The sequence below is a fragment of the Eulemur rufifrons genome, chromosome 4 (genome assembly GCF_041146395.1).
Source record: "Eulemur rufifrons isolate Redbay chromosome 4, OSU_ERuf_1, whole genome shotgun sequence".
Classification (NCBI taxonomy): domain Eukaryota; kingdom Metazoa; phylum Chordata; class Mammalia; order Primates; family Lemuridae; genus Eulemur; species Eulemur rufifrons.
In genome coordinates, this window is record NC_090986.1 from 39,897,414 (window position 1) to 40,474,129 (window position 576,716).

The 576,716-nt window shown below is 36.6% G+C and overlaps 5 protein-coding genes across 7 annotated transcripts; 3 read left to right on the forward strand and 2 right to left on the reverse strand.

The window, feature by feature from the left end:
• The first annotated feature begins 92,508 nt into the window (after window positions 1-92,508).
• MYCBP2 (MYC binding protein 2) lies at window positions 92,509-343,782 on the forward strand. Its single transcript, XM_069467662.1, has 83 exons — window positions 92,509-93,132; window positions 124,354-124,429; window positions 126,654-126,869; window positions 134,594-134,747; window positions 140,385-140,581; window positions 142,513-142,755; window positions 142,964-143,035; window positions 144,483-144,579; window positions 148,313-148,386; window positions 148,526-148,664; window positions 150,142-150,218; window positions 153,541-153,745; window positions 155,178-155,342; window positions 157,501-157,659; window positions 160,291-160,495; window positions 164,854-164,999; window positions 165,373-165,474; window positions 175,192-175,299; window positions 182,215-182,334; window positions 183,270-183,351; window positions 191,233-191,350; window positions 197,188-197,392; window positions 198,045-198,198; window positions 204,561-204,733; window positions 205,815-205,940; window positions 206,031-206,158; window positions 210,730-210,821; window positions 212,778-212,912; window positions 214,227-214,310; window positions 215,501-215,597; window positions 218,244-218,436; window positions 218,907-219,181; window positions 221,330-221,551; window positions 226,151-226,342; window positions 227,807-228,013; window positions 228,832-228,963; window positions 230,319-230,497; window positions 232,650-232,792; window positions 234,583-234,683; window positions 235,363-235,581; window positions 238,430-238,655; window positions 239,716-239,834; window positions 240,437-240,524; window positions 242,777-242,826; window positions 248,431-248,603; window positions 249,666-249,810; window positions 253,566-253,781; window positions 256,916-256,971; window positions 258,369-258,484; window positions 261,719-261,816; window positions 262,540-262,656; window positions 263,378-263,518; window positions 275,950-276,174; window positions 277,036-277,168; window positions 280,832-280,954; window positions 300,456-302,099; window positions 303,032-303,201; window positions 303,963-304,207; window positions 306,219-306,386; window positions 310,705-310,862; window positions 312,224-312,423; window positions 313,174-313,323; window positions 315,027-315,187; window positions 316,203-316,359; window positions 316,551-316,775; window positions 319,135-319,200; window positions 320,785-321,024; window positions 321,301-321,399; window positions 324,942-325,022; window positions 326,034-326,300; window positions 326,812-327,095; window positions 328,877-328,973; window positions 330,263-330,382; window positions 331,903-332,004; window positions 332,771-332,899; window positions 333,636-333,768; window positions 335,433-335,536; window positions 336,340-336,528; window positions 337,306-337,413; window positions 338,628-338,837; window positions 341,743-341,850; window positions 342,479-342,644; window positions 342,951-343,782. Exons 1-83 carry the CDS (start codon window positions 92,831-92,833, stop codon window positions 343,064-343,066), a joined length of 14,037 nt encoding a protein of 4,678 aa, XP_069323763.1. The 5' UTR covers window positions 92,509-92,830; the 3' UTR covers window positions 343,067-343,782.
• A 13,770-nt stretch (window positions 343,783-357,552) lies between these two features.
• On the forward strand, window positions 357,553-376,790 carry FBXL3 (F-box and leucine rich repeat protein 3). Of its 2 annotated transcripts, none has more exons than XM_069467138.1 (5): window positions 357,553-357,888; window positions 362,338-362,686; window positions 364,589-364,711; window positions 367,385-367,556; window positions 374,242-376,790. In XM_069467138.1, exons 2-5 carry the CDS (start codon window positions 362,339-362,341, stop codon window positions 374,883-374,885), a joined length of 1,287 nt encoding a protein of 428 aa, XP_069323239.1. In that variant the 5' UTR covers window positions 357,553-357,888; window position 362,338; the 3' UTR covers window positions 374,886-376,790. The 2 variants fall into 2 exon arrangements, with proteins under 2 accessions (XP_069323239.1, XP_069323240.1); XM_069467139.1 differs by having other exon boundaries at window positions 357,829-357,888; window positions 362,338-362,542; window positions 374,242-376,597.
• A 2,593-nt stretch (window positions 376,791-379,383) lies between these two features.
• On the reverse strand, window positions 379,384-387,288 carry CLN5 (CLN5 intracellular trafficking protein). 2 transcript variants are annotated; one of them, XM_069467140.1, is made up of 4 exons: window positions 386,998-387,288; window positions 384,397-384,562; window positions 383,522-383,747; window positions 379,384-381,161 (listed from the first exon to the last, which is right to left on the reverse strand). In XM_069467140.1, the coding sequence occupies exons 1-4, from the start codon at window positions 387,162-387,164 to the stop codon at window positions 380,650-380,652; spliced, it is 1,071 nt and encodes a 356-aa protein (XP_069323241.1). In that variant the 5' UTR covers window positions 387,165-387,288; the 3' UTR covers window positions 379,384-380,649. The 2 variants fall into 2 exon arrangements, with proteins under 2 accessions (XP_069323241.1, XP_069323242.1); XM_069467141.1 differs by lacking the exon at window positions 379,384-381,161 and adding an exon at window positions 383,229-383,257 and having other exon boundaries at window positions 386,998-387,241.
• A 16,312-nt stretch (window positions 387,289-403,600) lies between these two features.
• Window positions 403,601-411,687, reverse strand: ACOD1 (aconitate decarboxylase 1). The gene is made up of 5 exons (XM_069467142.1): window positions 411,632-411,687; window positions 408,087-408,248; window positions 407,284-407,373; window positions 405,751-405,956; window positions 403,601-404,851 (listed from the first exon to the last, which is right to left on the reverse strand). The coding sequence occupies exons 1-5, from the start codon at window positions 411,641-411,643 to the stop codon at window positions 403,900-403,902; spliced, it is 1,422 nt and encodes a 473-aa protein (XP_069323243.1). The 5' UTR covers window positions 411,644-411,687; the 3' UTR covers window positions 403,601-403,899.
• A 53,102-nt stretch (window positions 411,688-464,789) lies between these two features.
• Window positions 464,790-466,776, forward strand: KCTD12 (potassium channel tetramerization domain containing 12). The gene has a single exon (XM_069467143.1). It carries the CDS (start codon window positions 464,978-464,980, stop codon window positions 465,959-465,961), a length of 984 nt encoding a protein of 327 aa, XP_069323244.1. The 5' UTR covers window positions 464,790-464,977; the 3' UTR covers window positions 465,962-466,776.
• The last annotated feature ends 109,940 nt before the right edge of the window (window positions 466,777-576,716 follow it).

Sequence of the window (576,716 nt, forward strand, 5' to 3'; positions counted from 1 at the left end):
GCTAGGCTGACGCCACGGCACTCACTCTAGCCTGGGCAACAGAGTGAGACTCTGTCTCAAAAAAAATAAATAAATAAATAAAAAATAAAATAAAATAAAAAATAGAATTAGTCCACCTAGGTCTAATGAAAAGCAACCTTCTATTAGTATTAATATATGACCTAGGTCAGGTTCCATACCTCAGTTCCTCATTTGTTAAATATGGATTATAATAATACATTTACCTTACAAAATTGTTATGAAGATTAAGTAAAATAAACATATAAGGTGACTAATATGTTAATAAATATTCTATATTTTTTGCATAATTTTTAAAGTTTGCAAATCTAATGTTACTGGCAAGTTTGAATTTAATACCTTTGGGTTGTTTGGGGTTAGTTTTTTGTTTTATTTTTACACTTTTATTCCTCCTTGGTTTATTTTCAGATTTTCACAAATCTCAAAAAAAAATTTTATTTACCTCATGAGCCTCTCACCAGTATCATGTAGGACAGGGCTGATTTTCTGAACCTGCAGAGTATAGAGCAATATTTTACAAATATTGGTTCTGAAGTCATATGGTTCTGAGTTCAAATTTGCCTCTTCCACTCCACAATTTTAATGCATCTGACATCAGGGTCAATCTTAGAATTAATGTGTATATATAAGGTCATGTTTCCTTCTCTCCTGGAAAAGCTATTGTTAAACCAATAATGTTTTGGTTGATGTTTTGAGTTTTGAGTAGGGTTTTTTGGGCCTTGCTTTATTTTGACATGTATGGTATCTTCATATTTAGGAAACATAGGAATTTGTGTAATGGTAAACAATTTATTTAAACTCCATAAGTCACTGTTTCTTCATTTATAAACTATTTTACTCAAAAACCTATTTTTTAAAGTTGATATAATATGAATAAATGAAATAATGCATATAAAGTTCCTAGCATAGTTCCTGGCATACAGTAAATGATTTACACATGTAAGTCATTAATAATTTGTATCTGCATTTTGCACTGAGATGTTAAAATATAAATAGATTCCCTTTCTCTGCAGTAAACCATAAGCCAGCCCTGGAAGGGTCTATGGTTGGAGGAGTCATTATCACTATCTTTTTCAAGAGACATACAGTAGAAGAATACAGATCTCAAATTTTAGCATTTGAATATAGGTGGGAGATTGCTATACTGTGATGGCTATTTTGACAACATGAGTGTGGAATCCAAGACTTGTAGACTGAGACCTTGAGGATGAGCAAAAGTTAGCCAGTTAAACATAGGGAAAAGAGATCTGCAAACAAGAGGAACAAGAGGTGCCAAGTCCTGAAGGTGAGAAAGAGCTCTGTGTGTTAGAGGCTAATCAGTGTTATTAATTAAGGTTTATTGTATTTATAGAATACATTATATTAATATATTTGACCATAAGTAACGAATGTACTTCTTTCAAGCTTAGGGGAATCCTTTCTAAATCACAGATCTTTAGATTCTTAAAGAACTTGGAAATCAAACTCTTTCCTTTTTGAGATGAGGAAACCAAAGTCTGGAGATAAATAAAAGAGAAGTGGAAGAAATATTAATAGAAGGTAGCTAACAAAATGGGCATCTATAACGCATCAGGCAAGTGACATTATACACATATAGTAGATGAGGAGGCTGTGACACAGAGATATTAAATAACTCACTCAAAGCCATAGCTTTAGTAAGAGCAGAGCCAAAATTCAAATCCCGATCTACAATCCTCCAGAGCCTCAGATCGTTTTTCACTGTACTCCTATGGAATTTGTATGTGTTCATCTACTTGTGAACTTATCTCCACACTGGCATTGAAACTGTTTGTGTGTTAATTTCTGCACTAGTCTGTAAACTTCTTGGGAATCTTTTTCTATTTGCAAGCACATTTCCTGGCAGATGGATGAATCCAACAAGATAGCAGATGGGTGAATGGATGGATGAGTATTTGAGAGATTATTTGAATGGATTTTTCTGAGGGTCTATCCAATTACCTTTCAAGAGTATTGTGATACTCTCAAATATATTTATAAATCTAATGAATCACCTACATTCCAAAAAGTCAGTAAGTAATCTACTGTAATTTTAAATCAAAAAATATAAAACTGTGAATGGTTCTGAATAAAGTAATAAATGGCAGAACCAGGAACAGAAGTTCTCTCTCTGCAGCAAGTTCCTTGCAGGCATAGTCCATGGCCAATTCTATCTTTTGTTCCTAATATCTGGCCTCTGAGCATATTTGGTTGGCATGCATATACTGAAAGTCTAATCAGTCAACAGTTCTGATTAGAGTCATTTATGGCTAGCCCTTTAGGTGATAGAAAATCCAATTCTGAAAATAATATTTTCTGGTGGATAAATAATTCTAGCCTCATCCTTAGAGGAAGAGGAGAACTAATGTTTTACCATACAAAGAATCTTCATTCACTGTATTCATACAGAGATTCTAATGATGCTATCAGACATTAAATTAAATGTTCATTATAGGCAGGAATGATCTGAGAAATATCTAACCCCTGGTACATATAGGCACCACTAGTCAGAAAATATGTTATGGCCCACGAGAAGGATGCCTCAATACATCAGAACAGATATCAGTGTACATAGACAGTCCAATGCACTTTGCAGGGCCCTGATCACAGGTCTTTGGAGATGAGAAGCAGAGGTATGATTGATGAGGAGCAGAGAAAAATTGATAAGAGGAAAGAGCACCATAGAACCAGACTATAACATGAGGGCTTGTTTTGAGGAACAGGATAAAGTACAACTTCTTGAATTTAACCACATAATCTGTATCAATCTTATAGCAAGGCACAAGGGCTACTAAGGATATGGAGAATGGATCAGCTTGCATATTTGGTGCTGAATAACCCGAGTACTGACTTAGAGATACTAACAAATGATGGGATTTGTCCAATAGTGTTTCAGGTGAAACCAAACCTCTAGGTAGAGATTATCTGGTGCAGCTGTGAGGAAAAGAAAAAACACTTCTGACCTTTGAAAGAATATCACATGTGTTAGCAGGGCTAGCTAGCTTCCTTTCTTTTTTCTCCTTTTCTTTCCTTTCTGTGTGAATTAGCTAGAGTCAGTTTCTGTTGCTTGTAGAGAATAACTGATACAATAGATAATTTTCCTTCTTCTTGACACAACATCCTTATTAACTCTGTCTAATCTCATTAGTTCTTTGAACAACCCATTGCTTATTCATTAGGTATTTGTGCAGATGTTCATGTAATTTTTAGGCTTAGTTCTAAAGTATTTCAGTGAAAGATAATGGAGAAGAGTTGATAAGCCTTGGCAATGTATTTTCCCCCATGACTTTATAGTGAAGAGTCCATCACTGATTATTGACCATTGTCAAGTTCCAATGCTTTGTCTCTCCACAGATCCATTCCTTAGTCCATGTTCTTTTTTCTCCCAGAAATGCCCTTTCTAATATCTTTACCTGTAGCACTGATTTAAATATCAGTTCAGCAAAGCCTTCCCTATTTCCCAAGATAGAACTAATCATCTCACATCTGTGCTTCCTGGCAACACCACTGCTGTTGGAACAGTGCCTTGAACTGCAGGTAACTGGGCTTCTCCAAGGATTCCTCCTGGGTTACCCAGGGCTAGAGCAAATATTAAAAGTTATATTTTATGACTCATTGGCATAAAGATGAATATATTAATATTATATACTAAAACATTTACTTTAACCTAAAAGTTCACTTTTTTCCTTCCAATTTCAAAAGAAATTAAAACATTTTCATGAACATTTAAAAGCATAGTGGGCCTTTGGCATGGTGCCCACTATGTCTAACGGGTAAGTTATCCCTGCTTGGATGTGCTCTCACTTTGACATTTTTCTCATTTATACAATCCACAGTTTAAAGGGGTTTCTCTGCAGGAGGACAAGACTGGTTCTGGAAGCTGGTGATGAGACAAACTTGAGGTAAGGTTCAAATGATTCAACTTCAAGGGGATGCTCTTAAAGGAGACTGCTATGGTTGGAGTTTGTCCCCACCAAAATTCATGTTGAAATTGGTCCCCAATGTGGCAGTGTTGGGCGGTAGTGCCTACTGGGAGGTATTTGAGTCATGGGGGCAGGTCCCTTGTAAATGGCTTGGTGCCACTCTCAATACGATGAGTGAGTTCTTGCTCTGGCAAGACTGGATCGTTTCGGGGGGAATAGATTAGTGCTCATGGGAGCAGTTGTCCCTCAGATTTTGTCTCTTCACATGTGTCCACTTCCTCTTTGACTTTCTCCACTATGTTATAATGCAGCACAAAAGCACTCACTAGAAGCCAGGGCCATGCCCTGGAACTTTCCAGCTTATAGAACTAGGAGCTGAATAAACCTTGTTTCTGTATAAACTACCCAGTCTCAGATATTTTATTCAAGCAATACAAAAGACAAAGGCTTATGTTTTTTCCTAATTGAATGATTTCAAATATATAATGATTCTTTTTAAAAAAAATTGTAAACCCATTGACAGTTTGCTAATTAAAAGTTTTCTCCAAAGAAAATTTATCTAGATAGTGCCAGGGCTACTCTGGGCATTAGGAGTCATTCATTTTGTTTGGGGACATACCAATTTAGAGCAGTATTTGAGTTAATCTGAAATAAAACAACTATTTTTTGCATGATGCTTTACAATTTACAAAGCATTTTCATATTTATTATTTATATGATCTACACACCAAACCTGAAAAGTTGATATCACTTATTTTTCATTTGACAGGAAAAAATAAACCAACCCTCAGACAGATTAAGTGACTTACCCAAGGTCAAACGATTGGTAGTACAGGGTCTAGGACTCATGCTCAGTTCTTCTAATTCCAGAATTTCATATTCTTTTCACTACATCACGCTGCCCATAGAAAAAAAAGCATCTATGAAAATACATGCATTAAAATGCTGAATTCACACTCTAAGTAGATTGAGGCTCTTTTAGAAAACCTAATGGCATTTCTGTAACTGTTATTTTGATGTGAGTTTAGTTCTAAAACATTTGAATAACAAGGTTGACAAAATTTATTTTCAGTGGAAGTCAAAACTAAACAATAATTTTAATACATGAAATTCTATGGATCACGAACTTTGGTCAGAAGTATGATAAATATGTCAGAAATATATTGATAGGAACATATGTTTTTAATTTCAAGTTTCAAGTCTTTGTTCTTTAGTTCGTTAAATTTCCCTCCTCTTTTATTCTCTCTCAGTCTCTTAAGTCTACACTTTTTTGGTAAACAAGCTAAAACAAACTTGCCTTTGAGAGTTTTCTTTCATCAACTCTTTAGCTCTTGAAAGGGGTAATTTCCTCACAAAAGAAACAAATGGAAGGAAGGAAATGACATTGAGCAAGTCTGATCTTGAAAAAGGCAAAATTCTGTAAAGCATGAAGATTAAATCATACATTACTTAGAGAAAAAGTGAAGGCTTATTAAAATTAGTTGGCACGGATCCTCACTCTTCACAAGAAAGTTGGACAAAACAAACAATGAGACTTCAGAAATTTTAAAAGGACATGTGACTCTATGCCACACAATACACAAATTGACTATTTCAAGTATAAATATGATTGTAGTTTTCACTGTTCTAGGAGATAGTCTAACTGATAAGAAATTATATGAAGCTAAGTTTGCAAAGTCAGGATGTAAATAATTGAATAATTTAATGTGCACATGACATCTCAGTTAAATTCCATCTTGGTTACCCATAGAAGAAAGGCTGGGGTAAGACTTTTCTGGTATGTATTAATATTTTTGAAGTCTTAAAACATTTATATATTATTTTACTCAGGAATAAAGATTAAATTCATTTAACTTTACAGATGTCTTGATTTTATATATCTTACATCTTATTCACTTCATTTGCAATATGCATACAAATAATTATACTATATGCTTTTAAATACACAACCTAATTTTGTTATGTATTCGTCAACTTTTTGGGTGAATAAAATACATATTTCAGGTGCTACCACATTTCAGGTGCGCAGATGGCTTTATCTACAGCAGACGTGCTGACCAGAAACTCCAGCCAAATGCTGCATTATATCTGGCTCAACATAGCAACAAAGCACTTGAAACAATGTTTGTACAGTGTTTCAAAGCAATTTGTTGCCATAGTAGTGAATTTCATCTGAAAATCTAAGAATGATATTTTCCCCCCATATTTTATTGACTGACAAATAGAATGGCCTCCCAAATTTGGATAAACATTATTGGAACTAAGAGGAAACAGTCAACACAGGTGGGATGCTCAAAGGGCAGATGGGCTTTTGGGGATACTTTTAATAACAATTATGGAAGGTCTACTATGGGTCAGGTATGTGTTGCACTAGGGATATTAGGATGAAGATCAGACAACCTCTAACCTCAAGAAGCTCAAAGAGACTATCATTATCTTATTTCCAAAATCTAGTACACTGATTGGCACATAATAGGTGCTCAATAGATCTTTGCTGAATCAGTGGCAGGTCTGCTTATTATTGCAAAAGCTGCTACAAACATAGACACAGACACACAGGAGCTCCAAGCCAGAGGGTCAGAGTAAACAAAAGGACCAGATATGAATGGTATGAAGGGGATAATAATAGGTGTGGCTGGAATTAGACAACATGGAAGAGAAATGTGGTGTGGAAAGTGTTCTTAAAGTGAAAGAAGAAAAGGAAAGAAAAAAGAAGCTAATGAAGACATAAGGAAATCACAAAATTTACAGTACTTACTTTAAAACTAAAAACTTTGACTTCACTGGTAAATACACAATTTATGTCAACTTACACAAAATATAAATTTTAAAACAAATTTTGGAGACTTTATGACTTGCCATTAACAAATTATCAATATTTTAAAACTTCCATTTTTTAACCACTTGAGCTTCTATGCTAAATAACGACAGACTGCTAAACGTTGCTCTCCCATAGTATTCCTTAAATAGCTTTTGAAAGTAGTTTTCTTAACTCAGGGAAGAATGTGAGAGAATTGTCAAAAATAAAATTAATAAAGCGCACACTTTAGGAAAAACTACCACTCACATAATTTATGACTATTCCACAAAATTCTTAGCTTAATTTTTTTTCAATTCTACTTTTAATAAAATTATACAGCAATAAGTACTAATGATTCACATAAGTCTACCGAAAATACTTCTTGCATCTTCACAATAAACTTTTCATCCGTTTGAATTAATAGAATTGGAATCAGAAATACAAGCAAGTCAAAACTTGACTTAACTGGTAAAGTCTGCCAAGGTTCAGAGAGCAATTGACAAATCAGACAAAGCAGAGAATGAAAAAATTTGTTATTTCAGATCTCAGTGACATTTTGGCTATTCGAGTTTTTTTTTTAATTGAAAAAGCATGATAAATCTTAAAAGGACAATTTCTACCTAGCTTTTATGAGATATAGGCATTGTTAACAACTATATTAATACATGACTGTAACAAAGATTTCTTCATTCTTATAGCTGAAATGTAGCCAATTATTTAAGAGTTACCTGCTGCTAAGACAGCTCTGAGCCTTTATCATTGCCACTAGAGACTTTTTATCATAAAAATCTGACAATGTTCAAAGCCCTTTCAAGAGGTCCTGACTTCCCAATAAGATATATTTATGGCTGGCACAATGGTGCACACCTACCTATAGTCCCAGCTACTGGGGAAGCTGAGGTGGGAAGATCCCTGGAGGACAGGAGTCTGGGGCTGTAGTGCACCATGCTCATGGCTATGAATAGCCACTGCACTCCTCCAGCCTGGGCAACATGTCAAAACCTTGTCTATTTTTTTTTTAAAAAAAAAAGATATTTATGCTTTTTTTACACATTAAAATAATACAGGCATAAGACATGCATTTATTTCATTTTAAACTTTTCTCATTAACCAAAAAATTCTGAATTACAAAAAGACAAATTTGACCTGCTCATTGATTCCCTGCTCCCCCCCACTCCAGGAACACTGCTCTGGCCACAAGCCAGAAACATATGCTTCCCTACTTATTGATATTGTTTAGAGGTAAATGTTTACATTTTATTTGATAATATATAATTTGGTCTTACAACTGTTTAGCCACTTAGACATTAGTTAGGTGAGGTATACAGTGTCTCAAGCAATTCACAGGGTAATATATTATTTTTTAAGATTATTTGAATAAAATAAAATTTGCTTTAAAAATTTGGAACTTACCTACTCTATTCTTGTGAAATATTGTGACAAATTAAAATACATATGTCAATAACATCATATCACTGCCAGATTGTTAAGAAAATCTGGCCTAATTTGATTCTATTCAAGGAAAAATTTTTATGTTCAATGGATATAATGGCAACTATCAAATTTATTAAAACTTTCTATACACATAGGCCCCTTGTAGCCTGTGGATCCTACTGTTCCCCAGGGCTGCATTAATAAGTTTTACTCCATTTAACAATATATATAAATAGATTTGGACCTATCAATTTATTTTGAACATAAAGGGATTAATTCCATAAGAACTGATAGAGCAGATCCTGGTTCAAGGATCCTCCCACTGGAAGGAAACTATTTTCCAGAATACTGGGAAGAGAGTACTGAGAAGACGACAATGTAGTAAAGATGTAAAGCGAAGTGGAACTAAGAACAAATGACACACAGAGAGTAAAGAAAGACAAGATGTTGCAGTCCCAGAAAGCAGTGAGGTTCAAAAATTTAAAAACATATAACAGAAATAGGGCATAGGTTGGTTTGGCTCAAAGATAGGGGAAAAAAAACCCAAGACATATAATTAAAACTGTAGCATATAATTAGAAAATGTCCAAGTAAAATTTTCTCTATCTTAGGTTGATATCAAACCCAGTGCTTATGTTTTCCCTGAGTCTACTGTGGAAATCAATTGAACTTGGCTATTGCTAGGAGAAGAAATCTGGGAAGAAGCCAAACAAGTCAGTAAATTGTACCCAAAAAAGGAATGTGCTCCTATATAGGTAGCCAAACTGTGGTAGTTTGTCTTTAAAGATGGCCACCAACAATTCCTCTTTTCTCTAGATGTGCGTGCCATTCTTCCCTTCAAGAAGGGAATCTGCTTCCTTTCTTCTCAGCTTCAGCTTGGACTTTTGACTTATTTTGATCAAGAGGATGCAGCAGAAATGATGGACACTCTGCCAGTTCTGAGTTGAGGCTTTAAGAACAATAACAGCATCTACTTTTGCTCTCATGAAAACCATTTGTCATGCTTGAAGGAAGCCAGTGTAGACTGTCAGAGGAAGGGATCCATCCACCTGGAGGAGAACAAGGGTGTTCCAGGCACACAACCCACCCCAGCTGAGGCACAGATATGTGGGTGAGGTCTTTTTCTGATGTTCCAGACCCAGCCCAGCCACCAACTAATTATACTTGTATGACCCCAGCTGATACCACATGCAGCAAAAGAGCTGCCAGTCGACCTATAAAAGAAATAACAAATCATTTCTTTAAGCCACTAATTTTCAAAGGATAACTAGAATTTGTAGCAAATCTAAAGTAAATACAGTAAAAGTGTGGACTAGTAGCTAGAGAATAATAGATGAATTTAAAATGAACTTTTAAAAAAACAACATGAAGTAATAAATGCTAGGGTAGACAACAAAGGAATGTCAATAAAAGTGGCAAAGAAAGCCAAGTAATGAGTCCGTGAGGCCAGTGATTGAATGTCTAGAGTCATTGAAAAAAAGGTAATCAAAAAAGTATCTTGAACATAGGAGAAAAATTAATTGTTGTGGTAAAAGAAAATTGGTCATTTTCAGTAATAGTAAAAGAGCTTACTGCATTCCAATTTGAATATGACTAGAGAAGCTGAACTAAAAGTTAAACAAAAAATCTCTTTGGAGAAATCAGGGTCAGGAGAAGTGACTCATGCCTGTAATCCCAATGCTTTGAGAGGCTGATGTGAGAAGATCACTTGAGATCAGGAGTTCAAGACCGGGCAACATAGTGAGAACTTCCTATCTCTACAAAAAAATTTTTTTAATTAAAAAAAAAAAGAAATCAGAAAGCTACCAAGACAGTCAATGCTTTCAAGAGCCATTATCCCAGAGAGAAAGGAAGCTCATTGACCTGAGCCCAACATTCTGCAGCAGTTTTTCTCCTTGGGGCATTTGATGATTCCTAAGCTACATAGGCCTGAGATACTAATAAACCAAGAAGAAAGTAAAGGCTGAAATCCTAAACTGAGATTTCAGGAATCTTACTACTAAAAAGTTAGAGTTCAGGGCCCTCCAAGGAGGAGGACTCCTAGTAAATTTCTTATACTTCCAGTCAAGACTCCAAAAGGACTATATTCTAAGAATAAATATGAACTAAAAATAGACTAAACCTTACCAAGCATTGAAACCATCTTTGAATCAACTCAACCTCAGGTAGGATTGAGGTGATCTTCTCTTAGTCTAATTGCCCATCAGAAAGGGGGGAAGGGACTTTCCTTAGAAGAAGATAACATCCATGAAAGCCTCAAATTATTTCTACAGTTTTTCAAATACAATATTTAGTACTCAATTAAAAAACTATAAGGCATGCTTGCAAAAGACCAAATATCTGGCATATAAAAGAAAAAAACAGGCAATTGAAGCAAACCTATAGGTGATTCACATATTATAGTTATTATTCATGGTCTTTCAAATTACTATAAATATGTCCAAGAAAATCAATGACTACATGGAAAATTTCACCAGAAAACTGGAATCTCTAAAAAATAATTAAATTTAAGTAAAAATTCTGTAAATAGACACTACAATAACAAAAATTTAAAACTCAATTGATGGGATTAGTACCAAATTAGACATAGTAGAAGAAAAGATTAGCAATTGAAAGGAAGGTCAATAGAACATATCTACAGAAGCATGGTGAGAAAAAAAAATGATAAAACCACAGTAAAAAGTGTAAACATATTGGATATGATGAAAAGATTTCACATACTCATAAATATCCCATAAAAAGTTTAAAAATAAGGAATGGATGACATCATAGATTATACCTTACCAAAGATAGTCACACATTCTTTGCTACTCCTCTTATTTAGCGGTGAAATCTAAATTTGAGCTGGTTTTAGTGACTTTCTTGATCCATAAAAAATGGTGGAAGGGACATTCTGGGACTTCTAGACTTGGTCATGAGAAGCCTTGAAGCTTCCACTCAAGCTTCATCAAATACTCTGTCTGCTAGCCTTGAGCTGCTATGTAAAAATTTGACTATCCTGAAACCACCATACAGGAGAGGCCATATGTAGGCATGATGGTAAACAGTCCCAGCTGAGCCAGGCTTCCAATCATCCCCACCAAGCAGATATATGTGAGAAAAGCCATCCGCCAGCTGAATACCTCAAAGTGACCTCTCTGGATAATACGTGAAAACAAAAAATTTCCCAAGGTTATTTTCATTATTAAGGTAGCAATCAATGAAAAATCAAGAACACCTTGTGCTCGAATGGGATGGATTGGCAAATGTTACCAATCATTTTCTGATTAGTTGAGGAGGATCTGAGATGTCAGAAACTGCTGAAATTACACAGAGCATCCCCTGTCTATTTACTTCACTAGAACAGGCATTGGCAAACGTTTTCTGCAAAGTCTCAGTAAATGTTTTAGGCTATGATTATAGGCTAAGAGGCAAAAAAAAGAAGAAGAAAGAAAGAAAAGGAAGAAAGAAAAATACTGTGCAGGTACTTATAACAAGAGAGAAAACAAATTGCCACAAAATTTTATTGAAAACATTCAAATGTAATAATTTTTTGTAATACAGTTCTACTGATGAAAAGAATGGAATTCTCTTGTGGGTGATAGCATTTCATTTAATTCGAGTTCAAAATTAGTGTGCCCTATCATCAAATAAATTGCAAATGTTCATCTGTAAAACCATTCTTGGCTCACAGGCCATACAAAAATAGGCAACAGACCAGATTTGGCCCACAGGCTATAGTTTGCTAACCCCTGTACTATAATATAAAAAATGTAAATTGAATAGCTTTCCCTGAAGTTCCTTTAACACACAAGGTTAGTGTTGTTTTTGTTTTATATGCTCTGCTGTTGGCTTTGGGCAGAGCAGAACAGATCCACAAACATTGCTGGGTGTCTTTATGTGAGTACTGAGACATATGGGTAAGGAAATGAGAAACTCAGCCCTTCAGCCTTCTCTACCCTTTTTTCTACATCTCTTGACATCATGTAAGATCCTCTTTAGAAAGCTTTCCCATCTCTCTGGCATCAAGTCTTAGAATTAGCTTTAACCCCTAAAATAAATATATCTGGGTCTTGAGACTCTGGGTAACTATTTCTCCCTCTATAAAATCTTTTCTATCCAAGTTTAGCTATCTTCCCTGTGAAAAACAATTTTTTCCCAACCTCAATCATTTAAGTTGTGATTAAAATTGCTTTGAATTTAATTAAGATAGAGGCCAGTTACTGGTCTGCAAGTATCCTCTCTGTATCTTAGGGATAGCCCTAGATGGCCTTTTTCATCTCTTCCTCTAAGTATGTGACAATGTCTCCTTGACTACAGGAAGTATGTTGCTAAGAAACACATTGTTGTGTTTGATATAAGACAAAAACCAACACCATCAGTGAAAATAGTTATGTGGTATAATTATTTGCTATCTGTGATTAGCTATAGGGTTTTGTTAAAACCCAACAGACTGCATCTGAAAAACAATGTGATTTGAGGTGGATCAACATTCTTAGAAAAATACCAGTAATTCTTACTAAAACTTGTACACAATCATTAAATAAATGTACACATTGCTAACAAATAAACACTGTTTAGACAATGGAATTCAAGTACTCTACAATTGAAACTACTGTTTTGGAAAAAACCCAGCATTTTAACTATTGTTACTAGATATCCTCCTATTCTCCCATTTTATTTGTTTTTTTGAAATGATTCATTTTGTGAAATCTAAATTATTTTTGAAATTTTCTAATAGCACAATTTATCTGAAATAATAAAGGATAGTGAGAGTACATTAGGTACATAATTAGTAGATGTTTATGCAAATGAATGAATAACCTAAAAGTGGGATTTCTTCATTATTTTTTCTGTACCTAGAAATTCAAAGGAGCTCGTATCCATCTTTTCCTCAGACTCTCTTACATGATGTTTCATTATGCATATATGTGAGTTATCTTATATAAACATATTTTTCCCAGTCCTCTGTCTACATATTTCCGTTTATGGCACTAGAACAATCACAGGCCAAAGTAGGTTGATTAAATTACCAAGTTTAATGAGTTCCCACCAACTTAAGCATTTTCACCTTTGTTGATAAAGAAATGAAAGGATTGCTGAGAATCTAGTCCGCTCTTTTAACAGATTCACACCTTGGCGTAACTAAACTTTTACTTTGGGGTGGGCCTTTCCTCTAGAATACATTAATTAGGACCCTAAGGAACTTAGCATATTTTGCTTATCTAGCAGACTCTTTTAAGGAAACAATAACCTTTTCAATTTTTTCTTTTTGTCTCAACTAAGATTCATTTACATCTGTAAGCCTAGCCATGACAGTTCCTAAGAGAACAGTAAAGTTCATTGTGAAATTTAGTTACTTCAAAGGGCAGATTCATCTGAAGACTCATTAGCTACTGGCTTTGTTTGTTACCTGGGAACAGAACTGAGGAACTGCACCAAAGGATCTCTTTACTCAATTCTAAATGCTTTTCCTGAAAGGACAAAAATATATTTCATCATCTTATTTATCATTTCTGTATCTCTTCATCAGGAATGTTCCACGTTGTTTCTGTGCACTCTGGAAGGGATAGCTCAGTTTTTGATGTAAGTAACCACACATGACAAGGAGTTCCTTGTTAATAATTGATTTTCAAGTGAATTGTACTATTAGCAACATCTGAAGTATCTCACTCCTCTCTGAATTTTCCCAAAGCATACCCTTAATGTGTGTATGGGCTGAATTGTGTTTCCCCAAAATTTATATGTTGAAATCTAAACCCCTCAGTACCTCAGAATGTGACTATATTTAGAAATAGTGTCTTTGAAGAGGTAATTAAGTTAAATGAGGTCATTAGGATAGGCTCTAACTCAACATTACTGGTATCCTTCTAAGAAGAGGATGAATAGGATGTAGGCACAGAGGGAAGACCATGGAAAAGACACATCTACAAGCAAAGGAGAGAGGCCTCAGAAGAAACCAACCCTGTGAACACCTTGATCTTAGACTTCTAGCCTCCGAAATTGTGAGAAAAATAAATAAATTTCTGTTGTCTAAGCCTCACAGTCTACGGTACTTTCTTATGGCAACTCTAGCTAACTAATACGGTATGCCGCCTTTTGGGCAATAGTTATTTATGCATATATTTTAGTTACTAGGGGCTAACCTTATGAGTTCCTTGGAATTAAAGCCTGTATTCTAAACATTTCTGTGTCCTCTGCAACACACTCCTTTGCACAGAATAGATGTTTAATAAACATTAACTGAATAAATTCATTAATTTTAAAATATAGAATGGTACAAAATTTATCTATGAGAATATTTTAAAATAAACTTGGAAATATGTTTTTTTAAATTACATTTAATTTTTAAGCACAATATTAAGAAAAGGACTTAAAAGTATGACATGCTACTGTGAATAATATCTAATACGATATTCTGATCTTGAAAGAGTTTTAATGTATATGATAATGGAATTAGTTCCCTATTGCTGCTATAAAAAATACCATAAATATAGTGACTAAAAACAAATTATTCTGTTAGAATTCTGAAAATCAGAAGTCTAAAATCAAGGTGTTGGCAGTACTGGTTCCTCCTGAAGGCTTCAGGAAAGAATCTGTTTCTTACCCTTTTCCAGTCTCTAGAGGGCGCCTACATTCTTTGGCTTCTGGCCCCTTCCTCCATATTCAATGGGCATCCGTCCAACCTCCAGTTTTGTCACCACATCTTTTTCTGACCTTGAGCTCCTGCCTCCCTCTTATAAAGACCCTTGTGATGACATTAGGCCCACCTGGAAAATCTCCCCATCTCAAAATCCTTAATCACATCTGCAAAGTCCTTTCTACCATAAAAGGTAATATATTCACAGGCCCGGGGATCAGGACATGGACATCTTTGGGGGACCATTCATCAGCTAGGCAGCTGAGGGCCAGTATGTAAAAGGCTTTTCAAGCCCAGGAGTGATCCAAGCATATGGAAGTAAATGTTGTTCTCGGTTTCTATCAAGCCCTCCACCACAGTAAATTAACTTTTAATTTATTTAGTAGAATGGAGAAATAGAAAGTATATGCCTGCTACATTTAAAAATTAATCCCATTCAGACCATTAATTCTGTCAATCATTCAAGGCCTATGTCCTAAACATTACTTAAACCTTACAGGGTTATCATATTAAAACAATTTTATGGCCAACAGGTATAAGAAAAAATGCTCAACATCACTAAATATTAGGGAAATGCAAATCAAAACCACAATGAGATATTAGTAAATTAGTACAGCCACTGTGAAAAACAACATGGAGATTTCTCAAAAAACAAAAAAATAGAACTCCCATATGATCCGGCAATTCCATTACTGGGTATTTATCCAAAGGAAATCAGTATATCAAATGGACACCTACACTCGTATGTTTATTACAGCACTATTCATAATAGCAAAGATATGGAATCAACCTAAGTGTCCATTAACTAATGAATGAATACAGAAAATGTGGCATATACACAATGGAATACCATCCAGCCATAAAAAACAATGAAATCCTGTCATTTGCAGCAACATGGTTGGAACTGGAGGTCGTTATGTTAAGTGAAATAAGCCAGGTACAGAAAAACAAATGTTTTCATTCATATGTGGGTGCTAAAAACATCGATTTCATGGAGGTAGATAGTAGAATGATAGCTACTGAAAGCTGGGAAGAGTGTAGGGGCATAAAGAGAGTTTGGTTAACAGGTACAAACATACAGTTAGACAAAAAGAACAAGTTCTAATGTTGGATAGAATAGGATGACTATAGTTAACAACAATGTATTTTACATTTCAAAATAGCTAGAAGAGAGAACTTGAGATATTCCAAACACATAAAATGATAAGTACTTGAGGTGATGGACACTGTAAATACCCTGACTTGATCATTACACTGTCTACGCATGTAACAAAATATCACATGTACCCAGTAAACATATACGGATATTATGTATCAATAAAACATTTTTAAAAACATAATTTGATGTAGCTTAATCACTTTTTAGAGCTGCTGAGAAAATGATACCATTAAATTTTCAGAGATCTGTATATAATGATTGTATCTCTGTGAGAAGTATGAAGTATAAAGTTTAATAATTTATCCAGAGATTATGATCAATTAGGCACTCAGGGTGGGAATTTTATATAAATACAAAATAAACACAAATAAAAGCCAAAGCAATTTTGGTTTTGGAAATAAATGGTGAATTTGTTTTGTTTTGTTTTTTTCTGCCAGGATTTTCCAGATCTATATATCTACATTGCCTAATGAGTCCAACTTTATAGCCATATGAAGTGAACATACTTTATGAATCTCTTTAATCTTTCTATCAGTCTCTATTTACTAACCATAGAGGTTTAAGTTACTTCTTAAATATAAAACTAAATCCTACTTTTATCACTCAGGAATGTTAAACCTACTGAAAATTATGCAAAGTTTCACACATACACACACACGTGTCATGCCATGAAAACATTCAAAACATATAAAGGTATGTGAATAATTTTGAAACCCTTAAAAATATAATATGCCGTAAGGGACAAGGGAAAACTTCCCCTTAGCCCTCTGAAGGTTTGCTGAAAATCAACTGACAAAATGCAGATTAATAGGGGAAAAAACATAAAAATTTATTTGATCATTGTTTTACATGACTTGGGAGCTTTCAGAATTAAGACCCAAAAATACATGGGAAACTGTCCATTTTTAAGCATGGTTCAGTGAAGTATGGACAACCTTACAGAAATATGAATGGACAAAAGATAAGACCTAATGCTAATAGACTCAGTGCTAGTAGACTCAGCTAATAGACCCAGCAAGGCCTGTCTATTTAGACTCTTCTTGGCCTCTTTGTGCAGCATTCCTTTCTTCTGGCTTTGGGACAGGGCCTTCTCTGGAATGCGGGTCTTACAACCTATAATCAAACAAGGTAGGTCAGATAATTTCTTTATCGCCAGTTTTTACTCAAAAAGGTGGAGGAAAAATTAGAGTTATATTTTTAGGTTTTATGGCTGGCTTTGGGGTAAAGGGGTTCTGATTTCTATGACCTTCCTTGGACAAGAGGGATTCTAGTTTCTATGGCTAGCCTCAAGGGAGAATGAGGGGCCCGAGACAGCAGGGCAGGAGAAGGTCAGAGAAAAAGTTTTGCTTCTGAGGCTGCCTCTGAGGCCTTCATTTTGGGATATCATTTTCTGAGCCCCAACAATGTACACTAAACATCACCAGAACTTTTTAAAACAGTCACGATAGTTTATATAGCTAAGTAAACAGACAAATTCAACATTCTATATCACTGGGTAGAGTAGCAAATAGTTCTCCCAGTTTTAACCATCTACTAGCTGAGTAACTATAGGCAAATCACATAACTTCTTTGAGTCTCAGTTTCCTCCTCTGAAAAATGAAGAAATTAGGGGATTGTACGAATTGCTTCCCACTCTCAGATTCTATGATTTTGAATGTTGATATGCTCTCATTACCTACACAGTGAAATACCATTATTGTGAATTTCACACAAGCTTTATAATTTTTAGTCAAAATAAAATGTTAGAAAGGAAGTCGGTACTAGAATTACATATTGTTCCTGTGGAACCTAGAGATAAAACAGCCAAAAGAAAGATATTAAGTGAAAGCCTTAGAACCTATAATTTAAAAGGAAGGAACATCAGTTTCCTTCTATCCCAACCCAGCTACCTATAAGCGCCTAGCTGCTGCCTGAGTGATCTTGTTGTAGTGGGTGCTGTGGGAGTTCTGATGTATTTTCCAGTAGGAGTTGTTGAAATGTAAGTGAAGCAAGAAAACAAAAACAGAAGGGTAGTAGCTATTTGATGTCCTTGGCAAAAGAATTAGAGAAATACATGCAGGTGTGATCTTAAATCTGTGATACAAACAGCACACAAACAAGCTATTTTGACAATGTCTAGCAAAGACCAGGAAAAACATTCATAGAATAGCATTCAGAGTAGAGAGCTAGCAGAGGACCGTGGATTATTATCAGGGGCAGAGAAATAAGTTTGTTACAGCAAACTCTTCTTTGCAATGATTTTCTCATAATTACACATTTAACTGTAAATGCTCCCTTACTTGACTGAGGCCCACCTGGCCTGTTCACCTGCAGTGGTTACCCCCAGCACCCACTGACTCTGTGTGGAAAAGGCTAAGGCATTTTTGTAAAGAAGAACAGATGGGTGCATATGGACGTAGGCAGTTCTGTCTTCCCAGAAGAACCAGCTTGTTCTGGCAGAAGGGTTTAGAAAATGAACTGAAGGAACCACTCTGTTCAAACAAAGCAAAAACATCACTATTTCTCCTTTTTCATGCATAATTGGAAGCTCCATGTGTTAGCCCTGTTGATTATAAAAAGCCAGGCAACAAGTAGAGTATCTACAGGTTTTGGGGGACCAGCTGAGAATATCTTTCATTAGATTTCATAGTTAATGAACTGGGTCATTGGGGGTTGGGGTGGGAGGGAGCATTTTGTTTCACTAAAGAAGTTTAAAAGTAAAACAAATTTGGTCAGAGATGTTATTAAAAGCCTTTCAAAAACAAAATATCCTCTGACCACTAACCAAGTTTGACCCATGAGAAAGACAATGGTTTTAGAGACAAAACAAAACCAAATTTAAGGAATTACCTAATTATTTTTATCAAAGACATAATCTAAGCTGCTTAGACCACCAATGTTTGCTTTTTTCCCCCCTCTCCAAATCGGATACATAATGTGGAAAATCTGGGTAATTTCCCCTAAGGCATAGTAGGAAGTATGTAGTTTTTCAGGAAAAACCATATTCTTTAGTAAGCTCCAAATAAGAAAATGTCTCTCCTGATTCCTATCTTTTCGTTCTGGCTTGTGACTCAGCACCTCATCACTGACCTCAGGGATCAGGTTGGCACATTTACTAATTGGCAGGTGTCCTTCATTGGACCTGGTGTACCTATTACAAAAGAGGCTAGAGAATATAAAACTAAAAGAACCTAGGGAATCAATCCTGAATACAGCTCCTCAGAATCTGCTTAAGGCAAGCTGGTGGGCAGGCAGAAGTCCAAGTTGTCCAACCACTTTACGTTTTGCAGTATTACAGAATGTTAGGTCTGGAAGGGTAGGCTGATGTCCCCACACCCTGGTGTGAAGCAATCAAAGCAAATGCACAAGGTGCAAGCTGTAGCTCTCTCACAGTCCAGCTTGTCCCGGTGGTAAGGCTATGGTGTCCATACCTATGAATAGTAGATATTTATGTATAGGTGCATATTACTCCTTTAGGCTGAGTTTTAAATATTAAATATTCACGTTTGTTCATTTTATTCTTCTAAATGAAGTTCTTGGAAATCATTAAGTACAAGTGTCCTCAAGGTTAAAATTTTGGGTAGGAAACCTCAGTATGGTTAGTCTGTGTTTCTAACTAATAGCAGTTCAAAAGGCTTTCAAATCAACTGAAACTAATGATTTTTTTTTTTTTGAGTGTTGAAGAGCTAAACTAGGACTCATGGTCACCGGACATCTGCATGGAAGAAGCAATAAAACATTGTCATTGTGAGGTCACACATCAAGCTAAGCATCATGATCTTGGCACAGCATATTACTTAAAAAAGAGGAAGTTCTAATAATACTTTATGATTACTTTTTATTTTTCTCTCAAGTAGATTAAAATGCCTCTGTTATTTCGTTTTGATGTGTGTGTGTGAGAGAGAGAGAGAGAGAGAAAGAGAGAGAGAGAACTGGAACAAACTGAGCCCAGCAAAAGCAAGTGTCTTGATCAGCAACGTAGCAGATTGAATTAAATACATTGTAGTTTCTTCATTTCCAAACTGCTCTACAAGATGCCTAAGCAGAAAGTCAACTCAGTTAAAATCAGTGATTGAAACCAAGAAGGACAAACAACAAACTGATTGAATTTTCACTTTCAACCAGACACATGCTTCTGCTTGAAAAAGCTACTGGTAAGTCATATCAGTTATCTCATGTGCAAAATGGTACTCAAGTTGCAATTCCAAAATTCCTTCTAAAGATAAGCCATTGAGCAACAAGATCTACAAATTATCTGCTGCTAAAAGACAGGCAAAATTACATTTTCTTTCATGTGACACTAGACAGAAATCACTCAAACTAAAAAAAAAAAAAAGACAGGTCAGTGATATAATCAGATTATCTTAATTGTATAAGCCAAATGTTTTTTTATTGCATTATAGAAGCAAAACAGCAGGACTGTTCCCTTTGCATGTTCCGAAGTCAATATGTAACTCCTAGAGATATTGATGTGAGCAGTAACAACTTTAAAATCAGAAAAGCTATCTAATCTTTTACTGAGAAGAAAAAGAGATGACATTTTGAACATACCTTCTCTATCAGCTCTACCAGTTCAGCTCTCAGATATATTTTAAATTTTATTCAAAATTGTTTTTCACAAAAGCTTTATATGTAGCATTTTATATAGTAGATTCATAAAATGAAAAAAGATTCAAGGTAATAGCATACTAATAAGCTTTAAACCTTCAAACAGCCAAAGGTATTTCCTATTAAATACAAGAAAGTTTTGGTTAAGACTGTATTTGCTTTCATGGAATGCTATAGAAGATATTCTACCAAATTCCCCTTTTCAACATACAAATTACCTCTACTTTGGTAAACATGAACTTTCCTAGTTATGCTCTTAGAAACAAAGATCCAATTTTCAAAACGATTTCACAGTATCTAAACAGATGTTTAGATATCTGTTTCTGTGTAAACAAATAAAAAGTAAACAGGCCCTGGAGAGAGGTGTCCCACGTGAAATTAGTATCCTTTGTGTGACATTGCTAACTCTGTGTTGAGCCATCAGTTATGCATATTACAGGGTGTACCCAGGGGCCTGGAAGGAGCTCAAGGGTGAGACGTGGCTTGGCCACAAACAAAGATGTTCCCAATGACTGTTTAGGACCATGACGAAGCTGGCTTCAGAGCAGACTCCACGTGGATTACGTCTCATGTTTATAAGCAGGGCTTAGTACACAGGAACCAAAAGATTTGAGTATGGGCTGGGCTGTGCAAACTATCTACAATGGTCTTCAAGCAGAGTGAAGGAAGGCACTCTGGCTTCCTTGGAGACAGCCAGAGAGCTGCTTGCTAGTCCCTGAGGAGGAGGCTGATGTAATGGCACTATAACCTTCAGGTGACCAAGCTGAGAACAGCCCAAGGGGCCCTTGGCAAAGATGATGTTGCTTTTACCTGGTCTCATGTGAAACATGTAGGTGGGAAATCAGAACTGAAATGTTTGCCTACACAGGAACCAGCCAAGATGGGCGTTGTTATCTGCTGCAAGAGTGCTCTGGGTGTGCCCACACTCATGTCCCAGGCCTTGCCTTAAGAGTCTCACAGTGGAGCTGTGTGATGGGCTAAGGGTACCTCTTTCAAGGGGCCTTTGGGAAGATACTGAGAAAGCACTAAACTGGGAGTTGGGGCTGCAACCACAGATCAGACCCCACCTGTGTGCCACAGCTGGCCTCTCCTCCCAAGTTCCACTTCCCAGAGTCTCACCTCAGTCTTTCTTTCTTAATCCCTTTGTCTCTGCCCTAGGCCCATGACTCCTGGCCCTCCTTCAGGTCATTTAAAGTCTCCTAAATTGTCTTCCTGCCTCTGGTCACTTATCTTTTTAATACATCCTTCAAAAATTACCTTTTCAAGTTTCCATTGTTTGTTTGTTTGTTTGTTTTTCAGACAGAATCTCACCCTGTCACCCAGGCTAGAGTGCAGTGGTGTCATCATAGCTTGCTGCAACCTCAAGCTTCTGGGCTCAAGTGATCCTCCTGCCTCAGCCTTCCAAGTAGCTGGGACTACGGGTGCATAGCATCATGCCCAGCTAATTTTTCTATTATTATTATTATTATTATTATTGTAGAAATGGAGTCTTCCTCCTGCCCAGGCTGGTCTCAAACTCCTGGCCTCAAGCCATCCTCCCGCCTCAGCCTCCCAAAGTGCTGGGATTGCAGGCGTGAGCCACCACACCTGGCCCCATTTGTTTTTTGAATGCAGAAGTAATGCATGTCTATTATAAAAAAGATATTAAATAGAAAAAAGCAAAAAATCGCTTGACCCTGTCTCAAAAAAAAAAAGCCCAAATCACTCATAATCCTGCTTTTTTTTTTTTTTTTGAGACAGAGTCTCGCTCTGTTGCCTGCGCTAAAGTGCCCTGGCATCAGCCCAGCTCCCACAACCTCAAACTCCTGGGCTCAAGCTATTCTCTTGCCTCAGCCTTCAGAGTAGCTGGAACTACAGGTGCAGGCCACCACGTCCCACTAAGTTTTTCTATTTTTAGTAGAGATGGGGTCTCACTCTTGCTCAGGCTGGTCTCGAACTCCTGAGCTAAAGTGACGCTCCCGCCTCTGCCTCCCAGAGTGCTAAGATTACAGGTGTGAGCCACCACGCCTGGCCATATAATCCCACTTTTAACTATTTATTTTTGTATATGGAAAGAGAAATTCCTCCTTTCCTTTTCTCCTGCCTCTTCAGCCCCACCTCTATAGCCACGTTCAGAAGATTATTTTATATTTTTCCAGATTTTGTTCTATGTTTATAGAAATAAATATTTTTGTTGTTGTTTTCCAAACTGAAAATAGAATCAGGCTATGAATATGGTTTTGCAGTGCACTTTTTGTTTTACTTATAATGAATATAGTTTTCCAAGTCAGTACATATGAATCTGCATCTTTCTTCTTAACTGCTACATGAATTTCCTTCAGTGAATATTCTGTAATTGATTCAATTGTTTTCCTATTGATTGGGAATTTTTCCCCAATTTTTTTTTTTTTAAAGGTAGGGGGTGGGAACCAGTCCCTTCCCAGAAGCCCAGTCAGGCTCTGGTGGGCCTTCCCACCCCTCCCTGTTTCCCCAATTTTTGACTAGTAAACAACACTGCAATGAGTATCCTTGGACATGTATTTTTTATATGAAGAAATTCAGTGCTCATCAATGCATTATAACACTCATAAGGATGACAAATATTTTAAATTAGATGGAGAGACACAAAAGTTTGCATTGCAGAAATTAAAATATGAAAAGCAAAAGACAATCCTTTCCAGCAGCAATAAGACCTGGAAATAATGCCACAAAACAACTTATAAAGTCGCTTATAAACTTGGGAAAAAAAGGAAGCCATTCAGTCATGTAGAAATTGTGAACGAATGCATTGTCTAAGTTGTGGGATGCTTAGACCCCGATAATGTTTCAAAGTACAAACAACTGCCTCTTTCAAGGAGAACCATAACTGATTGGCAGCATGAGTTAGACTTCAACTTAACAGAACTTCATGCAATACTTCAAAATGAAAATATATATTATTCAATTGCTTTGGATGAATCAACTGATACTAGTGACTCAGTGCAGGTTTTATACTTCATTGGGGTCATAACAGAAGATTTTCTTTGCTACAAAGAATTACTTGCTTTGAGCACTATTACAAACAGAATGCAGGAAATAGATATCTTCAACAACTTTCAAGATAAGTATCATGAAGTCTGACTGAATTTGGTAAATTTACTGAGTGTACGTACAGACGGTGCACCTTCCATGACAGGAAAACATGAAGGGTTTATTACACAGATTTAAAAAAGTATTAACAGATCCAGATGCTCTCTTTCTTTTCATTGTATCTTGTATCAGCAAAATCTCTGTGCTAAAGCTCCTATTTGCAACAAGTTATAAGTATTGTTAATTATATTCATGCAATTGCAGTCAGTTTCATAACATGGTAGAGTTGAATGATGAGGTGTAACATGATAAAGTTGAATGATGAGGTATTTGGTGTAGATTTGCTGTATCATTCTAAAGTGCCTTGGCTATCCCAGGGACAGGTGTTAGCCAAAATTTTATCTCTGTGAGAACAGATAGTTAAATTTTATGAAGAACGGAATCAGCAATGTGAAGTATTGAAAGAAGATTTCTACAGGAATGCAGCATTTCTGTGTGATATCATGTCAAATCAAAACAAAAACTTGAATATTTCTTTGAATATTTCTTTGCAAGGTAAAACTAAGTCTATATACATGTGGCAAAAAAATCCAAGCATTTTGAAAAAAGCTATCTTTTTCCAAACACTTCTTCAAAAGGAAATTTCAGATGAACATTTTCCCAGTTAGCAAAGGTCATTGATGAGGAGGATGATATATGCGAAACATTTGAAGAATATGCAGCTGTTATAGACCTATTAATTGGAGAAGACAAAGAAAGTTTCATTGACTTTGAGAATCATGACATCACACTCAAATTAGCATTTCAGCCTCGCCTAGTTGATATCACCAAGGCACCTAAAGAACTACAGATGGAATTGACTGAGCTCTCAGTAGATGACGTTTTAAAGTCATTGTTTGATTCTAAGAAAGATCCAATTGAAATTTGAAAAAGTGGAGTAGAATACCCATGCCTTCAGCAACATGCCCCCAAAATGCTTTCTTGCTTTTCAACCACTTATTGATGCAAATCTATATTCTCCTACCTAGCCCAAATCAGACACCCTTAAGATCACAGATGATTGATACCCATCTAGAGGATCAACTGAAACCTCGGACCTCCATGCTGCAAGCAAATATTCAAATGCTTTCCAACAAAAAGCAGACACAACAAAGTCATTGAAAGGTTCGTTAACTTTAAAACTAACAAATAGTTTTAATTTTTGAAATTATTAAGTACATAGTAGTTAGATTTTTACAAAATAATGTACATTTTTAAGTATATTAATTGAAGTTTCTTAAATACGTCCTTATTTGATTACAGCTAAATTAACACAGCCTTCCAACATGAAAAGGTTCCCCAGCTCTGAGGTAGTATTTCTATAGGATAGAACCCGAGAAGCAGAATTCCTAGTGAAATTCCTGGGTCAAAGGTCATGCATATTTTTTTATTTTGGTGGATGTCAATTTGCCTTACTAAAAGCTATACCTGTATTCATTCTTTTTTTTTTTTTTTTTGTTGAGACAGAGTCTCACTTTGTTGCCCAGGCTAGAGTGAGTGCCGTGGCGTCAGCTTAGCTCACAGCAACCTCAAACTCCTGGGCTTAAGCGATCCTACTGCCTCAGCCTCCCGAGTAGCTGGGACTACAGGCATGCGCCACTATGCCCGGCTAATTTTTTCTATATAGATTTTTAGGTGTCCATATAATGTCTTTCTATTTTTAGTAGAGACGGGGTCTCGCTCAGGCTGGTCTCGAACTCCTGACCTTGAGCAATCCACCCGCCTCAGCCTCCCAGAGTGCTAGGATTACAGGCGTGAGCCACCGCGCCCGGCCCCTGTATTCATTCTTATCAGTGCAACATGGGAGTGCCCATTTTCCCTCACCAGGTGTGATGTGATCTATTGAGATATTGCCAATGACGAGGGTGATATTGCATCTTGTTATTATTTAATTTTCATCTGTTTGTTAGTGAAATGAATCATTTTCACAAACATTGGACGTTTATATTCCCTCTTGCATGAATTTTTTGTTTATATTCTTTGTCAGATGATTGTCTTTTTCATTCTTATTACTAGATTGTTAGTAAAATATTCTAGATATTAATCTTTGTCTTTACATATGTTGCATATATTTTTCTCCCAATCTCTCACTTATCTTTTAACTTTATTTTTACCTTTTCAAATAAAAGGCTTTGTATTTTAATTAAGTTGATATTTTCTTCTATGATTTCTAGGTTTCCTATTATGCTAAGAAAATCCTTCCTCTTCTCAAATTATTAAAATATGTTTCATTCCTTTTCTTCTAGCATTTTTATAGTTTGGATCTAGCATTTGTTTAAATGTCTGGATCTTAAATCTATTTGGAGTTTATGTTCATGAAAGATGCAGCGTGGAAATCTAATTAGATTGCCAACTATCTTATCATTTAGAATAATCCTTTTGTCTACCATTTCTGAAATTCCACAATTGTCATATACTAAATTCTCTAATGTTATATGAATGTTTTTAATATATACAGAGTGTGTATGTGTGTATTTGCTACATATATACATATGTTTTAATATCTGGTAGGCAAGTTTCCTATACCATGGAATTCACCCTAAAGGCAGCAATTATGTCAATGATCTAAAAGGACAAAAAATGATAAATGAGATTATGTTCAAGAAACTCTGATTTACTTATTGAAAAATTATGCTATTTAAAAGCACACATATAAAATACTTTTTAATTAGTTCTTTTAAAATATTACAAAACATGTAGTGTAAATTAATGTGTAAAAATAGTATTGCAGGGCATATTTTCTTAGGCTCTCCTGAGGCCATGTACTCCAGGCCAGTCAAAAAATAAAAAATTTATAAAAAATTTGAAGTAAAAAAAAGTAAAAATTAATAAAAAAAGTATATAGAGAAAAAAATTTTAAAAAATAGTATTGCAGGAGAGTATTCCTCTTTTTAACATTATCTCACAGTCTGGTTGCAAAAGAAATGCTTTTTGTAAAAGCAGATTTTCTGTCATTGCTTTAAGCTGAGAGTAAGTTATTGCTACCACATTTTACAGTTCATGTCATGACATAACTCTAATTAGGAAACAATTTATTCTGTCCAGTGAGACAGAATAAATGGCTTGCAGTGGCATTCCATTTTGCTATTGCCAGAACTCTAGTCAAACAGAAATATAATTTTTTCACAGATGGATCACTCTCAAGAGACCTCATGTCTGGAATCTTCCCTCCCAAAATCTGCATTTTTTAAAATCTTTGTTTCAACCCAGAAGAAACAATTTTACACTAAAACTTATTCTTACTAACACCAAAGTGTAGAAAAGAAAATTAAAAAAAAAAAAAGATTACTGAATAACCCAGGCAGACCTAGCATGAAGGATATCATCAGTAAGGGGCATAGGTACTAATAAAGCCCACCATTTCTTCAGCCAGATGTTCACCTCATTGTTGCTGCAGCCACAGACATTCTGGAAGAAAAGAGGGCATGGAGACAGGGTGGCAAAGAGACATGACAAGAACATGACCCCAACCCAGGACTCAAGTCTTTCCAACCCCTCCGCCCCTCCCCCATCCTTATGCAGTGTCAATATCTTCACAAAGGGAATGAATGGAAATGTACACAAACCATTGAATTATTAATGTTCTTCACACTGTGAAGCTAAGTGATGAAATGTTCCCCAAATTATCTTGACATGAAGAGGTGGATTTTATCATTCACTAGGTTGCCTACTGAAGAACGCTCAGGCAGAGGTCATGCATAGTTGAATACGGTTTGAGAAAAGGTCCGCCACATGGTTCTTAAAGTAATGCCAATTGAAATCAATGGGCATTCTCCACTCCCATAAAAAGGTGCAGATTAGGTGCTCCCAGGAGAATATTAACATCTGTTTGCACAACTGAGCATTTGTTCCTTCAAATTGATGGAGACAATTAGGCCAGTCATAATTTGTATCTTGAGATACAGTTACTCTTCATGTTAGCCAGGAGCTAAGATCATGCCATTATTATTAAAACTGCTTTCTTGTCCTTTAAAGATTGTATTACCTACCATGCTCTGTGCTCCTATGTACATGTAATTGTCTTATTTCCTCCACACTAAAGTGCCAGAACCATGCTTTACTCATTTTTATGTCCCTTATGCATCCCCATACTCATTTTTATATCTTTTACAGCATAGAGAATAGTACCTTGTATTTAGTAGGCGTTCAATAAACATAGTAGGTGAATTATGGGAAGCATCAAATATTTTCTAGAAGAACATCGTCTAGGTGGATATCTGGTCCAATATTACTCATAAAAACTCAGTACTCTTTTGAAAATATAATTTTAGAGATCACTAGATATTTAAAAGTCACTGTACAGAAAAAAATAGTGTAGTTATAAATTGTGAATCAGTTGTCTCCTATTCTTTTGGATAAATAATAATTCTTGTGTTACACACCAGGAGAAGATAATGTACATCTAACTCCTTAAACATGTATTTTGCTTGTTCCTTTACACACTTAGAACTCAATAAGTAGTAACTAAAGTAAATATATTCTTATTTATATTTCTTCATATGCCCTTCAGGATTAAGCACGAAGTAACACTTCAAACATCTTAAACTCCAGGTCAATTAATCTGATACGGAAGTTCAGGTGGCCCTCCTTAGAACCAGAGTCACATCAGTTTTGTGGTTCTGGGTTGTTCTATCATTCTTAGAAGGGTTCTAGAGGGAATTCTCAGGAAAGGGGTTGACAGTGTGTAGGAAGAGTATAGGGTCCAGCCAAGAGGGCTGGATGGAGTTAGAAGCATAACAACTGCCCTGAAACTAGAGTACAGAAAAGGAAATTATGGAAACAATTTTGTCACAAGGCTTAGGAAAACTGGATATGGCAGGGTACGGGAGGTTCCCAGGGGTACTCAACTTGGACTCATTCCACATCCATCACCAGCTACATCTGAGCCTTGGACAGCATGAGTTTAGAGCTGAGCAGGAGAGCAGCCTGCTGAGAGAAAAAGATCTTCTGTATTTACACCTGAGTAGGGCTGAGTAAGGCAGAAACTGACCAAGACATTACATTTATTGATGGACCAATGTCCTTTCCTGCTGTCTCCACTCATACCCATTAGCATAATTTAGTGTTAATGTGAACATATTTCAAGTATGCTAGTTTAGAAAATATATTCATTTTCTTTATTTTTAAAAAATGGTGGGACTTGAGGAGGATAAACAAGGAGAGCAGGGAGCATAGAATAATATTTTAAAACATTTGTAAAACTGATTTAGGGGGATTAATTGACATCATAATACAAAGTATATCAGATTTATAAACCAGTGTATGAAATGGAAATCAGTATAACAATGTCCTTGGGGACTATGCTATGAACTTGCCGTTCTGTGAGCTAATTTATCTAAACACGTATATACCACTTTAGTACTTCATCCATAAATTTTGCAAGATAGGACAAGGAGGATCCCATTTTATGCCAAATTTCCCTCTACAAGGATCATAACTGAGTACCATAGACTGGGATCTGGAAGGAAGACCTTGGAATTGGGAATCAAAAGTTAGTATTTTGTTATCATGCCCTAAGCCAGGCCAATAGCCCGAATCAGGACATCCAGCAACATGAAGAGAATAGCAAACTGTGGAAAACAGCCAGGAATGGAAAAACTACATTCAGAGCCCAGAATGGAAAAAAAGTTCAAACAAAGGTTCAAAATGACATGATTTCTAGATCAGAATGCCAGGACAACATATGAAAGCCAATGTTAGATGAAGAAGGTCTTTGGGCTCCCATTCATTACAGAGAATTCTAAGAACATGAGTTCATGGATGGATGAGAGCTGAGAGGCAGGTATAGAACAGAATTACCATCTCCTTATCAGACACAGTCAAGTTTGTCAGTTCAAGGAAGCTTAAATAGTTAAACTTAAAACTTAAAAGAGAAAAAAACTAATTTCAAATGTTTTATGAGAGTGTATTAGAAAAGCTGTCATTGAGACCTCATCTCTGCTTATCATCCCAATTGTATCTGCCACCACTCTACAACATGAGCCACTCAAGAAGTCTACTCATGTTCCCTAACATGGCTTGGGCCTTCCCTCCAATACACCTTTTGCTAGCTATTCTCCCTATCAAATAACGCCCTCAGTCACACTCTCATTTACACAAGCATTTCCCATCCAAATCCCACATCTCTCATGAGATTTTTTTTAAATTTATTCTAATCTGAAGTGATTTCTCACTCCTCTGAACTCTCACGTCACTCATTTGACACTTCACATCTATTGCTTTGCATCATTAATTGTATTTTCTTATTCCTATAATTAAGTAGATTGCTAGCTCTTTGAGGAGGCAGTGATTGTATCTTACCACCTCTGGATCTCTAGTGTACATTAGAGTACTCAGTAAAGATTTGCTGAACTGAACTTAAAGTCAGAGACTGTCTTAGAGTATCTATCTCTGTATCTCCCCAGCTCCACCACATGCCTTGCTATAAAACCAAGCAACTCAAAATGGTACCCAGTACTGGCTCTGATTGGTTGAAATACAAACACTTGTTTAATTTTATTCTTTTCTTTTTTTTCCCCAGTATATTTCTTCTTTTCCAAAGCAGTGTTGTTCTGCTAGAATTTGAAAACTCTACCAAATGGAATTAGACCAAAACTACAAACTATGGAGGAAAAAGTATAAATCACATTGTACTGATATTATTTCTTCATTTTCCAAGACCTACATAATAAATATAGACAAGTTAGAAAATATAGAAACATGCACAAAAAAAATTTTCTTAATAAAATCATTTATAGCACATCCTCAAATAGTATCATCTGGTTACAATGTTGACAAGAAAAAAAATCAGTTCCCAGCTGGGGCCACTGTCTGTGTGGCATTTGAATGTTCTTCCCATGTCTGTGTGGGTTTTCTCCAGGTACTCTGGTTTCCTCCCACATCCCAAAGATGTGCACATTAGGTGAATTGGCACATCTACACGGTCCCCATGTGAGGGAGTGTGGGTGTGTATGTGAGTCTGCCCTGCTTGGGACAGCATCCTGTTCAGGGTGAATTACCCCCTTGTGCTCTGAGTGGCTGAGGTGGGCTCTGGTTAGCTGTGACCCTGAACTGGAATAAGCAGGTTGGAGAATGATTAATGAATGAATACAAATTATTGTAAAATAAAAATTTGTCAAGTCTATGATTATCATAGAAATGTACAATAAATGATGTGATTACAAGAGCACTCAGAAAGCCCACCACATTTATGATTATTTTTGAACTGCTTGGTTCGAGGAGGTGCTCCTTACAGTTTTCACTTTGCAAATATTTATTCCTTGATTTATCCCACCACCACTACAACTTTTGTCACTCACTGGTTCACCAAAAATTGGGTAAATAATTATCTTTCTTGTTTGTATTAATCTTTCTTCAATGTATGTATAGCTCAAATTTATTTTGGAGTTTTATATTAGAAGTGTTTGGGGTCTTTCTTTAGAAGTTTGGTGAGGTTTTTGTGACCAGAAATATGTGGTATGAACTTAACTCTTTATATCAATTAGTCTATGCTAAAAATGGTTTTGTTATATACGTAATTTTGCTTAAAGTCGCAGTTTCCAAGAACCCGTTGATGATGTTAAGTGAGGACTTACTGTATCATATTTCCACCCAGAGATAGCCACTATTAATTTTCTTGTGCATACTCTTTCCTAACAATGCATCTCAAAGACTTAGAAAAACAAAAGCAAACCAAAGCCAAAATTAGAAGAAAAAAATAAAGATCAGAACAGAAATAAATGAAATTGAAACAAAAAAATACAAAAAGACCAATGAAACAAAAATTTTTTTTTAAAAGATAAAATTGACACACCTTTAGCCAGACTAACTTAGAAAGAAAAGAGAAGACTCAAATAAATAAAATCAGAGATGAAAAAGGAGACATTACAACTGACAATGCAGAAATCCAAAGGATCATTAGAGACTAATATGAGCAACTATATGCCAATAAATTGGAAAACCTAGAAGAAATGCATAAATTCCTAGACACATACAACCTACCAAGATTGAACAAGGAAGCAATCCAAAACCTGAATAAACCAATAATAAGTAATGAAATAGAAGCAGTAACAAAATGTTTGCCATCAAAGAAAAGCTCAGGACCCAATGGCTTCACTGCAGAATTGTACCAAACATTCAAAGAACTAATACCATCCCTACTTAAACTATTCCAAAAAATAGAGAAGGAGATATTCCCGAACTCATTCTAGGAGGCCTGAATCACCCTGATACCAAAACCAGACAAAGATAAAACAAAAAAAGAAAACTTTAGGCCACTATCTCTGATGAACATAGATATAAAAATCTTCAACAAAATACTAGCAAACTAAATTCAATGTACATTAAAAAGATTATTCATCATGATCGAGTGGGATTAATCCCAGGGATGCAAGGGTGGTTCAACATATGCAAGTCAATCAATATGATGCATCATATCAACAGAATGAAGGACAAAAACCATATGATCATTTCAATTGATGCTGAAAAAACATTTGATAAAATTTAACATCCCTTCATAAGAACCCTCAAAAAACTAGGTATATAAAGAACTTGCTTCCACACGATAAAAGCCATATATGATAGACCCACAGCTAGTATCATACTGAATGGGGAAAAACTGAAAGCCTTTTCTCTAAGATCTGGAACAAGACAAGGATGCCCACTTTCACTACTGTTAATCTAAAACAGTACTGAAGTTCTAGCTAGAGCAATTAGACAACAGAAAGAAATAAATGGCATCCATGTTGGAAAGGAAGAAGTCAAATTATCCTTGTGTGTAGAAGATATGTTCTTATATCTAGAGAAACCACAAGACTACATACACACACAAAAAAACTATTAGAACTGATAAACAAATTCAGTAAAGTTGCAGGATACAAAATCAACATACAAAAATCAATAGCATTTCTATATGTCAACAGTAAACAATCTGAAAAAGAAACCAAGAAAGTAATCCCATTTACAATAGCTACAAATAAAATACCTAGGAATAAACTTAAACAAAGAAGTGAAAGATCACTATAATGAAAACTGTAAAACATTGATAAAAGAAATTGAAGAGGGCACAAAAATGTAGAAAGATGTTCCATGTTCATGGATTGGAAGAATTGATATTGTTAAAATATCCATACTACCAAAGCAATCTACACATTCAATGCAATCCCCATCAAAATATCAATGACATTCTTCACAGAAATAGAAAAAATAATCCTAAAATTTATATGGAACCACAAAAGACCCAGAAGAGACAAAGCCTTCCTAAGCAAAAAGAACAAAACTGGAGGAATCATATTTCCCAATTTTAAATTATACTACAGAGCTGTAGTAACTAAAAGAGCATGGTACTGGAGTAAAGGCAGACACATAGACCAATGGAACAGAATAGAGAACCCAGAAATAAATCCATACATCTATAGTGAAGCTACCTTCAACAAATGTGCCAAGAATATACAGTAGGAAAAGGACAGTCTGTTGAATTAATGGTGCTAGGAAACCTGGATATCCATACACAGAAGAATAAAACTAGACCCTTTCTCTCACCACAAACAAAAATCAAATCAAAATGGATTAAAGACATATCTAAGACCTAAAACTATGAAACTACTAAAAGAAAACATTGGGGACATACTTAAGGATGTTAGTCTGGGCAAGGACTTCTTGAGTAATACCCCCAAAGCACAGACAACCAAAGCAAAATACAACAAATGGGATCACATCAAGCTAAAAAGCTTCTGCACAGCAAAGGAAACAATCAACAAAGTGAACAGACAACCCACGGAATGGGAGAAAATATTTGCAAACTACTCATCTGACAAGGGATTAATAACTAGAATATATAATGAGCTTTAACAACTATGGAGGAAAAAATCAAATAATCTGATTAAAAATTGGGTAAGGGATCTGAATAAACATTTTTCAAAGGAGACATACAAATGTCCAACAGGTATACGAAAAAATGCTTGACAGCATTAGTCATCAGAGAAATGCAAATCAAACCTACAAGGAGATATCTCATCCCAGTCAAAATGGCTTTTATCAAAAACACAGGCAATAACGAATGCTGGTGAGGATGTGGAGAAAGGGGAAACCCTCATACATTGTTGGTAGGAATGTAGATTAGTGCAACCACTGTGGAGAGCAGTATGTAGGTTTCTCAAAAACTGAAAATAGAACTACCATATGACCCAGCAATCCTACTGCTCAGCAGATATACACCTAAAGGAGGGAAATTCAGTATATGAAAGAGATATCTGCACTTCCATGTTTATTGCAGCACCATTCAAGATACCCAAGATTTGAAATCAACCTAAGTGTCCATCAATGGATGAATGGATAAAGAAATTGTGGTACATATACACGGTGGAATATTAAATAGCCACAAAACGGAATGAAATCCTGCCATTTGCAACAAATTCATGGAACTGGAGAACACTATGTTAAGTGAAATAAGCCAAGCACAGAAAGACAAATCTTGCATATTCTCACTCATATGTGAGAGCTAAATATTAAAAAGAATTGATATCATGGAGACAGAGAGTGGAATGATGGTTACCAGAGACTGGGAAGGGTAGCAGGAAGGGGAGGATGAAGTGGGAATGGTTAATTGATGCAAAAATACAGTTAGATAGAATGAACAATATTTTATAGCACAACAAAGTTGACTATAATCAACCAATAGTTAGTATATACTCTAAAATAACTAAAAAAGTGGAATTGGAATGTTCCTGCCACATAGAAATGATAAATGCCTGAGGTGATGAATACTCCAACTACCCTGATTTGATGAATTCACATTGTATGCCTGTATCAAAACAGCACATGTACCTAACAAAGATATATGTATATTATGTACCCATAATAATTATAAATAAATAAATAAAAATACAGTGATTTTAGCAATAGTGTCTGAAACCAAATGGTTATGAAATGGAGAAACCACACTGTCTTATAGAATGCCATTACAATAACATTTTGGTTTCCAAAATTTTATTAAAGTTAAATTTACAAGGAGCAAGTATTGTATCATGCCCATGCCACTTGAAAGTGGAACAGAAAGGAGCTCGGAGTCACATTTACAGTGTGACCGAGTCACATGAAAAGGGAATATTGAAGAGAAGACCCTAAACTCTGATCCTCTAGAGTCTCCATAAATTCCGAACTCCCTCTAGCTCCAGACTTCATGATGTCAGCTATATAATGGCTTCAGTTCCTGCATTCCCAGATTTTCTTTAAAGTTTCATACATAGCCCATCAATGAGATTTCTTTACTCAAGCTAACTTGAATATTTTAAGAACCAAACTAAAGACTTTTCCAGACTTTTTCCATAGGTCTATATATTTTTCAAAACATAGTACATATGCTGCTTAGAAGCCTGCTTTTTTGACAGTGATATGCTGTAGATATTAAATATTAATGTATGTCTTCACTGCAAATAGCTTCATGACATTTTGTTGTATCATAATTTATTTAACATATACTCTATTGATGGACATTTGAATTGTGTTCTAGCTCTACCTTAATATAAATAATTCTTCAGTTGACATTCTTGGCATATATTATATTTTCTCAGTTATTTCCTGGGGATAACAATATACTCTTCATACAATATAATTTACTTAACAGGGTAATCAAAATTCTATCCTTAAATTCTAAGCTGCCAAATATTGATTAAAATAAGTAGGAGTTTGGAAACCAAAATGTTATTGTAATGGCATTCTATAAGCACTATTCTAAGATATCCAGAACAGGGATTTGTGAGGTCAGAATCCAGGAACAGGCTTCAGGGAATTCATGGATCCCCTAAAATTATATGCAAACATTTGTGTTCATGTACATATTTGCATCTTTCCTTAAGAAAGTCTATAGTTTTAAACAAATTCTCAAAGAGTCCATAATCTATATGAGGTTAAAATATCTCTGATGTGGAGACGGAATGAATTTCATACATACACTGAACAATGATTATATGACCCTAAATTACAATAACAAAGTGCATTTAATGTATTTAAATTATACTTGACAGGCCGGGCGCGGTGGCCCACGCCTGTAATCCTAGCACTCTGGGAGGCCGAGGCGGGTGGATTGCTCAAGGTCAAGAGTTCGAGACCAGCCTGAGCGAGACCCCGTCTCTACTAAAAATAGAAAGACATTATATGGACAACTAAAAATCTATATAGAAAAAATTAGCCGGGCATAGTGGCGTATGCCTGTAGTCCCAGCTACTCGGGAGGCTGAGGCAGTAGGATCGCTTAAGCCGAGGAGTCTGAGGTTGCTGTGAGCTAAGCTGACGCCACGGCACTCACTCTAGCCTGGGCAACAAAGTGAGACTCTGTCTCAAAAAAAAAAAATAAATAAATAAATAAATTATACTTGACACATATAAAATTTGAAATAAATTTTATTTAATATAATTAATAATTGTGTACATCAAATTTTCAATTGCCTTCTACAGTCTTTTAATTGCTACCCCCAGATGATACTTATAATTAAAAATATATCCATGGAAGTGGTAAATATTAAATGGATATAAAGTCTATCCACTGAAATGATTTCTATATGCCCACAAATTAAACATAAACTTGCTCATCTATGCCCAGACTCCTAATATGCAACTGCAGCATTTTTATTACTTGTGGAAAGGGAGCCATTTATTTTCTGCTTGATTACATAGGCAATAGTAGTACCACAAACCAAATTATGTGAATAACTCTGATTTTGTCATCTGTTTTAAGATGACCAAATAAAGTTGTCAATGTGTTGTTTTCTCTTGAACAATTCACTATAGCTATACTTAACCTTATCTTTATTGGCTTCCTTATGGCTTTTTGAGAAGGAAGCTATTCTATCAAGATAAAATAATCACCTACAAAAACTTTTTTTTTTTTTTTTTGAGACATAGTCTCACTCTGTTGCCCAGGCTAGAGTGCAGTGGCATCAGCCTAGCTCACAGCAACCTCAAACTCCTGGGCTCAAGCAATCCTCCTGCCTCAGCCTCCTGAGTAGCTGGAACTACAGGCATGCGCCACCATGCCTGGCCAATATTTTCTATATATTTTAGTTGTTTTGGCTAATTTCTTTCTATTTTTAGTAGAGACATGGTCTCGCTCTTGCTCAGGCTGGTCTTGAACTCCTGAGCTCAAACAATGCGCCCGCCTCGGCCTCCCAGAGTGCTAGGATTATAGGCGTGAGCCACCGCGCCCGGCCTAAACATATATTTCAACATGTTGACTTTCCTAAGTGTAATTTCAAGGACTTTAGTTACTAAATCCTAAATACTTCCCTAGGTCCTTTTCTACCTGCCAGAATCTTCATAGCCCCTCAATTCCAAACTAGGTCTCTTCTGGTACAAGCAAAAAATTCTATTGTTAAGAGAAGGAGGAACAATGAGATAAGGGAGGGAAAAGCTAATACTAATAGTTTAGAAGGAAAGATAGGTAACTTTCATTTTCAACAGAGAAAATTAAGTTTCAGACGCCAGTAAAAAGTTTAAAAATCCAAAGACTATTAGAAAAATAATGAAAATAAAAATTAGACCTGTTTTGAGAAAATGGCAGAGTAATAAATGAAGTCACATGGGAAAATAGGGCCTGCAGTTTCTCAGAAGGCATGATTTTAATACATTTATTATTTTGATGTGATGTTACACCCAGTTGAGAAATATTCATGTCCTCAAACAACACATAATCTTATGTAAAGGATCATGATATTTGGAGATTTTGACCTCCTCAGCCAAACTGAGGATCTATGAACTTACCCTCCCTGTTAGTTACTCTGACAGGCTCTAGACACTAAAGGCCACTGTGAGAGGAACCAGAATCAAGATTTGTGAAAGCTGACTTCTGTATTTATCACTAAAGCAATGCCTGATCCAGGTGGCACATGCTTAGAGAATTGTCACCAATGTTTATGACAGTTAAATTGTACCTATTCACAAAGAAATGAGTAATAGCATTTACAGGCTACCACCCCTTAATAGTACACTCTGACATAAAATCTCTTTAGGTTAACATTTTCAAGTCAGTGGCTCTATTTTATTTCTCAAGAACAAATGAGGAAAGCATAGCAATAGAAAGATAATCTATTATATTCAAACATGAACTTAAAGGTAGACAATATTTTTCTAAATCTTGTCCTCTGCATTCTTTACCATTTACAGACCTGCAGGAGCTTTGGAATTAATTAGCACTTAGAAGTCACAGCAAAGTTTTCATCATTTAAAAATAGTCAAGTAGCAGGGAAATCATTCTCGTGCAAAACAAGAGATCTTTTTAAAATAAAAATATGTTGATGAGTAGTTGATTTTATCATTTTTTTCTTTCTTGTACCTCATTAAACTGAATTCAAAATACAGTATTTTAAATTAAGCTAACCAGAATATGTTGCCCATATTTCACTATACATTATAATACCCACCTAGAGAATAGAATTAAGGCATATTAACAGTAACAACCCATATTTCTTCTGACTTTGTCCCCCCGTCACAATTTTGGGATCCCCAGATGTTCTCAAAATCTCTCCAGTTCTACCTGGGAGTCCCCAGGAGCAAATCTCTTCTGCTTCTCCTACCTGAATAGGAGCAGCCATGCTGCTAAATTCTCATGATGCTAAATGCAGAGAGCTTTCTGGAAGAAACTTCAACTTGCCAAAGCCATGTTGTGTTCCCTCCTAAAAGGGGACAATGCCTCTTCCTTTTTGGCTTCATGCCTAGAGACCAAGGCAGAGATGCTTAGTGTCCTCATGTCTTAGACACTCCTATTCTCAACTCCTCTTACCTGTAAGTCCAATGTGGCGCTGCACCAGGCTGACAAGGTACTACACATCAAAGCAAGGCTCCCTTGGATGCCAGAGACTTCTATTAAACCAAGCCTTCTGCTCCCCACTTTCACTTCCTACGCATGAGTTCTTTCACTTGAAGTTTCAAACTTAGCACCAGGATTAAGAAATACTAACATTAATATCAACTTCCTAACTTCTAAAGAATTTGCAGAGCCTGAAATAAACAGAGATTTGGAATTACAATATTTCAAGTCACTAATAGTCTTATTTTGCACCTTAGTAAAATAGCATAATGTTGAATGACCACTGTTTTGGAAGCAGTGAAATGTTAAATTGCTACTCTTTAACATGAAAGCCTTGAATCAATTTAAGAAGGACTATTTCTAGGGATCCTGGAGTAGGAGTACACTCTTCCTGAAGTTTAAGCTTAAAAGCACAAAACAGTGCATTTCACTGTGGGCTGCACTGTAACCCCAACCTTTGAAAGTGTTAACATGACATTAGGTACCTAGCATTCTAGCTATTCAGTGGGTCAAGAAATCCATTGAAACCAACTGGATGATAACAGTTTTATCGTATCTATATTATAGGTCATCAGTTTTACCTTGTGCCAGGCCTACTCTGTATTCCAGACATACAAAAGTGATTAGTAAGGTCTCTGCCTTAAGGAGCTCATAGTTTACTATAAGTTTAATATTAAGGAATTCATAATTTAGTATTATTTTGATATCAATAAGCAATGCTATTATGTAATGAATATAATTTAGCAGACATATTGCTAAAGAAAAAGGTGCAATTCTGTAATTGCAGGAATAATTGCTCTGACTCTATAAGGAACATGGCTTTATGCTCAGGGAAGAATAAAGTTTACTGGATGAGATGATGGTTTTGATTTGTGAACACCCTGTGAATCAGACATTCCGACGCAAAAAAGATCAAACACAGAGCATAGATGGGGCATGAGGAAAAACCTAACACTGTGTAGCAGTGTCCTAGATTATGGTCAGCAAGCATAAATAAACAAATTCATCTTCTTATGGGTGTAGTATAAGTATAATAAGTGCACTTATATAGGCACTTCCCTCTAATTAGTTTGCAACCTTTCAAAATAGCCCTCAGGCCTTTTAACAAATCTTGCTTTGGAAACTTGGCTTAACTCTAAATGCTTTGGCCATGTCTATACAACAGAGCAAAATGAAGATTTGAGGATGTTAAGTTTAATATAGTAAGTCTGAATGATTCAAATGTATATTGCTGATCTGTGAAAACTAAATATTGAGTCTTAAATTTGTCTCTTTTATTAAATGTAAAAAAATTTGATTCAGCTAATACAAACTAGAAATAATTATGCATTGTACCCCTGGTTAATATGCCCATGCTTAATTAAAAGGGCTTTGTTGAAGTTCTTGAGGTGTTTCAGCTTTCTCTCTAATTTCAAATTTTCTACCAAATAATGTAAAAAGTAAGTACAATAGAAAATTATATTCTTTGTTTAGTAATACAAGATAACCTGTTATTTTGCAGACCAGGATTGGTTGAACAAGCAACTAGAATACCATCCTAACAGAAAGCTCTTAAAGTATTTGTTTCACTTCTCTCATTCTTCTTAGTCAACATTAATCACAGAAAGCACACTCATGCTGTAAAAACTTATTTCTACTATCAAGAACCAAAGTTAAACCAATACAGACTGATTCAACTTTCTGGAGTACATTCTTAGTATAAAGAGACATTAACTTGACTACATTTTTCTAAATGGATAAATGCACCTTGCTACTATACGAATTTATATCATTATATGTATTATTATTATATATTATTATATCATCATAATATTGTAATGAAGCACTTTTCATAAAATTGAAGTGAGTGAATGAGAATAACTGAAATATGAGCATTCAGGAATTTCTAGAATGCACACTCTAACATCAGCAAGAGAAATGGAAACAAAACCTAGTTTTAATTATTCTGTTCTCTTTCTAGAGATTCCTTCCCTAAGAATATATCTACCAATGCTAGCTTTTTTTTTTTTTTTTAGTCTATTTCTAGAATAAAGATGAAATGTTCTCAACAGGAACCAATCTGTGCAGGGATGTGTGGAGAATTACAAACAGTACATTTATTCCTCCTCCCATGTTCTCTCCCCCCCTTAATTACATACTCCAATTGCATTAACATTACTTCTCCTGGGAATTTTCCATTAACTGATCAGTCTGTCCATTAGGATATTTTCCCTAATATCATATTGAGCTCCTGCTCTCATTTGCTATTTTTCCCCCTATTAGTGCTAATTAGGTTCCCTTGGATCAGGGTGAATAATGCTGTTCCCTTTTGGCATTCCTTCTCAAATGTTGTAGACAATGATGCACAGCTTTATTTATTATGCATTGAATACTTTTAAGTTGTCCTGAATAATTCTGTGAGATTGTAATTAAGTCAACCTGCATGTCTTGAAAGCTTTTAAACTATCTGATCTTTTCAAAGCTAAGGTATTTAAAATTGATTATAACATATTAGAGAAAGATTGCTGATTTCTACACCAATGACTTTGAATTGTAGCTAGAGTTTAAAAAAAAGAAAAAAAAGAAAAGGGGAAGGAAGGAAAGAAGCGGGGGAGGAAGGGGCAGGGGACAGAGAGAGAGAAAGAGAGAGTGAGAGAGAAGGAAAGGAAAAGGAAAGATATGGTTTACCAAAAAACATTATATACAGAATGTCACAAAAAATACATTTATAACCATTTTAACTATGAGATTGATAAACTCAATTTCTAATTTAAAGCAAAAATATTATAACTTTAAGATTAGTCCAGTTCTTACACTTATGAGCTTAAACACTTGGTGACTCTGTCTTTTTTCCTTTCGTATTTCTCCTCTCTGCTGCTATTCCCTCAAAATATCTTTCGTTCAAACCATCTTAGGCACTCAAAATGTGCTGATTAATTGACAACTACAGTATTGATGAATGATGGGGGGAAATAAATACTTACAAATAGGATTAAAATGTCTTATTTTCATAAGATTTAATGCGAGACATTGGTTGCCATATAATTTAAGTAGCTATGGGAATCCAGGTTTGAATTACTTATTTTAATAATTATTAAATTACAAGACAGTTGGTATGCAAAAAATAAGTGAAAGGAACCTTTCTAGATTAAAACAGGTGAAAGAGATCTAACAATTAAACATTATGTGAGAAACTTGTTTGCATCCTGTTGTAAACAAACTAACTGCAAAAAGACATTTTTGAGCCAACTGGGGCAATTTGATTATAGACTGTTACTACATGATACCAAGGAATTATTGTCAATTTGTAAGGTACGATAATGGCTCTATGGTTATATAATACAATTTCTATAACTCTTATTGATGCATACTGAGTTAATTAGGACTAGTTAGAAAATGATATGCTGTCTGGGATTTGCTTTAAAGCATTTTAGGAGCATTAAAGCATTTAAAGAGAGGCAGGTTATATGTGAAGTAAATAAGCTAAAACCCTGATCATTTTTGGCTGTACTAGATGATGTATATATGGAAATTCATTATGCTATTCTCTTATGTATGTTTAAAACTTTTATAATAAAAATGTTTTAAATAATACAAAAGTAATACATAATCAACATATAAGAGTACAAATACTACAAGGCATATATAAGCTAAAATACAAAAGTCCTCCCTCATCACCACCCACAAATCCTACTCTCAAGAGGAAACCACTATTAACAATCTGCTGTGTCTGACAATACAGACATTTCTATCTATATATATACCTACTATACATATTTTTTTACCAAAATAGTTTTAACCTTTTCTTTATTAAAGATATATTTTAGACATTCTTCCATGTCGTTAAATTTAGATCTACCTTATTATTAGTAACTGATACAGAGTATTCCATTGTTTGGGTATTTTACATGGATGATCTTATTTTTACATTTCAATGTGAATGAATTGAGTCTGTTCCCAGTTTTTAACTATTACGAGCAATATTATGGAGAATCTTTTTGTACAAGCCTCTGTACATCTGTGTGACCAGTTTGTAGGACAAAGCCTTAGAAGTAGAACTCAGAGACAGTCTAAGTTGGTGGAGGAGGGTGTTGGCACTACTCTGGGGCCTAACAGTGCAGTTACTCACCATCAGAGTGACCTTGGGCACATTGTTTAATTCTCTCAACATCAGTTTTTTCTTCTGAAAACAGGATTAATAATACTCATATTTACTTCATAACATTATTATGAGAATAAATAATACATGTTAAGTGTTCAAAACAGCTTATGACACAGAACGACTATTCAATAAATGTCAGCAGTCATTATTATTAATATAGATTGAGTTGATTTACATTCCCACCAATAATAAGAAAATCAATCTTTTTAATATAATGGAGAAAAATCATCTCTTTGTTTCAATTTCCATTTTCTTAACATTGATGGAGGTTGAACATTTGTATATTTCCTGTTCCCTTGTATATTATTTCTGTATAATGTGAATTAGTGTCTTTTGTCCATTTTCCCACTGAGATATAAACTTAGAGATGGCAGATCCCAGAAAGATGAGCAGCCACCTTCAGGTCCTGAGCAGACCTGAATTTCTAGGTAAGAGAATTTGAATACTTTAGCTTTAATCTGTCCTAAAGAAATTTCAGAGGACTTCCACCTACAGCTATGTGTCAAACCAACACTCTCACTAAGAAGCTACAAAAAAACCTATTTTAAAAACTCAGTTATTTGAAGATATTAGGGAGCAACCCAGGCGGCCAACATGTAAAGGGTCAAGACCACAGGGAGAAGAGAAGCATATAGATGTGAGCATAATGTTCTCCTCCACGTTGCCCCTTGATAAATTTGCCAATTTTTAAGCATCATAGGACCTAGTGGCCACACAGAGCTTTCAGCAAGTTCACAGGAATGAGAAAATAAAAATTGACGTTCAAGAACCACCAATGTAAACACCTTGGCTTTGAATTAGATCCTAGAAAGACTACATCCTAGGACTGAGAACAAACCAAAATATCCCAGACCTTACATGGACTGAAATTCCATCACAAATCATCTTGCTCATTGATTAAATCAAGGTGAACTACACTTATACTAACTGCCTACCAACAGAAAAATAAATCCTCTCTAGAAGGAATATAAAATCATACAAATGCCAATAATTTCTTATCCTAATATCCAGCATTTAATCAAAAATTACTAAGCACACCAAGAGACAAGACCAAATTACGAAAAACCAGAAGCCAATACAACAACAACAAAAGAGACAGTAGAAATAGATTCACAGATAATCAAATAATGAAGTCATCATTTATGGCAAAGAAACAAGAAACATTTCCTCCATATAACAAACATAATACTGACAGCTGACTTGTCATCACAAATTATGAAAGAAAGTAACTTTCATGCTATATTTCTATGTCCAGAAAAAATAATCAACAAAAATAAAGTTTTGCAAGATGAAAATGTTCTAGAGATTGGTTGCACAACAATGTGACTATACTTAACACTACTGAACTATACTGTTAAAAAGGGTTAAGATGGTAAATACTATATTATGTGTTTTACCACAATTTGTTTAAAAATGAAGGAGAGAGGAAAAAATTAAGTGAAGGAAAGGGTGACTTTTGTGGTCTGTAAATTGTAAAGCTTTTTTAAAAAAGTGAAAAAGAAATAAAGAAAAAAAAATTTTTTTTGAGGCAGAGTATTGCTCTGTTGCCCGGGCTAGAGTGCTGTGGCGTCAAATTAGGTTTGAGGTTGACACAGCAACCTCAAACTCCTGGGCTCAAGCGATCCTCCTGTCTCAGCCTCCAAGGTTGCTGGGATTACAGGAGCTCGCCACCACACCTGGCTAATTTTTTCTCTTTTTAGTAGAGACGGGGTCTCATTCTTTCTCAGGCTGATCTCGAACTCCTGACCTCAAGTTATCCTCCCGCCTCAGCCTCCCAGAGTACTAGGATTACAGGCGTGAGCCACCATGTCTGGCCATAAAGAAATTTTAAAACAAATGAAAACTGAGAGAATTCATCACTGGTAAACCAGCATTAAAATAAATATTAAAAGTACTTCTTTAGACAGAAGGAAAATAATCCCAGGTAGAAATACAGAAATGCAAGACAAAATGAAAAGCAACAGAAAGATACCTATAAATAGTTAAAACTGTAGAAAATATGATACTATTAAGGGAGAAGAACTAAAATATAAATATAGGTAAAAGAAAAAAGGCAGGAGTATAGTATATGTACTCAAAGTGTTCTGATGTCCTGACATTGCTCAGGAAGTGGTAAAACTGAAAGTACTAAGTTTTGCAGTCTATTAAGTCAATAATGCCTGTCATAATGTTGATGATAACCACCAGAAACTATTATAAAATAATGTATAATCAGGTATTAATAGAGAAGAAAATAAAAATAATCCATCAATTCAAAAGAGTCAATCAAAAAAGTGAAGAAAATAAAAAATAAGGACAAATAGGAAATAAATAATAAGATGATAGATTTAAACCCAAATATATCAGCAATTTGAATGAAATTCTCCAATTAAAGATAACTATCAGACTGAATTGAAAAATAAAACTCAATATTGCATACAAGAGACACACCTTCAACATAAGGACACAGAGTAATTAAAAACAAAATATTGGAAAAGCAGATGCAATGCAAAAACAAAAGAAGGTTGCTATAGCTATAATAATATCAAGAAAAAAAGAAGCATTACTGGAGGCAGCAATGAATACTTTATAATGATAAAATGATGAATGCACTAAATTGATTTAATGGTTATAAATTTGCATGCCTCTAATTACATATCCTCAAAGTACTTGAAGCAAAAATTGACAGAATCATAGGATAAATGGGTCATGATAATTAGATTTGAAGATCTGAATACATCTATCTCAGTGAAGGAAAGAAGCAGCAAAAAAAAAAATAAGATTTAGAAGATTTTAACATGATTAATGAGCCTCATTTAACTGCTGTATATAATACTATAGCATATAGGTTTTTTCAAGTGCACACAAACCATTTGCCAAAATTGATAAAGTTGGACCATAAATCAAGTCTCAACAAATTTCAAGGCATTGAAATCATTAATCTTATGAAATTAGGCTAGAAATAATAAAAATAACTAGAAAAGGTCAAATGTTTGAATAAAAGCAATACACTTCTAAATCACCCATTGGTCAAAGAATCATTCACAATAAAAATTTTGAGCTCAATTATAACAGAAAATATGGCATATCAAAAAGCATGAGATGCAACTAAAACTGTGCTCACAGTTAAATTTAGGGCCCAAAATGCTGATATTAGGGAAACAAAGGGCAACTATTCAATGATCTAAGTATCTATCTCAATAAATAAACATACACTTTTGATTTTCAGTATGTAGGTTCTACTTCAATTTTTTTTTTTTTTGGAAAAAGAAACTCCCCAAGGTCCAGTCTCGGGTTCTACAAGTATTGAAAGGATCTCTCAAGTCTGTAAATGTGCTTGATTCAGAGGCAGCTCGTGCTCCACCTTAACATATATTTAAAATCCTGTGCATACTCGGACTTCCCAGGGGTTTTTGTTTGCTTTTTCCATTTTATATATACCTTAAAGTCAGATTAGTCCTTTTAGAACCACCCTGCTGCAGGAAAGAATACCCAAACACTCAGTGGTTCAGACTCACCCTTCCAGAAACAGTCAGACACAAGCCTCTGGGCCAACAGAAAAAACCAGTTACTCTCCAGGCATTCATCTCACCACACCCAGAAAGCAAGAAATATCTGTTCAGCATATACATTATCACACTGGCCTCAAAACAAGATTTGCTAAGTATGAGATTACGTAGGTAGTATCTACAAAAAGTTTCTGACCTCTTTTCATAACATAAGAAAATACAAAGTTAAAAGTCATCAGCTTCAAGTTTTAGATTATCTAAGCAACAAGTGTTTCATTACGGCAATCCTACTGCAATTGACGCTACTATTGTACCTTATTCATGAAACTAAATGTTTTGAGAAAACAATGAATTCAGTATTTTGGTTCTAGAACTTAACAACTAAGGTATCTGAAAGAGAATTTTCAAAATATACATGTGAATTTTCATCTGAAAAAGTATTTTGGGCACGGGCATATGTATATTAGCAAAAGATATTCAAATTTATTCTCTGCCCCCCCAATAGGTTTAGATTATCTGTGAGCACTAATTACAAAGACTTAATTGAAAACATCAGATTAACATTGTATCAGTATAAGTCCTAGCCACACTAAGCATTCAACAGCTTTAAATTTTTCTTGCTTCTTTTGTAACACTAGTATGACACTGGTATATTTATATAGTTTTGTTAAATAAAAATGTAGGAAACTGCTTCTTCTTTGAAATTACTTCATTTCTAATGTTCTCCTACTTATGGAAATATTATTTGAAATAAAACTCTTGAGAAATCAAAAGTCCACTGCTCCCCAGTGAGTGTAAACAATGCATTTCCTTAAGCATGGAGAGACAAAGAAACGTCACCCTGCCCTGTACCTAGGTTTCTGTGGGAGCAGGTCACTTCTGCTGCCATTAAAATCAGTTCTTTTTCTCTAGTCAGGACTGGAAAATCAGAAGGAAAAAAAGTCTCTGCTCTAGCCATTTGTTCTTGGATGTTCCCAAGGCCTCACTCAATGTCCCACTGCCCTGTGAGTGATTTTGAGAGGAGGATACTCCCTCCCACAAAAACAAAGAGATTCTTTCTGGAAGTTTGCAACAGACTAGCAAGCAGGGAGGATGACTGAACAGGAGAAGCTTGGAGCAGATATTTAATCCCAGATATTAATAACTGTAGAAGGGAAGATCTGCGCCCTTTTTGTAATACTTGTGCATTGGGCACCACCCTTCTGTTGAAAGATAGTAAGTATCTTGCAAATCTTTCTCCACCTCCCTCCATTTCCTCACTTCTCATCTCCTTTGCACATTTAAACTATTAGAATAGGCACCTGCTCCTATGCTCACTCCTACTGCTTCTACTAATCTTGATTTTGATGGCTTTCGGTCTGAATTCTGCACTCATTTTTTTAAAGCATTCTTGGAAATTACCAATACCTTTTTCTCAGTCAAAGCTGAAAATCTCTTTTAGAGCAATTACCTCTCAAAAAAGTGCTACCTATTTCAGTGTTCAAAATATGTTGAATTATGAAATCAAATATCTAGCGATTTGCAACTATAGCCCTTAAATACAGATAGGGAAAAGAATTCTCAACGCTATTTAATGCATTAAGACATTATTAAAATCAGCCCTAAATGACAAAATTCTATTAGTTTTTTGATTTATTTGTCAATTTTCATTAAAGTGTCTCTAATACCAAGGTAACTCATTCTGAGTAAAAGGTATATCTCAGAAGGGAAAAAAACACTTTTTTTCAAAAGCTAGACAAAGAGTAACTCAAATAATAACATCTTATGTTTGGATACCATTCTAGTGACGTTTCATTTTCATATGCTTTCTGTAATTTAATCTTTCAAATAACCAACATGAGGTGGGCACAGCGAGGCATCATTACTTGCATTTTAGCACCAGAACCATCAGAATAATGTGACTAACACAGCATTCTAGTACTTTCACTATAACACACTTTGCTTTTTCAAGCATTCATAACAACTCAAATATTCATAGCAACAATCCAATCACCACAGATAATATCTAAGCAGCACTAAAAAAATGACATTTTCATTTTCTATAACATCCTTAAACCAGAAAAGGGGATGTTAAATGTGGATTCAGCCCCCTAAAATGTAGGACTTACAGGATATGTCCTACAGGGAGGGAAAACCCCAAAGATTGTTATAAGTGCATGTCCCAGAGTCTGCTATTTATTTAGACAGGCATGAGTACATACCCTTCTGCTAAGGGGAAGGCTTAAGGAAAGAATAATCATGACCTTACCAAGATATTCCAGTTTGTGACCCCATTCCAAAGACTCGAGTGGGAGGAGTGTTAAAATCTCAGCATGTAGGTTTATGTGCAACAAAGAAGAAATTTGTACTCTCCTTCTCCACCCCATCCCCTCCTACCCCCCGGCCATTTGAGAGAGAGTTTGGACTCTATTTTGTGGTGAGAAGACAGTAATTCGAGCAAGGGTAAGCTTGCCTAGGTAAGGGCCCAAAGACGATTAAGAAAGCCACTACTGTCCATGATTGGAGCTGGTCTGAGATACCTAAAGTGAGTGGTTGAGTTTCTTACCACAGTGAGATAGGGAAAACGGCAGGTCCTCCTTGATAAGTCATAGACCCGAACCGAGTCATAAGACCTGAACCAAAGTCTCTGATAAGACAGGAAGCGGTGGAGAAGCCAGGCAAAACCAGCCAAAACCAAGATGGCCACGAAAAATGATCTCAGGTTACAATCGCTGCTTATTATATCCTGTTTATAATGTATTAGCATACTAAAAGAAACTCCCAACAGCGTCATGACAGTTTACAAATGCCATATATGACTTAGAAAGGGGAGGGACCCTCAGTTCCAGAAACTCCTCACCCCTTTCCCAGAAATCTTATGAAAAATCCTCCCGCTGCTTAACATAAATTAAATAGAAAGTATAAAATAAGACCCTGGAAACTCACAAAGGACGATTCTCTGTTGTTCTGAGATATAGCTGCTGCTCTGCCTATGAAGCAAACTTTCCTTCTCTTTCTTTGATACTTCAATAAACTTGCTTTTGTTTACTCTGTTGGTTCGCTCTTGAATTCTTTCTTACAGGAAGCCAAGAACCCACTTGGCCTTCAGGCTGGAGTCCAGTTTTGGGGGCCACTTTCCTGTATCAATAGCAGAGAAATCATGACATACAAGATTCTCCTATAAGGCCGGGCGTGGCGTCTCACGCCTGTAATCCTAGCACTCTGGGAGGCCGAGGCGGGTGGATCACTCGAGGTCAGGAGTTCGAGACCAGCCTGAGCAAGAGCGAGACCCCGTCTCTACTAAAAATAGAAAGAAATTATCTGGCCAACTAAAAAATATACATAGAAAAAATTAGCCGGGCCTGGTGGCGCATGCCTGTAGTCCCAGCTACTCGGGAGGCTGAGGGAGGATCGCTTAAGCCCAGGAGTTTGAGGTTGCTGTGAGCTAGGCTGACGCCACGGCACTCTAGCCCAGGCAACAGAGTGAGACTCTGTCTCAAAAAAAAAAAAAAAAAAAAAAGGATTCTCCTATGGCTCTCCAGCCCCAGAAACCCTGAAATTCTGAAGTTTCCTCAACGCATCATACCCTTGACTCACAGGATTTGCACAAACCTCATTTTAGAACAATCCCCCCCCCCATTATCTACCTACCTCCTACTCACCCTTTTTGACGCAGCTCAGTCATCACTTCCTCCAGAAAGTCATTTTTTATGGTCTGTGCTCCCTACCATCACCTTGCATGCTTCTGTAGAGCCCTGTGCTTATCCTTATCCTATTTCTTACCACACTTGATTATAATCAGCTTGTTTGCTTTATCCAAAGGTCTCTAAATTGTTCAAGGGCAGGGGCTGTTGTCTTATTATCTTTGTATTCCCGAGAACCTAGCATAGAACCTCCACATAATATACACTGAATGAATGAAAGAAGGAAGGAAGGAAGGCAGGCTCTGATTTCATCCCAGAACTTCTGGTATCTCTGGCCCTTCTATTTGATATAATAGTATAGCCAAGCCTCCTCTCTTAGTTACTGGACTTTTAGCTCTACTCTTGCTTATACTTTCCCTGTACTTGGCTGGGAGGCTCTTCAGCAACATAAGCCTGGTGGTACCTACAAGTAAAAAGAACTTTGTCCTCCAGCCAAAGGAGAGGATATAAACAGCCCCATTCTTTCTCTAGATGCTCCTGACATCACAACCATCACCAGGCATAGCCCCACCCAATCCCAGAACAAACTGGATTATAGTTTAGTGGGTTATTAGTAGCTCCCTCTCCACCTGGTCAAACACTCATTGTCTGCTGCTTGGTTTCGCCACAGTTATCCCACCTACCCTGAGCTGCAAATATGCCTGAATCACCCTTCTGTTTATGTTTGCCTTTCTCAGTCTATCATCATGCCAAACTTTTCTCCTGCTTTCCTGTATTACCAATCAGGTGGCCTTCCCTGTTAACCAGCTGTTCTTGAAATCCAACGTGGCCTAGCATTCCAGACTCCACCTCATGCTACCTGCTTCTCTTGGATTCTCCTCCAGCTCTGCCCTTCAATTTCTACACCTCCTTTTGAACTTGGTTCAGGACAGCCTGTTCTGTCCTAGGACCAGAGCCTGTACTTTGCCTGGGTGGTTTTTCAGCCCACACTCACTCATGTTTGCCTTTTTTATTCTAAATTCAACTTTCAGAAGCATGTTTCCCATTGAAGATAAGAATAATCAAACTGAAGAGCAACATGACATTATACATTTCTAAGATAGTTAAATTGCTTCTAAATGTTCTCCTTAGGGTCATTAAAAATTATTTTTTATAGATCCTGCCAATAACATTGATAGAATAGTTGACTAACCACTTGGACAGGCACTGTGAATCAAGCCAAAATTAATAGCTGGAGAGTTTTCTCTATTAACTTTCATGTGATCACCCTGTGGCCATTGCATTTCATGGCGTATCCATTTTTACAAGTCTATTTATGAGTACAAAAAAGTAGCCACTACTGCTTTGGCTTGCCAGCTTGGACTGACTGCTGCTATTTTAACCACATTTCCCTTTAAAAAGAGCAAGGCCAACAGTTCCAAATTCCTGAGGGAGCCGTAACTGTACTGAGAAAACTGAATGACACATGGTTTAGAAATTTGTTACTATTTATGCCACTATCAGCTTGATCTTTTCAAAAATTGTCCAGAGTGATCTCTTAAGGCCTAAAGTACCCCTACCCTCAAGGGTGACTGATCTCAGGAGTGGAAAACTATCCTGGAGAAGAGTCTGGACAACCAGACACCAAGAACCCAATACATTCAAAAAGGAAAGTCTCAGAGCTCAGCCAGTGTTCCCCCAACAGACCAAGAACATCATTTTCCCTTAAGCACTGGTAGTGAAAATGACTACAGCCTGCCATAGGGCTAGAATAAGACTTGACAACTTAAGAACTCAAAGACTTACCTAAGAATCACTTTTGGAGGAATGGAAAAAGTCCAATCTGTATGAATAGCCGTGTGAACCTTGGAATCAGACTGAATTAAGTCTCTGTCATTTATAAACTATCCTCTGGACAAATTACCTAACCTCTCTGAGCTGCATGCATGTTCCTCATCTGTAAAATGCAAATAATAACAACTACTTTGTCCTACAGTTATAAGAATTAGGAATAAGGAATACAAAATATCTGGCAGACTTAAATACTTTCAAAAATTATTATTACAAATGATTCAATATAGGGTGTGTGTGAATAATGATTAAGGAATACAAACTTTGTCCCTTCTACAATTTACAGCCCCATGAATCCCAGAAGTTATGGTATCAATTTGTATCCTAAAGAAAATTGGGATGTTAAATAGAATTGATAATAGGACTTCCCACAGGAATGAGGGCAGAGTTGGGAGACCCAAAAAGAGATGCTGAGTCCCCCAAATGCCAAGAATAGAGGGAAGCCATTACCACCCTAAGTCTAAGCCCAGTGACAACTAGAGCCTAGAAAGATCATTCATTCTACACAAACATCCCTGGTGTAAAGATGACAGCTCAGACTATCAAAGTGTGATGTCATCAAATATAACTACCATATTATCCTTGCTCAATAATCAGATGGCTGATTACTATTTCGTTTTTCCATTTAGGTTGCCTGTAAGACCAGAAGTTGCTGGCCAGTGAATACAACAGTTTACACTGCTCGTTGAAAATTAATGAATTGGAAGTGAGTGTAAATAAATATTCACATGATCAAATAACCAACACAAGCATTACTGCTCCAAATGTGTGTTAAACCTGGCAGAATATGGTGGCACCATTGTCTGGATATTGTACCTCTATTAATCAGGTTACCTATTTTTGCCACCAAATAGCCTACAACTAAAATTCCTAGGTCTTTTTACTCATGATATGCTGCTAAGATATGCTTTCTTATAGTGGATTTTTTAACTTAAAATTTTATATTTTACCTTTATCCCTGTTAAAATAGTTTTATTCCAGCACTTCAACACATTGAGATATTTCTACATTCAATTTAAATTAGAAGTGATTTATGTTATCTATAAATTTGATAGGCATGTCTTTTTATGTTTTTTTCTAATAACCTTTTTTTTGCCAATAAAAAGGTTGAATGCAATAGGGTAAAAAACAGAGCCATTTGTTTGCATTCATTTAAAAAAATTATTGAATACCTAATAGGTGTTAGGGTCTATATTAATTGTTGGTGATGCAGACCATGCAGAAAGAAGTAAAAAAATTTGGGCTAGTGATAAATTTTACAAATAAGCAAAATACAATAAAAAACTAGTGGCTGGGTAGGGTACAGGTAACTTTAGATAAGGGGAGTAGTGGGTCCTTAGCCCTCAACGATGATAATAAGACTGCCCTATGCACACTTGATGGAAAAGTGTTCTGAGAAGAAGGAATTAGGAAGTGCAAAGGCCTTAAGACTGGAAAAATTTATAGTATCCATACTTAAAGTAAGTTAACTTTTATTATGGAAATTTTTAAACATATAAAAGTAGAGAAAAAGTTCAATAACCCCAATGTACCTATCACCCAGCTTTGATAATTATCAATATTCTATTATTTTTGTTTTATCTACTCTGTACCCCAAAATTTGTTTCCTGGGGTATTTTAAAATAAATGCCAAATATCATACCATTTTTCCTTATAAATGTTTCAGTATATATATTTATTAAATAAGGAATTTTTTAAACCAGAATTACAATATCATTGCCATATCTAATAAAGTAACAATAATTTCTTACTATTGGAAGCTATTGGTGTGTGTGTGTATAGTTCTATAAGAATTGCTCCCTGCTGTTAAAGAGCTTGCAATCTAGAAGGAGTGATGAGACCTTTACTTAAACAGCCAAGGGAAAAAAACACCACAAGATAAAGTACCATATAATGGTCAGAGGAGGGAGATGGGAATGGAGACTTCAGAACTAGAATATATATTAATATCATAATACAGTCAGGAGCCCAGATGCAGATATATGACCAAAAAAATCAAGGTGAGTATCCAGAGATTGGGGAAGCTGAAGACCCAAAATTCAGACCAGCACCTGGTGAAAGGGCTTGGCACAGCTCAGAATCACAGGAACAGAGGACACAGAGACAGGAAAAGGGACAGCAGTTATCCTTCCCGGTCTCAACTGAGGGACAAATGAAAATCCCCAGTGAATGACTCAGAGGCTACAAGTGATGAAACCCACAGTTAGATGTTGGGGACACTAAGCTGGGATGCACTGGTCCAGCTGAATCTGTAGTTTACTGCTGACTTCTCTTCTGATTGTATGGGATTGTGATGCATGAGTTGTTAAATATTTGAACATCACCCCTGATTAAAGATGATATTGGCATGACATTGGCTTTTACCCAAAAATATCTTTAGCACCTACTTCAGTGCCTGAAACAGAGAAGATACTCCAAAGTACTCTGATATAACAGATGTGCGCATGAATTTTATATTATTGTTCAGACACTTTATTACGCCATTTCTAAAGCTATATAGAAAAATCTCATTCATTCATCTTATGTTTTTAGAGCTCCTATTATGATAGCTTTGAGCTATGATAACAGATTTCCTCATTAACCCAAGTATAAATTGACTGTAAGAGAAAAACGAAGAAAGAACATTTTAGAGAAATATTTTTCTCAATATGTCTCAAAAACTATACTTTCTTAAGTAATAATTAGAGAACAACATTAAAAGAGAATCTTAAGTTTATTGCCAAATTAACATTGCCATCAATTAGATATTTTTCCTATTTGCAGAAGCATGAGTGTAAAAATCATACATCTTAACATAAAATATCTGATGAATAAATGCCCTTAACTGAAAGAGAACATTCCTTTTTTAAAAATCATAACAACAGTAATATTTTAAGATTATCTTAATCTTCCATAAAACAAGATTTACCTAGAGATCATATATTTCTGTCATTTCTAAGAGTATTGTGATCTTTCTTATTATTCTTCCACTATTGAAAAAAATGTGGAGTCAGGCTATCATTTGTTATTCACACAAATACTTAATTCACAGTCTCATTTACATAAAGACTGGAATAGTCATAGGGGTTCCTGAGCAAGTTTTATCTTGCATGGGAGGGCTGAGTCAATTAAGCTCCTAAAACAATGTGTTAGAATGAACAAGGCTGGTTAATAACAGGTCATTAAATCATTGGGAAGGAAATATCTTTGTTATACAAACAAGTTTACAAAAGTGTAGTGCTGAGTAAGAAATTTGGTTTGGTCCACAAATCACTGAAGGTCATAATTTAAAATCCTAGGTAGTCTCCTCAGGCATCCATTTTGAAGGTTGCATGTCTGGTTTTTTTCTGCATAGTAAACATTCACATTAAATTAGAGTATAGTTTTGCTCTACAATGACAAAAATTAATGCATATTGTTTTTTCTAGAGTAATCCAAAAAGTTTTGGGTACTACTTGTGTCAGCCAGAATCCCAACAGGATATAGATGAGTCGGGAAAGAGTTTAATGGAGGTACTGTTAGAAAGTTATGGGCTGGATTAAGGAAATCGACAAGTGATAGTGAAGCATTCAAAAGCTAAAATAATTGGGAGTCATTCCCATCTCTAGATCTGAAGGGACAAGGGGAGTGTCCAATTACTGGAATCTGAAGAGGGTTGTGGCTGTAGGTGTAAGAGAAGGATGCTCAGAAGAACCTATGGACACAGGGAGAGGAAAGCAACCAGGAGACCCTGCAGAGAGGGAGCTGGGTGGATAGCTACCCTAACTTCACTCTCCTGCCCCTCTGATTTCCTACCAATGCTAAACCCAAATGGAATGCTATTGGTTAAACCCAAATGGAAGCCAAAGGGCAAGAGAGTGAGTTGATACTGTCCATAAAAGTCAGTCAAAGCAGAATGTAGAAGACTGGAGAATGGGTGTGGAAGGCCAATGAGAAATATCATACACATACCCACTTCCACTATTATATTAATAACTTCAGTTTGACCAGACATATTTTTCAGCAGTTTCTCTCATCAGCATGGTGGCCAAATCAAAGAAGAAATCTAATAGTTATTTATGAAGCTCTACCCAGAGTCCAGCACTATGTTAAACTGTTATTAAAAAACATAAAGTATAAGATATATTCTGCCCCAAGATCTTTATATTGGTTGGAGGGTAAGATAAAAATATGTGGAATAAATGGGAGCAAGATAATAAGTTGTAGATCATAGAAAGGGCTGAAGATTTGTCTTCAGGCAAGACCAAGTGTCCCCTCTAAGGCAATTTTAAGAAAGTCTAGTGTGTAAGTTTCAGTTTTTAGAATTTTTTATAGATAATGCAGGAAAAGGAAGTTGCAGAGTAAAGATATTCTGTGGGAGTGGCAGTACCTAACATCCGAGAAACATTCTAGTAGCAACCTGGAACTTTGCCGAGCCTATTTTGCCGGGTAATTTGTTCCAGGACAGAAGAGAAGGTTAAGGAAGGGGAAATTGCCAATTCTTTTCACCCTCTTCACATGTGCCTTTCCATAAAGAGCAAAGACTGACAGTCACCATAATAGCTGTTTTTAACATTGTAAGGCTATCACATAAAAGCCAAACCCAACATCAACTGGTGGAGGCTATCTCCCCTACCTGAAACACTTTCACCACTTCCTCATCATGCAAATTCCTATTAATTCTTCAAGATTTCACTTAAACATGAACTATATGTAGCTTTTACTAAATATTCCAGGCAAAGCCAGACCCTTCTCTGGACTTTAATCTCCAAAATGATGTAAAAGAATTACTTTTCAGTGGTACCTGGTTCATATAATTACTTTTGGAGAAGTTACATGATATTTTCCTTCACTATTTCATTCCAGTATAAAAATTTCATAAAAGATACATATGACTAGTTTTGTTCAAGATCAAAAGCATTGCCCAGGGAAATCTTTTCATGGTTAACAAAAGTCTCTTAAAGAGAAAAATACAAATTTGCAATAACCATTGTAACTTCTGAGACAATAATTCTAAATGTGAACATATGAAAACTATTAATCTAGCAATAAAATAAAAACCCTCTTCTCCCATCAAATATCTCATCCTTTATTGAACAAAAGGTTATTGCCCAACCAGCATTCATTTATCTTTTATGGATTTTCCATAGCAATAATTAAAACTGTAATTTTTTTTGTTTTCTAAGCATACATATGGGATCTAATGACATCATAATTTAGCAAGTCATCAATGAGTCCAGTTAATTTTGAGACAGAGAACACGAGTACCTATAGAATGATGCTCAATAAAGACCTTTTTATTTGAAAACTAACCATAACAAAACTGAGGTGAATGTGTCCTGGAACTTCAAAGAGCAAAATAATCTAAAGGGAATGAATAGCTAAATAAAATGGGTACAAATATGGACAAACAATTTTTTTAACCTCAAATATCCATTTAGAATTCTAGAAAGTACAATCATTTGGAATCCAAAACAAGTTGGGCATGAGAATGAAAATGAAATAGCTGCAAACTCATTCAATTTTTCATTTGAATCAGATATATTTCTGGTTTGAATATAGAACTGTTCATTTAAAGCAGGTAAAAAGTCATGACTTACAAAGCAATTTGCAAAGAAATCAGAGTTATTCATTCATTCAACAAACATTTATTGAGTTCCCAGTCTGGACCAGACACTGTGCTATGTCTCTTTCCCTGCCTGTATATTCTAATGGGGGTTACAAACATGTTGTTAAAATTATACGTGTTATATGCTGAAAGAGAAAGCAAAGAGTTATTATTCATTAATGGGCCAGACACATTGTACACAGAATCCTATTTAATCTTAACAATGATCCTATCCACTAGGTATTATTTATCCAACACTCCAAATGGGAAACTAAGGTCAGAGAGACTCAATGAGTCACCAAGGTAACCCCTTTAATGAGTAATGGGGTTTAAATGCCAACTAAGATCTGACTACAGAGCTCATTCTCTTCTCTCTACACAAGTGGTTTTTAGACTTTTTTTTTTTTTAACAAACATGGATTCTTTCTTCAAACATAATCGTTTTCTATGGAAACTCTGTGTAGAAAAAAACCAATAAAGTAGAGTTACTCTATTGTAGGGAAGGAAAGATTTTTTTCCTTCCCTACAATAGAGGTTCATAGCTGAGACCCTTATAACAAAAGACAGATTAACAAGAAAAAAGCATACACATTTATTTAATATAAGTTTTACATGATATGTGAGCCATCAGAAATGAAGACCCAAAGGAACAGGGAAACCTGTGTACTTTTATGTTTAAGATTGATGAAGAGTAGACAGTTATAGAGAAATATGATTAGAAGACAAAAGTGTATGATCTAAAGCTAATAAACTGGGGGGAGCTTAGTAAGGCCTGTTTGTTTAGATTCTTCTCTGTTTGCACAGAGACACAGACATTCCTTTTCTCTGGGTATAGGGAAGGCATCTCTTGAATGAAGGTCAGAGGAAAGTCAAAGAATTCTTTTATGGCCTGCTTTGTGGGAGAAGAACAGTAGAGGGCCAGTGAGACCTTCCTGCTTCTGCTGTTTTCTCAAATGCATGTTTTGGGGTAGTGTGTTCTGAGCCCTATCATTATTTAACACTGAGTTGGAAGGCCAGGAAGTCTGCCTAGTCAAATGCCTCTTCTAGCCAGCCACTTACCACACACATCACCTAAGGAGACTTCAGAGGCACCTCTGCAAAGGCCATAGAGCTCCTTAGAGTGTGTGCAGAGTGAAAGACCACCCTGGGTCACTGTGCATCATGTGGTAGGAACACAGAGCCCGGAGTGACTGATTCTGTGTGGTGAGCCAAGTCTCTGTGTTTACAGAGAAATTAACAGAAATTGGGCAGGCCAAGAAGGGGAATACTTGAGGAAGGAAAAAAGCAGAACAGACACAAATATTTAAAAACATGGCTAATTTGAGGAATATTGAGATCAGTCTCTATGGCTAGCAGAATCCAGGAAGTGGAAGATGTTCCCATTGAAAAGTAAGATTGGGGGTGGGGCAAGGGCAATATAGGTAACCTAAACTTTTGTACCCCCATAATATGCTGAAATAAAAAAAAGAAAAAAGAAAAGTAAGATTGGGTCAAATTGTAAAAACTGAAGAGGCCTTTTTAGCCACGCCGACAAGGAGCCTGATGGTATGTCATGTACTGAAATTCAGATTTCAAAAAATAATGATATGATCATAAAATATTAAAATAAAAACATTGGTGTGTCCTACCGAGAACAAACTTTTTGTTTAAAGAAAACCAAATGGCAAGTTTTTCTAATGCCAAGAGAATTATTGTTGTTTAAAAAACTATACATATTTCTGTTAACTGGGGCTTGCTCTTACTGAAAAAGGAGAAGATTTATCTTTAAAAATGGAAATTAAACCAATTAAAAAATATACAATGAAACTCAACAAAATTGCAAAATGTGTTTTCCTATAATTAGTACTTCTCAGTGACCCCATTTTCTATGTTGTCAGTATACACTATTCTCACTATTTCTATTTTTTTTTTTTTTTGGCCATTCAGGAACATTCAGTAATTCAGTACTTTTGTTTTTCTATAGTAGTAAATATTCCATCATTGGTTCAAACATGTTCAAAAAGCAAAGAGAAGTCCATATGCAAGACGAATAAGCATTTAGCACTTACAGAAATTCCTCCCAAGCCAACATATAAAGCTGGAATTAAAAAAAATAATAATAATCCTAGCTGACTGGATCTAGGGTTAGTTCTATAACCTAAAACAAATGATGGGTGCCTGAGGCCCCTAAAACTGAAGCATTTTCCTTATGCTCAACAATATCATCTGGTCTCTGTGGCTGAGCTTCTTCTATCCCAGTTCCTGTCTCCTGCCACTGGAGCAGGAGCCCTTGAACCCCTTCCTGCTAGGACGGGGCTCTGATCTTGCTGGTCCCTCTAACAAGTGGTATGATGGACCTAGGAGCAGAGTTCTGCCCCACACAGAGCAAACCTTTTCAAACCATGAATGCCAGTTCCAGCCAGATTGTCTGAGTATCATCACTGCCAAGATATTCCTACTGCTGTGCTCACAAAAAAGACTGACTACCCACCCCAAACCTACCTCCAACTTCTAACCACTCTCCATCTGGTTTCCTTCTCTTCCTAATGGCAGTTACCCTGAGATTGCAGCAAGTGTCATGAAATCAGATGGCTTTGGTCACAGAGCACTCGTATGCTTGCTAAAAAGCGAAAGCTGTAGGGATTCTGTTTTATGTTAATGATCATTAGCACTTAAATGAGGCAAATGTACTAGGGCTAGTAAGGTCAGAAGCAAAAATAGAAAAGTTGCCTTGTTCTAAAATCACCAGCATTTGTATCTTTGCATGACCTACATCAAAATTCAACCCTTCGAACTCTACTATTCAAAACATTGCAATGGAAATAACTTTATTATTAATGGCTAAGCACTAATGCCACACTTTTTTCCCTGGCACATTTTTTTTATTTAGATATATTTTGCAACCACAAAATGCACCATTATAAAGTATACAATTCAGTGTTTTTTTTTTAGTATATTCACTAAGTTATACACCCATCACCATCATCTAATTGTAGAACATTTTCTTTACTTCAAAAAGAAATCCATACATACCTCCATTAGCAGTCATTCTCCACTCTCTTTTCCCCCAGCCTCTGGCAATCACCAATCTACTTTCTGTCCCTAAGGATTTGCCTATTTTGGACATTTCATATAAATTGAATCATACACTATAGCCTTTTGTGTCTAACTTCTTCACCTTGCATAATGTTTTCAAGGTTCATCAATGTTGTAACATGGATCAGTACTTCATTCATTTTTATGGCTAAATAATGTTCCATTTTGTGGATATACCACATCTGTTTATCCGTTCATCAATTGATAGACATCTAGGTTGTTCCCATTTTTTGACTATTATGAATAATGGTGCTACGAACTTTTTAATACAAGCTTTTTGTGAAAATATACGTTCAGTTCTCTTGGGTACATACCTAGGGATGGAAATTCTGAGTCATACAGTAGGTAACTCTCTGTTTAACTTTTTGAGGAATTATTGAACTATAAAGTGGTAGCACCATTTTACTTTCTCACCAGCAGTGTGGTAATATTTTTATTTTTTTTCAGTAGCTATCCTAGTCGGTATGAATTGGTATCTCATTGTGGTTTTGATTTGTATTTTCCTAATGGCTAATGATGTCATTTTAAAAAATAACAATAATGAAAGTCAGAAATTTTTGTGAAAAAATAATATAATAAACATTTATATATTAACTTAATATGTTTCCCAAAACTGAAAAACAATAAGAGTGGTATTATTTTACATTTTGGCAAATCTAATATTTGGCTAAATAGAAAAGACCTGGATTTTCATATTTGCTTCTATATTTAATCTGTTCTGATATATTGTTGTGCTTGAGGTATATGATGAAAATCCAGTCTCACATAGATACTTAGTTGAAAAAGAGAAGAGTATTTTAATAACCTTTCCAGATAATTGTAGCTATTCTTCTTTGATAACTACACCAAAACTGGGCAAGTGAGAGTTTCTTAGAGGTTAGTTGCAATATGGAATCTAAAACCAAATCAGTGAACTTTTTCTTCTCGGTGACATTAAAATCTATTGATCTATATTGCACTTTGAATGGATTTCTCACCCATGATTTTGCAACATCCTGCATAGGTCATTTGGCAATTATTGGCTCACTGAGTTATACAGATTTTCCAAATGTTGACACAGTTCATTACACAATATCAAAAAAACTCACATTCATTAATTTCACCAATAATTAGACAAATCATTAAGCGTTAGGATACTGTCAAGGTCTTGGTGGCAGATATAAGTTTTTCAAAAGCCTAAATTTTATCATTGGTAACAAGTACTATTATTTTCCTGAAGTGATGGGCTCATTTCATTCACTTTCAAGAAAATATCTGCTAAATAGCCAAGGCTGAACAATCATCATTTGTCTGTCATTCTTTCAAGAAAAAACGATGTTCCCCAGGTAGGGGGTAGGTGCGTTCAGCTCAAAGTTCAAACAATCACACAAGTGTTTTCCTCGAGAGAGTTATATATTTTGATATGCAGAAGTGTTCATATGTACTTCCCATTTTATCACACAGATTATTGAAAAGCTGGGCACTCAAGAGCCAAGACTTAATAAAATTAATACTTTTTACTGCATCATCAAAGATATTTTAAGTAAAACTGGCTTCCTTTTTGTTTTGTTTTGTTTGTTTTGCTACAAGTATGTGGGTGAAGAATACAATGACTAATGACTACTTAATGACTACTACAGTTTAGTACCCTTCCTTGATTCATGCTAAGGAGTAAGTTTAGCCACCATAGGTAATTAAAAGAGACATTAAAAGCTTTTGGGGGGCTGGGTGTGGTGGCTCATACCTGTAATCCCAGCACTTTGGGAGGCCAAGGTGGGAGGGAGGATCACTTGAGGCCAGGAGTTCAAGACCAGCCTGGGCAACACAGCAAGATCCCATCTCTACAAAAAAATAAAAATTAAAAAAAATATGGTGATGAGCACCCGCAGTCCCAGCTACTCTAGAAGCTGAGGGAGGAGGATCACTTGAGCCCAGGAGTTTGAGGCTATGATTGCACCACTGCACTCTAGCCTGGGCAACAGAGTGAGACTCTGCCTTAAAAAAAAAAAAGGGTTTGGGAGACTGCCACACAACAGTATGAAGGGCTTCAGGAAATCAATGACTGTGGGGTTGGATGGTTAATTTTAATAATGACGGATAGCTTAAACAAAGAATAACAAGCTTGAAATCATACTCTGTTGTCTGTGTCAGGTCTCCTGTGTGAAAGGTAGGGTATTTAGCAGGAAAAGGCAGAACTGCAAGAATCAGAAGGAAGACATATGGAGACCTATGGGAGAATCCAGAGGTCTCAGCTACAAACCCAGAAGCCTCCACTAAACCTCTTTGCTCTCAGTGGAAGCATCTCTCCCTCTCCTGTCAGATAACATGGTTCCTTGCCTTGCTTCAAGACCCCATAACAACCCTGTATAAAGGAGTTACCTTTAAGGAGGAATTTAATTCTTCTTCATGGCCTCACATTATCCCACAGTCTCCAGAGTTATATATACCGAGAGTCAGATCCCAGGATTCCTCAGAGGAACAATTTAAAAGTCATACTTGGGAGGACAAAGTGTACACACCAATACGGTTGGCAAAAATCTAGAGAATATGGATGTAAACAGATTCTGAGTATGTGAGGCCAAGGAAAAAAAGAACATAAATTTTTGTCAAGCTTAATTTGTGGATATGGGTATGCTTATCAGATATTCTGGATTCACTGTGAAAACTTAAGTAGCTTGCAGTGGTTCTGATTGTTGGCTTAATTGGTTGGCTAACACTTGAGTTGAATGGTGGCCCTCACTAAATGAGGCTGAGATGCCAAAGATGGCAGGAACGATAGGGGCCTGCGTCACTAATGACAACACAGAGCTGCTGCACCAGCCCCTTGCACAGTCATCACCAGACTTCTTTTGCATGAGAAAGAAAAATACTTTGGTCTTATTTGGACAAATATAATATTATGAATATATCTCTTCTATGAAGCCAAAGCCAATCCCAATTAATCCAACATCAAAAGTACACATCTCAAATTTTTCTATTAGCCTTTCTCATAAGGACAGATGGCGATTTATCAAGGCAACTGTGCACTGGCAATTCCTGATGTATTTTTCTCTATTAAAAAATTTACACATTTCCTAACTATATCCACTTAAAAAGAAAAACCAAGAACAATTGCCAAGTCAGTAGCCATGAGCACCCTAGCACTCACTAAAATGAACAAGGGAACCTTGGAGAAATGGCCAATACCAGATATGAATGAAGAAATGTACAAAATGAGCTTCTTTCCTTATGCCAGGAGACAAAGAATTTATCAAAGATTAATGGGGTGTCAAAAGGACACAGGAGCCAACTTGGATGGTCTCTCAATGGCCAAAGATGGGATAATTTATGCATCAAAAAATGACTTCAATTATCAAAACACGACAGATACATAAAAATGAAATCTTTCATGATAAGGCTAGAAGAAAATCATCTCACAACCAACCATTAGAAGTACCTAGGACACAACTTATTACCATGAAAAATAGATAAATAAAGGGACATATAAAATATTTATTCTTTCTTTCTCACACCTAGCCTGTTTTTGTGATAAACAAACAGCTGATAAAGAGTTCTTCTTAATAGAAGAATTTCAGTTAATAAATATAGAAGGAATGATAGAATTATAAAATCATTACATTTCAATCCCAAATGAAACAAGAGATCTAGGCATTGATCATCAATACATGCCAAAACTATTATGTGAAATATGGATGGGGAGTTTATAGTGAATGGATCAGGTGGATCACACATGAACTCACTGATCAGAATTGGCATTGGAAAAATGAGACCACTGGCCATTATGAGCCTCTTGATGTGATACAATATGATCAGCACCACCTCTGAAATACTTTTAACACAAAAAAATGAACCTAAACTTAGTTATCTCAATTTAGTCAAACCAACTCCCTAGAGGAGCATGTAAAATAAACCATAAAGGATCAGCCAGCCAAATCCAGAATGTGGTAAATTCTTTTCAAAAAATAACTCAGTTGTTTTTCAACAAATAATTGATAAAAAAAAATTAGAAGGGGTCTATATAATAAATATAGAAGGGGTCTTATATAACAATAATAAATTATAAGAGACATAACCAACATTACTTAGCTCCTGATTCAAACATTTGTGAAAATTAGAAAAATTTGAATATGTTCTGGGTATAAGGTGATACTAAGAAATAATTGTTAATTTTATATGATATAATGGTATTGTGGTTATTTTCAAATGTTAGAGATCCATTTAAAATGTTTATAGATAAAATGATACATTATCTGGGATTTGCTTTAAAATACACCTTTTAAAGTAAGAAGGGAATGGATGAAACTAGATTGGTAAAATGTTGATATTAATAGTTGTTGAAGCTGGGTAAAGAATACACGGGGATTCACAATATCACTATTTCTATTTTTGTGTTTGTGTGAAGAGGAGGAGGAAAAGGATGACTGCTGGTGCTGCCTCTTCTTCCTTCTTCCTCTTTTTTCTTCTTCATGAATGCTGTGTGACTATGGGACTTATGGTGTAGCCACCACCATACAGCAAACACAGGCGTGGGAATAAAAAATGACATAAAAATGGCAGACAGAAAGATGGAAAGGAAAATGCTGAACTGCTACGCCAACTCACCACCTACCTGTGGATGCCGTTATATGTGCGATACCTCAACCTCTGCACCTGTAAGCCACTGTGAGCTTTCTGTTCACTGTAGACTCATACTGTGATTACTAATATAATTTGACTTAATTTCCACCAAGTGGTTTGGGGTTCTTCACGTTCCCTGGGTAAACTTGGCTCAAGTGACTGGTACTAAGGAGAAACAGGGTTGCTGCTTCCCAAAAAAGTCAAGTGTCAAAATCAACAGGCTCAAAATAAATTTTTATTCACTTTTTCCATGTAAGAGAGAAAATATTGGAAGGTCAAATAGAAGATTTTATATTTGGTCAGTTATTTTTGTGTAGTTTCTTAGAGCTTGGAACTAATGAGTCCATGGACACCATTTCAATGGCCAAAAAAGTAAATCAACTGTTTTGTTGTTTGGTCACACACCACCGATAAGGGCACAAAGGTTGTGAATGGTCATACTGTAGTCTCAGGATAAAAGTATGTTTGGATCACTGTCAGTAGTAAAATCACATTCTAAATGCATAGCTCAGTGAATCATTTTCAGTATCTTCATATACATTAAACAGAACTTGTTGACTCTGTCCTTTAAAACCTAATCTGTCAGAAAATTCCACTTATTTAATGAAATTTGAATTGGCACTTTCTTGGTACTTGTAGCAGTACACCAGGGGACAGAGACATTTTCCTCTATTAGGTTCACAAGATGACTAACAAAAAAGATATCATGTGAAACAAATCTGCTACTGTCTGACATTTTTTTCCCCCCAGAGCACCAATGGGGGTGGTTGTTAGGACTTTACTGATTTCTTTCATGTCCTAAGTTTGCTCTTGTTTTCATGATTCCCTTGACCTCTGGATTCCACAAGTATGCAGATGACTTAACACTGCAAACAACTATGCGTTAGTCAGAACTTTCATGAAGTTTTACATGGTAACTTAGAGGAAGTTCATTTCAAAAGAACAGATAGAATTTAAAATCTGCTAGTAAGGAGTGTAAGTAAAAAAGTTGAATTTATATGAACTGAAGTAAAGAAGGTTTACGAGTGACTGAGTCTTGTTTTTGAGTATGAAAAGGGTTTCTATATAAATGATAGAAAATAATAACTCTCAGTCCCATGTGGCAGAGAGAAATTACAGCAGGGGGAATTTAAACTAGACATTAGAAGAACTCTAGGGACTGTAAAATATGGGTATATATTGCTATAGGATTATAGAGTTGTATTTAAAAAAAAGGAGAGAGATATTCATTATTTTCAAATAATTTTAACTCAAACCAAAACAAATATTCATATCAAAGCTCTTTGCAGGAATGGAATGATAAATAAGACACATCTCTGCTCTCTAGGAGTTATTAAAACAATGTTTGAAGGAGGGTGAGCGGAATAAGCCAAATACAAAAATAACTAAAAAATAAAGCAAAGCATAACTGAAAAATACCAAAGCAAAATCCAAGATTTCTCCAAGTTATGTCACTGTAATGACAATGTATCAGGTTATGTCATTGGTAACAAAAATTACCATTCAGATGTCTCAGCCCTTAGGGCCATGTTTGCTTTTCAAAGTGGAGGTGCACACTGGTAGAATGACTGTAAGGTGAACTCACTATAGAAAATAAAAGAAGCTTCCATTTTGCTATACTTTACAGCAATATCATTTAACACAACTGGCAACCAAGGTTGAGCATTACTAATTTTCTCATCTCATCTTTGAGAATGTATAATAGGAAGGAAGAGGTTTCAAGTTAGCAAAGTTTGGCAAAGGGAAGAAAATGTACCTAAAGAAGAATCTTTAAATTTCATAGATTTCACTTTCAAAATAGGCCTAAGAGAATTATAGTTTTAAAATTTCTATAGTATGGCCATGTATTTGTGACTTTGGTAATTGATAGCATGACCATATTGAAAATACCATAAGTGAACTTCTACCAATGAATTGAAGAGCAAAGGAAGAGTAGTTTTAAAACTTGCTCCCTGTGTATTGCTATGTTTTGGACACTTAGTAAATACATTCAGATTCATTGCTGAAATATTGACTAAAATCAAATATCCACTTAGAAATGGCATTGATTTAAAACATACTTAGTACACAATTCTCATATCTATGTGTTAAATAAGCTATCTGGAAACAAGATACAAAGGGACATTTTCCCCACATTTCCTAGTCCTTCTAATGCTGGTAGGACCATGGTATCTTTGATAAAACAGCCTTCTTCAAAAGTCAAACTATAAACAATAATTTGCAATAAAAGATAACCTGGTTGATAGTCATTCAATACTCATCATTAAGAAAATGCTGAAACTGACATAGAAAAATTGGCAATGGTATGACCAAAACAATTTATAGAAAAATATAAATGTCTAATTAAAAAATTTAAAAATGTAATCAAATTAAATATTTTCCTATTATATTCATAACATATTTTGATTGTAATGATTAGCATTGAGGAGTGTGGTATCTAAATGAACACTTGTCAACAGCTGGTGTAACAGAGGTAAAGGTCTGAAAAAGGGCAATGGAATGTTTTAAGAGTTGTCTCTTTAAAACCCCCACCCTTTTTGGGAATTAAAACCTGCATTCCTTCCCCAAGGCCAGTAATCAAAGGGGCAGAAAAATGTTCTTTGCTTTTTGTTTTCTAGTGTCTTAAACCACAAGAAATAGCTGGACAGAACTGTCCAGACAAGGGACAAGGGCCATAAGATCATCAGAGACAAGGTTGACTGAAACCACCAATTACAGTTAAACAACAATAGCCTGAAGCCATGACATATGACACTGGTCACACAGACCGGAGCCCAACCTCTGAAAACCCCCTTTTAAAAAGACCTGTATTTCTGCTTAAAGATAGGATGGTGGTCTTTGAGATGCTAGTCTACTGCCCTACTCATTTGCCAGCAAATTAATAAACTTCTCTTTCATTTTCTTTAAATCACTTGTTACTGTTTTTCATTCTCACTGATTCAGCCTCAGGGATAGTACTGAACTTTTGGTAACAGTGGTATAAGTGAAACTTAGTACAATCTTTCTGGAAAGTTACCCAGCAATTCAGATCATAAGTCTTAAAAAGGTTTATAACTATGACCAAGTTTTTCCATCTTTAAGAATTTCTCATAAGATTCACACCTAATGGGTATGGTATGCACTGTCTTGGGGATGGACAGGCTTGAAGCTCTGACTTAGGCGGGGCAAGGCAATATATGTAACCTAAACATTTGTACCCCTGTAATATGCTGAAATGAAAAAAAAAAAAAAGAATTTATCATAAGGAATAAAAAGCCTGGAGAAAGACCTAGATTCAGTGGTGTTCACCATTTATAATAGTGAAAATTTAGTCCCACTGGGTTCTCTGGGGAAGGTAACCAGGAGAACCCTTTGCTTAGGATCACCTTTGTTAGCACTGCAAGGACCACACAGAAACAGCAATAGATATGCTCCTCAATGTTTTTTGGCTTGTGTAATTCAGAGTAGAGGTTCATCTTTCCAAAGCAAATGTCTGGAAATATGCAAGAAATTTGTTAGGAATGAAGGTGGGACAATGGGTTCTATAATACTTAGAAAACTGTATGTGTTAGTTTGGGCTGCCATAACAAAATACCATAAACTAGATGGCTCTAAACAACAGAAATTTATTTTCTCACAGTTCTGGAGACTGGAAGTTGGAGGTAAGGATACCAGTATTGCAAGGTTCTAGTGATGGCCCTCTTCCTGGCTTTAAAGCAGAAGGGGCGGAGGGAGTCTGAGTATCTCTGGAATCTGTTCTTTCAAGAGCACTAATCTCATCATGAGGACTTCACCCTCATTACCTCATCTAAACCTAATTATCTCCCTATTTGCAAACTACCCATCTGACAAGGGATTAATAACTAGAATATATAAGGAGCTCCAACAACTCAGTAGGAAAAAAATCAAATAATCTGATTAAAAATGGGCAAATGATCTGAATAGACACTTTGCTAAAGAAAACGTATAAATGGTTAACAGGTATATGAAAAAATGCTTAACATCATCAATCATCAGATAAATGCAAATCAAAACTGCAATGAGATATCATCTCACCCCAGTTAAAATGGCTTTTATAAAAAACACAAGCAAAAACGAACACTGTCAAGGATCTAGAGAAAGGGGAACCCTTGTACGCTGTGGTAGGAATGTAAATTAGTGCAACCACTGTGGAGAGCACTATGGAGTTTCCTCAAAAAACTGAAAATAGAACTACCATATGACACAGCAATCCCACTACTGAGTATATATCCAAAGGAGGGGAATTCAGTATATAGAAAAAATATGTGCACTCCCATGTTTATTGCAGCACTATTTACAATAGCCAAGATTCGGAATCAACCTAAGTGTCTATCAAAGGATGGATGGATAAAGAAATTGTGGTGCATACACATGATGGAATATTATATAGCCACAAAAGAAAATGAAATCCTGCCATTTGCAAAACCATGAATGGAACTGGAGAACATTATATTAAGTGAAATAAGCCAAGTACAGAAAGACAAATCTCCCATGTTTTCACTCATATGTGGGAGCTAAATATTAAATACAACTGATCTTATGGAGACAGAGAGTGGAATGATGGTTACCAGAAGCTGGGAAGGCTAGTGGGAAGAAGGGGATAAAGTGGGGATAGTTAATGGGTGCAAAAATATAGTTAGATACATAGATAGAATGAACAATATTTTATAGGACAAGCGACTATAATCAATAAGTTAGGGTAGACTTTAAAATAACAGAGTGGAATTGGAATGTTTCTAACACAAAGAAATGATAAATGCCTGATTTGATTAATTCACATTGTATGCCTGTATCAAAACATGCACCCTCTAAAGATATACAACTATTATGTACCCATAATAATTAAAAATAAAAAATAAAGAAAATTTAAAAAGGGAAAAATAAAACTAATTATCTCTCAAAGGTCTCATCTCCAAATACTGTCCCATTGCTGATTAGGGCTTCAACATATGAATTTGCGGATGATACAATTCAGTCCATAGTGCTATATTAAAAAAAAAAAGTTTCTGGGTCAACTTAACTATTGAATAATAATAATAAATGATAATCATACTAAATTTAACTCATTCATATAAGCTAAAGCTCTAGTACTTTGATGCAATTCTTAAAAAACAAAAAAGTACCAATACTGAAAAAACTTCTGTTTAGTATGATAGGATCAGAAAATCATGATTTTGCAATACCTAGCAAATAGCTGCTAAAACCATTGAGTAGAAGGCTGTTTGGAGAACAGGATATTCCCACAGTGCCCAAGTATCACCTCTGTGATTACTTATTAATTCCAAAGGGTAAAATGCAGTTTACAACGTGGAGATCTGACAGTTACCATCCAAGCTTAGTATCACTAGTAACAGGACAACCTGATGTTATGTGTCTCCTGAAGTCACATATGAAGTCACAATATTACCTATGCTGTGAATGAAATATTCCTGACAAATAGGTTTAACCTGAATTTAATCAAGTCTAGACCTAAATTTCAGTCTACATGAAAAATACAGGGAATAGAAAAACAGATTAAACAATATCATGGGAAACAATTAGGATATAGGACATACTATGTAAGACAACTGGCCTGGACTCTTCAAATAGTCAATGTCATGGAAAGAATTTTTGGTTGAAAATTTTTCTGGATTAAAAGAGACAAAAGGATGATCAAATTCAATACATTTGAATATACATATATAAAAAGCATTTAAAGGCAATAGGGAGAATTTGACTATAGAATGGATATTAAATAATATTATGAAATTATTGTTAAGTGTTTTGGGTGTAATAATGGCATGGTGATTAAGTAAAATATTCTTATTCTCAGAAGTTTTATAATGATATATTTAGGAGTGAAGTTTTATATGTCTGCAAATAAATTTCAAATATTTCAGTAAGAATTATTTTATGCATGTATGTAGACAGAAATTTTTAAAAATTTGTCAATATGTTAATAATTGTTGAATTTAGTGGAGGGTACATGAATGTTTTTTGTATCATTCTTTCAACTTTTCTCTATATTTAAAAATTTTAAATAAAAAGTCAAAAAAGAATATTTAAATTTTTTAATTTAAAAATATATAATACTACCCAGTAGCTATAATCCCAGCTACTCAAGAGGCTGAGGCAGGAGGATTGCCTGATGCCAAGAGTTCAAGGTTGTAGTGAGCTATGATTGCACCACTACACTCCAGCCTGGGTGACAGAGTGTGATCCTGTCTCTAAAAAAAAGAAAATACTTGCAGAGACATTTGGTCCAACATGATGTCAGATTCGGAAATCCTTAATGTAATTCTTGATCTTTCTGTGGATGAAATAATACTACATAAATAATATATGTAATTCTTATTTTAGTTGGGGTCAGTTCTAAAAACAAACTGTTGTTTTAGATATAATATTTCTCTCTATACAAAAACAAATTTATTTTTATTATGAAATACAGAATATACCTTATAATTAGCATCACTTAGAGAACCTGTCTTGGTACTTCATTCAGTTAATTCATTGCTATTGTGATTTCTTTGCAAAACAAAAATGAAACTTAGTTCTCTGTCCTGAGGACCAGTTGAGGGAAAAGCAAGTATGCCAATCAGGAGACCAATATTCTTGGAGTTTAATAAGTAAAGTGGTACTTTGTTGAGGGTGAAGAAAAAATTTTAGTTAGCAAATAAAATGCACTGAACATTGAATGACTAAGAACAAGCATTAAAAATAAAAAAGAAAGAAGGAAAGAAAGACTTGAGTCAAAGATTAGAGTCCTATTAAAAAGGAAATAAGAAGAGGAAGTGGTTTATAGAGTGAGGGTTTTTATATATTAACTTGAGATTTTTTTACTTCTATTGACAGGAAACATAACAGCCACGATTTTTTTTTTTAAAAGCTAATACATTATAGGAAGAAATTGTTAAAGCATAAAGCAATGATATTTTTCATACTAATCAGTTTTCCATTGTGTATCTAGCTGCTCTCTCATGGCTTGATTTTAAAGAATGATAAACACCTATTATGTGCTGGATTCTCTTATGTATTATCTCATTTAATTCTCACAAGAACCCTAGAAGACAGAGATCATCCTCTCCATTTTATGACTGAAGAGAATTTGGGCTCAGAGAAATCAAATATGGATATAGATCACAAAACTAGTAAGTGGTAAAAGTAAGTTTTGAACTCCAGTTTCTCTGGCTCCAAATTAATGCTTTTTATTTGCTAGGTTAAACTCTATAGCCTAAATAAATTCATAAGTTAAGCCATCCTTCATGAGACATGGGATTTCTGAGCTGTTAATAAATGTCAGATTAGATAATTTTATTATTATTTAACCAATCTGAAAAATAGAACTTAATAGAATGAGCTTTTAAAAATTGTCAGTGGCGGTTAGAAAAGGAAAGAACAACAGTTCCTAGGAGATAAAGTAAAAAAGGTGTATACACATACACACACACACACATACACGCACACTAATTTTTTCATTTTTGTGCTGAGAACACTTAACATCCACTCTCTTTGCATTTTTCAAGAATACAATATATCATCATTAACTATAGTCACCGTGCTGAACAGATCTCTTGAACTCACTCCTCTTATCTAACTGTAATTATATATTCTTTGACTACTATCTCCCCACCTCCCCCTCTCCGCAACCACTGCAGCCTCTGGTAACCACCATTCTATTCTCTACTTCTATGGGATCAACTTTTTTAGATTCCATACATGAGTAAAATCATGTGTTATTTGTCTTTCTGTGCCTGGCTTATTTCATTTAACATAATGTCCTACAGGTTCATCCATGTTGTCACAAATGACAGGATTTTGTTCTTTTTTTATTAAATATGTATTTGATATATATTTAAGAACATCCCTCTAATAAACAAAAAACAATAAAAACAATGATGCATCCCTTTTGCATTTCAGCTTGGCAAACTTATATTTATGCTAGCAAGAATGGTATGACATAGAGGTTTCCATAGTTGTTCTAGAGAATTAAAATGGATATCACTATTCTTGAAAGCAATGTACAGTATGCAAAAGTCTTAAAAAGAAAACTTATTCATCTAGTATTTCCACTTCTAGAGCAACGCAAATAAAATTGGAGGTCAAGTCAAAATTTTGTGGAGAATGATATATATCTCAACATTATAAGGGTGAATGAATGGAAACAATTGAACAAAAGGGAAATTGCTGAATAAAATATGGTATTTTTATATACTTCTTATATAGTAGTAAAATTAATTTCTCCAAAAATTATTTTTTAAATGATGACAATCTGATTTTTGAGTTTAAAAAGCTAGATAATTACAGTATAATCTAAAATAGCCTTAGAAATATATACACACATAAAAAAGAAATATTAGATGAAAATACACAAAAACACTAACATGTTATTTCTGGGTTGTGGGATTATGGATGAGGCTTTTATTCTAAATTTTCAAAATTTTCTATAAATGAACACATCAATTTCATAATAAAAAGGCTATTAACCTGGTTTTTAAATGACAAAGTTTAGTCATCTTTTACTGATGTATAGTAATAATGTTTCCTATAAAAATACAGTATCAATCCTTGGATTAATTTGTTTTTTAAATATATTTGCCTATAGACAATACTTGGCATTTCTTTTAGGTCTAAATTTTTGGGAAAAAATAAGCATCATATTCCTTAAATGCTGACTGGTCAACTAAAATGAAACAATCAGCATATTTTATTTTGTACCTGGTTTATTAAGGCGTTGCAATTCAGGAGAGGTATAAATAGAAGATGGTTTTGTTTTCTTTAATCAACCATGCTTTGTTAACAACATCTTAAGCAGGTTCTAGACTCCATAAGACTTGGTCACTTTTTTCTCAGCCTTTTTTCCCTCCTTCCTCCAGTAACAGGTTTGACCAGTAGCTAAAGAGTTTAAAACATGAAGACAGATGCAGCAATCTTCTCATTCACTTCTCTTTTCCCTTCCTCTTCAAAGTATAGGTTCAATGTGGCTGTGGCTGGGAAACTGGGATTAAGGGAAATTGACCAGGTGAGAAGGTGCTTCTCTCGACATCAGTTCTTATTACTGGACTAGTCACGGATACCCTCTGTGCCAGGCATCCAAAACACTGGCTCTCTCACTTAGTGTATGTGTGAGTTCTTTGGCAACAATGAAGGACTTCCCCACTATACAGTTCCCGAAACTGTGGGAGGCCTGGCTTGAGTTCAAACTCTTTTAACTCCCTTTTACTCACAAGTTCCCACCATCTGTGGGATACCCACAGTCTCTAGCTACTGGAGTCCCCTTTTCTGGCAAGAAATGATCCTAAGTAGATGGCTCAAGTCCAGCTCTATTTCTTCCTTCTCATTGGACTCATGGAAACTCACATATCCTTGTCCTGTTGGAAGACTAATTGCATTAAGAGCCTCAATTCTTTACCCTCCCTGTATCCACACCCTTTGACATGACTTTGCAAACTCTTTAGCTAAAGACATGGAGCTTATTTCCCTATTACTCAAGTATGGACTTGCCTTGAGATTTCTTGGTCCCAAGATGGAGTTGTTTTCTTTAATGAATATTATTTCTGGGTTGAGGAATTTATTTGGCCAATGGGTTATTAGCAAATGTGACATAAGCAGGAACTTGGAAAGTATTGATGCAGCTGGGCTTTCCTGCTCTTGCTCACTGCCATATTTGTGTCGACCCATTGGTCCCAGATCAGAAATGCTAAAGCTATCCTAGTTGAAGCCATCCTAGGTCATTCAACAGCCATCAACCCCAGAAAAATGAGTGAGCCCAGCCTAGATCAGATGAAACTCTCAGATTTTTGAATGTAATAAATATTCATTTTGGCCACTGAAATTTCATTGTTGTTATGTGAGATTATTGTGGCAATACACAACTTGTATACCCCATCCAGTGGTGGTTATGCAAATTGGTCCATTCAATTTCTTTCTTTCCAGCTCTCTTTCTCTGATTCCCTTTCTCTATGCTCAGATAAGCACAGGGGAAGAGCATCACATCAATTGCCTATGCAGGTTGTTAAGAACTGTGAAGAGTCTAAGACTTTTTACCTTATTTGCAAGCTAACCAGTTAGCCTGCCATAGTTTCAAGGATGCTGATAGGAAACACAAGACTCCTGGGCCAAAGAAGAACAGTTTATTCATAACAAGAGCAGTAGCCAGAGTATCATCAGTTTTATCCTGGTTCCCCAAGCCCCAGTTCCCACGAGGAGTCATGAAGGGGCAGAGGACATCTGCACATGGAGTGCGTTGCATTTCAAGAAACTTCAAGCTTGGGGAACCCAAATCTTTTAAGAAGGGCACTCAGTGAGCCTAATCTTTGCTCTAGAGGCAGACATCTTTATTACACTAAACAGCAAGCATTCATGCCCTTTGCTCTGGAAGGACACACTATAACTTTCAAGGCTGCACGCTATACAAACATCCTTGAAAAGACCAGAACAAAGGGCAGTCCATGCTTGACTTATAAGACATGTGGGTATGTGAGAGAATGTGGGTATGAAGAATTTATTCCTAACACAGATGTCTACCAGGAAACACAATGTCAGTCTCTTCTTTTAGTCAGTTATTCCCAATTTTTAGAAGAGATTCTCTGAGTTTCTCCCTTCTCCCACCACTTCTATCAGGCTGACAACTCCCAACTGTCTTTCATTCTCTTGACTCTCAGACTTCTTCCATAGACTGAGAAAGGATAGTGGGCACCAGTCATTGCAGAGCCGATTCTGTGTCCTGCAAGCAATCTCAGGTCTAATTCTCAGATAACAGGAAAGTCCCTGTTCTGTTACAAATGAATGATAGATTCTCCTAGGAAATAATGTAAGCAGACATAAATTTGATAAAAACTTAGAGATACATAAATTTCTATGTGCAGTAATCTTAAATGGTGTTCTTTTTAGAATATACCATATTCTACCTAATATGCAATCTATGAGGCAAAGAAAACTTAGAACTGGATTCAGCCAATGATAAATATCCTTTTTGTGAATGACATCTTAAAATTGACAGGCAAGCCACAGATATTTGCAACATTACAACCAATTAGTTCTTTATTGCAACCAAAAAGGATTAATATTTTAAAATATATAAGGGATTCACTTAGTATCAGTGAGAAAAAATTAGGCAACTGTGGTGGCCATGGAGGTGTACTATCCTGATCTCCCTTCAAGAGAAACTGCTGCAAGAAAGGTAGTTGGCAGATACCTGCAACACCTTTGGATCCACTGCAGCGTTCATACCAAGGTCAAGTTCCCCAGATCAGCTCCCAACCAGGAACTGTGCATGGCAGGGGTAGAGGGCCTGACTATTCCCGTCCAGTACATGACTACTCTGACAGGCATTCTTTGCTCTGGGACTCCTCATTGACCCAGCTGAGACTTTCTCAGAACTGCATTGCGGTGAGAGTTCCCAGTCACTCTTTCTTCACTTCCTTCTTTCACAGGTGTCAAGTCTGCATTGAGGCCTGGAGGCTTCCCCTATCTACTCCTAATCACTTTTGTCCTTCATAGGCATTTCCCCCTAATAAATGTCTCTGTACCTGTCCATCTTGGCTTCTGCTTCCTAGAGGACCCAAACTGTCACAGGGACCCAATAAAACCTAGCAAAAGATTTACACAGGCAATTCATTAACAAAACCCTAATTAGGACACACATATAAATAAAAGTATGAAAGGTAGATTTAAAAAAAATCTGCCTCAAATATATGAAAATACAGACCTACTAGAGGAAAGAAATTTGGATTAGAAATCAGAAAAGTCACCCTCAAAAACAGAGGTATTATGTATAGGCTGAGGAAAGGACTATAAAGATCAGTAATCTTAGTAATAGTTATGGTCAGCATTTACTGAGCTCTTACTCTGTGCTGAGCAATGTTCTATGAATTTCCACGAGTTAACTCACAACAATCCTGTGAGGCAGATACTACTACTACCTCTGTATCAGGGATAAAGACATTAAGGAATGTGCCCAAGTCATTTAAAAAAAGAATTCACTCAAGTTCTATTTAGAAGGTTGTATACATACAAGGTTTAGACACTCTATTCTAAATGTCATCTTAAAATATGATGGGAAATGACAATATAATGAAATATAGCATTCAGCCACATTTTAATTTTGTGACCTTGGGCACATTTTTAAACCTTTCTGGATTTAGTTTCCTCATCAAGAACACAGAGATGGTACTTTACTACTTACAGTTATGTTTTAGAAATTATGTTTAAAACTATAGCATGCTATATGAGATATTAATAGCAGTTTATGTGCTAAAGAAACTGAATTTTAAAAAAGAGAATGGTTATTCAGTTTAGAAAATCCTAAATTTGAAAGCATGCAATAAAGTTATATATCAACTGAAAATTTATTTTAGCCAATCATTTTCATTTTTCCCCAGCTATATATTTATGAATGCATGCACATTTATATTTCTAAAGATCTGTAAGTATATATGTATTTTCCTAGAGCTGGTAATATATAACAAAGTTTAAATGTCGCTGCCTTTCAGGTTCCCTCTCTTGGGAATTAACAACGAATCAGCTTACTGAGGTTCTTTTTTGACAAATAATGTATCAAAATCATAAGGCCACAGTGATAATTTCTGTGTAGAATGAAACAGGAAGAACAAGAATGGAATGTTCCCATTGATTCTGCAAAATTCTGCTCAACCTCTAGTTACTTTAATGCCCGGTCCACTCACATTTCCTCTCTCCAAATCCAATTATTTCACTTTATGAACTAGGGCTGTTTTCTTTCTGAATGTTAGCTGTATTAAAGTGGTCAAATAAATTAAACAGTATGATGGTCCTGGAAATATTTGACTTTATTTATTAATGGGGCTACATTATAATCCCATATGGTGACAAATCCATGTCACACAGGACACAATGTTTTGTGTGCTAGTCCACAGAGGCATTGTTCTATCACATAAGGTATGGAATCATTGCAGTGGGATTTACAGTGTATAATAGTTTATTCAAAAGTTATCAGATCTGTGCAACTATGAAAAAGCAATAACTCTAATAAGTGAAAAATCCACAAAATAACTAATATTTTGAATACTGTAATTGTAATAATGCTACTGTTTTTTATTTTTAAACCTTGAATTGGAGGATGCACTTTTCTTGGACAGAATAGGAAGTTGATTCTTTGTACTATTTTCTGTCAGGGTAAAGAAAGAAATTTAGGGGTGGTCCTCAGTTCTATAATGGTGGCTAGAAAATGGCTTGGTGAGATTAAGATATTATACACATGCACACACACACACACTTTGAGGCAATGCTTCTGTTTGTCAAAAGAACTAATCTCTTGCATTCTGTAAATACCCGTAAGACAGGCCAATGTTCATTTTTAGAGGCCTCACATTGTTTTTAAATAAGGATAAATTAAAGAATGTCAAAGGTATTAATTCAAATACACTATGCATCTATATTATAAACACTATTGGTGAGTTGACTTCTAGAATTTGCTATCATCTAGTTTTCTTATTATCTTTTCCTTGGTACAAAGATTAAATAAACTTTTTGACCTATTGAAGAAAGACTTTATGATTTGTGTGGGAAGAAAAAGGGGTTGTCAAAGGATATGAGTGTGTAAAAAAATTTGTAATAGCCTTCAATACTGTAATTGCCAGTGTTTTAAATACTGTGGGTTAAATTAGTCACTATTTCCACTTATTAATACAAGGAGTAAGACTAACTTTTCTCTTTCTCCATTGGAGGTTGACCTAGTTCCCCAAATTAAAACTGAAGTAGACACAGTAGTTGGCTTAGGTGGGGATTTTTTTCTCTTTGTGGTCAAACATTCAGGGGGCTCCCATACCAGTGTTCAGTTTTATAAAGCATGTAGATAAAGCTTGATGTGAAGCTGGATTTCTCTTGCCCTCCTTGAAACAGGCTAAGAACGAAAATAGATAATGTTTATCTGAACCTATTGTGGCAACGGTAGTTAAGTAATTATGTCTCTTACATCCTTTCCACGATACACTTCTCAGGGGCCATTAATGTCTTACACAAGTGTTAACTAACAAAGAATCATTTACTGTTTCCTGAGTAGAAGCTACATGATGATTCATGGGACCATTTTAGTTAGAGACCTTGCCTCTCGATTGCTTTACCAGTAGGAAAGTAAAATCTATACACTAGACAAATAGAGAAGCAAGTGTCTACCAGATCAGGAGGGCAGTATGTGCTAACCAGACCAGAAAAGTAGCATCATCTGTCTACTAGACCAGGAACATGATATCCTTCTACTGGAACCAAAGGTCAACATCTGTCTACCAATCAGGAGGATAGCCTTTGTCTACCATTATAGAACATTTTTCAGAGCCAACATTAAATGAATTTATTTGGCTTTTGTATTTGTCCATTTGCGTGAAACAATATTATGGAAAATGATGATAATTTAATAATTAAAGATCCATTTATGCATTTTGGTAGGAAAGTATAAATATTAGAAAACAAACCTTTAGATATAGAGTAATGCATCACACTTTCATAAGTAGTAGAAAGTCATAGAAACAGATTACCAGTTGTTACATCTCTAAAGAATTCAGATTTAGATAATAAATATATTTTAAGTACAGCATTTATTCAACTTAATATTTTAAGGAAAGCTATGAGATAAATACATTTGTATATAGGTTGGCTTTATCAAAAGGTCTAATGGTATTTTTTTTTCTTGAGATGTCTTAATATGATTTTAAGCACTATGCAATGTCAAAAATTTAAAATGGTCACGTATAATTTCAGTTTCATTCTCAAAATGTTATTAAGTGGTAGGTAAGAAACCATTTATATTAAAGCAGAGGAATAAAATGCAACAGTGTTAATATAACATATATCTATATCTTGCTAATTTGGTTCAAACTAGGAAATAACAAAGAAAAATTTCAGTGGGAGAAAAATTTATTTTAAGGATAAATACTATATATTCTATAAGTATTACATATTTTAATAATTGGGAAAAACACAGAGTTGGCTATTTATGTATTCATTCATTTATTTATATTCTCCATGCTATTGTTCAGAGATTTGAGTTCATTTAGTTGCAGAGCACATATTTTGAGATAGCAAAATGTAAATTAAAGTAGAAAATCAAGATTAAGGAGAAGACAAATATACAAACAAAACAGGAATGCTAGATTATTGATCAGTGTTTTTTCCCAACCCTATCACTACACCTCTTCCTTGTAACAAATATTTTGCAACTTCTTTACTATTCAATATGAAATTAATAATATAATCTATATAAGTAATAAAAATACCATAACCTAATGAGAAGGAAAACTACAATTAAAAAATATATATAAAATACTGTGGCAAGATTTCACTGGAAGACACAATGAAGTAATCAGATACTTGGATCTAAATGTTGACTCACCATGTCTGATTTTGGATCAAAAGTTTAGTTTATTATATCTGAAACAAGCAGTACAATTAATCAAAGTATGCACCTAAACTATTGACATAGTTGCCATCTTAATGGTAGCTTGTTTATGCCAGCAGTGAAGAAGGCTGGAGAGTGAGTGGCGATGAAATCACAAAAGGCGTTGGCCACAGCTTGCTGAGAATTGAATATTTTTCCTTGCAAGAAGTGGTCCAAAGCCTGGAAGAAATGATAGTCAGTTGGTGCAAGGTCTGAATGACAGAGTTTCCAAGTCCAGCCTCTGTAGCTGGAGCAGCATTGTTTGTGTGATGTGTGGTTAAGCCGGTGTAGTAACATATTTCATTGCTGAGTTAGGAAGGAGAAATCAGGCATCTATAGTCTTGTCTCTTCCTCTTTTTATCCAGCTAGAAGTTGGGTGCCTTCAAGGAACACTCAATCTCTTCCCTATTGCATAGGGAGGACTGCCTTACCAATACTGAAGTGAGTGGATGGATAAAATATTTGAGGTTCCAAGCAGAGAGCTTCTTTGGCTTTACATTAAGCTCTGTCCTCCCACTTAACCATTATTGTAATAAGTGATATTTATGTTTCCATTTGCTACAAATGTTTTTACAGTTTTTCCAGAATTTAGGAAAGGATTGTGACAAATATTAAGCTTACTCTCAGTAGCAAGATGTAAAGGGAATCATGATTATGTAAATTTCTGTTGATAAAAAGGAAAATAACAGGTTTTTGTAGGGAAAGCAATGTTTTTCTAAGTACTTAATTCTAAAATAAAATTCTCAGGTAGAAAATTTAGAACATGAATTGATGTCATGAATAATGTCAATATTTTAAGCAAGTGGAATGACAAATTTTATGTCTTTTAATCATAGTAATTGTCTTAGTTTAAGTTCCCCCAGAAATCAGCTCTGAAACAAAAACTTGCATGCAGGAAGTTCATTAGGGAGTACACTTAGGAACAAAACCTGTGAAGAAGTGAGAGAAGCAGGATTAGGCAGAGGAAGAAATGAACTGAGGGTCAGTTAAAAAGAGGCATCAGCCAAACCCACAGGGAGTTCTGGAACTGAGACAACACTGAGGGTGGTCCCTACATTAAGGGAACAGGACTAGGCCTTTGTACGACTGCAATGTTAAGTGACTTGAAGCATATTGCACCTCAGAGAGGTGACATAACCATGGGCCAGGCAGCAACCATCAGCTGAGGACAATTCTCAGAGAAGGGCTCAGCTGCAAGCTGTCAGCAGCCAATACATCTGACAGCTGGGAAATAAGGGATTCACTCCCCAAGGGGCAATCTGGGCAACACACTGCAGAATCCATTACAGTCCACCACTAGCATTGCTCAGATCTACTTGCTTCTCTAGAGAGTTCATCCTACGTCCAGGATTCTGTTTCTTTTTTTTTTCCCCCCCCCTGTAGAAACCTAAAAGAGGAAGCTAAGTGGTATGAACCATAGCCCTTGTTGCTGTAGTTGGTTTCAATACTACAACTGAAACTCATAATGCCTTTCTTCCACATGTATGCTAGATTGCCTTCACTTTCAGCTAGAACCTCTGCTAGTCTAGGTGGCCTGTTTAGCAGGATCACTCACACCCTCATCCCTGAGACATCTAAGCCCATGGTCATCATGCCCTTCTCAGGCCACGGGGACTGTACTTGTTCATTTAACATCAAAATCAAGTAAGGGGTACCAAGAGATGCAGCCATGGATCACCTAAGTTGGTATACACATTCTTCTGTACTCGTGTATGTAACAGCAGCCCTATCTACTCCTGATGACAGGGGGTCACTCACTCTTGTCATCAGGGGGCTCCTTTTCTTGTCTGCTGGTTCATTGGATTGAGGAGCCTGATGACTGAAAGGAGCCATAATTTAAAGGCCAGTGGGGTTCTTACTGGGTCCTCCAATGGAAACATTACACCTTTCAGAACTGGAAGCCTGGGCAGGATAGAAACCACAAATTCTCCATAGGGTTACAGGGAGTAGGGCCACTACTTCCACTATGTGTTCCTGAAGTCATATATTCTATTAGGGACACGGCATCATATAATAGTTGTTAAAGTGTACTATGTATAGTTGTGCCCCAACTGAACCTTCAAAACACCATGGTATTATTATATCAACAGCAGGTCCTGGGGTGCATCTTACGTGCTAGGATAAGTGGATCCAGTGGACATGTCAGTTTCATATTGCTGTTGTAACAAATTTACTGGGTTAAGGCAAAACAAGTTTACTATCTTACATTTCTGGTGGTCAGAAATCCTAAAATCAAGGTGTTTTCAGGGTTACATTTCTTCCAGAAGTTCTCTAGGGGAACCTAGAACCTTGCCTTTTCCAGCTTCTAGAGGCCACCTGCATTTCTTGGCTCCTGGCTCTACCTTCATCTTTACAGCCAGCAGTGTAGAATCCTCCAATCTTTCTCTTGCTTCTACTCCTGTCATCACATCTTCTTCTCTGACTCTGATTCCGTAATCACATTGCCTACTCACGCTTTCACCCGCCTGTCTCTCTCTTATAAGATCTCTTGTGATTATATTGGGGCCACCTGGATAAGCCAGGCTACTCTTCCCATATGAAGATCTTCAATTCAATCACATCTGCAAACCTGCTTTTGCGATGTAAGGTAACATATTCACAAGTTCTGAAGATTATAACATGGGACATCTTTGGGGAGGTATTATGTAGCCACAGACATGTATCCACTGGCACACATTATATACCATAAAGTGGGCCCCTTGGTCTGAAACACTGCTTTTCAGGATCCCATATCTGCATGAGTCTTCAGATAATGGTGCTGGCCAATGAATGTCCTGTGGGCAGAGAAGGCAAACCCATACCAGAATAGGTATCAATCTCAGTCAAGTTGAATCATTGACCCTTCCAAGGTGGAATGTAATCAACTATCCAGTAAGCGGCTGGTTGGTTTCCTTGAGAGATCATGCTGTCTTACGAGCTTAGTGTTGGTCTCTTTTGCTGACAGGGTGTATATTTGGCAGTAGCAGTAGTTAGATCAGCATTGTTCAGTGAAAGCCCTTGCTGTAAGTTCCATGAGTAACCTTTGTCCTTGCTACCATTCATAGCCTCCATCTCTGCACCATTGCTACTCCAGCCATGTGCTTTTTGTGCCATCACTGGGTGGACAAAAACAGAGGCTAGCTGATATCAACTGGTGGAATCATCCTGTCTATGCGATTGTTCACTGTCTCTAATGGGCATCACCATGTGATTCAAAGATAGTCACACTTTGTGCTCACTCCCATAAGTCCATTCACACGCCTCTTTTACAGACCTCCTTCTCCCCAATCTTCTTTCTACTTTTAGGCCCCTGAGCAAACAGCCAAGCCATCTGCCACCACCCATGAGTATTACATATCCTTACTTCAGGCTACTTCTCTTTACGTGCAAAATAGATGATCACATACACTGCATGAAGTTTGGACCATTAAGATGGATTTGCTTTATCACTATCAGGATCGTAGTGCAGTAGTAGTCCATTTTCTGCCTTACTCACTTACCAAGTCAATCTATGCATGAATGAAGCTCAGCCTTTTTCCTCCTCCACCAGTCAGTCATAAGGGACTTTCTATACCTACTCCATGCAAGGGCTTATCTGAGCTTAGAGACAGGTCCTCATGCAATAGCAGTAGATGACACAGGGGCCTGGCCTCATACTCATGCAGCAGACATGTATTCTGGCCCAGCTCATGACTAATTCTGGGTGTATCACCTCCACCTTACCATAGATTGATGTTCAGCCCACTGGACCTTATGAGTTGAAGGGTCTGACAAAACCCAGCTCCTGATGGTAGTTCTAGCCCCTTGACAACTGATGGTGATCACTTGACATCTCACAGTGAGGTGCTCTTTCTCTGTCAGGAACCAAATAGTATGCCAAAAGCCATTTTTCCCATAATATATGATTTTATTTATTTTCTTGCTAAGGATCACATGGTCTTGCTCCAGAACCCTTGGTCTCTTCTTTGTGATTTTCCCACTCAAACTTCCCATTCATTCCACAGCATCTTTTCCTGCTACTGATACATCTAATTTCATTGGCTCTGTCATGTTGTATAGTCCAAGAAACAGAACTGCTTGTCCTGCAGCCTAGAGATGATATAGAGCCCTTTCCTGCTCTGGGCACCACTTAAAGCTGACAGTCATCTGTATCATTTAGGACATGTGTCAGAGCAATATTCTCAAGTAAATATTATATCCTTAGAACTCAACGAAGCCAGCAGGTGTTATCCTTCCTTCATTATGGTAGGAAAAAGGAGATGTAATAATTTACCCTTTGCTTTGTAGAACGCTTTCCTTGAATCTCTCAAAAGCTTGGGCTATTGCACCTGCAAGTGCATGCCCATCTGCAGGTATCCCATCCTAGTTACCTCCAGTGAAAGTTTCAGCAATTGCATGGCTACATCAACCACACATCAGGGCTACCAGTGCTCTCTCTATCATCAGTGATGTTCTGTTAGTTTTCTATTGATGCATAACATTATCACCACAAACTTAAAATGACACTCACTAATTATCTCCCAATTTCTGTGCATTAGGAGTCTGGGCATGGTTTAGCTCTATCCTCTGGAAGGCTCTAATCAAGATGTCAGCTGAGGCTGCAGTCTCAACTGAGACTCAACTGGAAAGAAACCATTTCCAAACTCAAAACCATTTCTGGTTTTTGGCAGAATTCAGTTCCTTTCAGGCTGCCAGACTGAGGACTCAGTTCTGTATTGGCTGTTGGCCAGAGGCTACCATCAGCTCCTTGTCACATAGATCTCTCTGTATGGTGGCCTACAACATGGTAGCTTGCTTCTTCAAAGCCAGCAAGGGAGAGAGGGTCCCAGCAAGATAGGAGTTATAATAGTATGTCACTTAATCATGTAAATATAATCAGGTACATCTTGTCACTTTTGCCATATTCTATTTACTACCCTTAAACAAAGGGAAGGGTCTATACAAGGGCAGGGATATTAGAAGATGGAGGTCATGGGTGTCACCTTAGAAACTGTTCACTACAGATGGGGTCCTCATTGCACTCCAACAGTGGATAATCCAGCTCCAAAATCCCATTTTAAGGTCTGTTTCTTCAGACTGTTTCTTATGCCAACTGACTTAAGTTGGGTTTCCTGGGAAACAGACTCAGTGATGGAGACGTGCATGCAGAAAGTTTATTGTGGAGTGCTTTCAACACTACTACTAGTGAATGAGAAAAGCAGGATCAGTTAAGAGAAACAAACTGAACTGCAACAAAAGCTTTAACTAATAACATGAAGAGTTCCAGGAGCTGGGATGGCTCTTCAAAATCATCCTGTCAAGGTCAGAGTGCCAGGTCTTTGTACCCATGTTGGCCAGCTATTTGATGCTGGCTTCCCTTGGGGAGAGGTTGTAACCTGGGGTAAGACAGCTCTCTAAAGCCAAGAGCAATTTATGGGAAGGGGCTTAACTTTGAGCATCCAATAGTCAATTCTCTATAGCTGGGTGAATAAATGCCTCAGACCTCAAGGGGTATCTGGGAGGGATCACAGTAGTAATATTTAATAAAATCCAAAGGCATAATATAACATATAATTCAGTAAACTTTCTGATGTCTTCACTTGATTAAAGGAAGAAAATTGAGGCCCCAGGGGAATGAATGGATTTTTATGCTTTTAATTATTTTCTATAAATATTTTTTTTCAGACAGGTTACCAATAGATGCTAGATAGGGAATGAACTTTACAAGATGCTGGAGTTGGGGTATCGGACTCCAACGTAGGAATGTTTTAGCTACAAGTAACAAAATACTTCATTAATCATAGCTGAGCCAATTAGGAGTTTTTTCTTATATAAAAATAAATTTGAAACTTTGTTCAATGGCTCTACGATGTCAGGGTCAATATCAGTGATGCTCTTGGCTCTTGTGCCTCCTGTCTTCTTCTTTCAGATGGAAAGAAAGAGAGAGAAGTAGTACCAGCAGAGTTTCCCTCATCTTGCTGTCCTGAATGTATCACAAAACCAACCCTAGATGCAGGAGAGCCTCTAAGAGGGAATATTTCACTTTTCCCAATCTCTAGAGTAGAGGCAGACAAGGAAGAAGGAGATTTATAATGGGTGTGGGTAAGCTCAACAATATTGTTTTCAATGTAGCTTTCTGTTTTGCTGCTTGAAGCCAGATCCACAAGCTTTAAAGACCAGACGAAAGATGACAAAATGCCATCATTTTGCTGAGAAGCCAAATCAGGTTTATTATTTGGATGGAAGACCATCTGTATCATTCAGGGTCCAAACAGCAAAACAGACAAGTGCATGCCAGGTCATTAAGAGACAGAATTGAATATGGGGAACTAATTGCAATGGTATTGAAGGAACTGAAAAGCCCAACAAGGGACAGAGAGAGACATCTCAGGGATTAGTGGCATGAAGCCACTACAATCCCTAGAGTTGGAGAGCACAAGAAAGAAATGTTGTTACCAGATTCCAGGAGCTGGGCTGCTCAGTGAGAACTGGTTCCACAAGAGGTTACCTGGTTGGAACTGAACCATGGAAGGAGAAGCCAAGAGCTGGAATCACAAAAGAGATGATGCCTAAAGGAGGGAGAGGGGGCAGGGAGAGAGATTCTTCCCTCTGTACTTTCTATTAATCCATTTTCCTTTACAGGCTAAAGATAACTTGAGCCTAGCTGGCAAGGGAGGCCTGGAAAATGTAATTTGCAGGGGTCATTCTCCTATTGTACAGAGCAGAGCAGAAGAATGCAGAGGAATGGACTCAAAAGGAATAAGCAGATTACTGGCTTACCATCCCACCAGCACAGAGGTGGACTTTAGAAGTACCTGTAGGGATGCCACAGTTTTCGTTTGCAAGCAGTGTTGTCTTTGCTCTACCACATAAATTAGTAATTAAATCAGTTTCCAACATTTTACATCATATAGATAAGATTATTTTCTCTAAACTAAAAAAGTACTGTCACTTATCCCAAACTAACTTAGGAAGATTATAAAATATCTTTCATAAATTTTATGTTTTAAAGACTTTTTTCAATAGCTTCTGGCCTAATTTGAAGGCAAACCTGACATGATATCAAAAAAGGGCAAAATATTTTGAAGAGAATTAGTTATGAAGAACTAGTAAACTGACTTCTTACTTTCAAAATATAAAAGTAAAAACATTTATCAAAACAGGAAGTCAAACAAGGCAGGACTAAGATTTTGATGTTAATTACAGATTAATTAACAGAAAATGTGAGCTATGGATAATTTATAATTTTTGGACCTAGAGGTATACCATAGCCACCAGCCTTTTGAGAAGGAACTAAGTTTTGACTATTACATGTCAAAATGTAGCCAACAGTGAAAATTCCAAAAACTCACTGAATTTACAAAAGCAAGCAAAATACTTTGTGCATTAACAAATTATTTAAGAGCAGGTATTTTAGGGAAACAACTATTGTCTTTGGATTCTATTTTTTTGTCATGCCAAGATACAGTAAATCTGTATTTGTGTATAGGACTCTGTGTTAAGAAAAAAACAACAACAAAAACCAACTTCCAAATCCTTGTCTCTATAACTAAAACTGTAACTGTTTTGTTACTTCCTCTAGCATGAGGTTGGGACATACCTCAAATAAGGAACCATTAATTTATTAACATAATGTTAATAGTACTGCCTGTTTGTAATGTGCTAAACAAGTACTTCATATATATTAATTATGTTATTTAACTTAATCCTCAAAGAATTTAAAGAAGTAGGTACTATGATCCCCCACTTTACTGATGAGAAAATATAGCCTGAGAGAGGTTAAATGTCTTTTAAAAAAAGACCATACTTAGTATATATGTTTAGAGCTATTTAGATATATCTGGATATCTGTATTTGCCAATAACCCTATTAAATATATTTCAAGGAAACTTCGATATGATAAAATTGTTATTTTATATAAGAATTTCAGTGGTCCTTTAGTGTTTGAGGATATACAATTTAAACTATTTAATCTTAGTAATAAAGATCAATCTAATAACATAAACTATACTGAAGTTTTCAAGGTTGAAATGCTGTGGTTTTTAAATTTCTCTTTTTAGGACAGTTACATTTTATATAACTTTCTATATCAGTTGTGAAAAGCTGTGATTTGCATTCAAATATGTATTACTGAATTAAGAAACTTAAAAAAGCATATACTCATATTTTAGAATAATTTTTCAGGGATGAAAATGTCAATATATAACTCAGGCACCCTAGAACCCAGATTATTTTATTTGTGGGAAAACTTAGACATACAATTTATATCTTTTAAAACTAATATGAATAAAAAGCAAAAAACATTAACTCTCTTTTTTGCAGACAGGGTCTCGTTCTATCACCCAGGGTAGAGTACAGTGGCGCTATCATAGCTGACAGTAATCTTGAACTCCTAGGGTCAAGCGGTCCTCCTTCCTCAGCCTCCAGAGTAGTTAGGACTACAGGCATGTGCCACACCTGGATAATTAAAAAAAAATTTTTTATAGAGATAGGGCGTGGCTATATTGCCCAGGTGTGGCTATATTGCCCAGGCTGGTCTTGAACTTCTGGCCTCAAGTGATCCTCCTGCCTCAGCCTCCCAGATTGCTGGGATTACAGGTGTGAGCTACCATGCCTGGCCAAAAAAACATTAATTCTTAATGCCTACAAATTGCTGAATATTCCAGGACCCTATAAATATAGTTGCTTAAAGCAAGAGGTCAAGATAGCTTGGAGATTCAATGTGTTATTTATGTTTAATAGAATTTCAATTGCCATGTTGAATTTTTCTTCTCAGTTTGGAGTATCAAATATATAAAATATATTTTATTTTAAAGTGCAGTGTCATATTTGTTAAGAATGTAGAATTCTGTTACCCTTAAAAAGCCAAGGTCATAGAAGAGTAAAGCATTTCTTCACTCTTCAAGCCTGAACTATTTATTTTTCAAATTGCTCTCAGCTACCAAGCTTGTTTTACATGCTCACAGTTACCAATTTTGTTTTTAAATGCTCCAGTACATTATTGTACAAATCCAGGAAATAAACTCAGGGTCTTGACAACAGCATTTTCGGCAGTTTTGATGTGCCTGATAATATACATGCTTCCTGTGTTTGTAATCTTGTAGTATTAGTACAATATTAACCTTTTAAATGAAATTAACTACCACCACCAATCTGTCTTCTTACATACACATTATAGTTCCTGCTCTGTTAGTTACTACATCAGCACTGGTGGCTTCCTTAAAAAAAAAAAAAAAATCTTTAAATATACAGAGTAAAAAAATGTAAAGGTAATAAGAGTTCAAAAAATTGTGGTCCAGGTTTGCAATGTTAAGTGGAAAAGAAGGACAAAAATCTGTGATCGGAAGGGTGAAAGATGAAGCCGTGGTCTTATTATATGGTCACAGACGAGATTCTTTTGAAAAATGAACATATCAACCACAAAGACTGAAAAATACTGCGCCAGTTATCAAATGGGCAAAGGCAGGATTTGCCTTAGCTCAACGCTATTCTTTGAGGGCCAAAGTGTCGTGAACTCCGGTCTAGCCTATTCTGACACCGAACCCGCCCAGTGCGGCCCCCCACGCCCCACTCCTGCAGTCCTCCCTTCCTAACACAAACGCACACACACGCCCAGCCCGGCCCCAGGATAAAGCTAAGATGGCAGCGAGAAAAGTAGGGGAGCTGCGCTCAGTGGGGCTGGAAAAATAAAAGCAAAGCCCTCCGTATTCTTTCATTCTGCACAGTTTCTTGAATAACAAGTATCCCTCCTCCTCCCCTCAACACGTGGGCTGCGTAAAGGCATTCAGTAGTAGCGCTCACTGGAGTGGTGGGAGGGGACGCTAGCTTGGTATATTACGAGAAACCCACATCTCCTACATGCCGCGACGGTTCAGGTGACCCTTGCGACTTGCCTTGGGGACCACACTCCCCTTCACATCCTTTACAGTGGAATCAAGGGTGACTCCAAACGCCCTCTCCTTCCTGGCATGCGCCCACTCCCGGCTATCCCAGGGGAGCCATCCAAGGTGCCCAGCTGCCACGGCGGTAGCGGTGGCTGTAGTAGGGACCTAGGAGAGCGCCATGAGGAGGCAGGAAGAGGAGGAGGAGGAGTGGGGGGAAAAAAACGCTGCACTGGCTATCAATTTAGAGTACAGCGACCGCTGCCGTGGAAGGCAACGCTGCCAACCGCAACCGAAACGCCACCCTCAGATACCTAAGTGAGCATGTGTGCGACTCTGCGCACGCCTAGTTGCACAGCTCAATGACATCGGGTTTCTTAGGAAATTATCCAGTTTCCGGGTTTTGTGTGTACCCGAGAGGCGCAGGAAGGGGCCTGTCAGGGACTGTAGAGTACAGTAAGGACTGAAGCAAAATTAAGGAAGGGGTGGGAAAAGCCCGGAGACCAGTGCAACCCCATGGGTCAGTGTCCATTAGAAACTCTACATGGGCAATGACTGCACATGCCACCACCTGAGCCTGCGCTGGATGGAAATGTTTCTCTGTGCAGGCAGCATTGATTCATTCAACCATTATCTATTTCCTTCCTGCTTATAGCTGCTAGACCGTGTGCTAGAAGCTGGGAATGTAATGTGTGGACAGACACAGACAGGATTCCCACCCTATGGAAAGTCTAATGTGTTTTGTTTAGTGTGTGTTACCTACCATTTGTGAAAAGCTATGTGCCAAGGATTGAGGGAGAAGCTCTAAGTTCTCCCTGAATCTCATGAGGTAGGTATCATTTTGAGCATTATTCAGAGGAGGACACTTGCCCAAAGACATACAATTATTAAGTGGCAGAGTCAGGATACAAATCCAAGGCGGTCTGATTTCAGAGCCTTTTAGCTACCCTGCTGGCTCTTGCAGCAGTAATGTACCCTGGCAGCGCTTACTTGTCAGGCCTTTAACTCCACTTTAGAATTTAGCTGCCTCCACACCATTGTCTGGGCTCTCACTACAGGGTGGGGGGTGGGGGTCAGGGGCTTCCCGTTCAGCACTGAGGTTTGTAACCTTGCTGAAGCATTGAGATAGAAATTTAGCTCAAAAAATACCTATTGGATTCCTCCTACTGCAAAGTTCTACACGAGGGGCAAATAAACAATAAACTCTGAAGGAACTTATAGAATAGTTGAGGAAACAAGACAAATGCAAAACTTGTTTAACAAGGCTAATCACGGTACTAAAATACTATGATTCCACATCTGTACTTCTTTCCTGTTTTCATTATCCCATTTCTAGCTATCTTTTTAAAAAATCTAGATGACATTCATCTATCATTTAAAGCTCCAGATAAAATACACTCCTTTCAGCATCCTTCCATCCTAAAGCTAGAATTAATTTACTTCCCTACTCCTTGCTTGTTTTTACTTCTCAAACACTAAGCACGATTTTTTTTTTTTTAATACAAAGCCATTCAAAGATGAGACAGATATAAGAACTGCTAAGTAGATGAAAGATAGACTACCGGGATGATAGGATTTAGAAATGATTTTGTCAGGACTATAAATTAGGCAAACCCTTCAAATTGAGAATGAAAAGGATAAAACTTAATAGGAATCAGGGTGCATGGGCACATATATTTCTGGAGCATTTTCTTAGATGGGGTCGGTGGAATCGCTTGGAACAGAGGACTCAGCAACTGTTACATTTTTATAGATAATAATGATAAGATAGGACATTTTCACAATTATATCATATTCAAGAATTATCTTTTTAACAAAGTAAATCTGGGGAGAAAAAGAAAAGCCATTAAGTGACCACTGTAGAGAGATAAAGGTGCACCTTTAGGGTGTGTGAGGAATCAACAAAAGAATAATTTTTAAAAATTCTTTTGCATTAAGATTTGGCTCTGATGTAACTGTTGAGAACAAAAATTTGGGAATGACTCTGGCTTGTGAATACTTGCCTATCTTCTGTTAATTCTACTTTCACAGAAAAAAGAATGAACTAGATTACTACTTGTCCGTGTAACTAAAAGATATTGTACACAGACAAATCCTAATGACAAAAAATCCAAAGTAAGATCGCTAAAGGGACTTCTAATTCGGATGGCACTCTTTCTCAAATTATGAATTAACCAGCACTATTCACAGTAAATCTTCATGTTGGCAGCAAAGACTTGGGGAAAAGGTAAAAGGAGTGCGAACCACTCTTCCTCTAGCGATGGAAACATTTCCTCTTTCTTTCAGATCCTACCTGGTTCTCTCACCTGGAGGGAACCTGAAGTCGAACGCCGCTGCTGACAAGACAGCCTCCCCGGCACTTTCCTTACTCTTCCTCAAGCTGCTAGTAAAACCCGGAGAAGTGGATTCCCTTCAGATTCTGCACAACCCGACAGCCCCACACCCAAAGCCCGGAGGCTGAGGGAGTGGTGGCGGAGGGGGGGTGGCGGTGTGGGTGAGGAAGGAAGGGCTGGTGTTACTGAGCATGTGCGAGGAGTGGCGCATGCTCGGTGCGGCCGTCAGCTTCCCATTGCGGGTAGCCCCGGCGGTGGCAGCGGTGGTGGTGGCGGCGGCAGCGGCAGCGGCGGCACCGCCTCCTCCTCACACTCCCGGGGTGGCGGGGTTAGATGAGCGGCCCCAGTAGCTGCGAGGGCGGTGCGGGGGGGAAGAGGAGGAGGAGAAGGAGGAGGAGAAGGAGATCGCTGTCTTTGTAGTCTTCCAGCTGCGGGAGCCGGAGGCCGCCACCGGAGCAGTCGTCGTTGGAAAAGGGCTGTGTGTGCGCGCGCGTGTCTGCCCGCCCGGCCCGCGGGGACGAGGCGGCGGCGGCGGCGGCGGCGGCGAGGATGATGATGTGCGCAGCGACTGCGTCCCCTGCCGCCGCTTCCTCGGGGCCCGGCGGGGAGGGATTCTTCCCAGCCGCCACCTTCTCTTCCTCCCCGGCGCCGGGGCCGCTGTTCATGCAGGTTCCCGAGGGCTCCGTGGCTGCTGCGGGGCTGGGGCTGGGACTGCCTGCCGCGGACTCCCGGGGTCACTACCAGCTGCTGCTGTCAGGCCGGGCCTTGGCCGACCGCTACCGGAGGATTTACACAGCTGCGCTCAGTGACAGGGACCAGGGGGGCAGCAGCGCTGGACACCCGGCCTCCAGGTGCGTCTCCAGGGTGCCCTTCCTTGCGCCACATGCCGCGTGTGCAGCGGGGTGTGTATGTGTGTATGTACGTACATAGGTATTTACTGAGTTTTCGATTAGCTCCTGATGCTGGATGGTGAGAGTACTTATCGAGATAGGAGGGTGCGGTGGCTGCAGTTTCTGCTCTAAGTGTGTGTGGTCTATGGCGGTGGCTAGTGAGGATGGTGGGGTAGCGTGTGATGCTAGAAAAGGTGATTGTGCTGGTCGGTTATGACACGTGTGTGTATTGTTGAGGGAGGAGGAGGCATGGGTAGAGGGTAAGAGTGTGATACACGAAGAGAATTTGCAAGAGTGGTGAGGGAAGTGGTGTTTCCAGTGTCTCTGCCGCAATGTTATTTGCACGTCCCCCCTTCTCCCATGACATTCCTTCCTCCCCTTTTGATCCCTCTTAAAAGAAATTTACCTTTCACTCAGGGGAGCAACGGTATAGGTTAAGGATAGTGTCGTATTTATAGGATGAGTTTTAGATAATCACGCTGGGGGATAGGCATGAGGTTTGGTTTTAAGAGATTTATGAATGAGGGATGCAGATAGAGATTTATATAGACGTGAAAGATATCTGACTGGTTTTTAGAGCTGTACTTCGATAACTGGGCCTTTTAGTCTTATAGAAATGAGGTTGCAGCTGCTCTTGTGTTCTGATGTCCCATCAGCCATTTCTGTGCATCTTCTTTTCTATTTCTTGTGTTACCTATAGACTTTAGAGAAGAGGGGGTTTTGTAGGGAAAAAGGGAAAGCTGAAGAACTTCAAAATATGACAGCTGTTATAGTGTTCCACTGCCACCAGCTATTAAATTTAAGTAGCTCCTAGATCTCTTCCAGTTAGGCTAGCTGCACCTTCAGCTTCCTTGATGTAGATGTTAGATTACTTTCATTTTCTTTTTCTTAAAATGTGGGTGCCTTTTTTGCTAAGGGCTCTCCTATTGTTTTCTTTTCCTTGCCTATACGTGCACCTACCCTGAAGGATGGTGTCTGACTTGCTTCACCAGCTTTGACAGTGGTAATTGGGAGTTGGCTTCATGTTTTTTCCCACAGCTTCTTGCAATACGTGGGGAAAGTATAGTAGGATTTTGTCAAATGTGTTAAAGAGTTTATTGTATTTATTGAAAGTGCAGTTTATTAGGCAATAGCCAGATGTCTTTTTCTTCCATCGTGAAAGGGGCTAGGACTAGGCTGTAAGTCAGGTATTTGTAGTTTATTAGTATGAATCCTGTCTCATCCATTGTAGAGAGTTGTAAAGATGGAGCTTTGTTCACACTTTTTCTGAGCAAACCAGTCTTTTTATGTCTGTGATTGTTTACAGGGTTGGGCACATGAGTACTTTAATCATATGGATGTAAATGTGTGTAACTGGCCTTTGCTGTCTGAACTAAAGGCCAGAATGGCACAAAGCTGTTTCTTGCTATTGTTTTTGAAAATAGCACAAAACCACATTAGACAGTTTGCTTTGATAATTAGGCATAATTTTGATCTGTGAGTTTCTAAATTATGGAACTGTAGGTATGCCTTTACAAACCCCTCTCAAAGAATTTATTTTGTATGTTGTTTCCAGACTTATGCAATAATTTAGGACTGGTATATTCCTGTTATGACTTTCTACTGCTATACTTGTGTAATAATATGATTTCTGTGTATCTAGAACTATATTAATTTTAGACAAAATTAATATAGGTTAATCTCATACATAAAAATTGTGAATGATTTTTAGTCTTTGGTCCATTTGTGTACAAACTATCAGTGAAAAGTATGAAGAATTAGTTCAGGTATTTCAAGAAATACTCATGGAAACCAACCTTATGTTGTATGATACTGCTTGCTAATGCTTGTTCACAGCATTGTTTATTACAGTTTACATGATCTTATTATGAAGAATAGTCTGCAACTGCTCTTTACTGATGATTTGATTAAGAATTCAATCACATTTTTTTATTAAAGATGATGGGAAGGTAGAGCCGGGATTTAGGCTCTGAATAAATGATATAATTATTTGTATAGGAGCACTAGTTGAGTTAGAGGAGAAGATGAGATCATTCAGAGACAGAACGGAGCAAGAATAGAGCATGAAGCTGTACTGAGCATCAAGTTTAAGGGTGTGAGAGGAGACAGTGAAGGAAAAAAGAAAATCAGAAAATTAAGAAGAGATCCATGAGACAGTAGCACCTCTGGCTGTAGGAAAGTGGATTGAAAATTCTCAGAAGTGTTAAGTACTGAAGAAAATGAGAACAGTTTTCAGGTCACTGGTAACTTTGGAGGAAGTGGTCAGAGTACAGGGATGTGGTGAGGAGTGAATGGAGTGTGTTGGGGTAACTTAGGGGGGATTCAGGGTTGAGGGAAGGATTTTCAAGTGTAGGAGGGTGAGATACTCAAATGTGGAGGATAAATGGACAAGGAGGGAGTGAAGAAGTGAGAGAGAGAAGGGATAATTAACAGGGAGAGGTCAAAGGGAGATCTCAGGGACAGATTTAAGATCAGTGGAGAGGTTAGCCATTTAAAAAAGATAGGGGCAAGTCTTCCTTTAATATAGAAGGGGAAGAGGTGGAAGAGGTAAGTATTTATAAATATAAAGACTGGGAGTTTATTGAGGGTAGGAACCATAGCCTTTTCATTTTTGTAATCCCAAGGTCTAGCACAGTTTTTGACATTCATTCTGTAAACATCAAGTACCTATTGGGTGCCAGGCACTATTGTACATGTTGAAGATGTAGCAGTGAACAAGATAGACAAGGTCTCTACTGTCTTGGAATGTCTATTCTAATGGGAGAAACAAACAACTGAAATTTCAGTTAGTGATAAGTAACTATGAAGGAAATAAAACTTATTGCATGTGATGGAGCAATTTGTACTGGGGTTATTTTAGGTGATGTGGTCAGGAAAGGTCTCTTTGGGAGTTGGCATTTAAGTCAAATTTTAATGATGAAGAATCAGATCCAGAGGAAGAGTGTTTTAGGAGATTATAAAGGCTCTGAATTGGGAACAAGCTTGTGTTCAGGAAACAAAAACATGGCAAATGTGTTCCGTCAGTGTTGAATGAATTATACTATGAATTATGCTTTAGGTGTAGGGTTGAGAAACTGAGGGATTCAAGCCTAATGGAGTCAGCAACTTTAATGGCATTCTAACAAAGTGGTCAAGAACTTGGATACAGAAACTAGACTGGTTTTCAATCCTGGTTTTGTCATTTGCTAGTTGTGTAACCTTGGGTACACATCTGTGCCTCAATTTTCTTACTGTAGAATGGGGATAATAATAATGTGGATTGTTTTGTAGATTAAATGAATTAATATATGTGCTTGACATATTAAGTGCTATAAACGTTAGTTATTTTTTGTGCTGAGAATGAGGGGTTGGGGACTTGAAGAGAAGGCAAGGATCATGTCTTGCTCTTCTATTTTTGGTCTCAATGATGGTATAGAATGTGGGAATAACTCTTTGATTTATTCAGTAACTGAATAAATATGTTTATGGATGAATGAGGCGAGTCAAAATTGGAACATTCTCTTGGGGAAAAGGGTTGGATGGGAAGTGAATAAAGGAATATTTGATCAGTTCTGAATATGAATGGTGGTATAGCCATACACTTGGGAAGCACCATAGCACAGTGGCTAAATGTTGGGGCTCTGGAAGCAAACTGCCTTAGTGCAAATCCTGTTCTATCTTTTTCTATCTGTGTTAAATTGGGCAAGTTAATTAGATTTTGTCTTTTTCTTGTAGCCTTATAGAGTTTTCAAAAGGACATTATGTTTGCACATGGTAAGTGCCCATTAAATGTAAGCTGTTGTTATTATTATTAAAGTCATACTTAAAATTCCAATCAGCATGATATTGTAAGCTTTTCTGTTCAAAAGAGAAATGGAGAAAACTAGTTGAGTTGATTCAGGGTTAAAGTGTGACTGGAGGTAAAAGAATAAAGAAATTAAAGGTGATGTTTGGTCATATGGTAAAAAGAAAAGTGATGCCAGGAGGGAACTGATAGACAGGGAGATAAAGGAGTCAGGGTATCTGGGTCTTGAAGTGGTGGAAGAACAACCTTAGTGGAAACAATAGATGAGATTTCTTCTCTAAACTGAACCCACTTTGTTCCTTCAGCTGCTTTATCTCATTCTTGTTAGAAATGGCATTAATATTTGTGTCTATCCTTCAGGTGCATGGGATTTTGGTTATAAGAGGTTAAGTAGTCAATTCAACAAATGTTCAGGGATTATTACTTGGCACTAACCATTGGTCCTATAAAGATTTACCTAGACTTGAGTTTATTGTCTATCTGGGGATTTAAGATCAAAAGGCAGAGACTTATAGAAGTGTTAAATGAAATGATGAAGAAAGCATGACCTGTTAGGACAAAGGCATGCCATTCTGGGCCAGCTCAAAGCAAGAGCAGAAGGGAGAAAGCACAGTTTGGTGTGTATGTAATGGTAAGAATTCTGTTAGAACTAGGATACAGGTTTTGAGGGAGAGAATTCATTCTGGAAGTGGAGGCTTTGACCAGAGGGTAGGGCATCTTAGAGAGCAAGGTACAAATTAGATTTTTTTCAGTAGACACTGATCATCCCTGATGATTTTGAGCTGTGAAGAGACATTACTATAGGAGTATGTAAGGGAGTAATAACAGGATTGAATCAGTATATCTATATTTGTAGATAGGTTGTAATTTTCTTCTATATATAGCTGTTAAAATATGTTAATATATAATATAGCTGTTACATTTGTGGGATCCTATAAACACACGTTAAGGCAAAAACTTCTCTGTTGGCTACTGGTAGGTAGAAATGTGAAATGAGTTAGTCTCCCAGCTCAGGAGAAGAGAAAAATGTTTCCTAGGGGCTTAAAAAGAAAATAAAGATGTTAATTTAAAAATACTTTTGCATCTTAAAATATTTGTTTAAAATATCAACAGAATAGTCTCTCTCTTTTTTTTCTTCCAAAAAAACAGGTTAACCATTCGGGTTTTTAGGGTAGGGGCTAGGCTAATTGAGGTTTAATTTACATATGATGAAATTTACCCTCTTTAAATGTTCATTTGAAGACGCTTGGAACTGTCAACAGAATCAGGTATAGAACATTTCCCTCACTTCAAAAAGTTTCTTCAGGTCCTCCTACCCCTAGCACTTGGCCACCACAAATCAGTTTTCTGTCACTAATATTTTACCTTTTAAAGAATGTCATGTAAATCTAGCTCCTTAAGGGCAGGGCCCCCCAGATATTTCATCTTTCTGTCTTCTATCCCTGTATATTCTGTAAATGAAAGTTAGGCTTCATTAGGTGGTAGACATTTTTTGGCAAGAATATTTTTTATATAGTGCTAAGCACTGTATATTGCATCCCATCTAGAGGTCATCAGGTTGTCTCACTATTTAATGATGCAAAGTCTGATTACTTGGGCAAGATGGTACCCACTAGACCTCTCCATGGTAAATGTACGCTTTTTCCATTTGTAATGAGCAAGTAATCACAGGGTAATAACTTCAGCACATTGTGAATATCTTTCACCTAATGGTTTTATTAGCATCCTTTGGTAATTCTTGTCTGAGGCAATAATTTCATTATGGGTTTCAAAATGATTTCTAAAAATAATTCTATTACTTCTTCTATATTTATTAGTTGGTGCTCTTCTGCAGAGAAGAGTTTTCCCTCATTGACTGGCGATGAACTGTAATTCCTCCTAAGAAAGCAGGGTAAATGCTTAATTCTCTCTGCTCATTAACCAAATTGGCATAGTACTCAATGGTGGTGTGGTGGGTGTCATGATTAGCCACCCACATTCTCCTTTTCAGGCACACGTTTCCCTCGCTATTGGGCATATTGGCAGGTAAAACTGATTGCAGCTAAATCCCTCTCCAGGTGTTGCGTTGTGCCAGCAGAACTGCCTCCCCCAAAGTCATGCCTCCTCTTCAGGTGCAGTCTACATCTAGTATCTATGCACTGTGGTATTGTAAATGCCTCCCTGGGGAACCTGCGGCCTCAAGGTTTTATTAAAAGAATTTGTTCTGTAAAATTTGGATTCAGTCAAAAGGCTGTACTCAAGGATGCAAAAGGCCACATGTGGCCCTGAGGCCACAGGTTCCCCACTCTGTCCCAACACCAGAGCACCCCATGGTACTGGTTGAGGTCTTCCTGTGACTGTGTTGCAGTTCAGCTCCTTCCTCTGCTCGGTCTTACATCTTTCACTCTCCCACAGTGGTTGATTTAGCGGGCACTCTGCAGTAAACTGCTGGTGTGCAAATCTGCATTTCAGAGTGTGTTTCCTTGGAACCCTACTACCCAAGACACTTGGTGCCAGGAGTGGTCTGAGGAAGTAGACTTTAAAATGAGATTTTGGAGCTGGTGTATTGGCTGGTTTGTTGGCAATGAGAAGCCCATCCTGGTGGTAGATGGAGTACTGATACCAATAACCCTTGGCATGTGCTGTAGCTGTGTGACTGTTGAAACTTTTGCTGGTGATGAATTGAATTGCTATTTTTGTGGAAGGGAATGCACTGGTGGGTACACTATCTTAGGCTTTTGAGAGATTCAGGGAAATTATTAATTATAAGGACAGTAATCAGATGGCTCTCAGTAGCATTGATAGATTGGAGAAAGATGATGTAAGGCCAAAGATAATTGGGGGCAAAATGTGAAAGGAGATTTCTATAGTATTATGTAAAGAAACACATCTGTGGTAAGAGGAAAGAAGCTGAGGATTAGGCCAAGACTTAATTTTAAGGGTAGAATAGCTCCAGGGTGGGTTCAATTCTCAACAAGTCCGCTATGCCGTGGTCATTGCTCTCTGGTCAGGAAGTAGTCCTTATCATTAGGATGGGTCATCTGAGTAGATGCACTTGAAAACCTTGAAACCCCAAATTCCTCCTACCCCTCTGGGTCTGCAGAAGTGGACTACTTCTATTGGCTAGAGGGGTGCTTGTGTGAAGACTATGCAAAAGACTGTACTGCCCCTCCTACCCCCTTCTAGTATCCTCTCCCCTACTGGGTATCACCAAATCAGTAATTAGGGTTAAGTCACAATAAAATACTGGGAGATGCTGGATTTGCTAAGAGATGAAGGGACTGTACACAGGCACACATACATACAGAGTGGTTCCCAAACTGTGCACTGAGGCACCACAACACCACAGCAGACACACAGGAATACCATGGGATGGTTCAGAATTTCAAAGAAAGCACAGCAATGTCTGTCACAAACTGCTGGCTGGAAGTAGTTCAAGTTTTGTCAGTAGATCAAGTTTTGTCAGTAGATCATGCTATATTCCTCTTGATGATGTCATATCTTTGCAAAGTTGGATTTTTAGTAGTTGTGATACAAATCAAGCACTGCATAAAAATTGGTGTGGAACAGGAAAGGAGGTTTGTGTGTTCAATTTGATTTCAAGTTTGGGAAGTTACTCAGTATCTAACAGGTGCACATATCCTATTATCAAGTAATTGTGGTTATTTAAGAATGAAACAAAAAATACTTTTTCTTCCAATTTATGTGCATTATTTTTTCAAGTGTCTAGTCAGTTGTTAGAATATAAATTCTTATTAATTATTTGGATCTAACTACTTAGTAAACACTACTGTTAGGTATTTCTTTTGGCCTACGAATACATGGAAAAATTACTGATGATAGATGTGTAAGTGTTCAATAAAGGGCTTCCGTTCATCAGTGCTGATCTAGCAACAGCTGCTGCTGAATGTCCAGCCTGACAGCAGCAGAGTCCAACCATCCTTTAAGGAGACTAACCAGTCCTTATACCCTGGAATGGGCCATAAATCATTTTGACTGAATTTGAAACATATTCTGGGTGTGAATTTGTCTTTCTGTTAGGGGCTTAGCCAGCGCCACTGTTTGAGGGCTTACAGAATGTTTGATCCCTCAACACAGGGATCATTTCAGACTGAGGAACCCACTTGATAACAAAGGATGATCCATGGGTTCCATTTGTCCTATCATTTACCACACCATCCCGAAGCTGCTAATCTGATAGAGCAGAAAAATAGTCTTGATGGCACAGCTAGAGATGACATTCTGGAGCTTGGCCATGATACCCTGCAAGAATGAGGTCCCTATCCTCCAGTGATCCCAGCAGGAAGAACATGAAAGTAGGAGTGTCTCCACTTAGCATCACTCTCAGTGATCCACCTGGGGAATTTATGCTTTCCATCATCTCTGTAGCTCTGAGTACTAAGGGTTGAAAAATCCTGATTCTCAGAAGGGAAACATTTCCAACAGAAGACACTGCAAAAATCCTGTTATTCTTTTAAGCTACAGTTGCTACTGGGACTGGAAGGCTCCTTTTCTAATTGAAGAAATCACTGTTTGGATGGAGCTAATGTCCCTGTTCATCTGGAGAAGGTAGGGCTGCTGTTACAGAATGGAGCATGGAGGAGGTTTGGCACAAGGTGTTTTTTGGTACTTCCTCATCTAATGTTGATGATAAATGGACATTAGAAAGGCCTAATGAACACCCCATGAAGTCAGCCACCTGGACCAGCAGATGTACTAGTCAAAGATAAAGAGTTGTCAGTATCAGTTTTGGCCTTGAAACTATCTGTAGTGGCTGGGGCTGTATTTTGATAAACTTTCCTTCCCCAAGAGATTTTCTCTAGAATTCTGGAGAAACGTCTTCCAGAACTTATTAGAAGCAAGTGAATCCTAATAGTGTAATAGGTGGACTCTAGTGAATGCTATGGTGTGGAACCCAGGTCCCCTGTCCAGAACTGAGGTGCTCCTTTTCCTGAAGCTGCTGGAAACGTTGGTTAGCTAAAAACTCTAGTCTAGTTCCTCTATGAATATTGCTTTTGGTGATGTATCATTCTTGGGGACAGCCTATGTGAAGTGGTTGATGGGGGCATTTTGCAGTATTTAATGCTACTGTAACTATTTTTTTCCTATTTTTCAGTTTGATAGTGTATATGATAACATACAGTTGATTTTGTATGTTAACCTTATATCTGTGACCTTACTAAGCTCATTTATTAATTTTAATAGTTTTGTAAATTCACTGAAATTTTCTTTTTTTTTTTTTTTTTTTTTTGTTGAGACAGAGTCTCACTTTGTTGCCCAGGCTAGAGTGAGTGCCGTGGCGTCAGCTTAGCTCACAGCAACCTCAGACTCCTCGGCTTAAGCGATCCTACTGCCTCAGCCTCCCGAGTAGCTGGGACTACAGGCATGCGCCACTATGCCCGGCTAATTTTTTCTATATAGATTTTTAGTTGTCCATATAATGTCGTTCTATTTTTAGTAGAGACGGGGTCTCGCTCAGGCTGGTCTCGAACTCCTGACCTTGAGCAATCCACCCGCCTCGGCCTCCCAGAGTGCTAGGATTACAGGCGTGAGCCACCGCGCCCGGCCGAAATTTTCTTTATAGATAATCATATTATCCGTCTTTCTGATCTCTAGCCCCTCTACCTCTTGGCACTTGCTTTATTCCAGTTAGAAAAGCCGCATCCTTCCTTGCTTCTAATCTGAGGGAGAAACAATTACAAATTAATCATTTCAGTCTTGCCTCATTAAGTATGATGTTAGCTGTAGGTGTTTTGATAGCCTTTATCAATTTGAGGAAGTTCCCTATTATTCCTACCTTGCTGATAGTTTTTATCATAAATGTGTATTGGATTTTGTCAAATGCTTTTTCTGCACCTATTGAAATGATCATGTACTAAGAGAATAAAAGGAAAATTGAATTACATTAATTAATTTTTGAATGTTAAATCAACTTTGCATTCTTGGGATAAAACCTTCTGGTATGGGATGTGTTGTTGAATTTGATTTGCTAATATTTTGTTAAGAATTTTTGGGTATACATTCATGAGGGATGTTGGTCCTATAATTTAGGCCCAACATATAAATATATATTTTTATATTATACATATATATTTTTATATATATATATTTTGGTAATATCTTTGTCAGGTTCTAGTATTACAATTATCCTCATCTCATACAATGAGATAGTAATCCTGACTTACCCAATCCTACCCAATTTTTAAAAAGTTTGCATAAGATTGATGTTATTTCTTCTTGAGTATTTGATAGAATTCACCAGTGGCATTATCTGGTCTTGGAATTTTCTTCTGGAGAAGTTTTTGACAAACTAACTTCTTTAATAGATACAGGGATATTCAGATTTTCTGTTATTTCTCATGTCAATTTTGATAACATATTTTTTTGGAGAAATTTGTTTATTTCGTCTAATTATTGAAATTTTTGGCGTGAAGTTGTCCATAGCATTCTTTTGTTATCCTTTAAGGTTTGTGGGATGTGGTAATATTATAATTCCCTCCCACCCTTGTTAAGATAGTTTTTAATATCAGTTTTAGGTTCATAGCAAAATTAAGAGGAAGATACAGAGATTTCCCATATACCCTTTGCCCCACACATGCATGGCCTCTCCCAGTATCTACATTTCCCACCAGAGTGGTACATTTGTTTCTGTTGATGACCTATATTGACACATCATAATTGCCCAAAGTCCATAGTTTACATTAGGGTTTACTCTTGGTGTTGGGTATTCTGTGGGTTTGTACAAATGTCTAATGAATGACATGCATCCATCATTATAGTATCATAAGAGTATTTCTATTGCCCTAAAAAGATCTGTGTTCCACTTATTCATTCCTGTTCCCCCACCCCTCAACTCTAGGTAATTATTGATCTTCTTACTGTCTCCATAGTTTTGCCTTTTCCAGAATGTCAGATGGTTGGAATTATATAGTATGTAGCCTTTTCAGATTGGTTTCTTTCATGTAATAGTATACATTTAAGGTTTGTTTTTTATCTTTTTGTGGCTTAATAGCTTGTTTCTATTTAGCACTGAAAAATATTACATTGTCTGAATATACCACAGTTTATTTATCTGTTCATCTACCGAAGGACATCTTGGTTGCTTCTAAGTTTTGGCAATTATGAATAAAGTTGCTGTATGCATCTGTGTACTGATTTTTGTGTGTACATAAGTTTTCTCTCTCTCTTTTTTTTTTTTTTGAAATTGATGGATAACACTATATGTTTTTATCATGTACAACATGATATTTTGAAATACATATACACTGTGAAATGGTTAAATTTAGGGGACATAAATTTTCAGCTCTTTGGCAAATATCAAGAAATGTGATTGCTGGAGTATCATATAGTAAGAGTATGTTTAGTTTGGCAGGAAACCATCAAACTGTCTTCCAAAGTGGCTGTAACATTTTGCATTTCCACCAACAATGAATGAGAGTTCCTGTTGCTCTGCATCCTCATCAGCATTTGGTGTTGTCAATATTATGGATTTTGGCCATTCTGATAGGTGTGTAGTGTTATCTCATTTTAATTTGCATTTTTCTGATGATATATGATGTGGAACATTTTTTCATATGCTTATTTGCCAACTGTGTATCTTCTTTGGTGAGATGTCTGTTGAGGTCTTTTGCTCATTGGGTTGTTTTCTTATTGTTGAGTTTTAATAGTTCTTGATACATTTTGGATAACAGTCCTTTGTCAGATATGTCCTTTGCAAATATTTTCTCCTAATCTGTGTCTTGTCTTCTCATTCTGTTGGCATTGTCTTAAAGAACAGAAGTTGGTAATTTTAGTGAAGTTCAGTGCATTAATTATTTCTTTCATGGATCTTGCCTTGGTGTTATATATAAAAAGTCATTGCCAGCCAGGTGTGGTGACTCTTGCATGTAATCCCAGCACTTTGGAAGACTGAGGTGGGAGGACGGCTTGAGGCCAGGAGTATGAGACCTGAGCAGCATAGCGAGACCCTATCTCTACAAAAAATAAAAAAAATTAGCTGGGCATGGTGGTGTGCACTATAGTTCTCACCACTGAGGAGGCTGAAGCAGGAGGGTTGCTTAAACCCAGGAGTTCAAGGTGATGGTGAGCCATGATGGCACCACTGCACTCCAGCCTAGGCAACAGAATGAGACCCTGTTTCTAAAAAAAAAAAAAAAAAATAGGTCATTGCCATACCCAATGTCATCTAGGTTTTCTCCTATGTCATCTTCTAGGAGTTTTATACTTTTGTCTTTTACATGTAAGGTCTGTTTCCCATATTGAGTTTATTTTTGTGAAAGATATAATATCTGTATCTAGATTTATTTTGTTGTGTGTGTATGTCCAGTTGTTTCAGTACCATTTATGAACAGACTATGTTTGCTCTGTTATAGTGCCTTTGCTCTTTAGTCTATTATCAGTTGGCTATATTGATGTGGGTCTGTTTCTGGGTTTATCTGCTTGTTTCTACTTTCACCAACACTATCAAGTCTGATTACTGTGGCTTTATAGTAAGGCTTGAAGCTAGGTAAGGTAGTGTCAATCTTCAAACTTTGTTCTTCTCCTTCAGTATTGTTTTGGCTATTCTGAATCTTTTGCTTCTCCATATACACTTTAGAATTAGTTTGTTGAAATCCATAACATAAGTTGCTGGGATTTTTATTAGGGTTACATTGAATCTGTAGATCAAGTTGGGAAAAACTGACATCTTTACAATATTGAGTCTTCCTATCCATGAACATGGAATATTTCTCCATTTGTTTAGCTCTTCTTTGATTTTGTTCAGCAGAGTTTTATAGCTTGCCACATATAGATCTTGTACATATTTTGTTAGATTTTTACCTGTTTTTCATTTTTAGAGGTGGTAATGTAAATAGTCTTGTGTTTTTTATTTTCAAATTCTACCTGTTCATTGCTGGTATATAGGAAAGCAGTTGACTTTTGTATATTAACCTTGTATCATGCAACCTTGCTAAAATAATCTCTCCTTAGTTCCAGGAATTTTTTTGCCCATTCTTTTGAATTTTCTACATAGATGATTATGTCATCTGCAAACAAAGACAGCTTATTTCTTCCTTCCCAATTCTGTATATTTTTTATTTCCTTTTCTTGTTTTATTGCATTAGTTCAGACTTCCAGGATGACATTCATAAGGAGCAGGGGACAACCTTTCCTTGATTCTGATCTTAGTGAGAAAGCTTTTAGTTTCTCATCATTAAGTATGATATTAGCTATAGGTTTTTTGTAGACATTCTTTATCAAGTGGAGGCAGTTCCCCTTGACTTCTAGTTTATTGTGAGTTTTTATCACAAATGGGTGTTGGAATTTTTCAAATGCTTTTTCTACATCTATTGATAATGGTCATGTGATTTTTCTTTTTTAGCCTATTGTGATGGATTACCTTAATTGATTTTCAAATGTTGAACCAGCCTTGCATACCTGGGATAAATTCCACTTGGTTGTGGTATATAGTTTTTTTCCTACATTGTTGGATTTGATTTGTTAATAATTTATTGAGGATTTTTGTGTGTGTGTGTCAGTGTTTATGAGAGATGCTAGTTTATAGTTTTCTTGTTTTGTAACGTCTTTGTCTGGTTTTGGTATTAGGGTAATGCCGGCCTCATAGAATTAGTTAGGAGGTATTCCCTCTCTTTTTATCTTGTGAAAGAGATTGTAGAGAATTGGTATAATTTCTTTCTTAAATGTTTGATTGAATTCACCAATGACCTCTCTGGGCTTTCTGTTTTGGAAAGTTATTAATTTTTGATTCAATTTCTTTAATATGTATAGGTCAATTGAGATTGTCTATTTCTTCTGTGAGTTTTGGCACATTGTACCTTTCAAGGACTTGGTCCATTTCATCTAGGTTATCCAATTTGTGGGCATAGAATTGTTCATAGTATTCCTTTACTATCCATTTAATATCCATGGGGTCTGTAGTGATATCCTCTCTTTCATTTCTAATGATCTCTTTTTCATTCCTCCTCATGTCGGAGTTTTTTAAATTTTCCTTGTTAATTGTAGCTTGCAATTTGTCAATTTTGTTTATAAGTTTAAAGAACCGACTTTGGCTTTATTAAGTTGTTGATCTATTTTCTATTTTATTGACTTTTCTCTCATCATTCTAATTTACTTCTTTCTACTCCACTCTTTGTTCTAGTTTTTTAAGGTGGAATCTAAAGGCATTGATTTTAGATTTTTCCTTTCTTCTAATATAAATATTTAAATCTATGAATTTTCATCTCAGTGCTGTTTTAGTTGCATCCCACAAATTTTGATTGCTATATATTTGTCATTTAGTTTAAAATATTGTCCAGTTTTCTTTGTGATTTTATCTTTGACCCATGCATTGTTTCGAATTATTTAACTTTCAGATATTTGATGTTTTCATTTATATGTGTATCTATATATATATATCTCCAAAATTACATTATAAAGCATGCTTTTCATGATTTTGATCTTTTAACATTTATTGAGATATATTTTATCACTTAGGATATATTCTGTCTTGGTGATTATACCATGTGCACTTGAAAAGAATGTGTTCTGCCATTTTTGCATGTAGAATTCTATAAATGTCAATTAGTTAAAAGTTGGATGGTAGTGTTGTTTGGATGTTTTATGTCTGTATTCATATTTTGTCTAGTTCTGTCAGTTACTGATGGAGAGTAGGGTATTAAAAATATTTCACTCTAATTATGGATATATCTGTGGCCCTTCAATTGTGTCTGTTTTTTGCTTCATATACTTTGACACTCTGCTATTAGGGACATATAACTTTATAATTGTTAAAAATTCCTTATGCATTATTTCATTATGACATCTCTATTTCCAATAATACTTTTTGTGATGAATGTATTTATACTAAAATAGCCTCTTCAGATTTCTTATCCTTAGTGTTTACATGTTAAATTTTTTTTCCCATCCATTTTTCTTTTTTTTGAGAAAGGGTCTTGCTCCATTGCCGAGGTTGGAGTGCTGTGACATCATCATAGCTAACTGCAACCACAAACTCTTGGGCTCAAGCGATCCTGCCGCCTTAGCCTCTTGAGTAGCTGGGACTACAGGTGCTTGCCATGACGCCTGGCTAGTTTTTCTGTTTTTTGGTAGAGATGGGGTCCTTGCTGTGTTGTTCAGGCTGGTCTTGAACTCTTAGACTCAAGCAGTTTTCTCCCCTTGGCCTCCCAAAGTGCTAGGATTATAGGTGTTGAGCCACCGACGCCTGGCCCATTTACTTTGGACCTATCTGTATTTTTACATAGAAATAGACCTATCTATTTCTTTCTATAGGCAGCCATTGTAGAATCTTGTCCCTTTCTAAAAATCCACTCTGTCAATCTTTGCCTTTTAACTGGAGGGTTTAGAATATTAATATTTAATGTAATTAATTATTGATATAATTGACTTTAGGTCTACCACTTTATTGTCTTCTATTTTCCTCTTTTTTTTTTTTTTTTGGTTCCTTTCTTCCTCCTTGTTTGCCTTCTAAAAAGGTTGGGAACCACTATCAATGTACTTAGGGTTATGATTGTACTGCTCCACTTAAAACAGAAACCTTGCAACCATACAGATGCTTTTATTCCTCCTCCCCATTGCATTTTATGTTATAGTTGTCATATATATATTATGGCTACATACTTTGAAAACCTCACCATAAAATATTATAATTTTTACTGTCAACAGTCATGTATATATATTTTAAAGAACTTAAAGGAAAAATGTAATATTTTGTGTTTACCTATATATTTATTATTTCTGTTGCTCTTTCTCCATTCTGAAGATGCAATTATTTCCTTTCATCCCAATGCTTACTTTAGCATTTCTTGTAAAGCAGTCTGCTGGGAATAAACTCTTTGTTTTTCTTTATCTGAGAATGTCTTTATTTTGCTTTCATTCTTAAAGGATATTTTAGGTGGATATAGAATTCTGAGCAGACACTTTTTTCCTTTCAGCAGTTTAATAATGCTGCCCCACTGTGTTTTTATCTCTGGTTTCCTATGAAAAATCTTTGGTAATTTGAACCTTATTCCCCTCTGTGGAGTGTGTCATTTTTCTTTAGCTGGTGTCAAGAGTTTTTTCTTTGTTTTTGGTTTTCAATAGTTTGATTTGATGTGAAGAGTCATTTTCTTTGAGTTTATCCTCTTTGGAAAATGCTGAGCTTCTTGAATCTGTAACTTTTTGACTTCCACCAAATTTGGGATGTTTTCTACAATTGTTTCTTTTCTCTTACCTTCCAAGAGTCCCGTGACTATTACAATAAATAAAACTTTTGGGATTGTCCCACAGGTCTCTGACAGTTCAGTTTTCCTTTTGTCAACTTTTTTTTCTCTTTGTTCTTCAGATTGGGTAAGTTTTATTGATCCATTTTTAAGTTCACAGACTAATTTCTCTCATCTCCATTTTCTTATTGGACCCATCCAGTGAATTTTTTCTTTTACGTATTGTTGAGTTTTGAGATTTACATTTGGATTTAAAAAAAAATAATTTCTCTTGCTCTGCTGAGAACTTTCCATTCAGTTGTCTTTGACTTTACTTGATGGAACACACATACAGTATTAATAGTTGCTTTAATATCATTGTTGGAATATTACAACATCTGGATTATTTTAGGGTTGACATCTTTTGATTGTCTTTTCCCTTGAAATCAATCACATTTTTCTTGCTTTTTGTATTGTGAGAATTTTGAATTTTAACTTGGACGTTCTGAATGTTATGTTTTATAAACTCTCCTGAATTTATTATGATTCTCTGGAGAATGTTGCTTTTGTTGTTCTTATTGTTGTTTTATTTAGGTTCAGATAGCAAATTTGGTTTTGCCTTCTGTTTTTGCTAGTTCAAGTCCCAGAGCCTGTGCTATGCTGGTGTGCGTCTGTCTCATATCTGTGTAGCTCTAGACTAAGCCCAAGACTTGTGTGGGTTTATAGACAGGATTAGGGGATCTCTTTCTGTATCTTCTCTTTCCAGGATTTCTTCCACATTCTCCACCATGCAAGAGCCTCTTTTCCCTGTTCCTCTGGCCAGAAAGATAAGAGTTTTAATTTAGAGTTTTAACTTCTGGGTGATTGCCCTGTAGGGCAGTGATTGCTTCCTGGCCTTCAGGCAAAAGTGTTAGGGAAAACAGAAAAAACAACCATGGTGGGAGATTCACTCTTTTGTGGGTCCCTTTTTCAAGTTTTGACTCCCTTCCACAATCTGCTTTAGTTTCTTTTTCAGAATGCTTAAGTAATTTTTTGTCTCTCTCTTTTTTTTTTTTTTTTTGTATTTTGTCCATAGTGTTTAATTCTAAACGGTGGGGAAGATAGATTGTATTTGGGTTTATGCCAACACACTGGAACCAGAACTCCCTTCTTTAGTTCCCTTTAAGATTTTTCTCTTTATCTTTGATTTTAGCAGTTTGACTATATTGTACCTAAATATGTTTTTTGTGTGTGTTTATCCTACTTCTTGTTCATTGAGCTTCTTAGGTCTGTGTGATAATAATTTTTATTTAACTTGGCAAATTTTGGCCTTTGTTTCCTTAAATATTATTTCAGACCCAGTCTCTCTCTTATTTCCTTCTGGGAATGCAATGGTACACATTTGACACTGTTTGATATCATATGTGTATATGATCATAGGTATATGTCATGTGTATATGATCATAGGTATATGTCATGTATATATGACCAGATAGTAAATAATTTAGGATTGGTGGAACACAGTTCTGTTCTTTTAGTTCAGAAGCAACCACAGACAATATATAAATAGATGAGCATGGCTGTGTTCCAGTGTAACTTTATTTACAAAAATAGGTGGCAGGCTAGATTTGGCATGCAGACTAAATAGTTTGCTGACCCCTGAGTAGATAGTGATAGTTGCTGGAGTTACATTGTGAATTCAGGGGTAAAATCAAAGAAGTACAAGACACAAATATTGGAAATAATTAAAGTGTGGGGTCTGTATGGGTGAGAATGAAGTGGTAGGGGGTGAGACTGGAAAGATATGTTAGGACCAGGTTATTGTGTTCCATGTATTGCTTTATTTGAGAACTATCTTAGGTTTTTAAGCAATGTAATGATAGAGTTAAACTTTCAATTTGTGAAGATATCTCTAGTACCATTGCAGAGGATGAATAAAAAGGAATAGATCCCCAAAGCAGGGTTGCATTTAAAGAAGCAGTTGCAGTAGGTCTGACAAGTAAAAATAAACACAGATAAAAGCCAATGGGAATAGATGAAATAGGATGGATTTGAGAGACATTTTGGATTAGAAGGATGAAGAAGGAATGATAGGTATAACAGGTGAGTAGATCTCAAATATAGATAGAATAATGCCTTTCATCTAGATAGGAAGGGAGGAGAAGTGGTTAGGTAGATAGTGAGGGACTTCCAGCTTTCCTAGGTGCAAAAGTATGTGCCCTGCCTTGGTGCTGCCCTACCTTGATCCTGTCCTTAGTGATTGCCACACCTGAGGGAAGGAGGACCACTCTGCCAATCTGCCAAAGAATGCAGGGAATTTGCCAGGACACTGGGCAGACAGCCCAGGCACAATAGGGTCTTGAAAATGACCTATAGTAACCTAAGGCTAATTATCATGTCATTAACTGTCCATCAAACTGATTCAATGGTGATGTTTGAACACAAGGAGGGCCCAATCCAGACAGCAAAAAACAGGACCCCAGACCATAACCAGGGCCCATTCATTTATCTGCTGTTACAAATGTACCTTGCTCTTGCTCTATAAACCCATCTTGCTCTTCCTCAATAAACTTTGTTTTGTGCTGTCCTTGCTACCTGTATGTCTGGTTATTCTTCAGCCAAGAACATACCAAGAACTGAGAACAGACTGCCAACCCAGCAGAGCTAGTTTGTCAAGTCCATTCTTGGTATTCTCTCTAAATTTTCTTCTTTGATTACTTCAAAGTCAGTTTTGTGATTTCATATATACATTTGACTTCCTGGTCTGTAATTTGTAGGTAAAAGCCCCCTCCCTTAAGTTCTAGCCTATATTTTGAAAAGTCTACTGCTTGTTTTCTGTCAGTTCTATCGCAAATATGTATGCTCAGTATATGGCTTCTAATTGCATTTATTCATTCATATCATTCGCTATATTCAAAGGCTCCTCACAAATTGCCTGTTTTCCTGTAGGCCAGTTAAACAGAAGTCTGAGATTCCTGTCTTGAAGTTGACATTAAGAGATTATAATGAACTAACTCCCACTCACCCCCACCTCCTTTTTCCAGAAAGCAGGGAGAAGGCATATTTCAGTGGGAGAGTGAGTTAGATGGAAAAGGGAGTAGAGTATTTAGAAATTAGTGTTTGAAGGGAAAGAAGAAAGTGGTAGCTTGAGGAAGGAGACAGAATTTATCTCTTGGGTAAGAGACACTGTAGCAAATGTTCTTAGTGTCCTAGCCATAGATCTTGGCATTCATCTCCATACAGTCTACTGCAAACATCTGTGACTTTCTGCCTGAAAAGAATCATGCCCGGTCTGTGTGCTGGCCAATCCAGAAATGCCAGAAAGTTAATGCCTTCAGAAAAGCTTTCAACCAATGATGGATGGAGAGTTGGTAGATAAATACCTTTTTATCGCCTGCATTTGGAATAACTCTGAGCCATGTTCTAAACCATCTAGTGGAATTCTCCACTAGCATCAAGTTCTAGTTGTCTGTCAGGGTAACTGTCTTCATAATGCACCCATTCTTAATTTCTTCCCTTCCCTATTTCACTTCTGATTTCCTCTACTAATGTTTTTTGTGGTATCACTTCTCAAAACAACTACTGCACTTGAATTCTTGAATCCAGGTCTTTTTCTGGGGAAACTCAAACCAAGATAGACATTTTATTTTAGCATGAGAATAATAATAAACAAAATTTGTTTAGCACTTACTAAGTATCAGTTAGAACTCTAAGTGTGTCATTATCCAGTGGGAGAGGTACTATTTTCACCCTGTTTTACAAATGACAGAACTGAGGCACAGAGAGGTTAAGTAACTTTCCTAAGATCAAAGAGTTAGTAATTAACAGAGTCTACATTTGAACCTAGTTCATTTGTCTCTAAATTCTGTACTCTAACCTTGTAGGCTGAAGGAGAAGAGCAAGAATAGTTATTAAACAAACAAACAAACAAACAAAAAGAGAGAGAGAGAGAGAATGGAGATAATCAATAGAGTAAGGCCCTGGTAGAGATCATTTTAAGATAGGTGCAAGGAAAGTAAAGGGAGTATATTCCTAATGGTGTCCCCATTTTGTCAGGTAAATAAGGATTAGATCATGGATTTTGAAGTGGCCAGAAAGGTTGTATGTAGATTTTCATGGTGAATGTACCTTTATTTTCAGAAAACATAGCTGGCTCTAGATCAGCATTCTGATGATGTTCATTAACTTCAATTATTGTTTAGTGTTTTTATAGCTTATTGAAAATAAGGTTTGTAACTTAACAATGTAGAAATTAATGTATAATGTGAACAGATAGCTCACATTGGAAGTGATATATGTAGTAAAGATTTAAAGGACAAAAAAAAAAAAGGAAGAAAAAGGAGCCAGTAAAGAAGATTGAGAAGGAATCATAATCAAAGGTAGAAGGAACACTGAAATAGGGGTTGTTCTGAAGCCAAAGGTGATGGGGGGAGTATGTAAAAAAGTAGGCAGTGTTTGGCAGTAATCATATACAGGAAATTGGGAAGGCTAAAGACTGAAGATGGGGAGTTCAATTGGCAACTAGAATGTTTGTAGTATTGGGAAGTCTCATATTGCAGGAGTTTGATAGTAAGGGGTTGAAAGAGTTCAAGACAGTGAAGACCTTTTTTTTTTTTTTCCTCAAGAAATTGAGTGATAAAGAGGGATAGAGGATTATTTAAACTATTTTTTTTTTTTATTTTCAATTGAAGGACACTGGGCCTCTAAGGTTAAAAACCATAGAAAAAAAGAGAGAGGTTAAAGAGTGAACAAAGAGAGGGTATAATTGGTTGAAGAAAATCTTAAGGATGGTGAATGAGATGGGATCTGGTACATGAGAGGAAGGATATAGTTGGGAAAGGTGAGTGCTGTCTTGGGATGGGGGAAGGAGTAGAAGGAGGAGGTGTCAGAGTTGGATAAGGTTTCAGGGACATATGTTCAGCCTTTTTATGTTTCTGTGTACAATTCTAGACTTTTTTTCTGTGAGAGCTTGAATTTTTTATTCAGCTGTGTCTAATATGCTATAAACTCACCTATTGAGTCTTTAGTTTCAGTTATTATATTTTTCATGTTTAAAAGTTTGGATTTTTTTCCCCAAATGCTCTGTGTTCCTCACTCCCTGCAGATGTTCTAAAGATAGTCTTTTATTTCTTAAAAATCTCAATTTTAAACATAGTCTTGTTATTGTCCTTCTGAAAATTCCACTATCTGAAGTCTGTTTGGGTGTCTTTCTGTTTTCTATTTCTGCTGTTCTTACTCGTGGTGCCTCGTATCTCTGTGTGCCTAGTTATTTGCTAGCTGTCATTACCCTAGTGGTTCTCTGAGGCCTGGAATGAATAGATTATCAGAAAGTTTTATAGTTGCTTCATGGCTTGAGTTTCCCAAGCCCACCCAGGCTATGTGTACTTAGAGTGTAAATCTGCATGAGGCATGGTGTATAGCCACAACTTTTCAGAGACTTTTTCTCTCCTTGTTTCTTCCCCAACCTCCATTCTTCTGCCCTTTTTTTGTTTTTCTTCTGCTGCTCTGCCCACTGCCAAGATAGCTTTATTTATAGTCCTCCTTGCATGTAAAGACTTCCAAAAATGATCAAGAAACTGAAGCTGTATATAAGAAATCTATTTGTATCTCTCTCCTAAATCAATTGGAATTGTTAAAATCTTTTCTTATTGCTAATTGATAGGCATAGGTTAAGTAAATAAAAGTTTTCTACTTAATAATCAGACTACTATTCCTCCCTAATTTATTCAGTGATGTTTGAACACAATGATACGACTATCATTACATTAATTACACAGGAGAATAAGTCTGACTTCCATAGAAAAGCTTCAGTTTATATGGGGTGTTTTATAAATTGGTTGATTTTTAAAATTTTGTCTTGTATCCAGCGACCTTGATAATTCACTTATTGGTTCCTTATTTGTGACTTATTTCATGCATTTTATATAAATGTAATTATCTACAAATAAAAATGCTTTACCTTTTACTTTTCAACCATTAAGACTTATTTTTTTTTACTTCACTTACCTCCAATATGAGTGTTAAATAGATGTGGTGATAGTATAAATTCTTGGGTTTTTCCTCATATTTAGGGAAGTATTTGATTTTTTTAACATTGAATATAATTGAACAAACTGTTACATGTAGAGTTTTTTTGTGATAATCTTTATCAGATTAGATAAATTCTCTTCTGTTTCTAATTTACTGAGGAGTTTTATCACAAATCATTGAGCATTATAAAATACTGTTTCTTTTTCTATTGAAGTAATTACATGTTTTGTTTCCTTTGTTCTGTTAAATTGAATTATAGTGACTTAATTTTACATTTTATGTATTTGTCCTTTTTATATGTTGCTGGACATTGAAATTATTTTTAGGTCAAAGGCTTTTTTTCTCTTACTTTGTTTATTGAGAAAGAATTCACATACCATAAAATTCACCCTCTTAAAGTATACAACTCAATGATTTTTAGTATATTCACAAAGTTATGCAGCTAGAACATTTTTGTCACCCCAAAAAGAAATCCCGTAGCTATTAGTAGTCACTTTCTGTTCTCCTTTCTATCAGTCTCTGGCAACTACAAATCTACTTCCTATTTTTATGGATTTGCCCATCTAGACATTTCATATAAATGGAATTACACAATTTGTGAACTTTTTTTCTTTCGTTTAGCGTAATGTTTTCAAGATTCATCCATATTGTAGCATGAGTCAATACTTCATTCTTTTTTATGACTGAATATTGTTCAGCTTAACAATATTATATGGAAGTGCTACATTTTGTTTTTACGTTCATCAGTTGAAAATTTGAGTTGTTTCCACCTTTTGCTATGTAGTATTTTTGCTTCTATGTAGGAGATTTTGGTCTGAAATTTTCATATTTTGACATGTCCTTTTCAGATTTTGGTATCAGAGTTATGATTGTCTCATAAAATGAGTGGGAAATGTATCTTCTTTTTATTAAATATGTTCTCTGGAAGAGTTAGTCTAAGATGGATAATGTTTGGAAGAACATACAGTGAAGTTTTTAAGTATTTGAAAGAATTCACCAGCAAAGCCATCTGAGTCTAGTTTTCTTTGTGGATAGATTTTGATTAGGGATTCAGATATTTTTGACAGAGGACTATTCATAAATTGTATTTTTTCTTTATTTAATGTTGAGAAATTATATTTTTCAAAGAAATTGTCCATTTTTTTTAAGTTGTCAAATTTATGGGCAGCATCTGTAGTGATGTCTCCTATCTTATTTCTTATATTAGTAATTGTAATTTCTGCTTTTATTCTTTTCCTGACCAATCTTGCTAGGTGTATATTTATTTATTTTGTTTATTTTTAATATTTATTATTTGTAATTGACACATAATTGTACATATTCATGGGGTACAATGTGATATTTTGATACATGTGTACAATGTGTAATGATCAAATCAAGATAATTAGCATATCTTTTACCTCAAACATTTATCATTTCTTTGTATTGAGAACATTCAGAATCCACTCTTCTAGCTATTTGAAAATATGCAATAAATTGTTGTTTATTATATTCACTCTATGGTGCTGTTAATGGAAAAAAACTCAAACTCTGTAACATAATTTTAAAGAGATTTATTCTGAGCCAAATTTGAGGATCATGACCCGGAGCCACCCCTAAGAAGTCTTGAGCAAGAGGACTCGCTGTGGATTGGTTGCAGTTTGGTTTTATAAATTTCAGGGAGACAGGGGTTATAAGTAAAGTCCTAAATCAATATGTGGGAGGCATACATTGGTTTGGTGTGAAAAGGTGGGCCATCTTGAAGGAGGGGGGGCTTACAGGTTATTGCCGGGTTTAAAGATTCTTTGACTTGTAATTGGTTAAAGACATGAAGCTTTGTCTAAAAGCTTGGAATGTTTTAACATAAGAAGCTGTTTATCAGAGATAAGCCACTGGACATATATTTGTTGTGTAAATTGAGAACCTTCAGGTTTGTCTTGCATACCCTTACACCTGTTAATAGGTTGCAAAGGATGTCCTCAAGAAGGGAGTGGGCCATGATGAGGCATGTCTGACCTCCCTCCTTATGGCAGGCAGTTTAGTTTTAGGATATTCCTTTGGCCATGAGGGGATTCATTCAGTCAGCTGGTGAGGGGGTTCGCCTTAAGATTTTATTTTAGTTCACAGTGCTATAGAACACTAGAATTTATTCCTCCTACCTAGCTGTGATTTTTGTATCCATTAACCAACCTCTGGCTATCCCTTCCTCCCCCCTCCTTTCCTAGACTCTATAAACCACTTTTCTACTCTCTACTTCTAATGAGGTCACCTTTTTTGGCTTCCAATATGAGTGAGAACATGCAATATTTATCTTTCTGTACCTGGCTTATTTCACTTAACATAATATCCTCCAAGCTCATCCATGTTGCTGCAGATGACAGGATTTTGTTCTTTTTTTAAAAAATCACTAAATAGTATTCCATTGTATATATGTACTACATTTTCTTTATCCATTCATCTGTTTATGAACACTTAGGTTGATTCCATATCTGACTATTGTGAATAGTGCTGCAGTAAACCTGGGAGTGCAGCTATTTCTTCCACATCAATTTCCTTTCCTTTGCATATATACCCAGTAGTGGAATTGCTGGGTCATATGGAACTTCTATTTTTAGTTTTTTGTGGAACCTCCATGCTGTTTTCCATAGTTGATGTACTGATTTACATTCACACTAACAGTGTATAAGAGTTAACCTTTCTCTTCATCCTCACCAGCATTTATTTTTTGTATTTATATTATATCTTTTTAGAGAACCACTTTTTGGATCCTTGATATTCTCCATTGAACATCTGTTTTCTCTTTCACTGGTGTCTGTTCTTATTTTTATTTCCCTCTTTCTACCTTCTTTGCATTTAAATTGCTGTTCTCTTCTAGCTTCTTGAGTTGTAAACCTAGACAATTTATTTTCAAACTTTCTTTTTTCAATATATGCATTTATGTACATGCAAAAAGCTAAACGTTTTGTTTAAATATGGCTTTAGCTGTATTCTACAATTTTTTTATGTCTTATTTCATTTTTATTTAATTGAAAATATTTTTGATTTTCCATTGTGACTAGTTCTTTGACCCATATTTAGAAGTCTGTTTTTTTTTTGATTGCCAAACATTTGGGAATTTCTTAGGTTTTTTTTTTTTTTCTGTTGTTGATCTCTGGTTTAATTTTTCTGTGACCAGAGAATTACCTTATGATTTAGTCGTTGGAAATTTGTTAAGATTAGTCTGTGGTCCAGCATATCATCTATTTTGGTAAATGGTCTATGTACATTCAAAAAGAAGTACATTCTGCAGTTGTTGAATATGGTTTTCTATGTATGCCAATTAGATCAAGTTGATAAATCATGTTTTTAGATTTTTCTATATCTTGCGTGGTTTTATTTATTCTCTACTTGTTCTATCAATTACAGAGAGAGGTATGATAAAATCTGCTCTTTTAATTGCAGATTTGTATTTTCTCCTTTTAATTCTGTTAATTTTGTTTCATATATTTTGAATCTGTGTTGTTATCTAATGTGTCTACATTTAGATTTAGGATTGTTTCGTTTTCCTATTGAATTGGCCTTTTTAGCATTATGAAACGCTCTGCTTATTCCTTATAATACTGTAGATTTAAAAATTACTTTATCAAATATTAACATAGACACACCAGCTTTTTTGGGAGACTAGAGAGTGTGTTCAAGATACATTTTTTCTATCCTTATAATTTATGTTCTTTTATTTAAAACTATGATTTAACAATTATTAAAGAAAGACCTTCCTTTAGTATTTCTTATAATATTGATCTATTGACAGTGAATTATGTTAGCCTTTGTGGGTCTAAAAACATCTTTATTATCTTTGTCTTCATTTTTAAAGGATATTTTTGGTGAGTATTCAATTCTAGGTTGCTAGACCCCACCCTACCTTTCCTCCCTACCCACTCCTGCTTCTCACTCCTTAGCACTTTCAACACAGAATGGAGACTATCAGTTTTATTGTTCCTTTCAGTGTTCTCTTTTCTCTGACTACTTTTAAGATTTTCTCTTTATCCACTGTTTTCAGGCAATTTGACAATGGTATGCCTAAGTGTGGTTTTCTCTGCATTTTCCTGCTTGAAGTCCCCTGAGTTTCTTGAATCTCTAAGTTGATTTCTTTCTGCACTTTTGGAAAATTATCAGTAATTATGTCTTCATAAATTGCTTTTGTTCCATTCTTTTTTTTGTCTTTTTGGGATTCCAGTTATATGAATATGAGGCCCATTTGACTGTGTTCTGTATTTCTCATATTTTCTGTTTTGTTCATCCCATTCTTGTTTCTCTGTGATTGAATCTGGATAGTTTTTTCTTGGCCTGTCTGTAAGATTATGGAACCTGTGTCTTATTGTACTCTTAAAGCCATATGAGAAGGCCTTAATTTCATATATTTAATATTTATTTTTCAATTCCAGAGTGTCCACTTGGTTCCTTTTTTATAGATTATGTTGAAAATTATATATTTTTATACATTTTATTAATCTCTATATCTATTTCAGATGCTTGCCTCCTTAATTTAATATCTGAATTATTTGTGAGTCTGCCTAATTTTCTGGTTTTCTTTCGATTATCTGTCAGCCACATTATTTTGCATCTTTTGATGTCTCTTCATATATTTATTTTGGGTCCCCAAACTAGACTAACATTGCATGTGAAAGAACAGTTATTTTCTTTCAGATGATGTTACTTTCTTCCAGAACAGTCTGCTCTTTGCTGAGGTAGACAGGGTGAAGTGTTGATTGTCTTAATCCAATCAGGGATTAAGCAGACCCCTCCTTCTACTGGGATTCTGTCTTCTGAACACTGGGAGACTATGGGAAATTTTCTCTTCCCATTTGGCCTAATCTCCCTATCCTTTTTTAGTGCCCCAACTCTGAGCAGACATAATATTGGGAAAACTGGCTATATTATAGTCTGTCATTCCAACCCATGGAGACATCTAAAGCACTACTAGTTTTTTGTTTCCTTTAGTAGAGTTCCTCTGCTTAAACCTAGCTCAATCCTTAGTCATGCCCAAACTCTGCAAATACCCTCATGGAAGAGGCGCCAGTGGTGTGAGTTCACCTTGGAAGTGCTCTTCTATCAGATTTTTAGTGCATCTAGTCGTCATTTCCTCCATAGTTCTCTTATGTTAATCTAGTCTTGGAAGGAAGAGAGAGCATTGCTGTGCTCCTGTCTAATGTTTTACTTTAGGGAAGTAGAAGTCAGAAGTTTATCTTTACGAAAGGAAAAGGCAGATAATTTTAAGAGTGCTTATTTGTATAAGCATAGTGATGTTTCGAGTAGTTTTATCTGTGTTGTGTACTAATAGTCATACAGTATTTTTTTCCTTTCTAATAATGAGCCTATTTATTAAACAATATCCTAGACCAGTGAGTGGTAAGCAATGTCCCACAGACCAAATCCGGCCCAATTCTTATTTTTGTATGACCTATGAGCTAAGAATGGTTTTACGTTTTTAAAAGGTTGAAAGAAAATAAAAAGGTTTTGTGACATACGAAAATTATGTGAAATTCATATTTTTGTGTTCAGAAATAAAGTTTTAACATAGCCATGCTCATGTATTTATATGCTGCGTATGACTGCTTTCATACTGTAACAGTCGAGTAGTTGCAACAGAGATCCTGTGGCCCACAATGTGTAAGGTATTCACTATCAGACCCTTTATAGAAAAACTTCGCCTATTCTTGCTTTAGACTATAGACTAAGGAATTTTTTATTTCTTATTACTAAGTGAAATTAAGTGAAAGATGGAAACCTTTTTATTCCAGAAGTTCTATAAATTTGGACTTATTAAAATCCTAGCATTTTAGAGTTAGAAGGAACCTCAGAGATAACTACCTTCATCTCTTTATTTTGCAAATGAAGGAGATATGAGAAAGAGATTTTTAAATTAAATTGACTAATTTTTGTTTTGTTAGAAGACAGACTCAGTAATATACTGATAGAGAAACTAATGATCTACCTCACTGAACAACTTGCAAAATTCATTTGCTCTTATATTGCAGAAGTATTTGATTTTCCTTAAGCAGTGTATCTATTAAGAAAATTTCAGTTTTGGAATTTTTTAAGTAAATATTTAAAAATATTTAAGGCATGTTAACAGCTTTTTACCTTTCATTATCAACCAGAATTCTTTGAAATCTCGTGAGTATGACGTTCTTTTTGTGAGAAGACTAAAAGTCTTACAGGACCAATGTTAGACATTCTTCGTTAAGCTTTTATTGATTTAGGATTTAAAACCCTAAATCATTAGAAATTCCAAGGCGAATTTTTAATGAAGACTAGCTTCTTGAATTTCTCTTTTGTCTGTCCATCCTCAGATATTCTGAAAAGTTTAAGCTTAGTTTTCAAATACAGTTATATAACTGGATGTTATATTACTAGCAAATAGCATTTTTATTTTCCAATGTTGAATACAGATTCTTGTCAAATAATTTTCAACTTATTATTGGCAGTTTTTGTTAACTCTATCTCTAAAACAAGCCATATCAACAAAAAAGTACAGTAAAATTAATGTGTAATTAATCTGGGAAAAGCTGGTTCTTCAGATGGTCTATATTCAAGAATTGGTGGGTTCAAATTCATTATAATTATTACAACTAATTAAATGCCACCATACATAGAAAGAAGTATTTTAGGAATGCATGTAAAGCCATTTGAAATTGAAGAAATCCATTAAAAATAAAACAAAGACATTGGTCTGTAACTGGGAAAATTTAAGTCAGTGATAACTTAGTTTTTAGGAAATCTATCTGAATTTGGATTTACATATTCTGCTTCTCTGAAAGTTGATTTTAAATCTAAATGCTTTTCTAAATTGTGTAGAAGGGGCTAACCTTTTAGCAGTTACATATTCCTTTTGCTCAAATAACTGAGTTTGTTCAACTAATCTTTAATAGAAAAGAAGGTTGGTTTCCTAACCCCCCATGAAAAATACTAACAGCTTGTTCGTTTGATATTTCTTGAACATCCATGATATATCAGACGCTGATGCAGGTGCTAAAAGTACAAAGTTGAAATGGACATTCTTCATGCTCTCACAATGCTTATAGTTGAATAGTTGTGTAAGCAGGTATATCTATTTGTGTTTAGCATTTGACACTGTTCTCTTTACTTTTGTAGCATACTATCTTGGGGAAATCTCATCCATATACATGGTTTCCATTACCTCCTTTTCACCAAAATCTGTGAAAAATAATCCCATGAATAACTCCTTAATAGACATTTTTGTTTAAATATCCTTTAAATGCACTCGTGTATCTATGGATCTAACCTTGGGCCTCTGCTTGTTTTGCTCTCTGAGTAAGGCATGTAGTGATAGCTCTGAACTTCCTTCTTTTGTCCCCTTCCTCTCTCCTCCCTCTTACTTTCTTTCTCTCAAAATACTATTGAGTTCTATGTCCCAGGCACTTTTCTGGAAAAAGAGGCTAGAGTAGTGAGCAAGAAAGACATGGCCTCTGCACTATTGGAGCTTACAGCTTGGTGAGGGAGCTATAGATACATTAAATAAGAACCCCACACCTATTAATGATTACAGTTATAGTTTATACAGTGAAACAAAAGTGTGTGATGAACTGAGAGTGTGTATCAGGGAAACTCATCTAGTCTGGGGAGTTCAACAGACTTTTTTGAATAAGTGATACTTATACTGGGACTTCAAAGATGAGTTAGCAGAAGACATGGGAGAGAATTTCAGGCAGAGGGAAAAAACTTTGTGAAAACCCTGATGGAGCTTAACAGTTTCATACAATTGAAAGAATATCCTCGTGGCCGGAGTGTGATGGACCAAGTGGAGACAAATGCAAAATGAGGCAGGAGAGGTTGCCAGAGGTCAGTTATTGGAAGAGGATCTTTTAAGCTGTATCAGTGCTTTTGGGTTTTATCTTCAGAGAATTGAGAAGATACTGAGTTTTAAGTAGGGGAATTACCCACTCAGGTTTGTGTTTTGAAAAGTTACTTGGGTTCCTATGTGAAGAATGAATTAAAGCAGGTAAATGTGGATGTGCATAAATGACTTAAGTATCTTTTGCACTGGTTCAAGTGAGAGATGGTGGTAACTCAGATTATTAGCATATCAGCAGTAAAGATAACGTGGACAGATCTAAGAACTATGGATGAGATAAAATTGACAAGGTTTTTTGATTATTTTGATTTGAGGAGTGAAGCTGAAGTGTCAACAATAAAATTTTCATATGCATGTTATTCCTATTTGTTGACATTTTGATATTTTGAACACAGACATCTTCAAAATCAAACCCATTTTTTTCCTTTAGCAAAGTAACCCTTCTAACTTCCCTCTTTTTATGATTGATATATCTACCTCTAACTGACTTAGGCTTAAAACTTTTTTCTTTTGTCACTGCTCTCACTCAATTAGTTACCAAGATTTAAGGACTTGACTTCTTCAGCATATAGGACAACTTCCTTCTCTTTCTCCTCCTCCTCCCCTTTTGTCTTTATTACAGCTACTGCTGTAATCCTCTTGTTAGATCATTAAACTGTACTTTCTATTCAAGTCTCTGAGCTCCTCAAGGGTAAGAGCTGTCTTTTTCATTTTGTGTATCTGCTACCTGGCAGTGTACATCTGAGCATGGTGAGCATGAAAAATATTAAATGAAACAAAAATAAAATGTTTTCCATGCCTCTTATTTCTTCTACTGTAATTCTTTTTCTTTACCAGGTATTTTTTCTCTTTCTCAAAGTCATTCAGGGGCTTTCTTTTGCTTAAAGATAATTTGGTCTTAGGGCTGTGAGGTAGTGAAAAACTGGCTGCTGGATACACACATAAAGTGAGTTGGGGATTTTCTTATAGTAATGTAGTCAAACGTGACTCTTAAGCCCCTTTGCACTGTAACCCTTACTACCACAAAGGGCACCTTTTTTCTGGGAAATGAACAGAGCTGATACTAAAATTTATTGATCAATATCCACTGTTAAAGTTTAAAAGACTTTGGTGCATTTTTGAACATTTTAATTTTATAAAAGTGTTTGCAGAATTCAAATTTTTATTATTCATCATTTAATATATATTTCTTAGCTGTCCTATATTGTGTTATCTTTTCATTGGCTACTTCATGTTATTAATAGTATCTTATATGTGTATTATAGAGTATATCATTTCATGGAAAGAATTTGTAAGAAAAATATCCAAGTGTCTGTTTTGAAAATACCTATTTGTGATAAGCTTTGTATGTCCTAACATGAATGTTCATAATTATCTTTCATTTTTTTAAAAATTTTTAGGAATAAGAAAATTTTAAGTAAGAAGAAGTTGAAAAGAAAACAGAAGAGCAAATCAAAAGTGAAGACAAGAAGCAAGGTAAAGTTGTTGGTAATTTATAGGGAATAAAGACTTTGAGCCTAGGAAATTGAGGCTGCAGTGAGCTATGAGCATGTCACAGCACTCCAGCGTGGGCGACAAAGTGAGACCCTCAGTCTAAAAAACAAACAAATAAAAATCTCGGCTGCTTCTAGTTTTTGGCTATTTTAAAATAAAGCTGCTATGAACATTAATGTACTGGTTTTTGTGTGAACATAAGTTTTTATTTCTCGGGTATAAAGGTCCAAGAGTGCACTTGTTGGATTATATTGTATGCACGTGTTTAGTTTTGTAAGAAATTGCCATACTTTTTTTCCAGAGTGGCCATACCATTTTATATGACCATCAGCAGTGTATAAATGATCCAGTCTCTTATCCTCACCAGCATCTGGTGATGTCACCATTTATTTTAGCCATTCTGATAGGTGTGTACTATATCTTATTTTATTTTAATTCTCATTTTCCCGTTAGCTAATGATGTTGAACTTCTTTTCATGTGCTTATTTGCCTTCTGTGTAACTTTTTCAGAGACGTGTCTGTCTTTTGCCTATTTGCTAATTGGATTCCTTGTTTGTTTTACTGTTGAGTTTTGGGAATGCTTTATATATTCCGGATACTCATCCTCTTTTGGATATGTGGTTTGCAAATATTTTCTCCCAGTCTGTGACATTAATGCTATTATTTTAAAAATTACGTATTTTAATTGTTCATTCCTAGTAAATGGATGTACATTCATTTTTATATACTAATCTTGTATACTTTGACTTTGCTACATCCACATATTTTTGGTAGCTTTTTTGCAGATTCCTTAAGATTCTGTACATGTCTTCTGTAAATAAAGACATTTCTTTTCTACAAGATACTTTTTCTTTTCTAACTCTACCTTTTTTTTTCTTTTTCTTGGCCTATTGCACTGTATAGGGTATCTAGTGCAATGTTGAACTGAGTTGCTGAGAGTAAATAAATTTGCCTTGCCTTTTCACAATCTTGGAAGACATTCAGTCTGTTTTCATGTTGGCTGTGGGTATTTCGTAGATACCCTTTATCAAGTTGAGAAAATTTTCTTCTATTCCTAATTTACTCAGACTTTTTTTAAATCATGAATTGGTATTGAACTTTTGCCAAATGCTTTTTCTGTGTTTATTTGCAGTATTTTATGTTTTTTCTTTATTATTTTTATTTGGATGGGGAATTACACTGATTGCTTTTCCAGTGTTGTGCAGAGATTGTCTTGGGTTAAACCCCAGTTGGTCCTGATGTATTTTTTTTTAATATATTGTTGGATTTGGGTTGCTAATATTTGCTTGTTTTTAGTATCTCTGGAGGACTTACAAGTTATATGCCAATTTAACTTTAATATAGTGTGTATTTAACAAGAGTATTTCTTTTTTTCGTAACCTTTATGGAAGAAGGGTAGAATTTTAGGACCAAGTGTTTTTGGTACTTGAGATATCATTTATTTATTGTAGATACTTCCTCAACATACTCTAATTGTTGGAACTTGCATTTGTAAAATATCTTAAAACAGTTCTTTATAATGTAGATGTTGATCTTGAAAGTGTGGTTGCAGTCTGATGAATAAAATGCTGGGCACAAAAGAGAAATGGTTTAGTTTTAACGAATTACCAAGCACATGATTTTTAGCCTTTACTGATACTGATAACTAAGAGTTTAGGAAAGCATATGTTAATAATTTGCAGTTTTCTTGGCATTACTCTTATTTGGTGAATGAGAGTGAAATGAGAAGAACTGATGAAAATTAAGGGTTTTATTTTTGAAGTCCTAATTTCTGTATAAATTCCTATATCTACTTTTAAAAGAATTCAAAATGTAACTCAACATTTGTAGTAGGTCATTGAGACTGTACGGTATATCTGGTATCCCTTAGAGAGGCAGTAAATTAATTTCCTTTCATACGATACTGCAGCATTAAGCTTTGTTGGCTCTGTTTCTATCATGGGGATAAAAGGATATTTCTAAGTTCTTTGCCTATCTCTTTCCAGCCCTTGTTAGGTTGGTTATTGCTGTGTTATTCAAAAAATAGTGAAGTGTAGTAGAAAGAGTACTAGAAATTCAGTCCATAGATTTAAACTGTCCTTGCTATGTCACTTATGTGACTTTTGCAAGTTGGTTAGTCTGTTTAATCTTTACTTTTTTATTTAAAATGGGAATTGATGATGATGGAAAAGAATGTGAAATTGAAATATTCTATCTTGTATTTCAGTCTGAAAACTTGGAGAATACAGTAATCATACCAGATATCAAATTACATAGCAATCCTTCTGCTTTCAATATTTACTGCAATGTACGCCATTGTGTTCTGGAATGGCAGAAAAAGGAAACATCATTGGCAGCTGCATCTAAGAACTCTGTGCAGAGTGGAGAATCAGATAGTGATGAAGAGGAGGAATCCAAAGAGCCCCCTATCAAGCTTCCAAAGGTAAACCACTGAGTTCTATTTAGATGCCTAAGCTACAGGTGTTCTGGCCATAAGACATATATATATGCATTGGTAAAATACCTTGCATTTTGTAAATTGGTGCACTAAAAATTACCTGGCTTATGGGTAAGAATAGGTTTGGAGCCGACCAGGAAAACTTTATGCACTTTATAAGTAGAGTGCTAACAAAGTCAATAATTGGTAACTCAGTGGGGAGTACTTGGAAAGCCCAGACAGGGAGATCAGTGGGTTGGAGTCTGTTACAGGGGTTATTAAAAATGTACAAAAGGAGTAGAGTAGAAATGCTAGCATAGAGGCATTGATCCCTGGCAGATGACAGAACTCTAAGCCAGTAGGCTGACAGTGAGGTGGGTATGAGAGAGAGCAAACTGCCACAAGCGAAGAGCCCTGGAAAACTGGGGCTGCTCCTCACTGGGGAGGGAGCCCTGGGTGCAGGTATGCATTTTTATTTTTCTTGAAATAGAACTGGAAAGGCTCCTGGCTGTGCAGTAGCGGAGCTGAGAGCCTTTTCCTTTTCTACCTGATCTTATAATTGTACTCTTGATATTCTGGCTCCTCTTGCTTAGGAAAAAAATCACATATAATTCAACCCAACTTCTACAAGATTCTGATATCACTCCCTTATTTAAAGAAGCGGATAAACTAATTGGCATTATAGAAACATGCACTGTAGAACAAACTAATCTTAATGTATTCTATTCTGTTTTAGTATTGATATATTTCAAAACCGTAGTGTAATTTTGTGTATAATTATTTTTTCTATATTGCAGATGTATTTCTATTAAAAGAGGTGAAAATATACACATATTTTTAAAGTGGTACCTTTATATGATTCATGCACATTGTTTTTTCTAAATATAGACATGTTTAAAAATGATCCTTTATTATAAATTATTCCTACATATTGCCTTTTTTCTAAACTGATATCTTAAAACTGTGCTTTGAAAACTTGTATATATGCATGAGACATCATGTCAACATTTTACTACTAGGAAATAGCAGCATAGATGGAACCTATGTTCCTGGTCTGATTTCTCTTGCACATCTTGCGATGGCTGGTTATTCCTAAGTGCACCACGACCCTTAATCATACTGTCAGGTTCTTCTTGCCTTATTCTCAGCACATGACTGACTACATATCTCATAGGGTATTAAAGGTTTTGTGGCCTTTCTCAGCTTCTTAATCTGCCATCTTCAAATTATCTTTATCTCCTCCTGTTTCAGAGCAGGACCCTTCTCCTTATTCCCTCTGTCTCCAATGTCTTAACTGTACCTGCTTTTTTAGCTTCTTTCTTTAACCTAAAATAAACATGCTTATTTTTTCCACGGAAGGCCCTCTGGGTAGAAGATCATGGTCTCTGATTGTCATTTCTTATGCTTATTTAGGAGAGATTGAGGGGAAAAAAAACCACAGTTAAGTTAGATGTAAGGCTGTGTAATTTACTTTTACTAAGAATGCCATTCTGTGTATGGGTGAGTCACACTGTACTATAGTAATCAAGCTGCCTAAGTCCTGTATTGGGAGGGGAAACAAAAGCCCAGAGAAATCTTTTACAAAAGTATGCAGATTTTAAACAGTAAACTGTAATTCAAATGAAAAGATATGCATAATCAAGAACAACAGGTTCTTAAGCTATTTTAAAACATCAGGATAAATGACTGTTAAAGAAATAAAATATCAGGCATTCTTAAGATAACATTTTTTTCAGCATAATTAACAGAATCAAAAGGGAATCCTTCAAAGAAAATTAAAAGAAGATCAGGTAGCCCAAGTGGTTAATACTGAGCTTTCTACCCAGTACTGACCTGTTTGGAAGCAGGGTATAGGGGTTAAGAACATGAGTTATGGAGCCAAACTGCTTGGATTCAAACACTCACCATTAAAATTATTAGTTCTGTGATGCTGGGAAAGGTATTTGACATATCTGTGCCTCAGTTTTGTCATCTATAAATTGGTGGTAGTATCTACGTCATAGAGTTGTAGTGACAATTTAAATGAATTAATGGATGTTGAGTGCTTGAGAGAACAGTACCTGATTTAAAGAAGTGCTCAATAAATGATAGCTGTAGTTATAAGTGTCAGGTTAGTGCAAACAAGAAAATGTGTAGGTGCAAATGAATTTGAGTTACTTCTCAAGAAAATCTTACATTTATTAAGAAATACTTTATATCTAAGGTAATGAACCTTTTAGAGCAGTGGTCCCCAACCTTTTTGGCACCACGGGCAGGCTTCATGGAAGACAGTTTTTCTGTGAACCAGGGTAGGGGGTCAGAGGGAGGGAGGTGGAATTCAGGGAGCGGCTGTAAATACAGATGAAGCTTCACTTGCTTGCCTCCTGCTATGCAGCCTGGTTCCTAACTGGACACAGACCCAGTACCTGTCTGTAGCCTGGGGGTTGAGGATTTTTTGGCTCTTTGCATGACATGAGGGATTGACAGTAAGAAGAAGATGAGATCTTTAGGATTTGAAGTGATGGGAATTGGAGGACATGTGAGAAATGTTGACATTTTTCTTTTATTTTTGACCATTTCTGTGCCTCAGCCCCAAATGCTGCTAACCTTTGTTTCAGTTCCTTCCTTTTCTTTGTTCCTCTGTTGTACCTCCTACACATGTGGCTGTCCCTTTCCTTCTCACTTGAGGTTTCTCTGTCCTACTCCCTTTTTTTTTTTCACATGATTAAAACACTTTTTAATCTGTTGTTGAAGTGTCATTGTAATACAATTTTATTTTTCCATCGACTTCTAAAAGTTAGTTAAATTGAATTTGGCTGTTATGTAGACCTTGATTGTCACCTTTTTTGCTTTTTGTTTTTGTGTTTTGTGGGTCAGTAATCATTGGTATTTTAAACAGCTTTCTTACCCCTTAATGAGTCTATATGAAGTTTTTTACCCAGCTCAAACTGTCACTGATAATCCAGATCCTCTAAAGCTTTCCAAATTTTATAGCTACATAATTTTTAAACAGTAATGCTTAGGATTCATATTTCCCATTTGAACTCATTTGAAGCCAGTCATGCCACATATTTTATTAAAAGATGTCAACTTACACAGATTCATTTATTTATTTCTTAATTCAGTATGTTCTTTTTTGAGTTTGTAGCCAGCATTGTGTTAGGCCCTGAGAACTCAAGAATGGACATAATTCCTGCTCCTAAGAAAGCATTGTCTAGTAGGGATAACAAGGAGGCTAATACATAACTGTTGTCTAGTGCCTTAAGGATTTATAGGATATGTAGGTATAGTGGAGCACATGAGAGGAAGGACTACATGCTGGCTGAGATGGGGAGCTGAGATAGAGAGCAGGAGCTAGGTCATAGAGGGCTTTATGTGCCAGGTAACTGATTCAGATACTGTCTTGTGAATAGGAAATACTGAAGATTTTAAACAAAAGAGGATGATCAGACTTGCATTTTATTTTAGTAAGATTACTTGGGTGCTGATAAGGCATATCCACTAAAGGGTGGTGAGATTAGAAGCAGAGGAACCAGTGGACAGTTTTTGTAGTTGTCTAGGAAGTGTCAGTGAGGGTTGGAATTACAGTAGTGACAATGTTTTGAATACAAGAAATGTTAAAGAAGCAGAATTGACAGAAATCAGTAATTAGTTGGCTATGAAGGCTGAAAGAGAAGGCAGAATCTAAAGCATATTCTTAAAGACTCTGTGAGGTGATGCCATTTACTTAAAGAGGGAGAACTGGAGGGGTAACAGTGCTTGGCCAAAATGATGATTAAGTTTAGTTCTGCGTGTACTAATTTTGAGGTAAATGTGAAATGTCCAGTGTGTACTATGTAGGGCTGAAGTTCAAAGGAAAGGTGCCAGCTAGGAATATAGATTTGTGAGTTATCACTGTGTGGGCACAAGTTGAAACAAAATTCTTTGAGAGGCAGGAAGGGGTGGGATCAAAAACACTGAAAAAACAAATTAGTTTTGACAAATTGAAAGAACACTTTTTTCCTCATGTGTAAGAGAAGGCAATAAATTGGTGGTAGTGGTAGATAAATTTGCACATTCGAGGATAAGAACTTAGGTGTTTCACACTCACACTTTCTGAGAAGCAGAATTCTTCCTCTTCTTCTTCTCCCTCCCTGCCTCTCTCTTCCGTTTCCTCCTCTCCTCTTCTCCCTTCCCCTAGATTTAAAATTTTCTATTATTTGTAAATACTATCTCTACTAAATATTTGCTTTATACAGACAATTTTATTTCTTTGATAATCTTTTTAATACAATTTTAAAAAGCAGTGTTACTATAGAGTTCATGCTACAATAATATATAAACCCAATTTTGATTTCTTTTTGAGCTTTTCAAATGTATTCTGTAAGTATTGGAACTGATTCTAGGATGTTTTAATAGAACAAGATACAATTTTTAATGGCAGAGGGTTACTGTTAAATGTTACTGTTAAATGTGCAACTAAACTTTTATATTTACACTTATTAGTGAAATAATAAAGTCACTTTTGGAAATATATGATTTGAGGAAAGCAAAATAAAACCTTGAAAGACCGTTATATCATTTTTCTTTTGGGTCAGGTATGTTTTTATCTCAATTTTCTTAGCATTAACATTAGATTGGCTGTATCGGGTAGTTATTTTGGCTTTGTGTGTTATTAATTTTGCTAATTATAATGGCAATACATATTCATCACAGATAATTTGAGAAATATAGAACAATTTTTATAAGAAGGAACTAGAAATTAGAAATATTTTTGAAATCCCATTAGCCAAAAATATCCAATGTAAACATTTTTATTTCTTTTCTCTTTTTTCTATGCACACATTAAAAATATATCTATTTCTACACAAATGAAACGATACTGTAATTGCAGTACGATTTTTTTTCTCCTTATACTTTTTTTAATATTGAGGGACGAGAAAGTATGTGTTTTCAAGACTATAAGATAGGCGCTAAACTGTAAAGTTCAATTTGAAAGTATTCATATTTTTCATAAACTACTCAGTTACACAGCAGAAAAAGACTTATTTAAGAACATGTTTGGTACCTGTTCAGTAGTTTAGAGCTAAATATTAGTAATTCTTTAATAGTTGGAAAACTTGAGGTTGATTTTTATTTTGTATATTGAATACATACATATTATGATTCTAGAAATGAATTAGTGTTCCCATTCATTAAACAAAAAGTCTACAGTGAATCAAGATAATGGATGTTTAGTGAGAATCCACAATGTTTAACTTACACAGATGAGGAATTCTCTGTTGTGGTCATTATGACTAAAGTTTTATGAGTTTGTCTCACTAAAACTAGCCAGCGCCCTGTTCCTAGGCAGCCTACCTGAGTTGCCTATTGTCATACATTTGTTATTACACCTTAAACTTACCAGAGATCAGGAACCTGTTCACTAAGCAGCCTTACTGTTTCTGGCAAGGTTCGATAATTTCTCTATTACTATAGGAAACTTACTTACACAAATGAACACAGTTAAAAATGTCATCTGAGGCTGGGCGCAGTGGCTCATGCCTGTAATCCTAGCACTCTGGGAGGCCGAGGCGGGAGGATCGTTTGAGCTCAGGAGTTCGAGACCAGCCTGAACAAGAGCGAGACCCCGTCTCTACTAAAAATAGAAAGAAATTATATGGACAACTAAAAAAAAAAAAATATATATATATATACATACATATATATATAAAGTTAGCTGGGCATGGTGGCGCATGCCTGTAGTCCCAGCTACTCGGGAGGCTGAGGGAGTAGGATCGCTTGAGCTCAGGAGTTTGAGGTTGTTGTGAGCTAGGCTGATGCCATGGCACTCTAGCCCTGGCAACAGAGTGAGACTGTCTCAAAAAAAAAAACAAAAAAAATGTCATCTGTAAAGAGTCTTCTTGGAATTATGAAAAGTCACGTTTTGTAGTAGAGTTAGCAATCTTAAAGAATGATAGAATATGGTAGTCTCTCATTGGCCTGAGAATATAGCCCTGTATTTTATACTTAAGAGATCATTGACTTCAGATTTCTGTTTTCTGTAAGTACATAAGTAGATGGAAATCTTGGACAGCATGATTTTATTTTCTAGTCCATTCCAGGGAAAGATATTATATCAAATGAAAATATTTCATAGTTTAGTATGTTTAATCAATTGAAACTCTGTGCAAGCTCTTCTGTAATATTAGCTATAATCAAGCCTGCTGGAATTTTAGATAACTTTTCTAAAGACAATCCTACTAGTTATTTGACTTCTCAGTTATATCTGTGTTTTTCAGAAACCTTACAAATGATCATCAGAACTGCAGATTGACTTGCCTGCAACTGATTTGATCCTTGCCTGGAAAATGTATTTCTGAGATGCAGTGGTAAAGCACACAACTGAATGAATAGTTAAATATTTATTGTGTGCTCATCATGTGCCAGGAGGTGGACTAGGCATGGGAGTTTAAGCCATTTAAGACATGTTCCTTGTTAATAAGGAGACCACAGTATATTTGGGAAAATAGAAATAAAAATAGTCAGTTATACCATTGTAAGGTAATAAATGCTATAAAGGAGGTCTGGACTGGGTAAGAATTATATACATGGCTCATTTACCCTATTACATTATAAACCGTACAGGACAAGGTCTAGCACGCCTTCATATCTCCTACAGTGAGTTGCACAAAATAAGTGCTTAGGAGATATTTGTGTAATATATAAATTAATGCAAAAATTTCAGCAGAGAGAATATTCTTCCACTATTGTGTCCAATAGAATTAATGCTTTGAGGTGTTTCTACTAATTAGTCTTATTTTAAGTTTTTCTGTTGCTTCTCCAAATAATTTACTTTTAATACTTCCTGATGAGATCTTATAAATCTGGTTCTCAAAATGTTGACATTGACTGAGAAATGGAATTTCATTGTCTCTTTTTTTATCAGTCTTCTGAAGGTATGTCCTTATACCAGTTCATTACAATTTGCTCTCTTAGTCTTTAGTTATAGATTTATCTCTTTTGCTCGATACTGAGTCAGATTTTACTTGGTCCTGATGAGGGAATGATAAGATATTACAGTAAAAGAACTGGTAATAATTACAAGTTTTTAGTTCTTTTTGTAATCATCCTACAAGAATAAGGGACACTACCTATAAATAATAATATGGTGATTGTACCATTATAGGAAAGGCTAAGATGAAAAGTTCCTTTTTTAATCTTTTCACTGTATGTGCTGTGTTGACTATTTCTGGTTATAAATAACAATTGACATGACTTTTAACAAAAATAGTACTGAGTTTTACTTGAGTACAACCAAGTGAACTTTGTGAATTAATGAAGCTTATTTCTTCTGAGTGAGAATGCAATCTAGTCTCTAGTTCACCATTTTAAACCATTTTACGATGTTTTATTACAGCTCCATAATAAAACTCCAAGTAGCTAAAACTACTTTTTAAACAGTGTAACTAGGTTCATGCAATTAGGTTCTCACATGTGGGTCTAATAAAATCCAAATAGCCAAGTAGGAAAAAGGCACAAACTCTAGTCCAGACCAGCAGCATAGTCCTCAGACCAGCAGTATCAGCCTTTTGTGTAGCCAGGTGATTTTCTAAATCTTCCTGTGAAACATATTAGGTTTTTAAAAAAAAAAATGTTACTTTTTATTTTTGCCTTTTAAATATTGCAATATTTTATCATTTTCTGTGGAAGTAACTTGTACCAATTAAACTTCCTGGAAAGTGTTCTTAGCTTACATGTTATAAAGTATAATTTTTTTTCATCTTAAATAGATTATTGAGGTTGGACTTTGTGAAGTTTTTGAATTGATCAAGGAGACGCGATTTTCTCATCCATCCCTGTGTCTCAGGAGTCTCCAAGCTCTGCTCAACGTGCTTCAGGGTCAGCAGCCTGAAGGCCTCCAGTCAGAGCCACCCGAGGTCCTAGGTAAGAGCTCAGACTCATCAAATGAAGCATTTAAAAGTGAATATAATTAATATGAGAGTATTGTACATTTCAAATTTGCTAAGAGTAAATTTTTAATGTTCTCTCCACAAAAGATGTTAAATATTTGAGGTAATAGATATGTTAACTAGCTTGATTTAATTATTCCACATTGTATTCATAAATCATAGCATCATTTTGTACACCATAAATTTATACAATTATAAATTGTCAATTTATAATTTTAAAAAAGTGAATAACTTCTCTTAGGAAGATGTTGTAATGCAGTCTTTATTTAAGTAGCAGGGATATAAGTTTTAAGGTATTTTGCTGTGTTCCACTGGAGTTATGGTTTAAAAGTTGTAGTTCATGCATAGACATTTCTTGATGATTGTGATGATGGGGGAAAGCAAAACATAAATCCTGGAATCCAGAAATAATCTCAAACCTTCAAGTCACTATTGACTTAAATTGTTCTTATTAAACCTTTGACTAAAATAGCCATCGTTCACTTTCTTTAACTTCGGTAGTTTTAAAAAATAGGGAAAAAGGAGTAAATGTTACAACCAAAAACAGTACAATTAGTTTCTAAATCGAGAGGGCATCTCTTTTGTATTCAAAATAAATAAAAATCTATTTGGGTTATGGATGAAGCTTCTGACTTAGTAGCAACTTTCATTAAATAAAAGTGTTTGTTTTTCTTAAAGCGTGTTTCAATTTTAAGGATGCTTGCCTTTCATTGCCAGTGATTTAGGCTTAATGCATAATACTATAAACAAGATTAGAGTTTTTACTTAAAGGGCATTAAGGAATAGAAATATAGATGGAAGCATAATTTTTAATTTGACTAATTGCTTTTCTCTACTGCTAACCATGGGCCTCCAGTTTAGAGTTTTCTAGATCCTTCTGGTATTACAGGAAAATTCTCAGAAGTGCTAGAGCTGTCATTCTCAAGCATTAGCACGTATCAGAGTTGTCTGGGCCCTACTTTTGAAGTTTATGATGTAGTAGATTTGAGGGGAAGCCCAAGAATTTGCGTTTGGAATAAGTTTCTGGCTGATGCTGATGTTGCTGGTCTGGGGACTGCATGTCTGGACTAGACTTTGGTTCCTTTTCTCTATTTGGCTGTTTGGGTTTTATTAGACCCACATGTGAGAACCTAACTGCATGAACCTAACTAAATGTCAGATTTTTGTGGTTTTGGTCACATATGGTGATTAAGGTTTGTGTTTGATTTTGTTGTTTTGTTTTAGTGGGGGAGAGGGTTGCTGGCCATTAAAACAACAACCCCCACCCTTGCCACTCAAATACACACACACACACACACACACACACACACACATGCTTGTTAAATGCTATTGCCAAATAAAAGTTGTTGTATATTGAGAAGCAGTCATCTTGTTGGTTATTGTAACACCAGTGATCATATTAATATTGTGCTGTGCTACTTGGCTTGACAGCATTTTACTGAAGATTTGATTTATTTAAGAATATTTTGTTAGTTTTTCTCAGTTCTGGTTTGTCAGTTAGCAAATAATTGGAATATTTAAAATATCCATTAAAACTTGTATATCATATTTCTTATTAATACTTTGTACAATGCACTAATCATTTCTTCCTAGGTCTTCCACCATTCTGTCTCACTTCAGTTGTTACACACTTTCCTTTATATCCATTCTGTACATAAGTACTCTCTTTCCTTTATTCTTTATAAACTATATCTTATTCTTAATACTAGTTGTTGAAATTATAATGTGTGCTTTAGTCCAATCATCTTCTATCAAAACTTTCACCTTACTAATTTGTTCATTTCTATTTTCTTGTTAACATTTTCAAATGCTGCTATTCTGTCTTTGGTTTCTCTCTTTCAATGCTTATTTCTGATCTCTTCACTGCTTTGACTTATTTTTGTGTATAAAAGATTTCTTATCACTTTATATTTTTTATTTTGTTTAATTAGCTCAAAGATATAAGTAGTAATTTGGTTCCTTAATATTAAATTTCTGTTGAAACTTGTCTCTACTTTTTTCCTTTGATCTAATATCACAATCTCATTAGTTATCCTTTTTTTCCCCATTTGGTTATTTATAAGTTATTCATAAAAATACATGTATATTTGTATAACTCTTACTGTTAGAATAACTTCATGATTAATATACATCAAGCTTCTTCTCTTTGCAAATGAATTTTGATTTTTAAATCATCTACTTAAAAAATCATTCCCTTATATCTATCTTTCTGTTCAATTTAAGGTTAGAGTATATGTTCTCTCTGAATATTCACTTAAATGTAATAATAGCACCTCCCATGTTCCGTGCTAAGAGTGTGTGATACCGCTGAATGTATGATACCGTTGCTGTTATTATGGTGCTTAGCCTAAGACAGTTGGACACATACATAATTATAAATGTGGATAAATAGTATGGAGGAGAGTAGGAGGAATTCTGAGAGTCTTTAACAGACTTCCCTGAAGATGGGACATTTGAGATTTGAAGGATGAACAGGAAGGAGTGAAGTAGGTTATAAGTGTTCTAGGCAGAAAGGACAGCATGTAGTAAGGCTCTGAGACAGAAAACAGAATGGATGAAAAAAGACTAACATGGCTAGAATGTGGAGAGTGTGGGGAGAGTCTTGCAACAGGTGACAAAGGAGGCAGGGACATGTGGAACTTATAGCTCATGTTAAAGAGTTTGGTTATTGTTTTAGGAGGAATGGAAGGTCATTCTCTTTTATTATACTTTTCAGAAATATTCTTTATAACATTTGTTTTCCTAAATTATTTGTTTTCAGTTATGGACTGTTCCACTTGAATCTAACATTTTTGCGGGCAGAACATTCTTTGTCTTGTTTGCCAGTGTACTACTCCAACCTAGAATAGTTTCCAGTGTACAGGAACAATTCAGTAAATATTTGCTGAATAATTAAAACATGAGATAGCTAAGGATAATGATGGGAGGAAGGATGGACAAATGGACAAACAGAGGAAGAATAGGTGAAAGGATGGATGGAAAGAAGGAAGGATAGTTGGAGGGAAAGGTAAAGGAAAGCATCGATGGAAAAAAGGAAAGTGAAAATGAAGGATGTACAGACAAATGAAGGTAGTGGGGAAGAAAGGAAAGAAGGATGAGGAGGAAAGTAGAGAGGAAGGAATTAACAAAGGAGTGAATGGATTTTTAAGTAACTAGATTTTTGGTTTGAAAATTTTCTGTTATAACGGGGCAAAAATGAATGGTAGAAGATAATTTATGAATACTTTTTAGTAGTCCAGTTAAGAGATGGTGATAACATCTTGGAATGGTAGTGATGAAATAGAGAAAAGAGGAGGAATTAATTAGGAAGTATTAGGTCATTAAATATGAAACGTACGATTTTGAATTAAAAGTTTAATTTATTATATCTCAAACAGGAAACAGTACAATTAATCAAAGTATGTGCCTAAACTATTGACACAGTTTTGCCATCTTAATGGTAGCTTGCTTTATGCCAGCAGTGAAGAAGCCTGGAGAGTGAGTGGCAATGAAATTGTGAAAGGCATTTTCCACAGCTTGTTGAGAATTGAATATTTTTTCTTGCAAGAAGTGGTCCAAACCCTGGAAGAAGCGGTAGTCAGTCAGTGCCAGTTCTGGTGAATAAGGTGGTTGACAGAGAATTTCCAAGTCCAGCCTCCGTAATTGGAGCAATGTTTTTTGGTTTTTTTTTTTGTTTTTTTTTTTTTTGGCGACATGTGGTCTTGCAAGAGGATTGACCTGTCTCTATTGACCAGTTTCAGAGCTGCTTGCTCACAAGCATCCTCATCATTTCATCCAACTGGGTGCAGAAGACATCTGCTGTAATCAATTAACCAGGTTTCATGAAGCTGTAATAGGTAATACCAGCGCTGGACCACCAAACAGACACCCTTAGATTTTTTTGATGAATATTCAGTTTTGGACTGTGTTTCGTCACTTTATCTTCATCCGGCCATTGTGCTGAATGCTTGTGATTGTCGAAAAGGATCCATTTTTCATCACACATAGCAATACGATATAGAAAATTGTTCACCTTTATATTGTGACAGCAAAGAAAGGCAATCTTTGAGACTATTTCTCTGTTGCTCGTTTAATTCATGTGGAACCCATGTATCCAGCTTCTTTACCTTGCCCATTTGTTTCAAATGGTCCAATATTGTTGAAATAGTAATGTCAAACCTTACTGCTAATTCACACATAGGTTGAGATGGATTTGCTTCCATTACAGCTTTCAGCTTATCATTATCCACTTTGGTCTCAGGTCACCCACATGGCTCATTTTCAAGGTTAAAAATCACCAAAATGGAACTTCTCAAACCATCAATGTACTGTGTGTTTATTAGCTACATCCTTCCCAATCACTTCCTTGATATTTTGAGCTGTCTGTGCTGCATTGGTTCCACGATGGAACTCATATTTGAAAATAACATGAATTTTTGACTTATGTATGGTTTCATAAAAATTGCTCTAAAAAAAATTGTGAAAGATAATCACAAGCCAAAACGTGCATTTGAAAGAATGAGAATGTACCTTCACACACACACACACACACACACACACACACACACAAGTCAAAGTGAAATGTCAGAGATGTCAACTGTCAAACTTAGTAGTTAAGGAAATTGGACATTCCATACTTAACCTAATAAAATAAATAGGACTTAATTTAGGGTTAGATAAGGAAGATGAGAGATTGGTAGGGGATACCTAGGTTTCTGCGAGTTACCAAATAAACCACAAGTGGCCATTTTGTTTTCGGAAAACTACAGTATGTTAATTATCTTTCTCTCTCCCTTCCCTTTCTCTGTCTTCATCTTTCTCAAGTTTTCTGCCGTCTTCTGACTTTCTTTTTCTCTCTTTGATTATTCACTCTTTAAAGATTTTCAAATCTCTCTTCCTTTCCTTCTACAGAGGAAATACCCAGGAGATGTCTATTTTGAGAGTAGTTGTTTAGGGAATTTTGTATGGAGGCCTCCGTTGGTTGTAGAACATTCATGCTATATTTTCATCTTTGCTACTAACTGGCTTTATGATTTAGGGAAAATCTTTCAACCTCCCTGTGTCTCATTTTGTTTATCCTTTAATGGAGAAGTATATCTGTCCTATTGACTTGGAGGTTTCTCTAGGGTATTAATGAATTATATCCTCCCTTTATAAGTGTGAACTGTTATGTTAATGATAAAGCTAATTTTATATTAAAACAAATTATGGCATATGTTTTATGTGTTCTATTGTTTTATAAATATATACACAATTTTCTGGACACTTAACATTTTAAGAAGCCCATACTTCTCCCAACCTAAAATGTAAAATAAGTGCAGTGAGTAGTCTGTTATTTGATAGGATAATTTTCTTGAATATGTGAATGCCTCTAGGCAAGCTTGTTTTAAATGACTTTAGGCAGATTTTATTTTTCATTTACAAAAATAAGGAGTTGAATTGAATGTTCTCAAAGGCTCTCATATAAATATTTTAACTTTTTGGGGAAAAGCGTAGCTAGAAAGAAACTAATGCAAAGTGCGTGTTCTTGGTGCCTTAAATTTTGTTTATGAGACAAGGTATAAATAAATCAATATGCACATATAATGTTCTGTATATAGAATGAATATAATTGAATCTATTTTATTTACAGAGTCTCTCTTCCAACTCCTTTTGGAAATCACCGTTCGAAGTACCGGAATGAATGACAGCACAGGGCAGTCCCTGACAGCACTTTCCTGTGCTTGCCTCTTTAGTCTGGTGGCTTCTTGGGGAGAAACAGGAAGGACCCTTCAGGCCATTTCTGCTATACTGACCAACAACGGTAGCCATGCTTGCCAAACTATTCAGGTATTTCATATGTATAGCTGCTTAGAAATTTGTAAGATGCTGAGTTGGAGTTTCATCTCAATTTCTATCAGTAGGAAACCCCTGCTTTTTCTTACTCACTACAGTAACTTGATCTGTCCAAGGTTGATATGTAAATAGTCTATAGTATTAATATTTGAGTTAAACTATGCATGTGTTTAACTCTGTAGCATTAAATATTAATATAATAAAATTAATTTTGGTAAAAACTCTTATGTCTTTAACCTGGTCTTTGCATGAACACCACAACCTTTTCTTTCTTTGCATTCCCTTGCTCTCTGCTTTCCCTCCACCTCTCATCTTGCCCTGAATCTTCAAGGATGGCATTCCTTCATAGTGTTAAATATTTTTTCTCTTTTCAAAGAAAAAGATATGATATTGATCTCTTATACTTTTGGTCCGTTGATTATGATTTTTCATGAATTGATTTGTTTCTGAGTTACTTCAGCTATGCGTGTAAGATTTTTACGCTTTTAATATCCGATTGTGGAATAAATAAGCTCTTCACTGTTAGTGGTGGGAAATACAATCCTCTTTATAGGTAAACTTGATTTAATTCTTTTGAAACGTTCTGGGAATTGAGAAAGAAGTTATAATTTCAAGTCCTGATTATCTATTTTTCTCTGGCCTCTTGGAAAACCTCCAGGACAGATGGAAGAGCTGCCTCAATCCTGTTATTAGCAGGCCAGAGATAGCAAAAGGAGTTTATTGATTATTTTCTGTGTCTCATTCAATGATCTTGAACTCCACTTGTCAAACATGAGCAATCCCCTTACTCCCAATTTTGTTCTTATTCTTTTCTTCCTTTCTGCGCTGCTTGGAATCCTTTTGTCTCATCTTAAGGTCTTTAATTATTTTGAAGTTCTTCTAATGAAGTGGTTTTCAAGCTGTGTTTTGTAGACATGCTTCAAGGGTTTGGCAAATGTTTAATTTAAATATATGTTTAAAATATACAAATACTTTTATAAATATATAACTCTTAACATCTCAAATTGTTTAGGCACCTGAATGCATATTACCTGTCTATTCCAAAAAGCTTAACTGAGAGTTTAAAGCAGGATAAGGATGGTAGTACTGTGAGGTGCCTTATTGATGGTGACTAAAATCCTTTCTTGAGGGATAACTCCAGATTTCAAAGGTATCCTGCAGAGACAACACTGCTGCATATGAGCGCACAAATTAATAAAAAATCACATGGATAAAAGGTGCCATCATTGATAGTAGAAATAAATACAGCAAAATCAATCCTTCCAAATCTTTATGTATTGAAATTACTTGATATAGAATATGTATGTGTGTTTGTGTATATATTCAGTATGGTTAAAGTAATAAAAGAAAATGTCAAAAGTATGATTAAGGGATAAGAATATAAAAAGTAGTCAGACATTAGAAAAAGAACCAAATTGAGCTCCTAGAAATAAAAAACCAAATAATTACAATTAGGAACTTAAAATATGGGTTAACTAGTGGATAATATTTAGTTGAACACAGGAATAGTGAACTGAAAGATGAAGAGGAAGAAGTTACCCAGAATATAGCACAGAGAAACAGAGAAACATGAAAGATAAAATAAGAAACATGGATAGAGAATGAGAAAATCTAATGTATTAATACAATCTGAGTTCCATCATGCAATAATAAATTTGTGGAGATAGAGTACTTGAAATAATATTTAAGATTTTATAGAATTGGTGAATGACATGAAATCCTAAGATTAAGGAAGTCTAGTTTGCTTGAGATTTGCTTCTTAGATGAACTTTTAGTTGGTACTTTGTGCAGGCATGCCAAACATTATTATTCTGAATAATTTATTTTCTTATAAATGTTACATTATAAAGTATCTTTATTTTGTCTGTTTTGTGTTTGGAACATTCTAAAATGTCTTTTCATTTTTTTTCCTCTCTTTTGAATAGGTGCCAACAATACTAAATTCGCTACAGAGAAGCGTACAGGCAGTTTTGGTGGGAAAAATTCAAATTCAGGACTGGTTTAGTAATGGCATTAAGAAAGCAGCTTTAATGCACAAGTGGCCATTAAAAGAAGTATCTGTTGATGAAGATGATCAGTGTCTACTGCAGAATGATGGATTTTTTCTTTATCTGTTATGCAAGGATGGATTATACAAAATAGGCTCTGGATACAGTGGAACAGTTAGGGTAATGTAATTTCTTATCATAGCAAAGTTTTAACCATAATAAATTGTTTTCTGGCTTCATTTTTAGAATACTATCTAATTTTGGTGTAATGATATTTCTTTGAAAATTGTAATTGAAGTATATGTATTAAATGTTACTCATCCATTTGTATTATTTTATACTGATTAGTTATGAAACAGTTGATAGACTGACTTTTGTTATTTTGCAGGGCCATATATACAATTCTACATCCCGCATCAGAAACAGGAAAGAAAAAAAGTCTTGGTTAGGGTATGCTCAGGTAAGAGAATAAACTAAACTTTTCTTACCTTTTAAAACGTGGTTTAATCAATAAATAATATCACTTCTATTTAAACAGAAATGGTATATTTTTAATAATACAGTTATAACAATGGTATAAGTAGTATAAAGAACATTGGCTGAGAATTCTTAAGATACTCAATTTTAGTTCTGGTCCTGCTTGTTAACTAGATGTGAGGCTCCGGGTAACTTGTTTAACTTATTTGGTTCTGTGTTATGTAGCTGTCAAATGGGAATAACGGTATCTTCTTTGGAGTTCTTGTTTAAGTGAGCCTCTAGATAAGAATCAAAGACCATCTTTATTATTAGCACATGTAAACTAGAAATGCACATGTGAGCTGAGGCCAACTTAGGGCTTCTTGCCACAAACAGCTTCGTTCTAAGTCTAGATCTAGTACCTTCTGGGCACAGCCACCTGCATGGAGGATCATGCAAAAAATCACAAAAGAAAGAAAAGAGCTGGGCCCACGTTGCTTTCTTAATTCTGTGATTTCATCTCCTGACCAACATAGCCAGATATGTGTCAGCCTCTTCCTAGGTCAGCAGTTGGATATATTACTTCTCCTCCCATGGAGAAAAATGAATGAAGAATGGACAAGAGAGGCCAGAGATATTTATTTTCATACTATACCCTTCTGAGAGGCAAATCCCAAATTCCCTTGTGGAAGGATAGAGAATAAAGATGTCCCTGTGTGCCTGCCTTGCTGAGCTCACCATGTTTGTTGTCAGCATCAAATGATGAAAGATATTTGAAAGTATTTTGAAAACTAAGGAAATTATTATTGTTGTTATGTGAAGAATAATCTTGCTATATCAACTATTGGGGAGATTTTGAAATTAAATTTTAAATATCAAATTAATTTCTCAGCAATTATCTCTTAAAACTTAACCTGGTATAAAATATCTCATCAAATTTTAATTTGCCACTCCCTTGTGTTTTATCTAAGGAATAATGCCATAGCAAATATATTATTGCACCAATATATTTAAAGGACATATCACTTCATCTAAAACCACTACTGTTTTTATTTTGAAATAGCAGCCTAAATACCTCAGTTATTTTCTTTAAAAAATGTATTAAATTAATTAATCATTTATATTATTTACTTGGCAAGTGAGATAGTGATTTTTATTATAATAAAATGTTTGTACTTGTACTGTCCTGTTTAGTGTACCTTATATATGTATCTGGAAATATAATATGTTAAATTGATTCCCCATAAGGTACAATTCCTCCTCTTATTAAAGTATATCCGTGTTCTTATATTTTTATTCTTCAATATCTTTTAAATTTCAATACTGATATATTATTATACATATATTATTGTACCTCAAAAAACCTCAATATGGAGCTGTATGGCTGCTTTTTCTGATGAGTTGGTAATGAAAAAATGGTTTAACACAGGAAAAATTTTTGTTGTTGTCAGGGTTATTTATTATATAGAGATGTGAATAACCACAGCATGACAGCCATAAGAATAAGCCCTGAAACACTGGAACAAGATGGTACTGTAATGTTACCAGGTATGTTTCAACTAGTCATTTTTTTTCTTCACAAGTGATGTTAAGAAATGTGCATGTTAGACTATTTAGACATACAAAGAATGATTAGCAAGGAATAGTGCTTGCTTACAAATGAATTAAAAAAATCTGGATATGCAAAACATGTACAGTCTATATAAAGTTAATACATGTCAAGACAATAGACATCAGACATATATAAAGCATTTTAATATTTGTTTTCAAATTCTTGGCCAGCTGTGGCCCAATCCCCTACCCTTACCTCACCAAGATTTTTTAGCTGCTGAATTTAGGGGGGTTACTTTGTTCTTAATCAGACCACAGCTCTGGTTCTCATATGACTTACTACAAAGAACGTGTTTATTTTTACTTCAGCAGCAGTGAGCTTGGGTTTTCCTCTTTATTTTAAAAGGTTTTCAGAGACCGAGTTTAGGGTGGGTCAGGAATTTTTTAAAAATTCCATTATTTATACTTTTTAATAATGTTCTTATAAGGTACTTTGGACACAATTCATTTTACTTTAATTTTAAGGTGTGTACATATATTCATCACTCAAATCACTGCTGTCTAAATTCTGAGGCATTAGGTCTCAAATTTTGTGGAACACTATGAAAGTGCATAGCTTCATTGTAAGGTCTTTGAGTTTGCTTATACCTTTGATACTTTCTAAAGTTGTTTATATTAAAATCTTGAATGTTTAATGTGTCTGCCAATAATTTCATAGTAAGCACCAATATTACTTCTATGGCCTTGACCATCTGAAAATGAGAGCTACTGTTTTCTAGAACACACTGAGAAGAATAATTGTTCCCAGGCTGCTTGTTAAATTTTAAAATATTCTTATAACTTCATCAAACATTTATTGGAACTTTGCTATCTATACATACATGCAAATTAGCATACATGACACCATGTTAAAGTAAATGCCATATTTCATATCCATTTCACAAATAGAACAGCTTTGGAAAACAGATGACTTCGTAAAACCATTTTGTAAATAACTATCTGTTTTAAGATATATCTGCAGGTTGTTTTTTTCGCCATCACAAGTCCTGGGCCATGTCTTTGGTCATAATAACAATAATTTTTGAAAATATTAATAGCATGCACACTTTCCATACATAAATATGTATATTAAAAGTCATATTTATTGTACAAAAATCATATGAGCAAAAAAGAATAAATTGAAATTTATTACAACCCCACTTCCCATGTGTAAACACTATTAACATATTGTTAAATACCCTTCGGTTATTTTTCCTATGTGTATGTACATCCTTGTAAAAAAACAATCACATGATACATATTGTGTTTTTAACCTGTCCCTTTCACTTCATATTCTAAATATATTTCCAGGCTATTAAATAGTGTTCTACAACCTCTCTTTAATATTATAAAATATATTCCATTGATTAATATTGGAGTGAGAGCCTTCCCATTTTTGCTGTACTGGAATGAGCATCACTGTCACTCTTTGTTCAAGTCATTTTAGGAAAATGTTGTAGAAGAATATTTCTAAATTGACAAATCCCGTCCTCCATAAGAGATGTATACTAATATAAAGAATTCACTTCTGAGAAGCCCTGCTCATTTGATAGAGATTGTGACTGAGAAGACAATTTGAAAATATCTAGCTAAAGCTGTTTTATTTATTCCACCGTGCTTGTTTAATGACCGTATTCAGTTAAATCCTTCTGCATCATTTAACATATGGAATGCAACTTTGAACAATAGAAGTGTGGCCTCCTATGTTTCATAAATATGTGCTGTATTAATGATGAAGAATGAACCACACTTGGGAGGATAGTCCCATGTTCTGTGTCTTCCGAACTGGCAGATGTTCCTTGATATATTCCTGAAGATACTGTCTTACAATATTACACAGCGGATAAAGAAAGAATAAAGAGAAAGTCTTGAAATCACATGTCAGGAAGACTCCTCCATCAAGCCCAAAGAAGCCTCTTGTCATTTTCTCCTTTCTTTGACCTGGACTGAATTCTCTTCAGTAGTACTTTTTATTTTTCCTAGGTGGGGACAACTCTGCTTTGTAGGTTTCCTATCAAGGAGAAGTGAATTGTCAGGTTTATAAATAGTAATGAATAGCAACCATATTTAAAATTGATATAAATCAGGTAATTCCTTGAGCTTCGTGTTGCAACTTGTTATACAGTCTAGTTTACAAAACAGTTATTTTAACCTAGTATTGGTGAGCTTAAAACATACTTTTCCCCCTGTTAATTGTCATTTTATTCTTTAAATCTCAGTATATCTTTTGGATTGTATCCTTATGTCATTTACTGTCTGTGTCTGGTGACAGGTTGCCTCAAATCATGAGGCTTTTTGCTACTCTTCTTGCGCCGCTTCACTCCTCACCCCTGCATTTGTCTGAAATTATAATGAGTTTTTCTTCTTTGCTTTTTAGTTTAAAATCTTACTGCTTAGAGCTTGAGAAGCATCTTTCTTGCGCCTCTTTGTATTCTGTACAGTGGACTAGGAACTCTTTCTTTCGATTTCTCCTCTCTTTGATTACCAAGTCTCTTGGGCTACCAGTGGGCCTTGTCTCCCAGTTTCTATTTCCAGTTTGTGATCACTGAATTCTCTATTTGGTAAGGGTCTGCCTGTGTTTTGCATATTTATAATAAGGAAGTATGCTAGTATGAAGCTCCTGGGCAAAGATACAGAGTAATTCAGCTTATTTGGGTGGGCTCCATTACTGCATTCCAAAACAGAATTTTCTGTTTTCTTGATTCAGGTGCAACTAGAAATGAAATTTTTTTTGGTATTATGATTACTGGAGAGATTCATCCTAGTTCTCTGCAGTTATTTTGGGAAGTGTGTGTGCTTTTATACATGCTTGCTGAACATTTGTTTTTCCAAAAGGATAAAGTTTATACTTAGATGTTGATTTTGCTTGTAGTTTCATGTTATTTAGTAGCAATCACTAACACATGTTCCAGTGGTCCTTCTGTAATACTGGTATCCCTTGTTGCAATTGAGCTTGTGCATTATTTTGATCAAAGTATATAGTGGAGTGTTCTACAGAGATACATATAGTATTGACAAAATACGGTATTCTAATCAAGACATATGACTACTTTGAGACAAAAAGATACATGTGAGCATAGATTTGTCTTCTCTGTGGAGGGGAGGGCGAATGTTTAAAAAGTTTACAGCATGCTAAATGTTAAAAGTGCTGGAAACAAACGTTGCATTTCTAAGTGGGAAATACAGAACTGGTTTTGAATATCATCCATTTTACAAAGCAAGGGATATCTGTAGTTGGACACGATAGACTTCAATACAGAAGCTTTAGGTCTGTCTGTATTTTTCTGTGACACTAATGACTGTGATATATGTCTGAGGGTAGAGTGTTGCCTACATCGCATGTGATTGTGTTGAAATGATTTTAACCAATATTATAGTTTGTTCATCGTGGTGCATGTTTATTATCAGACTATATCTGATACTAATTCATTTTGAAATTAGGTGGGATCTCAAGTCCTTGGTTGTAGAAGATTTATAAATGTAAGCACAAAATGGAATAAGTATTATTAGTTGAATTATTTAGTTTCTGCTAATTTGTAATTCTTTATTAAAAAGCACAGTCTCCTTTTGAGTTTAAGTTTATCCTTATTGCGTGGAGAGCTCTCATTTTGACTTCAGCAGAGGAGTAAATTCATTTTGTGAGGTGATCATTTATATTGTAATGTAATTACTTTTTCTTCCTTTTGTGCAGATTGCCACACTGAAGGTCAAAATATTTTATTCACTGATGGAGAATATATTAATCAGATAGCTGCTTCAAGAGATGTAAGTACTGTGAATTATGAGTAACCAGTGTAACTAGAATTCCTTTCTCTTAAGTTATTTAGATTTTATTGGATAGACCATAGAGCCTTGAAAGACCAATTTATGCAATGTAATGCTGTGGATGTTTTCTTTTTTTAAGGATGGCTTTGTTGTCAGAATATTTGCCACAAGCACTGAACCTGTGCTGCAACAAGAATTACAACTTAAACTGGCCAGAAAATGCTTACATGCCTGTGGTATCTCACTATTTGATCTGGAAAAGGATTTGCATATTATAAGTAAGATGGCAAAATAAGCATTTTTACCATGTTTTAATTTTCAGATTCTTTATTCTTTTAAAAACTAACATTATGTTTTCAGCAGTTCAGTTTGTATTTTAACAGCTATTTTGTGTCTGTTACTATAAAACATAATTTTGAATTAATATGTATAACATAAGTAGGAAATAGAAACTTTAAACAGATATTTGAAGATATTTTAAGAAAGTGACTAATAATTTTCCATTTTCATTTTGAATAGAGCAAAAGGAAATAAACTTACATTTAATAAGAATTATAGAGAGATACTGGTGAACATCATTATTGTATATGTCCTATCTTTAATTATTTAAAAATTTGAAAACACTATAAATATTACTATAACAATATACATAGTTTTCTCATTGAAATCTTTAATTTTTTTTTTAACAGATTTTCAAAATGATCATAGAATGAGCCCATAGATTTTGAAAATGGTAATTGGCCTCACAAACCTGTCAGTGGTCTTTCATTTGGGTACAGAAATATAACCACAGAGTATTTCTTGGACTTATAATCTACTTACTCTTGCAGTATTGTAGAAATAATTAGGATCACAAGTTCCACAGGGCTCTCAATTTTGGTTTGCCATGCCAATCCAAGTTTAATAGTGCCATTCTTTAACTTTTGGGTTCTTTGCCAGATCCACCATTTTTGATTGCTATCTCATTAAATCTAATAAACTTGATGTTAGCACTTTACTTTGCATATTTTAATTTAATTGTGTAGTGTTGTTTATAATTTTTCCATAGAAAAAATATTGAATTGAGATTATAGGTTTTAAACTTAAAAAGCCCATAAATTAATTAGTAGTTTGTATAACTGGACAAAAGCACAAAATGTGCCACATATAAAGTTACAATTACTCATAGCTTTACAGTTTGAAAATATACACAAGAATCTCTGTGTGTTAATGTACAAATATGTATTTAAATTTATGCAGTAGCTACATAAAATGTTCTGTAGAAAAAAGCAAGGGATAGAAAATCTGAAATAATTTAGTTCAACTATCTACAGGCTGTGTGTCTGGACTAACTTCCTCAAGCTTTATATTTGCTCATTTGTAGACTGAACAATGTAATTTTAAGAATCAAATGAGGTGAGGCTCATGAACTCTATAATGCCTGGTACCTAATAAATCCATAATAAAAATCTGTTCATTATACATTATTTCAAGGAATATTCCTGACCTTGAGTTTAAAATTTTTTTTTTGTTTATATTTCAAAAAATAGTTTGGCACTGATTTGGAACAAGATAAGATTATGGTAACTTTCCTTAGAGTAGTGTACCTATTGTTAATATTTTTAAAAATTCAGGCATATGACCTATTTTGTCATCTTTTTTTGAGTGATATTAATTGTTAACATTTCAATCACTCCCAATACATGCTGAGTACATGTTTTACTTGGAATTATTCATATTAGAACTGCAATAGTATTTATTAGTTTTGTGTTTTAGGTACAGGATTTGATGAGGAGTCAGCCGTTCTTGGTGCAGGACGAGAGTTTGCACTAATGAAAACAGCAAATGGGAAGGTAAATTACTCTTTGGGAGTAAAAGTTAACATTCTCTGCTTTAAGAGATATTTGGTATAATCTGTTGATTAGTTTATATAATTCACATGTTTAATCATCATCAATTTAAAATTTTGATTTAAAATTATTTTGTTTTTATGTGGCAACATTTTATTCATGTTGAAAATAGTACAGGCATACCTCATTTTATTGCGCTTTGCTTAATTGCCCTTCACAGATATTGTATTTTTTTTTTACAAATTGAAGGTTTGTGACAACCCTATGTTGAGCAAGTCTATTGGTGCCATTTGTCCAATAGCATATGCTTACTTTGTTGTCTCTGTTTTGTATTTTGGTAATTGTCACAATACTTCAAACTTCTTCATTATTATCATAATATATTTTATGGTGATCTGTGATCAGTGATCTTTGATGTTACTATTGTAACTGTTTTGGGGCACTACAAACTGTGCCCACATACGACGATGTACTTAATGAATAAAAAAAAAAAAAAACACATTATGTGTGTTCTACCTGCTCCACTGACCAACTGTTCCCTCATCCCTTTCCCTGTCCTTGGGCTTCCCTCTTCCCTGAGACACAACGATGTTGAAATTAGGTCAGTTAATAATCCTACAATGGCCTCTAAGTGTTCAAATGAAGGAAAGAGTTGCACATCTCTCACTTTAAATCAAAAGCTGGAAGTGATTCAGCTTAGTGAAGAATGAATGTTGAAAGCTGAGATAGGCTGAAATATTTAGCCAAATACTGCACCAAATATTTAGTCAAATTATGAATGCAAAGGAAAAGTTCTTGAAGGAAATTAAACCTGCTACTCCAGTAAACACAACAATGACAAGAAAGTGAAACAGCCTTATTGCTGATATGGAGACAGATTGAGTGGTCTGGATAGAAGATCAGGCCAATAACAACATTCCCTAAAGCCAAAGCCTAATCCAGAGCAAGGCCCCAACTCTCTTTGATTCTACGAGGGCTGAGAGAGGTGAGGAAGCTGCAGAAGGAAAGTTGGAATCTATCCAAGGTTGGTTCATGAGGCTTAAAGAAAGAAGTCATATGTCTTCATAACGTCAAAGTTCAAGGTGAAGCAGCAAGTGCTGATGTAGATTCTGTATCAAGTTACCCAGAAGATCTAGCTAAGATCACTGATGAAAGTGGCTACACTAAACAGTACATTTTTGGTGTAGACAAAACAGCCTTCTATTGGAAGAAGATGCTATCTAGGACTTTCTTAGCTAGGAAGGTGAAGTCATTGCCTGTCAGGAAAGTTTTAGAGTATAAGCCCACTATTTTGTTGGGGGCTAATGTAGCTGGTGACTTTAAATTGAAGACAGTGTTCATTTACCATTCCAAAAATTCTAGGGCCTTTAAGAATTATGCTACCTCTACTATGCTTGTGCTCTAGAAATGGAAAAACAAAGACTGGATGACAGCACATCTGTTTGCAGCATGATTTACTGAATATTTTAAGCCCACTGTTGAGACCTACTGCTCAGAAAAAAAGATTTCTTTCAAAGTATTACTGCTCATTGACAATGCACCTGGTCACCCAAGAGCTTTGATGGAGCTGTGCAAAGAGATTAATGTTGTTGTCATGGCTGCTAACACAGCATCCTTACTGCAGACCGTGGATCAAGGAGTAATTTTGACTTTCAAGTCTTAATCTTTAAGATATACATTTCATAAAGCTATAGTTGCCAAAGATAGTGATTCCTCTGATGTATCTCGGTAAAGTAAGTTGAAAACCTAGACAATATTCACCAATCTAGATGCCATTAAGAATATTTGTGATTGGCCTGGTGTAGTCTGTAATCCTAGCACTCTGGGAGGCCAAAATGGGAGGATTGTTTGAGCTCAGGAGTTCAAGACCACCCTGAGCAAGAATGAAACCCCATCTCTACTAAAAATAGAAAAATTAATTGGTGCGGTGATGTGCACCTATAATCCCAGCTACTCAGGAGACTGAAGCAAGAAGATCACTTGAGCTCAGGAGTCTGAGGTTGCAGTGAGCTACAGTGACCCCACTGCACTCTACCCAGGGTGACAGAGCGAGACTCTTAAAAAAAAAAAAAAAAGAATATTTGTGATTCGTGGGAAGAGGTCAAAATACCAACATTAATTGAAGTTTAGAGGAAGTTGATTCCAGCCCTCATGGATGACATTGTGGAGTGCAAGACTTCAGTGGAAGAAGTAGCTGCAGATGTGATCGAAATAGCAATAGAAATAGAATTAGAAGTGGAGCCTGAAATGGGACTGAATTGCTACAATTTCATGATCAAACTTGAATAGATGAGGAGTTGCTTCTTACGGATGGGTGAAGAAAGTCGTTTCTTTGCTGTACTCCTGTGAATATTGTTCAAATGACAACAGAGGATTTAGAATATTACATAAACTTAGGTAATTAAACAGCAGCAGAGTTTGAGAACATTGATTCCAATTTTCGAAGAAGTTTTGTGTATAAAATGCTGTCAGACAGCATTACATGCTACAGAGAAATCTTTCATGAAAGGAGGAGTCAATTGATGTGGCAAGCTTCCTTTTTGTTTAATTTTAAGAAATTGCCACAACCCCAACCTTCAGTAACCACCAACATCAAGGCAAGACTCTCCACCACCATAAAAAAATTATAACTTCCTGAAGGCTCTATGATCATTAGCATTTTTTAGCAATGAAGTATTTTTAAATTAAGATATATAGATTATTTTCTTAGGCATAATGCTATTGCATAGTTAATAGACTACAATATAGGGTCAACATTTTATATGCATTGGGAAACCAAAAAATTTGTAACTTGCTTTATTGCAGTGGTCTGGAATCAAGCCTGCAGTATCTCTGATGTATGCCTATATTTTGAAACAAAATTGTGACATTTAAGGCTATAAAACTATAAAATTTATAAAATATTGCTTTTTTATAGATATTTAATTTTAATTATGGAGTTCTTATAATTTTTTGAATTGTGATGAATTCATTTTTTGTGTTTTAATTTTAATGAATAGGACTGTAACTGTGAAGAAATACACAATGTGCAAGTTGGGGAAGATAGGAGCATGTATCATTAAATTATAGATTATAGAGATGGAAATATGGAAATATGAACAATTATAACTATAGATACAAAAACCTTTATGAACTATTTCTTTTGGCAAAACGTATGTTATTTCTCTCTTGCTCAGCTCACAGAATATAGTGTAAAAAGAAAAGTTTCGTTTCTTGTTATTTTTGTTTTGCAATAAAATGTCTACATTATTTTTTTCTCTCATGTGATACCTGATGCACTACTCTCAAAATTACTGTAATTTCTTTTTTTTTTTTCATGTAAAAGATATATTATACTGGCAAATACCAGAGTCTTGGAATCAAACAAGGTGGTCCTTCAGCAGGAAAATGGGTTGAGCTACCAATTACAAAATCTCCAAAGATAGTACACTTCTCAGTTGGACACGATGGCTCTCATGCCCTTTTAGTTGCAGAAGATGGAAGCATATTCTTTACAGGATCTGCTAGTAAAGGAGAAGATGGCGAGTCAAGTAAGTTGACTGATCAGCTGGGCATTTAGTAAAAATAATGTGAAATTTATTAATAAAGTTTATCATTTTCACTAACACTAACCTCACCAATTAACAGGTTTTTACATTGGGATATATTTAGTTCATAGTGGTGCATTACTGTTTGTTAAAGAAATGTAGCTGCTTATTTCCTAAAGTTCATCTTCATGAAGTTTTATGCTTTATGGATACATGACTATTCATCTGAGAATATATGCTTATTTTGTTAGTGCTATTTTAAAAAGGTATTTATTCCAGTAGATTATTTTAGGAACTCCAAGACATTGGAAGGAATACATATTCCAGAAAGAAGATAAACCTTATGTAATCTTTTGTAATAGTGTTATGGATTATTGTTCTTGGTGTTATTTCTTTATGATGAAATCATTGCTCAGCAACGAAAAATAAGTAATTTTATTTATCTCTTATATTTTCTATATTTCTGCTCAAAGTCTTCCTTAAAAGTGTCATTTTTCTTTTTGTAACTTGTCACATACTTTGTACATTGTGGCACATTGGAGTAGCGCCTTACAAGGGATTAGGTTAAGTCAACACATGATGTAAAAATCATGTGAAAATAAAAGTTATTCTGGAAAAATCTCTTAAAATAGCCATAAAGCCTATTACCATCTCTCAGAAACTTCAGTGTAGCCAGTTTTTCCTTGTAGCATTTAAAGGACATTGTTCTTTCTTCGCTTGAGCACCAGGTAAAGTAGTTGCTGTATATATGGAAATGGATCATGTTATATGAAAAATATAATTGTATTTTAAACTCCAGCGCAGCAATATGTTTTAATTCTGAAAGGCATGCAGGAACTGGGATTGGCTGAAGGAACAGCTGATTGAGGTTTCCCATCTTTTGCATATTTCAAGGATTTAGTTTTTGAGAGCAGAGGATTCTTGAATTACCGCATTTAGATTTATTCACTTTCCTTCCATTTGTATATCTCCTTTCCTTACAATCTCATTGATTTGGTTTGGCTACTTAATGTTTGTTTAATGACTGAGGAACTTATTTTACTTTCCAGGATCTAGTGTAAGAATACATGTGAGTTGCACTTTGAGAGAAAAGGAGATTATATATATGACAGTGTGATGGTGTTGATAATGTAACAGCTAATCCAGAAATTGGGCCCCCGAGAATTTTCGTAGAAAACCAGTGTTTCCCATTGGAAATTTCAGCGCATTACAAAGAAGGAAGATCTGGCAGTGATAGCCTAAATGTTAATGGACCAGTTGAGGCTGGCAGGTTGACTCATTTTAATTTGCATGTTGGAAGCCCAGGCCTTTGTGAAAATAAATAAATAAAATGTATCATAAATGCAAATTGTAAGCTTTTTCTTTGGACTTTATGTACGTGTCATTATTATTGTTTGTACGTAGATGTCTTAAACTAATTTAATTTTATTTTAAGCTAAGAGCAGACGACAATCAAAACCCTACAAACCTAAAAAGATAATTAAGATGGAAGGAAAGATTGTGGTGTATACAGCCTGTAATAATGGAAGTAGTTCTGTTATTTCTAAAGATGGAGAACTATACATGTTTGGAAAAGATGCCATTTACTCTGATAGTTCAAGTAAGTAAAAAACCTTAAACATCTTTTTGCTTGTATGCAAAGAAGTTTCAATACTAATTCATTATGTATTACAAAGATATGTCTATAAAATTAGTATTTGTAGCATGCTTTCCCTACTTTTTTTACATTTCCTTCCAAATTTGCTTTCATATCTTGTCACTAGGAGCACTGTTGCTAGTTTCATATACATGTAGTCATAGAGCTTGGCAAGTGAAGCTTCACCTTAGCTATTACTTTCTCTGGACGCTTTCTGTAAACTCAGTTAGTTGCTCATGTGACATGTCCCTTGGGGTAATGCTAGTACCTTGGGGAAATGATTTTCATAACAAAGCTGATTTATAATTGTGGAATTATGTATCTCCTCTGTAGGTTGTTAGAGTGAAATTCTCTCTTTCTCTCTATTGGCTCTTGTATCCTCAGTGCCTAGCACAGTGTCTGGCACATGGTAGGGTCTCAAGAATTACTTGTTAAGTGACTGGGTGACTGATAAGCCAAAAGTTTAAGAAGTAGGTATGAGGAATAGCACTAGCTAAATAGTTTTATATTTATAAACTATAATCTCAAGAACTTGTTTGTTGGATTTTCTTTATAGCAGTTAGAATGAGTATAATGAATGAGGCATCCCACTTGGAAGGATTTTATGTGAGATAAATATGTAAAGCCTTTGAATTTCTTTGTAAGAAGGAAACCGGAATTAATGAAGTTTATGATTATTAGTTTAAGTGATTGTCTTATGCTGGGAAAATGACATATATAGAGCATTTATAGCAAATCAATTATTAAGTTGAGCTGTACCCAGATGATATGTGAACTGGCTTAATGGGGTAATATTTAGAATCTCAGTTGGCTTCGCCTGTCAGAGTGAATCAAAATTTTGTCATGGACTACTGTATAGTTTAAAAATAATGTTCAATATAACTGCTGCTTACTAAAGTCTACTTGGCTAGAGCTGGTGAAAATTTATATATTTATTGAACACTGATGGTACGTCAGGGATTGGTAGACCAGATGGACATGGGGTCCCTGCCTTTTGAGGAGCCAAGAGACAATCTGGCACCAAAACTTTTTAATTGGGTAACAGTTTACTTAACCTTTCTTTTTGTTTTTTTCCACTGGCAAAAGGTAGCCAATGATAGTACCTGCTTCATATGGTTGTTATAAAAATTATAGGCGATAATGCTTAAGAAATGCTTAGCATAGAGCCTGGCACATGTCAGATCTCAAGGCATGTCAGCTAGTACTGTTAATAATAAATACTACTGTTATACACACACATACATCTTTTTCAAGTGTGCTAAATACTAAAAGTGGGAGTTTTTGAGATGTGCTTTATAAAAGACCTAAACTAGTATAAGGTAAAAGGGAAGGCCATCTTAAGGAAATGATATCTGAGCTAATAATATAGGACAGTTTTCCCAAAGTGTGATGTGAGATTGATATTATTTATAATTTAAATAAAACAAACACTTTAATTTTTTAAAAATGTTTTTATTTTAATGTATGTTAGAAAAATATTCAATAATCTTTGGGTATTACTACTTGATAAGGTTAAAAATGCTTCAATCAATTTAAAGTTGTTGCAAAAAATATTAAGTAGATAATATGGGTGGCACTTGGTTATGACAAGTATAATGAAAGTAATATGTGAATAAGTGAAGTTTAGGAAATAACTGTGTATTGGATTGTGGAAGAAAGCATCGTAGGCTGAAAAGCATTGGAAAGTCTGACAGGTTTCTACAAAAACAATGTCATTTCAGTAAACTGGTGAGTGTTTTACTTTGTTTTGCTGTGGCAGGTCAAAGCAGGTAAAGTAAATGATTTATGGGCTCCTTTGTACATAGAAAAGTTTGAGAACTACTGGCCCTTTTGAGTACTGTCCAGAGGTGTCGGTTTGGAGGAAGCATTTGGAAAAAGCTTGAGATAATGCTACAGTAAAGATTTGTTCTACGTCTGGATGATAACATTTTAAGATTCATTGAAGCTACATCATAAAATTAAAAAATTAATTTAGTGATATTCTGTCAGTATTTTGGCCACTTATTTTCCATTTTAGTTAATTATTTTGCCCCAGAAATAAAAAGTTCTTCATCGAAGGTAGTTCTTTCACTAGGCTCACAAGGGCTTTTTTGTTTTTACCAAATTTCTATCTTTCCTACAGGTTTGGTAACTGATTTGAAGGGCCATTTTGTAACTCAGGTAGCTATGGGCAAAGCTCACACTTGTGTTTTAATGAAGAATGGAGAAGTTTGGACGTTTGGTGTAAATAATAAAGGACAATGTGGACGAGACACTGGTGCTATGAACCAAGGAGGGAAAGGTAGGTGTTTAATTTTTGGATTTTAAAATTTGTGTTGTCTTTTTATTAGTTTTTTAGAACAACATAGTGAAGACTCTTACTCTTTTCAAAATTAGTGGCTCTCTGATTTCATACTTATTAATTAGAAAACCACTAAATTTCTTACTTATTTGATAATTGCTGATAAAAGCATATCACTGGAAAAATTGAATATACTTTAAATTTCTGAGCAAATGAACTGGCTTACTTATATGTTTTTCTAAATTCTACCTAATATAATAGTTCCTCTTTGACTTAGCATTTTTGGTGACTAAATTATTCCAGAAGAGTGAATTTTCCAAACTTTTTATTAGTTCCTTTTATACCACATATTTTCAGTTTTAACCATTTTTGGCAGTGGTTTATCTGGCAAATATTGTCTTCCTATTTAATAGCATATAGCACCTGTAAGTTAATCTGTTCTTAACAACTAAGAGTGATCCTCATGAGTATCTCGCTCTTTGGCATGAAAAGGCTAAATTATGGAGGCACCTTCTTCACAGTATCCTTTGCCCCAACCCTCAGGCTATATTTAAAGGAAGAGGGGTTTATTCTTTGATTGCGCGCTGCTACTTGTTGTGGTCTTGGGTTTTTTGTTGTTTTTTTGTTTGTTTGTTTTTTTAAGCAAGTGTCTATTTTCTTCTTGCTCTCAATTTTTGCTTCTAGCTACTATTAGTATGTCGATACCCTTTGCTCCAATTTCTGGTTTTCTGTTTTTAATTATGTATGGGCTGGAGAGTAAGACAATATATACATATTATTAGAACTAAGCATGAACTGTGCTTAAAGTATCAATGATTTTGAGGATTAAGCTCTGCATAAATTAACAAAAACAAGTTTATCTCTTTTTAGTCTTCTTGACAGCAGACTCATCCAGATCTCAGGAATTAACCTGGCCTTTGAGGATCTAAATCTAGTAGGAAAGTCAAACATAAAAAATAATTGCTAGATTCCCTCAGATTTGACCTCCCATATATGCTCTTGTAGTATTGTGTGGGTTCCTTCAAAACCTTATCACAGTTGTTATTCTTAAAATTTTTATATGGTTATTGGATTAACGCTTGTCTTTCTTACTAGATTATAAGCTTTATAATAGCTCACTATCATAATCCTTAGTACCTAGAGCAGAGGTCTGCAAATTATTACCTAATATCATTTTTGTGTTAGCCGTCCAAGCTGAAAATGGATTTTACATTTACAAGGGTTATAAAAAATGTGACAAAGACTTATGGCCCATAGAACCATTATTTTACAGTTTGGCCCTTTACAAAAGGTTTGTTGATTCTTTGCCATAAAGGAATCTCCTTGGAATATAGATGTTCAATAAAAAAATGAATGAATTATAACTTGATTTAAAAAGTTGCAATTGAAATATAAACAGGCTTTGAAGAGATAGTGACCGACTTCCTGGAAAAGGTAGTTAAGTACTCTCATAGGAAATGACTTCTGAGCTGAATTTTTGAAGGCTGAAAAGGAGTTTGTCTGGTAAATGAGATAGGGAGAGACATCTTGTATATGAAGAAGGGAGAGGCAGAGGAAGCAGGCATGAGCAAAGGCCCTGAACATGTGAAAAGACACAGGATGTTTGGAAAACAGAGGGAAAAGATAGGAGATTGGAGAAAATTAGGAGCCATATTGTGGCAAATGTCTCTTGCTGAGGAGTTTTGTTCTTCTAAAGACCTTGGAAAGGTGTTGGAGGTTTGTAAATTGTAGAGTCACAGGATCAAATATGTGTTTTAGGAAGCTGATTGCTGACTGTGGGAAGGTGTTCTAGAGTGGAGGGGATTCTTGGATTCTTGGCTTAGAGCATGGTTAGGAGACTTTACTTGGTCTATTGAATGAAAGTGTTGGTAGTAAGGATGGAAAAGAGGAACTAAAATTGGAAAATGTTTGAAAGTATTATTGACAGAAAGTAGTAGCTAAGAGATTATGTTTGACAATAGCCTACCCTACCGCCTTTTGCAGAAATGAAATGGGGAGAGCATTTGTTAGTGGTCCCTAAATTAAAATTTATTTTTGTTAATCTTATATTTGAGCATTTCTTTATATAATCACTTGGCTTAGCATGGTATCTTGTATTTTTTTAAATTTTAAAATATTAAGAGGATACAAATATATTTGGTTACATGGATCTCTTTTCTAATGCTTCAGTCGTGGCTGTAGGTGTGTCCATCACCCAAATAGTGTTCAGTGTACCCTTTAGGTTTTTGCACCTTCCCTCCTCCCACCTTTCTGCTGCTTGATTTCCACTGAGTTTTACTTCCCCAAGTACTTATCGGTTTGTTTCAATTTAGTAATGAATACATGTGTTGTTTGTTTTTCCAATCTTAAGAGATACTTCACTTAGTAGAATGGTCTCCAGTTCCATCCAAATGATTGCAAATGGCAGTAATTCATCCTTTTTTAGGGCTGAGTAGTACTCCATGGTATACGTATACCACATTTTATTAATCCACTCATGAATGGATGGGCACTTGGGTTGATTCCACATCTTTGCGATTGTGAATTGTGCTGCCATAGTGTCCTGTATTTTTTTAATTGGAAAATATTATCATCCATTTTTTAAACATGGGAATAATCTACATAAAAATTATAAATTGATCTGTCAAACAGGGTTTGGAGTTGAAAATATGGCAACAGCAATGGATGAAGACCTGGAAGAAGAGTTAGATGAAAAAGATGAGAAGTCCATGATGTGCCCTCCAGGCATGCATAAATGGAAGCTGGAGCAGTGCATGGTTTGCACTGTGTGTGGAGACTGCACAGGTTATGGAGCCAGCTGTGTCAGTAGTGGGCGTCCAGACAGAGTCCCTGGAGGGTAAGAAAATTATTCCTTGTGCAGAACACATTTTTTTTCAAAAATTTTCTAGAGTATATTCTATTATTTTGTTTCTTAAAGGCATTATTGGTATATACTTATAATTCCTCCCTTGATCTTAGCCAAAAGGCCGAGAAACCATTATACTTAATAATACTTATAATTGTTTTCTATTATAATAATTTCTAATTTAGTGTCATTCTTAAGGTCACCTTTCTTTAATTTGATTCATATAAACCATTTTTTAAAACAGATCATAAATTCTTTTAGGCTTGGGTTGTGCCTTTACTCTTTTTCTAAGCCTAGTTAATACCAAATTTTTGTTGAACAAACATGTTCTGCTTTTTTAAATAGAATTATCAAATATCATATAGAGTACTCGATTAGGGATATATCATTTTCTTTTAAATTTGCTGTTTGCGGCCGGGCGCGGTGGCTCACGCCTGTAATCCTAGCACTCTGGGAGGCCGAGGTGGGCGGATCCTTTGAGCTCAGGAGTTCGAGACCAGCCTGAGCAAGAGCGAGACCCCATCTCTACTAAAAATAGAAAGAAATTATATAGACAGCTAAAAATATATATAGAAAAAATTAGCCGGGCATGGTGGCACATGCCTGTAGTCCCAGCTACTCGGGAGGCTGAGACAGGAGGATCCCTTGAGCTCAGGAGTTTGAGGTTGCTGTGAGCTGATGCCACGGCACTCACTCTAGCCTGGGCAACAAAGTGAGACTCTGTCTCAAAAAAAAAAAAATAAATAAATTTGCTGTTTGCAATTTTAGGAATTTTCAGTACTCCGCTTCTAAAGTTGCATCATACATGTTATATTTATCCTTGTTATATGTATGTGTCCTCTTAATGGACCACATTTTTTCCCCAAGGTTCTATATTATTGTCAATTTAAAGTTAATATGTGAGTTCAACAGAATAAGAATGTAGTTTTCCCTTAGAATGTTGGGAGACTTTTTGATTCCATTTTTTATATTGCCAGTTATGGCCAATATAACATAATGGGATGTCCTTTTTAAGATCAGATTTCTGCTAATTGGCTGCTTTGGGGGAGTAGAGGAAATTTTGTGAATAAAAGCCCAGAGTGAGGATGGCTACTCCCCATTCTTTCCTCTCCCTTGCTTCTGGCAACCACCATTCTATTTTCTACTTTCTTTCTCTCTCTGATTCTGATTACTCTAAGTACTTCATATAAATAGAATCATCCAGTATTTGTCTTTTTGTGGCTAGATTATTTCACTTAGCATAATGTCTTCAGGGTTTGTCCACATTGTAGCATATGTCAGAGTTTTCTTCCGTTTTAAGACAGACTAATATTCCATTGTATGTATATACCATGTTGTGCTTATCCATTCATCTGTTGATATACATTTGGGTTGCTTCCACATTTTAGCTATTGTGAATAATACTGCTGGGAACATGGGTGTACAGATAGCTCTTTGAGACCCTGCTTACAGTTCTTTGGGGTATATACCCAGAAGTGGAATTGTTGGATCATATGGTAGTTCTATTTTTAATCTTTTGTGGTACTGCCATGCTATTTTCCACGATGGCTGTACCATTTTACATTCCCAGCAAGAGTGCACAAGTGTTCCAATTTCTCTACATCCTAATGAGTCTGAGGTAGTATCTCTTTATGGTTTTGCTTTGAATTTCACTAATGATTAGTGATGTTGAACATCTTTACATGTGCTGCTAGGCTATTTGTAGATATTCTTTTGAGAAATATTCTATTCTAGTCCTTTGCTCATTTTTGAATCAGCTTGTTTTTTTGTTGTTGAGTTTTAGGAGTTTTTTATACAATCTGGATATTAACTCCTATCAGATACACGATTTGCAAATAAAAATCATGTTTATGGGTTGCCTTTTTACTCTGTTGGCATTGCCTTTTGATGCATAAATTTTTAAAACTTTCATGAAGTCCAATTTGTCTGTTTTTTCTTTTGTTGCCTGTGCCTTTGGTGTTATATCCATGACATTGTTGCCCAATCTAATGTTATGAAGTGTTTGCTGTATGTTTTCTTCTAAGAGTTTTTTTTTTTTTTTTTTTTTAATAGTTTTTGGTCTTACATTTAGGTCTTTGGTCCATTTTGAGTTAATTTTTGGGTATGGTGTTAGGTAAGGGTCCAACTTCATTCTTTTGTGATATCCAGTTTTTTCAGCACCATTTGTTGAAAAGACTGCTTTTCCCTATTGAATCATCTTGGCTCCTTTGTCAAAAATCATATGACCACATATGTGAAGTTTTCCTTCTGGGCTGTCTATTCTATTCCATTGGTCTGTATGACTGTCTTTGTGCCAGTACCACACTCTTTTGATTACTGCAGCTTGCAGTAAGTTTTGAAGTCAGGAAGTATGAGTTACTTTGTCATTCTTTTTTAAGATTGCTTGGCTATTCAGGATCCCTAGAGATTTCATATTAATTTTAGGATAGATTTTTTGTATTTCTGCAAAAAACATCATTGTGATTTTTAATAGGGATTGTATTCTGTAGATTGCTTTGGGTAGTATTGACATCTTAGCAATATTGTCTTCCAGTCATAAACATGGAATGTGTTTTTGTTTACATCATCTTTAATTTCTTTCAGCAGTGTTTTGTAGTTTTCATTGTAAAAATCTTTAACCTCGTTGGTTAATAAGTTAATTACTAAGTATTTTGTTCTTTTTGATGCTATGGAATTGTTTTTATAATTTTCTTTTCAGATTGTTCATTGTGTTTAGAAGTGCAACTGATTTTTATGTGTTGACTTCGTAACCTGCTACTTTGCTGGATTAATTTATTCTACCAATTTTTTTGTATAGCATCATTAGGGTTTTCTCCATATCAGATAGTAAATTGTGAACAGAGATAACTTTACTTCTTCCTTTCAGGTTTGCATAACTTGTATTTCTTTATTCTTATCTAATTGCTCTGGCTAGAACTTCAAGTGCTATGTTGAAAAGGAGTGGTCAGAGGGGCATCCTTGTCTTATTCCTGATCTTGGAGGAATGCTTTCAGTCTCTAACTTACATTGAGTACAATGTTCATATATGTGAGTTTTTCATATATGGTTTTTATTATGTTGCGGTAGTTTCCTTCTATTCCTAGTTTGTTGAGTTTTCTTTTTTTTTTTTTTCATGAAAGGGTATTGAATTTTGTCAAATGCTTTTTCTTCATCAGTTGAGATGATCATGTGGTTTTTCCCTTCACTCTGTTAATGTAGTATATTACATGGATTGATTTTCATATGTTGCACTCCAGGAATAAATCCCACTTTGTCATGCTGTATAATTCTTTAAACATGCCGCCAAATTCAGTTTGTTAATATTTTGTTAAGTATTTTTGCATCCATGTCCATAAGGAATATTGATCTGTAGGTTTTGGGGTTTTCTTTGGTTTTGTTTTTTGTAGTGCCTTTGTCTGGCATTGGTATCAGGGTAATCCTAACCTCATAAAATGAATTAGGAAATGTTCTCACCTCTTCAGTGTTTTGGAAAAGTTTGAAAAGAATTGATGCCATAAACACTATTTTACAAATAGTATCCACAGACAATTCTGTTGTACATATTATTGTATTAGTTTTTACTCTGTAGTTAGTGATGCTCCAAATTATTTGTAATGCTTGCTTTTAAAAGCCAGACATTTCACAGATCTGGAGGTACAAGGGCCTCATTGAGGCTGTCACAAATTTTTAAGGACTGATCCAGTGAATAACATTAAAGCTATGACTTATACAAAATATGTAATTAAAAAATTAGTTGCTCACTGACCCACTAGCCAATTTCTGGGAGTGTTCTTGTCAACAAATACCATGTAGTGTATAATTGATACGAAAGGGACAAAGAAGGAAAAATAACAAATAATTGTGCACAGTGAAAGGAGAAAATGGGAGATTATGGCATACACAGAAGCGTGCGAGAGTAGGAGACTTAATGTATGAAGCTGGCAGGCTGGGCTCACTTCACTTGCTGCCAACACCTGCCTTCACTTATCTGCTAGATAGCAATGTTGTCTGCTTGTTTCTTTTTAGCTTTCCAACCCATTCAGGCCACTTAATACTAAAGGGGCTGGTGTGTCACTAACTGCAAAAACTTTTAAAAGACTTTTTAAAACAGTAGATTTGACGATAGCAGAATTTGTTTGTATTTTCTGTAGTAATATACCAGTTATGCCTATTGGGAACTTAATAAACTCTTGTTTTTAATTATTCGTCTATTCATACCTTTTCTTTACAATGGACTTCCTGATTTGAAGAAGTGATTTCATTGCTGATACATTTAATTTAATCTCAAAAATGTGGAAAAGAAGTTATACAAAAGCATTTTAAAGAAAGATTAGAAAGATTTCAGCTGTCTTTTTTTTTTTTTTTTAAAGGATCTGTGGCTGTGGTTCTGGAGAATCTGGCTGTGCTGTGTGTGGATGTTGCAAGGCTTGTGCAAGAGAGTTGGATGGTCAGGAGGCCAGACAAAGAGGCATTCTTGATGCAGTGAAAGAAATGATACCTTTAGATCTTCTTTTAGGTAAATTGATTGATTATACTGAATGTGTTGTCCTCAACTCAGCAATTTTGATAGTTTAAACAATTTCTTGTTAGATACATGTTAAAAAGTTAAGATAATAGTTAATATATGCAATAGTGCTCTTATGTAACTGACAATATGACATTATTAAAGGGATGAGATTTCTTTTTCCCTGTTTTACTAAGAATTCTTTTTTTTTATTATATTTAACAAGTTATCCTCTGAAGCACATTTTTGGTAAGATTCTTGCAGTAAAAATAATGTGTTTCAAACAACGTTTTTGCTAGTTTTTACTTTGTTGAATTTTGTATAGTTCTGTCATAGCTATTATGTAACATACATTTTTTTGGGTGGGGTGGGGTCCGTCATCTAGCTGTCCCAGTACCTGGGGTTAACATTGAAGAACACCTTCAGTTACGACAAGAAGAAAAACGGCAGCGTGTAATCAGAAGGCACAGATTAGAGGAAGGAAGAGGTAAGATGTAGCTACAGAGAAAAAGCATATGAAATTCAATTTTCTTATTGTATACTGCGATCACTGAAAAGTTTACACAATAAGCTGATTTGGTAAGAAATCACTAAAATTGAAATTAGTAACATTCTGGTAACTCATGAAAATAAGTGAAAATATTCAGTATATTTATAATTGTGCTAATAATAAACGTTTAATACAGTAAGGTATTTATAGCACAAGTCAACCATATTAAGAATTGTGCCAGCTGCCAAATATCAATGACTATTAACAATGGCAACTTTTGAAAAAATACAAATACTGAGAACTTGTCGTTCACCCAGACTTTGTACTCGTCTGTTTGAACATGGAAAAAATTCAGTTTAATCTAGTGTTTTCATCTTTTTCCTTAGTCATTCACAGTCATTATCATTTGGGCAAAGTCCCACTATGCTTCCCTCCAATCCGGTGCATATTTATGCTTTTATGTACCTTTTGTTGTAAAAAGTATATTCTAGTTATGTGCAAAAGGAGGAAGGTGGAAAGTTTGCAGGTTTTATTTGCAAAGATAGGTTTGTTTATCTTTTCTTCATTGTTTATGACCATTTCTTGGCTTAAACATGCATTGAACAATGGTTTTAATTTGTATTTTAATGTAGATCTAACAAGCAGAGATAAAGATGAGTATTACTAAAACTATTGTTGTCCAGTAGAATCTTTTCTTTATAGGATTAAGACAAATGTTACAGAGGTCTGTGATTTTATTCCTCTGCTAGGCAAAATCTTGATTGGAAATATTTATTGATATTGCATATTTTAAATACTTATTAGAAATGGCATATTTGATATGTGATAAACCTATTACCCATTTAACCATCATTATACATTTTTGTAGCTATTCTTTTTGTTAATATAAAATGGAATAAATAATAGAATATATAGTACCCATGATAAATTCTTATTAAACAAGTTGTAAAACATATGCCTGGAAAATGAAGATTGCTGTTTATAGCATCTGGTATTGATTGATGTAGTTAATATTTGCTATTAAGTTTGGTTTTGCTTATGTAAATCATTTCCTTTAAAGGGTATTTTAATGAGAATAATGTGTATATACTCTTATTTACTTTATATAAATATGTGGGAAAATTGGATGTTAAATTTTGCTTAGAAAACGAGGTAGAATTTAAGTATTGGGTCTTTCTTACATGGTAATTAAGTGATAATTCCTTTTATGTTGATAACGATTTGTTAAAGATTAGTTATCAGTGTATCTCTTTACTCCCTGTTTTTGTTTCTTTGGAAATACTAGGTTGAGTTATATGAATTGACCTACAAAATGCAGCAATTTCTTATGTTTCAACCAAAGTATAGCAAATCCTTTTCTTGACATTTAAGTACTTACCTAATGCTGTATATATTGTTACTTTTTTTTCTTCCTGTAAAAGAAGCTATTCTTTAGGTGTAGTGTATTTCTGCATATTGGAAATAAAGGAATATTGAATTATGCATGGTGATTTGACATAACTTGGTGATTACAGAATATTTTTTTCCTGTTTATTTTAAAATTTGTCATAGAACTTTAACATGTAAATTGTAAACTCTAACCATATAACAGTTAAAAAACTCTTCTACTAGTTAAATATTTAAAGAAATTATATTATTGTTTCGATTTTACAAACACTGACTTAGGTTCTGGGCAGTCAGTGTATATTTTGTGATAAATGGGTTTCATCTGCAGTCTTAAATATACCGAAACACTTCAATAGAAACACTTTATTCAGATTATTGATGCACAAAAATTTTGTCTTATCCTTATGTTTTGGTTGAACTCTCTTGCACGTATCACCCACTTTCATGTTTGTTAAACAGAAAATGTAGTAAATATCTTTTCTTGATGAATTGGGATTTTCACTGTGGACCTCAATTATGGCAGTCCTTACTTTGCATGATACTGAAATTAACTGAAATTCATGCTTATTGGAACCATGTCCTACCTTTGCTCAGTTACCATAGTTACTGAAAAATCATGCACAGGGAGAACACAGTTCCCATATACCTGTGTCTCAGTTAATGCAGCATTGTGCAAAGTGATTCCTGTTTGTACATTTTGTTTATTTTACAGAAATACTTTTGCTTTTAAAGAAGAATTCTAACTATGGATCCATTTTTAAAAATTCAAACTTCACAGTCATATTCAGTGACTTTGGAAATCCATGTGTTGTATTAAGTAATTAAAATGACAGTATCCTGATGTGACACTTTTATGATCTTATCTTTATATTCCTTCTCAGCATTCCATTAAAGCACTTTAAAAGAAAACAAATTTGTTTAAGAAATCAAAATTACTTTTTTTTGACACAGGCTCTTGCTCTTTTCCTGGGGCTATAGTGCAGTGGTGTCATCATAGCTCACTGCAATCTCAAACTCCTGGACGCTCAAGCGATCCTCCTGCCTCAGCCTCTGAGTAGCTGGGGCTATGGGTGTATGCCACCACGGCCAGCTAATTTTTGTATTTCTTGTAGAGATGGGGTTTCACTGTGTTGCTCAAGCTGGCCTTGAACCAAGTGATTCTCCCACTTCAGCCTCCCGAAGTGCTAGGAGTACAGGAGTGAGCCACCCCGCCCAGCCCAAGAAAACAAAATTGAGTGTACACAGATATACCCACACTTGCAAGGGAAAAATCTAGAAAGATAAATACCAAAATATTAAGTGTTTTTTCCTGAGAAATGAGTTTATAGGTGATTTTTATTTTCTTCTTTACAATTTTCTAAATGTTCTCTAATAAGCATGTTACTTTAAAAGAATGAGTTAGGATTTAAAACTTAAGCCATTGTTTTATGAAAGATATCAGTTAGTTTTAAGACATTTATACTTTACCTTTGAGTTTTTAAAACATGTTTTATTTGGATGGAAGAATCCCTTTCAAGTGCTATGCTTTTCATTATTTTAGGGCAGTTGTTCTCAAAGGAATCTCAAAGGGACCAGCATCACTTGGATACTTGTTTGAAGTACCAGTTCTTAGGCCTCACCCGAGACCTTACTGAATCAGAAACTTGGAGAGTAGAGCCCAGTAAATTGTGCTTTCACAAGCCTTCCAGGAGATTCTGATGATGTCAGAGTATGAGAACCACTATCGTAGGTCAGTGGTGTTCACAGTTTATTCCATTAACCTTCTGCATCAGAATCACCTGGGTCTAATTAATCAGAATTTTCCAGGTCAAGGGTCCTGGAAACACATTTGACTCACTGCACAGTGTTCTAGGGCTCTGTGCTAGAGAAGATTATTAGTCTTGCTTTTCCACGAGGAACAGAAAGATTAAATAAATTTTTAGTGTTCTAGCTGCCATATATACCTGTATTTTATTTTTTTGGCCTCTGCTTGGTATGTTTTAGAAACTAACAGTTTGGTAATGTTAGTAATTATGCTCAATTACAGTAATTGGCTTTTATCTGTGTTAATGTTTCACATTTTCAGAATTAGATTATGTTAAATTATTTTACTTGTCTGAGTTAATTTTTTTAAAGTTGCTCAAAATATTGGACCTAAATCTGGTACTAAAGCCTTGTTTAGTCAGCCTCAGGCCTATTGTATTTTAGCTGATGTTTATGATCTCCTGTAATGGAATGTGCTGTTGAAACTCCAAAAAGCAATGTTATTACTGCTTTTCGATAAATTTGGAACTTTGTCTATAATTCAAACTTTTGTGCTATTAATCTTTCAGATAACATTTTTCTTAAATTTATATTTTTAGATATTAATAGTATTCATTTATAGATTTTAGTTCAATGGTTTGTGATAATTTTCACTTTTTTAGATTACACTGAGTTGATTGATTTATTAAGTCTCTAAGAGTTGTATTAACTGTATAAGTGTAGTGTTTCTTCTGTGGAATTCTTTTTTTTTTTTTTTTGAGGAAGCAATTTCTTTAATTTTATCGGAATCCAGGATATTCTTTTTTTTTTTTTTTTTTAATTTCATCTTATTGTTATGGGGGATACAGAATTGCAGGTTACATACGTTGCCCATATACCACCTTTCTCCCCAAGTCAGAGCTCCAGGCGTGTCTGTTCCCCAGATAGTGCACGTTGCACCCATCATGTAGGCTTCTGTGGAATTCTTAACTAGAGCCCTCTAAGTCATCAGAAGAACTAATGTGTCATTATATCAATGATCTTATCTCTATAGCCCTTTTCGGCACTCTCTTGTAAGGAAAATTGAACTCCAGTAGTGTTGGCTACTTTTCCTTCTTTGTTTTCCCATAAGTGTTAAATTTTCATAATTGTGAGCTCTGGATGCACATGTCCTGGCTTGCCTGGGACAGTCCTATATTATACCTACTGTCCAGACGTATCTCTTGCTTACTGTCCAGGCATATTTCTTAGTAGTGCCTATTTTTACTCAGTAGAATCTATCTCATTTGGATAATAGGTTATAGGATTAGCCTAGGTATAGAGCATGGTAGTTAAGAGCTTGGGTTGTAAAGTTAGACTTTGGATTAAATCCTGGCTTCTTAACTGGGAGTGACAACTGTACCTACCTAAATAGGTATGTTAATGAGGGTTAAGTAACATGCCTGAAAGTGCCTAGCATGTACTACACCTTAGGTAAATAGCCCATGATGATTATGGTGGTAGTGGTGGACTATTTAATAGGCTTCTCTTCCAGCTTGATTCTTTTTCACTTCTGATCTTGACTTAATTGCTTTTCTTACAACATTGGGGCGCTAATCGTACAACTTTGAATATTATTAAGAAAAATCCCCAACAGCTTTTCTAGAATAAAACAGATTCCATTTTGATAGGAAAAAATCAGTCTCCCATAGTTACAAATTAGAATATATAAAAAAAAAAATTTATTGTCTCTAGTTCCAAAGTGCTTGAGTTGATGTTTGCTATTAGTTATTTTATTTTATTTTATTTTATTTTAATAAATAAATAAATAAGACAGAATCTCACTCTGTTGCCCTGGGTAGAGTGCAATTGTATTGTGGTACCTCACTGCAGCATTAAACTCCTGGGCTTAAGTGATCCTCCTGCCTCAGCCTCCTGAGTAGCTGGGACTACAGGCAAGCACCACAACGCGTGGCTAATTTTTCTATTTTTAGTAGAGACAGGGTCTCATTCTTGCTCAGGCTGTTCTCAAACTTCTGAGCTCAAGCAGTCCTTGCACCTCAGCCTCCCAGAGTGCTAGGATTATAGGCATAAGCCACCGTGCCTGGCTTGCTATTAATTTTTAAGCCTCTAAAACCATTATGTTTTCTTGTATTGCTAATACTCCAATGCCACATAACAATCTCTTTTTAAATTAAAATATTATGTGAAGCATTTAGAATATATAAGTAAGAAAAAATGTCAGTATAAGTCTTCATGGAAAGGTAACCACTAATAGAATTTTGGTGTAAATTCTTACAATTTTTTATGCATTTTTTTGCTTTGTTATTTTATATATTTTCATACTGTGATACATATTGTGATCCTGTTTTTTCCCCCTTAGTATTATATAATAAAAATATTTTTGTACTTTATTGCAAACACTATATTAAAGTAATATAGGAACTTAGGTCAAGATTTTGCACAAACCTATTCTTTAGTTCAGTTATTGTTTCTGTTTATTTCATTGTCATCTTCTAATCAAGTTTTCCTCATTTCTAGTTATGAATTTTGTTTTATATATTTGCTTATTGTTATATATACTTTTATTTTGATAGTGTTTTTTCTCTACCTTCCCATTTGCTCCCACTAAACATATGAGGTTAATAGTCTCATAGGTATACTTTCATATCTCACTCTATTCATGTGCAGATGTCTACACATATTTGAAAGAATAGGCATATGTTTATTTACACAAGTGGTATTATGTATACATTTGCAGCATCTTTTTCTCATTTTACAAAACAAAATGAACACATACTAAGTAAATATGGATCTACCACATTCTATTTAGTAGCTACCTATTATTTTATAATATGACTATACCACAATTTATGCAACCATTATTTTGTTGATGAGCATTCAGCTTATTTTCAGGTTTTTTTGGATTTTACTGTAATAAATATTCTTAAACTTAAATTCCTATGCATTAGTGGCACTTTCTTTTGTTTATATAGTAGAGCTCCCTAGAAATACAATGTATGGGTTAGAGAGTGTGTATGTTTTCAAATTTAATATATAATTCCCATAGTTTTTAAAATGTTACAGGAATTTATATTCTCAAGACTAATATATAAGAGTGGCGTTTTCTTCTAGCATCACCTGTATTATTTTTAATTCTTGAAAAACATTGGTGAACAATGTTATCTCACTGTTAATTTAGATAGCACAACTCATTGTTAATTTAAATAGCACAAAAACATTGTCAAGTTTTCTTTAGAATAGATTTCTAGAGGTGCAGTTATTAGGTCAATGGACAAAAAATTTTAAGGTCTTGAAATACATCACCCATAGCTTTCTGAAAGACTCATACTATTTAATACTGCCACTTGTTCCATGCATTCTGCCTACCTGCCCTGATGGGCTCTGAATAATTGCCTACACATGAATGGACAGAGCTTTTAAATATCTAAATCTGGTCATTTCACACCCCTGTTTTATTCACTCCCCTCCCAATGAGAGAAATAACCCAACAAGTTCTGTTTATTCAGAACTTTAAATAGCTTTTGATTATGTCTACTTTACAGAATCCCACTGCATTTTCCTTGAACCAGGCTACCTCTCTTCTTTCCCTGAATTATAGCAAAAAGCCTTTTAATTGGCCTTATCCCTAGTCTTATCCTCTTCTAAGCTATTATCCACCTTCCATCCAGAATGTTATCAGCAACAGCATTTACCTGTTTAAAACCAAAAGAGTATTCAAGTCCTTAGGATGAATTATTCATTTTTATCATCTCCATTCTCATTCCTATTCCCTGTCCCTTCATTTTTCCCTATCTTTGAATCTTTAGAGTACTGGATATCTCCTTTATCAGGCCTTGTGTTATATATTTCTCTTCTTGTACCTCTAAACTCCCTGCTTTCCCATCTTCACCTTTTGTTAGCTGCTCCTTCAGTGTCCTTTTCTTTTGTCATAGCACACTGTCACAGTTTGTTGTTTAGTTGTGTGTAAACTCTCCCCCCCCATTAGATTGTGAGCTTCTTGAAGCAAAGATATCTTTTTTTTTTTTTTATTTCATCTTATTGTTATGGGGGATACAGAATTGCAGGTTACATACGTTGCCCATGTACCGCCTTTCCCCCCAAGTCAGAGCTCCAGGCATGTCTGTTCCCCAGATAGTGCGCATTGCACCCATCATGTAGGTATATATCCCTCCCTCCCCCCCCCCCCCCAGTCAGTACCTTCAAGCGTTACCATTCCCCAAACGGTGCGCAATGCACTCATTGTGTAGGCATACACCCATGCCCTCCCCCACCCCCCACCTCAGTCTGATATCCGAACAGATTATATCTTGTTTACCAAGGGTTTCTGGGCCCTGGCCCGGTGCCTGAATTGTAACATGTCTTTGTTGAGTAATTGAAAACAGTTTAAGGACTTGTCATCATTTCTAGAGTGAAGTTTTATGACATAAAAAGGTTTTAATTATGTGTTTTTTTGTATACTTCTCCAAACTCATTTTCTACTCTTTTTGCTCTATAACCTTTACATCATTCATTTTAGCTATGTGTGTTTTTAGTGATTATACAGTATTATTTAATATCTTCATGCTTTTATAAATCCTATTCCTTTTGACTGGAATACTCTGTCTTCCCTTCCTTCTCTCTTGTTAAACTTTTTCTCATTCTTTGAAACCTCTCTGATTCTCCCGAGTTGAATTGCTAGCTTTTTATCTTTTAGTATTTAATATATATAGAATTCCTTTATAGCATTTATCATAATACATGTAGTTCTTTGTTTTTATTTCTGTTTTCCTTAGTGGATTGAGTTCCAGTGTCTTTGTCATTATATCCCTGACACCTAGTATCTGCTATGTAAAAGATGATAGAAAATGTTTAGCAAATAAATGAATGACTACACTATATTTGAGGAAACATTGTTTTAGCCCCTGGAATACAATAGTATTTTAGAGCCTGATAGCCTTAAGTTTTAGGCATGATTGCTTATGGGCCTTCTAGATTTATACTTCACAAGACTTGAAAAAAGTTGAATTTAGTGAGAAGCTGAATAATGAATATAACAGGTGTAATATATTTTAATGGAGAAAAATAATTCTCTGGTAGAAGTTAGAAAATGGTAATGCAACATAATATTTACAACTCTTCCCAGGAAAATGGGTGGCCCCAAAAATATTTACAATTCTTTTGTGTGGTTGAAAAGTATTTTTTAGAGTAATTTGTATTATCTGCTTTAGTAACAGTTAAAAAATAATGCATGTTAAGGAATTGACTTTTCTTCATATTTGAAATATGTCAATATTATTACATTTTAGAAGTGGAACTCAGTTTATATAATCTTAGCTTGAAAGTAATTGGTACTGCATTACTGGGAAATAATATTTAATTATTCTATTAATACTAAATTAGCATATTTCTATCTGTAGTAGTCATAGAATCTATTGCTCTTGGCTTTCCATAGAATTGGTGCTATTTAGCATGTTTTTATATATCAGAAACATAACTGAAATATACTTGTTCTACTTGTTTTTTATGTTTAATGAAGGGTACTTTGATATTTAATTTGACATTTGTCAAATTTTCAGTGCTTGTATACTGTCATAATTCTCTTCACTTACTGCTCACTGTCAAATTTAGAGTGTTCTCAAATTTGAAGGCATTTTTGATGTTACTAAAACTTAAGAAAACTGTAGTTCTGTTCTATAAGAAAAAAACTAAAATTTTAAGGTGTAACTTAATTTCTTTTTCTTTTCAAGCTAAATGTTAATGGGGAAAAGTGATTTTTAAAATTTTATTAAAATAAATTTGGCTGTAGATTCTTTTCTCTTAAATACTATGTAAAAGAAAATAACTATAATCTGCGTATGTATTTTTATATATATATATGTATATGTATATAGTGGTATTTCAAAAAGAGATTTAATAAAAGATGGTTAATGTTCCTAAAATGTTATTTGGGTTAGAGGCCTCTCTTCACCATCAGTATAAAGCTGAGGCTATCTTTGTTTCCGTGTGTGTGTGTGTGTGTGTGTGTGTGTGATAGACATTTTTTGTTTTTGTTTTGTTTTTGATCATCTGGTTGTCTTCTGTCATTACATGTAGTAAAGTCAATAATATTTTTATCTTGGTTTTATAGAAAGATTGATACAGATATTAAATCTAGAAACCTTGTTAAAATTTAATAATTAATTTAAAAATTAGTTGGTTTTGGTATTTCAATAGGAAAGATACTTGTTCCCAGTGAGTATATGGTTTACTGACTTTGAATATATATATGGTATTAAACATATTTGTAAGATAATTTGATTTATTTGAATTGAACTTCTTGATTTTCTGAGACTATTAGTAACTATCCAATAATTTTATATTATCTGAGACTATTTATTAGTAACTATCCAATAATTTTATAAGTATAAAAGATGGGATTTGTACTTTATAAATTATATTTGCTGTATACATGTACAATGGTGAATAGGTTATGGTTGGGGCTGGGGGCTTGGGGTGGGAGAAAAGTGTAATGTCCAAAACAGTTAAGAATACATTTTTATGCTTTTTAGTTGGAGTTATTTTTATTCATTATGGTGTTTTCATTTTGTGAGTTTTCCTATGCACATACAAAATGTTTCTCCTCAGGCCCCCTTGTATTTGCTGGTCCTATTTTTATGAACCATCGAGAACAGGCTCTAGCCAGACTCAGATCCCATCCAGCACAGCTAAAGCATAAACGGGACAAGCACAAAGGTATTTGGTCTTCCTTATCAACTAGGTGGGACACTTTCCCAACTTCTTCCACTCATTTGAATTTTGTCTCTGGGAAAATGTACAGACCTAATTCTTCTACTTTGCTTCTGTCATTATTATATAGCCTGAGGAGAAAGAACATGCTGAAAATGGTACTGTCGGTGACTGTCATGCTTCTTATTTCATTTTTTTGTTGTTAACTTTAATAAAGAAGATATTTTACAGTATATCTTTTTCTTTTCCATTTCTTTTCAAACTTCATAAAGGAGGATTAAATAATAATCATTGTGTTTTATTTTTTATCCTTTATTATCTGCTCTTAGATGACTGTGATCTGGCATTTTATAATCCTTTCTTCAAATTTTTGAGTGCTGTTTATATGCTTTAGAATTAACAAAATTACTAAATTCAGTATATAAAGTGATAAGATTGCCATTACACTTTTCCGCTGTTTTAATATCAAAGTTTATATGTGCAATTTACATGAATATTCAAATGTTTGATATTTGTGGGTTAAGTAAAGATAGGTGCAAGCGAAGTGTGAGTCATGTGGACTTGCTCTGGTCCTCAGCAATGCTCAGAGTTCTAACCTAGCCTATGAGGGAGTAGGAATCTATTTCTGTGTTATTATTTGAGATCTCAGAGTTCTAGGTTAATTAAAAATATTCTTAAAAGTGTGATTATTTTCTTTTAAACCACAAATTATGAATCAACTAAGATCAGGACAGAATTAATGCAAAGAATTTGTTAATTTATATATAAATGTTGCCTTGAAGCCTGGCATTTGAACCAGGGGCTGTTCATTGGTTAGCACAACTTATAGTTGCTATTTTCTGTGCCTAAGGTAAGCCCTGCAAAATAGAATAGGAAGTTTTAAATACACATATTCCATATAAACAAATGAATCTAGTTAATGTTTGTATCTTTTTTGCTGCAAACCTGTTACAGTTAATTTTTTTAACTTTCCCATGCAGTATAGTATAATCAATTTTATTTTTATTTGCCTTTCTCAATCTTCCAGTTTGCTACTCAGAGCAAAAATGTAAACAACACAGACAAAACTCCTGTTTTTAATAAGAGCAAAAAGAGAACACAACTTTAGATATATTCTGCAGAAATAAAAATGGAGAGTGTTTTAAATCTAATATAATTAGCCATAGTAAAATTTGTGATTGCCTTATTTACTGAGTGTTCTAACAATGCCATAAATATTTAAGTCTGAGGAACAATATTTGGGTTATATTATGAAATTATTCTAGTTGTTGCCAGAATTTCTGATCTCTTATGATTTCCACTAATGTCACTATTAGAACATATTTTTTTGATGTCTTTTCCCCCCACAATTATATGAAAGTGGAGTTTTCCCAAGACGAGGTTAAATATTCACATTTCATGAAACAATTTAAAACCTTTTCAGCTCCATGTTAGTATCTCATGGACAAGCATCTTTACTTTTTCCAGGTTTTTAAATGACATGCTAAGTGAAGACGGAGGTTACAAATTTAAAGCAGACTTTTTCCAGTATTACATAATGATTAGCTATAGAAATTATTCAACAATAGCTAGTCTTACTTCAGTTTTGTCTGCCACAGGGTTAATTTATAATAAGGCTCTTTGTATACTTGTGGTACCTTCTTTGGAAGGCCCTACCTTGTGGTATTAAAGTGTTGGTCCATTTTTTTTTCTTGGATTTTATATTTTGTAGAGTGAGACAGTTTCATCTCTTTACTTCAAAAGTAAATTTATAATGTAAATAATAATTTATCAAATGGTACTCTGTTTTTTATAGAGTATTAATTTGCTACTCACTAATTTCTGTCCACCTACTAATCCTTTACATTCACTGTCCTGTCATTTAATCATCCCTCCATTCACTGCTTTTACTCTGACTACACGTTGAACATCCCTAATTTGAAAATCCGAAATCCGAAATGCTCTAAAATATGAAACGTTTTGAGTGCCAACATGGCACCCCAAGTGGAAAATTTTACACCTACCTCATGTGTTGGGTTGCAGTCAAAATGCATGTGTGGGTGCACATACACCACACACACGTATGTGTGCACACACACAATTTATTAGCATCCCTAAGCGAAAAAAGGCCCACCCATCCCCTTTCAGCTGCAATATATCTTTTCCACATACAGTATGATGGTGATGCCAAACAACCACAGATTGTCCACATGGGTGATTGAGATAGTGACACCTTTGCTTTCTGATGGTTCAATGTATATAAACTTTGTTTCGTGCATAAAATTATTAAAAGTGTTATATTATGTAAAATCACTTCAGGCTATGTGCATGAGGTGTATCTGAAATATAAATGAACTTTATGTTTAGACTTGGGGTCCCATCCCCAAGATGTCTCATGGGTATGCAGATATTCCAAAATAAAAAAAATATGAAATGCAAAACACTTACTGTCTCAAGCATTTTGAATCAGGGATACTCAACCTGTACATATTTTAATAGTCTAAATAAATATTTTTCTCTTTTTCTTACCCTGTTTGTCTTCCAGTTTGTCCACTGAGAAGTCCATAATATTAATTGCTATGTTCTGTCTTATATTTAGTTTGTTGGTACAAATTATAGGATGAGAATAGTTAAAATTTTTTAGACTATAACTTTCTTGCGTGAGTGTGTGGAGGGTAAGAACTGTGGATTTATTGTTAACAGTAGTGAGTTCTAAGATGGAAAGTTGGAGAGCTTCTGGCTGACTAGGAAGAATTCAGAGAAGGTCATGGAATCCATCCTATACAGGCAGATTTTGAAGAGAGGCAAAATAGAATATGTAGGCTGAATCAATAAGTAGAATGCCATATAAAATATAGTAAGTTATTCCAAAATGTGGCCATAACTATATTTCAAACAGATATCTGGATTAACATTTGTTTTAGCTGTTAAGTACGTTACATAGAAAAAGATTTTAATGTCGTACACCTAGTTAGGAACATTTGAATTCTTCTGGAGATAATCTTGAAATCTATTTTAAAGAGACTGATGTGAAAATCCAAACGCATGCTGGTAAACATCTTGGTGTATTTTACACCTATTTTCTGTTTGGAAATGATGTGGTATAATGGAAGTATTATAGCCTTTGGAATTAGGCCTCAATCTTAATACTAAATTTGTCATTTGCTAGAACTGCATGACTGTGCATTAATTTATTTAATCTCTTTGGCTTTAGTTTTCTTATTTTAAAAACAAGAATGATGATTCCTATCTGATTGTGTTGCTATGAAGATTCAATTAAGATATATGTGTGTATATGTATGTATGTATATGTTTTTGCTCATAGAAATTCTTCATGAATTCTAACTTTAATACTTTGAATTGAATTCTTTGCTTTCTCTTTTAGAATTATCCTAAAGATACAAAATTTTGAGATTCGTTTAAGGTGTAGTTCATTTTTACAAAAGATTTATGATATTAACCATTTGGTGGTGGTAAAATGTATGAGCCTTATTTATGCTCAAGCTCCAAATTTCCACTACCATTTATGACTTTGGGCTGGTTACCTAACTCCTTAACCGCTTAAGTCTTAGTTTCTTCATCTGTAAAATGGAAAAACTATGTATATTATTGTATTGTTATATTGATTAAAGAAAGCAACAATAGTGAATGTTGAATGAACACATTTCATGTATTATTTCACTTAATCCTTATAAGAACATTGTAAGTTATGTACCATTGTTGCTATTTTATAGACGGGAAAACTAAGACCAAGAGATCCAGTGCCAGTTGTCATAAACTAGCAAAGGGTAGAACCAGGATTCCAGTCTAAGTCCTGAGGCTCCAGTACCCACAAGCACTTATCCACTGTGGCATTTAAATTTTTACAGTATTTTGTTAACACAGAGCAGTGCTTAGTAAACTGCAGCTGCTCCTGCTCTGCTGTTTTGTTTAAATGATTTAGCTAAGTACACACTGTGTTCTGTGATAGTTTTTGTGATATGTATAAGATTACCCAAAACAGTGTAGATTCAAGTCAACATTAAAATTAAGTTTAGTCTCTTAGATACTGAATCTTTTCTCCTTTATGTGTGTACACACGTATACATACATACACACACATACATAATATGTATATACACCAAATATTTTAGATACATAGCTGCCAAAACTTTATAGCTATTATAGTTTCAGTATCACATGATATATATATATATATATATATATATAAAAAATATGAAGCTATTTCATATATGTATAGGGAAAAAACAGATGTGCTCATACTTAAATGGCCAATTATAAGATTATTCAGACCTATTTTTTTCCTACAGATCTAAAATTAAGTCTTATTGCTGTTCATTAATCTTTTAATTCTTCTCAAGCTCATTATTCAGTAATCTTGTTGAATTTAACTTGCTGATTCTTAAATTTGCACTAAATTTTTGGCTACACATTAAGTACCTTTTTTCTTTCGTAAACTTTTATAAATTCCTAAATTATTGGTTTTGTACTTGAATTTTCTAACATCAAATACCAGAAACAGATATATATGTTTTTAATTCTGCCACTGCTGCTGATAATGATCAAGAACCTCATCTCTGTTTTTGCTTATAAGATTTTCACCATCTATAATTGAGAAGTTGTTTTGTATAGATACAGGTTGTTTAGATGAACTTGAACAAACTTTCTAGTATTATTTTGGCCTCTAAATAATAGCTACTACTCTTTTAGTCATTATGGTTTTATTGAATTACTAGACCTTTTTTTTTTTTTCTCTCCTTCCCTGATGCTATGTCTCTATTGTGGGATTTGTGTCTATATTTAATCTCTGGTTTAAGGGAGGGGCAAAATGCTAAATTCAAAGACAAAAGCTTCTAATTAGGCATCAATACATTTATATAAAGTGGAATGATACTTGAAATGTTTAGTTAAGTCTGGCAAAATCATATAAACATAATTTTTTTGTTAAATCAGATTTGGTTTTAATAATTAGATATTTTTACTAGTTTAGTAAAAGTTCTTTACATCTGGTGTCTTGTGTAAGTAGTCTTTGGAAGATGCATATTTTTTGTGTGTGTAGGCCCTTGTGTGTATTTTACCATTCCACTGTCTTTCCATCATGAGGAGGCTTTGAATTAAAAGTATATTTCATTTTGAATGGAGTGATTGTTTTGTTTCTTTTTAGACCATCCATCCTTTTATTGAAGTTGGCAAACCCACATTAGATAATTTAGCAGAAGAGGAATCATATTCTTTATCCTATTATAGTAAAACCTCTCACTAATTCAGAATTTATGATACTTCAGGTGCAGTATTTATGATCTTTTTTGAGTAAAAAATTCAAAATAATTTCTTCCTCTGAATTTTCAGGGTCATACTTATAAGGGGAAACCTGTCTAAAATCACTAGCTTTTCAAACCAAGGGCTCAAGAAATGAAGGATTCCTTCAACGTGCCTTCAACCTCTGGGTCCAGCAGTTAATTCTTGTATGTTAAAGGACTTTTATGTTTATGGTACTTTTTTTTGTAATACTGGTCTATTTTGAAATATAATGTAGGTAACCACGTTTTATTTATTCTAGCATTTAGTTTAATCTAGAATCTATACTGCTTGAAGGTAACAAAACTGAATTTTTACCTAAATGTTCTGTATGATTAAGACTTTTGCAGTAAGTCACGTGGGCCTACCTGTGTGCTATATTATTCCGAATTAGTGAGGTTTTACTGTCCTAGTGTTATAAAGAGTTTCAAGCTTTTCAAAGTGATAGAGAGTCATTTAGTTACAGAAAGGGAAGTCATAATTTAGGTCATCTTTGTCCTACCTGGATATTACTAAAGGTCAGATAAAAAAGAAAGGATCAAATGAACATAAAATGATTTGATGTTATTCTGTTTAACATTCTAAAAGGGAATGAAAATGTAAATTTAAAAGTGTGTGACTATAGATTCACATTTGTATTTTCATATTATACACACTTGTTTAGAGTTGCTATACCAAGAGAATGGTTTAGACTAGTTGGCCTTTTGAAATTCCTTCCAGATTTACATTTCTTCTGCGTGCAAGGAATTTGAATCTTGATGATATAAAGGTCATATTTTAGTGATATATAATTTTTGGTTAGGAAAAGTAAGTTGTTTTCCTTGTTTACACATTCTAAACAAAAGTTTTTATATTCTCAAGTGTGGTTTTTGATGCTGTGTTAACTTGCCAGAAAATTCACAGTCAAATGTAGAAATCAGGGGTGGAGAGAGGTCCTGAAACAAACTTAATTAATGGAGGAAATTATAAAAAGAAGGGAGGAAGAAAGGAATGAAAGCAGAAAGAAGGTTTGGTTGAGAGTAGTGGTAGGGGCAGGGAGAAGACCACAAAGCAAAATGGCTGAGGGGTAGGTGGGGCAGAAACAATGAAAGTGGGCTGTTGAACCACCGAATGTTGAATAAAACTCTTTGGTCTTTTTAGTTTTTTAAATTTCCGTTGAGTTTAGCAGTACTGATAGACAGTGTAGCCTTTCTAAGATCTGATTAGGAAATATAAGTCATTTGTGAGTCCACCAGGAATTTTTTTATAAAATGTTAGTACTAACAATATCACTAAGTTTAAAATAATTATTAAATGACTTTGCATGCAGTTATTTTTATGCAAACTAAATTTTCCCACATAAACTATTACATTTAAAATTTTGTTTCTATAACTTATTGACCTGTTTTCATTATATAAGGTTTTGTCCATAACAAGGTCTTATCTTTGTTTTTACTGATTTTGTGATATTTGCAAACAAATACACAATATATCTTTTCAAAATTGCTTCTTTGCAAGTAGATTCTTGATCTATCACTTCTAACAGCTGCAGATTCTTCTTCCTTTTTCTTTTTAACATTTTGCTCTGGTTCTTCCATAGTAAACTGATTTCAGATTTTATTTTGAAGATGAATAATGGCTTATTACAAATTATAACACTTACAGACGGAAGTGGAGAACGAGGAGAAAAGGATGCAAGTAAAATCACAACGTATCCTCCAGGCTCCGTGCGATTTGACTGTGAGCTCCGGGCGGTCCAAGTCAGCTGTGGATTTCACCATTCAGGTAGCAGCTGGAACTTTAGGGTATAATTACATTTTTACAATTGTGCTAAATAATTTATTTGTTTAGTTTTGACAAGCATAGTTTGTTAACTGTGCGTTAAAAGCTATAGTGTGCCAATAGCTCTCACATCTACAAGAGCTTTGTATTTATTATAGAATCTCTTTTTAAAACTTTGGCATGAGGGAACAGGTACTTGTCCAGAGATCTGACTTCTAATCTGTCTTCTTATAGACTTATTTTATAATTCATTTCAAGAAATTACTGAAGATGAAAAAAAATCTCTGAAATCTCTTTCAATTCTACAGTGCTGTGGCTTTTATAACATGTTCCTGTATTTTGTTACTGTTCAATGATAAGTGTACATCAGCATATTATTTTTTAAATGGATAACATAATTAAATTCTTATTAAATTATTGACAGTTGGGTTAGCTAGCTTAGGTTGTACTGTTAAACCTTTGTGAAAATAAAAAATGTTAAATTCCTTTTTTTGGGGAATATTTGATAAGGCATTAACAGACATTAAACTTCTGCCATTTCATTGATGTACATAATTGTGAAGAGCCCTAACTCATCTCCTATCTATAATTACCCTAGATATGGGAGAATAATATTTTATGTGTAGTTACTAATTATTAAGATTTTACTGTTGACCTGAACCAATTTATGTTATTAACTATTAATGTTACTAACTGGCATTTGTGAGAATTTTAAAGTGTGCATTATGAAAAGCATTATGCATTTTTATGACCTACAAAAATATTTTGCAAAACTAAAATTATATTTACTTTTCAGTAAATATAAATTTGTACTTCAATTGCCTATTATATGGCTCTATATATTTTAAATAATGAGAATTGCAGTTCTTTTAGTATAATTGTAATAGAAATATAAAATACATATAAAGGAAAAATAAAGCTATGTATTCTGGTTTCAGTGGTTTTAATGGAAAATGGAGATGTCTATACATTTGGTTACGGGCAGCATGGGCAGCTGGGACATGGAGATGTCAACTCCAGGTACTCACTAACTTGTTTTGAAGACACTGGTTTGCTTTCTTCTTTACTTTTCTTTTCCTTTTTTTTTTCTTCTTTCCTTCTCTCTTTCTCTTAAATATGTATTTCTAGAATTAAAATAATATACTACTGTTTTACAAAGTATGGCCCATGAAGTATTGGTATTTTCTGATTTTGGAGTTGAGTGCTTTTGTGGGGTCAACTGATTTTATAATTTCAGGAGAAAAGCAGATTTACATTTTAAATTTGAGAGTATATTCTTAACAATTATTATCTTTTTAAAGTCTGTACATGGCAATAGAAAAAAAGTGACTGTTTTCAAATTGTGTTTTTTAAAAAAGTCAGTAGTGGATTCAATCATATTTCTTGATGTCTGTTTTGAAAGTTTTTCTAATATTAACATGCAGTTGCTTAAGATTTTGAATAATTTTCAGACAGAACCTATTGGTCTCTCTGATAAAGTATTTTGACTTATTCTAAATATTAAAGGATTAATTATAGTATAGATTGGTATTGGTCATTTCCTAATATCTGTTCTTCCCTACTTTATTTGATAGTGGAGTTGTAGTTGACGACAAGGCCATGCAGCTAAAGTCTACCTTTCTCAGCCTCCATTGCAGCAAGATGTGGCCATGTGAACTAAAGTGATAGGTTCTCCTGTGGAATCTTTCTGTTAAAGGGAAGGGGTATACCGCTCCATTTCCCCCTTTTCCCTCCCAGTTTGCTGGCTGGAAAGCACACTTGGTGGCAGAAACTGGAGAAGTCATCATAGAGATCCTAAGTTGGAGACCACGTATTTAGAATGGTCCAGCTAAAAGAAAGGAATAGCCTGAGTCCCTGACACCATGAACTGCTGCATCAGTGCCTTACAATTTTGGACACTACTTGAGTGAGAAGTAAATTTTTATCTAAGTCTCTCTTACTTTGGCTTTTATTACAGCAGCCAAGTTCATACTCTGCATAATATAGTCAGAATGCTTTTGGTCAAAAATAATAGAAAATCCATCTTTATTAGTTCAGATCTTCCAAGAAGCAAATGCTAGGACAGGATTAGATATGCAGAGAACTTACAAGGGGTAAACTCCTGTGAAAGATAAAGGGGAACAGAGCAGGCATAGGCAGGGAGAGCCTTCAGACATGATACAGGTTTGACTCCTATGAAAGGAGAGGGGAAGGAAGGGTTGGATAGGAAGAGTCTAGATTACGCTGTAGCTTAGAGAGGGTTTCAGTAAGGCCAATGGGGTGCCCCCAAACTAAGAATGCCTTTGGAGGAGGCCTGCGTTGGACAGAAATGGGCCAGCATTCATACCTTCACTGTGCTTAGTCATAGGCTGGTAGCATCCCAAGGGACAAATAGCCTTGTGGATCTGAAGGGATAGCACCTGAGGCTGTCATTTAACTCTGTTCCCAAATTGTCTTGAAGGAGATCTGAGTGATCTGTATTTATGGCTGCCCCATCATGGAAATAGGCTTATTTATCAAGTCTAGAGAGATGTAGGGCAGCTTCAGGCCAGACTTGACTTGGCAATTCAATTTGTCAAAAGATCCCGCCTCTTTTTTCCTCTTTACTCTCTCCCTTATTCGCCTTTGTAGTCACAAGGTATCTTCCAGAATCAAGGGGACTTCTATGTCTTTCCATTCACATACAGTGAAAGTAGGAGCACTTGTCTTCCCCTAGTCATCAAATAAAATCTAAGATTTTCACTTTATTTTGATCTCACCCCACTACTATGGCAGGGATGAAATTTCTGCCATTTACATGGTAAAGACCAGTGGCTATTAACCCTGGCTGTACATGTGAATCACTTGGGGAACTTTAAAAAATATCATACCTGGATTCTGCATCTAGAATTTCTAAGAGTTGTATGTGTTGGGAGACTTGGGACTGGGACAGGGTGAGGGGCTGGGGAGTGGTGCTGGATAGTATGCCAGCATCAGAGTTTTTTCCAAAAGGTCCACAGATTCTAGTGTGCATCCAGGATAAGAACCACTGCCTACCCACAGAGCTGGGACAGGGTCAGATCCATGTATAGAAGACGACAGTGAAAGGGAATGTTCTTTTTGTTGCTAATGATAAGAGATGATTAAGATATCAATGAGTTGAACTTCTCATTAAAAATACAAGTACAGCATACAATTGACACTACTATAAGGAGGTTTGTAAAACTCTCAATCACAAATATTTAATGATAAATATTGTGCTTGCAAATAGACCAAAAGATGTTTTTGGCAGAATTACTTTATCAAATGTCACTGCTGGATGTGACAGAATATCAGTGGCTTGAAGGGTTGAGCAATTACTATATCACAGGTGTTAGAAGCTAACAAATATTTTGTTTTAAAATTAAATAACATGACTGATACGCAGAAGTGAATCAGGGCTTGTAATTACAGTTGGCCCTCTGTATTGGGTTCCACATCCGTGGATCTAACCAACCATGGATCAAAAATATGGTTAGGCCTACTGAACATGTACAGACATTTTTTTTTCTTACCATTATTTCCTAAACAATACTGTATAACAACTGTTTATATAGTATTTACATTATATTAGGTATTAAACGTAATCTAGAGATGATTTAGCATATACAGGAGTATGTGCATAGGTTATATGCAAATACTGTGCCAATTTATATAAGGATCTTAAGCATCTGTGGATTTCGTTATCCACGAGGGGTTCTGGAACCAATCCCCTGAGGATACAGAGGGACCACTGTAATTTGTGTGGAGAAGAACTTGGTAACTTTCTGTTCGGTTTCTCATTGAAGACTTATGACCCAGAAGAAGAGTGTTTATTGTTACTATCATTATTGCCATTATTGTTGTTGTTATTATTTAGCTGGTGATTATTTTGTGAGCCAAATAAACTGGGAAATGTGCATTGCAGTTAGACAAGATAGGATCTTAGTCAAGTATGCAGCGGAAAAAGTACTTCTCCAAAGAAAATAATTGGCAAATAGCTATATTTCATGATCAAGATTGAGTGGGAGGCAAAATAGTGAAAATCATGACTATAATCAAACCATAGCCCTCAGGTTATGTTATCTTACTTATCTTCATCTTATGAAGAATGAGCTGCATAAGCACAAGATCCTGCCATACCACATTGAGGTATAATGGCTGTCGAAAGGAAAAAGTGCTCATGAAGGCTTTTAAAATGAAGAGGTTATCTAGAAACATTGCTTTGTGGTCCTGGTTATACCATTAAATACCATTCTTTGATTTGGAAGTCTGGAGAGATGTAGGGCAGTTTCAGGCCAAACTTCATCAGGTGACAATATCATAGCAATATGCTCAATATTTTGTTTTTTTGTGGTTTTTTTCCATATTTTGAATAGCTTGAATTTATCATCTTCATGAAATATTAAATATGATAGTTTTTAATCTTGAAACAAAATATCAGAGTTTATTAAGAAGATTAAACCATGGTGGGATCGGCTTTAACTGCCCAAAGTTATTCTTTACCAGCACGGAACATTTTACTCTTGGTTCCATTAATTGAGTTGTAACTGGAAGGCTAATTGCATGTGGTGCACAGCCAGTGCTAAACTGGATAACACAGCATCATCCCACCTACACGTTGTGCCTAGTGGATTAGAAGTTTATCAAGACCACTGCTGTCTTCAGCACTGATTGGCTCTGTGGGACTTCGAAAGCAGGAACCAAGAACTCTTTTATTAATTCAGAAAGGAGTTGACCACTTATATAGAAGAACAATCGTAAGAGGAACAAAGCCCCTAAAGCATACATATTAACTACCACTAAGCAAAGCATTTACAGATATTTAGTGAAATAAAGTGTACAGTTGGAGAGTGTTTTTGAAAAGTTTCTAGTAATCAAGTGCTATTAATTGGAATTTATTATATAGCACACAATAATGTGTTGATTAATGTAAGATAAATATTGTGTGCATGATGATGAAAAAATATTATTGATTTTTTTTTAATTTAATATGTTGTATTGCCAGAATGACTGAGTTCATTCTCTAGATTGGGTCCTGATTCTATCACTTGGTAGTTGTCTGACCTTGGCCAAGTTACTTAATCTTGTGTCTCAGTTTCTTACTCTATTAAGTGGGAATAAGTTTATCTCCCTCAGAAAGTTCTGTGAGAATTCAGTGAGATGATATAGGTGACTGACTTAGCAGAGAACCTAGCTGCAACCCATAGTAAATGCTCAATAAATGTTAGCTGTTACTTTTGGTGCCTTTTACAGTGAACATCAAAAGGCTTATGAGAATTTTTATATATTCATTCATGACATAAGTCTACCAATGCTCTTTTTTTTCTATTTTTTTTTTGCTTTATTTATTTTGTTTACTGTGCTTTCTACTTTTTTGAATTCTAAATTCTTTTACTATTTTCAGTAAATCGGGAAAAATATGTAGTTTAGATGCTTTTATTCTCCTTTTTCCAGTAGGATTTTGATAATTCTTATAACATTTCTGAGTTTCATCTTTTTCTTGTTATCCTGTCCTCCTCCTATACTAATAAGCTACACAATCATAGTGTCTGGAACCATGTAGGCAAGGTTCAGATCTTTGCTTCAATTCTTACCAGCTATGTGACTGTAATTTCTCTAAGCTTTAGTTTTCATAACCCATAGGATTGTTGTAGAATTAATATAATGTATGCACAATGCCTGGTGTGCACACACCTGTGCCGACAGACATAATTTTTCTTTTCTTCCTCAGTTTTCCAAATAATTTAATAAGTGGGCTCACTAGTATCATGTAAAGAGTTCAAAAACCATGTACTTTAGAAGACCTGCTACCAATTCTTGGGAAAATCTTTTAAGCTCTTCAGATCTACCCATAGAATTATTTGATAAATCAGTGATACATTTTATGTGAAAGTGCTTTGTAAACTGCAGACTAGTAAACAGTTACAGGAACTCTCCCTTCAGTTCCTTGTTTGAATTGAACTGGACACTTCTGTGTGGGCAATAGTTCAACATGTAGCCCTTTGTAGTGTTAATTGTTACTTTGCCACAATTCCCTGTACCTCAGAATTGATAACCACTTACTTTTCACTGCTGTTCTTAGCTATATTACTCTATCTTCAAGTGAAAAACTGCTCTTTTGAGATGTGCCCATTCTGTTCAGCTCTCCTTTTATTACCTTCCTACGTTTTAGTCACTGCCCTTTTATTCACTGAAAATTTAGCATCTGACTCAGAGTGTTTTCTAACTCTGATTGTCTTGTTGCAGTCAGGAGTGACTTCAGTATCTACATGAATGGTCCCATACAGTGTTCTTACCTTGACACCCTATATCAAGTGTACTTTACTTCTGCATTAATGGATGTCTTTCCATGACCCCATGCTGGATCTAGCATAGCCCCAACTCTGAATTCTTAGGTTTAAATATCTATAATCTGATGACAATTTCTTCTTTTGTTATGCAGCCCTTCTTTACTTGTCTTTGACTTCATCAGTACTTTATTCTGTACAGCCCGCTACTTTTTTACTCTTTCACCCTTTCTACTTTATTTCCTACACAAGTTAGTGATTGTTATTTAGTTTCTTCACCTATACGCTTACCAGTATCCTCAGTTTTCTTCACCTTCTTGTTCCCGTTATGAGGACATGGCAAAACTTCAAACATGAATCAACCTGTTTGTATTTTCTATGCCTACAATTAGGCTTCTAGAAAGAAATAAATCACCATACCTGTTCAGATTGAGATATAATTTCCAGATTCAACTAATTCCTCTACAATGAGCAGTAATCTTCCCCTTATATAGTTTTGAACAATTTTAGTTTTAAGACCTTTTGAAAATTTAGTGAAAAATATGGACTCTCTCTCTCCAGAAGAGTAGAAGAATATACACATAAAAGTTTGTTTGCAAATTTAGGGGGTTCAGAGATCTCTTGAAGCTCACCCATGAACTTCCTAGAGGTCCTTTAGATCTAGGTTGAAAACTCTTGATATAGGTATTTCTGGTCCATCTAGTACCATACCTTTTCTCTAATCTTCAAACTCTCCGCTCACCCATTTCCTTCTTTCTCTTAGCTAGGACCTCCATTTATATCACAACAAAAATAAAACCCCACAATCCCGCAAACCTACCTGCATCCTCACCATCTCTCTGCTCCTTTCCTCATGTTACAATGAAAAAGAGACCTGCCTTAGTCATGCTATGAAACCTATCTACCTTTTCCTTAGGTATCTGTTTCTGTTTCTTATCTCCTTTGTTACCTATTTCTTTAGCCTCTTTATCTTTACTCATCTTTTAAAGTGCTCAAATCTCCACCATCTTAAAAAGAACAAAGCCTCTCCTTCAGCTTCATTTTCCTTTTAGCTGTTGGTTCTCCTTTCTTTTTCCCTTTAGTACTGGGATTCTTAAAGAGATTTTGCATATTCTCTGACACCACTGTTAACTCCTTATCTGCTACAGTGTGGAGCTAACTTGTACCAAAGAGACTTTCTTCTGCTAAATCAAGTGGTTACTTGTGTGTCTCCCTGGAGCATTTGGCATGTGCCTTATTTCCCATTCTTGAAATCTTCTCTTTCAATGACTTTCCTCACACCACAGTTTCCCAGCATTTTTTCTTCCTCTCTGTTGTGTACTAGATGTCTGTGAGCTCTTCTTCACCTCTCCATATCTAACGCATTAGAAGAGACTCTTAAGGAAAACTAGGATCTTCTCTTTTGTCTCTTGAATACTCTCCCTAGATCTCATTTATTCTTACAGCTTAAGTGAATATTACCACCATCTACCTTGGTGATTAAGCAAAAAATCTTCTTTGCCCCATATTGATTATCTGTCAAGTCTAATCAGTTCTGTTCCTTATATAGCTGTCAAATTCACCATCCCTTTCACTTTGCACTGCTCCTAGTTCAGGCCTTCATCATAACTTACCCAAACTATTATGAAATTTTCTTAACTAGGTTTTCAGCTGCTAATCTTGCCCCTTTCCAATTCATTTTTCATTGCAGTCTCAATAATCATTAAAAATATATTTTATGTAATTTTCTAAAAAATTTAAAGTATTATAATATTATCTCAAAAGAGCTCTCTTTTATGTAGACTAATTCTATAATGGTTATTATTCTAATTATAGATAATTGTTACGAAAAATGTTTAATAAAAGGAAAGGATAGTAGGATGTCATTTATCATAATAATTACCATTTATTGTTAATGGTGTGCTAGACACTGATCCGAGTACTTGACATACATGAACTTCTTTATTGTTCATAGGAACCTTAGGAGGTAGATACTGCTTGTTATTTTCCATGTTATAGAAGAGAAAACAGAGATATAAAAAGGATGAAAAACTTGTTCAAAGTCACAGTCACATTGCTATTAAGTGGGGGAGCCAGGATTTACACTCAGACAGTCTGGCTCTAGAGGCTGACATAGCCACTACTGTAATGCCTCTAATGATACTATATTCTGACTCATTGAGTATGATTTTAAGATCGAAAATTATAGCTTAGTGATAAAAGTTAAAAAAGAGGGCCATAAAATTAGTTATTTCATCTGGTTTCTGGATTGAATTCTTATTGGGGCATTGCATGATTTTTATTTCATCCAACAAATACTTACAGAGATTTTGAACATGCCATTCAGTATATAAGGTAACAGATTTTTTTTTTTTTAATAAAGGTAGCACCAGTCTTTCAGAAAAATTAAATCTTATGTGTTCATGATTAGCATATTAAATTTAGAAAATCTATTCAGTGATCTCCTTAAAGTCAGCAACTATGTCTTTTTCATCTTTGTTTACCAAGCACCTAAATAAGTACTTACTGAATATTCTTATTAGTGTCTTTTATCTTTTCTACTCCTTTTCCTTACTGCATTGTTTATATATTGTTTTCTATTTCAGTTGAGTCTTGTAAGAAATTGACTTAATTTTTTTTTTTTTTTTTAACCCAGGGGATGTCCCACTCTTGTTCAAGCATTGCCAGGCCCTAGCACACAAGTCACTGCAGGCAGCAACCATACGGCAATACTTTTAATGGATGGACAGGTCTTCACATTTGGAAGTTTTTCTGTAAGGAATTTTTTAAACATTCATAATATTGCATTATATCATTGCCTTATAATTTGTGTACATTAGCTGTTTTTTTCTGGTTCCTGTGAATTCTTGTATTATAATCATTGCATATTTCCTGCTTCCACCCCCAAGACACACAAAACCTAAATGATATTCTTTGAAATAATTTTCTTCTCTAGCTCAGTGTTAGAATTCATTGAATTTAACAGCTGTGTTAGAATTTGACATGTTTATTCCAGATCAAAGCCCTTTAAGCATTCAGTGGAGCTAATTCTGTTATTTGAAAGGTTAATTTTCATCTATCTTATAAAGATTCATTTTTTTAAAGATAGAGAACTCTATTTTAGAACTTTTTAAAAGCCTAATTTCTTTTATTATTAGATTGGTTTAAAATTGTACTTTCCTTTTTCCTTTTCCGCTCTCTATGTCTGTTTGCCTGTCTAGGTGTACTTGCTAACCTCCCACCCCCTGCCAAAGCTTGAAAAGAGTGAAAATGCTCTAAGAATTTGTATAGTTTGGGCATAGTAGATATCAAGGAAAATCTTTGTGAGACTGTGATAATAAATTTATACCATCTCTGACATGGGTAATGATTCTGAACTCTAGAACCTAAATCTCTTGGATATAATTTATAACTCTTGGTTTTTAAAAAATGTAAATGTGAACTTTAAAACAATCTTTCTTTTATTTGGAAATAATTTCAGACTTATAGCAAGGTTAAAAACATAAGAATAGTACATAGAATGCCCATGTACTCTTTAACCAGATTTGCCTGTTGTTAACATTTTGAGCTAGTATTTGCTTTTTATTTGCACACATATATGCTGTCTCTTACACATATTGTGTGTGTATGCCTCTGTATGTGTGTTTGTAAGACATTTTTTCCCTGAATCCTTTCACACATGTGTTTATGCACACATGCATGTGTGTATATAAAACATTTTCCCCCTGAATTCTTTAAGAATAATTTGCATACATTGTGGCCCTTTATTCTTAAATACTTTAGTTTGTATTTTATAAATGGACCCGATAATTACTTTTTGGCATTTTTTCCCTCCAGTCCAGGATTAGGCATTGCATTTACTTTTAATGTCTCTTTAGTCTCCTTTAATTTCTCACATTTCCACAGCTTTTTATTGTCTATAATTGACATTGACATTTTTGAAGAAAATGGTACTCTTCTTTTAGTTAAATGTTCCTCATTTCCATTCTCTGATATATTTTCATATTTAGATTCAGATTTAGGTATGCATCCAGGCCAAAATACTCTGTAAATGATGTTGTGTTTCGTCTCAGCACATCACATCTGGCGGCACAGAATGTCCATCTGTTACTCATTGGTGATGTAAATTTTCATCACCAGGTCAAATGTTGTCTGATTACTGTTTTCTTCTTTGCAACTAATAAGCAAGCTGTGGGTTGATACTTTCAAGATACCTGTTTCTGATCAAAATTTTCTCCTAGATTTAGCATCCATTAATCATTTTTGCCTGAATCAGTTTTTACTATAATGTTGGTAGAATGATTTTCCAACTCCAGCACCATCTCCACAATCACCAGTAGGCACTTTGCAATTTCCTGGGAGCAAGAGCCCTCCTTTCTTGTCTGTCTACTTATTATTAGTATAGACTCAGATATTTATATTTTCTTCATTATTGTCTTTAATTATTTGAATGGTTAGATTATCTCAGATTTGGGCATTAGGAGTCCAGCCTGGTTCCTATGTTCTTGTGACATGCCCTTCATTTTTTTGAGCACTTACTTTCTTCCTGGCATAATAAGTTGTTCAAGGTTTATCTTGTTCAGGCCCTGTATCAGTCCTAGAATCAGCCATTTCTTCAAGAACCCTGTTTCTTTTCAGTGGGGAATAGTATTAGATACCAGTGGGGTCCTAGATGTGTTCATTACTGTGGGATGTCTTTCTTTGCATGCTCAGTATACATATATGTGCATAAACACATACATATATGTATTTTAGAAATCATAATCCCCCACTGTTACCTCCAATTTCAGTCCATTCTCATAGGGTTCTTTCTTACCTTGTCCTGTTCCATACATAACCCTTCTTCCACACTAAGAATCCCTGGTCCCAACAATATCAATGCATTTATTTCTTACCCATTCCTAAAATATGTCTAAAATAGTTTTACATTTGCTTTGCCCATACCAGTTAAAAAAAACGAAACTCACTAAAAGGAATCCTAGATTTCTTTGTCAGTCTTGCTCCTGCTCCCCTCCTTACCCCAAGACTGAGGTATATAGTCAAACACTGTGTACATAAGTGACCTAGATTCTTTCTCTCACCTCTTTTCAGTGGGATTATGTGATTCCTTTGGAACAGTGTTGGGTTCACTTGTTTCAGTTTGCTTTTAGTTTAATAGTTTAAGAGTTCCCTCTACATAACTTTTGATTAAATTTTATTTTATTTTTTTAATATATGAAATATTAACATGTTTCCAAAAGTTATACAGAAATTGTATACTCAGACAGGTGTCACTTGCTCCCATATTCCTGGCATCCCTACTTCCGTACGCTTTCCCTTCCCTTCCCTTTCACTCCACACTAGTAGGTAATGAGTATCATTGTTTTCCAGTTTATACTTCTTGTGTTTCTTCTTGTGAAAATGAATAAATAAGCACACACACACTATTATATATATATATATGTGTTTGTGTATGTATACATGTACAGTCATGAGCCACATAAAGTTTTAGTCAGTGACAGACTGCATATACGACAGTGGTCTCATGAGATTATGTTAAGTATTTTTACTGTACCTTTTCTATGTTTATATGTGTTTAGATGCACAAATACTTACTATTGTGCTACACTTGCCTGCAGTATTCAGTACAGTAACATGCTGTACAAGTTTGTAGCCTAGGAGCAATAGGCCATACTATATAGCCTAGGGGTGTATGTAGTAGGCTATACCATCTAGGTTTCTGTAAGTACACTCTGAAATGACACAATGATGGAATTGCCTAACAATGCACTTCTCAGAATGTATCTCCATTGTTAAGTGACACATGACTATGTGTATATATATATGTGTGTGTATGTCTGTGTGTGTGTATACATATATATATATATATACACACTCACACACATATATATTTTCCATTCCTTGTTTTTCAAAAGGTAATATTCTATATATGATCTTTTACACTTTGCTCTTTTCAGTTTATTTTCTAGAAATCAGTCCATATTAGTCCATAGAGCCCTTCTTTCTTTTTTTTACCTCCTCCTAATATTTCATTATGTGTATATACTATAGTTTATTCATTCAATTTCTTATGCTTGGATGTTTAAATACTTGCTAATATTTAGCAATGATAATGAATATTGTTAAAAGTATATCTTTGATGTAAATTCCTAGAAGTCAGATTGCTGGGTTGAAGTATAATGTGTGTGTCGTTTTGTGAGATTTTAACAATTTCCCTATATTTTGCATTCACACTAGCAATGTATGACACTGCTTATTTCTCCACAGAATTTCTAAAAGAATGTGTTGTCATATCTTTTCATTTGTGCCAGTCGGATGGGTGAAAAATGGTCCTGCTTACTTTCAAGCCCCTTTCCTGTAGTTGGTGCTGTGAACCTTCAAGTCCTGAACCATATTTAAAATTTTAGCATTAGATATTGGACTTTATCTTTTGGGGGATGCTTTATCCTTTGGTTTTTCTAAGTCCTCCGCACTCCTCTGTTCTTCTTCTTTTTTTTTTTTTATTTCAGCATATTACGGGGGTACAAATGTTTAGGTTACATATGTTGCCTTTGCCCCACCCAAGTCAGAGTTTCAACCATGTGCATCCCCCAGACGGTGTGTACTGCACCCATTAGGTTTGAATATACCCATCTTCTCCTACCCCCGCCACCTGCCCAACACTGATGAATGTTACTATACTATGTGCACATATGTGTTGATCAGTTAATACCAATTTGATGGTGAGTACATGTGGTACTTGTTTTTTCCATTCTTACGATATTTCACTTAGTAGAATGGGTACCAGCTCTATCCAAGATAATACAAGAGGGGCTATATCACCATTGTTCTTCATGGCTGAGTAGAACTCCCTGGTATACATATACCACATTTTATTAATCCACTCATGTATTGATGGGCACTTGGGTTGTTTCCACATCCTGCAAAACTAATCCTCTGTTCTTAAGAGTCTCACCTTTCATACTCTCCACACCCTCAGGTTTACAGTGGCAGGTACGTGGAGAGAACTTTTGGAATTTGGTTTCTTTTTCTGGTTACAGGAAATTTAAAGATTGTGATATCTGCTGTCCGGTAGTACTGCTGAAGGTTTGAGTCATGTGTAGATTTATTTGCTCTGCCTGTTGGTTTTGTGTCTTTTGAGGGAATTTTGAGTGCAAGATTTGAAATCAGACAATAAGTTCTAGTTGTGAACTTTTATGAATTTGAGTGTGTGGCTTATTTATGACCACATTATGAGTCCTGTGGGGCTGTAGAGGTATCTATCACATTTTTGGATCATATTGTTAAAGGTGTGCTTTTCTTCCCATTAGTTGCTTGATAGTAAGGGAATACATATGTATTTCAATAGTCATGAAAAATATAACTAATTTCTGTTTTCTCCAAAAGCAGAATATAGTTCTGAATATAATGTACTTTGCTTACTGTTCACATTTGTATGCTCTCTTTTTTTTTCTTTGTCAAAAAATAAGGATAGACATTGAAAGAGGGTGAGAATAAACATTGAATGTTTTAGATAGTTCTCTATCAAGTGCTTGCCACTTTTTCTTTCGCAGGTTGTGCCCAAGTATTGAAGCTCAGTTGCTTCTGCAATCAGTCTGTGGCTGTTTTCTTGCTATAATGTTTAAAGAGTAGAGAATTCAGTAGAAATATGGTAGTTGGATGAGAACTTGATCAGAGTGTTTGCAGTGCCCCAGACTCTCTTATTCCAGAATGCTATGGGGAGAGAAAGCGCCTGAGCCGGGGGTGGATGAATATCTACCAATTCAACATTAACATTCTTTTTCAGCTACTGGCTTAGTAGAGAGAAACTTCCTATTATTTTTTAAATTAAACTCTTACGTAACCAGGTACCTATAGACAGCCATATTTTTTTTTCTGTTCTTTTTTTTTTTAATTTTTATTTTTTATGGAGACCTGGAGTCTTGCTGTGTTGCCTAGGCTGGTCTCAAACTCCTGGCCTCAAGTGCTCCTCCTGCCTCAGCCTCCCAGGGTGCTGGGATTACAGGCATAAGCCATCATGCCAGGCAGACAGCCTTACTTTTTAAGTGGTTAACCATTATTTACTTAAGACATTACCTTATCATTGATTGTGCTATTTATTTTAAAACATAAATGAAATAGCTTACTAATACATCATGTAAAAACTATGTTAGGTATTTTCTAATTGTATTTACAGTTTTGGTATTTATTATTTTGGTCTTGCACTAAAATATTTTCAGATCGTATGAGTTCAATAGTGACTTTCTTTTGTACTGTCAAAGTGATTTTTTAAATGAACAATATGTAATACTACTTTTTTTAACATATGTTTAAATGTAGGTGAAGACAAAGTATTTAATATTTCAGGGAGATTTCTTGCATAGGAAATATTTCGACTTTAAAAAAAATAATGCATTTTGTGCTTTATTGGGGGAGACTTCCCGGGAATAGTAGAAATTATTACTTTATAGATATTTGGTCCAAGTTTCACATGTATTTTATTTATTTAAAAAACAACTGATGAAGAGTAAGATCTCATAGAGCTGTTTTTATCACCTGTCTCCTTAACTTTGTAAACTTTATAGATTGTTTATACAGCAATATTGTTAATATGATTTATTTAATCTTTTAGAAAGGACAACTGGGCAGACCAATTTTGGATGTGCCATATTGGAATGCAAAGCCAGCTCCCATGCCTAACATTGGATCAAAATATGGAAGAAAAGCTACTTGGATAGGTGCAAGTGGGGACCAGACTTTCTTACGAATTGATGAAGCACTTATTAATTCTCATGTACTTGCTACGTCAGAAATTTTTGCCAGTAAACACATAATAGGTAATACCAAAAATAAACAAATCATTGATGATTGATTGGTAGTAAATGATTCACCTTTCCCTATAATGAGGTACAGTCTCATAGCTTTTTGTTTTCTTTCTGTTGGAAAAAATTTAAACGAAGCCTCTAGGTGTCTGTGTTTATATGTGTGTGTGTGTGTGTGTGTGTGTGTGTGTGTGTGTGCTGGAAGAATGGAATAATTGAGAGATGTAGAAACCAGAGTATTTATTAAGCTAGACAGTGGTGGAAATATGAGCGAAATTGTAGTAGGATAAAACCTATATCGGAGTGAGGATTTTCTCTATTTTCTTATTGTTAAATAAATGATAGAAATTAATCTTTATGAGAGGTTAAATAAAGCAAACTTTGAAGTTTCATTAAGACCAAGTTATCAATCCATACTTTGTGTCCATGTTACCGTGAATAATTGTCATATAGAATGGCACAGCATAGAGATTAGGAGCATGTGTTGTGGATATAGATACCCTGAGGTTTTTAGTCCTAATTCTGCCACTTGAAGATTTTTTAGTTATTTAACATCCTTATGTCTCAGCTTCTTATCTGGGAAATGGAGATAATAATAATTTATGGGTTGGGGGAATATAAAAGGGTAATGCATACTAAAATTATACAGAAGTATTTTTCCCCCAAGGCTTGGTACCTGCTTCTTTATCAGAACCTCCTCCATTTAAATGTCTTCTGATAAATAAAGTGGATGGGAGTTGTAAAACCTTTAATGACTCAGAACAAGAGGATCTGCAAGGATTTGGTGTGTGCCTTGATCCTGTATATGATGTAATTTGGAGGTAAGCATCTCCATTTGTAAAATATAGTAAATAAGTTTGATCAAATTATACTCTTGTGGTAATATAAAATTCATGTATAAGCAGACTTTTCGCACATGAGAACCTTCTTGTTTAACTAGTAACTACATTTCTACTGTAGTGATTTACAGGGACCTTTACAGTGTAGCATAGCGGTTAAGAGTATGCGTTTTAAGCCATACTGCCTCGGTTTATCCTCGCTCCACAGTTTGCTTTCTCAGTCATCTTGAAAAAGTTACTTTGACTCTGTGTGGCTCAGTTTTCTCATTTATAAAATGAGGATAATAATAATAGAGCCACATAATAGGTGCTATAGAACTGTTTGCTACTGTCGTTATAATTGTTAGTTTTTTTGTTTTTTTTTTCTTGAGACAGAGTCTCGCTCTGTTGCCCGGGCTAGAGTGCCATGGTGTCAGCCTAGCTCACAGCAACCTCAAACTCCTGGGCTTACGTGATCCTCCTGCCTCAGCCTCCCGGGTAGCTGGGACTACTGGCATGTGCCACCATGCCCAGCTAATTTTTTTTTCTATATATATATTTTTAGCTGTCCAGATAATTTCTTTCCATTTTTAGTAGAGACGGGGGTCTCACTCTTGCTCAGGCTGGTCTCGAACTCCTAACCTCGAGTGATCTTCCCGCTTTAGCCTCCCAGAGTGCTAGGATTACAGGCGTGAGCCACCACGCCCGGCCTAATTGTTAATTTTACTTTCAAGTGTTCTATTGTTAATTATTTTAGTATATCAACAATCCTTTTTATATTGTATAGAATTCATTCTATTTCTTGTTCCATAAATATCTAATTATTACCAACTATATAGAAGAAATAATGCCAAAGACAGTACAGAATAAAGAAGGTAATTAAGCCTGCCCTTTAGGAAAGTCCATAACAAAATACCCATAACGTTAAAAAAACGTGTAGGGCTAATATAAACTCTGGAAATCATAAAAATGTAGAGACAGAGAAACACAAGAAACTGAAAAAAGAAATTATATTGTATTTGTTTAAAATGTGGTGCTTTATTTACAAATGAATAAAGAAAAAAGTTATTCTTCTCAGTGTTTCTAGCTATGGATACCAATAGGAGGTGTTCCCTGCCATTACCAGAGTGGCTCATCCTAGGACCGGGAGCTTTTTTCTTTCCTCTTGTGTCCAACCTTAGTAGGCGGGAATTATGGTAAGTTGAAAGGTTGAAGGTTCATGAGTGAGGAGAGGGAGGAGACCTTTCCTCTGTCTTCTTTCTAATGCCCATGCCTGCTTGCATTTCCATCAGCCAGTCAAGCCTTGGGGACAGATGATTTCAAATGCCTTGCCAGCTCCTTGATCATTTTCTTCATTGTTCCAAAACAGAGGTTGATAATGAGGCCTGCACTCAGAGTGAAGAAATCGCAGTGCTTCCCAACTTGCTGACCAGCTTACTCTTATTTGGGCATTTTGTGAGGAGACCTAGAGGCCAAAATTGGGTTGAATAGTGCTTTTAGATCTCCTGGGCAGCATTGTACAGGGTCATTAAATAACGAGAGACTATATGTGAGTGTTTTTTTTGTAGTCATTCTTATGAAGACATGAGGTACTAAAAACCAAGGTTAGAGTCATCACAATAGGATAGAATAGAGAGGATAGAGAGGAGAGTAGGCGTAAAGATAGAACTGTCTTCAATTATTTACTATTTACAAGTCAATGGATAAGAGACTTAGTTACCAAAGAGCAAGCCCTGATTTGGACTTAGGTGTAAATTGATGTTTTTTGGTAGTTCTTACATGTTTTATTTTTAAATGAAGTAAATTTTCATTAATAAAACAAAAATAAAAATTGGCTGTTTGGAATTTGTTCCTGGAAGTGTTCATTAAGTTAGCAATAAAAGTATAACTAAGTTCTGACAGTACAGACTTAGTTGAACTAGAGCCCCTTCCCTGGGGTCTTAAACTCTGAAGTATGATGTCCACTAACAGAATCTTATCTTTTTCACTTATGGAGGTGGCAGTGGGACCACCCATTTGAGATGGTCTTAAATGCCCTTGGTTTTCAGCATCTTGATCATTTTCTCCATTGTTTCAAAACAGAGATTAAAAGATGTTTCAGTAAAATAGCTGGAGGTATTTTTCTTTAAATCAGGATAAGAATTTCTTTCTGTTACCCTGACTTCTGGCTGCTTTATGTCCTTTTGTTTTTTCAGTAGGTTACTTTAGCATTTTATAGCTATCATAGGCCTTGCAGATCCAGTATTAGCTAACTTTGACTTTCCTTTTGGCCTACATCATATTCCTTTTATATTCTTTCGAAGCTAACTTCTCTTGAATAATTAGAAATTTACTATCTGTAAAAAGCAGATAAATGTTAAGAACAGTGATTTTATTTCCCACTTAAAAATTTATACAATCAGTACATGAATTTCTGTTATTTTTTTAAAAAGCAAGGCAAAAGTACATGTAGGAGAAAGCATGGTCATTCTTCAGATCTTTTTCTTCTTCTCCCATGCCAAATCCCACTAACCTTCTCTATGGATCATAGTATTAAGTTTGCTTTATATTGTTTAACACCTTTTAAAAGGCATGTATTTTTGCTTTTTATATAAATAAAAATAGACTTATTCTAAAAGTTAGATTTTTTTCAATAATAATTTGGGGATCTTTCCTACTCAGTATTTAAAGAACTGCTTCATTATTAAAACTGCATAGAATTCTATAGTTTGGATATGTGAAATAAACTAAACTGCCCATGAATGATCATTTTAGACTGTTTTTTAATATTATGGTATTACCTGTAATGCTACAGTGAACACACACGGATATCCACACACAGAGTTTTGTACACATGTGAAAGTATTTCTACATGATAGCTTTTAAGAAGTGGAATTGCTGAGTTAAACAATAGGCTCACAAAATTTGGATGTATACTAAGTGCTCTTCAGTACTTTCTCAACTGTATTTGAGAAATCATATTTCTGCATACTATTAGCATATGTAAATAGTACTATTTTTTTCCATTTTTTCCTATTTTAATTTTATTCAATAAATATTCATAAGTGTATTATTCAATAAATATAGTTAAGTGTACACTATATGGCAAGTAAAGAATAGAAAAGTGAGTAAGACAATGCTTGTGCTGTTAGGGAAATAATTTTTTTAGTGGTTAGAGACTTTATGAAAGTGAATAAATAATATACTGTATAGATCTTGCTCAGCACCATTAAGGAAAATGAGGATGCTGTGATTGAGAATAACGGTAGAGACCTCTCTTCCACACAGTGGAGACAATATAAACTAAGATTTTGAAGTATAAGAAAGAACCAGGCATTTGAAGAATCAGAAAAAGTTTTCTGGGCAGTAAAACTTTAGTAGGCCCAAATGCTCTGATGTAAGCAAGAGCTTGGCAGTATTTTAGGAATTTGAAGAAAGCCATTGTGCCCAAAGCATAGTGAGGGGCATGAAATAAAATCAGAGGAGTAGGCAGGGCCAGGACATGTAAGACTTTGTAGGCTAGATTAAGGAATTTGAATTTTCTTTAAAATAGGAAGTCATTGTAGGAATTTGAGTTGAGAAGTGACATGAAGAGATGATACTTGGTGTGGAGAATGGATTGGAAGGAGGCAAGGTAGAAGGTAATGCAGTAGTGTAAGGGAAAGATGATCGCTTGAACTGGGTTTGTAGTGCGAAAGATGGAGTTGGCAATCTGTATTTTGGAGTAGAACCAACAGGACTTGCTTGTATTGGGAGGATAAAGAAAGGAAGCAGTCAGGTATGATTCCTAAGGTTCTGACTTTGAAATTGAGTAGGCATTGGTGACATTAACTGAGCCAGGAAAGGCAGAGAGAGAAATTTTTGTCAAGACTTCTGTTTCTGACATGGTAAATTTGGGATCTAAGTGAAAATATTCAGTAGGCAGTTAGACGGATGTCAGGCTCAAAGGATTCATCTAGATTGGGGATATAGATTTGAGAGTTTTTCATTTATAGATGGTACCTAAAACTGTGGTATTGAATGAAATCACCTAAGCAGAGAATGTAGGTTGAGAAGAGAGTCCTGGACCAAGCCCTGAGAATTTTCAAAATGTATAATAGAAGTCAAATAGTGAGGAAGAACTAGTTAGGAGACAGAGAAGGAGCAGCCTGTGAACTTCAAGGGAAAGCCAGGAGGGCATGCTGTTATAGAAAGGGGAGGGGGAGTGAGTCAAGAAGAGGAGTTGTTCAGTGGTATTGAATACTACTGAGGGGTCGGCTAAATGAATAACAAAAAATTCCACTGGATTTGGCTACTTAGAAGTTATTGCCAACTTTGAGAAGAGTAATTTCATTGAAGTGTTATGTGCAAACTAGGTGGGTATGATTTGAAGGGCGAATGGGGATTTCCACTTTTGGCAATTTGGTTAACTAGATACTTGGAAAGACCCTATACTTAAAAAAACAAACTTTATATTTTATTCAGTGCTTGGCACTTAGCCAAGAAATTGCCAATATTACCATCACTGTCCCATAAACCTCCCCTCCACCTTAAGAAAAGGAAACCAGCATAAAAATAGAAATCACATCTCCATGAATTGACCCTTGAGCAGCCAGCAGTCAGCTCATTGAAACACTGGATTGCGCTGAGGGAAGATGCTGTTATCAGCCCTGCAATTTGGAAAATAAGCATTGTGTCAGCTGCAAGGTTAGGAAAATAGAAACTGATCCTGGAACTCTCAGATTAAGCCTCCGGCTCTGGAATGATGATAAAGTGGGACCAGATAAGTAATCCCCTTTGTCTCCAGCAAAAGGCAAGAATTAATCATCATTAGAGAAAAGCTCCTCCATTTAGGCCCACAGATTTTTAAAGAAGTAAGATTTAATCAAACAAGAGTTTGAAGTATAAGATTGCTTAACATGTAAGGAACATCACTGTTAGTGTAATTCAATAGAATTTCAGCAGCAAGATCAATTTCATATGTTGGAATCATCAGAAACAGAATCTAAATTATGTATGAACTGTTTAAAAATTAAGCCCAAAAATGGGCAAACAAAAGACTCAAAATGAGACTTAAAATGATGAGATGTATTTGAAAAACAATGAAGCAGACTTTTATAAAGGAAGAATTGTTTTTTAAACAAATGGATAGATCAGGAGATTTGAACAGGTGAGAGAATTAATAAACCAGAGGACACATCAGGAATATTACCCAGAATGTTACAGAGTGACAAAAATATAAAAGACATGAAAGTTAAGAGATTTGAATAATATGAGAAAATCTAATAGACATTCAAAAAGGAACTATTATAGATTAAGCATTCCAAAAGGAAAGATTAGGGATAATAGAGGACAAGCAATATTTGAAAAGATAATGCCTAAGAATTTTCCAGAATTAAAAAAAATTTGAATCCACAGATAATAGAAACTATATATTAAAATATTTCGATTATCTATAGTCAAGAGACATTGTAGTGAAACTGTGGAACGCTACAGACCAAAAGAAAATCTTAAAGCAACCAGAGAAAAAAGAATGATCACCTACAAAGAAATAACAATTAAATTAATAGGACTTCTCAAAAATAATAATGCAATAATATTAATGCACTAATTTGTAGAAGCTACTAGCATAGAATTTATTTGTGCCAAGTACTATCTTAAGTGCTTTTTAAAAATAATTTTAAGAATTTTTAATTGTGATTAAAAAATACAACATAAAATTTACCTAAAATTTACCATCTTAATCACTTTAAAGCATACTATCAGTAGTGTGAAACAATATTTACGTTATTGTACAGTAGATCTCCAGAACTTTTTCATCTTGTAAAACCAGAACTCTATATTTATTAAACAACAGCTACCCATCTCCCCTGCCCTCTCTCCCCTAAAAGAGATTAGGTAGTGGAGACAGCTTTTTTGAGGATTTTGTCATGAAAGAGATAAGAGAAATGGAATATGACAGGAGGACATTATGGGTTCTCTGTAGCTTTTCTTGGTGCTTTCCTGTTCATTAATAAGGTTGAACATCTATATCCATTCTACTGGTGTTTCCTTTCTGAGAATAGCATTCCGTGTCTTTTGCCCATTTTTTGCTGTTAGGTTGATTGTCTCAAGCTCTGTACATCATGGATGTTGTAGTTTTGTTTTAATATGTATGCTTCACATATTTTCTTTCAACTTGTCCTTTGTTCATAAACTTTTTAATGGGGTTTTTGTTGTATAAAAGTTTTGTATCTCTATGTGCACATCAAATTTTTAAGTGTACAGTTAGTTGCTATATTATTAATGAAGTATTACAATCTATTTTATTATTTTCAAATTATTTTACTTGTGATATAAATTATTAATATGTTTAGCTTAAACAAAACTACATGTTGAGGTGCTGTGATTATTCTTTTTCTTGAAAGGTTTCGACCAAATACTAGAGAACTGTGGTGTTACAATGCAGTGGTTGCTGACGCCAGACTTCCCTCTGCAGCAGATATGCAGTCCAGATGCAGTATTCTAAGTCCTGAACTTGCCCTACCAACAGGATCGAGGGCTCTCACCACAAGATCTCATGCAGCTTTGCACATTCTAGGTAGGGTTGCTATTTGTTGTACAGTTAATTTACATTAATGTGTACTATGCTGAGGGTTGGAGTTTTTTTTAAGTATTTAAATTTGTATGTCATTCTGTCATGTTTGTTGGACAATGATGATAATAATATGCAAGGTGCAAAATAAGTTAAATCCTCTAAGAAGCTTATCCTACAGAAAACAATACATAAGACCTGTACCAACACCATGAAAGATTTATGTATGCCCAAATAGAAAGCAGTATTAAATATAATTTTCCCAATAGTAGACCCTTAAAAAAAATAGTTTTGCTTAACTTAAATAAATGTTTAGAGATATAGATCAAATATTCAGATGTATAATCATAATATTTAATTTATACACATTATTTTAAAATAAATTCTATAAAATATTATATGAATTTTATATACTACTTCTGTCTTTTCTTACATAACACAGTTTTCCACAGCACATTGACTTCATTCCTATTTAATTACTTTGAGATAGCACTTTTGCAATATATTTATTCTGTTGCTGGAAAGTTTATATCAATCCACATAACTATTTTACTGCTTTTAAAAATGATCATTAAAAAATTTATATAGGTTTATCTAACATTTGCAAATATTCCTAAGTGTAATTACTAGGTCATAAATAAAATTCCTTGTTTCTTTTTTCTCCCACTTTATTTGATAACCATTGTAAACATCAAAAATGAGCATTGATTAAGGTTATTTCAGACTAAGGTGTCTTCCTCAAATAATACTTAAAGAATCAAATTAAGTAATTTGGAGAGTTTCATGAAAGGAAGAACCTTATAAGTACTCAAAGTTTACGTGATTCCAGATTTTCAGAGATTCGGTTTTGTGCAAAACATTATCATAAAGCATATATTTAAATATAATAATTATCCAGGCACAGGAGACTTTTCCTGGTTGTTAAGTACTCTTCCATGAAAAGATATTTAAAGCTTAGAATAAATTTGTTGAGCACATTCAGAGTTTATTTTACTTATTTTATTTACCCCCTATAGTATTTAATATCTTTAGTGCTATAGGAAGCTTTAATTTCAAGTAATTGAATTTTGTTTGTTTGTTGTTTCAGGTTGTCTTGATACCTTGGCAACTATGCAGGACTTAAAAATGGGTGTTGCAAGTACCGAGGAGGAGACTCAAGCAGTAATGAAGGTTTATTCCAAAGAAGATTATAGTATAGTAAACAGGTTTGAAAGTATGTATACTCTGCTTAGCAAATATTATCTTATAACTGAAATATATATATGGATATTTTTAAACATAGGTAATTATTTATATCTTTTAGGTCATGGAGGGGGCTGGGGTTACTCTGCCCATTCAGTAGAAGCTATACGTTTTAGTGCCGACACTGATATTTTACTTGGTGGTCTTGGTCTGTTTGGAGGTAGAGGAGAATACACTGCTAAAATTAAGGTAAATTTCATTGACACTGTTGCCCTTTTTCATTTGAAGACGTTGGTTTTGACTTAGTTTATTGTTTTATTATTTGATGCTGCTTTTTTTTCCTATTTAACTTGGTTTATTTTTGTTATTGTTAATGCTTCCTTTTAAAAAGGGGTGGAGAAGATATTGCTAAAATCTAATATAATAATACTAAATCAGTAACTCAAAAAATCAAAAGTCAGAATGGAGGAAAGAAAAAGAAAATGATTTTTCAAAAATTAAGACTGAAAAATGTCTATATCTCAGTCCTTTGTGCTGCTGAGCTTCCCAGTGGTCTAGAAACACCAACACCTTAGTATGTGGCTACTTTCTTATAGTCATTTTAGTGACAGGAGGCACAACTTTTTAGGGACATTTTGATACAGCTAAAAAGTTTTTAGCATTTTTAGTGCCAAATACTATATAAACAGACATCATTACCCCAGGAGTGGGGACCAGGGATGAAGTGAGAAATAGTGTTAGGGGATGGAGTCCATCTCAAAGGTGAACTAAAAATAGTTGTCATAGGTTTACTACACCTATTCATCTCCAAAAGGGCCAGTAGTTATCCCAAGCAAAGTGTATCCTCATTCTTTGAAAATTCACTAGTAGCTTAAATGTTCTGCTTCTCAAATTATCTGATTTTGCTCTTAAAGTAAAAGAGAAAACTATAGTTTGTGCCTAAATTTCAATAGCAGGCTTCACAAAAAATTCTAAGTTAAATGTAGTCTGTTCAGGAGGTATTTTCTTAGTTCTTTCAATAGGATCTAAAAATGATATTAATATGTTAAAACTCCCTTAGAATGATGGTTTCTGAGGAAACCACCCATGGAAGCCCAACGAGAACTGACAAATTTTAAGAAGTACTTCCTTATTTCTGGTTATAATTAGAATATGTATGCTAAAAAATACAGATAATATAAAAATGAATAAACCAAAAATTGAAAGCTCCTATAATTGTACGGCATGTGGGGATAGAATAACGACTAAGAACACCTGTAGCACATTTATGTTGATAATAAGAAAGACAGTGGTTTTAGTTTTGGCTCGTTTCAGTGCAATGAAATGATTATCGTAGGATGTCTTGATTCATCCTCAAGATAGGGAAGCAAACTCAGTGTGTTAAGTAGGTCTAGTTGACAGTGTCTAATAAATAAGCTCATCAGGAGGATGTATTTTTTCCTGGCCCTAAGAGATTTTTTTTTTTTCAAATAATAGTGAACAACATAGTAGAACTTATCTTCAAGAGTTTTGGTGTAGAATTATAGAGGCCTTCCATATATGTTGATTTTATATTGGCCCTATTTTTCAAGCTTTTCTTCCATTCACCTTTCTAGGATATACATTCTTTTTAGCTTCTTTGTTTTTTTGTTTTGTTTTGTTTTCATACCTCTAGTTGTTTCTTGTGTCTCTGTTGGTTCAAACTCTTCCACCTGGCCACTGAATGTTGGAGTTCCTCTGGACCTAGCCTCAGCCCTCTTTCTTCATTCTGTATTTTTTCATAGGCATTCTCTTCTGAGCCCAAAGTTTTAGCAGCCATCAGTATTCCATGATGTCCAAATTTATATCTCTAGCTCAGACTTCTTGGACGCATTTCCACATAAATGTTTTAAAGGCTTGTCAGTTGTCAGTCATTATATTAATATCTCAACTGAATTCATCCTCTTCCCCCAAGACCTGGCTCTCTTCCAGTGATCCCTTTCTCATAAATAGTACAACCCACCATGTGCATGTTACATAAGCCAGAAACCTAGACATTTTTCTTGATAGGTCCTCCTTCACCTCCTTCCTCACCCTAAAAGTGACTTTTCTGTCACTACCCTTGGCAAAGCTATTTGTCTTGGACTGGCCACCTAGCTGGTCTCTGTATGTTTTCTTAGCTTTATATACTTCCTGTCTCCATGCTCTCTCTTCGCATTCCTTCTTGAACCTACTCCAATCAAGTTTTTGCCCCAATCACTGAAATTTCTCTTGTCAAGGACACTGGTGACGTTTTTATTCCTAGATCTAGTGGTCAAGTCTCAGTTCTCTTCTTTTTTAACCCAGTCAGCTGAATTTAATCCAATTGAGCTCCTTTGAAAGACTTTCTTCCCTTGGCTCCCACTGGCTATTCTTAGTCTGCTTGCTGCCCCTCCATCTTCCTGACCTCTGAATGTCAGAGAGTCCAGAACTCATTTTTGGACATCTGTTTTAAACTACACTCAAGCCCATAGTGATTCACCCTCATGGCTTTAAATGTGTTTTCTCTGATGACTTCTATACCTATAGACCTCTCCTCTGTCCTTTAAAGTCGTATATACTCTATGTCTCCACTTGAATGTGTAATAGGCATTTTGCAGATAACAGGTTCAAAACCATACTTCTGATGAATCTCTCTAAACCTGCTATTTCCACGTTCTTCCCCATCCCAGTTAACTGACCCATGATGATGTTAACTTCATTCTTCCAGTTACTCAGGCCATAAATCTTGGAGTCAACCTTGACTTCTCTCTTTCTTTCATGCTCCACATCCACTTCAGCAACACATGTCGTTGGATCCATTTTCAAAATAAATCTAACCACTTTTAAAAATTGCCACTGGTGCCAAGTTGGTCCATGCCACAGCCATTCTCACCTGGATTACTAAAGTAGCCTCCCAAGTAGTATCCTGCTTCGGTACTCACCCCATTCAGTCTATTCTTAATGCAGCAGAGTGATTCTCTTAAAATGTACAACAGAGTATGTCACACTTTTCAGCATCCTGTAGTGTCTTCCTATATTAGAATAAAAGCCAAAGGCCTTACAAGAACTACAAGAACCCATCAGGACTGACTGTCATCGCCTCTCTGACCTTTTATGATATTAGTGTCTTTACTCTAATCCAGCCACACTGGCCTGCTTTTTGTTTCTCAAGCATTTGGGCACAGTCAAGCCTCAGGATCTCTGCACTTGTTCCTTCTACCTACAGCTCTTTTCACATCATTACTTGCATAGCTCACTTCCTCATCACCTTCAGGTCTTCACTCCCTAATTAGCCTATTTAAAACTGTAAATTCTGTTCCCTGCTACTAACTTATTCCCAGTAGCCTCCATTTTTTGTTTGTATTATTTTTCCTTATATGCCTAATTCTGAGAATTGTGCCTGACATACAGTGTATATTCAAATATGTTTGTTGAATATAAGCAGGGGAGCCAGGTTAGGAGCAAATCATTAAGGACCTTTATATCATGCTAAGGAGAAGGAGGTGAGAAACCAGTGAATAATTCTAGATAAAGAAAGTATTCTGATCAGATGTTCATTTTTGTAAGAGTACTAAGGATCATGAAACAAAATCAAAAACCCTCAACTTTGTGGAATACGGGTTATTACAGATAAAACCAGTCATTATTAAAGTATTCTAGCCAGCAATAGGGAATATGGTTGAATTGACAAGCTTTGGTCCCAGCAATAGAATAGATACAGTGATGGCAGAGAAATATTGCAAAAGAATTAAGACTTTTTTTATCTGAGTTACTGGGTAAATGAAAGTGCCATTAATCAGAAGAGGGAAGGCAGGAGGAGGGAGAGATAAATCAGTTTAGAATTAGTGAGACCAAGTGGCCTGAGAGAATCAAGTGCTGTTGAAAATAAAGTAAGATCTGGACTGGAAACAGATTTCGAAGTCATCAGCATATAATTGAAAAATTTAGACATCTAGCACAGTACCTATCCAGTAAATTTTAATGCATTTTAATGTTTTATCTGTCTCTCTTGTAATTCACCTGCTATAATTCTCCAGAGGAAAAAAGGTGTTTTTTAAACACATATTAGTCCATTTTTAAAAAAGACCTTTCTTCCTCATAATTCTTCTTTATTTTCACTTAATTTAATAACCTTTTCCTACTTGACATCCTTTTTGTTTTGTCCTTATCCAGAGGGTAAAACCATGTTTTTTCATGCTCTTCATCTGTCCTTTTTCAGCCTTGTTACTTTCAGCTATTATTTGAGCTATTATTACTTTGAGCTGTTATTTTTAAGGATCCTTATCTTCTAGTATTCCTCTCTCTATATATAGCTAATATTTTTCTACCTTATTTTGCTGGGTATTTTTCTGTGTGTTCTGCAAGTATTTAATTTCACAAGGACCATGAAGTAGGAACTGTTAGTAACCAAACCCTTTTTATGAATGAGGTAACTGGTCCCAGGATCTCACAACTAGTAAGTGGTAAAGCAAGATTCTCCCTCACTTAGGAACTCTCTTAGGCAAAATGTGCTGGATGAGTTCTTTCACCCCCTTCAGATATTTATATCAGGTACAAACCTTCTTGTATAGAGCCATTTAGAGCATTTAATATAAATAGATAAATAGATAAATTACGAAAACAGACTAATATAGACCATAAAACATTGTATTATTATGTGTTTCTTAATTTAAATGTATATGTTTGTATACTTCACTTAATGTTTTAAAAAGCAGGTACTCTGCTTTTTACATTTGGTATAGTCCAGCATATATTGGACACGAACAAAAGTATAAACACATTATTCAGCAGATTTCCATAACTGAATGATGGGAAAAAATATGTTCTTCTCCTTTTCCTAGTTGTTTGAGTTAGGTCCTGATGGAGGAGATCATGAAACTGATGGAGACCTTCTTGCCGAGACTGATGTGTTGGCTTATGACTGTGCTGCTAGGTAAATGATGTGGTCATTATTCAGTGTAATCCTTACATACTTACAGTTTATTATAAATGAATAAACATAACTTAAGGAAGCTTTAAATAATGTGTGAATATCAGATTCTTGAGAAATTAAATTATATATTAAGTAAAGTATCACTTTTAACAATACTGCATTAAAATCAATAGTATCCTTCATAATTTTATTTCACCTGATAATTTGAATGTTTCAACACTTAAGGTAAAAATGGAAATGTAGACATATTTTGCACAGTTTTATTTTCATGCATCTCGTAGAGAACACCCAGCACGCTACTGTTTTATTGATTGATAGAATTATTTATTACCTGTAGCATTTCAGGTAATAAATAATTAGTGTCAGATAGTCATACTGGGCCATAAATCAGATCACCTGTGTACTCTGACATCACGCCAGTAGTATATGCTTGATAATAACACACTTTGGGAGGTGACCATCTTTACTTAATCTTCTTGGAAATTTACCAGAATCAGTATGTTTATTTATGAAGGTTCATAATGATTTGAATCAGGGAATATTATGATGAGAAAAAAATATAAACTGAGCCTCGTAATAATCATAGTAATAATACACTACACTTCCCAACAGTAACTGTGTTAAGAAAACCTTGTGGAATGTGTGTAGGCTTTTGTCAGTGAAAATGTCTATTTTCTGAAATAAGGGTGGTAGTAAGATATTGACTTTGCTTGTACCAGATATATACTTTTAAGAACAAAAGAGTAAATCTAAAGAAAATGTTTACTGTTTCTTCACTTTAAGCATTAGCCAATATCACAAGGTATTTTTCAGTAATCTTTACTCTTTTATACAAATAAACATAAAGGAAAATTTCAGGAAAGTTAATTAATTAGTTAATTAATTTTCACCAAAGCCTTAAGATGCTATTGCCATTTGCCATTTTGAGTATGTGATTATGAGTCAAAAATATGGAATATGGTTTCGTTTATAGTGAACCATCTAGATTTTCGTCAGTTGCCTACTAAGAAAGCCGAGACTCCTAAAGCATTGAGAGCATTAAAAGACTTCCATAATCTATCACAGCATCTTTTTTGACTTTCTCCCTACTTACTACTCTTCTATATCAGTCTTAAGCAGTAGTGAAACAGGACACCTTGTCATTTCCTGACCCTTTTTTGTACTTTGATACTTCTACCATTCCCTTCATGACATTTTCCCCGTTCCTGAATGTCATTTATTCTTCCTTCAATCCCAGCTACGACTGATACACATTTCTTCCACTCTATTACCTAGAACTTTGTAACATGCTCATATCCTTTAGCAGATGCCCTCTTTATACATGTCTTTTCTCACCTCCTAAATTTATAAGCTTTTTTTGTGTAGTTAATGTGTGACAGGCTCCAAACGCTTTACCTGAATTAACTCAGTCCTCAGAACAACTCTATGAGCTAGACATTAATTTTCATCCCAGTTTTCAGATGACAAAACTGAGATACAGAGCGGGTGTAGTAACTTGCCCAAGGTCACCAGCTAGCAAGTCCCAAAGCTGGGCCTTGAACCCAGGACTCCTGACTCCAGAGCTGTTTCCTTAACATGCTACCTCTCGAAACACTTTAATGAATAAATGAACTTTAAAACTGAACTTCCTTGTTTTTGTTTCCCACAAAATTTGCATATTTTTTACATCAATTTAAAACATTTTGTCTTATTTTAATATGAAGGTTTTATAACATTTGAACATGTTGCAGAATGCAAGAAGAGGGGGAAGAAGTATAATTCTGTCACCATAACACAATTAACTTATTTGTGTTCTTGTCCAGACTTTTTCAAAGAGGGGCTTTTAATATTGTTTGACAAGAATCTTACAATTAATATAATAATTTCATGTTTGTGTTTGTAAGGGATTTTTAAAAAATAAATGTATATAACAGGGAAGTACAAAGGCATTATCTATGATTCACTAATCTTTCTCAGAGAAAAATATGCAATGATGTTTGATGAGCCAGTTCTCCTGCAAGCTGGGTGGTGGTATGTAGCATGGGCCCGAGTGTCGGGACCCAGCAGCGACTGTGGGTCTCATGGACAAGCATCTATTACCACAGATGATGGGTAAGTGAAACGTTGAGATATTTCTTAAGCAACTCTCCTTTTTTTTTGGTGGAATATTGTTTTGAAAGCTCAAAGGACCTTCAGTACAATAAAAAGCTTAGTAAGATAGAGCATGATATAATTGCTAAAAATTAAATTCATGTAAACTTGTGCCAAATTAAGGTCTAGACAGAACAGGGAGATAATAAGACTACTGCACTGTGCTCTTTCTTGTCAGATGGCATTTGTATGTATTTCTGGGTATTAAATTTTATAAAAACTTTATTGCCAGGTTAGAAATTATATGGAGGAAGGTGAAAAGATAATGAGGAATTTGGAACCATAAAAAAGAAGTAGCTAACTTGCCTATTAAATTTGACAATGCACAGGAAAACTGTTTATAAATTGTAAAGCTTCAGTGATATGAGATGAAAATGTAGGGAAAATTTTATTGATTAAAAATAAATTTTGTATATAGAGTGCTTTTCAGTTTATAAAACAATAACTCTGTGAAGCATTTAAAGCTCCATTTTATACTCAAGCGACTAGAGAAATAAGAAGGTGAAATGATTTGCTTAGAGTTATGGTTACTACGTGGCAGAATGAAATCTGGACCTGGACTCTGTTGATTCTAAATCCAACATTCTTTATGCTCTGTTCTGATTTATGTATTTGAAAGGACTGTCATTTGTAAGTGAAATTTAGGTTACTCTTTATTACTCTTGAGCACAAACTATTTGAATTGGGTAGACATTATATAATAGTATATTTCAATTTAGTTCAGTTCGTAACAAGCTGACCAAAAAAGAACAGACTGATTTATGAGGTGACTTCCATGTTGCTGAATATTCAAGTAGATTGATGTAGAAAATTAAATCTGTTGTATGTATCCCTTTCAGTTTACTCTAAGGTTATATACTAAAACTGAGGAGTCTGCTTTGACCCTGAACTGTATGATTTTCATATGTAGTTCATTCAAACTTGGAATATCATGGCACTTTGAGACATCTAGTCAGGTAGATTTTTTTTACTGTTTGTAAGTGGAAATCTTTTGTTAAGAGTTTACTGCTCTGATTAAAGCTGGAGCTGGAGGGCTGTGAGGGTGGGACAGCCAGCTCCTCACCTGGGAGTCCTGATCAAGTTCAGTTTCTTCATTTTACTGATTAAGCCAGTCAGAGATAGAACTAAAATCAGGGCAGTGCCTTTTTGCTTTTCTTTTTTTCTTTAAAGAATGAATCATTTTCATTAACATAAGATTTGAAAATATTCCTATTTCCTTTGATGAATCTTAGATCATGTCGTCTTTGGTATCATTTTTATTTTTTCTCTTCTTAGGGTTGTTTTCCAGTTTAAGAGTTCAAAGAAATCAAATAATGGTACAGATGTTAATGCTGGTCAGATACCTCAATTATTATACAGGTATTTAGAATATTTATAGTTAATTAATATGGTTTATTCTTTTGCTATAATGAGGTAGAATCATTACAAAATATATGGCATAATAGGGAGAAATTATTTGAAGCATTCAGCAAATTATAATATACTGGTGGAAATATAACTACATTTAACAAAAACATTTAATTTAGTTGATGTTTTGTATATTTTTAAACATTTTCTACATGAGGCTTCATTTTAAACTTTGCCTAATGACTCAGATTATCTGTAATATGTCAATAATAATATTTTGATAACTGGTTATTTTAATCTATTTCCTTACCAGTTTCAGAATGGTATAAACTAATAGAATTTGTCTTAGACGAAAGAAATTGGGGGAGTGGCGTCTTTAGTTGTAAGCCTGATTGACATACTATAGTCTTATATTTCTTGATCATCTTGTGATAGAATGAATTGGAAAATTCCTTGCTGTTGATAAATTTCTACCTTTAATTGAATAACTTGCTCATATGATTATATTTATTATATTTTTAACATTATTTAAGAATTTTAAATATTTCACAGTAATTCAGACATGTAGGGAGGCATATACCTATGTCTGTTTCTATTTCTATACTACTGCAATAGGTTTAGAATAAAAATTCAAATGAAAATAAACTCTTACTAAATAAATGTTGTCATTCTTACTTTAAGTAGTAAAAAAGGAAATACCTACCCCTAGAACAATGATTTTCTATCTCCCATATCTTCCTTTCTAGTAATCACTTAATGAATCTAGATATTATAAACCTCATTTTTCCTAAGAAGGGATTTTTGTTTTTTATGCAATATGCAATCTATTATTGTGTATAATATGTAGATTTATGAACATAAGTTGCATTGGACTACTCCTGGTACTACTGATTGAATAACTTTTCAATAGTAGCATCAATTAATACTAACATTACTAGAGGGCATAAGTTGTATATGTTCTCTAGTAAGAAGAGAAAACCTCTACTACTTAGTCTTAACAGAAGTGGGATTTAAAGGAAGTACTCACATTCTAAAAATTTGTTCAGCATTGGAAAAATGTTTCAGAAGCTCCATATTGGCATTTTACCTGGTAAAAAAATTTAAATGTATAATTTATTTTGCTATTACAGAAATGCATATTTTAAAAAGAAAAATGTCATTGGACTTTCCAACATAACTTTGTGTGTGTCTCCTACCTTCAGACTTCCAACCAGTGATGGAAGTGCTTCAAAAGGCAAACAGCAAACCAGTGAACCTGTACACATTTTAAAAAGATCTTTTGCAAGAACTGTCTCAGTGGTAAGCCATTTTTATAAATTTCAGCTTTTCCATTCTGTGCTCAGTTCCATTTTGATGTTTAGAGTTTTAGTTGTTCTAAGTTTATCTCAGCATAGCTTTATAAACTCAGATTTGGTTTTATATTAGCATTTATATTCTAGGCCAAAGGTAATATATATTTTAAATAATGGAACAATGGAGATATTGCCTATGATTGTATTAATAGCATGCCCAGATGAATTGGCCTTGCTGTTTCTGAAATAAGTGGTGGCTTTTCTAATAAGTCATGTATGAGTGCATATGTTGAAGGGATTAGAAAGTGAAGGAAAAGTTAAGGATAGTGCTGGCCCCAAAAGTGTTACTTTAATACTTGAGGATACTAAGTAGAAGAATTGCATATCTAGCTAGGAACTTTATGGAATCACTTGTCATCCCTATTCTCCATTTAAAGTTGCATGATGCTTTGGGGGTTAGCAGTACAGAATGGAAAGTCAGCATGATGTAAGTGAAAGATCTTAGTATGTCTGCTCAGGAAGTCTGGGTTAAGTTCTTGCTCTTTCATTCATTAATTGAGGATTCTTATGCAAATTATCTAAATAAATTTTATCATAGCATTATGAATTTCTAACGAGATAAGAGGTATAAAATTCTTTTTGAACTGTAAGGCCCTATATGAATGTGATTTGTTAACATAGCCAGTAGTCTCTTATGTTGGTAAAATGCATAGGAAGAATTTTTTTTTAATAAGTTTTAAATTTATTTATTTATTTATTTTTTTTTGAGATAGAGTCTCACTCTGTTGCCCGGGCTAGAGTGAGTGCCATGGCGTCAGTCTAGCTCACAGCAACCTCAAACTCCTGGGCTTAAGCGATCCTACTGCCTCAGCCTCCCAAGTAGCTGGGACTACAGGCATGCACCACCATGCCCAGCTTATTTTTTGTATATATATATTTTAGTTGTCCATATAATTTCTTTCTATTTTTAGTAGAGACGGGGTCTCACTCTTGCTCAGGCTGGTCTTGAACTCCTGACCTCGAGCGATCCACCCGCCTCGGCCTCCCAGAGTGCTAGGATTACAGGCGTGAGCCACCGCGCCCGGCCCTAAATTTATTTTTTAAAACCACAAAGTTAATACATGTTTCTGGTAGGAATGGGGCATAGCAGGAATAAAACTGTACTAAAAGTATATTAAAGATTTTTCCCCATTCCCCTGTTATCATGATATATAGCCACTATTAATATTTACATTTTTGTATCTATCCTTTTAGACCATTTTTCTATGCAAATAAACTTAGTATGTATTACATATGCAGTGTTCTATATAACATTCCTGGTTTCTTTAATGATACTTATAGTCTTCATCTTATTTATTTTTTTTAATTTCATAGTGTACGCCATGGACATCTTTCCCCGTCAATACATTTGGCTCATTCTCAATCCTTTCTGTTTGCATACATATTTCTATGCTAATTTATTCAACCCTATTCCTATCAAAGAACCAGTTTGTTTCTCATTTTTCACTATTAATGTAACATTTTGTTTCATGATCATCCATACACAGGTGTCTTTGATATGTACTTATGTACATGTTTCAACTGGCAATGTGCCTATTTAAATTTTAGTATATCTTATCAAATTGACCTTCTAAAAGAGCCATGGCAGTTTATAGACAGTGTGCTTTTACTAAGAGACTACAATAACTTTGGCTCCTTAGTACCTTTGCATCCTTTTAGATGTAAGATGAATTTGGTATCTGTTGATCCAAATAAGGATCTTTGATCTAATTAAGGATCTAAGACTCTATTTTGTCTTTTTCAGTGATCTTTTTTTTCTGTGTGTGGTAACTCCTTTGTGTTTCTGTCTAAGTGGTTTTGTGGTCATTAGGTACTGTAATCTTATGTAAGAAACTTATGCAGTCATTTCTTTTAAAAAGTTATACGATAAACTCTCATTTCTGGTATTACTGTCACCAGAGGTCTGGGATTTGGTGGGAATGGGATGGAGGAATACATGCTTTGCTTTGTGATTAATGTAGTATCTGTCATCATGTTAAGTGTGATAAAACCTGCAGATCAGCTAGAACTGCAAAGAAAAGTCCACTATCTTAAACTCATATTCTAGAATTTTTAAAAATCTAAATGAGAATTTTTAAATATTTTCCTGTCAATTATCTTTATTAATTTATCAAGAATTGGCTATAGTTTGTATTATAAATTTTAATACGTAGACATAAAATAGGTTATTTGATGTTGTCACTGATATCTAATACTAAAACACTTGTTTATTTTTTTACTGTAGTAACTGTATAGAGTTTTTCTTTTCAAGTAAATGTGTATTTATAAGTGTTTTTCATTTTTTCCCCTTATATGATGAACTGGATAGTTTGGTAGTGGGGAAACTTAAAGTATATTTTTAAATAGGTAAATATTGAAGAATGTTATTTTTAGAAAGGCTTAACCATTTTATCTTTTTTGTAACAAACTTCAAAGATACTCTTAATGGTAATTTAATAAATGACATAAGAGTGCCTTTTATTTGGGCCACCACAGCTTAATAAAGAAGTTCAGGATAAAGTTTTAAAGTTGCATGTCATTATCTTTCCATGTGACTTGACTTAATGGTATCATTTAAACTCATTGCTGTCTCTTTTTTCATATTCTGGATTAGGAATGTTTTGAGTCATTGTTGAGTATTCTTCACTGGAGCTGGACCACCTTAGTCTTAGGAGTTGAAGAACTTAGAGGATTGAAAGGATTCCAGTTCACAGCTACCCTTCTAGACTTAGAGAGACTGCGCTTTGTGGGTACCTGTTGTCTGAGGTTACTGCGGGTCTATACCTGTGAAATTTACCCCGTGTCAGGTATGATGCATTTTTTAAATGACTAGGGAGAAAACATTTAAGACATTGAAAAGATTTATGTAGAGGTAGAAAAGAGCTACCTTTAAGCTGTTTCTAAAATGAGAGGAGAAAGTCATCTTACTATGAAGCTTGTGTATTTGCTTATAAAGAATAAAATAGATTATATGTCATTCTGATAAAAAGACATAATAGGCTAAAATTAAATACTCTAGTAAAGTATTAATTTAAACAAATTCTGTCAGATAGAAACATTTTGGGCAAGTGATTTGAACTTAACTGCTAAAACCAGGGCTTTTTCCATTTAGATTTAAAAAAGAAATAATTTTGGACTGTATTTAATCTCTAAGTTGTTTCATTTCTAGGTTGTAAGTACTTGTGATTTTTAGCTATATAGAAAATTATTGAATTATATGTTTTCATACACATTTAGTATTTTACTTTAATTAGCAATCTGCTTTTTTTCTCCAAAGCTACAGGAAAAGCAGTTGTAGAAGAAACTAGCAAATTAGCAGAGTGTATTGGAAAAACTAGAACTTTGTTAAGAAAAATTTTATCAGAAGGAGTTGACCACTGCATGGTGAAGTTGGATAATGACCCTCAAGGATATCTCAGTCAACCATTGAGTCTCCTAGAAGCTGTCCTTCAGGAGTGTCACAATACCTTCACTGCCTGTTTTCATTCTTTCTACCCAACTCCTGCCTTACAGTGGGCGTGCCTTTGCGATCTGCTGAATTGTTTGGATCAGGTAATTTTAGTCTGTAAAATGTTAGTTGAAAACCTGATATATTGCTTAATATTATTCAAGAAAATGAATTGTATTTGCCCTATCTTTTTAGCTTTTATAAATGATAAATTAGGAAATCATTTGGTATATGGGACTTAATACATCATCAAGGTTTAAAAATTTATTTTGTTTTCTGTTTGCTTTATCATTTTATAGTTATAAAACTGGCAGGCATGTTGTGCAGCTGCTGATTGGCTCTTTGAATCTCTAAGTGAGTGAATGTGTGAGAGAGGGGGCAAGAACAGTAGTGAGTATGTGAGAACAAGGACAGCACCCCTGACACCCCTCACCTTATATGCAACAATGAGAAGGAGAGAGAACTGAGCAAATGAGCATGCTAGCACCATGCATTCGTTCCTGAGAAAACGATAACCTTCATAAATGTGTATGCTCCAAATTACTGGGTTAAGACACCAGAGGGTGGCTGGGCATGGTGGTTTGGTCCTGTAATCCTAGCATTTTGGAAGACCAAGGTAGGAGGATCACTTGAAGTGAGTTTGAGACCAGACTGGGCAACATAGTGAGACCCATCTCTACAAAAAATATAAAACCTAGTTGGGTGTAGTGGCACGTGTCTATAGTCCCAGCTACTCCAGAGGCTGAGGCAGGAGGCTCACTTGAGCCTAGGAGTTTGAGGTTGCAGTGAGCTATGAGCCGCCACTGCACTCCAGCCTGGGTAACAGAGTGGCACCCGTCTCAAACTCTGTTTCCCACAAAATTCCAGGCCCAAATATTATCATTTATAAATTCTTTTAAACATTTAAAAAAGAAATAATATTAATCTTTTACAATTTTTTTTTTTTGGAAAATACATGAGACAGCACTTCCCAACTAATTTCATGAGGTTAGCCGTATCCTCATACCAATACCTAACGAAGACATTACAAGAAATTATATATGAATAGCACTCAGAAGTTCTAGAAAATCTTATCAAATCAAATCCAGCAATATAAATAATATATAATGACCAAGTGGGATTTATCTTAGAAATACTAGGTTAGTTCAACATTTGAAAATTAATGTAATTCATATTTACTGATAAAGAGGGCAAATCATATGATCCTCTCAATAGCTACAGAGAAAATGTTTGACAAAATTAACAGTTAATCAATGATGAAAATTTCCCAGCACACTTTAGGATATAAGGAAACTTCTTCAATCTGATGGTACCTACAAAAAATCCATACCTATTAATAACATCCTACTTAATAGTGACATACTGACTGCTCCCCTAAGTTTGTAAATAAAGTACAATATGTCTGCTCTCACCGTTTCTATTCAACATTGTACTGGTAGTCCAAACTACCCTCCAACCCCCAAATTCACTCATCACCAGGGCATCCCTAACAACTTTGGATCCATGTAGCAGGGTAGTGTAATTTACCACTCAATTTCCAGGGACAAGATGATTGTCTCAAGTAGTACAAAAATCAACTACTCTCTGTCAATCTTCCCAGTCTGAAATGGTTGTTTTCCTCCCTTACTACTGAACGGGCTAGGTTTAGCACAAGTTAGTTTAACATATGGAATGATGCTATGCTTTTATGCTTGACTTTGTAACACAATTATTTGATGAACTAAGAAATATGTACACAATTTTTGTGAATTAGGGTATCTCATGTTGATAAGTTTTTAATACTTTATTATAAAATTTTGTAAGTATGCTTCTAATTTCTCTAGATACACTATGGAATGTGATGACATAATTTTGTGACCTTAGTGAAATGTGATTTATAGTAGCACAGATTTATAATTTATATCATTATTTGAGAAAAATAGTTTTAGTACTTATTGAAAATACCTTAGATGTGTTCTAAATGGGGCCTTTCTGGCATCTTACTCTGGGAGGATATGTAAATACGTAAACTCATTCACTAGAGCACAGGGGGCTGATTTTTCTTGACTGTACCTAATTTTTTAATTTTCATTGAATAGTAATTTAAACAATTGTGGTTTAGAGTATTGATATAGTATTATTCTATAACAAGGCATTTTAAATGACTGAGTGACAGAAAATTTTGGTTCGATTTAATAACTTATTTATAATCCAGAAACTTGGATTATACTGATGCAGTACTTTTTGGGGGGGCATATTTTTGTCTTTCAAAGGACATCCAAGAAGCAAACTTCAAGACATCGAGTAGCCGACTCCTTGCAGCTGTTATGTCAGCTCTGTGCCATACTTCTGTTAAGCTGACTTCGATCTTCCCTATTGCGTATGATGGAGAAGTACTACTGCGATCCATTGTTAAACAAGTTAGCACAGAGAATGACTCAACACTAGTTCATCGTTTTCCTCTTTTGGTGGCACATATGGAAAAACTCAGCCAGGTGGGTCTTTTTCTGAAATTTCATTTATAATGAGGCAATAAAACTGTAATTGGAGGCTTATTTAGCTCGTCACTTATTTTTGGAAAAACTCCCAAAACCATATTTTTCGCTCTACTCTCACACCGCAACAATCATCAACACAGAAGATTTCTGTGACCAAATGTGTGGGGGTATTTTTCCCGTACACGAAGCAACAGACATCACCTGGGTGTTCTCTAATTCAGTTCTGACACTGTCTACCTGGAGATGGCATCGGATCCATAGGGTGAGGGTTCAGTCCCAAAACTGCCACCTCTTTCAGATGGCAGTCACAAGTCCAGGCCTCTAGTTGGATGGGAACATCTCTGGAATGAGGTCTTTTTTTTTTAAATAGAGCCTCACTCTGTCACCCCAGGTAGAGTGCAGTGTCATCATGTAGCTCACTACAACTTCAGACTCCTGGGCTCAAGCAGTCCTCCTGCCTCAGCCTCCCAAGTGGCTGGGACTACAGGGCGCGTGCCACCACACCTGGGTAATTTTTCCTATTTTTAGTAGAGATGTGGTCTAGCTCTTGCTCAGGCTGGTAGAATGAAGGTCTTATGACCCACAATCAGAAAGGTGGGGGAAGAGTAGAGTCCTGCCTTGGGGCAGGTGAAGGTCAGAGAGATTGTGTTTCTTGAGATCTAACATACCCAATATCATAACAAAAGACTATAACAAGGGCTGTGGGAGTCAGCCAGCAACTGTGGAGGAAAACCTATATATATGTGTATATACATATCATAACATCACAGTGCTTATTTTCCTATATTGATAAATATATTTACCAAATGATTATTTAACAAATAATAAATAAACATCTATTTCATAAGAACTAGAATTTTTTTTTAATTCTCATATTTATAAAATGAGCAGTATTTTTTCTGTAATGTTTTATTTTGAATAATTACCTTTAAAAAATCTGAATGTTATGCAGTGAATATATATTTGTTTTTTGCTGAACGATTTGAAAGTAAGTTGTAGATACCATAAGCAATCTTTTTTATATTCTAATACAATATTTCAGATTTCTGAAATAGAATGATAAGGAAATAAAGAATTTTTGAAATACCTTCTCAATAACATTTTGGTATGTTAAAATGGGCACTGTAAAATAATAAGCATAGGAAACATTCTTTAATAACTGCTTCTCGTTTATTAGCACTATAGAGAAAAATTAACTAAGGGACGCATATGAAGCTATCCATATTAATAATTACCAAGTTGCTGAGTAGAAAATAGAATAGTTACCCTAATTATTGTACAGTAACAATTTTCTGTTGGCTAAAGCAACAGAAAAATTTCAATGACATATAGAAACAAAAAAGAGTAATAGGAAAATGGGAAGAAAATTTTCAGAGAATTAATATCTTTGCAAGATCCTAATGGAAATAATAAAGGTAAATCTAGTAGAGTAAGCCAGCGTGGGAAAAATGTCAACCTTACTATTAAGTGTGAATGAAAGTAATATTGAGGTATCAATTTATTTCTAAAAAATTAGGAAAAAATTTTTTTCTTATAAATTCCTATGTTGGTGAGACTGTGAGAAAAAAAACTTGTAGATTATTCATAGTAGCATATAATTAGTCTAAATAATAATTTTCTTTAAATCTTTTGGCAAGTATTTATTGTATTACCTATTATTTACTGAGATTTTAATTAGGTACTGTTTGAGACAGGAGTGAGAAAACTGAATGCAGCCCTTGAATTAGGGATCTACAAACTAGCAGATAACTTTAGAAGATAAATTGTCAATTCACTATTATGTGCTATCAGTATTTTCACAGGAAACTTATTTGAGGGAATAATTGGGAGACTAAAGCTATATGTTTATTTTATTAAAAGAAAACATTAGAAACCTTAATTAGAACCTTAAATGTTCATCATTAAGTGAAACAGCTGAAGTTGGGTATATCAACTTGATAGACTATGATTCAGCCATTACAAATAAGTATATTTACATATAGTATCAGGGAAGTGTTTTTAAATTTTAAAATCAGAACGGAAAGTATTTAGAAACAATACCTATGTAAAATATGTATGCAAAAGGCTATTGATTGGAGGAGAATACTGAGAAATGAAAATAATGCAGGGGTAATAAAGTTATAAGTAATCTGGTGTTTTTCTTTTGGAATTTCTTTTAGTGTTATAGTGTTTTTTTAAAAAATGTAAAAAAATTTTTTAAATTTTGAAAACATTTTTAGGGAAGTACTAATTTAGTGAGTCTCAATAATTAATAATTGTGTATTTGTGTGTCTACATTAATAATAATCTATGAAGACATGTCCTGGTTAGTATGTATTCTCCTATCCTCTTTTTAATGGATATCATAGCATTCTACCATTTCAGTGTATCATAATATATTTAATCAATCTTTTATGTGCGTGTATATATATATTTAGATTAGTCACAATATTTCAGTATTTTAAACAATGCTACTGAAACTATCAGTGACTAAATTTTCATGCATATTCACAGTGGTTTCCCCAGTATAAATCTTCAGGGGTGGAAAAATTCTTAAGTCAAAGGAAAGTATGTTAAGAGTTTGTTACAAATTGCCAAAATACCATTTGGAAAGCTAATGTCAGCTTGCATTCCCCACCACTGATGAATAAGAGTATCTTTTTTTTTTTTTTTTTTTTTTGTTGAGACAGAGTCTCACTTTGTTGCCCAGGCTAGAGTGAGTGCCGTGGCGTCAGCCTAGCTCACAGCAACCTCAGACTCCTCGGCTTAAGCGATCCTACTGCCTCAGCCTCCCGAGTAGCTGGGACTACAGGCATGCGCCACCATGCCCGGCTAATTTTTTCTATATAGATTTTTAGTTGTCCATATAATGTCTTTCTATTTTTAGTAGAGACGGGGTCTCGCTCAGGCTGGTCTCGAACTCCTGACCTTGAGCGATCCACCCGCCTCGGCCTCCCAGAGTGCTAGGATTACAGGCGTGAGCCACCACGCCCGGCCAAGAGTATCTTTTTAAAAAGTGTTAGTGGCTGGTGATGTACTAAATTTTTTTTTATCCTTCAACAAAAGCATATTGATAATCTTCATTTCTATATTATATGGGAATCTTCCTATATTAATATCGATAGTTACTAAATAGAAATTAAGTAGGCATAAATAAATAAATACACTCTACCATTCCTGTCTTCCAAATGAAGTCCCACAAGATTCTTGATTACGAAGTACAATTGGGGATTGAGTTTTATTAAAAGCTAACTTTCTGAGATGTCTTAGAAAGTAAAGTTTCTAGAGATGAAAAGATATAAGGGATAAAAGAACTAGAATTTTAACAAAATCAATAATTGATTGTTTTAAATCCAGCAAAACTAAATATGTAAGAAATTAACCAAAATATTATAGTAGTCTTATTTAAATAATAGAAATAACTTACAAATGAAAGATTATCTCTGAGCAGTTTTTTGTTTCAGCCTAAGATTGTACATTAGGAAAAAAGTTGAGAGTAATTTTTATAATACTCATGATAATTTTAACTGAAAAGTTACCTAATTTCCAAATGGATTGAAATTATACTCATTTACTTATTTGATTTATCTTGAGAAGAGAATGATTTAACTTTAAGGCTCCTGTCCACCCTGAGATTTTATGATTTTATGAAATCTATTGAATGTGTTACATATATTGTAGCTTGTAAAGTAGTGTGGAATGTAAATATTGTGGAAGAACTTGCTTTCTCAGGGAGTAACAAGGTGGTTTCAATAATTGAATCATAGCCAATAGTTCCCCTGATTTCACAGATGAAGTTGAGACACTAGGAAAAAACTGGAACTAGATCCCAAATTGTTTGATTTTCTAGTACACGGTAAAACTGAAGGCTCATTGGTCACAACGGCCTCCTGATGAAATTGAATGTATAATATTTTGCTCTCTGTCTACAGTAAGCTAAAAGACATAGAGGATGGTAGAGGAGATAAATAATTTTCATGCTGGATATTGGCTAAATCAATCACTTTTTCCCATTTTTTTTCCTGGAAAACATGTATTTTTCCTTGGGTGTTTTATGGGACTCTATGATTTCTTTTCTTGTAATTTTTTCCATTGATAGGGGTTGGAATTTTCTGATCTCCAATTAGGAAATCAGAAACAGTAGAAATTGTAAACTGCATAGCAATCACATGCATGTAAAAAAAAGAATTTTGTTAGAAAATTGATTTGCACAGACTATTTAGAGTTGCTTGACCTCTAAATACACTAGTAATAACTATCTCAGATTAGAATCTTTTCCTATAGAAAAACCTTTTCAAATGGGAAGAATAATTTTCTGTCTGTCACATAGGCTTGTGACTTGAAGAGAATGTGTGAACATGAATCAAAGCTAATAAAAACAAATCTTATAGATGTGTGATACTTTAATACACAGAAACTAATAATTCAGAAAGTAACTTCTAGGTAAAAAGTAGATATGGTGACTCCACATACAACTGGAGAGATTTGCAGAAATAGATTCTGATTCAAGTCTGAAGTTCAAGGGTATCAGGTAGAGAGACAAGATTTTGCAACTGAGTACTCATGTGAAGGAAAATAAAACAATACCTTAGAACTTTTTCTTCTTGTGTATTATAGAGTGAAGAGAATATCTCAGGGATGACAAGCTTCCGTGAAGTTCTGGAGAAAATGCTGGTTATTGTAGTGCTGCCAGTCAGGAACAGCCTGAGGAGAGAAAATGAACTCTTCTCCTCCCACCTAGTCTCTAACACTTGTGGATTACTGGCCAGTATTGTCAGTGAACTGACAGCATCAGCCCTGGGATCTGAGGTAATAAATTATATTTTGAGACTGGGTAATATACACATGTTTAAAATTTCCACATAGTTTTTTAATACATATTTTGGCTTGGTAGAAATTAATTTCAAAATGGATCAGCAGTCCCACTGTATTCTTTAAAAATAAAATTTCTTCAAACTGAGCTTTTTTTTTTTTTTTCCTCTCCCTTTCCTTATACCTCTCATCTGCTCTGGTTTGCTTCCTCTCCCTCACCAGTGTACCAGAATTTCACAGTGATACAAAGTACATGTTTTCCTCTTAGACTAGCTTCTCATATGCCCCATTGTACAACCCCACCACCATGCCCCAGTGAAAGCAAACATAGTTCTCATTGCTGGATGATGAGTAATGTTGGTGAAGTCGAGCTTCTAATACTGATCCAAAAGTGTGGGAAAGGTAAAGAGGTTCACACCTTGGCTCTGCTTTGACTTTGGCCTAGTAGGCCATTGAAGCCTTTATCAGAAAATTTTCAACTTTTTAAAAATTTATTCATTCAGACTATATGCTTCCCTTTTGTGCTAAACCCTGGAGGATGCAGGAAAGTCTGTAATGCATAGATCATCTTCTGAGGTTTACTAAAGAGTTATCCCCTGTGAACTTACCTTTGTAATGAAAAGGAATGCCCAAAATTGCAGGGTGTTTAATATACAACCTTGGGAGTTCTCAAAGATCCTGGCTTTAGATATCTGTGTTTTTTTCTCAGAGGTTTGTAATTCTTGCTGGAATCATGAACTTCAGTTTTTTCTTCTGTTTATTCTCCCAAATTTCTACAGCCAACTTAGATTAGAAGCAGGCTGTGTAAATAAAAAGAGCAGTTTTAAACTAGAATAAGTACTCTTATCTTCTCTAATGAGAGTTTGAATTAGGGTGGTTGTGCATGTATATAAACTCAAATATTGAATGCCAAGTTATAAAAACATCACGTTATACCTCAGTGGTATTCAAACTTAGGTTATAGACCATTTTCTTCAAATCAAGTCTTATTTGGAAATTCACAGATAAGAACAGGTGGTCTGATTGAAGAGGGGAACCTTGAATTCACCTCTTCCTTACACACCTATCTCTACAGAAGTCCTAGTGCCTTTGTAGCATAGTTTGAAAACTATTGGTTTTTAGAATGTTGATAAAATGTTTGATATTTCTTTTCAAAGTGAGTGATCATTCATTATGTTATGACTGTGAAAACTTACAAGTTTGTAGTTCTGACATTATAATTAAGTGAAATATATAGTTTGATATGAGTAAATGAAGAAAATTTGTCAAGTGATTGATTTGTGAATTTAGAATGATAACATCTGGTTTGGTTATGGGTTAATCTTTTAACAGAATGTACCTTTAGGAAGGCTTAAACCTACTTATTAAATATAGGTTAGTTTATTGGATTTCTTAGAATCCTTTGGATAGTTTTGTTAAAGGTGTACCAACTACTGATGTAATTGCTTTTGTTGTTCACAGGTTGATGGACTTAATTCTCTTCACTCGGTAAAAGCTAGTGCTAACCGATTCACAAAAACGAGTCAGGGAAGAAGTTGGAACACTGGGAATGGGTCCCCTGATGCAATCTGTTTTTCAGTAGACAAACCTGGAATAGTTGTGGTTGGTTTCTCTGTCTATGGAGGAGGTGGAATTCATGAATATGAATTAGAGGTGTTGGTTGATGATGTAAGTATCACTCTTACAGGGTTCATCCTGCTGTGGGGGTTGTATATCAGGACTTATCATTGTCCGAGTATGATGGGTTCAAACCTTTAAACGTTTAGCAGATCAATTACAGATAAGTGCCATTAAAGAAACTGAAAGAGAATGATTTTACTTAATTGCTTGAGTGCCATCATGGATCTTTCCTGCTTCATATTTTGTGTAATTTCAGAAAGGGAAAGATTTTAGATGAAATTAAAAACTAGGAAGTATTTAGCTAAGCTTTTGATTACAAGTCTTGTGTAGTTTTCTTCCCCAAGAAGCATGAACAGTGTTCAGATGGACATTACTACCTCTATCAGTGGTTAAGCAGTTTCTGTAGTAAAGACACTATTTACTGATTGATTTAGCTGTATCTTTCTGTGTTCTATAAATTATTTAAGGTACCTGAGTTTTCACAAAGTTTTAGTAAAATGGGAAGAAAGGTAGCAGGTGAATCATTTCCTAATAAATAGCAATCTATCTCTAGCTTGATTCCTTTGAGTACTTAATTTGAAATAATTCTCTACTTCATAAGTTTCTCTAATTAGGTATAGCACTCTTATTATGAAGAAGTAGAAATAGTTTAAAACATCAGATGAGAAAAGCCCTTTATGTTGTAGTCTCCTCAGGAAATCAAATAAAAATGAATAGAATACCAAAATTTTTTTCTTTAGTAAGAATGGGGAAATATTAATGACTAATTTTGTATGCCAGAAAATAAACCCTTTAAAAATAGCAATTATAAATCAAAATTGTTCATATAATAAAATTAAGAACCTGGTGGGTTTTGTTTTTGTTAGAGTGAACATGCAGGAGATTCAACTCATTCCCACAGATGGACATCTCTAGAATTAGTCAAAGGAACTTATACAACAGATGATTCACCCAGTGACATAGCTGAAATAAGACTTGACAAAGTTGTTCCTTTAAAGGTAATTTCAACCATGTGTCTCTATTGTAAATAAGAGGTATTATTGTGTAGTTAAAAATAATGAAAAGTGTTCAGTGAGTTTTCTTTGTTACATACAGCTATTCCTAAATTATCCCTTATGTGGTGCTTCAAGTATTTATGAAGTACCTGCTATGTACCTGATATTGTATTATATTCTATTAATACTATAGATATTATATTCTGTGTTTGCATAACATCTTGTAAGGTCTGGAACAGTAGGAAGTATTATTAGGTTTTAGTGTCAAACAGATCTAGCTTCAGATACCTGCTTCTACATATTAGGTTTAAGACATTGGCAAGTTATCATTTAACCACTTTGAAACTTATCTGTAGATTGGAAGAATAAGACCTACATTGTACCTACTGCCTCAGTGTCTAGCATGTTAGAGCAACTCAATAAATGTCCCTGTCTTTCTTTCTGTGCCAAAATTCATTTTAAAAACAAGTGGTCTTAATAGTTAATATGAACTATTAAAGTCATCACTTTATGTAATTTAATTATAAATATTTAGCAAAATAGAGAAATTTTACAACATTAAAGTAATTATTAACATTAAAGTATTTCTGAATTCAACTGAAATAAATTTCATCATATAGCAGAATTTTGGATAAAGTAGGTTTATCAGAGACTGACTTCATCAAAAAGAGTTTAGATACTGAAAAACCAAAAAGCCTTCATCGTGAAATTTATATCCTGGGTCATAAAACACTAGTATCTATAGCTCACATATTCAATGTACAGTGGATCATATTTTGGACAACTTTTTTCTTACAGGTATTTTTTTCCGTGTCCATCTGCCTATGTATTTCTGTCTCTTAAAATAAAAATATAATGGACTCCTCATTATTCTTTTTCAGATTTAAAATTATTTTAAAAGTTGAATTTATCAAGGAAAAATATTATGTATTTAAAATCTTTTATTATGGCTACTATTCTGGCAGTGTAATTGAGAGCCAGCACCAGTCACACTGCTTATGTTCAAATCCTAGTTCCATCGCTTACTGTGTGACTTTGAGCAAGTTACTTAACCTCTCTGTACCTCAGAGTCCTCCTCTATAAAATAGAGATAATAATGATGCTTATCTCATGAGGTCATTTTAAGGATGAATTTAATTAAATCTCATAAAGTACTCAGGACAGTTTCTGTTACATAATAGACATTCAGTAAATGTTAGTTATCATATTTGATTCATTAACAACTTATTCAATAACATTGTCTATAAATATGACAAAGAAGTTCAATATATTTGCCCAGTTTACTGCTAGAGTTCTTTTTGTATATCCTCTGTACATTATTAATAAATATAAACATGTCTTATATCCTTATCATTAAGGAAAATGTTAAATATGCTGTGCGCTTGAGGAACTATGGAAGCCGTACAGCCAATGGAGATGGAGGAATGACCACAGTTCAGTGTCCTGATGGTGTGACATTTACATTCAGCACGTGTAGCTTGAGTAGTAACGGCACAAACCAAACTAGAGGACAGATTCCACAGATACTCTACTATAGGTAGGTGTATGTATAGAGATAAGGGAAATACTTTACAGTGGTAGAACATACATAATTTAGTACCAAAGTCAAATTGCTAACTGGATAGTTATAATTAAATTGTAAAGTGTATTTTCTTAGCACATACTTGTGCGAATTTATGTAAAAAGTGTCATTTTAATACATAAATATAATTTTTACTATAATGGTAAATGCTTTAAAACGTTTTTTGCCATTATTTCTTTAATATTGAAATTTTTGTATACTGGGCGTATGTGCTGTTGCTGTCACTTCATAATTTCTGATCTGCAATTTCAAATTTAAATGGAATTTATTCATTTCATTTTATAAAATACCAAAAATCAATGATCAGATTGACTCTACCTAGGTAGTGGTGGTGCCTAGATCCTGTTATCCAGCCTGCAGAATATTTTGAAGTCTGTGAATCTTGTACCTGCCCAATCTAACCGCTGGTGCCCTAGAATGTATAATGGTGTATTTCTTATAATATTTTTAACAAAAACCATTCCTTATGTATACAGTGGAAAATAAAGAATGATAACCTTTGGGTTAAAAAACTTTTAAATATGTGTTTCTCACTGAGGCTGAATTTTTCTTCTAGCAACATAGCTAGAATCTTAGGTAGTAATGAGTACTATTTACCACATTTGTCTTCAGCCTCACTTAGCATTAACTGAAGTTGGATATCACTTGAGGAGGCTTGCTGCTTTTTCCATTTCCTTCATAAACAGTCTGGGGACACTGCCTAGGTAGTTAGTATAAAATAATTTTCCTATATTTTCTGCTTCCTTTTTCCATGCAAAATATAACAGAAAAATTAGGCAGTAAATAGCTCTATATGTAGTGCAGTGTTGCTGCTGAGATACAAAAGCTGTTTAGTCTTTTTACCCCAGTGAAGAAAGTTTTTCTGTTACATAAGCACTATAATAAACAGTACATTATTCTCTTTTTCAAATCATAGATTAAAAGCTATATTATGTGCAAAAGATGAGTTATGTATTTCAGAAAGCTAGCAATCCATTAATAGCATCTGCTATCCAAACTTTATATCTTATACAAAATACACTATTTTAGATATTTTAATGTTTTCTACTTAGCTTTAAATGAAAACATTAAATTAGGCTGGGTGCGGTGACTCACACCTGTAATCCTAACACTCTGGGAGGCTGAGGTGGAAGGATCACTTGAGGTCAGGAGTTGGAGACTGGCGCTTGTAGGAGGAAATCAGACTCCAAATGATGCACTCTTAACCACTTCACTGTATCTTCTGTTTAAGTATGCTCTCCGTGGTTGGCTAATAGACATACTACGTTTAATGTGTCCAGGGTATTGCTCTTCCATCCACAGTTACAGCCAGACACCCTGAAGTCATTCTTGACTTCTCATTTTCTTTCACACTTGACATCTAGTCAACAACTCCTGGCTGCTGTACTTTTAAAATGTGCTAAATCTGACTTTCCTACCACTCTCTTAATCAATAGTCTAGCCCAAGCCACTACTGCCTCCACCTGCTAACTGTAGTAGCCTCTCAACTAGTTTCCCTCCTTTTGCTGCCCTCCTACAGTCAGTTCTCCACAGCACAGCCAGAGTGGTCCGATAAAAATATGAATCATACCAAGTTCTGCCCTTGCTTAAAACCCAATAGCATCCCATTCCTATACCAGTATAAAATGTGAAGGTATTATTGTGGGCTTCAAACCTCACCTGTCTTGACTCACTTCCCACCCATCACCCTTCACTGTTTCTCCTTTCATTCCAGCCATACTTGTCTCCATTCTGTTCCTTGAACCCACCGATCTGTTCCCTTTGCCCTGAGAGTTTTCCCTCAGATCTTAGCATGGTTGTTTTGTTGTTGTTGTTGTTGTTGTTGTTGTTTTAAATATAATTCAGGCCTTTGTTAAATACCAATTCCTCAGAGAATTGATCTTATTTAAAATAACACACTTTATTTTATGCCCTATGCTGCTTTATTTTTCTTTGAAGCCCTTATCACTCCATGAAATTATATAATTGCATGTTTACTTTTTTAGCTTTACATTAACTTTTTAAAACTGTAAATTAAAGTGAGGAGCTCTGATCTAGATATGATTCTTAGCATTCAATCATGTTTACCTACCATTGTAAAATAATTTCATATTTACTCATGCTACAGGAGTGAATTTGATGGAGATTTACAATCCCAACTTCTGAGTAAAGCTAATGAAGAAGATAAAAACTGTAGCAGAGCTCTCTCTGTGGTAAGCACTGTCGTCCGAGCTGCTAAGGACCTCTTGCACAGAGCTCTTGCTGTGGATGGTAAGATTTTTCTTTTTCTTTCTCAATAGTCATATTTTAAATTCTTTATTCCCTACCTTGTGCACAGTTATTTAGGAAACATCTTGTAGAATCCCAAAGTGTTTTATTCATTATGGATCTATGCATATGTTAATTTCGGGTAAGTCATGCTCTCCATGGTCTAACGCAGAATTTTTTAGAATGTTCAAAAGCAATTGTCTGATATTCTTATTTTCTTAATTGACCCAGTCAGAGAAAAATTCTATCTTGATTAAACTGTGTCTTTGCATTATTCTTCTTTTAGTAGTCAAAAGCTTTTTCTCCTATGTTCTGTTTTCAGTAATGTATTGCCATTCACCCAAAGGTCTGGGTATCCCTAAAAGTCTTCTCATATTCACTGTCTAAATTCGGTTCTTTGAGTTCTTCCAATGGAAACTCTCCATTTTGTCTTCTCATCTTTCTCCCCTCTCCCATTGCTGTAGTTCAGGCTGCCATGATACAAGTGGGTGTCCCCCTTTTTGTTTTTTGAGACAGAGTATCTCTCTGTCACCCCAGGTAGAGTGCAGTGGTATCATGGTAGCTTGCTGTAACCTCAAACTCCTGGGCTCAAATAATCCTCCTGCCTCAGCCTCTGGAGTAGCTGGGACTACAGGCACATGCTATGATGCTGGCTAATTTTTCTATTTTTTTTTTAGTATGGGCCGGGGAGTGGGAAGTGGTCTTTCACTCTTGCTTAATCTAGTCTCAAACTCCTGAGTTCAAGCAATCCTCCCGCCTCGGCCTTCCAGAGTACTAGGATTATAGGCATGAGCCAGTGCTCTCGGCCTATGTCCTCTTTTTGATGGATGGATAATATCCTAATAATCTCACTGCCATGTTTCCCCCATTTCTCTCTAGTTACCTTGTCATTCTCTGCACTGGCAGCAGAATTATTATAAAAACATTCACTGTTACCCCCATCCCCTTACTGTTATCTGTAACATTCATTTCTAAACCTAGTTGCACATCTGAATCACCTGGGAAACATACTAAAAGTAAAGAATATTTGCTCTATCCCCAGGGGTTTAAGCTAGGCTAAACTGCATTTTTTTAAATAAGTGCCCAGCCTATTCTGATGCAACAGCAGATCAGGAAACCAATATTGGGGGGTGGGGGAGACTAATTGGCCTATAATGTAGAAGTCTTCACAATCTGGACTCAGTTTATCTTTCCAGTACAATATACATGAATAAAAGACTAAAGTGTTCATCAGCAAAGTGCTTTCTTTAGAAAAATAGAAGGCAGTATAACTTAATGACAGCAAACGTTTTTGGAGTGCTTAATATGTAATAGGCATTGTTCTAAGTGTTTTTTATATATTAACTCAATCTGTACAACATCCAAATGAGGGAAATACTATTACTGTCCTATTTTACTGAAGTAATTTGCCTAATGTCGCTGATAAAACCATGTTTGGTGCCAGAGCGGTAGTTTAGAGTCCATGGCTCAGTTATCCTAGGTTCAAATCCTGGCTCTGTCATTTTACCTAATACTTACACCTAATACACATTAAGTATTTTGGGTAAGGTACTTAAGCACTGTGTGCCTTGGTTTTCCTTTTAAAAAAATGGGGATAATAAAAGTATCTTATTGTGAGGATTATTTGAAAGAAAACATGTAAATAAAGCCATTAGAAAAGTACCAGGTCTTTTTTTAAGTACTCAATTAATGTCAACATAATTTTGCTCAAGAAAACAGAATATATATTTAGTATAGCATGTATACAGTACAGTGAGATTACGTTCTAACTATAGTTTTAATGCCTTTTTTAGCTGATGACATTCCAGAACTGCTTAGTTCTTCCAGTCTGTTTTCCATGCTGCTTCCCCTTATTATAGCCTACATAGGACCGGTAGCTGCTGCTATTCCCAAGGTGTGTAATTTAATTCTATAAGTTGGAATCTTTTTTAAAAAAAAAAAATCATTTTTTTAGACTTTGTGTCTTTCCTTTAAAAATACTGTAATCTTTGAGGCACCTGGGTTATAGGTGAGAAGTAGAGATAAACATGTTAAATGGTAGAAGTTATTATTAATAGTTAAACCTCTCTGTTCTTAGTATTGTTTAGTGAATTAATATCCTTACTTACTGGCTTTACATTTGAAGAATTTGGGAATGGGAAATACATTTTAGAAACATAATATATAAGGAGAGATAAAGTTAACTGAGATTTTCTTCTCCATCTTAAATAACAATAGCAATGTCAAAGGGTAGGAGTGTTTTGAAATAGTGAAATATTCAAGACATGGAAGAAATCATAAACTATTGATTCTTTGGCATAATTACTATTGACTTAAACAATTCACTTCATATCACAAAAAAGCAAGTGTTTAAAAATATATACTAGATTATTTTCATATAACATATAAGACATCTGAGATAAATCTTTTTTTATCCATAGAACAGATTTCTCTTTGAACAAAAACTTAGTGGAAACTCTAAATGGAAATTGTTGATAGTAAGGGTAATAACCAATAGTTAATAGTAATTCATAATTGTAAAAGCACTTTCACATTTATTATCTCATTTAATCATTTTTTACTATGTATACTAGGTGGCTGTAGAAGTCTTTGGCCTTGTTCAACAATTACTTCCCTCAGTTGCCATTTTGAATCAGAAGTATGCACCTCCTGCATTCAATCCTAATCAGTCAACAGATAGCACCACGGGAAACCAGCCTGAACAAGGCCTCTCTGCTTGTACAACCTCTAATCACTATGCTGTCATAGAGAGCGAGCACCCGTATAAACCTGCCTGTGTGATGCACTACAAGGTAGGCATTGGTTCTTAGTATGAATTTAAATTTAAAATTTGGTTTGAGGTTCTCTAGTGATATCTTAAAGAATGCTTTGCCTGTGTTCAGAAGTATAACTTCTTTTATAGTATTTAAATACAGAAAATCAGTAGGTGGTTAGGTGCTATCGGTTATATACAAGGATTCAGGACAGAATTTTTAGAGTATAATGTTTTGTAGGTTTATGAGAGTTGTTCTCAAGTCTTTTTATAAGTATAATGCAATACATAATGCTAAACTTCATGCTGTATTTTATAATAGTAGTGGATATAAACATAAACATTTTTAAATCATATATTTTTTTTTTTTTTTTTGAGACCGAGTCTCATTCTGTTGCCCAGGCTAGAGTGCCATGGTGTCAGCCTAGTTCCAGCAACCTCAAACTCCTGGGCTCAAGCAATCCTCCTGCCTCAGCCTCCTGAGTAGCTGGGACTACAGGCATGCGCCACCATGCCCGACTAATTTTTCTATATATATTTTTAGTTGTCCATATAATTTCTTTCTATTCTTAGTAGAGACAGGGTCTTGCTCTTGCTCAGGTTGGCCTGGAACTCCTGAGCTCAAACGATCCACCCACCTTGGCCTCCCAGAGTGCTAGGATTACAGGCGTGAGCCACCGCGCCTGGCCTAAATCATATTTTTTGAACTGACGTAATTTGCACCACAGCCTGAGCTCTGAAAATTCACATACCGAACATGGGATTTAAAGTAGTCTACTATGCATAATGTAGAAAAAGATTACATGTAAAACATTTATATATTTAATGTTGTTATTATAGAGTATTCAAAATCCTTATTGTTTGTTTTTTTAAATTGTATCATGTAAATGAAGAAGGAGAAGGAGAAGTCATCCACTTCATCAATTTAATTATAAGTTTATGTTTTGTGTGCTTATGTTAATAAAATATTCAATTTTTTATTGTAAAAATATTAAACTTATAAAAGTAAATAAGCTTTGTACAGTGTATCCAATTTATCCATCATACCAGATTCAATAGTTTTCAGCTCTTAGTCAAACCTGTTTCATTTATTCTCTACCTACTTCCTCTCCTCCTTTATTATTTTAAAACACATTCATGATAATTCCTTATGTGTATCTCTAAATTATAAGGACCCTTAAAAATAACCATACTATCATCACACTGAAAAAAAAATTTCTTTTTTTCAAATATCAAATTTTTAATAGTTTGTTTGAATTAAAATCCAAATAACACTCATATGTTACAATTGGTTATGTTTCTTAAGTATCCTTTGATCTTAAATCCCTTTAAATCTATAGGTCCCCGTCTCTCTCTCTCTCTCTCTTTCTCTCTCTCCCTCCTTTTTTGTTCTCTTGAATTTTATTTGTTAAAGAAACTGGATCATATATCTTTGTTGTATGGGCCCCTCTTCAGCTTACCTGCTGAGTCCTTTAGACGTACTCCTTGTAAGCCCCTTGGAGTCTTGCTCTCTGGTTCCAAGCTCATCTTACACATTTCCTGCCTCATACCTGGATCCAGCTATTTTTTCAAAGTGCCCTGATTTCTTTTACACGTACACATACATATATTGATACATTCACATTATTTCTATGTGTGTATATACATATATTTCTATGTATGTATATATTTATGTATAAATACATTTAATGTGTATATGTCTTTTTTTAAAGATAAAATACCTCATGAATTTATACTCACGATACTAATTCAAAATAAGGACCACAGGGACACCTGAATCTTCTTTCTCATATATCTAGAATCCCTGTTATCAATGACATTGGGAATGCTAGAATTAGAAAATCATTTAATTATTCATTTGCTGTGTGCGTGTGTATTTGTCCTTTGAGGCTATCCCAACTAAAATGTGTATAGTCAAAGGGCTGTGTTTTAAAATAAGTTGAAATAATCCCCCTCTGTGTGATTATCCATTAATTAGATGTACATTTGGGATTAATTTTAATTTATTTTAGAGTTTTAGGAACTGCTGTTTGAATTTGGATTTTGTTTTATAATTTTAAAAATAATGACACTTATAGTCCTGAATCAAGCATTACAAAAACTATCCATGTAACAAAAATATTTATATCCCTTTAATTCTCCCTTAATATTTTGAAGTAAAATTTTAAAAAAAGAATATATACTTAGTGTCATTAGAACTCAGGAATAAGTAAATTGTAGTTTTACCAATTAAAAAAAACAAAATAATTACATTGTCCAAAGTCAAATCTATAAAACCAATCTAGCTTTTTTCTGTGTCTTCTTCATTCTGCCTAACAATTTCCTTCCCTTCCTTTCTCTTTTCCCTTCTCTTCTCTTCTCTTCTCTCTCCCTCCCTCCCTCCCTCCTTCCTTCCTTCCTTCTTCTCTCTCTCTCTTTCTCTTTCTTTCTCTTTCTCTCTCTTTCCTTTCTTTCTTTCTCTCCTTCCTTCTCTCTCTCTCTCTCTCTCTCTTTCTTTCTTTCTTCCTAGATAGGATCTCCCTCTGTCGCCCAGACTGTAGTACAATGGTATGATCATAGCTTACTGCAGGCTCAAACTTATGGGCTCAGCCTCCCAAGTAGCTGGGACAACACACATGCACCACCACGCCCAGCTAATTTTTTTATATTTTGTAGAGACTGTTGGCAGACTAGTCTCAAACTCCTGGCCTCAGCCAATCCTCCCGCCTCAGCCTCCCAAAAGTGCTGGGATTACAGGTGTGAGCCACTGCATCCAACCAACATTTTCTTTTACTTTAATTTTGTAGTTTATTCTTCTGTTGTGCCATTTATTAAAGCATACACACACACATATACAGATGGAGATGTGTGTGTATATAAATTCATGTCTTCTTGCCTGTTGACCTCAGGTGACATTCCCAGAATGTGTCAGGTGGATGACAATCGAATTTGACCCTCAGTGTGGTACTGCCCAGTCAGAAGATGTCCTCCGTTTGTTGATTCCTGTCAGAACCATTCAGAATTCAGGATATGGACCAAAATTGACATCTGTTCATGAAAATCTTAATTCATGGGTAGAATTAAAGAAATTTTCAGGATCCTCTGGGTGGCCTACTATGGTTTTAGTGTTGCCTGGTAAGTTTTTTCTTTTCTATTTTTTATGGTAAAGTGTGTACATTTATGTAAATTTAGTAAGGATACATCATTTTAAATATTTATTTAAGTTTTAGAGGAATTTATTGAAGACCTACTATGTATTTGAATTGTGTTACAATAGGATAAATAAGGAGGAGTAAATAAGATCCCCTGGGCAAGGGCCATAGCATGATCCAAGTTTTGGAGGACAGACTGTTTTGATGATTTTATGAAAGAATATTAGCTTGACCACAGCAGAGTGTTAATATTGAGAAGTGGCTGTCTATGTATTTGAGACCAACCATAGAAAAAGCGGATTAGATCTTTTATTTTCCCAATAAGTACTAAATTTTCAGAACTTAAGGACTCAAACTGTTCCTTTCAAGAGAACTTGTGAACCACCTTTTGAGTTATGTTAAAGCTATTATTTCAGTTGTCTTGAGGGAGTGTGTGTGTTTGTGTGAGAGAAAAAGAGAGTGTGCACATCAGCACACTTGTTTTTGCTGATACTCTTGTTTTCTTTAGTATAAAATTATTTAAGTAAGTTTTTAACACCGTGTGGTCTGTTGTATTTTTAACCAATTAACTATTAACTACTCTTTGTGGTTATTCAAACTAACAGCCAGTTTGAATTCAGAAACTTCTTTCTACACTGAAGTACCTTAGTTTGTTCGTTTGTTCATTTGTGGAGGGATCAGAAAAAGACAAATGTCAGGGTAAAGGATTGCCCACTTTGCAACAGAAAAGGCTAACCTAGGTCACCTCAGTAATTGACAGAATTAGAAAATGATTTCCCACATAACTTTAAAATAGAGAGATTGATTAAGGAGAGTTTAATCATAAAGAAAAATAACAATTCACTTGGAATGGTCTTACTATTTCTAGTGTTGTTTTTAGCACAATTTCTTCAAATAGATATAAGAACTGCCCCCCAAAAAAAGTATATTTAGATTATTTAGTATCTGATTTGTATTGCTACCTATCTTGAGATGGATAAAAGGGAGGGAAATTTTAATAAAGCTGTTTCAGATTTGGAATTCAATTTTGGCGTTTTTCTTAGGAAATGAGGCCCTTTTTTCATTGGAGACTGCATCAGATTATGTGAAAGATGACAAAGCTTCTTTCTATGGTTTCAAGTGTTTTGCAATTGGATATGAATTTAGCCCTGGACCTGATGAGGTAAAACTGAATTATCTTTTCATTATGTTAAGGAAGATTGTGTTTCTAAGGACTGCTATTAACTTAAATTGTATTGTTCCCTGTATGCAAAAAGTCTGAAATTATTTTAAGCTAGGGGTATATAATTTAAAATATTTTATAGTTTAATTATGTGTGATGGTCTGTTGTTGGTACTTTTAGTACATGAAGAGAATTGAGTTTGTGCAACAGGACCCAGCCTTTGAAGTATGATTATTCCTGTCTTGAACCTGCTCGGGTGGCTATACCTTTCTGAAGAAGTAATAGAACCTTATTTCACAAAAGGACTAACTTACTATCATCTTGTCTAAATGTTTTAAATCATACAATAAAACAAAACCAAGGCTTTGTTTTGTTCCTTCAAATTAATGAATGAAAAATTATTTGGATAATGAACCTGTAAACCTGAACCTTAGAACCACCATGAGATATAATATTGAATCTCTTCCACTCTCAATCTCATTAGCTAACATACACTTCCTTCTAATTTCAAAAGTAATGCTTGAATTCAAACCACATTTTGTTGACAATCCATATTATCTGTCCAACATTTTTAAATCAGCAAATTTTTTGCAATTCTACAGGGAGTCATTCAGTTGGAAAAAGAATTAGCCAATCTTGGTGGGGTTTGTGCAGCAGCTTTGATGAAAAAGGATCTAGCGCTCCCTATTGGTAAGTGTGGTCAAGTATTAGGTGTTGATAATTTTTTTTAATTTTAAGAATAGGATATGTTTATTATAAAAGATCTGAAAATAGATTTACAAAATAACCACATGTACTCATGAGTAATAACTGCTTAATATACCGTGGTAGCTTAGGTTTGTTTAAATGGAGACTGAAGTATATTCTGTAGTCTTTTTTTATTTATACTGCACACATTCAAACATATACCCTCTTAATGCACATACATGCCATATGCCAGGCACTGAGTTAAGCGCTGCATATATAGTATTAAACCAAAAGTTTGAGATATTTCTTAAATATCCTAGTGGAACTATCAGGTAGACAATTGGATAGTCATCGTCTGGAGCGTCAGGGGACAAATGAGTAGAAACGTCATTTGAACACAGTTGTTCATTAAAGACATGGACCATATGAAAGAAAACCTAGAGAATACAGATAAGAAAGAGAAGATAGGCCAGGATTAAAGCTGGGACTTGCCAAAACTTCAAAGATGGACAGAACAGGACGAGGAGACTGCAAATAAGTCTGAGGGAACATCGAGTGAAGCAGAGAAAAACTGGTAGAATATATGCTCATGGAATTCTTACATGCTACTGAGAAATCAATTAAAATCTATCATTGAATTTGGAACTAGTTGGTTATTTATATATGTAATAAGAAATATATTAGTAAAATGAGAGAAATGTTAAGGCCTTCAGAGTGGACTGAGAGAATAGAAAGTAGGAAGGGGAGTCAGTTTGAATATAGACAGCTCTTTGACTAGTTTTCATGTGCAACAGAACAGAGAGATGAGGCAATGGCAAAAAATGATACCTCTTTATATGAACAAATTTGTATGATATGTAGATTAATTTATAATCAAGAGGGTAAAGATGAAAATAAAAATGCTTACTAATTCTATACTGTTTATACATGGTTTAACATTTTTATTTTCACAGTATGTGGAACTAAAAGACATTATTATTGTATTTCCCTAATTCTCACCTCCCAAAATCCATCTATACACCTTCTAAGACTGTAATTCCCACTCTATCCTTTCTTTTTTTCCTTCTGTTTCACTACATCTTCCTTCTTTCTCTGTTCCCTTTTCTCCTCCTGGTCCCTTTCTTTCTTCTCAATTCCCTTTCTCTTACATAATGTTGGTATATATGTGAAAAAATGAGACCTTGTATTCTTTTTATCTAAGGAAAATTGGTAGCAACCTCTTTGGAGGAAATTTATCAATAGCTGTTAAGATTTTACATGTACATACTTTTTGACATAGCAGTTCTTTATGCATACTTGTGCACATGCTCAAAAAAAAAGGTTGAAGGATGGATTAACAATATAGCAGTGCTTGTGATTGTAAAACTTATAAGCAACCAGAATATCTGCCAATTGAGAAATGGTTAAAATAAGTAATGTTACATCCATTCAATGGCAGTCTTTAGACCTATATGACCTCACAATGAAAGATGTCCAAATTATAGTAAATGAGAAAAACAAGTTGCTGAAGGAGGTCCCATTGTTGCATACCTTATCTTATGTATGTACAGACATATGTGTATGTGTTCATGTGTGTGTACATGGACACACATTTATGATTTACACACAAAAGTTCTAGAAACCATTGACTCTGGATATCTTTGAGGGGGACGTGGCACTGGTTAGAGAGGTAAACTTTTTTCCTATACTTCCGTATCATTGGGATATTTCCCCTTGAACAAGTATTGCTTCATTAGTAACATTTTATAATTAAACTATCAAAGAAAAGTCAATATATTATTTTTTTATATAATAATATTTTATATAATATTGTTTTATATTAGTAAAGAAGAAAATGGCTAAAGGATATAGTCACTACCTTATGTTTTTCTGTGAGTCACTATTGTTTACTAAAGGCATAGCTCTTCTATAAGACAACCAAAATATAAAGGTTCAGATTCAGAATAATTAATTTGCTCCCTTTTTTTTGGCAAAAAAGTAAATACACTAAATTTAGAAAGTATACATTTATACACATAAATATATATGTTTGGCACATCACCCAATGGATGCTTCTTGAGTATTGCCTTGAGAATTATAGCTTATATTCCCACTAAAAATATATATTAACATGTATACTACTGGGATTTATCTAGAATGATAAATATGTTTGATTGGAATAGCAGAATTGTAAAAGAGGTATAATGAATGCAGAGTACTAGAAAGTTGAACTAAATATTGACATATTTTAGTAAAATGTTTTATTTGCACAACAGGTAATGAATTAGAGGAAGATCTCGAAATTCTTGAAGAGGCTGCATTGCAGGTATTGTCCCAAACATTGATAAACTTTGTATATTAATTTAGAAGCAGTATTTTCACTCAGGTTAGTCTTATTTTTATTGAACATAGGGTTCATTCATTAAGTACTTCATTCTCTTCATTGGCAGTTACAGAACAACTCATAATTGCTTCCCTTATTGGGAGGACCATGTGAGCCGTTGTTATATATACTGTGTGGTGGATATTATAACAACTCTGGAGTTAGACAAAAATCCTATGGGAGAAAAGCAAACCAAGTGCCAAGGGTGTAGGAGAAGGCTTTGCAGAGTTGTGGACATTTAAATTGCACCTTGAAAGAAGTTTTATTTTACCAGCTAGAAAAAGGAAAAGGACATTTCACAAAGGAAACTGGAGGTATATGGTTGTGTTATAAATTTTGGTAGGAAGTGGCAAAAGGTGAGGTGGGTACAGTTGGTGAGTTTAGACTGTGATAGACATAGAAGTCATATTATGTGGTTAGAACTAGTTGCCTACAGGCAAATGGAGACATCAGTTGTTTTTATTGTTTGCTTTTTTTTTGTTTAGGCATTAATTAACTAGCACATTTGGCATTATAATGGAAATATATGAGTATTATATTTCAGTGAAGTGTTCTTTTGGATCTATTATATCAATCTAGTATTTTATTACTCAAAATTGCTAAGAGACTGTTATGTTGTTTTTTTACTTCATTAGTCTGAATTTATCCAGCCAGAAATCCCTAATAGGATGGAAACGTCAGAATCTGTAGGCAGCATTTTTCAAATTATAATACCTACTTAGCCCAGAGGAGAGACTGTTAATTGAGCACCAGTGCATACTACATACTGAGACCATCAATGATGGGGAAATTTTGCATATCAAATGGTATGAAGATAGAAGAAAAGTTGAGAGTCACTCACGTGGATCAGTGGTATCCAGAGTATGGTTGATAAAAAACTTTTTGTTTCTTATTTGAAAATACTCTTTAAGAATGTTCTATTTGTTATCAACAATGTCTTATAAAATAAAGGACATTTTTATAGCCCAAAATAGAAAGGTTATAATCTTAGAATGAAAGATTCTATTATGTCCTTAGTTTATCTAATTTTACCATGGACCAAAGAACATTGAGACCACGTTTGGGAAGCACTGATTTAGATCATACTTATTTTCTGTGCTGCGTATATATAGTTATCAGTAGTAATTTAATAATTTAAATAATATCTATAGAACACTTCATAGTTTACAATATCTTTAATATTATCTCTCTATTTTTATAATTAAACTTTGAAGTCAATATTATGTCTTCATTAATGACAATTTATAATAGCTGAAGTTCAGCATACAATTATAGTAGCTGAAGTTCAGAGAAGCCATGTGACTTATCTGAAAACTCAGTTGGGAGATAAAGGCTGGTACCCAGGTCTTGTAATTGCTAAGTCTAGTGCTTTACATTTTATTTTTTTCTTGAGCTGAATTGATCAAACCAATAATTAAAACATTTATTTCATCTTAACTTTATCAAGCACTATTCTAAACATTTGGCATATTTTTAACTCCTCACAACAGCCCTGTGAATTAGGGATTCTAATCTTCATTTATAGATGAGAAAACTGAGGCATAGAGAATTTAGACAACTTGCTCAGGATCACGCAGCTACTAAGCAACTAGGCTGGAATTTGACCTCTGGCAGTTTGGTGACAAAAGTTGATGATTTTGACCACCAAGCTCTGGTCATAAGGAGCCATGGTGTTGTCAATAATGTTAAGAAACTTTTGGGTTTTAAAATGCCACTGTCATTTGAGTTTGTTGGGAAAAAAATAAGTTTAATCTTTGTAACTAAAGATTCAGAAATAAAAGTTACTTCAACAAATATTTAATAAGCACTTAATATGTGTCAGGCAACATTCTAGTTTTGAAGAGCCATCAAAGAGCTGCTATCTTGTTTATCTTTTCAGGGATTATTATGTGTATGTAATGTCTGGCCAGATATAGAAAGATATTTACTGTGCTTCTGTTCAAGAAAAAAAATTATGTCCCAAATTGCATAATACTTACTATTTGTTAGGCAATGTAGTATATATTTTATATGTGTTATTTAATTTAAATTTTATAATAACCAGGTAAAAGATACTATTTGATCGCCAGTTTATACATTTTACAGATTCAGGGATGGTAACTTGTTAGTTCAAGAGTACATAGCAATTAATTTGTCCAAAGCTAGGATTTGAACTTAAGTCTGTTTGATTCTAAAGATCATGCTTTTTAAATTGTATAACTTATAGAATACAAAAGTTACTGTTGTATAAATTTGATAGTACTAGAAATGGAATCCTATTCTATGAAAAAAAATTTATGAAATTTATTATATAGTCATTAAAAAGTTTCTAGAGTTTCAGCATTTAAAGCAAGTCTTTCTGAACACATAAGACTTGCTTGTCAGATAGGTTTAAACTAAAATTTCACTTTTGTCTGCCCCTTTTTCTTAACTTTAACAAGGCTCAGATAGGATAATAATGTGCTGTCACAATCAGGCTTCTGCTCACTTTTTCCCCAAATCAGGGCCTCAGTACCCATCCATTCAGAAAAACAGACATGACTTACTCACGATAGCTGCCCATAACAGGGACTTGAAAAGAGGGAGTCATCCAAAGCTGCCAACAGAAGGGAGCTCTACCCTGCCAAATGGGGGTGTAACGCATAGAGAGCTGGCATGGGAGGAGATGACCATTTTATCTAGCATGCAGATCTCTGATAAGTCACTTATTTTTTTTATTTCTAGTTATGATAGGTACATAATAGTTGTATATCTTTATAGGGTACATGTGATTTTTTTGATACAGGCATACAATATGAATTAATCAAATCAGGGTAATTGGGGTGTCCATCACCTCAGGCATTTATCATTTCTGTTAGGAGCATTCCAGTTCCACTCTTTTAGTTATTTTGAAGTATACCCTAACATATTATTGATTATACTCACTTTGTTGTGCTATCAAACATTGTTCTTTCTATCTAACTATATTTTTGTACGCATTAACCATTCTCACTTTATCCCCTTTCCCTGCTACTCTTCTTAGCCTCTGATAACCATCATTCCACTCTGTCTCAATGAGATCAATTATATTTAAAATTTAACTTCCACAGATTAGTGAGCCTATACAAGATTTTTCTTTCTGTGCATGTCACTTAACGTAATGTTCTCCAGTTCTATATATGTTATTGCAAGTGACAGGATTTCAGTCTTTTTGTAGCTATATAATATATCATTGTGTATATGTACCACAATTTCTTTATCCATTCATCCTTTGATGGCACTTAGGTTAATTCTAAATTTTGGCTATTTGAATACTACTGCAGTAAACATGGGAGTGTAGATATCTTTTCCATATACTGAATTCCCCTCGTTTGGATATATACCCAGCAGTGAGATTGCTGGGTCATATGGTAGTTCTATTTTCAGTTTTTTGAGGAAACTCCATAGTCCTCCGCAGTGGTTACACTAATTTAGATTCCCATCAACAGTGTATGAGGGTTCCCCTTTTTCCACATCCTCACCAGCATTTGTTATGGCCTGTGTTTTTGATAAAAGCCATTTTAACTGGGGTGAGATGATATCTCATTGTAGTTTTGATTTGCATTTCTCAGATGACTAATGATGTTGAGTATTTTTCCATATGCCTTTTGACCATTTGTATGTCTTCTTTTGAAAAATGTCTATTCAGATTCTTTGCCCATTTTTTAATCAGATTATTTTATTTTTTCCTATTGAGTTGTTAGAGCTCCTTATATATTCTAGTTACTAATCCCTTATCAGACAGGTAGTTTACAAATATTTTCTCCCATTCTATGGGTTGTCTCTTCCCTCTGTTGGTTGTTTCCTTTGCTGTGCAGAAGCTTTTTAGCTTGATGTGGTCCCATTTGTCCACTTTTGCTTTGGTTATCTGTGCTTTGGGGGTATTACTCAAGAAGTCCTTGCCCAGTCCTGAAGCATTTCCCTAATGTTTTCTTTTAGTAGTTTCATAGTTTCAGGTTTTAGATTTAAGTCTTCAGTCTCTTTTGATTTGGTTTTTGTATGTGGTGAGAGACAAGGGTCTAGTTTTATTCTTCTGCATATGGAGATCCAATTTTCCCAGCACTATTTATTGAAGAAACTATCCTTTCTCCACTGTATGTTTTTGGCTGCTTTGTTGAAGATATGTTCACTGTAGATGTGTGGATTTATTTCTGAGTTCTCTATTCTGTTCCATTGGTCTATGTGTCTGTTTTTATAACAGTATCATGCTGTTTTGGTTACTATAGCTCTGTAACATAATTTGAAGTCAAATAATGATTCCTCCATTTTGTTCTTTTTGCTCAGGATGGCTTTGTCTCTTCTGGGTCTTTTGTGGTTCCATGTAAATTTTAGGATTTTTTTCTATTTCTGTGAAGAATGTCATTGATATTTTGATGGGGATTGCATTGAATCTGTAGACTGTTTTCGGTAGTATGGACATTTTAACAATATTGATTCTTCCAATACATGAACATGAAATATTTTTTCATTTTTTTGTGTCCTCTTCAATTTCTTTCATCAATATTTGATCAATGTAGTTTTTATTGTAGAGATCATTCACTTCTTTGGTTACGTTTATTCCCAGATGTTTTATGTTATTTGTAGCTATTATAAATGGGATTACTTTCTTGGTTTCTTTTTCAGATTGTTTACTGTTGGCATATAGAAATGTGACTGATTTTTGTATGTTGATTTTGTACCCTGCAACTAATAGTTTTTTTGTGGAATCTTTACGTTTCTCTAGATATAAGATTATATCATCTAAAAACAAGGATAATTTTACTTCTTTCTTTCCAAAGTGGATGTATTTCTTTCTCTTGTCTGATTGCTCTAGCTAGAACTTCCAGTACTGTGTGAATAACAGTGGTGAGAGTGGGTATCCTTGTCTTGTTCCAGATCTTAGAGGAAAAGTTTTCAGTTCTGATAGTGAAGCTTTTCTTGGATGGGAAACTTTTTATTACTGCTTCTATCTCGTTACTTGTCATTGGTTTATTCTGGTTTTGGATTTTTTTCTGATTCAATCTTGGTAGGTTGTATGTGTCTAGGAATTTATATATTTCTTCTAGGTTTTCCAATTTATTGGTATATAGTTGCTTATCATAGTCTCTGATGATCCTTTGGATTTCTGCATTGTCAGTTGTAATATCTCCTTTTTCATCTCTGATTTTATTGGGCCATCTTTTATTTATTTTTTATTTTTCTAGTCTGGCTAAAGGTGTGTCAATTTTGTTTATGTTCTCAAAATAACTTTTTATTCTGTTAATCTTCTGTATTTTTATTTCTGCTTTGATCTTTATTCTTTTCTTCTGCTAATTTTGGGTTTAGTTTGCTCTTGTTTTTCTAGTTCTTAGAGTTACATCATTAGGTTCTTCATTTGAAGCTCTTCTACTTTTTTTATGTAGGTAGTTAAGTCACTTATTTGTGAAGGAGGAAAGAGTCTGGAAGTATTACCCCATAGTTTTCCCTCCTAGAAATTTTCTACCATATAGGCTAAAAGAAGGAACACTGCAAAAATGTATGTACTGAAGTTTTATATTTTAAAATGTATAAATATTCTTTTTTATTTAACAGGTGTGCAAAACTCATTCTGGTATTCTTGGAAAGGGTTTAGCTCTTTCTCATTCACCAACTATATTAGAGGCACTTGAAGGAAATTTACCACTCCAAATCCAAAGCAATGAACAATCCTTTCTGGATGATTTCATTGCTTGTGTTCCAGGATCAAGTGGTGGAAGGCTTGCAAGGTAATGTACTTAATGTATTATAGTTACTTTTTTTTAGGGCTTTCTTCTCTCTTCATTTATGAAAAGAAATGAAAGGGGAATCATTAGATCTTAAAATGTTCCCTAAAAAATCTTGTTTATGTGTTTTGAACTTGCCAAAGTATAAAATGGTAGTTAGTATTTTAAAATATTTCAAAGATACATGATAGTTATTAATTGATTATTTTGTTGCTATTTGCTTTTTTTTAGGATTAAAAGAAAAACATATGCTGGCATATTTTATATTACTAGTAAAGAGATAAAAATCTAACTTCTTTCTGATTTTAATTTTAAAATTGTGGAGATTACACTTTAGTTTTTACAAACCATAGTAGTGATTGGAGAGGAATAACAAATCTTTTCAGTGAGCTCACTGCTGTCTTTGCAGACATTTCTATGTAATGCATGACAGAATTATATATTACTCATCTCACAGGACAATTTGAATGTAGATCATGTAATATATTCAGGAATGGATATCACAAACTGTAGAAAATTGGCAGATTTACATGGAAAGAAAGGTAATGAGGAAGGTAGTTCAGAAATTGTGTGAAGAAAAGATGGATGGACAATACACATTGAGCTTAGCTGTTCTTGGGCAAGCAAAAGGTCATTTCTCTCCTTGCTTTTACAAGAGAAACTGCTCTTTCCTAGGCTTTCAAGCTGGCAAATTAAGGCAGACTTCCCTCAGTAAGAATGAGTATACTCAGAACTTCAAATTATACTCAACCTAAATTTGTTTTCTTGGTAATTTTAAGTTAGCTAGTTAGAATGTCAAGTTTCCTGATTTTAAAATTGTTTTTATAATGTACATAAACACCAGAAATCTTATGTGCTTTGGCATGTTTTTTAATGAGTTTGTCATTAACAGTTTCCAAGGTAGATGCTTATGATTATCACTGAATCAGAAATGAAGATACTATTTTAATATTTTGTTTCATAAAAGATTTGTTCGTTGGGCTTAATTTCAGGTTAATCATTGAAGTTGTTAAAGTTGTTAATGAATGTCTGGGTTTTTGTTTGTTTGTTTTTCATTATTGTTAGGTGGCTTCAGCCAGATTCCTATGCTGACCCTCAGAAAACATCTTTGATCCTGAATAAGGATGATATTCGTTGTGGTTGGCCTACTACCATAACTGTCCAAACAAAAGACCAGTATGGGGATGTGGTACATGTTCCCAATATGAAGGTAATTGTAACTGAATTAAATTAACAAACATCTGTACATTAACTGTGTTTTACATGATAAATGTTTTAGAAATGGCAAGTGCTTAGAGTCCATTTGCTCTGCCCTCATTAGCTATATGTAATGGAGGACACTGAAAAGTTGTTTAAATTACTTCTTCCTATTAATTATTTCCCAAGTTAAGTTACACATTTTTCTTTTTTTGTACATATTGCTGGATGCTATGATGATTCAAAGGAAGGGTAAGAAAGTGTCCATATAAAGAATGTCAGTCACCTAGAGGGAAGGTCCTAAATGGTAATTGAATGAATGCATAAAAGAATGTTTTAATTTTGTATATATATTTTAAAAGATTCAAATACATTCTTCATTTGGTGTTATTGAAACCACATTTTAAAAAATAAATTAAATTAGTTCTAAATAATTTAATTTATAAAATAGAAGTGTATGAATTTGGATTATAAAAGAATCAGAAATGGAAATAGTTGTGTGCTATTGATGAATGTAGAGTTCTTTGGATACCTCTTACCTGAGACACTAATTAATAATGATGTTTTAGAGCATATTCTAAGGCATATAATTAAGTCCTTTGTGATATAATCTGTTAATGTATATATGTCCCAATTAAAACTTTTTTCATATTTCTGAAAAAAAGTTGACATTGAATGAAATTTGTATAGGCAGTCCCCAGCCCTTTTCTTCTCCAGAGTGATTTGGTTGTTTGAAGCTTAGAGTTAATTAAGCCACAAAATTCTTTTAGCTCACAGAGTAGCTAATTTTATTTCGATATTACTTTCAGTACAACTTTTCAACGACTTTGTGCATATTTTGATTTATAGCATGAAGAAACACAATGCCAGTATAATCTCTTACCTGACTCATTAAAAAAATAAGAGCACATTGTTCCCATGACTTAAGACCAATAAATAAAACTGTGTGGAAAAGCATTTGACCCTGTTACTAAATAAAAATCAGTCTCAAGCAGTGTCTTTCAAATTTTGGGTCATGATCCACCATAAGAATTTGCATCATGACCCTAATATGCAAATACTGTATATGATGGAATAGTATATACTCTTAAGTTCATATAATGTGTTTTATATGCACACACACACGATATGCTATATCTGATATTTTCTCTTCTATCTTTCTTTTTTAAGGTAGATCATATCCCCACAAATTGATTTCATGCCCACTCAGAATTATTCTGTGAAATTCAAAAAGCGTTACAATTTATAAGAAAAAAAATTGACTAGAAAATAAAGTAACCCTGATGTGATACCAAAAAAAGACACTACTTGAGGACAGAATTCTGATCACAAAACAACACACATTAAGATAGTGAGGGGCTTGTGTATTGTTATTCACCAGTAAATTTCTCACTTGAGTGTGTGTAGTGAGTTATTATATCCAATCTGTAAATCCACAAGATTAAGTTCCTTATTCATGTGACATTGTAATACCATTTTCCAAGTTATCATAACATTTAATTTCTTCTTAATGTTCATACTGTTATGCTTATAGTATTTCTTTTGTTGTAGTTCTTTCTTATGTTTCTTCCTTTGCACCTTTTATTGTCTTTGTTTTGATATCTGTGTTGTTTTTATCTTGCATTTCAGTCTGACTTTCTGCTTTATCTGTTTTTCTCCTTCTCTTTGGGTTCTTTTTTTAACCACATGATGAATCTTTCATTCCCCTCCTCTCCTGTCCCCTCTTCTATCCCCACCTTCTTCCCCTCTCCATCCCCACCCTCCTTTCTTTCTCTTATATATTTACTTCTCCTACTTTGTGTCCTTCTTTGCCTTAAACTTCTTACTGAATGTGCTCAAAATCTGTATCAAATTTATCTCTAATTTAGAAACTGTATCTGGAAAATTTCTCAAATACTATTTAAGAGAAGTGTTTTGTGTTCCTATTGATGTTTAATTTATTAATATCCCATTGTCATATTAGCTGAAGACAAAATTAATTTTATCTATTTTACTTTCAGCCTGATAGCACATGAAATCTTAGGAGCATTTTAGACACCCCCCCAAAATTGTTAAAATCTTTATATAGGAAAGCTAATTATTTCAACCATAAAGGTTGATCTGATACTAATATTTCATTGAGTTCCAAAATGCCTTTTAAAGCAGTGTTATTATTATATTTTTTTACTTATAAAATGATTATTCCAAGGAAATCTTATTTAGTGACAAGAGAAAGTCACATGGGAAATTAAAAAAAACACATTTTTAAAAGAAGCATAGTTTATAAAAGAAAGCGGAATAGTTATTCTCTTAAATTATTAAGTGATGTATTTCAGGCCTCCTGGTACATAGGTTAATTTACTTAGGGTAAACATACTTATATAGAAAGAATAAGTTATTAGTAATATATATAAGTGATATCTGTAATTTAAAATGAAATGTCTTAAAATTTGAAAGCATTTGCTTTTTTTTATTCATTTAAAATTTAAAGCTTTTTAATGGTGGTAAATGTATATGAGCTGAAGAATTTTACCATATACCTTTATACTACTGTTTCTAAAATACTTATAAGAATGGGTTTTTAATATTTCCAGAGCTTTATGTCAGTCCAAATATTGATCTCTCCTACCCCACCTGAAGGTTTTGGTTATTTAATGGAACATATTTGTCAGTTGCACTTTATGTAGATAGTGAGAGTCTCAAACTACAGATTTCATCAAATGGCATTATTAATAAGAACGATAAGCATTTAAGACATTCTGCAGTCTGAGGTGTTCTCAATTACTGAAGTAATACTGTTACTTTCATTTATGCTGCCCTTTTTTTATTTCTGTGACGTTCCTGTTGTTGGATTACCTATGCTTGCCAACCACAAAAATAGTGTCTATAAGGAACAGCAAAAACTTTGAGTGAAGGTTGGAGTGATGATACCTGATGAGGAGCTAAAGTGGTCACATTCAACTTGTTTATAAATTTGTGGTTGCCTAGAGATGAACTGGTTTTTTGCCAATACATAAACAAACAAACAAACAAAACAAACAAAAATAGCATAAAATGCTTTGTTATAACTACCGGAAAACATTTCTGAAAAGTACTTTTTATGAGACAGTATTTTCAATGCTTTAACATGCCTTAACAAATCAATTCTTTCATCTATATAGTAGAATAAGTTAATGAAGGATATTCCTAATTTTTTGTTGAAGAAACTGAGTTGTAAAGTTTAATTAGATTGCTTAAATCAAATGGCTTATGTTGGTGACAGAGCTATCTAATAACTGTCTTTTTTCACCAGAGTAAAGAAACATATATTATGTGTCATTTTTAAGACTTCTATCAATGGAGTACACTTTCTTCTGCAGAACAGTACAGCTGAAACTGAAATTAGTGCTTTAAAATATACTGAGATTGTCAGAAAGTATTTATAGGTGAATTACCTGAGAAAATAATTTACTGTTATTCCCTACAAGAATTCAGTGTAGATTCATTCTACCATCCTTTCATGGATTTTATTAATGGTGGCATTTATTTTTATTTTGTGTTTGATAATTCTGATTATTTATTGAAAAAAATGAGGCCTCTGTTTCACACAGTGTTCAGGATCTATACTGTATACCCATCTTGAGGTCATTCTGGCTCTGTTAAAGAAGACTTTGAAGGGAATGCCCAAGATAAACCAATGCTAACATAAAATTTATGTAATTGTGAATGCATAATTATAAGTTGCTTCTTTTGATGTGTCAAGGATAATTATATAATAATAATATTTGTTTTTCATAATATCATGGTTAGGTGGAAGTGAAAGCCGTCCCTGTTTCTCAGAAAAAAACATCTTTACAGCAAGAGCAAGTAAAGAAACCTCAGAGGATTCCTGGCAGTCCTGCAGTAACAGCTGCATCCTCTAATACTGATATGACTTTTGGCGGGCTGGCGTCACCAAAGCTGGATGTTTCATATGAACCAATGATAGTTAAGGAGGCTCGATACATTGCCATAACTATGATGAAGGTAATTAATTTTACTTACCAGAAAAATGTTATTTTTCACCATTCATTTAACAAACATTTCAGTGGTTCAAACGCAGATACAAAATTACAGGTCTAGAGAGCTGTTTGATAGATGTTAACCTTGCATCTTTTAACATGATATTATTTTCCTTCGGTCTCCAGAAGGAATATAGCTCCATGACTCTTTAGCTCAGTGAGACTTCTGACCTCCAGAACTGTAAGATAATAAATTTGTGTTGTTTGAAGGGAAAAAAGAAAAAACCCAAAAAAGATGATGTTATATTCCTTCAGAGAAAAGATTTTCACTGATTTTTGGCAGATGTCTAGAGGGAATTACAATTATAGATCAGGTTACTCTGATCAGAGATTGAGATGGCTTAAAGCTGGGTTTTAGTTCCTTCAAAAGTACTTGTCTATTTTAAATTTATTGTTACTGCTAGAACATAGCTCTTCAGGGTTTTCCTGGGCCCCCTTCAATTTCTGGGCACATCTCTTTGGGTTTCCTACTACTTCAGGCTTCTAAAGCGCTCCAGTGCTTTTAGACAGATTTTAAAAAAATATTTTGTCTGGCTTTCTTAGTTATCTTCAGAGACAATGTTAGTCCAAATTATTCAGATAGTCATTATTTGAAGTTGAAGTTGGTAGTTTTGGCATTTTCACACAGCAGAGGTGAGTCATTGAAGGCTTTCAAGTAGAGGAATGGCGTGATTAGATTTGTGTTTTACAAAGGTCATGGTGGATTATGGACATGTACTTGGTAGATAGATGATCAAGATTCATGGTTTGGTTTCACTCTCTTTAGGAGACTATTGATTTAATCTGGTGAGATATGCTGATCACTTGGACCAGTGAGTTGTCAATCAGAATAGATTCAAGAGATATTAGGATGTAGAATCAATAGGACTTGGTGACTAATGGGAGTGGGATAAAGAGAAAAAAGGTAGGAAATAAAAGATGAAGTTCACATTTTGAGCTTGGGTAGTAAGATTGATAATGTAGGAGGAGGGGCAGGTCTTGATTGAGCAAGATAATAGATTCAGTTTTGGATGTGATGAGTCTTACAGATCTTTGAAATATCCATGTGAAGATGTATAAAAGGAAGTTGGATGTGCAGATATGAAGTGATCATAGTTTGACCTCAAGAAAAGGATTTGGGAATCGTTAGCCCTTAGATTACTTATGAAGTCATGGGAATAGATGATATCTTCCATGGTGAAGGAAGAGAAAATTTCTAGGACAGGATACTGAGAAACACCAATATTCACGACTCTCAAATTTTTGTCCACATCAGAATCATCTGGAGTACTTATTTTAAAAAGGAGCTTTTCCAAATAGCCAGAGATTTCCATTCAGTGGGTCTGGAGAAAGGTTCAAGAATTTGCATTGAAAACAAATATGCAGAGTGATTCAGACTCAAAACTATGCTTTGAAAAACATTCATTTATAGGATAGATAAGAGGAAAAGAAAATAAAAAGAAAGGAAAAGGAAAAAAAAATAAACCACATTGGTAAGAATACTAGCCAAAGAATACGTGCCTACCCAGTAGTAAGCCAAATATTGTAGAGGATGAAAAAGTGAGATATAGTCTCTTCTTTCCTTATTAAATGTGATAATATGTATTTGAGGGAAAGTGATGGAGTGGAAAACACATTTTACTGGGATTCTGAAAACCTGGGTTTTTCTGCTCTTAACACTCTTGTATGTTAGCCATACAAAGACTAACCTTAAATTGCATCTCATGTGTAACTTTTGAGTAGGTAAAGACAGCTAGATCATTTCTAAATCAATTTCACAAAAACAGAAAGGTTGGGAGGAACGAAGGAGGCTTGTGAATAAGTGTGTGTCTCTTTTCTGTAAGTATAGAGGTTAAAAGTGGATGAGCAGTTGGAGATCTTGACATGAACCCTGAAAGGTAATGATTACTTTGGTAACGTTGCAGGCATAGGAAGTATTGGGAATAATGTGCCAAGTTTCATGTACCTACAGTCCATTTTTGTCTTTACATTTTACCATAATTGTTTCAGATCTTTGTTATTTTTATTAAGAAACAGTTTGTTACAGGTACAGTTGAAGCCTTATGTAAACCCTTCCCCGGACCTATTCCCACCCCTTCCTTAGAGGTAACCACTATCCTGAATGTAATGGTTCTTATTCCCATATATATTTTTATACTTTTACTAAATACAAGTTTATCCATAAACAATATATTTACAAGTATTTAGTATGTTTTCAAAAAGTTTATAAAATGGAAACATAATGTACAATTTTGCCAGTTTTTTGCTCAGCATTATTTTTGAAGTTTAGCCCTGTAGCTGTAGTAGTTCATTCATTTTAACTGCTTTAAAGTATTCCATTGGGTTACTCTTCCATGATTTGTCCATTCTCCCACTGATGGACGTTGATTATAGACTGTACTGAAATAAACGTCTTTGTATTTGTCCCCTTTTGCACATGAGCAAGAGTTTCTTTAAGATTTATATCTAGAAGTGGAATTGTTAGATTGTAGGGCATGCATGTCTTCAACAACATTAAATATTACCCAAACTTATACTCCCTAAGCAACGTATGAAAGTAGCTGGTATGGCATATTCTCATCAGCACCTGTTCTTACCAACATGATTTGATGTGATTTATTTTGTTGTTTTAATTTATATTTCCTTGATTGCCAGTTTAGTTGAACAACTTTTCCACTGTTTATTGGCCTCTCAGATTTCTTCTTCTCTGAATTATCTTTACTCTCTTTTCTTTTGTGTTTCTCTCTTTTTGTATCGATCAATATAGATTATGGGTACATATCCCTTTTGGGTTATATGAGTTAAAAATCCTCTTATCCCAGGTGGAGGCTTTTGCCTGTCTTTATAGTATCATTGTTTGGGGGAAATTTAAAATTTTAATATACACAAAAGATGTGGGGTTTTCTCTACTTTTTAAAACAATTTTGTTTTTTTCCTTTTGGATCTCTAACACACTTAGAATTTATTTTTGTAAATGGTCTGATACAGATAATCGAGTTTTTCTTTTTCTCCCATATGGATAACGAGTTGTGTCAGAACCATTTATTGAATATTTTATCACTCCATTAATTGAGAATGTTTCTAATGATTTTATAATTGTTACTGGTCTCTTTCTTAAAGGTTTATGAAAATTATTCATTTGAAGAATTGCGTTTTGCATCACCAACTCCTAAGAGGTAAGGATCATTTTCTCAAAGCATAGCCAAAACATGTGTTATCAACTGCTTGCAACTAAAATCATCCTACAATTCCAACTTATTTTCCCTAAGTAACTATTTTATAGCATTTTTTAACTTTCCAATAGAGATTTTCCATATAATGTATAGCTTTTTGGGTAAAATGTATTATATTCAACTTTAATATTGCTAATAAGTTATATTACACTACCATACTAGAGAAATAATTAGTATCTAAAAATGTATAAATTGTCTTGTTCAGGATTGGTTAGTTTGGTTTTTGTTTGATTTTTTTTTTGCTATTTTCTAATTATTTTTTAATTGAGATGCCAAGATAGCTGTTAGTTATTTAACTGGGGATACCAACTAAGCAACCAGAAATACCGGTTTAAAATTCATGGGAAAAATTAATTTGGGAGCCATCCATTATAGAGGTGATATTTAAAACTGAGGAATGGATGAATCAACTAGAAAGTTGGCATAGAAAGTGAAGACTTGGACCCAAATACTGGGGCATTCCATGAGTTAAAGGGCGGTCAGAAAATGGAGAGCCAACAAAACTCTCAGAATGGCCAGTGAGGTAAGAGAAGAAGCAGGAGAATGTCACAGAAGCAAAAAGAAGAAAATATTTTAAGAAAGTAAGAGTTGTCAACTACCAAACACTACTGAGATTTCTGAGGACGAAGAAATAACCATTGAATTTGGGGACATGGTGGTCATTTGTGACTTTAACATCAGCAATTGTAATGAAGTGTTAGAAACAAAAGTCTAGTAAGGATAAATTGTGGCAGAGAAGTAAAAATGAGAAAAGGGAGAGGGTGGTTGCAGACAATTTTTAGATACCTTTTGATATAAATGGGAGAAGAGATATGAGACCCTATTAGAGAGGGCTGTAATATCAAGGGAAGTTGTGTGTTAAGATGAGAGATTCTAAAGTTCTTTTCCATGCTAATGGATATGATCCAGTAAAGTGGAAGAAAATGATATGCGTAAGAGAGAACAAAGGTGATTGCAGCAAAAAGTTTTGAGGGAATGAGATTCACAGTGCGAGGGAAGAGGCTTGCTTTGGATAAAATCCAGGATACTTCTTCCATTGTAGCAGGGGAAAGTAGGTTTATTAATTTGGTTGCAGCTTTGAGATTGCTTGTTTTTTCATTTAAGAAAGAGGGGAGGTCATAGTCAGCTGAAAGTAAGGAAGAGGGGAGTTGGAGTTTTGAGGTAAGAAAGAAGTAAAATTTAATCATTTTGAAGAGTAGGAAAACATACTATGGCAGGGCAGTAGGATTGCCAGGCAGTATGATAATACAAACAGAAATCAAATGTTTCCTGAACTATCATAATGATGTTGGCTATTTAACCAAAAGTAAAATTTCCAATATCCATCTTATTTCTTTCAGACCCAGTGAGAATATGCTGATCCGTGTCAATAATGATGGCACTTACTGTGCAAACTGGACTCCAGGGGCTATTGGACTCTACACTATTCATGTTACCATTGATGGCATTGAAATAGGTATTTTTTCTTTAAGTTATGAGTGAGTTACTGCAAAACTAGAATCAAAGTCATCTTTCTGTTCTAGTTTTGCCCTTTTAACTTGTGTCAAATGTGTGGATCCGTTTCGTAACTTCATAATGAGTACTTAATTAGTGCATTCCTAAACTCTTAACATTTTGTAATAATTCATAATGTCTGTTCAGGCTTTGTAGCCTGCATGACTCCTTCCCTCCTTTCCCTGATGTGACTGTCAGGTGTGTGTGATCTCCTTCATGCTGCTGTATTACCTGGTACATACCCTGTCTCCCCCTTGTGGTATGCCTGTCTGCCTCTGCTGGCTGTGAGCAGGGACCATCTCATTCATGTTTGGATGTTCCAGTGTAGCTCAGTCACTGGCACATATGACTGGCTGCTCAGTAAATAGTGGTGAATTGAATGAATTTTCTTTATCTACCATTGTTTTACTCAGGGTTCTCCAGAGAGACAGAACCAGTGGGATATATATATAGTCATGTGCCTTATAACAGCGTTTCAGTCAACTACAAACTGCATATGTGATGGTGATCCCATTAGATTGTAATAACCATATTTTTACTGTACCTTTTCTATGCTTAGATATGTACAGATATGTAAATACTTACCATTGTGTTACAGTTGCATACAGGATTCAGTACAGTATGCTGTACAGGTTTGTAGCCTAAGAGCAATAGGTTGTACCATATGGCCCAGAGGTGTAGTAGGTTATACCATGTAGGTTTGTGTAAGTACAGTCTATGATGTTCTTTGCTCAACGACGAATAGTCTAACGACACATTTCTTAGAATATACCCCCATTGTTAAGCAACACATGGCTTTATAGATATATGAAAGAGGATTTATTAGGGGAATTAGCTCATTAGCAATTATGGAGGCTGAGAAGTCTCAAACAGGCCACCTCCAAGCTGGAGACCCTGAGATACTGGTAGCATGGCTCAGTCTAAGTCCGAAGGTCTCAGAACCAGGGAAGCAGATGATGTAACTCTCAGTCCAAGGCCAAAGGCCTGAGAATTCGTGGTGTTGCTAGTGTAAGGCCTGTAGTCTAAAGCCTGGGGAGCATTGAGTTCTAAGTCTAAGGACAGGAGAGGAAGAGTGTATCCCAGCTCCAGGAGCTTGACATGTTTGCTTTTCCTCTGTTTATGTTCTCACTGGCCCCCAGCCAATTGGATGGTGCCCATCCACATTGAGGGCAGATCTTCTCCACCTAGTCCGCTTAGACTCACATGCAATCTCCTTTAGAAGAGTTCTCACAGACCCAGAAATAATGCTTTACCAGGTTTCTAGGTATTCCTTAATCTAGTTGACACCTAAAATTAATCATCACAACCATTAACTTTGAAAAACATATTACTTTTCCTTTGGACATTGACGTTTTTCTTTTTTTTTTTTTAAACTATCTGTATCATAGGATAACAGGAGAATGAGAAAACTCTAGTGTTGATCAATGTGAATTTCTTATAGCACTATTGTTCCTGATCCTTCTCAAGAAAAAAAGTTCCCATGATCAGATTTTGAAAACCTGGTACAGGTTGAGTATCCCTTATCTGAAATGCTTTGGACCAGAAGAAGTATTTTGGATTTCAGAATTGTTTGGAATTTAGGATGTTTGTATTATACTTACCAGTTAAACATCCTTAATCTGAAAATCCAAAATTTAAAATACTCCAATGAGCATTTCTTTTGAGCATCATGTCGGTGCTCAAAAAATTTTGAATTTTGGAGGATTTTGGATTTTCAGATTAGAAATGCTCAACCTTTATATCGTCTCACTTGAGACATTCATACAATCTACATCAACATATTAAGGATTCTGAGAAGTTCTAAAATTAATAATCTTTGTTTAATCTTTATCATAGAATCTCTTGTATGGGGGAGAAGAGAGAGAAAGGGAGGGTAGAGATAGAAGCAATACTGATTAATAGTTCACCAAAACACCCTTTGGGAAACTCTGCTTTAAGTAGTTTTTTTTTTTTTTTTTTTGCAGTGGAGATAAGAAGGTACTTTACATTGATGTAACTTACGTTCTTATACATTAATGTAACTGTATAAAATCAGATCATCTATACCATTCCAGAGAACATTTACCCACAGCATTTGCTGTACTCTTATTTCGGCATATCCATAAAGCCTTTAGTTCAGCAAACATTTTTTAGTTCTGAGCAAAACAGGAAGATAAAATACTTCCTGTATTAACAGTTTCTGAGAATTGTCACAAAAGAACAGGCAAACAAAAATCATATGAAGTACAATATAAGTAGTGACACACAAGAGATACAAATTATAGTAGGGATTCAAAAGTAGAGGTAAGAATGACATTGTAAATGAGATTTTTTTCCTCTCTAAAAATACTGGTAAAATGCCAGTAGGTAAAGAGTTTTTTAATCATCTTATCTAATAGTGGGATGAAGGAAACTGATACAAAGTAGATAAGAAAATCCTCTTATATATGTTTTTTGGAATGAAGCTGAAGGAAAAAGATTCATGTTTACTTAGAATCATCCATTTTCTCCCCTACTTAGTTTCCCTACTCTTCCTCCTAACTCAGCTTTCTCCCAAAGTGTCAGTTGGCTGGGACATTGCTTGACCATAGACAAGGACAGATAATGATTCATTAATATAATGACGATAATAATAGCTAACATTTATTGAACACTTCATATATGTTCAACATTGTTCTACAGTTACCTTATTTTTTTTTAATCATTTAATTCTCATAGCAGTTCAGTGAGTTAGGAGCTATTATTGTTCCCATTTTACAGATGAAAAAATTGAGGCACAGAAAGTTAAGACAGATATGGGAGCACCCAAGGCAGTCTAACATGAGAACCTCAGCTTTTAACGACTGTGCTGTACTGCCTGTCAGTCATAGAGATGACTGGTATAGAGGTTGAGTGGTATTCTAATCTAATATTTCATATAACATTTAAGCACATAGGATTTCTTTTTATTATTTTGAATTTTTTCAATATCATTTCATATGTGCTAAAGAATAGGAGTCTCTTCTTTTCCTTGAAACCCTGAGATACCCCTTTAGAATCTCGAAACCATTTTTCAATTAGTTCTCTTTTTTAGCCTGTTAGTTATCAATCACCTTAAAAGGACAGAATTCAGATATTTGTTTTGTTTAAAATAGTCTGTGAATGTTTATAAGGTTAGGTTTAAGGATCCTTCCTCTCTCCTCTTCTCAGTGTTACAGTTCCCTTCTTTTTCTGACAGATGCTGGCCTAGAAGTAAAAGTAAAAGACCCACCTAAAGGGATGATACCACCTGGAACTCAACTGGTCAAACCAAAGACTGAACCTCAACCAAATAAGGTTAGAGTAGAAAGGAATCAGAACTTGAATCAGTCAAAGATTTTTAAACTTTTTTCATTGATGCTTCAAAATGTCAATTAAACATCTAATATTTACTTGATTTCAGAATTTGAATTCAAAATATCTCTAAATAAATTTGGAGAGTAATTCATAATAATTTTAATATTTCTAAATTATAGAACCTATACTTTTTGGCTTCTTTGTGTAATGCTGTAGTAATTTGTAGACATTGTATTCTTTCTGTTATTGAAAGTTTTCAGTTAACAAAAGCCTACTGAAATTAAGTGCAAAGTTTACAAGGTGAAAATATTTGTGCTGTTAAAAGAAAAATTAATTTCTAAAATCTAAAGAGCAAGTAGAGGCATTTTGATAAACTTCTTATTAAAAAGGAAGCATTGGTAATGGAATTTATATTATATTTTTCTATGAGAAAAAAAGGCTTTTATCCTTTTTAACATATGTCAAAATTTAGAAAGGACTTTATAATTACACATAATAATTTTCTAAGTTTTTTTTAGTAATATACATTTCAATGCTTATGAAAGTTTTATTATTGTTGTAAATAAACCACTTTTATTTGCAGAGGGAAACCCACTACAAATAATTTTGGGGACTTTCTCAAATTATAGTATTTTCAAATCTGTTTAATTTTATCTCTTGGTACTTATAAGGTCTGTATTCTATGTTTTTCCTCTCTCACTGTCTTATCTTTGGCTTTCTCAGGTTCGAAAATTTGTGGCCAAGGACAGTGCAGGGCTCCGCATCCGGAGCCACCCTTCTCTCCAGAGTGAGCAGATCGGCATAGTGAAAGTCAATGGAACTATCACTTTTATTGATGAGGTAACTTATAAAGAAACTCTGCTTAACAAATTTTGGACAAAAAGTTTTTGCATTGCTTATGCAATAATATGGTTACTAAGTTTTCTGTTGGGATATGTTTTAAGCAGTTTAGGAAATATTTTGAAAATTGTTTTGCAGAATTGTTTGTTGAGTTTCAAATATTTCATTTCTTTTTCTTTAGCAATAGAAAAATAACTAAAATTATGTTTTGAACATGAGAAGTACAGTGTTAAACATAATATTCATATAATAGTTTACATAAGTATTTGCTGAAAATGGATAGTTTTTCATGAATTTTGAAAATGTTTGTTTTTAAATGTGTTTCTTTTATTGCTTTAACTTTCAAAAGTACATTTTTCTAGTAATACAAACAAATAATTTCTTATTATTAAAATCTAAATATAAGAGAAGGAAGACTTATGTTCTTTTGGGAAACATCTGAATTTACTGTTTAAACTATTTATCGTAAAATGTGGTTTCCTCGTGGCTTTTACTTCGAAGTAAAATTGTTATTACAATCTCACCATATGAATTACCATATTGCTTTGTCATTCCTTGCTGCTTTTTTCCCTAGAGGTTCTCTCAAACTTAACTTCTGCAAAAGCAGATATTTAATCTCCATATCCGCCATTATTTGCCTGCTTTGCAGCCTTTCAGACCTTGCTAGCCTCATAGTAGTTACAGGAGGGTCTGGCTTGTTTCTGTTGCCTTTTCCCCATAGATCCACAATGATGATGGTGTGTGGCTGCGACTGAATGATGAGACAATAAAGAAGTACGTTCCTAACATGAATGGTTACACTGAAGCATGGTGCCTCTCTTTCAATCAGCATCTTGGCAAGAGCCTTCTGGTCCCTGTTGACGTAAGTAAAAGGTGGTTTTAAAAATCATTATAGGTACACTCTGTCCTCATTACAGGGCTTTCTTTAATTAAGGCTTTTCAGTTCTGAGGTAACCCATAACTAAATAACTTTTACTTTACAAGCTTCAATTCAAAAGGGCTTCTATGTAATGAAAGTGGAGTTTGGCAAGGTTAAGGCCCTTAATGCTTATTATGATTCATCACAGGCAGAAAGTAGCAAATTAAAACTAGGCTTATTGAATTCCTCTCAGAGAGGTAGAGAATGAGAGCGGTTGCATTTTTTTCCCTTTCTTATTCATACTACTGTTTGGAATGCCAAACTAAAATTTATGAACTCACAATTATTATACATTCAGAAACATGCATAAATGTAGTTATGTTGGCATTTTGTAATTAGTTTTGTGTGTTTTATCTAGGTTTGAATTTTTTCCTTTCTTGGCTTATTACTGTGTTAATGTAAGATGGATTTTTAGACATGTGATCCTGTATGGTACTCTAGTTGAAGTTAAATTCTAATCTTTGAGATAATTCATTGTACCTCTTTGATAAATGTAGAATAGTTAGAGCCAGTGTTCACAAGATTACTGCATCATAAAATATAGTAACAAACACCTTGTTTTATAATTTAACCAGAAAAGTGTGCTTTTTCTCCCTTTTCATTCCCATCAAGTGTTTGTGCTCCTTATGACAGTGCTAATAAATAGCACTGGTAAAATTTTATGGAAAAATAAACTTTAGTATTTTAAACAGTTGAATTTCTTAAAAATCAATGCATAAAGTTAGCTTATTATATCAAACCATTGAATATATTGTGTTTGTTTTTCTTCTTCATAGTCCATAATAATGTTCTCCAAAGCAGTAGTTTATATAAGATGATTCTTTGGGGAAGAAAATATTGGAACTTCTATTTATATTTATTGATCTCATTCTTCTTTATATTCTTTTGTGTATATTTTATAATAGCATGGTACAGATTACACACACATATATATATAGTGAGAGAGAGAAAGAGAGAGGGAGAAGTTATGTGAGCAAGAAAATTTGGAGAGTATTGGCCTGCTTTACTGAGATTAAGCTGAACAATGACACATCTATAATTAAAATATTACATTTTAAATTAAAAAATCAGATCTTAAATTTTCCTCAGATTTGTGTCTTCAGTTAAAAATAAAAAGGATTTTGACCATCTCAAAAAGAGTGAGTATTCTGGAAGAGAAATAATAATAATTCATCATCCGGGGCTAAAAAGTCGGCCCCTGATAATTTGAAACCATTTCCCATTATAGTAACCAGGTATTCCTCAGGATTGTGAAAAATGTATTTTAAATGAGATATGAATAACTATAACAACTATTTTATATAGATTTTTTGAACCAATTTAGACTTTTGTGTATTTTAAGAAAATTTCTTTAAGTCCATAATAAAATATTATGCTATATTATATTACCTTTCCTGTCTCCCCTACTCCAAAGTATTCCTCCTAATTCATTTGTTTACTCTTTGAGGAGATGGTTTTGGAAGAGGAAGATAATCACACAGAGAAAGCAAGAGAATAAACCAAAGTAGTAAGGAAGAGCAATAAGTACTGTCTGTTGAAGTTCTAAAGCCCGTGGTTTCATTTTGGAGCATTGGTGTTCTGTCATTTTATGCTTTTGACCCCATCCAAGAGATAATTTGTAATAGACAGTCTCCTTAAGGTCAGGGAGAAAAGAGTAATACCAGAGGTAAGAGGTGAATAAGGTGCACAATGAACCATACAAATACTTCTGGGTGGTTTTCACTGGAAAATGAATGAGGAGGCCATCACTGACTTATTTGAAAAATTTAGATGCAGAATATTAAAGATAGAAAGTAAAGTGAAGTAGCTTTTGGCATTTTCTGTCTTTTCTTTGTGTTGATCTGGGTTTTAATGTAAGTAACTCAGAATGTCTGGTATCATTAGGAAGGCTAAGGTTGTTCTGACTCCTTTATTTTAAGGATGGTAACAACTTGAGATTTTTATAAATTAAAGGAAAGATACCAGTAAAAAAGGGAGAAATTAAAGATGTAGATGACAAAGCTGAACACTGAAAAAAGGAGAAAGAGAAAATGGAATTAAGGGCACATCTGGAGAGGTTTCTATTATATAAAGGAAGAGAATATGCATGACAGTAGTTATTATAAGATTTGAGGGAGGGAAGGAACAGGTTGAAGGAGACCACAGTTTCCTTAAAATAGAAGCAAGGAAAGCCATCAGTAGAGAATGAAAAGAATGAGTTACATTAAGTTAGAGAGTTTAGAAATGTAGTGAAGATTTGGAATAATGTTTGAGAGAAATAGAGAGATCTGACTCTGAGCCAAGAAAGCAGATTATATTAATAGTACTGTTTGGAATATTCTGAGCTACTATGACAGAAAGCAATAAAGATCTCTAACTTTGAGGCCGGGCGCTGGTGGCTCACGCCTGTAATCCTAGCACTCTGGGAGGCCGAGGCGGGTGGATCGCTCAAGGTCAGGAGTTTGAGACCAGCCTGAGCGAGACCCCGTCTCTACTAAAAATAGAAAGACATTATATGGACAACTAAAAATCTATATAGAAAAAATTAGCCGGGCATGGTGGCGCATGCCTGTAGTCCTAGCAACTCGGGAGGCTGAGGCAGTAGGATCGCTTAAGCCCAGGAGTCTGAGGTTGCTGTGAGCTAAGTTGACGCCACGGCACTCACTCTAGCCTGGGCAACAAAGTGAGACTCTGTCTCAACAAAAAAAAAAAAAAAAAAATCTCTAACTTTGGGACTTTGGGCTCAGACCTAGGTTTGTAATGTGAAAGGACAAATAGAGGATCCAAGGAACTTAGAGGATTTAATAAAATCCTAGAACAATATAGTGATGGCACTGTAGTTAAAGAGCTGGAAGATTATAGGCAATTTGTGGATAAAGTAGAATATTTGTATTTGATTTCATAGATGGAGCAGTTTAGTGAATGAGGTGGTCCATTGTGTTGCCATAGAAGGTAGCTAAACTGCAGTGCAAGTGAAAGTTGTTGGAATTGCCTAAGTCTGGGAAGTAAGAGGCTAGACAGTGGGAAAATCATCCCCATGGACATAAAGACACACAGATGATGGCAGCACTGTGAGCCATAAGGTTACAGATGAAAGCAATTGTGATTATCATGGGAGGAAGGGTCCCATCTGACACAATTTAAAGTTGTGGGAGGGATGGGAATAGTTTGATGTTGGTTCAGGAAGAAGCAGTTTTAGTATAAAAATGAGAGGACAGGTAGATGACATAAGGGTTTATATTTTGGGTGGTGATCAAAGATGACAGAGAGGGTACAGTGTGGCAAAATTAACTGGCCTAGGGCTGCAGACCCATCTGGTATTAAGTTACTTCAGTGCAGGTGTTAGGTAAGAACCCACACAGAGTCAGAGGCCTGGCATAGGCAGGAACAGGCTAAGTTTTCCAAGGTTTTTTTCTGTAGGGACTAGGGCAGACCCCTTACACAAGTTTTTGAGCATCTTACTGTGCAGGGCTGACCCTGATAGGGCACAAAGGGAATAATGATTCCATCTCATCCCTCAAGGAAAGTACAGCTCTTCCTTTGCATCTGTTTTACTACATTTACTGCTGGAAAAACGTTTTCCATCTATTCTTCCTTCTTACTTCAGTCCATCTGTGAATAAGCGAACTATAATCATGGCTTATAATTGTAAAACACTACTCAATAAAAAAATGAAAGCTGAGAGATTTGGAATAAAATTAGAAATAATCAAAGACCAGTGCCACTAACTTAAAAAGATACAGAAGTGCCAAAAAGTTGCCTGTAGCAATCTTTACATCTACCCCTTCAACCTTTTGTAGTTAAAACAATTTTGTAGTCACACCAATGTGGGTACTTTACTTGGATCTGGACTCAAACAAACTGTAGATGGGAGTATGGGCAGAGATTAGAAATTTGAACACTGACTGAATATTTGATGAACTGTTAAAAAAATAAGGTCACCATAAATAACCCAATTTAGAATAACTTTTAAAGTGATTTTTTTATACTGTCTTGTCTATTTACTAATATTTTAGAATTCTTGTGTTCGTTGTAGATATGTACGTTAGCTAAATTTTGGCCTGCCTAACAGTACTATTTAAATACCATTTCTTTACTAAGAAATATTGATGTCCTAACTTAGTTCAAATGTGACTTTGTTTTAGCACTTTAGTAATGCTCTAGTTTAGAGATTAAATAGTATTAGACATTTATATTTTGACTGCATATTTTCAAAAATAATTAAGTCAGTAGGAAAAAAATGGGGCTAGTTGAAAAATGTAGATGCTTTGTGAGGCATTCATTATTATGTAGAACTTTTTGTACTTTTTACAACATACTCTTCAATTTTACATCTTAGAGTCTTTGTTTTTCATTTATCTATAAAACTTTTGCTTCTGTTTTTTCCTAATCTTTTTTTACTTGGTCAGACTCAGAAATTTCTGTTGATGGTTTTCTTCTCTGTACTTCAATAATGCTATATTCATTAGTTCATTGCTTATTCAATAAATATTTAAGTTCTTGTTATTTGCCAAGTACTAAGCTGTACATTAGGTATTAGGTGGAGGAGCAAAGGGGAAGGATACACAATAAATAAGATGAGGTGCAGTTCTCACTGTTGGGGTACTCACTATATAACGTGGTAGACATACCATATTCAGATAATTAAGTTGCAGTGTGATAAATTGTGGAATGGCTTTGCTTAAGAGGTGACATTTGAAAATCTTGAAGAATAGTTGCCAGGAAAAAGTGAAGGAATTCCTACACAGAGAATCAAATATCCAAAGTTATAGGGGCATGCTGTGAACTGATGAATAGCCAATATGGGTGAAGCAAAGGATTGGGGGTGGAAAGCAGATATGTCCTGGGAAAATTAGGTCTCCTTCCTCCTTCTCAGGTAGCACTTAGTCTGTAGCAATAGAAAGGCTTGCTTCCTGCTACCCATCATATTTAGTTTGTTTTTCTTGCCTTCAGCCTATTTGTATTTATATACCTCTTATTTCTGTTGTTAATCTCCTGAAGGGTAAGGACTTATTAAGGATCCCTTCTTACTCGTGTTTGTTTCTTCCAAAGTGTTAAATACTATACTTTGCTTGTAGTAGGCTTCCAACATTTGTTGATGCTTAATTTTAGTTCTTTGCATTTAGTATGATCATGCTGCTTAAAATAATTCCTAATACATATATATTCCTTACCCTAATTGTTTCATTTAATTCTCTGTGTGACCCTGTGATGTTAAGTATATTTATCATTTTTCCAAGGAGGAAAGATAGACACTCACCCAAGATCACAAGTAGAAAGTAGTGGAGCTGATGCTGGATCTCCAGTTGATGTGATTCTGAAGTTCAGTGTGCTTTAATGTAGTGGAGAGATAAGGATAAAAATAGTTATAAAAAGGTGATGTGAATATATATAAAAATCATATTACTTTGGCTATAACTGCCAAATTAAGTAAGTATGAATACTCATAACCTTAGTGGTTGAAAGAGGATGGATACCATGATATGTGTTGAAGGTGACATGAGTCAATCTGACATGCCTAGGGAATATTAATTTTTAAATTAAAATTCTAAAGATTTGGAAACTACAAAATATGAGCTAATAAAATGTTTCAAACATAAAAGAAAACATAAGTTAAAAAAACGAAGAATCTATTATGCACATGACATGGGAGACATTTGACTGACTAAAATCAACAACTTAATTTTTTAGAAACCAAATTTACTTGTATGATAGGAGATGTTAGTGACTTGAAACTTGTATGTACAATTCTTGGGGTACCTTGTCAAAAATAAGATTTTTCAGCATTTGAGAGGAGTTGAGTGGAAGAGAAGGTTTATATCAAGGAAAGTAGGTGTTACACCAGTAGAAGTATTCTAAGATGGCTTTATAATAAATACCCATATAATTTAATTCTTGCAGAAGCAACTTGGTTCTCCAAGCATCTCTGTGCAGTTATGTGAATCACTTTCTATTTAGGCTGATAAGTGTTCACACGTAGAAAGTATGATGATTTTCCAAAATTTGGGGCACTAAAGATTTGGAGTAGAGATGAAGGGAAAATTTCATTTGATGGACTCTTTTATAGCTTTACCCAGGGTAAATGGTAAAATTAGTAAGTATTTCTTGCATTTTAAATCCAATTTCAATCTTTTGGGTTACCTAATAAAGCCTAGCAAGTCACAGTTTGAACATACTCCAAATTTCCCTGGTTTTGTTTTGCTAATAGGTTTGTGTGTGTGTGTGTGTGTGTGTGTGTCTGTATATATATATACATATAACCTATTTTTTAATCTTAATATTAAGTCTTAATACAGCATTAGTAAATATGCTGTTCTTAGATGGTTGAAAATAGCTTTATTTCATTCTTCACTATTTAAGTTTCATAGACAAAATGAGATTAAGAGGCAGTTAAAATAATACTATAATTTTTATATATGCTATATACAATTTTTCTGAGTTATTTTTTTCTATTTTGCTTTAAAAATAGTAATTCCTAGCTCTGTGCTTATCTAACATGATGAAAGTTTGTTTTGTTCTGTTTTGTTTTTGTGTGAGCATTTGGCATGTTTGGTCATATACTTTTCACTGTGATAACAATTCACTTATTTGGTCTCTTCTATACCTTGGAAGATTCACAGTTTAGAGTTGCAATTTGGTGCTCATTAATTTGATTAAGTTTTTAGTATACTTTAATTTTCTTAACTTTTCTGCCTTTAAAGTGGTATTTGAGAATAAAATGACTTAAATTATTATACATATGTATATGTGTATATATACACACAAATAGTGCTCATATTAAACTATGAAATTATACAATATGAATGCTAACATATATTTTAATAGTGAGAAATTGAGACTTTGCAGAAATTAATATTTTCATGTATGTTCATACCTTTAGACTAAAACGTTCCTAAATTTTCAAAATCAAACTCTTTAAGTGTATATATTTGTGTGTCTGTATATAAATGGTTGGTTTGTTGTTTTTGCTTTGTTTTGTTTTTTGAAATGAGGTCTCACTGTGTTGCCCAAACAGGCCTTGAACTCCTAATTTCAAGTGATCCTCCCACCTCAGTCTCCCAAATAGCTGGGACTACAGGCACGTACCACCATGCCCAGCTGTTCAATTATATTTTATTTTTAAACTCTAGCTTTCTATTTGGTGAATTTTTGATACTTGAAAAATGCAATTTGATTAGGACATTATACAGTTTGATAATAATCTTTTTTTTTTTTCAAAGCACCTGTGACAAAGGATGAAAATAATCTTATAGTAAACTGATGTGGATTAAGAATTTTCTACAACTGCAAAACAAAAGCAAAAAAAGTATCAAATTTGAATTCATATATAATTTACACATACAGAATTGGTTTTATTGGCAATTTGTTACCGTGTTTAGCAGTTACATCACTTTAAAAGTATCATCGTACATGCTGTTGACCCAGAAGGCACTTTGAAATAGGCCAGGCACGGTGGCTCATGCCTGTAATCCCCGTACTACAGGAGGATCTCTTGAGGCGAGAGTTTGAGACCACCTGGGAAGAGACCCCATCTCTATTAAAACAAACAAAAAAAAATTAGCTGAGTGTGGTGGCATGCGCCTGTGGTCCCAGCAGTTTGAGAGGCTTGAGGCAGGAGTATTGCTTAAGCCTAGGAATTCGAGGTTATAGTAAGCTATGATCTGGCTATTGTACTTGCCATTGCAAAAGTCACCTTAGGTTTCTGAGACCCTACTAAAAAATAAGAGAGAGGTATAAGCTTTAATTATTGTCAATCACCATATTGCTTTTTTATTGCTGATTTCACCTGCATTACCTTTAACAATTGTTTTCCACATTACTTTTAATACTAGAATAATTTATGCTAAAAGATAGAAAATGCTAAAAATAATCTTGATATTGTTTTATGTCAAAAGTTCTGTACCATTATTCTCTATTAGGGAGTAAAATTATTGAGCAAATTCTCCAGATTCTTATATACATAGATGAACCAGTAAGGACAATTTTTTACCCCTCCCCGCAAAATAGCATTTCAAAATGCTTTGCAATATGTTTCTACTTTACCTAAAGAGAAAGGACTCTATTTACTATCCATTTCAAAATGGGGAAGTGGTAGGCATATTGTTAGAAAGTCATTTTTTTCAGGCTTTGATATGTCTTATAGTTATGAGTTAGCATATATGTATATAAATGTGTATCCACATCCGTCCATATACATATATACGTGAAGAAAATATAGAACTAGAGAATAGTAAATAAATTCTCCTTGTCTAAAATGACTTATAATTGGGAATGGTATTGTTTCTTTTGTATTGTACAGAAGTCTTAGGTGGTAATCTTTTCTATTAACATTTTGAGTATCCTCTTTTTTGGTTCAAAATAACCATGTATCAGAATATTTACATAAGCAGTAGAATTGTGCAATTGCTACTCACTAGAAAGATATTAATTTCAGATCAGATAAATATGGATTGATAGCATGATATGTCTGTGTAAAATGTATACCATTTAAATTTTTGATAAAATATTTTGTGAAAATGTTGATTTTTCTGGGATCATGTTTCTGTGAATTAGTTGTTCCTTAATAAATTTTTTTAGTCTGTGACACAGATATCTTAAATGCTCTGTACATTTCCTAAACTTTGAGATGGAGAAAAATCGTCTTTTGATAAAAGATTCAGATTTTATGTCTTTCTTTATGCTTTTCTTAACTAATTTTCTAATGGCTTTCAGAAACATTTCCAAATGATTTTTTCCTATAAAGGGAAAGAAAATTGAAAAAAGAACTTAAATTTTGTTTTGTTTTATTTTTTATTTTTTAATTTTTGTTATTTAAAAAGTGATGTCACATATACTACATGCCATTATTATTCATAATAATAATTGCATTTTCTATACAATCTACATTATTCACATTATTATAAAATAGTAAATATATAATAGTAAATATTATAGTAAGTAATATTTGATATTATAGTAAATATATTTTCTAATATAAAATAGCAGCAGACTATTTTCTGTCATAAAACAAATCTGGCTTGTATTTGAACAAACACGTCCTCATTAAGGAGTTTTAAGGTTTCTTTCTTGCATTGACTGTCTTAAGCTTTATAACAATGTCTGGCTCTTAATTTTAGTAAATGGCATGACACACTATATCCATGGAGAGCTTTTGACAAAAATTTGTTTATTAGAATTTCTTTGGCGTGTGGTTTACTCAGGTGGCTTCAGTTTCCCTTTAGTAAAATAATATTTCCATGTTGGTATTAGAGTACATAAAAATGTTGTTACTGTGAACGCATCTTCTGCAGATGATATCCTGTTCCCTTTCTTTGTTGATATTTTTCTTTCTTAAACTTTGTCGCTCAGAATATCTTTAATGCTAGCCAAGGAGTCAGGGATTTGGACGTATTTTCATGGACTTCCAAAGCTTTTTTCCCCCAGGTGAGTTAACTGTAAGGAACAATCAATCGTATGTTATTCAGGTATTTCAGCATGTATAACAAATTTTATAGTTTATCTTTGAAGCCTTTGCTTGAGATTGATAAAAATTATTTACCAAAGAAAGATTTATATAAAGTGCTGTAGTAATTTCCCTTCTACTCCTGCCAAAGAATGTATTACTAATTTAAGTGAAACTTTTACATGACTTCAAGTTTGCTACATTTAGTTTTATGACTACCCTCTCCAACTATTATCTCCAAGTTTAGCCTTTTCAGAACTAACTTATTTAAGTGGTAGTGTCCTGACTTTATGGCTCTTCTGTTTTTTCCACTGGCTCCTCTTGCACATTGCCCTTTTGAGTGTTTATCTAAGAATGGGGTGGGAATGGAGGGAAAAAGTTATACTAGAATTCAACAATTTCATATACTGGTGCCTGGGTCTCACATTTCTGTATTGAAAATATAGCATGTATTTTAGGATTGCTTGAGAATGACGGGCATAGTTTCATGAATTTATGTCTATTGTGCATTTTTTGTACTGTTTAGTACAGAATAATTGGATAAACTTTGTTTTACATTTATTAATTTATAGCTATTCAATAAAATATTAACTATTTTAACAAAAGTTCTTATATATTGTCTTTCAGCGGATAGTTTGCAATTATTATTAGCTTTGCCAAGACTTATTTCCCAATGTTACCCTGACTGATCAAAAGTTAGCATTAGTATTATAACTAATTAAATGCACCAGGCATATCATCACCAGTGAAATTATTTTTTGCTATTCTGTGCATATTTGCCTGTCATTTTTTATGTTCCCATGTAATTTTAAAAAATCAGTTGTAAATAGGACTAAAACTTTCCTCTTACAACTACGAAATGGCATGATACATTTATTAAAATTGACCATTTACAAATAGACATTTTTAAATCCTTACTGAAAACCTTGTGAGTGTAATAGCACTATGTAAAGTTTAGATCTTACTCTCAGTTTTTATTTTGTGTGCTCTTTGTGTATTCATGAAGGTACTCATATATAAATTTTTACAAATATGCATGCATGGATATATGAAATGCATATTTTAAGTTTCTTTTCAGTTGTGAACCTCAGTTTTTCTAGTGTTTAAAATTCTCTTGTCCTTTAAATTACCAATATGTAACTAAAAAATATTAGTAAATATAGTGTGGTAATTATAGTAAATGTAAGTAAATTGTCCATAGTACATAATTGTGTAAGTAAAAATTGATAATTATTTGTCACTACAATGAGATTTACAAAATATTATGTGAAAGTTAATAGTGGGTTTAAAATTTCCCCTGATCAACCATATATTGAATTAACAAAGTCACAGGTATAGAGAATTCTTGAATATACATATTTTTTACCCCAAGGATTTTATATTTGATTTTCTACTATGTATATGGATATTATATATCTCTCTCTTAATATGAGACTACTTATAGGGGTAGAACTATTCAGTAGAATTTTGTATGATGTTTTTTCATTTTTATTCCATTTATAACATTAAATATTAATTTTAACCTCATATTTGTATGCATATCCTATTATAGTTACCTGTTACTGTATTTTAATAAAAGTAATTTGTAGCATCCATATTACTGTATTTATTTATTTATTTATTTATTTTTTTTTTTTTTGAGACAGAGTCTCACTCTGTTGCCCAGGCTAGAGTGAGTGCCGTGGCGTCAGCCTAGCTCACAGCAACCTCAAACTCCTGAGCTCAAGCGATCCTCCTGTCTCAGCCTCCCGAGTAGCTGGGACTACAGGCATGCACCACCATGCCCGGCTAATTTTTTCTATATATATTTTTTAGCTGTCCATATAATTTCTTTCTATTTTTAGTAGAGATGGGGTCTCGCTCTTGCTCAGGCTGGTCTCGAACTCCTGAGCTCAAACGATCCGCCCACCTCGGCCTCCCAGAGTGCTAGGATTACAGGCGTGAGCCACCGCGCCCGGCCGATATTACTGTATTTATAAGTACAGTTTTAAATCTGTTTGAGAGGAGTAATAATGGAAATGGAAGAACCCCCGACGGTGGAACTTTTATTTACATTTAGTTAGGAAAAAGAGAACATATGGAAAGTTTGTTATTTCTCTTTATTACATTCATATAAGAAACAATTTATTACAGCATTCAGAATAGAAAATTTGGGGCAAGTTCACTTCTTTCATTTTAGAAGTGACCTTTTTCAATAATATAAATTCAAATGCATCATATGTACTTTAAAATGCATCTTTAATGTTAATCTCTGCTCTCTAATAAAAATAGTCTTTTTTTCTCTTACTAGCTTTAATGTATCACTACATAGTAATGGCCTAACAAATCTAGCAATACATTTTCGTTTGTACTATATTAGAAAGTGTGAATTGTTAAAATCTTATAAGCATCCTTATTTCATTCATTAGTAGCAAATATTAAGATGTAGCTATATTTTCTGCATATTTTTTATCACTGTTATCTATTCTTATAGATAAGTCTCCAGAATCTTATACCTGTTTTCTCTATTTATAAATAATTATTTCAAAGTGGGAAGAAATTATTTAGATTTTTTGCACATAACAACATACAGTGCAGTAATAATGATTCAAAATTGTTCCATTGTGGTTCACATAGTAAATGATTTTTATTTCTCCTACCATTAAATATTGCATTAAAAGACAAAAGTAAAATCAACGACTATTGTGTTTCTCAAACTGTGGTGGGCAAAAGCCAGAGGTTCAGATGCTCTCCTGCTATATTTTCTTCTCTCCAACTTTATTTTAAATATCATTCGGTGTTGAAAAAACTGAATCTTTAATTAGTGGCATTAACTAATACTTCAGTTATCTTTAGATATGTGTTTTCTTTTTAAATTGGCAATATCATAGTCTTGCTATGAAAACTATTAATGGGAGGATTTTGAAAGTGATAATAGAGTTTGTTTATTTTTTTTTCCTATTCAAATTTTCAGGAATCTAAAAGTAATACTGATGACTTTTTCAAAGACATAAACTCCTGCTGCTCACAGGAAGCAACAATGCAAGAACAAGATATGCCATTCTTGCGAGGAGGGCCAGGCATGTACAAAGTGGTGAAGACGGGACCTTCGGGTCACAACATCAGAAGCTGCCCTAACCTTAGAGGTATCCCAATTGGAATGTTAGTTCTGGGAAACAAAGTCAAAGCAGTGGGAGAGGTATGGATTCTTGTAGCTTCATGACTTCTAAGATATTCATTTTTAATGTAATACAACCAAAGCATCTCTTTCTTCTAAAGGTTGCCATTTCCATTGCAGGTTTTTAAAATGTTAATGTATTTACTTGTATTGCAAATACTAACATAATTTTTCTGTGCTGCTTTTCTAATAATTTTGTTCTCATAATTATCCTTGTGAAAACAAGATTTATATTAAGAAATGATTTGTATTGTGTATATAAATGTTCGGTATTTGCATTTATCTTTTCATTATTATAAATGTACTATACCATGATGGATTATCAGCATTTAAAATATTTTATGTGATCAGTATGGAGATGTGATCATGTACGAAGGGTTTCATTTCTTTGTTCCCATTCATAGGTCTCACTGAAGTCCTGAGCAAATAAAATTACTCTTTAGGCTATTGTGGCGTTTGCCTCAGCTGATAAGCTTGAAGATGTAGTGTGTCATGCTATTTCTCAGTAAGGGTCATTCTCAAGTTGTACTATAGGTACTGTCAACCTACATAGCAAGTATGCTGTCTTAGGACATTTTAGATGCTAACAACAACAGCAAAAAAAGCCACATGTTTTTGGGTAATGCTTAAAATTATTTAGGGATTATCTTTGTGGTTTAAAAATTATTATGTTAACCAAATTCATAAATAAGCAATATTTTACAGAACTTTGTATTGATTTCTGTCTTACCTCAGGCTGTGGTCTTAATTTCAGAAACTAATTTCATGGTAGAAGTGAATTGGAAAGATACACTATTCAAGCACTTAAGCTTTTTACTGGTTTTCAGACTGAGTGCCCTAAAAGAATCAAGCCAATCAATCGTGCTTTTTGTTATGTGCCAGGTAACCAATTCTGAAGGTACATGGGTGCAGCTGGATAAGAACAGCATGGTAGAGTTCTGTGAGAGTGATGAAGGAGAGGCATGGTCCTTAGCTAGAGACAGAGGCGGAAACCAGTACCTCCGACATGAAGATGGCAAGTTGGCTTAAATTTGTGATTTATTCCAATTAACCTTTGAAATACAGAAGTTTAATGTATATTGTATTGCTTTTGTCTTAAAGAGTTTTGTGTGTTCATTTTTTAAGGAAAAGCCAAACTAAAGATTAAAAAATCTTTCAGCTGTTAAAATTGGTTTATAAAATACAGCGGTACTAAATGAGTGCACATAAAAGAAGAAACTTAAAAGAAAGTTTGAAACATACAAATTAATCTTTATAAAACATGCTTTTTATTTCATTAATATAAATTTGTATGCCTTATTCTTCTGTGCCAGTCCAGAACTGAACATTTTACCCTTTCTATCATGAAATGGAAGTTCAGTTTTCAAACCACCAATTGCAGTACTTCTCCCAGGCAACTTCATTTGATTGAATTTTGACTCAGGGAAGGAACATTGAATAAATACATAACACCTTTTGGGGGTTTTCTATTTGTTGTGTAGACTTTCAACTTTCAACTTTATTTTATCTGTTCAACATTGACCTCAATAACAGAAGATTTTCCTTTTGTTCCCCCCTCTCTATAATCTCCTGGTGGCAAAAACTTGTTCTTCAAAGTTCAGACCACATCAGTTCTATTATAGTGATGTTAATTTTTATTTTTTCATTCCCAGATTGTGAGTCCCTTGTGGACAGGAACAGTGTTTTTATCTTTGCATTCCTAGTTCTAAAACAGTTTTGGCACAAACCAGTTGCTCATGAAGTTTGATAAATACAAGATGAATTATAAAAATAATAGGACATCAAAATAAGGATGTAAGCAAGGATAGCCTTGTCTGCCAAATCCAAAAATGTGTAGGATAAGGTTGGATAAAAGAACTTGTTTTGTTATTCAAAAGATAATAAATTTATAATACTATCCGAGAGATAACATGGCTATAAATACAAACAGATTCAAAAAGGTTTTGAAATTTGCATTAATGACATTTGGAGATATTATCGCGCCCCCCCCCTTTTTTTTTTTACCCAAAGCCTTAACCCTTTGAGGTAGGTAATGAAATCTTCAGTTTATAGGTAAGGAAACTAAGCTCATAGAATTTAAAATGATTTGCCTGTGGTTACACAGCAGATGCAAGACTTGAGTCAGAATCTTCATTCACATTTTAAATGCTGTGCTCATTACACCATGCTACACATTGAACACAATTTGAGAACCTACCTCTTCTCCTTGTTTTTACCAGATAAACTTTTTTAGTCAAAGGTGGTGTGGTCATAAAATAATATTCTGAGATAGTAGAACTATTCATCATTTTCCAAAGAAAAAGCTCGGTTTAATGCAAATCAGGTATTTATAAAATAACCTTCTCATTTAATATCTACTCATTATATATTACTATATATTTACTACATATTCATTAAAATTTTAACATTTTCCTTTATATAGGAATATTCACCTGTAAATGAAAATACCTAAAGTTAAGATCAGCTTTATTTAAGATATACTTAAATGTGAGATGGGCTGAAGTAACTCTCAAAGGACCTTTCTAGCTTAATAATTTTTTAACTGGCAGTATAACATAATATGTAAGAGTGGACTCTGGAGCTGGACTGCTGGGGTACAGATCCTAGCGCTACAACGTCCCAGTTGTGGGACCTTGGCCAAGTTAATCTATTTGCCTCGGTTTTCTGCTTTACAAATTACCTCATAAGTTATAACCTCATAAATTTGATATGAAGACTAAATGAGCAAATAACTTAAAAAGCTAACAGATGGTAAGCTTAGATATTATTGCTAAAATGTAAAATGCCCATACTAAGAAGCTATTTTTAACATGGGAAATTGTATTCTCATAAGCTTAGAAGGTAGAAGGTTCTTCTAAGATAAAATGTCTCTTAAATTAGGATATCATTTCTGGTTAGATATATATTCCACCCTAAAAGATGTTTAAGAGAAGTTTAAGTTTTTCTCTGTAATCAGTTAATCATCCTTTACTCTTTTGATGTATGTGTGTATATGTATACACATACATCATTATCGTAATATGGTCATAATGTGAGTCTTAGTATTTTTTTTTTCAAGGCAAGCGTGAAACGAAGTTTATTGAGGAAGGACAAGATAGGTTTACAGAGCAAGAGCAAGATATAGGTATACAGGGTAAGAGCAAGATATGTTCATCACAGAATGGCGAACGGACTCCTCTGTCATAACAAAAGGGCCTAGTCTTAGTATATATATAACCTGTGATGATAAGGAAAGAAATGATACAATATTAGTGCCTTAAAATCACTAAGATTAGTTGATGTAGATCCCAAATAGTCTGCTGCTCACTGGTATTAATATTTAATATGGAAATAAGAGGATTTGACACTATGGTTATTTATATGAAGTAGTGTAAGTAAAACAAAAGCTTTCCTCTTTGTAAAAATTATTTATTGGTCTTTGATATCTGTAGATAAAGCTGGTAGGCCAAGTTACTGCTGTGGTAACAACAGACTTATCTCTAGTGGTAGAGCTTTCTGGAGTCTAGAGGGGAAGAGCGATGCTGTCTTTCTGTTCAGATTACTGTTCATGAGTGTTTTCCAGAAGAAATATTCCACTGTTGAAATATCTCATACTGAAGAGTATTGCCTAAGGGAAGTGCTAGGATTGGTTTTTTTTTTTTTAATGAAGTCTGCAAATACTGGTAAAATGGTAGACCTTACAGTGCCACTGGTACGGCAGAATTCTAATTTAAAAGTAGGAAGAAAACATTCCACCACATCCCTATAGTTCCATGTTCTGTTAAAGGGCTACTGACTTTTTAAAAATATATTTAAAACATTTCATTTTTATAAGGTTATTTTAATGGAAAAACCCCTTTTTCTCCCTATTGCCTTTCATTTCACAGGCTTTATTTTGCCCTTTTTAAAGCTGGTATTAATATGGATATTTAACTGTGGTATTGTTTTCTAGTGTTATATCATAATCTCGAGCCACTTAATTGTTCATAGGGGATTTAGTTTATCTGTTTTATAGATTGCATCTTGCCATTTGTAAACTGAAAAAGTATTTGTCATTTTCTGCTTGAAATAAGAATTCTGACACATTTGTTGACTGTAGAATGTGTTGATAAACTCTGATTATGTGAACTGGTTTATTATTATCCTTTCATTTAGGGAAAAATATTTTTATGTAATAGAAATAAGTTAAAAATTAAATGTTGTGTAATTTTCACATTCATAATTTAAAATATTTTACAAGTAAAAATTCCTTTTGACACTGAATACTTAGACATTTTGAAGATTTTTTTTCTCTATTTGAATGCTAATATACAAAATATTTTGATTTCTTGTTTATAGTTTATCCATTTTGTTTTGTAAAATACCTTTGTATAAACTTGTTACAAATATAAGGGTTTCCAGTCCAGAGATACCAGTATACATTCAATAATGTATCCTGCCACAATTAAAGTAAATTGGTTTCATAAGAGCTTGTGCTGTTTCTAAATTTCACTGGGTATTTGATAAATGAACACAAAGATTTGTCAGGTCCTTTGTCAGTGTTAAGATGACCGGATAGGGATTTAGACTTATCAAATCTAAATGTAGCCTATTTCAAAATCTAATCAACATAAAATCCTTTACAATTTTTTTCTCTTTGTTGTGTGAATAGAGAATAGCATATAAGAAACTAATGTTATAGCTGTGACTCTTATTGTAGAACAAGTTCTTCTGGATCAAAATTCTCAAACTCCTCCTCCAAGCCCTTTCTCGGTGCAAGCTTTTAATAAAGGGGCAAGTTGCAGTGCCCAAGGATTTGATTATGGACTCGGAAACAATAAAGGTAGGTGTTTAAAAGTAAGTCTTTTACTTACCTAATGTCAGTATTTTTATTACCTTCTCTTTCATCCATTTTTATTACTGTTCACCAAGAAATCTTTATTAAATTAAAATTTGTTTCTAGGAAACTAACACTCAAAATGTTTAAAAGGTGTTCTTTTTGCAGTATTTTTACCAGTTTTAGCTTAAATTTATGGAAGTTCTTGCTTATTTTTCTATTTTTAAAACACTCATTTTGAATTCATATTCTAAAGGTTCTATGTCACTATATCTACTAAAATAAAAATTATTTTATCATTCACTTGTTACTAGCAATATATGTTACTGAGCAACAAAGAACTTTCTCAGAAGATCCATTTAAAATCAAAAATTACTTTTTTTAACCACATAAGATGTTTACTATTTAAAAGAATCCAAGATAGATAATATTTGTGAATTTTTACTCCCATAATATTCTGAAATTTAAAAAAAGAAAAATAAATAAAAACTGTAGTACAATCCTTAGCAATAGATACAATTTATGAAAATTGAGATAAAAATACTATAAGAATATTACTTTCAAGTAATATTTTTAAATGATAGTACACATGAGCTTTATAAAACATGTGATTTTGAATGTTTAACCCAGTATCTTAGTTAATTTAGAATTATATGAAATGATATGTTTGGGTTTGATATATATAATGAAACCAGAAGATTGTAAAAAGAAAAAAACCCTAAGCCACATGAATATGAAATATATACAGCTGTTTGGCTGCATTGATAGAAAAGACCAGAATCATGGGCAGTCCAAACAATAGTTACTTTGAGATAATTTATACCTGAAGTTCATCTAAAATTGCATTTTTATGTAAATTCACACACTCTTGTTCTTTCCTGTTTACCTGATCCTGACTCCCTCAAAATCAGCCCTGTGGTCAGTGGCTGACTTACAGTTAGATGGTGGATAGGAGGGAGAAGATAGTCTACATGGAAATAATTTTACTTTAAAATCTTATTTAAATTAATTCACAGGACTTAATTTCAAGGAATAAATACAGTGTCATTATACCTGACTTGCAAAACAAGTAAAAAAAGGAAATAATGAACAAAATACAGAATTACATCAGTGTATAGGAAATATTCAATTTAAAATAAAACTGTTTCCTATTGGAAATCTTCATTATTTTCCACAAAGTATTTTTGTGAAAGAAACCTAGCCACCAGGCTTTTTTTGACTCTCTTCGATTGGTCTATCCATCGGCATGGGTATCATCAGCTCGCTTACCTCCGGTAGCTCTGATTTCCATTAACTTAAGCTAGATCTTCGTGCTTATGAAGGGTAGATGCTTGGTGGTGTTTTCTTCATGTCCCTTTCTCCTTACCGTTGTCAACTCTTAAGTTAAAATCTCAGCATTTGCTTACCACTACTATACCTCTATTGTAAAGTGTTAAAGCCATGCTTAACTCAGATTGTATGCTTTCAGTCTTTAAAATGTCTGTCTTTGTACTGATAGCTATTACTATAAATCAGTCTTTAAAATATAATTCATTAAAACATAAGAATAACAGTCAGTTTATAGGAGACACAAACATTGCTGAGAACATTTGTTATTAAATAGAAATAGTAAGTATTACTTTTGAAAAATGTGATTTTTTTGAATATTGTTCAGAACTACCGTGCACTGCTCTGGGCACAGTGTTGCCTGCCTGTAATCCTAGCTACTTGGGAAGCTAAGGTGGGAGGGTCACTTGAGCCCAGGAGCTCAAGGCTATAATGTGCTGTGATTGTGCCTTAACTAACCACTGCACTCCAACCTGTGCAACATAAGGACACCTCATCTCTTTAAAAACAAAAAAGTATGCGCTTGCTAATAAGCTTTTTAAATATTTAGATGGTGCAAAGAAATACTAAGAAACTTAAATTTGATGAAATATATCTAACCTTTATTTATTACCTATAATAGTAGTTCCTGTTTTCTTTAACTCTCCATACTGTCCAAGATCAAAGAATTGTTTTTGTAAAAGGTTTTTCCTTAAAATCTATTTTACAAAATTCATCCTAATCTTTAAAATCTTTTTTTGCAATATACAGCATTTATTTATTAAAAAATAAAGGTAGATAACTTGTATACACAGTTCTTTCCCTATAAATCTATCCCTTGTGCTTCAGTTGAAATTGCATTTATGAAACTTTCTTATATATAGGAAATATGATTGGAAAGATACTGTTTTACAGTTTCTTCATCTGCTAGTCTGGATGTGTTTTTTTTTTTTCCCTTCTTTGTCATTTAAACTGTTTAATATACATATTCTCACAAATCAGGAGTTATTCACCTTATCTTTAAAAATATTTTTTGTTAAAATCCTTTGTATTTATTAATAATTATAAGGAAAAATGTTAGAATTCATATTTGAGGCACTGTTCAAATTAGGTAGCTCATATTCCTTTTTGTCTTAGAGGACTTGCAGATTTTTGTATTATGGATCTAAACGAATCCATGCTTTTAAAAAGTAGAATTTCTTTGGCAGTAACAACTTAAAAAAAGTATTAATTTATAACTACAACATGAGCATATTGTCAAGTTAATAACATACACTTTGCCCCCTTTAATTCTACATTTTAAAGAAAAACTCTTAGTACTATTTATTTACTTTCTGCATGAAATATACTGCAGGTGAACCAGTGTGGTATTAGTCATGGCTGGACTCTGTGGAAAAGATGTCATTTACCTAGATCTTCATTTATATATGTGTAATATTGAAGCAACCTATTGTAGATTCTTCATAGATTCTTTATTCTCCCACCACAAATAATGAGAGATGCTTATATGAATTTAAATGGATATGTTTTTGTAGGTGGGCTGCTATATAAAATTTAACGGGGTGCTTCCATTTAAAAAAAAAGGCATGCAAAATTTGGTCCCTAATTTGAGGAGAATATACACCAACTTTCATGCATTTCTGAACTGGCATGGTTTTATTCAGTGTTTAACTTTATCTGAATGTCATAAAACACCATTTACTTTGCCATTTTGGATGTTAATGAGTAACACGTTGTAGTTTTGATTGTTTTGCTCACTGCAGGTGACCAACTGAGTGCCATATTGAATTCCATTCAGTCACGACCCAATCTCCCAGCTCCTTCCATCTTTGATCAAGCTGCAAAACCTCCCTCTTCCCTAGTCCACAGCCCATTTGTGTTCGGACAGCCCCTTTCCTTCCAGCAGCCTCAGCTTCAGAGTAAGTCTGTCAAGCCTTACTTGCCTCATCAAGCATTTCTGAAGCTTTGTTCTGAGTTGTTTATCAGTTACTGATTAGTTATCAACTCACCTGACTGGTTTTATTTAATTAGGATGTTTTCCCCTCCCACATTTTTGAAGTTTTTAAACTATTCTGAGCTGGCATTCTGCAGCTTATAGTCACACATTTTTTATTAAGTGTAAAATAATGACTTATGCTTTCTAGTCTAATTTCAATATAAGAAAATACATTCTACAAGACATATTGTTAAGAAAAACATTTTTGATTTAAATTTTTCTCTTTTATTTTGCATGACTGTGGTAAGCATCAGTTACAGGGATAACTTTCATTTCTTTACATTGGATTTTGGTTACTTTGAGATGTCCCAAAAGAATAAAGCTATTTCACTATACCAGTGGATAGAAAGGAGACTGTATTTGCTTGGCAGATTTGTTTGTTTCTTCTAAGTAAATTTTATATCTGTGTAATGTATAGCAATTTAGGTTTTCAAATTTTTTCAAATTGTTGTTTCCTCTCTTTCTTTTTTATTTTGCGTTGTTTTTGTTCCTAATACATTAATCATTTGATTCCAGCTCTGCGCTTTAGGATTGCTAGCCCTTCATTCATGATAGTAACTTACACTGGTTTGGAAAAGAGACCCAAACAAATTACACTTGACTAAGTGTTCTTTTTTCTTAATAACCTCCTGAGCCTTCCACATAAACTTCATAAAGCTCCTTGCAATGTGACAACAATGTGCTCTTCTTGGCATTCAGTTCTCATGTTGACTGTATAATATATAAGTGCACTGACTGAATGAGATAGTTTATGAAAGTTTCATATTGTACACCATTGTTTGGATTGAAATGCATGACATCCTTGCTTTGTTAAAGTGCTTTCACACTTAAGTCTAAGTTATTTTTCTACAAAATACTTTGATAACTGTTATTAGGATTACTTAAGAGAATGTTAGCTGGTTTAGTTTTTACTAAGAACCAGAGCAGTATATAGCTTCCAAATGATGTTATTCATTATTACATTATTATCCACCTCAGGTAAAGAATATACAAGAGAATAAACTTTTCTGGATTTGTACTATACATTAGGGAAGTTTAATGAAATTAGTTTAGAAATATAAATAATTATCAATTTTTAGTTTATCATAATCTGTATTTATGTATAATGTTCACTTGAATGTCTCATAAGAGAAGAATTTCAAGGAAACAAGATGATGTCACATGTGAAATATTTTTTTCCTTTCATGATAAAGTATTATTTCAGAAGAACGAAAGAGAAATGAGGACTTAGTTTATTATGGAGCAACAGACTTTTTACATTTAGCTGTAGTACCTGGGTTGCAGGAAATTTTAAAGGTAAAGATAAGGGAAAAATCAAAAAGGAAAAAAAAAACTGTGGTCAGGCAGAAAATTCATATTAGAAAATTCATATTTATTTATATTCAAATTTAATTTTAAAAGAGAAATTGCCCATGTCAGAGCAGACCAAAAGAACTAAGAAGTAAGGACTTTTTTATTCTTCTAAAGGGTCATTGCAAGTCTTCACAAAAACAAATGTGATTACTATTTTTATGTTACCAGGTTTAATAAAATATTTCAAAACAAACTATACAGATGATAAAATTTGATTTTCCTCTTTTAGGAGATAACAGGTTTCCAAGTGACATTATGTCAATATAATTTTATGCATATTGTGTATAAGTGTTATCAATACCACATTCCTTTTACCACCATCCTGCAACAAATTTGAGATCATGGTCTAGATATGTCTCAGTTGTCAATTTTCTGAACAATTACTTGCCCATACTCTAACAATGGGAATTAGATCTTTTTTAAAACTTCCTACTCTCAGCAGAATATTACTGAAGTCTGACTTCCAAATTCCAGAAAACAGAATTCTCAATCTTTAACACAACTAAAAAAAATATGAAATCTGAACAGTAGCTTTAATGTTTTGAAAATAATTCAGAATGGCACTTTTTACATTGTGTTAAGAAAAGTAAATGTGGCAGACTGCTCATTGTTAAGACTCCCTGAGTAAGATATTCTTTCCTAAACTTCACTGCCGTGCATCCCACTAGCATTCACGTTGCTTTAGAAGATGGCTTATTTATGCTGAACTTCCCTGTGCTAATTTGAAAAATGAGAATCATTTTTGTCTTATACTTTTGTAATACTAAAATAAAACATTATGCAGAAGACTATATTTATTAAATTTGCTTATAGTCACCACTAAGTACTAAATACCATACTTAAGCACTTTAATACATGCTCATTTGAGGTAATGTCTGTTATCTCTGTTTTACAGGTAAGGAGGACACAGAGGCTTAGAGAGGATACATGCTTTGCCCTAGAAACATACATAATAAAATGGTAGAGCCAGAACTTAGGTTCAGCTCTGTTGACTACAAAAGCTATGTTTTAAATATTCACCCTTGCCTAGATAAATAATGCAAAATCTACTCTTTAATATATATATTTTAAATTTCTGCTTATATTTGGTTCTGATATCTAGAGTATTAGCTTTGTTCAAACTATTTTTCTCTTTTTGTAGTTTAATTTTTTAAATGTAGCATAGTTTAAAAAGAAAGATTTCCTAAATATAATATTTCAAGTTTTCAGTTTACTGGACAAATTCTACAAAGACACACATAAGCTACCCCACATTTTAAATTTATCTTGCATTTCTATTAGCATTATTAGTAATTCTTTGGGGTTTTTTTCTGAAGCATATTTTTTTCACTGATTTTTGGAATTTAAAATAATCTAGCACATTAATTGGGTAATATTTAAATTAGCAAAATTATTTTATGTACATACAAATTATTTCAACTATTATTCTAGTGAAGTAGAATAATTACAGAAATAAAAGTTACAAATTTTCCTTGTCTTACTGTGTGTGTGCAAGCACGCAGAGGCATGAGAAAGAGAAGTATGTATACAAAATTTTTCTTTACTGTTGTACAATTTTGAAAATAGTTATGTAGTTTTTAGAAATGGAAAGCAATTTGGCAATAAGATTCTAGTAGACTGAGGTGGGGAATGATATCTGTGACTGCTTTAAGAATATTTCTTATTTTCATTATCTTTCCTCATTCCTTTGAAAGTATCATTTTATGTCCTGTAACTCTTTACAGTGTCTTACACATCACAGGCATTGAAGGAGTAATTATTGACTATAAATATTTAAGATTATCACTGCTTCAGTTTAAGATCATATGTTTCTTTTATCCTATAATAGATATTCCAGTGTTACTTGGAGTACATCTTCAAAGAAGAGAAAGAATATTTCTTTCTCTTAGTAATTAAATTAATAAAGTAATTAAAAACAATTATACTGTGATGATATGATGTGTAATAATTCTAGGTTTATTCTGATTGAGTTCTAAGCAAGATTCTCCATCAGAAAAACTATATACCAAATATCTATGTTTAACATAGCATTTTATCACTTTCTTTCTACCTACTGTCCAAGAGGCTAAATAGTTTACTTCTTTTTTGGGGGGGGATGGGGGTAAAGTGGCAAATAAAGCTTTAGACAATTTACTATTCTCCCAGAGATTTAAACATGTAATGTATAATATATGTCAAAATATATAGTACTTTCAAGCACAAATATGATAGCTCTAGGTTACCTTGCAATAAGAGTTTTTCTATTATACTCATAAAGTCCATTTGGGTATGTGCATGAATATGTATTTACATTTGAAAATGCTAACATGCTAGTGCACTTTGTTAACTTGTAGAGATAGTCATGGAAAGACTCAGTTCAAATTTCCCCTCTAACAACTTACTGGCTTTAGTTAAGTTACTTGACATGTCTGAGTTCCTCCATAAAATGGGATGCCCAATTAATGTTATCTTTCTATATTATTATTGCATTTTGATGCAAGCACTTAATCTCTATCACACTCCAAGGAAAATGTGGAAGAAGTCACAGTCTTAAGAGAGAGCAGTCTTATTCTCAGTGTAGAACGAGTTTCACGGAGGAATTTATAGTAGAAAGGGACAAATGAGGTTTCCTAGCTACTTTTTGGTCTTTTTTAAAAGTATAACTTGATTGATTATTTATTTTGAGATTAATTCTTAAATATAGTTAGACTATATTCAGATGTTAGTATGAATGTTAGTATAAAACCAACTTTGTGAGACTTAGAGATCATTTCTGTCCTGAATTATAATCACAGCACAGCATTTGTCAATTTGTTTGTTTATTGGCCTGCTGTGAAGGTTTGTGGTTGTAACATTTGATTTAGGAAGGAGACCTGTATTTTAATCTCTGTTCTTCCTCCAACTAGTTTTGTGACACTAAGGTGCTTTTCTAAAAAGATCTTTTCCTGCTCCTAAAGAAAAATTAAATGATGACTTTCATCAAAGATTTTAGGAAATCAGGGTCAGCTTTTATTCAGATATTAAAGTTTGAATTTTTCACACTTGAACTTATAGCATCTGTCACAATGACCAATATATTTATTTTAATTTTGGCTCTAACATCTGTAGTGTCCCTACAAATCTTAATCATTTTAGTATGAACGTGAATTTATCTGCACTCATCTGAGCCATCTCCTCATGGTTTAAAAGCCTTGACCAAGGCTTTTTTGCTTCTTCATCAGTAATTTCTTCATCCTTCACTTCATTCTAGGAATTCAAACCAAAAAGAATGCTGATGCTGCTTATAAGACAATGTTTCCTAGTGCATTTGTTTTCTCCTGAGTAGATATTACCTCTTATCTCTCCCTCTTCCCCCACCTCCTTATTGGTTCCTGTGTTTATTTCATCCTTCATTCCCATCTTTCTTCAGATGGGTTATTCATTCTTCTCTTTATTCACCTGCTTTTATTAAGTATCTATTCTATGCTAGGTTATGGGGACCAACAAGGTTAATAAAATATGTTTATTGATCTTGTGCTTCTAGAATATTGTAAGAGATAGCTATATTTCAAAAAAAAAAAATCAATGGCATGTTTTAAGTGCTGAAGGAGCAATATTTTCAGGATGCAGTGGAAACATAGGAGAGAAAGCTCCTGACTCAGCCAGGAGAGGTTAAAGAAAGCATTCAAAAAAGCAGCAGCTCCTAATGAGAAGGATTCATAAGAATTGATCAGACAAGGAGGATGGGAATGGGAAAGGAGGTTATAGGAGCATTCCAACTGTGAGGCTAACATGAGCTAAGTTAGAGAAAGTATTGACTCAGCAAGTATTGACTGAGCACCACCTACCTACCAGGCACTGTGCTAAGCACTGGCCATGCAGAGGGCCAGTTTGGAGTAATCAAACTCTAAAACCTTGTTACAGTGAATTTAAGAGAAAAGGGCAGGGAAAGAGAAATTGAAGACAATGAGTTTGAAGAAATCTGTCAAGATTTGCTGTGAAGAAAAGGGAAAAAGTAGAGGGACACCAGGAGAGAAATGTGAGATTTGGAGAGGTTTTCTGTTTGTTAATAGAAAAAAAGGAACATCAAGATTGTTTTCTAATGAGAGTAATCCAATAGAGAAAAAAAAATTATGCTGCAGGGGAGAGGAGAGAATTGCTGGGACAACATTCTTGCATAGAAGAGGGGATATGATCCAGTGCAAAGTGGAAAGTTTGGCTAAGTAAAGGCACAAATAGGTTTTCCATCATACAGCCCAGAAAAAAGAATGTATGGTGTTGGGAGCACAAGAATGTTCTGTTTGTTTTTTCTAAGTAAAATAGAAAGCAGTTATCAGCTCAAATTTAGCATGGAGAGCCTGTGTTGGTAGTTTGAGAAAAGAGGAAGAAAATACATAAAGTAGATATCCCCCAAAATGTAATGTTTCTCAAAATGACTTCTAGATAGTTCTACAGAATTTTAAACAAAGAATAACATATGATCAGTTTTACATTTATGACAGGTAACTGAAAATATTATGGAAAAGGTCCTGGAGAAAGAATGTTGGAGGCAGAGTCCAGACACAAGCTGAGTAGGGCTTCAATTAAGGTTGATTGCAGGGGAGGATGCAGAAAAAGTAACAAGTTTAGAAATATTTAGGCAGTAAAATTCACAGGACATGCTAATCACAGTTGTGGGAGCCAGTCTCGAGTGACATCCACTTTTGTACTCTGTTTTGAAACATAGTATGGTTATCTAATACCAGAAATATAAAACAAAAAGCTGGTTTTAAGAAAAAATGAGTTTAGTTGGATAACTTAGCTCTAATAGACTGTAATATAATTTGAAAATGAGAAACATTTAGCATTCTCATAACTAAAGAGGTCATTGCTGACTAAGAAGTTGAAAATACACTATTAAATTATTCATATATACATTTTTAGTAAAATGAATCATTAAAGCATTCTCATGATTTTACACTTAATTAAATTTAGAAAGGATTAGGTCGACATATCTCCCACTTTGTTATTCTCTCAAACTTCTACACTGTAGTATATCTCATTGCTGAAGCTTAGCAAAACAATATATTTATTTTTTAAATCAGACTCCTCATCTTTATCATTAGATTATCTTTCTTCCCCCCTTCAGTTTATTTAAGAAATCTACACTGTGAGCAGCCATTTATCATATGATGGCATAATTTCTAGTGTTGAAGGGGCCTAAGAAGTCATCCAGCTCTCTAGATGAGAGAATTCTTGGTGACTTGCCCAAAGTCATTCGGTTAGTTGGCAAATCTAGGACTTGAGTATGAGAGTCTGCCTAACTCCCTCCAGTGGTTTTTTTCCTGCTACATTTAAGTTACCTTACATAGACTGCAAGAATTGGAACAGACAAGAGGTCATTTAGTCCAGCCTTCTTATTTTATACCTTAAATCCCTCAACAGCAACATCCCTAAATAAACTTTTGCCAGGTGGGTAATTCAGAGTATCAAAAGACTGTTCTGATTGTGCTTCTCAGTGTTTGTTAGAGCCTAAGGAAACAAAAATCCTCTACTCCCCTCATAATAAAGAAAGAATGTAGTCCCTCTACGTTATCTGTAGTTAATTTATATCCCCATTTTGAAGCAGCAGATTGATGATATCTGCCTTTTTCTTCTTTCTGCAAGTACTACTTTAAAAGTACCTTGTCCTAAAAGCACTTTTTGGGGGTGGGGGGGGACGGTTAGGCTTTAGCTGTCTTTGTGCTATGTAAGCATTGTGTCCTCAGGCTACCACTTCTGGAGACAGGAAATGATTATGGTTAATGTTAATCACTTGATCAAACTATCTGATTTCTCTGATGTATACTTAGTATTTTTTCCCTTGCAAATAATAAGCAATTTGTGGAAAGCGAGATTTTTGTTTTTGAGAGTGTAGCCAGCCCTCTTGTGTTGCAAGTTATTGCTTGAGAAGCAATCCAATCTTTTCTTGGGATTTTTTTAAGTTATTCTTCCTAAGCCATAGGATATGTACCTATCAAATTATGCTCAGATTTTTCCTGTCTCAGCTATCATAAACCCTGAAATAATGTGATTTTCTGGAATATTATTTTCCTTAACCATATTTACTAGGATTTACTATATATTCAGTAATATGCTACGAGTATGGTTTATTCAAGTTCAATTATGACTAGAAGTCATTTAGAGAAACATTACATTTTAGGGGATACCTACTTTATGTATTTTCTTTTTTCTGTGTTCAGATCATGTGGATTAATGTCATAGTCTAGTGAAAAGCTTATTTCTGGTTTATCCTTAATCTGGAAATGTTCTATCGTTCATTCTTTTGTAATTCTTTTAGTATACTAACATTTATGTAACTAAGTTTTAGATCCTATTCCACATCTTAAGGTCCTTTACCATTCACATAATTCCATATTTCTTATGATAAATTTACTACAAAGAAGGACAGTGAATGTATTGGTCATACGGTGATATTATATCTAAAGCTGTCAGTTCAGACAGTTGCCATAGCTAAGAGAATGTAACAATCATCGCTGTCACCTTATTTTAAATCCTCTGAAACACTGTTAGAAGAAGTGGGAGTAATGATTACACTCAATTATGGTTATATTTAGCTGCATATTGTTTGGTTATACACATCTTTTGGCCAGTTGACAGTATAATTTATATATTTTCTCTACAAGAACCAATAAGCTAGTTTTTAATTATTTTTTAAATATTTATTTAAAAATAATTAATTTCCAGAATATCTGAACTATAAGCTAGACCTAACCATTTGCTGCCTGTTATAGGAGGCTATGCCGTCTAAAATTTCTGAAGTTCTATTCAGAGAATACAAATGTACAATTATTGGGATTTAAATTGGGTGAAGAAAGTCAGCAACACTGTTCGTATCATTTGACCACAAATGTGGCAAAGTCTTATTGTTTGTGAAGGATCTATAGAATTAGAAGATTTCTTTTTTATATTTTAAAAAATGCAATCATACACATAAATGTAGATACGTAAATCATGAACAGAATACAGTGAAATTTGAACATTGTTGTAAGACTTATAAAATTTCCTTAAGCTCTTTCAAATATGTATGTTAGGATTGCATCTAGGACTATAAAATTTATGACTGTAGTCTGCTTCCTCAAATTGAGAACTAGACAACATAAGAAGCAAAATTACATGCCAAAGATTATTTTTTCCATTATAGTATTTCCGTATATCTGTGGAAAATTCATTTGACATTTCCTACCAATAATTTAGCATATTACTGGTAATGTCACAGCTTGATGATAGCACATAATAGGAAATAAGCAAATTAGATATTAAACTGCATTTAACACTAAAATTTATCCTTTTCTAAAATAATTGCTATAACCCGAATTTTACTTCATATACTTGTGACATTGTTGAAGTACAGTACTTGTGGGAGTTTATATCAGAATCCATGAATAGTCAATCCTACTATTATGGGCTTTTGATGGATTTACTGATTTTTTCATTGTGAAATGTGACATTTCAGATCATTGCTTAATTGTTGACTCAGCCTTCAAGAAGAGTAGCATGCTACTTTTTAAATCCCCAAACCTGCCAGATGTTGATAGGTGCCTTGATTCTTCTAGTTTTTGATCTCAATGATAAGGTCAGAGTCCTGATAATTACAGCAATACCACAATTTGTCTTTGTTAAACTAAAATGATAATTCTTTTCTTATTAACAAGAAAAGTTATGCTGTTTTATTATCATCAGTACTTAGAGAATAATTTTTTTTAAGTACAATATAAGGTGAACTCAAAGTTTCTGTGACTAGAAAATGAAGTGACTCAGGGAACTTGATACTTGGGATTCAGAACAAAGAAAACAAAATGACACATAAAGAACCAAGTTGTTTTATAAGAGGAAGTTTTGTAGTAAACAAATAACATTGACTTCAAATGGGCTCTGAAGAAAAATCCTGTATTTCTAAATTATTTTTACTATTATCCTCTTTACCTTTATGATACTCAAAAAAGAATCAAAATTTTGTGGAAATAAATTTAATAATTGGTTGTCTTGTCTGTGTAACAGGATTTCTTTAAAGAACATGATTATTTAATCCCTATTTTAAAAAGTCACTCAGTTTTTTTTCTTTTGTGCATAGATATCAATATATCTGTATGGATTGCTTCCCTTTTTTAAACTAAACAATGCAGATCTTTTTAAAAGCCAACTATAACTTTATCAAAGTATGCTTAAACATGAGTAGATTTTATAAAAATGTCATGTGTAGAGCAAATGTTTCTAACCACAGCTTCATTTCTTTGTTCATTTAATAATAACCTTGTTTTAGACTTTCATTTCAAAAAATGTTTCTTCTTTTTCACTCTGAATCATACCTAGGAATCCAGTCTCTCTAGGCTTTGTAACATGGTGAAAAGACTTCAAGGCCGTTTGGCTTCAAACTCTTTTTCAGGAGTTTGTCCTTATATCTCTAACATCTTATCTTACAAGTGTCCTTGTAGTTTTTCACATTTCTATTTATGAATGCTTCCACTTAAGGTGGTATTCTGATTTCCTACTCCCGTAATCCCTCTGCTGAACCTAGTGTTCTCAGATTTTAGCAGCCAGGCCAGGAGACTACTCCTACATTGGCAGGTTGAATTTCTGCTAAATTAACTCTTCCATTCAGAAGCTGCCACTTTTCTGTTTCTTCACTTAAAGAAGAGAAATATGTTGCCCTCCTATCAATGATAGCTGCAGACTATGTATTCTATGAGATTTAAGTAGTATAAGAATTTGCAGCACATGGCATCTTTTGGGGTTTATAGATTTCTTCAAAATGAAGGGTGCTTAAAAATAATTAAGAATTTAACAGATGGTTTTATGACATATATATCACTGTCTGTCCATCTACTCTTCCTAGTCTCTCTTGAACCCACTGCATTTGAGCTTCAGTCCCTATCCCCAAGAACTGCTCTAGTCAGTCTATGACTTTGGTGTTGCCAAATGCAATTGTCAATTCTAAGATCTCATTTTACTTGATCTATCAATAGTATGTGACAGAGATTATCTCTCTTTCTTCCTAGAAATATACTCATTTGCCTACCTCACTGACTACTCATTTCTAGTATCCTTTCTGCATCCTCATCTATTCTATATTCCCAGGAATGTCCCAGAGCTTTGGCTTCTTCTAGGCATCACTCCCTAAGTGATTGTTATCCAATCATGGACTATCACCCGACATCTGTATACTTATGACTCCTGAGTTTATCAGCACTCGATATAGTGTGTACTTATTTGTTCAGACTCTGTCCTTTCACCTGCATATAAGCTCCATGAGAGCAGGGGCTTTGTTTTTGTTCATTGTATCTCCAATGCCTAGGATAATGTCTGACACATAATATATACTCAGTACCTTACATTGAATGACTTCTTAATTTATGAGTCATTCATCTTCATCTGGGCCATAATAGTGAATCAGACAAAAACAGTGCTTTTATTATTTTGAGAAGAGTGTGTGTTGTATCTAGTTTTTCATTTCAATAACAGTAAGAAAATTATCTCATTACCTAAATTTATTTCAATTCAACTGATTATTTTAATTGCTATGAGTTAAAATTTTAAATACAATGAGTTTTTTCAGATTCAGATGGAGATGGTTTTAGCTTGTTGCTTTTAAAAAGACTATACATTAAAGGTTCTGTTAATTCTTTGAAAAAATATAAATTATTAAATATTAAGTCCTTCATTTTCTGCATGGTAAATCATTGATGTGTCTAACATTTTCCAGTGACTTGTAAATTTTCTTTGCTTTGTATTGTGAGTCTTTTTGTAAATAAAATTTTATATCAGAAATAGAAACTATAAAGCAAACACTAAGTACTGGGGTTAGTACTAACTTTTTCACTGAAGGTAGACTCTGAAAAGTAGCCAAACATAAATGTCAACTTGGGTCCATTCTAAGATATGTTCTGGAAAATCACAGTAATGGGTCCATTCAGAAAACCAAATGACCCCCCCCCCAAAAAAAGAAAGAAAGAAAACCTGGTGACAATAGGTTAAACTGTAAGTAACATTTCTTTATCTTCCACCATAAAAAAATTACTTATAAACCTTTATTTATAAGTAAATGAGCACCATATTAAAGAAAACTGAGCTAAAGAATTATTAGCCTAAAAAGAAATGCTCAAATTTGATTTAATCAGAGCCATGAGCCTTACTTTTAAGTTAACACATTTGGATATATTAACACGTATTATTAATCTAAATTAATTAATTTGACCTTTGTTTTCAGCTTTAAAGAAACATAAACTTGTTGAAAAATTTAGCAGAATATAAACTTTTTAAAATAACAATTTATAGTTGCATACCATTTGAAATGCTTTGTTTTTGCTTGTGTTCTCTGCTAAATTTTTTTTTCCATTGAATCTGTGCTGCTTCTTTGCCAATGTTTTTCACTGTAGAATCTCCATCTCGCAACCTTGCTTCTCGTGAGCGCATTTACAAAAATTATGGTGTAGCTGGGCCTGCCTCTGCTCTCTCATCTCTGTCTCACAAACTGAAGGGTGGGTATACATGCATTCATGGATGGGCCATTTTTAGTGAACATAGGAAGTGTCAATAAAGAAGTTTTAGTTCACCTCAGTCATTTTCATCCCATTCCATTTTTTTAATTGAAGTGTATCATTTTATTTAAATTTGTATATATTTGAGGTAATTTATGATGTTCCTATTTAATATAGATTATCTAATTCTTATGCATGTTTATTATATCTGTAGGTTAAATATTACTCTTATTTAATTTTAAACGTTTATGAGATCTTAAAAAATAAAATAGATATAGAGAAAGAAATGCCTAATTGGGGGACTTTTTAAAATCATTATTGTCAGAAAAAGATGATATATGTATATAGCATAAAGCACATTGTTATATATAAGAATATAGTAACTTATGTGACAGTTTAGTTTTTGAACTTATTGTTATATAATATAAAAATAATTTTTACTATTTTAGCTTTTTATAAGAAACATTTTGATAATTAAGTTAAAGTCTTTTTGGTTTAACTTAGTTATTAGGACTCATATATAAACCTACCTGTCCTGTCTGGCATGAATCTTTCTTATAGTAGTTTCTTAATGACTTAGTTTTAATATTTTCAACTTAGAAATGTTTAAATGATTGATAATTGACAAAATCCCAGGTACTTCAAAAATATGCTTTTTGTCTTTTAAAATACTGTAGACACCTCAAATTTTTTTCTTAAGGTAATATTTAAACTTGTAAAATCCTATATTTTAAGAAAATTTTATCAAAAAGAAATTTTGCAGCAATGCCTTCAATTTAAGAAAATTAATTACTAATTTTCTTTTTTCTTAGAAATGAGTAAAATAATTTTATATTTCTCCTTTGTACAATTGACAATATAAAATAAATATATAAATAGGAAATGTAAAGTATAGTAAACAGTATTGTATAACCTGATCTGTATAATATATAGGATATAGTATTATGTTTAGTGGTATATAGTATCATGTAACCTGATACATACTATGTATTATGACATTTATACTATAGTTTTTGTGGTGTATTATGGTATGGTATCATATAACTTTATAATTTATTATTTTAGCATGAAAAAATCATGCGGTCATTTAGTAAATGAATATTTAGCATTTAACATGTTTAGTACTATTTGATTTGTTCAAATGCACTAAATTTCTGTTTTGTCCTGCATTATTATTTATTCAGGATTCCTTTGAGGTTAGAAAAATTTTTGTATATTATCACTTAAACTTACATATTATAAATATAATCATTAAACTAAATTAAGAGATGAATGTGAAAGTATTATGTATAATCTGAAGATTTATAACAGAATTTGTTTATATTTATTGATATTTGGAGTAGCCACAACATGACAATTTTTAGTAATATTTATTACATGCTACAAAACATTTGAAACCCAAATGAACAAGATAAACATAAATTAATTAGCATATGGACTTACTTAACAAATTTAATGTAGTCTTTTTAAAAAATAAATGAAACATATTTTAGAAAAGTAAATTTTTTTCAAAAGGATTTGAGAAATACATCTCAGAAAGGAATACTTCTGCCATTATTTATACAACTTGAACTTGAGCAGATAATTAGGTATTGCTACTTACAGATCTTAAGAAAATATTCACCACTACTAGAGGTATAGAAATAAGGTATACAGACGCCTATACTTTCTGACACTCTCTATATAACAAACTTTTTTGCTCACATATGACAAGTGATGTTCCTGATATTTAACAGATTCCACTGTTAGCCAAGCACAGAGGATGTTCTTATTAGCATCAGCATGTATTCACCATTTCTTTGCAGGCAATATTCACCATTTCTTTGCAGGCAACAGAAATGCAGGTCATCCATTAGGACACCTCTGGGATGGGTAGTAGATAATCTTTGTCAAGAACCCTTACCAGTATGTTAGGAATCCTAAAACAAGTTGTCTTTTTTTATAAATTAGAAAGAAAACCTCTTTCAGTCCACAAATTGATTTTTTGGAGAGAGGGGTACCAAATATAAAAGTTTTACTACTTATTTGTCTAGATTCCCCATTATGTATGGTTCAGCTTCTGAAATAAATGTTTTGATAAAGGCAATAAAAATGTTTGCAGCTTTCAGAGTAATAACAAAAATCTGAGAATGTGATACTCGGAACATCACATACTCCAAAAATTAACCATACTGGGCTGATGTTTAATTCTACCAAATACAATTTGTTTATCAAATTTGCTCTGTGCCATTAATAGGTCAATAAGGCAAAATGGGCAGCAGTTTCTTAAACTACTCTTGGGACAATTTAAGAGTATTTGTTTATCAAGAGTGCATCTGTTTATCTGTGCTCTTCCAACACAGCATCAATATTTAGAATTCTGTACTGTGGGTTTTTCCCACTAATTTTTCCCAAAATTTAACCTAGTCTTTTGTACTACATTTATAAAAAAGAGCATGTATGATAAAGGAAATACGTGATAGAATAATAAAGCATTGTAAGAAACTGAAGAGCATTATGTATAATACAGTTACTTTTATTCATCCGAAGAACAATTATCCTAAACATTGACATGTTGCAATTAAAATATTTAGTTCATCAGTGTGCCCTAAATAGGTTACTTGCCATACTCTATTATTTTACTACATAATTACTTAACTTGTAAGCATCTAGCCCTTACAACACAATGACTGCTGTCACCTCTGCCCTGTGGTATTGGGAGCAATAATTGTAAAAAGTGGATTCTTAGAGAATCTGAAAGTTGGCAATAGCAAAAAATAAATAATTAATTAAGTAAATAGGAATTGATTACTTATTCAACAAATAGTTATTGAGCACCTACTGTATTCCAAGATCCATTCTTGACATCGTGACATATAGGTAAAGAGTAACAGACAAAAATAACTGCCCTTGAGTACTTTCTACGAGAAGGGCAGATTCTGCAGCACTATTATCCTGACCTATGGATAACTAGAGTATGACTATACATACTTACACACAACTACAAGCAAAAAAAACATTTTTCTACATCATCCAAATTTGTTCTCATCATCTTTCTTAAGAGAAAAAAAGAAAAACCTACAATTCTAGCCAGTTAACAAATCCATCTCAATTTCCTAGGAATCCTCTTTCAAAAAATAAAAATACTTCTAGCAAGGTTTATGAGTTTTTAGTTTCATACTACTTGAATCCCTTCAGTTAGATTGCTTTTATCCTAAAAACTAACTAATATCACTTGTGTTAAGAGTAGGTGTTTTCATTTTAAGGAGGAAAGATAAAGTTTGTGACCCTTGCTGGGGACAAAGACAGCCTGGCTCTAATGTCTCAAAGGAAGGCATAAAATAGTAGAAAAGAGAGACACTGAATGAAGGCCAGGATGCCAAAAACAAATGTTATCCATGCAGAAGTGCTTTGCCTTAGAATGAGGGGATTATTCTTCTTTTGTCATTCTCCTAACTCCTTGCTTTGAGTGCCCATAATTCAGACTTGTAGTACTCACTCTGAGGATCCTGCCATTTCTCTTGTTTCCAACGGGACACAAGCTCTGAGTTCTAACCCGCTAAGTTTATGAACTTTTGGAATATAACCTGTTTGTAATTAATAGACTGGGGAGGAGGGGATGAGTAAATTCACACCTAACTGGTGCAATCCACACTATCTGGGTGATGGACACACTTATAATTTTGACTCAAACTATACAAAAGTAATTCATGTAACCAAACCATTTGTACCACCATAATATTCTGAAATTAAAAAAAAAATTAATAGACTTCCTGAATTACATATAATTAAATAATAGCTTTAGGACATTCATATTATAAATTATTCTGATCCAGTCACTAAAATAGAGTGTCTTCTAAGCAGCTCTTTATTAGCCTAATTGTATTTATTTTTACACCTGAAAATGATAGATGCTTCTATGTATAAAATCAGTTTTCTAATTGAAAAAATTCTCTACCATTAGTCCAAGGATGTGAGGCATTGGTGTACTTGACATTTACCCCTCTTCATATTTAAAATACATGTTTTCATAATTTCTTATTCAAAAAAATCAGTTATATTTTTTTCTCTTTCTAGTCCCTCACTGAATTTAAATTCTAATTAGTTATCGTATTAGGGGTGAGGTTCACATGTCACTGATAATTCATGCTAGTGCATAGATACTATTTGTTTAGTCTGTTTTACATTCATGAAAATAGTTCTTAGTGGTAATGGTTATGTGATAATGAAATAGAAATTTTGTGAGAACCACTTGCCCTTCTTTCTTTTATTCTTCAAGTATTATTGTCTATGAAAAACAATATAAATTTTGTAGCTATGCTTTTTATTTCAGTATTTACTGGTTAAATTGTCAGTTATAATTTTATTAACAAGTTTCATTATGAAATGGACCATACAGGTGACCGAGGAAATATCTCAACATCTTCTAGACCAGCCTCTACATCAGGAAAATCAGAGCTGTCCTCTAAACACAGCAGATCACTTAAACCTGATGGACGTATGAGCCGGACTACTGCTGACCAGAAAAAGCCAAGGGGTACAGAAGGTTTATCTGCTAGTGAATCCCTCATGTTAAAATCTGATGCTGCAAAGTTGAGGTCAGATTCCCATAGCAGGTCATTGTCCCCCAACCATAACACCTTGCAGACGCTGAAATCTGAGGGGAGGATGTCTTCTAGCTTTAGAGCTGAATCCCCAGGACCAGGTTCTCGGTCATCATCTCCTAAGCCAAAGACCCTCCCCGCCAATAGGTCCAGCCCATCGGGCGCTAGTTCTTCTCGCTCCTCCTCACCACATGATAAAAATCTACCTCAAAAAAGCACTGCTCCTGTTAAGACAAAACTTGATCCTCCTCGGGAACGTTCCAAATCAGACTCTTACACACTTGATCCAGACACCCTCCGCAAGAAGAAAATGCCCCTCACAGAACCGTTAAGGGGACGGTCAACATCACCAAAACCAAAATCGGTACCAAAGGATTCTAAAGATTCTCCTGGATCTGAAAATAGAGCTCCGTCTCCCCACGTGGTACAGGAAAACCTTCACAGTGAGGTGGTTGAAGTGTGCACCTCAAGTACTTTAAAAACAAATAGTCTGACAGATAGTACCTGTGATGAAAGCAGTGAATTCAAGAGCGTGGATGAAGGTTCAAATAAAGTTCATTTCAGCATAGGAAAAGCACCACTGAAAGATGAACAGGAAATGAGAGCATCCCCCAAAATAAGTCGAAAATGTGCTAATAGACACACCAGGCCCAAAAAAGAAAAATCTAGTTTTCTTTTCAAAGGAGATGGATCCAAATCTTTAGAGCCAGCCAAGCAAGCCATGTCTCCTTCTGTGGCCGAGTGTGCCAGAGCTGTCTTTGCGTCTTTCCTGTGGCATGAAGGCATAGTACATGATGCAATGGCTTGTTCTTCATTCTTGAAATTTAATCCTGAACTTTCCAAAGAACATGCTCCTATAAGGAGTAGTTTAAATAGCCAACAGCCTACAGAGGAAAAAGAAACCAAGTTAAAAAATAGACACTCATTGGAAATATCATCTGCACTGAATATGTTTAATATTGCACCTCATGGACCAGATATATCTAAGATGGGCAGCATCAACAAAAATAAGGTGTTGTCCATGCTTAAGGAACCGCCTCTGCATGAAAAGTGTGAGGATGGGAAAACCGAAGCTACTTTTGAAATGTCTATGCATCACACAATGAAGTCTAAATCTCCTCTTCCCTTAACTTTACAACATTTAGTGGCTTTTTGGGAAGACATCTCTTTGGCTACAATCAAAGCTGCTTCCCAGAATATGATTTTTCCAAGTCCTGGTTCCTGTGCTGTCCTTAAAAAGAAAGAGTGTGAGAAAGAGAATAAGAAGGCCAAAAAGGAAAAAAAGAAAAAAGAAAAGGCAGAAGTTAGGCCCAGGGGTAATCTGTTTGGAGAGATGGCGCAGCTGGCAGTAGGAGGACCAGAGAAAGACACCATCTGTGAGCTGTGTGGAGAGTCACATCCTTACCCGGTGACCTATCACATGAGACAAGCTCACCCAGGTAAACGATAACTGTTGAACATATATATAAGTACTTTTTTCTTTAACGAACTAGGTCACGTCTAGGTTGAGCCATTTATGAATTATGTAAAGTGTAGAGAAAACTATTTTCTAGAATTTATAGTATCTTATAATATCATTTTTAAAGTACATATCAATATAGGTTTTGTGAAAAACAAGTAAAGAAATTCTAACAGTATGATGCTCAGGCAATTTTGTACTATTTCATTTTAATGTAGCACATTTTGAAATAGTTTATTTTTTAAAGTATGTGTTACCCAAAGGGTGCCATTGAAGTCTCTTACACAATGGAAATAATGGCATGTCTATATACACAGGGCAGATGCCAATGTTAAGTCTCCTATGATTTTAGTGTTTTCCTGTTCAAAATTGCAAATTAAATTAGACTGTACTGATTTCTTTGGGCATTATCCTATGGAAAAGATATCAATTGTTTTATCAGAAGACTGCATTTTAGGTAAATGTAAGGGATTTCTATAACATTGAGTAATATTCCAAAATTCACGTAATGTAAACATGATTAAATTTTTTTTTACATATCGTACCACAAATGTTTAATAAATATGTGACTCCTGAAAATATGTCATTCTTACAGAATATTTTATACTTGTTTTGTGTAATTTTATTGAATTCTTACGTATGTCTAAATGTACCCATATCCTATATTTCTTTTAATCTGCCTGTGTAGAAATAAAGTATCTCTAATGTTTGGAGCATCATTTGATTGATTGCTTTTTTGTCAAGCAAGCTATTTCTCTGATATAGTTAATAGCCTGGAAAAAAGATCAGATACTTGCTTTGGCATTTTGCTTACTCTGAGAAGTTAAATCTGTCATTAATGTATGTGTAGTAGGGATCAAACTATTAAGGACACTTAAAATGTTAAATGTTTATTTTTGCTGTTGTTTCAAGGTTGTGGCCGGTATGCTGGTGGACAAGGTTACAATAGCATTGGGCATTTTTGTGGAGGATGGGCTGGTAACTGTGGTGATGGTGGCATAGGAGGAAGCACTTGGTATCTGGTATGTGACCGCTGTAGAGAAAAGTACCTCCGTGAAAAACAGGCTGCTGCAAGGGAGAAGGTATTTTTACTTCATTCTGTAAATATACTGTCTACGGTATACCATAAATGATATGATATGGATATACCTTATAAAAATCAGATTATGACATCGGATAATTTCACATAGTTGATATTAAAGGTCAGCTTTTATAACAGAAATAATATGTAAATTTAATATTTGTATTAGGTCAGCTGTTTTTAATTAAAAGATAAATTATATATTGGGATAATACAAGACAACTAACCTATGTTAAAAATGTTTGTCATGTAATTCTTTAATTGTCTGTTATTCTACACATATGCATATCTTTTCTCCTTTACCTTCTCTCTCTCTTTACTCTTTCTCTATTGGCTCCTTTTTTCCCCCTATTCTATATCTCCTCTCTCTTTTCCTTAATCCCTGATTATATTGTAGGACTCATGAAAACTCAAGATCATTCACATTAGTGGCACACTTAACTAAAAAAATTATGTTGAACATACACATGCAGAGATTATTTTCTCTTTTTTAAAAAGAATTACGTTTAGATTTAACTAGTTAGGTTTTAAATTTTTCCAGGGAAAGAAAAGAAATATAGTTTGTGTTAGATATAAAACATTTTCAGTCAGCTCAGGATGAATATGAACTGAATGTTGTTTTTGAACATCTCTCATTTTAAAATAATTTTGCAGGTGTTTAATAACTTGTATTAGAAACTCAAAATACTTAGCTTAAGAAATTAAGGATTTTAACATAAGCAGGGAAAGATCACTTCGATTTTTTTTTTTTTTTTTTGCCAGGTCAAACAATCTAGGAGAAAACCAATGCAAGTCAAGACCCCTCGTGCCTTGCCTACCATGGAAGCTCACCAGGTGATTAAAGCCAATGCACTCTTCCTGCTGTCCCTGAGCAGTGCAGCAGAACCAAGCATTCTGTGTTACCATCCTACAAAACCATTCCAATCACAGCTGCCCAGCGTGAAAGAGGGCATTTCTGAGGATCTTCCCGTGAAAATGCCTTGTCTCTACCTGCAGACATTAGCTAGGTAATAAGACTTTGTTATTGTTTTCATCACCCCTGGATCAATAGCTACTGTTGATTAATATCATAGGGTAGTTCAGTATTTGCTCTGACTACCCACACTACATTAGATATTGTATACAATAAAGAAACCTCTAGGAATTTATTTTCTGAGCTGCCATGACCAACAAATGACTGGTAGGTACACACTTTATGGGAGTAGATATTTTAAAAAACCATGAAAATACTTTATTAACTTGTATTATTATTAATACCAAATATGTCTTAGAAAGTAAGACTAGCTATCTTTTACTCTTTGGTAGGCTGACTTCAGTCTGTTAATAGTATGAAATGCTGAAGTAGAAAGAACTTATGTTTCTTATAGCAGTCATTTATTTTTTTAAATTATTCACTCTGTTAGCATTTAAATGAGTACCAACTGGGTACCAGCTTTGTGCTAGGCCCTGAAGACACCAAGATGAATATAATAAAATCCTAGCTTCCATGTACTTATGCTCTGGTGGGAAGTCAGGCATGTCAATGAAACACTTAAAATGTCATGTGACGAGTACTCTAATAGAAATATGTATATAGGATGCTATTAGAGCATAAAAGATGGAAAAGACCTGAATCTTCCCAGAGGGGTGACCCTTTAACAGGGTCTTAAAGAATAAATAAAAGTTTTTCAGGAAGATAACAGGAGGAAAGCAATTTCTGGCTGAGTAACCCAAGTGAGTGAAGACACAACTGAAATCTCATTACACATTTGAGGAATCACAGGCTTGTTAAAGCACTGTCTACTTGGGAAATATGTGAAATGTTGCTCTGCAAAGTTGTTGGCCAGGTAACGTGGGCCCTGTGGCCCATGCCAAGGCTCTATTTTATCCCATAGGCAGAGGAAACAGTGGAAGAATTTTAAACAGGGAAATATATGAACTGGTTTGCAGTTAAAAGGTCACCCTATGGAAGGTGGAAGCTGGAGAAAGTGCATGACTGAAGATGGAGAGAAGCCCCTTAACAGTTTTCTATTTTTCTATATTGAACCTGGATGATGCAGCCTGTACTTCCACATATTATGAATTGACACTCCAAAACAGCCTTTCATGAGCCAAATTTAGATTGTTTTCATCAGCCGACAAATGAAGATTTCTAGATACCACCTGCTGACATGACTTGCCAACCAGCCGTTCCATTTTGGAAAGCGTTGTCCTCTTTGCACAGCAAAGTTTGTGTGGTTTTTAAAAATTTCATACTTACTATTGCTGTAAAATGAATAAGAAACAAAAATGAAAATGTGAGACTAAGTACATTTGAGACCACGGCAGAAATCATCAGGATGCCACATGCAACAAATCTTTAGCTTCAGTCTGACCAGTCAGTGCACTTAGATTAGTAACTTTTTGTTCCAGTTTGAAAAGGAAAGAATCAAATTATAAAGCATGTAAAAAAAATGCTAGTATAGCATAATTATAGATTTTATTTTTTTGGCTCTCTGGAGAATGGACACCCCTCTAACCCATGGAACATTTCATATATCTAATATTTTTCATGTATGACTCATATATTTTCTACCAAAAAAAGTGACTGCCTGTATTTTAATAGTCTATGCAGGAAGTGATACGAGCCTGAACCAAGGCCATGATGATAGGCAATGAGAAGAGACAGTGATTGTGAGAGAGAACCTAGTATCATGGATTTGAGTGATGGTGATGGTTGAGCGCTAAGCCTACTACAACCTTGGAAATATTTTAGTTTAAACATCTGGATAGTTGATGGGATCATTTACCAAAGCACTGGAAGATGGAAAAGTTCTCAAAAGGAAAAAAATGAGTTCAATTTTGGATTTGAAATGTTTGTGGTACCTGGAATATCTATGTATAGAATTATCAGAGTTTTATTCTCACCTACCTACATCTATGATTTTACCTTTAATTATCGATTTACATGTGCTGCATTTCCTGTTACGAAGGAGATTAAAAATTGAGAGGATCTGTATTGCCATCATACTTTAAGTTATTGGGTTTGATTTAATGCAGGCATCATCATGAAAATTTTGTGGGCTATCAAGATGACAACCTATTCCAGGATGAAATGAGATATCTACGGTCAACATCTGTACCTGCCCCGTACATATCAGTAACTCCAGATGCAAGTCCTAATGTATTTGAAGAGCCAGAGAGCAATATGAAGTCTATGCCACCAAGGTATTTTAGTTCTCTCCTTTCTGTTGAATATCCAGTGTTTGGTAGAAGAAAGACTTTGAACTAGAAAAGAGTTCTAGAAGTTCTTTAATATATCTCTGTGTCTCAGGAAGGACTTTGAGTCAGCTCTGCTAACTTTTAGAGCAGTAAGAAAAAGTGTACTACATGTATGAATAAGGTAGGGTCCTTGGAGAGAGGTGGACTAGTTGGAGAGGAAAGTTCAACTAATGAAGTAACAAAAGATTCCATTATATGATACCATATTATTTAATGCTGTAGTAAATTGGAGTAGGGAAAGGTTACTTTGAGTTTTCGTGGGAGAAGTGGCACTGAAAATAAATCCTAAACTTCTTGGATTATTGCTTACAATGCCTCCTCACTTAGGTGTGGTAGTATCAGAGAAAAGAGTTTCGTGAACACTGAATAGAAACATGTTAATATAATGCGTAAGAAAATAGAATACCACTGAAGCTTTTTGAGAGGAAGAATGACATGATAAAAATGCAAAGATAGTCTCAGCGTCAATTGAGAAGCTGATAAATTTAATCCAATATGTCAGCTGGGTGGGTAGAATTCGATTATGTTGGCAATGGTTATGAAAAAAGATACAGATAAAGGAGCTATTTTGTAGAAAAAAATTAATGTGACTTGTTGACTAACTGGATAATGAAAAAGATAAGTTTAAGATGACATCAAGATTTCAGGCATGAATAACCAAACACGATATCACTGGAAAGGAAGACATCTGCAGAATGAAAAGAGAATGTGCTGTTAGGTATGCCACTGTGTTAACGCCATGCAGTTTTAATTATCAACTAGTGTAATAGATACTGTAATAAGCTTAATAGAATTTATATTTCTAAATGAGTAGTTTTTTTCATTAAAAATGCCTGCAAATTTCCCCTCTAACTGTGTAGATTACTTATCAGAATTTTTTAAAGATGCTATTGATGTTTTATCCAAAGAACGTAGTACAGCCTTTTATATCTTAAAGAAGTAATAAAGTGTCTCTATAGGAGATGGACTTTTTAAAAAGAGTTAGAAGCTATTTGAGACAAGTCTAAGTATGATTCATCAGGTTGTTAGTCTTTGGGATCAAAATTAAGTAGCATGAACTTTTGGGTAAAATGGTGAAATGAAGGTATAACAGAGAATTTCCCATCCCAGGTACCCAATGAATTTTTTAAAAAGACAGGAAAAATCAAGGAAAATATTTACCAGTTCCAACTATACAAGTTGTCATAAATTTCCAAAAGTGGTGGCCATGTATTAGAGAAACAGAAGATTCTGATGTACTTCTGCATCACCTCTAAAAGCATACCTAGAAATTAAATACCTTCCAGGTTAGGAAACAGTATATTAAGGAAGTGAGTAGAAACCCCAGGAAAAATCAAGGTAGAATCCTCTAATATAGAATCCCCTAGTATCATCACTAGAGTCACAGCAGAAATTGGCAATCTTCTAGGGAATCCTATTTTCCACAGCTGCATGCTGAAGCAGAGCAACCATCTGAAGTTCCAGCGAATACCACCACAGAAGTGGGAAATGTACCCAACTAGGTAGAGTGATCCCTGGTATAGAATATTAAGTAAAATCTCCATCTGTCTCTGAGAGGGGACTAAAACTGTCAGGTACAGTAGGAAAGGAAATCTAGGGAAATCCACCCATACCTTATCAGAACAAACAGCAGAGCTAAACAGAGCTGTCCACTTTAAGCACTAACAAAATGAAAATAAATAGTATGTCACACAAAAATCAGATGACAAACACAATCTGGAAGAAAACTTACCCAGGAAAAGAAGAAAATTCAGTACTCTGTAGTACTGAAAAACTTGATAATTTTATAAATTTAGTAAAACAAAAGCTCAAATATGAGACTACGATAAAAAGCCGAATAAACTAAAAAGATACATTCCAGAGCTAAGAGGACAGACTGAAGACCAAGTCAACACCATTATAAAACTAATAAATTAATTAGAAATGTTTAGAGCAGTAAACTGAATTATTGACATAAAGGAAAGGTTTGAGATAATCACAATGAGTAAAGAGAAAAAAGACAAAGAAATTATACCAATTAGAGCAAAGATAACAGGTATGGAAAACAGGACAGTCCAAGATAAGAACAACTGTTATCTTCATAATAGAAAAACCAACAAATATAATAAAAAATTTCTATAAAGGTATATTATTAAAATTTTTTAAGTACTGAATTTTCAGATTAAAAGGAAATTTTTATAACAGGTGACTGAAAGAAAGGTCATGAGTTATTGAAACTCCAAGAAAAAAATAAGAATTTTTCAAGTATGTGAGGAGAGAAAAACAAGTTATCTTGCAAAAGGAAAGTTAGGGTGAATTGAAGCTTCTCATGACAACTTTGAATGAAAGAAGAAAAGGAAACAGTATCTCTAAAGCTCTAAAAGAAAGAAAATATTACCTTGGAAGTTTTTACCCAATATCAGTCATACATACTCAAATATAAAAAAAAAAGGTCTTAAGAACATTATTACATGTACCTATATTGTAATTTTTTTGAAATGCACTGTGATACCATAAAGTTTATGATTATGGATTAATCAAATGAACCAAATGATTAATGAAAAGCGTGTTTAGAAAACTATCCAGTATATAGTGAAAATATAATGGTACCAGAGCACGTAAGTGTAATGTCCACAAAATCATAAAGAAACTATGACCCAAGTATTTTATATTCAGCCAGGTTGAAACATTCTTAAGCATACAATAATTCAGGGAATACAGCATCTTTGAGCTATTGAAAAAACATCTCAATAAACTGAAGCTATTAAAAAAGATAATGAATAATGAATCTATTAAATCCATGGTTCTCAACCAGGGATGATTTTTGCCTCCCCACTGACATCTGAAAAATGTTTGAAAACATTTTTGTTTGTCATAACTGGGCTAATTCACTGGCATCCTAGTGAGTATAGGCCATGGATATTGCTAAACATTCTACAGTGTATAAAACAGCCCCCACAAGAAGGAATTATCCGTCCCAGCATAGCCAGGGTTAAGTTAATGATGGTCACATTTGCTTCCTTCTTTGGGTTTTCTTGCATTGCTTGATTTTTTTCACAAGCATTATTATTTTTATAAGAACAAGTTTTTTTTTAATTAATGTAATGATTTTTTTTTTCAAGTTAGTAAAAAAAACTTCTTCTGAAAGCAAAACAAATGTCTGTGCTTTGTAGTGCTACAAAGCAAATTAAGCTACAAAGCAAAGTGAATTAAGTTAATGTATTCCTATACTCTGGTCATTCTAGAATGAAACGGGCCAAACTGACATCCAGGTACATTTACCCCATTCAGTTATGTACAGAATTTATAGTCTATTCAAACAAGAATATACATAAATTTGGAGAGGTGGTAAGTAAAGAAAATACCCAGGGAGTTAGCCACTTATTAGAAAATGTATAAGCTTTACTGAGAGACATAGGATTTCAAGCCTGATTTGAATGATGGAAAAATACTCTAGAACCCAAGGTAAGCAAAAAATATCCCAATTTAGAATGAGGTAACAGAAAAAACTCTTAAAAAGAAGAATTTGTGAATTTGTCTCAGAGAAATAAGAAAGGGAAGGTATTTCTGTTTCTTATAAAATGTCTCAATAAAGGAAATTGTATAGCCATCATGATAACTTTTTAAGTGTTTTTTAATGTTGCTATAGTAAATAGAAAAACTTAGTTTACTTTAAGCCTGAATGGAAATCGCTGAGTTCTTATATAGAATGTAAGTATAACACTGATACCCCAAATCAGTTTGTTACCTCTCATCACACTTTGTTGTGGCCACACTCTAAAAAGAGCTTTAGGAAACACTTCCTAAGAATGAAAAACATTATATAACACTCCTGTACCAAAAGAAAAGTAAACCCAAGTTTCACTTTCTATTTTATTAGGTTTCCACATGGACATATCCATTTCTTTCTATTTGGTACACTTGCAATTAGATATTTGCTTGTTTTTTCTGAATACCATGTTGTGTAAGTTCCACTCCAGTGCTTTTGATTCTGAAAGGAGCTTAGAATATTTGATGCCTTTTCTTCTTTTTCCTTTAAAATGTAAAGTAGATTTAAGAAAACCATAAGTTTTAGAATACAGTTCTGAAATCAATCAAAATGTTATATTGTATTTGAAATGATGAAATTATGATTTAAAGAGAGATTGTCCAGTTGGCTTTGAGTTTGTTTCTCCACATGAAATATAGATTCACATATTTGCCTACACCATTATAAGATATGTATACTTACATTTAATTCACTTTTTCTTCTAAGTTTTTATCTCTCATCTTGTTCTATCTGCAGTTTGGAAACCAGTCCCATAACTGACACTGATCTCGCAAAGAGAACCGTCTTCCAAAGATCATACTCAGTTGTTGCTTCTGAATATGATAAACAACACTCCATTTTACCTGCACGGGTTAAAGCCATTCCTAGAAGAAGAGTTAACAGTGGAGACACTGGTAAGTATAAAGGTAACAAAGAAGATTGAGTGATCTAATTACTAAAAATAAAAAAGCAGCTGGGTGCAGTCACTCATGCTTGTAATTCTAGCACTTTGGAAGACCAATATGGGAGGATCGCTTGAGGTCAGGAGTTTGAGACCAGACTGAGCAAGAGCGTGACCCTGTCTCTACAGAAACATACAAAAATTAGCTGGGCATGGGGGCGCGCACCTGTAGTCTCAACTGTTCGGGAGGCTAAGGCAGGAGGATCGCTTGAGCCCAGGAGTTTGAGGTTGCAGTAAGCTATGATGGCACTACTGTACTCTAGCCCAGGCAAAACAGTGAGACCCTGTCTCAAAAAAAGGGGGGAAAAAAAGATTTCATTTGTAGATAATTTTTAAAATTTAATTTTGGAAGAGAAAGGAGAATAATTTCTAATTTGTGATAGACATTCCTTCTTTGTGACAGCTATAAGTGTGTCTCTCAGTTTAAATTTTGCATATCAGTGAAGAGACATCCAGAGATCAGTGATTGCTCAAGAATAAATTAACCTTTACAATCTTACTTATTAGGTATCTAAGCCAAATATTGATACCATTATCTCTTCCACTAAACTTCAGTGAACCAACAGTTTCAGTGACTTACACATCACAGTTATCTTCCCACCCTCAATAGAAGCTTATAACTCTTAAAATCACTATCACTTTGAGTAGATAATAAAACTTTGAGAATATTAGTAGCTCTTAATCAGTAAAGAAAGATACATAATCTGAACAAATTGGATATCAACAGCCCCAAATGGAGGCTTTTGGAATTCTACCTCAAGAATAATGAAAGAAACCCAAGAAAAAAGAATAATATGATGATGATTTAGCTTATTAAAATGAAGATTTGGCCTAAAAATTATAGGCAGATGATTTTGTACCTTATTATTGAAGATCTTAAAGAAAAATATTATTGAGCACCTCCCCAGCAATTTATAGGTTCATTCAACAAATATTTTTGAGCTTTTATTGAGACACCTTTGTTATAAAACAGTCTTTTAGAAAATGGTGGAGGTAAAATATAGTTTCCATTTAGGGAGAATATAAATCACTTAGCTTTCAGAGTATTTTAGAAAGCATGAACTTTGGATTTAGCCCTGGATTCAAAACCCCCCTCTGCAACATATTGGCTGTATGACGTTAGGAGAGTAAAATATTTCATCTTTCTGAGCCCTGGTTTGTTCCTCAGCAAAAGATGAAATCGTTATAATTTGTGTTGTAAACAAAACAAAAAAAAAGGGCTCTAAAGCAAATTAGATATTATTTTCATTATTATCTTAAGTGTATATGTACTGCCTATGAAAATTAATAATTTTCCTTTTTTTTTTTTAATAGAAGTTGGTTCTTCCCTCCTGAGACATCCATCTCCTGAGCTTTCTCGACTAATCTCAGCCCACAGCTCTCTTTCTAAAGGAGAACGAAATTTCCAATGGCCAGTTTTAGCTTTTGTTATCCAACACCATGATCTAGAAGGTCTTGAAATAGCAATGAAACAGGCCTTAAGGAAATCTGCTTGTCGAGTTTTTGCTATGGAGGTATGAATATATTAATGGAATTGATTATACAAATCATGTGATGGTTCTATTTAATGATGCCACTTATTTACCAACAGAAATTGCATCAAATTAAAAGGCATTAACCAATCAAAAGTATCATGTACACATCAAAATTAAACTCTAAAGTTTATGAATATAAATGAATTTAGAATTTTATATTTAAGTACTCTAAAGAAATTTTATTAGGATAAAATGAGAGAATAATCATGCAAAAAAGACATAAATTTACCAGTAATAACTTCTCTGGGCCTCCATTCTCTAAAAAATAAGATTGCTGTATATCACAGGTCTGTATACAGTAAATCTTTATGCTTTATCGTGAATGTGATAACCTGCCACTTCATTGATGGGAATGATATAAATATATTTAAGTAAATGGTAGCTTGTGTAGAGCTTGAGAAATATTCTGTGTTCATCCTAAATGCAAGTTGGGAAAAAAATGTACTTGAGTAAATTAATATTAAGAAGAATTTTCAACATAAAAACTGGCTTGAAAAGGTATTTTGGTATTATATTTTATAAATTTTCTTTTCCCTCTTATTTTTATTTTTAATATGACCAAAACTATTAATTATTTCAAGTTCAGTGTGTTTTCAGTGAAATGAAGATCAGATTTTCCAGTATCTTTCCTTGTAACTCTTTGCCTAGGAGGTACTTTGTTTCTGAGTAAGAAAAGCTCTACATTTTCGTTTTATCTTGGACTCACTCATTTACCCATCATTTATTCAGGCTTTCAACTGGCTTCTGTGTAATGTCATCCAAACCACTTCTCTTCATGATATTCTATGGCATTTTGTGGCATCACTGACTCCTGCTCCAGTGGAACCAGAAGAAGAGGAAGATGAGGAAAATAAAACAAACAAAGAAAATTCAGAACAAGTAAATCAGATTTTTGTTTCTTTTAATTGTCAGTGTTTTTAAAGAAGCTGAGCAATATACCTTCAGATAGTACAATAGTTTGCATGAAATCATTCACAGATTATCAAGCAAGAAGAACATTTTAATGCTATGAGCAAAATATTAGCTATATTTAGTGAAAGTTTCATCTCCAGCAAAGATGCTGACAGTCACATCTGATTTCTCATTAAACATCATTGTCACAAAGCAATCAACTGAAGATATATACTATTACAGCACCATATATAACATAAACAGAGCAACATTTTCAGCATTGCTATAAGATACTGGATGGTAAAAAATACTGTTTAGGGACATGAAATTCAAAAATGTTTGTTTGGCTGGATGGGACCTGGTTTCTGTAGGAGGCAGCCTGTATAATGGAGAAAGCATTGAACTAGAACACTGCCGGCCTGAGTTCCAGCTGCATTTCTACCTAAGTGTAGATGTATGACTTGTGGGCTTCAATTTCCATATCTGTAAGGTGAAAGAGTAATCTAGCTTACTCCCAAGCACTCTAAAATTGTATGAATGGCATTTTATGATTAATTAAAAAATTAATTTATGATTAATTTCCAAAATGTCCAGAATGAAGGGTAAAATGAGGAGCTGCAAAGCCAAAGGGCCTAGGCTAAACTCACACTTCTGTTAGGCCTTTGCCTCTGCCACCTTCTGTTAGGCAAGTTCACAAGGCTGACCAAATTCAGGGACTGGAGAAATAAACTCTACCTCTTAATGGGCAGAGCTACAAAGAATTCATGGCCATTTTATGCAGAGCACTACAATGGTCTTCTCAGTACTGGATAGATCAGGCAAACAAAAAGAATCAGGAAGTAAATAGATTTGAATGAATGACAGTCTTGGTTTAATGGAATATACAAAACATTGATTGCATCCAACCATTCACATTCTTTTCAGAGACAAAGAACGTCCACGAAAATGACCACTTACTGTGCACGTAAAGCAAGTTTCAACAACCTTCAAATAATTGGTTTCCTTCTTACCATGACATCTGAGTTTGTTGCTAGTAGGTTAGAAATAAATAACAAAATGATGACAAGAAAAATATATTCATGTGGAAATTAAGAAAAACACTTCCAAATAAATTGCATCAAAAAAGAATCAGAATAGAAAATATTTTAAACGAAATGACAAAAAAATACTACATCTCAAAACTTGTTGTTTGACAGAATTCTAATTATGGCTGTGATGAAATACCTCGTATTAATTCTCACAGTAAAAAAGGAAAAGCTGGACAAAATAAGTAAAACAATTGTTTGTATAGGCTATGGGCAGTGACCAGTAGTGAACATGTGTTATTTTCATATAAAAATATACACAAAAAACATATCTGCCATCTAGACATTTGTACACATGCGTGCGTACACATTTGGATTTGCCCTATTAATAGATTTGTGAGTACTTTAGAATTAATACATGTATATGGGGTATCCATTTGCTTGCTGATTTCAATTTTGAGTAACCTTATTGCTTTTTCCCTAAAAGTAATATAGGCATAATTAATCTTACTGTATGTTTTGTGTCTGGTTTGGTTTTGTTCTTTACATTTCTTTTACACAATATCTTTAAAGTACATAATACTTTTGAGTATGCCTAATATTTTTTGTGAGGGAAGTTCCTTTCAGCGCACAAGCTGATAAACTTGCTTTCAATTTCTGTCTTAGGAGAAAGATACAAGAGTATGTGAACATCCACTCTCAGACATAGTGATTGCAGGAGAAGCTGCTCATCCTTTGCCACATACATTTCACCGCCTACTTCAGACCATCTCCGATCTCATGATGTCTCTCCCCAGTGGCAGTTCATTACAACAAATGGCTCTAAGGTAATTTTCTATCAAAGTATTCTGGGTACATTGGAGAAGAGATTTTATGGAGTATTTAAAGTATTTTTTTTGAGATGCTCAAAAAAATCTCTTCAGTAAGATACAAAGAATCCCTACATTATGTAAATGGTGTCTCCCTCCTTACTGTCATAATTTAGAATTGTCTTTCCTCTTAGTTCTCACCTGTTCCCTTCTGTTAAATGGGGATAATATACTTCTTAGTGCTCTAAACTATCACATTCTATGATAATCTCTCTCACTTTCCCCACTCTCCTACCTCAACTCGTTTACATGTCCCAAAAAGGAAGAGGGAAAATGAAATCCAAAAACCAAAATAAAGATTGACTTGAAAAGAATCTTAAAGAAAATGGAGCCTAGGTCTATGCAGCCAATCCTAAAACTACCTTAAAGAACATCACATAATTTTAAGTTTGAATCTGTTGAGAATTTAGCATTGCTTTTACATTGTGAACTTTGCTATTGGATCCACATGCTAGACTACAGATACAAATAAATCCTCTGTTGATTTATATAAGAAATAGGTTGATGGAATGATTGGGCTTCCCACATCCCTGATGATAAGACCAGTGGAAGGGAGGGTTTTTTTTTTTCCTCCTCACAAGATTTTTGAAGGGCAAGATACATTATACTCTGATGAATTACTATGGAATCATAAGACTAATACATTTGAGAGGCTGTTATAGGTGGTGTAACACTTGTCCACAGAACAAATTCATTACCTTTTTTGCATCTGTAGCCTTGATCTTCATGTGTCTAATTTTTTATATTTAAAATGAATGAACTTTCCTTAGGATTTACCTTGTTCAAAAAAAAATTACCTTTATTTCTCAGAAAAAAAAGCAGTGATTTTATTCTCTGGATTTTTAAAATTTCAATTTTTTACAAGAGCATTAGGATTTCTTGAGCTATTACCTACAGAAGACTTTTCCAGGAGTTCCTTAGATATTCCTGGAAAATAATTATTTCATATATTATTTATATGTTGCCGTTTTAGATGCTGGAGTCTCAAATTCAAGCAATCTGACCACCAGTTTCTCCATCAGAGCAATGTCTTTCACCACATTAACAATATTTTGTCAAAATCAGATGATGGCGATAGTGAAGAGAGTTTCAGCATCAGTATACAGTCTGGCTTTGAAGCTATGAGTCAGGTGAGTCATTTAACAGTTACTGTCCTGCTTACCCTGTTAGTTAATAGTAAACAATGTATTAAAGGAGAGACCACAGATTACTCATAAACGATTTGATTCTATTTTACATTATTTCTTATCTCATGTCTGTTTGTTTTATCATCATAGATTTCCTTTTGTGTATCTTAAGCACTTATATTTGTTTCTGATAGGAATTATGCATAGTAATGTGCTTAAAGGACTTAACTAGCATTGTTGACATAAAAACTTCAAGCCGACCTGCGATGATTGGCAGTTTGACAGATGGCTCCACAGAAACCTTTTGGGAATCGGGAGATGAAGATAAAAACAAAACTAAGAACATCACCATCAACTGTGTAAAAGGAATCAATGCCCGCTATGTATCTGTTCATGTGGACAATTCCCGAGATCTTGGGGTAAGAAAGGAAACTTAATTTATAGCTCATTAGTTCTTTTCAGACCTTTAATAATCATGCACTCTCATTTAGCAAAGATGCACTCTGAGTTTAGCCAAAGGATTTATCTCCTAGAACTTCACCAACCAAATAGCATCCTTATGTTCCCCAGATAAATTTTAAGTCTAAAAACAGATTAATATGGTTGGAAGCACTATGAAACACTAAAGAATACCAGTTCTGAAAAGAGGTCTGATTACAAATATGCCATGGCTACAGCTAAGCAATATGAAAGTCTGCTGTATAATTTCCTTTTTTCATGTCCTTGTTTAAGCTGTTGCTTTGGCCTAGAAATCCTCCCTTTAAACTATGCTTATCAGATTCTCCCAAGATCTCTAAGACTCAGCAGAGAAATTCCCTCTGAGTAACTCCTTTATAAAAATTACTCTTTCTCACCATTGGGTTCTTTTTTGTATTACTGTGATGACATTTAGTATACTTTTACCTGTAGTGTAATTAACCTTAAGTTTCTACTTCTTACCCCCAGTCCTCAAGGGGGTAAAAAAAAGTTTCTGGACTATCTCAAATAATCATAATTTATTTATATTCTCCCTAGTCTAGTCTATCTACATGTTTTAGCTGAATTAAGCACTCTTATAAAAGGCACAAAACAAGGGAAAAAGAATCCTATTTACTTGAGTGTTAAGAACCAAGAAAGAAATGGTACCACCTGCCGAACTACACCATGCCTGGTGAAGGAAACTTCTTGGAATTTTTTCCCCTCAGAATTGATGTGGCTTGCTAGCAGATATAGTATTAATGGCTTCCCTTAAACCTTTGCCTGGCTGCTCCCATTCCATTTGCATGTTTCTTTTCCCAGGAAGAACCAGAGTGTCTGGCTTGAGTCTCAGATAACCTTGATGTGAAGCCAGCCACAGCAGGCCAGTCTGTAGTCAGAGCGCTCCTTGCCATCCCCAGCACCCCGACCCCAACACTGTACATCAGTGCAGACTCAGTTCTTCCCGAGTGTTGAATAAGAGAAGGGGGCTTAGCTAATATATTATGAGCTTATTTCTTCCTCAGACCCAAGAATTTCAGTTGGTACAACTACTTTATCTTACTAGAAAGTTAAGTGTAATGAATCAAAACATTTTTTCTGGCTAGAACTCACTGCTCAGCACATCTTTGACTCATGGTACATTTTAAGCTGGGACATAGTCTTCTTCAGATCAGTGATTATAATCAATTTGATATTTTTGCTCTTTCTAGGAGGAGATAATCATAACAATATTCATTTTTAAAATTCCCAACAAGTAAGCTGACATCTGCTTTCCTTTTGAAGATTTCCTCTATGTTACAGGTTGAGCATCCCAAATTCAAAACTCTGAAACACAAAATCTCCAAAATCCTGAACTTTTTGAGCACCAACATGGCACTCAAAGGAAATGCTTATTGGAGCATTTCAGGTTTCAGATTTTCAGATTTGGGGTGCTCACCCAGTATGTATAATGCAAATGCAATATTCCAAAATCCTAAAAAAATCTGAAATCTGAAACACTTCTAGTCCCAAGCATTTTGGGTAAGGAATACTCAAACTGTTTATATGTCCTTCCTGAGCTTCCGTACCTCTGTGTCCCCCAACCTGCCCACCACAATGCCTTATACATGGCATTTGTTGATTTGAATTGATTGCATCAGCCTGTGGCACTCAGAGTATGCAGCTCTCTGAGGATTTAATATGTTAACTTGTTTCTCGATATGATTTACATAAAACTTAACCTTAAGATCTCTGGCATTAGTACCAACATGCTTCTTTTTCAGTACTTAAAGATACTGAACTTATACTGTTTGATATTTATGTTTTGTGTTAATAACGTTGCCTTCCCTAGTTTGGCAAGTATCTTGGGGGATAGAACTCATTCTGTTCTCATATATGCTACTTCAAGTCTGTAAGGCAGTCTGGGTACATTGTGACACTCATAAGTATTTGTTAAGTTTCCTTCCTTCTTCCAAAAGTAATGAGAATACAGGAACAGGAGTCAGACATAAGTGACAACAAGCACTTCATGAAGTGCTTAAAAGGCTTCATGAAGATAGAGATAGAATTTGAATGTTTAGACTTTGCATAAAAAGAAGGAATGTCAAGCTATGAGAGAACATGTGGAGAAAGGCTGAAATGTGAGATTTAAGATGAAATTTGTAAGGATAAGAAAAGACTGGAGTTGTAGGAACTGTGGTTGGAAAGATGAGGTGGGGTCAATTAGGAAGGATCATAAAAGACAGGCAGAAGAGTTGACGTGTTCTTTGTAGGTTGTAAGAATCTTTGTAACTTCTGAAGCAGGAATATGACATAATAACTATTGTGAACTGTCTATTTTAGAATAAAGTTACCTCAATGACCTTCTTAACTGGCAAAGCAGTAGAAGATTTATGCAGAATAAAGCAGGTAATTGAAATGTTGTCGTTAAATGTTTTTCTTCTTCTCAGCCTCCACTCTTGAGTTCCAATTTTGGCACACTACCAAAGTATTATAGGAAATCATCTATTTACAAAACAGTAAATTGACAAATGGTCCATATGTAGGAAGAGGAACAATCATCCCTGTGCTGGTCCCCTCACTCGTTATTGCCCCTGAATGTTCTGCAGTCATGAGCAATTATACTGTGTCTCCCTCCATCCCCTACTCCTCTACAAATACTCAGGGTGCCTTAGAATTTATCACAGATCCTATTCACACTCAACACAGTAATTCATCTATACTTTGAGTTAAAATAAATTGCTGTTCTCTAGCCTGAAAAATCTCTCACTTGTAACATTGCAATTATATCCAGGTTGCAAGTCAGTTTACCACTAACTCTAGAAACAAGTTTTATCTGGGCATATGTCTGAGATGGTGTATAAGCTCCCTTACTTGTGTTAGTGAAGCTTTGTCAAAGCTGTGCCTCTGTGGCTGCTATCTCACTGACGTTAACTAGTCTCTTGGGGGATTTTGTTTATTTTTCAAATCTTATTGAAAGAATGAAATTGAGAATTTAGATTAAACAAATAATAAATTTTATTTAAATTATTAAAGAATTTGAGGAAATAATCCTATTCAGTGAGATAGTATTTATTTATGCTTAATACCCCTTTTAGAAAATTAGCATTATCTTCATGGATCCTGAGCTATATGTACAAAAAAATAAAAAGGAAAAAAGAAAATTGACATCTATTAAAATAATATCAGCTCAAATGTCTATATAAATTGTCTAGAAGTCCCCAGATCATTTCTTGGTTAGCAAATGCCGTAAGAACAATTTTCATTTTATGTTATTCATTCATTCATTCATTCATTCATCTCACCCTGTTGCCCAGGCTGGAGCGCAGTGGCTCAGTCATAGCTCACTGTAACTTCGAATTCCTGGGCTCCAGTGATCCTCCTGTCTCAGCCTACAATTTTCATTTTATCAAGGAAATAGTGTCAAAAAACATTTCACAGTGTAATTGACATTTTATCCTTGAAAAACATTATATTCTTAATGAAATTCAGTGAAATAAGGAATCACAAACATAAAGTTATATATTATATAATTTTTCTTCAAAAGCAAAAACATATTAAGTAACTGCACATTGAGAATACATTATCTTTAAATGGTGCTTTTTATGTGAGGATGCACAAACAGAACTTCATTGCTGATCTTGTGATGTTTCTACTTACAGTCAGTATAGTCAAAGTAGGTCTTATAAATTGTTTGTAATGGTTTCACGCATATAACTTGTGCTGTATGTCAGGCCTGGATTTTAATTCTCGCCTCCATCAACTTACTGAGAATTCCTCACCCTATATTAACCTCAGTGTCAAAGCTGCTATAAATAGTACTTCTTATCCTCACTGGGTTGAAATAAGATAATCAGTGTGAAGTAACCCAATAACCTTTACTCTCTGTACAATTGTTTGTTATTTGAGTTTGCTGTTATTAATGCTAAGTCTAAGACGGTGATAAAAGTGATTCAACTGTGTCAGCTTCCTGTCCCTTTTCTACTCATCCAGGTTGATCTGGATTCTAGGCACATTGGTTGGGTAACAAGTGAACTTCCAGGAGGGGATAATCACATCATCAAAATTGAATTAAAGGGCCCAGAAAATACACTAAGAGTTCGACAAGTCAAAGTCCTGGGCTGGAAAGATGGTGAAAGCACAAAAATCGCTGGCCAGATTTCAGCCAGTGTGGCCCAGCAAAGGAACTGTGAAGCTGAGACTCTACGAGTATTCAGACTTATTACATCTCAAGTGAGTGTCCCTACTGCCTATTCTATCATAGGATTAATTGACATAGTTTGAAAGTATAACAAAATATTTTATAAAACTTGTTAGAGATTTCTGGCTATAAGTGTAGCCCATTTTTACTTCTCACAGCCCTAAACAACTATGTTTTGCATTGCATTCATAACTCAGAAAAGTAATGGTGTATATAGCAAGAATAATGTAACACCTGCAGAATCCACTAACGAGTCCTCTAGCTTTCACAGTGGTAATTCCCTCTCATGTGCTTATCTTCTTTATCAGGTATTTGGAAAGCTCATCTCTGGAGATGCTGAACCTACACCAGAACAAGAGGAAAAAGCACTCTTGTCATCACCTGAAGGAGAGGAAAAAGTATACAATGTATTTATTTGTATTCTAAAAATATTTATTTCCCTTTTTCATTCTCTCACTTCTATTAACTGAATGACCCGTGTATTGCTATATATTTTAATGAGTATGTGTTAATAGTTTATATGTAGTTCATATTTTTTACTTTAATTAGAAAGCTGAAGAAACTACAAGAAATTCATATTTGTTCATGTATAATCTAATATTTGAAATTACAGCAAAATTTGCTGTGCACCTTGGGCGGTTGTGTTCAATTGTTAGAATTTGTAAGATTAACTTAGTCATTTCCTGCACTGCACCCCATCAATTTTCTTCTCCCTCCTCCATCTTATCTGTCTTTCATAGTCCGGTTCAAAAATACTATCTTCATGAACCATCTTTTTGATTTCTCCAAACAAAAAGCAGTTTCCCTCTGCTAAACTTCCTAATTAATAATCTATGTATGTCTCTTCTTGGCTTCTCTCTTACATTTATCTATATACATGTTTTATCTCTTCTACTGAACCATAACTTCTTAAAGACCAAGTACATGTCTGATTTGTCTTTGTATCCACCATGGTGTAATCACACACACATTCAGTACATTTTTATTGGAATAACTACACTTTATGCTGTTCTTGAAATTTCTTCTAAAATGCAATTGCTTCATTTCTTTGGTCCTAACTAAAGCACTATACCTAACAGTAAAATCTCATCAATTCCAAAAAGAGAAGTCAATCCTGACTAGTCTCAATATTCTTGTCTTTAAATATTCCAAATAATCACCTTGGCAGCCCTTTAAAAGATAGACTTCAAGGATCTACCTAGTGTAGCCCTGTACCTTCTAATACATTTTGCCTAAATTATTGCCATTTTTCTATTTGATGTCTGTAAAATAAGATTTCATAAACTCTGGTAATTCCTTTCAACATCTTTTGGAGATACCATTTGAATTACTACAAAACTGGGTAACTACTCTTTAAATCACTTGAATTTTAGCAAATGTCAATTCTGGGGTAAACATGGGAATGCCAAGCCCTCAAAAAGTTCCCATGTGTTTGTTCTTTGATATGAACCCTCCACCACCCCCTCCCTAAAAAGAAACCAGCAAGGTTACTATATAGTATATAATCAAGTTATTACATATGTGAAAAAATTGTACATGACATAAGATTTCAGAGTACATTGAGATTATTGTGCCCTAGAGTGGTCAGAGAAGGTTTCTTGGGAGATATTGAACTTGAGTTAGAGCTGAAAGAGAATGAATGGATAAAAGTTGGACTTAGAGGACGGGAGCAAGGACTCACTGAAGAGGCTAGCCTAACAGGAGGAGAGTGTATTTTAAGGAGTTAAGGTTGAATAAGAAAGGTTATGCTGGCAGTTGGATGCCCATGAAATAACATGATTTTTAAGAGAATCATTTTAAGTCAGGTTATTGAAGTCTAATTTACATACAAAAAAATCCTCCTTTTAAACTGTATTGTTCGCTGGTTTTTACCCATGTGTACACTAGTGAAGTGATCACAATCAAGTTTTAAAATACATCACTCCCAGAATTTCCCTCATGTTTCTTTCCAGACAGTTCCCCCACCTCACACTTAGAACATGGCAACCCCTGAACTGTATTCTACCCCTGTAGTGTTGGCTTTTCCTGGATATTATATAAGTGGACTTACAAGAATGTATGCTTTTTGTCGTTTCTTTCATTGTTAAGGTAATTAATGGTTTTAAGATTCATCCATGTAGTGGCATGTGTCCATGGTCCATTCTTTTGGTTGCTGAGAAGTATTCCATTGTATGGATTCACCATAATTTGTTTATCCTTTTACTTTTCGGTGGATGTTTGGGTTGTTCCGACTATTTGGCCATTATTAATAATAAAGCTGCTGTGAACATTTGCATACACATCTTTGAAGGTGCTTGACCAAATGTGTGTTTTCAAATATTTTCTCCTAGTCTGGCTTATCTTTCAGAGAGGAGAAGTTTTCAATTTTGATGAAGTCCAGTTTTTTCTGTTTTTTCTAGGTGATTCATAATTTTTGCGTCTTGTCTAGAACCCAGGGTCACAAAGATTTTCTCCTCTTTTAGAAATGTCATATTAATAGTTTTAGTGCTTTTCCTTAGTTAATTTTTATGTCCAGTGTGAGGTAAGAATTGAGGTTCATTTTTTGTACATGGATGTCCAATTGTTCTACTACCATTTGTTAAAAAGACTATTTTCAATAGTCAATTCACCATAAATGTGTAAGTCTATTTCTGGACTCTATTCTGCTCCATTGATCTATATGTAAATTCTTATACCAACATCAAACTGTCTGGATTGCTGTAGCTTCAAAAAAAATCTTGGTATCAGGCTCTACCTTTGTTCTTTTTCAAAGTTGTTCTAGCTATTCTAAATCCTTAGCATTTCCATGTAAAGTTTAGAATCAGCTTGTCAATTTCTCAAAAAACCTGGAATTTTGATTGGAATTACATAAAATGAGAAATCAATTTGGGGAGAATTGACCTCTCAATAATATTTAGTCTTCCTATCTGTGAACACAATATATATCTTCGTTTATTTAGGTCTTTAATTTCTCTAAGCAATGTTTTATAGTTAAGTATACAAATCTTGTACATTTTTTATTAAATTTGTCCTAAACATTTCATGTTTGTAAGAGTATTACAAATGGTGTTTTTTTTATTTCACCTTCCAATTGTTTGTTTCTAGTATATAAAAATACAGGTGACTTTTGTGTATTGGTTTTTGTTTGTTTGCTCATTTCCTTTGTCAAGTACTGAAAGAAGAGTTTTAAAGTATCCAACAATATAGATATGTCTGTTTGGAATTCAGTTTACCTGGTGGCAGATCTCAAGTCACTGATGGGCTTCAAATTCTCTTATGGCTCTCCATCCTACAAAATATGAAACCAAGAATCATTTTTGATTCTTAGAAAGTGACTTGCCTCACTTTTCTTACATGTAACATAGGCAGAACATTAGAGCTTACCTTATGGCGTTGTGAAGATTAAATAAGATTATATGTGTGTGTGTATATTTAATACATACATGTCTATATGTATATCTACCTGCCACTTAGAAGAGTGCCATGCACATAGTAAGCATTATAAAATTTCAGCCTTTATTTCTTCTTATGATACATTTCTTTGATGACTGTTGGTATTAGAATAGCTTAAACCACCATCATCACAGAATTTCATTAGGATATTTTTCTTTTTAATCTTTTATCTTCCTAGATTGTTCTTCAAATAATTGATATATGATGTGAACTAATATGTTCACAATTTAGAAATAAATTTAATCAAAATGACTTAAATCGACTGCCCTAAATAAATTTATGAAATGATAATATACTTTTCTAGGTTTCTTAAGTTCTGAAATTTTATTCTTTTTATAGTCATTTTGGCCAAATAACGATTTCTTCAAACTTTATCCATTGTCTTAGTTTAAGATTCAATTTAAAATAAATTCCCCTAAAATAATCTGCAAAATTATTTCTCAAGGTACTTTGAAATGTCAAATATACAAATTTTGTTTAAAGAGCCTGCCTCATTCTTTGTTTTGTCTATGTAAAGGCAACATCAGATGCTGACCTGAAAGAACATATGGTTGGGATCATATTCAGCAGGAGTAAACTGACTAACTTACAAAAACAGGTTAGTTAATTTTGTCTTCATCAGTTTTTTGTTTGTTTGTTTTTAGGGTATAAAGTGTTTTCCAAAATTTATGGAGGCTTTTTATGCTGACTCTTTCATAGATCCTACAGAATATGTCCTCTTTTTCCTAGAGAGAAATAAGTACTGTGGCATACCTGCGTCACTTTAAAGATTTTGTTATGAATGTTAGCTTTCTTGTCTTGCTGCTTTTTGTTATAGGTGGATTTTATTTTGGTGTCAAATATCCAGCTATATCAGATTTCATTTGCATTTCCTGTATTCCTTTCCTCCTACTTCTTTTATTTTTTTTTTTACTGAGCAATTAATACTGCTAACTAAACCAGTATTAATATTTTTAAATATAACTAGATGAGGAAGTAGCACTAGACTGTTCATATAATGGGGTGCTAAGTAACATAAAAATAGCACTCAAAAGTTAAATAAAATATTGATTTTAAATTAGCCTATTTAAACTTTCGGTACCATTACATCTTTTTAAATAAATAACATAAATTTATTTGTGCTTTATCTTTCTAACAGTGTTTTGTTGAATCTTAGATGCTTTCAATTATAAAATATGCTGTTATTTTATATATCATCAAAAAATAAAAATTACTGCCAGTTATATTGTGAATCTCATCAATTATAAAGCACCTTATGGATAGAAATGTTAAAATAGTCTCTTTTTAGCATGTGCTTTAAAAGTGATAAAGCATGGTGATTTTGTGTGATGAGGTAAATAAACCACAGGCTGAAGCATTAGTAACTTGTATATGATCAGTTTCTACATAGTAGTTGATTTTAAATATTTGAATTTTTATCACACTTCCCCTATTTTTAATTGTTTTTAAGATGAGTTAAGAGAATGGTATAATAGAGAATTAACTTGGAGGAAGAATATTAAATTGAGCATCAATTTATATTCTTGTCTTGATTTTTTGTTTTGTTTTACTATGAGTAGTAAATCAGACTTAGAAATATATTTTTACATTTTCTGTTGCCTTTAAATAGGTGTGTGCTCACATCGTCCAAGCTATTCGCATGGAAGCCACCAGAGTCCGTGAAGAATGGGAGCATGCCATATCAAGCAAGGAAAATGCCAATTCTCAGCCAAATGATGAAGATGCCTCCTCCGATGCTTACTGCTTTGAGCTGCTCTCTATGGTTTTAGCACTGAGTGGGTCTAATGTTGGCCGACAGTATCTGGCTCAGCAGCTAACTCTGCTTCAGGATCTCTTTTCACTGCTTCACACAGCCTCTCCCAGAGTCCAGAGACAGGTGACTGATTGATCACACCACTTACTGTCCACTTCTTTTGTTACTTGAAACGTTGTTAAAAATTGCAATGCAAACAGAATTACCTAAGGGAGTAATAGAGTATAGAGAGTATAGAAGAGCAAAATATGTTCCATTTTACTAATGCATTGTAATAAAGAGCATTCTGGCAACCAATTACCTTAATACCATGAAATACATAATGTCAGTTAATCTTGACTGAAAATAAAAGGCATGTTTTTTCTTGCTGCCCTGAGGTTGGTAATAACCACCCCAGAAATTAAAAATTTGTATCATATTTTTGTTTATATCATGTTTGTTTATATCATATTTTTCTTTATATATTAATTGTTTATATCATATTTTTTCCCTTCTCAAAAATAGCATTTAAACTATATTTCCATTCTTTTCAAAGATTTTACAGTTACAGAATGGTAGTAAGGTACATTAAAAAATTAAAACCCTAAAACATCATTGTTTAAATGCAATTCTTTTCTTTTCTCTTTCTTACCAGGTGACCTCTTTACTAAGACGAGTTTTGCCTGAAGTGACCCCCAATCGCCTGGCCAGCATCATAGGAGTGAAATCCCTTCCCCCAGCAGATATCAGTGATATCATTCACTCAACAGAAAAAGGAGATTGGAATAAGCTGGGTATCTTGGACATGTTTCTAGGATGCATTGCCAAAGCACTCACTGTACAGCTAAAAGCCAAAGGAACCACCATCACAGGAACAGCTGGTACCACTGTGGGCAAAGGAGTTACGACAGTTACTCTTCCAATGATTTTCAATTCCAGGTTGGTCATTGCCTCTATTTTAGTATCAAAACAGAACAGAATGAGCTACTGTTCAGAGAATTAAGACATGATTTCAAATTTTACCTTTTTGGTTTACTCACCAAATAAAAGCCATTAACAACTGATGACCCATGTATAAAAGGAACATCGTATAGGATAAAAATGTCATTTGCAATTAGAAATTAGTGGGGAAAAGAAAGGAGGCTGAATATATGATGTGAGAATATTTGGTTGTCTATGTTCGAAAAGATTGTAGACCTCTACTTTACATCATATACAAAGGTAAACTTCAATTTATGTTAATATGTTTTTTACCACAATAAAAATAAATAAGTAAACATGGGAGGAATAAAGTAAACTTCAGTTAAAGGTTTATGTGTTTACCTTTTAAAACTGTACTAGAACATGGGGCCTGGCACGGTGCTCTTACCTGTAATCCTAGTACTTGGGAGGCTGAGGTGGGAAGATCTTTTGAGCCCAGGAGTTTGAGATCAGCCTAGGCAACATAGCAAGACCTTGTCTCTACAAAAAATTTTTCTAAAAACTGGGCTTGATGATGCACACCTGTATTCCCAGCTACTCGGAAGGTTGAGGCAGGAGGATCACACGAGCCCAGGAGTTTGAGGTTGCAGTGAGCTATGATGACACCACTGCACTTTAGCCTGGGCAACAAAGTGAAATACTGTCTCAACAACAAGCACAAAAAAACTCTATACTAGGACAAATTATAGAAGAATATTTTTGTAATCTTCAATTTTGGAAGACCTTAAACAAAACACAGAACCCAAAGTGATACAGGAAAAGACTTATATATTTGGCTACATGAAAATGAAAATTACGTAACAGGTGATACAGTTTAAATGTTTTAAAACATAAACAACTCGCTTGGAAAAAAATATTTAAACCTATATAATAAGCAATGAATTATTAGCCATAATATTAGAAGAATGACTACAAATCAATGAGAAAAAGGTAAACAACTAGTAGAAAAATAACAAGAATAATCAGTTCACAGAAGAAAAATTACAGATGCCAATAAACAGATGAAAAAACACCTCACTGCTAGTCAGAGAAATGTAGATTAAAACAATTGCAGAATATCTTTGTTTTGGCAATACTGTGAGCAAATGGACATTTTCACCTATTATGATTTGCTGCAGACTTTTTAGATGTCAGTTTGATAATATCTAACTATATTTTAAGTATGCATTATCCCTTAACCCACCAGTTCTACTTCTAAAACTTTGATACATTTGCAAAGAGATATATGTGCAAGGATCTTCTGCAATTGTGTGTAGCAGTGGAAACTTCAAAACTTCTAGAATAGTGCTACTCACAGACCCAATCCATGACAATAAACAGATAGATAGCACCAGAATATTAATCAGTGTTTCATTTCCTTAATGTAGGTAGACTTGCTAGGAAAAAAAAATGTCAGCTGAGCTAAACAGTAGTGTGCTTAGTGATGTAGTTGATTTATATTATGCCACACGCTTTTTATTGTCTCCATGTGCACTGAAAACAAATAGTTTTTGGTCCATGGACTCCTAGAAGATGCACACAGAAATATTTAAAAAGGAACATAAATCAAATTAGCTGCTGTCCTGGGGTTGAAGAGCTAGATTTTGGATAATGTTTTGATTAATTTTATTTTAAAATTTTTTCATTGATTGTCACTTAAAAATTTAAAATGCTGCATGCTGAAATAACATTTTCATCTTTTTCATTTGTAACAACCACTGATAGTTTATTGATTTATAAATTCTGATTTTTCTTTGTAGTTATCTTCGACGAGGTGAAAGTCATTGGTGGATGAAGGGCTCAACTCCTACCCAGATCTCAGAGATCATCATTAAACTTATCAAGGATATGGCAGCAGTAAGTTCCCCTTCTCCCAAACCATTATGACAGTGAGGGGCAGCAGGAATCTGATAGGCAAAACAAACAGCTTACTCTGCTGAATTGACAGTAGTAGTACATTAGTGTTATTTTGCTTTACTTAACACTGTTTTTAGTATGTTAACTATTACGCCATTTGTCTTTTCAAAGAGTGATAAGTTTGTCATTTATGTAAACTATGTTTATTTCAAACTTCCCAATTAATTTACTTAAGCATTGTTACATAAGTCTTCCAAAACTTTAGAACCTAAAAAAATAAAATAAAATTTACTCTTTTGGACCCTAAGAAAGGAGTTCAAAAGCCTAAAGGAAAAAAAAAGGACTCCTAGAAGTGAAGTTTCTCATTCTCTTCAGTGTTCATGGTTTTTATAAAGCCTGTTATTCTTCTTTATTAATGTCCTATACCAATGTCTTAAGATGCTGACTTTGAGAGGAGGTCAGGGAGCGTGGAGGGCAGGGAATTACTTCACAGGATGCCTGGCTCTTACGTGACTCCACAATGTCAGTTTTTACACATTCCGTTGTATTTCCAGGAAGCCACCCTGAAGGGGAAGAGATACTGTGGAATTTAGGTCCCTGAGAGGCAGAGGTAATAGAAGGCATTTTAGAGAAGGAGGAATTAAACTGCCCCTTAAAAGACTGATAACATGTGGATATGAAAAGTGGGAGGATATTCTGGGGAAGAGATGAAGTTCTATCACTTTTCCCAACAGCATGGACATTTTCCTAATCCTTGTGGCATACAGGCTTCCTCAAGGTGTTCACTAAATGAAAATGTTTAGGAACACCTAAATTCTCTAAGAATTGACTGTTCATTACAAATCAAGTTAACAAATAAAGGTAGTAGTACTTTGAACCCATTTATGCTCTTGGGTGCCAGTAACACTTTCATCTAAAGCAGTTGGCTTAGCCATATAAATGTTATGTTAAGTAATAAAATTTCCCAGGCATACATAACCTTAGTATTTCCGTATGTTTTTATCCAGATGGGAGAGGAAATGCCCTTGAACTCTACAGGAAGGAATATTGAGAACTTAAATTTATATTTACTTCGTTTTTAAATCATCAAAATAATGATTCGAAGTTGAATTTTCCATAGGGTTGTGAAGGATTTTTAGTTCAGAAATCTGTGCTCCTTGATCTAAAATCCCATGGTCTTGCTCCAAATAAATGTTTTCTTTTGGTGAGAGATGTTATTTAAGAGATAAGAATTTACTATGATAATACATTTCTGGTTACTTATTAAAATATTCTGCCCTGCTCAATAGGGTCATCTGTCAGAAGCTTGGTCCCGGGTAACAAAAAATGCTATTGCAGAAACCATCATTGCCTTGACTAAGATGGAAGAAGAATTTAGGTCTCCAGTGAGATGTATTGCAACAACTAGAGTAGGTATTTTTGTTTGTTTTACTTTGGTCTGTATCATTGCATATACTTTTTTAGTAATAAATTTGAAAAAATTTTAATCACTAAGTCAAGTTAATCCTTTTTTAACCACGTATTATACTTACTGAAAAAGTGTAAAAGGCTTTTATAAATTATGAACTATATATGGTAGTCATTTTTCACTGTTTTATGTTCTGTAATCACTTGTTTCTGTCATTATTTAGGAAGCTGAGGTTTTACTGGTTAGAAAAGGCTAAATTATGTTGAGTATTTGTGTATTGTCTTTCTAATGTTCTGTTTGTAGCCTTCCACAGTGAGTTTAGTGTCAGCATTATGCTGTGATAAACTGGAGGTCCTTTGTAGACTCAGCCCCTTCCTACTCATTTTTGTATAGACTAGCTGCTTCTAATGTTGAGCCCCATAGCTTATGTACTGTGTTTACAGTTTTACTTTTAAAAAGCAAGACATACTTGCCAGAGCAGGGTGGGATAGACTCTCTGAGGAAGTGAGATTGCATTTTTCAGATGAGACATTTATAGTTAGTAAGTTTTAATCAACCAGACTTCATGTCCCATAAACTTCCAGAAAAGATCTGAGATTTCCTTAAAGCAGAACAATGAGACAGCATTAGGAAAAAGTGGATGCTGGTAAAAATTGCTTAGGTTAGTCCTCAGAAATCTGAAAAAGAAGATAAATTGGATTTCCTTAAGGCAGAAAATGCCTGTTAATGCTATCTTGCCAGTGTGACACCTGAAGCAGGTATTTTTGACAGGATCCACTCATGTGCTCTTTCCCTTAGTTTTCTCCTTGCATGCACTATCTTTCGCTTTCCATCTCCAGTCACTCACATGTACTTCGTAGTGTCTTATTTTCTGTTTTCATTAATGAAGGAAATATGTTAAGTGTGTAAAACTAAAGCTTACCCTTTAAGCCTCAGAAATTTTTAAACTGTTTTTGAGGGCAATTTTCTAAAGTTTGTTAGACTTATTTATGTATGACAAAGTACACCAAATATAGTGCTAGACTCCTTGGAGCAACAGAGACTTCTGAGGAACTCTTACTACCTAGAAGGATGTAATACGTACCCAACTCCTCATAGGACTGTGAAAAATTAAACAGCTATTGTCCCACCTTCTTGGGAATTTAATGCCTCGGGCAAATGATATTAAATGGGAGAATATGCAAAAGGTACAGTAAATATTAAATATACAAATTAATTTATTCATATGTTTGCATAGTAGACCAACAAAGGATGATTTCATGTATCAGGTAGAAAACCAGATGGTTCATCAGAGAAGCAGTCATTTGCTCAGTACGTATTTGAGTGCCTACTGTGTGCATGGCACGTATGGCAGTGATCATATGTGCCTGGTACCACCTCAGGAAAACTTGAGTGCCACTGAATACCTATGTATTTTCAAAGTCAGCCAGCATTTACTGAGCTGTTGTCATATGTCAGACGTTAGCATTTTATAAGTCTTTTCTAAAAATTCAGTGGTGTAACAATTTTTCTTTTCAACAGCTCTGGCTTGCTCTAGCATCACTGTGTGTTCTTGATCAGGACCATGTAGATCGTCTCTCCTCAGGGAGATGGATGGGAAAAGATGGACAACAAAAACAAATGGTAAGAAGGGAATTATTTTGTAAGAATTTATCTTGTTAGCTTAGCTTAAAAAAAACCAGCAAGTCTAAATACACAATTAGTGAAACTCTTGAAAAATTATTTCCCATAGGCCAAGTTTATCACACAAGTCTATTTCACTTAGAGTCCCCTCTTCATAGTATATTGGAAACTTTAGAGACTTTTATTTAATTATATAAAAGAGCTTTCTTGTGCTTCTCTGAGCCATTTTTACATCAAAATTTATTTTCAGCCAGAATCTGATTCTGTATCTAGATATTATGCTAAAATGTAATCAGTCTTATGGTGGGAAGGAGGAAATAAAGCAGTAAGACAGGCAGCATAACACACCACCTATTCACATATGTAATTAAAGTTGGTTTGATGGTATTTTTAGGTTCACTGGAAGGGAAGACTTTATATAGGCCCTTTCAACATTTTCTTATTAATGTTCAGGTTTCAAAAATGAATCCTTTTATTCATTAGCTACAGAATATTTGAATATATAATGGAGAAAATATTTCTTAATTCACTAAGCAAAGTATACATGTTCATTTTATTAATCATTGAGCCTACATAGCACATTTTAGGATTTTTAGAGATTTTTATAATTACGTGCACTTGCAATACTGCTGTTTAACATTCATATTCTAAATTCTTAAAGGACTTCAGGGTAACACTCTGTTTATCGTAAATAAATTTCAATTTCTATGAATGTCTAAGACTTTCTTGTTAATCTAATGTAACACATGGAAATGTCTTATTTTAGCCTATGTGTGATAACCATGATGATGGTGAAACTGCAGCAATCATTTTATGCAATGTCTGTGGAAATTTATGTACTGACTGTGACAGATTCCTTCATCTTCATCGACGAACCAAAACTCACCAAAGACAGGTGACATTTCTGTCTTTATATGCAGAATGGTATCTGGAACATAAAATATAGTCAATGAATTTTGAAATAAATGTGGGAAAGAAGCTTAGTTTAATGGGAAAAAACAGACTTTGGAATCAAAGACCTTTGTTGAGCTCCTAGCTATCTTGCTTATCAAATATAAAGTTGTTTAACCTTTCCAACATGTAGTTTCTACGTTTATAAAAATGGGGCTGTTGTGAAGATTAAAGAGGAGAAGATTGGAAATATCTGGAGCTTTTTAGGATGCTTCATAAACAAAAGCCATTATTTTTTTTTTTTTTTTTTTTTTTTTTTTTTTTGAGACAGAGTCTCACTCTGTTGCCCAGGCTAGAGTGAGTGCTGTGGCGTCAGCCTAGCTCACAGCAACCTCAAACTCCTGAGCTCAAGTGATCCTCCTGTCTCAGCCTCCCGAGTAGCTGGGACTACAGGCATGCACCACCATGCCCGGCTAATTTTTTCTATATATATTTTTAGCTGTCCATATAATTTCTTTCTATTTTTAGTAGAGATGGGGTCTCGCTCTTGCTCAGGCTGGTCTCGAACTCCTGAGCTCAAACGATCCCCCCACCTCGGCCTCCCAGAGTGCTAGGATTACAGGCGTGAGCCACCGCGCCCGGCCAAAAGCCATTATTATTATTGAATAATTAAATGTTACATTTCCTCTTTCAGAGTAATAAGGAAATATATTTTTCTCTTTTTTTAAATGAAACAATAGGTGTTCAAAGAAGAAGAAGAAGCTATAAAGGTTGATCTTCATGAAGGTTGTGGTAGAACCAAATTGTTCTGGCTGATGGCACTGGCAGATTCTAAAACAATGAAGGCAATGGTGGAGTTCCGAGAACACACAGGTAAAAGAGGATTAAAGATTGAACCATGCCGTTAAAAAAATAAGATTGAACCATGCCTACCGATTATGACTAAACTAGATGTTACTTCTTTTAATGTGAATAATTTTGAGTGATATTCTGATGTTTAATTATGACATCATTGATCACTGTCTATATTGTCTATATTATTATATTTACTAGACATAGATAGTGTTTTGTGGTAGAAAGAGCATTAGACTAAAAGTCAGGAAACCTGGTATGTCACTAACTACCTGTACGACCTTGAACAAGTAATTTAACCTCTCTGGAACTCATTCTCTTCATTTATAAAGTGAGACAGTTGTCCAGAGACACACATGACTGATAATTTTCAGAAGTATCAAATACATTTCCCATAAGCAAGCATAACAGCTAATGGAGGCTTCATAGATAAAATATAGTTATTGATACTCCCTTCTAGTTCTGTTAACTGTAGTTCCACAATAAGAATTGCTGCACATAATGATCTCTTTCAACTCTAAGATTGTGTGATTTAATGATATTTTCAGAGGTTTTTGTAGACCTAATGCTTCTCTAGGTTTTCTGAATACTATTTCTATTGATAGTAATAAAATAATTAACAAAAATGAATAGACATTACTTTAGACAAAAAGTGACTTATGTATGTTCAATGTAACTTTCCTCTCTAAGACATAGTTTTCATTGTACTTTAAAATAAATCTTATATATTCCTTAAAGTTACATTGAATCATACAAATTCTCAATTTTCAGCACATTTGCAGCATGCCATTTGTCTGACACAAACTTCTGATGCTGGAGTTAGGTGTAAACTTGCATCAATTTAAATATGAATGATTTTTCATTCTATAAGAGCATGGCATTTTTTTCTCATAGCTTATTTTTTTCTTCTATAATCTGTCAGTGCCATATATTACATTAATAAATGTTCTAATATTGAGCCATCCTTATATTCATGATATAAACTATTCTTTTTAAAAAACATTGTTCTATAAATATTGCTGAATTCAGTGTATTGATATTGTATTCAGATTTTTGTATCTATGTTTAAAATGAGCTTGATCATTAATAGTCAAATCTTCATGTTCTTTTCTTATTGCTCTGTTGTTGTTGTATGGATTCTTTTCCTGCTTTAAATGTTTCAAACATATTTAAATTTCTTTTCAAATTACAGAGTTCCTTGGGTAGCAATTCTTCTGTTTTTCGAATTTCATACCTCTGATGATAGGCTTTCTTCTATGCCTTATAATTTTCTTATTATGTAAAGATCCTTAAAGAGTTCCCTATCTTTTATGTATTTTTATTTAATTTTGGTTATCATGTTTTATCTGGTATTGTACATTTGAAGTGAGGGGCTTGCCACATTTGCTCAGTCTGGTAACCTGATTGGAAATCTAGTCTGTTTCTTTTACTGAAAAAATATAAATAAATCTGTCAAGAATTTATTTGGCTTCATATAGGTATTTACTTTCTCATCCCTTTTTTATGATTATTCATTTTATAATTAGGGCAACTTTATAACCGTTTAGCTTTAAAACTATCAGGCTGATTTCCCAGTGATGGCAATTGATATAAACCTAGTTTGCTTTTTTATCTTAATTAGTTATATTGAAATATGTAGAAAACATATCCTTAAGGAGGATTTTTCTTTTTCTGCTTGAACCTAGGTAAACCCACCACAAGCAGCTCAGAAGCATGTCGTTTCTGTGGTTCCAGGAGCGGAACAGAGTTATCTGCGGTTGGCAGTGTGTGTTCGGATGCAGATTGCCAGGTGAGTGTGTGGTTAGACAGGCAGGTCACCCCCGTGAGGAGCAGCACATGTTCCCATGTGACACCTTTACTTCATCTAGATAAGAATTACAGCTCGGCATCACTCCAGCTTTCTAACTTAGTGCATTATCTATGCCAAGAGTTAAATGCTTTATTAAAGCTGGAGAATGGATCAAAAAAAGCTGTCAATCCCAAACCAGACTCTTTTTGTGTGTTTCTCAACTACCATGATCATATGTATTTAATAAAGCAGTTAGAAATCTAAGGACTTCATTTCCTTTACCTCATAAATACTTTATTCACTTATTTCCCTAAAATAAATTTTCCGTATCTGAGAGTTCTTTAGTCCTGAACATATATACCCATATTCCATGTTATCCAAATGTTTTTGGTTCCTCAATTAATTTAACAAGAATGTGGATATGCTCAGAGAGTGAGAGGTATCTGGTGTTTTTTTCCCCCATTTTGGTGAGAGAGAAGTCGTCATTGGGAAATTGTTTACATCAGGAACTTTTTGCTTTATGGCTATGCATGATAACAAATATAAAATTACAATCTACTTTTTATCAGCATTTCCTTTACATGGAGTGAAATTTTTTAAAAATCACATTAAAAGAAAAACATATTTTGTTAGTAGTTCTAAATTATATTCAAACAAAGAATAGAAAGTAACTTTATTGTTACTTAGCCTTCATAGGTATAGCCTGTGGAAAAATAATCTTGGGAAATTTATATAATAGGTAAAATTACCAGAATGTGTGCCTTTTTAAATACTTGAGTACCATTACAATTCATCTTTAACAGGAATATGCTAAGATAGCCTGTAGTAAGACACATCCTTGTGGCCACCCATGTGGAGGTGTTAAAAATGAAGAGCATTGTTTGCCCTGTCTACACGGCTGTGATAAAAGTGCCACAACACTGAAGCAGGATGCGGATGACATGTGCATGATATGTTTCACTGAAGCACTCTCAGCAGCACCAGCCATTCAGGTTGCCTCCGCTTTTAATATATTGAATGTGTCTAGACTTGAACATGATGAAATGTAAATGTATTTGTCAAATAAAAAAAATGATTGAAATCTTTTTGATATCACTAGGCAAAAATGTTCTTTTACTATATGCATCGACCAGGTTAATGAGGAGCAAATTCTCCCTGTTTATGTTCTGCTTCCCATTGTGTATGCTCAGCTTTAATTTGTGATTTGTGTAAGCCTTTGTAATTAATAGAATGTATAAAATGTTCAAAAGGTGAGAAAATAATTAGATTATCCCGTAGCTATTCTCTTCTTAATTTCCAAAATCCAGAATGGTATTTTTATAGCATTATATAATGGATCTATAATGATACATACTTCTATATATAATAGAAGTTACTATGTGCTAAATAAGTTTTTTTTAACTTTTACCTATTGTTAACGTATACTTTCAGTTCTTGTGTTTCTAAGATAATAGTCTCAAAAAAAAAAATCTTAAATCTTTAAATCAGTCGTTTCCTCTTCATTCCATAAGATACAAAATTGAATAATTTTACTTTTCTCCCTAACCTGGCTCACTATATATAGATGGCATTAATAAATGTAAAAAAATAATGGGAGACGCTGAAGGCCTAGTTAATAATGTCCCGTAAATAATAGAGAAATTTTATTGTACTAAATTTCTTGAAATTTCTCTTACCTGCTTTAAATAACACCTTGCATTGCATTATCTCCCAGCTAAGTGTTTATCATTATTACATTTGCTTATATCCTTCTCTTTTGTTTATTTCAGCTGGACTGTAGTCACGTGTTCCACTTACAGTGCTGTCGGCGAGTTTTAGAAAATAGATGGCTTGGCCCAAGGATAACATTTGGCTTTATATCTTGTCCTATTTGCAAGGTATGGAAAGAGTCTGAAATCATCTGCTTTCTGATTATTCTCATCTTTATTTTCATCTTTCAGAATAAATGTGTCAGCATCTCTTGATGTCCTTCCCAGTTTACTTTTTACACACCAGCTCTGAGCAGTTTCTGCCCCCTTCATCCATGTGGAACCTGAAAATATTACATAGCCTCTTTTCTGTAATGCATTTCAAAACAATAATTGTCAATTCAAAACTGGTTAAATTCTATTAAACATACCGTGTGAGAAATTCACGTAGGTGTCATGGCGCAGTAAAGGGCACGCATGACTACTTTCAGACTCCCTGAGAGCTCAGATCACATGACATGATAGTGGGCAACTACCAAAAAGAAGAAGGGTCCTTTGGTGTTTGTAGGTAGTGATACCTGCCATGAAAGAGTGAAATCAGAACCTTCAGTGCCATTAGAACAGGTTCTTTTAGAACTCAGTTAAAATAAGGAGAAAATTCTTGGCATTTCGACACATCTCTACAAAGGTAGTAAGCAAGTAGGAAGTTGTTTTGGCAAGCTAATAATGATTAACAAAAAACTTTTAGGAACGTGGCAAAGCCTTCCCTATTAATTCATCATTCTTTTTTGTTCTGTTAGGCTTTCTCTATTATAATCTTCATATTTGCAAACTAGTATAAAGGGTATATATAATACAGGAAAACTTAGCACAGTTATTGCCTAGTTAGACTGAAGCATAATCAAAAACATTGTAATATTTTGCTCTCCCCTCTCAAATGGTGCCACAAAGATAGGTCACATTTAGGAATCTGGAAGTAGATAAATGAAGGTGGTATAGAAAATGCTACCTGTTTACTTCTGTCACCTAACATTCTACCATACCCTCAAGGAATCGAAACATACACGCACAGAGGGAGTGTGTCTTATTTGTGGCAGCAAGGAAACTTTTTATTTCCAGAACAGCTAAGGCTGCAGGAGATATATTTTAGACTCAGGAATTATAAAGCTAATAAAATGGAATTTGTATGCTCTGTGTCCCATTTGCTTCCATTTTCCCTGCTTTTGGGAAAATGTGAGCTTGTAAGGACTTTACAGGATTATTTTTAAATGGCATTTTATTTAAAATATGGGTACCATCTGGTTATCTCCTAGCACAGTGCTTGGCACTTGGGTGCATACTAAGTGTTTGTGAAATTGATTAGTAGATGATTCTGTTAAAGGATTTTCATTTTTCAATTTCAGAACAAAATAAATCACATAGTATTAAAAGATCTGCTTGATCCAATAAAAGAACTCTATGAGGATGTCAGAAGAAAAGCCTTAATGAGATTGGAATATGAAGGTCTGCATAAGAGTGAAGCTATCACAACTCCTGGTGTGAGGTTTTATAATGACCCAGCTGGCTATGCAATGAATAGATACGCATATTATGTCTGCTACAAATGCAGAAAGGTATGTTATAAATTATACTAAGAATTTTTAATAACTAGAGCTTATCTATATGATTAAGAAATTGAATTATATAATGATACCTAATTATTCTTACATCTTAAGCCTGAAGTTAAAAATGAGACAGCCTGGTACACTGTTTCAAGTTGAACTTGTTTATTTAATTTGTTTTGGGATTTTTTTTTTTTTTTTTAACCTTACAGACTTTTTAAAAGACATGTAGTATTTCTGTACACAAACTACTTTTCCATCAGTAGTAACCTCCCGTTTGCCCAATCCAATTGGTTCTTTAATACACTTCTCTTGATTGTATTAACCATTTATTTCTTCCTTAAAATTCTTATTTCCTTGGCTTCCAGGACAACACATGTTTTTGATATCCCTTCTTTCTGGTCATTTAACTTCTTCATTGGGTTCCTTTTTTTTTTTTTTTTTTTTACCTACCCCTTAAATAGTTGTTTTTCCAGAGCTTCCATCAATACCTCCTTACCTTTGATGACCTCCTGTATGTCTGTGCCTCCCCCTACCACCTATACTATTCTAACCTACCGAAGTTTTGAGATTTAGGTACAGATATCCAGCTGCCTACCAGATATTTGGATTTCTACCATATACTTCAAAGTTCACATCTGGTTTTAAATTCATCAGCCTTGACTCTCCCAATCTCTAATCTTTATTTGTAAGTCCTGTCAATCCTGCCTCCAAATCTCTCTTATCCTTTTTTTCTATTACATCTTCAGCAACCCTAATCATTTTCTTTGGTAATTATAGTGGCCAACTTCCTGAGCTCTTTTGTGGATCCCCTCACCCCGTTCCATCCCTTACACTTACACTACTAGAAGCAGATTAATATTTCTAGATCTCAGATCTAATTGTGTCATTCTTCTACGTAGAATCCTATAGCCCAGTCTACCTCTTACGCCTCATCTCCCAGTACACCACCATTGGCTGTCCGTGCTACAACATACTGCACAACTTGTGTTTCCCCAGACTCAGCCATGTTTGCTCACTCAAGAGACACCTCCATGCCATTCGTTTCTCATCAGTGCTCTTCTCTGCCTCCTCCTGTGCATTTTACTCTCCCCAGCCAGCCCCACCCCCATGCACATACGCTGTCGTGCGGAGCCAAGCCTGTCTTACCATACTTCAGGATTCAGCTCGAGTTTCCCCATCTCACCGCCGCCACACAGTCTTGCTATCTTGCACATATCCATCCTTGCACTTTCTACTCTGCATTGTGATCACTGGCTTCCTTGTATGTCTGCCCCACCTGGTAAATTCCTTGAGGACAAAGACTATGATTTTTCATTTCTCTGTCTCTGGTATTTGGCATTTACTAGATACTAAGTTAAGTAAAAACTGAGTGAAAGAATGCCTAAATGAAAGATTCCTAGTCCCTTAATGTAACAGAAAGAAAATGTAGGTAATGAATGGCAGGCTAAATAGATGTATGATAGCCAGAAAGGCAGGCAAATATACATACACCCAATAGTGTACATTTGTGAAACCTGTACTGTTACAAACAATAAAATAGTCTTCATGTGTGTTTACTATGCTAAACCTTATAAATGAATGTTGTGCTGCCACAAGGGTGACAGTCACATGTTTATGAAGCCAGGTAGAGGTTATAGAAAAGTGAAACAGTTGGAATAAGCAATAGGCCCCCGGACAAACTGAAATAACTTCTAAGGTCAAATTTAGCTGGTGGACAACCATTTATAACCTCTGCATCCGTGGATCCTCTCGTTTGACCTGTTTTTCTAGTATAGATAATAGACTTCTATTGACTCAGCCTGTTTATTCCCAATTTGGACATAGCCTTTTGACTGTGGGACATGATGTGCATGCAAATTGTCCCAATTTCTTGGCCTCATTTATTTTGTGCCCAGAGCAAATACAGGTAAGTCATCCATCATGATAATTTCATTTTTTCAAGTATCTGTATTGGACACTGTTGTGTAGCTTTGTAAGTATGAGCAGTATCCTGAATAGAATTACCAAATTTACCTTTCCTTTTTAAAAAATGTTTGTGTGATCAGAAGATGCTTAAAATGATTTTCCCGTTAGCCTTGGAATTACAGTTCTGCGCTAACAATTTATTTTAGGCACATTTTTTGGTTCTATAGTATTATAATTTGGGAATTACTAGCATATTTTTAAAGCAGTAGAAAGGACTATGTTGTTTAATATTTCAAAATGAAAAAAATTACTCAGTAGATTTTACCCTGAAGAGAAAAGTTTCTATTTACTACATAATATTATGTTCCTGGTATTAATTTGGAATATCATATATTTTTTGTCTGTTTGTCATTTTGCTTTGACAGTAGAAGGTTAACTCCCTCCTGTAAGCTTGAATCCAATCCAGAATTGAAATAGCTTTTTTTTTTTTTTTTTTTTTTTTTTTTGAGACAGAGTCTCACTCTGTTGCCCAGGCTAGAGTGAGTGCCGTGGCGTTAGCCTAGCTCACAGCAACCTCAAACTCCTGAGCTCAAGCGATCCTCCTGTCTCAGCCTCCCGAGTAGCTGGGACTACAGGCATGCACCACCATGCCCGGCTAATTTTTTCTATATATATATTTTTAGCTGTCCATATAATTTCTTTCTATTTTTAGTAGAGATGGGGTCTCGCTCTTGCTCAGGCTGGTCTCGAACTCCTGAGCTCAAACGATCCGCCCACCTCGGCCTCCCAGAGTGCTAGGATTACAGGCGTGAGCCACCGCGCCCGGCCTTTGAAATAGCTTTATATCTTACCCTGACCCTCTGTCCAGTCAGCAGTATAGGCATGCACTTAGCATTTCAAGGGACCATCTCGTAGACAATAGTATTTTCTAAGACCTCTTGATCTTATTTTCATTGTGCCTACTCTGTATCTCCCATGCCAGAGTTTTCTCTCCATATTCTCTCCACAGGCGTATTTTGGTGGTGAAGCTCGCTGTGATGCTGAGGCTGGACAAGGGGATGATTATGATCCCAGGGAGCTCATTTGTGGTGCCTGTTCTGATGTATCCAGGGCTCAGGTGGGCAGAGTATTTTGTTAGAAAGGACAGTTTAAAAATGTTAAAATTCTACTTTTAAATAATAATATAACCAATATGGTGGGGAAATCCAGGTTTTTTTCCCCAGTGTCTTTTGATATTTGTATAGCATTGTATAATTTTTCAAATTATTTCATATATATTATTTTGGGGGGTGGTATTTTTATTTTATAATTTATCTTCTATGAAATGATCACCCTATTTAAACAAGTAACAAATTTACTTAGTTTTCTTACACCTGCAATGAAACTTAGGTTTTCCTCTGTTCAGTGAAATCTTCACAGTACATCCATGAGATTGGAAGACACATGAAATATTGTTAATTTTCAACTTGACAGACCAGGACTATTAACAGGGAAGTTAAGTAGTTTGCTTATTATGATGGAGATGAGATTAGAACTTGGATCTTTGTCCAGACCTTTTTGGCAAAGCCACACATTTGTTTGTTTGTTTTTTAACATATGTATATATCATTAGTTTTTCAATCAATTTTGAGTTACGTATGCTTTCAAAATATGAATTAATGAGCGCTATATACATATGATTATCTTAAGTATAATTGAAATAGTATTACTATAATCTTGTATCTATCTCTTTTCTTTTACTATAGATGTGTCCCAAACACGGCACAGACTTTCTAGAATATAAATGTCGCTACTGCTGTTCAGTGGCTGTCTTTTTCTGTTTTGGAACAACACATTTTTGTAATGCTTGTCATGATGATTTTCAAAGAATGACTAGCATTCCTAAGGAAGAACTACCACACTGTCCTGCAGGTACGCTTTTAATATTTTGAAATCATGATCATGTTTTATATGGTATATGAGAACTCTTTGTTTCAAGTGGTGGAAACCGGATTCAAACTAGTCTAAAGAAGCAGAGGGAATTCCTTGACCCTTGTATAAGCTTATGACTTTTACTTTTGTGATTAGAAGAAATTTTTTTAATTTTATATTTGTATAACCACAGTCATGTTATTTCTTTGAATAATTTATCAGTGATTTCTATTTCTATGAAGTTCGTATGGGTATATTTTTTTTAATTATATTCCTTTGCCTTTGCCTCCTTCAAAATTTATACAGGTCCCAAAGGCAAACAGTTAGAAGGAACTGAATGTCCACTCCATGTTGTTCATCCACCCACTGGGGAAGAATTTGCTCTGGGGTGTGGAGTGTGCCGAAATGCTCACACTTTTTAGAACACTCGGATCCTTTGTCTACAGAGAGAAAAGTTGCCTTCATCCCCTAAGAGGATGCGGTGAAGTTTAAACTCTGCTCAGGATAGTACGGGACCATTTTTACATCCATGAAAATGAACCATTCACAGTGCAAGAAGGATGCCAAATACCATGTACATAATTCTTGCTATGGAAAGTTTCCCCATTACTTTGGTTTATCTTCTTTTCAACCAAGACATCAAACTTGTGAGGTGTTTGCATGTGGCCATTACCGTCATTGGCCTGTGAAACATTGGACATTTATAGATAATTGATATTAAAAAAATCACCATGCTCATGGACTAAGAATGATGCTGGCTTTCAAGCAAAAAGAAAAATAATCATTGTTTATTGTATACTGCCTTTTTGTAATCCTGTACAATTGCATCACGGATGGGGATAAAAAGAGGAATATTCTGGTTTATTTCCTAGACTGTTATTTAAAAAAACAAAAATTGTGTTAGGACAGCATATAAATGTAATAAGTATCACACTGTATATAAAGATATCAATGTTTGTCCTGTATAAGAATTACTAAATTACAAATGCAGTTTCATTTAAACTTCTAGGTTAAGTTTGAGCCTGAAATTTTAATGAAGTGCAATACTGAGTGTGCCTCATTATCTTGCAGCTGTAAACATATTGGAATGTACATGTCAATAAAACCACTGTACATTTTTATACAGTGATAAAGTCTACCACTTGTGTAAGGTGTTGTCTGAGAAACAAAATTTAAATACCTTTAAGGTCGAAAAGTCCATCCAATTTTCCTTGGAAAGAAATTTACTAACACCGCACAATCATAATTTCATAACTGTTAGGGAAAATAAGAGCAGTAATGAAACACAATGTTGGAATTTTAACTAACCACTGGGTAGGAGATCATGTATATACACATATATATATTCATAAGCAGACATACACTAAAAACAGAAGGTAACATTTAGGAAATTAATCAACTTCTATCTTAACCAGAAGCTTTTTGATCTTTTATAAAGTAATAAAATTACTAGTCTTAATTTTCTATAGACAACAGTGTATTAAGGCATATCTTTTTTTGCACTTGAGTCATGAAATTGCCAAATTGTCGATTTACAGCTCATCATACACCAGATTATATTTATTTCATAAGACTAAAAAAAGTTTTGATCCACTTTATTCTAAATTTCCACTGTTGGAAATATTGAAATTAATTTGTCAATATAGAAATCATTAACAAATTTAATGACATTTGTGTTTAGCATTTGTGAGAAATTTAAAACAATCTTTGCTTTGAAGGAATTTAAAATATAAAGAAAAGATCAGATCTAAGCATAGATAGATAGTTTACAGAATGTTCTAATAAGTTTCATAATACATCCAAGGCAAATGTTTCAGGATTTAGGAAAAATTGTTACTGGCTTTTTGTTTTGTTATTGTTTGGAGGAGTATAGCTAAGAGGGCATTTAAGCTGTAGTTTGAAGAGTAGTAAGTAGCATTTCAAGCAGCAGAGATGTGGAGAAAGGCATGAGAAAAAAAGTACCTAAATAGAAAGATCCAGGATGTGATCACAGAATAGTGAGTAGTCTGAGTGTTCAGGCTCAAGGTTGACTTAAAATGTTTCTGGAAAACACACAAAGTAGGTATAGAGACTAAAGCTGTTCCTAGATGAACCCCCAAGAAAACTGGAGGGGAGAATGCAATGAGGCCATTATTAATATATTTGACTTAAACTCACAGGCCACAGGAATGAAACTAACCCTGAGAATGCCAAGTAGATAAGAGACTTCATGGACACTTAAGAACTAGAAAGGATACCATGTTGTATCCATTAACTCTGCTGGTGAATTGATCAGCTACTGTTTGTAAATTATAATGGGAAAGAAAGGAAACTATTGAGATGGCTGGGCTAGAATGAGTCATCTCAAGTTATGAAAGGGGTAAAAGCAACAAAGCCCTACAATGTTATACTCACAATGACTTTAACTTCATTTATGAGGAAGTCATTTTTAACCAAGATTCCTGGCATTTCAAAACCAGAGACTTCAAACATTTTAGGAATAAATTATGACAAAACACAGAAAAAGGTGGCTTTGGTAGACATTTGGCTCAAACATCCTGTGCACAAAGACCATCCTTCAAATGCTGTGTGTAATATACTTGGGCAGGAAACAGAAATGCAGAATCACAGTAGTAGGTGTCAGTGAATCTTTCTGGAAAGAAGCTCTCTCCCTATATATTTTCAGGCCTAGGAAAAGCCATTTATCTTAAACAGTTTTCTGGCTAGATTGTTTAGGCCTAAAATCTCCCTATTCTATCAATAAGCTTATGTGATTGAAATATATGGAGTGTCAACTTAAGAATCACGAGGTCTTCATAAATTTGGAAAGGAGACTTTATTTCTTATAAAGGGTTACAACCTGTAGGCTGGGAAGTGGGCCTTGGGCCAAAACCAGAGGCAAGCACTTCGAGGGAGCAGAGGGTAGAACAGGGATTTATGCTGAACAGGTTGACCAAGTATACATATTCAACAGGTTATAGGAGGAGCTATGAATTTTCACGAAGCGGGAATGCATGCATGGGTGGTAAGCAAACATGCATGTCATATGTGTCACATGTTTACTCTGGGGTGGAGACTTAACATTTAAATGTATTACAGTTAGGCCCCATGTATGAAAAGTTTAAGCAAAGACACAAAGGCATTCAAGTGGGCAGCTTTTGTAAATTGACCAGAACCAGTTCATGGTCATTGTTCTCGTAGGAGAAACGATTACTGAAACCAGTCTCTTGTCCAGTCAAAGCTGTAGTTATGGCCCTTGGAACAGGGCGGGGGTGTCAGTCAGTGCCTGGCAGTGGATGACCTACAATTCTTTTTTGTTTTGTTTTTTTTTTTCATTTTTTTTAGATAAGAGAACTCTTAAAAATGCAATCGTTTTAATATTGCTTATCTTAAGGCCAGTGCTTGTTTAGCTGCTAGAGAAAGAGAAAAACCTTGCAGCAGTTTGAACATAATTTATTCTTTAAGGGTAAGTGTACATAACCCTTACCTGGCATGGCCTTAGGTCTTGTTTATAATTTGATCTCTTACTCTGTCAGTTTTATGATCTCTATTTTAACATTAATGCGGGTCTGCTGTGTCTAAACCACAAAAGGGAGGGGGGTATAATGAGATATGTCCATCCTCCTATCCCGTCATGGCCAGGAACTCACCTTTTAAGGTTTCTCTGGGGTTCCCTTGGCCAAGAGGGGGTTCTGTTCAGTCGGTTGTGGGGGCTTAAGATTTTATTTTTTGTTCTCAGCAGTACTCTCTATTCATTTTTCATTTACGTTGTTTAATTATTTGCCTTCTTTTTCCGATTTTCAGCCCCAGAATCTTCCCCTGCCCACTTTGTCACCATAATCCACCCATACATAGTCACGTTTCTGGCTGTGGCTGTATGATAGAACATTGCAGCTCGTTTTCCTGAAAACTGCCAATTGTACATAAACAGTCCTGAGATCAAAACCAGAGGACTTCTAATGGTAGAAAAATTAGGTCTTAAGAAAACAAATGTCCCTTTGTTTTGCCTACTTGTAAGTAAATGTGAAAATTAAAAAAATATCTTGCAGAACCTCCTATGATAGAGAGTATTACCTAAGATACGTACATAAATGAAAAATGTATGGGGGATACTGTCATAGAAGATCTGCAGCTCTTGCCTCCCCAAGGCCTGTTTCATAAAAGAGAAAATTTAATGGTTTCTGCCTAAAGAGACAAAAGCCCATTTCAAAGTCAAGGATTTTTTTTTTTTTTTTTTTTTGCTTAAAAAGAAAATGAAGGAAAAAATATAAGTGAAAAGGGGATATTACTATCGGACCATGGTCCCCACTATCTTAGATTAGCACATGGAGACTCCAACCAAAACGTTTCGGGGATAGTTCAACTTTTCAACATCAGCTCTTGGAAATCATTAAAAAGTAAACTGCAAAAATAAAGTATGTTTACTAAGAACAGTATCTACTTAAGTATTATCTAAGGCTTCCAACAGGTATTCACAGCCATGGTACAATGTGAAAATAGGAGCTGTTTCTCAGATTCATAAAAGAATCTCAAAACTTTGAAAATAGTAACAAGCTCTCAGGTTGCAACATAACGTGATCTCTAATAAATAGCAGTTTTATCATTCTTTGATGCCTATAAAGAGTCAAAAATAAAATATCTTGGCTATGCAATGAAAACAAACAAAAAAAAACCAGAGTTCAATTCTTGCCCCTGCTTTTTTTTTTTTTTAGGCTGTGTGAGCTTGAGTCAGCTACTACTTTTTTACTCTCAATTTCTTAAAAATAATACCAAATCTAAATTAGCTTAGAAAGTATTTACAGAAGTGCTTTATCCCACAATAAAGTATTATTCAAAAGAGAAGAGTAGGCCGGGCGCGGTGGCTCACGCCTGTAATCCTAGCACTCTGGGAGGCCGAGGTGGGCGGATCGTTTGAGCTCAGGAGTTCGAGACCAGCCTGAGCAAGAGCGAGACCCCATCTCTACTAAAAATAGAAAGAAATTATATGGACAGCTAAAAATATATATAGAAAAAATTAGCCGGGCCTGGTGGTGCATGCCTGTAGTCCCAGCTACTCGGGAGGCTGAAACAGGAGGATCGCTTGAGCTCAGGAGTTTGAGGTTGCTGTGAGCTAGGCTGACGCCACGGCACTCACTCTAGCCTGGGCAACAGAGTGAGACTCTGTCTCAAAAAAAAAAAAAAAAAAAACAAAAGAGAAGAGTAAAGGAGAGAAGAACATTTACACAACACCTCCTAACCACCAGACACTGAATTAGGCATTTTATTTAATCCTAGCAACTCCGGGAGTAAAGTATTATTAAGCTCATTTTAGCTGTTTGCAGAAGTTAAATTGTTTGCACTAGGTTCCAGCTATATTTGGCTGAAAAAAAAAACCCTGAGATGTGAATCCAGAACTTTGTCTGTTGGGGGCAATGCCTGTGACACATGCTATCCTATTACGTTATGATGGTTTTGTGAAAAGAAGTACTAAGAAATACAAGTTGGGTATCCTTTATCCAAAATGCTTGGACCTAGAAGAGTTTTGGATTTTGGCTTTTTCAGATTTTGGAATATTTGCGTTACCAGATGAGCATCCCAAGTCTGAAATCCAAAATGCTCCAGTGAGCATTTCCTTTGGGCATCATGTCAGTGCTCAAAAGGTTTCAGATTTTGGATTTTTGAATTTGGGATGCTCAGCCGTTATTAACTGGACACTTGTAATATTGGCAAGGTTGCAAAAGGGATAAGACACTATTTGCCTCCAGGAGTGGTCAGTGTAGTTGGGAGGTGTCTCCACCCTGGAGAAGGCAGCTCAGACGTGCCTTCAAGGGAGACCCCTCCTGAAGGAGTCCAGATAGCTGACAGCCTCCAGCTGTAGATCCTGCAGGATCCAGCCCAGCATTTAATCCAAAGCCACACTCTTCCAGGGCAGCCCTCTGCAGAGCACAGCTGGGGTTCTAGCGCCTGGCCATTTCCACAGAAGCAAGCATTCCTTTATGGGCAATCTTCGCACCAGAACTCAGGCTGGCCATGACCTCCTCAGAGCTGCACTACAGTCCAGACTTTCCTGCCCAGTCTTTCTCCATCTTCTTTCCTAGATGGCAAATGCATCACAGTCCAACAGCTTTCCCGGCCCACTGCTGCTCCCTCACCCCTTCATGTTTTGTAGGCATTACCCCCAACAGATTTTCTGCACTTCTAACTTGATCTTGGCATCTGCTTCCTAGAGTACCTGACACAGGAAAATAACGCATTGTGAATGACTTATTTATCATTACATCATTTCCCAAATGTCTTACGGTGGCTTAGGAAAAAAATAGCTAGACTATAAAAAAGTGGCCGGCGAGCTGTCTCACGCCTGTAATCCTAGCACTCTGGAAGGCTGAGGTGGGCGGATTGTTTGAGCTCAGGAGTTCAAGACCAGCCTGAGCAAGAGCGAGACCCAATCTCTACTAAAAAAAATAGAAAGAAATTATATGGACAGCTAAAAATATATATATAGAAAAAATTAGCCGGGCATGGTGGTGCATGCCTGTAGTCCTAGCTACTCGAGAGGCTGAGGCAGGAGGATCGCTTGAGCCCAGGAGTTTGAGGTTGCTGTGAGCTAGGCTGACACCACGGCACTCTAGCCCGGGCAACAGAGTGAGACTCTGTCTCAAAAAAAAAAAAAAAAAAAAAAAAAGATATACAGTGGAGGAAGTTACAGTGGAGAATAATTATGAAAGAAAATAAAAGCCAAAGTTAAAGCTAAGTGTCCAGTAAGTAACTTTACAATCTTACATAGTTGCTAAGGAATAGGCCAGCAACTTCATAGTAAGTTTCTTAGCTAACCAAGTAAGGCAAGAAACATGTTCAGTTACAACTTAGACAATGTTCATTTCCTCAAACAAAAAAAAAATTTCAGATAGAGTCTTGAAGGATAGATAAGATTTGACAAGAAAAAGTGGGCGAGAGCATTCCAGGGAGAGAATATGGTAAGCACTGAGGCATTGATGTGTTCCTTAGAAGCATTAAGTAAGCCGTTTTGCTTCATTACTTCATGTAATAAATATTTGAGCACCTGGTCTAGAGCCACATTTGACAGTACACTCGTTCGCAGTTGCTTAGTAACCATGACTTCCACATAGAAGGCATCTGATGTATGAACTGTATGAGTTAGTAAGGCCATGCCAGGTGGTAGGATGAGACATTCACAGAACACAAATACAGAAACATGTATTAATGAACACTACAATGTTTTTACGAACCATGATCAAGGTTTCAGTCATCAGAGAAAACATTCATTAAGGGCTTAACAGTGGCCCAATACTATGCTAATGCATGGGTGTGGCAGGCAGAATAAGGGATCCCCAAATCTGTCCACATCTTAATCCCCAGGATGTACGAAGATGTTGTCTTACATGGCGAGAGGGTCTTTGCAGATGTGATTAAGGGTACAGACCTGGAGATGGGGAGACTATACTGGATGAAGCCACTGGATCCAACGTAACCACAGGGGTCCTAAGATGGGAAAGAGGGTCAAGAGTCAGGAGACGCGACTCCAGAAGCAGAGGCCAAAACCAGAGATTTGAAGACGCTACACCATTAGCTTTGAGTATGGAGGAAGGGGCCAGGTACAAAGAATGCAGGCAGCCTCGGGCACAGGTCCTCCCCGAGAGCATTCAGAAGGAATGCAGCTCTCCCGACACCTGGATCTTAGCTCATTTCGAATTCTCATCTTCACAACTGCATAATAATAAATTTGGGTTGTTTTAAGCCCCCAAGTCTGTGGTAATTAGTTACAGCAGCAGTAGGAAAGGAATCCAGTGGGCTTTGCGTGCATTATCCCATTATCATCTTCCACAAACCTGTGCAGCACTGGTGTCCTTTTACAGAGGAGGCAACTGAGTCTCACAGAGAAAAAGAATGGAAAATGCCTCAATTTTTATATTGATTACACACGGAGAGGATAATATTTTGGATATACTGGGTTAAATACATTCTTAAAATTCATTTCACCTGTTCCTTTTTATTTTTTTTCAAATGCAGCTTCTAGAAAATTTGAAATTACATATGTGGCTTGCATATACCAGTAATGAACAGTGCTGGCCTGGAATCTCATTCTCAACAGTTTGGTTTGATCATCTATCGTTGGATGTTTGTGAGCAAGAGACACGCCCTGATGTGTGCTTTAGGAAGGTGACACAAGGAAGCAGGTCAGAAGGCAGCTTGAAAGACACCCGTTCCGGAAAAGACCAGGGATGCTGTGCGTGTGGTCTGGGGAGGAGTTGATGAAGGTTTTTATCAGCATCATGAAACACACTTCTTTCCTTTGAGGAGCTTACAATCTAATTGTAGATAGGATTAGCACACAAAGAGGTGGCTTACAATGAAAATGGTTTAGTTGCCTGGTGCAGTGGTGCTGAGGCAGGAGGCTCCCTTGAGCCCAGGAGTTCAAGACCAGCCTGGGCAACACAGTGAGACCCCGGCTCTAAAAAAAGAAAAAAAAAAAAAAAGGGTTTAGTTAAGCTGACTCGCCAGAGCACATATTGTATGATTCCATTTACACAAAGTTCTAAAAACAGGCAAAAGCAAAATCTATGGCACTGGAATTCGGAATGGTGGTTACCTTTGAGAGGGCACCGACTGGGAGGCTGCGTGGCGGAGCAGTGGGATGCCGGAAGGTTTGAAATCTTGATCAGGCTGGTGGTTACACAGGCACATACAGGGTAGAAATTCATAACACTGTGCACTTAAGATCTGTGTACTTCATCATTTATAAATTACACTTCAGTAAAAAGAAAAAAAAAAGTCATAGAAGATGAGTTGGATAAAGAACAGGTTACACATAAGCTTAAGTTCCAGGCCTAAGAATTTGCCTTCAACCTTGCAAACAGGGAAACACTGAATGCTTTTGAGCAAGGGGACAGTTGCAGTCAGTGCTTTATGAGGACGAGCTGGAAAGCACCGACCAGCCTTCCACGTCCATTCACGTACATCAGTCGCTACCCTCTCTCAATTACTGAAGAGGGAACAAATGACTCGGTGTCTGGCCATGCATAAAGGTAGTATCAACACGAAAGCTTTGATTTAATGGAGCACAGCATGTAGTACCAGAATGCTGAGTTCCTGGAAAGAGAAGAAATATGTCCCCAGGGCCTAGAAAGGGGGTTTGGCAGGAGACTCACTGGTCTGATACCACAGTTGAGAGACCTCATGCAGAGGCCCGGAAGAGAAGGGGTCCCGTAATTCTCAAGTGCACCAATGGAAAAATGGGTCCAATAATGGTGTACCACTGCACACAGCATGCATGAAAAGGTGATGTGGATATTTTAATGCAAAGAAGTACAATCTCACAGTTATATCCAAGACATGATAGGAAAGAACCAAGAATTAAAATGCAGCAATTAGAAAGTAAATTTTGTCTCAAAGAGTCATTTATCAGAGAAACAGAAGGGGACGCACAGAACATAATGCTGCAAACATGCATGGTATTTCATTCCTAAATGTACTCATGGAGGATGTCCACAAAAAACAAGAACATCTGATGGACTTGCAGAAGAAGGTATTAACATTGGGGTCAATTAAAGAGCTCTGTGAAAATGTCTACCTGGAAAGAACAGCTGCAGTTGAAGCTGAAGATGTCCATGCCTTTTAGTAAGTAAACTGTGTGCACACAGACATCCTATACCTGGGCGCAACTTGGGGCCTGAGGGCAAGGAACCAAATCTCTGCTGCTGTGGAATTATCCAGGGGACTGTTGAAAAACAGGCAGCTAAAGAGGGCTTTGCTCTCCTGGATTCAATTTTAACCAACATGGATGGAACTGATTGGCAAAGTGGACGTGACAGGAGCTGAGGTCCCTTAAACCTACATATTGTATAGGAAAAATGCAACATGTTTAGAAGGGGCACGGCTTAACATCATTTAAAGGCAAAGTAAAGGCCACGAGCAAAAATAACAAAGAAATATATTTTGGCTACACCTGCAAAAGAATATTCCAATAAATCCCTGTGTTTGGCAGCAGAACAAACATCCTTGGCAGTTAGTGAACACATCACTGGGGCAATTCAAATAGAGACTGGGCTGATGGACATCTGTCAGGGACACTGTGTTATGATGGCAGAATAATCACAGGGAGCATGAGGGCAATCTGGAATCTAACAGAATCTTTTTCTATCTGCAAGACTAAAAAGAGAACCATTTGCAGCTAGTGTGATGCCTCTTGTAATGCATGCCAGGCCCAGAAAAAAGTCAAGAGTGTTTCAGTGCTTGCCTGGGTTCTTGCTTTTCAAGGCACTAAGCCAAAGTCCTGGTAAGAAGAGCACTTTCCACATACTATGTTAGTGCCCCTTTGGTAAGACGTTTCTGCTGCTTAGGCCAACGAGAGAAAACATCACAGCTCTTGCTGCTGAGAAGGCAACAGAGTGAGACTCTGTCTCAAAAAAAACCAAACAAACAACAACAAAAAGATTCTTCCCTCTGTGACACCTAACTACCCACCTATTCCTCATGACAGGTTTTTTCAGTCACAGTATGGCTTAAGTCTAGGCAGATAGGGATGTTCAACCTGTATTTCTTTTAGAATTTTTACATTTATTTTCATAGGTTAAAAATGGGGCTATAGTTTTCTTTCCTTTTCCATATTTGATTTGGGAATCACAATTATACTACTTTCAAAAAATGACCTGGGGTGCTTTATGTCTTCATCTTTTTTCTCAATTTGGATAAGAAAGTTTTCACTTTTAGAAGTCTGACAGGGCTCACCTGTAATTCCATGAGGGCCTACAGGTATTTGGGAGGAAAGGGCTTTGATAACAAATGGCATTCTTAGCTTTCCTTTCATTATTCATTTCTAACATTTGCATTGTGGTTCACAAACGCAGTCTGTATGATGCTAAACCTTTGGAATTTACTTTAAGTTTCCTTTGTGGCCTAATATATGATCTATTTTTTAAAAGTGTTTTGTTTCTCTACAATGACTGTGTTTGCAGCATAAAATTCTATCTATCTAAGAGATTAAAATTATTAATTGTATTGTTTGGATCTACAATGACTACTTATATTTTGCCTGCATGGTCTTTCAGTTTCTGAAAGGGATGGTTGAAAATCTTCAACCACAGTTGTTCTACCTTTTTCTTCCTGCAGTTCCATCAGTTGTTGCTTTATGCATTTCACCCATTGTGAGGCACATATATACTTACGATGATGCTATCTTCTTGCTCTGTTATTTCTTTTATCAGTACTTTTATTAATGCATCTTTTCTCTTATAATATTAATATTTGGATTGAGTTCCATTTCATCAGAAATTAAAATTATCACTGCAGCTTTCTGTTAGTTCACTTATTTTCAATCATATATATTTACCATATAGTTATACATATTTTAAATCATGCATGTATGTAACATTTATTAAAAATGATGGTTAAAATTAGATATGTAAAAAATTACAAATGGAATTTTTAATAACTGATATAAATTCTAGAGAGTCAAAGAGGAAAACATCAAGTCAAAAGATAATAGGTAATATATGGCTGGGCACAAAGCTCACACCTATAATCTGAACAATTTAGGAGGCCAAGGTGGGAGGATTGCTTGATGCCAGGAGTTCAAGACCAAGCCTGGGCAACATAGTGAAACCTTGTCTCTACAAAAAAAAAAAAAAAAATTAGCTAGGCATGGTGTTGCATGACTGTAGTCCTAGCTACCCTGGAGGCTGAGTCAGGAAGATGACTTGAGCCCAGGGGTTGGAGGTTACAGTGAGCTATGCCACTGCATTCCAGTGATAGAGTGAGACCCTGTCTCCAACAAAGAAATAAATATGTAATATAGCAAAGGGAGAAAAAGAGAAAAAAATATGAAAGGGCAGTAAGAGACATTGAGAGTATACTGATAGGAGTATTAGGTCCTTAAGACCAAAATAGAAGGATTGGTGGGAAAAGACTGTCTGAAGAGATAGTTACTTGGGTTTTAATGCTCTGTAGGGACAGAAAATGAGTTTTCAAGAGAAGCTGTAATTGAGATGCCTGCATAAAGCAGAAATTTTGAAGAGGTTAATCCTCTTCAAGGAATGGCTGGTCCAGGGCACAGGAAAACCAACGGTAAACTAATATGTCTTAGCTTGGGCTCTAGGTTTTAAAAAATCTTTTTGAGATCTCATAACCATAGGCTTGCTCTTCCTCACTCAGATAGGGATTTGGATTTACATTCTTATTACAACCCAAGAGCCAGATGTCAAGAAATTATTATAAAAAGTTCCAAGCTTATAATACCCTGCAGCACTTAGCAGAAACAAACACAAAACATCTCTGGATTGACACACCCTTAACTAGGTTGCACAAAATTTCTACTGCTAAAGTTTCACAGACTATGAACTCACAATCCAAAAATCATAAAATACAGGAAGAACTACCCACCATGAGCAAACGTTGACATATATCAAGATTAGACCTCCAGTTAGTATTCATATGATTAAAATGATTAAAGAAAAATAGAAAGAATTAAAAACAAGAGAAAAGAACATCAAGAAAGACCAGGAAGATGAGGAAAAGAACCAAATAAAACTTTTAGAAATAAAAAACATAGGCAAACATTGTCTTAACAGAGACTAAACAGAGTTAAAGAATCAGTGACTTGGAAGAACAATCTGAGGAAATTACAAAGACAATAATAAAGAGATAAAAATATAAAATTAAGAGATACAGAGGCAAACCTCCCAAGGCAGAAAAATTCCAAGTAATTTATGTAGACATTCCTCTCTTCAGGTAGATGAAGAATAACTCCCATCTCTTCAGTGTTGGCTGTACATAGTGACTTCCTTCCAAAGAGAACAGTATGGAAAGAAAGGGAAAAAAGTAACTTTACAGTGAAGTAACTTGACCTCAATCTCTGATTAATGTTGACATCAACAGGGATAAGTAATGTTGATATGATATAATAAGAATGGTACTTTGCACCTTTGTGGTTTTCCTCCCAAATACCCATAGCCCATGTCTAAGTATTAGAAAAATATGAGACAAACCCCAGTCGAAAGGCATTCTACAAAATACTGGAATAGTACTCCCAAAAACTGTAAAGGTCATAAAAAACATGGAATGACAAGATGGTATGTAAGGAACTTCTGCAAGATAACATAACCCATCCTGTTCATTGGTGTACCAAGGTAGGGATGGGTGTGGGAGTGGTCGACCCCTAGTGGAGGGGGTACATTGTCTATGGAGAATTTAAAAACAATAATAAAACTGACTAACTGTTGGTCCACTTTTTATTATCACATGCACTGGCAATTCCAAACAAGGTCAGTAATAAAACATTTCGCCCTGCTAGATCAATCTGTTCAACAGCCACCCTCTCCCCTAACCCCCATGCCACTGATCTTTATGACACCATAAATTTAAAAATAAGCACAAGTTTGTCTTTTCTTTAAAAAAAAAGTGAAGTAAAATCTTCAACAACAGGAAACGAAACAAGGTATTTAATAAGTGTGCCAAGGCCAAGGTTCTCTTCTTGTTTAGGAGGACACACTGTAATGGGGGGGAAAAAAGGACTCTGGAGTGTAATATGTAATATATTGTGATATAATATTAATGTGATATAATATTAATTTGATATAATCTATATTCATTATGTTTGCTGACTTGATATAATGAGTTTTGCATCTGTCATACTATTCACCTAGCTTTAAATAAATGAGTGTGTATTTGACTTATTTTTCTTCCTCTAATAATTATTCTTCCCTTTGTTACAACATCCCATCATTCTTCATCATCCAGTCACTGAAGGACTTAAAAAAAAATGTTGCAGTTCAGGTAAATCCCCATTATTATGCTGCCAGAGACTTTGTACGGTTTGACTTGATGATCTGGTAGCCAGGCTCTAAAAAAAAAAAAAAAACTAAAAAACACTGGCATTTCTCCACATGAATATTAATGCAATTTTACATATGGCTTCCTAGCTCAATTTCTTGGGGAAAAGGAAGAATGGAGAGGCCCCTGGGCATCACTGCCTTGCAGTCTCTTACACAAGGGTCAGAGACTTCAGACATCTTTAGATGGAAAATTACTTTCTCTCTCTCTCTCTCTCTTTTTTTTGAGGGGTAGGGAGGGAGGAATGGTGCGTGATTCAAGTTAGATTTTGCACCTAAGGACGTCTCTAACCTTAAGAAAGCCCAGTATCCAAAAATCCGAACTTTTCAAACAAGTCAACCAGGTAGTAGCTACCCACAAAGTTGCCTTACCTTACGAAAGGCTTCACCAGAGGTTCTCTTTTAAATAGCCGTCTACTCCTTTACACTTTCCCCATTGTGTTTCAGAAAGCTATTTACAAATTTCAGGGATTCTACTTCATAAAGCAAAGGTGGTTTTTAAAAAGTACTAACTCTGATGATAAAAATTATTTTATTAATAGAAAAACTGGAAAATCCAAATAATTTAAAAAAAAAATCTGTAAGCTCAGTGTTAACACTGTCACCATCCTGATGTATTTCCTTGGAGTTTTTTAAACACCACATAGGTGCACATGCTGCGTGTCCACCTTTAGAGCCCATACTGAGCCCCTTCGCCCGCAGGCGCCGGGAGTGGCCGCCCGAGGGCCGCGCCTCTCCGGAGGAGGTGTGTCGCTGTCAGCAGCCACTGTTTATGCCAGTGGAACCAGCGGCCCACTTACAGCAGTCTCCGGAGACACGCCCTCCTTTCTTTTTTCTGCTCCACCTCTCTAAACTTTCCAGTTTCAACTGCAGAGTCTCTTCGGCAACTAACTAGCTCCAGCCCTCACACATTCCGCTCCAAAACAAAAAAATCCCCTCAAAGCAGGCGTCACGTCTCGGGCAGGAAGGCGGAGGATTGTCCTTCTGGAACGGGGAGGCGAGGGCCGGCTGCAGCGCGCGCTCCCGCCTGGGCGCGGCCCCGCCCCGCCCCCCTCGGGCGGAGACGCGCCAGGGAAAGCGCGCGGCCGCGAGCCCTGGGCGCCATTTTGGACTCGGTTTGTGGGCCGAGACGCAGGGGCATTGGTGGTGGCCGCCGCTCGCTGAGGAAGTCTCTCGCGGCGACCCGGGTCTCGGTACCAGAACGCGGACGGCGCGGGATTCGGAAGGAAGGCTTCTTCTTGGGCAGCCAGAGCCGCAAAGGTGGAGCCACGTTGGTGCCCGCCGCGGGACCAGCGCCTCGGATGCGGGCGGAGCGCGGGGGGACGCGGCGGCGGGAGCGCGGAGCGGGGGCCCCGGGGGGCCTCATGTGAGAGCCGCGGGACCAGCCGCCGCCGTCCTCGGAGCACCGGGTGGTGTGTGGGGGAAGCCGCCCCCGGCAGCAGGTAACGGCGGAGGGGCAGGGCCGCGCCCCGCTGCCACGGTGGGGCCGGGGGCGGGGGCTCCGCCGAGGGCTTGCGGGCGGGCCGGCGGGCGCGGGGTCCCGGGCGCGCGCGGGCCGGGCCTCGGGAGCGCCAGGCGCGGCGTGGGGTGCGGCACCAGACCTTGGGGCCTGCTTGGGGGCGTTTCCCCGCAGTGCCTGCTTCAAAACATGTCAACAAGGCGTGGTGCGAGTGCCGCGGCTCTTGCCCGGCTTTATTGCCCTTGGCCGGGTTTGGTGACAGGCACCGTGGGGCTCGCGCTCTGCGAGGCTCTTCCGGCATCAGCAACGCCGGTGCTGGCAGCCTGAGAAATGAGAGGCACTAAGATGTCAAAGCACACTGCCGGGGTAGGGCGCGTCAGTTAAGTTAGGGAAAGCCAATCCGTGGAGGTGGCGCAGGGAGGAGGGGACACCCTCGCCGCGTAGCCAAGTGGGAAACTTGGTCAACTTGTGTTGAACAGCTTCACGCCCACTTTCAGCGAGAGCAGCCTGTTGCAGGCAGCGATCGGGAAGCAGCCCAGTAAAGTAGGTCTGCATCTCCAACCTAAGAAAGCGATGAGAGAGAGGGTCATTATTCCGATGTCGCCAATACTGTCCAGTCGAGTGGTCCAGATCTTTTAGACACTTCACTTGAAAAAAAAAGTGTTAGTTTCTGCTATCCTTGAAATATTTATAAAAATGGCACCTCAGTTGTCTATGTATGACCACTGGACTAATTTTCATCACCATGCTCTCCCTACCATTTAGTTCTGAGAGTTGACCTTTTTGTATTGTTTTATTGTATTTCAGCCAAAGAATGCATATTAATTTTGATACTAGTCAAAGCAAAACATAAAGGAAATGTGACGCCAAAGCGTTTTAGAGCTAAGTACAAATGGGCTTTTAAAATTAACTGCACGCCCCAGTGTACATAGAAGTGCCTGATACAATGAGGGTCACACAGCTAAGTGTTCTCTTCCTCTCTTCGTCTGACTGCTCCTTTCAGTTTATGGAAATGTTTAGTTAGCTCACTAACTCCCTGTTGCTCAGCTAGTCTGTAGTCTTTCCTCATTAGTTTGCTTTTTGGCACTTTGTAGTAATATCAGTCCCTCACCAAAAAGCTCTAGGGGCTTAAGTTGCATTATTTGGGGCCTGGAATTGTAGGAAATTAAACTACCAGAGCCCGGAAGTGGCCTGGTTTTGATATTCTAAAGAGTCTCCTTGACGTTATTGTGTAGCTTGGCTCTCCGCACTCCTTTTGTTCAAATATAAGAGGTGTTTTCACTTTGATTAAAAGTAGGAAATATAAAGTACATTGATGGAAATTATTTACAGACTGGTGGGTGCTCTGAATTGTTTAACTTATTTACAGCAGAGCTTCATGTGTAAATAGATTTAGTAAAATACTTTTGGAAGCACTGTAAATTTTTGCATGTGTAAATGATACCTACTTGGAAAAGTTGACATTTTAAATTTTTATTAGGTGCCCACTCACTTCCGTTTTATTTTCGTGCATTAATGAGGTTAGGACAGAGGCCATCTTTATTGGAATTTGGCCTTACATATTTTCTATTGCTTAATGTACTATAATTATGACATTACGGTTATATTAGATATGACAATTCAGAGACTTGTTCAGCTACTCATAGACTAGTAAGTGCTTAAAATATACTTTGGTGATCAGATAGTCTTTTTATATTTAAGGCAAGAGATAACTGTACCTTGGTTTTGCATACTTCTTAAAATATTTGTCAACTTCTTTCCCCCAAACTTGGAAAGTATTGAAATATGCTTTATTTAAAGTAGGGCTGTAATATACAAAAGAAAAGTTCTATTGTTATGACCAGCAAGAAAGTAATAAAAATTATGGGAAAGGCTACCATTTTATTTTTGTATATCCATACACGCTAAAGTAAAATGAATCATTCCATCTTTAAGTTGAATAGTTCTGGTTTTAGAAGACTTTTCTTCAGAAACAGGCAATCGGCATTCTATAATAAGGTGTAGAAATTATGAAGACTGCCTCATTCTTTTTTAAATCTCTGTATCTCAAAATTCTGAGTAGTTTTAGGTTGTCAGAAGAGAAATTGTAAGCCCTGGGTGGCAAACACTTTGTTCTTTGACCCAAATTTTATATACCAACATTAAAGTAAGCCTTCAGGATAAGTTAAAGCAGAAAAATGGATCATAATGACAATGTTATCTTAACGTCTAGTGGGTCATTATTATTAGGAGAGTGTTTTTTATATTAAAAATTACACTGTAGAGTATATTACCTTTTCTTTAAACACATTTAAGAAAACTCTTTTTAGATTCATACATAAGTTACAGTGTTACCTAAAACTACCCTCTTGCTGTCACATCTGTCATTCTGTTTTCTCCCATTCTGTCCCCTGCTTGATAAGATAAACATCATTTACTTCACTTTATTTACATAGTTGGAAGTAGGAGCCATGAGGAATAGGCAGTTTATTGCACATGTGCTAAGACCTCGTGGACTGACTTTCATGGCATGAAGTCCAATGGCCGCTGCCATTCTCCTTCTACTCTTCGGCCCTCAGTCTTCTTTTATAAGTTTTGCTCCGTCCTGCTGGATGGAGAAAGTCTGCAGAGACATACTTAGTTTATAGTCATGCATATGCACATCCATCATCCACACAGGAACCAGAAATTCCTATGTGCTGATATGCCAGAAGAGAATTGGAGCCACACGCCATCCTTTTGAAAGGCTGTGACCCCAAGTTTAGGTGCAAACCACTTTCCTGCCAGAACTGTTTTCTAGGAACGAAAGAAAAGCATTGCAGGCTCTAAATAAGAGTACTAGTGAGTGTCTGCAGTTACCCCGTTTAGTTTAGGGCCGGCTATACTTCTCTTCCAACTAGCAAATCAAAGCAAGACTCTTTGTTTTCGAGACAAAGTCTTACTCTGTCTCGTGGGCTAGAGTGCAGTGGTGTCATCATAGTTCTCTGCAACCTCAAACTTCTGGGCTCAAGCGGTCCTCCTGCCTCAGCCTCCCAAGTAGCTGGGACTACAGGCATGCTCCACAATGCCAGGCTAATTTTTTATATTTTTAGTAAAGATGGGGTCTCGCTCTTGCTTAGGCTGATCTTGAACGCCTGGCCTCAAGTGATCTGCCTCGGCCTCCCAGAGTGCTAGAATTACAGGTGTGAGCCACTGTGCCTGTCCAAAACAAGGCTTTTTTTTTTTTTTTATCTGATTACAATGTAATGCGTTGATATTAAAAGAAATGTGTAAAAAAAAAAAAAATCACTTGTAATCCCACCAGCCACTGTTGGTTCCTATAATAATTTGGTGAATCTGCTTCCAGTGTGTGTTTCTCAAACACAAGACTGCGTGCTCACGCTTGCTTGCTCTCTCATGCATACTTCATTTTAAAACAAAAATAGGATCATTCTTTGCCTTCTGATTGTTAACCTCTGTTTTTACTGTGTCTGGCAGTTTAATGTCTTTAGTACTAGACTGCTTTCTTGTACTGGAGTTCCAACAATCGTCTCTGTTTTCAAAAGCCTTTATATACTGTTTTATTCCTCACAAAAACCCTATGTCTTATAATTGCCATTTTGCAAACTGAAGCACAGGAAAGTCAAGTAATTTGCTCAAAGCCATGTAGCCAGTGAGAGGTAGAGCCAGGATTCACACCCAAGGACCCTGGTTCCAGAGCCTATTCTCTTTAACCATACTATTTTGCCATAAAAAGACTTACCTTTCAAAGAATCAAATGGAATGAAGGTATTAAGAATACATAGAATAAACACGTAGGTGTAAGTCAGAAACACAACTTGGGGAAAATATTGCACCAGGAAGTGATGTGTTTTAAGAAGAAACCACATTCCAGACCAAACAATGCATAGTAGGGGTGGGTTTACTTATTGTAAGCAGAGGTTGTAAATGTCTGGCAGTAACACATATTGCAGACTATTCAGTGTGGAAGATCTGTTGGCTACTTAATTCACATCCTTTCTGGAAGTTCTTGGGACTCTGGATGGCCTTGAATTCAAGAACTCAAATATAGCACGTATCTTTAGATGACTTTTAAGAAGCCTTTAGAAAGTATCACTGTAGTTTCCCTTTTATATTCATTTTAGTTAGTTGAACAAAACTTCTGAAATAGAAATTCTTGGTTTAATTTCAAAGTCATAGTAAACTTCCCCCCAAGTAGTACAGTATAAATGTAAATGTTTAAAAACACCTGCCAAAAATGTGTAGCATTTGTAAAATCATAGTTGGTCTTTATCACCATTTTTCATTATAATTTGTTTTGATATTCTTCTCCTTCAATTACTTATCCAGTTCTTCCTACGTATTTGTTTGTATATATAAATACATATTCACATCCTGGTGATAGAAGTATGAATTTTGAATTTATTTCTATTCAAAAGTAGAATAAAAAAAAATGATGCATTTTTCTGAATAGGATGAAACGAGGAGGAAGAGATAGTGACCATAATTCATCAGAAGAAGGTACTGCAGAGAAATCCAAGAAACTGAGGACTACAAATGAGCATTCCCAGACTTGTGATTGGGGTAATCTCCTTCAGGACATTATCCTCCAAATATTTAAGTATTTGCCTCTTCTTGACCGGGCTCATGCTTCACAAGTTTGCCGCAACTGGAACCAGGTATTTCATATGCCTGACTTGTGGAGATGTTTTGAATTTGAACTGAATCAACCAGCTACATCTTATTTGAAAGCTACACATCCAGAGCTGATCAAACAGATTATTAAAAGACATTCAAATCATCTACAATATGTCAGCTTCAAGGTAATATTTTAAATCCTTCTTTCAAAAACTAAGTCATTGTTAGTGGCTTTTGTGTCCTAAGCCAGTATATCTTCTCATGTCTTTAAAATATTTGTCTATTTAGGGAAAGTGCTTAAAAATTTAGAATTATTGCATGCCTTACAAGCTGTCACAAAATATTGTGATAATTGATGGAGTTAAATTACTCCATTATATTATAATTATTAATTCTTAAAAGAGCAAAAGCAGCCACTAAATAAACATAGCTCATTGATCAAAGCTGTAGTTACATTGAATTATTGTGAACAAGTCTGAGGAAAAGAAATATATGATAAATAAAAATTAGGGAGATTGTAATTGAGTAGAACTTAATTACTATTTCTATCTAACAGGGACTGAGTATTGTTTATTGATGGTTTTTTGATATGAGAACTTCGAGTAAAAAGGAGGCATAGAAACTTTACATAAAAGGTTTTATTTACAGAGAAATAGAAAAGAGTACATGGAAGAATGCTGAAGAGAACTGTTTGTTTCTTTTCTGTGCTGGAAGGAAGGTATCGGTCATCATGCAGTGATGAGATAAATGAAATGGGGCTATCATCTGATAGGTCTTAAAGATCAATTCCATCCAGTAGGTTGGCCAGTCATCTTTATTTCTCTTTTACAGCCCTCTGACACAATTCAGGTGTATACAACTTGTATAGTGCTCATAAAACCATCCATGCTGTAAGTTCAGCATTTTTATTAGGGGTTGCTTATTTTCCTGAGGAAATAATTTACAAAAAGAGCCACATCACAGAATTCTTCTGGGTTCTCCTGATAATGTTTTAAGTCATCACTGACTATGGGCCAAAGAGGTTTCTAGTCAGAATTATTAGTGTAGAACAATGGTTCTCAAACTCTGTGTGCATCACAATCACCTGCAGGACTTGTAAAGCTAAGGATTGCTGAGTCTCAGATTCAGATCATCTGGGTTGGGCATGAGAATTTGCATGTCTAACAAGTTCCTAGGTAATGTTGATGCTGCTGGTCATGGGACTACATATAAACAGCTCTGAAACTGTAATATAAATTCGTACATTAGTTGTACAACCAGCATTTAACATTTTTGGTATAAAATATTGTACATTAATTTGAAAGTTAAAGTAATGATGTTTCTGTTAACTATTCTAAGATGCTTTTAGCCCAGGGAGCAAACTAACTATTTGATAGAAGGGCTCCTTCTTGAATTGTTGTGGAGGAGTTTGGCCATATTACCCTTCCCTGAGGAAATGTCTATGTAGAAGAATATACAGCTTATTTGGTTCAGATTTTCATGCCTGACTGGTTGGAATCTCTCATTTTACTTTGCATTCATCTTTCTATTAGTAACATTAATGATGAATCCTAGGTTGTGATTCACCTGAACATTCTGAGTAAATGTGTACCGTAGGAACTATAGCGGGTGTCCCAAAAAGTTGCCATACATAGGGAAAATGGGCAGTTGTAGCTAAATGTACCTTTATTTACAAAATATTCATTACAAAATTTTTCCTTTGTATGGAGATTTTTGGAACACCCTGTGTTTACATTACATCATTTCATATACTACCAAATATATAACTATTTTTCAAAGACTATAAATTGATTTACTCCATTAGTTTATACAGTCATTTTGGAATAAATCAATGCAAAAGCCAAGTTCTTTCAACATTACCTATGTATTTTATTATAATGAAAACTGCCTTGACAATTGCCCTTATAATTTTTCAGAGAGATTCAGAAAAGGCTGAAGTTGTAGATGAGGGTGGATGATTGAAACAATAACTATTCTTTAAGTTATAATGAAATAAACTAATAACTATTTTTTTGCTTTTATAAAATTAGGATATGCACTGAGACATGTAAATATGTGCATGGGTAAATGGTGTTTTCTTTTCCAAGGTGGACAGCAGCAAAGAATCAGCTGAAGCAGCTTGTGATATATTATCACAACTTGTGAACTGCTCTTTAAAAACACTTGGACTTATTTCAACTGCCCGACCAAGCTTTATGGATTTACCAAAGGTACCTGCTGGTTTTGTTTTATTATCTGTTACTGAGAAATCCAGGGAAAGCCTACTCTTTTTTTGTATTGACAGTTAGTGTGTAAGAAAAGTAGTATATATACATAATGGAAAACAGTCATGATTTAGCATGCTTAAGAGATAGTATTTTTTTTAAGGGCTTTTCTATTTTCTTTTTTTTCTTTTCTTTTGTTGAGATGGTCTTACTCTTTCACCCAGGCTGTAGTGCAGTGGCACAATCATAGCTCACTGCAGCCTTGAACTTCTGGGTTCAAGTGATCCTCCTGCTTCAGCCTTCCGAGTAGCTGGTACTACAGAAGCATGCCACCATGCCCAGCTGATTTTTAAAATTTTTTGTAGAGACAAAGTCTCACTGTGTTGCCCAGGCTGGTCTCGAACTTCTGGCCTCAAGTGATCCTTCCACCTTGGCATCCTGAGTCTCTGCGATTGTAAGCGTGGGCCACCATGCCTGGCCAGCTTTTCTTTTTTTTAGTCACCTTGTACTTCTTCATTGGTAAAGTTAAAGGGTACATGAATTTACAGAGGATTCTATAGGAAGTGCTAAAAGAAAGTAGGTAAGTAAAACTTAGAAACAAGCATATTAGAAAAAAGACACACAATAGATGCTCCTTTTTGGGCTTTCAGAGCAGAGTGGTGAAGTTAGAATCAAAAGTGGAGACTGCCAGTGTTGAGAACAGGTATAGCTTACTTATAAAATCTTCTAGCAAGTGTTCCGTGAAGATTTATTCTTGAGCAAAGTTAGTACAGTTCAGATTAATTTACAGATTTGATTTCAAGACTACAATTTTTTTGGTGAAGAATTAACTTTATATTCATACATATGTTCTAACATGATCCTATGCATAGTTTTCTCTTCAAATAAAAAAATAAGGATACAGATTTAGAAAGGCAACTGATAAAGGCCCCTGAGGATGTTAGCTAATGTTCAGTAGGTTAATATTCAGTAATACTGGAAACTAAACTACAGACACCCTTCTAACACAGTGACTGCCACACTAGAAAAAAAAATTTTTTCCTTGGGGTCACAGTGTTTCAGCTGCAAGCAGGCCAGGTGATTCTGATTAAGATGGTTCAAGGACTGGCTCTAAGAAACAGTTACGCAGAATAATAGCGTATTCAAGCTTCATGTGGGAATGAAATGTTCTGAATTGGATTTTCAACGTACCTACCATAGTTAAATATACGTATCACACATATGCTATATAAAAGATATACCACATTAAAAGATATGTTGAACATAATTTAATTTCCTTTTTATCTTATTACTCAGGGGTATTGCTGTACATACTAATTAGGAAATATTGATGCAGCTAAGACTGCTTTCCTTATTAAATGGGTCTAAGATGCTCATATTGTTCCCCTTTTTTTTTGTTTTATTTTTATGGCTTTTGTAGGAGATTGAAATAGGGTGTTGCTATAATTTGGAAATCCTGAGAGAACCGAAGAGAACATAGAAGAAATCTATCTGACTAGAGCTAAATTGGAGAAATGGAGAAAGATGTCAGTGATGCAGTCTTGAGCATACTAGTGAAGAAATGTGATTGTACAAAATGTAATTGAGTTTAATATGAAAATACTAGGCAAAAGATGTTATCATTTAAGTAGTTAAATAGTTCATCAAAATTTAAGTAGTTAACCAGTTATTTAATCACAGTAGGGGAAAAGTAAATAAGGGAATGTGACCACGAAGGTAATGTTTCATTATACTTTCTTGGCTATGAGCCTGCCCTCATCCTTTTTCACTGCTTTAGAGAATTTATAAAGCTAAGTAGAGAGTGAAGTTGGTTATATAGAGGAATGTGTTAAAGCATGTATTGGCCTTTGTTTTTTACTTCCCTGGATTCTTTACCCATTGGTTATAAAGCTGCTTAACTGTGATTCAGAGTTACATACCTTGAGCATGCTTTAATTCCTGTTTCTCTACAGTGGTTCCTTTAGGTAAGATTCTGTGTCCAGCAGATGCTTGTATGTATATGATACATTGAATGATACTCATTGGTACATTTATCAACAAAATACATTAAAATAAAATAGAAAATTGAAAATACTGTAAATAATGTAACATTTGGGAGTTTTACATTTGGAATCGTATTTAAATATGATTTTGATTGTTTTAGAATCAAATTTTTTATGAGCTTCCATGTTCCCAGTGAGCCTTTCATAGCTTTTGAAGTGATTGTGATATTAATTTTTAATGATATTAATTTTTAATTTTTAATGTTTATAGTTATTACTATTTTAATGGTCAGAACTATCGAACAGAAAAAATGCGGTTTGTTGTTCCAGAACACTAGAATAGGGTTTCCAGATGTGGTGAAATGAAGTATCTGAGAGGTATGCTCACCCTGGGTTCCAGAATTTCTCTTTTTATTTGGCAATGGTTGCTGTGATTTAGGGCCACTTATCCTGAGGTTTGAAATGGTTTGAAATCAGTTTTTCTTCCACAGGTAAAAAGGCTGTCCTCAAAGATGGCAGATAGTCATCTCTTTTTAGCATATTTCTCAACAACAGAATGAAGGGGTACTGCCCCTGAAACAATTATGAAATATATTATTAGGGTTCATATGAAGCATGTCTAGTATTGTATGGAAACCCTTCAATTCTCATTTCTAAAAATTGAAACTGGTTTTTTTTTTCCCTTTTTGCTTTTCAGTCTCACTTTATCTCTGCACTGACAGTTGTGTTTGTAAACTCTAAATCCCTGTCCTCGCTTAAGATAGATGATACTCCAGTAGATGATCCATCCCTGAAAGTACTAGTGGCCAACAACAGTGATACACTTAAGTTGCTGAAAATGAGCAGCTGTCCTCACGTCTCTCCAGCAGGTATTTTGTGTTTTTTTACCGGACACATTTTAGTAAAATGTATTGATTTGTTCATCAAATTAAGAAAAACTATGATCATTAACCTTGAAGGCGGGTTAGTTAATATGACTATTTCATCTCTTTCACCTAAAAATATTTTTAATGTAATATAAGAGCATAGTAGTGTTAACTAGCCTAGACGGTGCCTTTCAGCTTATTTTCTAATCTTATTTGGCAATTTGTGTACAGCATGTGCTAGAAAATGAATAAATTAGGGAAAAAAAAGAGGAAGGGACAATTGTGATGTCTGTCTGAGGTGCCCAGTCAGATAAAATAGAATTTTCTCTAATTGTAGTTGAGCTAACAGGGTAGGTTTTGAGTTAGAGCAGTTACATAATTGTTTTGCTTTTCACTATGTAGAGGGAGAAGAGTTGTACTTAAGTGATTGCCTTATATTTTGCGAGATAATGCTGTTCCTAAGATTGAATTTTGGAGCTGAGAGCCCATCAAATTGGGGATAGCATGATAAAAACTCTTTGTTTTCTCATGTATAGAATTTTCTGAGCATTACTACATTATTCATTTGAGATTATTTAAATTCCAGTTTGTATTGAAAAATAATTATAAACCCAAATTTCTTGATACTTTCTGCTGCTTCATTCCTGACTCCTGCCATTATTGACATCTTTGCCAGTCCTTTAGGTGTGTTACTTGGGAACCCTGTTCTTTAAGGCTACATCCCCCAACCCCCGGGCCATGGTACTGGTCTGTGACCTGTTAGGAAATGGACTGCATCACCGCCTGAGCTCTGCACCACCAACCCCCACCTCCCCAGGCCATGGAAAAATTGTCTTCCGTGAAACTGGTCCCTGGTGGCAAAAAGGTTGGGGACTGCTGCTTTAAGGGACAATGTTAAATCTTTGATCTCTTTACAAAACACTTACCTTCTTGCCATAACTAAAACCTGGCCTTCCCCTAAGGAAATTATTCCTTCTTGTATGGAGATTGCTTGTTTATTCTCCCAAGTCTCCCACAAGGAGGGTCTTAGTGACAGGAATGGCCGAGTCTACTGTTGTATTTTCCTAGCCTTCTCTGCCATTTACAGATTATCACCGAAGGTAATATAAAATAGAAGTTAAGAATACGTTTTGGCAGTTAACTTCCTGTGTGACCCTGATCACGTTTTACTGTCTACCGTATTGGTCTGCTATGAGAGTAAGGTCCATGCCTCCTGGCTGCATAGTGTACGAGGTCCTTTGTATTTTGACCTCTGCCTGTCTATTTAATCTTGTTTTGCTACTCACTCATTGCTAGCTTTCACTTGAGCCCTATGGAACTACGGTTTTTACCTTTGTGTGTGGTCAGTGCACTGTACCCCATGGAATACTTTCTAAATTTTTTTTTTTACTTCTCCATCTAATTCCATCCCAGGCTTCAGAATTCAGCTCAGGTGTTACCTGTTTTGATCCCCCTCCTCCTTTCTGGTTTTGATCCTCCACTTATGTATTTCTGTAGCATTCTAAACCTAATTGATAGCATTTGCCACACACTATGAGAGCTTTTGGGTGTTTTGTTTCTCCATGAAACTGTGAGCTTATTATTCTCTTTATCCTGGCATGTCCCATCTTCATTTATTTTTATTAAATATACGCCTCAGTTCTGATAGTATACTATAAGCTTGCTTGGTCCCACCTAATGACTTTTGAACTAGTTGTGCGGGAAGGGGAGAAAGAGCACCCTTTTTTTTTTTTTTTTTTTTTTTTGAGACAGAGTCTCACTCTGTTGCCCAGGATAGAGTGAGTGCCGTGGCGTCAGCCTGGCTCACAGCAACCTCAAACTCCTGAGCTCAAGGGATCGTCCTGTCTCAGCCTCCGGAGTAGCTGGGACTACAGGCATGCACCACCATGCCCGGCTAATTTCTTCTATATATATTTTTAGCTGTCCATGTAATTTCTTTCTATTTTTAGTAGAGATGGGGTGTCACTCTTGCTCAGGCTGGTCTTGAACTCCTGAGCTCAAATGATCCGCCCACCTCGGCCTCCCAGAGTGCTAGGATTATAGGCATGAGCCACTGTGCCCGGCCGAGAAAGAACACTTTTAATATTTTTTAATTGAAGAGTATAATCACAGAAGATTTTAGTTGAAAATTTAACACATTTACATATTTTCTATATATAATTTGCATATTTGGACAGTTTCTTTCTCTAATTTGAAATAATGGGCAATTTTCTATTCTACTTTTCTTCAAACATTTTATCAAACTTTTTCGATTTCGTATAGTTGTTGTAATTGTCCATAACTGGACCTCTAGGCACCATTTGACACTAGTGACTGTTGCTTTTTGATAGCACACTCCTGGTTTTCCTCCTTCTTCTCTGATTGTTCCTGTTTGCTTTGCTGGTTTCTTTTTTCATTCTTTAAATTTTGGTGTTTCACTGTATTCTGTACTGGCTACATTTTTTGTTGTACTCTGTAAATTCTGGGCAGTGTCATCATCCTCTATGGCTTCAGTTATGTTCTTTATGCTGTTATCTCCTAATTTTGGTGTCTCTTGAACTCCAGGGCTATGTGTTGAACTGCCAACAGCCCAGTGCTGTAGAGTATCTCACTAGTACTTCAGACTAAAGAACTTCCCTTGTCCCTTTCTAAATCTCTTGCTCTTCTCTCTTTATTATCTCGTGAATGGTACCTCCATTTAGTTGTCAGGGACCTGATAGATATCCTTGATTCCTTCTACCCATTCTTTCTACATCCCTTCAGTCACTGAGGTCTGGCCACTCCACCAAAATATGCCTTGAATCTCTACCTTTCTCCGTCTCTGCCCTAACTACTCTACTCTAGTCCAGGCCACCATAATCTTTGTGCAGTACCCTCTTAACTGATTTCCTGATTTGGAGCCTCGCTCTTCAGTAATCTAATTTCCATGTTACAGCCAGAGTAATCTTTCTGAAATGTAAGTTTATGTTTCTCCACTTTCCTTTAAAACTTCTTACTGTGCTTTAGAGAACAATCAAACTTCTTCCTTAACTTACAAGGCCCAACATGATCTGGCCCTTATCTATTGGGCATCATCTTTTTTTATTCTCTTACTTGCATACCGTGTTTTGAGCTCCTTCAGTTTTTGGAATGCTTGTGTTTTCTTCCATGTCTGGGTATTCATACAGGACATACTATTCTCTTTCCTCCTCCAGTCTCCTTTTGTCCTACTTTGATCTTCCCAATTTTTTAGGTCTCACTGTGTTCTGGTAGATCTTCTCTGATTCCCTTGTTTAATAATTTGCTGTCTCCTATTATGATAAGGATGTCTTATTCCTGTTGTAGTTTTACCATCCTAGCACCAGTGCTTAACATATAAGACAGTTATTATCAACTTGAACTAATGAACATTTAGTTACTTAGTATTCTACCTTATTAATAAAACAACATTTGCATTATAGTTCTTTCAAGGTTGGATGCCTAACTTGTTTCCACTTTTTTGCTGTGACTAAAAAAAATTAACGATTTTCACTCGTAGCAATTTGCTGCTATTAATTTCTTCATTAAGACAAATTCTTAAGTCAAAGGGTCAGAATCTTTTTTATACTTCCTGCCATGTTGTTTTCCCAAGATGAGTTGCATAAATTTATAATACCACCAATAATACACCAGTTTTGTAACAGCTTTATTTAAATATAATTCATATACCATACAATTCTCATTTTAAGTGTACAATTTATTGACTTTTAGTATATTGACAGAGTAGTGCATTCATTACCACAATCAATTTTAGAACATTTTCATTATCCCAAAAAGAAACCACATACCCCTTAGATGTTGCCCACTAAAATCCCCATCCCAACCAGTCCTAGGCAACAACTAATCTGTTTTCTGTCTCTTTAGATTTGCCTCTCCTGGACTTTTCATATAAATGGAATCATGTCACATATGGTCTTTTGTGTCTGGCTTCTTTCATTTAGCATTTTCAAGGTTCATCCATGTTGTATCATATATCAGAACTTCATTTCTTTTTATCTCCAAACAATATTCCATTGTTTGTATATACCATTTATTTATCAGTTGATGAGTTGTTTCCACCTTTTGACTATTTATGAATAATTCTGCTGTGAACATTCATCTACAAGTTTTTGTGTGGACATAAGGTTTAATTTCTCTTGGGTAAATACCTAGTAGTAGAATTGCTGGATCATATAGTGACTCCATTTGTGCATTTGAGGAGCTGCACCAGACTGTTTTCCAAAGCAGCTTTATCATTTTACATTCCTACTAGCAGTGTATGAGGGTTCTAACTTTTCCATATCCTCACTAACACTTGTTATTTGTCTTTTTTATTATAGCCATCCTAGTAATGGGTGTGAACTAGTATCTCATTGTGGTTTTGATTTACATTTTTTTGATGACTAATGATGTTGAATATCTTTTCATGTGCCCATTGGCTATTTGTATATCTTCTTTGGAGAAATGTCTATTCAGATCCTTTGCCTATTTTTAATCAGGTTGTCTTTTTTATTGAATTATAATAGTTCACTAGTTTTATTTTACCTTTGTATTTAAACACTTCTAACTACTTATGAGTTTTCCATTGCTGTGTAACTAACAACTACAAATGTAGCAGCTTACACCAACAACACCTGTTATTAGCTCCACAGTTCTGTAGGTTAGAGCTGTAGGTATGGCTCACCTGGCTTCTCTGCTTAAGGTCTTAAAAGGCTGAAGTCAAAGTGTCAGGCAGGGTGGGCTTTTATCTGGAGACTCTAGAGAAGAATCCACTTTCAACACTCATTCAGTTTGTTAGCTGAATTCAGTTTTTTGTGGCTGTAGGACTGACATCCCATTTCCTTATTGGCTCTCAGCAAGAGGCTGCTTGGAGATCTGTCTCTGCTCTTAGAGGCTACCTACATTGTTTCTTTTTTGGCTCCTTCCATCTTAAAGCCAGCAATAACTTATTAAGTCTTGTTTGTACTTTGAATATCTTTGATTTCCTCTTCTGCAAGCAGCCAGAGAAAACTCTGCTTTTAAAGGGGTAATGTGATTAAATTAGGACCACCCAGAGATAATCTCTTTATTTTATGTGGCCAGCTATGCCATATAACATAATCATGGGTAAGATACCTTATCACATTCACAGATGCGCAGCATTAGGTCATGGAATCTTGAGGGCCATTTTTAGAATTATGCCTGTCCCAAGGCTTTAGTAGTTATTAAATGATATCTCAAAGTTTCTTGTATTTGCATCTTTAATTACCATTTCCCATGTTTTTACTTCTTTTTATTTAACATATCAAGCTTTTTGAGATTGCAAAGAACAGGGATATGCTTAGGTTACCTTGAGTGATCAGGGTGTATTTAAAAGTATATACATATCTTGTGGAGAACAGAAACTTTGTGGTGTCTGAATAGTGAAGCACAGATGTCCATCACTCCTTCTTCTGGTGACTCATTCTGGTGGTTCAGTTTCTCTCTTCTCTGATTATATTCCCTTTCTTCTCCCCTGCTAGAAAGCTTTGGCTTACTGATGGCCTTTGTCTTTTCACTTCTTAAGCAGTAGTTAAGTGCATGAACTTAAGAGTCACTTAGCCTGTGTTTGTATTCCAGCTTTGCTGTCTTTAGGTGGCTGCCTCTACTTCAACATAGAAATAATATTTGGTTTTCCAGATTTTTTTGAGTATTTGTGAGATAACATATCCAGTACCTGTCATATCATACTTATACAGTAAATAGTAGATGAAAATATGATGTATGTTTTCCTCCTATCCCTGTTTCTAAACATGAGAAAGAAATGGATTGAGTGAGTTATTTATCAGGTAGTATAGGGTGCCTCTTTGGGGCAGAATTCTTATAGAAGGCTACTTCAGAGATCAAATACTGACCTTTGTTAAAGTCATCTGTTACTAGGATGATAGTTTTAGTCAGTTATGAAGCATGGTGCCGTAAGTATAGAGAACTATTTAAGGAACTGCTTTCTGGGTGTGTTAAAGCTTCAAAAGTCATTCTGTGTGTTTCCCCTAATGTGAATTGGGTGGTTATCTTTGATTCATTTATCTAGTGGTAGATATCTTGGTATTTTTTTCTTAGAAATTTGATATGTTTATTATATACCATTAACAGTTAGACACTGATTATTTGATGGAAATCTTTATTTTGTAAATGTTATATTTAGTTAACGTAAATCATGGTTTTATATGGTTATGTCTTACCCTATTTCTATTAGGATTAGTTAGGTTTTGAATTTCAGAAAATGTCCTTTGGCTTTTTTTGTAGTGATCATGTAATTTTTCTTGCTTAACCTGTAAATTTAATGTTGGTAATAATTTTTTTTAAAAATTATGGCACTGTGCATTAGTGGGATAAACCTTAGTCATAATATATTTCTAAAATGACAATTATTAATAATTTATTATTTTGTGAGTTGATAAGTGAGCTTCATTTCTTTTTGAGGTATTGGATTTAGAATTGGTTTTATTTTCTTATAGAAAAAATTAATAATTTAAAATGTGACTTTCCTTCTAATTCAACTATATAAGTACATTTTAAATTGTATAGTTTTGTGGTAAGGCAAATATGGCAAAATTTTGTGCAACATGTACTTTTTTTTTAACTTATAAGACTGTCATAAAACAGCATGTGCAACATACACGTGATTGAATTTTTGAGCAGATGAATTTGTACAAAATCTTGTAAATAGTTTTTTTTCTTTCTTTCTTTCAAGGTATCCTTTGTGTGGCTGATCAATGTCATGGCTTACGAGAACTAGCCCTGAACTACCACTTATTAAGCGATGAGTTGCTACTTGCTTTGTCTTCTGAAAAACATGTTCGATTAGAACATTTGCGCATTGACATAGTCAGTGAGAATCCTGGACAGACACACTTCCATACTATTCAGAAGAGCAGCTGGGATGCTTTCATCAGACATTCACCCAAAGTGAACTTAGTGATGTATTTTTTTTTATATGAAGAGGAATTTGACCCATTTTTTCGTTATGAAATACCTGCCACCCATCTTTACTTTGGGAGATCAGTAAGCAAAGATGTGCTTGGCCGTGTGGGAATGACTTGCCCTAGACTAGTTGAATTAGTAGTGTGTGCTAATGGATTACGGCCACTTGATGAAGAGTTGATTCGCATTGCAGAACGTTGCAAAAATTTGTCAGCTATTGGACTAGGGGAATGTGAAGTCTCATGTAGTGCCTTTGTTGAGTTTGTGAAGATGTGCGGTGGCCGCCTGTCTCAATTATCCATTATGGAAGAAGTATTAATTCCTGACCAAAAGTATAGTTTGGAGCAGATTCATTGGGAAGTGTCCAAGCATCTTGGTAGGGTGTGGTTTCCAGACATGATGCCCACTTGGTAAAGACTGCATGATATAGGGCATGATGAATAGCACCTTAACTTCAAGCAAATGTATTATAATGAAAACTTATTTGCCGTAGTTCTCATATAATTCTATTTTGTGGCACAGAAATTTGATATCTTCAGTGAGTATATAAGGGTCATTTATTGGAAGACCCATGAATCATTTTTGGTCAGAAAACTCCATTTGTTTCTTTAGCCTAATAGCAATCAAATCTCTGAAAAATTTTTTGAAAATGTGGTTCAGATGTGAAAGTAATAACCAATTATAAAGATTAGTTTATAGTCTGAAGGAAACAAAACCTCTATATTATAATACCCAAGAAGTGAGCACTAATAGGTTTTCTGAAATGTTCTCTATGCATTTTTTAAAATGTAAACTTGACATTTTAGGGTCTTTAGTTATACATACACCTGTTATAAGGTGTTTAATATAGCTCAGGAAAGTGAGCTTTTTGTAAGAAAAATGTAGGGTATATCGTATCTAATGAAAAAGATTAAATGAATGTTCTCAAATGTTACATAGTTTAAAGAAAAAGAGGTATATATAAGTAATTGGAAGACTGATAAACACAGAAAACTGATAAATGTCACACAGTGGTTATTATAGAAGGATAATACACAGAGCCAAGATCAAATTAAAAGACAATAAATGAAATAGAAGGGAGGCAATGTTTAGCTTTGTATAAATGTTTAGGTTTGCTCTGTAATCTGCTAAACCATATTCTTTTTTTGTGATATATTACTATGTATGTGGCACTTGAGACATTGTATGTAAAGTAAGGAATGCTTTAACAGTTCTCCTTGGTTTTGTCTTTGTTTAAACTAGTTTTGAAGTATTAAACAATAATCAAAATGAAAAGCTTATGTATTTAAAAAAGCCAAATTGAAATAATTAAAGATAGCAGTCTAAAATGTTTATGAATTGTTTCCATGAAAGAATATTAGTCTCCAGTAAATTTTAGTGATGGATGGCTCATTTTTCCATTTTGGAATTACATAGTTATGTAAGTAGAGTTTTAAGAAACCATAAAAGGAGCCACCAGTGTACAGTTCAGCATAAATGGTAAATTTAAAAGAGGATATATTTAAGTTCATAATCAATTTTGAGTAAATACTGCTCAGTAAACTGGAAAATTTTAATAGAAAAATGTCTATAGTTTTGTGATTGTTAATTTGGTTAAACTGATATTTAAGTTAGGTAGCATTTTATATTACTTTCATATGAATAAAGGTAATCCATACATTGTAGAGTCTGTAAAAATGTTAAGTTTGGGGCTACATTTAGTTATATAAACTTTGATTCTGGCCGCTAGTGCTGGTAGATACTATCCTCCTAAGGGAAATTAGAAGTGATTTACCCCCAATGGAATACATTAATGCTTGAAATGGCTCTCTTCAGTAGTATGACTTTTAAAAAGTATCTCAGTAGTTATGGAAGCTAACAGTCTTACAGATCTAATCTATTTTTAAAATAGACCCTCCTAACAATAAAGTAAAAAATGATTTTGTACATAATTTGTTTTTGAAAAGTGATGGTATTCTACCCTGCAACCACATATTAATGAGAAGAAAAAAGGCTGATCCAGACTTGAAAATTAAAAGGAATTATTGTAATATTTCCCCTTTCTAAATAGCAAAAAGCTTTGATTGTACGAGAAATACCTGTGCTAATGGATAGAGTTTTTTTCTTGAACAACTTTGGAAAATGGATTTGACAGTACATAATCAGTTCTACTAACCAAATCTTTATTTGGAAATTTACTTTTTGTACAAATTGAATTATATAATGCTTGAAATACTTTAAGTCACTTTATAAGCAAAATGTATATCACTTAATTTGTTTATACAGTAAAGTATATGTTAAATGCTTTTATCAATTTGAGAATAAAAAGTTACTAATGCTGTTGTATGTTATACTTTCTTAAACTACCCAAACATATATACTTGACTTTCAAACTAGTTAAACTTAAAAGTTTATGGATTTAGTTTCAAATCCATATTTGATGGGTAGAATACTTAATGTTAAACAATGTTTATGGTAGGCTGGCTTTTTTGAAGACACAAGGTTAGGCACATGGAATCTGTTCTTGAAATAAGCTCTGATGCCTAAAGAAATAGGAAATTAAAAATCTATCATGAAACAAATTTATGTTTAAAATTTTATACAGAAAACGGTTACATTAAAAATAAGGAATAGGTTCTTTCTGCATTCAGAATGAGAACTTACAAAACACATTACTGACATAGAATTCTAACTCTTAAAGGGTCCTTGAGCACAGCTAGCCTTTTTACAGAGAAATGTCTTTATATAAATCAATAGTTTTTAAACTATTGAAATTATTTTCACCTCCTGTCTTAACTGGATTTCAGAAGACAAATTTACCTTGGTAATGTGGCTTATTTTAACAATATTGGGAAAAAACAGGCATTATGATTAAGTCAACTTACTGCATTCTAAGAATGTTTTTGTATTGATGGAAAAGCTTAGGTTAGAAGGAAGGGTTTGGGTATGAAGAAGGATCAGGACTAAACTAGGTCCTTTAAGATGCTGTAAATTTCTGCCCCACACATAGATGGGAATAATCTTTACACATGTAGACTCCAACCCCAGTTTATCTGTGGGGCTGGTTTTAATGTTCACAGGAAAATTCCACCTGCTTGCTGCCACCCAACTTTAAAAAAGGACACAAAGCCTTTTATTTGAAAGAGAACCAAGCTTATCCTTAGAATAATCAGTCCAATAAAAGGATAAGTAATATACTAACTTAAATAGAGGAGAGAAAAATGTAGAAAGGAAGGTTTGAAGAGCAGGAAACTACTTGGGCAATAAAGGGTAAATAGGAAGTAACTGGGAACAAACTGGCCATTCCATTTCCCCTTTGTAAGCGGGGAAAAGTATGTGTGTGGATTTGGAACATTACTCTCGTATAACATGCCAACAATTTATTTAAAAAATAGTCTTTAATAAACTGTAGTCCCAGATAAAATAATTCATTAAGTGCCAGTAGAGCAGACTATAAAACTGGATATCTAAGACTTTTCTTTCTTATGTTTGAAAAGCCAATAGTGAGGGTTCCAAATGTTTAAAATTTAGTAGTTATTTTCACCTTTTGACTGTTTTGCTCTATCTGCAAAAATATACTTTGTGGTTGTACTTACTTAATACTGACCCAGATTAATGAGAGAGGATATATCATTTATTCTAAAGCCCTAATATAATCAACAAAATGGTTTCTCTTAGAGGAAATGTATACATTTAAAACAACAGCAAAATAGAAACCACATTTATGTGATGATTAAGTTAATCATATTAAGTTATATTGCACAAAGGGCAGCAAAATTTAGTTGGTAAATTCCTGTCGGGCCATATTTTGGTTTCCCAACTACGGTTTGAAAGCATATTCTTGAATCATCTGTACTTGAAAACTCCATTTAATCTTAGAGGTTTGGTAAATTCTTAAGAAGTGCTTATGTGAATGCTATGCTCTCTGTGCTATGGTCACCTGAATCTGTGTGGAACTTTCACAGAATTTCATTTATTAATATGCTTAGGCAAAATAAAAAATCTTGAATGCTTTTTTAAAATATAACTATTAGAATCTTGCTTTTAAAATAAAAGTCAAGTTCTACGTACAGATGTCTTCATTTGTTTTTGCTATGGAACCACGTTCTGTGATTTGCAGTTGACACAAACTTGGTACAAGAATCTTGTCACTCCAATGCAGGTCTAGAAATCCAAAATAGTTTGCCCTGAGCAATTTTTCTCAGAATCAGGTAGAAGTTGGTGTTGCCCGAGTTTAGCCACTAGATGGTGATAATGCTAAGATTCAAGTTTTCTTGTGACATACTCTGAAGACAATTAGCAGTTTAAAGAGGCCATATTAATTACGAATGTTTAGGTACTATTTTTTTTTTTTTTTTTTTTTTTTTTGAGACAGAGTGTCGCTTTGTTGCCCAGGCTAGAGTGAGTGCCGTGGCGTCAGCCTAGCTCACAGCAACCTCAAACTCCTGGGCTCAAGCAATCCTACTGCCTCAGCCTCCCCAGCAGCTGGGACTACAGGCATGTGCCACCATGCCCGGCTAATTTTTTCTATATATATTTTAGTTGGCCAGATAATTTCTTTCTGTTTTTAGTAGAGACGGGGTCTCACTCTTGCTCAGGCTGGTCTCAAACTCCTGACCTTGAGCGATCCACCCGCCTCGGCCTCCCAGAGTGCTAGGATTACAGGCGTGAGCTACCGCGCCCGGCCTGTTTAGGTACTATTAACATAAGTAGACAGGCTAAATGGGAAGCAATGAAAGTTTTCCTTATGTACTTGAGGAAGACTACCTCTGTATAGTAGGTAGAATGGTGTAGTACGGTGTTTCTCAAGCTATCTGTGGTGACTAGGTTTTTATTTTCAGCCTGTGTGGGGCCTACACTTTTGAAAAATACAGTAAAAATGAATTCCTAGACAAATGAAATAAGACCAGAGAAATACAAAATACATTTTTTATTAGATCCAACAGAAACAAAAATACTCCAACAGATTTCTTTAAAAGTTTCTAACTGCTTCCTGTACTTATCTCTTCACAGACCAGTAACATCTGGTTGACAGATACTGGTCCAAGGACAACACATGGATTATTTTTGCTGATCTCTGCTCCATCATCTTACTGACTAGTGTCTTTTTCCATGAATAGAAAGATATTCAATTGATTATCAAATGCTTAAAGGAAGGACCCTGAAAACTTGTTTGATGGCCCCAATGAAAGCACAGCTACTTGGAGATCCTTAGTAAAAATCTGTCCTATCTCTGGGAAGTGCACCCTCTTCCACAGCACTGGCAGCTTGAGTGGGAGGAAGAACTACAGGAAACAATGGAGGAGTCAGAAGGTACCTGTTCACTCAGATATGCCTGCAGCCAGATACTTCGATGCTCCAAATTTTTGAAGAATCGCTGAAGCACTACACTAGCAGCTCAGTCTAGGTGATTACAAACCCAGGAAAGGCTGGCCCATAAACTACATTAGGCAAGATCAAGGATGACAATTTGTTCTTTGATTGATCATTATAGCTACCGTTCATTATGACCTTACTATGCCAAACACATACGACTTCAGTCTTTACAATCCTGAAAGACAAATCATTTTACACACAAGGAAACTAAGCTTTAGAGATGTTAAGCTGCTTAAAACACAAAAGCCAGTTACTAGCTAGATCTAAAATGGTAGCCAGAAATTTGTGCTCTTTAACACTGTTATTTATCACATCTGGAAGAAGCACAACCACTCCAGCTATGGTGTTCAAACAAATCTTTAAAGTTAGGTGAATGGAATGCAAGTAGACTTGGTTCCAAAAGTTAGAAAAGCAGTAAAGTCGGTCTAAACTCCTAGAAAACACTTAAATGACCAGAAAAAGTAGCTCCCACCATGAAAATATCACTGAGGGTATTTTTAAAATCTTGGGCACACCATATTCACAACTTTAAAATATTGAGTCTAAAAGTCCTGCATACCTGATATGAACCATAATTCTCCATATTAACAAAGGCTTGGAAATTGAAATCAAGATCCCTAACATGCTCACTTTGGCCAATAAGAGTTTCAGCTTCTTTCCAAGAGAAAAGTCCTGAGATGTTAATATGCAGCAATTCTGCTGACATGCATTTTATCTTTCTGCCTCAAGGAAGAAAGGCTGAGAAATCCATAAATGTAAAATCAACCCCTGAAAAACTGGGATGCTGGTGGTTGGAGAAAAAAAGAGTAGTAGAATTAAGGTTTTATAAGCCAGGGAATGTTTTGTTTCTGTTAGGTAAAGGGATTTCTTCATATGTTATTTTAATGAAAGGGTATTTCATAGGTAAAAACCAATATTCAAAATTATAAAACAAATAGAACTGTCTGTGTATAATCACTGCATCAAAAATTTGCAAGAGACTCAACAGAAATTCTTTAGTTGACAAATGTGGTTTGAAAGGGTAGTAAAATCTTCTTATGGCTAAAGCAAGACTCTTGTTTCCTGATGGCCCAAAAACAGATGTTTCATTTCCAAGGTAAGTAGGTTCTCCACTGTAAAGAAATATTCTTGTATAGTTGGTTTCTATCTTCTTGAACTCTGCTCCAAGTTCAGCCAACTTCTCATATGTCCTTAACACAAATTTGGAACAGTCATAGGATTCAAACCACGTCTCTGCCCCTTTTGCTGGGCTGGCTTGGACAGTCCATGTCTCGTAATAAATCCCTGTTTCATTGTCTTGTTTTACCCACTTTGCCATTTTGTTGAACATGTTTCCTAGGTTTAAAAGATTAAAAAATACTATGTGAACATCAAAGCTGATAATGTTAGTTTTCAGTAAAATGTTCTGACTTGATTAAGATCATGATGCACATGAGTAAACAATAGTTTTGAATTTCACAACAGGAATTTAAGCTCGGCCAATTTTTATTCCATTCTTTATGTCACAAGGCATTTCTGCAGTATAAAGAGAACTCTTAGGTACTAATTCTATAATCATTTAAGCCATAGTCAAAGTGATTACACAAATGCAGAAGCTTTACGCCACTGAATCTATCCTACTCACTGAATCTTAGATTCAGAGGCAAATGAGAAAAGGAAAGCAAGGAAAGAACTGTATAAGAGGAAAAGGTGAATGGGCAAAGATGGTGTAAGAAAAACAGGCAGATGAAATGTAGAACTTTTGTGTCACAAAGCACGGTATGCGTAAAGCATGACCAGCTGCCTGAGGAGCAGCTACTGTAGGAGGCTGGCTTACTACTGTTACAGGAACCCACACCATACCCCCTCCCCTTGAAGACCTGGCATTTCTCTTTTTCCCTGTGCTTGCAGCTGCCGGGATGCTGCTGTTGACACCCCCTCCCCCACACACCTCCAATGAATCAACTAAACAGTACATGTTTTGGGCTCAGTTCATGGATTCCACAGACCCTAGGCTGTCTACCCTCTCTCCTACTATCTTGTACCAGACCAGAAGAATCTCTCCAGATATTTAGATAACACTGTACTCTGAATGGTACAACCCTCATCTGGGCATTCATAATGCCAAGTGGAGCTGGGCCCCAACATTTCACTTTGTCACTGTGTGCAAACCTTTCTTTGGTTACTTCAACTTGAGTCCACAAAATAAATTCTTTATGTTTGCTGAGATGAATAAGAGTGGCCGCCTTTATCAATTTTATGGAATTAAAATTGTGGAATAATACAAAGTCTATTTTCTTAGAACTCGGGACACTGTTCTTAGTTCAACTTTGAAAAGCCACTGTTGTATGTAAGAGATAAAAGTGCTTTAAAACACCATTTGTAACATGAAGAAAGATCAATGAACAGGACTAATCACAAGGCAGATGGATGACTTAAAAGGTTTAAGTACTGGTATGTTACAAACTGTTACAAAAAATAGTGATTACTTGTTCATATTACCATTGATTTATGTCAGAAGGATGAATTTTCAGATAATGATGTAGGTGAAAATGGAGAAAGAGATGTGAACTGGCCTGGAATGAAAGAAAGATCAGCTATTGATTTTCTTGAGCATTATTAAAAGAGGGATGGACTTTCGTACTGCTGAGATGGCTTGGGACTACATCAGTTAGAAAGCAGGAAAAAAGATCTGAAAATAGCATGGGGTATTCAGCTGAAAGATCCCCAGGTTACATTTAAAAGACCTCAGTTCTAGTCCTGGTGCTGCTGGATCCAGCTTTTGTGGCCATGACCTTGAGAGGTGGGTAAGTGGTGTTACCTGGCTGAGCCTCAATTCCTTATTTGTGGAAGGAAGAAGAGTATTTTATCATCTCCACTAAACTGTGGGTTAACACACCTCAAAATGATTCGTAAGGAGCTACATAAGTACAAAGTATGGTCATTTTCTCAAGTACTGGGGTTCACTGAATAATTACTGTCACAAACAATGCTTTCATTTCAGATGTTTCCATTTTTCTGGGGAACAGCAAATTATAACGTAGTACTCTATAAATCATGTGGGCAATGTCTTTACCTTTAAAATGCTATGCTGGTATCATCCCCATTCTACACACAGGCCAATAAGGTAAAATGTGACCCAAGGTGACAGAACAAGTTATTAATGAAAGTTCTGCTGAACTCCTTTCATTGCTAACCAACACTGCAGCACATGCAGCAAAATTCAACTGTTTCAGCAACTCACCCATACATCCAAAAGAACAGGAAATCTCAGAGATAAAATATTTAAATTGCTCAAAAGGGCCTCAAATGTGTAAGAGTATATACATTTTAGGAGGCAATGTACCAAAGTGGTTAAGAGAATGGCCCCAGGGGCTTGACTGCCAGGTGGGACTGGAGTCCCACCTACTTAGATGTGTAAACTTAACCTTTCTGTGCCTCAGTTTCTCTATCTATAAAATGGAAAAAATAATAGTAACTCTCCGGGTGTTATGATGATAAATGATGTGATATATGTACAGCACTCAGAACAGTGCCTAAAGTCCATACGAGCAGTAACTATCATTTTTCAACATAAAAATATCTGAATTTATCATCACTAAAATTTTTTTTTCAGATACAGTTTACAGTTAACATATCCTCAGTGGAAGTACTGTGATTTCTTTCATTTGGATTTGGATGCAATCATCAAATACTGCTGTATTTCTGAAACTTACCTGATATGGTCGCTACAAGAACTAATGTTCCATTTTCCTTCCAGTGAGTATCATCAATTCCTTCAAAAAAGCAGGCAGCTCCCTGATTACACCAGAAAGGGGCATTCATTTCAGGTCGGATATGGGGAAATGTGCAGTTGCCAAGTTGGAAAAGTTCATACCACTCCATTGTGTAGTTCTTGCCAGTTAATTTACTCCTGAATCCAATGGCATCATGCATAATTTTCTGTGCAAAGATAATACATGTATAAAAATTTGGGAGGTAACCATGGGTCCAGGTAACCTGATGGGAGAAATTGTGGCACATCACACAGAATTGACTGTTCAGCTGTTCCTCCTCTGCGTTGCTATTCTCATGCTCACTCTGTGGCCACACGAACTCCAGGGCCTCGTCAACTCTGGCTTTGGCCACTGCAGCTCATCTCAGACAGGAGGGATGTACGCTATATGGACATGCTCGTAATTTCCTCACAGCTCAGATAAGTATGAGAAGCCTCCATGCCACAGTCTCAGGGAGGAACTCTACATACCTCACAGGGTGATGAGCCAACCTGGAAAGAGCCTACAACAGGGCCTGGAAATCAAGAGGTGCTCCCTGCCTGCCTGGCCCCTTCTGGGCCTCCTTCCCTCTCACTTCCCAGGATCTGGGTATAGGAGGTGGGTGGGTTCAGATTCACAATATCAAAATGATTACGTTGTTATTGTCAAGATCACAAAAACTGGAAATAACTATTTTTGACTGTTCATTTTAAATATGCTAACAGGAACACCAATAAACATGATCTAAAACCAGCCATTTGATAGTGATTACTCCCTCAAATCAACTTAACAGCCAATCATTTAACCAAAGTTACAAGACCAAGATGCATCCTTACCAAGTGTCCCAGTAGGTCTCCATATTTAAATTCCCATACCGGGGCTTGTAATCGGAAGACTTCGATGACATCATCACCCTTCATAATTGGGACAGGTGAGCCAGTTGGACAGAAAGTGTACTTGGCCTGACAGTAAGGATCTGGTTCTGGACGGAAGGAAAAGCGTCTGATACAGAAAAAGAAACCATCAACTTAGATTCTAACAGGAATTTGGTTTTTCTCACACATTTTTGAATCCAGATTTTAATTGCACTGTCAGGAGCATTCTTAGGGAAAATAGTCAAAACTCAGACCATAGTGAACAAACTTACATTTTATTTATTATCCTGTGACCTTCCGATGACAACATTAACAGCAAATGATGAATTGCACTTTGATGAATGCAAGCTTTCCTGTTTCTCACTCTCATTGTGACAATTTTTGAAGACAGTAACCATGTCTTAAAATATTTATAGCTACAGATCTTATCATAGTAGACACATACAAATGTTTATAGAATAAATGAATATTTTTCCAATGTGTTTAATTTTCCAAACAATCCATACATTAAGATTCAAAGATAATTACTGATAAGATATAGTTTATATTTACTTAAGAATGAACCAACATTCATTCAACCAATATTTACTGAGGATCGACTATGTGCAGGGCACTATACCAGGAAGGAAGGAAACAAAAATTAAAACGCTGTTCCCCTTCTCGCTGAGCCTTGGGTGGGAGCTGAGAAGACAGTAAACAAGTAATGATATGCACTGTGGTAGGTGCTAAAGAAACAGAGTCCTGTGGGCACAAAGGAGGGAGAAATCATTTTTACCCAATGCGGGTGTAGGATGGGTTGGGGTGGGGAGGACAAAGATGAAGGCCTGGCCTAAGGGTTTTATATACTTGCAGAGGTTAGAACAGAAGAAACAAAATGTTAAGCACTGTAAGACAAATGTGGCACACTTGAAGGGTCTCTAGTAGGTACAGAAGACTAGAATTGAGGCCTCGGGGCAGCAGTGGAGAGAGGACAGGCAGAGGCTGCCATTTTGTCACTAAGAAAGTGTGACTGGCACCTCTCCCCCTGGAATCCTACAACTGGAGAGGGCTGAGCTTAAAGGATGTTAAGTAGCAGATCTGATGGGATCTTACTTTATGAATTAGAGAAGGGTGAGGAGAGAAGCCGAATTAAAGCTGAGAGATCACTAGGAGGTGACTGCAATAATGCAGGCAAAGAAAAGAAGGCCACAGCAATAGGACTAGAGGGGGAATGTGGTTGAAGTCACCTCAAAAGACACTTGTCACCTATACCTGGCACTAGGAGAGAAAGAAAAATAAACGGCAGCTTCCATCCTCTAAGAACCCTAGATCCCTAAGATTCTAGCCACATCTATTGTTTTACAATCCTAACACATCAACAAAAATTTCTATTTTAAGAAATTAAAATATTGATGTTAACTAAAAACATTAACAATTCTTCCAAAAGTTTATCCCACTTAGGCACACTGTTTTATGGGTACTTAACTGGTTTAAACAAACACATACTTTTCACTTACCCACAGCAAAATCTATTTTAGGTCAAAGGTAATTTAAAACACCTAATTTAAGTGTGAACTTAATAAAGTTGATTGTTATTATATTCAACTAAGGGGATTAGATGGAGGCATGCACTTAATACCTGAGACTTTTAAATAAGCACAAGCCACTGTCAACACCTTGCCCTAATACTAAATCAAATAGTTTGGATTCACAATCTCTTTCTTGTTTTATTGAATAATTTTTACTTTTTATAAACATCTGATTAACATTTTCAAGAAAACAAGCTTCAATCACAAATTTCTCTTTTCATGTAGTATATCAAGCAAAACAAAAAAGTGGTGCAAATCATTCAGTGAGCAGAAAACACTAGTATCTAAGTTTGGCAACAGCTGGCAGTTCCTATTTTGTCATGCAAAATAGTTGTGTTTTCAAAAGCTGCTGGTCTTTCTCGTCCCCGATGTTGACATCAAGTTTTCTTTATATTTAGCTATCTAACAAGCCTAGGCTGTATCTTCCAGGTTAAAGGTTCAAATCAGTTTCACAGGTGTGTAGCATTTGTCCTCGATTTATGACCAGCGTCCTACCTCTGGGTTTAAGAGGTGACCAACCTTTCCAGTTTTGCCTGGGACTGAACAAAAAGGGGATTCCCTGGACGCAGAACTTTTAGTGCCAAAACTGGTAAGTCCCGGCCACACCAGGGCGAGTTGGTCACGCTGTAAATTGTGCCAAATGCTACGCAGTAATAACTGACAGTGCATTAAATAAGTAATAGATGTGCTATTTAAAGTCTTTCTAAACTATTCAAGAAATGAATTACTAAGTCACTCCATAAAATAACATAACTCCCTTTTTCTTCCACGACTGGGGACTGCCCATAGCCTGGCTCCGGCGTCCGGAGAGGAAGAAACGTCCAAGGGCGGCGCGACCCGCTGCGGGTCCCGAACTCTCAACTTCGCTCCAAACTGCGCTCAGAGCCTCACCGAGCGCCGCCCGCACCGTCGCGTGACCGGCCACGAACAGCGACAGCCCGCCCCCGCCCCCAGCGCCAACCCCGGCCGTGCGCGCGCCCGCCGCCGCACTCACTTGTAGGGCACCGGCCAGCGGCGTCTGGGGGCGCCGCCCGAGGCCAGGGGCCAGCACCAAGTCGCCGCCAGCCAGAGCAGCGCCAGGGCCCAGCGCCACGACGCGCGTCCCGGGACCGCGCCCCGCCGCCCCTCGGCCCCCGGGCCGGTGTTTCCCGCCTGCGCCATTAGGCGGCTCCCGGTGCTTCCGGCGCCTCCGGAGCCCGGCGGCAGCGGAGGGGCCGAGCATGCGCGGAGCCGCGAGCCGGGCTCCGGCCTCGGTACAGCCCAGCCCGGCGCCGGGCCCAGGACTTGGCCGCGAGGGCAGGGCCAGGTGCTGACGCCTCTGCGCGCGTGACGCCTCCACGCCCCCGCCGGGTGGCGGCGTCCAAACGCTGCAGTCCGGGGCGGGGCTTTGGTCTGGCTCCCCGAAGAATTCCATCCAAGCCTTGGGGCCGGCTCTCACCTGTAGTGCCTCGCGTCTCAGGTTAAAGGTGCCTTTTCTGCGGAGCTGCCCCTGACCTGCTTCCAACAAGAACCAGCAAAACAAAAATCCGGTTCCTCCTTTGAATTCTCTAGCACCGAACTCTCACCCCATCTCACAGGGCCCAGACTAGGCGCCAACACACATCTGAGTGAATGAGAATATTTGGGGGTGGTGGGTGCAGGGAGAAGACTGGGGACAATAACGGGAAATGATTGGCACTGACAACATATAGTCAGTGCTGCTACCCAAGTGCTGTTGAAGCCACTCCCGCTCGCCTCAGTAGGGGAGAAGATTCTACATTACCTTCTCTTCTTTGACCCTTCAACCACCAACAGAAAACAATGGGATCAACTGCCCTGTTTTGAGGAGACAATCCTTTCCATGCTGTTAGACAGATACTGACTTATGTCTGTAAGTACATTAAAATCCTTATCACATGTCTCACTTGTTTTATGAGAGCAGCCTTGCAGAGCCCTGGCAAACCAGGGCTTCATCAGTTTCACCCAGAACACGCGTGAGCCATCCTAGTATTTGTAAGCGTATTGGACCAAGCAACGTGGCTTCTGTAGCCAGAGGTGATCACCACAATCCGTGTCCGTGGAGGGGTCGGGTAGCAGGGTAGCGGTGTCACTTTGAGCCCTCCAGCCTCCTGAGGGCAGATGGAAATCAGGCACTCTTGCTGTACCAGGTTGAGGGGCTCTGGGGAGGTTCAGGCAGGGCAGCATTTTAACATCCATTCGTCTATGCCTTTAGGGTGGCTTCAATCCTAGTTCTCTTCCATATGCTATTGCCCAATTCAAAATGACCAAGGCTAATCTGGCTTCTCCAAAGACCTGCCCAAGATGAGAGGGGGAAGAATCCTAGCCCTGAAAGCTGAAATGTAGTTAACCCGATTTGAAGGATACCTGTAGGATTCTCTGTGGGCTAGCACTTGAGCATGGCTATCAAAAAAGTAACATCAGAACATTTACAAATAATAGAACTATATACTAGAGGGCCATGGTGAAACTTCCCATATACCTCAGAACTTCCCAGAGGTATAAAAACCGAGTTCAAGTTGACCTTGGTCAGAGGTGGGGACTTCCCCTTTGGGGTCTGCAGTCTTTTTGCTCGGTGTACAGAGAGCTGTCATGGTGAGAAATGTTTCCTCATACTGGCCTTAACTCAGCCTCCTGCTAACTCCCTTCGCTCTGGTCTTGTTCTGCCCTTTGTGGTGACAAGGAGTGAATCCCATTCCTCTTGGCTATGACCCCACACCCCAGGCTAAAGATGGTCATAGACTATTATTGCCTGATCCCTCACTGTACTGTGTATGTTCCTGTAATGTGTGGCTTTTAAACCTTAGGGGCCCACAGATAGAACTGAATTTTAATTTAATTGGTTTCCCTTGGGTCCTTGCTCAATCAGCCTAAGACCACTAGGACTATGTGGCATCTCCCCAACCAAATAAAAAGAGTTGTTATTGGATTCTGGGGAAGGGTGGAGTTGAAATAACAGTTAAATGAACAGTATTTTGGTAGCCTCAAAACAAAGCCAAGGCTGTGTCAACCCAGGAGCAATGTAAGGTCTGGATTACAAAGTGGACCCATGGTCCTATTTTCCTGAAAACTGAGGAGTTAAATAGAGATGAAATTTTGTGTCCAGAAACCCTTTATTAGAAGCTTTGCATCTGGATTGAAAATTAAGGTTCATTCTCTGTGTCAAATGACTGAGAGCCTGTGGGCAAAGGTGGGATATTTTATTCTTACCGATATAATTGCAAACAGAAAAGTATCTCTGTCTATAATTTTAGAGAACAGAGTTTCCCAGTGAATAAGAATGCAGAGGGTTGTTGTGACACTTTACAATCTACTGTGGTTTGGGAGTGTCAAAGTCAAAATATGTAGGGATGAATCTCTAAATTTAATGTTTTATTTGAGAAGGAAGAATTGCAATTCAGGGCATACACACAGTCCCAGTGTTCCTCAGTATGTACAAAGAACAGGAGGAGGTTGGAGGTTTTATGAAAAGGAGGAATGTTACACATCACTCTTCGAGAAAGTTCATCACTCTTAGCAGTACAGGTTTGGGAAGCTGGCAAGCTCTGGTGAGTGAAGGCTGTGGGTAAAACTAGTCTTAGAGTTGCAGCTGATTGTTTCAGAATCTATTAGATAAAACTGGTTTCAGGTTACAGCAGGTAGTTTCAGCAGCCAGGCTTGCAGAAAATTGCCTTCTTGGAGCCATATTATGTGTCCTGAATACTTCCTCCCTCTAGCTTCTTGGCTCTGTTTTAGTTGGTTATGACAAGAATGACCCAGTTTGTATTATCAACTTTTACAGGGAGGAATATAGTTTTCTGATAATTTTGAGGCTGTTTTTTTTTTATTTGTCTTTTATCCCAGCTGATGAATAGCAGGGCAGGTTTTCAAAAGTCCAAGCTAATTTTTACTTTTTCACTTATAATCCTATGCTTTTTAATTTAGTCATTAAAAAACATTATTCTGAGAAGGGGCTTCACCAGGTTGCCAAAGTGGTCCAGGGAATACAAAGAAAGGTTAGGAGCCCCTGCCCTAGACACACTCATTTTCCACACAAATTTTAATGTAAGAGGTTAAGAAAATCTTGATGTTAATCAAAAATTAACAATGCTCCCCAAAGTTTATGAGACTTGGGTATACTTACCTGTTATATAGGTGCTTAAATAGCCTAAACAAATGTATCAACTCTAAATAGGTCCTATTTTCAGATTTTTGATAGTTTCATTTGCTTATGGCATAATTTATTTTAGGTCAAAGATAATTTTAAAAGCATAATTTTATAAGCATAGTTTTAACTTTAATGAAGTTTAAAAATTATAATATTCACTTAAGGAAGGGATTAGAGAGTGTTGTCTACTTAATATGTGACTTAAGAACAAACTATGGAGCCATGGTTAACATTTCACCCTAATCCTAAATCAAGTAATTTTGGCTTTATAATCTTTTACTTATTACATTGAATCTTTTAGAGAATTCTTTAATCTTTTACTTATTTATTAAATATATTTTTTACTTCTGTTGCAGTTTATCAATATGCTCAGGAAAACCAGCTTCAGAACAAAAACTCTTTATGTTGTTAAATAAAATTTATGGGAGGCCATTGTTTTGCACTGACTTCCTAGTCTAGGTCCCAACAGACTAAACCAAAATGCAGTCACTTGTGTTAAGTGCTGTGTAATCAAACTGACACTTTAAGGCAACAGGAAAATCCCCAAATAGACCAATTTTTCCTAAAAACAGGAGATTAAAAGCAACCAGTCAGAATGGGCCCAGCCACCCTGAGTTGGCATGGTAAGGAAGTCCCCTCTGCTTTATCCTGTACAAGGAAAGTAACCTGGACTAATCTAATGTTAACCAGTCCACTTTTTGTATTTCTGTTCCTTGTTCCTGCTCAAGCTACCTTACAAAAACCAACTGTTCTGCCCTGCCCAATGAAACTCCCTCTATTTTGGATGAGATGCTGCCCGATTTATGAATCACTAATAAAAGCCAATTTGATTTTTAAACTAAATGTCCTGAAACTTTGTTGTTTAGCAACACATACCAAGTAAACTCAAGTGGTGCAAACCACTCAGTGAACAGAAATGCACCAATATCAAAGTTTTGACACAGCTGACATGTACTATTTTTAATCCTCCTAACAACCTTATGAAAAATGTGCCACTTTCTACTTTCAGATTGAGGAAATGCAGGCACAGAGATATTGAGTAACTGTCCCAGGATCACATAAGGCAGTGATGGTGGAGCCAGATTGATCCCTAGCACTCAGACCAGAACTAAGTTATCCTGCATCTCAAATTCATTGCTGTTGTTGTTGTTGTTGTCCTCCTCAGCTATAGTGATGTTGGATACGTGTGTTTTCACCGGCAGCTGCTCTTTCCCCTGCCTGATGTTGACACTGTGTTTACTTCCTCTTTCTAAATCTGGGCATCACTGACAGTATTAGGCCATGTAAATATCCTACTGGGTCAAGGGCTAGAATCAGCTTCTCGGGTTTGCACTTCAATCTGTGACTTACAGCATGTATCCTGTCTCCAGGTTCAGAAAGGTAGGTTTCTTCTTGAAAGCAGATGGAAATTTTTATTCAGCTCCTGGCACATAAGGGATTTTTCTTGGAGGAAGATGGAGCTAATGATTTAAAGATCCGGAAGGGGAAGCAGTATTTGTTGGAGATTGCAGATTTCATCCTTTAACAATAAAGAATACATTTTCTTCAAATATCTGGTCAATAAATGAGCTTGTACAGAAGAAACTCAGGGAGCATCCCAGCTGAACAAAGTAACTACATCCTTTGCTGTTTCTTTCCTGTGATCATGTAAGAAAAGTAGGCTGCATACATATGCAGTCTTGGACTAAGAACTTGTTACCTTTGTGGGACACAAAATATCATGAGGAATAGTTGCATCCCAGCTGAGACTGCCAGGTTTCACTGCCCTTAGTTACAGTCCACGCTGTATCAGGACCTCAAATTCTGCATTTTAATTTTCCTAAGAAATTATTTGTCCTCCAGTTCTGATGCAAATAAAAGGGTCCAATGGCATCTCCCATTTAGTCTTCCCTGTCAAAAACACCACTTCAACTTCAAACTTTGGAACTGAGCAGTTTTTAAATATTGCACACAATTAAAAAAAATTTTAATTAAAAAATTGCATATCAATATTGATATTCTCTTTTGAAATAAGTTGCATGGAAGTTAGTTTATAGTAGTTCAGCTAAGGATAAAATACATTTTTTCCCCTTGCTCTTACATTTAAAGATAATTTTCAAATAAAAGTTACCGGTTAATAAAGTCTAGCTCAGGGTTCTCTGCGCTCTCTCTTCTTTTCCCTCAGAAAGGAGAGAATCTCTGCAGTGTCCGCAGGGCCCAGGTGGGCAGGTTCAGCCGGCAGGTGTCTCCCGCCCAAGACCCTCAGCCAACGCCCCCGCCCCGGATCCGCAGCCACGGGGCGCGCGGGTGCAACCCGGAGCCGGCTGGGGCCGCCGCGTCCTGCCGCAAGACTCCCCGACCCGGGCGCATCCTGGCCGGCTCCTGTGTCTTGACTGGCAGCGAAGTGCACCGAGGTGGTGCACGTGTGGCGGCGGGGCCTGCCCGCTCTTCCCTCTGCAGCCTGGGGACTGGCGGGGGCAGTCTCTGCCCAGGCCTGTTCCCCTCCCTCGCACTTCTTTCTGATTTTAAACCCCATCCAACACCCCTCCCTCCACCCACTCCGCTGGATCACCAGATGCCGAAACCGGCTTCACACAAAAAACAGGAGGCGAGGATCTCTGCCACCAAGGCGTGAAAGCAGGGCTGAGGCCAGACCCAGACCCTGTCACCTGCGGCTGCCTGACACACCACCACGCTGCTACCCCCTTGCCAGTTGCACGTGTTTCTGTTTTGGTTTTGGTGATGAAATATATAGAACATAAACTTAATCATTTAAAATGTACAATTCCCTGGCATTAAGTATTAACATATTCATAATGTTGTGTAACTATCAGGGCTGTCCATCTCTAGAACTTTTTCATCACCCCAGACTGAAACTGTGCAACCATTACACAGAACCTCTCGTTCTCCCCTCTCCCAGCTCCAGATAACTTCTCCTGAATTTTACTTTCTTTGTTTTTTGTTTTGATACAGGGTCTCACTCTGTTACCTGGCTAGAGTGCAGTGCCACCATCATAGCTCCCTGCAACCTCAAAGTCCTGGGCTCAAGTAGGAAAGGAAACATCTGACACCTGTTTCATTTGCAGGGTATTAAAACGAATGTGACTGTTAGTCATCCTTTTAACAAGTAGTTACTGACTTGCTAATGAGTGAAGGGAAATATCCTGTGTGCCTTAGTCGGTGGGTGCTTAATGAACCTCTCTCTCCTTGAGGTGAAGTAGACAGAGGTAGATGTACTTATTTACTCTTGATTACAACCCAGCAAATGCCTCAGTGCTTTGTTAAAGGTTCCCAGGGGCATGCGCATGTTGAAGACATGTTTCACCCGTTAGGCAGGTTGATATGATTAATTCCATGAAGCAACTGAAGGCCAAACTGTTTTCGGAATTACTGGTTTAAAACCAAAGCCACATTTCTTTGCATCTTTCTTGCCCTTCAAAATGTTCTAAGTCTTTTCACGAATGACAAGATATATATGTGCATAGGATCTCTCATATATATGTATATCACAGGTAGGAACTATTAATTTTATACAACTGAAAACATGGAGAATACAAAATGTAAATGTTTAGAACATAAATACATACTTCAACAAATACGAAGTCTAGTAACAGGAGGCTGAGATTCATGATTTAATGCTTTCTAGCCCTAAGGACATCCTTTCAGAGAGGCTAAGGACATTTGACTCCGAGCAGCCTTGTGCACTTCCCAGCAAGGTGGACCTGCAAGTTTTGGGTTGAGGAAGCAGCCCATGAAGAAGGCAGGATTCAACGGCCTCGCAATATTCAAATGGGTCCCCTGAGCTTCCTCCCTTGCCTCCAAGTCTTCATGTTTCCCCACATCAGTACCCCTGCTGATCCAAGGGCTGGGAGAGGGAAACGGGAGTGATCTCCATCCCTCCAGGTGTTTCTGAGGGTGGATGGGGGGATGTGGATCCAGAGCTTGGGAGGGCTGGATGCATGGAAGCCAGTCAAGTGAGAGCTACCAAATGTTCTACTTTGGGCTTTTGGCACTAAAGCCTCTGGGATTTTCACTCAGAGCCCTGAGTTTTAGCTCCCATTTGCTTTAGATTAGTGGTTGCCAACCCTGACAAACAATAGAATCACCTGGAGAGATTTGAAGACATAGCAAAGCCCAAGCTGGCTTTTCACTGCCAGAGATTTCCATTTAACTGGCCTCTTTGGGTCCCAAACTCCCCAGGTGATTCTAATATGTAGCAGGGTTCAGAATCACTGCTTTTAAGGCTTTCAAGGGCTGATTTAATCAATTCTCTTGTGGTTTTGAGCCCTATATGTTCTTATCTATAAAATTATGTCCTCTCTTCCATCTATTTAAAAAGTATATATATATTATATATGAAAACCAACCTCTTTGTAATCTTTCTGATCTTCTTTCTTTCTGGAAGCTAATTTATAGCTCTATTTTTTTTCCCTGCACTTTCTTCTTTGTGGTTGAGTTGTAATATCTGTAGCTGGTGTTGGCCCTGAAGACATACCAAATTACTTAGCGGTTTTCTGACTTTCTTTTCTGGTTTAGACTCCGAGATTGTTTGCTTAATTGTTTTCATGGAGGCAGTGACATCATTTGTTTTTATTTCTATTTTTGAAGGTGAAGGTATTTGCTCCTAATACTGAGCAGATGCACATAGTTAATCACTTGAAAAGGAGCCCAACAGAAGAGAAATGTGTCCGAGGAAAATGCCAGGAGAGCCTGGAGGGACATACAAGATTTGGCAGACATGAACCTCAGTGAGCTTGATTCTGTCATTAGACCTGGTGAGTTAGCTGAAAGCTGTGAGGCCAACTGTTCATTTTAATTAAGGCTCACTGACTTTAAAACCGTCTTCCCCAAAGAGTGGTGTGGGCTCATCTGCCATTTTGACCCTTCCATGCCAGGCTCCAGGTCTGTGGTTCTCAAACTGTGCAGCACATTAAAGTCACTTGGGGGCACTTTTAGAAACTCCCGATGCCTGGGTGACACCTGAGACCAGTGAGATCAGACTCTCTGGGGGCGGAAACCAACAATGGTGTTTTTCGATGCTCCCGGAGTGATTCCGCAGTGCTCCATCTAGGGTAACCAAACTTGGCTGCACACTGATATCACCTGGTGGGCTTCAAAACCATCAGTGCCCAGGGCGTGTGTCCCACCTCCAGAAAGTGTGATTTCATTGGTCTGGAGTATGCCCTGTATTTTGGAATTTTATTTTATTTTATTATTATTATTATTTTTTTTGAGACAGAGTCTTGCTCTGTTGCCCAGGCTAGAGTGCTGTGGCATCAGCCTAGCTCACAGCAACCTCAAACTCCCGGGCTTAAGTGATCCTACTGCCTCAGCCTCCCAAATAGCTGGGACTACAGGCATGCGCCAGCATGCCCAGCTAATTTTTTCTGTATATATTTTTAGTTGTCCATATAATTTCTTACTATTTTTAGTAGAGACAGGGTCTCGCTCTCGCTCAGGCTGGTCTCAAACTCCTGACCTTGAGTGATCCACCCACTTCGGCCTCCCAGAGTTCTAGGATTACAGGCGTGAGCCACCGCACCGGGCCTTGGAATTTTTAAAAATCCCCAGATGATTCTTAAGTGCAGACAAGAGTGGGAACTACTGCTCTATCTATACCAGTGCTGCTCCAACTTAAACCAATGCATGACTCAGCTGGAGGTCTTGTTACAATGCAGATTATGATTCAGTTCCCAGGTGACAGACAGGTGGTGTGTGGCATGCAGACCACACTTTGAGGCCTCCAGGCTTTGGAAATTACAGTGAAGGGTTTGCCTGTTTCTGGACCCTTTCAGTGCAGGATTCACTTTTAGATTGGTGACATCACCTTTTCAAATTAAAGATTGATTTACAAATATAATTGTCTCAAATATTTCTTTGACTTCCTTTTTGTTTAATCCCCTTTATAAGGAACTGCATGTTACATATTTCTTTTTTAAAATAAACAAGTGGTAAAGTTAGTTTTATTTTAAAATTATTTTAAAAGTTCACAATATTCTTGAAATTTTTGGCAACACTTCAGAAATGTCCCACCGTGAGAATTGGGAACCATTGTTTTAGATCAGGGATGTGTTGCTTATTGATATTTATGCATAGCTACCTAAATAGGTTCCTTGCTGCTATTTTACATGTGTAGTATTCCAGATAGTTATTGCTATGTAACAAACACCACTGAAATTTATTGGCTTAATCAATAACTTATTATCTTTCTTGTTTCTGTGGGTTGACTAGCTGAGCTTTGTTGGGGGTTTCTCACTATGTTGCAGTCAGACAGAGGCTGGGCTGTGGTTACCTGGTTTGGTGGGGCAGGATGTCCACACTGACATGTCTGGTGCCTGGGCTGCGGTGGCTGGAGCTGCTGACAGCTGGCCCTATCTATAGCCCATGTGGCAATCTTGGGCTTCCTCATGACTCATAGACTTCATGGTGGTTGGGCTTCTTCCATGAGCGCTGGCATTCCTCAGAACAACCATTCTGCAGTGTTAAAAGATAAACTTAGGCACACTGAAATGTTAACCAGTTTATTTGAGTAGACATTGATTCATGGATCAGGCAGCACAAGACTGCAAGTGATTCAGGGCTCCACAGAACTAGAAAGTGGGGGAAATTTTCTAAGGTGTTTTTGGAAGCAAGACAAAGAAAACATTTGCGTGGTTAAAGTGGAAAGTCCCTACATAGAGGTTAGTTGGCAGTTTCTGATTGGTGAAGTCTCTAGTTAGAGGTTAGTTGGTGGCTTCTGCTTGGTAAACCTGAAGTGTCATTTTCCTAGGCTTTCACCATGACCATTCACTCTGAGCTGAGTTTCAGTCTGCTTATGCACGAACCCAAGGTGCTGGAACCATCTCAGCCTAGTGGCCTTCTGGTTAATTATTTTAGCACAAGAGACTCAGGCTTTCCTCTTACAATCTAGCTACAGAAGTCCCTCTCCACCATTTCTGCTGTATTCTATGGATTAAAAGTGAGACCCATTCAAGGAGAGCAGACTCCAAAAGGGCATGAATGTCGGGAGACGTGACTATTGGGGTACTGTCTTTGGAGACTTGCCACACATTATGAATAAAATAGAAGTGTAAATCTCTATCTACAAAACCTGAGAGAGAGAAAGAATGAGGGAAATTCATTTTATTTGAGTTGCTGTTGTTTTGAGGATTCACTCTTTTCTTCCACCATAAATAGGATTATCATGAGAGAAATTTGTAAAGTTTGTTGCTCCTGAGGTCTGGTGCTAAAATTAGCATTTTCACATCTAAAACAGTATTACTTGTAAATGAATCTCAAAAATTATTGCTATTTTAAAAATCTTTTATTCTAGCACATAGGGGTAGGTTTTTGTTTTTAAAAGATATGAATTTATCTCAAATGCTTTTCAAAAGTATAGTTCCACTTTGTACCACACTTGAAATATTTAGCAAAAGTTAGCATCATGGTGGGTATCCCAGATTGTGTCTTCAGAATTTCATACCGTTGATGCAGAATGGTTGTTTATGACTATCATTAGGTTGATATAAGCCCTTTATATCTGCAGAGTCCACTTGCTGCAAGGCTACATTGAAACTATGTAAAATCCCTAATGATTGGGCCTATGGTTTAGCATTTGTCACCAACTTTTTACAAAAGGATCTCTGAGCAACTTTGGCAATTATGGGTTTCTATACTGACTTCTTAAAACAAAGTTAATGAATTAATTCAAAGACATTATCAACTCTAGAAGATGTTAAAGGAATACCGTTTTTACATTCTAACCTCATGTGTTATTGTTCTTATATATCTTCATTCTTTGCCTTAGAAGTGTTCAGACCTTCTTCTTGTCAGCAATTTTAATTAATCCCAGCTCCTCTTTCTTTGTAGGTGGTTTTGGAGTGGCCCAGAACTGCCCTGGGCGGGAAGGATCACACTGCCAACAGTTCTGTCTAGGACTCTTCAAGATTTCTACGTGCTAGGAAGTCCATCTGCTGCTGCTGTGTTTCCCCTGGGTTGGCAGCTGCAACCTTGCTGCTTGTGAAGTCACAGTGGGTCAGGATAATAGGGTGGATAATAAGGGAAGAAAAGGATGAAAAGCTTACGGTTGGATAAGCAGGTTCTACAATGCTTTCCTGTTTTCCTTCCTCCAGATGAATATAAACGTGACTGCTTTTCTGATAGCTTAACAGATTATCTTTCATGATGGGGCTGTGGTACTTGGTGACTGGCATTGGGGTGGAGGTGGGGATGATAAGGGATGGGGGTTTAAGATGGTAAGACCAGATGGCTTTGAATCATGTGAAAGATGTATTCTTTCAAAATATATTGGCTTACTCTGTAAGAAAAAAAAAATTCCAGTGTAGCAATTCTCTTGTATCATGTCATTCAGCTATATGGATCAAATTGTGCTTGCTTTAATTATTTCCTATTGATCCTGGTACATTTAGCCTTCATTTCTCTTACTAACTGGATATTTAAGTGAAGTCTCATGTTGGAACGGATCTCTTATGTGCACAGTGCCTGTGAGTTTTTGTTCTGAACTTTGCAGTGTTTGAGAGGCCGGTGTGGACTGGTAATTTGTGCACAGTCATGCATTCAGGTGCCCAAAAACGTTTTTTCCCACTCAGCTAGATCTTTTCTTCTGATAGGTTTGCTGATGATGACAGAGCCATGCCACTGCCATACAGAGGCCTGGATGTAAACGTGGATGTGAGTAAATCCTATGGGATTGCTTCAACAAGATGGCACCAATGTGCACATCCATGACATGTGATTTTTTGCGTGGTTGCTTTTTAAAAGATGGGGTCTCACTGTGTTGCCCAGGCTGGAGTGCAATGGCTGTTCACACTTGCGATCACAGTGCGCTGCTGCCTCAAACTTTTGGGCTTAAGCAATCTTTGAGGTGATCCTCTTGCCTCAGTCTCCCGAATGGCTGAGATTACATGGATGTGCCACTGCACCCAGCTCTCTGCATGGTATTTTCATGAAATAGGAAAAATAGCAGGGATATTTTCCAGCATGCTTGGAAAATGGTGGTTGAGCTATAATATTTAGAAGAAATTGTTGGAGTAAAAATCTTTAACTCCTACCAAATGAATTATATACTCTTATGACTTGATGAGGTACTTTATTTTTTGTTTGTATATATTCATGGTATACAAGTGCAGTTTTTCTACATTGATACATTGCATTGTGGTGAAGTCAGGGCCTTCAATTCATACATCACTGAAGCAAAGCACATTGTTCCCACCAAGCAACCTCCCATCATTCATCCCTTCCCCATCCCCCATCCCTCTGAGTCTCCATTGTCCATCATTTCACACTCTACTTCCATGAGTACACATTATTTAGCTCCCACTTATAAGTGAGAACATACGGTATTTGTCTTTCTGTGTCTGAGTTGTTTCACTTAAGATAATGGCCTCCAGTTCCATCCATGTTGATGCAAAACACATGATTTCATTCCTTTTTGTAGCTGAATAATAGTATTCCATTGTGTGTATATACCACATTGTCTTTATCTAATCCTCTGTTGATGGATACTTAGGTTGATTCTACATCAGTGCTGCAATAAACATATGAGTGCAGATATCATTTTTATATTTTGATTTCTTTTCCTTTGGTATTACTGGGTTGAATGGTAGGTCTACTTTTAGTTCTTTGAGAAATTTCCATACTGTTTTTCATAGAGATTGCACTAATTTACATTCCCACCAACAGTGTATAAGAGTTCCCTTTTCTTCCAATCCTTGCTAACACCTGTTGTTTTTTGTCTTTTTAATAATGGCCATTCTGATTAGTATAAGATATCTCATTATGGTTTTAATTTGCATTTCTCTGATTAGTGATGTTGAACATTTTTTCATATTCTTCTTGGCCATTTGTCTTATTTTGAAAAATGTCTATTCACGTCCTTAGCTCACTTTTTAATGGGGTTAATTGTTGTTGTTCAGTTGCTTGAATTCCTTGTAAATTCTAGATATTAGTCCCTTGTCAGTCCCCTGTGCATAAGCCTTGTAGTTTCAGTTCAGTTTAGTTATTCTGATCTGTGAGCATGGGATATTTTTCCATTAGTCTGTGTTATCTACCATTTCTTTCATCGTTTTGTAGTTTTCCTTGTAGAGATCTTTCACCTCCTTGGTTAAATACATTCCTAGGTCTTGTCTTGTCTTGTCTTTTCTTTTTTTTTTCTTTTGTTTTTTTGCAGCTATTGTGAATGGGGTTACCTTCTTGATTTGGTTCTCAGCTAGACTGTTATTGATGCACAGCAAAAGAAACAACCAACAAAGTGAACAATCTACAGAATGGGAGAAAATATTTGCAAACTATACATTCAACAGGGGACTAATATCTAGAATTTAAAAGGAATTCAAACAACTCAACAACAAGAATTAACCCCTTAAAAAAGTGGGCTAAGGACATGAATAGACATTTTTCAAAAGAAGACAAACAAATGGCCAGATTAAATGTCTCCTTTTTCATTTTTGATTCTGTTTATTTGGATCTTCTCTCTTCTTTTATTGGTTAGTCTAGTTAGGGGTTTATTGATTTTGTTTAGCATTGGAAAAACCAGCTTTTGATTTTATCAATCCTTTGTATTGTTTCTTTGGTCTCTATTTCATTTAGTTCTGCTCTGATCTTTATTGCCCTCCTCAAGGACATGGAAGACAAAAAGCAAGCATTTGCCACAGTGCCTAGACTTCAGATCAGAGTTGTCTAAGCCCCCATCTCAAGTTTTCACAGGATGGGCAGCTCAGAAGCAGTGCTTGTTTTTCAGCCTCATGGAAGGAGGAGGTAAGAGGACTCGGCTTTAACGATAGCATTGCAACAAAAGGTCTCCACTAGTGCTTTGGCTCAAAAATGCCGTAGCTTTTGACCCTTGTAGAAGGGAATGTGGGAAGTCAATTTCTTTCTCCTCTCTCCCTCTCTCTATTTTTGTGTACAGGGTGCGTTGGGGATGGGTGGTATGTGGGCCTGCCAGAGAAGAGGAGTCTTAAGGTCTCTCTGCAGACCAACATTCCCCTATGTGTTCTGCCTTCGGTTAACTCAGTGGGCATAATGACTAATATCAAGGTGACCCTGAACACTGTTGTCCCCTTTGGGAGAGTGGCTTCCCCAACTCCTGCTGTTGGCCTGAGCTATCTATCTGAGAATAATATTAATAGTCCTTAGATGCCCCCAGAAACTTCAGAAATTAATCAAGATAGGACAATAATTAAATTTTACCTCAAAGCCACAGTAGAAGTCACTTTTTCTACCTCCTCTGTAATCAGCTGTGTTCAGACAAATTCATGAGCATTACATGATATATCCTATGGAACAGCATAATCCAGGTAACACAGAGCCAATAATAGAAAATTCTACATGCCTGTAAGTACTGCTTTAGCTACAGCCTACAAAGTTTTATATGTAGTGATTTTGATATTGGTTAATTCTCAGGGTTTTGTAATTTTCATTATAATTTCTTCTGTGATCTAAGAGTTATTTAGAGTAATGTTTCTTTACTTATAAACATTTGGGGCTTTTAAAATTATCTTTTTAGTATTGATTTTTTTTAACTAAATTGCACTGTGATTAGAGAAGAAAATGATCTGTATGATCCAGTACTTTGAAAGTTGTTGAGAGTTGGTTTATATTGTCCATTTTTGTAAATGTTTTATGAAAATTTTAAAATATTGTGAGTTTTAAAAGATTGTGAATTCTCTAGTTGGGCCCAGAATTCTCTAGAAAATTTTAAAAGATTGTGAATTCTCTAGTTGGGCACAGAATTCTTGTTGTATAAACATATGTTGATTGTGATTAAATAATTTATAGTCTGTTTATTTTTGACTTCCTTGAATTATCAATTACTAGGAGAGAAATGTTGAAAAAAATCTCAGTATGGTGGTAGATTTATTTATTTCTTCTTGCAGTTCAATATAATTTAGGTGTATACAGGTTTAGGATTTTTTTTCAGTTACCCAGGAATTTGAACTTTTTATCGTTATGTAGTGACCCTCTTTAATTCTAGTATTGCTTGGTCTAATATTAACATTTACTCATCTGAGCTTTCTTTTCTTAATATTACATCCATATTTCCACATCTTTTTACCTTCAACCTTTCTGGATCCTTATGTGTCTTTTATAAAGTATATGACTGGATTTTTAATAAAAGCCTTCTAAAGACACCAAAAGAAGAAACAATAAAATTTTTCAAAAATGGTAAAATGGATTTAATCAAAATTTAAAACGTTTTCTTTTCAAGAGACACCAATAAAAATATGAAAAGACAAATCACAGAGTAGGAGAAAATATTTACAAAACATACATCTGATAAAGGACTTAGACCCAGAATATATAAAGAATTTATAACTCAACCAGAAGAAGACAACCCAATGAAAAGAACTGGCAAGAATGGGCAAGAATTAGTCATGAAGGAATGCAAATTAAAAACCACAATGAGATACCATACTCAGTAGAATGGCTAAAATAAAAAAGATAATTCTAAGGGTTGGTGAGGATGAGGAGAAACTGAAGCCCTTATATACTGATGGTGGAAATGTAACATGATAGAGCTACTTTGGAAAACAGTTCTTCTTTTAAATAAAATTACACATATATTTACCAAATGACTGAGTGTTTCCACTTCTAGATATCTAGCCAAGAGAAATGGAAAGATATGTCAACACAAAAACTTGTATGTGAATGTTCACAGAAGCACTATTTGGAATAGCCCAAACTGGAAACAATCCAACTGCCTATTAACTAGTGAATGGGTAAACAAATGGAGGCATATCCATACAATGGAATACCACCCAGCAATGAAAAGGCACAAAGAATTAATACATATGAGGAAGAATCTCAAAATCATTTAAGTGAAAGAAGCCAGACACACATGACTACATATATGATTCCATTTATATGGAATGTCCAGAAAAGACAAAACTGCTTTACAGATTGAGAAACTATGGCAGAGGGCCACGTCTAATACGTGGCAGAGGCAGGATTTAAATCCACTAATCTCCCAATAGCACCCCTGGCACTGTGGAGGGCTCGGGAGTAATCCATGGTCTAAGAAATCTGTTGGTGGCATATCAGACCAGAGCCCCTCTCCACTGTCAGAAAACAGACATATGGGTTCACATTCTTCTAAAGCCTTGAAGTTCACAAAGTTCAAAATAATTCCTCTGGGGCCGGGTGCGGTGGCTCATGCCTGTAATCCTAGCACTCTGGGAGGCCGAGGTAGGTGGATTGTTTGAGCTCAGGAGTTCGAGACCAGCCTGAGCAAAAGCTAGACCCGCGTCTCTACTAAAAAAAATAGAAAGAAATTAGCTAGACAACTAAAAATATGTATAGAGAAAATTAGCCGGGCATGGTGGCGCATGCCTGTAGTCCCAGCTACTCAGGAGGCTGAGGCAGAAGGATTGCTTGAGCCCAGGAATTTGAGGTTGCTATGAGCTAGGCTGATGCCACGACACTCTAGCCCAGGCAACAGAGGGAGACTCTGTCTCAAAAAAAAAAAAAAAAAATCCTCTGAAAAGATTAGTTTTATAAGCAAATCACAGGTGACTTAAATTTTGCCCTTATGAATGCTTAGAAAATTTTTTTGTGTGTTTCTTGCATATTTATCATTTTGATTTAGGTAATTTGAACTGTCCTGCAAAATTCACAGGACAGGACTTCTTCCAAATAGATATAGTTTTGTTTCTGGACTCTATTCCTGGGCAGACAAGCAGCAGACCCATATTTTACACAGCAAATCATCAAAATCTCCCCAGAAGCAAAGTCATTTAGATGTTGGTAAACTGCAGGAGAGATTGTGTGATGGAATTATTACATGCTGGATAATTTTGAAGCTGCCTCTGGTGGAGAGGATCCTTTGAGAAGCGTGGTTAACACAGAACAGTCTTCTAGGTCTTCCAGTTTTTCTACTATCTTTATAAGACTTTCCACTGTGTCACAGGACAGTGTCCTGGAGGCATTGGCTCTGAACTTTGCCTCTAGGTCCTTCTGGCTCAGTGGTTTCCTCCAGTGACCATAGAAAGTATCAGAGCGATGGGTGAAGGTGGCTCCATCCTTGAGGGTGACACTTACCTCACAGTACAGTGTGTCGAAGCTTGGCAGATTGTCTGGAGGGTGCTCCAGCTCTACCTTACTGAGAAGCTCTCTCACCTCTGGCCTGTTAATCTGGTGTTTTTGGAAGGATGAGACTGTGATGTCACCATCCAGCAGCATGGCACAGGCCACATACTGAAAGGAATGACGAGCTTCGTGCTCCGAGTCTGGGAAAGGTCTATTTACATACTGGACATGTGGAATCCTGAGCACAACCCTCTTGATGTGCTCAGTGGGGAACAGGGCTGTCTCTGTTACGAGGTGCTTTCTCACAGATGCAGCTGCGTCTGCCACCCAGTGGGTAGACAAATGTGCGGGAAAACTCTTGATGGCCACATCCTGCCGGTCCAGCAGCCAAGTGTAGGAATCTAGGTTTGGAAGGACTTTGGGGGAATAGTTGGCATAGAAGGCCCCAAATCCTGCCTCTAAGTCCAAACCCTGCTTGTTTCCTTGGAGACCCAGCATTGCCAGAAAAGCAGCTTCTATCCCGTGCTTGGCAGCATTGCCAATATGAAGGGGCTTGGTCTCAGTGGCCGCATTTGCCATGGGTGCCCCGGCATAAGAAACAGCAATGGCCAGCGCCTCTTGGCATTTTGTCAAGCTAAGTCCTAAAAACTTGGATGCAGCAGCAGCACTACCCAAAGTTCCTACCACCGAAGGAGGATGGAATCTGAAAAGCAAAGAAGCAGAGTTAGAGATTTACAAGCCTTACCTCCTGAGAGGCAGTACAGCATAATGGTTAAGAACATTCATAATGGAGTTGTACTACCTAGGTTCAAATCTCAGCTCTACCATTTATTAGCTGTGTGGTCTTGGGAAAATTATTCAACTTCTCTATGCCTGTTTTTTTTTTTTCTTACATAAAATGGTGGTAATAATCATAATGTCTACTTCTTAGTGTTTTGGGAGCCTTGAATGAACTCACATGTTTACAACAGTGTCTGACACATAGTGAGTTCTTTATAAATGGTACTGTTATCATTTGCCAGAAAGGCGAAAGTTGTTGATTGTTGAAAGGTAAGTAACTGTAAGAACTGAAGGCCTTATAGAAATTGGGAGACTTTACTACCTAGTATTCCAATTTACTCCAGGCTAAGTGGCAAAATAAATATGACATTGAACCATATGAAATGGCCAACATTTGGCCATTTTTTATCTACAGGATGAACAGTTAGGGTTAGGATATTCTGAATGTTCTCATTAGTCTGAAGGACACTAGGCAAAATCAGAGTAGATTCTCCTTTGAGGCTGGGATCAGAAATATTCAGAGTACTTATGGGTGCCAGAATGACATGAGTCACCCAGGGATGAAAGGCCCCAATTTATTTCATGATTATGATTGATTGGCTCTGTAAATCCAAAGGAAAAATTTCAGTAGCGCTTCTGAAGTCACACTTTTGCATCTGGATATAAGGTTTGGTATGTGACTGGTGAATCGACTTATCTGCCAGCACTAATGCTAACATCTTCAGCTGAGCTGGCCTCTAAGTCAGAAAGCTCTACGGGGGTAACGACTGACAGATGAAGAGGAAAGTGGCTGCTTCTCAACGGGACAAATTCTCTCCACACCTCTTTGGTATGTCTTTGGCTTCCTTGGCGAAATGCATTAATCGGCCTTGCACTTCAATACCAACATTGAAAGCCAGCAGCAGATCAAGGCCAGAAAGCTTTGGACTCTGAGGCAGGGCTTCTGATAAAGCTGTGAGGACGGGAAGGACAGCCCCAGAAGGGTGAGTCGCAGGGTGCCACGTGTCATCAAAGTCCATCGAGTGAATCTGTGTAAACAGACACAAACAAAAACAAAATTTTTCCCTGAATGCAATTGCTTTCAGACCAGTAAGGACTTAGTTTGGCAATAATCTTGTTTGATGGGAGAATTTTTTGATCTGATTCTCTGAAAAGAAAACCAGAGAACTGGCTGTAGTTTTTAATCACGTGGCTGGGCGCTGAGACCTGCTGTTCCTCTGCCCAGAGGAGGCAGGACCTGAGAGAGCAGCTTGTGAGCCCCACGGAGCTTGGGTCTTGCCCGGGTGGCCTGGGCTGTCTCTGCCACAACCCCTGGAAAGATCTATATTCCCCTTTAAAAAATAAGCTGCAGAATCAGTTGGCTGCTGCTTCCTCCTTCCCCATCCTTTAAACAAGCTGCCCTTAAGTTCAATGTCTTTTATTCCCTACGAGGCCATATAGTTTTTTACCTTTTCATTCTGAAGTAATTTCAAACTTTTAGAGAAGTTGCAAGAATAGCATAAGAACTCTCAAACCCAGATTAACTATTAAGCTATGTTTTAAAATCATTACTTTCTTCTTTAAGGTTTTATTCCTCTTCATCCCAGCCATTTGCTTTTCCCTTGTATGAAAATACTTAGTAATATCCAGAAGTTCATTTAAAAATAGATTTTTATGTCTATTTGATGTGGCTGGTGCATTTCCCACTGCTTGTTGGACATTAACTTCTGAATGCACCATTGGGTTTGACTTTCAATATTCTGAGCTACTGTCCTCATAAACCATAAAAATGTCTCAAAAATCCCAACATGTTCATTTCCAAATTACAGCTTGTAGAATACTGCCCCTGACACATAGAGAAAGCATAAAAATCATCTATCAGATAAGAAGTGCTGATTTTTGGTTCAGAAAATATACACTATATGGCTATTGTTCCTTTCTCAATAAATATCTACTGAATGAACACACAAATGAACGAATGAAGGGCACATTACTGGATAGAAACTAGCACCCACAACAGAAGGAACTGAGAAGAAATTGTGTCTGGATATTGGGTTTTATGGTTTTTTCTTTTGTTTGTTTGTTTGCTATACACATTCAAGGTTTAGAGTTGGGATACCTTGGGAGTGTTTTTATCTAAATCCTTCCCCTTCCTTCTTATTTCCTCTACTACATAATTTGTTTGAAAAGCATCAATTTACCATAAAAATATGAGAACTGAATTAGTACACCGGAGAGAGGGCAGGCCACTTTATCTCTCTGGGTTTCAATTATCTCATCTGTACGATATGGAAGTTGGGTGATTTCTGAGATATTTTCTGGCTCTAAAATTATTACGATATTCAAATAGTTGAAAAAACGTGAAAACCTCCTTACAGCCACACCGTTAACAAAAGCAGCATATGTAGGCGGGAGCCTGAAGTCCGGCTGGCCCCAGACAGTGCTGGATATGTTGGAACTATAGATCTGGAATGAAAGAATATCAATTAGTGATATAGAGTGTGTATGCAACATACCAGTCATCACTTCAAGCGTTATTCTTCATCGTTTGCAGCATTAGATGAACAGTTCTTACTTCAACCCTTTGTGTAAGATAGGAAGCCTTAGTCATTGGGTCCTCTCTTCCTTGTAGAATATGTGACTTTTCCCATGGAAGGGAGGGGAGATGCTGTTGCTTGATGCCACATGGTAATGCAGAAGTGCTCCAGGGATGCACGCCTGAATTTGCTCTTATTTACTCTTTAGAGTAAATACCAGGGAAGGTGGGCTAGCCATGTACAGTACTACATCCTACAGAGAACAGATGTTACATCTTACACATACATGGCCACTCTCTGCTCAGAGTATTCAACCAGTCTTTTCGCCAAAGAATCTTAAATGGTCTTTGCATGAACAAATGGTCTATGGTAGGTGCTACTGTTTCTGAGACTTTCAGGTTAAAATGTGCTTTTAGTCATAATAATAAACTGTGAGATATTCCTAGTGTATGGTTTTAAGACAGTGACTTAGTAAAGGATATGGGCAGATAGTAAAACTCAGACACTGAAACACAGAAAATCATAAAACTACATAGAACAATGCTATATACATCAAGTACTATCTATAAAACTCAGTATAGAGTAAATAAAACACGTGTGCACACTTGGTTTTATCTCTAAAGTAGACTTTGAGCTTCTTACTTGGCCGTATTGGCTGGCTTTGTGAAACACCTCCGTGCTGGTTCCCAGGAACCCGACGCCCAGCGTGTCCAGGATCATTCTCTTGCTCCTCTGAATGACTTGATCGGTCAGGTGTCCCACTGTCAAGCCATGGATCACTCTGGCGAAGCTTTCTGTGACAGACTTTAAAGGAGAGAGCGTTAAAACAGTTGTATACTCCACTTTGTACTTAATTCTTGTGTAGAGTTTTGCTCTGCTGGAAGAAACCCAGTTGATCTAATTTAGTTCAACTTCTAATAAATGATGTGTACTAAGCACCCACTGTGTGTGAGACAGAGGGATGTGGAAATGCACAACAGCCAGTTTCTGGCCCCCGGCGGGTGGAGGGACAGGCCAGCACGCAGATGATGACGCAGTGCGGTGACAGGCGATGGCAGAGGGAAGCACAGAAAGTCGGAGGTGATGTGCAGGACACCTCGTCCACGTAGTGGGGGTTTCTGAGGGTGTGGTGCAATCAGACAGCTGTCCTTTTCTGCCATTTGTGTGCCAGACAGTGTGCTGAGTGTTTCAAATACATTATCCATTTGATACCAACAAGTCTCTAGGTAGGAGTTTTTGCAGGTGAGGAGACTGAGATCTAGAAAACTGAAGCCACTAATTTTTACAGCTCTTAACTGGTGGATTCTGGATGTAGACCCCTCTAAGTATAACTCCAAAATCAGTGCATCTGGCTACTAAGCCCAAATTTCCTGAAGTGTGGTCTGAGGAACATGTAGAGGAGAGCTACCTGGGATTCTTACTGAACGTGAACATTTCTGGCCACCGCTCTAGAACACCAGAGTTAGACTCTCCCCAGAAACAGAACCTTTGGAAGCGGAGCACAGGATTCTGTTTGCATTAGGATCTCCAGGTGGTTCTCATGTGCTCTGGTGCTCATGTCCAGCATGCTAGCTGCTCTCCACATGTGGCCACTGAGCACTTGAAACATGGCTAGTCCAAATCCAGATGTGCCATAAGAGTAAAATCAAGACTGAATTTTGAGGACTTGTAGGAAAAAAGAATATAAAGCATCTCAATACTTTAAAAACATTGATATATGCCAAATCAAAATTTAATACAATGATATCAATAATACATTATTGATATATTAGAATATAGTATAAATAAAATATATAGTATATATATTGGAATATAGTATAAATAAAATATTAATCTCATCAGTTTCGTCTTCAAAAATATAGCTACTAGGAAATGTAAAATTACATATGTGACTTGAGAACCACTGCCTGCTCTTTCTTGTTGGTGGAGGCTGCCTGGAGACATTGACACCTGATCTGGTTATGAGAACTTAGAGGAGTCAGCCAGGCAAAGATACAGGGGATGAGGATAGAGGTTAGAGGTGGAGGTAGCAGCATGGGCCAAAGCTTGGAGGTGTGAGAGGGTGGAGGGAATTTGGCACCCTTCAGCTGCGGAGCTGCAAGTAGGAGGCAGAGGTGAGAGGGAGAATGGATTTGCAGCCCAGGACTGAATGATGCATGTTACATCATGCTAAACACTGTGACGCCAACAGGAAGCCAAAGTGCTGTCTTAAGAAAGGTAGAGATAGGGTCGGATTTACGTTTTGGAAAGATCTCCATAGACTGTCGTGTAGAGAATGGATTAGAGAGGGGTAGAGAAAGGCAGTTAAGAGACTGCTGCAGTAGCCCAGAGTCTGGGTGGGACAGTGGCAGTGCCGTTTGCCAAGAGAGAGCACACGGGAAGAGGAACAGCCTTTTGGACAATGGTAATGGGCTCAGTGTGACTTTGTTGAATATGAAGTGCCCGTGGTGATCCCAGGGGAGAAAGTCATTCTGCTTCTACCCACAAACCAGGTGATAAAAATTTACAGGATTATGTGCATTTCATAAGCAGTAGAGTACTTTGCAATTCCTTTAACTATCAAACTCTTCAATGCATAGGCAATTATTTTGTTTTCTACACGTCTTCATAAGAGGACACCTATTACGTATAGTTAAAAAACATCCACTCTTACGTTGGTTTCACCATATGCCTGGCACTTAGGACCACTTGGTAAATGTTGGGTTGCTTTCCTTTCCTGCCCTGGTAATTACATCATTGCACAACTTACTCTGTCTCTCTGAGTGTCAGATACCTCATTTTAAAATGTTAGCTGTAGGGTGAGGGTTATTGGATTAGGGGATTGAGGCTCTCTGATACTGAGCTCAGTGCAAGGCAGAGTCACAGAGACGGAAGCAGTGCCCAGCTGAAAGTCCTTCACCCTGGCCACCAACTAGTCCTATTGTTAGAGTCTCCAGATTTATCAAGTCAGGGAATGCCTGCGATTTTAAAAAGGATGGGCTACTTTTTATGTCTCTGATAGCTTTGATAGAAAGCTAAGGGGAGTTTAGAGTGGGAGAAAGCTGGAGAGAAGACAGCTGGGAGAGAGAAAGGGTGCTGGCAGAAGTTTCTGATGAGGTGGAGAATAACAATAATGTTGATTTTCACGCTGGTAGAAATTTGGGTAAACATACTTAGGGACAGAGTGAGGGAGGGAGGAGAGGAAAAGAACTGGCTTGAATATCTGTCAAGTAAAACTTTGAGTTTCAAGTACTGGTTGGATCCCTGTTTCTCAGCAAAACTACCTTTTTTTCACCTCTCTTCCCACCTCCACGATCCCTCAGTTGAGAGCATTTAGTGACTGATTGCTCAGCTCTTCAGGGTTAGACCTGACCTGGGGGTGCTTTATGGAGAAAACTGTGCATGCCAGGGAGCACGTGGGAGGTGGGGCACCAACAGGCAGCCCTGGAGGGGGTTGTGCCATCCATCCACATGAGGTGGGCAGTGCTGCTGGTGGCTTAGAAGGTGGGGCCCCACGGGATCCCCTGAAAGTCCTGAACACCACCCTATGTGCCAAAGAACACACGGCTCTTCCTGGCCCCTGGAGGGAGGAAACATGAGGGCAATACACACACAGCTGCTCAGCTGTCTATGAACCTTGCATCCATCTATTTCTAAAATATCTTTCTGGTCCGCTGGACTTTCTCATGGCATTTAAATCTCTTTTTAGTTAACTACAATGATTAATGTATAAATTAAGGCATAATATGCAGTCATTGAATAAATATATTTCACAAGTTCTTGCTATGTGTCCAACACTGTGCTAAGCTCCCTAGAATGTCAAACCAATACGTTATGGCTTCTGCCTCAAAAAGTTTATCTTCTGCAAGGGACGGTGGGTGGCAGTGGACAGATAATTAGAAGTGCAATCTGGCCATGTCATGACGGACACATATAAGACTAGGAGGCTAAAAGTCAACGAACTTACAATGATTGATTTTCTTCCTAATTTAATACAACAGAATCATGTCTCTAATTTGTAAAACCGTGATGAAAACCAACATGCAGTTAATTAGGTAGCCCAGAGGCTATGAGAAAAGTTAAAATGCCATTTTTTTTTTTTTGAAGCAGAAGATAGTGCTTAAAAGGAGAGGGCAACAAGAAAATTGAGAAAGGAAGAAATAAGGTAGAAAAGGAATTTAAGTAAGCCACATAAAATGTCACAATACCTTGAGCATCATGTTGTTCTACAGAGGAGGTTTAGCTCAGGAGTGGAATGGGAGGAGTGATTTGTTTGCTGGGTGGCTCACTCTGCCTTTATACCCTTCCCTCCTCTCCAACACTTTTCCTTTCACTTTCTTCTAACTCTAGAATTTCCATCATGTCAGCACTTCCAAACATAGTGCGCTTCAACTTCCTCTACGTTGAATGTTTAACTCCTCAGCAGATGAAAAATTAAATGAGGCTAGGAAGGGTTCAGGAAAAAGTAAATTTATGTTAAAGCTAGGACTGATTCTTGTGCCTAGATGGCTTGTGTCAATATTAGAAAAATCTTTACACTCAACTAGCATTCCACTTCTAAAAATTTATACTAAGGAAATAAGCATGGATATATGGAAAGATTGAGGAAAAAAAAACCCATATATAAAGAAAATTCATAGCCCTGATTATAACTAAAAATTAGACACAATCAAATGCCCCCAAATAGTGGATTGGTTAAGAGTAATATGTGGCATGTGCAATATTTGAGGTATATGCCCCTTTTCCCCTTCCACTTCACCCTGCTGGTCACCATTATCTAAGGACAAATGTGCCGACCAGAAGTTCTTGGTAGCTTGAGATTAGGAAGCAGGAAGGGCATTGAGAGTTAATTATACTTCTTCTCAGCTTGTGCCCTTGTCTTTTCCTGGACTGCTCTTTTCATATTTGCTCATCTCTGGTTCCTGGTCCTCTGCCTGGCTTCTGGGATACTGCGTGCCTTTCTACTTCCCTGCTACTGCCTGACTTGGCTTTAATACAGCTTGTCCAGGTCTCTGCTTATAATCAGTCACTATGATTTATTTCAATTATGAAGGAAATCTCCATGAGCCTTAGGGTTCTATAGCAATCCTATTACAGAAGGGAGAGTTTTGGGACAAACAAGAGCTAAACTACTCTGCATAAAAGTGCAAAAGGCTGTCTTTCTTGCGGGGAGACAGTGTCTCTGCGAGTTGGGGTTAGGTAGTTTTGCTTCTCTTGGTTGGAGCCTGTAGAGAAAGAATGTAAGGCTCTAGAGACGGGGCCATAGGGTCGTTGAGAAACGCATGGATTGGTGGGCTGGCGCTGTGGCTATAGGCTGGGGGCTACAAGGGGGAAGTGGCAGCAGGAAATCTGATGTGAAAGGACACAGGCAGACAGATTTAAGGAGCAGCCAGATCAAATATCTAATTTGAGGTTTTTCTTTTCAGTGTAATAATTCCCTAATGTTATTCTCATATCCTTAGGAAAGTTTGTTCCATACTATAATCTAGCGTTAGCCCTGCTTTGGAAATGAAGGCAGAGGAGGTTGATCATGCATGGAATACGTGGGGCTGGAGAGAGAAGCTCAGGGTACTAGTCAGAGGGAGAAGTGATGAACAACAACTAAGAGAATATAGGTACTTTTTGATTACCCTAAGTGGTTAACTGATGGTCAAAGGAAGGGGTGTGTGATTGTACCTACTTGGATGGTAGAGGGAAGAGGGACTCAGGAGGATGAAGGCGTGAGGATGTTTGGATTCTACTCATCAGCCAACTGCTGCCCACAGTGGACTTCCCAACTGTGGTACAGATTGGGGAAACCCAGACCAAGCCCAGTATTGGCGCAGATGGTGGTTGTGTGCCTCACGATACCATGTCAATCTTTTCATCAGTGGACTCCAAAGCCAGTTTCCAGCAGAAGGCTGGATTCCTGCATCCAAAGAACAAGATGAGTATTTGGGGTAGGGGCGGGCAAGATGAGTATGTTGGGGCCATTGTGTGAGAACAATCACATTATAAGATTCTGTGATTTATGGCTGGATACCCTACATAAATTGCTGTTTACAGTTATCTTCTAGAGCTGAAAGGAAACATAGACATCTAGTGCGATAAACGCTTAAAACTATCTTAAGCGTTATGCCGGTTGGGAATTCTGGATTTTTCATCTTAAATGTCTATATTTACTTTATTTGTATGGTCACACTGATGTAGTAGGTTCTTTTATTTCCCTTAAGAGCCTCTGTGAGAGTTGTCACTGTTACTACTCCTCCCAATTTAAATAAGAAAAGTTCAAGACCTCAAGAGGCAAAAAAGTATTTTCAAGTTGAGAGTCAAGTTTGACGTTGAGACGCCTCAGACCACTTTTACATGAAAATGAAGAACGGCGCCATGATGGCCTCTGCCATCTACCATGGAAAGGCCTTGCAAAGGAGTGATGAGCTCTCTCAGGTCCCTGGAGATTTAATGGGAGTTCCATCTTTTAGCTTCTCTGGGCCTCAGGTTTTGCTGCTATTGCATTCAGAAGAAGAGTTAGTTCAATTACTTGCTGGTTTAATTATGCACTTAGTACTTTCATGTTACTGTGATCAATTCCAAGACTAAGTTCCTCCATAATGAGAGTCACTTTCTAACTATCCAGGGGCTTAAATGACAAATTGCATATTGATGGAGACTCTCGGATCAAAACCAATTGATGACTTCTGTTGCCTTTTGCTTCTGGATCTAAACAGAAGCCAGAGTTATGGTATTGTATTGTATTTATTTATTTATAATTATTTTGGAGTTGTTATTTATTTTTTTTATTTCAAAATGTTCCAGGGGTACAAACTGTTTTTAATGTGAGTCTTCCCTTTGCTCACTTGCCCTGGAGGAAGCAGTGTTGTGAGAAGCCCGTAGGAGAGGCCCACCAGGGAGGAGCGGCAGCCTCCTGCAAAGGGCCAGCTTGGGCACTGATCCTTCCGGAGCATCTCAAGCCTTCAGAGACGGCAGCCTGGCTGGCAGCTCGGCTCAAACCTCGTGAGAGATGCCAAGCCTGAGTCACCCAGCTAAACTGCTCCAGGATTCCTGACTCTTAAAAACTGTCGAGATAATAACGGCTTGTTGTTTTAAATGGAGAAGTTTTGAGATAATTTGTTATTATACATAGTGCATTAGGATTCTCCAGAGGAACAGAGCCAACTGAACGTGTCTCTCTGTGTATTCGTATGTGAATTATAAGCAACTGGCTCATTCGATTGTGGAGCCTGACAAGTGTCACGGTCTGCAGCGGGCAAGCTGGAGACCCGAAGAGCCTGTGCGTTGTGCCTGTCCAAGTCTGAAGGGCTGAGAACCAGGACAGCCGTGCTGTAGTTCCAGACCAAATGCTGGCAAGCTTGAGACACTGGAAGAACAATGCTTCTGTTCAACTATAAAGGCAGGTGTTCACCCTTGTGCCAGCTCAGGGGCAGTTGAGTGGGAGAAATTCCCTCTTATCCTGGGGAGGATCAGCCATTTTGTTCTATTTAGACCTTCAACTGACTAAACCAGGCCCACCCACATCAGGGAGGGCAATCTGCTTTACTCAGTCTATGGATTTAAATGTTAAACTCATCCAAAACATTCCCACAGAAATACCCAGAATAATGTTTGACCAACTATCTGGGCACCCTCATGGGCCAGTTGGCACATAAAGTTAATCATCACACATAGCAATAGATACTTAATATAAACTCCAAGCTGATAATGATTTATAAGGGTCCCTAGGTTATGACTTTAGTTATCTCTTCATTCTCATATCAAGCTTAGTACCTGCCACCCACACCCTGTGGGGCCGTGGTCTTTGCTGCCTTACGGATCTTGATACCAGCGATTCCCTCTTACCTCTCAGGTCTTCTCCCTCACCCTACTACCCCTTTCTTCTCCCTTACCCCCCAACTTTCCTCATCTTCCACCTAAGTCAGTGATCTTAACTGGGAATCAGTTTGTCCCCAGAGGACATTTAGCAATGTCTGGAGATATTTTGGTTGTCAACAAATTGTGGCATCTAATAGTTAGAGCCCGGGTATGTTGCTAAACATCCTATGATGTACAGGACAGCCCCAGCATCAAAGAATTAACTGGCCCCAAATGGTAATAGTACCAAAGTTGAGAACTCCCTGTCTAAGGGTAGAGGTTACTTCTAGGAGCTCTCCACAGCATCCTAAATTTAGGTCAAGTGCCCTACCTGCATTTCCCATGGGGCACAATTGTCCCCCCCTTTGTATCCCTTCTTCTTTTTAGGCAGGGAACTGATCTATCCATTGATCACTGTATCCCAGGGTCTCACACAGGTACTCACCGTAGTACTCAATAAATACTTGTGGAAAGAATTAATGCAAACCTGATGCTTTCAATTAGTCAGTCATACCAATACATGAATAAAGTTTAACCCTTCTTCATTGCCAACAAAAAATGTGTCAGGAAGATATATTTTTAAACAGCTGTGACTTTTATCTTGTTTTGGAATGCTGATCTGACAACAAGTGGAATACAATGAACATATCTTTCTCATCATCTTGACAACAGCAGTTCCTGCTACAAGAGATTGCTTGTGGGAGAACGTAAACTATCAGAGTAAATCAGGAATATTTGAAACAGCAAATCAGGAATGTGAGAATGCAAACTATTTCTAAAAAAGAAAAACAAACCATTGAATCTGTTTAATTTTGTCCAGAATAGGTGGTTAGGATATTTGAATTTCAGTTTCCTCTTTCCTTCCTTGCCCTTCCTGTGCCACTTTTGGGCAAAATAGTCAATCTCAGGACTTAAGTTTCACTTTATTGGAAGGAAACATTTTATGAGAAAACATAGTGGAAGTCAGCAGAGTTTGTTACCCTAGTTAGTTTTCTTTAATTCATTTGGAACATTGAAATGTACTCATCATGAGAATGTTTTTGTAAAAGATGAAACTTGGGGTAAATTATGTTTAATTTCCTTAAAGCAACAATAGCAACAATTATCAAAATCTCCACTTTAGGCCATTGTCTATCCTCAATTGTTCTGGCTCCATTTTCCCCAGCCCTTAGGCAAGAAGATAGAGTCAAATTTTAACAGGGAAGGTGAAAACTCCAGTAAGACATCAAGAAAGAATATTTTAAAAGAAATACTTAGGAGAATGCATAACAAAGTCAATGTTTATTTTGTATGATTATATGCCTCCCACCCCTGCCATTTTCTTTGCCAACTTATTAGACTTTGTATGGAATTTTCTAAGTATACAGCATGGGATTAAGTTACAGGGACTATGAAATGAAGAATCTGAACTATTGAATGAATGTGTGGCCATAAATTCATTGCTTAAATACAACTGACTCAACATACTTTATTGTGAAGAAATTTTTCCATTTGTGGAAACTCAACATGGTTATAATTTATCTCCAAATCACTCTACCTCAAAGAAAAGTATTGTTTGTAGCTTTCTCATAAGCATAAAACAGACTGTTAGTGTTTCGTAGTTAACTAGCAAATGCTGAGTGATTATCCACACGCTATATTGCCCTGCACCAGATGTTTGCTAAAAGCAGAATAAAATGGATTGATGCCTTATTTGAATGAATCAGGCAGACTTTAAAAAATATTCCATGCAGAAATTATTTATGTATATTTAGCAAACAGAATAGAATTGAAGAAGTTCTTGCTCTTTTAAAGCTAAATTTAAATGTAAAATTATCCCAGGTCTCAAAAGGAATCCAGTTAAACATCTCAGCAGCAAAGGTCTAGTTACATCCTTTTGATATTCCCATTTCATATGAGATTCTATAAGAAGATATTTTTTATCTCACAGAAATTTTCTTCTACTATTTTCTTGATTCAATTTCCTCTCTATTTCTCCTTCTGAATATATATTAAATAGATATGACTCCGCATTTTTCTTCCATGTCTCCACTTGAATCTTTTAATCTCTATATTTTTATATTTGGGTTCAATGTCCTGATAGGACTTCATGACTAGATCTTCTATTCACTAATTTATTCTTCAGTTGTGCTCATTCTGCTATTCAGCTCTTTTATTGAGTTTCCTATTTTGGCAATCATGTTTTTCTTTTATAAGAACTCTTTCTTGTTCTCTGATGAACATTTTACACAGCAGTGTTTTCTTGTGATATAGCATACCGATTTGTGATCCTAATGTCTCAAAATGGAGTCACCCATGCCAACTAGAATTAAGCTTACAGTGGAGTCACTCCTCCTCAAGGTGATAAACATATATGTAATGAACTGATGTGATAAGATAACACCTAGTTGCCCGGTACCACCTGAGACCTGACATGAACAGGTAGAGAGTGAAAGGTAGCTGAGATAATGAGAACAGACCCACCTGGGAGGATCATAAAAGCAGCAAAGACCCAGCCATCTCGAGATGCCTTTGGAGGCTCTGTGAGAACTCTGAGGCTTTCCCTCCCCCATATTGGATTGGCGCTGCCTGAGAAAAGCCTTGAATCCCTAGCCCCCTCCCCAAAAACTTCTGGACACACTCAGCTTGTCTGTCGGTGCCATCACTGTGGTTCATTACCCACTTATTATTCCTGCCTGTGTGTTGAATATTAATTGCATGATTTGTGGTATGTGAAGGCCTTTCAATAAACCATGAATTCCAGGATATATAATTGGCTATTGAATCATTGTGAAACTTTGTGGTGGCTGAGTTGGCATACTGAGGCTTTGGGAACCTAATTGACATATCAATGGGCAGTAACGTCTTGTTTTACGAATACTGTAACTTCTCAATGTCTTTTAGAAAATGACTTCAGAAACAGAAGTTTTCTTCTGGGATCATTGATGGTGCTTCTTCACCTTGGTGCCTCTTTTCATGCTGTTGGTTTTACTCATGTCAGGTGATTTTTCACTGTTCTTTCTTATTGATAAATTCCGCATTTGGCAGACTGGTCACTGGTGTTGGGACATGACCCTTAACTGCAGGATCTCTCTGGCTGGGGTAGATGTGCCTCTGTCCCCTTGGGCTTTTCCGTGGTCTGTGGTAGGTGGCCCTCAGCACCTGTTCCTTCACACTGACCAAGTGAGCATTGCTAACTCCCTTCTCAGGCACCTTGATGCAGATAAATGCCTCAATAGCAGGCTTCTATGGATACCAGAAATTATAAAATTCTGATCAATGTAAATTAATAAATTGGAATTCCGATTTGTTAGGGTGGAGTGCTGGTGCACGTGAGTTTGAGGAAAATTTCTCCAAAGATTAGGATAGAAAGAAGAAGTTTATTTTACTTTTTCCCAAGTGGACAAAAGGGTCAACATGATGAAAAGGAAGAGGAGGAAAGTGTGATGGCAGAGAGAATCTGGTATTCAGGCTTTTTATTTAGGAATTGTAAAAAAGGGGGTGAGGATGATTTAGAGTGTAGCCGGGCATCCATTTCTCTCTTTCTTCCTTGCAGACAGATAACAACAGAAGTGTCTATGGGATGTCAAAGATCTTGGAGATCCAGCCCTTAAGATATGATTTTAGGCAGCATCTGAGGCCTGGTGTTTGCTCCCCTGCTGTCCGTCCCTGGGCTCCTCAGGAACTCCTAGAGGCTATAAAACAAATTCTCAGGGCCCTGAGCTGGTGAATGTAAAGAGAAAGGTTTGCATTTCCTTTCTGTCTTTTGGCTCTTTCCAGATGTTGTGAAAGCAGAACCCTTCAGGGTGCCTGCCAGCTAGGGAGAGAAAGAGCAGAGAGCAGGGAGAGAGCTCACGATTGATCTTTAGCAGTTATTAGGAAATTGTGGGGTTAGATTTTCCTGTTATTTCAGCAAGCCGCCCCTTTCATGATTGACTCTTCATTCTCATATAACTTGGGTTAGTGAGAGTCAGTCCCTGAGATTCTAGTCAACATTGAGTGTGCTGATTAAATCAAGACCTACAAAGCTGTTGACCAGTTCTGTGAATATGGTGACCTACCAAGATGACTCCATGGGTCATGTTCCATGTCATTTGTCTTTGCATGTCCAGTATCTATTACCTGCCACACCCCGGGTACTGAATGAATGAGAGTGTGAGGGAATGAATAAATGTGGACCCTGGATGAGGATGGTGGTTCCAAGTCCCTACCCTATCCCGGCTCTTTAGCAGTTGAGCAATCACATTTCAGTCTTGGGAGTAACATTTTGCCTGCATGCCCTAAACTGGACAACAGGGATCTCCCTGAAAGGCTCTGGAATTGCCCTGCCTCCATAGACCTCTGGAATTTCAGGGACCAGTTTCAGCCCAGGAACTGGCCTGGGCATAGGATGAAGGCTGGGGTGGGGGACCACTTGCCTAGCAAGGAGTAATGAGGGGGTTTTAGGTCAGCTGGCCTTTCTGGGAAATGCCTACATGAGGTCACCCACGTGGCCATGCTGGATCCAGCCCTGGTACGGAGGCTCCAGAGGTGACCAGCCACGGGGGGAGGGCACTTCTCACCAACAAACTGGTAAGAGGCTGATGCATAGTTCCGCATGCCAATGAATCATTTTACACTTTGAAGTTCCCTTTCATTGCAAGCCTAGTTGCTTTCTCTGTGTAGGGTCCTGCCCTAAAGCAGTGTGGCTGGGAAGCCTGAGTCATGAGACACTGCTTGCCAAGCATGGAACTGAAATGAAGCAGTGTGTGCGTGTGTGTGGGGGGGGGTGTTAGTCAGGGTTCTTCAAAGAGATAGAACTCATAGGATATATGTAGGTATATAAGAGATTTATTATGAGAGTTAACTCACATGATTACGGAGGCTGAAAAGTCCCACCATCTGCCATCTGCAAGTGGGAGAACCAGGGAAACTGTTGGTGTAATTCAGTCTGAGTGTGAAGGCACAAGAACCAGAAACTCCAATATCCTAGGGTGGGAGAAGATATCCCAGCTCAAGAAAAGAGAGAGCATCACTTCTCAGCCTTTTGGTGAAGATCAAGTGAAGAACAGAGAAACTTCACCCTTCCCCTGACTTTTTGTTCTATTTGAGCCCTAAATGGATTGCAGGGTGCCCGCACATTGGTGAGGGAGAGCTTCTTTACTCAGTCTACTGATTCAAATGCTAATCTCTTCTGCAAACACCCCCACAGACATACTCAGAAATAATGTTTTACCAGCTATCTGGGCATCTCTTAGCCCAGTCCTATGGACACATAAAAGTAACCACCACAGAGGGATTTGAGGGACATTTACGAAACTGTGGGAAAGCCAGACGGAAGTCCCTGCTGCAACACAGTGGATGCTTCTCTGTTGGTATTTGCCAGATGCACTTTCTCCCCAGGCCATGCTAATCAGCCTTTGTTCACTTCTTTTTCTTTGTTCCCCTTTTAAAATTCCATACTGATCATCTTCCTGTTGTCGCAACACTCGGACACGTCAGCACATACTTGTTAGGCCACCTTTTCAGTGTAGATCTTACAAGAGGTTAAATTTGAGTTCTTGCAACTGGGAAGATGGCAGCTTACTTACGGTGCATCTTCAGACATGGTGGCCCGTCGCATCTTCCTGACACCGTGTCGTCGTTCTAAGTCTGTTGCTTCATCGACTCTGTGGTATGTGCAGAATTCAGTCATTATACATGGTTGCGAGTGTAGTCTATGTGTCCCAGTCCTGGGGCGCCTTATGTTGCTTCAGTGTCTAATAATAAGGATTAGGACCAGGAGTATATGGGGGCTGAGCATGCCTAAAAGTATCAAAACATTAAGGTAAATACTTAGCAAAAAGTTGGAGTAGGAAAATGATTAGTAATGAGATGACTGAAAAAATAAAACAAGTCTAAAAGCAAGGCTGAACTGGGACCAATAAGGACAGCATAGGAGAGTGTTGTGGGATGAATTGTGTCTCCCCAAAATTTATGTGTAGAAGCCATAATTCTCAGTGTGACTGTATTTTGAGATAGGGCCTTTAACACATTGACTGACACACTAGAAAAAAAATTTTTTCTTTGGGGCCATGATATTTCATTACAAAAATAGAATACAAACTTCAAAAACAAAATGATCCTTTTTAATTTAACAAAAATTTAATGAAATTTATTGACTTCTATTCATTTAACCCATGTTTTTGGAATTAATTTGTCAATATTAATTGTAAAAATAAGAACATCACAAGTAAGATTTTTCACAAATCAATTGCAGGGTTTTGCCCAGGTTTTGCTTCTTGAGGCCCTGGGCTCAAAACTAGTGTGAGTTAAATGCAACTCACATGGCAGTTAATGTGTTAAAGATGCATTTAAAGTTAAATGAGGTCATAAGGGTGAGACCCTAGTCCAATATGGTAGACATCCTCATAAGAAAAGGAAGAGACACCAGGGATGTGCATTCAGAGAAAGGACCATGTGAGGACACAGGAAAAAGGTGTCTATCTGCAAGCCAAGGAGAGAGACCTCAAGAGAAACCAACCCTGCAGGCACCTTGACCTTGGACTTCCAGCCTCCAAATCAATGAGAAAATAAATTTATGCTGTTTAAGTCACTCAGTCTGTGGTATTTTGTTTTGGCAGCACCAGAAGACTAATGTAGGATGCAAGGTAAAAATATAAACGCTAAGACATAATGCTACAGGGTACAGTTGTGCAGGTTGTGAACTGCTCAATGATGCCATATCTAAAAGGTCTCCATTTGCATCATACACATGGTAGTTCTGCATATTTATTATCACAATTGCATGGCAGAGGACACAAAAAGTTTCCTTCTAATGAAATCAGTATAAAAATTTTTTGACAATGAAAGAAAAGTGTGCCGGGAGACAATTCTCTATGAGTCTCACATTTCTTCACAGTTTGCCAGCAGAGGCACCGACTTTCTTATTCCAAATTATCTTTTCAAGGATGTGTGTATAGAAAACAGGCTTGGAAGGTATAAATACTATCTGTGGCACAAAGGGCAGGCAGGATTACTCCCATTATAGAAGATTAGTTCCCTAAGTTCAGAGTTGCTCTCCTATGACACAACACTGCATGTGCTGATGTCTACTGTCCTCTTTACGTTGCTGTAGGAAAGGGAGCTTAGGGAATTGGTGGAAGAAGAAGCTGATAATCTGGCTACTGCTATCTGTGAGTCATAAAGTCCTTTGACTGGGACTTAGGAGTCTCGTGTCCTCTGCTGCCATGCACGGAACTGTGGTTGGCTAACCTGTTACCTTGCATGCAGCACAACATCTCAGACTATCCTCAGCTCTTGACAAACATGTGTGGAAGAAGGGATGCATGTTTCTGAATCACACGAAGGCACCATATGGACTAGCAGTGGCTTGGGAGGAGGTAAGTCCTGAGCATAAACATGAAGAGAAGAAAAGGTGGAGATAAATAAGTAGGGACTGTGTTTTTCTAGCCTGGTGTTTCTCATTTACCTACAGTTGGACCCATCGCAGCTTCTAGGATCAATGCTGACTAACTTAAAAGATATAAGACACTTAACCCTCATCATCTAAGAAACTCACTTGGGGAGATTTTAGAAATCTGATGTCCAAGTAATGCCCTGGACCAATGAAACAGGCTTGCTGGGGGAGGGACCCAGGTGTCGGTATTTTTTCAAGCTCCCCAGATGATTCCATTTGCAGCCAAGGTGAGAGTCAGTGGTGCAGCCTAAAGTTCTGAAATTTACTGATGATGTTACGATGTGCATGGGTAGCTAGCATGCACAAGTCTCCTGATGTATACTCCAGAGATTTAAGCTACGTTGCTTTTCCTGATGTGCACCTGACTTTGTGCAGAGTCCTACAGTTTCTCTACTTCTATCTTGCTTTTCTTGGGTCTTTCCCTAGAACACATAGATCTCTCCAAATGCTGCCTCTTGTCTGCTTGCATTTCTGACTTCTGTTTGATTCCTCACAAGCTGTGTTGAAGTTCATTGGGGAACAAATTAATTCCTTTAAGGACTGAAAAAAAAGTGGCGCCCTTCTTTTCTTTCCACCTACTTATAATAAAAATTGATACGAAGCACTTAATACATACCAGGCACTTATTCTAAGAGCTTTACAAATATTGATGTAATGTTTAATTCTCATAAAAAATCATTATCCTCATTTTACAGATGAGGAAACTGAGGCAATGAGTGATGAGTAACTTGCTCACAGTTACAGTTGTTACATGGAAGAGCCAGGACTTAGAGGCAGGCAGTCTGGCTCCAGAGACTACATTGAGTCACACTAAACAGTAAAATGAGTGTAAAGAAGCTGAATAATGTGAATTTCCCCCTGGTCTCTGTTTTCATGCCTTTTTGGGAAATGTCAAATTAAAAATTTTTCCTCCTTATTTTAGTGCCTGTTAACAGGTGCCTTAAGCACATGCCTATCCCTTTGCCGAGCAGCCCAGCACTGCTCTGTTAACCCATGTCAGATGTCTCTCATGCTGAATGCCGGTTTCAATGCCACCTGTACATTCGGGTGTCAGGAATGCCCCTGCTCGATGAAATTGCAGTGCACGCCAGTGGCAGGGTCTGTCTTCCCAGAGCCCACTCACCAGACTGGCAGATCTGTTGAGTGCTCCTTTCCTGCAGTTAACTTAGCCGTGGCCTCACTGTCGCGGATGTCTCAGACACAAGACAGCCTTGCTTTGCTTCCTTCCCGATGAGAAACAACACAATACTTCATTTACTTAGCCAAATTCGCTTCCTTAGAGCAGGGTGCTACTTGTTCAGAGCAGCGGCTCTCAAACTTTGTGTGTATGAGCGTCACTGGAGGGCTAGTGCAAACACAAGACTACTGGGCCTGACCCCAGAATTTCTCATCCAGAAAGTCTGAGTTGGGGCCTGAGAATTTCCACGTCTGCCAAGTTCCCAGGAGATGGCTGTGCTGCTGGTCCGAGACCATACTCAGAACCCCTGCGTTAGACCTGTGCTACTGAAGTGTGATCCACAGGCCAATAGCAGAGGCATCACCTGGACACTTGCTAGAAATGCAGGATCCTGGGCCACAGCCTAGATCTATTCAATCAGAATCTGAGTTCAAGAAGTTTCTCAAAATGTGGTTATATATGCACATTCAAGTGTGAGAAGCACTGGTTTAGATGGTCTGTCTTGAACCATCTGAGCACCTTTAATGTCAGACAAAGGAAAACCTTATTTAACAGCAATATCCAAAATAGTCATGGCATTAAACTATGTTCCAGCCACAAAGGAGAGCAGATAAGATTATATGGGTGATTTGGGGCAACTGTCACAGCTCACTCCAAATGGCTCAGCTTGTCCTTCAAACAGAGGTAGGGTAATGTCTTCAAATTAATAGCAATTTAAAAGATTGTTAATATGCACATGTTCAAAGCAGCTAATACCAGAGGAAAAAAAGAACTTTCTAAAATAATTTTAACTCCTCTTCTATCATTAAAACAATGGATTGGTATAAAACATACATTCAATTTAAAAGTTATTTAGAGTTGGAATACTTTGAAAATCAATTAGAAATGAAAGCTGTTAGTTCTGAGTCACTGATGGTAACAAGTGAGAAAACAGGAAAGTGAAAGCTATTTTCACTGATACTTTTACATTTTGGAAAAAAAGGATAAGCAGACAAGATAAAGTACATCAGATCTGGTTTTTAAAAAGTTTAAAAATTTGAAGTTATTGTTCTTTTTCCCAAGTCTTGAAAAGGATTTTTGGATTTTGAAAGTCAAAGGCTGAATGATCAGATTAGTATCCAAACAGTAAGAGAAAATAATTTGCATCTGTCAACAGATTCTGACGTGAGTGAGAGTCATCGAGCAATATCAACAAAGCTGCAACTTCAGACCAAAAATGTGAAAATGGAAGTATTTAATAAATATCTCTGAAATACAAAATCTAAGTGCTATCAAAGTGTGAAACTGAATAACACAATTAACTGTCTTTCTCGAGTGCTCACTATGTGCCTGGAACTAAGCTAAGTGCTTTATCTATATTTTACACAATCTCATTGAATCCTCACCAAAACCTTATGGTTCTGTGTTTGTTTGTATTTTGCAGATAAGCTCAGGAAGCTTATGAGTGAATGTATATCCATGCATATTTATAAATATATATCTCAGTTACACTCTCTGCATAACCTAACTATTGAAGAAATTATTTGATTATTAGCTTATTTTGCCTGAATGTTACTGGACAAAGAGAAAAATCTTCAAAGATTTACAGTTGACCCATGAACTGCATGGGTTTGAAATGCATGGTTCCACTTAGATGCAGATTTTTTTTCAATAAATATACTGGAAAACTTTTTGGAGATTTGCAACAACTTGAAAAAACTCACAAATGAACCATGTTGCCTAGAAATATTGAAAAATTAAGAAAAAGATATAGCATGAATGCATAAAATACATGTAGATACTAGTCTATTTTATCATTTACTATAATAAAATATGCACAATATATTATAAAAAGTTAAAATTTATCAAAACTTATGTACACAAGCATTTAAAGACCATACATGGCGCCATTCACAATTGAGAGAAATATAAACAAATACAAAGATACAATATTACATCATAACTGCATAAAACCATCTCCACGTGAGCAGTTTATCTCTCCAGTAAATTGCATCTTACGGTAAAAAGTGATCTCTCCTTGTTCTCATGTATTTTATATCATGTTTAGTGCAATACCATAAACCTTGAATAACACCATGGAACCCATACAAAGTGCCACTAGTGGTGCTGGGAGTGCTCAGAAGCAGCAGAGAAAAGTCATTACACGACATTATAAGAAAAAATTGAATTGCTTGATATGTACTACAGTTCGAGGTCTGCAGCTTCAGTTGCCCTTCCTTTCAAGATAAATGAATCCAGCATAAGGACTGTTGTAAAAACAGAAAAGGAAATTTGTGAAGCTATTGCTGCAGCTATGTCAGCAGGTACAAAAATCTTGCACTTTTGGCTAAATATCTTTTTATCTTATATTGAAAATGCAGCTTTTATGTGGGTAGAGGATTGCCGTAAGAAAGGCATACCTATAGCCTAATATGATTTGAGAAAAAGCAAAGTCAAATGATAACTTAAAGCAAAAGGAAGGTGAAAGATCTAAAGCAAGAGAATTTAATGCCAGCAAAGGATGGTTTGAGAATTTTAGAAAGAGGTTTGGCAACAATGTTGGCGTGGATGCAGAGAGATAGGAACACTCATACACTACTGGTGGGACTGCAAACTAGTACAACCTCTATGGAAAGTAATATGGAGATACCTCAAAGAACTAAAAATAGAACTACTATTTGATCCAGCAATCTCTCTACTGGGCATCTACCTGAAGGAAAAAAAAGAAAAGACATTCTATAATAAAGACATCTGCACTCGAATGTTTATAGCAACACAGTTCACAATTGCAAAGATGTGGAAACAACCCAAGTGCCCACTGATACATGAGTGGATTAATAAAATGTGGTATATGTATACCATGGAGTTCTACTCAGCCACAAAAAACAATGATGAACTAGAGCCTCTTGTATTATCCTGGATAGAGCTGGAGCCCATTCTCCTAAGTGAAGTATCACAAGAATGGAAAAACCAGCACCACATGTACTCACCATCTAATTGCTACTAATTGATCAGCACTTACGTGCACATATGGAAGTAACATTCATCGGGTGTCAGGCAGGTGTCGCGCGGGGGGAGGAGGGGACGGGTATATTCACACCTAATGGGTGCAGTGTGCACTGTCTGGGGGATGGGCTTGCTTGTAGCTCTGACTCAGGTGGTGTAAAGGCCATTTATGTAACCAAAGTGTTTGTACCCCCACAATATTCTGAAATTTAAAAAAATATATAAAAAACATTGATTTAAACCTTTTTCTGCCATGACCTATAATCTTAATTACTTTGTCCCTTAGAGTCTTGTATCTGAATATTCCAAAGGAGTTTACAGGCAACAATTATAATACATAATTGATAGCAGCAGTAGCATTGTCACTGTCTTTGTGATCCTTATAAAACCAGCAGCCTACTAGATTTTTATGCTTTTTTTTGGTGTTTTGATTATGATAAAAGGAATCTAAAAGCACTGATGTGCCTTAAGGTCTGTTCTTAGTGGATTAATGAATGCTGAACCTGCCATCACTAGAACTGGCATTTTTGTTTTTGTTCTCAGCTGTGGTGATAACTTTGTGTGAGGTGGTTTCAGATGAGAATCACAGTGTGAAACCATGGGATTGAACACTTTGGTTTGCCCCACCTAAGGGAATACAGAGTAGGAGTCAGCTTTGAACAACCACCACTACAGACATGTCTCAAAGGTTTCCTGCCCTTTGACTATATATATAGTCTTGCTCTGTTGCTCAGGTTGGAGTGCAGTGGTGTGATCACAGCTCACTGCAGCCTCCTGAGTAGCTGGGACTCTAGGTGTGCATCACCACACTTGGCTCCCTTTGACTTTTTAAACGGGGAGGTGAAGGAGCCTGCCTTGCTTGCAGCACATAAGCAACCCAACTGTAATTTTGGGTTGGGAGTTTATCTTTGGAGTCCTGGGATATTATTCATCTGCAGGGCTTTTCTTAGGCTAATTTCTGGCTTGGTAGATGAGGCTCTCGCAGGTGGTATAAAGTTGAATCATAAATCTGTGTAAGGGCAGACCCTTGTTTATTAATTCTTGAGGGGGAGTACTTTTCCCTTCCCACCTGCCCCCCACTAGTCAAAGTCCACATGGAGATACGCAAACATTCTTGTTGACTCCTTATGCTGGCGGGAAATTTTTCTGGTGTCTCTAGTGTTGCCAGATAAAATATAGGGTTCTTAGTTAAATTTAGATTTCAGACAATCAATAAACATTTTTCTAGTATAAGTGTGTTCTAAATAATGCATTAGACATACTTATATTAAAAGTTTATTTGAAATTCTGATTTAACTGAATATTCTATATTTTTATTTGCTAAATGTGGTAAGTCTAGGTGCACCTTTCACTTAGGCTGAGGTCTTTTGTGGATTCCAGCTTTACTTGGTTATAACTCCCCAATTTAAGTGAGGTCTCCTGTTTCCAGGAAGCCATTCAGACCTCAGCCCCAGGGTTGCAATGCTGGTATTGAACTGGAGAGGCTTTTACCTGCACGACTGGTGCATTCTTGGTTCTCTGGCTTCTTGCTGTACTTTTAATTTCATTTTCACTTTTGGTCCCTTCAGTTCTCTTAGTTTCTTCCAAGCTCAGGCATGCATTTAAGAGAATGTTTGTTTTACTGTGTCCAGGGTTTTCAGGTGTTTTGAAGTGAGAGCGTTTCAGATTATCTGTTCGTCCTTATTGTAAGAGATGGAAATCCTGACGTGGGCTCTGTAACTGTCAGCGGAGGCCTCTGTGACTGTACTGGTGTTGGAAAAGTTAATGCCCTGCTCTCTAGACTTTCTGAACCACATGGGGGGAGATATGATGCATGATCAAGTATTTTGACCTAAGGATAAGGAAGTTGATGGTATAAGGAGATACTCTGAAGTGGATTTTTTTCTAAGACAGACGAGTTTCAAGTGCCAAAGTTTAAATATACATGAGAAGAGATAATTAAAGAACACCTTACTAATTTAGGAAAATGTAATTTGTAAGTCCAGATGACTTAATGCCTAGGATTGTGTTATAGATGCATTACTGTCACCAAATGCTCCGTCCCCTCCCTGCAGTGCCCGTCCCTGGGAGGGTTATACACTTTTTTCCTGGCTATGTGACTGGGTTTGGGTAGTGAAGGGGAAGTACTAATGTATGATTTACGGCTGGTCATATCTCTTTGCACTTTGCCATGACAAGCTTCCAGTGGTTAGGAGGAGAAGCAGAGACATAGCTGACCTCCATGACAGATATGAAGAGAGAGCAAAAAAAAAAAAAAAAACGGTTTGTTCTTTTAAGCCACTGAGGTTTTCAGGTTGCTTGTTACTGCAACACACTTAGTGTCTTGACTGACATGGGTGCCATCGGCCCTCAGGTATGGTGCTAGACATTGTAGATAGAACAGTGAGGACATTAGATGCAACCTTGCCCCTCAGGGAACTTACATGCTAACAGAGGTGACAGAAATTAGTCAAATAAATGAATTAGTTTGACCATAAAACTGAGATAAATGTTTCGGAGAAAACCAATTCTTGGTAGAGTTAAAATGCATTTCTTTAAAATGATATTCCACCTATTTCCAGAAAAACCTGAGGCTGTGTACAAAATCAAGCACAACGCACAATTTAAACCAGAGACACATTAATATGGCACAGGAACCAATGTCATAAGGCCCTTAGAGATAAATCAATTACTGAAGTAGGGCAAGATAATTATTTCTGAGTTTCCTAAAAATAAATAATTTCTTAAGGCAAAAGGGAAATATTTGGATTATGTAATTCTTACTGTTTGACAGTAAGACAGAGGCAAACTCTTTGAGGAACTAAACCTTTTCTTGCCCTGAATCAAGAACCAATTTATCAACTGGTCTTCACAGGAGGGACATTTCACAACCTAATGGGCAATAGCTAACTTTGGCCCTGCAAAAGTCACGGAACATTGTTTAAAGGGATATATTCTTTGTATAAACCATCTATAAAAGTAGAAGAGAACAACAATCTTAATTAACGGAAGCCATTTATGCATGGAGCTTAGGTAATATAAACCAGATAGTTGCTTTTTGCTATGTAATTCATTATTGGGGGCAGTTAGAACTCTCTTGAATATCAGAAGTCTCATATGAGGCCTTTGGCAAAAAATGTAATTAAACTGGTTTGTGGTTGGATTTTTTTTTTCAACCTGGGTCTTATCTCTATGTTCTGTGCTGCTTTCCTGCAGAAGAATTCATTCATTCATTCTTCCAGGAGACAGAATTGCCAGCATGTCCTTGAAATTCAAGAGCCTGGTTTCTACCTTTTGTCCTATGTCAGTCATCAGGGTCCTGTGGGTAGGATCAATATTTTCCTCAAAAAGGAACATTGAATTTCCTCAAGTACTTCAGAATTATACTTAAGACAGCAGACTTTAGCAACATAAAACATGGAAGAGATTTTTTTTTTTTTTTTTCCTTCACAAAAGAAGTCCAGCAAGCTGTGAAGGAAGAGATAATTTGGGTCTGGACTATTTACAATGGAATGCTTCAGCAAAACAAAGAATGTGGTGTGCCATATCTGGCTCACGGAATGGAGGGATAGTAAACACATGGCCTAGATCAGCACTGGTTAGGAGGAGAAAAGGCCTGCCGTGGTCAGACTCATCTCACTGCCTTCTTGGCAAACTGATTAAACTGTGTGGACGAGGGTGATGCCATAGACATGAGCACAGTGCCATGTGATTTTGGCAGAACATTTGTCATAGTTTCTCATGGTTTCTGTAGCAGGTATACATCTCTACCTATAAACTCAGTTATTTAAGAAGTGTATCTTTTGTAAATTTTCTGTAACTGAATGTATTTTCTTGTTGAATCTCCATTTTGCTGAATGTTAAATCTCAGTTGGTACCAGGATCTCCTTATCTGTCACCTTCCTGTACATTGTGGGGAGAGGGAGGACACTTATGTCATCTCAAGGCATTGGCTAGGGGATGTCAGGTATCAGGTGTCAGGTCTTAGGTTGTCATCATCTATCTAAGCTGGCTTCAGTGGAGACATCTTTGCTCCTTCTGGCCTCTGGTTTCTGGTCATTTTTGCTGTTTCAGCCTCATACCGACTGAAAGACCATTGGGTTTTGCTCTTTTTCTGTTACTAACTCTTCCCTGCTGGGCTCATGGGGGTCACTTGGCTCTTCCTCTGCCTCACTAGATTTTGGAATCCCTGATGATGTTTCAGGCCAGTCTGAAACCCAAGTACCCACGCATTTGTCTTTTTTCCACAGCTTCCATGCTGGATGAGGGGTAAATCTGGATCTTTCTGAAATGTTCTGTGTTAACAGATGTCCCCAGATGTTACCAGCGATGGGGGCAGGAGTGGGGCTCCATTTCTGAGAAACCTCAATATTCCAGCTCCCTTCCTCCTCTGAGTCTCTGTTTATTGGCAGAAACCTTGCCTAGTTTTGGGATGGAACTGGACTTGGCTTTGATTTGGTAGGCACCCAAATCTAATGATTTCGGCATAAACTGTAGGCCTTGAGTCCTCCAGCCTATGTTTTCAAAGGCTTTGAAACCAAGAACCAAAGGCTCTTGGACCCCTTTGAGAACCTTTTGAAAACTCTATACCTTTTCTCTTTAAAATCCTCACTGACACAAATTGGTCATATAATTTCACGAGGGCTGTTTTCACTAAAAATCCTGGTGATAGAATATTGTCTACGACATAGAGGGGCTTCCTAAGGTTTTACACAAATTCCTAACTTGTGCTTGGCTTTAAAGAGTACCCAGCCAAATTTTATAGAGAAGTAAATGAAAGATCAAAGAAGTGAGGTGACTTTTCCCGGGCCAGATAACCAGTTATGCTGCTATCTTCTTCCAGAGCTCTGGAGGGAATTGTAGGAAACATTTTAGTCAAATTTATAGATGATGCTAGGCTTAAACAGCTGAGATAAGTCCGTTTCAGATCAAATTGTGCTATCTTGAATGGTCTCAACAGGCTAAAGATCTACACTAAAACCAACAAGATAAGTTTGGAAAGTTTAATATACAAGCATACCTCAGAGATACGGTGGAGTTGGCTCCAGAACAGTGGAATTAAGTGAATTTCACAATAGAGTCACACAAATTTTTTGGTTTCTCAGTGCATATAGAAGTTATGTTTATACTATACCATAGTCTGTTAAGCGTGCAATAAATTATATCTAAAGTTAGTGTGCAAACACCCTTGAAGTGTCAGTTGGTCACATGCCAGAAGAACAAGGCTCCTTAGTTTGTTACCGCAACTTCCTTTAGGTAAATGCCACAATTTCCCAACTCCTCACAGTCCTGCATTGTCTAATTCTCGGCAGGCTGGTCTGTCAATGTCCCCACTCCGTGCAGACCAGTACAGAGCTCAGACTGCTGATGCTTTGAACTATATACTCATACCATTGAGCCTTACGATTACATTCACTCACTCTTTCCACTTGCATCAGAATTGGCCCACTCTGATGGCACCTTGATCTTGGACTTCCCAGCCTCCAAAACTGTGAGGAATAAACATCTGTTGTTTAAGCCATCCAGTCTATGGTATTTTTTTTTTTTATGGCAGTCCAAGCTAATACAGTGTTGAACTTTTCCCTGTTAATTTTTTTAAAACTAAAATATACAAGCATACCTCAGAGATACTGTGGGGTTGGTTCCAGAACACTGGAATTAAGTGAATATCGCAATAAAGTGAGTCACACACATTTTTTTGTTTCCCAGTGCATATAAAAGTTATGTTAAGGCCGGGCGCGGTGGCTCACGCCTGTAATCCTAGCACTCTGGGAGGCCGAGGCGGGTGGATTGCTCAAGGTCAGGAGTTCGAGACCAGCCTGAGCGAGACCCCGTCTCTACTAAAAATAGAAAGACATTATATGGACAACTAAAAATCTATATAGAAAAAATTAGCCGGGCATAGTGGCGCATGCCTGTAGTCCTAGCTACTCGGGAGGCTGAGGCAGTAGGATCGCTTAAGCCGAGGAGTCTGAGGTTGCTGTGAGCTAAGCTGACGCCACGGCACTCACTCTAGCCTGGGCAACAAAGTGAGACTCTGTCTCAACAAAAAAAAAAAAAAAAAAAAAAAAAAAAAAGTTATGTTAATACTATAGTCTATTAAGTGTGTGATAACATTATATCTAAAAAAATAATGTACAGAGCAGGATGTGGTAGTGTGTGCATCTGTAGTCCCTGGTACCCAGGAGGCTGAGGGGGAGAGGATTGCTTCAGCCCTGGAGTTTGAGGCCAGCTTGGACAAGCTTGAGTGATCCTCAAGAGGATTGCTTGAGACTCCATCTCTAAAAAATATTTAAAAAGTGTACATGCCTTAATTAAAAAATACTTTATTGCAGAAAATGCTAACAATCATCTGAGCCTTCAGCTAGTTCTAAATTTTGCTGATGGGGAGTCTTGCCTGGATGTTGATGGCCACTGACTGGTCAGGGTGGTGGTTGCTGACGGGTGGGGTGGCTGTGGCAATTCCTTAAAATAAGGCAATTATGAAGTTTGCTGCATTGATTGACTCTTCCTTTCATGAAAGATTTCTCTGTAGCATGTGATGCTGTTTGATAGCACTTTACTCACAGTACAGCTTTTTTCAAAAGTAGAGTCAATCCTCTCAAACCCCATCACTGCTTTATCAACTAAGTTAATGGACTATTCTAAATCTCTTGTCATTTCAACAATGTTCACAGTACCTTCCCCAGGAGTAGATTCCATTTCCAGAAACCACTTTCTTTGATCATCCATAAGAAGCAACTGCTCATCTGTTGAAGTTTTATAATGAGACTGCAGCAATTCAGTCACATCTTTAGGATCCACTTCAAATTCCAGTTATCTTGCTTTTTCCACCACATCTGCAGTTACTTCTTCCACTGAAGTCTTGATCCCCTCAAAGTATTCCCTGAGGGTTGAAATCTACTTCTTCTGAACTCATGTTCATGTTGGTATTTTGACCTCGTCCCCTAAATCATGAATGTTCTTTTTAAAAAATTTTTTAATTGACAAATAATAATTGTACACATTTATGGGGTAAATAGTGATGTTTTGATACATATGATATATCATATATAATCAGATCAGGGGAATTAACATATCTATCATCTCAAACATTTATCACTTCTTTGTGTTGGGAACATTCAATATCCTCCTTCTAGCTATTTGAAACTATATATTATTGTTATGTGTAGTCATCCTACAGTGGTATAGAACACTAGAACTTATTCCTTCTATTCCTCCTAGCTATAATTTTTTATCCTTTAACAAATTTCTCCCTGTCCTTCCCTTCCCTCTACCTTCCTAGCCTCTAGTATCCTATGTTCTACTTTTTACTTCCACATATGAGTGAGAACATGTGTTTATCTTTCTGTTCCTGACTTATTTCACTTAACATAATGTCCTCCAGTTCCATCCACATTGCCGTGACTGACAGGATTTCATTCTTTTTTATGGTTGAATAGTATTCCATGGTTTACATATAACACATTTTCCTTATCCATTCATCTGTTGTTAGATACCAAGGTTGATTTAATATCTTGGCTATTGTGAATAGTGCTGCGATAAACATAGGGTGCAGATGTCTCTTGGATATAATGATTTCCTTTCCTTTGGATAAATTCCCAGCAACAGGATTCCTGGATCATATGATAGTTCTATTTGTAGTTTTTTGAGAACCTCCATGCTGTTCTTCACAGTGACTGTACTAGTTTACATTCTCACCAACAGCATGTAAGACTTTCCTTTTTTCCACATCCTTGCCAGCATTTATTATTTTTTGTCTTTTTGCAATAGACATTCTAACTGGGGTGAGGTGATATCTTGTTGCGGTTTTGATTTACATTTCCCTGATGATTACTGATGTTAAGTATTTTTTCATGTATTTATTGTCCATTTGTATTTCTTCTTTTGAGAAATGTCAGTTAAGATCATTTACCCACTTTTAAATCGGATTTTTTTTTTGCTGTTGAGATGTTTGAGTTCCTTGTATATTGTAGATATTAATCCCCAAGTAGATGAGTAGTTTGCAAATATCTTCTCCTATTCTGTAGGTTGTCTTTTCACTTTGTTGATTGTTTTCTTTGCTGTGCAGAGGTTTTTTTAGTTTGATATGATTCCATTTGTTTATTTTTGGTTTTGTTGCCTGTGCTTTTGAGGAATTATTCATAAAATTTTTTTTCCAGGTCAATGTCCTGAAGCATTCCTTCTATGTTTTCTTCTAGTAGTTTTATAATTTAATGTATTACATGTGGGTATTTGATGCATTTTGAGTTGATTTTTATATCAGGTGAGAAGTGGTAGTCTAGTTTGATTCTTCTGTATGGGGATATCCAGTTTTCCTAGCACCATTTATTAAAGAGATTATCCTTTCCCCAATGAGTGTTCGTGGTACCTTTGTCAAAAATAGGCTGGCTGTAGATATGTGGATTAATTTATGAGTTCTCTATTCTGTTCCATTGGTATATGTATCTGTTTTTATGCCAGTACCATGCTGTTTTGATTATTATAGCTTTGTAGTATGTTTTGAGGTCTGGTAGTATTATATCTTCATCTTTATTTTTTTGCTCAGAATTGCTTTGGCTATTTGGGCTCTTTTGTGTTTCCTTACAAATTTTAGGATTGTTTTTTCTATTTCTGTTAAGAAAGTCACTGGTATTTTGATAAGGATTGCATTGAAAATGTAGATTGCTTTGGGTAGTATTATTATTTTATGAATTTTCTTAATGGCATCTAGAATGGAGAAACCTTTCCAGAAGGTGTTCAATTTACTTTGCCCAGATCCATCAGCTATAGCCTTACAAAAGATATTTCTTATATAGTAAGACTTGAAAGTCAAAATGACTTCTTGATCCATGGGTTACAGAATGGATGTTGTGTTAGCAGGCATGAAAACAACATTAGTCTCCTTGTATATCTCCATTGAAGCTATTGGGTGACCAGGTGCATTATCAATGAGCAGTAATACTTTGAAATAAATCCTTTTGTCTGAGAAGTAGGTCTCAACAGTGGGCTTAAAATATTCAGTAAACCATGCTATAAACAGATGTGCTGTCATCAGGTTTTGTTGTCCACTTGTATAGCACAGGCAGAGTCAATTTAGCACAATTTGTAAGGGCCCTAGGATTTTCAAAATGATCAATGAGCATTAGTTTAAACATAAAGTCATCAGCTGTATTAGCCCCTAACAAGAGTGTCAGCCTGTTCTTTGAAGCTTTGAAGCCAGGCATTGACTTCTCTTCAGCTTTGAAAGTCTTAGATGGCATCTTCTTCCAATAGAAGGCTGTTTCATCTAATTGAAAAATTCATGTAGCCACCGTCATCAGTTATCTTAGCTAGACCTTCTGGATAACTTGCTGCAGCTTCTACATCAATACTTGCTGCTTCATCTTGTACTTTAATGTGATGAAGATGGTTTGCTTTGTTCAACCTCATGAACCAAGCTTTGTTAGCTTTAAACTTTTCTTCCGCAGCTTCCTAACCTCTCTCAGCCTTCATAGACTAGAAGAGAGTTAGGGCCTTGCTCTGGATTAGGTTTTGGCTTAAGAGAATGTTGTGACTGGTTTGGTCTTCTATCCAGACCACTCAAACGTTCTCCATATCAGCAATAAGGCTGTTCAGTTTCTTATTATTTCTGTGTTCATTGAAGTAGCACATTTACTTTCTACAAAAACCGTTCCTTTGCATTTGCAACTTGGTTAATTATTTAACACCAGAGGCCTAGCTTTTGGCCTATCTCAGCTTTTGATATGTCTTCCTCACTGAGTTAATCATTTCTAGCTTTCGATTTAGAGTGAGAGGTGTTCAAGTTTTCCTTTCGCTTGAACACTTAGAGGCCATTGTAGAGTTATTAATTGGCCTAATTTCAACATTGTTGTGTCTCAGGGAATAGAGAGCTCTGAGGAGAGGGACAGGGAGAGAGACAGGGAATGGCCAGTTGGTGGAGCAGGCAGAACACACACATTTATCGATTAAGTCTGCTGTCTTATATGGGCACAGTTGGTGGCCGTTACAATAGTATTATAAATCAAAGATCACTGATCACAGATGGCCACAAAACAATAATGAATAAATTTGAAATATTGCAAGAATTACCAACATGACACAGAGACATTAAGTAAACATATGCTGTTGGAAAAATGGCACTGATAGACTTGCTCGATGCAGGGTTGCCACAAACCTTCTATTTGTAAAAAAACACAATATCTGCAAGGTACAAAAAATGAAGTACGCCTGTAGTTGTCTTCAGTTACTTGAAGGATTGTTGTCTTCCCAGTGGGGTAGATGTAGGCTGGGTAGCTCTATAAGGTAGAATAAGGACCAATTAGTGAAGTTAAGGGAAGCAGGCTTTTAATTCAAGATTTAAGAGAAAAAAGAACATTCCAAAAGAGAAATGGGCAAAGAGTGAGTTACCCATCATTGGAAGTTTCTGAGCAGAAGTTGGGTTTCACGGACATTGTGTATGGTTTCTTGTGTTCATAAGGAAATTGTACTGGATGACTTTCAAAGTCTCTTCAACCCCAGGATTTTATAAGCACATGAAATATTCTCTGAAACAACAAAAACAGACTTTTCTTACTTCTGAGAAAAACAAACTTTTTCTCAAAATTGTTACTCAGTGGGCCAAAGGTCTGACTAATTAGTATAACAAAAGATGCTCTGACCACATAGAAGGGTCCCAGTAGAGTGATTTTATTCAATAACTATTTCTTGTGTGCCCATTATAAATGATATATTATGTTAGGTAAAGAAAACACAAAGATTTTTTAGAAAAATGGTCTCTGCCTTTGCAGAAGTTGAAAACATTAAATGAGAGTGAGAAACCTATGATAATAATAAAAAAATCCCTGATATTTATTAAGAACATAGTATGTGGCAGGTACTAGTGTAAATGCTTTTTATATTAATAATAATTCTATGAGATGGGTACCACCAGTATGCCCATTTTACAGTTGAGGAAACTGAGACATGGAGAGTAAAAAGATAATTTGCTTGACTTCACCCAATTAGTAAGTGCCAGACAGGCATGGAGGCAGTCTGATTTCAGAACCCGTGCCCTTAATCCCAGCCCCATCTGTCCCCTCTGCTGCAGCATCCTTCCTTTGTATCCCATCACACTGTGCTCCCGGTTCTCCTCCAGCCTCTCTAGCTGAGGTTCTTCGTGTCCTTCATGACTCCTCTTCCTCAGGCAGCCCATTTTACCTGGTGCTCTCAAGGCTCTCTTCCTGTGTTGAACCTTCTCCAGGGGTTCTTTCTGGATCTCATGGTCCCCCACTCTACCAGTCAGGGGCAGATGACTCCCAGATCTGCTCCTTGGCTCATTCTGCAAACCCAACATTCAGGTTCAGACAGGTATCTATCTCTACCTGGATGTCTGTATGCACCTAATGCTCTAATGAAAAAGACTGAATGCATCATCTTTCTTCCTAAACTGACTTCTCCTATGTGGTCCATATCTTGTGTGGGACCCCATCTGTTCTGGAAAACGAGGAATCATCTTTGGCTTTTATCCACCACAGCCAATCTAATCACCAAATTTGGGGATTGTGTTTTCCCTTGACTCTTCTTCTAGGTGGGGGCCCTCATCCGTTTTTACCTTGACCACTGAAAAGGCCTCCTGATTAGTCTCAGCCTCCAGTCTTGTCCTCGTAAATCCATCCGCTCCCACACCATGGGAGTATCCTCTCTAAAACACAAATCTTCATCTTATTTATTTGTATAAACCCCTCCAAGGCTTTCCATCATTTACAGCTGTCTCCCTTAAACATGTGATTCTTGGGCAAGATGTGTCAGAGCCACCTGACCATGTATAAAAGTTGAAGATTTCTTGCCCTTCCTCTAAATCAGAACCTCCTGGGGTGCAGCCTAGGGATGGGAGTTTTTATGACGCTCTCAGGGTGAGTCTTAATCTGCTGCCTGGGTAAAATCCAAGCACCCTAAAATACCGTGAGTGTTCTGGTCTCTGTTCCTCTCTCTAACCCTATCTCTTGCCAGCCTTTCCAAGTTTCCCCAAATATCCTGCTGCTTAGTTTTTCCATCCCACCCTGTGCATGCATGACTCACCTATGGGCCTTTCCACGGTTGCCTCCGCCTTCTGCAGCCTTCTCGCTTTTGGCTGCTCCTTCTCTTACACACTTGGGCACCCTCTCCTCTAGTCACGCATCTCAGCCGACTCCCCTTCCCAGGCTCAGTAATTTGTGCCTCCCTGGAGCTCCTGCCACCCTCCCTGTTATCCCTCCTTGTCCGTCTGTATTGCACCATACTGTAATCACCTTCCTGTCCCCCCTTCTAGCTTGTAGGCCTCTTGATAGCAGATGCCAGGTGCCATTTCATCTATTTGTTGAAATAAATTTATTTGTTGAAATAGTAAATGAATATAAACTGTTAGCGCAGCACAGCGGGGGAGTTGATTGAGTACTGACGAACCAGTGAAATAGAGATTACAGATTCTGCCTGGAAGATCCATGTAGGCTTCACAGGAGAGGTGACAGTTCGTTGAGACCGTAAGAGAAAAGGATCAGTAGGAATTTGCTAGGTACAGCACAGGGGAAAAGGGCGTTGGTGGAGGGAATTTTCAGGGATGGGTGGGTAGTTTGTCATGGCTGGACACAGGGTGACCCGAGGCCGTGGCAGTGGGGGCTGGAGAGTAGCTTGCAGCAGGACTGGGGAGGTCTCTAGCACCTCCTTGAGGGGCCCTCTGTGGTCACCAGAGGGACCCAGGCTGAGGACCCAGGGAAGCAGTGCCACCTACTGTGCCAAGTTGGTTTTCCAGCCCCTTGAGTGGGGAGAAGTCAGTAAGTCACTTACTAACGTATCAACACACTGAAAGTTTTGAGTTAAAACCTCCCAGAGATATTAGAAAAATCCACGTGTGTGACATATGGAAAACATACAACAAATGACACTGAGCATTTTTCTAACTTGTGACATGCTTTTGCCATCAAGCATTTTAAAAATGTCCTGTCCTTGATTATTTTATGAAATGTGTCTTGCTTGCATGATTTTCCCTTTCTCCTTCCTGACATTTTCACTCCAAAGTTACATAAGCATCTGATGCTACTTTTAGTCACCCTTATTCACTGTTGAGATTTTTATTTCCGTATAATAGTGATGTACCCAGAATTACACCACAATTATTGGCAAAGTTAATGGGAATCCAGCTCCATTTCTTGTTTTATCAGTGAATTCTCACAGTGAGAACTGTTACAATCTGTATCATACCTGACACAGTTCTGAGCACTTAGTGGATGCTCCGTAAACCGTAGTGTGTAGAAAGCAAGCCTTGCTTTCAATTGATTTGATCTTGTGATTTATAAGCATTTGAAAGGTGCTATTTTTACTTAAGGCTACTTTTTACTTCAAACATTTTACAGTTAAGTCGTTAAGACTTTTCTAGGGGGAAGAACAGGCAATTGCTGTAGCCCAATTTTCTGTCCAAATCTTTCTGCAGAATTGAAAGTTCCCAAGGGCACGCCTTTTCTACTTCTATCATTTGTTAAAAATGAATTTGGTGGTTACTATGTGCCAGGGGCATGTGCACCAGTAGGAACACCCAGGTTAAGGAGACCTGGGTTGAGCTCTAAGGATCTTGCAATTTAGTAGACAGAGAGAGCCATGCAAAAAACCACGTCGCCTTGAAGTCTACTGAGGCTATGGTGGAGATACAAATAAGAGAGTAATCAGCTCTTGGTGGGGTTTCAGGAATAACTTTACAGAGGAGGTAATGAGTTTGAATGGAGTCGTAAGTGGTTAAAAGAAGTTTTACAAGTGGAGGATGGTGGTGGTGAGACGTGCAGTGAAATCAGGTAAGTCAAGTTCGTGGAGAACTTTGCATGGCTTTGCAAGGAATTTGGATTTTATCCTATGAGAAAAAGAGCTTTTAATGAACGAGTGATTTGGTCAGATTAACCATGAGATCATTCAGGCAGCAGAGCAGACAATGGGTTCATGAAGTGGGGCAAGAGGTGAATGGATGGGCAAGAGGTGATAGTGGCAGGAATGCCAATTAAAATACGACAACCTGACAGCTATTACAACAACCTGGGCCTGAGACAATGAGAATATGAAATTCAACAGTAACAGATCAGTGATTTTTCAATTGGAGGCCTGAAATTTTGTCCTCTGGCAAATGTCTGGAGACATGTTAGGTTGTCACAACTGGTGAGGGTAACACTAGCATCTACTAGGTTGGTCATGCTGCTACACAGCCTACAAGGCTCAGGACAGCACCCACAGTGAAGAATTATCTGGCTCAAAATGTCAATAAAGCCCAAACTGAGAAACGCTGATGTAGATGGGAAAAAGAAACAGGTATGAAGGCATTAAGGAAGTAGAATCTATTACATTTGGTGACTGGAAGGATGTAATTGGTAGAGGCGAGAATAGTTTAGGGTGACTCTCAGGTGTCTGCTGTGAGTGACTAGAGATAAGAAATGTAAAAGGAGGAACAGTTTCAGGGGAAAAGAGGATAAGTTTAGCTTCTGACGTATTAAAGTTTAATTCCTGCCTCCAGGATATCTTCATTTTCATGTACCATGAGAATTTAAACTCTAGTGAGATTGGGGCCATGCGACTAGGTCCAGCCGATGGCCTAGGAGCAGAAGGGTCCCTTGCAGGCCAGTAGCGTTAAGGACGTGTGTGCTGCCTCCTTCCCTTTCTTCCTTTGCCTCTGTGGCTGGGGAGGCCATGTGTTCCAGGGGTGAAGCTGCAGATGGAGGAAGGCCATCCTCCATCACACAAAGTTCAAAGTTATTGAACTTTATGTGAGCAAGAAACGAGCACATTTTAGCCACTAAGATTTCAGGGTATGCTGCAGCTGCTGACTTTGTTTACCCTGAAGAACATATCCTATAACTGATTGAGCCTTCAATCCTGCCTAACGGGCAGCTCAGTCCTATTAATGATTTCTCATATAAATTTCCTGTAAGTTCTGAGGCTCCCTAGAGTCGCATTGTGGTGAGAATGGGGTCTTGTCTGTGGGCATCTTGTGCTGCCCTGAGCTGATATCTGACTGGTCTGACCTTGGGTACTGCCGTCCCTTCAGACTGGCCCCCATGAGGTGCCCATAACCCATCGGGCCTCTATTGCATAGGCCACACTGCGGTTAGCTCCCTTGACATGACTGTGGGGCCCTTTGGAGCCCACTGGTTCTTTTTTTTTTTTTTTTTTTTGAGACAGAGTCTCACTTTGTTGCCCAGGCTAGAGTGAGTGCCATGGCGTCAGCCTAGCTCACAGCAACCTCAAACTCCTGAGCTCAAGGGATCCTCCTGTCTCAGCCTCCCGAGTAGTTGGGACTACAGGCATGCACCACCATGCCCGGCTAATTTTTTCTATATATATTTTTAGCTGTCCATATAATTTCTTTCTATTTTTAGTAGAGATGGGGTCTCGCTCTTGCTCAGGCTGATCTCGAACTCCTGAGCTCAAATGATCCGCCCACCTCGGCCTCCCAGAGTGCTAGGATTACAGGTGTGAGCCACCACGCCCGTCCCCCACTGGTTCTTAAAATCCTATGCACACTCCCTTTCCTTTTGGGACTCATGAGAACTATCTGTGAAGCTGCCTAAGCCCATCTGCTTTTACTTCCCACAATTCCAGCTCTACTCTGCCATGCGGTAGGGGCTCAGAGAGATTGCAGGGCAGTGGTTCCTCTACTCTCAGATGCCCAGACTCACGTGGGGGCCTCTACCATCTTCCCGTACAGGGACTGAGGGGATAGGAGTGGGTGCAGGAAGCTGGCCTCCAGTGACTAGTTATTTTTTCCTAACTCTCTACTAGGTTAGATGCTTTAGAGGGGTGGGGCAGGGAGGAGCAGGAAAAATGGATTCTTCATCATTGTATCTTCTCCCAAATCTTTCTGTCTCATGCCTTGACGGGCAAAAATCATTCTAAAGCCAAGAACTTGATGACTTTGTTCTTACATGCCTCCTGGTTTTCTATGTGAAGGTGGGTCACGTGGTTGAATAAAATTCCAGAGAACCCAGGTGAGTTAGCAGTTCAGGAACATCGCCTACCCAGTAAGTGTTGTCAAGGGAGCAGACGAGCTCAGTGGAGGGTGTGCTGTGGAGCGGTGCTCCTGGAACTGGAGGGACCCGACACCTGGAGGGCTTGTTAAAACACAGAGTTTCTGATTCAGTAGGTCTGGGACACGGACTGGTAATTTGTATGTAGGGCTGACAGATTTTCTTTTTTTTTAATAAGTAACTTACTAAAAAAAGCAGTAATTAAATTTTTTTAATTGAATGGATATTAACATAATCTCTTTTATTTATTTATTTTTATTTTTAATGTTTTTGGAGATGGGGTCTTGCTATATTGCCTATGCTGGACTTGAGCTCCTGGTCTCAAACAATTCTCCCTCTTAGCCTGTCAAATATAATAGCTGAGACTACCGGTGCATGCCACGGGGCCCAGGTAAGGGTTGCCAGATTTAGTAGGTAAAAATAATGGATGCCCAATTAAATTTGAATTTCAGATAAATAATACTTTTTAAAACATAGGTATATCTTAAATATTGCATGGGACATACCTAACCTAATTTTTAAGAATCATAAAAGTACTCATTGCTTATCTGAAATACAAATTTAACTGGATGTTCTGTCTTGTATTTGGCAATCCAACTTGCATTTCCAACAAGTTCCCTGGTAACGGGGACATTGCTGGTCTGGAGACCACAGTCTGAGCCACAGATATAGACTCATGTGAGTGCAGAGCCCTGGGGAATATCAACATTTAACCAACAAGAGAATCTGAGAAGGAATGTAAGTGAGACAGCAGAATTGTTTCCTCAGAAGGCAAAGGAGGAAAATGTTTCAGAAACATGGAATGGTCAACAGAGTGGCATGTCACAGAGAGTTGGAGGGAAGCTGAGTGTTGAAAAGAAGACATTAGACTTTGCAATGAGAAGGGCTTTGGAGATCCTGTGCATTTCAGCACAGGAATGGGGGCAGGAACCAGTTGGCTGTGACAAAGAGGAAGTGGGAGGGACAGTTTGCAGGTGAGTATTTGGTGGGGGTGGGGGCTTCTTTGTGAGGTGTAACAGAGGGAGATGTGGGGCACTTGAAGGTTTCTTTTAATAAGGGAGACACTGAATATATGTATAGCCAGAGATGAAGCCAGTAGAGAGGGAAAGTCTGAAATTTCAGGGGGTAGGGAATGGCACATGGAGCATGAGAAGAAGGCTGGGGAAGCAGAAAGAAGATGGAACCAGGGAGGGCAATAGCTAGATTGAGTGGAGCACCGACCCAGCACCACAGCCTGGGGCAAACAATCTTATGTCAATCTCACAATTTGCCCCCTGTAGGAGAAGGAAGATCTGCTTAGAGAACTCTCTGCTGACCTTGATGGTCACTATTGCAAGGGAGGAAAACTGTGTGTGTGTGTGTGTGTGTGTGTGTGTGTGTGTTGTGACGGGATGTTTAAAAAATTCTGTGTGCTTAAATTTTTTTTTGCTATAATTTGTTCTTTGAACAACTCTTTTATTTGGTTTCATAGGACCATTCTCACAATTTTCCAAAATTGATTTTTCTTCCTAAGGGCTTTCTTTTTCTTTTTCAGTAAGCCATTTTAATTTCTATCTGGGGGCTGCAGCCTCTGATTTTGTTTGTACCTCATGCAAATGTTTGCTTCTAGGGCTGTGTCACACTGGCTGCTTATCAAGGGACACCCCTCCACCCCACCCCATCCTCTCTGGGTGGACTCTGAGGCTTTCTTCCTTGCCTTTCGCACTCATTTCTGCTTTAAATTTTTAAAAAATGGCTTTATATATTAAATGACCTAAACCTCACCATTAAAGCATTATTTTACTTGTAGTCTTAAAACTGTCTCAGTCTCAGGCTGTCTAAAAGGTCCATTTCTCAAACTGTAGTCTTAGGAGCATCTGCCCCAGACTCACTCACTGACTTAGTCTTTAGGGGGCGCCAGAAGGGTGAATCTTCCCCAAGAGCCCAAGCAATCCTTTTGAGTGACAAAGAGAACCACTTTGAGAGGTTCTGGAACATACAGGGAGACTCAGGCAGAAGCACCAGTGTCTTTGTCCTCTACTTTTGCATGGCTTACCTTTTCTCTGTTGGGGTCAACTTGGACTGTATCTCCTAGCCTGGAGGACTTGGAGGTGGGTCAGCGACAGAGAGAACCAGCACCCAGAAAACTCGTGTGGGTTTGGCTCCTCCTGCGAGCTTGGTAGGATGAGCTGGTGAGTGGCTGAAGTTGATAAGCCATAGTGGACCGCTGGCATCACGGTGGGCAAAAAGCCCAAGAGACTTTATAGGCAACTTGTTCTCCTCCTCTAGGGAAAGGCTGTGAGGTTTGGAGTTAATTTCATTATCTTATCCTCACTGTTTTAATTGTGAACTCCAGAATGTATCTTCCTTCCTTTAATCCTTTCTCTATTTGTATTTAAGTTAACTATTTATATTTAACATATTGGAGGTTCAATGCTTAATTTTAAAATTGAATAAATGCATTATAATATTTATTCAATATGTATTATTCATATTACATTATTAAGTATTATTTAGTAAACAACATTTATTAAATATTTAGTAAAAATATTGAATATTCTTTGGTAAATAACATTCATTAATATTAATAAGAAATAACATTTATTAAAAATTATTGAGGCTGGGAGCAGAGGCTCATGCCTGTAATTCTAGCACTCTGGGAGCCCGAGGCAGGTGGATCATTTGAGCTCAGGAGTTTGAGACCAGCCTGAGCAAGAGCAAGACCCTGTCTCTACTAAAAATAGAAAAGAAATTATATGGACAACTAAAAATATATATAGAAAAAATTAGCCGGGCATGGTGGTGCATGCCTGTAGTCCCAGCTACTCGGGAGGCTGAGGCAGGAGGACCGCTTGAGCCCAGGAGTTTGAGGTTGCTGTGAGATAGGCTGACACCACGGCACTCTAGCCCGGGCAACAAAGCGAGACTCTGTCTCCAAAAAAAAAAGTTATTTGATAAATAGCATTCAATTTTTATTCAAATGGGTTTAAAATATAGACACAACTTAATGTTAAAACCCATTTTCCATGTTTTCCAAGTACTGTGTGTAAGAATGATCACACACATTGATCTCGACCTTGTCACAGCTAGTGTCCCTGGAACTTTCTTTACTGTGAATGTCTCAGGCAGAGGGCTGTGCCGCCTTTTCAGAAAGGAGTGATGAGAGGGTTTCTAATGACAGTCTAGGGAGCACAAGCAGTTCTGTTCCTGACTCCTTCACAGCTTTTTTTTCTTGCGTAGGAGAGACAGAGATACAATAATGGTCTTCAAAATGTTAGTTGTCTATTGTGTGCCATCCTAGAGAGCATTGTTAAAGATATTTTAAGAAGGAAAACTTTTAGCTGACTGTTAGGGAGAACATTCTTTTTTTTTTTTTTTTTCACACGAGCAGCTTTTTATTACGAAACAAAACAGGTCTGTCTCTGCGAGTGGCGAGAGATAGACTGACTCAATGACTTACTGACTTACATAGTCAAGGAAAACCTCACTGATAAGGAACCATTTGAGCCAAGGCCTCACCATCAAATTGGTTTCACTGATCATTACCTAAGAGCACATTTAGGAATAACATTGATCGGGTGTTGGGCAGATGTGGGGGCGGGGGATGGGTGTGTACATACATAATGAGTGCGATGCACACTGTCTAGGGGATGGACACACTTGAAGCTCTGATTAGGGGGGGCAAGGGCAATATACGTAACCTAAACTTTTGTACCCCCAAAATATGCTGAAATAAAAAAGAAAAAAAAAGTGAGGGAAGGTTGTTCACCAGAGGAAAATCAAGTGGCTATTACTAACAGGGGGAGAAGATATTAGGCAAGCAAAAACCAACACATGTCCTCCATAGAGGAGATGTCCTGTACATCAGTAATTATATGGTAAGGCTGGGAGTGATGCCTGTCTTAAGTGCTTACAGCCAAAGATTAGGTAGGAGAAATGGATCACTTCAAGAACAGCTGTCCACAAACACCTTCTAGGAGGAAGCCTATGAAGTAGGCCTTTTGGATAGGTAGGATTAGGGTCGATGAAGATGAGGAGGCCTTTCAGATACATGGAAAGGCATGAACAAAGGCAGAGAGCTAAGGATCCTTTGGAGGTTTTCCAAGTTTGCTGGGAACTTTTGGGAATTAAGTGTGGAACTTTGGTTGGGGCCTAGATCTACACATAGTCTAATAAGTGCTAATCCTTTATGCAGATTTCTTCCACATATGATCTCAAAAAAGAGTAATTTTGACAGGCACCAGGAGTAGGATTATTCTTCCCATGTTACCGATAAGGCAAATGAGACCTAGTGCAAGAGATGCCTGCTGAGAGTCCACCCTCTTGTGTCCAGAGACGGAACAGCACAAGAAGCCCAATTTCTGCCCTCCAGCCCAGGACTGTGGCCCTCCCCCCATCCACAATGAAAATAAAATCTGCAGTTGGAAATCACCAGGAGAGCAGCTGTGGCTCAGCCTCATGGCCAGCCTGAGGACACCTTTGCAGGACGCTGTGGGAACAACCATATAGGCAGAAAGAAGGTATCTGACTTGCATAATGGCTAAGGGCAGAGACTCTGGAGTCAGGCCTGGTTTTGATTCTCAGTTTCATGAGCTAAGGTGTTACCTTGGGCAGATTATATAACTTCTCTAAGCCTCAGTTTTGTAATCTGTAAAAAAGGTAAAGAACAATACCTATCTTAGAAGATGGTTCATGAGGTCTAAATGAGGTATTGCATATTAAGAACTGAGCATTCTCTTCCTCTTCCAGTCTCGTCTTCTTTTCCTAGTCCTATCTGGTCTCCTCTTCTTCATCCGGTCTCCTCTTCTCTTCCTTGTCTGGCCGCTAGTTTTATTATTTCTTAGTAACGTCTCTACAGATAATGCAGTACCTTATTGTCTGCTCAAGGCTAAGGAGATTTAAGTGAACATGTGTGAGATTTCTGTGAAGTTTGTGTACAGGCAACTGACCCAGTTGGGAAGAATAATCCTTCTTGCCCCATTTCTTTAGTGCTTTCTGCAATACGTTAGGTGGACATGATGATTAGAGTTCAAACAGCCTTCTTGGACCATGAGGGGAACTTAAGATGGAGGCTAGTGATAGGGCAGAACAGGAAAAGAGGACCCAGGTCTCTGATTGTATGGACATGCACCCCCAGTGAGTCACACCCTTGTGCAATCCCCTTTCATTGAGTTGGGAAGAAACCTATAACTTTCTTATTCTAATCCACAGAAGATGGCAAAGGAAATGGAATATTATTCCCATGGTTATGTTACATTATTTGTAAAGGTGAAGGAATCTTGAAGATGTAATTAAGATCCCTAATCAGTTGACTTTGAGCTCATGAAAAGAGAGATTATCTTGGGTAAGCCTGAGTTAATTGGGTGAGCCATTTAATAGAGATCCTACACTTTCCCCAAATTCAGAGACACCATCAGCAGAAAGTCCTTTTCTCTGCTGCCACCTTTGATGAAGCAACACTACATGAATTTTACTGCTACAAGGAAATGAATTCTGCAGCAACCTGAAGGATCGTATGGAAGTGGATTCTTCACTAGTATCCAGATGAGAATGTAGTTTCAGCCTTGTGAGACCATCTAGCCAAGCCATACCCAGATTCCTGACCCATGATAACTGTGAGATAATAAATGTGTGTTGTGTGAAGCTGTTAAGTTTGTGTTAATCTGTTATGCAGCATAGAAAACAAATACACCCATGTCTATGTTGTTGCTGTGACAGCCCAGGAATGCCTGCCTTCTTATGTGAGCAAGAATTAAACTTCCTGCTACTTTAAGCGATTGGGATCTTAGGTTTTCATTTATAGTTAGCTGAACCTAACCTTAACTAATTCATAGCACAATGAAGAAGCATTAATGGAAGATGAATTGTGTATACAATTGAAAAGTGGATACAATCTCAGAAAGTGGAAACTAGGGTGATTGGAGGTAAAACACAGTTTTCATGGGGCAGAATGAATAAGGGAAAGTACCGGGTGTTTTGAAGAAAGAAAGAATAATTTGGTTTGTTAGATTACTAGATTGAGTGAGATAAGGCTAGAAAAGTAGATTAGAGTCAAATCCAAAATCCAAAAAGAGCTTAGATATTGTTTTTTAAGCAATGGAGAGCAATGGTGATTTTCTGACCAGGGGGGTAGCATGATCAAAGCTGTGCCTTATCTTAAAAAATGAAGTTTGAGTCAGTTTAGACTCTTTAGACTGCAAAAACATATCTCAAAGTAGATTTTATCTTAAAGAGCTTTATGGGAAGAAGACTGGAGAAGAGCAACAGGAACTCCAGGGGTCAGGGACCTCAGCAACTGGAACAAGAGACTCATCCCCCAAGGGCTCCCCTCTGATTTGGCTTCATTCTCTGCTGCAGTAAGTGCACCTATCGGCTCCCCACCAAAGTGGAAAGAAGGGACTTCCCACCAGTTCCAGTAAAGATATCATTGCTGGAAGCTGCACTTTGATTGAGCAACCTTGGAAAGGGTCAAGGAGTGGGACACAGTGATTGGCCTGGCCTGGGGGTGTGCGTGTGGGACGTCTGCTTCTAGAAAAAGGAGACAGAGGAATAACAACAAAACGGTTATAGGTGCAATTTGAATTTCACAATGTTTTTTCATATCAGGGCCTCAAGGACAGATGACACACTCATATGATTACACTCCTGCTAAGGGAATAAGGCTTTAGTTGAATTTACATTTAATTTAGGGGTTGAAGTATGTCCTAGAAGTTATTCAGCATAGCTTCTCTGTCTTTTGGCTAAGATCAAGTGAGGTTATTCATAATTTTAAAAAAATTATTTCTCCTTATCAGTATCAACATCAACCAAACTGTAAACTATATAATTTAAGCTGGTTTCCACTATAAAATTTTTTTAGTGCTCAACTATTAGTTTATTGAATGTCCAAAGCATGTAAAACACTGTGCTGTGCTTACGGTGTCTATAAATGGAAGAAAAAAAGAATTTCAGAGTAGCTCTTTACAGGGACTTCCAAGTTCTTGAAATGATCTCAGCGAAATACTGACTTTCGTTCACGAAAGCAATACTCTTTTGCTCAAATGTATTAGTAGACAGATGTAGAATTGTTAAATAAAATCTCAGGTCATCTAAGAAGCATCCTACTTTAACCTGCACCTTTTACCAGTTATACTTCAAGTAGTACCTGTGGAATGTTTAGAAAGTTTAGAATCCTTATCTAAATTTCAGGGCATATTGATAATCTATACATTTTTATTTGGAAATATTTAAGCATATAAATTTGACTCAAAATTTGTAATTGACTTGATAAACACCCATCTCAGGAATCGAAGGTGCAGCACTTAAAATACTCAAAATGCATTTTAAAAAATGTGGTTGAAATACTTGGAAGATTCCAGGCAGCTCCCTCGTGGGTGCAGTCATTGCTCTTCACCACTAGGTGCTGCTGTTCCTCCATCACATGTGAATCTGTAGTTTCAAAAACAAAGTGGACGCAAACCAACCTAGTTCTTTATCTCTTTCTTGGCTACGGTTTAAACACAAGGTATGACTTTATTTAGTGTATTTACTCATCATCATAATCATACAGTATTTTGAAAGTGGTAGGCTAGGCACTCAAAACTTTGTAGAAATTGAAATTTATACTTGCCTTCTCTATCTAGTATCACATTTCAGAAAACTGAAGATTGTCAACACCCCTGCTGCTATTACTTCTTATTGATCTAAGGAGGCTACAGGATCTTAATTGCATTAAAAAGATGGTTGACAAGCCCATGATTTCCCCTACCAAAAGGTAGCAGATTGTAATAGCTAAACAATTTCACATGTGAGATAAAAAATACAAAATTCTAAGCTATTAGTTATGTATTACTAATAACACGAAGGTAATGTTGATACAGTGTATATCTATGAAGGAGGAAATGTATGGAATCTGTTTATAGTCCCATGCTAAATGTTTGAGATACCTGGTAAGCACCTGGGAGATAGGAATCCCTGTTTAACCGGCCTGGAAGCATTTCTCCCACCCTCCACTTGTGAATACATAGTAAACATTTTTTAAGATAAGACACAAACCACTTTCATATTTATGTCCACTGGGCCCTTTTGGGAAGAGATTTATACATTTTCCAAAAGCATCTAACTTTTAATTCAGCAATTCTAAATATTGAAACTTTTACCTTTTCTTTTCCCAATGAATTAAAAATATGAGATGGGAAATAATTAAAAGCTAAACAAATGGTGATTTTAAAGTTAAAACCAGCCAACGGGTCAAATTAGTTGCTTAGAAAACATTTGTTCACTTCCCTCAGATCCAGCCATCAGTTTAACTGTTCATTCACTGACATTCATTTATTCATTGATGAAACTTTTATTGAGCAAACTCATGTATTTCAGATATAAAAAGAGAGATGAAATGGCCTCTGTTTTGTGGAAGCTTAAAGTTTAGGGTAAAGGTGGACACGTGAGGAAGAGAGCTGGTCAGACATGCATAGAAATCGACACAGTGACAAGGGATCATCTTTCATGTGGGTGTGATGACAGATATGAATATAAAGATCTTTGGGTGATTTTAATGCACCTTGAGGCAAAGTGGAAAAAAATTCTTCACTGTTTGAATAGATGTGTTGCTGAACCTGCTGATAACTTGGCTGTCCATTGCCTGTTGGCCCTCCAGGTAAATTTCTCCCACCTGCCCTCCCTTGTTATGCCATTGCAGCTGGATGTGGCCACAAGACTAAGTTTTGGCCAGAGAGATGGATGTGACAGCATTGGGCAGGACTTCTGGGACAGGTGGGCTGCCAGGTGCTGCCTGCCTTCCCTTGGCCATCAGCACATGCCACAATAATGAATGGTGAGCTCTATTGCCATTCATCCTAACTGGGTCAAGGGAGAGGTAGAAATAAAGCCAACACTTGGCTTTTGTTTTACTCTTATCTGTTGAGTCTAGTTTCCCTGTTAAAGGTCCATTTGGATGATAGGAAGAAGAACCTGCTTTTTAACTTTGGAAGTAGGAAATTAGTCTTTAGATAGACAGAAATAGATAGAAATGACATAATGACCGAATCTAGCAATTTGACCTCTTTCACACAAGCAAGAGTACAAGTCACCAACAAAGGTTATTTCTGAAGGTCGAAAGAGAATTTAAGTGAAAAGAATATTGATTAATTCAGGAGACGCTGAAAAGGCCCTGCTGTCTTGGTGGACTCTAAGGTGCAGAATTCAGATGTGTATTGTTAATAAAGGAGGCTAAAGTGGTAGTGAGACAGAGAGACAACAAAGGCCAGGGGTGGGAAATGATCTGCCCGCCCATTATCCCCTCTTGCTTAGAAACCCCATTATATGCTCTATTGGCTCTCTGCACTCCTCCTTTGAGAAGAAAAGAATATTGAAGAGTAATCCAATGTCTTTAAGTGCTATTTTGAGAAAGCCCCACTCATCCAACTCCTCATTTCCCTCCTCGCACAGCTTGGATTCATTCCATCATTTTAATCACTCCCTGGTCTACCCCTCCACCTCCCTCCCTGGGTAAATCCAACCCTTAGCTTCACCTGAACAGATGAAAATAGATGGAGGAAAAAAACAGGTGCCTTTTGATGTTCCTGTACAGGGAGCATTGTTATCGCCTTACCCTGCAGATAGGACAAAAAGAGAGAGTTCTTGCACTACTTCTCTTCTCTTGATTGAACACCTGAAGGTTTGATTGGAACATTTAAATATCTAACACATGTTAGTATTTACTATTTATTTGGCCTTTCTTTGGTGCTCTAATGAAGCATTCAGGGATAATCATTTGGTCAGCTGAAATTGGTAACTAGAGGGAAAAATATTATTCCAATATTTAAAAAATAGGGCTATTTGAAACTGATTGAATAAGCATTTGTACCAGTATTTTAAAGATATTCAGTTAAAGCAGGTTGAACATGCATTGATTATTTTGCCTATGGTATTATTCTTTCTTGACAAACTCTTTCAATGTGGTATAAAGAAAAAAAATTAACTGAGCCCAGATTATTTTCTTAATCAGTCAAATTCATTCAATCAATATCTGTTAAGTGCATTGTGAATGTGATAAACATAGGCTTGTTTATTTATTGTAAAATTTGTTTCATGTCTGCATCCTCTGCTGAGGAGAGAAACTCTGTCTGCCTTAGGCAGGGCTGTATCCCAGCACCTGACACAGTGCCTTACACAGGAAGACACTCAACACATGGAGACAGCTACTTCCATGGACCAAAAGAGCATCCCTGAATACTTAGAGCAGTTTATGATGGGTCAGTAGGACTTCTAGTTAGAGGGCTAGAAGGATCAGAGGATGACAGAAATTGTTTCAGGAAAAGGATCAGATAATCCAAACATGTATAAAGTTCTTAACCATGGAATAATTATGCTACTGTCCTTGGGGTATACTAAGGTCATCTGGTCTTATATTAAATTTGGTAAGGTAAAGTTAAACTTCCAGATTGTGACAATGTCACAATCGGGACAATTCTTGAGGTAAAAGCTTTTTCTTTCTATCTGTAGTATCTCTATATATCTATGGATGAGATATTTGTAAACAATATGAACACAGGCTGATGACTCCTTTGGGGAATGGCTCAGGGATAAACAATCAAAGGGCTGTTGAAAAGCTGATTGCTTTGATTTTTTAAAGTTCATAGACTTTTTTTCTTAGAGCAGTTTTAGGTTTACAGAAAAATAGAACACGAAGTACAGAGAGTTCTCATACATTCTCCTCCTATCCTCCCAGTTTCCATTATTATTAACATCTTGCATTGATGTGGTACATTTATTACCATTGATGAACCAATATGGAAACATTATTAGAATATAACTGAAGTCTATATTTTACATTATGATTCACTCTACATTGTATAGTTCTATGGATTTTGCCAAATTTATAATGATTGCTTCAGTTTTTATCTAGCATAAGTACTAAATAATATAAAGTTTTAGTAGAATGAATTGACGAGAAACCAATGTAATTAAAAAATCAGTTTGAGCAATAAAATGATTTAAATTATGTGGATTGGTGCTGTATTATTTAATAGGTCTTTCTTTGCATTGTCACGTTCTTAGAAGTAGATTTATTAGCAAATGTTCACTTGTTATACTTGTGTGGTTGAATCTATTGAAATAAATGAATAAAATTGATTATAAAACTCTTTGGAAATGTTTCATAATAATGAGAGTATTGCCCTTACATGTAGTCAAAGATTTAACAACAAGAAAAAATTATGTCATTTTCCCCCAAATCTCATCACTGAGTATTCAAGCATCCGAAGTATGATTGATCTATCATTTGGCATAGCTCCTGAGACACAGGGAGTATATGGGGCATACTAGCTATTGATTATGATTCTAAGGTCTCTAACATTAAAGCTATTAAATCAAGTTTTAATCCCTAAAATTGGGAGAGACTAGAAAAAAATGCCATTTTTTGTATAAGCAGGTGGTGAAGAAAATTGTCCGGCATGAGAAAGAAGTAGAGCTAATCCAGTGCAGCTTCTTAACCCAAATCATGAATCCTGTCTGTGTTGCCTGTCTTAGATGCATCTGCAGCTTAGATCTACAGCAGTGCTGGCAACTTGCTTCCTGCTGAAGTGAACTTTCTTATTAATGGGTGGCTCTAGCTGTTCAGAAGGTTTTTCTGTAACCTCTATGTGTATGTCCTAGTTTTGCCATTTGGGGTTGGAAAGAATATAGCTGTGCTATGGTCTGAATTTTTGTATCTCCCTCAAATTCGTATGTTGAAACCTAATCCCCAATGTGATGCTAGTAAGAGGTGGGGTCGTTAGGGGGTGATTAGGTTCTCATGAATGGGATAAGTGCCCTGATAAAAGAGGCCTGAGGAGCTTGTTCGCCGCTTCTATTACGTGAGGACACAGAGAAAAGGAGCCCTGTGTGAACCAGGAAATAGACCCTCATCAGACACCAAATCTATCTTGGACTTCTTAACCATGACAACTGGGAGACATAAATTTCTGTTGTTTATAAGCTACCTACTTTATGGTATTTTGTTACAGCAACCTGAACCTGAACAAGCTGCCATGCTGCTTCCAATAGTACACCCTTCTAGGCTATTCCACTGTATTCTAGTGAAAACAAAACAAAACAAAAAGCTCTTGATATTACATTGTTTTTGGATTCTTCACAACTTTGCTTACATGCTTTTAAACACACCCTTGCCTACTAAAACAACTTTTCAGATTGTAATGTCTAGAATCAAACAGACTTAAGTGCCCGATGCAGTTTTACTATCGGTTATTGTATTTCTATGATTGCATGCTTAGCTTTGATCTTTGAAATGAGGGGTTAAACTTGAATAATTTCTAAGGCTTTTACCAACTTTTTTTTTATTATTTCAAAATATTGTAGGGGTACAAATGTTTTTGGCTACATGGATCGCTTTTTTTATGCTTGAATCAGGGTTATAAGTGTGCCCATCACCCAGATAGTGTTCATTGTACCTGTTAGGTAGGTTTTTGCTCATCCCCCTTACCAATTTTTAAAAGCTATTTTTTATGGTGTGTGTTTATATTGTATGTTTGTAGCATAAACATGCACACATGTATTGGCTTCTTGGACTCACAGTTGATGCAGAGTCCCAGAGTATTTTTCATGTAAACTGCTGCTAAGCTGCGTCATAAGCAACTGCATGACTTTACCTTTATCTTTATTACATCCTCTCTTGTTTGTTTCTCTTTGTTGCTGAAGCCCATGTGGGTGATTTTGAATGTTAATTCCATAATTGTTAAATTAGCCCACCAAAACCTGTGTCATCTCTAAATTTTCATAGCATGATTCCCCATATTCATGTAATTTGTTGATCAAATGAAAGTTCAATAGAAAAGGGCTAAAATAGAATCTTTTTTTTTTTTTTATTTCATCTTGTTATGGGGGATACAGAATTGCAGGTTACATACGTTGCTCCTGTACCGCCTTTCCCCCCAAGCCAGAGCTCCAGGCGTGTCTGTTCCCCAGGTCGTGCGCATTGCATCCATCATGTAGGTATATATCCCTCCCTCCCCCACCCCCCCCTTCCTGAGTCAGCACCTTCAAGTGTTACCATTCCCCAAACGGTGCGCAATGCACTCATTGTGTAGGCATACCCCCATCCCCTCCCCCGCCCCCCACCTCAGTCTGACATCCAATTGGTGTCGTTCCCAGATGTGTATTTAGGTGATGATCAGGGGAACCAATTTTCTGGTGAGAATCTTGCTCCTAGCACTTTCTATTCAGTGAGACATTTTCCCACCCATCAAGAATCTTTGAATATATCGCTTTTACCAACAATGTGTCCATCTCATTGATATTATCGTCCAGTCTACATTTCTATATTTTTGCCAAATGTCTAAAAGGATATCATAAATGAGCTGTCAAATGCCTTGCAAGAATATAATGCATTGTATCTACAGCATTAACACAATACTGAGGAATTAGCAATGCTAAGGAAAAGTGTTTTGTTTGACCTGGCTTACTTGAGGTGAGTTCTATACATAGTCTGTTCTGTTTCTCTGGAGACCCCTGACTCACACAGGAAGGTAACTTCCCTCCCTGTGATCTTCACCTGTGACATGTGTAACTCCTGGTGGCCGCTGCTATTGCTAGTCGTTCACTGGGATATTGCACAGGTTCTCTTGGGCCATGGACCATGAAACCATCCATGACTTCTGGCAAGATCAGACATATAGCAGGGGCTCCATAAATATTTGAAGGAATGTTGAATGCGAGGTAAAGAGGAGCTAAACTTCTCTTGCACTGTTGCTATTTCTTCCAGAAATATTCACTGCAACCATGTAAAACTTCTGTTTCCTTTGCAGTGTGCACGTGTTCTTCCTCTTGTGGAGCCACTGTAGCCTGGGGGGTACGGGGACACACCAGAGTTGTTTTTTGGGATGGCAGTCTTGCCCTCTTTGGGTGTTTGGTTCTTCATTATTTCCTGGCCTATGCCCCTGGGTTGGACACAGAGAGAAAGTCATTTTTTTTTTTTTTTTTAAATTTTAAAGACACCTGTAATTTTTAAGGCCCGCTTTAGAACACCTCTGCCCACCCCTCCCAGACTTTACCTCCTAGATGTTGCCAGTGGCTGAACCTTTAGTTACAGACATAAAACTGAGCAAATTGTCACTTGAGTTGCAAAGTCTAGGTTGAGAAATAAGCCCTGAAACTGAGAGTTCCAAGCTGCCTAGATTTTGACTCGATCTTCTAACCAGAGAGCAAATCTGTGTTAGAAATGACTGTCTACCGGGAAGGCATGGGGAACTGCAGAGCAAATGCCATTTCCCCCGTCCATCTCAGATACTACTAAAGAGATGTCATCCGAGAGGGAGTAATAAAACTAGTAGAAGGACGAGGTGAGCAAATTCAATAAGGAGCGCTTTGGATTATAGAAGTGTAATGGAGACAGGGGAATGGCAGGGTGGGGGCAGAAACCTACACTCACGGTGTGACCATTCCATGCCAGACATTGTGGCAGGAAATGCTTCATGTCATTTAACCTCACAAGAGTCCAAGGTAGGTGTCTTTGCTCCATTTTAAGATAAAGGTCTGAAGTTCAGAATATTTAAATAACTTTGCCCAATATCTTAGATTTTAAATAAACCCAGGAGAACAATATAGACTCATCAATCTCCAAACTGTCTGATTTTCCCATCTATACTTCACTGTAGGAAAAGAAAAGTGTTTTTTAAAAGTAAATCATATTAAGTGATATAAATGTAAAGTTTAGCATGCTTTGAGGCTGTTTCCTACTGTGAAATATTACATTTCTGCAGCAACTGGAAAGCAAATTGGGAACAAGTTCCCCTCCTTAATTATATCAAACAAATGATCTTACAATTATATAAGAAGTCAACCATTACAGTCTAGCCAGTGGCTTGGCTTCTTGTCCAAACCTCACAATGAAATATGCAGACTTTCTGGAACCACATATTCAAATCTCTGCAGTTGAATCAGCCCTTCTTTCTTAGTAACCTAAACTCAACACTATTCAGCATATTAGAGAACTCCAGGGATGAGATCTTTAAAACCCAATGTCAAAAGGTGAATACCTGATAATCATCACGTTAGTTCCGCAGTCATGAAAACTGGCTTTGTTCTAATTTGTTTTCAGGCATGTGGGTCTGTAGTGCAGTAAGGTGCCTGTTTGAGAGCCCTATAAAAAGAGATCAACCAAAAATGTGGCATACATATAAAATAACAGGGCAGTGTTCTTGTCTGAACAGATGTGTCAAAAATGGTGAGTGATTCCAGCATCTCTGAAATAAATGTATAGTCTCCAAGGTGACTATTTTGAATGACAGCTCTCATTTGGGCATTAAATTGAGTTGATTTGATTTGGCTGCTGAAGAGTTTAAGGAGCATGGAATGTGAAGTCAGGAAGCATCCATGTGCATCCCAGCTATCTGAGAGGCACTGTTTGCATTTTGACTCTACTTGAAAGACGCCCTAATTTACCTAACCTTCCTGAGTTTCTTTTTTCACTTGTAACACAGGTCGGACAACATCTACCCAAATTGTTGTGATAATTAAGTGAATCTGACAATACGAAAGTATTCAAGACAGCAAAGCACTAGAATGTAATAACTCATAGTATAAGTTAATATCTAAGTTTAATATCACAAGTTGAAACCAAGGCTTTCAAATTCTTAGGAACCATCGGTGATGTTAATAATTAGCCTTGGTCAGAAATTCCAGAATCACCCACACATGTGTGTGAGGTCCAGCTACTTTTGTGCTTAATTTCATATGTAAAGCCATGAGGAGAATGCATTTATTCAATTTTATGAGCCTCAGAAGACCAGTGGATACTGCTTGCTTTTGAATATTGGAACCTACATCTCAGCAGTTTCCATGGACTCACTTTATCCTTGTCTAGAGTTAATGAGATCAGAATAAAACTAAATAAACATGCTAAGAACCTGGTGCTTTGCAAACCATGATGGTATCTGAAGGAGCCAGAAATAAAATCATGTTTATTGTGTGTATAAGACTGAGGTAGGCAAATAGTAGGACAATAGCATGTCAGCTCTGTCCATGGGCTAAAATATGTCCTTCGAGAGTTTTACTTGAGGCAGGATTGTGCCATCAATAGAAGGTAGAAGGAAGAAATGAGAGCCAAGGACTTAACTCTTTCCTAACTTTAGTTCTTTCACAGTGGCTACTTTGAGTTTCTGGTTACCCTACAGCACAGAGCAAAAGCACAATGACTTTAGAGTACTGTTTCTGCCCCCAGCAGAGATAAATAGCTGTGTTACCTTGGTCAAGTTACTTAACCTCTCTTTGCTTTGGATTTCTCATCTCTAAAGTGGGGAAAATAATAGAACCTACCTCTTAATACATGTAAAGCACTCCTAGACGTGAAAGGCTATAAAATACAATGTTAAAAAACACAGATTCTAAAGTTTGACTGCCTGGGCTCAAATCCCAGCTTCAGCACTTATTTGCTGCATGATCCTGGAAAAATTAGTTAACTTCTTTGTGCCGTAGTTTCTCATCTAAAAATTGGGTAATAATAGTACCAACCTCATAGAGTCATTGTGAGGATTAAATGAGTTAATACATCTATAGTTCTACAAACAGGGCTGGCACATAGTAAGTGCTATGTATATGCTTTTTATAATATTACTTGTTTCCTGGAAGAGCTTCAAATAGGGTATGGAAATAAAAATTAAACAATTTTCAACATTATTAACTTTTGTTTCTCTAGCTCTATTAAGTGTAAAAATCATACTATAGTGATAATCATACAATATTGGGATATTCCCTATTTTTCAGACCTAATATTTTGGCAATGTCTCTCACATGACATTGTCTCTCTCTCTTTTTTTTCAGATTAAATATTAGCATGGCTTTTACTAAATCTTTATTAAGATCCTTCTGCCTCCTGATTTACACAAACGTAATGTTATTTAATCTCCGTATCCAATTCTTTTCTCCCTCTGAAGAGTGAATGATTTTTAAAACCTGCATACAGAGCAGATTCACAGATATTGGGAGGATGATAAATGGATTAAACATTTGTTCAGGACAATTTCTGATTCTGCCTTTCCTCCTCTTTCCCCATAGATTCATTTTAATGTTTCTACCATTCATTTATTCATTCAGTATTTATGGAGAAGACTTGTCAGGCACCATGGTAAGTGGTAGAAAATAATGATTCTGACACTTGATTTGTGTTTTACAACTCGCTGATCATTTTCACATACATTAAATTCATTCAATCCTCAGAGGCACTCACTTCATTTCGCCACAGTTCTTCCTCCTCTTTTAACTTTTTATTTCTCTTAATGTTCTTCATTCCTTTCCTCAAATCTTTGGTGTGCAGAATTCAGTAGTCCTTCCTTATCCAAGGGGGACATGTTCCAAGACCCTCAGTGGATGCCCGAGACAGCAGGTGGTACTGACTCTGATTGCTGTCCATCAGAACACATTGCCATTCATGTCTTCCACCCACAAATTTAATGCCTTTTCTGTCTTAACTAAGTACTTATCACCCACTGCGGCCACTAGTTTTGCAGTTTAAGGTGTGACAGGAACACTAGTACAAATTTCTTTTTACTTCTTTACAATTTCACAGACAGAAATTTCACAATTTCTATGTTGTTCCTGTAGACCTTTGTACATGATTTTTTCCTTATTGAGAACTTCTACCTTTTCACTTAAAGGAAGCACTTTTTGACTTCTCTTTGGCACATGTGAATTGCGTTACTATTCTTGCACTTTGTGGCCATTATTTAGTAAACTAAGTGTTACCTGAACACAAGCGCTGTGATACAGAGATAGTCAGATCTGAAAACTGAGACGGCTACTAAGTGACTCATGGTCAGGGAGCGTAGATAGTGTGGATACACTGGACAAAGGGACGATTCATGTCCAGGGCCGGAAGAAACGGGACCACGGGAGATTCCATCACAGTACTCAGAATGGCATGCAATTTTAAATTTATGAATTGTTTATTTCTGGAATTTTCCACTTAATATTTTCAAACCACAGTTGACCTTGGGTAACTGAAACCACTGAAATTGAAACTTTGGATAAGGGGGAATACTGAATACTGTATTTACAAAGTGCTTTTGTGGGGAGTGTGGTGAGAAACCAGTTTGAAGAGAAGGCAGTAGGTGGTGAGAAGATACAAATGAGATGAGAATCTGGGTCCAGAGATATTTCCAATATCCCACACTTTAGGACCAAAGGACAAAGTACTTGCAGGCACACTGTCTCTTACGTGGGACAGGACAAAGAGTCACTTGAAAAGGAACAATGACCATCAATATCCATCACTAGAAACTGGATTGAGACTAAACACAGGGCCAGTGGTTTCCTAAATCCTCCCTTACCCCCTTCCAATTAAACTTATTTAACATACTGGAGATGCTAAAGCATCATGACTCCCTTCTTCTCCCAAACGCCAGGCCCTCAAGTCCCAGCATGAGTTCCCCAATTATAGTTCCTCTTCATCAACCAACAGGCAAGACAGAACTCTCAAAATTAACCAGAAAATTATTCCTTCTGTCTCAAATCATATGTTCCATTCATTATTCTGTCACTCATGCTCAACCTGGCTTCTATAAGGAAATACCAGTGGCTTTTCTGTAGAAGACTAGCTTGTGGTGGATGAATATCTTATAGCAAGAAGTAGAGGGCAATGGTAGTAGGCAGCTTGTAGTATATAAGCACACAGTATCTCTCACATTTGAGTTTGTACTCATCATTTAAGGGTACTTTAGAGATTCACAGGATACAAGCTGATAATGCAATACATAAACTTTTTCTGTGAGACATGCTAAGTTCATTCCTAACCTGTTTGGCCCTCTGCCTTGAATACTCTTCCTCCAGAACTTCTCATGGCTGTCTCTTTCTTATTATTCAGCTCAAATGTCACTTTCACAGAGAGGCCTTCCTCAGGCACTCTCTATATAAAGTAGTATCTCCACACTCAGTCCTTCTATCTCATTGAACAATTTTATTTTCTTTGTGGCATTCGTCACCACCTGAAATGGACTTACCTATCTTTATTCTGTATTTATTATCTGTCTCTGTTACTAGAATGTAAGCTCCTAGAGGGCAGTGATTATTTTTTAACACACTGCCTAGAACATAGTAGTAAACCCTGAATAAATACTGCTGGAATACATGAGTGAGTAACAGACATTTAATGAATGCTTGTAACATGCCATCTCTGTTTTAGGCATTGAGAATGTAGCAATGAATCAAGCAGACTAAAATCTCCCAACTCTTGGAGTTGACATTCTAATGCAGGGAAACAGTCAACAAACAAGGAAGGTGAAGCTGCTTGAGTGGGGCTGTGCCACATTAAGTAGGGCATCCAGGAAAGGTCTTGCCCTAGATATCTGAAGATAGTGAGAAGGGAGGCCCCTGAACAAGGTGAGGAAGATAAGGTGGGGAGGGAATGAGTCTTTTAGGCAAAGGGAAAAGGAAGTGCAGAGGCCCTAAGAAAACAGGAAGGGGGCTAAGTGGCTAAAGCCAGCCAGCTCCTGGGGGAGTGGCAGATGGATCAGAGAGGTGTTAGCGGGACAGCTCCAAACATGTAGAGTCTTGTCCAGCCATCTCCAACCTTTTTGGCACCAGGGACCGGTTTCATGAAAGACAATTTTTCCACAGACGGGAGCTGGGTGGAGTGGGGGGATTGGGTGGGTGGAGGGAAGAGGAGCTCATGCGGTGACGCTAGTGATAGAAACAGCTGTAAATACGCTGTCGCTTGCCCCACCCCTGCTCACCTTCTACTGTGCAGCGCCCTGGTTCCTAAGTTTCATGGAAGACAATTTTTCCACGGAGGGGTTAGGGAGGAGCACCGCAGAGCTCTGTGGCCAGGTTCCCAACAGGCCATGGCCTGGGGTTTGGGGACCACAGTTAATGGCCACTGAAAGGACTTTAGTTTCTGCTCTTGTGCAATATGGGAAGCCACTAGGTGGGGGGAAGTGGCTGAGCAGAGTGACATACCTGCCTTTGGGTATAACAGAGTCTTTCTGTTCTGGTGATAAAAGACTGTAAATAAAAGATAAAAGAGGTAGAGGTGGAAGCAATTAGAACAACGTAATAATCCAGGCAAGAGGTGATGGTGGCTTGGTCCAGGGGGGCGGCAGGGAGACGATGAAACATGTTAATAGTCTGGAAGGATTTTGAAGGTAGAGCTCATAGGATTTGCTGATGCAATGAACAAAGTAATGATACAAAAATATGTGCAGGATGAATACAAAGAAGGCTTTTCTTGGATTTACAGAAAAGAGACTGGTTTTGTCAGGTCTGTGACACTGATATAACAAATAGAAGCACAACTACCTAGAAATCCTGCATCGGATCTTTTGTGTCATCTATTATTTATCCCAAAGAACATGACAGAAAAAAAAAAAAGAGTGGTGAAATATATTCAGTATCAAAATCTGTACTTGCAATTAAGCGAGCTGGTTTGGGGCTTGATCTCATTTCAGCACACTGACACGAGTGCAATAATTGTTCAGCAGACATAAACATTTCAAAACGAAAATGACACTTATCTGTGAGGAGACTGTGAAGCTCACTGGGTAGTTACACAAAAGGATAAAACATTATTAAGAACAAAGATCTTGCCTGATTTATGCTGATGGGCGGATAACTGCTCAAATCTCTGACCCTTTGCTTATCGGGCTACACTGGAAGTGCCCGGGAGATTATTCAACCTTGCATTTCACTACCTGGCACCCTGCAACCAGCAGGTGCACAGCAAACATTCCTTGGCCCGATGATTTCTTAACATTCTTCTCCACCCTCTCCTCTGTCTTCTTGCAGCGCTCAGGAGCATTTATTTATTTCTATACCCCAAATCAGTGATCAGATACTCATTCATAAATATGAAATTTCAGAACGTGCTGGGTGCTACGCAAAGCGTGTGTAGGGAGCAATCCAGAGGGCTCCCCCCCCCCACCTGGGAAACCAAGGAAAAGCTTCTAGGGTGAGGAGCTCTGCGCGCGCAATCCGAGGGTGAATGCTAATGTGCAGGCAGCAGGAGTTAGAGAACCAGACCGGAGCAAGAAGAGGACCTTCAAATATACAAATATCCCTCCTTGAGATTGGAGGGAACCTGGGATGACGGAGGCGAGCCAGGGGCCCCTGGACCTTTGGGAGGATGAACACGCAGGGCGCTAAAAGGGACGGGGACAGAGGATTCCCGGGCCTTACTATATCCTTCCCTTAGTCTGGCCTCGAAGGCCCTGAGGGAAGAGGCCGAGTCTGCCTCTCTCGGGGGAAGCGCCCCGAAGTCACTCCTTTAACTCACCCAAATTCCTCTGTTGCCATTTTTGCTTACTTCCTCCCATTTGAGGTCTCCCACTTTGTCTTTGCACCCAGAAAATAAACTATTGTAAAGCATCCTACGGCAGAATACTGAAGTTTGCTTTTTGTTTCTACGGGTTTCTTTTTTCAGGACTGCACGGCAAAATCTGGCTGCCCCTGGGCTGGGGCGGCCCCTTCGTCTCTTTGGAGAACTTTCAGTGACACGACGACTATGGCAGCGCCACAGCTGCACTATTCGAAGCAGCAGTTCCGGAGGCGGCCTGGCCGGAGGCGGCCACGCATTTCCACTCCCGGGGACCCAGAGGCGCCGGGAAGTTTACATCCTCTTTCCAGAGTCCCCAGGCGCGGGGTGGGGTCACCAGGGGAGAGGGCGCTGTGACTGCTCCTCCAAAGAAGAGCCGTCTTCCAAGCGGCCTGTCCCGGGCTCGGTCCACTTCGGGAGAGGGAGAAAGTTGGGCGGGAGCGCGGGGCGGTGTTGGGGGGCGCGGGTGGGAGACGGGTCGCCCCCCGCGCGCGCTCGAGCCGGGGTGGAGCCAGCGGCCCAGCGCGGCGTCAGCGTTTAAGATGCAAAACGAGTCCCCACTCCCTCCCGCCCCACCCCGCCGCCGCTCCGCAGCCGCCCCCGCCTCCTGCGCGCCGCTGCGCCCCAGCCGGCGGCTCTACTTAAGCAGCGCGCGGGCCGCGACCCGGCACTCGTCTGGAGCGCGCGGGCGAGGCTGGCGGAGCGCACCGGAGCTCACGGGGGCGCACAGCCGCGCGCTCGCACCGCTCGGCTCTGCGCGGCTCTCGGCGGCTGCGGCGGCGGTCGGGGCGCAGGGCTGAGCGAGCGTCCGGGCTCCGGGGCTCTGCGAAAGGCAGCTGCGGCTCCCGAGTGCGGCCCCGCTCCCTGCCACTGCCCCGGCCCGGCCACTTCTTTGCCATGGCTCTGGCGGACAGCACACGTGGATTACCCAACGGGGGAGGCGGCGGGGGCGGCAGCGGCTCCTCGTCGTCCTCCGCGGAGCCGCCGCTCTTCCCCGATATCGTGGAGCTGAACGTGGGGGGCCAGGTGTACGTGACCCGGCGCTGCACGGTGGTGTCGGTGCCCGACTCGCTGCTCTGGCGCATGTTCACGCAGCAGCAGCCGCAGGAGCTGGCCCGGGACAGCAAAGGCCGCTTCTTTTTGGACCGGGACGGCTTCCTCTTCCGCTACATCCTGGATTACCTGCGGGACTTGCAGCTCGTGCTGCCCGACTACTTCCCCGAGCGCAGCCGGCTGCAGCGCGAGGCCGAATACTTTGAGCTGCCGGAGCTCGTGCGTCGACTCGGGGCGCCCCAGCAGCCCGGCCCGGGGCCGCCGCCACCGCAGTCGCGACGCGGGGTGCAGAAGGAGGGCTCCCTGGGCGACGAGCTACTGCCGCTCGGCTACGCGGAGCCCGAGCAGCAAGAGGGCGCCTCTGGCGGGGCGCCGTCGCCCACGCTGGAGCTGGCTAGCCGCAGCCCGTCCGGGGGCGCGGCGGGCCCGCTGCTCACGCCGTCCCAGTCGCTGGACGGCAGCCGGCGCTCTGGCTACATCACCATCGGCTACCGCGGCTCCTACACCATCGGGCGGGACGCGCAGGCGGACGCCAAGTTCCGGCGGGTGGCGCGCATCACCGTGTGCGGCAAGACGTCGCTGGCCAAGGAGGTGTTTGGGGACACCCTGAATGAGAGCCGGGACCCTGACCGGCCCCCGGAGCGCTACACCTCGCGCTATTATCTCAAGTTCAACTTCCTTGAGCAGGCCTTCGATAAGCTGTCCGACTCTGGCTTCCACATGGTGGCATGCAGCTCCACGGGCACCTGCGCCTTTGCCAGCAGCACCGACCAGAGCGAGGACAAGATCTGGACCAGCTACACCGAGTACGTCTTCTGCAGGGAGTGAGCTCCCCAGACCCCCTGGCGACTCCAGCGCCCACTCCCCCTCCTTCCTGCCCGAGAGATGATTACAGATCCTCCCGCTCTTCCTCTGACCCCTGGCTACCCTTCCCTGGTCTCTCCCTCCAGTAGTTGCTGGGCCAGACCCATCCCCATACCCCCTAGAACCTGCAGTCACAAATCCTCTGGGCCTCTTCGTGTTCTTTGGACCCCGCTAATCGAGGGAACCCAGATACGTACCCCCCATCCCACACTTCCTCTACTCCCTGCCGCAAACCGCCTCTCGCCGAGTTGGGACTTCAGTCTGGATCTGGTGGGGCAGTGTGGCCACAAAGTCACCAAGTACCTGGCAGTGATTGAATTGTTCAGAACCTGATTGGACCGTGTCCGGTGTGTAGAAGATTCCTTGAAATCTTCTCGAGCCCTGATGACTCATTCGCGGTTTAAGAGATCAGAATTGATAACACTGGGGATAGTTAGTGTTTTAAAGGGCCATTATACAGTCTTTTTGACTCTTTGAAGGCTGAATGGAAGACTGTGATCCTGAAATCAGGACCGCATGGAGGCAGTCCAGTGACTAAATGAATAAAGTTTTGAGAAGTTACAGGTAAAAGCAGGACAATCTAGTGCTGGCACAGTGAAGGATCCTATCTTTCCCATACAGAATAAAAAAGTCTTCACCTGTGGCTTAAACTTGTAGAAAGTGATCCTCCTGCCTGCGGAGGTGCCCTTTTTCATCGGCTTGTCGCCAGAAGCCCTTGGTTCCACTGGTTGACATAGCAGCCCTTACTGTCAAAAGGGAGAAAAGGGCGCTGCCCCCTAAGAGGGCAAGGCTGCCCAGGACTCCAAGACAGATGCAGGAAGACACCTAGCAGTGCTGGGAAGTAATGCACGTTGTGAGTGTTAGGAAAGTCTGTATTCTTGCAGTGAATGGCAGTAGGATCCTTAGCTCTAAGACTTGGGGGTGGGGTGGGGAGGGGAGGGAGGAAGGGTTAGGAAGGGTGGGAAGGGAGGAGCAGACATACTCATTTATTATTTGAAAGCTGGAAATTTGTACCATCCATTTGAGTACATGCACATTTTAAAAATATCAAATAATACATGCAAACATGCCAAGCATTTTATAAAGATTAGTAACAGACCTACTCTTTAACTGGCAGTTTATTGAACTTACTGTTTTGAGTCCTAAACTTAGAAATTGCTAATACTTATAGAACTTAACCAAAGAGTTACCCAGTAGGGTTTTAGTTTTTGAACTTTTATTTTCTTGTTGATTATAAATCTTGGTGTTAAAATCTATTTACTTGAGCAAAATAAGTTTGATTTTGGTTGCTTAGGCTTAAGATCTCTTATTCAAGATCCTTGTTTTCTCCAAACCCAGCAAATGTTGACTACTGGGCAAACCTGAATACCCGAAAATGCCACTTCCTTCATGCAGTTTGTTTGAAGTTAAGGTGGAATCTTTGCAAGTGGCAGAGCTACAGAAAAATATAAGCACCAAGGGCTGCCCATCTGTAGATAGCTGTAAAATGGAATATGTTTAAATGAAGGCAATGAGTACTTAAAAGTGAGCTGAGCAATAAAATGGTGTTTTAGGTAAATGCAGCAGAAACAGAAGGAGACCTGGTTGCCTTATGCCTTTACTCTTACATGGAATAAATTCCCAATGCATATGCTGTGTGCACCATAAGTGAAGGGAAACAACCCTCATTGTGCTTCATGCTGTGCGGTGTCCTTTGACTATTCTGTGATGACGGAGAAGACTTTCTATTTTGTTTTGTTTGTTTCAGCATCTTTTTCTGAAGTCTGTTTTTAAAGATTTTGTAAGAGCCATTTTCAGTATTTAGTGCTATTTTTCCTTTTTACAAATGAATCTTGTACTGTATCTTACTGTATCCATACAGCGGTTATGAATTGGAACAGTTTTATTCTTACACTCATGTGATCCAATCTGTATATACCATATATAAGCATTTTACACGAATCATTTAGTTTTTTAATTCATTTACTAATGCTATACAGTTTCCTATATTTACCCCAAGTAACTTGCATCAGATGACGTGTATACTAAAAACAACATGTTTTGATGAGTTTCTTTGTCTATGGGGAAATTGGGTTAGGAAAAAATACCTAATTGTAAAACTGAGTTTGCTCCATACTTTTTTTTGCTTGGATATTAGTTGTATGTTTAATCATGTGTCCATTAACTGTGTACTTAAAATCAAGGTACCTGTATTTTTAATCCACTAATTTTTTAAATTGGGAAAGCGAAAGATTTAAAGTCTTTATTATTAGAGTTACATTTTAAGAAAAGTAAAGTTAGTTTTATACACAAGGGCTAGTCATTGTAGGGAAAGTGGAAGCAGAAATCCAGGGAGTTGTGTTTGCTTATGTGTTGAGTTTGGTCTCAGACTAGATAATGCATCAGAACTTACCTCTGTTTCAAGCCTGGAATGATTTAGGACTGTTGCTCACTGGCCAAAAGTGAGTGTCAAAGAGATTTCCCTACCCTGTGTCGCATTTTGTTAGATTGTTCAACAAAAATCACGTGATTGAGAACATCTTAGGACAGATCAAAACCACTGACAGGGCAAGACTCACGAATTCTGATCCCCCTTGTCAAATCTGCTCAACTCCAGGACATCATGAGAAACTGCTAAAGTTTTGTCTCAAGTCTTATGAATGTTTATTTTGTAAAACTTTGAGTTGAGCTATCCCACTGTCTTGTATATAGGCATCTTACTCCTCTCCCCCTTGCTGTCTACACATCCTACATTATTTGTACTACTGGAGATTTAATGGTTAGGGACAGTAAACCAATCTCTTTTTCCAAGGATGACTGTCTCCTTTAAAGTTGAAGTCGATAAATGGAAAGTCTCTACTTTTAGCCCAAAGAAAAGTCTGGGTAGGAAATTCATTTTACATTGGGTAGATAGTATGACAGAGGTAAGATGACTTGGCATGGGCACCTTTAAATCCCCCTCTCTCCATATACTTTGGGCCACAGAAGGAGCCTTTGAGGTCTATGAAGTGGGCTGGAGTGTTGATCATCACCTATGAGCTTGAATGGGGGTATTGAGGGTTCATTTGAATAAGCCCTCCTAAAACACCATTCAGATAACCTGGGAAAATGTCATAAATTATCCAGATAATTATGACTGCATTAATTTGACTCAGATGCATTTACATATGTTGCTGTAATTATCATTTCATATTCATAATGACATTAGACTTTTAATAACGATTTTTAAAAAGAGATTTATTGACAGTGGGGGTTAAAAAGACAGGTACCATGTTTCATACTTTTGCACCAAGTGATTGACATGTTTATTTTTTAATACATGTAGACTGTGAACCATATTCATTCTGATTTTTCAAATGGTATATATTGTGGAAAATATTCCTTGAAGGTGTTAAATTTAAATTTTTTTCCCTTTCAATGCTATTTTTATTCTTGTATTTCTTATTTGGTTTTTTGGATTGATAGCAAAGTGGTAATTTATAATGCTAGCCAAAATTGTCTTCTCTTTCAAACCAGACCCATATATATATATGTGTGTGTATATATACATATATATATGGCCTGCTTCTCTGAGGAAATGCATAATCTGTGAATACTCAGACAAAATGGGCAATTGGCAGTACTCCTAATATATTCCAATTTTTATTGGAATTTTCCATGAAATGTTATCATTATATTACAGCCATGTAAGGTAAAGCTTTGATAATTTTTTACTCTTCAAGTTATGGTAAAATCCAGTCTAATATTCAAATCATTTTTGTACTCATATATGGAAAATGCTAAATTACAATGCAGACATTTAGAAAAGTATTGACTAGAGGGATTGAATTCCTTAAGAATTTCTCTTACAGTCTATCTAACTCACAAATACTTTACTCAATTGACTTAAGTTTTTAAAGTAGTTAAGCTGAATATTTTTATTGTAAACTTACCAGAGTCAATTCTTTGTTTGAAATTTTTTTCCTGTTTTTTTGTTACTATAAATCATTTAAAAACTAAATTAATTTTCTTAGATGACCTAAATCTGTCTGTTGAGAAATAAATAAAGCAGTCTTGTTTCCAGTATCTATAGGACATGAAAATAAGTTTTCTTATAGCCAGAAACAAGTTATGTTAAGGTTAACTTGTCATTGTCAACGTTTTGGACTATACAAATCTAAAAGTATTAACACTTAAGAATTTAGATTCTCTACTGGGGTCCTTGAAACTTAGATGGAAGAAATTCAACCAGAATATCTATATTAGAATATAATCATGTGTGGTAGTAAGATGGAGTAGTTGACCAAGAGTACTTGTCACTTATACATTTTGTGATTTCTTTTCCAAGCCAAGTTTTTTTATTTTAAATGTGTTTTGAGGTATGTGTACATCAATTGTAAACTTATACAACTGTCTTTGTGACTTTACAGTCAGGTAAATTTTGCTGTTACTTTTGAATACAAATAATGACAATTCCTTTATAACCATTCAAACAGCATTAGTAACCATTTAATGACAAAAGGTTAAAACATCCATTATGGATGTTAATTTTTAAGATGTAAATTATATGTTGTTTAATTTTTGGGAGGCATCTGAAAAACTCTTATCTGCTAAACAATGTAAGATTCCCACAGAGCTATCTGAGATTCTGAAATTGTTGAAAATGTTACATGCTAAGTGATACATATTGAGTCATTTTCTCAAAATATAAGGGGAGAGGAAAAAAATAATAACATTACAAGACTTTTCTAATGAAACAGAAAGCTAAGGAAAAAAAATCCCTCTATATTTTTTTAAAAAAAGATGCTGTGGAAGTCTTTTTGGACATGCCCAAACTTTGAGAATTTCTTCAATTGTCTAAATGGTTATAGAGATTTTTGTTCTCCCTGTTCACAACTAGTTGTATAACAGAAATATTCAATGCTGTTTTCCTCCCTGTGTGTGAAGTAATGAATCATTGATTATGTGACTTGTTATGTATTCTATTAAACACTAAAAAATAAAATGTTCACTCCTTTATTCCTCCTGGCTCTTCAATATGGATTGTGTTGAATACTGGTCTAATTTCATTTAAGGGGTCCTCGGAGTACTGGGAATCTTCCCAAATTGTTGTGGGACTACTGATGAGCATTAAGCCATCAGAAGTACTCCTCACTGAGTTGGCCAGCTGGCCAGGTGTGAACACATCCTTTCCCCTGAGTCTATTGTCAGGAATGCACAGGTGGTTTGGTACTCAATGTGGAAGAAAAGCCCTTCACAAACATATTCTTTGACCTCAGTGTTTGCAACATGTGCCAATTGTGTTTGGGGCAAGGAAATAGAAGCTTCGAGATGTACTTTCAATTAAAAGTACAATTCAGGGCTGGGTGCAGTGGCTCACACTTGTAATTCTAGCACTCTGGGAGGCCAAGGCAGGAGGATTGCTTGAGCTCAGGAGTACGAGACCAGTCTGAACAAGAGTGAGGCCCCCGTCTCAACTAAAAATAGAAAAAAAATTAGCTGGGTAACCGCAAAAAGAAAAAATCAGCTGGGCATGGTGGTGCGCACCTTATAGTACCAGCTACTTGGGAGGCTGAGGCAGGAGGATAGCCTGAGCCCAGGAGTTTGAGGTTGCAGTGAGCAAGGGTGACATCACGGCAGTCTAGCCCAGGCAACAGAGTGAGACTGTCCCCCCAAAAAAATTAAATAAAAATACAATTCATAAAGATAAGTTTCTAAAGAATGTTGGGAAACAGGATCTGCATTTTTGATACGAGGGGTTCTTACTGCATCCTCTTCAGTCATTGATGTCTGTCCTCTCTAAACAAAGCAAGCACAGTGCTGTTATGATTGGGAAATCATGAAACTCGAGTCTGCTAGGTTATGGCGCAGGAAGCCATGAGTCGGGCGGGTAGAGTGAGCCAGGCTTCGCCCTTCCTCTTTTCTTTTGCATGTACTTCCTCTGGATAGCTTTTGTTTTAAAAGAGAGAGAGAGAGAGAGAACATAAACACATGATTTATTTTTTGAAAGTTTAATACATATGGTGAAAAATTTAAGTAATACAAGAATGTATAAAGAGAAAATAAATCTCCCTCCACCAGTAACTCCTAGTTTTTCATAGAGGGTCCCTTTTTATCTATTCTGTAGGAATTATACCTGTTCCATATCTTGCTTTCTTTTAACTCCATATCCTGGAGTCATTGCAATGTGTACCTATGTAGCAATGATCTACCTCATGCTGTTTGATAGCTACGTGATATTTTGCAGAGTATGTCATTGTCTAGATGTTCTGTCATTTATTTTACCAGTCCTTTATTGACAGTCATTAAGTTTCCAAAGACTGCTGTATTGAATATCTTTTTACGTATGTACTGAGTCTAGCTTTTTTTGTATGAAGTGATGCCAAGAGAGAAATGACTGGGAGGTACTTTTTCCTTACTCAGGAACTATGAAAACAATGTGAAAGTTCTCTAGGAAATGGGGATGGTGGTAGTATGAAATAACTCTAGGGTCGTTAGGCATATAAGTGTGAAATTTTATGTAGCTTTCATATTGGGAACAAAGCCTCCTCTCTTTGTTTTCTACCTCCCTTCAAATTTTATTATAGGTTTTTTTCATGAATTATAACAAATACTTGGTTTTTTGGGAATATAATAGATGTAGAGGAGCCATAATATATCCCATATTTCTTAAAGAGGCACCTCTAGGGGAGTTGGAAAAGAATGAGAAGGTGTAGAATAAATATGGGGACCTTCTGGAATATCAATTTGACTCATTGAGATGTGTATATATGAATCGGGGAATCAGGTCCTTTAACTGGCAAGTGATTTGTAAAAATCTTTTTGATTTTACGGAAAGTATGGTAAATTTACATGAATTTAAAAAATAAGACCCTAAATGTTAAAGATATTCTGAACTTGTAGAATTGCAGTGATGAATTCAGTCTCTCCTACCCTTAAGAACTTGGTGGTGGTGGTAGAGTTAAGAACTTCTGCAGGTAGATACTGGCCTTGTTTTTTGATGGATAGTTTAGGGGAGATGTTAGTATCTTAAGTTCTCTGCTTATCCCATAAGGACACAGAATGAGTAAGACCCCCAAAGCACTGAGGATTAGTGAGGGAGCCAAATAATGATAAAATAACTTGGAAGTGCAGTTCTAAGATAGTCTGAGCAACTGTAGGAGTCAGAAAGGGGGAGGCCTCACTCATGTCTTAGGCATGCTAGAGGAGGAGATACCAGAGCAGAGGCTTGAAAGTCAAGAAGAGGAAGAGGAGGGGCCTGCTAAGCACAGGCCTGCTCTGTGAGGAAAGACCTGGAGGCAGCCAGAGCTAGAAATAGCTCTGTGTTGCCGACATCTGATGGCAAAACAAAACAAAACAAAACCCCAACCAAACAAACAAACTTGGAGAGGCAGTAAGAGCCAGATCAGGTGAGTCTCATATACCCTATTAAAAGATTTGGACTTTGGTTCTTAGGGTTTACTAAAGAATTTTAAGCAAGTTGTGAAACAATCAGAATTCCATTTTGCAAAGACCACTCGGAGGCCCAGTGAGGGATGGGTTTGATAGGCACAGCCAGCAGTTAGAAGCCAGGTTAGGAAGCTGTTTATGGGAGTCCGGATGGAAGGGCCACATTAAGCCACGTACAGATCACCTGGCTGCAGGGGTAAGGGGATGAGGTTTTGTTCATCTTTCTCATCTTTCTTCTCCCTTCAAAGCTCTTAGGCTTTGCAGTTTTCCATGAGTGAGTTTCTTTTTTTTCTTTTTGAGACAGAGAGCTAGACTGAGTGCCCGGGCTAGAGTGAGTGCCGTGGCGTCAGCCTAGCTCACAGCAACCTCAAACTCCTGGGCTTAAGCGATCCTCCTGCCTCAGCCTCCCAGGTAGCTGGGACTACAGGCATGCGCCACCATGCCCGGCTAATTTTTTCTATATATATTTTAGTTGGCCAGATAATTTCTTTCTATTTATAGTAGAGACAGGGTCTCGCTCTTGCTCAGGCTGGTCTCGAACTGCTGACCTTGAGCGATCCACCCGCCTCAGCCTCCCAGAGTGCTAGGATTACAGGCGTGAGCCACCGCGCCCGGCCATGAGTGAGTTTCTTTACGATAATATTGGAAACACCATGTTTGAATGAGGAATTCTTGTCTTGTGTTGATACCTATGTCTCATCATCAAGAGACATATTGTGGAGTCTTTAAAGAGACCTAACCAATTATTTATTTAGAAGGCACTTGAGGGAGCACCTATTATTATGCATAAAGCATCCTGAAACACCAACTCATTTTTTTCATCTTCAGCAATCGTTAATTGAGCCTCTCAGGTATTTGAGACGCAGCCCTCTCCCTTCAGGTGTGCTTGCTTTACCTTCACCAACAGAGAGCAAAATGGCCAACTGGCCAACTAAAGGATATTTACTTCTGTAACTACCAGAAATTACAGAAAACTTAGGCTTTACACACTTTGCATGGCTGGGTTTTATGAACCCTATCTTTCCCCCTGCAATTCTTTTAAATACATTTAATAGCTATTAAGAATGGTTTTTTTCCCCTTCATTTTTCAAAGTGGAAAAGATGAAGCATAGTAATGATAGATTCTAAAATTAGTTATTTGGAGTTTCCCTTTTATTATAGTAACTGGCAACATTTCCCACATTATGTACCATATATTCCTTATTAATTCATTATCTTTCTTCACTCTGTTAAGACTTTCTGGGTAGATGAAGGGAGAGTAGAATCCAAGGTTAGGACGGACCCTGATCTGCCTAGAAAGAAAAGGGCAGGGGAAGTATCTTCTTGCTCTGCCTTTATCATTACTTTTTCCAAAGCACTGAATAAAAATCACACGGTTTTAAGCAAGAGGAATTTGAGAGAAATGAAACTAAAAGGTTAGGCTCATTGGCAACTTGGTTTGCTGGCTTCTACTTTATGGTGTGGTCTTAATCTTGACTTATCCTGACATGTATTTGCTCATTTATAGTATGGAAAAAAGCATTTCTTTTTTTTTTTCTATTTTGCTCCAGTGGTCAACATAGTGTATAGCACATAAGAGATCACCAATAAAAGTTCATTGAATACATGAACAAATGCTTATGTTAGGTCATTCTTTTTTTTTTTTTTTTTTTTTTTTTACTTGCAAGCATGAAATGAAGTTTATTAAGGAAGGGCAAGGTAGGTTTACAGAACAAGAGCAAGGTACAGGTTTACAGAGCAAGAGCAAGATATGTTCACCACAGATGACAAATGGACCTCCTGTCATAACAAAAGGGCCAGTTGATTCTTTTTTATGTATCAGGGAGAAAAAGAACTAACTTGAAATTTGCCAATCTTTACTTTTTAAAATAACACTACCAAAAATCAATAATCACTCTTTATACATAGATATATTTGAGAAATTATAACTGTAGTTTCATAAATAAATATATTAAAATGACTATGAGTTCATCTGACTTAAAGTCACAAAGATTAGGATGAGAAACTGATTTGGGTGTTTTTTCCTGAATAGTTATTCTCTGGCAGCTGCTCCAAAGCCCCATGTGAATTTCTGGCTAAGGGAGAAAATGCTTGACAATGTTTCCATTTTATGATGGAAGTCAAGTTCACTGATAGCCATATTATAGTCTTTCCTCTGGGGCTATTATTTGGTACAGAGTTTTGAAAATCTTAACTGGAAAGCTTCAAGAGGTGCCTCTAAGAGTTGCAGGAAAGAAATTTGACCTCCCTGAAATGCTGGAATATACTGTTTCAAATGTTCTGCTGGTGAGAGTTGTGGTTTTTTAAAATGACAATTGCAAGTACTTTTAAAAAATAAATGATCTGTACAATGATGCTCTGACCTTACCATAAGCGAATATGTTGTTTTTCTCTTTGCTCAGAACCACGTGAGTTCAAAGTGTAAGTTCTCTTCATGTCGGAAACAGAGCTGTTAGTCAAAGTTTTGCCCACTAGTTCTGACTGTTGCTTCTAAAATGTGAGTTAAAGCCAAAACCAAAAAACAGTAGTGAAACTTCATTATATTGTTGTTGTATTTATCCTCTGTAATGCATACGTGGTCTTTTCCTTCCAGCATGTAAGAAGAACTCTCAAAATTCTAGGTTTGAGTCAATTTGGTGACAAGTAGGTAAATCAATACTTTTGTTTTAGTTTTTGGCTCCAACAGTTGAAAAGAGCTTTTTTGGGCTTGAATCCTTTGACGTTTGTCTTTAACCCTGCTTTACATAATGGACCTACACACAGTTGATAAATCTACCAGCGACTTACCAGTTAAAAGGACGGTATTAGTGGCTGTGAACCAAATGTTTGTTGGGACATTTAGTTGGCACAGGTTGAACTACTGACCAAAGACCCTAGACAGGTCTTTGCAACAGTTTGTGTCCCCCCAAAATTCATATGTTAAAGCCCTAACCACCAATGTAACTGTATTGGGAGGTAGGGCCATTATGGAAGTAATTAAGGTTAAATAGAGTCATTAGGATGGGTTCCTGATCCAATAGGATTAATGTCATCACAAGAAGAGGAAGAGAGACCAGAACACTCTCCCTCCCCATACCTGCTTATAAAGAGAGAGGTCATGTGAATACATAGAGACATGGCGCCCACCTACAAGTCAAGAGAAGAGGTCTCAGAATGAAACTTACTCTGCTGGCACCTTGATCTTGTCTTCCTAGCCTTCAGAACTCTGAGAAATAAATTTCTGTTGCTCAAGCCACATCGTCTATGGTATTTTGTTATGGCAGCCTGAGCATACAAATACATTAGCTTTCACTTAGTTATAGGAAACTAACCAAAAATGATCATTAGGCAAGAAAGAACAGACAGAAGTGAGTCACCTTCTCTTGAAAATAGGTTGAAGTTAAAATTGCCACACATTTTAGTGAGGAACTATGAGGAGCTCACTCCTTTAATTGTGACATGCCGTTACCATATGGGACATTTTTAAACTAGGACTTAGAGTTTTAGGGAGGTTGTTGTTAAAGGGTCTGTGAATGAAATTGACCTTGGGGACATATTTAATGACTTTCATCACTATCTACTTCACTCCTTGTCTTTCATAAAATGAGAATATCTGAAGTTCTAGTACAAAAAAAAAGATGTAGAAATGTTTTCTCCAATTCCAAAGTTTGGAATTTTGTGATAGTTGGATAAATATTTGCTTATTAATTTTGAAACTCAAAGGACTTTTTTTGTTTTGTAGCTTAATACTATAGATAGGTTCCAAAGGAGTTTCCATACTCCTCGTGGACTATGGATAGCTAGAGCAGACTTTATTAATCAAGCTAGGACTACAGGAAGTTAAATAATCTTTATTAATATAGCTTTGTGGAACTGTTGTCTTCCTTAGTAGTTAATATTTTGCATATGTTAAACCAAAAATGATTTAGTTTAAAAGCTGAAGGCTTTAAAAAAGGGATGAATATACTTTTGTTTTCATATCCTTTAACCAATGTATATTTGTCTTTTTAAACAAATGAGATATATTTGTTAAAATAACTTTCCAATTTTGTAGATATAAAAGTATACTAGTCTAGTCAACAACCTTGTGTTCTATCCGTGTACTATTTGAGACAACTAGAAGTTCTTTGCACATAAGTTCCCCTTGTCTGTTGAAAAAGAAATAGGGGAAGGATACAGTTAGTCAGGCATTGAATAGTTGAAATGTATGAAGCATAACTATGAAAAGACAAAAATGCTCTTTTTATTTTTTAATATTTTATTTCACTTTAAATTGACAAATAAAATTATATATATTTTATGCAACATGATATTTTGAAATATATATACACCGTGAAATGGCTAAATCAAGCTACTTAACATGTACATTACCTCACATAATTACCATTTTTTATGCTGATGACACTTAAAATCTACTCTCTTACCATTTTCAAGGGATACAATATAATAACTATAGTCACCATGTTGTGAAGTAGATCTCTTGAACTTATTACTCCTACCTAACTTAAATTTTGTCTCTTTTGACCAGTATCTCCTACCTACCTACCCCCACTGCCCCATCTGGCAACCATCATTCTACCCTCTACTTTCATTAGTTCAACTTTTCTAGATCCACATTTAAGTGAAATCATACAACATTTGCCTTTCTGTGCTTGGCTTATTTCACTTAATATAATGTCCTTCAAGTTAATCCATATTGTTGCCAATAACAGAATTTTATTCTTTTTTATGGCTGAATAGTATTCCATAGTGTATACATAACACATTTTCTTTATCCATTTATCCGTCCATGGACACTTAGGTTGATTCCATAGCTTGGCTATTATGAATAGTGCTGCAATGAACATGGGAGTGAAGATATCTCATTGAGATACTAATATCATTTCCTTTGGGTATATGCCCCGTAGTGGGATTGCTGGCTCATATGGTAGTGCTATTTGTAATTTTTTGAGGAACCTCCATAGTGTTTTCCATAATGCCTGTACTAATTTACATTCATACCAACAGTATGAAAGAGTTTCCTTTTCCCCACACCCTTGCCAATACTTATCTTTTGTCTTTTTCTTAATGGCCATCTTAACATGTGTAAGGTGATATCTCATTGTGGTTTTGATTTGCATTTCCCTGATGGTTAGTAATGTTGAGTATTTTTTGGTATACCTGTTGGCCATTTTTATTGTCTTTTGACAAATGTCCATTTAGCTCTTTTACCCATTTTTAAATTAGATTATTTTCTTTTTTTTGCTATTGAGTTGAGTTCTTTATATATTATGGGTATTAACCCTTATCAGATGTATAGTTTGCAAATATTTTTCCCCATTTTGTAGGTTGTCTCTTCACTCTATCGATTTTTTCCTTTCCTGTGCAGAAGCCTGTTTAGTTTGATGTAATCTCATTTGTCTATTTTTGTTTAGGTTGCCTGTGCTTTTGAGTTCTTATTCAAAAGATCTTTGCCCATACCCAGGTCATGAAGCTTTTTCCTTGTGTTTCCTCCTAGAACTTTTATTATTTGGGGTCTTACATTTAAATCTGTAATCCATTTTGAGTTGATTTTTGTATATGGTGAAAGATAAGGATCTAGCTTCATTTTTCTGCATGTAGATCTCTAGTTTCCCCAGCACCATTCATTGAAGAGACTGTTCTTTCCTCACTGAGTGTTCTTGGCGCCTTTGTCGATAATAAGTTGGCTGTAAATGTGTGGATTTATTTCTGGGCTCTCTATTCTGTTCTTGATGGTGAGAGTTTTTCATATATTTGCCACCTGAATGTCTTCTTTTATAAAATGTCTGTTAATAACTATTTGTAAATGCTGTCCTTCAAAACAATCGTTTTGGGAGACTTTATATTTATTTTAATAAGAGCCAGAGAAAATCAACTTAAAATGATATTTAGCAGATTACTAGTTTATAGAAGGGAGGGACTGTCTTAAAAAAGGTTGATGCTGGGGAAGAGTACTGGAAATGGATGTTGGTGATTTTTGCACAACAATACAAATGTATTAATACTTAATGCTACAAAACTGTATACTTAATAATGGCAACAATGGTACATTTTATGTTATGTATGTTTTACCACAATAAAAAAATAATATGACCTTCATGATAACATGAAAATGTAGGAAATTATAAATAGAATAAAAATTATTGTATAAACCTGTCAGAAAAAATGTTGACATTGAAATCACCTGCAATTATAATGAAAAACTTTGGAAAGTCACTCTTTTGGTTGTGCTATGCTCATAACATAGTGCTCAAACATATTAGCAATTCTTCATTTGGAAGAGTTATGAATCACAAAATAAAATCAGCCTACTAACTTTTGGTAAACCTTTTAATTTCTGAAAATTTACAAATATGTATATGTGTCAGTATGTGCTTAAATTTGCATTATGGGAATTTTCTGTTTTGCTGCTTGGTCCTTCTCCATTAGCTCCAATAATTAAGAATTGGTGCTCAAATTGAATGGAAATGAAATTTTACCTAATTTGGATTTTCAAAGGGCTTTGCATGAACATTATAATTCCCATTCTGCAAGTCAAAGGAAGGAATGAAAGAATTAGTATTTAGAGTCAGAAACCAAGTTGCCATTTCTAATGTTAAGAAAGATCCAGATCTGTGATTTCTTCCTTAATACTCTCATTGTTATATAAATTAATTTGGTGTTTACTGGGTTGAGAGTTAAAGGCATTCTTTAGGAAACAAAAATATGTAATGGAAAAATCGCAGTCATGATTTTAAAGAGATTTTAGAATAAGCAGATTCTGCATGGATTGAAGGCGTACACTGGGACAAGTTCCCCAGAGTCTTCCCAAGTTTCCTCTGCACCGTGAGGGTTAAGGATGGATTGAGGACGTGAGTATCTGTCTCAGATATTTTGGGGTTGACATCCTTTTGGGAAGTTGATTCCAAGCTGAAGGTTGCCAACAACTCAGGGTGAAGAAGATGCTTCAGGGTAATGGATGGTAAGCTTGGGTAAAAAGTTAAACTGGGAAGAATATACACACCAGATGGCAAAGGAACCAACCCCACTGAAGTATTTGGGAGATTAGACATACAGGTAGAGTAGCGGCTCTCTAGGGGTTAGGGTGGGGCCATTCTTCCCCCTCCCCAGAGAATATTTGGTAATATCTGGAGATATTTTTGGTTGTCATAGCCTGGGGGAAGGGTGCTACTGGCATCTAGTGAGCAGAGACCAGGGATACGGCTAAATATCCTGTGAATATACAAGACAGCCCCCTACCGCATAGGATTATTTGACCCTTCAGAACTGGTGACAGTTCTAATGTTATGAAGCCGTGTGATAGAAAGAAAAATGTATAGGTGGGCAAAGAAGTAGGCATGGTAAGGAATTTGTCCCCAGAGTGGACCAGGGTGTTGAATGTTACTGAGTTGCAAGAGGAAATGGTTATATGGCTTGTCAGGTTTGAGATGGGCTAGAGTGAAGAAGGGGAAGGGCAGGTGGCTGGGCAGACCCTCGGGAAGGTATTTTTGTAATCTTGGTTAGTGTCCCATCAGGGCTAGCCTGGGAAGCCAGGACCTGGAAAAGAGTGGAACAGAAAGTGTTGCCAGGCAATGTGTCAAGTCTGAAGAAGAACAAGACAGTACCATAGCTTCAGGCAGGAAAATGGAGGCGAAGAGACTCTAGAGAGGTGACATAGGGTGGGCCTGGGAGGGTGAACATGAAAGATAAAAGTCTGGGAAGTCATGGAGGGTAAAAAGTAACAAAAGCTAGGAGGTTGAACAATGATGCTCAAACTTTGTGTGCACATTAGAGCAACTTAAGGAATTAAAAGAAATACTGGTTGCCTGGGCCTCATCTCAGACCAATTAAATCCAAGTGTTTGAGGGTGAGTTCTGGACTTTGACTATATTTACAGACATTTCCCAAATGTTTCTAATGTGCAGCTAGGGTGAGAATTGCTGTCTCATGGCAATAAAGTCTAGGAGGAAGAGAGGGGGTGACTAGAACTATACTCCGAAACAAGCTGCCATCTCGGATTAGGGGCTGCTTGTCCTCTGCCCTGGTGTTTTGCTACCTGTTTGCAGGGCTGCGTGTGGGTGGGGGTTGGGAGGTGCCCGTGCCAGGAGGTTGAGGTTGGGTTTTCGGGGGCCTTTGGGACACAGATCCTGATAATAACGGAACAGGGCAGGCAGGGGCACACTTCTTACTAGTGACAAATGACCGAGTTTTAGATTTAAACTTCCAGAGAGTTCCCAAATCAAAGCATTGAGTTTCTTCGTAATCAAAAGGAATCCTTAGGAGTAAATATAATATTAAATAAGTTACATGAGCAATTAAAAACTGTTTCCTATTTTGTATATATATATGTAAAGAGAATGATATTATAAGAGAAAAAATGAAAATGTGAAAAATGATGAATGTCTTAGGGAAAGTGCATAATTGTCTCTGCAAGTAGCTGATACGGGCAGCCTGTTTTCTCACCTTGTCGCTGGAGGAAGAACAATGAACCCGGCAGGATAGTGCCTCTTAGGGCCTGCTTTGCAGTGGGGTCATTCCTTATCTGCCCTTTCAAGATCTGAGCAAACATTCCTTTCCAGTAGAAAGGGAATAGGAGTGAAAGCATTCTTTGTCTGGGACTTTTTCAAAGGGACTGAGTAAGTGACTGGTGGTGAAAATCTGGTCTGATTTCATTTGTCTTTGGCAGGGCCTGGTGGCAATTTAATATTCTTTATTATTATTTTACATGCAACTTCCTTCCTAGCTTATGATTCCTGTCAGGACTGTGTATTATTATCCATTAGTCATTTCTCTTGGGTTAGCCTATAATGCTTCAAAAGAGGGCTGGTGTATTTCAGTAATTTTGCTTACAATTTGATTTGTGCTCTCTAGAAGCCCAATTTAGTTTCATCAGCACATTTCAGCACACAACAGCTGGGCCCCAGGATGGAATCATTTACATACCTTAGCAGCTGAGAGCTAAGCCCCAGGAACCCAGAATCTGGCCAGATATTCTCCCTAGAGCCTCATCTGACATTTGTTTTTCCCAGAAAAGTTTTATTTTTATGTTTTTTGACCTTAGAAATGTTTTAATTAATATATTTAAGTTTTTTAATTAGGTGATACATTTGCATAGATTATAAATAGAAAAGTTTGTACTATAGTCCCAGCTACTTGGGGGACTAAGGCAGGAAGATCTCTTGAGCCCAGGAGTCTGAGGCTGCAGTGAGCTGTGATCATGTCACTGCGTTCCAGCCTGGGCAACAGAGCGAGACCCCATCACTAAAAAAAGAAAATTAATGTTAAGTATAGAAGGTATACAGTGAAAATCACTCCTACCTGGTTTCCTATTCCCGCTTCTTTCCCCCAATAACTGACCATTGTGTTTAATTTCTTATGTAGGTAGCATTTGGAGATTTTTATGAATGTTAAAGCAAATATTAACATATATTTTCCTTCCATATCATTTTTACACAAATGAAGCATAATGTATATATGTTGTTCTGTATCCTCAATTTTTTGAACAATATATATGGGATATTTATTTATATCAGAGCATAAAAAGCTTTCTCATTCTTTTTCTACAGTTGCATAGAGAATGTGAATTTCTCATATGGAAATATGTATGTGTCACTTCTTGGGATCAGTGGCCCAACCACCAATTTAGTGTTGTCATTTTGACTGTGACACCAAGAAACATTTTGTGGCATCATGTGATGGCTACTCTCTATGAACTATCTTCCTAACTTTTTTGTTTGTTTTCGTTTTTATTTTTATTTCAATAGATTTAGGGGGTACAAGTGGTTTTTGTTACATGGATGAATTGTATAGCGGTGAAATCAGGGCTTTTAGTGTACCCATCATCCAAATAATGTACATTGTACCTGACAGGTAATTTTTACAGACACAGAGTAATTGTACATACTTAGCGTATAGTGTGATGTTTCAATACATACATATTAATACATAGTGTAATAACCAAATTGGGGTATTTAGCATATCAATCACCTCATATTTATAATTTTTTTGTGGTGAGAACACTCATAATCCTCTCTTCTAGCTATTTTGAAATTTAAAATATTGTTAACCATAGTCACCCTACTGTGCAGTAGATCACCAGAACTTATTCCTCCTAATTGTAACTTTGTACCAATTGATAAATCTCTGAATTAATATTAAAATGTTCATATTACCCCAAGTGATCTATAAATTCAGTGCAATCTCTATGAAAATATCCATGACAGTCTTTAAAGAAATAGAAAAACAACCCTCAAATTTGTATGGAACCACTAGAGACCCTGAATAGCCAAAGAAATCTTGAGCAAAAAGAAAACAGCTGGAGGCATCACACTTCTTGACTTCAAAATATGCTACAAAGCAATAGTAATCACGATAGCATGGGACTGGTATAAAAATAGATACATAGACGAATGGAACAGAATAGAGAACCCAGAAATAAATCCACACTCTTAGAAACAACCGATTTTTTGACAAAGGTATCAAGAACATACAATGGAGAAAGGACAGTCTCTTCAATAAATAATGCTGGGAAAACTAGATATTTACATGCAGAAAAATGAAGCTAGATCCCTCTCTCTCACCACATACAAAAATCAACTAAAAATGGATTACATACTTAAATGCAAGACCTCAAACTATGAAATTGTTAAAAGAAAACATAGAGGAAACACTTCATGACATAGGTATGGACAAAGATTTTTTTTGGATAAGACTTCAAAAGCACAGGCAACCGAAGCAAAAATAGACAAATCGGATTACAACAAACTAAACAACTTCTGCACAGCAAACAATTAACAGAGTGAAGAGACAACGTACAAAATGGGGGAAAATATTTACAAACTATACATCTGATAAGGCGGTTAATATCCATAACATATAAGAAACTCAATAGCAAAAAACATATAATCTGATTTAAAAATGGGTAAAAGAGCTAAATAGACATTTCTCAGAAGAAGACATAAAATGGCCAACAGCTATATGAAAAAATGCTCAACATTATTAATCATCAGGGAAGTGCAAATCGAAACCACAATGAGATAACACCTTACACATGTTAAGATGGCCATTATGAAAAGGACAAGAGATAAGTATTGGCAAGGGAGTGGGGAAAAGGAAACCCTTTCATACTGTTGGTGTGAATGTAAATTAGTACAGCCATTATGGAAAACAGTATGGAGGTTCCTCAAAAAATTACAAATAGCACTACCATATGACCCAGCAATCCCACTACTGGGCATATACTCAAAGGAAATGATATCAGTATCTCAAAGAGATATCTGTAGTCCCATGCTCATTGCAGCAAGATTCACAATAGCCAAGACAAGGAATATCCTAAGTGTTCAACAGATGAATGGATAAAGAAAATATGGCATATATACTTACACAGTGGAATACCATTCACAATGGAATGCCATTCAGCCCTAAAGAAGAAGCAAATCCTATCATTTGTGATAACATGGATGAACCTGAAGGACATTATATTAAGTGAAATAAACCAGGCACAGAAAGACAAATACCGCATGATTCACTTGTATGTGGAACGTAAAGAAGTTCATCCCATGGAAGTAGAGAGTAGAATGGTGGTTATCAGGGGCTGGAGAGGGTAGGGTGGTTTGGTGGCTAAGGTGAGATTGGTCAACAGTTACAAAGTCACCTGACTTTTTGAAATAAATCTGGCTATTTGTAACTTTCTGTGTTAGTGACACCATCATGTGAAGAATTTTTCAAAAACTTTGATCTCCAGGCAACTTTTGAGCTGTAATACTTTTATAAAAAACCTTACAATTGGAGAATCTGTTCTGTCCTACTTCAATGTCAGGTGAAAATATTGCCCCCTCCCAGTATAAATATCTTTTATTAGATAAATGGTAGGGGAATCAGCTTCTTAATTGGTTAATGATTGCCTTGAAGACAGATAATCTATTAATCCACCAACGTCATTGTGACAGACCCTGATCAGGACTCTCCGAACAGCTGACATTATAGAGCCAGGGCAGGAGAAGGGCATTGTTATGAGGCCTGTGAAAAACTCAGGTTTCTTTTCATTGTTTTCTTTGCTTCCATTTAAATTCTTGAACTATAATCTTGGTCTATATGGTAGGCTGAAAAATGGCCCTTCCTCCCCAAAGTTCTCTACATCCTAATTCCTGGAACCTGAAATTGTGAAGAAAATGTCTTTGAAGATGTTGATGAAGTTAAGGATTTTGAGATGAAGAGATTATCCTGGATTATCCTTGTAGGCCCTAAATGCCATCACAATTGTCCCTATAGAAGAGAGGAAGAGGGAGATTTGAACACTGACAGAACAGGAGGAGGCCATGTGACCACGGAGCAGAGAGATTGGAGTGATATGGCCAGAAGTCCAAGAATGCGGTAGCCACTAGAAGCTGTTAAGAGGCAAGGGATGGATTTTCCCTTAAAGCCTCTGGAGGGAGTGTGGCCCTGCCAACACCTTAATCTCAGCGTAGTGAAACTGATTTTGGACATCTGGCCTCTGGATTGTGAGAGAATAAATTTCTGTTGTTTTAAGCCACCAAGTTTGAAGTAATTTGTTATAGAAGTCTTAGGAAGTGAATATCATCTGTAAGAGTTTACCCTGTGGTTGTTGGACAGGTTGTTTATTTATAGATTCATGATTCTAGTAAATCAATGTCAGTGTTTTTTCTTCTGGAAATTAATTGTTAATTTACTTGATATTTTTCATTTTGTATATCATTTATGGTTCATTTTTTCTACTGAGTCCTTTCTGTTTGGGCTAGTGAGAACAAGTAGAATAAATGAACTGTAGGATCCTTTGATCTGCTGAAGTGATCTCCAGACATGGGACAAAACATGTGAATAAGTAACCTAGAAGATTCCATACTCCAGGAAGAAGAGAGAATATTCTCTGCTATGTATTGAACATTTATTATTTCACCATTTTATTTCCTTTTCCAGTGTCCCTGAGATAGATAGACCCACAGGATTTTATCGACATAAAATAGTGTTCTACAAGATACCTTGGAATTGGAATTACACTCTTCAAAGTGGCTACTGGTATGAGTTACACATTATTATAATTCTGGGTTGAAGTGGGGAAAATACAATAGCAGAATAGTGTCAGACTTTACTTCCTCTGCTGTTATTTGCAATGATTCACTGGGGCCAGTTCGTGAGTTATGTGACACTGTAATGTAGGTGTCACTGAGGATAACGTGGCCCTTGCGGGAGCCTATTTTTACACAAGTTGTGGTGCCCAATGAAATGTTTCAGAAACACTAATGGATTTTTAGTTGCAGCCAAAGGTCCTGGAAGTATGGATGAAACAAACTGCTAGAGATTTAAAAAAATGTTCTTCATAAAAGCACTTTATGAATTTTTCTATTAAAAAACTAGAGAAACATAATTCTTTTTATAATCATTGGGCTCTCAGAAGACAGTAACTTCTTTTTATAGGGGACAGCCAGAACTTTATAATTAAGTTAGAAAAACTGAAATGGTTTTCTTTTGCAAAGAATTTCAATGCATGCTATGCATTTGCCAAAAGATATCAATGAGCAAGGATTTTTTGAAGACGTAAAATTTCATAGCAAAAATTATTAAGTAAACTCGCAGTTAAATGTAAATGATTTTTCTGTTTTCCCAACTACCTTCCTGATGGAAGTGGGAGAACTCTTCAAAGATAGGTTTGAGTCATTTTCATCTATGCTGAAAGCTTAATTTTGTTTGTTGGCAAGTACCCAGGAGTTGACAGTTTTCATATGGTCTCTCCTTTCCTTCCATAATTCATTCCAGGGCACTGCAGTAGATGCTGACCGGAGTAAATAAAACAATGTCTTTGATATTAAATGTTTCATAAAAGCCCTTATGAATTTTCATAGATACAAAGCTGTGGTGGTCAAGGTGGGCCTGAGATCAGATTGAGAGAGGAGAAGCTGTCCACTTCAGACTGAATCCCCCAAACCTCCAACAGAGCCCAGAATATGGTTCACTATATTGGGAGATGGGTCATACATGTATAATTTTTATTTGTAAAATAAACCTGTGATAATGGAAAAGCTGAAGAACAATTACAGGCACCTCCGAAAGGACAATCTGTGAAATGACCAGAGAGGTGGTGTATGAATTATGGATTTTCTTTTCCAGTGAAATCTCCTTTGTCACAATTCCCTGAAAAATTTTATATTGTACATATTGAAGAGAATGAAAGTTCATCTAATAACCCACTCTCTATTGTTCATTTATTTATTTATTTTACCTTAAAACACTTAGTTTTTTGCATAGCTAGTTCATTATAGTTATCCCATGACCAGTCCAAAAATGTTCCAGAGTAGCATGGTAGAGATATATGCTTCAAGGGATCGGTATTTTTAAACGTGTAAATGTAATTGTGTTGATTGAAACTATGATAAAAACAGACAGAATTTTTTTTTATTAATCTACACAAAGAGGATGTTTTCTTTAACTGAGGCAATACATATTAACTTACCTACTTAATATACTAAAAACATCCAAAGGCGAATAGTGAAAAATTTTCCTATAAAGTTGAAATTTGCTAAACTGAAGTACTTAAATAATTGATTGGCTTGTGGAAGGGGTTGAAAAAAAGGGAAATAGAAAAGTGGTTTCTTTGGATTTGGGGTAAAATGACTTTTATGTTCAGAGAAGTAATGTGAATACCTGGTCTGTGTGTGGAGGGAAGGGAAGGGAGATTCGGTTGTAGGTGAGAAAGGACAGGTTTTTTTGTTTATTTCGTAAATCACACTTATGCATTTCCTTGCAACCCTCTGGTGGCTCTGCCTTGGCTACTTGCTGTGAGTTCTGCTGTTCATTTCTGACTTTGAATGTTTTGGGTTCTCGATGTTGGCACCTCCCAGCTCTTGCCCTTTGTTGGAAGTCCTGGCTGTCTAAGAATCAGACTACTGAGCTGAGATTCTTGTCTGCTTGTCAGCCAGAGAAGGTGCGACAGAATGCAAAACACAGGATTTCGACACAGGAGACCTAGTTTTGAATCCTGGCACTAACACTTACTAAATCTGTGACTTTGGCAAGTCATTTATCTTCTTTGTGATTCAAAGAAGCACACCATAAAGTGGAAGTACCTCATAGTTTTGTTTTGAGCACTACATAAAATAACATATATAGAAGCACCTATACGTGATTTGTAAGTAGTAGGAGCTCAATCCTCTTTTTTTTCTCTTTGAAAAGAACACGTTATTGTTCAGCCAGTTACTGAATAACCTTCTCTTGGTGGCAGTGTATATTCTAAAGGTTCCCTATAGATATTTTACAAATATTTCATTATTTTAAAATAATAACAAATGAGTAGAAGAATTAAGGACTTTGTGCATATGCCTGCATGTACATATCATATATATTTGCCATCTTTTCTTTCTATTTCCTCTTTTTTCCCATATTTTTTTCTCAGTAGAGGAAGGACATGAACTGAATAGAGAGAGGGAAGTGGAGCTGAGTTGCTTTCCAGACTGCACTAACCTGGGCTGAGGTTAGTGAGATGAGTACAAATTTGGATATTGGCTTAGTGCTGTCAACAGGGGCCCTTGATAAAGTTTTTCTTTTTAATTGACAGTTTTCATACCTTGATAAAGTTTTGAATTTTGTTTTGGTAGCACCTTTTTGTTACTTCTTCGTTTGTAAGCATCTATTCTTATTTCCTGCCATTTTCCATTCCTGCCTCCAGAGAACCGCAACACATCATGTTTGTGGCTGTTGACCAGATCAAGTTATCTCAAAAACCCTTTTTCCAAGAACTTGGACACGAATTAGGTTTATTTTTCTCAGGCAGAATCTTCCTTTATAAAGAGGAGTGGGTTAGCCCATTTGGGAGGGGGGTAGCAGGGATGGGGAAAGGCCTTCTCCAATTGTTCTCTTCCCTTCCAGTGTGATCCCTCCAGGATTTGCTGGTGAAGACCAGGATTTGCAAATGTCAGCAACACATATGATACATTTGACTTGAATAGAATTAAAAAAAAAATGAAATACCTGTCAACTTTTCAAACTCAATAGATTTCCCACCCAAATCTAGATTCAGGTTTCTCTTGAAAAAGATCTGCAACATCTCAACAGAGTAATGATTGATTGATGACAAATAGTTGCCTTTAGAAGGGCAAGTAGTCACCACAGTTCTCTCTCACCTTGTGTAATTGCTTAAATTACCTGATTGGCCCTTGTAATAATTTAAATTTGCTACACCCACTTAGCATTGCTTGCCCACTACCACCTCTCTGGCCGCACCTTCCTTCTTCCTGCCCTGGCATCCACCCTCGCAGATATGTTTTTCCAGCAGAGCCCATGAGCTTAGTAAAAACAAGAACTGGTCTTTAGAGAAAAACAGTGTTGACCATAGCAAACTAATCATATTCAAAACCACAAACCATAATTCCAGGAATGCCAGTGCTGTTTTTTGTTTCATTTAAGAAGTGAATAATCTTATTTTGGAAGCTAAAACTATAATTAGAGCATTACGGTGGTAGGAGTATTATGGAATCATTTAAAAAGCAGTGGAGATGATAAAGATTGGAATTAAAAGAATGGAAAAAGAGAAATCAGGTAAATTCTCACAAAAGGAAAGCTAGTGCAGCTATATTAATTCATAAAAATAGATTTTTAAGGCAGAAAAACATTTCTAGGGACAAAACTATGTTCAGTTCCATGCAGTAATGTAAAAATTTTTAAATTTGGATGTACCTGTTACTATAGCTTCAAAATATATGAAGCAAAATGACAGAACTGTGAAGAGAAATAAACAAATCAACAACTATAGTGAGAGATTTTAACACATTACCACTGTACTTAACAACAAAATCAATAGAGAGAAAATTTGAAAAACATATTAGCAAATATGATCTGATGATCACATATAAAGCAATGAAGAAGTGGAGAATGCATTTCTTTTTAGGAACAATAGGGTCCCTTATAAAAATTGATATCTCCTGGGTCATTATGGAAGTCTAAACAAACATTTAAATATGAAAATAATAGAGAGCATGTTTTCTGACCACAAATGCAATGAAGTTAGAAATTACTAACAAAAATATGACCAGAAAAAAAAAGTATATGAAAATAAAGAAGATGGTTCTAAGTAACCCATGATCAAAGAAGAACTCATAATAAAAATGAGAAGATATTTAGAACAACTACTAAATAAAGATGCTACATATAAAAACTTGTGGGATGCAACCAAAGCTGTACCCAGAGGGAAATTTTTAGCTTTAAATTTATATACTTAAGAAAACTTTAAGCTAATACATTAAAAAATATAAATGAATTCATAGAAAATATAACTTCCCAAACTGACTCAAAATGAAAATAAAAAGCCTTCTTACAAAGAGCACTCCAAGACCAGATAACTTCACCAGAAGTTTTACAAAATCTTTAAGAAACTACTATCCAATACTATATGAACTTAGAGAATAGTGAAATAAGAGTAGTGTCTAGAACACAAATTCCTATGATTAATAAGAAAAAGATAATCCCATAGAAAAAGAGGCAAAAGAATCAAACACCTTCACAAAAGAGAACATTCGAATAACTAAAAACACAAAAAGACCCTCAACTTCAACCCCTCCCGTTCTCCTCCTTCCCTCTATATATGTATAGATATTTGTGTGTGTGTGTTTTATATACATGTACACACAAGCACACACATTTGTATTCTTTTGTTCAGGGACTCAGTGATCTTATTCATCAGTATATCTGTAGAACATAGAACATGGAACAAGATCTGGCTCATAATAGGCCCTCAATAAATATTTATAATAAGTATGTATAGTTGAAATCATCCAAGAGGAAGAGAGAGAGCACAAACAGGAAGTGAAGAGGGTTATAAGAGAAGGAAGCCAAAGGTGAAACTCCAGAACACTAACATACAGAGGGTAGGCAGAGTTCAGGTAAGGGCCTGCGGAACAGGTGGGTGTAGAAGTGAAGCCAAGAAAGGAGAACAGATCAGTATCAACTAGGATATCTTTGGCTGAAGGAACTGAACTCCTAGCTAAGAATGGCTTAAACAATAAGGGCTTATTATTTCACATGTAGGAAATCTGAGACAGGGGGTTCCAGGGTTCATTGATTTAGCATTTTCTCCACGTCAGGGCTCTGCATTAGCTGTTGTTGATTCTCCAGGCTTTCCGCTCATGGTTACAAAAAAGCTGTCACAGAGGCAAACATCAAAAACTGAGTTCAAGAGCAGGAAGTGAGCACCAAGAGGAACTAACTAATCCTCAGGTCCCATTGGCCAGAACTGGGCTGTATGTACTAACTCTTAAACCAATTATGGGAGAGAGGCATGAGATTTCCTGGAATGGTTTAGGCCAACATGGATCATCTCCTGGGGTTAGGGAGAGACCTACTTCCTCTGTGCAGACTGCTGTCCCAGACTTGAACACAACCAGCCCTGCGTTAGCAAGGTGCTGTGCATGTGTGTAGGGAGTAATGCCCACTGGGGAGACCACCGACAGTATATCTGTCACCTGACATGTCACAGGATTTAAGGAGTCAGTTGTAGTTGAAAGGTCGTCCATATAAGACAAGGATTGAATGTGACTATTGCATTTGACAACAGAGACAACATCGATGGCAGTGGGCAATTTTTGTGGAGCCGGGTGAGGAAATTAGGGGGAACAGATCAGGTTTCGGTGAGTTAAAGAGTAAACAAGGAAGAAGGAGAGGAGGTAGGAAGGGAAGGCAGCTCTTTGAAAAGCCTTGGCTGAGGGGACGAGAGACAGGGAGTGGCCTGGGCCTCCTTCCTGTTCTCAGCTGAGAGCTCCGTCCGTCCTGCTGCCCAGCCAGGCCTGTGCCAGCTGTGCCATCCCTGCCTGTTTATTTCAGAATTTTAAACATAATTCCCATTTCTGACAATGTTAGTTTATTACCCGTTCTTCTGACCATTCTAGTTACTTTTCTTTGACCCTTTTTTAGTTCCAATATTTCCTTCGTGAGATGTGACAACAAAAACCGTTTGCAGTGTTTACTTATAAATATATGAGTGTGAGCCAGCGCTTTCATTGAATTTAAAATAACTTCTTTCTCATTATAAATATATTTATTCATCATAAAAACCACAAAAAATGGACAGATGTGGAAGGAAAAGTAGAAACTATATGCCATCATAATGCACAGAGATAATTAGAGATAACATATTGGTGTGTTTCCTTTAACTTTTTATCTCATCCACCTATATATTTATTTTATATAGTAAAATACTGTATATTCTGTTTTATAACTTGCTTTTTATTGATATTGACAAGTTTTTCATCTCATAAAATGTCTTTGTTAATACAGTTCTTTGACTGAAAAATATTCTCTTGTGTATGAATAGGTCCTTTAACATTCTTCAGTTGCTGAACATTTGCACTGTTTCCAATTTTTGCCACATTTGTGTCTGCTTATGATATATTATCTTGGGATAGGTTTGTAGCAGTGGAACAAGTGGGTCAAAGAGTATAAAACAATTTTAATGTTATTGGCAGGGTAGCAACTTGGCTAGATGCGGAAGCTCTGGCTTATGCCTGGTTCCCACTCAGATTCTGCCATTTACAGGGTGTGTGACTTTGGGTAAGGAGCTGACCCAAGTCTCAATTTCCTAACCTGTAAAATGTGGATCATGTGGCTCATAGTATCTACCTTCCAGGGTTCTTAATAGATTTAGTAAAATAATTCACATGGATCTTTTAGCACAACATCAACTTACTAAATATGAGCTATTTCTAGAATGACACATCAATTTATGTCTATAAGCAGGATCTCTTTTATTTTTAATTTATAATAAATGTTAGCATCAAGGTTTTTACTTTTAAATTAATTTTTAAATTGGCAAAAAAAATTACATATATTTATCATGTACAACATGATGTTTTGAAATCCACATATATTGTGGAATGGCTAAATTGAGCCAATTAACATGCACTATCTCAAATACTTAATCAGATTTCATGGTGAGAACACTTAAAATCTACTCTCTTAGGATTTTCAAGTGTATAATACATCATTATTAACTGTAATCACCGTATTGTACAATAGCTCTCTTGAACTTTTTCCTCCTATCTAACTGAAAAGTTTTGTATCCTTTGACCAACATCTCCCCAACGCCTGCCTCCCACCCCTAATGACTGCCATTCTACTCTACATTTTATGAGCACAACGTTTTTAGATTCCACATATAAGTGAGATCATGGGGGTATTTGTCTTTCTGTGCCTGGCTTGTTTCACTTAAAATAATATCTTCCAGATTCATTCATGTTGTCACAAATGACTGGATTTCCTTCCTTTTCTTTTTTTTTTTTTTAAGGCTGAATAGTATTCCCTAGTGTATATACACCACATTTTAGCTTAAGGGTTTTAAAAAAATCTGTAATAACGTATGTGACTGAAGTGCTCAGATACCCATGATTATCTTAAAAAATTTGGCATCAGTAAATCTTCAGCCTTTAGGTTTTTTCCCACAGGCCGAATTATTTCTAGTTTGGAGGTAGTGTTGTGTTGGCCACAGAGCGCTCACTAGAAAATATTTGTTTTACCCTTCACTGGTGTCTCTAGCTAGTGGATTCTGTGTAGAATCTCTTACATTTCATTAAAGCGTTTGAATTGATGTGAGCAGTGCTTAAACTATTAATGCCTCCAAGGGCTTTCCATACCTCTAGCCTGCTTTATTCTCTATTATGTATTAAGCCACTAGGACTAAACAAAGCTATAAATTGGCTTTGAATAGAAATAATGCTTAGATCTGTGCAAAATCACTGATCCCAGATGTAACCTTTAGGCCTTCCGCAATCCCTCAGAACAGAGAAAAGGCAATCATATAACTTTTGCTGAATGCCACAGGATTTTCAATAGCTAGTAAATTGATCTACAGCTCTGAAAGTGATTTTTTTTTTTTTTTTTCCTTTCTTCCCTGAGGGTCAGTTCCAGCTCCAGGAAGTTTTCTGGCCCATGGATTTGCTTTCGTGTGGCAGTCATGCAGCCTGGAGTCCTATCCTCACATAATGATGTGTTTGGGGCTGGAGATTAATCTTTGGGGAAGTAGCAAGGGGAATAGAGCTAAGTTAGTCCACCTCAGTTGGCACTTTTATGTACCAGAAATAGCCCTTATTGAATTTTCTAGTTACCAAATAGAACCTTATGCATTATTTTTTTCAGAATATAAGCTTATTTTCCTTTTATGATAGCACACAATTCATATAATTAGAATAATTATTTATTATGTGATTTCTTTTTAAGAACTTTACTTTCTGTATCTCTGTATAGGAGTTTGCAGTGATCTGCTGGAGCTGGCTCATGTGGCCTCATTACAGACAACTATTAAATTTTTACACATTTTGTGAACTGGTTGCAATCATATCGGTAGCCTGAAATTATCCATGACAGGGGTATTTGCATCATCAAAATCGACGAACACAAATCAGGGTTCTCCTCCCCCAGAATTGGTTGGCAACCATTTATTCGCAGACCACTGCTTTTTAGATATTTTTTAAAAGCACTAGGAATTTTACCCTGTCAGATTAAAGTTCAATACATTTAAGGTAGAATAAAAAGGTTAGTTTTCAGGTATTGCTCATTCTTCCAGTGGATGTTTGTGAAATGCTATCATTTACTCAGAAATAGTCGTTTAAAGTATGACAGACAAATTGAATGTGGGAAGAAAGAAACCACAAATAGAAGGGACACATTACAATAAATGTAGGAAAATAGACAACAGAGATAAGAAAATAGAAAGCCAAAGGAAAAAAATCTTGAAGGATGAAGGACAGGAAGAAGACTGTGCTAAACAAAATTGACACTAAAATTGAATTTGAGAAGTACAGAGAGGTTAAAAAAGGCATCAAAATGGAATGGTTTTGAAAATGGTCAACAGTGCCAACTTGGTGAAGTAATGTCTTCCACCCAAGGTGACATTTGCTGAGATGGAAAGTGGCACTAAAACCACCAGCCTCTGAAAAACAACACATTTCGCTGTTGGCATTTTGGAGCACATTTAGAGAATAGCATTATGGGTAGGTAACCTCATTATTTATTGTCCAAACAGGGGCTTGTGTGAGTGAAAGGGGGCACTGTTAATAATTACTTCTGGACAACAATTTAAACTGGAGCCATTGGCGGCAAACCAGGATGTATGTAATTGTAGGCTCTACTATTGGCTGCCCAGTTTCCAATCCAATAGGTTAAAAGAACTTGAGTGATAAAGATTACAATGAAAAGAGTAAAATAAATATTCCTGGAGTCTATAATTATTATGTGTAGGCAAACCTTTTCCCATTATGAGAGGGTTAAACAAAGGACAAGAATGTGATTCATAACACTGTTGACTAAACAAGAAATAAAAGTGAGGACTTGGGCTTCAGTCTCCAAGCCCGGTCACTCTCTTGTCCTTTCTGACCTCGGAGGGTCCCGGGATGACTGTTCTTGTTGTAACTGTTAACACTGGAAATTCTAGGCCTGGAAGCTCTCCCACCTCTGTTCCTTACCAAGTCCTCTCCCTGACACAGTTTACTCCAGCATGTCTAGCCTTTTCTCTTTGCTCTGCTTAAGTGGTTACGTCTCCCACAGCCCCCGACAGCTGGTGTTAATCCTGAGCCCCAAGGCTGCCTTTGAGAGAAGGACTCACAGACTGTCTATTGAATTCCATGGTTTTCCTTCCTCAAACTTGCTGATCCTCAGCTGTGTATTTTCACCAGCTTCCCAAAAGCTGTTTCTCAGGGACTTGTACGGGATTTCTCTAAAAAATCTAGAGAAAATCGCCAATTTTCTAATTTTCATGGCTTCTGTAAGGGGCTGTTGAATTACACACCTCACTTGTGCCCCGATATCTGGTCATACCTTTCTCATGATATGACGGGGCTCGGGACGGCAAGGTGATTTCATGCTCCGGTGCTTTGGCCATATCTTCCGGTATATTCATTTCACTTTCTAGGAAATGGATCAGCTTCTTTAAAAATTCAATGTCTGCGGTGAGGGATTTAAAAATCCTTTTTCTGGAGACTTTCTGTATAAGCGTCTTCCTAGAAATCTAGGGTCATCCTTGTGTAAGGAAAGCTCTAGGGAAGACTGTGTTCTCATTTCCTTCCCCCTCAACACCACGGTGAGCATGCCATATTGGCGCTGTCCAATAGACCTTTCTGTGATGATGGACATGTTCTATAGCTGTTCAACATAATAGCCGTTTGCCAAATGTAGCTATTGGGCACTTGTACTGTGGCTAATGCAACTGAGTACTAAATTTTTAATTTACATTAAGTTCATTTAAATGTAATTAGCCACATATAGTCAGTGGCTACTTTACTGGATGGCGCAGCTCAGTACCAACCCAGTTGCTGTAAGATCTGTCTATTTAGTGACGTCCTTGCCACGGTTCGGTTGAGCAATATTTCCCGAGCTAGCAGTGATGTGTAAGGGCCCACACTGATCCCACCGAGATCATTTAAAAGTCTCACTGCAATTTCTGCTAATGTCAAGGAGCTGAATTCAAGACAGGCAGTTAATTTATGGTGTAGCTGAACATTGCATCAGAATTTGGACTATTCTTGGTAAAATATTATCATCTTACCCCTGCCCTCAAATCATAAGCATTTCTCCAGGTTTTCCAGTCTAATAACGTAAGAATAAAATAATAGGGCTCACCACAATACTATGAATGTTGTGAATAGTCTGTGAATATCATTCATAATTAACACTGTGAATGCCACCATCATCTCTGATTCCATCCCTCTCACTACTGTAACCAATGGAGCCTCCAGGTCTACACTGTCCCTGAGAGTGACTGAGTGGTCAGAAGTGGTCTGTGCCACAGCCTTAGGTGGTACCCCTTGCTCCCTCCACCAGGGTGGACTGAGAGTGCTCCTACGCTGGTTGTCTGCTCACGGCTGCTCCCTTTCCTGCCAATACCGTTTTCCTCTTTTGTAGACATGTCATCATGTGTCACAGCTTCTTCCAAGGCAACTTTTTACTGTTCTCCATGAAGAAACAGTCCCAGACAGCCATGCATGGCAAATATGACTCTTGTCCCTAATTGCAGTTCACTGTCCCAGAGATGGGTCCCAAGGATAGGTTCCTCAGAGGCCCCTACCTTGATACAGCCCCAAAGGATGAGCTCTACCAACCCAATTCTCTCTGTGGGTAATGTGATATGTGAATTACCATGATAAGGAAGAGGCCAGTCGAAGCTGAAGCTGGAAGATTTCTCAGAGAAAAGCCAGGGAATAGTTTTGGGCCATGAGAGTCACAACAAACCAAAGTCACGAGGAAGCGGAAATGACGAGGAAGATGACAAAGCAGAAACTGTGAGCAAGCAGAAGATACCAGGCAGAGAATGGACAAACAGACGAGCATATGAGGAGTCGATCTCTAGCGACTGGAGAAGTGTAGAATCACGAAGGGAGGGAGTCACAGAGCCACTTTTTAAACTCTCGCTGCTGAGGCTCTGGGTAAACTGAGGGATCCTGGTCCCTGTGAGCTTCACTCTCGTGCTTTTGTTTTCTGTGTGGAGCAGGACTATTGGCTTCTCCTGGGTTCCCTAGCATGGATCTGTCAGGGTTTTCCAGAGAAACAGAACCAATGTTATATGTATGATTATATATTTATAAATTTTATAACATATTATAATATAATTATATTGTGTAACATTATATATCATCTATTTTATATTCATCATATATTTTTTATATATATCTCATTCTGTCTTTATCTCTATCTCTATTTCTATCTGTGTCTAATTGACACATGCAATTTTGGGGGAGTGAAAATTCTGAAATTTTTAAGGCTTGAAATCTTAAAATTCAGGTAACAGCTGATGTTGCAGTCTTGAGTCCAAATTTCACAGGGCGGCAGGCTGGAAACTCAGGAACTCGGGAGAGTTTCCGTGTTGTTGTCTCGGGAAGCATTCCTTCTTTGGCAAATCTCGGTTTTTCTCTTAAGACCTTCAGCTGATTGGAAGAGGCCCACCCGCATTATGGAGGGTAATCTGCTTTAATCAGTCTACTGACTTCAATGTGAATCACATTTAGAAAATATCTTCACAGCAACCTCTACACTGGTGTTTGACTGAACAATTGGGCATGATAGCCAAATTGACATATAAAATTAATCCTCACAAGACCCTTACCAAAAATCTCCCATTGCTTGAGGCAACTTTGTTCTCTGTACTTAGGGCAAGTTTACTTACCTAGTCAGTGACAAAGAAGGAAGCCCAGCAATCTGACTTAAAACTTACATTTTTAACCACTAAGACCTTACATCGTTTTGTCTTATCTGTATACTTTACTAATTCATTTCTTCACGCAGGAACATTTATTGGGGACTTCTTAAATTGTATTAGGCTCTGGGGAGATGGAGAGTAAATAATTAAAATATACAGTAGTGTATTTATTAAATAAAATTAAATATGATTAAAATCCAACCTATTACTTATGCTATATAGATTATATTAAAAATATATGCCATATTAAACATACTTTAAATATTATTAAAATAAAATAGAAAATTAGTAAAATAGAAAATAATTAAAATCAAATGTGATGATAGATGAAAGGGGAGGGGGCAATGAAGAGGGGTAACCGCTGCGGTCGGCAGGTGGGTTTAGGGAAGGTTTCCAGCAGGCAACGTCAAATGTCAGATTTGAGGATGAATTGTCACTAACCAGGCAGGAGGAGAGCGTGGAGAATGGGATAAGGAATGGGGGTGAGGGGCCACTCAGGCAGAGGGGCGAGCAGGTGCAGAAGCACAGAGCTTGAGAGGACAAGAGCTGGAAGTCTTGATCTATGTTCCTTGGAGACAGTGACCTGCCCGTCCTTCCTTCCTTCCTGGTATCCCCCAACTCCACCCATTCCTCAGCCATGTAGTTGAGGTCTTATATATTCCACATTCTTTATTATAATCATTGAATAAGTGAATGAATGAATGAATGAATAATAAGATATACACACCTGATCCTGATAACCAACTTCTGGTCTAGACTTTGGTTATCCTGATGACCAGCTCTGGTTGCTGCTATGAGAGACCAAAACACTGACCTCGTAGGTCTCACCTGGTATGATAATTCCTGTTCTTTCAAATAATTTTCCTTTGGTGATGGTATTTTCAATTATTAACATTGCCTCTTTCCCCTTTCTGCATAGATAATCAAGGGCTTATTATGACTCTGAGCGAGGTAGACAGAGGAACAGCCTGAAGGCTAGATTGAAGCTTAGGCCCAGGCAGTGAGACATTGCAAGTGACCGTGGGGAACAGCTGTCACAGCTGGCAGCCAGCAACTAGAAAAGAGGAATCTTGGAGTTCACTTTCAACAGAACCAATGGGCCATCTGAAGGGCCAAAAGGCAAGGTGTGAATTGTGATGAATATTTCAGGAAACAGTATGCGTGCCTGTACACATGTGTGAACATAACGTTTAATGTGTTAGGAATGTTTCAGGTCATGAATGTTTTTTACTTTCAGGAGCGTTAATAAAAAACAGTGATACAAGGGACTATTACTTTAGCTTAAACAGTTGTTAGAAAGCTTTGATCTTTGAATTATATATTTTAAAACTTAGAAGGAACTGAATAATTGGGTTTAATTCAATATACTGCTTAGAGGCAACCAGTTAGTAAACATATATAAGGTTTTTCTCATATCCCAGTAGCCTAGCACATATGACATAAACATATATGTGTGTGTGTGTGTGTGTGTGTGTGTCAGATACACACACACACATACATATACTATTAGGTCTATGAAGAATGGTGAAAATAACTAGCAATAATTCACTTATCCTAACTGTAACTTTAAAGAATAGCTCCCAGTTTCATAAGTTCATACGGGGTTAAAATTCTTCTCATATTATATTTTTTAGGCTCTAAGCTTGGCATAACTATTGACCATTTATGAATAAATTTCCTTTGATTTTTTTGAGCCACAATTTCTTCATCAGTAAAATGGGGAACCAAAGTAGATGATCTTTCTAATTTGTAAAATGTTGTGTTTGACAGAGGAGTTCATATATATGTGAAAGCACTTTGAAAAGTGTAAGTTCTCACACAGTATAGCTATCATTTTCTTATTCAGTCATTCACTTATTCAATACTTTTGCTCTGAGCACCTATTATGTGCTAAGGACTCTGCTAATTGTTGGGGCCACACTGATGAAAAAGATTGATGTAGTCTCTGTCTCTTTGGTCTCTTTAGAGGGGGTGAAGACAATTGGAAGATTGTGAAATTTTATGTTACCACTTAATAGGTGTATCATTTCAGGGAGGTGTAGAATGGAAGGTAATAATATCTTTTGGGACTATGTCCCAGGATAGCTATGAGAATCAAATGTGATAATTTTTGTGAAATATAAAAAGTGCTATTCAGGTGTGACTCTACTATGAAATATCAAGTGGGGTGAGAAAAGAAATTGGAAGAAGGTTGAATCATGAAACTTTCCTCGAACTAAGGATAGGGATAGGGGAAAAAAATGAGAAGGGAGTGAAAAACAGACAAAGGAGAGAGGTAGCAGAAAAATGACAAGTAATACATGGGAAATAAAAATGAGTTGTACTAAAAATATTTTTCAGATTTTACCTAGTATAAAATGTTAAACTCAGAGGTCATACTCCAGCAATAAATATTTCCTGAAAAAATTTGGGTAAAATGTACATTAAAAAAAGAAAAAAATCTCTTTGATTCTTATATTCAAATTTGAAATCTAAATTTTATTCTAATTCTAAAGTTGATTTCTATCTTAAAGAAAGACAGGCCCATTCTACAAAAACAGCCTGAATTTATGCTTTATCCTGGGCCTGTTTTTTCAGCAACTTTGCTCAAAAAAGTCTTTGCTCTGGACTTGGAAAAGGGCAATTGTTGCTGCAGAAGAAAGAGTTTACCCTCTTGAAAATAAATTTCTAGTTGTGCATGGGAGCACATGTTGTTTCTAAGATTTGACACCAATGCTTCACATTTCTAAAGAACAATTTTTGCTATTTGATATAACTGTTTCATTGGTCTTGTTGAAGAAAATCCGACAAGATCAAACGCTTCTCGATGCAAGAACAAAGGTATGATAGGGATTCCAGCAAATGTTGAGCAGTATATTTTCAGAATGAATGTGAAAACTTTCTCCTTGATTTTTGTGATTCTCCTAGTCACATTTTTGGTTAAGAAATCTAATCTTGTTCCAAGACTAAAAGGATATATTGTTACCTTCTGGATAACAGAAAATGTTTAAAGACAAAAATATTTGATTATTTTTACTCTGACATGCAGAGAAGTTGTCATTTTAATCAACAGAATGAATTAGCATATTATATTTGGAGCTTTCACAAAAGCAAAACCTTGTTCGTGAGTAGTTTTGCTAATATTTACCTAGTCATCTCTTCTTTGGTTTCCAGCACTTTGGCTAATGCTTTATAGTTCTCTTGATTTAAACTCTGGTTGTTATTTATTTTGGTGCACTCACGAATTCCCAAATTTTTTCTGAAATAAAACCTTTGATATTTAGGGCAAGTTTTAATGATCTGTTTTCTTCTAGAATGACTAATTTTAAAAGAAAAAAAAAAAATGCCAAGTCATAGTCACACTTCCCAAGCATGCATCATTTTATGACACTTTTTTTTTTCTGAGCATGAAGCATTTCTTCTTAGAGCAAAAACTTGGAAGAACAGAGGTACCAAGGCCAAAGCATCTAAAACAAGTGGAGTATCTACGGCTGGAACAGTTTATCTTAAATTTATGCTGCAATCAAGAACAGAGGTAGATAAACCGTTCTTACATTGTCACCTTAGGGAGGAAAAGGACAAATGAATGTTTATTGCTTTGTGTCTCTTCTTACATATCTCACCAGAAAAAGATTTTCCTGGTCAAATCATTGTTGCTAAATTTATCTCCAGAGGAACGCTGCTGTTTAATTGAATCTTTGCAAGATTTTACCCTGGTGTTCTAAAAAGAGAAATTACTCACTGTGATATATTCTATTATTTTCTTTTGAATAATTCCAGGAATAGTTCATAAAATATTTTGGTCAGCAAGTGTTCCAGACGGAGTCTTGGAGATTAGGTTGTCAAATTAAGACAGAGAGGTTACAGAACTTGGGTCTGTGATGGTTTAACTGTTACTGTGTCAAGTTGAAAAGTTGCTTGATGTTAAGTTATTTATTGCAGAGAATGAAACATGGAATAAATACCATTTTGCTTATGCTCAGCTTTCTCATCTTAAGATGAGAGGATAATTTTTTATAGAAAAATTTTAAAATCATCTAATTGATTCCTGAGAAATGAGGTGAAGAGATGTATTTATGTGTGTGTGTGAACCCTTTCTTTAGTGTATTTTGTTCTGCTAAAAATATTCTTACCCTGTCGGTCTGTTTTTGTCTGTATATTTTCCCCCATTGCTAAAACTGATAGAAAAAAATCTATTCCCCCCAAAATTTTAATGAGATAAATTATTGGCAGACTTTTATGCTACTCAGAAATAAACTGATTGACAGCATTTATGTCATTTTGGGATTTGAAAGAGTAAAATAATAAGGTTTTTTTGTGTGTATATGCCTGTGTTTTCTCTTTTCCCCCATTATTTTGCATAATTTATTACTTATAATTTTAAAACTGAAACTCACCTCAAATGTCAATATCAAAAGTTGACTTACCTGGTAAGGTTTCTGAGCCTTCAACAAAGAAATCATTATTATTTTTTAATAATTTTTTTGTAGTTTCAGTTAAAGGTCTCAATTTCTATGTACAGCATATGTGAGCAGGATAAATAAAAATTGGTTCTTGAATTAAAAAGAATAATAAATTCAATCTCAAGTTTATTTTTAATTAATTAATATTATAATCCAATAAATTAAAATTATAGTATATATTTATGGGGCACAAAGTGATGTTATGATTTATGAATATAATGTGGAATAATTAATCAGCTAATTAACATATCTAGTACGTCAAGTATTTATTTTTTTATGGTGAGAACAATTTAAATTTACTGTCAGTGATTTTGAAATGTATAATACAATGTTACTTACTATATTCACCACACTGTGTAATAGATTAAAAAAACCTTATTCCTCTTGTCTGACTGAGGCTTTTGACCTTTTGATCATCATCTCCCCATCTCCCCATTCCTACCCCCAGCCTCTGGTAACCACCATTCTACTCTCTGCTTCTATCAGTTCTATTGTTGCAGATCACACATATAAGTGAGAACATGTTGTATTTGTCTTTCGGTGCCTGGCTTATTTCACTTAGTGTCATAATGTTCTCCAATTCCATCCATGTTGTCATAAATGACAGAATTTCTTTCTTTTTTAAAAGGCTGAATGGTATTCCATTGTGTACCAATGGCAAGTTTAAAAGAGGAAGCTTCACAGAAAGACAACTATTTTAAAAAATATTTAGTTAAAAGTTAATTTCCTGCCAAGAATCCTGGTGTCCTACCAGACCTGTTGGTGAAGACTCCCACTCTCCGTGGCAAATTAGTTGATGGAGACAGTGATTTGAACTTAGCAGAAGAGGTAGAAAGTGCTAACCATAGTTATTCTTCCATATTCTCAGACGAATGTTACATATGGTATAGGACTTTAGGATGTTAGGGGACCTGAGATATGAATGAACAGAATGAGCAGAATTTTACCTTGTAGAAGAAATTAAATAGCTGCAGGTCAGTCATAATTGGTCAATCTCTTTTTTCACAACCTAATAGTCTATTTTGAAGTTTTTTTTTTAGTGTGTGGATAATAATCAGAAAAATACTTATGGATTATTTGTCAAGAAGCTTTTCCTTTAACCAAAGCCATGAAGGGCTTTTTTCTTAGATCAAGTGCTGAGGCTCCCAGAGCAATGTCATTTAGTCTGCCATTTTTAGATAATGGACTTTCACCTGGACAAGATGGAATTTTTAAAATGAAATTGGTCTTTTATTTTTTTTTATCATCATTTAGTTATTGATCAAAGGAATCAGGGCCAACAGAACTTTACTTTTTGCTTTTGCACACCTGAACTTTTATTTTTGGTTTGATAACAGAACTTTAGTGCTTCATGTACATCTGTGTTGAATCGATATACTAAAATGGAATGCCTTTTCAAGGAAACTGATGGGTGGTACTAGGGAGGCTATGAGTAATTGGGATTTCTCTATGATATTCACTTTTATTATAACATTCTACAAGTTTCTTATAGTTCCTATTTACTATCCTAGAATCAACCTCATTTCTTTTCTTCTACCATTTTCCTTTTGGTTATAGGTTTAAAAAATTTTCATGATCTGAAAATAGCTTTCTACACTAATGAAATAAATATGTCAAAGGGATTCTTTTTTCCCATTTAAATTTTAATAGTTATTCTCTGAGTTCATTTTCTCACCATGCTAAAGGCAAGTCTAGGATGGATTCTATTTCACTGGTATTGAAATATATACCTCTGAAAACTCATGCCGCAGTACCATATCTCCTGACTGGTAGTGCTACTTAGCAGGGAATTATATTTCATAACTTTTCTGGGTGAGGTTAAATTTATGTTGGTGGAATTAACCAGAAAATTTAAGCTAAGAAATTCTCTTATCTCTCCTTTCCAAATCTTAGAAATGGAATAAAGATAATTTAGGTTTCCTGTCCTGCTCTAATTTATTATCGTAAATGAGCCAATCCTTCCACCATTCTGAGAGAGGTTCCACTTTGGCACCAGGCTTCCATCCTTCTGTGGACCCTCAGACCTTGTCATATCCTGAGTGACTTAGACACCTGCCCGAGTAACACAGGCTTCTCAGGGCTTTGATTTACTTATAACCCACTTTTACTGTAATCCTGTTCATCTACTCTTTTCATGGCCCCACGAAAGGAGTAGATGCACTTGGTCCTCACTCATATCTTCACCACTGAAATATTATATTCAAACATTTGCTCTTTGGACATAGCCTCCTGTACATATTGCTCTTTGTCTCATTAGGCTCTCCAGACCCTCAATTATTTAACTTTTTCTTTTTCTTTATGAGATTATGCTTGAAATTTTAAAATTCTCAAAATTTTTACTTGTATTTCATGTTTTAAGAATTGCCTATAATTATACTTTGTCTATTTAACTATTATAGTCTCCATGTATTCTATTAGATTTATAAATACTGTTTATAAATTAAGGCTAATGACCATTTGTCTCATATTAATTGTAAATATTGTTCCAGTTGGTAATTAGCCTTTTCATCTCCTAATCCAATGAAAAATGTATCAACTTTTTTCTTTGTAATTACTTTCATTGTTTTTTAGTTTCAAAGTTCCCCCATCATATGACAAATATCTTTGTACATTTTCTTCTATTAATACTTTGTGATTTCTTTTGAAAAATATATTTGCTTACTATATACAGGATTTATTTTCATGGGGGTATGTAGTATAGGTTTAAATATTTTTTCCCTTAACAGTTTCTCCAATATATGTTGCTGAATCTTTTTTTCATTTCCTACTAATTTGTTATGCCTTATTTATCATATTGTAAGACCTTACATACAGTCAGGACTCTTCTAGGTTTTTTTTTTTTTTTTTTTTCCTATTGATATGTTTGGTATTCCTGAGCCAATACCACACTGACTTAAATGGTGTCGCTTTATAATATGTTTTCAAATCTAATTCTGTAAATTCTCCTAAAACTCTTCTTTTTGTAAACTTCCTTAGCTCTCCATACCTATTTTACGTCTAAACAAACTTTGGGACAGTTCTGATGAGTTTTACGTCTAAATAAACTTTGGGACAGTTCTGATGAGTTTATCTGTCCAAATTAAATCTACAAACTACCAGTAACTTGAAAAAATTGAAATGATCATGTTTTCAGTACTCTCACCTGAGAACATGGAGACTATATCTTCATTTATTTGAGACTCCTTCATGCCTTAGAAAAAGAAGCTGAGGCTTTCTTATACATGGGTTTGCGTATTTCTTCTTTAAGTTACCCTTTGATAATAGCAGTTCAAATCGAAAATTTGGGCCCAGTCTCCAATTTGCTGGGAGATCCTTGGGCAGGAGTGCTGATACTAAAAGTCTAGTGGGAGGTGGCATGTTGGTGCTTGGAGGTCTTTCTGGTTTATGGCAGAATCCCAGACAGTAACTGAATAACAGGGATTTGATAATGGGCTGTGAAAGTTGTTTGGGCCCCAGTTAAGTGTCTGGGTTTAGGGAAGAGCTTCAGCCTCAGTAAGGAAACAGGAAGGCTCAGTCACTAAGTTAGAAGGCCAAGTATAGTGTGCTCAGCAATAGGGTGGGGTGGGCATCAGGGAACGTTTCTGAAGTTCACCCAGGCATGCCAGATATTGGTCATCTTACCATGGGATTGATCTGAGACCTTACCAACAAGTTCTTTCACAGTTTTAATTTGGAGAAATAGGTGGAGCTGACAGTACAGGTGTGTGGGGGTCAATGAAACTTTGAGGGTGATAGCGGTAGGGTGTCATCAGAGATTGGACAAGAAAGATAATTTGGAGTCAGCTTGTGGAAGACATTGCTTAAGGCCTTACCTCATAGAAAGCTCTTGAAGACTGATCCAATGTAGAATCAAATTAAATGGCAACTGAATAAATATGAAATTCTACTATTAGTTATAATTTTTTTGTTATATTATTCCACTTACATAAAAGGGATGGGGGAGAACTTTTAAACCAAAGAATTAACTTTTGGTTTGCTGTATGAGGATTGCACTTTATGGAAAGTTTAGACATAGGCATATTTTTTTGCATCACATTGTGGCCTCCTGCCTCTCTCTCCTGCACACAAATCATTTGGTTTCAGTAGGTTCAGGAAAAATAAACTAATTTTAGTGTTAGCCTAATCAAAATACAGGAAGGCAGATCTGTTGTAATAACATAATATGGTATAATCCCAAACTTAATATATTTGTATCCTGCTTTAGGCAAATTTAATATGTTAAAAGATTTACATAAAAAATCAATTGGAGGATAGTTATTTGCTTTACAAAATTTTCATCATACTTAGAAAAAAACCTCAATTTCTTTTAGGACATTTAAAATCTGATTTAGTATACTAAATCGGGTTATACATACATATATATCTTGATTAATAATCAAGTGGGACTAGTTAATAGGGATAAACATATATTTTTGAGTTTAATCTTTAAAATGTCAGTATAAGCATGGAGCTGAGTGCTCTGGCTCTAGCAGATCAAGAGGCCAGTTTTATTAACTTCAGGCTGAGTAGAAGGTGATTCAGTGACACGGATGCCAAAACAGGGGAATGTGATTTGAACCTCAGTTAATAGAAGTCAAGTGTCCACAATGAGAGTGTCAGATATTCCACATAGATCACATCTGGGTGCTCCCTGCTCCACTTTAATGGGGGCCCTGAGAAACTCAGAGCCTGCAGAGGCAGGTGTTGTGAACAGAGGTTGAATAGAGGATGCTTGGCTTGAAGAAGAGAAGGAGATGATGGTTCCTTAAAATATGTGATGAGTTACCATATGCAAGCAGACTTGAATTTATTTGTTATTGTTTGAGACTTAGAGTTCAAGGTGGGAATTACAGGGAGGCAATTTCCCCTTCCTCATGGTGTGTGAAGGTTTTTGTTGTTGTTGTTGTTGTTGTTTTGTTTTGTTTTGTTTTTAGGGGATTCTTCTCGTATGAGGTAAGAGGTAAGCCTGGAGGTTTCCATGGCTCCTTCTACCTACTGATTGGTCCAAATCTATCTCATCAAGTGAGCTATTGAGCTGGTGTTATTTATTACTGATATATCATTTATCATGTGTCCAGTGTTGTTCTAAGCATTGTACACATATCAACTCATTTCACTTATTTGTTTATTTATTTGTGTATTTATTTTTGAGAAGAGGTTTGTTCTGTTGCCCAGGCTGGAGTGCAGTGGCACTCTTATTTTAGCAACCTTGCAAGTTAGCTGTTTTCTGCATTTTGTAGGTGTGGATACTGAGGCACGGAGGAGGTGTTAAGTTGCCAAATGAACACAGCCACAGCTAGTGCCAGAATCCACACCCAGGCTGTTGGTTCTTTGTTTTAGAAATACGCAGTCTTGAAGATTACATTATGCTTGGATTTTATATGTGGTTGCTCCATTCTTAGTATAATATTGAGCTGTTGTCTGAAAATGACTTTTATTTTTATTATTACGATTTAAAATTTTTCTTATCTGGGAACTGTTACTGATTCACCTGGATTCCTATATGCATGTTTTGTTAGAAAACAAATTAAAATGTCACATCTTGTCCTCTGTGGCCTAAATCATTTTCAAATGGTAATTTGGATGATTTGAATATTTTAACGTTATCAGCTCAATCCCTTCCTATTTGTAAATTATAGTGAATTTTAAAGGAAAATGACACCTCTCACAATTGCTTCCTTCACAATCCACGTGATTTCTTTATAATTGCAGGATCTTATGTTGTAGCACAGTGAGTTGGAAGAAATTTTTTTTTTTTTCCAACAAGTTTTATTCCTCTGTCAGGGGTATACTGGAGAGTATATGGCTTATTAAACACAGAATGGTATTTGCCGTTCCTTCAGCTCACAACTCCCAAAGCCTCATCTGTTAGCAGACAGCTGGAACACACCCATAACAGCCTGTCCAGTGTTTATGTTACTAGTTCATGAAGCAGAAAATATGACAGGTTCTGTATCTTTTAAAACATTCCCCCACAAACACTAGTTAATCCTCTGACTTTCAAAGGCCAACAAAATTCATCTTTCTGTTGGTGATAGAATACAGTTTTTTTCCCCCCAGATTTATGTAGGTGCTATTTATTGACACTATGGTTTAGCTAAGATGACTATGACTTTTCATATGATATTAAACAGCCAACATTCGTTTTCAGAAAGTGGACTAATTTTATGAAGAAAAATAAAATTATCCATCATTTAGTCCAAATTCCAGTTTTGCCTTTTTTTATTGAAATGGTTAAATAACTATAAATCTGAAGAAGTACTATCTTACATCCATAGACAATTAAAAATATGTTCAAAGTGTGTTTATTTAAGTGAACAATTTGTCTAAATAATGATAATACAAAATGACAATGGAAACACTCCTTGGAAACGCTGTTCATAAACTACAAAGCCTTCACCAATTTTGGTGGGTAGACAGCTGGAATAAGACTTCAGTAGAGAGCAGGCAGGGGTGGAGAACTGACTGGGCAGGGCTTTCTGAGAACCACTGGAGACTGGAAAAACTGGCCAAGATAGTAAACTAATAAGATAGAGAGACACAAGTGGTCAATTCATCTTCAGTGGGAAGACGCATGCTCCTATTGCTGGGTGACACTGAAAAGAAATCTTGTGATGTTTGTGTCAGGGTGTTAAGTAGCACCAGTAATGGGTACACTGGTCACCCATCATGTGGCTTTCCTGGAAGGCAAGAAATGAAGAGGCTGCAGCAGTTGGAACAGTTGGAACTGAGGTCAGCTCTTGAAAGCAAGAAGATGGACTTTTCATCCGTTTTGAAGAGTCCAGTACAGATTAGAAGTCATTAGGGAAAGAGTGTGCATGATTCACTAATTTAAAAGACCAGGCAGAAAGGGTTCCCTGGATATTCCCTGCTTACCCAAGAAAGCTTTTGGCTGTGTGTGTTGGAAAACCTGAATTCAATTTCTTAATTGTAAAGGGGCTTATTTTTCATACAGGATGAAAAATCTGTGGATAGGTTTTGTCTGGCACTGATCTGGGCTCAGCAGGGTTAGCACCGAGGTCTCTGATTCTCTGGTATTTCCTTCATGGCCACAGGAAGGCTCTTGCAGCCCAGGCAGCATTTCAGCAGGAGGAACGGAGATGTCTTTTTCTGCTGAACTGTGTCACGTGGCTATTCCAAGCTGGAAGAGGAACTAGGAAAGAGGCTTGAAGTGGGGTCAGGTCATTCAACCAACAGTGTCTGCCACATCATACTTTGCTGATAACTGATCTCTATAACATAATCTCTTGAGAAGAGTCCCCCTGCTCTGTATTTCAAATTTTCCCATAAGTGCTGGAAAAGGGTATCTGTATGTGAATATGAAATACTCTGGGATATTTTGTGAAATTATTTCCTCAAAATTAATGAAATTAATGGACTTAATTGTTACTATGGTGCCTTATAATGATGATGATGGTAATGATATTAATAATAGCGAGCACATACAGTTTTCTATGTGCTCAACTCTGATTTACATGCTGTATATAAATTACTTTAAAAATCTTATCAACAACATTATGAGATAGGAACGACTATTATTATTCCCACTTTACACATTGAGCAACTGAGACCTTTGAATGATTAAATGACCTATGAAAAGTCACCTTGCTAGCAAGGGAGAGACCAGCAGTCGCATCTCACAGTTTGGACCCAGGCTCTTCACTCTTGCTCTATGACTTCTTCTTTTTCTTTATTTTTGATTGGGCAAACAAATCACAACGTATTCATTCATTTATTTTAAAAATAAATTTTATTGTGTACATTAAAGGTATACAACATGATGTTATAAGACACACATATAGTAAAATGGTTACGATAGTGGGAAAAATTAACATATCCGTCATCTCACATACTTATCCAATTTTCCTTCTTATGGCAAGAGCAGCTATAATTTATTCATTTAGCAAAGATCCTGAATACAACACACAATTATTAAGTGTATTTTATTTTATTTTAATTTTTATGTTTTAGAGACAGGGTCTCACTCTGCTGCCCAGGCTGGAGTGCAGTGGTACAATCATAGCTCACTGCAGCCTCAAACTCCTGGGCTCAAGTGATCCTCTCGCTTCAATTCCACATATAAATGAGATCAAGTATCTTTTTTTCTACGTCTGGATTTATTTCGCTTAGCATTATGTCCTCCAGGTTCATCCATTTTGTGGCAAATGGCAGGATATCCTTTTTAAAAAGCATTTTTCTTTTTATTGTATTGTACTTACCTCTTTACCATTATTCTAAGTTTTATCATCATTATTATTTTTTCTAATGATTACTTAATTATGTGGTCCTGCAAAGACTAAAAACAACATGAATATGAACATTTGCTCCATCTCCAACAAATAATCACTGCTAGGAAAACGATACCTGCACAGGTGAGATGGAAGGATGAGACGCTGCATTGAAACATGGTCAGGTTGGCAGTAGAGAGCTGCTTCACTCAGTTTCATCCATTTTGAAAAGTCCAGTACAGATTAGAAGCCATTAGGGAAAGCAGTATGCATGATCAGTAATTTAAAAGGCAGGCAGTTGAATTATTCCAGCTTATATAAAACTTTAGGTATAATTTATTTTGTCACCTATCTAAGCCAAACACAATTACTTTCTGCTAGTGTTTTTCTTTTGTGTTAATGGCTTTGAACACCTAGACTAAACAATTTATTTTTTATACTGAGGGAAAATTTCACAAAATGCCATTATTCAAATCAACCAGTTTCTCTCATCAAAAGTGGATAAGAATCTGTGTTAAGTGTGCATGTATTTGTATATATAAATATAAAGCAAATAATAAACTGGTTGATTGTAAATAAAAATCTATTAAATATTTTAAATTAAAATACAAAGGACAAAGAGATTATGAATACATAAATTTACTTGACACGCTGAGCTATAACGGGGGAGAAGGTGCAGTTTGCTGGAAAGAGAAGTTAGCTGGGAGTGAGAAGAAGCAGACTCCTGTCCTCCATGGGCTTTTGATTCCATGGCACTGTCAATGCGCTTTTTATCTTACTACTAGACATTGATTACACTGTGGGATTTGTCCTATGGAATGTTTTAGTGCTTTCAGGAGGAAAGTTCCATGTCAAAGGTCCATGGTGTTGTTGGGCATTTGGAATCAGAAAGTATTTAATAGAATCTTGACTGGAAGGAATTTATCTCAGAGATCACTTCTTCCAATATCTGGCTGTAAAGATGACCTATGAAACGTTTGAATCTGTGTCTATGTAGCCATGTTGACTAGAATTCTATGGCATTTAATGTAATTGTGGTTTATGTAGAATCTAAGCTGTTCTTCCTTTGCATATTAGATCTTGGAAGCTGCATTAATTCTTTCAAGCCTAGACATTCTCCATTGTCCTTTAGGATAAAGTCCAAGGTCTTTTGCACCCAAGCTGATCAGTTAGCAAGCAGTCACTACCTCTGTGCAGAAAACCTCATCACTTCCTACCTTCTGTGTTGCAGAACTATCTAAGGATCCTTCTACATACCATGATATCAGTTATGTTTTCCTTTTCCTAAGTGATTCCATCTAACTGAAGTATCAGTTCTTCATCTTTCACTTGGCTACCTCCTTTGCTTATGCTAAGGCTAAGCTCAGGCATCACCACCTCCAAAGGGCCCTCCATGATTGCTGTGGGTTGAGTTAGGCAGCCTTTCCTCATGTTCCATCAATACTGTGTGTATCACATAGTACTCTAGTAATGTATTAATTAGGGTACAGTACTTGAGTACTGTAGATTCCACATTGTGTTAAAATTACTTGCTCAGGTCTCTTCCCACTGACACTGTGAACAACTTGATGGCAGGACAGTGTCTTAGTCATTTTCACTTTTCCAAGGCTTACTACACGGCACATAGTTAATTCTCAATAAATATTTATGAACTCTATGAAAGGAATAAGGAGTTAGAAAAAAAATACTCCTGAATATTCCTGCTCCAATGCATGGGGTCATTCTATTCAGGAGTGGAAAGGAATGAGTTCTGGGCCTGCCCATACCCTGACAGATACAACCGTAGTCAGAAGTCCTATGTGATTTTTCTTTGCACATTCATAGGCCTGGGGTTGGCTGCTAATGCATTTTGGCCAGCAGCAGCTGTTGGTAGCTAAGGGATTTTTATTTGATTAGTTGTCCTTAGTGGCAATGATATGAAATATTTCTATTTACATTTTTAGTTGACACCTGATATTATGTTGTCTTTCTTTCTTTTTTGATGTTTATTTTCTCTAGTTATCTAAAATAGTCCAGTGTTGTTTATACAGTGTGTTATTTTGCAACTCATGTGTTCAGCATATTGGAAGTTTTAATACCAACAAGCTTAGAGGTTGTAAATTTTTTACTAGTATCTAGATGCAGATTTATAGGTTTTATGTGTTATATAGTTTGCCATCAGAGATCTAAGTCAAAAGCAAACACCAAATGTTTGTTGAATCTATTATATGCAAGGCCCCGTGGCAGGTACAAAGGCAAGTAAGTGATGCACCAGTGGAGGAGACAAGGCAGAAGTACTTGAAAAGTTAAGGGCAAAATAAGGGTTACATCATAAGAGAGAAACAGCCACAGTTTTATATAGATAAATGCGGTACAATTATAGGCAGGCAAGACCACTGTGGGCTGGGGAGACCTAGGGAGGTTCTGGAGAGGGGAGGCTCTGTTGGGATTTTGAGAAATGGGAATGCTGCCTTCAGGCTGAGAAGAGGGGAGTGGGCTTTGCAGATGGTGGTGTGGGAGAGCACGGGCCTGGGAGCGGGAGGTGGGCCAGATTGGGAGGAACAGCATATCCATGGAGAGAAATTCAGTGAAGGGGAGGGCTGAGGTCACGAAGGGAGAGCTGTTACAGGGGTTATTCTGATACCGAGACTGGTAAAAGCAGTTTACTGGGTAGTGCTTCTTAAACTTGAACGTAGCTATGGGTTCTCCTGTGGGCAGGGGGCCTGGTTGAAAATGCAGATTCTGATTCAGTTAGTCTGGGGTGGGGCCATAGAATCTGCATTTCTAAGATGCTGCTAGTGCTTGGATCTCACCTCGAATAGTAAGAGATGGAGGACTAGGTGAAAAACTGTGAAGACTTAATTGCAGAAATGGTTAATGACATTCTTATTAGACAACCACTTCAGGGTTTTACGTAGCACTTCAGAGACGTGAATGTGTTATAGTTTCCAAAGGTGTGTAATATTCAATCAAGGAGTCGTGTAGACAAAGTCTACATTCAGTAGGAAATGAGGCAGTTCCATGGAGCCGTGCTGGAAGAAAAAAAAAATTTAATTGATTTTCATAAAATATTATTATAAAATGCATTTTACTGAATAGTAGACAAATTAAAAAATCTCGAGGAATTACATATTTAAATTAAGCAGGGGTAACTTCTTTAGTATTTGTGTCTTTCCAGTCATTATTGGGTGAGAAATTAATTTTTGCATGTGGAAGGGGGCTCAACACTGTGCATTTCTTGGGTTGGATCAATGACTTATAACCCTGACTGCACCTCTGAACCACCTTTAGAGCTTTTAAAAAAAATAGCTACTCTGTCTCAGACTGAATAAATCAGAAAATCTGGGGCCAGTACCTGGGGGTTAGTAATGTTTAAAGGCATCCAGGTGATTTATATGTGCATACAGGATTGAGAGCCACTGGGTTGATTGATCAGATTGTTTACCACTGAATTAAAGTGCTGAGGGTTTTGACTCACAGATACTGCGAGCTTGGCAGGATTGAAACCAGAGTGCTGAAAGTCAGTTTGTGATCCAACAGGCAGAATCACTGGGACACACTTTTGAGAGATTCTAGATGTTCCTGAGCAAAAGCTGCAAACAGATGGGGGTGGTATCGGAGGTGTGCTAGGGATTGGAAGTCCTGGTAACTAGGGAAGCAGGCAAGGTAACCAGGGACATGGATGTGTGAGCAGTTGCTAGGGAGAGGCACCAGCATCCTGCCAGATGGTGCGTGACATCTCCACGGCATGGAACTGTTTTTAACAGACTGAGCTTGTTCTTGCAGCACAGGGTCTTAAAACTGCCATCCCGGGAAGGTAGTTGAGAGCCCAGAGCCTTTGATGTGCACAGACTTTGGTGACTGGCGGAGCAGGGGTTTCAGACAGCCGGAAGGCAACATGAAGATGGAGTCTGTGAGCAGAGAATACAGAGAAGCTTCCAACAGATTCTATAAAGTATAAGAGGATGATAAGACAGAATAGGAGACACCAAATACAAATTTTCATATACTTTCTAGTCCTCCTCAGTGACGCTGCAGGGAAACCTACACTCTATGCCCAAAGGCTGTGCCAGTCAGTATATGGTCATTCATAAAACACAGATCCTGGGATCTGATCCTTGTCCTGTGTTTATATCAGATAGGAGCTGACGGTGCATGACCTTTGCCAAAGATGCTTCTTAGGTTTCAAGGAGGTTCCTTTTGGCATATGCCAAGCAGAGCGACTTTGATACTAAAACAAGTCTTTCAAAACAAAATGAAACTAGGTGGCTTTGTTTAAATCTTTACTTTTTAGATGTAAGAATCTTATTTCTTGCAAGAAATAGGTTGCTCTCATTTTTTCAAGGACGTACGGTGGCAAACATTTGAAAATATTCACATCTCCTCGAGCCAACATCCTTGAAGTTAACTCGACCCAGACCCAATTTCAGACTGATCTGTGTGGACTGTAATAATGATTGCTTGGGCCCTACTGAAATGAGAAGGATTTATTAATAGTTGCCATAGAGCAGATTTAACATGTTGGTTCCCCTCTGGGGTCGCAAGTACAACAAACAAATAGGAAGAATGATAAAGAAAAGCACTTTCCAGGCTGTGGAAGAGTCAGGCAAACATGAATCGTTATCTGCTCTCGGTTTGAGACGGAAATAGGCACACGGAGACCATTCTTATTCTTGGCAAAGGGTTCTGGCTTGTAAAATTTGTTTTTCCCAGAGATTCATCGGGAAATTCCTAACATGGGATCCTAGAGCTGATGTCTTTTAGGGCAGGCGAAACGTATTTCCGAGACCCTGGTTGGGCGGAATGATAGTGGCTAGGAGCTGAGTGGCAGTGCCCGCCCCACTCCAGGCCTTGTGTGCGGGAGGTGGGCTGGGGCTGGGGATGGAGCAGTCAGGCCGCAGTGGGAGAGGCCAGTTTTGATAAAAACTGTAAGTTTGGGAAGAAAAATGGAGTGAGGACTTGTCAAACCATTAGCCTTTAACTTTGGTATTAAAATTTAATGCCAACTATAAACTTCGTAATTTCTTGGCTGTGAGGCCTTGGCTAGTTTTGTTTTGTTTTTTTGTTTGTTTGTTTTTAGAAAAGCTTCTGCTCTTGCAATTGGGAAGAACAGAGCCACTTAAAACAATTATTTAGCAAAATGTTTAAAAAGTTAGAAACAATCACTTTTTTTTAGAAACTAGTTCTTCTACCATGTGGGCCCAGGCAAAGCCAGACTGCAGAGGACATCTGTTGTCACAACTCTCCCTTCTGCTTTTATTAAAGCGTCCCTAATTTTCCTTATTAAAATACGCTACCTGGGATAAGGTATTAATATGAATGACTAAGAGGAGTTTCAAGTGTTCTCTCTCCAGGGAGCACTTTTAACAGGAATCAAAACCTTAGGCTGGGGGTGGGGTTAATTCCAACTGGCTCTGGCTGTACTGGTCCCCGTTCCTATGAGATGAAAAACTCTGAAGAGGGCAGGTGGGGCAAGCAGTGGGACCAGTTCATGCTGTTTAAGTGCCAGAGTCCTTTCCCGTCTTGTGCCAGTAGTGATCTTGCTTCCTTTCTACCTGAAATCCTTGGAGAACCTGGGATCTCTCATGTTGACAATTTCAGCAGTTCCTCTCTACCTCAAGTGAGGGGAGGGAGTCCTCAGACTCCTTGAGAAGGAGTCCATTTGGGGCTTCAGGGAGCATGGAAAGCCCTGAAATTGCATGCAAATATTTTTGCTTATTTTTCAAAGAAGATTGATAGCTTTCCTTAGATTCTTGAAAGGCTCCACGATACCCTCCACTCTTTCCCTCTACCCCCCACCAAGATCACAGATGCTCCATGACGGCATTTCAGGCAGCAGGTAGCAGGTGGAAGAAATTATGTGAGGTCTCCGGAGCCTTCCTGGTGTACAGCTCACACGGGTGAGCGGTCAGGTCCTGCCAGTACGTACCAACACACAGTCATCCATTAACGTCCTCCCACAGTTGTTTTCTGTTGGATGTAGACTCAGCATTAACACCGTGAGCCTCTTACATGAGCCTCACAGCAGCCCTGGGAATCCCAAGATTGATATCTGAATTATTCAGCACTCTTTGAGTTGCAAGTTAGTTTAAACAGTAAGGGCATATTTATGCTGTCGTAAATGGGATATTTTGGAGGAAGACATGGATTTCAGGGATGATTCAGCCAATGTCATCTTCCTGATGACATCTTTTTCTCTCTCAAAGACAAAGATGGCTACCAAGACTGCAGGCTTTCATTCTGCTAGGTTAGTAGCCACAACGTAAAGACTTTCCTTTATTTGGTTGTTTTCTTTCTTTGGTCCGTTCTTCCTTCTGTCTGATAGCTCTAGCACGTGTTCTAGAGAACGCTGTCATCAGCATTGTGTGCCTGCATGCTCCCTTCACTGTGGCCAGACGAATGCCGTGCTCTGATTAGTCAGGCTTGGGCGACATGCCCACTTCCAGAGTTGGAAGGAGTTGATCAACTTTATCTGAAATGTTGTGACTGAGAAATGGAAAACAGGTGATTTCAGAAAGGGAAACTGTAGGGCTATTAACAAAAGAAAGGGGACTTCTAATTCAGGGGCATTCAATATTTTAGGGAGGGAAGGGATCTTAGAACACCTTCTAGTTAAGGGACTTATGACTCCCTGAAATTTATGGAAAACAAGTCAGGCAGGTGTGTAATATACACCTCATTAGAGGCAGAGGATCCATAGCCTTCATCGGTTTCTCATGGCGTGTTTGACTTGAAATCAGCTAAGAACCATTGATTAAGTCCCTTCATTTTTCAGATGAGGAAACTGAGGGCTCAGAAAGTCTAGATGGCTTGCTCTAGGAGACATCGTCTAGTGTTCACCTACAAACCCAGGGTTTCCAGAAGGACACTAGTCCCCAGATACTCTGTTAAAAACAGGGTCCTCTGATCAGATGCATCTCTATCCCTGAAGGTTCACAATGCACTTAGGTATATTAGAAGTTCTGAGAAAATTACCCTAAAGAAATCTATTTAACTCTGTTTAACCCAGAAACCTACTTGAATTCTTTTTTTTTTTTTCTTCACATACCACCTGTATCATACTTTGGGAAATTCTGTATTATAGCTCTTTGCCTCTCCTTTAGGCTGTAGGGTATCCCATGGGTCCGAGCTGGGAATCCAGGACACCTAATTTACAGTGCCTTGTGCTCCATATTTATCTGGTCCAGTTTCAGAGATTCTGGGACACAGTCACCTTCTAATTTATGGGGGCTTCATCCCACTGCTCTCTCTGGCATTTTACTGTGCCTCATTGGCCACAGCAAAGCAGTTAGAGGAATGCTTTCAGCTCAGCCCAGGAGAGAAGTGATGGCCACAATTCAGGGCCACAGCCCTCCGTGGCCCTTGGTAAGTGCCATGTGTCTGGGACACTTGTGTAGTAGGCGTAGTTGGTTTTGCTCTCAGTTCCTTTTGGGCCACCACCTGCTTTCTCCCAGGCCCCTCCCTTCAGTATCACCCCACTGGGCCCTTCTAGTTGCACTTCTCCAGATCTTTCTCCTCTCTCATTATTTTTTGCTCAGTCAATAATAATAATAAAAATCATAATAGCAGCTAATATTTTATGGCAGCTTACTATATGCCGGAAATGTTCTAAGCATATTAGATGTATTAACTCATTTATTCTTCATAGCATCATGACACTGTAGGTACTATTTTTTTCCCTGATTTTATAGAGGCAGATTCATATCACATTTTATGTCCAGGAATTTGTACAGCTCTCTAGCAGAGAACAAAGCAAACATATAACTACGGTTGGATTTATTTCCTTGGGGCAGTTGTCTAAGGCGAACACTAGTGAATGTAATATCATGAAAATATTAGTGGGCACTAAGGAGGCAGTGTACTCTTCCCCAAGAAGTGTTTTGCTTTTATCAATTGTCGTGGGAAGATAGATGTCTTGAACTTAAGAATGAGCCTAATGATGAGAATTTTAGGTCCTGAGAAGGATGAGAGGGAGATGACTTTGGACTGGGCAGAGGCCAGCAGGGGCTGGAGGGAGAGGCTGGAGGCAGCCATCAGCAGCCAGTACCTGGGATAGGGGAAGGTAAAGAAGACTTAGGAGGTTTCTAAGTTGCTTTACCTGTATAGATAAATCATAGCCCGTATTTTGGAAACTGGCAAGGCAGAGATTGTCTTCTAAATAGCTCACTGATAGTTCACTGTGGAGGAAAGGTGCGAGGTTGTCACCTTGGGCAGAAAACCAAGGAGGGATATTATGGTTGAATTGTGTCCCTCTAAAAGAGGTATGTTGAAGTCTTAACCCCTAGTACCGCAGAATGTGACCTTATTTGGAAATAGGGTCTATCAGTTTAAAATGAGGTTATTAGGGTGGGCCCTAAGCCAATATGACTGTGTCCTTATAAAAAGAGGACATTTGGACAGAGACAGACATGCACAGAGGGAAGATGATGTGAAGAGGCACAGGGAGAAGGCCACGTGAAGATGGAGGCAGAGACTGGAGAGACGCTGCCCCAAGCCACGAAATATCTGGGGCTACAGAAGCTGGGACGGGCAAGGAGACAGCCTTCCTCTCTAAGTTTCAGAGCAAGCATGGCCAAGCTGATACTGCGATTTTGAACTTCTGGCCTCCAGAACTGTGAGACAATAGATTTCTGTCGTTCTAAGTCACCCAGTTTGTGGCATTTTGTTAGGGCAGCCCTAGGAAACTAATATAAGGAAAGAAGTTAATTACCTTTGCTAAGACTTCCTAGGTGCCAGGCACTGTGAAAAGGGCATTCATATTTAGTGCTTCCTTTTATCCTCATGACAGCCCTGGGAGGTAGGCATTGTAAGATACTGAGGTTACGGAATTGCTCAGGGCATGTAATTAGTACACAGCAGAGCCTGGGGTTTCAAATCAAAGCCGGAGCTCCTGAGCGGTCTCACCACACTCCCCACACCTCAGCTCTCAATCCCCTGGGCCGTGGTAATGGAATTCAGGTTAACCTAGGAAGTTTTCAATTTAGGGCTACCCTGGGAATTTGGTCTGAGACCTCACTAGTTAATCATCACAATGCTCACCGGCCTCTTTTATTAAATATTTTAATCTGAAATTGTCATCCTCTGCTCTGTTACTCCAGTTTGAAAATCTCTGTTGTATCTCATTACAGTTTTCCGCATCGAGTTCTATCCATCTCTCTGGGTTTAGAATCAGTTCCTAGACTGGGACAGGCCACAGGCATTTCTTAAGTTGTTTAGGAAATGATACTTTGATTTGGGTGTCTCTAATGGCTTTCTCATTCTTTATACTAACATTTAAACTTCTAAGGGTTCTATTTCAGTTGTAGTAAAGTCTAACCTGGGATGGAATGACTTAGGATCACCAGCTTCATATTGTTATTGAAAAAAAAATTGGTTTACTGAGCCTGGCTCTTTTCTGGGAAGGGTGCATAGCAAGTTAAATAGGCATGATCCCTATTTGCGTACATATTTCAATGGACACATGCAATACAATAGTGAAATCTAAATTTTAAAAATAATAGAACCAACGTGTAAAACATATTTGAGAGGTTGTCAGGGTAAGAGGAAAATATAAAATGCACATATGCTAAGGGTATAGGAGGGCCGAGATCCAGACCTTGTTGGAGAGGGTACAGTTGCAGCTGACTGGGTGGCAGAAAAGTCCCTGTGATGCTGTGCTGTCAGAATTATCCAGAAATCAGACCCTAGGAACTTGCTGGAAGTCTGCCCTATAGGTTGGTGGAGAAAGCTGTTCACATGGGGGTGTCTCATCAGAGGATTTCTGCCGCAATTCTGCCCAGGGGGCTGTCGAGGGAAGCTGCTGGCTGATGGGTGATGTTGAGCACAGTGCCCTATGGGAGCTGGACACCGGAGAAGCTGCCTCTGCTGTAGGTGCTGGGCAGAGACGCATGCTACGTGTGTGCTATAGGAGGACCCTGGAGAAGCTGTGAGCTCTGCAGGAGCCTGGAGGAGAAGCACCAGAGCCGGGAAATAAAATCCTTTCCTTCTGCAATGCCTCTCTAGAGCCCGCTACTGACAAAGGTTAACATTGTGCCAGCTGACAAAAGGAAAACCTTTAAAGGGTCCATAACTATTTTCACAGAGCAGAAGAAAAGGGTGAATTTAGAGCTGAGAGGCAATGCATTGACAACTGGCATACTGAGTAATAAAATTCTAAATAGCTCCAATTATAGTTGTTTCTAACACAGGTCCAAATATAGTTGGCCTACAAATTGATACTGAGTTTCCTGGTGGCCAAAGCAAAGTGAGAAACAGGACCAGTGTTTCACTGTTTATAAGATAATTCCAATCCCTCAGGCAATGCAAAACATTTTCTAAAACAAAAATTTAGAAGAAATTTCTCAAGTGATACCTGCTTCCAGAAGGCCCTGGAAGATGGAGGGCACAAAATTCCTAAAAACATCCATAGAAAACAGGTTGGGTTTTTTTGTTGTTGCTGTAATTTTATAGTTTCCCTCAATGAAAATTGATTATACAACATATTTATTGTGATTTTATTATTTATCAGACACTGTGATTTCTAATTTTGTGTGTTGACCTGTAAAACAGATAGCTGGTATGCTCAGATAGATGGTAAAACACTATTTCTGGGTGTGTATGTGAGGGTGTTTCTGGAAGAGATTAGTGTTTGAGCTAACAGACTGAGTAAAGAAGATCCCCTTGCCAATGTGGCAGGTATCCTCCAATCCCTTGTGGACCTGAATAGAACAAAAAGAAAAAGGAAAGACCAATTTCCCCTTCTCTCTCCTTGAGCTGTGACATTCATCTTCTCCTGCCTGGGGAAGGGCGCCCTCCCTTACTTCCTTCTCCAGCTTTCAGCCCAGCGCTCCCCTGGTTCTCAGGCCTTTGGCCAAAGACTGACCTATACATCGGCTTTCCTGATTCTCCAGCTCGCATGTGGCAGATCATGGGGGGACTCTTTTGTCTTCATAACCTCCTGAGCCAGTTTCCATAATAAATCTCTTTTTATATATCTCTCTATATCCTATTGGTTCTGTTTCTCTGGAGAACACCAACCAATACAGACACCTATATTTAGACATTTACTATCTTATGTGGGAAACACTGAGGTAGGTAAAAATACAGTCAACTGTATTTCTGATGAGAACAGAAAATCAAACACCTAGTAATGAATTATGAAATATCTTCTTTGGATGAACAAAGTATAATAGAATGACAAGAAGAAATCAAGCAAAAGGAGTTTTTGACTAGGGCCATTGGAAAAATTTAACTTTGCCATATAATTTCTTGTTATAAATAGTTGAATGAGAGTATTTGATTTCTACGATGTAGATAACCATCCAGCCCACACTGTTAGTATTTTCTTGAAAATGGAGGCTTTTGGAGTTTATTCTCAGACAGGCATTCAGATATGATTAGCAGATATGAGGAGATGAGGGAAAGTTTGGTTTCTTCACAGAAGCTTTTGAATTTGTGAGATGTTTCTGTGTGAATTTCTGTGTCACAAAGAGGCAGATGTTTCTCTGACCTGCTTTATCTGACTCGACTCTTGTAAGGAGGCCAAGAGGAAGTAACAGTGTGTGTTATCCTGACTCCGCTCAGGTAAAGTTACAGACAGAAATATTGATAAGCTTCCTTCCGTTGAACCATTCTCCGCGTTAAAATCAACTATTTTGTGAAACCTTACTTAAAAATTTTTAGAATATACCCTTTCTGTAGAGATCATAATTAAGTTTGCATTATGAAATAGAGGTATCTCAGTCACTAGCTAGTGGTTAAGAATGTGGTCTCTGAAGCCAGTCTGCCTGGGTTCAAATCCTGGATCTGTCTCTTTTTTTGTGTGATGTCATTTGAATAATGCAGGCTTCCTATCTGCAAAATGGGAATAATGGCATTTACCTGATGAAGTTGTCATCAGGATTGGTAGGTCTCAGAATGTGCCTAACACATAATCAGCATTATTCAGATAGATATTGTGCCAGTGCTCCCAGATTAATGAGAAGTGCTGAGGTGTCATCTCTGTTTCTGCCAGCCTGCTTGCTGGAGGAAGACTGAACTGCTGACTTCTTCCTGCCCGGTTCCCTAGAAAAACGTCCCACTTAAGAAAATGCACAAGTGTCAGCATGCGGCGCAGGGCCCTGCTAATGAGCAAGGGCATCCGTGTTCAGGGTGTGTGTTTACGGATCTAGGATTAGGAGAGGCAGAGAGGATGGGGGACGGGCCTGCAGAGATGTGAAATGAGCAAAAATGCCCCAGGTGGAAAAGTGCTGGGTCTCAAAGGAGTCGGGGGAAGCAGGAGCCGACCAGCATGGTCCTAGGAGGGTAGAGAATTTTGGAAGGTAATTAGAGAAATACTGGAAAGGCAGACTGGGCTCTATTTTGTTAAACTTTCTTTCTATTCTTTTTCTTTTTTAAAAAATTTAAATAGATTTAGGGGGTATAAGTGGTTTTTTGTTATACAGCCAAATTGCATAATGGTGAAGTCTGGGCTTTTAATATACCTGTCACTTAAATAGTATACATTGTACCCACAGGTAATTTTTCATCCTGCATCTCCTCATGCCCTCCCCCTTCTTACTCTCCAATGTATCACTCTGTATGACCACATGTACCCATTGCTTAGCTCCCACTTATAAGTGAGACGTGGTATTTGGTTTTTTGTCCTGGATTACTTCACTCAGAATAATGGCCTCCCATTCAAGTTGTTGCAAAAGACATAATTTCATTCTTTTTGACAGCTGAGAAGAACTGCATGGTATATATGTACCACATTTTCTTTCTCCACTCATCAGTTGGTGAGCACTTAGGATGGTTCCGTATCTTTGCAGTTGTGTGAATTGTGCTGTGATAAATATACAGGTACAGGTATCTTTTTTATAAAATGACTTGTTTTCCTTTGGGTAGATCCCCAGCAGTGGATTGGTGGATCGAGTGGTAGGTGTACTTTTAGTTTTTTGAGAAATCTCCATACTGTTTTCCATAGAGGTTGTACTAATTTACATTCAATATATATTGAGATGATCATAAGCTTTTTGTTTTTAATTCTATTTATGTGGAGAATCACATTTATTGATTTGTGTATGTTGAATCATACTTGCATCCTGGGATGAAACACACTTGATCATGGTGAATTATCTTTTTGATGTGCTGTTGGATTCAGTTTGCTAGTATTTTGTTTGCATCTATGTTCATGAGGGATATTGGTCTGTAGTTCATTTTTTTTTGTTGTATTCTTTCCTGGTGTTGGTATCAGTGTGACATTGGCTTCACAGAATCAGTAGGGAAGATTTCTTCTTTATGGACAGGACAGCTGCAAGAACACTGGCTGTCCATAAAGGGAGGGAAATGGACCACACCTTCCATGTAGAACCTGGGTGTAGTGAGCACAGTACTATTGGGTTTATACCCCACCCCCTGCAAGCCTAGAACCGGCCATCCTACAGTTCTCCTGCACCAAAAGCTCATGCTTGGGAGCAGAGGTGGCTATGTACACAGCACTGGGTGGTTGGAGGAGAGGAGGTCCTTGTCTTTGTATCCCTTTCCGGGCTGCTCAGCTTTAAACTCCCAAACGGGCACCTTAGACCTATGACCTGAGAGGGTGGGACTCTTCCAGGCAAACACTGTAGGCAAGATGCTGAGGGCGAGTACCATCCACTTGCGTCTTGGTCTCGCAGCAGCCCATAGCAGGGCAGTGAGAATTGTCTTAGGTGTATGTAGAAGAGCTTGAGCTCATCTGTCTCTCCTCAGCTGGGCAGGGCTGCACAAGCCTGAAGTCAGCCTGAGGGCAGGGTGCTGCCTGCCAAAATGGAGCCCTGTACATGTGGCCAAAGAGGGTGGGGCCATTCTCAGGCAGGCTGTGCTGGGAGGAAACTGTGGGGAGTGCAGTTCAGTCAAGGCTCAGTGTCATAGCAGCTAGCTGTAGGATAGTGGGCACCATACCAGATTGGTGCTGTAAAGCCTGGTTTTCCTGCCCCTCCCCAGCCAGGTTGGGGCTGCAGCCATGTCAGGCCCAGACTCAGCCTGATAATTGGGCACACCCAGTGTTAAGCTCACAAAATTGTGCCTTGGACCTGTGACTGGGAAGGCTGGGGCTGAACTCAGGGAGGCAGCATGGGCAAGAGACTGTGGAAAATGCTGTCCACTCACATCTCAGTCTCAACCACAGCTCACAGCAGGGTGGTAGAGACCTTCCCAAGGGTGTGTGGGGGTGCCTGGGCTCCTATATCTCTCCTTAGAGCCATGCAGTGGCTGCAGGCATGCCCACAGTTCCCTGGTATCTAAGCTTTCAGAACGGCACTCAAGATGCTCTAGGCTCAAACTGCTCTAGGCTCAGATGCTTGTGGGATTCCATGTGAGTTCCCTTTCTGGGGCAACGTCCCTGTGCAATCTACAGGCCTGAGACCTGCATGGGTTGGGAGATTCTCTTATAACCAAGAGTGTAGAAGATCATCTCTGAGAGTGAAGCCCTGGGGGCTTCTCTCTTACTGTTTCACCATATTCAGGAGCTTCTCCAGGCTGTTACCCAGCCCGTGGTCAGACACCCACTCCTGAACCCTCTCCTTACCCAATTTTGGTGCTTCTTGTCACTTCCCTGGTGAATCCTAGTGTTCTATCCTGGACGATCTGTTCAAAATGTGAGAATCTAATTATTATTCTTGTTCCTCTCCATGGAGAAGGCACATGCTAGCTGTGTCTAGTCAGCCATCTTGATCCTGTCTCCCTGTGTTAAATTTTCAGTGGTGGTCTAAGGAGTTTGCTTTTTACCGTGAAGCCTATGGGGTGCTTTTGTTACGACTGAGTCTTTTGAGTCTACATAATTGGCTTTTCTTATTATTTAGCAAAGATGAAATCTGATTTTCTAGGTAACTTTATCTGAAGCATTGCTGCAGAGCAGCAGAAGTAGTGGAACATTCTGGTGGGCAGCAGTGCTCCCAAGGGGCAGGTTTCAGTCTTTCTGGCCACCCTGTACACCTATGAATACTGTGTCCATGATGGAAGTATTCCCTAGGAGCCCAACCAGCTCCCCAGATACTTGCTCGGCAGCCCTCACAGTCAGGGCACAGGCACCCTTGGCCTCACCAACCAGACTTTGAGTTGGAAACTAATGATGCAAAGAATCAGGGATGACACAGAACCTAGCTGGCTAGCAGAACATCCAGTTTCTAGATGCCGCTGTGGCAGAGGGTCTAGGGAAGTCCGGTGTGCCCATGTTGGAAGTGCTGGTTGTGTGGGCCCAGCAATCTGTGACCACTGGATTAATTAAATGTGACTTGAAGCATTCAGCTGGCTGCTTGGCCCCCGAGCCTGCTGCATGTGCCCTTCTGAAAGTCCTGTTAACAGACTGATCTCCTTTAATAGTATATATTTTTTTCTGCATACATTAGTGAGAATTCATTTTTTTTGGTTTGAAACTAAGAATCCTTTGTCCTGCAAGGATTACCTAAAAGTAAACTAATGTGGCAGGCTGTGCAGGGATCAGAAGGGAACAAGCACTCTGGGTATCTCATCACCACCGCAGGGAATAGCCATATTTTTTGCTCACTTTATTTGAGCATCTCTGTCCCCCTTCCCCTGACCTTCTGAACAATTTATAGGCCTACAAATTGTCCCATGTCCCCCTTACCCTGGCCTTCTGGACAATTTATAGGTCTAGGCCTTTTGAGGCCTTGGGACAGCTGTCTGGGCCACCTTTATAAGTATGGGCGCCCAGTGCCTCCACATCTCCTCCTGATTTCATGTCATCCTGCTTGACACCTTGACTCACTGCCTTGAACACACAGTATGTGGAGCCTGAGCTTTAAAATCAGGGTTTCTGGTGATTTAAAATCTCTAGTGTAATGACAGCGATAAAGTGAATGGATAGATATGCAGGAAGGAAATGGAAATGGAGAGGGCCACAGGGTATCCGCAGTTGTTCAGTGCCTGAAGCCGAGTGAAAGGAGAGAAAAGTCCTGTGGTCAAGGCCCCGAAGCCCGAGCAGAAGAGGCAGAAAGAGAAGCTGGTATCAGCAAGGTTTGGCTCCCGCCCGCCCCTGTTTTTCCTCTTTGTGGCTGATCCAGGGTGCACACCCCCAGCTAAAGATTCAGTTGGCTTCTCACTCGGGCTTGTTTTCTCACTGCTTAGTCCTGCCAGAAGACTTTGTTGGGTGGGGGAGAGTGGGAAACACTACTTGAATACTTTTAACAAAAATAACTCTACCTTTATTTTTAAATAGAAATCTCAGTTAAGGGGGCCAAAGGGCAGGGCCAGCTTCTAGGGTCTAGGAAGCTACAGGGACTGGACTTGGGGTGGCCTTCTGTGGGAATGGCTGGCTGAAATGGCTGCTCCTGGGAGGCAGCTCCTGGGTGGAGGCTGAGACCATGCTCTGTGCAGGCTTTGGGAGGAGGACAATTGAGACAGCTCTGGAACCAGCCGGCCAGCCAAACGGCTGTGCGGGGAGGAGTCAGTGGCAGAACTGACTTCATCTGCATTCCAGAGCCAGAGAGTCAGGGCTTGGGGCACAAGAACATGTGGGAGCATGGACTCTCCCTATGTTGCTTTCTTCTCCTATCCGATATATTCTCTAAATAATATTTTTTATGGTAGTAAAATATACATAAGATAAACTTATCATTTTAACCCTTTTGCGGTGTACCAGGCTTTCCTTAAGTTTTAGGTCTTTGTCACATCTTAGAAGTACAAACAATTTGAGCTTAAATATGACTCATTCCTGTCTTAAGTGTCCTTCAACCCCTGCCACCAGGAATGCCTTGCTGATCACCTTTTCCTGCGAGCGCAAATCCTTTTATATGTGGCTTGACTGCCTTTCCCCATTCACCCAACTCATTTTCACTGCTTACTCCGACCCCCGAGTGCACGTGCGCCTCTCATGCCCGGGAGTTAGCTTTCTCTCTGTTTCTCCTCTTTCCAGTGAGTCTTGGGACGTGTCTTTCTTGTCAAAATTTACCTATCAAGGTATTTCCTAGCCAAAGTCCATTTCCTAAGTGGACTTCTGATATCGGTTATTACAATAGGTGTTTTCCAGCCACACTACACATAAATACACATAAAGTCCAAGGTGCAGTAGGCGTTATGATAGAAACATCTGCTGGGCAGCATGAGCCTTGCAGGAAAGGTATTCTGTCTGAACTGGAGGTGGGTGAGAAGCAGGAAGCCCAGCTAGATTCCTATCTGTTGCAGTCTACTTGGGGGAGGCAGCAGGGGCTGGAAATGGAAATACCAAGTAAGGCACCAAATGTGGGAAAAGTCATTGTTGTCAAAAGAGCTAATGCTTATGTAGCATTTATTATATGCTGCACACCGTTCTAAGTGCTTTCCATATAACTCAATGAATCCTTCCAATAGGATGTGTTACTACCTCCACTTTACAGAGCAGCAGAGTGAGGCACAGAGTGAGTGATTAAGCAATGTGTCATGTTTATAGAGCTATTCAGTGGTAGAGTTGGGATTTGGACCTAGGCTGGCTGCAGACCCCGTGCTCTCCCCCGTTCCCTTTCCCTAAGCTCCAAGACCATAGGGCAGGCCCGGCAATTGCGTGGATGTCAGTGCGGGAGAGAAGGAATGGTGAAAGTTCATCTTAGAAGCTGGCGCACTAGATCTTGTCACCTGCATGCAAATGCAGAAATGACAGCATCATTACTAATGCGCACTCTAATATAAAAGACAACATTCAATATTTGTAGCAAGCCAATGCCATTTATTTAAGCAAATGCAGTGAATGACACGAGTGTTATTTATCTGTTGTAATATCATACACAGGAAAAAGATGGGTATTTTTGAATTTAATTTTCATTCATCTTTTGATGCCTCCCATCCCATACAGCCCATAAGTCAACCTTTTTCTTTTGGAGTTGTAATAAAATGTCTTCACTACAATGTGTCATCTTTACCTGCAATTAAAACCGAATAAGAATAAATGAGTCAAAAAGCACGTTTTTGTTCTTTTTCAGTTCTCATCTCTATGAGCTGCAGAATAAAATAACAAAAATGACAAGAGATGGTTGAACTATGAATCCATGGATTGATTTCTGTGTTCCCTTTCTAAAGCAAGCCAGAAAGTATTCATAGTAAGGTAGATTTTTTTTTTTCTAAAAGTGTACAGTTTTTTTGAAGATTGGGAGCCATTGACATAGAGTTGCTTTAAAGTGCAATATTATTTAAAAAATAAACAAGATTTTCAGTTGATAAATTTCCTGTGCTATTCCTTCAAAGCCTTGTTTATTCTCCCTGAAAGCACTCAGCAAACCATGATTGCAATGAAAAATGAATGTCCTCAGTGCACGATGGAATCAGGGTAATGGCTGTTAGGCTGGGATGTGTGATATATTGACTAAATGCATCGCACGAGCTATTTGTATTCTTTATTCACAATTGCTTAAGTCTACTTGCTTTAGAAACTAAAGGTAATTTTTGATTTATGTAGAAAACCTTCTAAGAGAAAAGGTTCTGAGCATTTTTTAAAGCTCTATTTATAGGTCTAAGTGCACGCTGGGGAAGCCCCAAGCTGGCGTGCAGCTTGCTCCGTAGATCTTATCTTTATTATTTCCACCCTTGTTTCATCCTCAGGCCACAGCCGTGGCTGTGGCTGTTTAGTAAGTGAGGCCTGAAACTATCACATGGACCCTGCTCAGTGGGCTTGACAGTGGGACACAGAGCACACACGCAGGCTGGTGGGGAAAGCCGAGACATGTGGCTGGCTTGCTTGGTGAGTGGGCTCTCTGCACTAGCTTCCCCCACATGGAGTCATGCTCAGGATGTCATCAGGGAAGCCAGTAATCCATTGCACCTGCTGTGAAAGTTTTGTTGACTTCTTTCTCCAGCCTGTCAGTTTGGCTCCGAGCTTTGTGCTCAGCGATGGTTGGTTCCCTATGTGGGAAGTAGGGGATGCTTCTATTTGCTGACAGGTGCTGCTCCCTGAAGCAGTTGCCTCCGGCAGCCTCTGAGACTCTTCTGCACCCATTCAGTGCCCTGGGAGTGAGGAGACATTAAACTACCTGGTACTACCAGAGAAAACCAGCACATAGAGACTCTGCCACCCGCATCTACTGAGTCCTCTACTGTAGCTTGTTGGGAAGTAGTTATGGACAGTTTCAGAGTAAAGCACTCTGGGTGAGTTTACAGGACAAAGCCTCCCAGTCCTTTGTTCCATCATCACCACCACCATCATCATCATCACTGTAGAGATCAAACATTCATTAAGTACCTAATTCTGGTGACTTTTTGTTTTATACTGAATCAAAAATTAAACAGTCTAGCTTATTTGCATCTAGGATTGTAACCTAAGGCAGATACACTGATGGGGACATACATTTATAGGTGTTACAGAAACAGGAAACCAACATGGTATCAGCCAGCTCAGTACCTCATTTAAAAGTGGATTTATGAGTGGAGTATCAGAAAGAGAGCTTCTAGGAATTTCAAGGAAAAGGAGGTCATTTGCCTTTCTCTAGTTAGTATCTCAGGGGGACAGTAGAGTCCACCTTGCCTAGTCTTGGAGTGTGGAGTGGGTGGTGGTACTGGGGTTTCTATGTGTCCAGCTTTAAGGGGAGGAGGAATGGGTTGAGTAAGTGAGTTTTGACCAGCTGTACCTGAGATGGGTGGAAGGAATAGATGCGTGGAAGGAAGGAAACAATCCAGGTTCCAGAGTCAGGCCAGGGTTGGAATCAAAGCCCGTTACCAGCTGTGAGATCTGGGGCAAATCATACAATCAGATATTCTTAGCTTCATTATTAATCTGTAAAATGGGAATAATAACATCTTTGCCTGATGTGTTGGGGATTCCCGGCATGTACCACACAGAGTAGTTATTGTTATCTTGGCACACAGAAGGAAGAAGGCAAGTGTAATAACAACATCTGGAGGACCCATGTGGAAATTTCAGAGGCTTGGATTCTTCATGAATATGCATTTCCTAAAAATGGTGTGGACCCAGTTTAAAATCCATGTTTTGTGCTACAAGTAGATCCACAATCTAAAGAAGAGAAAACGGTTTTTTCTTTTTAAACTCTTAAAACCCTGCATTAACATGAATTAATGCGGACTGTTTCTGCCATAGGCAGAGAAATCTACCTGACTTCACACTGGCTGTTGAACAGCGGCTGTGGAGGTGGTAGGACGGAAGCTTTGGAGATGTGGGTAATCGTAAAGCGCTCGACACTGTATCTCTGCTTATTATCTGCTAATGCTGAACCGCAGCTTGCCTTTTATAAGTTTCCACGTGCTTCCACATAGCTGCAGGCTTCCCAGGCTGCAAGAGAGAAGCTCTGAGAACCACAGGACTCTGCCTCTGTACCCGGGGAGTAGCTTTGTCTTGTTGCTGCCCCACGGCGTTGACGGTGCTGGCACAACGCACTGAGGACATATCTTTGGTGCAGCCACCAGATGCCTCGTGAGGAATGTGGGCAGAACAGATTAAAGCTGCAGAATTTCTGATTCAGAAAACCCTTAGCTCAGAAGTTCTCAAACTTCTCCACCCCAGGATGCTCTGTACTTCTTTACTCACCCCTGGCCCAAGGAGATGGTGAGGAGTAGTAGGTGGGGGTGGTCATTAGGAGACCTGAATGCTAGTCCTTGCTCGGGTCTGTGTCATCTTGGGTCCTCGCTAGCCCCTCCACGCTGGTGTTTTCATCAGTAAATGAAGAAAGTAGACAGAGGTTCTTCAACATTTAAATGCCTGCACCTTAGCCCCTAAGGGCACATGGAACCTTGCCTGCTGGCCCAGGTGGCCCTGCACACAAAAGCTGTGGCACCCCCCGTGGCCCACATGCCTGGGTGCACCTGCCAAGGGCTCTGCTCTTTCATTCCTCTGCTCCTCTGACTTCCCCAGGGGGTTCCCGTTTGCCACCCACGTTCTTTGTGGAGCAGAGGGTGCAGACACAGCCTCACTCAGGAAGGAAGTGGGAGGAGTCAGGGTCTGCAGCAGGAACTGGAAACCCTGGGCGGCTTTGGGAGGGTGGGGAGGATGGGGCAGCAGAAAGTTTGCATTCACTTCTATTCCCCTGTTGGAAACGAAAACCAGGTTGCTGGGAGACAGAGGCCATCCAATAAACACTATTTCTGGGCAGGACGTGGGGGGCTGTACTCCCTGAACGTTTTGCTGCTTTGCTTCAGGACTTTTGCACGAAACCTTTCAACACAGAGCACGTGGCTCAAAGCTTGGCGCAGTTCCTCAGCCGCTGGCCTTCCTGTGGGGTCTGCCAGGCTGCCAAAAGTGGCTCATTGTGTTTTGGGACAGCGGGGTTTAGCGAAACTTATGATCTCATTCTCACACTTTCCTCCTCACAGTCCACACTTGAACAACAAATCTCATACTCGAGATGGGCCAGAAGGAGCTGAAATGACAGCTGCGTCAACACATGGAAAATGAAGTATGAGACAGAGAGCTGTTATGAGAAAACTCCATCAGTGTAGCACCTTCATCACCTGGATATTGCAGATGGCACCTGCAGGATGATTTCTTGAACGCAGATACATCTAAGACAGGGAGGTTTTGTGGCCCTTAGTATCCTCTGCCTGGTGCCCAGTGATATGCTCGAAGGAGATAAAAATGTAAAATAGGCTCAGTAAAAAAATTTTTTAAATGGTTTCTTAGAAATGACTGCCATCCTTAGCACTTAGCATGTGAAGTGGCAGATGGAGTCGCAGCATCTTCCCCACGGGAGTAAGGACATGTGCGGAGATTTCTTTATTACTCCAGTGCATTCCTTCCTGAGATATAGGAAGGATCACGGAATTTATTGCCTTTGCTCGTCACAACTCAAGACTAAATTCAGCCAAAATTGCTCCGTTGCAGAAGTGAACTTAGATGGTTCCCTTAATGAGGCAAGAAGGGGAAATTCTGGTTTTCTGCCTGAGCTCAATGCAGCCTGCCCTGAGGGCTGAGGGTCCGGATGTTGAGCTGGCCCCGACTTGGGTTAGGAAGAGCAGTGTCAGCAGAACGGGAGGCTCAGCCCTCGCTTGGAAACAGATGCCATTTGAGCAGAACGGAATCCACTCTGAACAAGCCCTTGGCTGCTGCCGCAGCTCACATGGCCACCATCTGCTGTAGTAATGTCCCCCCCCATGACACACTCCCTGCTTCTTCTGGTAACCTTCCCATGTGAGTAGCACTGCCTGATTTGGGAGGATGTAAGCTATAAATAATGGCTTTAGCACCCCAGCTCAAGCCAAGAGCAAAATTCTTCCTCCCTAGGATTGGTCCCAGCAAAGGGAGAGGTAGGTTGTTGCCTCTGTCTCCGGCTCCCTTCTCCCTCTTGTCAATTCTCTCCCCCCAATCTCCCTCCTCTTCCCAGGCGTCTGGTGCACTCTTGCCTCCTCACCAGATCAGCTCAGAGCAATGAGCTTCTGCCTCCCAACTCAGTGGGATTTGCAGTTTAAAAGAAAGCCACGGGAACAGAGCAGTGCTTACTCCAGAAGAAGGAGTTTTTAACGGTGGCTTAACAGGTACTGAGCATTACCATCTCCTGGGTCAGTGAGATACTTTTGAATGAGGTAGCCTCTAGGGTGCCTGTCCTTTGAATCAGGCTATCCGGGTCATTTGCTATGCATTCATGGGTAAAGTTGGCACTGACACAAATTAATTTCTAATCCTGCCCTCAAAGTAGCAGCGCCCAAGAACTGGGACTGGTGGAGTTTAGCAGGCTGCACTGGGGACAATTTCTTCAGACATTTTGTTATAGTTTCATTTGGCCTCTATTTTTAACATAAGGCTCAGACCTTGTGCTAACAATAGGGCATTGGGTGCCTTAGTCAGTTCAGGCTGCTATAACAGAATATCTTAGACTGAGTGGTTTAAACAGAAATCATTTATTTCTCCCAGTTCTAGAGGCTGGGAAGTCCAAAATCAAGGTGCTGGCCAATTTGGTTTCTCATTAGTACTCTCATCCTGGCTTGCAGATGTTCACCATCTTGTGTCCTCCCATGGTAGAGAGAGAGAGAGAGAGAGAGACAGACATACAGATACAGAGAAAGAGAGAGAGAGGAAGAGGAGAGAGCGAGAGAGTGCGTGCTCTCTAGTCTCTTCATATAAAGGCACTAATCCTGTCATGAAGACCACACACTCACAACCTTTTCTAAACCTAATTACCTCCCAAAGTTCTACCTCCAAATATACCATTACACTGGGGCTTGGAGAGTCAACATAGGTAATAAATTTTCAGGGGACACAAACATTCAGACCATAATATGGGGCCAATCACTTAACTTCTCTACACCTCAATTTCCTCATCTGTAAAATGCAGATGATGGTAAGACCTGCTCACAGGGCGGTAAGTATTCACTGAGAGGGCAGGCACACAGTGCCTAGGATTGGGTAAAGTCTCAGTCACTGGTGCTTTTCTCTTTCCCCTTTCTTCTTGGCAAGGGTTTTTGAGGACTACGGCATATCAGCTCTTGTATCTTAGAATCATAAAATGTTATCACTAAAAGGAACCCTAGAAGTGATCTCATCTAGTTCTTTTGCTTTTCAGATAAAGAACTGAGGCTGAAAGTGTGAAAATAAAGTTTCCCAGTGCTTTGGTGGCTGAACAGGGTCAAGAATCCACGTGTTCTGAAGCCAAGTCTATTGTTCTTTCAACAACTTCATTGTGTCTCAAGTACTAGTTGTTATTTTAGTTACAAAATCTGCCATTCCAGACTTTTCCTTTGGCAAGAAATTTGTGCTTAGGAAGTCAATTTAATAACAAGACTATTTATCTCAGATAAAAATTGAATACCTAAGGATTTGGGGATGAGACTGTGAAATGAATAACATTTGCACTGGGAGCAGTGCAAATACATTCTTCTCTGGGGAAAAGTAACCCTAGTTCTTATCGGCAGGGTTAACTTGAATAAAAATATCCCATGGTCCTTGAGATCAGATAATGGTAAGATTCGCCTTAGAAGTAAGGCATTTCACATGCAGTTAATAGAAAACTCATGAACCTTGCTTACACTTTATTAATATTACGAAGGAGGAGAAAGAATGAGCCTTCAGGCATGGATGGGGACTGAAAAACTGGTGAGTGTGGGATGCAGGAAAACAAGAGACCAACAGGCCAGAGTTAGCCTTCTTCATTCAGGCTTTCTCTTGGGAAGGTGAAAGACCCACATCTTCCATGACAGGATGCAGTGACTCCTAGAGGCAGGTATGTTCCCACTGTGGAGATGAATAGGCTGAAAGTTACATAATCTTAATCCCACAGCTAGCAATGATGACAGGCTCACAGAGTGAACTTTCAGTCTGTATTTCCATGTTGTATTCACAATCAGAGAGAGGGGCTGGCCACGGGAGAAACACATGAGCATCGCTGGGTACTAACGTGGCTCGATCTAGATGAATGTGTTGGCTTTCTTGTTTATTCCTCAATCTCCTGTGAGTTTAAATTCTCAAGAGTTGAATTCACTCACTTATGAGTGTTGATCACATCAAATATCAGAGTCTACAAAGAGAAGGACTTAGCCTTGGCCAAGAAAGAAAGCCCCAAAGTAAATGTAACTTTGAGGGGTCATTTGGCATTAAGCCTGGCAACCTCTTGGTGACACTTCTAACTTTACCAAACTTTCTTTCAAACTCCTTTAGATGCCATCATGGCAATTGTTTATATACAGAGCAGTTAAACTATGTTTTCTTCAGCTACGTGAAAGCTTAATTTCAACCTATTTTTCTCATCTAGGCTCTTGCTCGGCCTTCTCCTCCCAATTCCTGTTTTTCATTTCAAAGACTGTTTATGAATCTACTCATTGTTGAAACAGCCTTGAGAAAGTGGAATGTGACTTATCACTCACTTTCCTTACGTGTGATGTAGTTTTGTCTAGGATGAAATGAAGTGCTTCATTACCATTTTTTTTCTAAAAACATGAGTCATTTCTGGGCATGTTTCCAAGAAGCAGTCAATTTAATAATAAATATATTTGTCTTTATGTAATATGTGATATAAAAATATTTGTCTTAATAGTACTTATACTTTATGGCCACGCCTTAAGCAGAAAAAGAATATGACATAGGATCTCCCACTAGATGAGAAGAAAGGATCAAAAACACAGGAGTGGCAATGACAAAGGTGGCTTTTGTAACAATAACAGCAAAAATAATAGTATCCTTTCATATATGTATATCACTTTACATCTATTATGGTGCTTGATCTGCATGACAACTTTATGAGGTAAGCTGGGAAGATTGTATTGTTTATCTTTAATTACACAGGTGGAAACTGGAGAATCTTTACCTTTGAATGAAAGTGCCGGTGGTGGTGGGGAGTGATGCCACATAGACAATACAGGAGGCTTTGTCACTTTGGAACCTAGATTTGCTCACAGACTCATCTGCTATATAGCAACCATTGCCTCCCACTACTCCCCTCAACCAGAACTACATTGCTTGCTACCTATCAGAGAGAGATTAGTTTCTTAATTACTATTGTTGAGGGTCTCCTCTGTGCAGGTCACTCTAGTAGATTCTGGAGAAAGATTTATAGACACAATTCATGCTTTGGAGGTCACAGTTAGTGAATAACAATATTGATACCAAGGATAGTGTCCTTTCAGTGAAGCAACCATCACTGTTTTGGTGTTGGCGTACAAAGATAAATTAGACATACCCCATGTCATGCAGGAACTCACAGTTTGAGAACTCAACATACTCAAGGCTGTGTAATTGAAGGTAAACCATCCAACCTTCCCAGTTTACCTCAAGAAGTTGTCATGAAGGCCAAACGCCTGAAAGATGTGAAGTGACATATATACACATATATGGAGGGTTATTGTTCCTATACTCAAAGGGTACAATCAAGTAAATAATAGTAAATGTAAATAATAATGATAATAATAGCTTGTATTTATTGAGCATCCACTATGTACCCAGGCACTGTGCTAAGTGCTTTGATTCTATTCTTTACAACCTTACTCTTCAAAACTGTATCCCAATAACTAATTGAGAGAATTAGTTGTCCCAGTGATGGAGCATGGTTTAGGGTCAGAAACATAGAGTTGATATTGATCACCTGAGCAGAATATTGTGGAATAGGGATCCAAACTCAGTCTGACTCTAAAGCGTGCCCTGTTTTTTCTGTACAATAACAGAAAAACCTGTCATTTAGTAAAGTTTTATCATCAGTAAGGGACAGGAACCTTATTGGTGATAATTAGAACCCTTTCACATCATCTGCAGAGTTTTGGAAGCACAATGGACCAATGAAACGCTCTAGTGAAAAACAGTGTAGGAAAGCACATGGCCTCCATGGTGGGCACCTCAGATAGGACGTGCTCGTTAATTAAGGTAGGTTCACTGTTGTAACAAACATGTTTGAGTAAAGAATGTATAGTGGGCCAAACATAATAGAAGATTATTTCTTGCTCATATAACATCCTCAAGCTTTTTTTTTTTTTTTTTTTTTTATTGGAGGCTGCTGGTGATGATTCAGGGATCCAGGTTCCTTCTTTCTTGTGGATCTGCCATCTTGCCATGTGGTTTCCAAGGTGGTTATGTTTGTTGCATCAGGCTGGTGGGTGGGGAAAGAACACGATTGCTGTGCATGAACCTGTGAGTGGTGCACATCCCTCACGATCTACTTGCTAGCATTTAGTCTCATGGCTACACCTAATTGTGAGGGAGCCAGGAATTGAGATCTAGCTGTGTGTCTAGGAAAGAAGGAAGGCTACCAGTCTCTGTCACAAGGAGGTCTTGCTGCACCTAAATACTGAAAGGCATAACTAACTTGGCAGCACCAGGGCATTCTGCAAAAGGGAATGTGTTATTTTGGTTACAGCATCAACAGAGTGGCCTGGAAGTTCTGGCTGGTATATTTTATGGGAAGAAGTAGGAAGGAGGTTTCTGAGGAGAGATGTAAAGGTTACATCGGGGAAGACAGACACAGCACCATTCCCATTTCTAGAGTCCTCTTCTCATCTGTAAACTTATAAGGCTCTTGATTGGCTTTTAGTTGGTGATATCTCTGCATCTGACCCAGCTTCCCAGCAGCGCATGGGGAAGCATCTTCTTAAGCAGCTTTGCTGTGGAATGTGGAGAGTGGTGGGAGGCCATTGTGACCTAGGATCTCATTTTTTGACCTAATGCTCACTTGGCCTTCAGGATCAGAGGCAGAAGACTCACCAGTCAGCAGGTTAGAGAAAAAGAAGGTGGCAGAAGGATGAAGAAGTTGGCCATTGGAGCGAGAGCAAAACACATTATTTTTCCTTTTTTCTCAGATCTCTGTTCTTTCCCTCACTTCCCTTTGCTGAACATGACTTTTTTTCTCTGAGAGAATACTTGTGCAGGTCCAAGACCTCATTGCCCCACCCCTTCATTGTCCAAATTATGCAAAATGTCATCTACGCTCCGTGGGGAGAAGAGTCTCAGGGCCAGCCCCCAGGCACAACTACAAAGGAGGTGACAGTTTGGGGGCTCTTTTGACTTTTCTTTAATTATATGTCTTCCCAGACAGATTCCTATCCTGGGTTTATTTCCATTTCTCTTGGTTGGAAAAATACCTGATAAGCGACACTTCATAAAATCTTAGCTGTTGTGTGTGAGTAGGGGTGGGTTATTAGTATTGTATCAGGCAGCTCTTCACACAGCTTCAGAACAAATCCTCATTGACAGGATTTCTGACTCTATGGCAACTGCTGGGGTGACAGCCTGGGCAAAGCCCTCCAGGTGTTTTCCAAAAGCTATAGACAGCGTCATCTTCTTGAGATCAGTCTTCTCAGGTAAAGCTGGGTAGTTTTATCCCAGTCTCAAGTGGGGTCCATTTTCTAATATACATGGAACAAATCACTCAGTAAATTTAAAAAAGTTGTTTGCTTCTCCAAATAATTTCCTTTATAGGCCTGAAGTTTTCATCTTTAGACATGCACTGAGTTAAGCAATTGGTAAATGTTGAAGATATTACTTAGCTGGAGTTGGAGCATTTGGTCTATACTAAAAAACAAAAACAGAGTTCTTAATATTTTTACGTTCCAGGTATTAACAGATGTGACAGCACACCGGAAGAGGTTGAGAGTCTCAGAACAGCATAGACAAGGAAGCAGCAATCACAATGCGATTCCTATCACAGTATAGCAATGCCTCATGGTGTCCATTATAGTCTTCTCTGCTACCATTAGTTTACTCCAGTGCTGTCCATTTTGGGTAGACCTATTGATTGCCCTGACCTCCTATATACTCACAAGGCAAAATTCTTATGTGTTCTGGTGAACAGACAGTCTTTATTTGGGTTCTGATGGATTATATTCCTTATTCACAGCAAATCATCCTTTACTCTATAACATTTTAATTAAAATATGGCAGCACACCCATGCAAATCCCATGATGCACCATGAGTAGCCATCACTGACTGAGAACCAACGTGAGTAAGTACCTCTCTACACCTGCCAATTTATCTGAATAACGGTTAGGGAGCAAGGACTTGAGGAAGTGTTTATGAAAGTATTAGAGTGTGAAGTACTTCTAGAAAGGGTTGCATATACCACAATAAACACTGAATAGCTAGGTGGTATCAGAAAGCAAATTTGGATTGAATTATGTCTCCCAAAAAGATATGTCAAGTCTTAATTAACCCCCAGTTCCTGTGGAGGTGACCTTCTGTGGAAGTAGGGCTTTTGCAGATGTAACCAAGTAAAAATGAGGTCATCCCGGATTATGGTGGGCCCTAATCCAATGACTGATATCCTTATAAAAAGAGGCAACTTTGGACACGGGAGCACAGAGACACACAGGGGAACACCATGAAACAATAAAGGCAGAGGCTGGAGAGATGTAGCTGTAAGCTGAGAATGCCAAGGATTGTCAGCAACCGCCAGACGCTAGGAGAGAGGCATGGAACGAATTCTCCCTCAGACCCTCTGGAAGGAACCAATCCTGCCAACACCTTGATTTTGGACTTCTAGTCTCCAAAGCTGTGAAGGAAAAAATTTCTGTTGTTTTAAGCCACCCAGTTTGTGGTTCTTTGTTATGACAGTTTTAGGAAACTAATACAGATAGTGATGTTGAAATCTGTCTTTTCCTCCATCATAGTAGATATTACAGTTTTGCCTTGTGTGGATATCTGGAGACCCTGGGAATGTCTCCTGGTGGGGAAATGACTCTGGCATGATATTGTTCCCATTTGGAGCCAAGAGAACTCTCTGTCTCTGTTTCTTTCCCTCTCCTCCTTCCTTCTTTCTCCTGTCCTCTTAAAAGCTCGCTCTTTGGTAAAAGCAGCACAATGATACCTATACTTTCTTTAAAAATATGTGTTGACAGTGGCCTCTGTTTTTCTTTTTCTTTTTCCAAATGCTGAAGTTTTTAGCAAGCCCTTTCTTGTCAATACTGCAGGGTTTCAATCAAATAGCACTTGAAGTCTTTTCAAAGACCTACAAGATTGAAAAAGATTCCAGCCTGTTAGAAAGGGGAGTAATAGGTTTCACACACCCTTCTTATTCCTATAAATATCTTCTCTTCCCTCTCTGGCAAGAACTCTGAAAGAGATGTGGTGGACATGGCAGTACAGGGCAGCGTGAAGGGGAAGAGGAACTGGCATTTTGTGGATTCCGCCGATTTACTGATGATCCCAGAACAGCCTATTGAATCCAAGGAGCCTGTTACAACCATCCCAGTAGTCCCGTGGCTGCCTTTGATATTTAGAATTGAGGAGGTTGAGGTAAACCCAGTCCAATTAAGCATGTGGTACTTTAATCAAATAAGGATTAAGGGCAAGCAAAGACAAAAATAGTGCTTTTACTGATTTCTGGGAGATAATTAAATCAGACTTACTGCATAGGGAAAGAAAGGATATTATAAGTCTATAAAAGAGGAGACTTTAAATTCTATAACATTACGTTAATGCTCTGCATCAACAAAGCAGAGAAATCCCTTCATTGCTGGATGCTGTGGGAGAATCAGGATTGTTAGGAGCTATTAAGAAAGATCACAAACGAAGAACTGTAAAATATTCTTAGCCATTTGAACATAATAAACTATATGTGTATTGAAAAATGAGAAAAAATATTCTTTAAAGTTGCTGCATAAAATACAAAATTTCATAACACAGAGAGGCGACTCACTTCTTTGCCATTTGAGTTCTTGCTGAACAACCCTGTTGCCAATGTTAATTGATATTCCATTGAAAGTTTTAACAAATTTCAAAACATGCCACAGGTCTGGATATGTGTGTGTGTGTGTGTGTGTGTGTGTCTCTCTCTCTCTCTATATGTATATATATATAATATGCTGCCATTCTCTTCATAATGAAATCCTGGAATTTTCTCCTTTTTAGGAGTATTAATAGTTGCCTCTCTATCTCTATAACCGCTACTGTGCTCTGGGTCTTGACCAGCCTGATCAACACAACGACATCTCATCTCTACAAAATATACAAAAATTAGCCGGGTGTGGTAGTGCACAACTGTAGTCCCAGCTGTTTGGGAGGCTGAGGCAGGAGGATGGTTCGAGCCCAGGAATTAGAGGTTGCAGTGAGCTATGATGATGCCACTGCACTTTAGCCTGGAGGACGGAGCCAGACTCTGTCTCAAACCAAAACAAAACAAAACAGAAAGATGATATTTGCTCAGCTCTTGGCATTTCCTTGGAAAGAGCTGCCTGAAAATTCAACTTTCCCATATCCTCTTTATTCACTGATCAACAGAATGCATTTTCCCAAATATAATAATTGCCTAGAGTGCAAATAGTATATATAATGTGCGTTCTTACTCAGAGTTTATTTCATAAGTAACTGTAAAGGTCAGGGTCCTTGGTTTGCAGGCAACAGAAATTGACTTTGGGTAATTTAAGAAAAAGAGAAATCTCCTGGAAATATATTGGGAGCTCAGTAAATCAACTGGAAAGCTAATAACAGCCCATTTATTACCTGAGGCTGCTCTGCAGGGCTGGGAATGCTCTAGACCAAGAACAATCATGTCAAGACACTACAACTGGGAAGAATGGGAATCCAATAGCTTCTTCCATCATGGAAATCCTTACATAAGATGCTGGTTCCCTGGATTTCTGAGAAAGTGTGATGAAAGTTGGTTTTATTTGGCATTCTTAGTGGAAAGCAGGTACTAAGACAATCCAATAGAAAAAATGTAATTCTCCAAAGATAATTTTGTCCTAAAGGAAGGAGAAGTGGATGCAGAGTTGTCAAAATACTAAACACACGTGCATGTGACTATCTACTACAATATTAAACACTAATGTATTTATATTTTACTTTTTATATGCATGCATTTGTGTATATACATAGATCTATGCCACTTTTTTAAAATTTCAAAATATTAAGGGGGTACAAATGTTTTTGTTACATGGATACCTTGCATAATGCTTAAGTCAGGGCTTTTGGTGTGTCTGTCAGCAGAATAATGTTCATTATACCCCATAGGTTAAGTTTAATTCCACACTTCCCCTCACACCCTCCTCTCCTCTTGGTTTCCAATGTCCTTTATATCTCTTTGTGCCTATGTCTACCCACTGTTTTTCTTCCACTTATTAGTGAGAACATATGGTATTTAGTTTTCCATTCCTGAGATACTTCACTTAGGATAATCGTCTCCAGTTCTACCCAAGTTGCTGCAAATGACATTATTTCATTCTTTTTTTATGGCTGAGTAGTACTCCGTGGTATGTGTGTGTTTTTATTAATAATTATGAATACTTATGAAATAAACTCTGAGTAAGAACACACATTAAAGAAAACACCACATTTTCTTTATCCATTCATCAGTTGGTGAGCACTTAAGTTAATTCCACATCTTTGCAATTATGAATTGTGCTGTGATAAACATTCGAGTACAGCTGCCTTTTTTTACAAAATTATTATTTTTTCTTTGGGTAGATACTCAGCAGTGGGATTGCTGGATTGAATGGTAGGTCTACATTATTTCTTTGAGAAATTTCCATATTGTTTTCCATAGAGGTCGAACTAATTTGCAGTCCCACCCGGCAGTATATAAGCATTCCTTTCTCTCTGCAGCCATGCCAGCATCTATTGTTTTTTGACTTTTTAATAATGGCCTTCTGATAGGGGCAAGGTGGTATCTCACTGTAGTTTAAATTTGCATTTCCCTGATGATTAGTGATGTAGAGCATTTCTTTTCATATGTTTGTAGGCCATTTCTTTATATTCTTTTGAAAAATCTCTATTCACATCTTTTGCCCATTTTTGATTTTTATCTGCATTTGAATTTTTTGTAGATTCTGGAAATTAGTCCTTTGCTGGATATAGTTTATGCATATTTTCTCTCATTCTGTATGTTTTCTATTCACTCTGTTGATTATTTTCTTTGCTATGCAGAAGGTTTTTAATTTAATTAAATCTCATTTATTTATTTTTGTTGTTGCTGTATTTGCCGTTGAGGTCTTAGTCATAAATCCTGTCTAGGCCAATGTCTAGAGGAGTTTTTCCTAGATTTTCTCCTAGGATTTTTATAGTTTCATGCTTACATTTAAGTCTTTTATGCATCTTGAATTAATTTTTGTATATGACAAAAGACAGGGGTCCTGTTTCATTCTTCTGTATGTGCCTATCTGATTTCCCCAGCACCATTTATTGAATAGGGTATCCTTTCACCAGTGCATGTTGCTGTCTGCTTTGTCAGAGATCAGTTGGTCATAGCTATATGGTTTTATTTTTGGGTTCTCTATTCTTTTCCATGGGTCTATGTATCTACTTTTATACCAGTACTATGTTGTTTTGGTTTCTATGGACTTGTAGTAGTATAATTTGAAGTCAGGTACTGTGACGCCTCCAGATTTATTATTTTTGCTTAGGATTGCTTGGGATACCCAGGGTCTTTTTTGGTTCCAAATGAAGCTTAGGATTATTTTTTCCAAGTTTGTGAAATGAGATGTTGGTATTTTGATGGGGATTGTGTTGAACCTGTAAGGGGAGTAGGAACATTTTAATGATGTTGATTCTGCCAATCCATGAGCAAGGGATGTTTTTCTATTTGTGTCATCTGCGATTTCTTTCATCAGTGTTTTGTAGTTTTCCTTGTAGACATCTTTCACCTCCTTGGTTAAGTATATTCCTAAATATTTTATTTTCTTTGTAGCTATTGTGAATGTTCTTGAGTCCTTGATTTGACTCTCAGCTTGACTATTATTAGTATATAGAAATGCTACTGATTAGTGTACATTGAGTTTGTAACCTGAGACATTGCTGAATTTATTTATTAATTCTAGGAGTCTTTTGGTGGAGTCTTTAGGGTTTTCTACATACAAAATCATATTGTCAGCAAACAGGGATATTTTGACCTCCTCTTTCCTTATTTCTTTCTCATTCAGTGGCACTATGGAGATGGCAAGATGGTAGCAACAGATGCTGAGGGCTGGTGGCTGCCTGCTCTGCTCCTATCCCTGGGAGGTGGCCAGAGGAGGGGGGGTGTTTAGCAGGGGCACAGCATCCAGTCACAGTGTGCATGAGAGCACCTGGCCTTCCCTCTCCCTCCCTGACCTGGAAGGGGTAATGGAGAGGCAGCTGCAGTGGAGCTCACCCCTCTGCAGACCAGGCGCTCTGGGGCTGAGAGCACAGATTGGCATCTGTTGCAGGGATCTGGGACCAGAATTTGGCGGGACCCACTGTGCCTTCTCTCTGCTGCCATGCTGCTGCTCCAAGCAGCTCCTGATTGGTTTGGAGGACTGCTGTGGTGGGGGAGCCCCTCGCAGCTCAGATTTCAGTGTCCACTGGGGGAGTCCTGGGGATCTGTCCCTTAAACCCTTCCCTATGTGTGGATGCTTCCCCCCTCTCCACCACCTACTGATCTTGTCTTGCCCATCACCCCGCCTCTCTATCCCCCTCTTTCAGTGTCTCCAGTTGCTTATCTGAGGATTCACAATGCTGTCTCCCAGACAGTCCATCCACGGCTGAACCTCTACCTGCAACCTTTGATCCTCTCTTTGAGAGCAGGGAGTGCAGGCTGCTTCTAGTCTGCCATCGTGAGCCCCTCTCCTATGCCACTTTGTCATAGTATCTTGCAATAATAGTGCTTAACTAATGCCTCATGATCAAAGTTTTACAGATTTGATATGGATTTTGAAGGCCAGGAAACACTTCTCTGAAGCTTCTCTTCTGGAAATAATTTTACCTAATCTGAATGATTTCTTTTTTAGGATTGAACTTAGAAGAAATGAGGGTAATGCACTGAATCAAAAGCACATCTGTTGATTTATGAAGAGCTTCACTAAGGGCTTGGATGTAAACAGATCATTAATTTGATAATTATTGAAAAGGTGGATGGAAATGCATAGAGAGAGAGGATGAAATTTATAGCAGGATTTAACTGCTCTCCCTACAAAAATGGTAACTGTGAGGTAAGGCACATGTTAATTAACTATATTTAACCATTCCACAGTGCATATATATACTTCAAAACATAATAATGTACATGATAAATACACACAATTCTGTCAATTAAAAAATAATAAATTTTTAAAAAAGAAATTACAGCAGGATCACTGGCCTTTTGACATAATCAGGGAAGAGATTTCAAGTGTAGAGGAGTTTGTCTCATGATACAAAGTAGGTAGTTGGAAAAGAAAAAGGCAATGAATTTGTAATCATCCAGTCTAAGTCATTTTAAAGACTGTGAATTGAAACATAAAATTGTCAGATTTTGACGTTAATAAGTAAATCTTTTGTATTAATTTTGTTCATAGAAAGAGTAAATTGTTATTTAGCTGTATTGATAAATCTTGATCAAATTCCATAGTCTAAAATTTTAATTAAAAGGTAGGGTTATTACATTATTTTAAGTCCATATACAAATACAATTAAGAAGCCTAACTTTTTTTTAAAAAATGATTTATGTTAGAGTATATCCTAGTAATTTGAAAACACTGACATCTATAATTTAAAAAAAGATTCTAAGCTGTTGCATTTTTGATTCTGATTTTTTTGTTAGTGGCTTGATATATAATTACTGACACACATTCTCTGCAAAACAAGTTTGCTTTCAGGAGAAGAAAGTGGACATTTCAAAGGTACTAGTAGAGTTAAATGTTATTTCACTAGGTGGGCCAAAAGAGATTTGCTTTTGTTTGTGTAATTTCCTTTTAAATCCAATGAAGTTGTGGACTTAATTTTTTTTTTTACAATTCTGCCATAATGGTGTTCAGTTGAGGTTGGTCTCTTTTGTCTCCCTTAGTTGTCCTATGGTGGGTATTACTTTAATCCCTCCCAGGCTGAGTCTGTAAGAATTACAGGATGGTCTACTCTCAGCTGTTGCCCTAGAGATATGGGATTTTATGAGTATGCCAATCATTTAAAAACTAAAACAGGAAGTGAATGGTAATGTAGTTTGGTCTCCAAGGTGAAAAGTCAACAGATTCCACATTACTGTAATTTTTGTAATGACTGAATCTTTAGCCAGTGGAATTAACATATTTTGTGTGGTCTTGAAAGCGACAGTGTGGAATTATCAAACAAAATCTTAATCAAAGATCTTTAAAGTAAGGATAATGGCTCCCTAGAACCTGGAAGAGATTTGGTGGAGAAACTGCTGGACCAGAAGGAGAACTTGATCACAGGAGAAAACTGTGTTAGAGGAAGACAAACTAGGATGCTGTACCTTGGGTAGAAGTGGGCTGGGCTTCTCTCTCTGAATTTCCTTCTACCCTCCTACTCCCTCTGCTACCTCCCAATCCTCCCAAGTCCCTTAGGAGCCCTCATCTATGGGGGTGGTTACTATAGCTGGGCTTAAAGTCTTTCTTTTATTATTCTTATGATAATCTCCCTGGAGTAGGCTAATATTATCACCATTTTACAGATGAAGGAACATATGTCACTAGCCCACAATTATAAAGAAAATGAAAAAGCAGAAATTAGAAAATTGTTCTGTGCTTAGTTACCTAAAAAAGGTTCATAATATTCATGTGATTAATCCCAGAGTAAGTGGCATGAAGGTTCAGAAATAGCTGGAAAATTCAGAAGAAAAATTCTCCCTTCACCTCTAAAGATTTTTTTTCCTCCCTAAAACATTTCCGTAGGAAACTTCTCAATGCTTTCAGAAAGCAAGAAAGAAAAAAAAAAATTGACCTTCCTGCTCCCACCACATATTTTTAAGGTAGGTTTTCATACCTTAACCCAGAGAGAGTAGAAAATTGGGTACTATCTTGAGATTCAGTATTTTAGTGGCAGGGAAATCCCATATACTTATGTGAAACAGGTATCTGAAGTCAAGGTTCTACAGCAAGGAGCAGAAGGCGGTGTGGCCACCAGCAGATGCCGGGATAACCTTGAAGTGTTTATGCATAAGCAGCAGCATATTATAGCCTCTCTGTTGCAAGTCACTGAGGTCAAGATGAAGGTGGGTTGCTGGGCAGTGCCCTGGCAATGTGCCCTTTAGGACACATGTTTGCAGCCTTCTTAGGATCTTTCTTTCCCTCTGTTTCTTTTGCTCATGTCACTTGTTAAAATCTAGGGGAACTAAAAGCAGAAGTTAACTTTGTAATACTAGATCTCAGAGAGGAGGGGCTACGGCAAACACCAAAGAATGTGGTGTACTGAATTACTGTTTTGTTTCTTATTTTGATTTTTTTCTTATTTTAACTCTATCTGGCACTTAGATAAGCTTCATTACATCACAAGCCTCCAAGCCTCAGTGGCCTCATTGGTGAAATGAAGCCCATCTTCTTGGTCTTGGCAGGATGCTTTGAGTTAAGATAGGTTAAGGTGCTATGCACAGGAGAAGCTGGATCTACACTGAAACTTTGGCATGACCTGGGATTGTAAACAAGGCTTTTCAGACGAGGACAGAATTCCACTTTTTGGAGTTACATGTTGAAGTCTTCTGTATAAATAACAACGTAGAAATGTCTTCATAGAACACCACAGTGTTCAGAACTCAGATCTGCAGTTTCATAGTTGGTCGTTACTTCTATCTCTCCAAGTTTGTGTAACTGCCACAAAATCACTCAAGAACAGAATCTCATGTTCTCTTTTTGTAAAAGCACCACTTAGTCTCCTAGGGCTTAATAAATTGAAAGTTTTACTGCTTAGAAAATGATCAGGTGTCAAGAGAAGCACAAAATGTACTATCATTTTCCGAAGGTTAATAAGCTTTTTCTGTTTGCTTTTTTTTTCCTCACAGCATTACCATCTCACGTGAGGCTGCTTCTCCAGATGAAGCAGAGATTGAAATGTCACACCAGCATGATCAATTAGACGATGTAGAATAGAGAGGCATTTGCTACCTGACCTTAATCCACGAGGCAAGAAAGACTGAGTGGAGAGGATTAAATATAGAGAGACTCAAAGGTAGAAGAAATCAGCAGAGCATATAAATAGACACAAAGCAGTATAAATGGTAACTGATGACAAAAAGAACTTCTTTGGGATGAATGCTTATTATGGTGTATCCTGCTTCACTCATTTGTTCAATTCTGAGAGACTACAAGATGAAATAAACGCCTGTTAACAAAAGGAAATATGGTAGAAAAGGAAGCAGGTAAGTTTTTCAAAAAGTCTAGATTTTGTATCATTTAACTTGCTTAACAAAAGTGACAAGGAGAAAGATAGATGCAAAATATATTTGGGCCGTAGGATGTCCTATGAAGAAGGCAGTAGATGATCTGACTAAGTAGGGAACATGATAGCTGTCTTCCTGTATTTGAAGGCTTGTCATTGCAAGAAGGATTAGACATATTTTGGTAGGAGTGACAGAGAGGGGGTTTTGACTTAGTGTAAGGAATGACTTCCCGATATTTGAAACTTGACAAGTGTCAAGGAGCAGCCTTGCCCAGCTCCTCATTCCTGGATCAATGGATAAATACTCCTGTAGAGGCATTCATGCATTAAATGAGAGGACCTCAATCATTCCCTAATATGCCTTCTCTAGAGCCTTAAATCACCTTAGAGAGGTTTGAAATGGTTTTGCAGTTTGTTCAGGCACAAAACTGAATGAACTTTGAAGTTTCTTAGGCTTTGATAGAATTAATTTTTCTGAGCAGCGTGTATGTACATTGTAGGCCTGGGAATGGTTGCTGGTATATTTGGAGTATGGGCAGCTGGTGTTAGCTAAGAGATTATTGGATTAGTCATCCCTAGTAACAGTGATATGAAATGTTTCTCCCTGATTGTTAATTGATATCTGCTATGTTGACTCTTTCAGTTTCATATTTATTTTTCATTGCCATTTAAACACAGCTTAATGTAAAAGTGTCGTGGTTGGGAATATGCTTATCAGAACAAACCACTACTTTTTCTATTGGTCCATTGGTTGTTTCCATTTGTGAAGTTCAATTTTGAGATATCAATTTATCATAGCTGTAAGAAAACTAGCAGAAGGCTGAGAGGAAAGCCATGGCAACAGTGAAAGGACCAGGAAAATAACATGAGAACATGTATTGTGGAGGGGTAGGGTGAGGACAATGTTTACACTTGTTTTGCATGCCACTTTTCCCCGTGCAGCTATTCAAATACATACACGTGTGAATACATAGATGTTGATCAACTGGTGTACGACCAACCGTGATCTACTCGTTTATGAAAGCTAATATAGAGACATGGGCATGAGCTTCAAAATGTTCACATAGTAGGTACCCTGCCTTTAACAAATCTTCATTGGACTAACTTGAATTCAATGTTAGTTTTAATATAAGCGTCATGCTGATAGTGAAAATCATTAAACTTTAAAATGTGTTCCCAGGGAACACCATGGCATCTGCATTTGAGAACAGCTTTTAAATTGGATGGTTAATTATCTGTTAAGAATAAAAGCAGAATAATAATTCTGAGTATAAAGACTCATATAGTTCTTGATTTCACTTGTGTGCTTTGCTTGTGTGTAAGCAAAGCACCGAATCCCTAACTCAAGGGTAAAGTAACAAATCCATAAAAGATGACTAGGTAGAATCTTCTCATTTGAAATCTGTTTTCCTCTAACTACAAAGTATATGAGAGTCTTAGTTCTGCACTGTAAATTTTCCCGAGAACAAATCATCACGTACATCCCTGAGAGTGCCTAGTATGTGCTGCAGACCTGCTGTAGCTCTGGGGAGAAATGGATTCTGGGGGAAGGGGGGATACAATAAAAATTTGGCTTTTCTTAAAAAAAGCAACTGCATGGAGGACATACTGTTCCAGAGCAAATAGTGCCAATAGGGAGTAACAGTTTCAAGTTGGAATAGAATGATAATTATCCTGTTAGAGAAACTTTCTGTTCCTTTGTTTCTGGCGAATGAGCTCTGTAGTAGACGTTTGGGGATTTGGTGGTCACCTGTCCAGCATCCATTACCCCCCTCCTCCTACCGCCTGCAGGGGAGGAGTCACTCCCCTCCCCACCCCTAGCCATGCTCAGCTAGGAAGCTCAGGTGATGGTGACCCACTCACACCCTCAGGTGTGGGCTCTGATTTACTCAGTCAGCATATCCCAGTCGCCCTGTCCACATGGAAACAGCAAGTAACACAATCAGGTCAATGACAAGGTGAATTCAGAAAAGACTAAACACTTTTTTTTTCTCTGGATGGTGTGGTAAGAAGACGTGAGGGCTGAAACCACTGCAGCCATTTTGCTGCTAGGAGGGAGAACCCAGATCCCATGAAGATGAAGCTGACCTGCTCTCTGTTCTTTAGTTTCTTCTTCTTTAAAATGGGATGGTATGGCAGCTTCTTCTACATGTGTTGGGAAATTAAATGGGTTGCCATGTGTAAGATGCTCATAATAGTAAGCACTCAAAATAATAAAAGCTTTATTTGCCAATATCATAATTCTTTGGACCTGAGCTGTCTGATTAATTGTACTTGATTTTTCAAATTAATGTTTTCCCCCTATTGGCTGTATATAAAAGCAATCTCTACAAAATTTTCATTGATTTTTAGACTTTACACAGGATCAGTTCTACCAGTAATACATAGTCATGTTAGCATTTAAAAGAATTAAACCCTAGGAGTCTGAGCTTCAAAGATCCATCTCTGGACTTCTAGGACCTCCAAAATATCATGATTCTTCCTCTAGGACCCTCAGCTCTGTCTGGGAATAGTTTTGCAGACCTTAAGAGTGAGGAGGAAGAGTTGTGATGCTGATTCCCAGGCAGAGTCCAGAGAGGACAGGTTTTCAAATGGTAATGAACCTGGGGCATCTGTTCAGCTCAGTGAAGAGTCTGAGCTAATGGAAGTCTGCATATGCCCGTGTTTGAGAAGCCAAACGCTGCACACACAAAGGCTTCCGTGCTGTTCTTGCGATCCTAGGAACATTTTTTTTTACTTTAATATCCATGCTAATTTGCTTATTATTTTAAAGATAAAAAGATTTGCAGAGATTGAGAATAAGGATTAGAATCCATTCTAGAAGACATAAATAATGGATTTTCCTTTGAAAAGCAACTATTCTGTTTTAGTAAGAAATTTGTCAAGTTTTTAGTTAAATTTGGCAAGACAGAGACATCTAATATTTATAGATATTCTTGTAGTATCTTGTGAGAAATAGATAGGAACAGTGTGAAGATGTATACATTTAGAACAAAAAGGGTCTAAAACCTCAGTTACCTGTGGTTGGAGGAGTAGGATGGGAGAGGGTGAGATGTGACTGGGAACTTTTCATTTGTTAACTTTATGTACATCTATATTGTTTGAAATTTATTTTACAGTGAATTCATGTATTGTATAATTTTAAGAAATTAACCTTAAAATGTCAGTAATCCCATCCAAATGAAGGGTTATAGTTTCTAAGACTAATTGTTTAGATCAGGGTATTATAATCATTCCAGGTGTTTATACTTGAGCCAATGGATGATTCAGGTGAGTTCAGACTCCATTAAACTTAAATGCTGGGTATTCAGCTCCTTATTTATGCTTTGGGTATTACATAGTTTAATGTTTTTAAAAGGCCAGCTTGCCTTTCTCTTTTCTGAGCGTCTCCCACCCTGCATTTTCAATACTGTAGATATTTGGGTTGTATTTACATCTGCAGTGAATATTTTGCCTAAGAGATTTGTTCTGATATAAAACAGCATGTTAGATTTCCTGAATATTTATGACTCTCAGCTTTCATCACTTCCTGCTGAATAAGAAATCATTTGCTTTGTGAATGAAACTTTGTAGGAACCTCACACTTGTGACAATTAGAACTTGCTGCTGCAGTTGGATCTAGCAGCTCACGCAAAGTAGAAATTTTAAGCTGGATGGGCCTTCAGGGTCATCCAGCCCAACCTTTCAGTTCATATGTGGGAAGAACGGCCCAGGGAGCTCAGAGGAATTTCCAAGGTCCCCGTATTACTCCTAGAGGTAAGATGGGAACTAGACCACAATTCTGGCTCATTTTGCTTCCTGCCACAAGATGTGCTGAGGAGTCCTCCAGGAGTCAGCCTGCTTGCTAAATATGCATTCTGGAGGCTGGAAACAAAATTGAACAATGTGGGACTTGGGGAATCCGGAAGATAGGAAGTGAAGTTACTGGAGTAGAGTGTCGTGCATATAGACAATAAAATGCACGTTTAAACTGAGGATACCCAACATCTGTATAGCAGTTTGAAAAGATGATTTTTTCCCCCCTGCTTATAAAAATAATATGTGCTCAATTTAGAAAATTCTTGAAAGTACAGAGAAAAAAATTAAAATTACTCCTGCTTTCATTGTTAAGAAACAATCAAGTTTTATATTTTGGGATTGTTTTCTTTTAATCATACACATACATCAAATCAGTTCATATTGCATACATAATTTTGTGTCCTGCTGTTTTCATTTAATGTTATATAAATGAGCACTTTCCTGTGTCACTGAATATTCTGCAAAAATCTGATTTTTAAATAGCTAAATAATATTCTCAAAATTTTTCTTTGGGTTTTTATTGTTTGAACCATCGAAACTGGACAATGTGGAAGAAATCCTGATATGGAATTAGAAAAAAGGGGTGCTAAGTTTCTAGGGTCTGAGCTGTCAGCCTTGAATGAGTAGTGACAGCAGTGAAAGCTGCCAGTCCTTTGCAATTAGCAGCATGAGGTAGTTTAGAGGCAGATGACAGAAAGTCAATACAAAGCCACCTGCTTGAGACCATGCAATAGTTTCTTATTTTGTCCTCTCCCATTAACTTACGTTTATAATGCAAAACTCTGCTTGGGTCACAGGCTGGTCACTGTAGGCTGCCACTAGATAAAGCCCTCATGTCCCAAGTGGAAGTGACTCAGATGCATAACCGGCACTTGGGAAACCAGGCGTTATTCATCCAGCCCACCCTGTCCCCCTTCGACACATGGTTTTTAGACCATGTCGCACATGTCACACTTCTACCAGAAGGAAGGTAATTAAAGGAAGAAGAGGTAAAATGGAAAACACTCCACTTTGTTCCTTCTTAATCAATTTTGCTAAACGATGCGATGAAGAAAGAGGGAAAGTATCTGAAATTGCCTGGCTTCATTTAGTTTATGTATTCCCCGTTGCCACCGACAATTAGGAACTTGCCAAGTAGGAAGCACCACCACCACCTCAGAGGTGAAAGTCAGATTCAGGATCAAGGCTTGTTTATCATCTGGGGCTGTGAGGCAGCTTGAATGATTAGAGAGGGTCCACGTCTGAAAAGCGCTGAGAGAACGGGGCTGGGACATAGAGAAATGCAGTCCCTCTGCAGTGCTCTGGGCAAAGTCATGCCTTTCCTTTCCTCTTCCCCCATTTGCACAGATTCTGAGTGTACAGATCATTAAAGAAGCTAATCATACCTCTGCTCTAAGGAATTAAACGGAATTCAGATAGGGAGTGCTGTACTTTTGCTCAAAAGAGTTTATGTAATGATTTTGGGAAACGTTCCTCAGCCTGATGAATACTCACAAGGCACTGAAAGCAATAAAGACGCAGAGGCACTTTGTTTTCTCTGTGTTTTCGTCGTGGGCTGGGTGGATGATGAGTCTGTTGCCAGCAGGGCATGGTTTCCTCCTGTGCAGAAATGCCAAATTTGCAGCTCTTGGTGGGGGATGAGCTTAGAATGTGATTTCTTCCTTTCTCCAGTAATTTTCTGCCTGCCTGCATGAAATGCTAATGAACATCTCACCCATGACGGAGCAATGAAATATAGCCTTATTTTACTATTTCTGGCAGATTCTGACTTTGCAAGGTCTAGGCCTTAATGTGACAGTGACAAGATAGTGCTAGCAGACCCTTGTCCCCCCTCCTCCAACTGTACCCTGCATGCCCTTCTCCCTGTGCAGAGCTGGTGTGTTGTGTCACTGATCTGAGGTGAGTTGTATGTTTCTGTGACGTTCAGACTTGTGTCCAAGACACTGGAAAAAGCTTAGATCCAAGCAAAATAAGTCCTGAACTTCAATCTCAGACCCATTCAGACATTTATTATCAGTTGTAAATGAGTAGCATTAAAGCCAGATTTTACTTATTATTTTAACTAGTTAGGGGTGGGATAGGGCATGAATAGGGAGTCGAACATCCTTATGGGCTGCAGGTTAAATGTCTACATGATTTTATGAGTACACCATCAGATGAATTGACTTGTAGGAGGGACTGAAGTGAAAACAGAGCTTATGGTAATCAACTTTTAATTGAGAGACTCAGCTGATTGATGGTGTCAGTGGGAGAGCTTAATTTGGGGCATGGTGTCCTTCATTGGTGGAATTGATTGGTGGTACTCTGATACTCTGGCCACATCTGCAGGGGGGCCACCCATGCTCCTGTGAGTGACAGACGAGTGCATGAGGCACAAAGATGGAAACTTGCTAACCTCAGGGACAGACAGAGACGCTGCTTTGGGGGAAGTCTTCTGTTGGGATTGACTGACAAGGAGCCCACACGTTTGATGTTGGGGTTCACCCTCCTTCCTGTTTGCAACCCAGAGCTGCCCTTGGCAGTTGAACATAGTTTGTTTCAACAGTGAGAGACAAGAAAGAAAAGAGATGGGTTTTGTAAGTGCGATAAACTTAGAAAGATCCAGGGCAGAGAGAAAGATGAGCTTGCGGATACATTGCTCAGCAGGAATCTGGCTTGTTCAGAGCCCCCTGGTTCTGAGGCTGAACCCGGGCTCTGTGTCTTCTATTTCTGTTCCCTCTGCACCTTTTGCTCTCCACATTCATATTCTCAGTGACCTGAGAAATTCTAGTGTTTGATATTAAAGATACTATCTGAAAGTCCATGGCTGAAAAATATGTCAACTAAAAAGCCTTTTGATCACTAATATACCCAGGAAAAGATGTGTTTCCTTTTTCTTTCTCTTGGTTCTGTCATATAGGAAAGAAATCAAAAGACACCACAACTGGATAAATAACTTGGAAATATACTTTGTCTGCTAAAGACCTGATTTCAGAAGAGCGTAGGGCAGTGAACTCAAAATAAGTACAACCACTAAGGAAGGTGAGTTGAGAAAGTCCTTCATTTTTCTGAAAGAGCTTCAATATTTGGAGGAAAAAAATAATGAATTAGCACTTTTGGCTGGAAAAGCAAAGGCCAAGAAGGTTTTATTGAAGCTTATAAAAGTGTGAAGAATATAGATTGGGTTGACATGCCCAACCTAGGAATACCAGGTAAGAGGTAGAACTTAAAGCTTGTGAATCTGTAGAATGTACACCTCATAGAAAAGAATATGAAATATAGACTCAAAAAATGTTTAGATAAATAACAATAATGGGTTATAAAGGAAGTTATAAGTGCCTGGAGGGTACATTTTCATATTTGCTTTTAATATTCTAAATATTTTTTAACTAATTAAAAATACATTCCTTTGTCAATAATTTGGAAAACATATAAACGAAGAAGAAAATAAAGATTAACCATAATATCATTTTACATACTTCTAACATTTTGATGTATTTACACTTACTTTTCCCACACTATTTTAAAATGATCTTATATCGTTTTTACTGTCTGAAATTTTGTATTCTGCTTTTTTATACTTGTATTTAAGTGCAACAATTTCTCCAAGTCTTCAGGAAATCTTTATTTTAAATGTGACTTTACGACACCATTGACTTTAGGATATTTATTATTTTATGTGCTGCTCGGAGAGAAAAAAAGTATTCCCAATTAAGCTGTGACACAAAGCCTTAATGATAGCCTTGCATGACACATTTGTTGGTCACATCAGCTTTTTGATGCTTTGACATTTCTTTCATCTCATCCAGGGATTTGGCAATAATTTTGCCTTTACTTGCATTGCTTGGCATGTAGGAGATGCTTCTTTTGCATATTCCTCAGAAAACAAAATGTAACACAGTGTCATCTACTTGGGTTCTTAAAGCACATACATGATTTGCTGCTTTGGAACAAAATATGGCATTCCTCCTTCCCAGTACAAAATGTACCCACTGCTACTTTGTGTACATGCCTTTTTGTGTACACAACAACTTTTCATCTCAATGCTGAAACACAGTATTACTTTTGAAAACATTTTATTTTATTGATTTTATTTAAAAATACTTAATTGACAAATACATAGTGAATATATTCAAGGTATATAATATGATGATTGGATATACATATACATTGTGTAATGATGACCACAATCAAATGACTTAACTGCATCCATCACCACCCATGCTGTACATTAGATCCCCAGAGCTTGTTCTTCTCATAATTGGAAGTTTGTACTCTTTGACAAATATATCCCCATTTTGCCCACCCCCACGGTGTCTGTTAACCACCATTTTACTCTTTCCTTCTATGAGTTCAACTTTTTTAGACTCTACATATAAGTGAGATTGTACATCTGTCTTACTTCACTTTGTATAATGTTCTCCAGGTTCGTCTGGGTTGTTGCAAATGACAGGATTTCCTTCTTTTTAAAGGCTGAATACTATTCAATTATATATATATGTATATATGTGTCACGTATTCTTTATTCATGCACTGATGGACACTAACGTTGATTCCGTATCTTGGCTGTTGTGAATAATGCTGCAATGAACATGAGAGTGCAGATGTCTCTTTGGGATGCTGATTTCATTTCCTTTGGGTCTGTACCCAGAAGTGGCATTGTTCTATCATAGCAGTTCTACTTTTCATTTTTTGAGGAACCTGAGTAATGGCTGTACTAATTTACATTCCCACCAACAGTGTATACAGGTTCCTTTTTCTCCACACCCTTCCTGATACTTGTTATCTTTTGTCTTTTTCATAATGGCCATCCTAACAGGTGTGAGGGGATATCTCATTGTGGTTTTGATTTGCATTTCCCTGATGATTAGTGATGCTGAACATCTTTTTATATACCTGTTGTCCGTTTGTGTGATTTCTTCAGGAAAAAAAGTCTATTCAAGTCCTTTCTCCATATTTATATTGATTTTTCTGGTTTTTTGCTATTGAGTTGTATGAGTCCCTTATGTATTTTGGATATTAATCCCTTATCATATGTATGGTTTGCAAATATTTTCTCCTGTTCCGTAGGCTGTCTTTTCATTTTTGTTGATTATTTCCTTTGCTCTGCAGAAGCTTTTTAGTTCATTGGAATCCATTTGTTTATTTTTACTTTTGTTGCCTATGCTTTTGGGGTTATAGCCAAAATATCATTTCTTTCTTTCTTTCTTTTTTTTTTTTTGAGACAGAGTGTCGCTTTGTTGCCCTGGCTAGAGTGAGTGCCGTGGCGTCAGCCTAGCTCACAGCAACCTCAAACTCCTGGGCTTAAGCGATCTTACTGCCTCAGCCTCCCGAGTAGCTGGGACTACAGACATGCGCCACCATGCCCGGCTAATTTTTTCTATATATATTTTAGTTGGCCAGATAATTTCTTTCTGTTTTTAGTAGAGACAGGGTCTCGCTCTTGCTCAGGCTGGTCTCGAACTCCTGACCTTGAGCGATCCACCTGCTTCGGCCTCCCAGAGTGCTAGGATTACAGGCGTGAGCCACTGCGCCTAAGACCAATGTCAAGAAGCTTTGTCCCTGTGTTTTCCTCTAGAAATTTACTGTGGGAAATGTTACATTTAAGTCTTTAATCCATTTTAAGTTAATTTTTATACATGCTTTAAGACAAGGTCCAATTTCATTCTTTTACATGTGGATATCCAGTTTTTCCAACATCATTTATTGAAGATTCTTTCTTTCCCCATTGTGTGTTCTTAGCATCTTTGTAAAAAATCTATTGACTGGAAATATGTGGACGTATTTTGGGGCTCTCTATTTTATTCCACTGGTCTATGTGTCTGTTTTTATGCCAGTACCATGCTATTTTGATTACTAGAGCTTTGTAGTAGATTTTAAAGTCAGGAAGTATGTTGCCCTGGCTTTTTTTTTTTTTTTTTTGCTCAAGATTGCTTTGGCTACTTGGGGGCTTTTATGCTTCCGTACAAATTTTAGGATTGTTTTTTCTATTTCTATAAAAAATGCCATTGGAGTTTTTCTAGGGACTACATTGCTTTGGGTAGAAGGGTATTTTAACAATATTAATTCTTCTAATCTGTGAACACAGGGTATCTTTCCATTTATTTATGTCATCTTCAATTTTTTCATCAGTGTTTTATAGTTTTCAGTGTAGAGATCTTTCACCTCTTTGGTTAAATTTTTCTTAAGTATTTTATTTTGTTTTTGGATGCTATTGTAAATGATATTGTTTTCTTGATTATTTTTTCAGGTAGTTCACTGTTAATGTATAGAAATGTTACCAATTTTTGTATGCTGATTTTGCATTCTGCCGGTTTACTGAATTTGCTTGGTGAAGTCTTAGGGTTTTCTATGTAAAATATCATGTAATTAGAAAACAGAGACAATGTAGCTTCTTCCTTTCCAAACTGGATGGCTTTTATTTTTTAATCTTGCAGAATCGCTCTGGCATTTGTGACATTCTCTGTTCCATGCAGACAACACATGTTATTAGTTTTTTTGGTATCTTTTCTGAGATAGTTTATAAAAGCACAAAGATATCTATATCAATCTCATCCTCCCTTAAAAACACAGAAGATAGTATATTATAATTACTATTTTGTCACTTGACTTTTTTTTCTCAATAACATAATTCAGAGATTGTGATATTTAGTATGTATATTCAAGTCTTCTTTCATTTCAGGACTTTTTTTTCTTGAATTGTATCTTAAAATTTTCATTACTTTAATTTTATTTTTCAGGTACTCTATTTGTATGTTGTGGTTTTTTTAATTTTTTTTAATTTTAGCATATTAAGGGGGTACAAATGTTTAGGTTACATATATTGCCTTTGCCCTGCCAGAGTCAGAGCTTCAAGCCTGTCCATACCCCATGTGGTGCTCACTGCACCCATTAGGTGTGTATATATCCATCCCCTCTTCCCAGCTCCCATCTGCCCAACACCTGATGAATGTTATTTTTATATGTGCACTTAAGTGTTGATCAGTTAATACCAATTCGATGGTGAGTACATGTGGTGCTTGTTTTTCCATTCTTGTGATACTTCACTTAGTAGAATGGGCTCCAACTCTATCCAGGATAATATAAGAGGTGCTATATCACCATTGTTTTTTGTGGCTGAGTAGAGATACCACATTTTCTTAATCCCCTTATGTATTGATGGGCACTTGGATTGTTTCCACAGCTTTGCAATTGTGAATTGTGCTGCTATAAACATTCTAGTGCAGATGTCTTTTTTATAGAATGTCTTTTGTTCTTTTGGGTAGATGCCTAGTAATGGGATTGCTGGATCAAATGGTAGTTCTACTTGTAGCTCTTTGAGGTATCTCCATATTGCTTTCCACAAAGGTTATACTAGTTTGCTGTCCCACCAGCAGTGTCTGAGTGTTCCTATCTCTCCACATCACACCAACATTTATTGTTTTTGGACTTTTTGTTAAAGGCCATTCTCACTGGAGATAAGTGATATATCATTTTTTTTTTTTTTCTTTTGAGACTAGACAAGTACAGTAGTGAGGAGGGGGGAAGTAGTAGAACAAGGAGTTCAATCTGTAACTGACTGTGAACAATCAAGTGAGATAACTCACTAACTTCGGACCAGCCTCATTGTGGTTTTGATTTGCATTTCCCTGATGATTAGGCAGGTTGAGCATTTTTTCATATGTTTCTTGGCCATTAGTCTATCTTCTTTTGAAAAGTTTCTGTTCATGTCCTTTGCCTACTTTTTGATGGGATTGTATCTATTTGCATGTTGTATCACAGTCTGATTCCGTTTGGGATGCTTTAACAAAATAGCATAAATGGGGTAGCTTATAAACAATAGTAGTTTATTTCTTACAGTTCTGGAGGCTAGGAAGTCCAAGATCAAGGCACTGGGAGATTCAGTGTTTGGTGAGGGCCCTCTTTCTTGTTAATAGATGGCTGGCTTTTTACTGTCCTCTCCTAGTGGAAGGGGAGAGGGGTCTCTCTTGGGCTTTGCCCTCATGACCTAATCACCCCCACAGGCCTCACCTCCTAATACCATCACCTTGGGGAGTAGGATTTTAACATAAGGATTTTGAGGGGACACGAACATTCAGATTATTACAATCTCCTTTAACTGTCTTCCATATTATTCATTTTCTCTCTGATGATTCTGGTGTGTCCCATAGATTTTGATAGCTTTTGTCCTCTTTGTCGTTCAGTTCAAAGAATTTTTTTATTTCCATCTTAATTTCATTCTTGACCCAGTAATCGTTCAGCAGCAGGTTGTTTAATTTCTATAACTTTGTGTATGTTTGAGTGTTTCTCTATTGATTGATTTTTAGTTTCATTCCACTGTGGTCTGGGAAGGTACATGGTATAATTTTGATTTTTTTGAGTTTTTGAGACCTGTTTTGTGGCATAGGATATGATGGATCAATCTTGGAGAATCCCATGTGCTGCTGAGAAGAATGTGTATTCTGTAGTTTTTGAGTATAATGTTCTGTAAATGTATGTTAGGTCCATTTGATTTAGAATCCAGTTTAAGTCCATTGTTTATTTATTTGTTTTCTGTTTTGATGATTTGTTGAGCTCTTACAATGGGGTGTTGAGGTGCCCAGAGATTATGATGGTGCTATTTATTTCTTTGCTTAGCTCTAGTAAAATTTTTGCTTTGTGTATGTGGCAGCTCCTGTGTTTGGGCATGTATATATTTAGAGTTGTTATGTCTTCTTGTTGAATTGCTCTCTTTACCATTATATAATGACCCTCTTTGTCTTTCTTTACCTTTGTTGGCTTAAAGTCAGTTTTATCTGATATGAGAATGCCTATACCTGCTCTCTTTTGATTTCCATTTGCATGTAATATTTTTTTTTTATTCTTTCATGTTGGGTCTGTGTGCATGCTTATGGTTTAGATGTGTTTCCTGGAGACAGTGGATACTTGGGTTGTATTTTTCATCCATTCAGCCAGCCTATGTCTTTTGAGAGGAGCATTCAGACCATTAATGTTGAGTGATAGAATTGATATGTGGGATGTTGATCTTTTCAGAACTGGGTTTGAGTCTGGTTCTTCCATATCCTAGCTGTGTGTGATCTTGGGAAAATTAGTGAACTTTTCTTGGTCATCTTTGTTCTCAACTTTTTTATGACAAACTTATGATATAGATATAATTATATCCATTTTACACTTGAGAAGCGGTTTGGCAAGGGTAGGTAATTTTCCCAAGAGCCAGGTTTCAAATACATGGAGTCTGAATTTAATGTCCATGCTTAAAGACCCCTCTATGTCAGTCGCCAAGATCTGGACACAGTATCTGGTACATAGAAAATGCTCAATAAAATATAGCTATTATTACAGCTACCATAATTCAGAATCAAGATAATGCAAATATTTGCTAAAATTGAAAATAAAACCTCAATGTTGGAACTGTGCCAGTTATTTTGGAGTAGGAAATCATTCACATTTGACCTTTGACCCCAACCACATGTAAGACTAACCTTGATTAGAGTGGTAAATGTCATTTATAATTGAAGGATCTAATTTTTATAATTCTATTTCTGCTGTAATGAAGAATTACACTTTTGACATTTTCAGGTAATGTTCTAGATAACCCTGGATTGACATGTGGTATACCAGGGCCCTTAAAATGAGAGCTGAATCTTTAATCAATGACTTATGGGTCATGTTAAAATGTTAAAGTTAGATAAAACACCTACAATTAGTGCTGCTTTGAGGCCTTTAAAAATGTTTGTATTCTATATGGATTACAAAATAGGGCAAAATGTATATAGATTTTCATAGAGGTGACACATATATTAATAAAAATCCTTGGCTAATAATGCACTGTTATCTCTTTGGTTCAGTATGGAGAAATGCACTCTAATTTCCTTATCATTTCCTCCTCTAGCTTATCAGCATTTCGGAAATGACATCTTTGATTAACACATCTTCTCAGAGTGCTCTTGTTTTTCACTCACAAGCCTTATTTTTTTCTTTATCCAGCATGGAGAAATATTTTTCTCACTTGTTTGTTGCATTCAGGTAGGGGACTGATGTTCAAATGTTACATTTAAGAATGTCTTTCTCTTTCCTCCTCATTTCATTCTTTTCAAGTTTTCTGTTGCATCTGAAATAGTCTCCAAGTTCCTGGAGAGGATAAAAATAATCATTTTGTGCCAGGAATTAGAATAAAAATGACTGCAATTTTTTTTTTATTTTTTAAAATGAGGATGAAACCTCATTTACAAATTTAGTTTTGACTCCAATCATTTTGTTTGTGTAGACAAACAGGGCAGTGACTTGGCCGTAAGCGTATCCATCCTCACAAGTGGTTAGGACGGTGAAGAGCTTGTGACATGACCAGCAAATTGTGTGTTCAGTTCGATTTTCCACACAAGTATGAAAATTCAGTGCAGATAATATCTGTTAATGAACCCATTTAAAAGCAATGTCCTTAACCTTCACCAAGTAAACTTACTCAAGGGCTGCTGGCAACGTTGAAATGTTTTACAGATTTGCACCAGCATCTCGATAAGATTTCAAAGCATGCAAGGACAATGAAAAATGCAAATCCAAACCAAAATATTTCTGGTTTTAAAGGAAGAGAAAAAGAAAACTTATTACTTCATATTTACATAAGTACTTATAAACATGCAAGAGAAACAGTTTGTGTCAGTTCTTGGAGATGAGAGAAGTCAAACTTCAGGCCTAGGACCTAATTGGAATCATCTGTTGTTTGTGACTTAGTATTTTATTTTTTTCAAGGTTCATTACTCTTCAAAGTCAAATGAAAATTTAAAAAAAGAATGTTTCATTATTTTACACCATTGTAAATAAGAACATACTATGGATTTTGTCAAAATCAAATAAATTTAAAATTTAAAATTTAAAAATTTCTTTAAGATACACTGCTTATTAGTACTGTAGCTAGTACATCATCCTTTAAATATTCTTTATAAACAAATTTAGACAAATTAACAAATCTGAAATATTTTATTTGAGAACTTGTTAAGAAACTTCAAAGTTGTATCACTTAGTGTATATTTATTGAAAACTGCAGGAGCCAAGAAAAGGAGAATCTATTTTAGGAGCCTGAGAATACACAATTGAGTCACTCTGCTTTGTTTCGTACAAATGACTAAAGACTGAGTCCATTTGCATCTCTAGTGTGATGCTGTTCATGGTAGAGACGATTCATATGATATAGAAATTAATCTCCCCATGAAGAAATGTTATAAACCTTTTGTTTTCTGATACTGAATCACAATCCTATCCAATTTTTCTCCCCAGGATATTTATTCTTACTAGAAAACTCTATCAGAAACCCCCGATCACCTGAGTAGGTAGACAGCTGTAAGAGTATCGTGAGGCTATTAATGATAGGGGATATGGAAGATTAACTTCTTTCTTAAAAACTGAAAGACATCTCAGAACATGTGCTTTGATTTTACCCAGGTATGAGGGTCTGGAACATGTTTTATTTAAATATATAGGTATTTTATGGGGCCTTTAAAATCTTTATCTTATACTGAAGTTTCCTTCATATGTTTATTGTCAGCCAACAGCTTAGAACTGATGAGCTGTGTGGAAATGTTTTGTAAAGCTGTAGTTCTTCCTTTCTGACAACTGCTTCTTTTATTTAACCCAAATCTCTTCTAAAAAATAATGCAATTTATTTGCATATTTTAATCTGAAACACATGGCCAGTATGGATATCTTTTATGTGAGAAGAAAGAGAGTTTAGTTAGACAGTTTCTTTTGGTGTGATTAAGATGGATTTGGCATGAGCATGCTTGTGTTTTGGGAATATCACTGGCAGCGGGGAGGGAGATGGGCTGAGCCTGGAGCCAGGGAGACTAAATGGGGAGTGTTACACCAGTCCCTGGAAGAGAGAGCCATGGACTGAGTTCAGACAGAAGGAGGGAGATGGAGAAGAGGAAACACAATTCAAGAATGTCCTAGGAAGGAGATTTATTGGAAGGGTGTATTGAAGGGGAAAAAGATCTATTATGACTCCAAAATATCTTCCTTGGATGATGGTAAATCACATTAATTGAGATAGGAAATACAAAGAAATGATGCCTTTGATACATACACAGGATTGGTTCAGTTAGTAGCTGAGCTTGAAAGAAGAGTCTGCATTGGAAATTAGGCATTAGTAGTCCCCTGTCTATGTGGCAGTGGGGAGTTGGCAGTTAGAAGAGAAGAGAGGTGAGGAAGGAGAATGAGAAAACACCAACACAAAAGGGTAGGTAAAGGAAGAAGAGGCTTTGAAGGAGTGTCAGAGAAGGGAGGTAGGGATGCTTGGTCTTCCACACCCCATCCCATGAGGAATATTTTAGTGAGCGGGGGGTGTTTTGCTTCAGGGACACCAGATCCTCTCAGGAGAGATACAGCACACTTTTCGATCGTTTGTAAGAGGGACTAGGTATCATCTGTGTTGCTCTTCAAGGCGCTGAAGAAGTTTGTGGAAGTTGATTATGGTTTAGTTTACGGAGGCATTTTCTAAGAATAGAAAGTCACTACATGACATGCAGCTACCTCCACGTGTCTTCACTTGCCTCCTTATTGAGAGCCTCACTACCCATCAGTTAAGAAGTAATTCCTCATTGGAGGGGGCTAGGTGAAGGCACTAGATGACTTCTAAGATTCTTTGAAGTCTATGCACCTATGGTTTTGTGAAAGTGGTTTGAAAATTTTAAGCTCAGCTTCAAGAAGACAGTAAGTGCCATGCTATAGTGACAGTGCAAACATGCCAGGGAGTAGCGGTAGAATTTCCCCTTCATGTTCTCCTCAGACTATGATAGCGTGGTTCTCCGCTCACCACATTGTAACATTCAGGCTTAGAAATTACATGAATTAATAATTATGAGGCATTATCAGACAACCTTGTACTGTTATTCCTATTTGAATTTGAAAAAAGGAGGTATGTATATAGTTCTTTGTAGTCTGATAGTCAACTTCTAAATATTATTTTTCCAGCAAAGATATGATTTTTTCATAATACAGATTTGCAACTATGCTAATTCTACATTAGAACTTGAACATGTATTAGTGAGGTTCACTCTTATTGTGGCACTATAATGCCATATCTGTTGACTAATGAAGACTTGGACAGAAACATCCATTGTTCATGGGGAATCCTTGGGAATATACTTAGTGGAAATAAGCAAATGTGTTGGTCACATTTGATTCTATCACAGCCAGGCAGGTGTGGCAGGGTCAAGATGTACATCACTTATTTTACAGAAAAAAATTTCTGATGGTACATGTAGATTCCAGTTAGCATGTTGGGATTTGTACTAGTAGATTTGACTAGAAGTTGTTCAGGCTGTTCATATAATTTCCCCTTCTCAGTTACATGGACTATATTATACTAAATTACAATTTGCATCATTGAAATGCATATGAATTTTCAAAAGCCCCATGTGGGCTTCACATTATTCTTTTGGGCAAGCACTGCTCAATGTTTCACTTATTTGAAAGAATTCAATGATGCAACTGATTTCAAGGGGAAAAAAGCGTGAATTTGAAAGTGCTCTTTATATTGGAAGGGATGATATAATCACATCAAATTCACATCTGGTTTTATTTTGCTGACTGTTTCTCCTCTTGGCTTTTCTACAGTATATGTGTCCTGTGGGATATAACGCTCTTTACTTGACTTTCCCTTATTTCCCGGAGTCTGATTCTTCCCAGAGTTATGCTCCCAATTAAATATTGACTATAAAAGTAAGGAACACAAAGGAAGGTTTTGAAAAGCATAACAAGCTAACAATGTTATTATGGAAATGTGGAAATTCATTCAACAATAACACTTCATTTTTGGCCTTTGTGCACCAATCTTGCAGCAGACCAAAGTATCACCAAACCTTCCTTGGCAGTTTATTTTAATGTCTTTTGTTCTAGCAGGAAAAAAAAAATAGTCACATGGGTCTTAATACTTTCCAGCTGTTCATTGAAAAAGATCAACGTGAGGCTTCCAGGCAGAAAATTGTACTTGGTTTAAATTCTACAAGAGACTTTACAAAAGGCTTGAAGCTCTTTGGCCTCCCACTTGCACTGTCTCATAGAGATTTACAGTGGTCATTCTTTGGTCACTAGTTCAGGTTACATAGTGAGCAACTAGGAGGTGTCAGATACTCTTCAGGTATTTTTCTGACCAGGTTGTTTTTCAGGTGGAGAACATGGCATAGTGCTAAGCAGATGTTGTAAAACACTGATCATGAAGGATGCTTCACGGTAAAAAAGAATGCATGGGACAAATAAGTATGGGAAATTAATTTAGAGCTTAAAATTAGAGACAGCTTAAAAAAGGGTGCTGTGATCTGAATGTGTCTCCCAGAATTTATATGTTGAAGCTTAAACACCAGTGTGATAGTGTTAAGATATGAGGCTGTTAGGAGGAGATTAGGACATGAAGAAGGAGCCCTCATGAATGGTACTAGTGACGCTATAAAAGATATGTGAAGGAGCTGTTCACCTCTTCTGCCCTTTCATCTCTTCTTCCATGCGAGGACACAGCATTCTTTCCTTCTGCCTTTTCTTCTATGTGAAGCCACCCTGAGAAAATACCATCTATGAACAGGCCCCCACCAGACACTGAGTCTGCTGGCACCGTGATCTTGGACTTTCCAGCCCCCAGAACTGTAAGAAATAAATTTCTATTATTTAAAAGTAACCCAGTTTGAGGTATCTTGTTATAGCAGCAGGAATAGACTAAGGCAAAAGGTTTGAGAAATTCTGCAGCAAAGAATTGCTACATAACTTTGTTTAACCCAGTAGTAGAGCACAGTATTTAACAGTATGAGGTTTGAACACAAGATAGACTTGGACTCAATTCCTAGGCTCACTATTAGCTATGAAACTTGGGCAAGTTACTTCCCTGTACAATAGGAATCCTCTGTATCTCATCTGTGCAATGGGAATAATGAGTCCCATCTCACAGGCTTATTGTGGAAAGTAAATATTATAATGTAAATAGAGCATTTGGGACAGTGCCAGGATCACAGTCAGCACTGTTACTCATTTTTAGTACAATATTATCATCTTAGTTGACTGCATGACTTTTGGGGGAACATACAAGAAACTACTAAGGAGATATGATAAGAAATGCTGGTGTGATAGAAATTTGCATTAATCCTGAGAGGGCCAGGACTAATTATATCATGTGAATTCTCTATTAAATTGCCTGATACCTCTCTCATAGTGCTGTTTTATGGACAGAAATATAGAAGTTTTGCTGAATAAAGCAAAATTAATTTCAAAATATAATACACAAAAGTTACTATAAATGAGGCCTATTTTCTGTCTAGAATTTTAAAATCTAAGTTCCAGGATGTAAATGTTCAGAAAGAAGCCCTAAGAAGATGAGTGAGAAAGAAAAGAAATTAATTTCCTTAGGTAAAGAAGAAATTAATGCAGAACTTTAACACCTATTGGAAGGGTATTGATGCATTTTTTTAAATGTTTAAACATTTAAAAATTATTTTTAATTGAGACATAATAATTGTTCATATGCGGTGCAGTGTGATATTCTGATGCATGTGTACAATGTGTAATGATCAAATCAAGGTGATTAGCAAAGCTATCGCCTGCAACATTTATCATTTCTTTGTATTGGGAACATTAAAAATCCTTTCTTCTAGATTTTTGAAAATATGCAATGAATTGTTGATAACTATAGTCATCTCACAGTGCTGTAGAACACATTAACTTATTCCTCCTATAATTTTGTATTCATTAACCAACCTCTCCAGAATCTCTCCACCTGCTTCTCTTCCCAGACTCTAGTAACCCCTATTCTACTCTTTACTTCTATGAGATCAACTTTTTTAGCTTCCACATATGACTGAGAGCATGCAGTATTTATCTTTCTATGCCTGGCTTATTTCACTTAATATAATGTCTTCCAGGCACATCCATATTGCTGTGAATGATAGGATTTTATTCAAGTGACTGAGTAGTATCTTATTGTGTATACGTACCACATTTTCTTTATCCATGCATTTGTTGATGGACGCTTAGGTAGATTCCATATCTTGGCTATTGTGAATAATGCTACAATAAACACAGGAGTACAGATATCTCTAATATACTGATTTTCTCTCCTTTGGATATGCATACAATAGTAGGTTGCTGGATCATGTGGTAGTTCTATTTTCAGTTTTTTGAGGAATTTCCATACTATTTTCCGTGATGGCTATATTAATCTACATTCCCAAAAACAGTGTATAAGAGTTCTCCTTTCTCTGTATCCTCACTAGCATTTGTTATTTTTTGTCTTGTTGATAATAGCCATTCTTACTGGCGTGAGATGATTGATATCTCATCATAGTTTTGATTTGCAATTCCTTGATGATTAATGATATTGGGCATTTTTTTCATGTACCTGTTGGCTATTTGTATGCATTCTTTTGAGACATCTATTCAGATCATTTGCCCATTTTTAATATGAATTATTTGTATTTTTGCTAGTGAGTTGTCTGAGTTCCTTGGATATTCTGAATCCTGGAGCCAAGACATCTTTTAGAACAAGGATGATGTAATAAGGCTGATTATTAATAAGGCTCCAGTTGGTAATTGGTTTTGAAATGTAGGAACAGTTTGTGTTCAATCCCAGTAATTGCTCTTTTAGTTTTCTTCTTCTCTCTCTGAGGTATCCCTGCCCTTTTCTTAATTCCTCCTTCCCCTAAGCACCTTGGTTGGGTGAGATAAGACCATTTTGAAACCTGTTTTAGTTAAACCGTTAAAAGGATCTTATAATTAATTCATGGAAAAGCGTAAAGCACGGTTTCTCAAGCTCTGCTTCATTGACATCTTGACCTGGATAATTCTTTGTTGTGAGGGGTTGTCCTGTGCACTGTAGAATATTTAACCAGATCTCTGGCTTCTACCCCCTAGATGCCAATAGCATCATTCATCCTAGTTGTGACAACCAAAAATATCTCCAGGCATTGCCAAATGATTCCTGGAGGGCAAAATTACCCTTCTCCTCATTGGAAACAATTGAGAATAAAGGCTTTGTACAACAGTTAAATCCGTACCACTCTCTTAGTTCCCTTTTTATAATATGTTGTTTCTTATTTACCAAAAGCAAAACTCAGAACAAAAAATCATTTATAACACACAGGTCAGGGAAGAATGGCTTTGCACTCTGGGCAATCATGTTGGTGAGGTGGGTGCCTCCTATATTTACCAAATAGGCCAAATCTGTCAGAGTGAGCAAATCTCCCCCTGAGCGGATGACTTAAAGACAAAGCTTGAGGCTTCATCGGCATCTATATTAAATTTTGAGGTTTATTTCCCATCCTTCACTGTGAACATTTTTAATGGTTGAACATTAAACAATAAAAAGGGTCTTGGCTAGTCAATATGACTTGGTCATTAATAAAGTAAAATAGATTTGTAAGTTTTTGTTCTTTAGTAACTGAGTTAGGTATGTTATTCAACAAACCGTATTGCAGCCCAGCTCTTCCAACAAAGGCAAAAAATAAATTCTAAATTGGTGATATTTCAGAGTGTCTCTAAATACACATTTGGCATTGAATCCGAAAGAATAGGGGCTGAAGTCCAAAGACTGCTGTTTTTCCTTTAATTTGCATTTGGCTTTGTGAGTTAGATCCTTTTGTGTGCCTGCGTGTTTCCCTTTCTCCCCCCTCAGCAGTTGCAGTTCTTCTCTGTGAACTTTCCTTTAACAAAGAGGAACACAGTACTGTGCAATGAAAACATTGGCTGTAAATCATTTCAGCTATAAAACGTAGCTGTCTGGAGCCCAGTAATTGGGCCTGTGGTTCTGAAAATAGGAAGGACTGCCAACAACTGAATGTGTTGTTTAATTGCTCCACAGAGAGAGACCCCAGGAGTGTCCAAGAGATGAATTTTTGACTTTCTATTGTTCTAGTTTATCCATGGGACCTGAAGTATCCCCTTGCTAACCATTTACCACAACTAACTGTTTATTTTGTGAAGTAAAATACCACTGGTACCGTAGAATTCTTAGCACTGACAGAAGGGGAGTCTTTCAAAAGCTTGCGTGCGTGGCCGGCAAAAATATGTGCACTTTGTAGATTCAGTGCCAAGTGACTGGGAATATTTCTTTATGGTCACAGTGTGGCTTGGGACAGCAGCCACAATGTTATCTGTGAAACCCAGGTTGGTGGTAACGCAAAATCGTTAAATTGGTCGCAGAGCAAATAATTAACTACTTTATTTTAGATATTTAAAATGTGCCCAGAATTCTCATTGCTTTATGAAATCCATCCTTTAAGAATAAGAAGGCATACTACATAAATGTGCTCATTGGCAGTCAAAAGAGTCAAAGCAGCGAGTGACCTGGTACGTGTTTGCATGATTTGTTCCTTGAAAGTCAGATATTAAGGAGACAGTTCATTCTTTCAAGTTCGAAAATCTGAATTCTCTGTGATAAGGATGAGGTTCAGCCCTCCCTCCATTTTGTCAAACCTGAGAGAATATTTTACAATGTAACCTTGAACGTGTCTCTTTTACTTAATGAATGTGGATCCTGAGACCAAGACGTGTGGTTCCAGGGATGCTGGGACTGTCATGCCGGCAGCCATGGGAGAGTCTGGGGAATGTCGGAGTGGGGGTGAGCTGAGCTGGGGATAGGACATCAAATTTTTCCCCTTGAGTGTCTGTGGACAACAATAGTGGTCTGACGTTACTTTCCTCTCCTGGGTGTTGGAGTTTGAAATCTCTGGCACTCAGCATCTCAGGGCACTCAATTAATGCTGGCAGAACTAGTTAATGGTGGTTATCACCTTCCTACTGTTCCTTCCATAGCTGACAAGGTGGGCTCAGGATGGTGGAGAAGGATGGCCAGGTGTGGGGAGTCAGCCCCGTGGAGGATGGATCATAAAAAAGACACATTCTTTTGGATGAAAGCAGAGTAGAAACCCTGTTTAAAGTGGCTAAACTGAAGGGGGAAATTTATTCACCAGTACTGAGGGGCCTCACTACACCCAAGGACAAGAATTCAGTCAGGACTTTGCACCTAGAGGCGGGGACTCAACCACCACCAGAACTTTCTCTCCAATCCTGGATCTTGCTTGTTACTGTTCAACTGTGTCTTTTCTCTGTTTGAGCACTTACTTCTCTGCTTGTCTTTTATCCATAGCATGAAGCATGACAGTTATCGGCATCCAACCTTTTTTTTTTTACTGCCTCAAATCTCTGGGCACCGAGTCTAAAATCCCTGGGGAAGGACATATTCGCCTGGTTTGCATTAGAGAGGTGCCCCTGCCCGCAAGAGTAGGATCAGTGGGGGGTGTCCTGCTACCAGCGGGGTGGCCCAGGTATTAGCCTTGGGACAAAGTAAGACAGATGGTTCCTAGAAGGGAGCATCGATCTGATGATGCCGTAAGTGTCCACGGATTGCAATGTGATCCAAATCAAAAGTGGATGAGGAAGGAGAAAAAAATAATTTTCATTGCCATGGAGGTTTACTATCTGTAAGGAGAGAAGTAAGAAAATATGTCAGTCACTTCACAGGAGTTCACTAGGGGCTGTCAAGCGCTAACAAAGTCAGAAATGGCTTCTGTGAAAGGGAAAGGTTTGACTCTGCCCTGGAAGGGTTTGCAGGATCTAGAGAGAGTAGAAGGCTTTCCAGCATGGGCTGCATGGGAAAATAGGCCAGAGGAGATGATGAATTCCTTGTTTGGCGGTAGAGGGGAACCAGTCTTTTGTATTTAGATATGCCTACTGTCGACAGCGTGCAAGATAAATGTGATTAGGGTGATGCCAGATTGCAGAGGACTTTGAAAGGTGGGCAGAGGATTTAGATTTGGCAAACAAGAGTGAAACAGTAAAGATTTTTTAAGAAAGAGCAATATGGTAAAAGTGTAGTTTTAGAGGGTGAGTATACAATGTATAAGATATACTAAATTACCAAGACATTGAAGGCAGGGTGGAGTCCTAGTAGACTGTTTTGGAGTTCAGCATAAAATGCAGATTCCCAGACCTCATCCCAGCTGTTGAATAAGAATTCCTGGGGTTAGGGCTAGGAGTTTCTGGGTTTGGAAAATTTCTCAGGTAAAAAGAGCTGAAGATATGCCTCACTGATTACTGCTACTTTTTAGCTTGAGCAGTTACAAACTAAAGCTTTTTTTAAATAAGAAAACTGTATCATCCATTAATAAGTACAGTTAATTCTTTATAAGTTGGAGGCATGGGAGAAGAGAACAAAGTAGTAGCTAATTTAAGACTAAGAATGACTCTTAACAATCCAGTTTCTTCCTGTTTTTGTTTATTTAATTAGTTATTTTAAATAATTCAGTGATTGTCTTTGAACCCACAACCCGTAACCAATGCTGGGATCCTGACAGATACTCAGCCTAACCTGCTCTATGCCTTTGTCTCCACCACCTCATGGTCTGGATGTTCACCAACCAGAGGTAATCACCATTCTGAATCCCATATTCATCGTTCTCTTGCTTTTCTTTTTCATATAGTTTATTGCATTTTCATAGTGTTTTTATATGCATTTTTTATTTTAGTTATTTTTGACTTTTTAAAAAGAATAGCATGCTGCTTATAGTGTTTTGGAACTTGCTTCTTAAATTTAATATTACATTGCTAAGATTATTCCATGGTATTGGGAGCTGCTGTAGTTCAGGTGACCAAGCTTTTGGAGTACCAGTGGTAATGGGGCACCAGAACCTGGGCTGAGCTCACCAATCACCCCGACCAGCGGCCTTAGCTGCCTAGCACTGACTATCTCCAGCAACCTTCCCTTCTGGGGGCAAGAGGAGAGAAGCCATGTCATAGGTATCTTTTCAGGAAGAGGGCAGGCCCAGCCAATGGTTTCCCTGTCCTTCAACCAGAGTAGCTCAGAGGGGGCAATAACTTCTTCCCTTTCCACACTTGCAGTCAGCTACAATCTGCGCCTGCCTGTTATTAAGGAGAATGACCAGGGAAGTGGGTGTTAATCATGGTTAATGTGCAGATTGGTGACTTCACGCTGATGCCAACTGTACATTCAGGCTATTTTTCTCAGATGATATATAATGCACATCTATAATATCTTACCTTTATGTAACACACTATATTATGCATTATATTGTTATGTAACATATGGCTATGGGCTGAATTGTGTCTCAATGCATCTGAAGTTCTCACCCCTAGTACTTTAGAAGGCTACTGTATTTGGAGATGGGGTCTTTAAAGTAGTGATTAAGTTAAAATGAAGTTATTGGTGTGGGTCCTAATCCAATACGATTAGCCTTGTAAGAAGAGAGAATTTGGACACAGATACATATGAAGGAAGACTATGAGAAGACAGCAAGAAGGCGGCCATCTGAGCCAGGGAGAGAGGACTCAGAAGAAACCACCCTGCTGACACCTCGATCTCATGCTTCTAGCCTCCAGAGCTGTGAGAAAATAAATTTCTGTTATTTAAGCCACCCATTCTGGTATTTTGTTGTGGCAGCCCTTGCAAATGAATACACATATAATTATTTTTATAACTAGTGCTAGCATGGCAATTATAATAAGTTTCTGTGACTAGACATCCTGGGTGCAAATTCTGACCTCATCATTTATGAGTTTATAGGATCATAAATAGTTTTGGTTCTACCAAGCTAGAGTAACCCCATTCCTCCTGGGTTCTCTCCTTTACAACTAAAATCTCTGGCATAACACAACAAAAAAGCATAGGAAGTTTCTGAGAGCTGAAAGAAAGATGGGCTTCCCAAGACCTTGGGACTGGAGGTATAGCATGGTGGTGAGTTCCTGGGTTACCCTATTGCTACCTTATAGCTTGCACAGGTGCTGCCGAAGCCTTCAAACCGGAACCACCAACAGGCACATAAAAAGCTCTGAGAAAGTCTTCATTCTAGGCAAAGGAGCAGGGATCATTTTAGCAATACCTATCCTACTCTAGCCAAATGCCAAACACCAATTGAAAAATGCCCCTCTACCCTCTACCTACCTTGCTGGGTCGAAGCAGGCAGTCTGCTCTTATAACCCCATAGGGTGGCATCAGCAGGGCTGGGCAGAAGCTAGTCTTTCCTGAACATGGTGGATGCAGTGTTTCATTTCTCTCATCAGGTGGTGTTGGCAGGACCAAGTGGGCAGCTGATCTTCCACGCTCTGCCCACTGAAAGCAGGCTGTGCAATTCTCCTTTCAGGGTGTGTCCAATGGTGCCCTGAGTCTCCATCCTTACCCAGCAGTAATGAGACTTAGGAGGAGCAGGTACATTCTGGCATTTTTCCCTGGTGTCAGAGGGGCCCAGTGGGGAGCTGAGCCTTCACCTCCATCCGGTAGCAATAAGACAGAATTAGGTGACGGGAGGCAGGCTAGTTGGTGCTTTCCTTCCCCCCATGTCCTCCCCTGGTGGCAGCAGAGCCCAGTGGAGTGGGAGTTGGTGTCCCATTTTCCCCAGGAAGGTGCCAATAGAACAGAATAGGGAGTAGAATAGAAACCCCCTGTCTGCAATGAGGCAGTGCGCCCCAGTGCCCTGCTCTTGCCAAGGTGTGTCAGGGCCCAGTGTGAACTTGAAGGTACACACCCACCCAACTCTCACACGACCCTTCACCAAGGGGACTGCCTACTAAAGAGAGAAGATTAGATAGGGTCCAGGGTCTCATATTATCTAAAATTCCCACTATACAATAGAAAGTCACTTGTCATACCAAGAACCAGGAAAATCACAAGATTAGTGAGAAAAGAGAATCAACAGGTGCCAGTAGCAAGATAAATCAGATTTTGGAATTATCTAAGAATATTAAAGCAGTTATAAAAATTCCTCCGAAACAACTATGAATTCTTTTGAAAGAAAACATTAGGAAATCTCAGAAAAGAAATAGAAGTTATTAAAAAAAAGAACCATATGGAAATTATAGAACTGAAAAAAATTCAATAACCAAAGTAAAACCTTGCTGGTGGGCTCAGTAGCAGAGTGGAGATAACAGGATAAAATCAGTGAATATGAGGACACATCAATAGAATTTATTTACTATGAACAGGACAGATGAGATAGACTGAACAAAAAAGACTTTGGAGAAGTTACTTATATAGCCTGGATTTTACTTTCCTCATCTTTAAAATGTGGTCCTTTACGGCAGCCATGTCAAAGGAATGGTGTAAGAACTAACTGAGATGTATAAAAAGGGCTTATCTGGTGCCATGCCAGGTTTAGTTCTCAATACACGTTAACTATCGTAATTATTACAATTACCCTAGGTATAACGCCATGTGATTTCATCTCTTTGTACAGGTAATTCAGTTTGATACAATTCAATTCAATAAGCATTTATTAATCACCAACTATACAGCAGTGAGAAATGGCATTTAGGTCTGTTGGAAAGGGCATATGTTTTTCAGCTCGAAAGGAGTAGATTCATATTTAGAATTGGCCACTTTCCAGCTGGGTGATCTTAGACATGATTTTGAGACTCGGATTTCTTGTCTGTAAAATGAAGATCAAAGCCTCCATCTAAAAGTGTTACTTTTGGAGAGGATTAAGTAGGCATCTGGTACATAGCAGGGGGAGAAAATATTAGTTCCAATGCTTCAATTTTCATCAAAGACTAGTTTTAATGATTTTACCGAGGTTTAATTGATATTCATATTTAATGTATACCATTTGATGAGTTCGGGCATATGTTAATATCTGTGACACCGTCACCACAATCAAGACATATCCAAAACCTCATAGAGTTTTCTCATCAAAGAAACTCTCATCTTTGCTTTTTACTAAATTTTTTTAAACATGCAGAAAAGTGGCAAGAATAGTACAAGAAACATTCATAAAACTTCCACTTAATCAAAGACTTTTTGAGCAAGTATTTTGAGCATGGCATTGTCGTAGTTTATCAAAAGCATAAAAGAAAGAGAAGACAGGCCTCCTTCCTTTGACAAACTTTTACTCTAACAATGAGAAGGTGACAACACTGAATCATGGAACTGCAGAGCTGGAAGACGCTTTGTAGAGCTACAGATAGCAAATAGCTAGAATATGTAAATCCACATGATAAGTGCTGTTCCTAAGAGCTGAGGAGAAACCCATGTGGGGAAGGCAGGGCTGGAAAGGTGGAGATTGGCATCTTTCCTTGCAGAGGTAGCAGGGGGCCTAGAAATGAGCCAGACGTGGTCGGGGCTAATAAGGGATGCTACTGACGCTCTTTCTGTCTTTGACTAACAAGGACACAGAGAACAGGGAAAGGATAGACAGGAATGCAGGCCGCCCCAGCCTCTAGGGGATGATTTAGGAAATGTCTTTGGCAGCGAATGTCGCCCTGGTTTAAGTGAACGCCTAAGAAGCACTTTGTACCCACATGTACACTTGTACTCACATATACACACATATGTACATCCACACATTTTCACATACACACATACTCACAAATACACTTATAAATACACTGTCATGCTACATGCATTCACATGCACAATCACACACACACGTACAC

Bases quoted from the DNA above. Each gene is read 5' to 3' on its own strand.
- MYCBP2 (XM_069467662.1), top strand. From the start codon at position 92,831: ATGATGATGTGCGCAGCGACTGCGTCCCCTGCCGCCGCTTCCTCGGGG. The intron at 155,343-157,500 runs GTAAGTAAAAAA...TCTTTCCTACAG, and splicing joins CATTTACTCTGATAGTTCAA to GTTTGGTAACTGATTTGAAG. The intron at 341,851-342,478 runs GTGGGCAGAGTA...CTTTTACTATAG, and splicing joins CTGATGTATCCAGGGCTCAG to ATGTGTCCCAAACACGGCAC.
- FBXL3 (XM_069467138.1), top strand. From the start codon at position 362,339: ATGAAACGAGGAGGAAGAGATAGTGACCATAATTCATCAGAAGAAGGT. The intron at 362,687-364,588 runs GTAATATTTTAA...TTCTTTTCCAAG, and splicing joins TACAATATGTCAGCTTCAAG to GTGGACAGCAGCAAAGAATC. The intron at 364,712-367,384 runs GTACCTGCTGGT...TTTGCTTTTCAG, and splicing joins GCTTTATGGATTTACCAAAG to TCTCACTTTATCTCTGCACT.
- CLN5 (XM_069467140.1), bottom strand. From the start codon at position 387,164: ATGGCGCAGGCGGGAAACACCGGCCCGGGGGCCGAGGGGCGGCGGGGC. The intron at 384,563-386,997 runs GTGAGTGCGGCG...TTTCTGTATCAG, and splicing joins CGCTGGCCGGTGCCCTACAA to ACGCTTTTCCTTCCGTCCAG. The intron at 381,162-383,521 runs GTAAGTTTCAGA...TTTTAAACCTAG, and splicing joins TCTTGTAGCGACCATATCAG to GAAACATGTTCAACAAAATG.
- ACOD1 (XM_069467142.1), bottom strand. The intron at 405,957-407,283 runs GTAAGGAGGTTT...CTGTTTACACAG, and splicing joins CTTTTGTTAACGGTGTGGCT to ATTCACTCGATGGACTTTGA. The intron at 404,852-405,750 runs GTGTGGAGAGAA...TTTGCTTTTCAG, and splicing joins GCCAAAGACATACCAAAGAG to ATTCCATCCTCCTTCGGTGG.
- KCTD12 (XM_069467143.1), top strand. From the start codon at position 464,978: ATGGCTCTGGCGGACAGCACACGTGGATTACCCAACGGGGGAGGCGGC.